This window comes from Marmota monax, unplaced genomic scaffold (genome assembly GCF_021218885.2).
Source record: "Marmota monax isolate L192 unplaced genomic scaffold, Marmota_monax_Labrador192_F-V1.1 WCK01_AAM20220418_F8-fsc00055, whole genome shotgun sequence".
NCBI lineage: Eukaryota > Metazoa > Chordata > Mammalia > Rodentia > Sciuridae > Marmota > Marmota monax.
The window spans coordinates 3,988,589-4,540,589 of NW_026695205.1; the positions used below are offsets into that span (position 1 = coordinate 3,988,589).

At 48.0% G+C, this 552,001-nt stretch overlaps 1 protein-coding gene and 2 long non-coding RNA genes across 5 annotated transcripts; all 3 read left to right on the forward strand.

Annotated features, from left to right (window-relative positions):
• Positions 1 to 60,879: 60,879 nt before the first annotated feature.
• Positions 60,880 to 483,671, forward strand: Tnr (tenascin R). Of its 3 annotated transcripts, none has more exons than XM_058574395.1 (24): positions 60,880 to 61,018; positions 105,758 to 106,247; positions 305,996 to 306,098; positions 409,400 to 409,958; positions 412,253 to 412,729; positions 418,848 to 419,111; positions 421,406 to 421,521; positions 423,794 to 423,944; positions 428,592 to 428,861; positions 434,432 to 434,617; positions 443,971 to 444,060; positions 445,137 to 445,400; positions 445,960 to 446,229; positions 447,366 to 447,485; positions 448,390 to 448,533; positions 451,269 to 451,388; positions 454,232 to 454,375; positions 455,234 to 455,364; positions 456,288 to 456,420; positions 471,035 to 471,186; positions 472,537 to 472,633; positions 476,328 to 476,489; positions 480,487 to 480,650; positions 481,503 to 483,671. In XM_058574395.1, exons 4-24 carry the CDS (start codon positions 409,460 to 409,462, stop codon positions 481,620 to 481,622), a joined length of 4,074 nt encoding a protein of 1,357 aa, XP_058430378.1. In that variant the 5' UTR covers positions 60,880 to 61,018; positions 105,758 to 106,247; positions 305,996 to 306,098; positions 409,400 to 409,459; the 3' UTR covers positions 481,623 to 483,671. The 3 variants fall into 3 exon arrangements, with proteins under 3 accessions (XP_058430378.1, XP_046286235.1, XP_046286236.1); XM_046430279.2 differs by having other exon boundaries at positions 60,881 to 61,018; positions 448,387 to 448,533; XM_046430280.2 differs by lacking the exons at positions 60,880 to 61,018; positions 105,758 to 106,247; positions 305,996 to 306,098; positions 409,400 to 409,958 and having other exon boundaries at positions 412,649 to 412,729; positions 418,952 to 419,111; positions 448,387 to 448,533.
• A 44,308-nt stretch (positions 483,672 to 527,979) lies between these two features.
• Positions 527,980 to 536,482, forward strand: LOC131423645 (uncharacterized). Its single transcript, XR_009225478.1, has 3 exons — positions 527,980 to 528,331; positions 533,599 to 535,591; positions 536,029 to 536,482. It is a non-coding gene; the product is annotated as an uncharacterized LOC131423645 (long non-coding RNA).
• Positions 536,483 to 536,508: 26 nt separating this feature from the next.
• LOC124083354 (uncharacterized) lies at positions 536,509 to 540,649 on the forward strand. Its single transcript, XR_006848706.2, has 3 exons — positions 536,509 to 538,187; positions 539,117 to 539,264; positions 539,611 to 540,649. It is a non-coding gene; the product is annotated as an uncharacterized LOC124083354 (long non-coding RNA).
• The last annotated feature ends 11,352 nt before the right edge of the window (positions 540,650 to 552,001 follow it).

Consider the following 552,001-nt stretch of genomic DNA (forward strand, 5'->3'; position numbering starts at 1 on the left):
ACATCAGCACCAGCAGCACCCGAGGAGTGTGAGAGGTGAGGCCCCACCCCTGCCACGATAGTCCATTACTTTGTTGTGGTCTCTTTTTCCCAAACAGTTCGCATTTCCCAATCCTGTGTTCGTGTGAACCTCACAACCCCCAGGAAAGGAGCGAGGCCGGGTGCAACTGTCCCCAACCCCCGCGCTGTCCAAGAAGACGGTGCCTAACTGTGCTTCCTACGACCTGACAGAACATTGTATTCTCTCTCTCTCTCTGCTGCTTTTTAATTATCTTTAAAAATTCTATTCATTTTTTAATTGACAGAAACTGTACACATTTATGCTGTACAACATGATGGTTTGAAATATGCATGCATTGTGGAATGGTTAAACCAAACACACTTTTATTTATTTTTTCCTGCAGACAGCCCAGGTGCTGTACCACTGAGCTATATGGTCAGCCCTTTTTACTTTTTATTTCAAGACAGGAACTTGTTAAGTTGCCTAGGCTGGCCTCAAACTTGTGATCCTCCTGCCTCAGCCTCCTGAGTTGCTGGGATTGTAGTGGTGTGCTGTCGCACCTGGCTCTAATGTTTTTTCCTTCTTATTCTTCTTTCCCTCCCTCCCTCCCTCCCTCCCTCCCTCCCTTCCTTCCTCCCTTCCTTCGTGAGAACACTTAGATCTATTCTCAGTGATTTCTAAGAATGCATAGCGCTGTTATTAACCATAGCCACGGTGTGGTGCAATGCAGTTCCTATCTTCTCATCTGAAGGTAGTTGGGATTCGTTGGCTAACACCATCCTCCTCGTCTTCCCTGCGGACCCCTGTGACCACCGTTCCCTCCTCTAGGTGTGTGGGTTCATCAGTTAGGGTCCATGAGTCAGCGAAGTCTTGGTCATGATGAGCTTCTGAAGCCGTCCGAGGAGCGCTGAGTGGCCTTCTTGGGCTGTCCTGAGCATCAAGGCCCTGTTGGTGTTGGCGTCTCCTTCCTGTCTCTCCTCTGCGGGGAGCTTGCCTGTGCTCCACGTCCTCACTGTTTGCCTGTGAGCTTCTCTAGAGGCTGCTCTGCTTTCTGAGGTGCCATGATATTCTCCAGTGCAGCTGTTCCTTTATTTACTTATCCCCTCTCTGTTGTGGGGCATTTAGGTGAGCCCAGTTTTTTATGATTACTGTGAATTCTCCTCATCACATATTTCAGGACCCATGTGCAATGACGTTCATTTCTAGAAGCATAACTATGGACCTAGCAGTGTGGATATTTAAATATTTAAAGTACTACCAAATTGTATTTCGAACAAGTTTTGCCAAGTGACTTGTTCATTGACAGATTCAAGAGTGGCTATTCCTACTGGGCTGTCCATGCTTCATAGTTCAGATTTTCTAATTTTTTTTTTATTTCTCTAGTTGGCAAAAAGATATCACCCTATTTTTGTTTTAAATTGAGTTTCCCTGATTATATGGTTGAGCATATTTTTTAAATGTTTATTAGCCTTTTGTATTTTTTTTTAAAAATATTGCTCTATCCTGTTTTCCTTCTCCCCTGGGCTTTGGATTTTGAGTGGTAGTTCTCTATATTCTAGCTATTGGTATTTTTCTGTTGCATATATTGCCAGAGTTTTCCCTGTAGTCTTTCTCACTCATCTTTTAACTTTGTTTGTGGTGTCTTTTGATGTATGCAAGTTTTAAATTTCTATGTAAGTATTCCTTCTCTTTAATTTTCAAATTATGGAATATTCAGATTTATAGACAAGTATAAAGAAGAATATAAAATCTATATACTCACCACCAGCTTCATAAAACCTCTGTATCTTGCCACGTATAAATTTTCCCACCAGCTTGTAACTTTTATTTGGTGTTTTAGTTTTACCCTTAAAAAAAAAACAAACGAAATATTTATTCTTTTACATTGAACTGCAGCTGCATTTACTGCTGAATTTTGTGGACCTCTGTGCTCATCATTGCTTCTCATGGGCTACATCTTCCCTCTGGTTTTATTTTATTTCTAAATAGGTACATCCTTGATGATGCTTTTAGTGAGGTCTGTGGATGTTAAATTCACTTAGTATTTTTTTTTATAACTAAAAAGGTTTTATTTTGCCTCCTTAAACCCAGTAACTGTGGCAGACTGCTAGTTAACCCTCATCCTTCTCCTTCTGCTCCAGTTTAGATCTAGAAATGTCCTCAGAAAAGCTCGGGTTTTGAAGACATGAACCCAAAGCCCCAAGGTTCAGAGATGGGGCTTCTAGGCAGTGATTAGGGCTGTAACCTCAGTGTGGATTAATCCATTTGACAGATTAATAATTGGAATGGACTGTGCAGTGGTGATGGTAGCATTTTGGTGTGGCAGGAGGAGGCAGGTCACTGGGGTGTGGCTTTGAACTATACTGTTCCAGGACCCTCTTCTTGGTCCTCTGCTTCCCAGCTGAGCGCTGAGTGCTCCTCCATGGTGCCCTGGCACCGCGAGGCCATAATGCGCTGCCTCCCCCTGGGCCCAGTGGAACAGACTCAGCTGACCATGGACTGAACCTCTTAAACCCTGAGCCAAAGTAAACTCTTCCTCCTCTGAGTTGCTCTTGACAGGGGTTTTGGTCACAGGGACGCAAAGCTGGCGGAACACCTTCCCCCTTAGAAGCAGAACCGCAGTGCTGACTTCCTTGAGAAAGCCGTGTGCTCAGCAGGAGGACCACATTTTGCAGACTCTTGGAGCCATGAGTGGCCAGCGAGATGCAATTGGAACACTGGGGCATGGTCCTCGCAGGGGCTGGGAGGGTCACTCTGCTGCCCTTGCCCCTCTTTCCTTGGTCACAGGAGCCTTTGTGAGAGAACCAGAGAGAAGCTGCAAGGTGAGGGAGGGAGGTGGCCTGGAGACAGGTGACCTCAGGGCTGGGAAGGCTCCACCCCAGCCTGGAGTTGCTCCCTGTGTCCCAGTGACGGGAGGCAGTGCATCTTCTCTCTGATTTGTTGTAGCCTCTGCCACTGGTCTTTGATTCTAACAGCCACACTCAGTCTGGGTTGGCATTTATTTTCTTTTCACACGCTGAGGTGGTATTCTGTTGTCCTTGGGATCTGTGAGCTGGCCAAGAGGTTGCCAAGTCTAATGGTTCTATCTTCTTGTCTGGGCAAATTTAAAGATTTCTCCGTGTTCCTGGTCATTCCGTAATGTGCTTGTGAGTGCATTTATTTTTATTTATTTTGCTAGATATTTAGAATTCATTTTCCACTTAAAAACGCTTGTCTTTATCCAATTTTGGAAAGTTTTCTGCAATTATCTCTTCAAATATTGATTCTCTGCCACTCCTTTCGTTTTCACTTTTTCTGGAATTAGATCAAAGTTAAGCATTAGATGGATGTTTCTCCTTGTCTCTTAACTGTATTATAAGTGCACACACAAGTATGGACCTACGAGAGTACTGGGTTCTGGGTAAATTCCCTGGTTTCATTTTCCAGATGATGAAAAATGTTATTTCCTTAATTGTCCATTTTAAGAGCTGGGGATATAGCTCAGTGGTAGAGCACTTGCCCAGCGTGCATGAGGCCCTGGGTTCAATCCCCAGTGCACAAAACCCAAACAAAACAGCATCTAATTCTTATGTTTTTATCAAATATTGACTTTAAAAAACTCAATGATATTTTCCTTTAATTTATAGGATTTCTAATGGGCTCTTGTTCTTACCTTGCTATCCATATTTTTCTTGCTGAACAATTTAATAGTTTCTTATTCTTTTCAATCTGGAAAAGAATAAGAAATTCTTATTATTCACTTTTCCCAAGAGCATCCTAAAGACACTGTGCTTAAAAGTCTGTCCAACTGTTGTATAAATTAATTTCAGGGTGAATTTGTGTTGCAACTGCTTTACTGGTTGTCTGTATTAACTCCTAGTTTCTTCGTATAAATTGGAACTTTGGTTTGAAGGCTCATTTTGAGGGAAGGTTTTGTTATTTCTCTTCCTTTCTCTCTCTAGCTGTTTCTGTAGTTTCCCTTGAATTGCCAGATAAAGTACATGATGCCACTGTATTTGAATTTCAACTAAACTCCAAATCATTTTTAGTGTAAGTATGCCTTAAATATTGAATGAGATATACTTAGGCAATAAAATGATGCGTTGTTACTCTGAAATTCAAATTTAAATGAATATTTTGCATTTTTATTTGCTAAATCTGGCATCCCGGTAGCTGACCCTCTAGATTCCCCACTGGAACCAGATCTTCAAGGGGATTTGAGTTCTACTTCACACTGGTAATTAGGTTATCAACAAAACAAGATAAAGCAAACCCAAATAAAATAGAGCAAAGCTAAACAGCTGCCTCTTCAGGGGAACAGGGAGAACTCTTATTACCTGGGCACTGAGAATTCTGGGACAGGACCTGCCCCATGCTTGCCAAGTGGGAGGAACCCGTGCTTGAGGCTCAGCCCTTGCTCCCTGCCCCTCTCTGAATGAATGCCCCCAAGTGCATCCTCTGAGTTCACAGCCCAGGAATTGAGGAATCGGCTTTGGTCTCGGGTCAAGACAGCTGTTGTGAAATCGTGGCTTAAAGAAGAAAGAGGCCTTGCCTATCCCCAAGGAGTTAATTGTCAAGACTGAAGTCAGACCAAACATGAGAAAAAAGATGGAAGAATTACAAAATAGACACAAGTGTGAGAGGCGGCCCCTCAGTGCTGGCTGGTTACCCGTGGGAGGTGCTGGGAATGGAGGTCAAGGAACAGTGCTTGATTTTAAGACCGTAAAATGCAAAGTCAGCAGAGCTGCACCTTGTTCTCAGAGGACTCTGCACTCTCCTGTCTGGCTTCCCCACGCTGTCCCAGAGGCAGACCTTGGACACCTCACATCCAAAGGCATCAGCCAAGATCTTTGCAGAAAAGGAAAGGACTCAGACCTTTGGCCACCGATGTCTGTCTTGACGTCTACTCCCTGACTTCTTTGGGCCCTAGACTAATTCCGGAGGGTTTTATAGTAATTTGAATCACACGCTAACTGCTGTTATGAGATAAACCACGGCTGGGATTTGATGGATTCCCTTGGAGAGTGAGTTATTGTGCTCTGAGAGAGCTGGGGCTATAAAGTTTTATATCCCTGAGTTGGAAATGACTGTGTTTCCTCAGAATGGCGGAGACACCAGTAACTTATTTCTGTCTTCTCAAATATGTGTCAATGGAGCTCACAGCACCGCATGCTGTCCGCCTGGGCTCGGCCTCAGCTACTCTCTGGTGCCTTGTCCACATCTTGTGCATAATCCGGGGTGTGTGTGAGGGATGGCCTGCAGGGAGGATGGAAATTTCCCTGGACTGCGATGGACGCCAGAGGTAGCAGTGTTTATGTGAGGTTGCTCTGCGCACAGAACGGGGATGCGGCTCACTGTGCCGGAAACCTCATGACTGAGTTTGTGGGTTTGAACTAAGAGCAGAGGAGAAATTGAACAGCATGGATGATGTGCCCCTCATTCTAAAACCCCTGAGAAAGGCAACAGAGAGGATGGAGCCAGCCGGGTGCAGACTGCCAGTTACCCACACCCTGTCCCCGGCGTCAGCAAGTGTGAGCAGGCGGGTCGTCGCCTTCACACTGTCACCTCATGCTGGGTTTTCGTGTAATTTTCTATTTCCGTCTGCTCACTCTCATGTGTGCATTTATGCAGTGTTTGCTGAGAGCCAATTTGTCTCAAGCAAGTCCTGAGCCCTGGGACACAGTGATGAGCAAGCACCAATCAAGTCTGCACCCCAACGGAGCTTTGGGTTCAGGGGGACAGGCGGACACAGCTCAGTCAGCAACCACAGCCATAAACAACCCTGAAGAATCCATGTTTGATGTTGGGGGTCGGGGGCAGGAGCTCAGCAGCAAACGCTGCAAAATCCCACCCCATGAAACGCTTATCCTAGCACAGGCCGTGAAGCCCAAGTAGACAGTGACTCTCAGGTGTGCGCTGTAATTTCAAGTGGTGACCAGTGTCCTGAGAGAAAGAAAGCAGGACAAGCGGTTAGAGCAAAGTGCCTGGCCATGTGGGCAGGCGGGCCCTCTGAAGGCTGACCCTAGGGCAGACAACTGGAAGAACTGGGAGACTCCTGCCAAGAGCTGGGGGAGGGTAGTTCCAGGACGAGGAAACAGCAGGCACAGAGGCCAAGAGACTGGAACCTCTGTGGCTGCCACGGGGACACACAGCAAGATGAAGCCCCTGAGCCAGCAGCGCCTACCCTGAGGACCAGGCCCATGCTGGCTGAGAGGCAGGGAGGGCCTTGGAGAAGAGGCTTCATCCTTCTTCCTAGCAGGGAGGCCAGGGCAGACTTCCCCGAGGAAGAATTCTGAAGGCCGAGTTGAAGAAGCCAGGCGTAGGTGGCCGGGAGGACATTGCAGTCCAAATGTGAGCGAGTGGGCACTTGGAGGGAGCAGGTCCAGTCAGAGGGCTGAAGAGAGGACTGTGACCCTGGGCAGGAACGAGCTGAGGGGCCCCTGGGAACAGCCAGGGCACTGACCTGTGGGGCTTAGCAAGCCCTGTGCAGGGTGTGGGCTCCGTTCTGAGTGCTCTGAGGAGTCACAGGGGGCTCTCAGCAGAAGTGGCACAGTTGGAGTTGTGTCTTGGAAAGACGCCTAGATCAGAGTGAGGATCAGATCCACTTGTCTATTTGACATTCCCCGCTGGGGGGGGCTCTCTCTTTCTCTCCCTCTCTCTTTGTTTCTCGCGGTATATATCCAGTTCTTTTTCATTTTGAGGGAGGGTGTGGGAGACCAACCTTACACGTGACTGAGTCCACTCCCCGGCTGGGTGCTGAGGCGCTCAGTCACAGAAATGTGGCAGAGCTTTCCCCACCCTTCTTGGGTTCGAGGGTCGGTGTCTGGTGCATGGTGTGTCTTGCTACAGCACCATGGGTGAAGCTACGCTCACCTGTTCCTTTGTAATATAATCCCTTGCCCTGTTTAGGATAGAATCTTCCATGGAAGTGCCTTGTGTGTGTCCCCTTTTCTTACTCTGCCCTTGGGTGTGGCCTACCCAGATGTCAACCTGCTGACAGTGGACATCATGAAGATAGACTCAGCCCCCTGAAACCTGACCCCTTGCCTCATTTGAATAACTTCTCCTCAATAAAAGGGGTCAGCGCATGCTCTCCCTCTCTCTCTTCCTGCAGACCCTTAAGGTCAGAGGAGCCGTCACAGTGACCCCAAAGAAAAAGGTATTTGTGTCTCTTGTGTGGTTATTTCGTGCAGCTCAGTTTAACTGGAGTGACCCCTGAGCCTTTTAGTCGTGAGAACAGAAACCTGGCAGGAGGGTCTGGCTGTGTTGCCCAGGCTGGCCTTGAACTTGTGATCCTCCTGCCCACGCTTCCTGGATTACTGGGATTATAGGCATGCATCACGGGCTGAGGGCGGTTCCCATTCTACCTGGAAACCAAGTCTCGGCAGGGTGTGGCGCTGGGCCAGGATCCACAGCATGGCTGACCCACAGCCCTGGGCCCACTCTCGTCCTCACCTCCCTCTCTCCCCACTTGACTGGAGAGGTGACTGGCCTCTTCTCATTCTGCAGGTTGTGGCCTCCCCCTTTCCATCTTTCCCTGGTCTTGACTTCTTTTTCTGGGTTGGAAAGTTTCCAAGATGCAGGTGAGGTCTTCATTTCTCTACCCCAATTGCATTTTTGAATTAAGTGCCTCCCTTCGTGGGGTTCTGGAGGGCGAACAGTGTTAATTACCATCATTCATTCCTGCCACCAGGACCCACTGGTCTGTCCACCCACCCATTGTCTGTCCTTCCTCCTTCCCTCCTTTAACTTTGACTGGATTCACCCTGTGCTCCAGACCCCAGGGCAACAGACAAGATCCTTGGTCAGGTGAAGAAAAAGATCTGGAAACCCGTGCTCAGAGTTTAAATGGATGACCGTGTTTGAGGACCTTGGCCAGATGTGTCCCCTTGCTGGACACCCAGGGGAGGTAGAGGTGGGAAGGGACACAGGAATGGGGGCTGAATAAAGGAAAAGGATGCAGAAAGAGTGTGTCAAAGAAACTTGCAAATCAATGGTGGCAGTCCAAGCCAACAGGAGCCGCTGGGTAGAAAAAAAGTCTTTAAAATCTTGGTGCCAAATCACAGATGTTGGTAACCAGGAGGATGCAGCCCTCAGTGTGGAATTTTCTGCAGCTGTGGAGTAAAAGCCCAGAAATGGGGCTGTTGCTCCTCAAAGTCACCTGGGGGGAGACACCTCCCCCCACCCCAGAGCAGCCACTTTGGAGGCCAAAGCCTGGGGTGACTGTCCCTGTCCCCCTGCACCTCCCTGCACAAAGTTCAATTGATCATTTGGGGCGAGGAAAGCGGTTGGGGTGTTGTTTATTGTTTTGGGTGTGTGTATTTATTTACTTATTTGCTTTGCCAGTCAAACTCGGGTTTATTGTCAGGACTGAGCCTGCCCCAGGCTCCTCCACCCAGCCAACCGCAGTGCATGGAGAAATAATTAGTTGCTGAGGTGTCAGGAACAGATGTCGACCTGACATCTTCCCTTTACTAGTGTCAAATCCAGCAGTTTTCCTGCCTCCCAATAAATTACCAGCCGCTCGCTGCCTTCCTCCTGCCACCGGCCTACCTGGTGGGACTTTCCTGCCTCATTAAGAGCAGAACAAGTACTTCCACTGACCTAGGCCTCCACTGCAGTCCCCCTTGTCGCCTCTTAAATCTTATTTGGAACTCTGATGGACCTGGCCGGAGGAGAGTGTGGCTCAGCTAGGCGCTGGGTTCCCCTCTCCTAACCCAAGCTCCAGCTCTCCCTGTTTCTGGGACTGGGAACCCCCTTCCTAGGCTATGAATCACTTCTTACTGGGGTGGTGACCTTTGTCTCCACAAGGCACCAGGAGCCTCTGTGCAGATACCATGAAGTCCAGAGCGCTTGGGAAGCCATGCTCAGTTTCTGAACAGTATAGGATTCACATGTTCTGAAACCTCCAGAAAAGCAGAGGGACCTTGAAGTGTTGGGGAAAAGACACAAGGTGGGCCTCGCCAGGAGCACACTTCAGAAAGCAGGTGCGCCAGGCTTGGTTGGAGACGCTCTCAGTCTGTATCGGGACTGGCAGGAAATTCACTTATTTGTCCCCTCTTAGGTGGCAGGCATTGTGCTAGTTCCCAGGCATGTCACTTGTGGTCCCTGATCCCAGGGAGCCTGCAGCTGGCTGGCCACAGTTCCCTGAACTGGTGAGCCATGTTAAAGAGCCTGCTAAGTAGCCTGGCTTTTATCACCAAGGACTGGGGAGAGTTTTAGGCAGGGGAGTGATGTGGTCTGATTTGCATTTTGGAAAGATTGCTCTGGAGCCCCAGGGGCTGATTGACTGGGGTTGGGACAGCGGGGGACATCAAGATCTCACATCTTACTTGGATGCTTTTGTCATGGTCTGCCTGAGAAATGTCGGGCCCAGCAGAGGCAGGGGCAGTAGGTGTGTCTCCATAAAAGCAGGGCAGTCTGTGGAGCTGAGAGGTTGGAAACTCACCATCTTCCAGTGTAGAGAAAGTTGCAGAATCTGTTTCAGGTCACATAAGACTTGGCAGGACCAAGATGTAACTTCAGCCCTCACCCCCAGCCCACCTTCCTCCTGAGGGTTCAGGTCACCATTCAGAAGCAGGGGCCTCCCCCTCCAGATAAAGACCCCACAGTTGCCCACATCATCTAATCACGTGGGATTGGAAGTGGTCTTAAAGGTGGGCTCAGCCATCAGTTCACAGTTGCCAGCCCTCTGTGGCCTTCACACCAAGGATGGCCGGCACCTGGACTCGGGGGCCTTAGCTCTCCTCGGGTTGCCCCCGTCTTGGAGGGCTTCTTCCCCAAATGACTCCCACATCTGCCCATGATGGATGGTTCATCTGCCCATGGCTGTTGGTTCTACTCTAGGAGGTCACACAGACAAGACAGAACATGCAGCAGGTTGAAAGCTCCCGATGGACACTGAATTCTCATCCCAGAAGCAAAATCTGCTTGGGAGAAGGTCTCACGCTCCAGGGGAGGGTGGCCAGCCACGCTTGTCACACCTGCAGAGAGGACAGAGCTGCTCCTGTGTCTGGGCCCGGGAGCTTTCATCGGGCAGTCCCAGAAACACGATCTTCGCCTTTCCCCGGGGAACCCCGGGGGTCTTCCCTCTCCTGCTCCCTGGATGCCGCAGTGAACCACCAGGACCTGTTTGTTCCTGGGAATGCCATGCTCCCTCCCGCCTACAAGCTGATGAGGAGTTAGTCCCGGTGAGACCTGATCCCTTGCCCTATTCAGGAAACCTACCACCCGCCTAATTATCGGCTGGGCCGGCTCCATGCAAACTGCACTTCCGCTCCATTTCTAACACTTAATTGGCTGTAAGGGACTGTGTGGCCGTGACCTCTTGCTAAACTCTTCCCATTAAGCTCTCATGTTTACATAGCACCATAAATTCAGCTCATGAGTCCTCCAGAAACTTCCCCACTTTCTGCCCCATTCTGGGAGGCCAGTTACCTTCTGCCTGTGTGGCAGGTTGGCCAGAAGGGGTCTTTCCTGCGCCGCAGGGACAGCAGGAAAGGATCCTGGAGGGATCCTGGAGCTTCCTCTTGTTCAAGCGCCTCTGGGTCCATCAGCCCTTCTCCCTGGGTCACCTGTGACTGACTGGCTGCTTCTTCTCTGCCAGGCGGTGACACATTGCAACTTTGTCTGAAGGTCCCCGGGCCCCCTCTTTCCTACAGTCACCCAAATTCATGCAGGTTATGCAGCCAACAGAAAAAAAATATGTTATAAAAACTGGAGAAACTATGAAAAGTGACAGAAATGAGACAAACGTATACATGAACCAGGCGTCAGGAAACAGAGAAAGCATGCCAGGGGGAAAAATGCAAGATTTAAGGATTAATACTAGTAATACAGCCAGGTACACAGCAATACAAACAGCAGGCTGAGACAGGGGCTACGGCACAGATGTTGTGCAAAAAGTCAAATATTGTCGGAACTAAAAAATGACAGAATCCACACTGAGACAAATTGCTCACTGAGACTGAAGACGAGATAGAAAACTAAGCAACAAACGAATTAAAAAAAAAGAAGAAGGATGAAAGAAAAGGTAATTGTAAGGCATGAAAAAATAATAAGATAGGAAAAATTTTTTTCTATGGAAAAGAGCGAGCAGGAAATTTAACAAGTGTGGAAGCAGTAAAGATGACGCAGGAGTCAAAGGTTTCTGAGAGGTTTTTTTAAAATAAAGAATTTAATCTGCAGAGAGTCCCTTTCAAGATTAATTACCAGAGAAGGATGATCAGAAAATACTCCTGTAAAGCTTTAAAGACAAAGAAAGGGTGCGTCATGTTAGTAAAAGAAGAGAAATACACTTCTAAGTGGCTGAGGTCTTGCAACCTGAACTACAGAAGCAAGGAGGATTAGAGAAAGCTTATAAGATTTTAAATCCAGTGTGACACATTTACACTCCCAGACTCCGACAGAGAAAGAGGAAAACGTACTCCTGAATGACAAGACGAGCTTCCGAGGAGGATGGCGTTGGGCTCTGCTTTATCTCACAGATGCGATTCCATTAAATTAACAGTGAAAAGACTGCATAGGATGAAATACAAGTTATTGTAAATTATAACACAGGAAGCAAATTATGGAGAGCACCATTTATTTCTTCCTTCTGTAAACATTTAAGGAGCTACTGCTCTGTGCCAGGATCAGGGCTGTTTGCTGCAAACTTGTGCTAGCAGGCATTTTTTTTTTGTTGTTTGTTTCATAGCAACAATTATTAAGATGCTATCAGGAGATGACAGAAATTCTAGAAAGAGACTCTAAAGGAGGAAATATTTTAAAAATATGTGAGAAGTGAAACATAAGGAAGCATAGGGAAATGAATGATTGTGTGCTTTGTTGCGACAGCTGGAGCAAGGTGGAGAAAAGTCCAGATGTGTAATTTACAGTTTGCAGCATCGACTGTGTGGGGACTGTGATATTCAAAAAACTAAAAGGAAATAGGATCTTCCCCTCCTGCAGCTGTGGAGGGATTTAATTTCATCCTTACCTGAATCAACACTCTCAGTGCTAAGGATGATGGGTTAAGGTCCTCAGAGATTTAAAGCTTCATGAAAGACAACAAAACTCAGATACCCAAGGAAATAAATGGGAAATGCATATCATAGAGAAGCTAGAGAAAATTCTGAGTTCAAAGTGCCTTAAGGGTCCCTACACATCTACTGGGGAGGAAACCTTGTGTCCATTGAATCTGCAGCTGGACAATGTAAACAAGTAGCAAACGCAGTAGTGGAGTGAGGAGGGAGGCAGTCATCTCACATGAGAGTCAGAAAAAGGGAAATAAAAGAAAGTAAAGCTGGCCCTTCCTATTAGCAAAACCAAGCCCCAATAATAGAACCCAATGCTGCCACCTTTCCCTGCAGAGAGGGTTCTCTGGGATCACTGAAGTTTGGTGTTAGTCTGCAGGAGGACAGGCTGGGAAGAAGAAAGTCCTGTGAGCACAAGCTTCCCACCAACTTCCCTTTGGTTGGAGTGGAGAAAATTACTGCCTATAAATCAAAATATATTTTATACAGAAGTTTACAGTGGAATTGCTTACAATAGTGCAGACCCAAATAACCACATGCTGGGAGAGGGGAAGCAATCCAAACTTGAGTTCAAAACCCTATTACAATACCATCGACCACAAGCTGAAAGCCATTCAGGTCCACAGAAAGAGGACCCACCAAATGTTTAAGTGAAAAGCACTGTGAGATCCGTTCACGTAACTAATTAGAAATTATGCATCTGATGGAAAATGAAAAGAAGAGTCTCTGAGAAGTGTTGATATTTATGTCGATGACAAAAGCTGGCTTGGCTAGCTTTTATTCTTACCATGTCATCTGCTGCGCAGTCTTCTGTATGAATATTATCTCATTTAATTTATCTTATTTAATCCCAACACTACACACAGTAGGTCTGCTCTCTAGAGGACACTGATGTATGCCAAGTTAACTGACTTGCCCAGGGTCACGCAGCCAGGATCTGAAGATCGGGGTCCAAGCCACAGCACCCTCAGTTCCCTTTGCTGTGCGCATTTGACGTGTTCTCTGGGCCTCCTCTTAGAGCAGGCCCTGCCTGGCGGGTCTTGGGGATCAGGGAGGAGGCGTCTCCAGCAAGCACTGGCTGTACCCCTTCAGGGTGCCACGTCCTTGCTATAGCATCAGCGAGGCCCAGTGGCAGTGTCAACAAGGCTCAGTCTCACTCTGAACCCCTTCTGGTCTAGGTCTAAGTGGAATAAGCCCCCTGCCCTCCTGCGGTGATGTCAACACCTGGGACCCCACCGGCAACTGCAGAACAACATGTGCTCATCTCCCACGGAGGCTGCATTCCCTCTACCCTTCTCCCACGCCTCCTCCTGCCTTTACGGATGAATATTTAGCACCGACCTATCTTAAAATGACTCTAAAAGCATTCTTCTCTGAGCCACGTCTCCTTGAAGGGCCTTTGCCTCCCCTACTCACCTCCCACACACTTGAATCCCGTCCGAGCAGCTGAAGAGAAGCACCTTTGGACATTCCTATGGCGTTTCCTTGCTGGGATACTGCATTAGGGGTCAGGTGGCAGAAGAAGGCTGGGCTGAAAGGGAGTCCCCAGGAGCCATTAGTGGCCACTCCAGAGCTTGGGACACTGGTCTCATGCATATCAGGCTCAGTACGAAGTGATCAGGTGGCCAGACTTGGTCACAGAGATTGAGGGATCAAGGCAGAAGAGGGGAAGCCTCATTGCCTGCTGCCTCTTTCCTATGACCCATGAGCTAAGAGTAGTGCTCACACTTTTAAATGATTAAAAAAGACTTTTGTTTTGGCGTGTGACATGGGACAACTATACCACATTCAAATCTCAGGGTCCATAAATAAAGTTAAAACACGGGGAACCTGTTTTTTTGCTACAAGGGACAGCTGAGTTGTGTGGCTGTGGTAAGGGACCATGTGGCCCTCCCTCAACACTTAGAACGTCCACTCTCTGACCTGGTACAGAAGCCTCACTGACCCCTGGTCTGAAGGAACAGCCTGTGTCCTTAAGAGCTGTTTCCTCTGAATGGAAACTTCCTGCTCTTCCTTTTTTCTATCATTTTTTTTTCTTTTATCTGGTGCTGGGGGTTGAACCCAGGACCTCACAACATCCTAGGCAAGCACTCTACCGTGGAGCCACACGCCTAGCCCTTTATTTATTTATTTTATTTTTATTTGAGACAGGTCTCAGTAAGTAGCCCAAGCTGGCCTTGAACTCACCATCCTCCTGCCTCAGCCTCCTGAGCAGCAGGGATCACAGGTTTGCACCACCAGGCTTGGCTGCTCTCCCCGTTTTGAACTTTACACAAAAGAACCCCTGCCCCTCTCCACAGCCATACAGTAATATATATGTATATATCTTCCTGTCACCGTATGTTTCATTCCAGGACCAAGGAATGAGCTCTGCAGAGGAAGGACCTTGAGATCAGGCAGCCACTTCATAACCTGTGGCCCAGTGAGGGAGCTAAGGGCTGGATGGAGAGGTGGGGGCATGGGGGCTTCGATGCCATTCCCTACGGTAGAAACAGAAGGGTTCTAGCATGTTCCCAGCCCTCTTGAGAGATGCATGTGGCCTAACAGGAGTTAAATGGAACCCCCAGAGTCCAGCAAACCATTTCTTCCTCATGTCTGATCTCACCGCACTGTGAAGCCTTTTTTTCTGTTTTAATCTTTTATCTCCCAGTCCTTTCTTTGGAACTCCCAATAAGAGGTTTTCACTTTAAAAAAGAAAAAAGTTAGACCCTGTTCTCAGCCCAGAGAGTTCATCTTACAAAGATGTCTCAGCAAGAGAAAAAAGAGATACTGTGACTCATTGTAATGGGGGAGATATTGTGACAAGAAAGATGTTAACATCTTAATGAAAGCCCTGAGGGGAAATTTGCATGAAACAGTCTCTTTGTTGCTTAAAAAGAGCCACCGATGCCTTATTTAAAAAAATCAAACCCCGATTTTGTTAAATATTCAGGCTGGAAGTGATTTGGAGTATTTTCCTTATCTTCTGGGTGATTTTTTTTCTTTCCTTGACAGATACCAAGATACTCAGAGTTGAAGAGGCCGCCTCCTCTTCCTGGCCCCCCTTCTGGAGGCCGTGGAGGAGGACACTGCCTGGTTCCCCGCAGACCCTGAAGCTTTCTCAGGTTGGGGAAGAACTAGAGGAGGGGACTGCTCCTGGGACTTGGGGCTCAATAGTCAGGAACCCCCCTGCTCAAGTCTCTCGGTATTCCCACACCCCTCCACTTTGTCAACTCCATTAAAAAAAATTCTCAATTGGTTTTTGAGTCTCTTGAAATTTATCTTTCATGTAAAGTTCGCCCAATATTCTTGACATATTGTTGCTTGAAAACCCACAGGGACAGAAAGCTTACTTCCTAGGGCAGGAAGTGCCACATGGGGCTGGAATCTGGCTCCCATTAACCCCTCCAGCAGGTCTTGGTCTTTCTTCTGGAATTAATAAAATAGCAAGGGTTTTCTGTTATTGTTTTCAATTATATATCAACATTGAGAAGTCCCACTTAGCCCACCTCTTCAGCTGGGTTCCTGTGATGTCACCTCCAACAGGAGACCATCTCCCTTTCCTTATGCAGAGGCTCCTCCAGGAGGAGGAGCAGAGGCCAGGCCTGTACTGAGGTGTGAGCCAACCGCCCAGGTCAGAAGGCTTCCCTGCAGTGGCGCTGGGTGGTCTTCAAGGTATTCTACAGCCTGCACCCCCAGGGCGGGACTCTGCAGCTCGGTGTGGGGACAGGCACTCTGCGGCAGGGGGATGTTTATTTCCTCCTGGGTACATGATACCCAGGCAGGGAAGGTTTTGCCTGGGGGTAAGAAGAGCAGGGTATCCCTGCTCAGGGACAAGGACATCTGATCATTGGGGCCTCACTGAATAGGAGGAGGAGGGGGAGGTTCTAAATGGAGCCTATTCCGACTGTGGTCAAGAGGCAGCTCAGAGGGGTGGAGGTGCCCAGGCTTCTTCCCTCCCTCATTCACACCCCCTCATGGGAAGTCCATTTTCAAGGCCACACATATTCCTACCCCCCCCCCCCAGCAGCCCGACTGCTGCGGGTACCAGATCACTGCTGTGCCACCTGCCACCCTGCACGGCAGCAGCCCTGCATCCTGCCCACGGCTGCAGTCACTAGTCTTTGCAGGTTCTAATGGGGACAACACACAAACCACCGGGTAGCCCTGCTGTGGCCCAGTTTCCCAGGTGGAGCATCTATACATAGCCCTTCCCGAGCAGCCATTGCAGGGCAGCAGCCCTGCTGCTGGGGCGGCAGGCAGCCCAGGCCAAGCAGGACCACAGAGGAAAGAGGGGCTGGCCGAGGAATAGCTGGGGCTGTTTTACTGCAATCCAGCAGCCAGTCTCAAGGTGACTTTGTGGATAAGGAAAACAAACAAACAAACAAAATCCTGCAAAGATGGACTTAAACCTTTTCTGCCACTTCATGTTCCTGCTTGACTCAAGATGCCATGGCACGAGTGTGGGGGGCAGAGCCTGACCTTTTCCCTTTCCTGTCCTTCCTTCTCCCTGAAGAAGCACTGTGTGGCTCGCAGGGCAGTGACAAATCAGCAAGGACACCTGGCTCCTGTGCCCTGGGGAATGTTAGACCTGGCAGGACCTTAGAGGTCCAGGTCCTTTTCTCTTGCAGCCCAAGGTCCACGGCTGAGGCACCTGTGATAAAAGACCAATTAACTATTTAGTGTAAGTTTCATGTGTCACGGAGGCTTCAGAAACAAAGACCTAAAGAAACCAACAGGGAAAACCGTGTGTTAGTTTTTGTGTTCTGTATGGGAGCTGGAACCCAAGGGTGCTCTACCACCAGCTACATCCCCAGCCCTTTTTCTTTTCTTTTGACACAGGGTCTTGCTAAGTTTCTCAGGCTGGCCTCAAGTTGCAATCTTCCTGCCTCAGCCTCCTGAGTTGCTAGGTGTGAACTAGAGAAAACTGCCTTTTTTATGCTAAGTGTGACGCAGAAGTGCACGGATGGATGGCGTGGAGAAAGGTGACCACGGGACATGAGGGAATGGCAATCAACTGGCCTGTTTGTTCAGGTCTTCTTGGCCTCTCTATGTCTTGGAGGATGTCATGGTTTGGATGTGAGGTGTCCCCAAAAGCTCACGTGTGAGACAATGCAAGAAAGTTTGGAGGAGAAATGATTGCATCATAGCCTTAACCTGCTCAGTGAATCTGTCCCTGGTGGGATTAACTGAGTGGTAACTGGAGGCAGGTGGGGTGTGGCTGCAGGAAGTGGGCTTTGGGGCGTGGCTATGGGGTATATATTTGTATCCCGCAATTGGAGACTTCTCTCTCTCTCTGCTTCCTGATCGTGATGTGAGCTGCTTCCCTCTGCCACACTCTTCCTCCATGATGTTCTGTGTCACCTTGAGCCCCAAGGAATGAAGCTGTGGACTAAGACCTCGGGAACCGTGAGCCTCAAATAAATTTCCTCCTTACAGTTGCTCTAGTTGCATCTTTTTAGTCACAGCAGTGACAAAAGCTGACTTAAAACAGAGGGTAAACGCATACTTTTTCTGCAGGGAAAGGAAGGGTACATCTAGAGTGAGGGTCTTCTGACCTACTTCAGGGAGGAAGGTTGGGATTATGTTCTGCTTTGGGAGAAGGACAAAGAAAACTTCTGCTTCTGCTGTGTCCTCAAACGCCAAGGAGCCAGTGTTGACCAGTGTGTCCTGAAACATCACTTGCAGTCTCTTGGGTCACTCACTCTGAGCAAAACCAGCACCATCCTAGGGACACCCAAGTGTCCTTAATGGGGAGAGGTCCAAATGGAGAGGACCTGAGGCCTTCCACCAACAGCAATCACCATGTGAGGGCACCATCTGAAAGTGGATCTTGCGTCCTCAGTCAGGCCTTCAGGAGGCAGAGCCCAGCCAGCAGCTCCACTGGAGCCGCACTGGAGCCTCTGGGCTAGGACACTTGGCTAGGCTGCCTCTGAGTTCTGATGCTCCCATACTGGGTGCAATAGTAATGTCTACCTTTGGTGCAAGCTGCTATATTGGGAATATTTGATCCACAGCAAAGAAGGACGAATACTGTCATTTTATATAATGTGCCCAATGACTGAGTGTCGGGGCCACCAAGCTTACGGCACAGAGTTGTTATCCACCACTCTCTCTCACCCGGATCAGTTTCTGAAATTCTTGTCCCTGAAGGTCATGCTCCTCTGGACATCACTTTTCAGGAGTGTCATTTTGACACTAGTACTGCTGTGTGTGCTTTATTTTAGCCTCAAACTGCAACGAGGGGAGCCTGGAACGGACATTGTTCATAGCCCACTTGGAGGAGGATGCCCCTGGGAGAGGGGATTTGTGGATGAGAAACGCAGCATACCATGGCTGTCTGTGAGAAAGGAATGGAGGACAGACTCAGAACCAGGCCCTGAGCCACACGTTCATGGACAAAGCTCCTGTAATCTCATGAGCTTTAGCTTCCCTGTGAGTTCGGTGAGAACAAGAACCCATTTCCCTCAGACCTCTCGGCCCTCTTTGGCCCCCACGAGGATAAGCAATAATAACAAATGAGGAAACCCTTTCTAAGCTGGAAAGATTTCCACAAAAGCTTGCTTGTTTCACAAAACCCCAGTTTCCCAAAGTGGGAATAGATGCCGACTTTCCAAGCGCCTTTTCTATGCATTATTAAGAGCCAGGACATACGGAAGAATAAAATGAGTTTCTTATCCTCAAGGGGCTCACAGGGATGGGAGTGATAAATAAGAAAACAGGCAATTAGTATCAATGTTAAAAGTGCTAAGCACAGGGTAATTGATTCATTTCTTCATCAAACATTTATTGAGGTCCTTCCCCCACAAGTCAATGTGCTGGGTGGTATTGATACAAGGACAATGACTAGGAAGCCCCCTGGGCATGCTGCCTGCAGGAGGTACCACTGAGCTGATGCATCAAGTCTGGGGTGCAGAGAGTCCTGTGAAGTTTAAGGCTAAAGGTACTGCAGGCAAGAGGCACAGGGACATAGAGGCATGGGAGGCCACAGGCCTGAGACTTAGGGCCACTTCCTGACCTCATCATTGACAGAAATTCTATGGAGGATGACTGCAGAAGCTGGGGGCCCAACCGATTCAGAACCCTGTTTCCCCAGACGGCCCTAGGTCAGCAGCGTGCCTGAGATCCAGGTGGGGATGCCCATCAACTCCCAGTTGCCCATCAGGGTGACCTCAGTCCCTGTGCTCCCATTCTACATTCTCTTGGGTCCTTTTGTTCTGTGAGTGACTTAGAGAAAACCAACCAACTTAAATATTAGCCCAACTGATAATTAGGTTAATTAAGCTAATAACTAGGAGGATGGATTTATTGCACAAGAAGTCACCCAGGGTATGCCAAGGCCAATTAAAATTAAAATTAAAATTAACTGCCGTTTGGGGTTCGCAGCGTCTCTGACCCGGCTTTTGGCTCAGATCACCCATCCTTGACAGTCCCTTCATGCTCACGTCCGCTGCCCAGACCTCACAGCTGCAGAGAGAGCAGGTGTCCTTGAGGTCACAAGACTCTTTTCTGATGCAGAGAAATCTCTTTGCCTTCCAATGAACAAAGTAAAAGATCAGCTGATTTCATTTCCTCATAAAGATGGATGATTTCCAAGTGTTGAAATTGAACTAGATGCTTAAAACCCATTTCCTCTCGGAGGCCAGGCCTGGCGGCGTCTCCTCCCCTGGCTGCTGAACCCGGCTGTGGAGACATGCGAGATGAGCTCTATGTGAATGGGAATTTAATTTGATTTCCAGGATAATGTATCCCCCAAAGGTGCAGAATCCCCTAAGGAGATAAGATGGGCTTATTATTCTCTGAGCAGTGTGACGCACACGCCCTTGAGTCAGATGAAGCAGAAACACACCACATCAATGGGTACCGCGGGTTGCCACCTTTCCCCAACAAGACTCGCTTTTTGAAGGATTTCCCTTCTGGGAAAGGAGTCCCAGGGTTTGTGTCACTCCTGCTTGTCTCTTACACGGGGGCTCTTCCAGCTTGTGACCCGCTGCGCTCTGAGGCATTTCTGCTTAGGAGAATAAAAGGAACGTGTAAAATTTAGGAGAATAAAAGGAACATGTCTTCATGCTGGCGGGGAGGAGAGGGTGACATTTCTCTTGGGGTGGGTGCGCTTCACAGCGCACGGGCTGTGCCTGGCTGGTGTGAGTCCCTGTTTCAGGACCAGATCAACTGGTCCTACTCTTTCTTTGTCAGAGATCCCAGGAACTCCTCTCTCCCCTGCAAGCAGCCTCTCTGGCCCCAGGATTCTTGGGACCCTAGGGCTCTTTGGGGGACGTGGTACTGCTATCCCTGTTCCTTGCTCCTTTTTGATCTCACAGTGACAAGCACTAAGGTTCGCTTGGGTTTGCCTTTTGCTTTGGTGTAATCCTGAGCGTTGGCCTGCAGTTTTTATTCCTGGGGGTCTGATTCAACAAAACCCCAAACAGTCACGCAGAACAAGCAGCCTCCTAGCTCACGGAGCTGAGACTGTGCCCCTGCAGCGCCACACATCTCCGCGTGACAAACGTCTTCGAAGCTGTTGGTGGATGGAGAAGGGGATGATGTTAGCATCCTAGATGCCAAAGTGCCATTGAATGAGTGACATTTCACTGCGAAGTATAAAGAGGAAATGAGGATCTACTCGGTAATGGTGATGACCGGATATCCAGCCTGGGGATATCCAGCCTCCACTCCAGCTCTAATGCTCAGGCCTGTGGGCAGCTGGCGAGCCTCAGGCCCCTGCTCCTACAGCCAAGCCTTTCACACTGCACAGCTGGGTGCATGCTTGTCCCGGGGCTTGTTTACAGGGGGTTCTCTGTGGACCTAGTGTAACTTGACCAGCATAACTTCCTGGGATGTAGGAAGAGGAAGGATGTTCATTACCAGTTAGGAGATTTTTGTCTGGAAACTGATAATAGGAGAACAACAGGAGGCAGAAGGTTGTTTGAACACCAAGGGAGACACCCGCGGTGGAGACAGTGGTCGTGGGGTCTGAGCAGACTAGTAAGTCAAGCAATCGGAACCCACTTACAGGCCAAAGAGGCAACTGAAGGGCATTTCAAGGTTTCAGGTGGAGGCCACAGAGGGGCTCATTTTTAGCTACTGGGGATCCAAGGAGGAGGATGTGGTGGGAATGTTTTCAGAAGCTCGTAGAGGTGGTGGAATTAGAAGTTAAAGGAGTCCTGTTTTAGTCACCCTCTTCACTGCTGTGACTAAAAGACCGGACAAGAACAATTTTGGAGGAGGAAAAGCTTATTTGAGAGCTCAGGGTTTCAGAGGCCTCCATCCATAGACGGCCTGCTCTATTCCTCCAGCTGGAGGTAAGGTAGAACACCATGGTGGAAGGGTCTGCTGAAGGGAAGTGGCTCACGTGATGATCGGGAAGTGGAGAGAGACTCCCCGTCTAGAAACGAAAATACACCCCAGGGCACGCTCCCTGTCCTATCCTACTCACCTTCAGCCACCACCCAGTTAATCCCATCAGGGGACCATTCACTGTTGTTCAAAGCTCTCAAAACCCAGTCATTTCTCCTCTAAACCTTCTTGCATTGTCTCACAGGTGAGCTTTGCGGGGACACCTCACATCCAAACCATAACAAGTCCCGCCCGACTCATGGTCTTTTAGTTTTTGTGTATAAATTTTAACTGGAAAATTTCTTAGACTTTCTTGATGGAATTAGTAAATTTGGTCTTGGGTATGTCTGAGTATCCTTGTCTGTGCTTTACAATTAGAAACCTGGGCTGGAAGAACACTGGGGAGTCATCCATGAGCAGAGAGGTAGAGGTGTGGATCTGAACCAGATGGCGTGGCATGTGGGAGAGTCTGGAAAGAGGAGCAAAAGGAAGACCTAGGAAGGCCCTGGGGGAGGAAAGGAGCAGTAATTAAGAAAAGCCAAAAGGGCATTGCTAGGGTTTAGATGTGGTGTCCCCCAAAAGCTCACCCGTGAAACAATACGGGAGGGTTCACAGAGGAAATGATCAGGTGGTGAGGGCCTTAAACTAACCAGTGAATTAATCCCTGGTGGGATTAACTGGTAGGTGGAGATGGCTGGGGTGTGGCTGGAGGAGGTGGGGCGCTGGGGGCGTGGCTCTGGGGTACAAAGTTGTATCTGGAGAGGGGAGTTTCTCTCTGCTTCCTGGTCTTGATGTGAGCCACTGCCCTCCACCACACTCTTCCCACCATGAAGTCTTGCCTCACCTTGAGCCCCAGGGAATGGAGCCTGCTGTCTATGGACTGAGACCTCTGAATCTGTGAGCCTCAAATACACTTTTCCTACACTACAATTGTTCTGATCTGGTCTTCCAGTCACAGAGGTGAAAAAGCAGAGTAAAACAGGAATGCTGCTCTGGAAGACAGCAGAAGAGAAGTTTTAAGGCCAAGAAGTAGGTAAGATCAAGGTGGGAAAATACCCACTGCATTTGATACTTAGGAAATTTAGGGTTTCTCAAATGTGTTCTGGGAGACAGCAAGAATAGAAGTAAAATGACATCAGGTTGGCTGAGAAGAGTGAAGACAATTTTAAATAAGAAAAAACGGATCTTTTCAGTCAACAATGCTGGATTAATTGTACATTAATATAAAAAATTCAATTTGGATTCCCCACATATAATTTCAAATAATAATCAAAGACATGTGATAGATAAAACACCAAATATTTTTAAAGAAGATGTAGGATAATATTTTCATGATCTTAATGTTGGCAGATATTTCTTAAACAGGGCACAAAATCACTAAACATAAGTGAAAAAGATAAATGGAACTTTGTTAAAATCAAGAACCTCACTTATCAAAAGACCTATTAATGTAGTAAAAGGGCAGGCTGCAGAGTGAGAGAAAATATTTGTAATACTTATATTCCATAAAGAACTCATATTCTGTATATGTAAAGAAGTACACATCAGTAAGAAATATTAGGCCTATTAAAAAATGAGTAAATATTTTGAAAAAACAAGTTGCAAAAGAGGATAGACAAATGGCTCAATAACTCAAAAGGGGCTTAACACTAATTAGTCACAGGGGGACTTTAAAATAAAGCCACGGTGAGCTGTCCATCATATACACAAGCTACAATGGCTAAAGTTAAACACACTGAAAACATTAAGGATTGGGAAGGATATGAAGGAAATGAAGTTTCCTTACTCTGCTAGTGCATGTTTAAGGAATATGATCATTTGGGAAAACTGTTAATGATAGTATATTATTAACTTGAACAGAGAAAGAACTGAAGTGGATGGTGGATACAAGTAAGTTTGTAGGTGTGGTGGGGACTGGAAGTTATAAGGGTTCAGATTCATGCTCTTTTAGTTTTTGTATTTAAGTTTATGTAGTTAATTTAGTGGATTTCTTTTTTACTAGCTTTATAATAATTTCAGTTAACTTCTTTAAGATCTTCAGGATAGAGAATCATATATAACTACTGAGAATTAAAATTCAGAATTTTATTAGTCAATATTTATGTTTAATTCTTCTTCTTGTCTTACTGCAGTGTCAAGGATGTGAGAACAATATTGAATAGAAGCATAATTATTGAGCATCCTGTTTTATTGTTGGTTGATTGGCACAGTTTTGAATGTTTCACTATTAAGCATGTTTGTTGTAAGATCTTTGGTAGATATGCTTCAAATAGTAAAAACATTTATTTACATTTTCATTTTTCAAAGTGTATTTTTAAATAAAAAATGGATGTGGAATTTTAGTAATGTCTTCTATCATCTATTGAGATTACTTGGTTTCTGTTTGTCCTATTCAGGCAATTATTTGCATTACTTAAATTTTCATTATAGCCACCTTCTGTTTTCAAAATGAACCTGACATGGTCATAATGAGCATGGAGACTGTGTATGGTGAATTAAATGTGCTGTTATTTTATTTCATTGAAATGCTATTGAAATCCATATTGATATGCAATTTAAGCTTCCTCTTTTGTTCTACCTATGCCCAGCTTTAATATAATTACGCCTTCTTTTTTAAATAAATGGGAAAATTTTATATCTTCTTAAATCCACTGAAGAGTTAAAATAACAGGTACTGGTTTATGAAGATTTTGTAGAATTCATCTTTAAAACTGTCTGATCCTAGCAACTTTTTGGGAAGGTAGGTTTTTTTTTTTTTCTACAGTTATTGAGCTATCATGGGCTTACATTTTTTTTAAAACAACAATTTTATTAGTTTATGTATTTCTTGAAAATAATCCTTTTGACCTAGATTTTCAAATTTAGTGGTAATCATTATATATGATCATAAACATTTTTATGATTTTTAAAATTTCTTACATAGTTGCAGTTATATACTCATTATCATTCTTGATTATATATATCAAAACATTGTCCTTTTAAAGTTTATTCATTCTGTTTTAAATAAGTCATTATTTTCAATTATCTTTGTTAATTCCTTTTATTTAAAAATTATTTTGCCTTCTTTGATCTTATAACTCCTTTACTTATACTAATTTTAATTAGAGTTTTTGTTTGACTTTTTCCCTTAGTTTATCATATCATTTTCAATGTTCTATTCATTTCTATATTTTATTAACTCAGGTAAAATGTTCATAGAGTAAAATGAAAAGATCTTTGGGTACAATTTAATAGGTTTGATAGAACCTAAAGTCATGTAAGATATAGAACATTTCCCACCTGCGACTATGTGGTCAATCTGACCCTTCCATACACAACGACTGTTACGATTTTTATTTCCTCTCAATACCTTTGTTGTTCTCGAATTTTATATACATGGAATTTTATGTTACAAACCTTTTTGTGTCGGGCTTCTTTTAAGCATCATGGTTGTGAGATTACCTTAGTGTAGCTATATTACATATAGCAGTGATTTCTTCATTGTCATTGCTGTGTCATACTTCACTGTAATTGTACACACCTGATTGTTTCCCTTCTGATGGACATTTGGACTGTGTCCAGATTTTGTTAATTTTAAATGATGTTGTTAAATTGTTTTACAAATCATTTTATGGACATGCACTTAAATTCTCTTGGGTGAGATTGCTTAGGTGTAGGATAGGTGCAAGTTTCTTTCTTTTTTTTAAATTTTTATTGTTGGTTTTTCAAAACATTACATAGTTCTTGACATATCATATTTCACACTTTTTTTTCCTTTTCTTTTTTTTATTTTTATTTTTATTTTTTTTATTTTTTTATTGTTGGTTGTTCAAAACATTACATAGTTCTTGATATATCATCTTTCACACTTTGATTCAAGTGGGTTATGAACTCCCATTTTTAGCCCATATACAGATTGCAGAATCACATCAATTACACATCCATTGATTTACATATTGCCATACTAGTGACTGTCGTGTTCTGCTACCTTTCCTATCCTCTACTATCCCCCCTCCCCTCCCCTCCCCTCCCCTCTTCTCTCTCTACCCCCTCTACTGACCTTCATTTCTCCCCCTTGTATTATTTTTCCCTTTCCCCTCATTTCCTCTTGTATGTTCTTTTGTATAACCCTGAGGGTCTCCTTCCATTTCCATGCAATTTCCCTTTTCTCTCCTTTGCCCTCCCACCTCTCATCTCTGTTTAATGTTAATCTTCTTCTCATGCTATTCGTCCCTACTCTGTTCTTAGTTACTCTCCTTATATCAAAGAAGACATTTGGCATTTGTTTTTTAGGGATTGGCTAGCTTCACTTAGCATAATCTGCTCTAGTGCCATCCATTTCCCTGCAAATTCCATGATTTTGTCATTTTTTAATGCAGAGTAATACTCCATTGTGTATAAATGCCACATTTTTTTAATCCATTCGTCTATTGAAGGGCATCTGGGTTGGTTCCACAGTCTTGCTATTATGAATTGAGCTGGTATGAACATCCATGTAGCAGTGTCCCTGTAGCATGCTCTTTTTAGGTCTTTAGGGAATAGACCAAGAAGGGGAATAGCTGGGTCAAATGGTGGCTCCATTCCCAGCTTTCCAAGAAATCTCCATACTGCTTTCCAAATTGGCTGCACCAATTTGCAGTCCCACCAGCAATGTACAAGTGTACCCTTTTCCCCACATCCTCGCCAGCACTTGTTGTTGTTTGACTTCATAATGGCTGCCAATCTTACTGGAGTGAGATGGTATCTTAGGGTGGTTTTGATTTGCATTTCTCTGACTGCTAGAGATGGTGAGCATTTTTTCATGTACTTGTTGATTGGTTGTATGTCCTCCTCTGAGAAGTGTCTGTTCAGGTCCTTGGCCCATTTGTTGATTGGGTTGTTTGTTATCTTATTGTCTAATTTTTTGAGTTCTTTGTATACTCTGGATATTAGGGCTCTATCTGAAGTGTGAGGAGTAAAGATTTGTTCCCAGGATGTAGGCTCTCTATTTACCTCTCTTATTGTTTCTTTAGCTGAGAAAAAACTTTTTAGTTTGAATAAGTCCCATTTGTTGATTCTAGTTATTAACTTTTGTGCTATGGGTGTTCTATTGAGGAATTTGGAGCCCGACCCCACAGTATGTAGATCGTAGCCAACTTTTTCTTCTATCAGACGCCGTGTCTCTGATTTGATATCAAGCTCCTTGATCCATTTTGAATTAACTTTTGTGCATGGCGAGAGAAAGGGATTCAGTTTCATTTTGTTGCATATGAATTTCCAGTTTTCCCAGCACCATTTGTTGAAGATGCTATCCTTCCTCCATTGCATGCTTTTAGACCCTTTATCAAATATAAGATAGTTGTAGTTTTGTGGATTGGTTTCTGTGTCCTCTATTCTGTACCATTGGTCCACCCGCCTGTTTTGGTACCAGTACCATGCTGTTTTTGTTACTATTGCTCTGTAGTATAGTTTGAAGTCTGGTATCGCTATACCGCCTGATTCACACTTCCTGCTTAGCATTGTTTTTGCTATTCTGGGTCTTTTATTTTTCCATATGAATTTCATGATTGCTTTCTCTATTTCTACAAGAAATGCCGTTGGGATTTTGATTGGCATTGCATTAAACCTATAGAGAACTTTTGGTAATATCGCCATTTTGATGATGTTAGTTCTGCCTATCCATAAACAGGGTATATTTTTCCATCTTCTAAGATCTTCTTCTATTTCTCTCTTTAGGGTTTTGTAGTTTTCATTGTATAAGTCTTTCACCTCTTTTGTTAGGTTGATTCCCAAGTATTTTATTTTTTTTGAAGATATTGTGAATGGAGTGGTTGTCCTCATTTCCATTTCAGAGGATTTGTCCCTGATATACAGGAATGCCTTTGATTTATGTGTGTTGATTTTATATCCTGCCACTTTGCTGAATTCATTTATTAGCTCTAATAGTTTCTTTGTAGAGCCTTTTGGGTCTGCTAGGTATAGAATCATATCATCTGCAAATAGTGATAATTTAAGTTCTTCTTTTCCTATTTTTATGCCTTTAATTTCTTTCGTCTGTCTAATTGCTCTGGCCAGTGTTTCGAGAACTATCTTGAACAGAAGTGGTGAGAGAGGGCATCCCTGTCTTGTTCCAGATTTTAGAGGGAATGCCTTCAATTTTTCTCCATTCAGAATGATGGTAGCCTGAGGCTTAGCATAGATAGCTTTTACAATATTGAGGTATGTTCCTGTTATCCCTAGTTTTTCTAGAGTTTTGAACATAAAGGGATGCTGTACTTTGTTGAATGCTTTTTCCGCATCTATCGAGATGATCATATGGTTCTTATCTTTAAGTCTATTGATGTGGTGAATAACATTTATTGATTTCTGTATATTTAACCAGCCTTGCATTGCAGGGATGAATCCTACTTGATCATGGTGCACAATTTTTTTGATATGTTTCTGTATCTGATTCGCCAGAATTTTATTGAGGATTTTTGCATCTAGGTTCATTAGAGATATTGGTCTGTAGTTTTCTTTCTTTGAAGTGTCTTTGTCTGGTTTAGGTATCAGGGTGATGTTGGCCTCGTAGAATGAATTTGGAAGTTCTCCCTCTTTTTCTATTTCCTGAAGTAGCTTGAAAAGTATTGGTATTAGTTCCTCTTTAAAGGTTTTGTAAAATTCTGCTGTATACCCATCCGGTCCTGGGCTTTTCTTAGTTGGTAGTCTTTTGATGGTTTCTTCTATTTCCTCGGTTGATATTGGTCTGTTTAGGTTGTCTATATCCTCCTGACTCAACCTGGGCAGATCATATGACTTAAGAAATTTATCTATGCCTTCACTATCTTCTATTTTATTGGAGTATAAGGATTCAAAATAATTTTTGATTATCTTCTGTATTTCTGAAGTGTCTGTTGTGATATTGCCTTTTTCATCCCATATGCTAGTAATTTGAGTTCTCTCTCTTCTTCTCTTCGCTAGCATGGCTAAGGGTCTGTCGATTTTGTTTATTTTTTCAAAGAACCAACTTTTAGTTTTGTCAATTTTTTCAATTGTTTCTTTTGTTTCGATTTCATTAATTTCAGCTCTGATTTTAATTATTTCTTGCCTTCTACTTCTTTTGCTGTTGTTTTGCTGTTCTTTTTCTAGGATTTTGAAGTATTAGATCATTTATTTGTTGTTTTTTTCTTTTTTTAAGGAATGAACTCCAAGCAATGAATTTTCCTCTTAGAACTGCTTTCAATGTGTCCCATAGATTCCGATATGTTGTGTCTGTGTTTTCATTAATCTCTAAGAATTTTTTAATTTCCTCCTTGATGTCTTCTATAACCCATTGATCATTCAGTAACCTATTTTTCATTCTCCAAGTGATGTATGCTTTTTCCTTCCTTCTTTTATCGTTGATTTTCAGTTTCATTCCATTATGATCAGAAAGGATGCATGGTATTATCTCTACTCCTTTATATTGTCTGAGAGTTGCCCTGTGACATAATATATGATCTATTTTTGAGAAGGATCCATGTGCTGCTGAGAAAAAAGTGTAACTGCTTGATGTTGGGTGGTATATTCTATATATGTCAATTAAGTCTAGGTTATTAATTGTGTTATTGAGTTCTATAGTTTCCTTATTGAACTTTTGTTTGGAAGATCTGTCCAGTGGCGAGAGAGGTGTGTTGAAGTCTCCCATGATTATTGTATGATGGTCTATTAGACTCTTGAATTTGAGAAGAGTTTGTTTGATGAATATAGCTGCAAAATTGTTTGGGGCATATATATTTATGATTGTTATGTCTTGTTGGTGTATGGTTCCCTTGAGCAGTATGTAGTGTCCCTCTTTATCCCTTTTGATTAACTTTGGCTTGAAATCTATTTTATTTGATATGAGTATGGACACTCCTGCTTGTTTCCGAAGTCCATATGAGTGATATGATTTTTCCCAACCTTTCATGTTCAGTCTATGTATGTCTTTTCCTATCAAATGCATCTCCTATAGGCAGAATATTGTTGGATCTTTTTTTTTTTTTTTTTGATCCATTCTACTAGCCTGTGTCTCTTAATTGGTGAGTTTAAGCCATTAACATTTAGGGTTATTATTGAGATATGGATTGTTCTTCCAGCCATATTTGTGTATTTATGTTACTTAACATGGTTTGTTTTTCCTCTTTGATTATTTTTTCCCTTTACTGTACTACCTCCCACTGTTGGTTTTCATTGTTATTTTCCATTTCCTCTTCCTGTAATGTTTTTCCGAGGATGTTTTGAAGAGATGGTTTTCTACCTGCAAATTCTTTTAACTTTTGTTTATTGTGGAAGGTTTTAATTTCATCTTCCATCCTGAAGCTTAATTTTGCTGGATACACAATTCTTGGTTGGAACCCATTTTCTTTCAGCATTTGAAGTATGTTGTTCCAGGATCTTCTAGCTTTCAGAGTCTGTGTTGAAAGATCAGCTGTTATCCCGATTGGTTTACCCCTAAATGTAATCTGCTTCCTTTCTCTTGTAGCTTTTAAAATTCTTTCCTTCTTCTGTATGTTGGGCATCTTCATTATAATGTGTCTTGGTGTGGATCTCTTATGATTTTTGCACATTCGGTGTCCTGTATGCTTCTAGGATTTGGGATTCTGTCTCATTCTTCAAGTCTCGGAAGTTTTCTCATATTATTTCATTGAACAGATTGCTCATTCCTTTGGTTTGGACCTCTATACCTTCCTGTATCCCAATGACTCTTAAGTTTGGTCTCTTAATGTTATCCCATATTTCTTGGATGTTCTGCTCATGGTTTCTTAACAGTCTCTCTGAGCTGTCTATATTCTTTTCAAGTTGAAATACTTTGTCTTCATTGTCTGATGTTCTATCTTCTAAGTGTTCTACTCTGCTGATAGTACTCTCATTTGAGTTTTTAATTTGGTTTATTGCTTCTGGATTTCTAGGATTTCTGTTTGTTTTTTATAACCTCTATTTCCCTGTATAATTGGTCTTTTGCTTCTTGGATTTGTTTATGTAATTCATTGTCGAAGTGATCTTTCTGCTGATAGCAGGCCCGCCCTGGCCCCTGGGGACTCAACCCCCAGTTCTTTGTTATGCATGTCAATGTGGCCAGCTCACAAGGCCATGACGCGGGCTTGCGGTTCCCTGTTTATCTGCCTCGCACATATGTGTCTCGGGAACATCTTGACCTGTTCGAGCCTCCTGATAGGGGACGGTGACGTGACGGTAACCCAAGGACGCAGTTATTACTCTTCCCTCCTCACTTTTGAGTAATTTCCCGCAGCTGTTAAAAAGATATATAAAGGGAACAAATCTGGCAATAAAGCGCGCACACGCTCCCTCCTGGATGAAGAACCTTGGTGTCCTGTGTATTTTTAACCCCGCCGTCCCTCGCCGGACTCGGCTCCGTTAGCCGGACGCGGCATCTGGAGGTTCCCATCGAGATCCGGAAAGTAGGGGTAAGCGGACGGGGCTCACCTTCTAAAGGTAGAAGGGGGAGGATTGGTTTAAAGGTAATTTAAAGAGACAGGGTACGTACCATGGGTAACTCAACAGCGAAGGTTCGTCTGGCCAACGAACTAAAAGAGCTGTTAAATACACAAGGAACAGGAATAAAAACTAAGACTGCAACCGAATTCGTTGAAGTTATCGCCCAGGCTTGTCCTTGGTTTCTGACAGGAGGATTTCTCAATAATAGTGACTGGGACCTGGTGAGACATGACCTTCAGAAGTTACTGAGGGACCAGGGTCCGGATAGAGTCCCAATTGCTACTTTCTCTCTATGGAGATTGGTTAAGGATGCTCTTTTAACTGACAAAGTAAAGATTAAGGAACAACTTGCTGAATGTGAACAGGCCCTTAATCAGGTGCAGGAGGAACAAATGGCAGAATCCTTAAAGGATGAAGGTCCTCTTGAGGGCTCGGGCTCAGGGGGTAAGAAACGCCTCCAGACTTCTAAGTCCGAAAAGGATCTTGAGGACCTCAGTTCTCTTTCTGAGGAAGAGGAGGGATTAGAAAGAGAGATAGAAGAACTAGAGGGTCAATTGAGGAAGTCAAGATTAAAAATGCCTACGGCCCCGATCGCTGTTGCACTTCCTCCTTATAATCCCGATTGGGACGAAGACAACCCCAGAAGGCGCGGGGGTGTTCAGTGGCAGCCTAAGACAGTCCAAACTTTTCCGGTGATTGAAAACTTGGGTGCCGATGGACAACCGGCCAGAGCGCATGTTCCTTTAGCCTTTAAGGATATTAAACAACTAAAGGAGGCAGTTACTAATTATGGACCCCATGCCCCCTTTACATTGACTCTCTTCGAGTCTTTCTCTGTCAATCAACTGACACCTAGTGATTGGCAACAACTTTGCAGGGCTGTGTTATCTGGAGAGGATTTCTTATTGTGGAAAAGTGAATATCATGAAAGGTGCCGCGAGCTGGCTCAGATTAACCTGAATGCGGGCCATCAACGGCGAAATGCTGAAATGTTAACAGGAACTGGGCAGTATGCCACCATAGGCCAACAAATTAGTTACGACCCAGGTGTTTATGCTCAAATAGCCTCAGCTGCGGTCCATGCCTGGAAAGCCCTGCCCGTTTCTAAGACTGGAATGCAAAAATCTGATAACAGGGGAACCCGCTCTAAGGGGTGTTTTAAGTGTGGGAAAGAGGGACATATAAGGAGAAACTGCCCAGAAAGGAGCGAGGGTGCTGGCAGAGGGATGCTTGGAATTTGTCCTCGATGTCATAAAGGAAATCATTGGAGTAGTGAGTGCAGGTCAAAATTTGACATCCAGGGTAACCCAATACCGTCGGGAAACGGGAGCAGGGGCCCGCCCCGGGCCCCGGAAGCCAAAGTGTACGGGGCAGTGCAGGGACGAAACAGTGCCCCGGGGCGTCTCCACCGCCTCCCCCTGACCAACCCCTTTCTATCCGGGAACTCCCCAGGGGAACACCGGGAAGTGCAGGATTGGACCTCAGTTCCACCTCCCGAGCAGTACTGACTCCGCAGATGGGTCCCCAGACCCTGCCAACTGGAGTCTTTGGCCCTTTGCCGGAGGGAATTGTGGGACTGATACTGGGAAGAGGCAGCACTCTGCATAAAGGGCTCAGAATTCTTACAGGTGTGGTTGATGGTGATTACCACGGGGAGTTAAAAATTGTTGCCGAGGCTACCCAAGGGATAGTTATTATTCCTCCCGGAAAACGCATAGCACAATTATTGCTGCTGTCGGGGGCGTCTCTACCCAGCCGCGCCCTACAGGCAGCCCGGGGTAATGGCAGTTTTGGTTCCACCGGCTCCCCTCAAACCTTTTGGGTAGCACACTTGGACTCCCGACCACAGTTAACCATTAAAATACAGGATAAAATCTTCAAGGGGATATTAGATTCAGGAGCTGATGTCTCTGTTATCTCTAAGAAACAATGGCCATCTGCTTGGCCTCTCCAAGATCCCTCAGCTGTATTACAGGGGATTGGGCAGACAAGACCAGAAAAAAGTGCCTCCTTTCTAAAATGGAGAGATGAGGAAGGACGCAGTGGTTATTTTCAGCCTTACATAGTGGCTGGACTCCCCACAAACCTTTGGGGAAGGGACCTACTTCAACAAATGGGAGCTATCCTCACCACTCAGACCCTAAAAGGGAGTAATAAATTTGTTAATGACATGATGTTAGATATGGGATGGCTTCCCGGAAAAGGACTGGGGAAAAGACATGAGGGAAGGGCAACGCCTGTGGACCCTACAGAAGAAATTACCAGAAGTGGAGGAGATCAAAGGGGGCTAGGAAATTTATCCTAGGGGCCACTGAAATGCGGCCACGTCCTCTATCTATTACTTGGTTATCAGATGACCCTGTGTGGATAGAACAGTGGCCCCTAACTAAGGACAAATTGCAGGCTGCGACCCTTCTGGTTCAGGAACAGCTTAGGGTGGGGCATATAGTGCCTTCCACTTCCCCCTGGAACACTCCTATTTTTGTCATAAGAAAGGGGTCTGGAAAATGGAGGCTTCTCCAAGACCTGGGGGCTATTAATAATACCATGCAGCCCATGGGAACTTTACAGCCAGGACTACCCTTCCCCACGGCTATCCCTAAAGATTGGCATCTTATTATTTTGGACCTAAAAGATTGCTTCTTTTCTATTCCCCTGGCCCCCCAGGATTGTAAACGTTTTGCTTTCTCTTTACCTTCAATAAATTTTAGGGAACCCTATCAGCGGTTTGAATGGACTGTCTTACCTCAAGGAATGGCCAATAGCCCTACTATGTGTCAGTACTTTATAGCAAAAATTCTGCAACCCTTTAGGCAACAATTCCCAAACTTTTACCTCGTCCATTATATGGATGATATATTGTTGGCAGGCCCTGATAGGAAAGCACTTTTCCGGTCTTATGAAGTCCTCCAGTCCCTGTTAAAGGGGGCCGGACTGATTATAGCCCCAGAGAAGGTGCAGATTCAGTATCCTTATAACTACCTAGGATATACTATTAACAAGGTAGGGATCACTCCCCAGAGGCCTCAATTTCAGGTGAACCAGCTCAAAACCCTGCACCAATGGCAGACATTTCTGGGGGAAATCCAATGGCTGCGGCCTTCCCTCCATGTCTCTACTGGTGAACTTAAACCCCTGTATGACCTTTTGAGAGGAGACCCCTCACCCACCTCCCCGCGAAAACCTACTCCAGAAGCCTTGAAGGTGCTTAGATTGATAGAGACAGCCTTACAAGAGATGCAGGTGATGCAGGTGGACTACTCCCAGTCCTTGTTATTCATTGTTCTGCCGTCAAAACTCACCCCAACTGGAGTCTTTTGGCAGACTGGTCCTATTTATTGGATTCACTTACCTGCATCCCCCTCCCGGGTCTTGATACCTTTCCATGATCTGGTAATACAATTAGTTTGGAAAGCAAAATATCTAGGAGATGCCTTGTTTGGGAAAACCTTTGATGTTCTCATATTACCATATAATCAAGACATTCTTTCTAAATTAAGACAGGAACATGATCTCTGGTGTCTTTTCTTCTGTAGTTTCATGGGACAGGTTGACAATCACTACCCTAAAAGCAGGCTCCTTGAAAGTCTAAAGACATGTCCAATAATTTTCCCAAAGATCCTAAAAAGGATCCTCTCCCGGGGGCACAAACCGTCTTCACTGACGGGGCCAAAAATGGGTTTGCTGTCGTTTCAGATGGGACCCAAGTCATCCGCAAGAAAGTGGCCAATTGTTTGGCCCAAAAAGCGTAGGTTGCAGCCTTAATATTGGCCTTACAGACCTATAGCTCGGTGCCCCTTAATGTTTTCACAGAGAGTCTCTATATCGCCAGGCTCGCCTCCGCGATTGAGATGGCACCTTATATTGGAAAACAATCCACTATCATGGATCAACTACAAACAGTGCAGCTTCTTATATGGGCTAGGGCAGACCCCCTCTTCATAGGTCACATTAGAAGTCATTCCGGACTTCCAGGTCCTCTGGCAACGGGCAACGCCATGGCAGACGCTGCCACACATGCCACTAATTTTATATATACAATAACTGAGTATGATCAGGGCCTACAACTTCATAATAAATTTCACGTAAACGCACAAACTTTGTGCTTCCGCTCAGGATGTTCCCGGGATCATGCTTTAAAAATTGTCTCCCTATGTCCTACTTGTGCACCTTTTATCCATTCCCCTTCTCTGGGAGTCAACCCAAGGGGCCTTCAGCCAAAAGACATCTGGCAAACTGATGTAACTCATATTCCTAGTTTTGGAAAACTGTCTTTTGTGAATGTCAGTATAGACACGTTCTCTGGTTTTATCTCCGCTACTTTACATTCAGGAGAAAAGGCTAAGGACGTGATACAGCACTATGTTAAAACCTTTTCCTTTATGGGAACCCCTCGATGTATAAAAACAGATAATGGCCCAGCTTATATTAGTCAAACCTTCCAAAAATTTTGCTCACAGTGGGATATTATACACAAAACAGGAATCCCATATAACCCCCAAGGACAGGCCATTGTTGAACGGGCCCATCAACATCTTAAAACCTATTTGCAAAAAACAAAAGAGGGGGAGATATACCAGAATTGTCAGGGACCACAAGCACTCCTAAGCATAACTCTATTCACTTTAAACTTTTTGCTCACTGACGCCGAAGGCCGTACAGCAGCGCAGCGTCACTTTTCCCCTCCCACCATACAAAAAGCACAGATAACATGGAAGGATCTGGCTACAGGGAAGTGGCAACCACCTGCTCCACTCTTGGCTAGAGTGAGAGGAGCTGTATGTGTCTTCCCTCCAGGGATGGAAAAACCCATTTGGATCCCGGAGCGCTGCACCAGACGGGTGAATGAAAATTCAAGACAAAATCAAGTTCCCAAGATGGCTGATCCTGCCGCTGTTGTTCTCACCCCTTCAAGTGAGTACCGAGACACACCTCATGAGCTGGACACCGCTTGTGGCATTCCTTCTGGACAGGTTTGTTGAAGGAGGGCTTGACCCCCCACCTGGGAATATTCATGAATATCTTTTTGGAGCCCCTTGTGAGTGTAAGGGAGGGCCCCGGCACTCGGCCCCCTCTGGTTATATCCAGAGCATTGATTGTGGGACTAAAGTAGCATACATGGCAGCTGAACTCAATCAAAACATCGGAGGATTTGAGCAACCAAAATGGGTATGTGTCAATAAGCCCGGACTTAATGTCCCCAGTTCGACCGAGACTCTTGGAAGCTGTTCCGCCACTTGTCATTACACCCCGGCAATGCACATCTCCTGTTATACATCAGCCTCAATTTGTGTTAATAATCAAGGAAAACAGTATTTTGAGGCCATCCTAACTAACACCCGTGGAGAAGGGGGGACCACTTATAATTTTATTCCTTTTCTTGGTGACCGGGGAGGAGAAGGCATCACGACTCGGTTAACGGAGGCAGGATGTGAGGGCGTCATGGGTAAACCCTCCTGCTGGCCCATGCAGGCCCCCATCGGAGTCTCTGATGGAGGGGGACCCACTGATGCTATCAAACACCTTCAGGTGATTAAGCTTTTAAATCCGGAGATCCCTAAGCCTACATACCACCCCTTGATATTGCCCAAATCCCAGTTTCCTGATTTAGATGCCAATACATTAGATATCCTAGAAACTACCTTTTCTTTATTTAACAGTTCCAATCCTACCCTTGCTGGTGATTGCTGGCTCTGCATGACGGCAGGTGCAGTCATGCCATTGGCAGTCCCCATTAATTATACCATTGATGATGACAACACATGTCAATCTGGGCTACCCTTTAAGGTGCAGCCTCTAGGTGGTTTTATGTCTTGCCTTCTGGGCATGATGCAAAATAATACCTATGATGTTGATGTTGGAGTCTCTTCCTTTGGGAACTGCTCATTAGTAAAGAATTACTCTTCACCTACTCCTCCCATTTGTCCCCCTAATGGTACAGTTTTTATGTGTGGTGGAAATTTAGCTTTTCCCAGGCTCCCAGCAAATTGGACTGGTGGTTGCATTCTGGCATTACTGCTTCCTGATATCACGATTATCTCAGGAGATGAACCCCTGCCCATTCCTAGCCTAGACACCCTAGTTAGAAGACACAAGAGAGCTGTTCAGGCCTTACCACTCCTTGTTGGCCTTGGAATAATGGCTGTTGTGGGCACAGGCACAGCTGGACTGGGTACGGCTATACATTCTTATCGCCATCTATCTCAGCAGCTTATAGATGATGTGCAGACCCTATCTGGCACCATTAAAGACCTACAAGACCAAATTGACTCCTTGGCAGAAGTGGTCCTCCAAAATAGGCGAGGCCTAGACTTACTGACTGCCAATCAGGGGGGAATCTGTTTAGCCTTAGGAGAAAGGTGCTGTTTCTATGCCAATAAATCAGGCATAGTTCGCACTAAAATCAAGGAGCTTCAAGAAGACCTAGAGAAAAGGAGAAAAGAATTATTCGAGAACCCTCTTTGGACTGGGATGAATGGGTTCCTGCCCTACCTTCTTCCCCTCCTGGGGCCCTTACTGGGTCTTCTTTTGATTGCAACCTTGGGACCTTGTGTTGCAAATAGGATAACTCAATTCATTAAGGACCAGATTAACATTTTAACCTCCAAGCCAATACAGGTTCACTACCAACGCCTGGAGATGGACGACTCCGCCCACGAGGTGTACTTACGACCCATCCGGAGATGAGATGTAACTGGACAGGAGCCAATACCCAAGCCCTCCTATGTATGCCTGCTTTTGCCCAGGTCCCTAATTACCCTGCCGACTTGGTGCCATCATCCCAGACCCTTACGTTCAGAAAGCTCCCTGGTCATAGCTATCCCACTGGCAAAGATGATGACTGGGATCTGCAGTTGTGTCCTGCTGGCCATGACATCCTAACTGAAAAGTGTCCGTTTACGTAGGACAAGAGCTGATCTTGTAGTACCCAGTGACGGGCAACTTCCACGCTTGCACTGCAACCTAAGCCAGGGGAATGGGGCCTCCCCAGAGACGGGTAAGCAGTGCAGGGGCGGTGGACGACCTAAGACAGGGGCTACTTGATTCCCACTGACATGCAAAAAACAAAAAAGGGGGACTTGCTGATAGCAGGCCCGCCCTGGCCCCTGGGGACTCAACCCCCAGTTCTTTGTTATGCATGTCAATGTGGCCAGCTCACAAGGCCATGACACGGGCTTGCGTTTCCCTGTTTATCTGCCTGGAGCATATGTGTCTCTCGGGAACATCTTGACCTGTTCGAGCCTCCTGATAGGGGACGGTGACATGACGGTAACCCAAGGACGCAGTTATTACTCTCCCCTCCTCACTTTTGAGTAATTTCCCACAGCTGTTAAAAAGATATATAAGGGGAACAAATTTGGCAATAAAGCGCGCACACGCTCCCTCCTGGATGAAGAACCTTGGTGTCCTGTGTATTTTTTAACCCCGCCGTCCCTCGCCGGACTCGGCTCCGTTAGCCGGACGCAGCATCTTTCCTTGTCTGACTTTGCTGTCTAATGTCTTCCTTGATACTCCAGATCATCTGAAGCATATATATCCTGAATTCTTTATCTGACATTCCATCTGCTGCAGCTGTTACCTCTTCTAAAGTTGAGTTGACCTGCATTGCTTGTAGTCCTTTCTTTCCTTGTCTTTTCATACTGCTCGCGTTTCTTTCTGCTTGGTGAAACTGTTGTGTTATTGAATTTTCCCCCTATATATTTATATTGCTCTTGTATAGTTGCAAAGTCTCCCTTGCAGGGGCGGGCGGCGGCTGTGCTCCTCCTCCTATTGGGGTGATCTGTGTATCATGCCCCGGGCCGCTGGGCCCCTTCTCCGGGTAGAGTGGTCTGCCTATCTTCTGGAAAAACTGGGCCCCTCCTCCAATAGGGTGATCTGTCTACCATGCTGGTGGGCCACTGGGCCTGTTCTCCAGGTTGCAGGTCTGCCTACTTTGCAGGTGCAGGCGGCGGCTGTGCCCCTCCTCCAATTGGGGTGATCTTTCAACTAGGCCTGCGGGCCGCTTGGCCCCTTCTCCGGGACGCGCGGTCTGCCTACCTTGCGGGTGGCAGCTGGGCCCTTCCAATTGGGGTGATGTGTCTACCACACCGGCGGGCCACTGGGCCTGTTCTGCTGGTCGGTCACAGGTCTGCCTACCTTGTAGGCGTGATCAGTGGCTCTGCTCTCGCAAGTTTCATGTTGTAAGAAATTAATAGGCCATTTTCCAAAATTGTAAAAGCATTTTTGATTTGAACAAGTAGTGTATGAACATTCTAGTTCTTCCAACATTTGATGATGCCAGCATTGTTAATTTTAGCCATTTTAATTGTTAGTGTCTCCTTATGGCTTTAACCTGGATTTCTATATTGACTATGATGTTAAATGTATTTTCATCATTGACCATTTATAAATTTTGTTTTGTAGAATGCCTCTTCAAATTATTTACTCAATTTTTATATTAGGAAGCTCATTTTTATTATTGATTCATAGTAATTTTTTTCCCTATATTTTGGATGCAAGTATTTTGTCAGAAAGAAAACACTTAACAGCTAATTAGAGCTTGCCTTTTCATTTCTTTAAAGGTGTCTTTTGATGGCAAGATTTGATATCTTACTTATTAACTTTTTTTATGTTTAATGTTTTTCTTTTTTATTGTTAATAAGTTGTTTTCCTAGCACAAGTTTGCAAAGATCTATTCTCATGGATTCATTTAGAAAATTTATGGTCTTCACATTTATAGTTAGACTTCCAATATTACTTCTTAAATTTAGCTTGAAGTAGGAATTGAGTTTATTTTTTCATTTGTTTATGCAGTTCTGGTACCATTTGTTGACCAGACTTTCCTTGTAATTCCTGATACTTCTATCAATAAATGTCTGAGTCTATTGTTGTTTTCTCTATTTTATTCCATTGATCAAATTTTTTTCTTTGATTAGACACCACAGTCTTGATTACTGTACATCACTGGTAATTCATTTTCTGTATGAACAAAATAATTTATTAGTAGTAAAAAATCATCTGTTAAATATGTACATATATGATTTCTTATTGATTTATGCTTAGGAACAAAAATAAAATCATGATATATCATTGTTAATTCTTAAGGGCAGAGAGGACAAGTCATCAGACTTGGTTCTTTTTCTCTGTATGATGGTTTTTGCTATGGTAGGATATTTATACTTCCATATAAATTTTAGAATCAAGTTTTTAAATTTTACAAAAACCCTGAAGGAATTTTGATGAGGATTTCTGAATTTATAAGCCAAATTAGAGATATTTAATATCCTATTAATATAGACTCTTCCAATTTATGAACATTGTATCTCTATTTACATCTTCAATTTCTCTCAGATTGTCTTTTTTGTAGGCTCAGTGCCAAGGCCTTTCTTTCATGTATTGGATTAAGCTTATTTTTGAATTTTTCCATACTACTGAGTGGTGCATTATAGTTGTACATAGTGGTGGAATTCTTTGTACATATTCATATATATGCAAAATAGAACAATATAATTTGGCCAATATTATTCACCAGTATTTCCTCTTTCCCTCTCCTCCTCCCTCCCTCTTGTCCCTCTCTGTCCTCTAGTGGTCTCCCTTTGGTTTTCATAAGATTCCCCCCACTGGATCTGACTTTTTCTTTTTCCACATGTGAGAGAAAACATATGAACCTTAACTTTCTGATTTTGGCTTATTTTGCTTAATATGATATTCCAAAGTTTCATCTATGTCCCTGCAAATGACATAATTTCATTTTTCTTCATGACTGAATGAGACTCCATTGTGTATATATACCACATTTTTTAAAATCCATTTATCCATTGATGGACACCGAGGCTGGTTCCATAGTTTGGTTATTGTGAATTGTGCTGCTAAAAGGGGTATGTGTCCATGACTGTAGTGTGATGACAACTTTAATTCTTAAGAATAAACACCAAGGAGTGGTATAGCTGGGTCATATGGTGGTTCCATTCCTAGTCTTTGGAGAAACCTCTATGATGATTTCCATAATGGTTATACTAATTTAAAACCCCACCCAGAATATAAAAGTGATTTTTTTCCCTCCAGAATCAATTATTGTTTGTGTTCTTGGTGACTGACGTTTTGATTGGTGTGAGATAAGTCTCAGTGTAGTTTTGATTTCCCAAATTTTGCTAACAATATTGAACATTTTTTCATATATTTGTTGATCATTTGTATTTCTTCTTTTGAGAAGTGTCTGTTTAGTTCATTTGCCCATTTATTATCTTGGGTATTTTATTTTTTTTTTTGGTATTAAATTTTTTGAGTTCTTTGTATATTCTAGATATTAACTCTCTGTTAGAAAAGTATCTAGCAAAGATTTTTTTCCCCATTATTAGATTCTCTCTTCATATTCTTTTTTTTGGGGGGGGAGAGGAAGAGATACCAGAGATTGAACTCTGGGGCACTCAACCACTGAGTGCTGGGGCACTCATCCTCGATCCTATTTTTTTATTTTATTTAGAGACAGGGTCTCAATGAGTTTGCTTAGCACCTCACCATTGCTGAAGCTGGCTTTGAACTCATGATCCTCCTGCCTCAGCCTCTCCAGCCGCTGGGTTTATAGGCGTGAACCACCGCACCGGGCTGGCTTCACATTCTTAATTGTTTCCTTTGCTGTGCAGAAACTTTTAATTTAATGCTATCTCAATTAATAACTCTTATCATTATTTTCCAAACTTTAGTGGTCCTATTGAGAAAGTTGTTGTCTGTGCTTATATGCTGGAGTGTTGACCCTACATTTTCTTCTAGGAGGTGCATAGTTTCTTTCTTCAATGTTCTATAGTTTCTATTGTAGAGGCTTTTCATTTCTTTGGCTGTATTTTTTCGTAGGGTTTTTTTTTTTTTTTTTTTTTTTTTTTTTTAGGCTATTGTGATGGGATTGTTTTCCTGATTTCTTTCTCAGCAGATTCATTATTTTTTTGTTGCATAAGAAAGCCATTGATTTTGGTATGTTTGGTTTTTGGAACCTGCTATTTTGCCAAATTTGTTTTTAGTTTTAACAGTCTTTTGGTGGAATTTCTTTGATCTACTAAGTATTGGATCATATCAACTTCAAACAGTGATATTTTCACTTCTTCATTTCCTATTTTTATCCATTTTATTTCCTTCTTATGCCTAATTGCTCTGGCTAGAATTTGTAGAACTATATTGAATAGGAGTGGTAAGAGTGTGCATCCTTGTCTTGTTCCAGATATCAGAGGAAAAGCTTTCAGTTTTCCCCATTCACTGAAAGGTTGGCTTTGGGTTTATAAGTGGACTTCATGATGTTGGCGTAGGTTCCTTCTATCTCTATTTCTTCAGTGTTTTGTCATGAATAAGCACTGAATTTTTGTGGAAGACTTTCTCTGCATTGAGATGACGAAGTGATTTTTTAACCTTAATTCTATTTATGTGATATATTACATTTTTTGATTTGTGTATGTCAAACCATTCTTGCGTTGCTGGGACTTGGTCATGATGTACTATCTTCTTAATATATTGTTGAACACAATTTGCTAATATTTTATTAATGATTTTTACATCTAAATTTATTAGGGATATTGGTCTTTAGTGTTCTTTCCTTAATGTGTCCTTGTCTGGTTTTGGTGTGAATGTGATACTAGCTTCATAGGATGAAATGGGAAGTGTTCCATTCCGTTCTGTTTCCTGAAATAATTAGTTCTCCTTCAAATGTCCAGTAGACTTCAGCTAGGAGTCTATCTGGTCCTGGGCTTTTCTTGTGGGAAGGCTTTTTATTACTGCTTTTGTCTAACTTCTGGTTATTGGTCTCTAGGTTTTCTGTGCCCTCTTGATTCAATTTTGGCAGATTGTATGTATCTAGAAATGCATCTACTTCATCTAGATTTCCCAATTTATTGAACTATATGTTTTAAAAATAATCCCTAATGATCATCTGGATTTCTGTGGTATTTGTGGTGATTTTTCCTTTTTCATCTCTAATTTTATTAATTTGGTTCTTCTTTTGGTTATTTGGTTATTTGACTAAGGGCTTATCAATTTTGTTTATCTTTTCAAAGAACCAACTCTTCATTAATCCTTTGTATTGTTTATTTTTAATTCTGAATTTTATTGATTTTGGTCCTAACATTATTTACTTCCTTCTACAAGTTTTAGAATTGGTTGCTCTTGTTTTTCAAAGACCATGAGATGCATCATTATATTCTTTATTTGGGAATTTTTCTTATTTTTTTTTATATAGGCACTCATAACTATGAACTTTCTTTTTAGAACCACCCTCATAGTGTCTTGGTTCTGGGATGTTGTATCACTATTTTTGCTAAGAGTTGCTTTGTGGCCTAAAATATGGCTTATTTTTGAGTAGTTCCATGAGCCACTGGAAAAAATTATATTTGGTTATTGTTGGATGAAATATTCTATAGATATCTGTTAAATTCATTCCATTTTTTAATATTTTCATGTCCAATAAGTCTTTACTGAGTTTATGTCTGGATAAACTATCTACTTGTGAGAAAGATATGTTAAAATCACGTGGTATTATCGTCTATCAGAATCTTTAATTAAGTAGTGTCTGTTTTATGTAAGTAAGTACACAAATGTTTGGGGCATAAATATTTCCTATTGTTATTTTTGTTGTTGTTGTATTATTCCCTTTACCAGTATGAAGCGACCTTCTTTTTCCTTCTGATCAACTTTGGCTGGATGTCTGTTTTGTCAGATATGAGCATAGCTGTACCTGCTGGTTTTCAGGCTCCATTTTTGTATCAATTTTCATCCTTTCCTTTTAGTCCATGGGCTGTCTTTGCCTGAAAATGAGTCTTTTGCAAATAATATTTAGCTGGGTCTTTTAAAAAAATTATTCTCTAGCCTGTGGCTTTTAATTGAAAAGTTGAGGTCATTTACATTCAATTTATTATAGAGAGATGTTATTAATTCCTGCCATTTTGGTTCATTTCTAAGGTTTAATTTGTTCCTGTTTCTATTGCTTAGCTACTCCTCAAATGAGATTTGTTCATTTGTGAGCTTTGGGGTTCGTTTTTATTTCTTCTGTGTAAAGTATATATTTAAGTATTTTCTGTAGTGCTGGCTTAGTAGTACTGGCAGAGATTGGCAAGGTTTAATTTCTTATGCAATTCTGAGGCTTTGATTGATATAGAAATCTCAATCAACAATTTTTTTCCCCCTTTCATGACTTGGAACACATCTTTCCAAGTCCTCCTGGATTTTAGAGTTTGTGATGAGAAATTGGAAGTAATTCTGATTGACTTGCCTCAAAACTTGACATCTTTCTCTTGAGGCATTTAAAATTCTATCCCTGTTCTGTATGTTAGGCATTTTAATTATAATGTGTGGCAGAGGGGTTCTTTTTGATTTAGCCTATTTGGGTTTCTGAATGCCTCCTGTATCTGGATTTCCATCTTATTCTTAAGGTTTGGAAATTTATCTGTTATTAATTTCTTGAAGAGGTTATTCATGCCATTAGCCTGCATCTCACAATCCTCTTGTATTCAAAGATTCTTAAATTTGTTCCCTTAAAATTGTTCCAGAGTTCTTGTATCTTTTCTTTAATACTCTGAATGTCCAAGGCTGGCCCCTTGGTCTTCTAGCTTTGAAATTCTGTCTTCAGCATGATCTACTCTATTAGAGAGATTTTTAACTGAACATTTTATTTGATTTATTGTGTCTTTCATTTCCAAGATTTCTGTTTGGTTATTTTAAAATATTTGTCTCTCCTTATTGAATTTCTCATTTGTATACTGTGCTGACTTCCTAATTCAGTTATTTTTCTGTATTCTCTTGGAATTCATTTGATAATTTTTATAATAATTTTTTGAATTCTTTATCTGGTATTTCATCTACTTCCATATCTTTGGAGTCAGTTACTGGTGAAATATGAACTTGAGGATAAATTGGTCAAGACGCACACACACACACACACACACACACACTTCTTGTATTACACTGTTGGGTTTCATGCATCTGTTGGGATAGACTCTTCTCCCATTATTATGTGTGGGCCACTTTGGCACACAGTCATCTCTTGCCAAAGTATCCTAGAGAGATCTAGAGTGAGACCCCTCATAAATGTTGTATCGACAGGCTTTGTTCTAATCCTCTCTGTTTTTGCTCTAGGAGTGGATGTCATGAGTTGGCCCTGAGTTCCCACCTGGCACAGCCATTCCTCCTTGGGACCTGGTTGTTAGTTTGTGGGGTTTGCCTCTTCTATTCTTTGTATTAAAGGATAGCTGAGGTTTGGCTGTGGTTGATTTATGTGTGGAGCAAGGTGCACTCTCTATCCTGTGAACTTGTACTGTCCCTGTAGATCCCCAGCACCTCACAGAAAATGGGGAAACAAATAATAGCAACAACTGAAGCAAACAATATATGACATTAAAATAAATACCCTGTGCCTACTATGACATCTACAATACTAATCATCACTAAAATAGGAATTGTGGGGTAAGCAATCATAAACAGCAAAAATAATAGATAGGTATTAACTAAACAGGCATTAAAGTAAACAGCAGGTGTCAACTCTTTCACAGTACCAATAACTGCATCAACATAAATGATGGGAGCAGGAGTTACATAAACCAAAGAGTTTTAAAAGATGGTAAAAATACAGTTAATTAAGATAAAATAAAGGGTGATAGGAAGATAGAGGAAGATTTGAAATATTCAAAATCTGAAGAGAATGCAGAAGAGATGTAGAAAGTGATAGTTATAAGGATGGAGGACAGCCAATAGAAAAAACATAGTAAGTAAAGGGAAAAAGAAGGAAAACAGGAGCATTTGACTTTAGTGGGAGAAGAAAAGGGAGAAAAAGAAAAAAAAATGAAACAAAACAGAAAAAAAAATCCATAATCCTCAAAAGACAAGGAAAAAAAATAACAATTGTAAATTAATGCTAAAAGAAATACGTGTATGCACATATCCACAAATCAATCAGCACACCAAGAATCCCCCTCCAAAACAAAACAAAACAATACAAATCAAAACAAAAGAAGATTCTCAATGAAAAATGAAAGAATTTTCTCCTTTGAGGTGGTCAAAACAGTCAGCAAAGATGGATGGTCACTGCCGTGCCTAACTGTCCTCCTTTCTCTTTCTCCTGGGCTATGTGCCGAGGGGGTGGGGAGTGGATTTCACTAGGATGAGGTGGGATGGACTGGGAAGTACTGTCACTTGGAGTCTCATTGGCACAGAGCAGATCGATGCATTCCCAGGGTGGGGTTGCTGCTGAGTCTTATGAGGGGTGTTCTGGTGGTTGGGGCTTAAGTCTGATCAAGCTTTAGGGACTTTGTTGGGTGGCATCTGCTCTGGAGAGATTAGATCAGCACACTTCTCAGGCCAGGGCATTGCCAATCTCTGCCAGGAGTCTGGATCTCAGGGGCCCCCAGAGAATCTACTCACAAGGCTGTCTGCTCACCCTGCTGCTCGAAGATAGGCTTCCTGAGATTAGTCCCTGAGGGTATTCACACCCACCTGTTGAGTTTCCTGTCCCTCTTCACCTGGTCACATGAGCTTCCAGACCCACAAGGAAGTCAGTTGCTGTCCCCTCCATTTATCTGACTTGAATCCCCCTGGGTACAGTTTCCTCTGTGCTTGTGTCACTCAGATTCTGCTAGGTGCACCCGAGGCCTCCCGGTGGGTGCTGGCCAGGGCAGTATGGCGATGCATGCAGCACCTCTTGGGCCCTGCTGCAGCAGCAGCTGCTGGGTGGCTGCCTCATTTCCAAACACCAGTTGGAGGTGCGGCCCTGGATAGGCTAAGTTCAGTCTGCTTCTCTGATCTCCAGGTTTTTTTTTTTCTTTTCCTGTGGCCAAGTTTGTCCTTTGTATTTCTCTGTTACTGCTGTCCTCCGTGAACAAGCGCTGCAGAGTTGCTTCTGCTGCCGCCACCGCCACCACCTCCGCTACAGCAAGCGCGGCTCTCACCTGTCCCTTCTTGATCCTTGTTCAATGCACTTGAATTTCTGAGTCTCTGAGAGTCTCAGATTGTCCAGTACTGAATTTCAGTGATTCCTTCACCCACCTCACTAAGCAGCTGCTGGAACCCCGGTCCCCAGAGGCCTGGAAGGCACTCCTCTTGAATCTCAGATTTCTTATGTTTTTGAGGCAAAAAGTAACTATTTAAAAATTATTATTATTATTATTTTTTTTTTTTTGCTGCTAGTCTATCAGTAATTTTTTTTTTCATGCCACTGTGGTAAATTCAATTAGTAGTTTATTAGCTTTCTCTGTAGTTTTCCAGGATTTTCTACATCTATGATAAAGTCATCTTTAAGAAAAAACCATTTACTTTCTTCCTTGTCCATTTGTATGTTTTTTTCCTTCTTTTCTTTCCTTTCCTTTCCGCCCTGGAGAGGACCTCAGGTGTAAGTTTGAACATATGAAATGCCAGCCGTGTTGCCATTGTTACCATGTGGCACCAGCTGCAGGTTTTCAGATTCCTAGTGTCTGACTGAAGAGGCCCCCTTCTGCTTCTGTGTTGGCCACTGCTTTAAGAACAATGATTGCTGAATGTTGTCAAAGGGGCTTTCCGCCTCTGTTGAGCTGATCATTTTTTAAAATCTTCTATTCTGTTAATAAGTGAAATTTACATAAATTAATTTTTAAAAAGTATTAGTTTTTGACTGACACATATAACATTTGCATGTATTTATGAGGTGCAAAGTGGTGTTTTGATTCATGTGTATATTGGGTAGTGATGAACTCTGGATGATTAGCATATCCATCACCTTAAAGTCTTATCATTTCTTTATAATGAATACATACCAAATCCTCTCTTCTATTTTGAGATATAAAATACATTATTGTTAATTATATTCTCCCTTTTGTGTCATAGAAAGCCAGAATTTATTCTTCCTATCAAATTGTAATATTCTACCTATTGACTGGCCTTTCTCTGTCCTCATGAACTCATTTTAAAATATTAAATCTACCTTCCATTTCTAGAATAACTCATCTTTTGTGATGATGTATTTTTCTTTTTGTGTATTTCTGTGCTTGACTTGGTAATATTTTGTTAAGGATTTTTGCATCAATTTTTATGAGGATATTTGTAGTTTTCACAGAATTTCATTGTCATAGTTTGGAATCAGGGTGATTCTGGCCTAACATAACACATTTAGAAATATCCCCTTTCTTCAATATTTTGAAATTGATCATGTAAGATTAGTATTATTTTTTCCTTAAGTGTTTGGTGTTTGATAGAATTAATCAGTAAAACAATATGAACTTGAAGTTTCCTTTGTTTTAATTTTTTTTATTAGGAATTCAGTTTCTTGAATAGATACAAGGCTATTCAGATTTTTTGTTTCTTTCTTATATGAGTGTTTATATTTCATAATTTTTAAGGAATTTTTCATTTCATCTAAGTAATCATGCTCATTAGTATGATGTGTTTTGTATTTCCACATGGTACTCTCAGTGTCTGTGGCTTGGTAATACGGTTTCCTTGTGTTGGTTATCTATTGCTGCATAATAAACTACCCCAGAAGGGGGGGGGGGCTTCATACAATAGGAATTTACATTCTCACCATTCCTGTGGTCAGGACTCTGAGCCTTTCCCATGTGGTTGCCGTAGGATGGCAGTGGGGCTGCCGCTACCTACCAGGCTTCATGTGTTGGAAATTTAATCCCCAATGCAAAGGTGTTGGGGAGTAGAAACTGTTAAGAGGTAATCAGGTCGGAGAGCTGGACCCTCATGAATGAATTAATGTTGTCACTGTGGAAGTGGGCTACTTATCACAAGATGAGTTTGTTAGAAGTTTGGCCCCCTCTTCTCCCTCATGTATTCTTGTCCTTCCACCACGAGATGATTCAACCCAAAGGCCTTCAGATGCAGTCCCTCTGTCTTAGGTATCTCAGGCTCCACAGCTGTAAGAAATAAGTTTCTTTTCTTTATCAATTACCCAGTTTGTGGTATTTTGTTATAGCAACATGAAACAGCCTAAGTGTGCTGTCCCCAAATTTCCCAAGGCCCACTCCAATATAGCACCCACAGTCTCAGAGTCCAGAGTCTCATCCTCCAAGTCTGCTCTAGGTTCAGGTGGAAATACTTACGTAAGATCCTCGAGTACAGTTCCCCTCCATATGGAGACCCAAGAACTAAAAAGATAAGTTGTCTCCCATCCTCCCTATTCCTCAATCACACACGTGCAATAGTGGGACAGTAGACAGAGACAACTGCTCCAAACAGGGGAACAGGAGAGGAACAAGGAGGGCTGGGTCCACAGAACTCTCCAAATCCAGCCAGGCAAATGCACAAAGTTCCTCAATGAGGACCTGGTTCTCTGGATTATGAGACTTATTTTCTTTGGTTCTCAACTCTTCCTCTGAGCTCTTGGTCTTACCTTCTGAGTCATCTTTCTTTTTTCTCATGAAAGGCAGCGTGTGGCTGCAGCTGAAGAGTCTCTTTAGTCTTTTTCCTGCCAGTAAAAATTTGAGGGTCCAAAGTCTTTGTTCACTTGCTCCTGGATCCTTTCAGCCCAAGATGGCAGTTTCCATTTATATGATTCCTTTAAAAGCCTTCTGGATCTCCTGGGAGTCTTATGGAGATCAATTCTATTTGGTAAAAGTTACACCCACAAATCTCTTTGAAATAAACTCTTCTCGGTCTTGTGAGTTTGCGGAGGAACACACCTGCAAGCTTCTTAGAAGCCTTATGATTCTTTTCAGAGAATCTGTTAGGAACACTCTTGAAATCTTTAGAGGGTTTTTTTTTTCCCCTTCCCCTCTGACTAAATGGTACGCTGATGTTGCACATTTGATCTTTCTGAGATTTTTAACAAAGGCCATCCAGAAAAGCCAGACCCTCAGCTTCATCTTCATATGATGTTTCCTGGCAGTGCCCTGGATGTGATCTTTGCTCAAAAGCCAGGTCTCTATTTTAGCACCCTTTGCAGTCTAGAGAGGCTGAGCACTTCCAAAGCGCCTTCATGTCCCACGGTTTTTCCTTAGCATCTCTCTCGCCTCTTACACTTTACTATAAATACTCTAAACACTTTGCCTGTGCAACTTGACTCCCCAGTTCCACTGACTACATCTTTTCTTTCCACATTACTTGAAGTGACAGTGTTGCTAAACTCTCTAACACTACATCACAAAGACCCTCTTTCCTCCAATTTCCAACAATGAACATAGCACAAGAAATCGTCATTGTGGTTAAAAAAAAAGGCTAGATATTGGTCAATTAAATGTAGATCACCCGTTCCTGTTAGTTTTCAGAGTCAGAGGGATTATGTCTCTACTGGGCACATTGTTCTTCAACTTGGTTGCACATTAGAATCCCCTGGGGGAGTGTTTAAATATTTTAGAATTCAAGCTGTACTCCAGAGCCATTTGGCCAGACCCTCTCAAGTTTGAACTCAGTCCTCACTAAAAGCTCCATAGGTGTCAATGTTTGGCCAACCTGGAGAAGCGCAGACCCAGGGCACATGGATCAAAATGGACTCCCTTGTGTCAAACAGAAACAAATGAAGCTGTGAGGTTAGGAGCAAAGAGCTCCTAAGTGTGGTGGCTGATAGTGACTATCCTCAAAGACTGAGAGCCACACCTTCAGGAAGGCACCATGACCTTACCCAGAGGGTACTTGTGTAAGGACATCTGCCCAGCAGCTGTCTGACGTCACCCTTGTCATTGATCATCGTGGCCAAGGATTATTGCTTTAAAACATTGTGTCTAATCTTCCTCATCTTTGCCTTTAGGAACCTCCCCTTGCATCAACCTCTTGAATAGGCTTGATCTTGATTCAATTTAAGTTTCTTTTTTTTTAAATATTTATTTCTTAGGTGTAGATGGACTCAACACAATGCCTTTATTTTTATGTGGTGCTGAGGATCGAACCTGGTGAAAGAATTCCCCACGCAAAGACACTTCGCCGGGAGAATTCCAATTTTATTGCAAAAAGCAGTGTGCTTATATAGAACTAAGGGGGAGATGGTAGGGTTTAGATAAATGGCAGGCAACCCGTTTATTGGCAAGTTCTTTCAGATATCAGCTCCGGAGCCCAGGAATTAGTACTCATTGGGGCTAAGGTTCCCCTCCAGCGAGGTTTGAAATTGGCGCCGGCGGGAGAGTTCACAGGGGCGGGAACTTTTCGCGCCACTGCAGAAAAGAAGAAGGTAGGAAGAAGAGGTGCTTAGGCGCCATGTTGGGGTTTTTTCTCTGGGGTATGGCTGCCGTTTATACTTTTCCCAACACCTGGGTCCCACTGGTGCTAGGCAAGCACTCTACCGCTGAGTCACAATCCCAGCCCCGTCAATTTAAGTTTCTTTGCGTTTCTCTCATACTGATACATTTTCTGGGATAAGACTACACAAACATTGCTCTGGACTTACGCTGTCTAGGACATTTACCTGCTTCTCCAGCCCTGTTATGGCTTGGATGTGAGGTATTCCCCAAAATATCATGGGTGAGACAATGCAAGAAGGTTCAGAGGAGAAATGATTGGGTTGTGAGTCTTTTTTTTTTTTTTAAATGGTGCTGGGGATTGAACCCAGGGCTTTGTGCATGTGAGGCAAGCACTCCACCACTGAGCTGTATCCCCAGCCCCAGGAGGTGGGAGTCTGAACCCAATCCGTGGATTAATCCCTGACAGGATTAACTGAGTGGTGACTGAAGGCAGGTAGGATGTGGCCAGAGGGCGTGGTAAATTTGGGGAGTGGTTAAGCTGTTTCCCTCCCCCACCCTCTCCTGAGTGATATTCAGCCTCACCTTGAGCCCTGAGGAATGGAGCCAGCCTTCTATGGACTAGGACCTCTGAAATTGTGAGCCCTCAAATAAACTCTTCCTCCTCTATAATGGTGCTGGTCAGATCCTTTAGTCGCAGCAGCAAAAAAGCTGACTAAAATAAACCCTAACACTGACTGGAAAGTTAAAACTTGAATGCTAGATTTTCCCTGTTAGAGGTCAACATCTGAAATTCATTTTGAAGTAAACAATGGAATAACTTGTTCTGAAAGTAGAAAATTAGAATAGCTAACCATCACCATGTGCTTAGTTAATTTCCTTTATTATGCCCCCTGGTGCCTGTGATTTTAAGTTTTCTCTGGGACCCTGGGAAATGTACACTTAAAAAATTCTACTTGTTGTGTCTGTAGGTTCCTTAAATTTGTGAGGTTTGTTGCTAACCACCACCACCACACCCCCCCCACCCGCCTTACCTTTCAGACCTGTCTTCTGGTTGAAGAGTGCTAGTTGGTTCCTCTCTTAGTTTTCCAGCACTAATAGGGTTTATTTTTAAATTCCTTTATTTTTTTACTTTGGTGAGTACACAAGAGGAGCCATGCAATACTATGAATTCAGGTAGTTAATGTTCATTGAGCACTTAGTATGTGCCAACTCCTTTCCTGAGAGCACTTCATCTACCAGACCATTAATCAACTTGTGAGAAAGGTATCACTATTATTTCAGAGATAAAGAAACCAAAGTCTGTGATGGGTTAATTAGCTCACCCAAGATCACATGCTGAGCCCTGGGGCTGGGAAAGGAGCCCTGCGAGTCTGGCTCCAGGGAAACCTTTGTAGGCACAGGTACGCTTCTTCTCCATGCTCCTGCCCCTTCTTGGTGCAGGTTGCTGAAGGCTGGGGTAGAGCTGGGAACCTGAGCATGTGGAACACTGGGAATAATTGATTTGTAAGGAGAAAGAGAAAGCTCTTTAAGGACCAGGGAAAAGATCCCCACCACACTGAGAGCAGGCGAGGGAGCAGGACTGGAGGGTAACACCTTTCACAATTCTCAAGGCGACCATATTTCTAGAGGCGGGGTGTAGGACCTGTCTGTTCTGCACTTTGCAGTTCTTTACAATAGACCTACAGAACGTTTTTTTCTTTTAGGATTATATATTTTTAATTTTTTCCTTTAAATGTTCTACTGCCAATGCTTAAGAAAAAGCAAGAAGGAAAGGGGTGATTTTTCCCCCCCAAATAACAAACTTATGAGAATTAGAAAAGATACTGGGACCTTCCAGAATTCCTATAGGAAACTCCTCTACTTCTGATTATTTCTGTCTTTTAGTAGCTGGAAGATCTAATGGCCTTTTTAGTTCCTGAGGGTAGAACTCATGGAAAACTAAAATTTCAAGACTATAATTTTTTCAGGCAAAATTTTACTTGTTTTCCCAATATATAAATACTTCAAGGTAGTATTCTGGAGATACAAGTTTATTTAGCAAATATGTACTTATGCATTTTCCTAATTATTACACAGTCAGTTGATGGGAATACTGAATCTACTCTGAAGAACACTAAAATTGGAAATGATTGTGGCTGACATTTGTAGTCTTACATATGTTTCAATATGCAATTTACTTCTGTAATCTGCTTTGAATATACAATATTAAGAAAATCCTGATCCAAACAGATAAGTAGCTTACCTTGCAATTTCAAGATTCTCTTCAATCCAACTGATGAAAGCATAGAGAGGATTGTAGGACATATTTTTTGTTTCAAAGTTGAATTGCCGACAATATCTACCAACCAGCTCACTTCCTTATCATAAATATCTGTCAGTCAATAAGCATTCTATGCTTACAATAAATGCTAAGTCTATCCATTTTATGATAGTAATATGATGAAATGTATTCTGATATTGCATGTTAGTTACAGCTAGGACAGGCTGAATAAATGTGCCTGAACCTTCACGTCTCTGTACAAGGGCCTAGAGGAGAGCCTACTGTCTTGCAGACATACAATAGATGTTTGTTGAATGAATGAATGAATGAATGAATGCACAAACCAACCGTGACTGACATCTTTTTAAGCATTGGTTTATGTCTACATTTTTATTTTTAATCTTTGATTTTCACTTGTGCATGTTTGAATTTTTAAAAGATCAGTGAAGAGCCACATGCACCATAATCAATGACTCATTTACAAGAATTTCAAATATATCCGCAGATCTGGCAGAAGAAGCTTTTTTTTTTTTTTTTCTCTAAGGTCTTCCTTGAAAAGATTTGCTAGGCAGTCTGAAGTTAACCCATTGGTGGTTGTTTGCCATATCAAATTAAGCATGAAACATGTTTGAGATTGCATTGATTCTTATTATGGTTTTTGGAAAATTAGATGAAAAACTTGAATCAAAACATTGGTAGAGCCCAGTGTGGTGGTGCACAACTATAATCCCAGCAGCTCAGGAGGCTGGGGCACGAGTCTCACAAGTTCAAGGTCAGCCTCAGCAACTTAGTAAGGCCCTAAGTAATTTAGTATGACCCTGTCTCAAAACGAAAAATGAAAAGGGCTGGGGATATAGCTCAGTGGTTAAACACCTCTGGGTTCAATGCCTAGTACAAACAAATAAACAAACATTTGTGGAACCCAAAACCCATCATGAGCTCAAGTAGCCTGGGTTCCAAGGCCAGCAGTTGGAATCCACTCCTGGTGTTTCTGTGGACTACTTCCTCTAGGAAGGCCCATGGTCACCATACATCAAGGCAGTGGATGTACTCGAAGGCCATTCCTGTGCCTTGAGGATTGAAAAAGTCACCCCCGCTCACTCAACCAAGTTACATGACTGATTTTTTACAACCTTTCTGTTCAAGGTACCACCTAAAAATTTTGCATTTATTGACTCATTCAGTACTTAAAACAACCCTATTCAGCAGCTATTAGCTGATCACCATTCCTATTTACAGTTGAAGGAACTGAAATAAAGAAGTCAAACAGCTGGGAGATGTCAGAGCAGAGACTTGATTTTCTCTTCCTAAACCACTCTGAAGCCTGTATCTAGGACCATTGCCCTACGCTGGTAGAAAATGGAGGCTTCCTGAAGCCAACTTGCTGAAAAATGCAGCCTGAGACTGACTTTTATATTTTTCCTTTATTTGGATCTCAATAATAATGATATCAAGACTGTACATAAGTATATATTGGTTCACGTGATATTGGTAAATTCAGGGCTTCGTTTTAATTCCAGAAAATCATATATCAACTTTGAGCAGAACTGTCAGCACATCAGTCTCAAATGCCAGTTCTAATGAGATGTTATTTAAAGATTCTTTAAAGGTATCTCATTTCCTTAAAGAAAAGATTGGTACTGCAGATTTTACCGAATGCAGACGTGTCACATGGAGATCCAGCACTCTGTCCTGGTGGAGTAGATATGGTAACTGGGCTCTTCCAACAGTGTTTTGCATGTGCACGTCTTGGGAATCTTTGTTCACACAGAGGTGTGGCCTCTCACGGTTGGGCCTTTGGGTGGCTCCAGGGCCAACAGGAGGTTGGAGTTCCAACCCCACAGCGCTGCTTGGTTCTAACTCCATCATATGGTTCCATTATTTTAAAGGTTTTGATTAAAATAAAAATCACATAAAGAACTTGGGGATTACTAGGAAAATACCCAGGGACAGCCCCAGCCCCAGAGGTGCTTGGATTCTGGTTTGAGAGACATACACTTCACAGTATTTCCTCCCGACTCAGCTTCCCTGGGGTGGACTGACCCAGCTCAGCCTCTTCTCCTGGGAGGGCAGCTACCATCAGCAGGCAAGAGTGGAGGGGAGGCCTGGAGAAGCCTCTGCCCCTCTGCCAGACCTACTTGTCAATGCCAGGCAGCTGCACAGGCCAGGTAGATGTCTCTACTCGCCACTGCAAATCGAAAAACAGATGCATTTTTGACTTGACTTGGTGCCTCTGCTGGACCATGCTGAGGGCCCTAGTCAGTGCCCCCGCAGCCTCCCGTAATCCTGGGCACCTTTGATCAACATTTGCCGTTGCTCATGCCCCCCGTCCCTGCTCCCCCGGAGCAGAATCCTTTGGCTCCCTCAGCTTTCCCTGGTGTGTGATTCTGGAGGACTTTAGGTAGGACTGAGCCAGGGTGCGGGGAAAGCACGGCAGTACCCCGGTCCCCTCCAGCTCTCAGGAGGCCCTGTTTGTTACCATCTCATCATTCTGCCTGTCCGTCCCTGTCCCTGACCCAGATCCCATTCTCCATCCTGGCCCTGGCTCTTCTCTGGCGCTGGCCTCTGCCACCTGGCTCAGTCTCAGCTCTGACAGGCAGCCTCCCCAGGGTCCGCCAGCCTCTGGTGCCTGTGGCCAGGTTCCTGAGCCCCTCCCAGCCTAGGGCCCCGCTGTCCTGCTGATGTGTTCTTCCTCCCTCTCTCCATCAAATCCCCTCCCTATCCACTGTGACCCCTTATCTTGTTTGGTTTTTCTCTGAAATCTCACCAAGTTCTCATGTGGGGGACATGCTCCTTACTTCTGTCACCTATTGTGAATTATTTATGTCATTTCTATGAGAGGGATTCCCAAGTCCTTCAAATGTAAATATCACCTTTTCCTGCTTAAAAAAATTCATAAAAGTTATGCTGCATTTGTGGACAATGAATCAAAATGCATTCCATTGTCATATACACCTAATTAAAATTTTTTTTTAAATATCCTGAAAAAAAATTTCATAATGGACATTTTGGCACAAAAGAAGGAGTCTAGGGAGAACACGACGTCTCCTTGCCTGCTCCTTGCTGGGCTTGTGGGCCTTTGCCAAGTGTTTCTGCACCACCTCTTGATCTCTTTATTAACATAGTTAAAACATCAAAAGCAATGTCCAAACCAGCAAGATAACAGTTCTGTAATGTATTCTGTGCTCAGACTGCGCTCAAATGGTCCCAAGTGACTCTGCAATGTCCTGTTTTGTTGGTTTGAGGATCCAGTCAAGGGCTGGTTGATCTGTCTCTTTAAACCTATTGACATCCCCCCATCCCCTTTTAAGTACCACCTATTTGTTGAGGACACAGTGTTGTTTCTGTAGTACACGTTCTAGATTTGGCTGATTACACCATTCTGGTTTCATTCCCTGTGTTCTTCAAGACCCCATTCTTCAGAATTTTTTCAAATCACAACTTCCTTAGTTTTGCTTCTACCCTAAGCCTGGTCCACAAGTTGCACCCATTCTTGGCTCCTTTGTGTGTGCATCCACTGAGAAAAATCCAGAATGACAAAAGTCCACTGTGACTGGACAATGTTATGCAGCAATGTGGAAATGAGTTTTATCAGTCACCGCGGCATTACCTATCTCTGAAGAACAGCAGTGTTCTCCCATGCACGGGAGCTTGGTTATCAGCCTTTAATATCTTGTAGTAAAAGTCCAGGGTCCCTGAAATAACTAATGCTTCCTCCCCTCCATCGGTGGCTACTAGCCGTAGGACAGGTTACTAACCACTGCTGCAAAATGACAATTACTGAGAACAATTCAATATGCTGCTTCTCTGAGAGGTGTTTGCCTTAACAGGAAGAAATACTTCCAGCCCTAGGAGGGGGTTGTTTGGGGCATTCGGTGAAGCCGATGGGACTCTTATGATTTCTCAGCTGCTCTTTCTCTGTGATGGATTTCAGCAGTGGTGTGCCGGAGCCGCTGGCAGGGGCTCATGGAGAGCTCACCATTAAATTTTCACAATGTTTTATATCAGTAGCTTGAAATGGGGCATTGTGGGAGCATTTCCACTAAGGAAATCTGCAAATGCTCTAAGTAACTGCATCCCTGCACTCCAGAACACCACTTTAAAAATGTTCATCAGTACGTTGCTGGATTCTGGCATTAAATACGGAAATCATATGAAGAAATCTGAAGCTTATTCTTCCTTCACTACCCTTATAACAAACACTCTTTTTAGCCTCAATATAAAATAAATTTCTTTGTTGTTTGGATGAGAAAGATGAGGGAGCCGGAACCTTCTCTTTACAAACTTGTCTCCACTCCTCAGAAAAGCCATCACTTGGGAAAATTTTCCTTCCCATCATTTCACTGAATGGTTCCAGGATTTCCCCCTGGTATCTGTGAGCTGGATTTTCGAGTCTGCAATGGTCAGCCCCCTTCTTAAGAGGGGAAGGACTCTCGGCTCTGGTGGTAGGATTGTGATGAGAGGGGAAGCCCACGCTTGGCTCTGGGGAAGACGGGGCTCTGCTTGCCTCCCCTTTCACAACCACTTTCCCTTTGAGTTGTCCTTCTCATGCCTGGGGGTCCTGGTGGCTGTGTCCTGTCCTTGCATACCCCAATGATGTAATGCATATCATGTATGTCCCCCACCTTTGCTCATAATCAAGATCAATTTGTCTTAAGGACAAATCTTATCAATAGTTCACCCCGTGAATCAGGGCTCATCTTGAGGTTGCCACCTGCAGGTCCCTCATCTGGAAATACTCAACCTCCTGGGGGAGTCAGGAGGAGACCATGCAGGTAGCGCTTACTAACAGCGGGGTCTGGAATAATGATTTCCCCGGGTTGTGGGACAGCCAGCTTCCTGAGCCTGTCACCTCTGGCTTAGAACAAACTCTGACAAGACTCCAGTGTCTTTCTGGTGGGCACAGTGTTCTATGCCAATGTCGCCATTTTATCTTTGAGCCTTTTCTGGAAAAGAGTGGGGGACACTGAGGAAAGCTGGGTGTGAGAAAGTGTTGTTCGTGTCCAGAGAAGTCGTTGCTCGGGATTTTCCTGGAGGACAGATGGAGTGTCTGACAGGCGGTCGTGATGGGATTCACGTCTACCGGTTCCAGCCAGGGTTGCTGTCCTTGGCTATGAAGAGAGAAGCTTGTGTGGATTTCCTGCTCATTTTTCTCAAAGTTGAGGAAGCAGGCTGAAAGGGTTCACTGGAAGGATTCCCCCAGGTAGGCAGGGGGTGGTTTGTGAGCACCCACACAGGCCTACAGCAGTAATAGGGGGAGCTATTACCCAGCTTCTCAACTGAGCAATGGGTGGGCTCACGGCTTAGTTGGTGAGAGTTGCCCTCATCTGTTGGACTTAGGCTCAGCCCAGCCGCTGTTGTCTTGCACTTATTTTCCACAGTACCAAGAAACCATCCTTAACACTCCTCGTGAGGAGTTTTGGGAGCAGCCACAGGAGCAGCCCTGAACCATGTTCCTCAGAGATGCAATCTGGGGTGGGAATAAGAGGCAGGTAGATGACAGGAGGTGCTGGGGGCTTTGTCGGAGACAGATGGTCCATGTGAGTGAGTCTAAAGATCACAGGGGTTAGAAGGAACTTGATGGACAGAAACTCCACATCCCTCTGGAAGAAGCCCTCTAGATGTTTTGCTGTGGCTCTAAGTGAGCTTTTACTTATTTGGTGTGTGCATGAGCACACTTTGCGCTGCCTTTTGAAATGCCTGTCAGAAGAAATGTATGTTCTAGAAATGGATGACAGAAAAGACTTGTTTTTTTTGCAAAACAGCATGTGACCAAGGTCACGCCATAAAAGAAATCTGGCTTTTCTCTTTTGATGGAATTTAGTCGTTTATCTTAAGAAAGTTATTGAAAAGCTAATTCACCTATTTGAATAATGATAGAATGTGCCAGAATTTCTCCTTTTTGCTATTATTGATGAATGGAGACACACAAAACCTCAGTAAAGAGACACAAAAGTCACCGAAGCATCCTCTGGCTCCCTTTATGAACCAGTCAGCCTCGACAGTGAAAGTGGCACTTCTCTAAAAACATCTGTAAAAGCTCTTGTCATGAACAACTGCCCTTCTTGTGTGGCATTTGCTATCATGTTATCTTCACATGTGGGACCACACCGCCCCTCCCCGCAGTGGTCTCCTTTACTCCAGAACAGAACAGCTTGCCATGGGCAATGGAAGTAGTTCCTGATACCTTACTCTACATGGGGGTTGGAGAAAGGGAGAAATCCTAGGCAAACTCACTCATGGCCGGCCTTACTGTCTGGAAAGGTCATTGCATGAGACAGGAGAAACCCCCAAAGCACAGCATCCTGCTCCTGTCCAACCCCTGTGGCGCAGGGCAACACGACTGTGGACACTGAGTCTCCAGCAGGTGCCCAGCCTGACCACACTTCACACGGTTTCATCCACTGTTTCTGGGAGAATTAAACTCACCCCCCGGGTGGCTCCGCTGGACTTCATCCCAAGAACCTTTCCCTTTTACCGACTTTAATCTCTACCCTTTCAGTCTAACAGATGAAAAGCCTGGTTGGAACTTCTTTCCTGAGTCCTAGGAGTCCTTCTAGACTTGTGGAGCCCACCATGGTCTTGGGGACCCCTGACCCAGATCCTCAGATGCAAAATTTGGATGAGAGGTGCAGAGTGGGGGAAAAACTGGGGAGTGTTCTGAAAGACCCTGCATTCCATAGGAAAGCCCAGGAAGCTACAGTGCAATCGATCTAGATAGGGAACAAGTTCTTCGGAGTGTAGCTGCAAAGTTTCTCATGAGAAAATAGATCAGACCTGGTCCTGTAAGGAAGGAAAGGATGAGTCCATCAGTGAGTGACTCCAGGGACAGGCTCTTCTGCAAGACCCCCAGGGTGCATCAGGAGAAGATCCTGATACAGGTGTGACTCGATTCCCACCTCACCTTTGTGGGCAACCTTGAGCTGGAATTAGGAAATGTGAGGTGTGAGGGAAGGCTGCCAAGGGAAGTGGCCCCTTTGCCGGCTCCCCAAGCCCTTGCTGACCATCTTCAAAGACCCTTCAGACCAGAGAACTGGGTTTAAAGATAAAACAACAATTCCCACTCTCGTCAATAAAATCAGGTGAAGGAGTCCCCTGTTTCAGACGCCTATAGACAACACCAGCAAAAAGACCACAGGGCTGAGGATTGTCCTCTGTTAGCTGAGAACAGAAGGAAAAAATCACAGATATGGCCAGAGCCCCAAACTTGACGTTCTCTTCAAATGTCTGCAGAATTATTTCCCATTTTCCTCCACAATAGTTTTGAATATGACTGTGGTTTGCTGCTTCTCAGGTGGATGGATTATTTTCCTTGCCAGAGTGTATGGCTCTGAAGGCAGTGGGAAAAAAAAATTGCTTGATTTCTGTGTTCCCAACCTGGGGAATTCCAGTCTATTTCTCTGGTGGCAGGGACATGCGTTTTACTGGGACTTACATTAAAGAGCTCTGAAAAACCTTTCCACTTAACCCAGAAGCCTTACGATCCATAGGCATTAGTCTGTTTTTTGCTACTATAATAAAATACTGAGGCAGGCTAACTTTAGAAAGAAAAGAAGTTTATTTAGCTCTCAGTTTTGGAGGTTTGAGTACATGGCACTGACTCATGTCATTGAGGAGATGGGATGGCCCAGGGGCCGAGTCTGTGTAATTGCCAAGGTTCTGCCATCATGTGGCACCTGCACAACTGTCAAACTCCACACCGCGTGCTCCAGCACCATGCGCCCCAGCCCAGAGCCAACTTTCCATTGTCCCGGGAGAGCAGAGTGTGTGTAACTGTTACTCAGGCACAGGACGCTGCACAAGCCTGCCGTCTCCTGCGAAGCTGCTGAGCCAGAGGGGGACCAGGGAGAGGTCCTAGCCTGGACCCTTTACTCTGGGGCAGACTCACTCTGCTGTGAGAGGTTGAAAGTCAGAGATCCCTTGTGGTCTCCAAAGGTCAGGTGAGGCCGAGGGTCTTAGGGTAAGGCTTGAGGGTCTCCTGGAGGGCGGGGTGAAGGGCAGGGTGACTAAGAAAACCTGTCCTTAACTCTGAACACCCGGGACTCCAGCTTCCCTTAGCCAAATCTCTCCCTGTCTCTCTTTTCCTCTAATGCTCAGGTGTCATGGAAAAGAGGGAGGGGAAAGGAAATCGTCAACTTGCAATGCAAAAGATGACGACCAGCATGTTTGGGTCCTGGGGGGCGCTGCCTGTGTGGGACAGGGGAGCTGGGATGGAGAGAAGATTGTTCCTGTTCGTGGACAGAGCCCCTGGGAAAGGAAGGCAAGGCCTGTGTGAGCCTGGGAGAACTGAGGGGCACTGTCAGAGTGCTGTTTTGGGGGCCTTTCTTCCTACTGTTGTGGCTACGCCTTGGCAGAGAGGAACTTTCACTTCCCCAGCAGCCCATCACTGAAGAGCCCACCCCCCACTAGCTGTTGTCAGGGGGAGATTCTGGTGCCCTGGTCCCTGCTGGGCAGGGGTGAGCCACAGTGCCACATTGTGCCTTCTCTGGGGGGACAGGACTGCTGACGCAGCCTCCGTGCTCGGTGGTGTGGGACGGCCCCCTGACAGCATGGCCCTGCACACATCCGAGTCACTACTGATTACAGGAGAAATCTCCCAGAAAGGAGGCAGGCAGAAGGCGAAGGGCCCTGGGGCTCAGTTCTGGGCTGTTATCAGCAAATTGTGTCCCTTTCCACATCCATATGTTGAAGTTCTAACCTCCAGGACCCCAGAATGTGACTGTGTTTAGCAATAGGGTCTTTAAGGAGATAATTAAGTTAAAATGAGGTCATTAGAGTGGGCGCTAATGCAGTACGACTGGCGTCCTTATGAGAAGAGGAAATTCGGATGCAGGCTCACACAGGAGGGAGACTGCGGGAGGCCACGGGAGAAGGGGCTGTTTCAAGCCGAGGAGAGAGGCCCCCGAAGAAACCAGCCCTTCCTACACCTGACCTCAGACTTCCAGCCCCCAGGCCCATGAGAAAGGAAATTTCTGTTGCTGAAGTCACCAGTTCTAGTTGCCTCTCGGTGGCTGCCCTTGGAAACAAGTTCAAGACACATGTGCTCTTGGCCTTGGGAAGCCTGAGGGGCGTCATCAGGGGACCAGTCACAGCTCTACTGGGCGCCTTTTCTACTGCTGTGACCTTGCTTTCCCCCGCCCGCCTGTCATTTCCTTTTTCTCACTTCTGAAGCCCTTTTTCTTACCAGTGTTTCTACTTTCAGATTGGAGTATATAACTTCTGACTCAGAGATGCAGAGAACAGATTTATTCTTTATGAGTCAGAATAAATGGGGGGGGGAGGAGAGGAGGGAAGGAAGAAAAAAGAAAGGGAAAGCATAAGTTAAGCTGATAGCTACAGAGAGATTTCTTTGACTGTTACCTCGGGCTCTGGAAAGCTGAATGGAGTGAAAAGAGGGTGGGAAATGAATGTGTAGAGTGGGGGGAGGGCAGCAACCCCTAAGCCTCAACAGGACATCTTGCCAGAGGGCATCTGGACCCTTTAGAGGATTTCCATGAGACCGTCCACTGCACTTTCCTTCTCTTGCTGAGCTTGCTTAGAGGAGCACTGTCTGGGTTTGGAGGAGCCACGCTGGGCCGAGCCGGTGGGGAGACTGCGGCCAACCATGGTGGGCCTCACGCTGCACCCCTGCCCGACTCCTGACACCTTCCTCCACTGCTGAGTGCTCTTGGTGGATCTGAGGAGGGCACAGAGAGGGCCCTCTGATTTGGTTCACCCAAGTGCCAGCGTGATTTTGCTAATTTTCCATCAAGTGGGAGCAGGACAAGTAAGGTGGAGAGTTCAGCAGGGCCTATTGCTCCTGCAGTCAACTCTGTTAGAGACCAGCTACTCTGGGGACTCCTTTCCTGGAACAGTGGCCAAATCCGCACCATTTCCAACCAGGGCAGGGCGGCCGCAGAATGCTGATTTGAGATGAAGTTCTACTTCCTCCAGGTCTCTGCTCAATGTCACCTGAGCCCACTTCTGCAATGTCTCTACTTCTAGCAACACTCGACACAGCCCACCTGGCTTAAGTTTTCTTCTTGGCACTTAACATCACCTGGCCTGTCATGTGTGATGGGCTTTTGTCCGTATTTGTGGGATATGGGCTGCTCCCTCCCTGGAAAGGAAGTTCCGTGAGGACGGGGCCTTTGTTTTACTTACTGCTACATCCCTACTTGTGTCCAGGACGTGCAATTCTAAGCATTTCTTTTTTTTTTTTAATATCTTATTTTTATATGGTGCTGAGGATTGAACCCAGTGCCTCATGCTTGCTAGGCGAGTGCTCTCCCACTGAGCCACAACCCCAGCCCTCTCTAAGCATTTCTTGAATGAATGAGCAAACTGTCAGAGCTGGGACATCGATTCAGGTTATTATTTTGTTCCACCAACTTTACAGACAGGTAACCTAAGGAATGGAATTCCAAAAAAGCACGTATGGGGACTCTGTTTCTCCATTACACCATGCCTTACATTTTTATGTATGTGAAATCATGTTAATTGTAATAATAGTAACACCTGCTTACGTGTTTAAAAATTCAAGGGATTTTTACCATTTCATGCTATTAGCTCTAGTCTTGGACTGTGCATTAGATGGTGGGACTCACTCCTCTTACAGGGCTGTACCTTTGACCTACTTCTCCTCCTGTGGCTCATTCCCCTACCCCCAGGGCCTCTGTTCCACTCTCTGAATTTATTTATCTGTTTATTTAGAAAATCCCACAAAAGAGTGAGATTATGCAGCATTTTTCCTTCTCTGTTTGGCTTATTTCATTTCACATAATGTCCTTTATTTTCATTCATGTGGTTGCAAACAAGAGCTTCTCTTTTCTAAGTCTCCTCTTTTGCATATATAAACAGATGAGTGGAGAAAGAAATGGTGATTATCTCTTTATCTATCATCTCTCCTCCTCTCTCTCTTAATGAATGCTTAGGTTGTTTCCATGTTTTAGCTCCTGTGATTAATACTGCAGTGAACATGGGAGCAGAGATGTTTTTATGAGGTAGTGATTTCATAAATACCCAGAAGAGTTTCTAAGGCATATGGAAGTTCCTTTTTTTTTTTTTTTTTAGTTGTAGATGGACACAATAGCTTTATTTTACTTATTTATTTTTTTACGTGGTGCTGAGGATGGAACCCAGTTCCTCACACTTGCTAGGCGAGCGTCCTACCACTAAGCCCCCAGCCCCGGCCCATATGGTAGTTTTTTTAAAAAAAAAACTTTTAGGAAGGCTCATATTATTTTCCACAGTAGATGCTCCAATCTACATTTCTACCAACAGTGTATAAGTTTCCATCATTTTTTCCATATTCTTGCTTTCTTTTATCTTCTTCCTTTTTTTTTTTCCTTTATTTTGGTACTGGGGATTGAACCCAGGGGTGTTACCACTGAGCCACGGTCCCAGCCTTTTTTATTTTTGAATCAGGATCTTACTAAATTACTTAGGGCCTTGCTAAGTTGTTGAGGTTGGCCTTAAACTTGAGGTCCTCCTGCCTCAGCCTCCGGAGTCGCTGGGATTACAAGTGTGTGCCACCACTCCTGGCTGTCTTTCGTCTTTTTCATTACAGCCGTTTTCTTAGTTGTAATGAGGAGATATAGAAGGGCTCAGGCAGCCAGGGCAAGATGGTGAGTGAGGAAGTTGTGGGCAGGACCAGAACAAAAGAACTTGGAGAGGGTCTTCTGATGAAGTCTACTTCCTGCTTCACAAAAGTGCTCTTGGATGCAAGTGGGGGAATCCAATCAGACCGTCTGTACTTCTGCTCCTAAGTAGGGGATTCAATAGAAAAGCTAAAACGTGAACAGAGGGGACACCAATCAATAATGGCGAGGAGCACCGGACAGGGGAGGAGACAAGGAAAGGAGGGAATTCCAGAGACCATAAAAAGAACAAGCCGGAACTCCCCCATCAGATTCCCAGCTCTGGGGCCCCTTCTCTCCAGAGAAGTCTCTCTGTCACTTTTGCAGAAAACCTGCCCCTTGCTTGCTGCCTCTCAGTCTTGTTCTTCAATTCTTTGCTGAATGGAGACAATGAACGCAGCAGCCCTAGACGGTAACAGTAAGGGGAGATCTCACAGTGGTTTTGATTTGCCTTTCCCTGATGATTAGTGATGCTGAGAGCCTTCTTATATACCCGTCTGCCATTTTGTGTCTTTGGAGAAACGTCTATTCAGGTCCTTTCCTCACTTTTCAATCAAGTTATTTATTTATTTATCATTATCGAGTGGTGTGAGCTCCTTTTACAGTTTGGATATTAACTCCTTATGTGATGCATGGTTCACAGATATTTTCTTCCCTTTCCATTTTGTTGATGTTTCCTTCACTGTGAAGGAACCTTTTAGTCCGATGAGTTTGGTTCTTTACATTTGGTTTGGTAGCCTGTGGTCTGGGCGTCATGTCCCCAAAAAATCATTGCCAAGGACAGAATCAAGGAACTTTTCCCCTGTGTTTTCTTCCAGAAGTTTCATCATTCAGAATTTGTTGAAGTCTTTAATCCATTTTGAGTCTACCTTTTGGGCCTGGTGTAAGTAAGATTTGGGTCTCTTTTCATTCTTTTGTGTGCGGATGTACAGTTTCTCCAACACGATTTACGGAGGGGACCGTATTTTCCCCACTGTGGAGTCTCAGTGTTCTTGCTGAGGATTAGCTGACGGTATACGCTGAGTCTATTTCTTGGCTCTCTATTCTGTTCCATTGGTCAATGTGTCTGTTTTAATGCCAGGACCATATTGTCCCGGTTCATATTGCTTTGTAATAGAATTTGAAATCGGGAGTTGTGATGCATTTTTTTTCCCCTTTCTCAAGATTGTTTGGGCTATATTTGGTCCTTCATGGTTCTATATAAATTCCAGGACTGTTTTTTTTCCCATTTCTATGAAAAATGCCATTGAATTTTGATTGAGATGGCATTGAGTCTGTCATTTTGAGCATTATGGACATTTGAACAACATCAGTTTTTCTAATCTATGGACATGGGATGCCTTTCCATTTATTTGTGTCTTCTTCAAATTCTTTCATCAATGTTTTCTAGTTTTCAGTATGTAGATCTTTTGCTTCCTTGGGTTAAATTTATTTCAAGGTATTTTTTAATGCTATCATAGATGGGATTGTTTTCTTGCTTTCTTTTTCAGACAGTTTGTTATTGGTGTAACCAAGGGATGCTACTTATGCTAGTGGGTCTGTATTCTTCTACACTGGCTGTGCCTTGAGTCTCAGGGGTTCCAAAGAAGAGAATATACATAAAATCCAAACAGGAGAACAGGAAGTGTTAATGTCTTTCTTTCTTTCTTTTTTTAAAATATATTTTTTCGTTGTCAATGGACCTTTATTTTTTTAATTTATTTATATGTGGTGCTGAGGATCAAACCCAGTGCCTCATACATGCCAGGCAAGCGCTCTGCCACTCAGCCCCAGCCCCAGCCCCAGCCCCAGGAAGTGCTGATTTCTGTGCCCTAATTTTAGGGAATGAATAGAGAAGAGTTGGAGACTTGAGCTGATTTGGAAGCTGGGTGGGACTTAGAGGCAGAGAGGAGGACAGGAGACTTCCTGGGCGTGGAAGAGCAGGAGCCTCACAGGGAGACTCCAGCAGGTGGGGTGTGTTTGGTCCCCGTGAGGACTGAGGGGGGCAGGTGGGTGCACTTTGAGAACCAGACGTCTGTGAGAAGGGATAAGGGGGGCGCCTGATGAGGGGAGGCCGTATCAGACTAAGAATCTGGTCCTTAAGTGATTGGCAGCAGAGAGCCCTTAAAGTCTTGAGGGTACAGAAGTGACATTAGGGAAGTGATAGTTCACAGCCTGGCAGTGGAGCTTAAGATGAACTGAAGGAGGAAGAGGCTGAGTCTTAGGACCCCAGCCTCCATGAGGACCTCTCCTACAGGAGCCACCTGCACTTCTGAGGTGGCAGAGGCTCTGGTGACCTTAGCTGATCGAGTTGGAATGAAAAGGGAAGCGGACAAAGAAGGATTAGGAGAACGCAGGAACTCACCCAATGTGGTAGCCAGGAAGAGCCGGGAGAATAAAGAGACCATGCCAAAATGATTCAGGATTTCAATCTGAGCCAGGGGGTCAATGGGGCCATCAGTAGGAACGGACACCTCTGGGAGGAACTGATTTGGGAGGGGAAGTAATAAAACCCCAAAGAAGGCATTTTGAGTTTTAACTTGATTTTGAACATCCGAGGGTAAGGGTCCGAGAGGCAGTAGGAGGTGAGATGCTCAGGAAAAAGATCAACTCTGAGAAGGAGAGCTGGGTAGCAGCGTGCGTGTGGGCGAGGAGCCATCTCCCAGAGGAGGCGAGCTTTCCACGTGTGAAAGTCTGAACACCACCCTCTAAAAGTTTTCCAGGAGGAAGGCTTTAAAATGATCAGTAAAGCAGATCCCTGACAGAGCACTTAGACCAGGTTCAAAATAGGGACCCAGGGAGACTCCAGGCCCCTGTGAAAGCTGCTGTCCTCATCGAATCTTCTAGGTTGGGATCTGTGTCCCCATGAGAGGTCCAGGAGAGAAGAGCCAGACTTCCAGGTGGGCATCCAGACTTCCAGGCCCAGGGGTGAGGAGACCCGGGGAGGGGGAGGGATGCCCAGAATCTTAACTCAGGGCAGGGGCAAGAGTAAGGGCAAACCAGCGGGGGTGTGGCTTCAAGAACCACCTGCGCCCTCCAGAATTTAATGCACCCCACCTCTATGAAGACCATCCCACAGTGAGCCACTGTTGCTGAGCTGGAGGGGGTGTCTGCCTGGTGTGTTGGGTTGGGAGAGATCGGCAGCGTGAGTGGCGGGGAAGGTGGAGGGAGAGAGCCAGCGGGTATGGAGCAGGGACCATTAGAGAAGGGCTCAAGGACACAGAAGGAAAGCCACATGGGCCTGAGGCAAGGAGGGGGACCTTCCCAGGGAGGGTGTGGCTGAGCGCTGGTGCAGAGAGGAGGAGGGTGAGGCCTGGCATGAGGAGAAAGGCCACACTGTGGTTGTGCACCCACCTCAAAATTCACCGTTTTGGCAGGAGATGCATTATAAATAATCTAGGAATTGGCTCGGCAGGAGTCGTCTCAAAGGGGGTTAAAGCATCTCACTGGAAAGTGTTAGTTTAAGGACCAGGAGTTCCTATGTTCTTAATAAGCAGGAAAGAAATCAATGGGACCCAAATGAACTATTTTCTATTCACTGATTTTGCTGCCCTCTCACTCAGTTACTTTTTGGACTCCCCATGGGGAGTCCTGCCAATGCTGAGGGCACCTCCAATATACCGAGGGCCAGGGTTTTTCCCCAGAGAAGGCTCCGATTGGTCCCAATGGCAAATGAACGTGTTGCCCCCAGTCGGCCTCTGCATTTGAGAGGAGGAGGCAGCTCTCCCAGTGGACCTCTGGCGTACTCGGGCTGGCTGCTTCTCACCCTGTCTTCCTGACTTCTGTCATCTCAGTTGGGCACAGTCTTCTCCTGGGCACTGGGTAGCCATCGGCCACTGCTGGTCCCACTGCCTGCTCTCCTCTGGGCCCTCACTGTACCCAGTGGCACCAATGTCCTTGCACGTGGCTCTCGGTGGCTGTTCCAGACTTTGTAAGCTCTGGGTCTCTTCTGTCTTTGGAGTGTTGGGCCCCCATTTTCTTGAGCAGATCAAGACCTGGTTCTGACTTTCTTTACCATCCTTTCTCTCTACCCACAAACGTCTCTTCCCCGTGTTTCAGAGGATCTCCAAATGCCCTCAAGTCTTTTCTTCCCTGTATCTCCTTGTAACATTGTGGATCTTCCAACCAAGAGTTGGACTCTCCCTGACTCCCCTTGAGTCTGGAGTGGCTTTGTGATCTGCTGGACCAGGCACATCCAGTGGGAATGACAGTGTCCCAGTGTGACAGTGTCCCGGCCTGAGCTTCAGGAACTCTGTGGCTTCTGCTGTTCCTTGGGACACTGCCCTGTTTCCAGAACAAGCCCAGGCCAGCCAGCTGGAGGATGGAACGCCACAGAGAGGAGAGTGGGGAGGCCCTGGCAGGCCACTGTAGGCCCCCCAAGGCCCCAACAGCTCAGCCGCTGATGACAGATGCTTCAGTGAACCTAGGGGGCCTCAGTGAAGCCAGGTGGGAACGCACAACTGCTCCACCCACACGCAGACTTGGGACAAAAATGAAAGGCAGTTGCCATGGTGAATGTTTTGAGCCAACTGTCTAGGCCATGGCACTAGGTGTTTGCCAAACACATCTGGATGTTGCTGTGAAGGTGTTTTTAACTGTTAAAATCAACTGCTAAATTAATTTTAATTTATTAAAATTATGGAAGGTCATCTGCTTTAAAAGTAAAGCAGATGACCTTCCATAATGAGGATGAGCCTCAAGAAAGAGACCCATGACTCTTGAGAAGGAGGACATTCTGCCAGCAGACTACCTCTGCTGGGTCTCCAGCCTGCCAGCCTCCACACCTGCATGAACCAACTCCTGAAAATTCCCCCCACACACACACACACATACACACACACACATTTCGCTTCTCTGGAAAACTCCAATGAACACAAAGATGGCTGAAGCCACTGGAGTGGTTTGTTACTCAGCAGTAGCTAACTGAGAGACTTTTCCTTTGTGGTGCTAATGTGTTCCTTGGCCACCTCCTTTTCCCACTTAGAGGGGCCTGGCTGTCTCACATCTTCTCTACAGTCCTTTCCCCCACATGCCTCCTCTGCATGTGTCCCTAGGAGAGAGGAGACCATACCTTCACAACTTCTGCATTCCTTCATTTCTTCTTTCACTGCTGAACTCCGTGAAGAAAGTGGGGCTTCTTCTGTCATGTTCTCACTCTGATCTCCCAAAATGCTCCCCAAAAGATGTGTCTCAAAACAGAATCCAAGGGCCACTGACCAGGCCACTTTTTCCCCAGAAGATCCACCTGGGTGGAGTTGGAAGGTTCCTGGCGTGGCACTCCCCTGCACTGTCCTCTCCCTCTGTCCTTCCTCCCCAGCCACACCTCGCTCCTCTCTGACCACTCTGGTCCTCTGCTTGTGTGACAGCATTTTCAATTTCCCGTCACATGCTTCCTCTGGCCGTTTAATTTACTTTTTAGGCCAGTGACTCGCAGACACTTGAAGCCCTGGTCCCGAATCCCATCCTGTAGCCTTGACGTCTAATTGGGCACTTTCGCTGGGCTTCCTGGCTGTCACCTCAGACTCGACACTTCTGGGGACGAGCTTGTCCACCAGGCTCACCACCCGCTCCCAGCCCCGTCCAGCTGGCAGAGATCTTCTCCTGGACCCCAGAAGTCAACCTCTGGCTCAGTCTCTCCTCCAGCCCCACAGCTGCCCCTCCGCCCGCCTCCTCAGCAGCCATCCCTGGGCCTCTGCCAGGTTCTCCCACACTGTCCCTCTCACCACGCAACATTCCATAGGCTCCTAGGCTCCTGTGTCCTTCTGCACCTGGTTTTCCAGTAACTACCAGACAGCTAAGCCCCTGGGGCCCTGTGGCTGGGCACAGGATAGTGGGCTGATCCACCTCCTCCTTTCAAAGGGCGGGCTCAGGACTGAAGGTTTCTTCCCACTCACCCTCCCTGGAAGCAGCCACCCCCCACGAGGGCCATGGTGGTGATCGCTCATCTCAGACCCCCTCCTGTCCTCACCTCCACCTCTGATGAGGCTGGCATCCCTGGGACCGCCATGCAGACCCCACCCAGGGCTCTTCCCTAACTTCTGACTGTACTGTGCCTGGACAATATCCCTGCCCTTGAGGTCTGGCTCAAATCCCTCTGGTGGGCACTGCCTGCCCTGAGAAGTTGGGGTGCCTCCATTCAGATGTCCCTTAGTTCCGGGCTATGTGATTTGTCATCACAGCCGGGGCCCGAACACCACCTCTGTGGAATGAGCCCATTTTATGGATGGTCCCACTGTCCCATGGTGGGACATGATGTCCCATGATGGTCCCACTGTCCCATAGCCTCAGCTGCCTCTCTCCTGCCTCATATTGACCCAGACGGGAAACCTGTCTATTTTCTTAGATTCATGATCTTTGAGTTTAAAGCTGGCTTTTATGTTGATTTGGAATGAGGACACGAAAGGGGGTTATTAGGTTGCAGCAATCACATACTCAAATTAAACAGATATTTATGTTCTGGAAAACTCGCTGGCTGCGTGCCTCGAGGCTTTGCTGAAGGCTTCTTTGCTCTGTAGCATGTGTATCCTTGCCCCTCACTCTGGATGGGCACCTGGACCTTGACCTCTTACTACTCTGTACAGAACCAGTAGAAGGTGCTGGAGAAGGAGGGTCCACCCCTATCCTTGGTTTACAATATTCATTAGAAGTTCAGAAGAACTCAGAACTGCCATTGGTCAGAGGCCTCCTCCTCAGAAAACGGTTCAGTGAACACCTCTGTGCTCCTCCCAGTTCAGCAGTTCTTTCCTAGGCTTGGGGGATGGTCTGCTTCCTCCTGTTCCTTCTCTGCTACCCCCATTCCTGGTCAGGCGAGCCTGGCTGCCATGATGGTCCTGAGAGATGTCTACAGTCTGAATTCCCTGTGGCCACCAACCGTGAGAGTGTTCTCAAATTCAGAACTTCTGTGCATGGTCCTCCTGCCCGTGGACCCAGTACCTTTCTAAAGTCCAGCTTGCTGGTAGAAGTTGCTCACCCAGATTCACGGGTTGCAGGCTGGGGGCAGTGTGGTCCCTGCCACTGGTACCTGACATGCTCATGTCCTTGGCAATGGGCTCAGAGCATGAGCTGTCACTTCTGTGTCTCAGGAAGTGATTTTCCCTGAGAGCCTGGGAGCCTGGCTCTTTGCGGGTCTGCAGAACTTAATGCACTAGCTTCTTTTGAAGTATTCCTTGGACATAAGCCTACATTTTGTCTTCCATAAAAAAAAAAAAAAGATAAAAAAAAAGATCATTTACTTGGGTGGGTTTGTTTTAAAAGTGCACACCGACTCTTTGAAGGTAAGGGGCAGTTTAACTAGTTGTTCAGTGATACGATAGTGACAGGGCATGAGCCAATGGGGTCTGCTATTTTCCCTGCCTCACATGACCCCGGATTCCTGGTCTTTAAGCATTTCTGAGCAGCTTAAAAGTAGACATATGCTGGTGGCTTTGCAAAGCAGAGGCTCAGTGTACCCGGGACACAGGTGAGCGAGACCACTGCTCCCACGGAACATGGTGGGTGCTTGGTTGGTGTTTCCAGGCAGATTTCGTAGGAGCGGCGAGCTTTCGCTTTTAAGGATGAAGGGAGTTTTGAGAGCAGAGAGGGCGGTTCTACCAACAGAAATAACATGTGCAATTGTGGAAGAGTGTTGACTAGCAGTGGCTCCCGAGGAGAAATGAAGTGAAGGAGACTGGAAAATACCATGGGAGGATCTGCACTTAGTGTGGGTGGAGAGAAAGGCCTGCAAGTCAGATTCTTATTTTAGAAAGAAAATTGAGAAAAGGGTGGAGAAAATGGACTGGGGGTGGGGGAGACTGAGGTTAGAGACCAGGATAGAGGCCATTATAATCTCCCAGGCAAGAGATGGAGAGGGAGAGGGCACAGGTGGGAAATACGTCCATGAATCAGACCCACCGGCTTTGCTCCTCCCTGCATATGAGAGAGGGAGAGAGCATTGACCCAGGGTCCAGTTTGGATGACTGGGAGCCCGAGCAAGGCTCGGAGGGCAGGGAGAGCACGGCGCACTGAGGGGGCATGCTGGCAATGCAGAGGGGCTTCCCCAGGGCTGGCCACAGCTCAGGAAGGTGCCGCTGGGAGGGAGGCTGCAGGAGGAGGGGGAGGCCGACTTGGAGGGTTTCTCATGCTCATTAAAGAAGGGTGACATTCATCCCGCAGGCTCCCCAGTGCCACTGAAGAGTGTTAGCTGAAGAAAACATGTGAATGGCTTTGTGCTTCTGAACTTCACCGGGGTTATTATAATGGCGAATGAGACTGCCTAGGAAGAGGGCAGCATCAGGAGGAGGGCCAAGGACAGAGCCTCGTGACCTGGGAGGCCTGGAGAGAAACCATGAGAAAAGTATTGACGTTCTGAAGTAGGTGGTGCTGAAAAGGAGCAGGGTGGGCGGCCAGGCCTGGTCAGCACACAGGACTGCAGCATGGGGGCTGTCGGGAGTGGGGTGCTGGGTAAGGGCTTCAACTGAAGGACTCGGCTTCTTTCTCTGTGAAGGAGGATTCACAGAACTTTAGAATCAGCCATTCGGCCAGTTGCCTTGCCAGGGGGGTGAAAGAAAGGACTTAGCCACAGTGAAGGCCTGTGGGGTGTGGGTGGGGGAAAACCCTGAGTCTTCTGCAGGGGACTGGTGTGGCTTTTGTGCAGAACTTCCTCCCACCCCAAAGGCCTATGTGGACACACGTGCTGTGTTGACTTCTCATCCTGGGAAGGCTTTGGAGTATGGCAAAGAAGGACCGCAGTGAGACCTCAGAGATTCTGGCTTTCCTTAAACAGGGTGGGGACTGAGACATGGGGAGAGGTGGGGACCACAGGAGGGGCTGGGACCTGTCTTCAGGCTGGTGCTGGAGTGGCGTGTGCTCTGGCCACATTTGCCCCTGTTGCCTTTGGTCCCACTCCCTGTTGGCTGGTGGCCCACTGCAGCTCCCCAGCTTCATGGCGCAGCGAGGATGATGTCATCATGGGCTCTGTTTATTTTTAATGGCTCCTTGAAATTCTGGTCCCATCCCAACTTCCAAAGCTATTTCTGCTGAGTGCTTAATCAGGAGGTTCAAGATGTAAGCTGGGGCCACATCCAAGGGAGGAATCCGGCCTTCTAGAGGGGATGTGGGCTTTCCAGCCCATGCCAGCCCACCTGGCACCTTCCTCCCTTTAGTTCAGGAGCAGTTCAAAGCAATAAACCTTTACCCAAGAACCCACTGTGTGCGTGGAGTGGCACTATACTGTGCACCCTTTCCTTTGCCTGTCTTTAAGAAATTAGAGCCAGAGCTGTGCAGAAGCACAGCTGTTAGCAACAGCTACTGCAGCCCTACGCTCTGTCTTTTAGATCGTCACAACCCGTGGTGCTCAGAGTATGGCTTCATGGGTTCCTGGGCACAACTCCTAGCTGAAATAAAGTGTGCACATGTGCACACACATTCACACACACAGCATGTATTTTGGACTTGTTTTTTATTTTCACCTAAAGTGACTAGAACTAGGGAAAAAATCCTATTGCTCAATGAGTGGTGGAGGGAGACACCACTGGTGTGATGCCAAATGGGTTTGCCACATGAGCTGGGGTCACCTTGGAGAGCATTGCGTAAGTCTTTGGAGGCAGAGAGATCAAGGTCGGCATCCCACCTTGACCTATTACCTTCTGTGGGACATGGGAGAGCAGCGCAGCTTTGCTGGGCTAGCTTACCAAGTGACTAGCACTGGGACAGCCCTGCACACCTGTCTTTGCACTTGACCCCCGGAAGGACCAAAGCCATCACATCATTGGCTACATTTACCCCACTGGGCAGTGATGGGGCTGAGACAGCAATGCTCCACCTGCAAGCCCACAGTGTACCCTAACTGTGGGGAGACACAGGCCAGCTACACGGTGGTGGGGGTGTAGGATGGGGTGCTCAAGTCAGGAGCTGGGCAGCAGATCGTCTCCAACACCTGGGACGCTGTGCTCCAAGGCCCCAAGGGGAAGTGAGAGGTCATCTTGCCTGTTTAAACGTCTTGTCCAGCTTTGTGCCCTGTAGGAGGGTGGTCTGGCATTAGCAGGGACAGATCAGTTGAAAGTTGTGACTTTGGGGCCAGAGCGCATGAGTTCGTAGCCCATATCTACGGCTTTCTTTCTGAGTAGATACAGGCAAGTTTCTTAACCCCTTGGGCCTCGGTTTGCTCACCAGTGGAATGGGGATAGTAATTTCCTAGCCTCATTGACTGGTTGCATAGATGCCATGAAATAAGACACACAGGCTTTTAGCACAGAGATGGGAATGCAGTAAGCACTTTGTATGTGTTTGTTAAAACCCTGAGCTCCAGAGAGACTGGCATTATTTATTCAAACCTTCTTTGGCTGGGCCTGTGTAGTTACCCAGCTTCATTTCAGGTTTGTGTGGGATACAGATTTTAATTTGAAAACACATGTGCCTCCCTCAATAACTTTCAGTTTTCTTGGAGCCAATTATATACAGGAAACTATAAAAGAGAAGCAAGAACATCTCCCAGCCTCTAAGGCAGTTTCCTCAATTGCTTTCCAATTCTCTGAGCCCATTCTTGTTTGCATTTTTTTGGGAGCCACTTGCAATAGCAAGTGAAGAGATCTTGGGGTTGACCTCCAACCAGGATCATCTGACTCAAATCCTCTCTCTTTGAGGAGCTTTTTGAATGAAGATTTTCATTGTCAACACTATTGTTTTGGTATTGACTCTGGCCAGTAGCTACATAAAGACATCCATTTAGGTTCTAAAACACCTCAAGGAAGGTCCTCTGCCTTCCTGTCCAGCTCATTTCTTCTTAGGACCACAGAGAAGGACATCCTGTGCTTGAGATCTGTTCAAACCCTTCTAGAGTACCTGGTCTTTACCTCACAGCCTCTTCTCAGGAAGCCAAATAAACAAGCACACCACAACACTGGGTAGTTGTGCATCTTGAATCTCGCCTCTCAGCCCGCCTCCCAGGGAGCTCATTCTCCATCGGGTCCATTTCTCATTAATTAGTTATTTGAGCACTTGTTGAGCACCTGTGATGTACAAGGTATTGTGCCAAGTGATGGGATGCAGAGATGTGGAAGACAATTTTTGCAATCTCAGTGACAGACACAGAAGAGGATGGCAGGTACTGTGTGCTGTATACAATGCTACGGGAAACTGTGGGGACAGAACAGCAGAATGAGACCAAGGATTCACGGGAAGATTTCTGGAAAAGCAGATGCATGAGCTCAATGTAAAGATGAATAGTAGTGTGGTAGCTGAGGAAAGAAGTATCATCAGAAGTCAAGTGCAAATATGAAATGCTAGATCTTAAGAGCCCAGGGTGGCTGAAACCGAGAGTATGTAGTGGGAGGAACGGAAGACAAGGCTGGCGACATGGGCCAAGACCAGGTCACAAAGGTGGAGGTTGCTTGTGCCCAGAAAAAGAGCATAATTTTTTTCCATGAAGGACATGGAGGATTTTTAAGTAGGACATGAAAATGCTTTATCATTCCTTGGGCATTTAAAGTATCATCGTAGTTATCTAAACTCTTGAGTGTCTTAGTGTTGTTGACCTATACCCATATGGCCCCTCCCAAGGGACCTTGAGATTCTCCACTAACAGCTGGCCCAGGCAGGCCTGCAGGTGAACTGCATCATGTCACCGCCTCCGGGTGCCTCAGTATGCAGTGAGGACAAGCAGACTCTCTGCACTGGGACACAACAAGATAACATCATCTCTGTTGTCATCTTTGTTATCAAAATCATCATGAAAAATAAATACCATTAATTGAGCACTAATATATGCTAGACATGGTTCTGAGTGCTTTACATAATTTTCTCATTTAGTCTTCACTAAATCCCAATAGGTAAACAACAATAGGTAATTATTGTTCTCAGTTGCCTGTAAGGAAATATGTAAATACATGCAGTTGCACACATATGATGCTTTCTTGTCTATAGACTGTAGACCTGGTCTTTCATGTTCATGCAGGTCTCATGAGATGGAGAAGGGGACAGTATAGGTCAAACCAAACAAAAATAAATAAAAGAGATTTCAGGGCTTTAAATGCACTTGTTAGTAAAAAAGAGTCCAGTGCAGAAGTCGGCAGTAAGGACAACAGCTGCCACTTTAATGAGAGTCTACTCTCTGTTAGGCCCAGCTTCATGACCTGTGTTACTCCCAACAGTTCATAAGAACCTTGCATCTTCCCATTTTTGGATAAAGACACCAAGCCTGCGTGATTAAGGTGGTGGAGACAAGATTCAAAGAGCTCAGGCCAGACAAAGCGTTGATCAGTGCCTCCCAGGGCTCTGCAGGAGACCAGCAGCTCTGGGAGGTGCGGAGCTGTGCCTGGCAGCCTGCTCCTCCGGGTGTCATGGTGCACTCCTCCAGGGGTGCTTCGGAGGGTTCAGTCTCTTTGATTCATTTGGGCACCAAACGACTGAGGAACTTCAGTCCCTGGAGGGGCCTTTGCAGATGAGCAGGCCCTGCAAAGAATATACGAACCAGCCCTCTGCCTTAACTTGGGTGCTGCAATTAGAAGGCACTAAATATTTTTAGCCAGCTTAGTCATGTCATTGTGCTCTGGCTCAGCACCATCCTCTGGCAAGGATGTAAAAACAAGGTCTAAGTGAAGTTCTGTGCCAAGATTTTCCACAGATGCTGTTCTCAAGGGCAAACGGGCACTTTGAATTGTTCCCACACATGACCAGGTGCCCACAGTGCTCCTGGAGCTGGGCTGACGGTGCCCAAGACAGATAAACAAGGTGGCACGGGCCTCCCTCACGGGCTGACAGACACCAGCCAACAGATCGCTTCCATGAAACGTGGCAGAGGCCTCGTCCGGCTGTGGAATCAGGTGGCTGTGGTAGGCGGGTTGTGGAAGGTGACTGGGGACGTTATATTTTCAGAGGTGCCCTGGTGATTTTTATGCTCACTGAAGTTTGAGGACCACTCAAATGTTTAGGAAAGAATTGTCACTCAACTCTATTTTTTTTGTAAATATTACATGTATGTTCTTCATGTGAGGTGAAGGGTGTTTTAAGCTTCTGAATAATCCCCAGATGTAAGAGCAGGGCTGGCTGTTACGTCACACTCTCTGTGTTCTGGGCACACGCAGCGGCCTGTGCTTCCCATCTCAGTTCATTCTACCCTGAGCTCAGGACATGTGCACTCGCACCACATTTAGCAGATGGCAGTTGTTGAGGTTAGGTACCTGGAGTGTAAATGCCTCCGACTAATGTCCCTCCATGACCCTGGCTGGGGGACATGTCTTCTGAGAGTCCCTGAGGTATCTGTGAAGTGCAACCCCAGGACCACGGCTCCATCTTTCCTGATTCCCACGGGAGCATGAGCCCTGGGCCTGCGGCGGCCTGTGTTGGAGGGGCAGCGGTGACGGGCAAGGCTGCTGGGGCCTGGCGTGTGGCAGCAGCAGCCTGTAAAGGAGATCCGGTGACCCTCGGCTGCCCCTCCCAAGGCTGTTTGTTGTCTTCTCCTCTCTCTGTTTACATTCCACCTTGTAATTAAGCAATCAGCTTTTTCACAGTGATTATTCACAGTCTCAACCGGCAAAAGTCACTTGATCTTTGGCTCCATACCTTCCAGTCAGAATGTCACCCAACACATGTGCTCATTACCAGGATCCCTGCCGCCCGCTTGGCATGTTCCCTCTGGAGCCAGGCCAAGCCACGTGACCTTGGGAGCAGCTGTCCTACTAGTCCTGGTCCCTGGGATTTCTCTCCAGGAGAAGAGACTGGGCAGATTTTGTCCAGGTGTGCCCAAGACCATTCCTTGGGGGTGGGGACAGCTGCCAGGTGCACATTCTCTGGGGAAGGCACCTTGCCACCCTGGCGAGTGGAACGAAGCCAGCTCGTGAGGTGTCCTGCCCCCTCGGGCTCTTGCTGGCAGGCCTTGGCAGAGCTCAGTCTGTTGCCTGAGACGTTTTAAATGGCACCAGACAAAGCACTCGAGGGTACGCTGTGCCAAGTGAGGGCAGCTGGGGGTAGACTCCATCAGTGCCGTCCACCCTGACATTTATGTGGCAGCTGAACAAACAGCCTGCCAGCCCACAGCCTGGAGTCTCTCACCTGCTTACTAAATAACTGCAAGGTGGAGGGTTAAAAAAAATATTTATATATATAATATATATTATATATAATTATATATATAATATATAATAATATATATTATATATAATTATATATATAATATATAATAATATATATTATATATAATTATGTTTTTTTTAGGGGATATAGTTCAAAAACTATGGCTCCAAAAGCCATTCTTTCTTCTCGGTTGCATCTTTCTTTGCTCATTCCTGCCGCTCATCTCTACCTTTCATCCCCCTCCTTGGCAGAGCTTCCGTCTCTGGGTTTTCTCTCCTTCCTTCCTTCCTTCCTTTATAATCATACTTTGACAGTCCCTCAATCCTGTGTGATCTTGGCAGGAGCTCAATTTGATTTGGTTGTCACATGTAGGGTGCACTGTGAGCAAAGAAAAGTGTCCCAACAGCTGACTGTGACCTCCTTGCTCACCATGTGGCTTTCAGGAGCTCCTGAAAGCCATGCAGACTTTCTAGTTCTTTCCATCTTCTTCCTACCCTACCCTGTCATTGGATTTTGTATGTGTATATTTAATCAGCAAAGGGGCAATGCAGAAGCAAACCAGAGGACAGGAAGAGGAAGTGGGAAGGGCAGGGTGAGGGAAGGGGGCCATGAGTGAGTCAGAGTGTTTCAGAAGAGGACACAGTCCACAGGGTCAGAGAGAAGAGCCCAGAGACCCACACTGCCAGCTAATGTTTGTTAAGTACTCCTTGCCAAGCATGGTGACCAGTGCTGGGCATACTGTGGAGGCCAAAACAGTCCTGGGAATGGCTCTCACGAAGTCATCTTCTAATTCAGACCTGAGCTATCTTTCACGTGCACACAGACCTCCACGTGCAATGCAAAGTCTGATCCAGTAGTTCTGGTGGGACTGAGATTCTGCATCTCTAATAAGCTCCTGGTACTGGTACTGGTACTGTTGGTCCGTGTATCATGTGTTGAGTGACCAGGGCCTGAGAAGCAGTGAGTCATGAAAGAATTCAAGAGAGGTATCAACCCAAACTAGCCTATCAGGCAGGCTGGACAGAACAGCATAGAGCAGAAGGAAGGGCAGGCCTTTGAAGAATCAAGGAAGTGTCAGAGGGAGATCCAAAGACAGAGACAGGTAGACATGGGAACACAGACTAGGAGTAGAGCAGGCCCCAATGTCCAGTGTGTGAGTTCTGAAACGCAGGCCCCTGGGCTAAAGTAGCTCCTACTCCAGAACAGGCTCCCCAGAGCAGCCAGGTCAGCATGGATAAGGCCGTCATTGGGTGGAACCCAAGGAACTGGGGGATAGAAATGGTGAGGGCCTCTGAATTTGGTCCTACCATGTTGGAAGAGGAAGGAGAGACAGAAGATAAACAATTCAATAATGTCTTAGCTAGAATGTGCTAAGAGTTCGTGATTAATAAATTGTACGGATCATTTGGAGAAACAACGTGTTTTATTTTCAAGGAAATCCTGTATCTCAAGCCGGTAAACCAAGGTTAGCAGGTTCTTAAAGGACCCCCTGAAACAGAGATAAAAATGGTTTGTATTCAGCCTGATAATACACAGAAACTATGTAGATGGGTAAGGGTACCTGAGAACAGTTGTTCCTGTATAACCGAAAGATTCTCCCTGTAGTTTAAATCTGCCCAAAGGAATGAGGCTCTCCGGGTTCCCGTCACCATGTTCCAGGGAATGGCGGACCTGAGGTTGGCTCTGTATGGACCTCTCCTCTGCTCCTGCCTCAGCCTTCAGTGGGGCCCACCGTGGATAACACCGTGATGAGATGCAGTCCTGTGCCTGGCTCTCAATAATCAGAAAAGTCTATGCAACCAAGAGCAGGGTCAGTGGCTCAGTGGCTCTGTCACCCGAACTCTTGCTGTGAGAAGGCACGTGGTGGTGGCGGGGAAAGGAGAGGTGCCATCTGTTTATGTCCCTGCCTGACTGGTGCTGCCTTCCTAGAGTCCTTTACCCCGCCTCTCCCTGGCCTCGCAGGTGGGTTCCTCGGGGTCCTTGATCCCATCAGTGTATGACACAGTGTGATTAGAGGGGGAGCAGCAGGCAGGAGGGAAGAGGCCAGGTTTACTGTGCAGGCAGGGAGGCCCGCGACCGCTTCAGAGGCTCCCGAATCGGGCCTCACCCTGGAGGAGGAAGTAAGCAGGCCTGCTTCTCTCCATTTTAAAAGAGAGCTGAAGCATGACCAGGGAGAAGTGGGGGACTCCACAGGAGTGAGCCTGCTGGGCCCTGCAACAGACTTCCAGGACCTGGGGGTCTTGAAAGACAGGAAGGACTTCCATGTCCCTGGGATATCGAGTGCGAGCCCACATGGAGGCTACCTGTGGGTGCTTCCTTCCTCCTCCTGCTGGATTCTTCCAGCCTGTGCCATTCTGGGATGACCAGGGATCCTTCCAGTTGCAGGACTCACAGCATCCCAGCTCCCCACATCCGAAGTTTGCTCAACTGCTTGGCCTCCCTGGTGTGGGCAAGGATTCCTGTAGGGCCCATGGTAGTCGGTCTGGTCCCAGGCACAGTCCTGAAGTGCCTTCTGCTCCAGCTGCTGAGCCAGCTCATAGATCCCAGTGATGGGCTCTCTGGGTTCAGGTGCCAATAGTGAGGAAGATCCTGTAAGCCATGGCTGCTGACTCCAGGACAGGAGTCAATCAACAGGTGCAGGATTCCTTACGCCAATGCACCAGGCTTTAGGTAGGAATCATGGGGCCACAGAAGAACATGAGACCTTGTTCTTATGTGAGCAGCTCAAGGAATACTTAGCTTACCTGAAAAGTCCAAACATAGCCCCTGAGAGACAAAATGTAACCTGTCAAAGATCCTGAGCCACACACAAGGGCCAGTTACTGTCAGCAGACACGTGCCCGAGTTGGCCCTGGCGCTGGCTTGAAGACTGTAGATTTCTCTTGGGATGATCATGGTCCACTGTGTAAATCACCTTCTATGCTCCTGGGAGTCGGGATGGAATTGCTTTGAACAAGCCTCCAATTCCACAGCCTACAGAAGTTTAAAGCCTTTCCTAAGGTTCTTAACTAATCTCCGAAACAGCTCGACTTGTGCGAAGATGACATTTACATTGTCTGGCTGCCTTTGCCTCTTGAATTCCAGCTTTCCTGGGTGATACCTGTCTCCGCTCCATGTTGACCCCGACATGAGACACAGATCTTTTTAAAGGTTTTTCCTCAACCAAAAACTTTTATTAAGTACTGTGCTTTCAGGGTATTGTACTGAAGATCCTGGGGGAGGCCAGACTTCTGCCGTCTTGTGGTCTCCCCGGCTCCTTCCTCCCCTTCCCAAATCTGCATCTCACTCCTTGGCTCTGAAGCCTCCCTTCTGTTTTGCCAAATGGCCTTGCCCTCTTCAACAGCTTGGTGCCCTTGGGCTCCTGGCCTCCGGGGCATGGTAAGAAGGCTCTCCTTCCTATCATAGACCCTCTCCAAAGTGTGCTGTCAACGAACAGCTCTTCTGAAGGGAAATTTGGCCACTGCCTGTTATGGTGATACAAACTTCACTTTGCTGCCGTAAAATTGGATGGACTCTGGGAGACAGTCATCCTCTGTTTCTAACCAAGGAAGCTGGAACAGTGAAGTGAAATGGGTACCCTTGGATGTGGATTGGAGCTTCTGTCCACAAGTGGAAATCCTTCTTTTCCAGGAAGCCTCAGTTCTGCTCTTGAGGCCTCCCAACTGGTTGATTCTGGTCCCTCCAGCATGTCTAGGATAATCTCCTTACTTAACGTCAACTGATTATGGACTTCAATCACATCTACAAAATACTTTCACCCAAACACCTAGACTAGCTCTTGGTTGAAAAACTGGAAACTGTAGTCTGGCTAAACTGACACATAAAACTGACCATCATGCCACCAGGCCAGGAGTTCCTGTGGGCAGGGCTATGGTTTTATCCTCATGACTCCATCTCTGTATTCATGGGGTCTGGCACCAACCTACCCAAGACAGACACTCAGCCACTTTTTATTAAATGAATGTTACCAGTGGAGGCCAGATGCTTGAGTCCCTTGAGGGTAAGCCTCCGTTTTTTAGACCATGGGAGCCATTGTAGGCTCTTGAGCAGGGGGGCAGGAGGGATGCATGGCTGCTTCCTTTGTTGGAGCCCTGTGCCAGCCAACAGTTCTGTCTGAGAAGGGGAGGGATGGAGTCTGATCCCCACATTCCCTGTGGGTGGATTGCTCTTGTTCAGGGAGACATTTCTCTTGAGTTCTCTGTAAAGGGTAGAGAACACCCTTGGGAATGTGTTCCAGACAGGTTGCTAAATTTAATCCTCTGCCATTTTTATAAAAGCAAAACCAAACCATGATATTTTATCCTACAAGTATGCCCAGGCTCTTGGAGAAAATGGGTTCCCACTGTGGTAGAGTCAGAGGGGACCCTGGAGGAATCCTGGAGGACTCCTTTCTGGTGGCTACTACTCTGGAGGAGGGAGCTGATGTCTTGGATAATATACCCAGTGTAGGGCACTTGCAGAGCAGATGCCAGGCTACCTAGAGTCCCTGTCCCCGAGGCTTCTCTCCCAGTGACATTAACCACGCTATAGTGAGCACCAGGCAAGGGCTTTTCACATTATGACCAGAAAACAAAGAGCAAGATATATTTACAGGGACAAATGAACCCACCCAGCCACCTATTTGCAGACCACACAGGCTCAAAGCTTTAGTAAAACTTCTGCTAGTCAATCTGATTGCCCTGAAGAGCCAGGGGTGCTCCTACAGACAGATCAAGCTCGCCTGACCCAGGAAGGCACTGACCAGAGGACAACAGTAATAGGAATGTGGAAAAATGTATGGCCATACTTGAGAGAAGTCATCAGGCCCTGGAGTTTTGCAAGCCATTTCCTTAAGCTCTTTGAAATGGTATCCCTGATATTGTGAAATTCTTCTTCATGCAGATTTCTTCTCTCCATGTCCCAGTGACTGAACTTTTTCAGGCTACCTCCCCACCAAGACATCAACTTTTCCTCTGAAAGGATTTAATATTGGCTTCAATCACATCATGATTAGAATTCTTAATGAGATTTAGGGGTCTCCTGCTGCTCTTGGGATTTCTTGAGGCTTGAAGGTTTCCTGTCGGGTCTAAAGACCCTCAGAATGGAGCCTCTACACATTCCAACATGGGATCCGACTGAACCCTAGGACCTGGGAGCCCCAGGGCAGGTCGGCCCATCCTGTGGTGCTAGGCTGCTCAAACCAGGAGAGTTTAGTCCCTTCCACCAACATTCACTGAGCCCTCCCAAGCCATGGCCTGTGTGTCAGAGGAGTTGAATGTGACTTCTTTCCTCCAGCACCACTGCAGATTTGTGGAGACAGAAACAGGCTGTGAAGGGGGGTGGTGCCAAGTGGGCCTGGAGGAAAGGCACCAAGCCCACTGTGGAGGGGACAGGCTGCCAGAGGTGGAATCCCCTGGACAGAGTCTTGAACAGCAAGAAGAGTGTTCAGGTAGAGAAGAAGTGAAGTAGAGAGAAGGACATGCAGCGTGCAGGAACAGGACATGCAGATCACACAGCTGCAAGCCACAGGAGGCGGTGCTCTGGCAGGCAGAGGAGAGGCCACAGCCAGCGTCTTGGCCACACCTGGGAAGGGGGTGCAGGTCAGGCGTGGCTTCTCAGGTGCCTCGCTATGCTGTATGAAGGACAGGGAGGAAGACGAGCCCGGCTCTCTGGTTAACGATGATGTGCCCTTGACCCAGGAGAGGAGAGGACAGGAGGAAGGGTACTTGAGATAAATCATCAGGCCCTGAAGTTTTCGTACCGTTTCCTTAAACTGTTTGAAATGGCATCCCTGATATTGTGAAGTTCTTCTTCGTATCTGGCCTCCATCTCTCTCTCTCTCTCAGGGCAAGTTCATTCCCCAGCACAGCCACTGCTTCTGTCCTGTGGATGCCGCCTCTCCCCAGCTCCGGGGAAGTCTGGAGCAAAGACCCGTAGACACAACCTCCGTTTTGCCCTGTTGCATCCAGAGCTTGTCTCAGATTCGCAGTTACTCTAATAGGAGGCATGGCCGGTTGCTGGCTAAGGGCCTTCAAGAGCTGGGGACTCCTCTCGTAGGCCTCTTGCCCGGTTTGGCTTCTCAGCTAAGTCCTTCTCTGCGTCACGTTGGTTCACCTCCTGGCTCCCTCAGCATCAAGAAGGAGCTGTGGTCAGGAGATTGACAATGCCACACTGAGGTGCAGAGACCACGGTTCACAGGGTCTGCCACATCCCCAGGCATGATGCAGGCCGTACCCTTATCCTTGGTGGGCATCTTTTGGCTCCCTTGTCAGCAGAGCTGATCATACGACTCTCTCGCCTCATGATTCTTGGTGGAATCTTCCGGATCTGAGAGGGTGCCTCTGGAAGGCTCTGGGCCTAAATAGGATGAGTCACAGGGCATGGGCTTCGGGGGCAGCAGGCAGGACTTGACCATGTTTGGTCTTATTCCCTAAAGATGGCCACCCTGCTCGCTCATGCTTGGGGGGGTCTGGAGCTGAAGATGGGGATGTAGAAGTAAAACACCCAGACCCTCTGAGGTGGTCCTCATCTCCAGACAAGAGAAAGAATGAGAAATCTGCTTTGTTTCTGTCCCCTTCAAGCCCTGAGAATGAGGCCACAGAAGTGTAGGTTCATCTTTTCTGTACCTCACGGGGCCCTGTACTGTGTTGCTATAACAGAACACCCAAGACTTGGTCATTCATAAAGAACAGAGATTTATTTTTTACCATTTGGGAGGCTGGGAAGTCTGAGGTTGAGAGGTCACATTTGATACGAGCCTCTTGCTGTCGGGCAGCCAGAGCTCTAGAATTTCCATGCCTGCTGCAGCCAGCGCTCTCTGCTTTCTTCTCTATTATGTCTGGGGACTCCATGTGGAATTTCATTTAAAGACATTTTCTCAGTTTTTAAAGTTTGAAAACTTTTGGGCAGAGTAGTCCCTAAGGTAGCTTCCATGTTTTCCTCTGTGACTCTGAGCCAGGTCTCCGCCATGATCCAGTGTTCTCTCCATCACTCGGCCCAGGCAAGGAGGAGATTTCTCTCGGGGTTGGGACAGTCTGCCTCAGACCAGTCGCCTTCACCGGTTCAGGAGCGTGTCCTCAATGCCGATGGCGGGGGACTGCCATTTCTTTATCTTGGCCTTGGAGGTTGCAGGCGATCAGTAACAGGGGTGGGGCAAGCCGAGAGACCGCCAGAAGGCTCGTGGCCAAGACACTTGACTTGGACACTGCAGCCCATTGACCCCTGGACCCTGCAGGGGAGAAGGTATGGTGGGGTAGCCCCTGGACACTGAGGGAGGACTGTGCTAGGATGGTGTCTTTTTTTGTTTTCACTTTTTAATTTCGTTCTTCTTAGTTATACATGACAGCAGAATGCATTTCTATTCATTGCTCACAAATAGAGCTCAACATTTCAGTTCTCTGGTTGTACCTGATGCAGAGTGGCACCATTTGTGCAGTCATATGTGTACCTAGGGTAATGACGTCTGTCTCATTCCACCATCTTCCCTGCGTCCATGCTCCCTCCCCTCTCCGCCCTCCCCTTTGCCCAATCCAAAGTTGCTCCATTCTTCCCATGGCCCCTGCCATTTATCCATTATGAATCAGCATCCACTAATCAGAGAAAACACTTGGCCTTTGTTTTTTGGGGGATTGGCTTACTTTGCTTAGCATGATATTCTCTAACTCCATACATTTACCTGAAAATGCCATGATTTTATTCTCTTTTAATGTTGAGTAATATTTCACTGGGTATATATGCCACAGCTTCTTTATCCATTCATCTCTGAAGGGCATCTAGGTTGGTTCCACAGTTTAGCTATTGTGAACTGAGCTGCTATGAACATTGATGGGGCTGTATCACTATAGTATGTTAATTTTAAGTTCTCTGGGTATATGCTGAGGAGTGGGATAGCTGGGTCGAATGGTGGCTCCATTCCAAGTTTTCTAAGGAATATTCATACTGCTTTCCAAAGTGGTTGCACCAATTTGCACTCTCACGAGCAATGTATGAGTGTACCTTTTCCCTCACATCTTTGCCAACACTTATTATTTGCTTGTGTTCTTGATAACTGCCATTCTGACTGGATTGAGATGAAATCTTAGAGTAGTTTTGATTTGCATTTCTCTAATTACTAGAGATGTGGAACATTTTTCATATATTTGCTGATCAACTGTATATCTTCATCTGAGAAGTGTCCAGTTCCTTAGCCCATTTATTGAATGGGTTGTCTGGTTTTTTTGGTGTTATATATAGGATGATGTCTTTGGGTCCCAAGATGAAGCTCCAGTTCCACACTGTCACCAGCATTTGGGCGGGTGCCCTTAGGACAGGTTCTGGCTAGCACAGGGAGGCTAGACAGGGAACGTGGTGGGTGGTCCAGGTGTCAGTTCAGCCCTTTGTTCACTGGGTTTGGAATCGTCAACGTTTTGCCACTTGCTTTCCTCTCATTTAGAAGCAGAGGGCCTTGTAATAAAGCCTAGACATCCTGAGCCTCCTTAGTCGTTGGCGGTGGCAAGTGCTGAGAGTATTCTGTGATTTCTGAGGGATATCTCTTCACATCCAGTGCAGCCGTCCTCAGCCTTTCTTCCCTCCACAAAGCAAGTTGTCCCCATGTCAGAGGGAACCATATGGTACCTGAAAAGAAGAATCAGTGGAGTGGGTGTGGGCAGCAGAAGTGAAGGCATCAGCCTGGGTTGTCCACGGCTGCACTGGATGTCTGAGTGCCCTCTAGAGGCCCCCCATCACCGTGGCCACCAAGAATGAAAGTGATCTCCATGTGCTCTCTCTGGATGCGTCTTTCATGCCTTGTACTCAAGATTCAAAGTCCTGACAGAAGACATGTGGTTGGCAGAGCTTACACACGTACCCTCCCTGGCTGTACATGTTGAGGTGGTTTCTGGACCCTTTTACTTCCATACTGAGAGGTGGCCAATGAGAGGGAGAACTTCTGTCAAGACTCCATAAAATCAGGAAAAAGCCAAGTGCACATATGCAATTTGGACACGTAGCAGGAACTGCCAGCTAAGCAACAGCACCTGGACGCAGAGCTGGACGGTGTTTCCCAGCCCCCCTTGCCATCGGTGTGGCGTGTTCTAACCCATGAACAGGAGTGGAGCAATGCCATTCCCCACGGTCCCTTTCATGCACGTTCCTGCACATGCTCTTCCACGACCCAACCCCCTGCGGCCCCGGCTGGCTGCGGCCCAGCACTGTCTGAGAGCCAATAGGTAGAAGATGCCTGTTGCTCAAGATGCAAGGGACTTGGGGGCCTAAACCACAGCCTGGAGGAGAGGTTCTGTCTAGACTATTGAGTGAAGAAAGAAATGCACTTATTATGTTAAACCATTGTAATTTTGAAACTTACCTGGTTCTGTCCAGCGTCACCTTAAATGAATATAGGGTGCTATTAGGAACAGGGATGGAAGCCGGGCAGTAGAACAATGTGCACCTCTCTACATCTTACAGAGAAAAAGTCCATAGAGGAGGCTGAGATCAGACTGGAGAGGGTCCTAAATGCCTAAATGTCCGGTGGTGAACGCAAACTCGTTAGATCTTTGTTCTTTTTTGTCATCATGACACCAGTCAGAATGGGGAGAGTGAGAGATGGAAATTCTCTCCCTGGTCTTTTGGATTTGTCTGTTTGTTTTTTTTGCTGAAGCAAATACATAAACACTGAAAGAGGAGGGTGAGTAGACAGAGCACCGAGGATTTTCAGGGCAGCGCCACTACCATATGTGATACTAGCACTGTGGTGGTGGACAGTGTCATTGTACCCTATCCAAACCTGCAGGATGTACAGCACCAAGGCTGAGCCCTGATGGAAGCTGTGGACTTGGGAGATAATGATGAGTGGGTGCAGGTTGGACAGTTGAAACAAACGCCCCACGGAGATGCTAAGAGTGGGATGGTCTGGGCTTGTGTCCGGGCAGGGAGTATTTGGGAATCTCTGCTTGATTTGTCTATGAACCTAAAAGTGACCCAACAATAAAGTCTGTTAAAAAAACAAACAACTGAAAGGTTAATGCTGGGCCTTTCTATTTGTCCATTTTTCATTCGTTTTTTCCAGTTTTGCATAGGTCACTTTTGGGCACCAAATTTACCCAAGACAAACTCTTCAGGAAGACAGAAGCCATGTCTCAAACATTCGGCCTCTCTTAAGCCCAGATCCCAGTACTGGGTGGGCAGAGCGCGCTCTCTGTGTTTGTTTAGGGGTTGATTCACCTCAGCCCCTTCCATTCCTACCCCTGTGGGACCTGTGAGGGTCATTTTCTCCCCACTGAGGACCTCTTCTGAGTGAAGGAGGGGAGCCAAGGGTCTTCAGGTCAGATCCATGGCCTTCCTGCGCCGTGCCCCCGTGTTGAGTGGGATTGTGGGAGGGTTGGTCTGAGTTTGGTCCCATCGTTAATATTCTTTTGCATCCCTAGAGCTCCTGATACTCCAAGATGACCTTCACTCACGTGGAGACTCTCCTCACAGCAGCAGACTTCAGTCTGGGCAACTCAAGTCAAGGGCGGCTCAGAGATGTCTGCATTTCACCCAAACCAAAGGCTTATTGTGGCCTTGAACATTTCGCTGTTGTAGAGAGGAGGGGGCTGGCACTTACTGATATTGGAGCTTCCTTATTAAAAAACAGTGAATACATAGAACTTGGCCCGGCCAGTCGTGTCCGGCTGGGATGGTTTTGGAAAAGCCAGGAGGCTGCCTTTATGGAACCTTCGACTGCTCCCAGAGAACCTGGGCCTTTTCTGATTGTTTCAAGGCTCTGACTCTGACTTTCCAACAAGGTTCATGGCTACAGTAAAGACGTTCAGAGTTCTTAAAAAGTCCAGGTGTGGAGAAGAAACGGGAGCCCCGGGGGTTCCTTTTGTCCCCGCTTGGTGTTCCTCAGACCTGCTGGCTGCCTGTCCTGGGTGCGCTCAGGGCCTGCTGTAGGCTTCACTTTCATACCTGGGAAATCCATTGTAGGTAAACACGAAGCTTTCATGAAGTGACAGTGGGGTTTCCAGCTTCGGCTTCCCCTGTCCCTGCTCCGGGAGGTCCAGTGACGGTGTCTGAGTGCCAACTCCAAGGGTGACAGAATGCAGAGAGCGGCGCTGAATTGAAGAAGGGTGAGCCTCCCTGAGGGCAGGGCGGAAGAGAAGAGTGGCCGCCTCCTGCTCAGGCTGCCTTGCTTCCTCCCCAGGGCCTGGCTGGAGCCTCAGGATGGGAGCTGGCCAGCAGCCCTTACGAATGCCAAGGATCCCTGTGTCCTCCAGCAAGCACTGAGGGCCCCTCCGGCAGCAGCCTAGTGGTGGCGGCTCTGGCTGCAGCTTTGCCAATAGGAGCTCCAGGTTTGGGCAGGGCTGCCGGCTCTATATGACGCAGTGCTGGTGATAGTGGCAGTGGCCCTTGGTGCTGGGGCCATGGTGGCCCCGCTTGTCCCTCGGAGTCATGATGCAGGAGAGGGAAGGGCCCAAAGTTGGTGGTACCAACCTTGGCAGGAGCCTTGGGGACACCAGCAGCCATGTGGTGACAGAAGCGGGCATCCGTGAAGATGCCAGGTTTAAAAAAGGGAGACATTTCTGACCATGTAGATAGGGTGTCGGGAAGACATCCTCACTGAGAGGACAGGGAGACTGAGAAGAATGTGCTGAAGGGCAGGTTCCCTGGGTTGTACCAACAGGACAGACCCAGCTGGAGGCCCCGCCCATACCTTGGGGGAATGAGTCTCTCTCTTTCCCTGGCCCTGGCTCTTTTTTAAACAAATTCTCTACATTTTACTTTCCTAGGCCAAAGGAGTATTGGCATAATTTGTTCCCCATAGCTCAATTCAGGTTCATTCAGTTCAATAGTATTTATTGAGTGCAGCGGTCCTGAGCCTGGAATATGGAGAATGTGTGTAGAAGGCACACACTGTTTTTGCTCCAAAGAGGTTGATAATCTATTGGGGCTGGAGGCGGAACAAGCCTAGTAAACGCATGTCCACCACTCACACATCCCTCTGGATACACACACTCACCTATATGCACAGAAACACACAAGCACACACCTACACACACTCATACCCCGTTCAAGGGTTACATGCCTTTAAAACACCTTAGGAAAGGAAGGGTAAGTGTGGAGAGTTCTGCTCTCCCTAGAACCCCCAGGGAGGCTCAAATAAGGCACCCTTTTGTCCCCACGGGAGAGAGGCAAGAGGCACTTCCCATTTGTCCTGCCCTTTTCCCCTTAAAGTACAGCTCAAGGCTGTGCGAGGCTTGCCCACAGGCTAAGGCCGTCAGATGATGCTGTGGGCTGAACTGTGTCCCTCTGCTACCCAGGACAGTGACCTTATAGGAAACAGGGTCTTTGCAGATTTTATGATCAAGCAAAGATGAGGCCAAACTGCCTTAGAGTGGGTCCTAACCCAAGGACTGATGAATCTGAAAGCAGAGGGAAGTCTGGATGCAGGCCGGCAGACCCCGGTGCAGACCCAAGGGCTGCAGCGGCAGGCCAGAGAATGCCAAGGGGCACCAGCAGCCAGCAGCCGGCCGACTGGGAGAGCGAGGAAGGAGCCTCCTCTGGCTTCAGCGGGTGAGCAGCCCAGCGGAGGCCTTGAGCTTGGGTTTCTGCGTCTTCTGCAGCTGTGAGGCAATGCATTTCTGTCATTTCCAGGCCCCCAGTGTGCGGAAGCTTGTTCCAGCAGCCAGAGGAAATGAGCACAGACAGAATACTCTTCCTGCAGAAGGGGGAAAAAGATGTGAAAAGCATGTGCCATTTTCCACCTAGTTGATGGGGGAAGATGACCACGGAGTGTCCTTTCATCAGGGTTCCCCCTCAGGACACCCCAGCACTGCTCTCTCCTCACCCTGCTCTCGGGATTCTGTGTGTGAACAGCTCTTCTTGTTCACTATTCTTTTGGTGACACTTCAGACATGCGAACATGGCACATGGGGATGTGCCTTTCCCCAAGATTTGTCTGCCCGCAACAGCTCATCTCTCCAAGACTGATGTATTCACTGTAAAGGAAGCTCAGGAGGGACCTTCAGCAAGCCAGTCCTGGGGCCCTGCCACCTGGCACTAGGGCGGTGGGCATGTGCGCACCACATGTGGCACCTTTGGGATGGCCCTACCAATGCCTATTGAGGGCACAAGGACACTTCGTATTTTCTAGTTGCCATGGGTCAGTAACACACACACGCACACACACACGCACATACACACAATTGCTAATGTCAGAGGTCCCAGTTTCGCTCTACTGAGGGTCAGACACTTTTTGCATAGGATTCTTCCTGTATTACCTATGCAGTGCTATCTTTTAACTCCTGCACCTCTTACCATGTGGGCTATTCTACTAAACAGAAGCAGGTAGTGACAGATTTGGAATGCAAGCTCTTTGGAGTAGAAGATTCTTTAAAACCTGCTATGTTCTGTGGGTAGATATTCAGGTCACATATCTCTCCCACTCTGCCAGCATATGAGCTGAGCAGATGCCCGAGGTACAGCATGATTGAGAAGTGAGTGATCTTATTATTGGACTTAGTGACCTGGGAATGCATAGAAATGAAAAGATTTTTTTTTTCATTTTTTCAAGGCATAATTTCTATTTCCAGCCCCTCCTCACGGATGGCGCCACACTCATGTCCCTGACCACAGGACACATGGCCCTGCAGCATGCCTGTCTGAGGAAACTCTTCCTGCGTCTTTCCAAATAATCCCACAAGTGGAGAAGCAGACTATGGAGTCTGTCTCCTGAAGTCCGGGCAGATCCCCACCCCCCAGCTCAGCTCTGTTCAGATATCTCATTTTCTCTCCCAGGCCTTCCTAAATCCTGTTTATCCTGCGCTCTCTCTCGCCCACCTGTTGACTGGCATGTTCCTTGCACCCTGGATGTTTCACTCCACCGCCCACCTCTCCCTTGCCTGTACTTACTATCTACTCAGCTGCTCTTGATACCTGATAATTTGGTTTTTGATCGTCGGGCATTAGATGGATTTAAAGATGTCAGTTTATTGCTTTCTAGATTACAGTCAAACCCTCTTAATATCACTGTTGTCTCAGCCCAGTCCCCCATCTTGCCCAAGGGGGGAGGGGGGAGGGGGTGGGAAGAGCCTCGGGCCTTGCCACTTCCTTCTCGGCCTCTGGAGGCGCTCTTGCCACAGGCTACCAGGGCCTTCTCCCCCCTGCATCCTCCTGGAGAGTGCCGGCTGCCTTGTGCTCACCTATGAGCACATCCTAACAAGCACTGCCTCACGCTGAGGGCTGGCTCCTACCCCAGCTTCTGCAGCTGGGTTTCTTTCCTCTTGTTGTTATTAAGCTGAAGATTAGAGACCCCGGGTAACCAGGGGTGATAGCAAAAGTTCATGGAACTTCTGGGCTTTGGCTCAGTTTCTGTTTGGAGTGAAGAAATTGTGTGTGTTTGGGTAGGTGGAAGGTGATGAAGGAGGGAGAGTTTTGTCTACATTTGACGGTTCAAGAGCAGTGAGCTGTGGATTCCACGAGAGGAAAGCCCTGGTCAAAGTATTGCTATTTGAATGGGCCCTGTTTGAGCTTTATGTCTCTGTCTGTCAGTATTCTCATCCACGATATGGGTACCTGTCCTAAAAAAGGCTGCTATGAAAAATGAATGATACACATGCAGGCATGCATAGGTGTGTATATATGTAAGAATATATCCATATGTATCAGCTCAGAACAGAGGTGCTGGGTCTCTGGTGAAATACTAAATACATGTTATTTATTTAAATGACGGTTATTGCATAGGAACCACAGTCCTAGAGATATGGGACCTTGTGCTCCATAACTTTTTTGCTGTGTGAATATAGTCATTTTTTAAATACTATGTTATGACCATTTATTATTTATATTTTAATCATTATTATTTATCATCAATTATTTGATATCTTTGAGCCGGTGCAACCTCACCAGGAATGAGGTTGAGAATGGCTGTTCCACGTCCTTCATAAAGGTCAGATGAGATGTAAATGTACAGCATAAAGTGATCCTCCAGGCCAAGGAGACGCAGAGGCACTCCTGGCAGCCTCGCCAACCAGCTGCATGGTGCACAGACATCTGACTGCGTGGGTACTTCTCTTTCCTGCCACACCTCTGTTCTCGTACTGTGGTCCTAGCAGTGGCACTCTCCTGATACCCACAGTACTAGCCATCTACCAGCACTAGAGAACTACTAGTAAGACTGTGGTCAAGACCAGTGGTTTTCCATAGGAAGTGAGGAGAGGGGCTGGTGTGAAAGATTTTAACTAGTTGTGCTTTTTGGTCAAATCATTTTACCAACACCTTGTACTGATTGGGTTGAGACAGATGCCACGCAGGGAGCTCAAAGGTTCTATAAGTTCCAAGGAGCACCCACATGTCAAATGACCAATGCCACGTCTAGCTTTCTTGAGTCTTGTGGCTAGGTTTCAATAATGACACCGGGGCCATACTCCAGGATGAAACAGATGCTCATGGAAGACAGGGAGCGTGCTTTCCTTACGAGGGCTGGGTTAATGAGCTTGGCTGTCAGCAAGAGGCCCTTTCCGTACAACAAGAAGTGACAGCCATTGCTTATGCACAGGTCAACCAATGAATAGGAGGCCCATATAGTACTGGAGGCAAAAGGAGTCTTTAGTCCATGGAACACAGTAGCTTAAAATTCTGACCGATGGGCAAACAAGGGCACTTAGGTCTTCCTGAAGGACCCCTGGACGAGAAGTGGAAACTAGACTCATCCAGCGGGGTCAAGGTGGGGATGCTCCTTCCCTCTTGGGACCTCAGCAGCCTCACCTGTCAGGTGGAACAGACGGTGTGGCTGGACAACATGAGTTCTGAGGCTCTTTTCAGCTCCAACATTCTACAAGTTCATTATTTCCTTTCTTCTAGATACCTCTGGTGAGCAGCCCAGACTAAAACGGTCTCTGTGAAGGATCCAGTTACCTACTTTCTTACCAGGGCTTTTCATTCATCTTCATTCTCTGGTACAGGATAAATATATGCTCTCAGCTACTTAGAAAACTCTGCTCCTCAATTTCTCTTCTTAAACATTTAAATAAATGAAATCTGGAATGTGAAGTTCTTAGCTCGATGTCTGGCTCATAATAATGGATTCATATGGGTGTATAATATACAGATTCTCCTAATAATGTCTTCCTCCGACTTTTTCTTTAGTTTAAATATCTGTGTCATTTAAAAAATATTTTTCTTTTGTGAAATCAAGGGCCCCTTTGCATGTTCTTTGCGAGGAAAGGTTTGTTTTTTTGGTTTTTTTTTAATTTTCCCTAAGCACCTCCTACTTGAATGTAGGAGGGTCCCAGTCACTTCAAAGTACCTGGCACTGTATCAGACTCTGACTAACACAAGGCATCTGTCTTCAGATTACAGTCGACAAAGGCCCCAGGAACATGTGTTTTCTGGAGATCTAGGCTTAGCTCAATTCCAATAGGATGTGTGAAGTTGGGATGTGGATACAGGCAGGGAGAGCTTACCTAGGAGGTCAAAGAAACTCAAAATCTGACTTTGAGATGCTGAGTTGACACCTTCCAACAGTGCTATTCCATATGAGAAGTGCAACTCCATTTCAGATAGGCTTGCACTTTGAATCTGGACTACTCTAAATTTGCAAAGCAATTCCATGTGGCTCCCCACTCACGCGTGTTAATAACAAGGAAAGTGGAGTGTTCACCCACTCTTCCTGTGGCCCAAGATGCCTGCAGCCTTAGGCCTCACTTCTCATCCTCAGAGTGCACGCCAAGGGGTGCAGAGTCCAGAGTGGACATGATTATTTTTAAAGGTGGAAATGTCAACTCAAGGGGTTATAAATGGGAAGAGTGGCAGGTCCCTGCTGGACCAAGATTAGAACCTGTGCTCCTTGACCTGTACAGAGGCCTTACAGATGATCTTGGGACAGGGCTGGGACAAGTAGGAGTTCAACCTAACTTGGACCCAAATATTCTCTCATTTCAGAAGCTCCACCGAGAGTCTTTGTATTTGTTCTAACTGGGCAAAGTTTTCTACTTACTACTTACTACCATATTTTGATAGGCAACATGCTAGGGCAGGGAGAACCCAGAGCTTTCTTTCACTTGGAGAGCTTGACTAGAGAGGGATGGGAGCCACAGGAGTAGTTGTCTCCCATGACAGGAGTCTCCCAGTGTTGGGCCTTCTTACCTGGTCCGTATCTAAATCTTGGAATCTTACCAATCTTACCACCATCTCTCTACCAAGAGACAGGCACACACAGGCGGACAAAAATGGTGTGTGTGTGTGTGTGTGTGTGTGTGTGTGTGTGTGTGTAGGGAAATGTTGGAATAAATAGCACAGAAAACAGCATGAGAGGACCTTTCTACTTGAGGAGAGAAGAGGACTAAAGCTGAGAGAGAGAAAGAGAGAGAGAGAGAGAGAGAGAGAGAGAGAGAGAGAGAGAGAGAAAGGAGATAAGTTTTTCCTATAGAGAGATAGATTAAAACAGATGAAAAGAGGTACAGGATGGGAATATTGAGGGCCATAAAGAAAAGCCAGACATGGAGCCACCGTGCCAGTGGGTGCCAGTGATGGCTTTCTGAAAATTGGAAAGATGCTCCTTTGGCCACTCTGGTGCCTGTGGCAAAATTTGTTCCATATTTGTGGCACTTGAGCTAAAATAGTAGCCGACCCTTGCTTTAAAGGGTAATAACTTCTAACACTGATCCAGATTGCTGTTGCCAGCAGGGACTCGGCGAGACAGATGCCCTGTGGCTGAAGGATTAGCAGGATTCCCAGTGTGCCAGCCTCGGGGAGGGAGGGGAGGCAGGGCCGAGGCAGGAAGGAGAGAGAGGCTGGGGAGGCAGGCGATGAGATGCAGGGAGTAGGCGCAGTCTCTTCTTCCTTCATTTAGCAGGGATTTAATGAGCTGCCTCTGGATGTCAGTCACTGCTCTGGTCACCGTCATCTCTGTTAATCTTCACAGTAACCCCGTGGCATATTTTCTTTGTCTTCTAGGAGGGTGGGGGGAAAAAGAGCTCAGAGTATATTTCGAAAGGTGGAAGAGAGAAGGCTTAACTTCCGTTCTGCCTGATTCAGAACCTTGCTGCTTGCCATAAAGCATGCTACGAGGGAACTAAAATTGACTAGGATATAAAATGTGCTCTCCGTGGCAATATTTATGGAATATGTTTGCTTGAGCCAGGGACTGTTCCAGGCTGTGGGGCCTCGGCTCAGACAGAGGCCCTGGGCTGCAGGAGAGCAAGTCCAGAGGAGGGCGGAGCAATGAGCAGGAGGGTGGGCTAGGAAATGCCAGCAGGGGACCAGGGGTGTGATGAAACACAAGGCTGGGGCCCACTGGGAGGTGGCCACTCTGAGGAGAGGCCTCGCTGAGGGGCAGCCTCCCAGCGGTGGAGGGGGCAGGACCACACCTATGCAGCTGGGTGTGCACATCTGTGGAGGTTCTACTGTGTTTCAGATGCAGCTTTTGAAACTCCAGCCATCATTTCCGCTAATCAGCACAGTGTCCTGAGAGGGCATCGTCATCATGACCCTGTTTGGGGGAGGAATTGGGGTGTGGAGAGAGTGACTAGGCAGAGCTGCTCAGCAGAGAAGTAGTTCAAGAGAAGCTTAACCCCAGGTCCACTGACCCCAGGTCTAGGGTCCCGATGATCCCCTTCATCACAGAGACATTTTCTTGGCAGACCTGACAAGGCCCTCAAGAGTCAAGAGCACAGAGTCCTATTAATGTTTAGCTAAGCAAGAGGCAGGGGGCAGATGCTGAGTCCAGGAAGGACATTATTTATAAAGTCGGAACTAACCCAAGATGGGAACAAGGTTTTTTGTTTTCTTTCTAAAATACGTATATTCAAAATTGTTTGCTGAATAATAGCATCAAGGGAACACTCTGCTGTGGATGCTTTCTAGTGCTTTCTATGAGTTAACTCATGAAATCAGCACAGCTGCCCTTTGAGGAAGGAACCATTTTCATCTCCAGTTTACACATAAAAAAACTGAAAAGCACCTCTCCCGAATTCAGAGCAGGAGCCGGAGCAAGGATTCCAACCCAGCGCCCCTGTGCTGGGAAGCCTCGGAAGCCACCGTCCTTCTCTTCCTCCTGTGGGGAATGTGGCCTGAAAGATGACACATTCCAGTCATCACAAGTGGGAAGGAGGCAGGCAGCTCCTGGAGCTCTGGCTGGGGAGCAGCAGAACATGGGAGATCATGTGACAACAGTTTAGAATGGACTCTGGCCCCACCACCCCTGTCGGAGCCCATTTGTGCTGCTATAATACAATACCTGACACTGGATAACTTATAATACAGTCATATGCTGCAATATGTCAATGACAGGCCTCTTATAGGACGGTGGTCCCATAAGATCACATCGTCTAGGGGCGTCGTCCCCATCTTGTCTGTGTTAAGTATGCTCTCTGATGTTCACACAGTGGCAAAATTGTCTAACACATTTCTCAGACCTTGCCCTTCCACCAAGTGACATGGGATTGTAGAAACGTATCTTTCACTGCTCTGGAGGCTGGGAAGTCCAAGATCCAGGTGCCACAGGTTCAGTGTCTGTTGAGTCTTGGTCTCTGCTTCCAAGATGGTGCCTTTGCTGCTCTGTCCTCACATGGAGAAGGCCCCAGAGCTCAAAAGGGGCCTGGCTAGTTCCTTCAAGCCCTTTTATAAGGTCACTAATTCTATTCGTATCAGTGGAGTCCTCAGGGCCTCCTCACCTCCCAAAGGGACAAACTTTTAATACTGTTGCCCTGGGGATTGAGTTTCAATGGATTCCGGAGGGAACACAGACGTTCCAACCAGAGCAACCCCCTTGCACCACGAGGAGGAACCTACAATACACAGCAGCAGAGGAGGAGGAGGGCCTGACTCGTGGGCCCAGGGTCCCCTCCAGGGGTTGCACTCAAGAGGGGAAGGGGACATAGGTGAGGACTTGATCTCTAAAATGGCCAAATAGAAGACAAACCTTAAAACTGGGCCTCCGTTTCTTATTCAGAGACTGTGGGAAATGAAACCAGAGCTCTAAGAACAAAGTGAGTAAGAAATTGGTGGGGAGGAAGCTGTCTAGGCAGCCAGGGAGAGGAGGAACTGGCAGAGTCAGTTGCAGGTTTGACCCCAGGTTGCCCAGACATGGTAGAGGGAAGGTACCTGCTCTGGGCCCCCACAGTTGCCCCTGTCTGTGACAGTAGGGAACAAAAGCCAGCTCTGTCCCATCTCGTCTTTGGCTGCACTGAAGGGAGACATCTGCTTTGCTCTTGCTAATTCAGTGTGGGAAGCCTGGCTTGCTCTCTGGTGTAGATAACAATTCCCGCTGGCTGGCAAACAGGCCGGGGAGCCAGGGGCTCAGCCGCATCCCTCCCTGGCCAGCATTCCATCACCCAGCAGCTCTCCGCCCCAGAAGGGCTGCAGCAGGCCAGGTCCTGTGCCCTGGAGCTTGAGGCTCCAAGCAGGTTCCTGCCTCAGAGAGATGCTGCAAACTTGCACAGGCTTAGGGTGGTAGCTTCCTGGAATAGGAGGAGTCTGCTCAGAGCCCTGTAACCCAGTTATGCCCAGAAAGCCACCAAAGGATTGGGAGGTCAGAGGTGTTGTTCTGGGCTGGAAACCAGGGGGTAAAGGGCAGGTTCATCACGGATGAATGTGGTTCCTGGATGGCCACCCTGGTGCAGGTGAGTGATCCACAAAGCAGGACAGCTGAGCCCCTGACGACCTTCATAACTAATATGTGCTCTGGGGAAGGTGCACCCCATGCCTCCCATGGTCACCATATTCAGCATGGATGCAGTAAGGCCACCTTATCATTCCACTGGGCCTTTTTCCTACACTCCCCAGAAAGTACTTGGGTCTCAGTACTTGTCCTCTGCAGAATGACAAAGAAATGTTCACGTCTCCTCCTTGAAAACCCAGCCTATTCCCTGCTCCTGCGGCTGCTCTCCCGCTAAGAACCATCAGGTCTTAGGTTCCCATTTGGGTCTTCCTCACCCTGGGTGAAAGCGCATCCCTAAGGGAGATTTAAATTTTCCTTACAAGATTGAAAAGTCAAACTAGCTTGACAAAGACCCAGTGCAAATTAGCTGAAGTGAAAGGAGTGTTTATCAGCTCATATAACTGGGAGTTTAGGATTGGTTGGATCTAGAACCTCAGACAGCACTATCTGGGCTCCCTTTCTCCCTGAATTTGGCTCTACTTCCTGCATCTTTATTTGTAACTGAGGATGGATTTCTCCATTAATCCAGGAAAGGTGATTATGGTCAACTCTAGGTTTACATGTTTCCTGTTTCTGCTTGGGATATGCCCCCAGCCCCCAAATCTTCACCATATCTAGAGAACTGAGGAACACGGTCAGGCCTTAGTCAAGCCCCCAGGGCAGGGCCTGTGAATGGGGGATGGACACGTTTGGGTTCTAGCAAAGAGGGGTGAGGTGGGGGAGAGTGTTCAGCAGGCACAATGTTAGCTGTCAGTCTAGCACAGTGGCATTTTGTCTTGTGGCTCCAGAACAGGAGAGAGATTTGGCCCAGGGGTCCCTTTTACCTATTTCATGAGCACCACAGGTGGTCTCTGGCTTGTCAGTGGGCGGACAGATCTTGGAACTGTCCAGGTGCCTACCTTCTTTCCTGGCTCTGACACCCTCCTTACAGGCTTGTTCTTCCTCTAGGGAACTTCTGTCCCTCAGTGTTATTAAACTTATTAGGGCTGCCACCTCGGTCCCCCAGCCAGTGCCTGCTATAACTTCAGCCTTCCTGTTTTGGTGGCAGTCAGCTGGCTCTCCAGAACTGTCCCCAGACATCAGCTCTATTATGTAATGAGGCCACCAAGTCCTGCTGAGTCAGGCTGGCACAGAACTCCAGCCCAGACCAGGCATGAGTGGGACAGGGCCTTCTCTACCCCCTTGGGAGGATGAGCACTTGAGGTACATTGTCCTCAGGGTCATCTTTAAGAATTCCTCCCCCCACCCCCTGAATATAAACCCCAGATCCTGACAGGGTCCTCCCTAGGCAAATTTCTTAGCCATTTGGTCAATACAATTTCACATTATCTGAGTTGAAAGGGAAATGATGAGTCACTTGCTCCAACCAACCAGCTTAAATGTCCCTATGGCATCCTGACAGGTGACCGTCCTCCCTGAGTCGGACCATTTTGGGGAAGTTCCCACTAATAACCACGCCGAGTGCTGGTGCTTCTGCTCTCTGCTCTGGTCTTTCTCACAGGCCCTGAGAGCATCACGTAGGCCAACACCCTTATGTTGAAGGTCAGGGAGTCCCCGGGCAGTTTCCCTAGGATGGCTTAAACACTCAGCTCCTGATTATCTATAAGGTAGGTGGTGGGAGGACGTGATCTCCCAGTCATTGCAGAGGCTCGGCTAGTCCACACTCTGTCAGGGACTGTGGTGTGGGAGGGGGCTCTGAGACTTCTGTCCACTCTTGTCCTCTCTCCTCTGGGACAGGGCTAAGCTGTGTCATGGCTTTAGGGGAGCTGCTGGGTCACCATGCCTAACACTCCTGGACTTCCTGCCGGCAGAATGCCACTTCTGGCCTCTCTACAGAGTGTGGCAGAGAGTGGGCTATTGTCATTAGGAGTGTAGGCACAGAGTAGGAGGCTCAGGGCAGGCCCTTCGCCCCGCTGGTGGGCAGAGTCGCTTAAGATTGCAGGAGGCACCTAGCTTCCCTACCTGTGCTATGGGGAAAAGATGTGAAGTGGGGAAAATCTTCTCCGGAACAACGTCTCCAACCTGGAAGAACCTCATTCTACCCACTCTACTCTCTTCAAGCAACCCGACTCCTCCTCAGTGGGAAGCATCTGCCCTGGCCCTGCCCTCTTCCCTAACCCCTCCCCCTCCTGGGTTCCTAAGCCCCAGAGTGTCCTGCCAGATGCTCCCTGAAGACAAAGCCTGTCCTGGCTCCAGCAGTTTGTGTCTTCACAGGAGGGCAGTTGTAATAATCCTACTATCGTGCCCAGTAAACTCAGACATGGGGGAAGGATGGAGGGAAGGTCAGAAACTGCGTAGAAGGAAGGGCTGGGAAATGACACGGCTTGCTGCCGAAGGACTGCCTGGCCACGATGGCTTTGGGAGCTGACCGACATCTAGACCTTGCCTACCGCTCCTCTTCGTTCTCTGCTGGTCAGAGTCCTACCTTATGTGGTCTTCACACCAAACCTCTTCCTGGGAACAGTGCTATGACATTGGCCGTGGGTAGCCTGGGAAGTGAGGGCTCCCCGTGGTTCATCATCTCCCCAAATGGAGGCCTAGGTCCCTTCCCTTTTCCATTAAAAAGCCATAGATATGCCTTTTGAGTCCCCGTGTCCACCCTCAAGTTCTGGAAGGGTGGATGCTAGGGCCTTCTGAAATGTTGGCCATGCTATAGATTTTCATTGGGAAATGACATCATGGTGACTGGCCACACTGTGGCTTCTCATTCTCTGGGGACAGTTGAATGCTGAGGAAATGCTTCATTTTGTCTACTTGCGTGGATGGAGAGTAATGCCAATATAGAGGAGGGCTAGGGGCTGAGTGCTCAAACGAAGCCCAGAGGCCAGGGATTACCAGCTTTCAAGAGGAGATTGTGAGGGACTGGAGCTATGGCTCAGTGGTAGAGTGCTTGCCTGGCAGGTGTGAGGCCCTGGGTTCAATCCTCAGCACCACATATAAAGAAAGAAAGATCCACTGACAATCAAAGAGGATTGTGATGGAGAAGCCTTGTCCGTAAGTGTGGGACAGAAGGTACCAATAACTGATCTTGGCCCAATGTTATTTTTACCTAATACATTTGGGTTAGGTAAAATACATGTTGTTATGAACCAATCAAAAAGTATTTTGTAGATATCTCCTGAGCATCAAGCATTTTATCTCTAAGGACTAAGGAAGCATAAAGCCTGATCCAGGGATTAAGAAAGCAGAGCTGAGATCCTGTCTTTAGTACTCCTGGTTTTCTCCTGTGGAGGGCCTCTGTCCAAACAAAAAGCAGGTCCAAGAAAATGGGCTTCGGGTCTACATTGCCAACCCCAGAACTCAACCTGGGCTCCAGAGATTATACTCCAGTCACCGCCTAGACATTTATATCACAATACATATTTGGACCTTCCCCAAACTTGGCCTGTCCCAAACCAAATTTATCCACCAATCTCACTGTTACGGTTTAGATGTGGTGTCCCCCAAAAGCTCATATGTGAATCAATGTGAGAAGGAGGAGAAATGACTGGGGTCTAGCCTTAACCTAATCAGTGAATTGATCCCTGGTGGGATTAACTGGGTGGTAACTGGAGGCAGGTGGGGTGTGGCTGGAGGAAGTGGCCATTGGGGGCATGGCTATTGGATATATATTTTGTATCTGGAGAGGGGAGTCTCTCTGCTTCCTAATCATGATGTGAGCTGATTCCCTCTGCTATACTGTTCCTCCATGATGTTCAGCCTCACCTCAAGCCCTGAGGAATGGAGTCTGCTGTCTATGGATTGAGACCTCTGAAACTATAAGCCCCTAAATAAGTTTTTTCTTCTCTATAATTGTTCTGGTTGGGTATTTTAGTCACACCAGTGACATAGCTGACTAAGACCCTCACTTTCCCACCACTCTTCCCAAACCCATTCATCTTCCAAAGCTTGACATCTTTCAGCCTATGATAACTTTTTTACTTTTCTTTTAATCCATGTCCCACTGCTGTTCAATGCAGCTCAGAGCTCACATTTTCCATGTATTTATTTAATGTCTGGGTCCAACGGTGCACCATTTCCTGAACCCACATTCTTTAAGGTCCAGATGAATGGCCACTTCTTGTGTGAAGGCCTCATAATCCCTTCCAGGCAACAGGATCTCCTCCTCCTCTGGGCTCCCACCACTTGGTCTCAAACTCTTTTGGCCCCTTTTCACATTCTTCTCCTTTCAAATGCAAGTCTCTAATGTCTTTGTTGTTCTGAAACAATCCCATTTTCTAATATACCTCGTCAATTTACATCCAGCTGTAAAATCTACCATCCTGAGTTTTTCCTTTTCTGAACTGCCTGGTGCCTTCTTGGTGGTCTTCTCATCTGATAACAGATCACACATCCTGCTTCCTTGAAGATGCCACATCCTCACTTAGTGACTGTGCTATTGAAACACCCCACATGCGGGTTCAAGTGATAGGAGAAGCCATCACTGTGCCTCCCCAAAGCAGATAGCATAAGAGCCAAAGACATTTGCTTTGATGCTTTTGATCTTTGGGTGCTTAGATCTGTATTAGATGGGTGACCTTGCACATTCCACTTGCCTGGGCCTCAGTTTCCCCAGCTATAAATGGGATGGTGATGTTAGCCTTGAAAACTTGATGCTGGGCTCTCTCCAACCCCCATGAGTTTGCACACTCACGCCTTCGGCTCCACTCTCGCCCCCTCTCTGCTGAGAGAACTTCTCAGGCCTCAGCTCAGGTGCCAGCGTGCTGGGCAGCCCAGCAGGCCTCAGACTGGGTTAAGTGCTTTTCCGTGTGCTCACTCACTCTTCTCCCCACTTTGAGAAGCTGCAAACTCCATGAAGACAGGAGCCAGGATTTCTTAGCATCCCATTCCATCTTGGCTCTGCCCAGTTCACTTTTGATGCAAAGAAAGTAAAACTAAAGTGAGCCTCATTAGGCAAGGAATTCGTAATTCATAGTAGGTAAGAAGGGCCAGTGCCTCACTGAGGGCTTATTAGCTCGCATGGTGACAATGAGACTCATTAGGTTGCTGGCTCCACCTGTACACTGTGTTAGGCACCCAGCAGTGATCTGCTATTGATACAGAAATTGAGTGATGTGTCATCTGACCTGATGCTAAATCCCGATAGTTTCCAATTTCATGGGATTTGTGATAATTTTTGTGACGGTAAAACTACCCAAATCTCCAAGAGAATTATTTTTCTTATGGGATTCTCATCAGGAAGAGCAATTATGAAAGTTTGTGTGGTATCAGTAGTTGTAAATAATTAAAAACAAACCTCAGCTGCACATAAATTCATTATAACAACCTAGGCACTTTATCATAAATAAAAGCAACACAAACCATGGTTTATTGTTATTTTCTGTTTATTTTAGAGGTATAGTGGTTATCAGAGAAAGTTCCAGGTTCAGATGTCCCATGTTCTAATGCCATCCCTGATATGCACTAACTGTGTGATCTAGGGCAAGTTATATCACTCTGTGCCTCAGTTTCCTAGTTTATCAAATGCAATAATAGCATTTACATTAGGATGATCATATGGGTTAAATGAGCTAAGACAGGTGAGAGCTTATGGTACTGCCTAGCACCTGGTATAAATATAAATGTTAGCTGTTATTATTTACCAAGGGTGAATCAAACAGAAGAAGAGTGTTTAAACAAGATTGCCTTTAAATTTCCTGCCAGTCTGAGTTCTGTCTCTATTCCACTCTGATCCATCCACATCCCTATTCAGTAGGGAGGGGGCAGCACTATCCACATTTTACAAACAGTGGAACCGAGCCATAGAGAAGCAGAGTGTCCAGTAGATGAGTGGCAGTCTGAAACTAGGGCTCGAGTCGAGTCTGCAGATGCAAGTCCTAGGACACTTTCCAGAGGCTGTGAGACTGTGCACTTCAAAGTGAGTGAGCCTGTGAGAAGTGACCCCTTGAGGCTCCTTGTCAGACAAGGTTCTCCATGGATGCTCTACAGGGTCACTTCCATTCCTACCTCTGAGATGATCTAAGGATATTTCTTCTTACTAGCTCTCAAAAGAGCCATCTTATGGATTTGGACGGGGTGCTGGCAGGAGATGTTCTCCTTGGCCTCCTGCATTCCCTGCCTCTTTAAGCACTGCCATCTCTGGGTTGTGCTGGGCACACACATTCCTCACCTGACTCTTTGGAGGATTTCTTCTGCTGAGCCAGGAACTTAAACTACTAGAGAAACTCACAACTCGCCTTATTCCAAAACATTCTGTCCCCCACCAAGCCCCACCCCTTCCCAAATTCCCGCTTTACTTCTCCTTCCAAAGGATCTGCAAGATCTCCCCGTCCCTTCCCTCCCTCCTCCGGCCAGTGTTGGCCAGAGGGAAGACTCTGCCCTCTTCTGGACCCTGGCTTTGCAGAGGCAGCCCCCTGGAGTTAGTGGGTGCAGGAGTATTGCTGTGCCTGAATCCAGACTGTTCAAGAGGACCCAGGGTGTTTTTCTTTTCTGTCCACTAGGGGGCTGCTGGCAGAGGAATGGGAAAAACGGAGGCTTAAAAAAAATACGCTGCTGAAATTTCAGCAAGAGGGGAAAAGAGAGAGCGCGTGAGAGAGAGACAGCAGAGCAGTCCCAGGCTTCCTCATCTCGTTCACGTCAGAGGCAGGAACCGACTGTGCTAAGGCTGTTGGCTCAACACGCAGAGACAGGCAGGAGCAGACCCAGGAGAGGAAGAGCCGGGGGTCCTCCCTGACCCGACCAGTTACCACTGGTGGAGCAAGCCGCCTGACTTTTTGATCTTATTGGGGCTGCCTCCGCTTCTCCTTCCACTCGCAGCCCTGCCGGCTTGGATTTCGTTCCTGTCTTGGAGCCTGCTCCCTTCCTCTCGGAGAAGGAGGAAGGGAAGAGAAGCGAGCGAGGTGGGCTCTAGGTGAGCGCATCAGCTGGCTCAGCCGAACACACAGGAATCCTTCCCAGGGAGCCGCTCTGCTCCAGCCGGCACCGGCCCGGGTAAGTCCGGGGCACTCTGCCTCCTTCCTTTCCTCGCTAATGTGATTTCAGCACCAAGGAGAGCAACGAGGTGCATTTTGGTGTCTGTGTGTCGTCTCTGTGTTCCTGCCAGGCGTTTGGCACTAAGGTTACATTTCTCTCTGCTGCCAGTGGAGCTGGGTTCTGCGTAGGGAAAAGAAAGGCGCAAAACTATGTCTCCCGAATTAAAGGGGGCTGTGGACCGGGCCTTGCGGATGTGCGGAGCGTCTGTGTGTGTACTGTTGCATAAGACAGGTGAGGGCTGAGCTAAATTGCTGGAGGTTTCTGCATCTCGCGCAAGGCTGTTCTTTTTGTATGTAGATTAGAGAGAGGGTTTGGGGAATTAGTCGATTAGTCGTGCACCTTTTTTTTTTTAACTCTTTCTCGCCAAGCCCTCCCTTCAATGGAGGAAAGTATTGAAAAGGAAGCCTGGGCGGGGGGCGGGGGTTGGGAGTGGAGGTAGAGTTAAAAGTTGTGCTCCTCTGACGGAGCTTGAAAGAGGTGATTTTAAAAATGTCAGTTTCCCCAGGATTCTCTGGGATCTTGCTGGGGAGAGAGCCTGACGTGACCTTTTAGTTTCTCTCCTGGAGTGAATTCATGGCAGGTGGGCAGGTGCAACAGGTCAGCCGCAGGCTGGGGCCATTTGGGGGCGGAGGTCTCTCTGACTTCATGATGGAAGGAAAGTGGTTGTGCCTTGAGCTTTTCCGAGGTTGGCTGATGTGGATCCTACTACAGTTGCAGGGATCTGGAAGCAACCTTCCACTTTTCTGTCATTCTTGGCTATATGCAGTTGGAAAGAGGACAAAAGTCTGTTCTGTCCTGTTTTCTGGGGCATTTGGCAGTGAAAAATAGCCCAGAAGAAAGGTTTGACTTCACGTGTTCAGAGAAAAAGACATGAACTTTGGCCCCTGACTCAGGAGGGCTTGAAGTGGTGCCCTGTGCTCCCCCAGCACCCAGGCTCCACAAACAGAAGATCCTCATTGCTGCTACTTTTGCAAAGTACTGCTGTAGCCTCCTGCTTCCTGCTTCTGGGAGTATTTAGTCAATTCCCCCATCTGCCTTGCTTTTCCCTTGGAGATACTGTCTGCATACCCCCACTGGCTTCAGTTCTGCCAAAACCCCCTTGGGTGGGGCTGTTCAACAAGTGGTATTGGGGATTTTCAACTGCCCGAGTTTCCGTGAAATCAGTATTCCAAGAGGTAAGGAGATGTGGCTTTTTAAAGATCAACCTTTGCCTTGATCTGGTCTCTTAACTGTTTAAGGTTCTGGTCACTTTTTTCAAGTATGCCAAGACACGGGAGGTGTGATTCATTCTTTCCAACCTGAATGAACCTTAGTGTTATGGTTCTTTGTTCTCTTCTTAATTCAGCACCCTGGATCCCTCCTCCAAGGTGAAGAAAATACTCCCTGCCTTTGCTTAGGGACCCTTGTAAATGAGAGACATCGTTTTGAGACAGCACCCCTTCTCTTTTTTACTATGCTTAGCATTAGATACAGAAACTTCAGTGTCTCCTTAGAATGGCAGGTAGTAGAACATAGTGAAGAAAAGAGAGTGACATCGGAGGTTGGAATGGTGGGGAAAAGTATGGAAATAGAGAATCAGAAACCAACACTGACTCATTCATATTTCAACTCTCCCAAATTCTTCTGTCCTTGAAATTCCACAGTTTGAACAAGTAAGTGAATGGATTTCTATATGACATGTCCCTGAAGATTTAAAAAACTTATGCCCTTGCAATGGACCCTGTCTAAAGCCACCATTTATTACGGAAGTCCCCATACTTAGTAGTCATTATCTCATTAATGCTTCTAAATTCTCAGTGAAAGAAGTGCTCGGTGACATTATCAGGCCCAGTTTTTTAAAAAAGGAGAGATATAGACGTTTAAAGTGAGAGGCCAGAGGGTAGCAAAAGTGGAAATAGAACTTTTGGTCTACTAATAGTTCATCACCTGTAAAAATGTAGACAGGCTCATGTGTGGGAGAGCAGGGATGGAGTGCTCCCAGCAGACAGATTAGTAATCAGAATCTTCTAGAGAATTCCATATAAAGCATGGCCTCTGAAGAATGGGAATCAGCCAGGAGTCTCAAGGTGCCATTGGCCTGTAGGTCACGGCCAAGAAGATGACCAGAAGCCAGGTGAAGATCCCTCTGCACCTTCTGTGAACAGTGAGCCCAGGGTCCGTGTCAGGCACCTGACTGCCACCATTGAAGTCACTATTCCCAGGGCATATTGCCATAGAAGTGTTGCTTTTGGGCATTTGACTTTTCTCTCCTAAGAACCGTCTCCAGGGCCATCTTCATTGAGTCCTTGTGGCTCAGAATGTGGAGAGAATGACTAAAGAGAAGGAGAAGCTAGAAACCCACCCATCATACAAATCCCTCCTCCCCCAGGAACCCTACCACTCATATTTGGCCAGAGTCCTAGTGAGAAAGCCACTGTGTTCTGAAATCTGTGCCTCCTGCACTGAACAGCAGAGAGCCTGCTGGACTGCCCCTGAGATCCAGAGAGATGAGAGATGGTGAGGAAAGGTGGAGTAGAGAAGGTCAGCATCCTGCCCTGTTCTCCATGACTGTAGGTTGCCATCTTTACCTGGAACTGGCCATTATAACTTTAAAAGAATGGGTATAATTTGCATATAATAAAATGCACAGTTGTTTTTTTTTTTTTGTACTGAGGTTTGAACCTAGGGACATTTGTTCACTGACCATATCCCCTGCCCCTCCTTTTTAAAAAAAATTATTTAGAGATAGGATCTCACTAAGTTTCTTAGGGCCTTGCTAAGTTGTTGAGGTTGGCTTTGAACTCCCGATGCTCCTACCTCAGCCTCCAGAGCTGCTGGGATTACAGGTGTGAATCACTGTGACTGGCAATGCACAGATCTTCAATATTCAGATTAGTAAGTTTTGACAACTGTGAGTACTCATTTAACCTCAATGAGATATACAGAAGTTCCCTCATGCTTCTTTCCAATCAATATTTCTCTCCTCTAACCCCATTACTTTCTGACTTCTATCTGCATAGCTTACCCTGCCCCACTGTGTAGTAGGAATGTCTTGCTGAATGTATTACACAACAAAGGCATCATGTGAGCCCAAAAGTTTTTTAAGAGACTATATGGCACAACTGTTACTAGGTAGATAGTGGCAAGAGTGAGAAGGGGTGCATTCTGCATGCCAGCTTGAGGTTGTGGTGTTGGAAAACCAAGTGGTCATTTCAACAGTGTGTACAGAAACCAATGATCAAGTCCATACAGGATCTGGGGACATCACTGCAGATCTCTGAGCTGACCTGAGTTGTTTGATGGTACAGTTCTTGGAAATGATGTTGAAATTTATACTTAAAACGTGGAATGCTACATTTAGGTGATCAGTCATGAATCACCCCATATGGGCTCCAGGAGAGAGAGCTGAGGAAAGATTACCCAGGTGAACTTGGTATAGAAAAAGAGAAGAGGCTCACTGTGGTAGTGCATACGCCATGAAATGCAGCTCCACCTACAAGGGTCATGGCTGAAGTCATGCTGTTCCTCCTTAATCAAGAGTGGCTTTAGGAGCAGAAACACTTGTGAGACTCATGGACCTGAATCATAGCTCTATCCAAGGGTGTCCCTGGGCTGTGTGCTCGGGGAGGGAGTACTGTTTTCTATTTTACCATTAAGAAGTAATAGTTATCTGAACATTTGGGAGACTTTGTTGAATATACAGATGTGTGTGCGTGTGTGTGTTTGCACATGTGATATCTAAAGACTCTCACCACCATGCCACCATGCCACCATGCCATCTTGTCTAATTCTTCTCTATTCTACCTCTAGTTTAAGGACCACTCAATTGAGATGGAACATTTTTTGCACAATTTGAACATGGGCTCCTCAACTGAGAAATCAGAGTTTCTGGCAGATCAATCAGCAAATCAGTCTTGTTCTCAAAATTTGTCCAGATAGAGCACAGAGCTATTTGCAGGTTCAGTGAGTAGCCATGTCCTCTGCCTCTCTGCACTCAGAGATTTTACTATAGTGCTTTTGTCCAGGGCATTTCCCCTTTCTGGGCTCACCTTTCCCAGAGAATGTACCAAGCCAGCTCTTGTAGGGGGAGGCTTCTGAGTCATCTCTCCTCCTGGGATCCCATAGAGTAGAGTACAGGTTGCTAAGCCATCAGCTCAGGGCAAGAGAGAAGACAAAGCAAAGATTCCCTAATGTCCAGGCAGAAGATTGTGCAGGGATACAAACCTGGATGATGCCCATTAAAGCCAACTACAGTAAGTGAGTGAAAGAAGGGCAGGGACACACCTTTGCCTCATCTTGATTTTGAGCTATGGTGATGTGAATGAGATTCTCCATCTAACTGGAATTTCATCTTAAGAGAATCTTGTGGAGGAGGGGGAATTGGAGTAGAGTTATTTAAAAGCTATTTCTGACCATATATAAGACTCACAACATCTTTACCTTGAAACATAATTTTGTACTTGAACTTGGCAAGTAACGAGTATGTCAATTGGCATGGGGAAGTCAACAGCCCTGCTCTCTTCTCATTCCCTCTTTTTTTTTTTTCTATTTTTAATTTTGGCCATTTTTAAGTGTGCCATTCAGGGGCAATAAGTGCATTCACATGGTGTGCAGCCATCACCACCACCCATATATGGAGCATTTTCATCTTTCCAAAGTGACACTCTGGCCCTTTAGATAATAACTCCCCATTTCCTCCTCCCCCCAACCCCTGGCCACCACCATTTTGCTCTCTGTCTCCGAATCAAACTAACCCAGTTTTCTTATACAAGTTGAACCCTCCAATATTGGTCATGTATGGATCATTTCACGCAGCATAGTATCTTCTGTGTCCATCCATGGAGTAGCCTGAATTCTCTTCCTTTCCATTGCTGAATAATACTCCATTGAATGAATATGCCACATTTTGTTTATCCATCCGTCTGTTGATGGACACTTGAGTTGTTTCCTCTTCCTGTCCTTTAATTCTGGCAATTGCCTCTGCTTTACTCTCTAACCAAATGGGAAGGGAAACTCTGGTCATGGCACTGGGCTGAGTTGAGATTGCTCCCTTTCCCTATGAAGCCCAAGCTGGTGGCTTCCTGGAGGCAATGTGGAGAGGACCCACAGGGCCTGTGCACATGGATGACTGGGTCTGTGTTCGATGCTCGGGCTGTCATCATTAATGAGTACAACAGAGGTGGTTCAAGCAAACTGGGATCCTATATGATCTTCTGTGCCCCCACAGTGTGCCCAATTTTGTCCCAGAGAGGTACCACCTCTGAGGGGGAGGCACAGCTCTCACTCTGACGGGCCTGTCTCTGGGTTGTGCCCGACAAAGTGAAATTCCTTTGCCCTGGGGTCAGGGCAAAGGAGCAAGCGACCTTGTTACAATTGACTGAAAGCTTCCAGCCCTGATCTCCTTGGGACCTCTATGCCTACCGCAGGGCACTGCCAGCCTCACCCGACTTGGCTTCTTTATCTCGGGCTCTGGCGGTAGATGATTCGATAGAAGGTTATTATCCAGACCCAGGAGGAACTCGCGGGTGCTTTAATCTGGATGCGCGTGGCACAACACTCTGCGTGGTTCAAGGAAGACAGAGGGAGAAGAAGCCTGGAGTGTGGGTCCAGGAGAGCATCAACCAGGGCGGCTGATGCTTGACAACAGCTTAGCCACAGTCTGAGCTGGAATGTAGTCTTCGATTCCGTCCCCCTCAAATTTCCCATTCCTGGTCCCTGGCAGCTTGGGTATTTGTTGCTCAATGACCACCCCAGCCACCATCCCCTGAGTGTTAACCCGGAGTGTTAGCCCAGTACTCTGGGCAGAGAAGGCCCTTAAAAATACTTGCTGTTATTCCCATTAACAAATATGTTAAATAGGTGGTATCACCGAGTGCCTAAAACACTGATATATGCTATTATCTTCACTTTGCAGATGAGGAGACGGAGGCAGAGTGGTGCTTGAAAACTTGCTCAATGTTTTATAGCTAGAAAATGGTACAGCAGGGACTTAAGTCCAGATTCAAAGCCTGGATCTTAACTGCTTCCTTTTCTTTTCTTCTGTTTTTCCTTTGTTTACTCTTTGTGCAGAGCCAGGGATAGAACCCAGGGCCTTTCACGTTCTAGGCAAGTGTCTACCACTGAGCCACACTTCAGCCTTAGCTTCTTTCCTGGTCCCTGGCTTGGATATTTATTGCTCAATGATCACCCCAGCCAAAAAATTGTTTTGTTGTTTTTAAATCATTCATTTAGCAATTAATGGTGTTCATCTTAAACAGCTTTTTAAAAATTCTATTTTATTGGGGGGTGGTGTATGAACTCAGGGGCACTCAACTACTGAGCTACGTTGCCATGTTTTTTTCGTACTTTCTTTAGAGACAGGGTCTCACTGAGTTGCTTAGCACCTCACTGTTGCTGAGCCTGGCTTTGAACTCGCGATCCTCCTGCCTCAGCCTCTTGAGCTGCTGGGATGACAGGCATATGAGCCACCATGCCTGGCCCATCTTAAACGTCTTCATTATGTTTTGTTATCTTTTGTGTCTTTCATTATTGCTCATCACTACATGTGAAAACATCCTGCCTGTCTGCTAGATTACCTGTCCTGTGCAGGTGGGAGAGTCCATCAAGGGCCTGGAACGTAACGGGGCCCTGTGAAAACTTTCTGACTAGCTGTTGGCTTTGCTTGACTAAGTACGAGTGTCTCCATCTCGCTTTTCTTTTCAGTAATAATAATAGCAGCTGTGGTTTATGGCCTGTTCACTGTGCTGGGCTCTAGACCAGGCCCTGCGATGCAGCATCTCACTTGATTGTCACAATCACGAGTACAGGCAGCTCTCATAGTTTTTTGGAGGTAGCTCTGTGATGGTGGCCATGCTGGGTGTTGGATGTAGTCATGGTTCTTTTATATAATCCTCATGTCAACCCTGAAGGCAGGATGGCAAAGAAAACCAGTCACATGGAGAAATGGACTGGTCAGGCCCAACTTCAGCTGGCACAACCCTTCTTCCCCATCAAGACCACAGGAGAACACAGAGTTGACAAATACAAAGCTCCTGGGAGGCTCAGAGAGGTTAGCTAGCTTGGCCAATGCCATACAGCTGGCAGTGTGAGAGCTGGCTTGAACCAGTGCCCAAGCTCTTCCCTACTCTCTTGTGTCTCATGGCGTCTCCCACCCTGGGCTCCATGTGCGCTGAGCTGGTGGGATAGAGGCAGCGAGAAGCAGGATCTGGGGGTTGTTACCAGGAAACTTGGCTTCAAGTTCCGACTTGACCTGGTACTGATGCTGTGACCTTGGGCAATTGTTTAACCTGCCTTAATCTGAGATGCCTCATCAGAAGCCTCCCCACCCAAGAGCCTAGAGATTATTGTGCCAAGTCTAAGTTCTTATGAGAATTGAGTGGGGCACAAGGACAGTGCGCAGGACGGTGCCTGGCACAGAACACGTCCTTATGAATGACTGTGCCAGTTGCTATTTAATATGGCCTGGGGACTGGGTGCAGCCCCGGGTACTTGGCATTTTAACAAGCTAGCAATGATCAGGGCTGACCTGGATTTTATATTCTCCTCAAGTGCTAATGGGCTGGGCTGGCCCTTGTTTTACATCACCTTGATTTCATGAGCATGTGTTGGGCTATTTTTTTCTTCTACTCTTTTAGCACTGAGAGGCTGGCAGGCTGATATTTAAAAATATCTAAAAGATGCCTTTTGCCAATTAATTACCTAGAAATTGTACCGGACTGAAATTAATTTGAACCTGAAAGAGACACCAGGTTTTTGAGCCCCATTCCACACTCAGCTGGAGACTAGGAACATTTGGATTCCTCTCCTCCTATTTCCCCCGCTCCAGGTTCTTCTGCCATTCTGCGTTTTATTTGTGAAACATTTTCCCTTCGTTTATAATTATGTTTTCCATAAGAAGAACATCCAACAGCCACCTCCCGGCTGGGCTTGAGTCATTGTTTGAATTTTTGATGGTGTGCAATTCCAAAGCCTTGAGTTTATATAGATTACCTTGAATTTATCTCTGTGAGCCTGTCGGAAGAGATGCCACAGCCCGCCTGTGAAGCAGTGGAAGCCCCCGCCCCCGAGCACCAGTCGGGGTGGATAGACTGTTTATCTAAATGGATTTCTGTAAAGCACACACCTTAATAAGCCAGGTTTGCCAGCCCATCCGTTTAAGCGCCTCCTGATGTCCCCTGCGAGTTTGTCGATACCAAGGTTGGTAGTGGCGACCAGGCCAGGGACAGGTGTGGGGAGCGATCAGCTGACAGCCCTGTGCTCCTCCACCTCCTCCCGCCAGCAGCCAGCTGTGGGCCAGGGGAGAGGGCAGCGTCCAGCCGGAGAGCAGTGTCTGCGGGGGCAGGCGGGCAGGGTGGCCATCTGGGTAGAGGGACAGGGCCCTGTACAGTAGAGGAGAGCCTTGCCAACGGCTGTGCTGAAAAGGGCAGAGGCCAGAGCCGTCTGCAAGGGGCTGTCTCCTCACAGTGACCCTGGCTGTGCCACAGAGAGATGGGACTTATAAACCAGCTATAAAGGCTCCTATTCACAGCCGTAGATATTTATAGAGATATAAATGGAGTTTAATGCTGGCGAAACTCATTGTAAAAGCAAAAGACTTCGTCTGTATCTGAACTTCAGTGCAGATCTGTGCAGGGCTCCTGCCTTCTGTGGTCAGGAGTGTGTGTGCCCATGCACCCTGGCTTCTGCACAGCTGCCTTCGTGGTGGTGACCTGCGAGGTCCCCTGGTGCCTTTCAGGGAGGGGCCCAGCTGTCCCCTGGTCTCCCAGGGCTGTTTAAGAGCAGCGAGGAGAGGAGAAGAGGCCACAGCACTGCCAACATCAAGCGGCTTCCAGCAGTCGGGAGTCTGGCTTGAAATAAAACCATCTGAGGAGGGTTAGCTTTGCATCTGCCTCGGAAGCTGCCGGTTCCTGCTTCTCATAGCTCCAGATACGATGGGATGGCAAAGCCCGCCTGACCGGCCCCCAAGCCTCCATGTCTCCTTGGGCTTTGCATGCTCACTGCCCATGCTGGGTGAAACTCTGCCCAACAGGAGTTTGACCCAGTCTCTGCTATGGGAGCTGAGGAGCCTTGGGGAAATCTCTTGACTTCTCTGTGCTTGAAGTGCGGTAGTAGCTCCTACCTCTCCGAATTGCTGTGCGTTAAATAGGCTGTCATTTCTGTATCAAGGCTCATAACCACCCTTAGGACCACACAGAGTGTCTTCAGTTCAGAGAGTTGTCACTTGGGGGAAGTGACCACTGCAGAAGAGGCACAGTCGGAGGGCCGAGGGCCCCTGCTTTGACACATTGTCCCCAAAAGCCGGGGAAGCCCCAGGTGGCCTGAGACTGGCTGCAGGAGCAAGTGTGTCCTCCAGGCAGGCAGCAGGGCTTGGTAGCCTGTCCTCCTCAGTGTCCTCGGTGCGAAGTGCCTGGGCAGCAGCTCAGTGGAAGTTTGGCTGACCAAATAAGGGAGCTCTTCTCTGGGTGGCGTTGCCCTTGTAGTGGGGCTGCTGGAAAGAGAGGAGGCAGCGAGGAGCCCACCTGCGCAGCGTTTCCCTGGTGAGCGAGTCTCTGAGCAACTAGGGATGCCTTTCAGAACCTGACCCTGGACAAGTCGGTCAATCACACAGATGGTGTGGGGTTCCCCCTGGGCACCCTCCCTCTAAGGGGAGAGCCCAGGTGGAATACTCTGGGGGAGAGGAAAGGGTGCTGTTGATGGGGACCCTGATAGGTGCTGAGCGGGGGTGGGAGAAGGCCACTATCACTCAACCTCTTATTAAAAATGGTCCGAGACAGAGCGCCTGAGTTATTAAAATGTAAAGTAAGAATGCGCCATGCCTGCTGCCCACCCCCGCCCTTTTCTTCCGTTAGTATTTTATCAGCTTAATGTAGCAAGAATGAAAGGCTCAGGCAGCTATCCTCAGGGACCGGAGGTGACAGGAACAAAACCCTTGAGAGGCTGGGTGGCTTCCGTGGCAGTGGCTTCTCTCCTGCCGTGGGGCCTCCTCTGCCCCAGCAGCACCCACCTTAGTGGCTAGAGGTGAGCAGTGCCACCTCTCTGCACGCACACCCTTGCCCCTCACGTTGCTTCCCTGATTTTGAAGTGGGGACCCTGTGTGACAGAGTGGCCATGGGAACCCACCTGACACCTCTAACTCTGTGACCTGGGGACAGCCAGGACCGACACTGGGCTCCTGCCTCTGGAGACACACTGCCCTTTTCTAAGTTCTAAGGTCGAATGTCTCTTTAAAGGGCTTATTCTCGGGTGGCCCAGCCTGCCAGCCGGGAAAGCAGCCTTTTCATTTCTGATGTTTTTTATCTCTGCTGGAGTCAGGCTCAGCAACCAGCGGAGGGGGCCCTGTCCAGATGGGGCAGGGTCTGTGGGAAGTGGCTGCCTAAGATCTGCTCTGAGGGTGCTTAGGATCTCCTGGGTTCATAGGTCACCTGCTGGATCCATCTATTGCTCAGCAGCATGGTAACTGCTAACACCTGCGTGAGTACTTCACACTGAGACACTGACGGATCTATTCAAGCTCCTTTTGAGTGAGATGCTGTTATTGTCCCCATTATACAGGTGCAGAACTCAGGCACAGAGTTTGCCCCTTTTCCTGAAGGCACGAACGGCAGAGGCAGCTTTCAGCCCAGGCCCTGTGCGCTCCCGACAGCGCTGTCTCTGAGCGTCCCTCAGAAACCTTCCAGCTTCCCTGGCTAGAGAGCATAAAGGCCGCTGGAGAACCAGTCGGCCAAAGCTTGGCTTGAATCCCGAAGGGCGGGTTGGGAGCAGGACCAGAGAAGTCACTCTTCATTGCTGGCACTCGGGGTGCCACCACTCCTCCCCCTCCCTCAAGATGAGAGAACATCCAGGTCCCAAGCAGGTGAGTTTTCCTGACACCTTTTCCTCCACTCTCGCGAGGTGGTGTCAGTTCTCATGTGTCCGCGGACGCCTCATTCACTCTGTGGCTTCCACTTTGGGGATCATCTGAGCTGCGGTTGTAACTACCCATTCATCTGTGGGCCACTTCCAACTCTGATCTGCCCTCGTGCCAATGGAAATTCGTGTAATGGATTCTCAAATGGCTGGTCCGTGGGGCGGACATCGGGTGGGCGTCGGGCAGGCACGGGCCGCGAAGCTGGCTTTGTTCCTGCTGCAGTTCCTTGTCCAGCTCTGAGGCCGTGAATGGAGCACCGGTGGCAGCCATGAGAGGTTAATGGGTGGGAGCAGGTATCACTGCTGGGGGCAGAGTTCAGGTCGGTGGCAGCCCTGGCGCGTCCCTGCTGTCTAGTCAGAGATGGGGACGGCAGCAGAACATTCACAAAGAAATGGGTGCTTCCAAGCCACGCACGACGAGCCAGAGTCAGTAGCAACCGAGCCAAGGGGCAGACTCACCCCGGAGCAGATTCGGGGCAGGGGTGCCCCGAGAACCCAGTGCAGGCATGGTAGAACCTGGTGTTTAGTTTTTGCCTGGACGGCTGAGCGGGGACCCTGTGGGAGAGGCCCATCGCACCTCTGGGAGAGTTGATTCAGGAGTTAGAGTACATCCTGGGCTTGGGGCAACTGCCCATAGGCAGGAGGATGCTGGTGAGGGCAAGAAGGCAAGATCCGGAGACAGTGGACTTGAGCCTGGATCCTGGCCCTGCCTAGCTGTGCCCTCATCCTGGTACCACTTAACCTCCCTGAGCCTTCATTTCCTGGACTCTAATATGAGGATGATGATGCCTCCTAAGGAATTTTGTGACTGCTGAATAAGGCAGCCTGAGTACCCCATAAATGTTGCTTCTCTTCCCCAGTAGAAATAAGAATTCACATTTTGGTTGTATTTCTTACTTTTAAAATCCTAATTAAACCAGCACATTTGATCCACACAACCATCTCTGAGGAGAAACAAAATGTCTATGATGAATCACACCCATTTTGCAGAATGGGAGGATTACTACAGAGTCTCAGTGACTTTTCCAAGGTAGCACAGGTGAAAAGGACACAACTGAGTTCACAGCCAGACACCTTGTGCAGCCCCCTTTGTTGTGCTGTGACTGGGCTGGTCATGGAAGGCAGAGAGGTCAGGAAGACCTGCTGCCCGGTTGCCCCGAGGACAGAATTGGCTTCCACAGGCTCTGCAGTGTCTCTGCAGATGCCGGGCAGGGCGTGGGTGGCTCAGGGGTTTCACTGCAGACTTTCAAGTCTTCTTATTTCCACAGAGTGTTCTGAGCAGCTCCCTCAGTGGACGGGTGCTGACCGCTGCAGAGGTCAAGCTTCCTGTGGGCCAGAGAGCCTCAGAGGCTGAGTCACTCAGGACAGCCACCATGTAGGAATTGGGCACCCCCCCCCCACAATTCCATCACTGGAAAGAATACCCAGGCCGAGTCCCGCAGTCAGGAGCCCAGGGCGTCATCCCACCGAGGGGCCCACTGCAGCCAGCTCATCCGGAGCAGCCCCTGCTCTCCCCCAATTTATTTTGTTTATCACATTTTTTATCACCAGCCGGTGTAGCATGTATTTATTTGATTTCCTCCTTATTGTCTGTCCTCTCTCAATAGAACCTAAGCTCTGGGACTAGGATTCCACCTGTCTTGATCACAGCTGCGTCCCCAGCCTGGAACACTGTTGGTAGTCAATAAATGTGTGTTGGGTGAAATGGATCAGTGGGTCTTTATCCAGCTTCTCTGTTTCAACAAGCTCTTACTAAAGACCTTCTCGGAGCCAGTCGTTTGGTTAATGGCTGGATGTGGACTTCAGTGGGACGTGGCTCCTGTCTTTGAGGCTCTTCTAGTCTGGCTGGGGTAGAGAAAAATTTAGAAATACAGGTGGCTAACTTCACGGCATGAAGAGCTAGCATCTGGGCCCCAGCTGTGTGTGGTGAGGCAGGGAAGGGCAGCTCACGCTGCCTGGGAATCCCGTTACGCGCCACCAAGGGGCTGATGTGCGGGCCGTGGGAAGGGTTCACAGGGCTTTGCCAACCAGAGAAGGGGAACTGGGTCCAAGGAGCAGCATGTGCCAAGGCTCGGAGCCATGCAGAAGGCATGCAGAGGCTGGAACCAGCACTGGGTGGTGAAGAGGCTGAGCAAGGAGACCGGAAGTTGGTCTTCCTCTCTGGATACCCACGGGGACAGTTGCCAACTGCTCAGAGTACTGTAGGTATGAGATCTTGGGCTCTAAGTTGTAGGATGCAAGTTGTCACCCTTTTCTTCAGAGAAAGGAGCATTTTTAACCAAATTGTATTCACTCTTGAGATATTTGCTAATACTAACCATATCTTTTACTGTAATATGTCCAAGGTGGAGAGTGATGATCGGGATGTGGGGTGCAGAGAAGGCCCCTCAGAGGCCTTGCCTGGGAACGGGAAGCTGCTATTTTGTTCTGACTTTAGCAACCTAGGGCCCACTCTCAGCTGCCGTGATGAGTCCTCTAGCTCCTCTGTAAAAATGACTCCACTATGATTGACAACAGAGGTTGAAGGCAAGATTGTTTAGTGAGAATAGGGGAGAAGAGAGAGAGACCCCCGAGACCAGAAACCCTGAATGTTCGTTCTGTTTCCTCTAACTGTGGCTTATTTAAGAAAATTGTCCATTGTGTTTATTCAACTCTTCTTCTGGAAGGAGGATGTAGCTGGGAGGCTCCCAGGCCAGTGGCTCCATCCAGGAAAAATGCTTCTCTATTGATTTGTGTGTCAGCAATTCAAATGGGGGTATTGATACTGCGGCTGAGCACCTAATAAAAATTTAAATTATTGTTAAAAAAAAAAACTCATCAAGGAACAAGCTCCTGAGTAGAGCAAAAGACAGCCACCCATATAACATGAGGGCCCCGGGGAGGGAGCGGAGGGCTGCGATTGTGAGGTTGGCCAAGATGGGCCTCGGGCTCTTACATTTCTTCCTTTAGATGCTTCTCTCTCCAATCTAGATGTGTCTCCTGGGCTCTGCAGCTCTGACTTTAGCCCCTGGCTTCACCAGTTATGAATTGTGAGCTTGGGTAGATTACAGGCATTTTTGTCTGACCCTCCTGATCCATAAAGAGGAGGAGGCAGGGGCATCTGAAATGAACCCACCAGTGCAAAGCTCTTGGACAGAGCCCAGCACATAGTAGGTACTCAACAAAGAAGCTTTCTAACCCCATCCTCTGCCACGGGGTCCCATGTTCAGGCCCTTCCTGTGGGTCCTTCCATGCCCCATAGCTCATGAAAATCTGACTGTCTTACTTGAAAGGCCTAAGCCCTAATTCACACCTGTGTATAAATGATTGATAAGGAATTAATAGGTTAGGTGTAGCACTCGGGGAAAGCAGAGGGATGGAATGAAGGACGCTTTGTGGCAGAATGTCAGGAGCCAGGCAAGGCCTCTAGGGATATTTTGGGTGACAGGACTCTGCAGTGCCTTCAGTCATGCCCACTGGGAGACTAGCTCCTGGTCTCCTGTAAGGACAAGGGATGCCCAAGGTCAGGAAAGCAAGGTTGTCAGAGGACAACCCTCTTCTGTGGCCACCTCCCTGAGACTAACTGACCCTTCCCGCAGCTGTGAGTTCCAGCTTCCGGCTCAGGCCACTCATCCTCCAGCTCCAGTGACTGCACAGTTGATGGCCTCTTTCCAGCCACCTGTGCCTCACGCCTGCCTTGCTGGCCAGGCCCGGATTCTGTCCTCCTTCATTGCTGTCAATCCCTTGCAGAGCCTCTCTGGACTTCCTTTCCTGCGCCCACAGCTCCTGGCCTCTCCAGGCCCGTGTCTGCACAGCCATACCTGTGGGGAAAAACAGAACTGTGCTCACCGTGGCCACTCACTGTAATGACCACAAGCCCAGGTGAACACCAGAGGCAGCCTGGCAGTCACATCCTCAGTGCAAGTGACCTTACCACTCTCCACCACTCTGTCCCTCCTCTCTGCAAGGACTGCGTGCCCTCCCTTTGCAGCCTCCTCTCTGCTGATGACCTCACCTTGTGTTTTCCTGCTGACCTTCTGCCCGTCCTCTCTGTCCTCCCCTCTGTTCAGAGATGCCGAAGCCAGCCTCCTCCTGTGCTCCCCACCAGCTCGGCTTCCCAGGAGCTCCCCTCTCCCCTCTCCAGTCTCTCCCTGGCTGTCGCCTCAGTCCTGTGAGCACAAACCATGCAAATGTGCTCCCACATCTCCTCCCTTAAAAAGCCAAAGCCTCTCCTGATTCGACTCCTCCCAGTTCCCACCCCATTTCTTATTTCCCATCTACAGCAAAACTTACTGAAAGTGTCACTGTCCCCCTTCCGACTCGCACTCGCTCTCCGCCCACTCTGGTGTCCCTCTTCACCATCCCAAAGAGCCTGCTCTCGTCAAGGTCTGCAGTGACCTCCCTGTTGCCAAGTCTCGTGGTCACTGCTCCGTGTCTTCACCCCTTGACCTCTCAGCATTATCGGGCAGTGGTTTCTTTCCATCAACCACTGTCTTCCGGTGGCTTTGGTGGCTCTTCTCTCTCTCAAAGGCTGCTGCTTTGTGATTTCTCTCCCTGTCCTCAGCCTGTAAAGATTAGAAGCTGTGGAATTCCGTCATGGGACTCTCTACTCTTGCTTTCAGCTCTGGTGACTTTGTATCAGTGGTGCACCAGCGACGGGCACACCTGTATCATTAGCCCTGGCATCTCTCCGGAACCCAGCTTGGAGAACTCATGTCTCTGATAGTTAATGAAGGCCTCCGACGTGAGGTCCCAGGAGAACTCTGGATCTGCTGATGTCCTAAGCAGGTTCCTCTCTCAGGCTCTTCCTTCTCCATAAAAGGTACCGCATCTACCAGGTGGCTCAAGTGACAAAAATGAGAGAGAACCAAATCTTTCCTCTACCGTCACCACTCTCAGGTCCCAGCTGGGTCATTGCAAAAGCCCCCCAAAGTTGCCTCTGTGTCCATTTTCCTCCTTGAGTCAACCTATAACCAAAATCAAAATGACCTGTTGAACAATTAACTCAGCTTGTACTGTTGGGCTTCCTTTTTGACAGTCCTCACACTAGAGATAAGATTCAGATATTTTACCCTGACCTACAAAATCCTGCCTGATTTAACTTCTAAATATGTCTTTGACTTTATCTTATATCTCTTTCTGCCCATAAACTGTTCCACTTCCGTTGGTTTATTAAAAATGACAATCTCAGGTGTCCGAGGACCTTTATAATATGTTTCCTAGAATTCAGAGAATCTTAGGAAGCATCCAGTTTAACTCCCACAGCTTATGAGCAAGGAGACTGAGACCAGAGAAGGGAAGTCTGAAGCCAGTCAAGTCTCTGGATGGCCACCTCTGGGCTCTGGCCACTGAAGTGTGCAGGGTGACCCTCCCCCCAACAGGGTGACCCCCGCCCCCCGCCCATCATCCTGCATCCCAGCATCTCACCTGTGAGTTTCAGAGCCCTTCATCTGGGTAGAGATGTAGGTCTGGGACAGGGTTCAATCTCTGTTGTGATTTTAAGGGTCCACCTGGTTGACACTATACATTGCTGAAGTTGAGGGTCCTTGAAGGCCACTATGGAGAGATTTGGGGTGTTAAACACAGATCTAATGAATCCAAAGTTTCTGGGAAATATGCAACTCTAGAAAATGTCACCATTTTTTTCATCTTCAGGTGAACTGTTAAGCAGACAGTAAGTTCCAGTTGCATGAGAGTCCCCTGTGGTTCCTAGTCAGGAGGGAGGCGCTTGCGATAGCTTGGCACCATCTTTCACTGGCGCCACCAAAGAACAGTCAGTAGAGAGGATCTTCCTGTCAGCGTGGCGTTGATTCGTGGCCTTTCTGCCCTTGTTTGAGCCTGGCTGTCACTCCTTACATGCCCCACTGGGGCTCACTCAAGCCCATTTCCCCAGCTCCGCCCACGGCCACCTCTCTGTTGATTTTCCTATAATCAAGGATTATTTGTGTTATCAGGTTGACTTCACTGAAAAACAGCTATTTCCTTGAAGGATTTTACATCATGCTATTATGTAAATTATTTAGAAAAAATAATCAAGTTTTAAAAAATACCCAGTCTTTGTGATAATTTGGGATCACATTTTGTCTCTGCTTTTCCTTTTATATTCTATATTATTGGCCTGGCTGTGGGCTTCAAAAATCCACACCTCAAATGCAGATCCTTCTAGGCATTTGTTGCCCTCCTATCAACAAGAAAACACTGGTTTAATCGCATCATATTCTGCTTTGTATGCATACTTTATCTGACCATAGACAGGAGTCTAGGATGTCCTTCTCTGTGAAAACCCTGTGAACTGCACCCTCTGACTCTCATGCACTGCATGGACTTTAGGAGATGGGGGAGGAACTTCTGGGTGTGATTTTACTGCATATTGGGCTCAGGCCCAACCTGCAGAAAATCTCTACAATCCATTTTTTTCACTTAAAAATATGAACAAGCAACAAGCTGGACTTTATCCCATGGATTGTACAGCCACCCTTTATTTCCTGGCCACTTAGAACCCTGCAGTATGCAAGAGTGGATGCCGGACCATCCGTTTGATGAAGATGAGCTGGCCAGGATGGGGTTGGTCTCTTACTCTCGTACAGATGGCCCTTGAGGCATTATTGAAGGTGTTGTTTCGGCACACTCAACGGCACTGGTAACTTTACACGTTCTTCTTTTATCATGTTTACTATCATTTAAATAATCCATCGTTGGCTTCATTTATTTGCCTATTCCAACAAGGAAGTGCTGGAATCCTCAGGGTGGCTCTTAAACACTCTAAACTCTGTCCTCGCTGCATTTTTTATGTCTTGGCACCTCAGAAGCTGCCTCCTGTCACTCCACTTCCATTTGCAGGACACGTTCTTAAATGCAGAAACAGGAGCAGCCTGATGACTCCTCCATAAGAGGTGCCTGTCCCTGGAACTGTCCTGGGTTCTGAACATCCTACAGCAAGCCAGGTCTCGGAGCTCAGGAGCGCACTTTCTATGGGAGACACGCAGCAAATCATCACAAGTTCTGTTGCCTTTTCCATCTCGGTGTCTCCAACACCTGTCGTTTCTCTCCTCCTCTAACCTGCTGGCTCTTTGTTCAAACCACCCTCCTCTCTCTCCCCTGCTATGGAAACAAGCCCCTAGTTATCTTCCCCGCAGCCGAGATCTCCTGCGGCCTTCTCTTGTCCCTCTTCTTTCACATTTTGATCCTCCCTGCCTTTAGAATGAACAGTTCCTGTGGTCACTATTGATGAAGAAGCAGACGTCACCGAACCATCGTGGGCTGTGGTCATCGTGGGCTGTGGTCATCGTGGGCTGTGGTCATCATGGGTGTTGAGAGGCTGTGTGCTCTGGTACACGTGTTGTTGGGTGTAGACTGTAGGACGGTGGAAGTTGTCATTGTGGAGACCCCTCATGTTGCCCCCTTAGATGTGGCTGTGGTTTCATGGTGGTGACTGTCACTCTACTGAGACTAAGGCAGCTGAACTTGCTGATGGCCACCCAGTGCTGTGGACGATCCCCTCGCGTGGCTGGCAGGCACTTGTAGGATGTCCCAGTTCCAGAGATTGGGGAGTCTGGGACCAAGGAGCCAGCAGATGCAGTGTCTGGGGAGGGCTGTGCTCTGTGTCATGGGTGGTGGCTTCTCACCGTGTCTTCACGTGATGGAAGGGGCCTGTGGCCTTCTTCCTGTCAGTCTCCATCCTTCTAGCAGAGATCTCATCAGCATGGACACCTGATCTTGTCACTCTCCTGCTTAAATCTTTAAGCACTTCCCACTGATCTTAGAACATAAACAAAAACCCTTAAGGGGGCTCTGCCTGACCTGGCCCTTGCCTCTGTTCAGCTTCACCCCACCTCACTCCCTGGGCCGCATCTGCGCTGGGCTTTTTAAAGAGGCCCACAAGCCCCCAGGTCCTGTTCCCTCTGTGTTCTCCCCTTTTTGCCCTTCCCCCCCCTGCACCCCCTCCACACCTTTTCCCCTCTGCCTAACTTATTTTCATCTGCACATCTTGGCTCAGGCGCACCCATCTCCAGGAAGCCTTCCTAGATCCCCAGACCCAGTCAGGACCCTCTTACATCTATCATAGTACCTTCTAGGTTTTTCTTTACTGTTTGAATTACATTTTTCAGTTAAAACTTTTCAGACATAGAAGTGTACGTAAAGCACAGATGTCAAATTTAATCCATAATAACAACTCAAAGTCCCTGTAACCACCTCCCAAGGTCAACAACGGAACGTCAGTAGGACTCTGCACACCCCGGGTGCCTCCTGATCACAGACCCCTTCCTCCTCCAGCGATAACTGCTCTCCTGGCTTCATGGCAATGATTTCCTCAGTTTTGAGGGTTTAGAATTTACCAGTTTATGTATCTATGGGGAACCTCATGGGGACCCCTTTTCAGGAGGAGGCTACCAACGGGTTCAGGATGTCTACACTATACGAGGACCATGTTCAAAACATCTGCCACTTTCCTCCCAAAGACTTCAAAGAAGAAAGGTGGTGGGGTACACGAGGGAGCAACTGTGTTCCTTTGTGCATCTATCTATTTGTGTATCTAACTGTTCATTTATTTATCTGTCCATCCAACCGTGAAACATTATACACGTGTGCATCTGCCAGGATATACCAGAAAGTAGAACACCGTGGAAGGACAGGGTTGGGAAATGGTCACTGTCCCCTAAGAGGCATAAGCATTGGCCTCCACTTACAACCTACAGAAATAAACCTTGTCAGCTACTCGGACGAGAAGATGGTGAGAAAATAAACTGTGTCTCGGGGATTTGATTCATGAGGGAGGAGAAAGAGTGGTAGGATCATGGAAACACATGAATTATTCACAATCCAAACTGGGAGGGCGAGGAGGAGGAGGGGTGACCAGGAAGCAGACATCAACAGATGAAGCTCTCGGCAGCAGGAAGGGTGCAGGGCGAGGTGGGCGGGAGCCACCTCCCAGGAGGACCCAGCAGAGTGGCTCAGGAGGACAGGCAGCATGTCCCCTGTCCCCTGGCCAGGTGGTCTGAGCCCCCCTGTAGGAGCCAGTGGCTTGACGTCCTAGGGTGGGTAAACTGAGGAGTGTCCCTACATCTGAAAGCCAGCTCCAGCTGGAGTAGAAGCTGGGCAGCTCCTGATTGAGTTTAAAAATAAACCCTGGTGCCAGGCTCACTGCTGTCCTGTGATTGCAAGAAGGAAAACACGTCGTCGCCTGGGGAGGCAGCCTGGTGGGTGGTGTGGGCCCGTGGGGCCGGCAGAGTTGAGTGGCTTTAGAGAGGGGTACCCGGGGCTGTGGCCCTCCGCCCGTGTTGACCTTTGCCCTGGTTGTGTTGGTTGCATTTGGGGGTGTGGGGAGCATGGGGAAGCTAGGGAGAAAAGACCAGGATTGTTCCTCCACAGGAAGGAGAGGTCAGGAAGGAGAGGTTGTGCCAGACTGAGAGGGAGAGGAGCCAGGCGACAGGAGTGAGGGCCCGGGGCACCTTAGGGACAGGACTACAGCTGAGTTGCTTCCAGCAAGTCAGCTGGGAGACAGCAGGTGCAGGTGGGCTAGGGGCCAGCCAGAGTAACGGTGCCATCAACACCTGTTCCATTCTTACCTCACCCAGGGACTATTCCAAGTGCTTCTCATGCACAAGCGTAGTGCAGTCTCATATTGGTCACCTGGTTTTGATGGGAAACTAGAGAAGGTCAAAAAATTGCCTCTGTCCTCACAGCTGGTGATGGCAGCTGTGAATTCCAGATTTTATCTGCCGTCCAGACCCTAGCCATTGCACCACCCTGCCTCGGGGCCGTGGCCTCTGCTGTGGACCTGTCTGCTGGAAATATCCTGAGCTCCCTAGGTCACACTCACTTCCAGGGACACACCCCAGTGCAGCCCAAGAAGTGAGCCGAGCCTGGGCAGAGCTGCCGCCTCTCCTGGGGCCCGGGGATGAGGCAGGTGGGCTGGTGTCCCCTCATGTCCTTCCCCTCTGTCCTTCTCTTCAGCCAGGCTTCTGTGTAGGAGCCAGAGCAGGGAGGGGCATGGGAGGGAGGAGAACGGAGAGAGAAATACAGGGGAGAGTAGCTAGGAATGAAGCTCAGGAAGGCCCGGGAGACCACCTGTGACACCCACTGCAGCTCCTGGGACCTCATCTGCAGCTGTGCGTGGAGAGGAGGGAGAAGCCAAGTCCTGTTGCTATATCCAGAGAAGCAGCTGGTCAGCAGGGTTCCCTGGTCCGACCCGCTAAGATGAGACAGGAAGTGCAGGCTGCAGACTGTAGAGAGCGTGACCTCACGTCCTAATGAAGCCCTGACGTCAGGAGGCCTGGATTCTAGACCCACCTTGGCCACCAAGGGCCTGAGTAGCTTTGGGCTAATCATATCATCTGCCTGAGCTTGTTGAAAGGAAGTGGCCGTGTGACAGTTCCCTGGGGCCCTTCCAGCTCCTGCAGTGTGCTGGGTTTGTCTGACCCTCCGGTACTGGTGTCTCAGCTTATCAGTTTATTTAGAATTTAGGAGAGAATAGGAGTCTCTGACTCTGCCCTGCTCCAGACCCAGGCGGCCCCTCGCCTGTCCAGCCCGGAAGCTCTGGCCGGGGATGCGCACTGCACAATGGGTTTGGCCTACTTGCTTTTCCTCCCTGTGGCCTTGGCCTCTTCCATCCCGTCTGGGTCTCCAGTTCCTCCAAAGCCTTCAAAGGTGCCGTAGCAGTTCCTTGCCGCCTGCCGTCCTCCCTTGGGTTTAGGGGGATAAGCCGGATAATGTTTTCTAATTACGTGATGTTCCTCAGAGCACAAGTGCTGGGAGTCAGGATAAAGGACTCCTAAATCTAGTTGCTTTCAGAGATTATTCATCCAGAAACATAAATGAGCATTCAAATGAGAGAAAAGGTTGGAGAATGTGGTCCGAGAAGGACAGCCAGGGGGCCTGGGGGGCTGGTGCAGCACTGGGAGCCGCCTGCAGACACCCTGTGTTCTACATCCTCTTCTGTTTGACCCACGATCTCGTGGCCTCAGGCTTCGGCTTTCCCTGTTCCAGTCTCATGCCCCTCTTTTGCAAGAGGGACGTTTTTATTAATTCATTCAGTGACTGTCCAGAAGGGATAGACTGCTACCAACTGGCAGGAGGACTGACTGCCCAACAGTACCCGGGCTGTGGGTTGCAGAAGGGGGTGGAGCAGGCTGTGTGCCCTGGAGACTCTGTCCTTCGGGAAACCGACTTTCTTGATTCTGTGAGAAAGTGCAAAATTCCACTGGTGTGTGTGAGTGTGTGTGTGTGTGTGTGTGTGTAAGTAAGGGTGCAGCATGCTCACCCATGGGGCCAGCCTGCATGAAGACAAACTGTGGCAGCTCTGCTTTTGGTTTTGACACCTGACAAAAAGGCCATTGATTTAGGTCTCACAACCAGGGCCAGTGACAGAGGCAGTTAAGAAAGCAGATGTCCCCTGACCCCATGGAGGGCCTGTGACCCCAGGTGACACAGTTTAATGCATTGCTTTTTCTAATTTGGAATTATATTCAGGAGGAGAATAAAGTCTATGCTTAAAAATTTAAATATATTCTTTCCTTTGTTCAATTTCCATTCTGTAATCCCTTAATTTTTCCAGGCCCCTCTGAAGCAACAGGATGGGCCCAAATTATGGCTGGACTACTACTAATCACTGTTAGCACACTTACAAAACAGATGGGAATCATGCTTGCCAGTTTTGATGTTTGCACACATCATTCTGGTTTACTTTCATGCTTTTATTAATGCATTATGATCACACGTACTAGTGGGGTCCATTGTGACATGCTCACATAAGCATATGATGTGACTTGTCCCAATTCAGTCCCCAGAGCTTCCCTTTCCCTCCCTCCTCCCTCCCTCTGGTCCCCTTCTCTTTATTTACACATATATATTTTCATTGTTACATTATAATTTTACATGGAAGTGGGATTTGTCATGTATAGTCATACAAGCAGAGAGCATGATTTGGTGATTTTACTCTTCAGTCTCATTCTTTCCTTCTCTTCCTCCCTGTCCTTAGAACTCCTACCTGTACTCCGCTGATCTTCCATTTTTGCAAGATCTCCCTTTTAAAATTCCTTTCTTTCTAATTTCCACATATGAGGGGAAAACTTTTGACCTTTGACTTTTTGAGTCTGGCTTACTTCACTTAGCACGATGTTCTCCAGGTCCATTCATTTACTAGCAAATGACATAATTTCATTCTTCTTTATGACTGAGTAGAACTCCATTGTGTATATATACCACATGTTTCTATCCATTCATCTGTTGACAGGCACCTGGAATGGTTTCATAACTTTTCTATTGTTAATTGTGCTGCTATCAACATAAATATGCATGTATTGCTGTAGAATGATGATTTCAGTTATTTTGGGTAAATACTGAGGAGTGATCTAGCTGGGTCAGGTGGTAGTTTCATGCCTAGTCTTTTGAGGAGCCTCCGTACTGATTTCCACAATGGTTGTCACTGATTGACAATCCCACCAACAATTTTTAAGTGTTCCTTTCTCCTCACATTTTTGCCAGCATTTATTATTATTAATATTCTTGGTGAATGTCACTCTGACTAGTGTGAGATGAAACCTAGTATAGCTTTGATTTGCATTTCCCTGATTGCTAATGATGTTGAACATTTTTCATGTACTTGTTGGCCATTTGCATTTCTTCTTTTGAGAAATGTCTGTTTAGTTCATTTGCTCATTTATTGATTGTTTTTTTTTCTCTTGGTGGTAAATTTTTTGAGTTTTTTATAGTATTCTGGATATTCATCCATTTTGCAGAACAGGAAGTAGAGATTTTAAATAATCAACCCAAAGTCTTATAGCCAGTTTTACTGATGAGATGTCAGGATACAAACTTAGCTCCTCCAGCTCCAAGTTAAATGCCCTAAGAAATGTCTCAATCTCTCAAAGAGGTGACAGGTAAAGGGGAAGTATCAAGGCCATAGGCCATTGCACAAGGAAGAGCAGAACAATGTGCTGTGAATGGGGTGTGAGTAAGGATGATGGGAATCATGGAGAGGGATCCAGAAATTTCCTTCGAGGGATTGACATTTGAGCCAGACTTGGAAGGATGGGGAACATTTTATTTGGTGAAGGAGAAGTGCAGGCTGTCCTAGGCGGAAGTAGGGGAGGGGCCAGATTACAGAGGAGAATGAGGTGGAGTGTGGTTGTAAATAGCAAAGGGCCCAGATGGCCAGAGCAGTGATCCTCACCTGGCTATGCATTAGCCACCTGGACAGCTGTTAAAATTACCCCCTCTGGGCCCCACATCCAGCTATTGGTCATAGTTATTGGTCTTGTCATTTGCATTTGCCAAAACCTCTGCAAGAGATTCCACTGCACAGCTTGGGTTGAGACCCACTTGCTGATGGGAAAGGCTGGAGGATTCCTAATTGGGGCTATCACAAGGACCCAGGTTCAACTAAGCAGAATCTGGATACAGGTGGTGGCAGTGAGAAAAGGAAGGGAGAGATGGGGAGGGTCCTTTTAAAGGCAGTGCCTCTGGGACTGAGAGTCACAGGAGTGTTCAGTTGTTATGGCTAGGGGTTAGAGCGTGGGTGCCATCCACAGAATGGGACCACAGGATGGAAAACAAGGTCCAGGGGAGAGATGTGGGGGGCGGGCAGTTTGGGTTTTGAACATGGTGGTGTTTTAGGGATATAGTGACTGGGCCATCATGCAGGAATGCCAGCAAGTCATGTGAGCTAGCAGCTTGAGTAAAGGAGGGGAGCAGGGCTGGGAGGAGACGGAGAGGGGCGGTTGGGTTGGCAAGTGGCGGTTGAGCTGACGGGGCACGTGAGATCCAGAGACAGAGGAGAAGGCTTGAGGGCTCAGGTGGGAACACCTACTTTAGGAGGCAGAAGGACAAAGAGAAGCTTTAGATGCAATTCCTAAATGGGGAATTGTCCCATTTGCATGAGCCAAGGCCGACATCTGGGGGCGGGCCATGGGCAGCAGTCATTTTTCCTGGGCCTGGCTGCCTGCAACTCGGACATTGATCAGCTGAGTCAATAGCGCCATGCTCAGACACGCAGCCCCGGCAGATGTGTGTGCAGGAAGCACGGCAGTCGCGGCCCAGCTCGTCTTCTTAGCTCATTTTGCCACCGTCCTTGGCTCCAGCACCACAAAGAGGAATGAATCCCGACTCACATGGGTTATGAATTCACTCAGCACAAAGCAGACCTTTATTCTAAGCCATCCCAAAGATGAATCCTGTCCTTCTGGGGAAAGCCATTCAATCAGCCCCCACTGTTTGAAGGAGACCCTGTCAATATTCCTATGACATCTCCATCCAGCCAGCATCACCCCGTGGGTGGGACCAGTTGAGCCCTGGGAGGAAACCTGCAGATTTCCCTCAGACCCCTCCCTTAAGTGTCCCAGTCATGGAGGAGGGCAGCCATCAGGAGCACCTCAGCTTTAGGGGCCCTGGGCTTGGGAACAGGTCCCTGCATCTGAGCAGATGGTCAGGCTTCGTCATGGAGGACACAGAGAATCAAACCTTGGGCTCTCAGTTTACCTGCCCTTGGGAAAAGCTGCATAAGTGGAAGGAAAAGAATAGACCTCTGAGCAGCCAGGTTGTAGAGGCCCCTGACCATTTCAGAGCTAGGGCGAAACTAAGGTTGCCTTCATGTCCATCCCACGCACCGCAGTTCTGTCCTGAGGTCCCTTTGGGGACTGCCTCTTCCCACTGCTGACCAGGAGGGGGAGAGCAGGGAGGTGGGCAGGTGGTCTCAGAAGGCTGCCCCAGCCCGAGCAGGGCTCTCGCCATCTCGCACATCGCCGAGTGCCTGGCTGTCTCCGTTTATTGGCTCCCAAGGCTCCCGGCTCAGGCAGAGTAATTACAGTTGAGGCCCTGATGAATTGGGGGCCAGTAATTAAAGCGCCTATTGATTTTCTACTTAGGAGTTCCCTGTAGCTGGAAACGAAAGTGGGGAGGGGGAGACAGGAACAATCCAAGGAAGGTATTTCAAATCGGGGATGGCTCTGTGTGCATTAGCTGGGCCTTGCAGCCTCCGAAGGGGGCTGCAGGGTAATCGTTCATCACTGGCCCATCTATCTAGAATCTGAGAATCGACTGGCTGGTCAATACCCTCCTGGGACTCGGTGCCAGCTGGGATCAGGGAAGGAGGAGTGTCTTCTGCAAAGGGTTCATACTTAGATCTCCAAACCATGAATCTGCCTTGTTTTGCTGCTTCATTTGGCTTGTTTTAATCGTGTATTGGAGCGATGGGCTTGTGTATTTCATCTGCCCTCATCAGGCCACAATGGGCTTTTCCTTGGCTTCGGAGGCCAGACGGCAGGAGGCCAGACGGCAGGAAGCCTGGGCTTGGTGGGGAGAGGTGGCAGGAGGAAAAGGGCTGAGACCCTGTCAGGGGAGAGGATGTAACAGAGGGCGCTGGAGGTTGGCCCGAGCTGGGGGTCACCAGGAGGGGTTTGAAAGAGGCAGTTAGAGAGGAAACTGCATGAAGCAAGGAGGGGGTAAAGAGCCAGAGAGAAGGACAAAGAGAGGAGCTGGGACCCGTGTGAGGGAGGGAGGTGAATGAAACAGGAAGAGGGTTGGGGAGGAAACAGCGCATTTGAGTCTTATTTAAAGATTGCTTAAGTTATTCTGGTGCATTTAACTCTTAATTCATCTCCCTTGCACTGAGTTAATGCGAAGTGTGAAAGAACAACTAATGGGACGCGGGCCTCACTGGAAATTTTATTTTAGTCAGCTCCGAGCGCTCTCTTCCTTGGCTCCTGCTGGGTCACTTGATCAGAGATGGCTCCTTTGTTTCTCAGAGCAATGCTGCGGCTGTTCTGGGCCCTTCTCAAGCCTCTCCCTCTGCCTGCCTGCTGCAGCTGGTTTGGTTGCTTAATGACGATGAAGTTAGATTAGGATCTGGTTTGGTGATGATTGAAGCAAGGCAAAGAGAAGCATTTTAGCATAATGCATGTTGAAACACAATTACCCATTATCCCAGTCAGGGCAGACAATGGGGTGGTGGGGAGCAGCGAGATGGGAAGTAAGTGGGCTGTTACTTGTTGTAAGTTGGAAATAAAAAAGTTTCCATAGAAATACAGAGTGGATTTATTCAGCTTATTCAACCTAATTGCACAATGCACTTGCATTTGGAAAAAAAAAATCTTCCACAAGGGTGCCCAATAAATGGCAGAAAGAGGGCTGGGGATGAGACTACGGTTTTTGTGTTAAGTAACGGCTGAGCACAGACGACTGCACGTGGCCCTGCACGTGGCTCTGCCCTCACGGCGCTTGCAGGACCACAGTGCGTGATTCTTATGTATTACCACAGCTGCTGGTTCAGATCCCAATGGCACCCTTGTCTGCAAAATGAAGTTAACCTCTCAAGACTTGAGGAAAGGCCTTCCTTGCTTGGCTATGCCTCCGCTCCACCACTGTCGGTCCCCACGTTTCCCTTTGCCCCACCTGCCAGACTCCCCTGTTCCCTGCCCCCGTAAGTGGTACCACTGGTTCCCCGGCCGGAGCCCATACACACCTTGGGCTTTCCCTTACGCTCCAGTTCAGAGGGTTCCCAAGCCTTGTCATGCTGCCTGTGACTCCTGGATCCTGCTTCTCCCATCTCTGCAACCACCGCCTGAGTCTCTCCATGCCGTCTCTTGCCTGGGCTCTGGAGGTACGGCAATGGCTTCCTGCCTGGTCTCTCTTTAGGGCCATTTGACAGACATTTGACAATGTTATTCTTGATTCTTTAATGGCTCCTGCCTGCAGAATGGGGTGGGGTGCGCACATTCTCTGGGCCTGAGAGTCCTCAAATCTACAGATGGCGACTGTGATGCTGCTTTCTGGCTGGTGTGAGAAGTACATGAGGAAGTGTGGGTAAAATGCTGAGCACAGTGCTCGGCCATAGGAATGCCCACGGAGACAGAGAGGCATCCATGAGGATGGCAAAGGGGGAGGGGGAGGCCTCATGGTCTTCACAGATGATCTGAGCCCAGATTTGCACCCATAGCACCTACCTTTCTGCCCAACTCCAGACTCACGTTCACAAGTGACCCCAGCATTCCCCCTGAATCCCTAGTGGACTTCCCAAATAAACACGTTCAGAATCAAACTCCTTGTATTCTATCTCCCAAGCATGCCCCACACACAGTTTTTGTAACTAAATAAATAAAATTTCTTTTCTTATAGAAGTTCAAACCAGAAACCTTGGCTGCTCTCGTTCCCTCCTGGGTTCTATACCCAGCTCATCTATCAATCCTGTTTTCTACATCTGTGGATTCCATCCAGAGTCCAGCCCCTCTCACGTCCCTGGCCCCCGCCGCTCTCTTCCTGCCTCATTACGGCAACAGGTTTCTTCCCCGCTTGCTCCAGCCTCCCCCTTATGATTGCATTTTTACAACAGCGTGGAATCGCCCCTACCCACACCTTCCACGGGCCAGGTCCTGCCCTTCTCCGTCCGACTCCCACTTCCTGTCGTCCTGTCTGCAGCCCTCTGGGCTCTGCTCTAGATGGCTGGCTTCCCTCCTGTCCCTGGGGCAGGCTCAGCTAGCCCCCACTGGGCCTGTGTGCCGGTGTCCCAGGACCTGAAGTGCTCTTCCCAGGGGCACCTGCCTCACTCCTCAGCCCCCTCACGTCTTAGCTCAAGCCGTGCCTCCTTAGCCCAGCAGTCCTCACTTACCCACGGTTTCACTTTCCACAGTTTCAGCTACCCAAGGTCAACCGTGGTCCAAAAAAGACTTCATAGAAAATTTCACGAGTAAAAGACTCGGGAAAAGCATAGTAGATGCTTAAGTTTTAACTTGTGTGCCATTCTGAGCGGGGTGATGAGATCTTGCACCATCCCCCTCCATCTTGACCAGGATGTGAATCATACCTTTGTCTGGTGTATCCCAACTATCACTTGACCCACCCGTTAGTCACTTTGTAGCCACCTTGATTATCAGATCAGCGGTTGCAGTTTGCAGTGCTTGTGTTCAAGTAACTTTTATTTTACTTAGTAATGGTCCCCAAATGTAAGAATAGTGATGCTGACATTTTTATTGTTGTATATTGTTATAATGTTTCTATTATTGTTGTTTGTTAATCTCTTGTTGTGCATCATTTGTGAATTAAACTTTATCATAGGTGTGTATGTATAGGAAAAACATAAAGAACTTGATACTGTGCACTTTCAGGCATCCACTGGGGTCTTGAAAGATAAGGGGGACCAGTAAAGTGTTTGCCCTGTGATGGCCTCATATCAAACTGCAATACCCAGCCCTCCCAATCTCCTTACCTGGCTCTTTTCTTCCACTGCACTTACCACCTTCTGACATAGTATTTGATCTATTTGTTATGTTTATTGTTTCATGTGAGCCTTGATTTTGTCTTCTTTGTTCACATTTTGGTCAGCTTCTGGAATAGTACCTAGAACATAGTTGATGCTTAACAATCTTGTTAAATGAGTCTCTTGCCATTCATGCCATCTGCCTGCCCCATGTTCCACCCCAGGGAGCTCTCCTTTGTGTATATTGGGACATTTGTTTCGATATCCTAGTTCTCTTTGGGACTGTAGGCTCCATTTCCCCTCTATGGATGATTCACAGTGACAGACCAATATTTGTTCACATATTACTGATTGATTGGCTGTAAATAACTTGAGCAACCAAAGATGCAAGCAGAATTTCCTTCCTTAAAGTTCTTCCAAAATTGACTGAGGCTCCAATTGTCTGAAATGACTGATTGGCAGCTGAAATGCTTTCTTCTTAAGGCCTGAAGTGCATCCCCTGTGTTATCTGCCCACTGGGCTTTATTTGTCTGCTGGCATCGCAGCCTCTGATCTTAAAGACTGGGGGAAACGAAAGTCTAGAGGCAGATGTCCATCTCTGAGGTTAGAGGCACATTCTTTTGTTCTGTGTTGTGAGTCCTCTTGGTGTCTTGGCACAGGATGTAATTGATGGAGAAGTGGAGGAGGAGAAGGTTAAATAACTTGCTCAAGGTCACATATAGTGCCTTTGATGGAAATCAGAACAGTGGGCGGCAGCAGCAAAAATGCTGTGGAGTTGAGCCCAGCTCAGGCCTCCTGCCCTGGTGAAGTGACCATGCTTCATTAGGAAGGAAATTGGGAGAGGTTGAGGGTTTTGGAGGAGAAAATAACATGTCAGGAGGCAAGCATCAAGAAAACTCTTTTGGCAATGAGGAGAAAGGTACATGGAAGTAGGAGAGGGAAACCCCTGAGTCCCAACTATTGCAGTCATAAGTGGTTAGGGCCTAAACTTGAAGAGCAGTACTGGGAAGGAAATGGGAACAGACGGGACTCGATGAAGCCAATAATCAACTCTATGGCTGGGTAGCTTGTAGGACGTAGGAGGGTGTCATACTGAGGCTTCTTCATGTGTTATTCCACACTCTCTCCCAGGCTGATCTCAGCCATTCCCATGGTCAAAGCTGCAACCCACATTGCCACCGATCGCCAAATGTCACTCTCACCTTGATGGCTTCCTAACTTGGAGATATTTCCTTAGCTGCTTTCCCGGGAGACCTCAAGGGACCCCATGCTCAGCATGCACAGGACCAAACTCCCCATCCCAGTCCTTCAGCTCATGCACAACACACCTCAGTAAAGACTGCACTGTCTAGCTGGGACCTAGAAGTCATCCCTGTCCCCTTCCTCTCCCTCCCCACTCTCACAAGTCTTCCAGGTAGACTTACATGCCTATAGCATATGTTTCCTTCTTTCCCTCTCCTCTGTTGTCACTCTGGGCTTGGTAGCTATGCTCTCCTTCCGAGACGATCACAGCAACATCCTACATGGTCTCCCAGGGGCTGCTCGTTCATTATAGTGATGTTTACTTAGTTTCTGACATAACCTGAGTGAATTTGAATGATGCAAGCCCAATCGCACTTTTTCCTATGAAAACCCACCAATAGCTTCTCACTGTCCTTTGAAAAAACCCACAAAATCTTTAGATGGCTTCAAAGCCCCGCCCCTGACTCTCAACCCATATCTGTCACATCCCCACTCTGAATTTTAGAGTGAGTTGCTCAGATGTTGTCCTCACCTGTTGGCCCGTGAGCTCTGAAGGTGAGATAACATCTGAACACCAGGTAGTGTACCTGGCATGCAGGCCGGGCCCAGGATACTGTTGAATGAAGCTGCGGGGTGCTCGGTGGGATGAAAGGTGGCAGAGGCCATGGAGATTGGTGTGGGAGCAGAGAGCAAGTCTGTGTACCACAGTACAGTGTCCAGAGCAAAAGAGATGTCACTGAGCAAGCGAGGCCTTGATGATGTGGCCTGCTAAGGGAACCTGCACTCTGGCTGGCCTCTGTGTCTGCTGAAGGTGACGATAGAAATTTTTCAATTTCAACCCTTGCTGGCAAAATCATTTCTTTCTGCAACAAATGTACTTAGGTTTTTGCCTCTAGAAATTGTACTAGAGCAACTAACTTCAGGAACCTAACTGATTCATGGGTTTCTGGGGGGATTTGCAGGGGCTTTAAGCTCATTTGAAGCAAAGGTAGATAATGTGTCCTTGATAGAAATTTGAACTAATTTTGAATGTGTGTGTGTGTGTGTGTGTAAAGGTGAAAGGGGTCTGATTTTGGCTGTTACAAAGAACCTATATTGTGGGGAGAATGCCTTTCTTTGCTCCTAGTGAGGTAATGCTTGCCACACCAACATGAAGAGTTGTCATGGCTACATGAGATAACACACGTGGAAGACCCCACAGCCCCATGCTGGTGGATGCTCCCTTCCTGTTACACGACCATGAGCCCCAAGGTGTGTGGAAGACCAAAGTGACAGAATGTACTCTTGCAAGATGTTCAACAAAGTTACTTTCTTGCTTTAAAAATACAATGTTTTACATTTTACTCATAAAGATTGAGAATACAACAGCAACAAAAACCAGACCTTACTTTCATTAGCCCAGACCTTACTTTCCCTTCTCACCTCATAGTTTTGACACAGAGCGCCTTGGTTTGGAGAAAGGAAGGACGTCTTGGGCATCAGATCATTATCCTTACCTCCTTCACCTGGGGAGGCCGAGGGACACCTCTTTCATGAGAGCAGATGAAGGTCCTGATATTGGCAGTTGGAGAGAGGAGGTGGCCCACCTGGTGGACAAAGCAGTTGTCACCATGAGCCCAGGGCAGACCTGTGGCTACAACTCTGCCTGAAATGGGCTTCCTGAGTTGCTGGGCCTCTGTCAATGGAAATGTCTAAGTTATGCTTTGCTAAATCTTTCCCAGCTTTTATGTATTAAACAAGATGGAAAATTATACTTTTTTTTAAGAAAAAAAAAGTGGGGCTCTTTGTACCTGCTCTTAGTCATTAAAAATGTGTTTCTGAAATGCTAAATGTACAGTTAAGCACACAGTTAATTCATTACATAGCATATTTTTTTTTTCTTTATACAACACCCAAACTAAAGCAAACCCAACCAATTACTTGAAGTCTCAGAGATATCACCAAAGGAATGTCTTAATTTAGTAAATAATTTTAAATAATTATTTACTGAAAGAGTTTGCTGAGCACCCCAGGAGAATACTTGCTGTTGGCCTCCTAATAAACCTTCCATGTAATTCCTGATTAATTACTTACACAAGCAACATTTTATTTACTTTGAACTAGTTGGGTTTTAAAAAGAGGTTGTAAAATATCAGTGAGGATCCCCAGTAAGACTTCTTGGTCTTTTTCAGGTCTCTGAAAGACAGGGTGGGGTGAGCTCCAACTGTCCCCCTGGAAGGCTGGCTGCCCAAACCACCTTCTGGGCTGTCTAGTCTGAATGGAAAGTGCTTCTTCAGGAATTAGGATTCTGAACCATACCATAGTATGGACAAACTCCCCTACTGTGTGTGGTTTTGGTTATTTTTCATGTGTCACAAGGTGTCAAGCACATATCAGGCACTCAGATAAGTGGCAATACATAGCAATGCCAGAAGCAGCATTTAAAAAATTATAAACGGTTGTCAGATATAGAATAGGAATCAACATAGCATTCAGAGGATATTAAGAAAATGCAAGATAATTAAAGTATTTTGGAAATAGAAGAAAAATGGCAAAATGAGCCAGTGATTTCAACTCATTTGGAATTGCAACCAGGAATGTTGATCGTGTTTCTAGAGAGCTCTAAAGCATACATTTATTTTTGAAATTAGAGTGAACTAAGAGTGTTCTAAGAATTTTATGAAAACCAGAAATACCTTAAATTACCAGAGAAGTCACATTTTAAGGTCATTGCTCCAATTTTTATGCATCTTTAGGTCCTAGATGATAGGCGGGTGCCGTGCCAGTGAAGTTGAGCCAACAGGGGTGTCTTGCAGCTCCTGTCGCCTCTGATCTATATAAGAAGAAAAGAATAAAAACAAGGCCTGAATCTCTGGCATGGACAGCTGCCTATCCTGAGGGCAGAAAGCCAAACCATCCTGAGGATAATCTTTAACAACAGACATATTGTACTTGAAAAGGTGTTTGGGGGTTTCTACCCCTTTTCTTGTCTTATTTAAAGGGCTGTTTATGTGGAAGAGAAGGAGGCTGAATTGACTGGTATGGCCCTGGGGTGCCAGAACTTGGACCAATGAATGAGTGTCATGGAGAAAGAGTGAGCCATGCAGGGTAGGAAAGAAGTTTCCAGTACATCTGCCCGGAAGCGGTTCCCTCAGGAGATGGTGTGCTCCCATCTACCATGTTCAAGCAAGGCCTAGCATCCACAAGGCAGAGAGAGAGACCCCACCGGGAGGACAGGTGGCTGGTGAGTGGCTGGAGACCTTCGTCCTTACCACACAACCTTAAGATGTCTTATTGCCATCCTGTGCCTCGTTCCTAGATACCCTCTACCTCTTGTTAATGTCCTTCTCAATGGGCGGAGCCCCATACTGAACATGGGTTCCCAAATTCAGGCCAGAGAATTGAGCCGGCCACGAGTCCTTTAGGTTTGGACCCCATATCTTAGCCATAAAGCCCAGCCCATACCAATTCTCCTGCACACCCGGGCCTGATGTATGCCATTCTGATGTTTATTCTGAAGTTCAAGTTAATCAAATCTCTGTGACTTCCTTATTGGACTTGCTATCGATATAGATTGCTGACATGCTCACCTTATAGAATGGATTTTTTAAAAAAGTCAAAACTTTACCTGTTACATTTTAACTCATGTGTTTTAAACAATGCTGTTATTGACTTGGTGAGGGCAGCGTAGGTGATTTTGAAAGTTGATGCAACCGTCTAGGCTGTGGACATTATACCTTTGTTAGCATGTCGCGGCTTGGTAAGCTTGTCCCCTGCATCTGATCCAAGCCTGGATGGGGCCTTGACAAGTTTTGAGTATATCCCTTGGGGACTTCCTCCAAGTTATACAGTCATAGGCTAAAGAGGTAGAGAAGCTCCAATAGATATCTAATTTCACTTCTTTGTTATATAGATGGAGAAACCTAGATTTATGAACTAACAATCTCTTTTTTAAATATATTTTTAAATTGTTGATGGACCTCTATTTTATTCATCTATTTATATGTGTGCTGAGAATTGGACCCAGTGCCTCCCACATGCTAGGCAAGTGCTCTGCCACTGAGCCCCAACCCCAGCCCCATCTCAGGGCAACATTATTCAGTCAGCCTCTATTTGTTAATATCCCGACAACTCTTTCCATTTTTTTTCCACAAACATTATTTTCAAAGTCTTGTTGGAATCAAGATACATTGTATCCATGGCACTTGGTGAGGATACATTATAACTTGGCATTTATCTAGGACTAGTCTAACTAGTTCAGGCAAACACATGTGCGCACATACATACCCCTCCCCCCACATTGGCCTGACATCTCTTTTTGTCTTATGTTGACTTGAATAAATCAACATTGTCTTTCTCAAGGCTCATAACTGGATCTTTCTCTTACTAGAATTTAGATGAATGTTCAATGCAGAGAGTTCTTTTACATCCCAATTTTATAAATCCTAGAAAACAACATAGATTCCAGATCAAAGTGGTTTGCTAATCCCCCGCCCCTTTTTTCATTTTTAGCAAACAAAAATGTCAAAATCAGGATGTATTTTAAAGTTTGCCTGAGAATCTGGGGTCCACAATAGCTGAATCAGGCTTTATGATGCCCACCCCCAGGTTTCCCAGAGCCAGTGTGTTCCTCTCTAGGATGCCTGTTTCTGCTCCAGTGGCCTCAGCAGCAGGTGTGTGTAAAGCCGGCGGCAGACACCAGGAGATGAGGTTTGGACTACTGCAGTTGCCCTGTAGTAGATTAGGGTGAGCCTTGCCTGACTCGCGATGAGCTCCCACTGATGACCAGCTTCTGAGGCCTCCGCCACCATCCCAGCAAGAGGAGACCCTGGATTCTTGTGGCAGCCCCTCCCCCATTATCTCCCTTGTATTTTTGTCTTTACAAAACACCGTCCTGTCCCTCCCTGCCTTCCCTTGCCCAGACACTGTATAGGAACCTAAAGGGAATTATCCAAAAGAAGGAAGGGAGCCTTGATAAGCCTCCGTGGGCGTCTGTGAAGGCACACAGCCTCTGAATGACAGGTTTGCATGTAAACAGCCGCAACTCAAGAAAATAGTTTTTAATCTACTTGAAAGGCATATTCTCAGAAGGAAATCAAGTTCCCTCCAGGTGCGCGGATGCTCTTTGAAAGAGAAGCTGCTGCGGCAAAGAGACAAGTCATTATGAGATGCTGCTTTGTGGACCCTCTCCCTTCCCTGCTGGGCCCTCCCTGTGGGTGAATCTTCCCATAGTGGTGCTTTGGGCTGGGAAAAGAGGAACCCAGAGTTAGAGGAACAGGTCTCTCCTGGCAGATCAGGGTCCCAGGCCATGAGAAGGGCACTGAGGGACCTCCCCCACAGTCTGTGTAACATCCTTTCCTGTCTTTCCCAAGTCTGACCTCTGGGCAGACAGCCTCCCCCGCCTTTCTCAGTCTGTCTTCGAAGTTCACGAGTCACCCCTGCCAACCCCTGCAGCTCTTTAAAGAATCAGGTTAAATTCCAGCAGCTTTTGCAAAGGGGCATAGACTAACCCTTGACCAGAGTCTTCCTGTTACCACCCGTTATATCACAAAGGACTTTGTATTAAGTTACATTTTTTCATTGTGATAAAATTTATGTAACAAAATTTGCCATTTGGGCCATTTTAAAGTGTACAGTTTAATGTAAATGTACCTGATGGGATATTCACATCATTGTGTGACCATCCGTATGATTCAGCTCCAGAAATTTTTCATCATATCAAACAATAATTGCCTGTTCCCTGCCACTAAATTTTAATTATGCAAACAATAAAAGAACGTATTGCAAAAACTAAAATAATACAAACAACATAAAATCCTATTTGATAACCACATCTAATACCAATGCCTCTCTTAGAGTTAATGACTACATCTAGATGTAATCATTATCTATATGTATGAATTTGAGTTTTGGATGAAGGTTTTGCACCCCATATCACAACAGTACGGAGCGTATGGATACTTGTTATTTTCACTCAGCCAAATGTCTCAAAGATCAGGGTATGTCAGTACCTAGAGATCGATCTTATTATTTGAAGTGTTAAATGGTATGTGTTCAAAGTTACACCACAGTTATCCACTCCCCAACTGAGTGGTTTTCAGAGGAACCTGAGAATTAAACAAATCTGTGTGGCTCTCAAGAGCAGATACTCAGAAACAATCCCAAGTTTGTGGGAGAAGCTGCTGGATTACCTTCCAAAGGGGCTGTGTTAGTTTGTACTCCAACCAACAGTGTAAAAGAGTATCTGCTTTCCCATTCCTCAATACTGGAGACTAATAATGGTTGCGTTTATCAAATGGCTACTTCCTGCCGGACACAGTTCTGAACCTTAATATGTATGAAATCATTTAATGCTCACAAGAACCCAGAGGCAGGTATTAGTATTATTGCCTCTTTACAGTTCTCTGCAGGTTAAGAATCTTGTCCTGGAACATATCCTGGATAGAATGTGGACTCAGTCTGACTTTATTGTTTATTTTATTAACATATATTTTGTACAAAGCAAAGGGATTCACTCTGATATTTCTTCATGCTTGCAGAGTGCATCGATCTCGTCCACTCCCCATTCTTCTACCCTCCCCAACCTCCTTTCCTCTGGCACTTTTCCCAGCCCCTAATGATACCTCTTCTACTTTCAGGTTGACCTTTATAGTTTTTAATTTCCACACGACAGAGAGCATGCGCGCTTGTCTTTCTGTGTCTGGCTTATTTCTCTTAACATGGTGCCCTCCTGTTCCACACTTTCCCAGCCTGTCTTTGGTGCTCAGGCCCTTGCACCCTGTGCTGTTTTATCTGATTGCTCCCCATCTGGTGGGGTAGACATGGGGTATCCTGGGAGTTTTAATTGGTATTTCTCTGGTTGCTAGTTAGAAGAAGCATCTTTCCATAGGTTTATCAGTGTTCTCTCTCTCTCTCTCTCTCTCTCTCTGGTGAATTACCTCTTCATATCTTTTGCTTATTTTTCTCCTGGATGGTTTATTGATTTGTATGTAGCTCAAGACATGATTTTGTAGTAACTGCTCTGGTGACGGATCATTATTTATATCTTAATGAAAATGACCAGTCCAGCCAAATATTAACTGAGTCTGGTCCCTACCCTAGCAGGGAAATACAGGATATATGAAATTTGAACATTTTTGTAGATGTTCAAGACATTTTCATACAACCATTCAGTGAGTAATCTTTTAATTGAATGATACCTCTGAACCAAGCACTGAATAAAGTTTAAGAAAAATTAATAAGGTTTTCAAATTACATAAAGGAACAGCACAGATCTCAGAGGGTTACTGGAGAACTTATTCAAAACAAAAAGCTATTAACCTTTACAGTAAATTGATATATAATGAACACATTACTAATTGTTTTCAACTGCTGTTGCCAACAGCCTTCTGCTAAAAATATGTAGACTATCAATTAACCAACATAAGAATGTGCCAGAGTAAATATTTTTAAAGTTTATATACTATTAGCTTTTCAGGGAAGAAACGACCCTCAGAGAATATTTCTTTCCTTCCTTCCTTCCTTTCTTCCTTCCTAAGAATTTTTCTTGGAACACTAAAATATGGTGCTCTGTACAGAGCAGATGCTAAAAATTCTAGATGGATATTTTGGATCACTGTATTTGAGCAGGAAGCTGTCTGTGGTAGCAAACTGAAAACTTTAGGAATAATTGTGCTTTTTAAATGAAGGCAGAGCCAAAGGGGTTTCCATGTTTTGAGCACAATTTTATCCTAAGCAGGAAGAAATCGACATCCTCATTTGGTCTTGATCCAGAACAGCCCTGAAATGCAGAACATTTAATGGCTCCAGATGTTTCTCTGTGTGTATTGGGCAGGTGCATCCACAGTTAACCCCAAATCTCATGAAACTGAAGTGCAGCCGTGTTCGCAGAAGGGATGGTCCGAGTGCATTTCTCTCTGCCTTATTTCAGCCTCAGATAACCAGATCCTGCCCCCTCTCATTATTAGCTCTCCTGCCCCTCGTCTATTAAAAGGGCGAGTCCAAGCTGTCTGTCTCTGTCTGGAAACTAGAAGATGCTCATGGATCCCACACTCGGTGTTTCTACTATTCTCTGGCTTTGGATTACAAAGAATACTGGCTGTGTGCAACTCGGAGGTAGTTTGTCAGTGTGGGGACAGCTTGGGGCACCATGCAGCCCTCTCAGTGGGTGGGGCAAGGGTCAAGAGACACTTCTCTTATTTGCATATATTCACTAGATTCTTCTCACCCCCACATGCTCCTGAATGCTGCCAGCATGTGACCCCCTCAGCATATACTGAGGATACAGTACCCACAAAGGGTCTTGGAGTCATCCCTGGAGAATCCTCCTTCAGAAAAATTCCCTGGACAATGAGTAACTTGATTTGCCATTTATAGAAGCCCAAAATAATTAAGGGACAGGACTGTTTAATGAGTGTGTCGGTAAATAAAATTGATTTACAATCTATTGTGCTACAGAGAGCTCTCTGCATTCTGCTCTTAATTGACTGCTGCGTACCTGTGTTCTGGAGGCTGTGGCCTGGAGCTGGGAGGTGTGGCGGAGCCGCTCTGCATTGGTGCTGCTTATACTTCAACAAGCATTCAGATCAGCTGAGGATCCTATTAAACACAGATCCTGGATCCTGCCTTTCTAACCAGCTCTGCTACCAAGACGACTCTGGGGTTGTTGAAAGCCTACACTCTCTCCATAGCTGGAATGTCTCCTTAATTGGGAGCATCGTTAATACAATTGAAGTAATATGGATTGAGTGCCACATACCTGTGTTCTAGCTCTGCCACTTATTAATGGGTAACTTTAGGGAAGTCACCTGTAGAAGCTACTCACAGCTTTCTGATTACTTGTCCCTAGTGTCTGAGCACCCAGATCCTGTGGGGCTGTGCCCTGTGAACCATGCCAGCCGGGTGGAGCTGTGGCAGTGAGGCTTGTTGGATTAAGGTGCTGCTGGGATTAAGGTGCTGCTGCCTTTGGAAGGGGTTTTGGTTTGCATGTTTCATGGGTTTTGCTTTGTTGAAGGCAGTGAGGGTCCTGCATCCTCCAAGGTCAGGGTGGGAGGCAGTGGCAGGTAGGGCAAGAAGAGCTGAGACCTAACCTGATGGTGACGGCAGGGAGAAAGGAACAGGAGCGACAGGAGCCCAGCAGGAGGAGAAAGGCCCAGGGAAGGAAGAGGAAAAGGATGATAAGAGGAACCACAAAGGCAGGAAGCGATAAATTGTGTCAGTGGAGAGGGGAATAACTAGAGCATGAACCATGTTGGCAGCAGACATGAGAGGACAGGGATGACTTGAGAGATACGGTGAATTACATATCGAGCCTTGTCAGAGATGTGGAGAGAAAGGGATTGCAGAGGGCAGAGAATCAAAGGTGCATCTCAGAGGCAGGTGCAAACTGCCAGGGGCCGAAGATGGGTATTTATTTGGGTGGCAGGCTTGGGGAGGAGGACGCAGCCTTTGAGGCATGGTTTTTTGAGGGCTGAATTTTCAGTGTCAATGAATAGGAAATATGGGGCTGAGAATCTGGCAGGTCATGAAGAATGCCAGACAGATAGAAAACAGCCCCTCAGCGGAGACGTGGAGCTTGCTGGTGTCAGCAGAGGCGTGATAGATGGGATCCAAGCAGGCCCCTTTCCACCTCACATATGGCCAGCTCACATATCACCCTGTCCTGATTTTCTCCAAGTCCAGCTCTTGCAAGCCCAAAGCTTGTGCCCATCCTCACAGTGGCAACTGGACACAGGTTTGGCAGGCAGCAGGCACAATGCTTCCTCCTCAAGGCACCAAAAGTTCCCTGGTCATGAGACCAGTTTGGAGAGTGCCAGGAAGTCTGAAGAAAGTTGGGGTCACTTGGTCCCCTGCTTCTCTCAAGAAGTTTCCATCACCATGGTCTTGGAAGGGGCTAAATGGCATGAGGCGGTGAGTTTAAGTGCTGTGACCTCACTCCTGAGCTTGGGCCTGCAGCTGGAGTCCTGTCCTGTGTGGGATGTTCTCGTCCCTCCTAGGACTCCAATTGTGAGCGGCACAATGGACCAAGGTCCCAGAAGGGCTTGGAACCCCCTTGCTGCATTAGGTCCACCCACCACTCCCCTGCGCTGGTCTTGGCCAGGACAAAGTGTGTTCCTGGGAAAGGGACCCCCTGAGAGATCCCTTCAGCCAAAGGACTTCTTGACAGTCTTGCAGAACCCTTGACACTTCTCAGCTATCCCAAGAGCTTCCATTCCATCTCTCTTCTTCCTGGGGGTGGGCGTGCCTGGGGATGGGACCGCTGTCCCAGCCTTCCCCAGCTCCCTCCCACTGCCTCCCGCACAGACGTTCCCCTAATGGAAGTCTTGCATGTTTAATCATCTTCTCAGAGGACCCAGACCAGCCCCAGTGGGGAACCACAGGGCGGAGCACAGGAGGTGCGTTTGTTTCAGTCAGTGATCATGAGAGTCAGGACAGGAGAGGCTCCTGGCAACCCTGAGGGGCTGCAGAGCAAGAGTGGAGCCCCGCTCCAGGACGAGGCATTAGGACAGAGGATTCCGAGAGCCACCCACTCTCGTGCTCTTCCCCTTGAACCTTTTGTTGCTGATTTCTCCAGCCCACACAGAATCTCTGCTTCAAGCCTTTCTTTCTCTGGCCACCCACTGCCTTCTGTCTGTCCAGCTCGCCATCAAGCACTCCAGCTCCGACAATTCTCCCGCCCTGCCGGGATGCACAGCCTGCTCTTCACTACCGTCCCTCCTGAGTCTCAAGCGCTCCCCACCCGTCCTCCATCGCACTGGTGGGCAAATCCCCAACTTTGTTCAATTCAACTCTTAAAATGGCTAGAGGGGAAAAAAAAACCCACCCATGATTCATAGCCACAAGCCACAAGTCGCCCTAGTTCTGCTTGCAACCCGCTGCGTTCCCCGCCCGTTCACTCTCCTGCTTACTACGCGGCTGTCCTCACCGTCTGTCTCCCGGACCTCCCCTCTCCCCTTTGCTATGTGATGTTCCTCCTTTCACCGTTTTCTCCTTCTTGGTCATTCCATTCTTCCTGTCACTCAGACCTGAACCCTGAAGTCCTCCTGGGTCCCTCTCTTTTTCCTCACATCCGACATCCAAGCCATTAGCAAACCCTGTGGGTTCCACCTTCTGAAGGGCTCTGGAACCCACCCATCCTCACCACATCCCACCCCACCAGCCTTCACTGGACTACTGCAGAGACCCCCCATGAGCCTTCCCACTGCTCATCCGGCCTCCTTCCCTGGCCCAGTCTTAACAACCAGAGGAAGCCAGTTAGATGTGTCATTTCTCTGCTGAAAACCTGCCAGTGACCTGCTCGCTCAGCTGTTGCAGGAGGAGGCCCTTGTGCTCTGTCTCTGCTTTCAGCCAACCAAGCTCCACGGCTGGCGCGGTCACCTCTCCCCTCAGCCTCACCAGTCCCTCCCCTAGAGCACAGCCCCTGCCGTGCTGTCCCCTGCTGTTCTCCGGACACATCAAGGACCTCGGAACCTTGCGCTGCCCATGGCCCTCCACAGCGCCAATCTCGCAGCTCCCCTGGTCTTCTCTTCAGTGTCCCCTTGTTGCTTTGGCCCCTGACCCCAGTGTCCAAGGGCGAGACCTCTCCACCATCACACATTCTCTGTCCTTGTCCTGCTTGATCTTTTCTCCTTCCTTAGCCCTTACCACCACCTGACGTGAGACTCTTCTTCCCAAACTAGAAGAGAAACCACCAGGCAACTCCCCTCTCCACACAGAAGGTGCTCAGCATAAAGGCTTTCAAACCATTGAGTGGAGGAGAATTACAGGAGGGAAGGGGGTCCAGCTACTGGGAAGGTACCCCAGAGACGGATTAGACTGCCACGGAGTATCCTCTGGGAGAGTATTTTGATGGGAAAGGGGAGACACATTGGAACAGAGAGCCAGAGAGCTCCTAGTGGTGGAAAGGCAGGGCTATCCCACAGCAGAACTCCTTCCATGAATACGAAGCTCACTCTCCAAGCTTCAGTTCCCCTTATCTGCAAAATGAGCTTGGAGTAACCTACCAGAGGGCGGCTGGCATGAGGTGAGGCTTGTGGTGGGTGGCATGAGGTGAGGCTTGTGGTGGGTGCTCACAGGGGTTGGCCGGGCCCGATCCAGGACAATAGTAGGGCCGATTCTTTCTGTCCACCCCACCCCTGGCCTTACCAAGTGGAGCTAAGGTGAACATCAAGCTCCATTTTTCTCCTTGAAAAATTAATTGGATTGGGCCTCACCTGAGATGCTTTCCACAGAGTCCTTATGGTGGAGATGGTCGTGGGGTTTGAAACCAACTGTAGTAGAGAGTGGAAAGATGGGGCCGGGGGAGGGGGAGGCCTTCCAGCCCGGGGCTGGGCTGGGATTTCCCAGCCTCTGTCTGCAGCCCGAGGACAGGCAACCTGGAGGGAAGCCGCGCTGGTGTTCCTGTATTCACAACACTGACATTCTCCAGTAGAAATGAGAGGAGATTATGCAGGCAGGGAATTGAGTCTGTCACGAGCTTCAAGAAAGAAAGGAAAAAAGATGTAGAAAGGAGCTGTTTGTTGCTCTTTGTTCAGGTTTTTATCTCAAGAGTCTGTTTATAAAAATGTTCTCTTGCCCAGCCTCCTTCACTGCAGCCTGGTGGCCCTTCCCCCTAACCTCCTCCCTACCCAGCTCTGTTTGAGTTAAAGCTCTTTCCTTGATTAAATAATGAATAAAAGCTCTTCCCGAGCCTGGCTTTCCTGGTCCTAGGGAGAAATTACAGATATATGTACATACATATACATGCAAAACAGCCCAGGATACAGAGGCTCAAGATAAACAGGCTTCTGCTTGTTTGTTCTTTTAAAGAAATGTCATTCATAAATGACACTTAGACACAAGGCAAATTTAAACCAGGGCAAACCAGCCTAAGTGCAGCTAAGCAGTTTGACTTAATGAAGCTCTTATTTAAAAGCATTTGTTTTTATTTAAAATTATGGTATTTATTTTTTTAAATGGATTGGGGCCATCTCTCCGGGGATCACTAGATCAGGTAGGTGGATGATGGGGTCTACACAGGGAAAGGTGGTCCCTTCACTGCCAGAATTTCCACCTGCCTCCTTCCTTGAGGCCCCTCTGTTAGGGTGAACCTCTTTGCTGAGCAGCGTCTGCATCCCTGCTCCATCTCCCATGGGCTGGGCCGGTCCTCCCGCACCACGCCTCTCTAGTCTGTCCTACATGACCAGAGGGGGCATGGTTGTCCCGGCTGTCCCACCCCTGCCTGCTGGGCTCTACCTTGTCATCTGTTCCAGATTTGGAAGAGAATCCCTTCTCTCTCCTCACTCATAAACATGACATAATGGAGTTTTGAAGAGAAGTTTTACAAAGATACTAAGGGAAGGCAAAATCATTTCTTTTTTTTTATATACAACATTTTTTATACCTTTATTTGTCCATTTTCATGTGGTGCCAAGGGTCGAACCCAGTGCCTCACACATGCTAGGCAAGCGCTGTACCACTGAGTCACTACCCCAACCCCCCAAGTCATTTCCTAGTGATATAAAACGAATAACATGTATAGATTCCTGAGCCTTAGTTATAGATGGGTCAACAGTGTTCATAGAGGATCCTGTCACCAAAAGACTTTGTAAAAAGTAGAATTGTGGCCAGGCGTGGTGGCACATGCCTGCAATCCCAGTGTCTTGGAAGGCTGAGAGAGGAGGATCATGAGTTCAAAGCCAGTCTCAGCAAAAGTGAGGTGCTAAGCAACTCAGTGAGACCCTGTCTCTAAATAAAATATAAAATAAGGCTGGGGATGTGGCTCCGGGGTCGAGTGCCCCTGAGTTCAATCTCTGGTAACCCCCCAAAATAAAATAAAATAAATTGTGAAATGTAAGACTTATTCCTCAACAGACAGTAGCTAACATCCATCCATCCATCTACCATCCATCCACCTACCATCTCTCCATCCATCCGTTCAACTATTATTGGTGGGTTGTATTATATGGTCACATAGAGTTAGGTAAAACAGTGTCACCTCCAGCCTTGAGGAGCCTATAGGCTTAGGGGGGAACCAGAAATTCATCTGAGATCACCATAATGAACAAACAATAGTGAAGTGAGGAAAGTGTTAAAGGGAAGGAGCGTGGTTCAGTGAGAACACATGACTACACTTGGGGCCAGGAAAGATTTCCCTGAAAAACAGTACTGGAAATGAGATCAAGAGGATGCCAGGAATCTAATAGGGAAGAATTTAGTGGGGGGGCGGGAATTCTAGAAAGAGGGGCTCAGGGAGAATTTGAGGATCAGCAAAAAAACCGATGGTCTGAATCTCAGGCAGGACAGAGACAGGCAGAGAGACAGGAGCCTGGAAGAGTAGGGTTAAGCCATACTGGGTGTCTATTGCTGCGTAACAAACTGCCCCAGGACTTAGAAGCTGAAAGCAAGTGCTGATTATCTCGGTTTCTATGGGTCAGGAGCTGGGGACAGCCTAGCTGAGTCGTTCTGATTCAGGGTCTCTTTTAAGTTGTAGTCAAGATATTGGTGAGAATCTTTTTTTTGTGTGTGTGTGTGTGGATTCAAGGGCTTGAACTCAGGGGCACTCAACCACTGAGCCACATCTCCAGCCCTATTTTGTATTTTATTAGAGACAGGGTCTCACTGAGTTGCTTAGTGCCTCACTAAATTACTGAGGCTGGCTTTGAACTTGTGATCTCCTGCCTCTATGTCTGTAGCCGCTGGGATTACAGGCGTGCACCACTGCACCCGGCTGGAAAGAATCTTAATGATCTGAAGGCTCATCTGGGATGGCAGGCTCTGCTCTCGGGCAGCTCACTCTGGGGTGTGGACAGGAGGCCTCAGTCCTCACCACGTGGACCTGCTGTGGAACAGAGTCTTCATGATGTGACAGTTGGTTTCCCCCTGACCATGAGATGCAAGAGAAAGAGCAAGAAGAAAGCCATGCTGCTGCTTGTGTCCTGACTCGAATGTCATACACACAGTCACTTCTACCACATTCTGTTTGAAGAAAACCTCTCAGTCCACACTCAAGGGGAGGGGAATAAGACTCCACCTTTTGAAGGGAGGAATATCAAAAGTTCTGTGGATGTATTTTAAATCACCACACGAGCCCTATTAAGACGTATTAGTTTGCTAGGACTGCTATAACAAAAGACTACGGACTGAGTGGCTGAAGTAGTAGAAATCGGTTGGCTCAATTTTAGCAGCTAGAAGCCTGAGATCAGCTGGATTGGTTTCTTGGAGGCCTCTTTCCTTGGCTTGTGTATGGCCACCTTCTCCCTGGGTCTTCACATCAGCTTCTCTCTTCCTATCTGTGTCCAGAGTCCCTCCTCTTATAGGAATGCCAATCATATTGGACTAGGGCCACCCAGACGACCTCACTTTACCTTATTTCCCCTTCTAAAGATTCAATTCTCCAAATGCAGCCACATTCTGAAGCCCCGGGGGCAGGGGAACAACACTTCAACACATGAATTTGAGGGACAACTGAGTTTATAACATGAAGACTTTGGTATTTATTCTTAGAGCAACAGGAACTATTGGAGTCATCTAGACATCCGGGGTTGGAACTACCAAATTTGGATTTAGAAATTCCTCTGGTGCAATACAGGGATCTGAGGAGGGAGGGAGAAAGGGGGAGGTTGACTGGGAATCTTTATGGTGGTTCAGAGGAGAGAGCAAGGGCATTAAGGTGGTGGCACTAGACCAAGGGAAGTTGATGGACTCAAGGGGTATTTAGAATGCAAAATTGTCAGGACCTTGGACAGATTGAATATGAAGGGCAAGAACAAAGGTGGCGATGCTCGGATTTCTGACTTGTACCCCCAGATGCTGGTGAAGCTGATACAAAGATAAGGATAGTGGAAGAGATCCAGGGTTGGAGGTGGTGGTGAGAGGGTTATGAATTGGATGTGCAGCGTTGAGGAACCCAAGATGATCCTTGTAGACCTCTACCAAGTAGAGATGTCCCTTGGAATACTGTCCAGCATCCATTCTAAGACCCAGAGGAAGTCTGGACCACAACTGTGCTGGTCCTTTCCCCTCTGGACCTCAACTGTGCTCTGGGAAATGAGGCCACAGGGTGAGTGAGACACTAGCAGGAAGGCGGTATCTGAAGTGAGGATGTGGGTGAGATGGGACTGCACCAGAGGAAGAAGAGAAAGGGGCCCAAGGCTGAACCCCAAGGAACTCTGGTGCATACAAACATTGGATTTTCAAACTTCATGGCTCTGTTTTTCTGTCTGTTCAATTTAAAAGCATTACTCAGCTAGGTCTTGAGAGTACTTGATGTCACACATACGAGAATAAGTTAAGGGTAGGAGAATGGTTCATGTGATGTGGCCTGTGGTTTTATTGCAAAAAGTATTTCTTCTGCACATCTCCCCTAGAGCCAGACACACGGGAGGATGCCGGCTTCACCATTTCATGTGTGTGATAGAAATGAGATTAAATCAAAGCCTTCCTATCCTCCTACATGGCCAATTTTTAAACAGTCACCCATGGAATACAGGGAAGAACATGGCCTCTGCCCTATCCCCCAGCTCTCATCTGGCTCAGGAATGACCAGGAAAAGGGGGTGCTGTGGGTGATCGGGCAGAGATGGGCTCCTGGGAGATCTAAGAGAAGGAGGGAAAATAGTCATTATATCAACGAGATTCCCATTTTTTGTTGTTGTTGTTCCTGGGGCTACTTCAATATCCTTGGATAAGCACATTTCCCCCGTGTGACAAGGGGAGAGGGTCTCCAGCAGATAACAGATCATCTCGGAGCAGGAATTCTGTTGGACAATCTGTGCTCCCAGACAAGGATGATTAACTCAATGCCCCATATGACATGCACCTTCTCTGTGTCAAACACTGAGTGGTTCAGGTTGTGAGGAAGCATAAGGATGGAGGAGGGTGTTGATAGGAGGAGACGGTGGGGTGGGGGAGTGTGGCAGCTCTGGCCTCAGAGATTTCTATTGAGATAATAGAGAAGAGCTGAGACTGTGTACCACAACTGAGCAGTATTTAGGATGGCACTTGCTTTGGGAAAGATGGCCTTTTTTTAAAAAAGACTTTGCTCTCATTTCTTCTAACATCCTACATGACTTATTGTTTATCGTGTGTTGTTTATTGTCTGAGCACCATCTCTGAATTATACAATGGTGTATTATAAGCACTTTGAATGGTGCTCACACCTAGTAGATGCTCAATAAACATTTGGTGAATGAATAAATGAACAAACATTCTTCTTAATTCCATGAAGCAGGACTAATGCGTGTCTCCCTGCAAGTGGTGATGTCTCTCCAGGGCCTCATCTGTGCACAGAAAAACACGTAATTAAAAAGCATCTCTCTCCCTGTTTGTCTCTATGCATCCACACACATTGGAGGAGAGACTCTGCAGCTGATGTAAACTCATGATGCTTTCCCCAGGACTCCCACTGCCCCATGAGACTACTCAAGACAGATCTCATCTGGCCACCACCTTGTGACTTACATCTGCTACCCCTTGGGGGGCTTCCTTTCCTCCCTGTTTCCTCAACTGTGATCTGGGAAATGAGCCCACGTGTTTATATAGTTGCAAAATTGAAGGCTTCAGGTGTGCATACTGCAAACCCTAAGCAGATGGGAAGATTGAGAAGGGAACACATTGACAGGCAGGTTCCACGTGCTGATGTGTTTCCTTCATTTCAGATGGATGTGACAAGAGCCAGGTCAAAGGGACACTGTACTTGGGCTCACTTCCCAGATGGCCCCTGTCCTCCCCTGCCGGAGAACCAGCCAGGGCCATGTGGAGCTGCACAAGGCCACATGAAAGCATCGCTGGGGCCGAGAGCCTGCTCTTCGCTGGCTCCAGATGTCCTGACCCGCCTTGCTCTCTGTCCAGCTCCTGTTCCTGCAGCCTCAGCCCGGGGCTCCCTGGCACCTGACGCATTTCCCCCTCTCCTGACCCCTCTCCTGACCCCCAAGGACTCATCTCCCCTTGGTTGGTTTTTCCACCTGTGGTAATACTGTGCTTGACGGTGACGTGTGTCACGGGACCCCAACTACTTTACCAATACCCAAGCACAAAATCGAACCTGATTAAGTATGAAAATTAATTGTGTTTGAAATAATCTCTGAGGGATCAGAAGGATAAATGTGGGAAGCCCCCTCAGAAAAGGTGAGACCTGGCTGAGGACTTGAGAAAGGATCTGGAGTGTTTTGGCGGGTGGCGAGGAACAGCCCCCAAATCATATGGTGGGTCTAGCAGCTGTGGGGAGGATGAGCTGAAGAGAGCCGTTTGTGTTGGAGAAAAGAGAAAAATAAAAAACGCAATTACTCTCCACGGCGGCAGGCTGCTTGTCTGTCAGCTAAGCTAGCAGGCTTCCCCCGATCGGAGCATTGGAACCGACAAAGAGATTAAGAAACCGAGTTCACGGCTGAAAAGGACAGGGCCTCCGCAGGACTCGCTACCTGTGTGAGGCTCTGAGCTGATTTGTGGGGCATGGATGGGATTGGATATCACCAGCTCCATGATGCAGGGGTAGAAAGACCCTTTCACTTTTAGGAAGGCTCTCTGTGCCTCAGCTGTCTCATCTATAAAGTGGAGAGAATGTATATCCCCTCAGGCTTGCTGTGGGAGTTAAACAAGGTAACACTTGGGAGACCCTTAGAACTGGGCGCCGCACACAGTAAGCTCCTTATGCCCAGCCGTGGCCCCCTTCCTCCCACTCCTCCTCCTCCTATTATTATTATTGTTGTTATTAGTATTATTATTCCGAAGCATGTGATCTCTCAGCCCCCGACACCACATTCTCAGGGGTTTCCTCCCACTCTGCCGTTTTCCTGCTCTGGGGCCCTCCTCTTCTGTGCTCCTCTGGATGACACAGTGGTCCAGCATAGAACTGGACCCTGTCCTCATCCACACCTGGACGCTACATGGAGGTTTAATTGACACCTGAAGCTTGACACGGCCCAGGAACCACTCCCTCCCACAACCCCTGGTAAACGCATCACCCTGCTCCCTGTCTTAACTACGCACCACGAGTGCCCAGGTGGCTCTGTTCCAAGGACTCTCCTGATCCCTGTGTCTCCCTCACACCTCACACCCCGTCCATTGGCCGTCTCCTCCTGGACCTCTCTGGACTGTTCAGGCTTCTCTCATTTCTCCACGACTGCCACCCTCGCCCCAGAGCCCGTCCCCAGAGCCTCCTGACTCTCTCTGCCTCTGCTTCTCCTGTTCCACTCTAGCACCTCACACAACCCGGAGGACCTTCGACTAATTATATCAGATCAAGTCCAGTGACTTCTCACAGCAGTATGAAATGCAAACGGTTTCCCCTGGAGTGAAAGCCCTGAGCACCCAGGCACCCGCCTCTCCTGCCCTATCTCCCACCCCACACCCGCACCACTCTCTCAGCCTTTCCTCAAATCCACCTTGTTCCTCCCTGGGGACCTCAAGCTGTGCTGCCTGCAGGTCCCCTGGCATGCTGCGTATCTCTATTCAATACTCAGTATGAATGTCCCCTCTTCAAGAAGACTTTCCTGGTCGCCCCATCTAACAGCTGAAACCCTGGTTATTACTACATGACTTTTTATCTTGACTCTTGGTTTTAGCTGTGTGACCTGGAGCTTACTTATCAACCATTCTCAGCCTAGATTTATTTGTCTCCATTAAATAGCAATACCACTTTATCTTGCTGAATTTTGCAAAAGTATGTGAAATAAAAATGCGTGGAAAATAGTGTGCCTTGCCCGTTACGGACCTCCAACAAATATTACTGATTTTACCAACACCGAGCCTCTGAGTAGTGATGGAAACCAAGGCCTCAAGGTGTTGGACAGAAGGAATTAGCAGGAGAGACGCCCTCTGCTCCAAGAGTGAACCAAGGCTGAGGGAAAGAGAGAACACAGCCCGCCGGCCCCCCACGCCCCAGTGGCCATCCTGTTACAAAGCTGCTGTTGGCAGTGCCTTTAAAATGTACATAGTGGGTGTGGGCGGCGGCTCTGCTCTCTCCTTATTCCAATTGGGGTGTTGTGGCTACCACGCCGGCAGGTCACTGGGCCTGTTCTGGGAGCTGGCTGCGATAAGGAGAGTAACTAAGAACAGAGTAGGAAAAGAAGATTAACATTTAACAGGGATGAGAGGTGGGAGGGAAAGGGAGAGAGAAGGGAAATTGCATGGTAATGGAAGGAGACCCTCAGGGTTATACAGTGGAGGGGGTAGAGAGAGAGGAGGGGAGGGGAGGGGAGAGGTGGGGAGGGGGGAGGGTGGAGGATGGGAAAGGCAGCGGAGCACAACAGACACTAGTATGGCAATTTGTAAATCAATGGATGTGTAACTGATGTGATTCTGCAATCTGTGTATGGGGTGAAGGTGGGAGTTCATAACCCACTTGAATCAAAGTGTGGAATATGATATGTCAAGAAATTTGTAATGTTTTGAACAACCCACAATAAAAAATTAAAAAAAAAAAAAAGTACATAGCGGGAGGCGTGTGGAATCCGATGAAGGCTATGAGAGGCAAGGTTATTGATGTCCATCTGAGGCTTTCATGGGACCCTGGCCAGGACTGGGGCCAGGGTCCAGAAGTTGCATCTGAACAATTGATCCTCTATCACCCCAGGAAGACGTGCATTCAGGGCAGCTGTGGTCTGGCCGCCACAGCCTGCATTACTAAGAGCTGGCCGCTGGCCCTGTGCCCCCTGGCTCTGTATAGGCCTCCCATCTAAGGGGGCTTGGTGCTCAGGACTTCTATTGATGAACACATGGAAGGAGATCCAGGGTAGGCCAAGGTATCTGGTGGCTACCTGGCGTCCCTAGGGAATCAGGAATTCTTGGTGATGTGTTTTAGCAAAAGGGGAGGTGGAGGGAGGCTTTGGGGACTATCTGGGTTGCTCTCGGGGGTGCTGCTGTTACAGAGCCTAGGCAAAGGCTCCAGGCCCAGGTCCTGGGCTTCACCTCCCCATCTGTAAGAAGATCCCTGACATGGTATCCGAGGGATGTCCGAGCCCCGAGTCTGCAAGGTGTCATTTTCTGAGTGCTGGTCCTCTCCCCTCTAGACCACATGCCCCTGCAGCCAGTGGTTGTGTTTTATGTGTATGGGTTCCCAGAGCCTCCCCCCCCCCACCCCGGGGCCTGGCACAGAGCTCATCCTGCAGCTTTTGCTGAATGAAGGAACAGGCTGTAACAGCACCATCTGGGGCTCCTGTCGTCAGAGACGTGGCAATGGCCTTGCAGCATGGGAGAACCTGTCTGAGAGGAGCTGAAAGGCGAGAGTGCAGAGTCCAGTGACCCAGAGAGCCCTGTGGGGCAGGGAGAGAGACTAGGGCCTCCCGCCTCCCCCGCATGTTGGCAGGCAGCAAGGTGCCGCCTGATCCGAAGGTGGCTGCTGGCAAAGGCAAGGCCCCTCAGGTTCTCCAGGTCAGGGCCATGTTGACCCCCAGTCGGTCCCAACCCCCTCTGCTCCCTGGGCTCCTCGGTGAACAAAACCCAAGGGAACACGGGGTCTCCAGCAGATCCGCTCATTCTCTTACTCCTTCATTTACTCGACTCCTGTTCACAGGGATTTCCTGGGCCCTCCCAACAGAAGGGAAGAGCAAGCCTAGTTCTCAGAAAGCTCCCCACCACCCTTCCTCCAGGCCATTCCCATGGACAGGGCCTTCTCAGGTTGGCCATGCTACTGGAAAGCCTGGACCTGCAGGTGCCCTTGTCTGCCCTGGTCAACCCAGGACCAGCTCCTCGTGGTCCCCAGCCCAGGATGCTCCCTACCAGCAGAGCTCCGCTTGGCAGAAGGCATCTCGGGGCCTAGTTACTGAAATGTCAAAAGGTGCTCATTAGCAGCGGGTTTCCTCCCTGAGAGATGCCTGTTCTCCTTCTTGTTAGTGGAGGAAGCTGGGGGAGAGGAGCTGGCACTGTGGCCCATCAAATTTAATTTATAACTTATGTCACTGCAGCAATTAGTCTGTATTGTTTACATTCCTTCTTCGCACTTCTGAGTCCCCGGGTGTCTGAGATGGCTGGTCCCTTCACGCTTGGGTTGGTGGAGAACTTGAGTGTGTTCTGGGGGAGGGGAGGTTGGGGCACCGACAGCAGAGGATGGGGAGGGCGGGGCGTCTTCCACCTGCGGCATACGGGGTGCGTCTGGTCTCCCTGCAACAGGGGTCCTGACAGGGGCAGCGCGCCCGCTGTCTGAGGCGCGTGTGACCCTGTGAGGAGGAGCAGGCCCTGCATGGGAGCTCAGTCCTGGCTGCCGTCTTCTGAGAAGAGAGGCAGGAGCTCGGGAGAGGGTCCCCGCAGAGGGAGCCTCAGCACCGCACACCTCTTGTGTGTTTAGGGGTGACCATCACCTGCTGAGGCCTGGAGGGGTTCAGAGATGGGGAGGGAAGAGCAAGCAGGATGCTGCTGGGGGGAGGGAGTACAAGAAAGAAGGCCATGTTTTATGGGAACGTTTTGCTCCTCTGCCATCGCATGCTTCCTTCCTGTGGTCGCCAGGAACTGACGGGACTAACGGAGGCTGAGCTTTGGGGAAAACAGACACTTGTAAGAGGACTGTGGTGCGGGGATGCAGGTGGGTCGTGGGGACAGAGTGGGTGGTCGGGCCCTCGAAGGATGCGCAGGGGTGAATTTGGCTCCAGAGACACGTGAGGGGGAGCGGGGAGCGGCCATCTGTGGAGATGCTGTTGCTGCTGCCTCGCCTCCTGTGTCAGGGCTGAGGGGGAGCTGTGCCAGGGGTCAGAGGTAAGTGAGGTGCCGAGGGGCGCTGACCTCCAAGCCATAGCCTGGGCCAGGGCACCTGAAACTGTGTGGGGCCAAGTGCAGCGTAACTCCTCTCCAGGTCCCTCCTGCCTGCTCTGGGAAAAGAATCCCTGGGGAGGCGAAGGAAGTGAGATTTTATGAACTAAGATTGGCCAGAAATTGTATAAATGGCCTTTAAATTAATGTTTGGTGTGAATGTTACTAGTGTTTTCTATGACCCTTCTTAATGATGCCATGTTAAGAGAGTTTGTTTTAGATATTCCCAGGTGTCCTGGGGAAGCAGAAGTAATAAGTGCTCTTCCATGAAAACAATTCCCCAGTGGATTCCATAAATATTTAAGTGGACCAAAAAAATGATCTTCTGGTTCTTTTACTTCCTATGGAAAAACTGGTGTGTGTGTGTGTGTGTGTGTGTGTGTACATGTGCGCATGGTTATTGCTGAGATGCAGGCACACCTGGTGGGGACAAGTTTCTTGCAAGAGGGTCCATAGCACTAATGCTCCTGCTGCTGACCGTGAGCATCCTTCAAGGTTCCTTCTCCCATTTCTTCAGGCCCATGAAATTTCTGAACCAGGTGAGACCACCTGTAGGGGATAAAAGTAGAAAGAGTTAACAGAAAAGAAGAACCAGGTTTACTTGAGTAGAAATGTAATTGGGGGATGTTAGAGGGCAGTGGTTTTAGAGATTATTGGGGGCCTGGGAGAAGTGGGTAGAGGCTGATAAAAGGAGGAGCTCGCTGTCACTTGGAGGCAGTGGATCTGAATCCTGGGCATGGGCTTTGGTTGTTTCTTCCCTTTAGAGGTGACACACTGAACTAAGCATGCCCAGGGATACCCAATGTGGGAGACTACTGGTCAGGATTCACAGGAGCGGAATAAAACTCTCAGGCCCAACGGAGGCCCAACCCATGAGCTGAATTTTATTCACATGGTTTTCTAACCAGTGGGAGGAACTAGACCCCTGGCTACTGGGAGGAGGGGACCTGGCTGCAGGGTGGCCTGGACTTCAGTTTCAACAAGTGCTGTTTGAACACCCCAGTGAACGGCTCGCTGGAGACATGAATCGTGTTGAAGACGGCCCTGAGCTGAATCGGCAACTGAAGATGACAGTTGAAGTTCCCATACTTTCCTGGACCCCTTGGAAAGAGCAAGCGTGAAGTCAACTGAAGGTCAATTACTGCAGGACAGAGAAGATGAAAAGTCCGCAGAAATGACTCAGAGAGAGAACAGTGAGGAGAACAGGGGACCCCAGAATTCCACAAATAAGGGCTTCCTGGAGATGTGAGAAGCCCCGGAGGGTGGAAGGAGAAGGTAGAAACAGATGTAGTATCGCCTCGGGGAAGATCCATGCCACTTGACAAGATGGGGACACGGGAAGGGAAAGCCCCGTGTCTGTATCCTCTGCACTCTCACTGAGTCTGTTTGTACCAAAGTGCTGAGCCACATGGGTGTGTGGGGTCAAGGTGCGGAGTCAGAAGGAATTCCTTGTTAAACCGTGAGCCGTTCTCTTTCCCAGGGAGCCTGGAGCCTTTAACGGGATCATGTACACTGTAGGCCCCATAGAAAACGCTGTCAGAGTTTTCTCAACTTAGCTGCAGAACTTACTTCTTTTTCTTTTCATGGAGTGTGTGTTTGACAGAGTTGATATTCAAAGAACACACTGTGGAAATGTTGCATATGCTTCATTCATACTGGGTCCTCTGGGATTACAGCAGTGTGGTGTCCCAGGAAAAGGGTTATAAAAGGGATGGAAATCCTGTAGTCCCAGACTGTGTCATCCACTACCTGTGTGACTTTAGATGAGTTATGTAACCTCTCTGGACTTCAGTTTCTGCATAAGTCATCCAATGATGGTGTAAATGATACTGTCTTCTTCTGGTTTAAGATTTATAGTTCCAACTGGTTCCCTTTAAATAGTGTAACCATGGGCGCATTATTGGAAGCATCGATGAAAGCCGTTCATCACTTAACTAATTTTCTGTCTCCCTCACTAAGTATAAGGTCTGCGTCTATTTTGTGTAACTGGAGCATCTGACACAGGACTGGGGACATTCTGGAAGCTCAAAACATTTCAGGGACTGAAGGATATTTGGCCAGCCACTGTGTCACGCCTGCCAGAAGGGAAGGTGGAGTGCTAACAAACAGCCCTCAGCCTCCCTCCAGAGACTGAGCGGTCTGGTGCACACGCCCGCACAGGCCTGGGCCAGGCAGCGGTGTGCACAGGGGCCACACCCCTCTGGTCCTGAGTCCACTCAGACTACAGGGTGTGCTAGAAGGGGTTGGTGGCTCCTTCCCCACAGCAGGACTGGCCCCACTCACCCCCTGTTGCTGAGGAGCATGGAGCCGAGTTGCCTTCTCAAGGACAGGGCTGTCTGACACAGGCTCCCGGGCTGGCAGAGAATCTATTTTCTTTCACTAAATTAATCCCTGTTGGAAGCTGGTCTCCTGGGGTTTCCTCACACCCTCCCCACATGTATCCTCACATACCTGTCCCTCTCTCCTCCTCCGTCCTTTCCTGCCCCATCCCTCCTCCGCCGCAGCAGGTGTTGGGCTGAGGCAGGAGACAGCAGGCCAAGTGCTGGTGTGAACAGCACAGGGCCGTGGCCGTCCAGCAGGGGCTGCAGAAGGAAGACGGGGCAGCCCCTGCTGGACTCCCAGCCAGCCTCCGTTTGATCAGCACGGGTGACACATTGTCCCTTATGCCTGGAAGGAAATGGACATTAACCTTGTGTTTCCAGGACAAGCTTCGTCATCTTCCTTGATCAGCCTCCATGGGCTCATTCGTCTTTTAAGGAAATAAAGTGTGTGTGTGTGTGTGTGTGCGCACGCGCACGTGTGTATTTACCCACTAAGGAGAGAAGGACATGAAGTGCGTTCTAAGCGGTTTCTTGGGACCCTTTGATACCTTCTGGTGCACACGCCTGCACATGCCTGGGCCAGGCAGCAGTGTGCACAGGGACCACACCCCTGGGATTATAGCAGTGTGGTGTCCCAGTGCTCTGAAGTCACTCAAGCCAACAGGTCGGGGAAAGGGGAAGCAGGCGTAATGGCTGCGGCCCACAGGTTCTGTTGGGTAGAGCTGGGCCTTGCCCCAGACTCATCCCCTCTCCCCGTCAACAGTATCTAGCACTGAGTCTCCTAGTGACGATGGCGGTCCATCCGTTTGTGGTCCTTGTCTGCACCTCCAGCTGCACAAGCACACTTCTCAGAGCAGCGCCATCTTGGACGTTGGGCTCAGCCTTCAGAAGAGGGAAGGAGTGTGTTTCTCCCAGCCACAGAGTGCCTCAGGCCCCACAGGTGGGGACAGCATGCCTTCCCACCCCTCCTTGTGTCACAAGGTTGAGAGAAGGTTCCCTGGTGGCCCCCGAAGTCCAAGCAATCCTCGGGGGAGGGAGACAGGCTGGGAGAGGACTGACCCCAGCTCCGGGGCGAGGAGAGTCCTCTGTCACAGTTCTAGGGTGGGGTCTGACCCACGAGGGCTGCCTCTGCTGAGTCCACCAGCCCATCCCACAGGGTCAAAGGTGGTGAGAGGCAGGGGTGGGCTCTGCCTTCCCGTGTGACCAAAGCTAAAGTAGAAGCTGAGATGAAAGCAAGCCCCGTGGTCCTTGGGAGGTAAATTCAGATGTGGAAAGAGTGGAGTCTCGGGGGTCACCCTGCCCGTAAGAGTGACTCACCCCTCGGCTCCTGTGTCCTTTCCTGTGGTCTAGACAAGGACACAGGAGCCTGCCCCTGCTCCAGGGGGTCCTCGAGAGGACTTAGGAGCTTGTGGATATAAGTACCTGTGCCCTGAGGAGGTTTGCAGTCCGTGAGAGCTGTGATTATAATATTCATAATCACAAATGAGCATTGGCAGTTAGTAATTAATACATTTTGACTTTTTCAATGTGTTCTTATGTTGGTTGCTCCGGGCTCAATTCCAGCACCATGAGGTTGGTTTAGCAAACATGGGGATTTAAGATACCGGGTGCCCACAATTTTCTCAGGAAAAATGTTGGAGTCTCACCTCCTCAGGAGCCATGTCTGATGACATAGTGGCATTCACCAAGCGTCACCCACTATATGCAAGGCCCTGCTCTCAAGTTTGTCATGTCTTGGGCATGAGCAGGAGCCCTCTTTGGGGTAGGTAGGTGGAGAAAATCTCTCTCCTCCACTCGGAGCCTCACCTCACATGAGAGCATGCTGTTAGCCTCAGGTGGGGACCGCCACAGGACAAGCTTCCTGTCCCTTCCCACCTTCCACCTCGTATCACAGCCCCATGCCCCACTCCTGCTCCTGCCTCTCCCCCTCCAGTGGTTCACGACTGTGATTGAGCCCCAACATTTTGCATATTGCTTGGCGGAATGTCATCTCTCCTGCTGGGGAGGGGGAGGTGTGCAGTCGGAGACCCTAGTCACAAAGGAACCATGTCTACGTGTCTCAGTCATTAGGAAGAAAACACGTGGCTCAGGGTCCAGCCAGCGCGCCCCTGCTCCCTGGGCTGCATGAGAAGGTCCACGGGGCAAGGGCAGCCTCTCCCCGGGGCCCTCAGCCCTCCCGCTCCCTCTGCTGCAGGTGTGTGTCTAGGGAGCCGCTCGGCCCGTGGCCCCTCCAGCCTCCAGCTCCCTGGTCCTGCTGACATGCCCTGCCTTCCCCAAGCTTCCCGGAGTCTATTTTGACACTGAGGGGAAACAGGTTCAGGTTGGTCCCCCGACTTTGTGGGGTCACAGCTTAGGATTGGTAGCCCCGGGATTATCCAGGAGCCGTTGTCCAGGGCCCATGCTCTTCACGATGCACGAGAGCTTTCCTTACACAGGACCATACGTGGCCCCGATTCCTCCCACGCCCTCTTCCTCGCGGCTGTCTCTGTCCCTCCTGCGTTTCCACAGCCCTCTCCCCTCCAGCTCTCTGTGGCCATTTTTCTCCTATTTCCCTATCTCACTGCCCTCCCAAGCCATGTGTTGTCGGCTGTCACCCCCCACCTCTTCCCTGTGCCCCTGTCAACATCTCTCCCGTTCCTGTCCCCACCTCCACAGCCCTGCCCTCCTCACTCCTCCTCTGCCCCACTTCTCCTTTGTTTGCCCCTCTTGTTCACTCAGTGACCCCTTTTATTACGTCAGGGCCCAACCAAGAGCCTCCCCATCTGTCTCTGCCTCCCCAGCCTCCCCTCCGCCTTCTCTGAGTCTCTTGGCTGCAGATGGGAACCATGTTCAATCCAAGCCCTGTTCCTCGCCAAAGAATAACAATGAACTCGGGAACCACAGGGACACAAGAAAGGACATCTCTGTATTTCAAGAGACAGCCCAGTCTCTTGGGACAAAATGACTTCTCTTGCTTTATTTATGAACTTCCGGGCTGGGGAGCACCCTGCATGCAGATGGGCCAGCTGGCTGGTGCTGGGTTCAGGAAGAGGCCCACACTCTTCCTGGCTAGTGCCTCCTGTCAAAGCCAAGAGGTGGCTACGTGGTCAAGAGGCAGCTCTGTCTTTCCATAGTGCCCTCAGCAGACCAAGTGTGTGTTTGGAGGCCCCATGGAGTGCGTAGTGGCCGGCGATACCCACGTCATCAGGCAGAAACTCCGATGCCAGAGCAGTGACCGACTGGAGCTGGAAGCAGCCTGTCTTCCCTCCCCCACTCCCCGCCCCGCGGGCTTCCCTGCTCCTCCACACTGCCTTCTGGTGTGAAGTGAGATCAGAGGTCTTCTATCCTCCTGTGGCCTTGGCACAGATGGCCCAGGGTGGGACCCATTTACACCCTCTTCCAAGCAACTGTTTACTACGGCAGCTCACTCCAACCCCTCCTTTCCTCAGTGCCCCTCGTGCCCCCCCTCAGTCTTAGTCTATCCCTGCTGGTAATGGTGGGTGATGTCATCTTCATAGCTGGGGGGCAGCCCCTCAACACAGAACGAACATGCACTGACCTCTATACCCAGCTGAATGTGGGCATCTTGAAGACACAGATCGTGTGTCCATGAGTGTTGTCTCCATTCTCCAGCAGCCGGTCTAGCACGGAGCACCCAACAGTGCTCAGGCCCCAGAGGGCCCGCACCTGGCTGGAAATGGTGACCAGTGTCTGAGCCAGCAGCCTCCCCCACAAGGCAGAGAGGGTGTGAGCTGTCTGGACTTCTGGGAGGGAAGCCCAGGCACAGAAGCTGCCTGTAAGATCATGCAGATGAGAGGGCAAAAGCCCTCCCTTTACTTTCCCTGTAGCTTAAGGTTGAACTTGACCACACGAAAATAGCCAGAATTAGCTGGAGAATTCTCTTTGCTTAAGCGCCTCTGTAAGTCATAAGCTGCTTTGGGGGAACTGCTTTCCTTTTCTGGCAGTAGAATGGGCTCCAGACAGGCACGGCTGCAGGGGGCACAGGTAGGGCCCCGTTACTCTCTAGAGCCAGAGTGGGTACAGGAGTAACTCCAACCCACCCTCCCTGCAGCCTCCACCTGTGCTTGATGGTGCTGAGGATCTTACCTGAGGGGTGACTCCTTCCCTCCCAAGGCCACGCCCACAGGGATTCCTTTTCTCCTCCCACATCACTGGGGGCCTCCCACTTGGTTTTCTGACTCCACCCAGCCCTTGGCTTTAGGCCAGTCTCCGTTGTTTCTTTGGTTGTCAGAGTCTCCTTTGCCTGGCAGGTCACCCCACCAGGAAACAGGAAAGGGGGCGGTGTTTGTTTCCTAATCTGAACTTTGCCCACCACCCTCTTGCCCAGGCCCTCCCTGCAAGCCAGGTGCCACTCCTGGGCTGCCCCTGCCTCGGGAGAGGTGTGCCAGGTGCAAGGAAGCAAAGAGCAGGGAGACAGGGTGTGGCAGCGCTGTGTTCTCAGGGGACCCCCTCTGTGAACTGAGGGGTGGCCGGAAAGCAGCCACTCCCACAGACTGGTCCTGTGAACAGGAGGCCATGAGATAGACAGATGGTTGTCAACCTGGGCCCAAACCGGGGGTGTGTGAGAGTGACCTGGGGCAGGTTTTTAAGAAGGGGAAATGTGGACGGCCAAGCCCCGCTCTTGGAGTTGAATTTGATGGGTCCAGGATGGGGCAAGGGAGTCTCTATGTTCATTGCATCTCCCCCCCCCCCATTGCCCCACCCACAGTCGCCCAGGCAGGCCTGTGTCTGGGAACAGAGTCATCACTTCCACCCAGCACACTCCCAACGGGGCCCCTCATCATGTCCCCCTCCCTTAATCCCAGCCTTGCCCCTTCTGTGATGACAGGATAAGAAACAGGAAATTTTGTGTACAAGACTGGGGCTGGGAAATAATTGAAAGGATCGCTATGATATCTCCCAATCACAGGTGCCACGAGCTAACTCTTAAGTCTTATAATTGATGCCCATTAGGAATAGCTTTCCCTTTATGATCTTCTAGAAAAGAAGGAACCTTTGAGAGCGCCTAATGCATTTCTCGGTGGGAAAGCATTCATTTCCGCTGGCACTTACTCCTGGCCCTCCTCTTCTCCTTCCTCTTTCTCTGTCATTCTTGATCTTCCTCCTTCTACTTAATAAAAAACACCTTTCATTTACCTTTCATTTCTGTGGCCCTTTACAAACCTCTTTCCTATAAATTATTTCTGCCCAACAAGAATCCAGTGAGGTGTGCAGAGATTTTTAATTTCCGGTTAACAGGTGAAGTTCAAAAATGTTTAATGACTTGGCTAAGGTCACCCTCCGAGGAAACAGGGGGCTTTGGTCTCCTAATCTGAACTTGGCCCACCCTTCTGCCTCTTTTCTCTGGCTCCCCTCCCCAGCCAGCCTGCCTCCACTTTGGCTTCAATGGTCTTCTGCCCTGGTGATGTGGAATGAAGGACCTCGGTGTCCCAGCCAGAGGAAGCCGCAACAATGTGCTCTGACACAGGGTCCCCTTGTGGGGATGTGCTTTTCCCTCCTGTAGCTGGTGCAAAATAGCCAGACTGGGACAACAGAGGGCCACTTTGCCTCACCTGACCAAAGAGAACAGTGGCCCCGGCGGGGGGGGGGGGGAGGGCAGAAACAGAGGGCAGTAGAGGGAAATCTGAGAAGAGTCTAGGAGCTGACAGGAGGAGGTGGAAGCTCCGGGCAGGCCTCCTTGGGTCACTCTGACCTGGGACACACTCCCCAGCTTTGCATTCCAGCTAACACACCCTCTGACAGCTAAGGAATGGCTGAGCTTGTGCATCTTACCCACACCCACATTTTAACTCTCCTGTCAATTTCCCCTCCCACTCCTCTTGCCACAGTTGAGACCCAGGAGCCCTGGGGTCACCTTGTTAGCTAGTTAGTGGGTCTCTACCACTAACTAGCTCTGGGCCCAGGAGAGCCCCAACATTCTTTCAGAGGTTGGCATTTCCCAGCTCTGTGCATGTTAAGGCTACTGGGAACAGAAAACGCCCGTTCAAGCCGGAGCAGCGCAGCCAGAGCAGACCTACGGGCAGCAGGGGCCCCCTAAGATCCCATCTCCCGGGGATGTCGTAGCCGTCTTTGTTAAGTACAACTCCATGTGCTGGCACCGTGAGGAGACCACCCAGGGATGCAGTCCCCAGCACAGACCATGGTCAGGCGAGGCCCAGTTTTAATTTGGGAGTAGAGAGTAAGCCCAGAAGGAAGGGAGAAATGGGCTGCTCCTACTCTCCGGCTGCTTTGCCTCCTTGATTTTTTCCTTTTGTTGCAGTGAGGCCTCTGGGCTTCTCTGGTTGCGACCTCACAACAGTCTCTCCAGTCTTCTCAGGGGAGAGCCCTTTGTTTCAGTCTCCAGGAAAGCAGTCCTGCCGTGGTCCAGCACCTGCATGGACTGCCCCACCTGCTGGTCCTGACCCACCAGGTTTGCTATGCGTGTCCTGACTTCTCTCTGATGTAGCCAGAGCCGAGAATGGCCACAGGCCTCAGTTGGCCAAGGGGAGGGTGGAGGAGGTGAGGTGGCTGCAGAAATGGCCCACTGCCTCCAGGAGCTGATGTTCAAGAGGCTCCGCTTCCCTCTCCTGAGACAAAAGGTAGCTCAAACCCGCCCACCTGCTTTGCAGGTTTGCCGAGGGGATTAACTCAGACAATTGGTGTCTGAGCCCTGGTGAGATATCAAGTGCCTGGGAACTGCTAAATCACAGCTTTCTTGCCCTAATCTTATCACCTGCCATTAAAGATCAGAATATGAAAGGCACACACTTGTAAAGCTCAGCACAGTGCCTGTCACTGTGCTGCAACAGAGAGACTCAAAATAGTTCTCCCTCCTCAGCAGTTACTATGGCACCTGTCTTATCAGGAATTAATGTTCCCCCTGCCCCCGCCCTGACACTGAGCCCTCCCCGTCACTTCCTCCCGCACCCACCACACCACAGCACCCAGAGTTTCCAGGCATCTCTCCCTGCCCACGGTCCCAGCACAGCAGCCCCCACCTGTGTGACACTTATCAAGCTAACAGCTGCGGTCCTATCCCACCTCAGGAGGAGGGCGTTGAGATGTCCCAGCTGGGCAAGAGCAAGCCCCTATTGTGGACAGGAGGCGACCAGGTGCAAGCTGTACACTTGGGTGGGCTTTGAACTCCAGGGCTGTGCTCCACGTATGTTTCTGTGCGGGGGATTCCACCTGTGTGACCTGATTTGCATGGGAGTGTGTCTGCTATGTGGAGCCGCAGTGACATCTGCACACCTGTAGCAGTCCGCACAGGTGAGCACTTCCATGCCGCCAGGTCGCATGATGTGCACTGGTGTGGCTAAGGGGAGACATCAACACCACGTTTGTGTTCAGACTGCTCTCTTCTCGGCAGTGGGGTCTACGAGGGTGAAGGGGCGCACTTGCTCTGGGTTGGCAGTTCCAAGCGGTGCCACCCTCTGTGAGCAGGTTCAGTAACGAGGCTTGTAACACTCGGCAGCTATCTATACAGCTTTAGACGTGCACAAAGCCCCATTCGCTCAGGCATTGCTAACAAGCCAGCGGCGACAAGCCGACGTGCACAATGGGACTGAGGGAGAAGCTGAGAAGAGAGGTCCTTGTCTGCCTGGCTGCTCTGCGACGCCAACATTCTGCTTCTTTTGCAAACTGCATGCACGCGCCACGTTGTGCCTGGAATCCCGCCCCCAAGGAAACCCAGGCTCAATAGCCAGCTTGCAACCCCAACGCCCCATCTCCCCGAATCCTGCTCCCCTTTCTCCTAGCTCTCCCTTCTTGTTCCCTTTCTGGCTCCCATAGAATTAGATTAGTCACATTCTTAATTAACTGTGCTGGTAAGAGCTCTATTAGGTATTAAATGTTTGTCACAATCCAATTAAAAAATCCATCACAGCAGGACAGGTTTTCTGAGGCCCAGCAGATTGATGCGATGCTGGAGGCCCCGGTGCTTTCTGCCAGGGAGTGGGGAAGAAGAGCAAGACCCAGGAGATGGGGAGAGCTGTGGGAGGGTTGCTCAGGAGGCCACCTGGCCTGGCACTGGGACATTCCTGTCTGAGCATCCCTAATACCTGGAGAAGTCACTCTACCCTAGGGACTGACCATCCTGGATTGCCCCAAACTGCTTCAGTTTTGAAAAGTGTGTGCTTGGCCACCCTAGTTTATAATGTCACTGTTTCCCTTAGCCCCATACGGTGACGGGGAAGGACGAGTGTGTGTGTGTGTGTGTGTGTGTGTGTGCATGCCTGAGTGTGCATAGGTACGTGTGCATAGTACATGTGCATGTAGGGGGTGAGGTGAGGTGAGCAGGGCTGGGGAAGGGCCAGATTGACAGCTTAAGCCTGGTGGGAGGTTTTTTGGCTCAAACATGAAGAATGTAATTTGATGGAGTTGGACTCTGTCTCCAGGATCCAGCTCTAGACCCTCGGCTCTGCTCAGACGTGTTCCATTCAGAACCTTCTGTTCCATTTTAAAGAGGCTTGCTCTGGAGGGGAGCTATCTCTTGGTGAAAGGAAGGGTAAACGAGCATTCGCCCCTGGGTGCTCAGCCTTTCTTCCTGCACTTCCTTGGCCCTTTCTTCTTTTCCTTTAATTTTTCTCCAGGAGGGACATGCCCCCTTCTTTGCATGTTTCCTGGCGAGGCTGGACACACGTAGGACTTGTTCAATGGACACCCAGCTTTAGAACCCCCAGCTCCCCACAGGACCACACCCATCTCTCCACTTCTTTAGTGACCAGGATGGAGAAAGGAGAGGAGACCTGCAGCCTTCTTACAGTACCCACCATGCTGGCCCCGGGAGAGGGTGATGGGCAAGCATGTGGCCATGGTCAGTTCCCCCCCACCTCCCAGGATGGATAGTAACGGCATGCTTTTCCACTTCAAGTCTCCCGATGTGCTTCTGAGCTTCTTGTTCTTTGGGTGCATCTTTTGTGGCTCTGTTAACAGTAATAACCACTCAATGTTTGCTTTCTTATCAACGATTGTCATGCCAAAAATATCTTTCACTTTCAGTTCTTTTGAATTCTACCCTCCATATCAGTGCATCTTAAAATTTGACCTTCCAGCAAAGATCGTCTGCATCTGTCTGCCAAGGGGAAGTGTTTGCTTACTGGGACTGTGAGGTCCTGAGGGACAGGAAGCATGGCTCATCCATCTGTCTGTCCTCAGCTTAGGGCACGGGCTCAGGCTCATAGGAGACACTTCTGAGCATTTGCTGAATGACTAAGTGAACTAGCTCACATTAAGACTCCCTATTTTATTCTTCTGGGGCCCCAAATAGGCTCATCCCTTGGCTTCCACCAAAGCAAACTCTTCACTGTTTATCCAGCAGCTGCTCATTCTTCTGAACTCTTCTGCATTCTCTATCAGGGTCACCTTGTCTATCTGAGCCTACAAATCCCCGAAGGACAAGAACCCTGTCTGTTTACTTGCCACCCCCCCACCCCAGGGGACATGAAGCCATGCTAATTCTCTGGACAAATTAACATCCTTGGTGCCGGCCCTTCATTCCTTCCTGGCTCTCTGTCCATCCGGTGCTTACTCCAGGCCAGCAGGAGCCCAGGCAGGACAGAAAGGTCATATCCTGCCTTTCTTCCTAAGAGCTTGCAATCAGGTTGAAGAGACAAAACATTCACAGAAAATCTAAGCAGCAAAATCAAGGCAGATTTTAATGAGGGCCTCCTGGTGAAGGATGCAGATGTACTTTCTTTAGGGACTCAGAAAGGAAAGGCCACGGGATGCCTCACGGGCCTAGCAGACCTAGGAAGAGGCCCTGGGCCACGCAGCAGTGGCATTTCCAGGCAGAGAGCAGAGCGTGAGATGTGCAGACGTGGACTCAGCAGTGAGCAGTGCTGATTGAGGGGAGAGGGCCCCTGGAGCCTAGCAGGAAGCAGCATTTCAGGAGGCTTTGCAGAATTGAAAGGGGAACATGAATGCAGGCTGATGACAATGACAAATCAGAGCCAACCCTGTGGGATGCACCTGCTTCCTCCTCCTCAGCAAACTCCCTCTCATGGGGAGCCCAAGGGCAGCTCTGCACGGGAGTGGTTTGGAAGTTTCTTGGATGCTGAGGAAAGGAGCTGTGGGTGTCCTCTGGCCTGGTTAGGATGCACCCCTGAGAAGGCACGGGTTTGGGGCCTGGGCAGGAACTGCCTTTGCTGAGGGGCATGCAGATTCTGTCTTCGGATGGGGAGTGATGCCTGTTAGTCAAAGGACATCAAATGACAGAGACAGTTTGGGAGAAGACACAGGATTGTCCCACCCTCTATTTACTGCATTAAAACAATAAAATGACTGAAGTCAGCACATCTTTCTTCCTATGGGGGGACTAGGGCCTGGGTCGTCCCAACTCACAGACCAAAGTCAGGTGGCTACTGAGTACCCTTACTGTCACATCCCCGAGAATCTCCTTCTTGTCCACGTGGGCCGCAGGCAGATAAGGCCAGGGAACGCAAACTAGCTGCCCAGGGTGGGTGGGCAGGGAGGTGCGTTATCTTTTGTGCTTTACATGGATATTTCATTTGGCCTTTCCAAGACATCGGCTGGAAGTTTTCACTTTCTCCATTTTATTCAAGAAGAAATTGAGACTGAGATGAGTAGCTGGTCCAAAGTTGCTCCGCTGTGGAATAAAAATTTGAATCTATTCATCCATTTCTTCATTCAAATATTTGTTGGGGGGGGGTCTATGAGGTGACAGCCACTGGGCCAGCACCAAAGCTTGTGCCCTTCACTGGAAGATCAGTGTTCCTTGTCCCCTCCACACCACATACCAAGCTGTGACTCACAAGGTGCCTAAGTAGAGCACCTAAGGCCCACGGGTCCAGCGGGGGCTGCTGAAGAATTATTTTTTTACTAATGCAGGAGTAATTTTCTGGGCCTAGGTGGGTCAGGACCTGAAGGTGGGCCTTGCTTCACCCCTTTGTGGGGTTACTAGACTTAGCTAATACAAATAAAGGGCCTGCAGTTAACCTGAAAACTATTTGGTATAAGTCTATCCCATGCAATATCTGGGACATAATTATAGTAAAATTTTTATTTTATTGTTTATCCGAGAGTAAAAGTTAAGTGGGTGTCGTCTTTTATTTGGCAACCTTCTCCCCTGGCCACCTCTAACTGCCACAATGCTGAGTAAAGGATGATGTCCCCATGCCCGTCAGGGTACTGGCATGGTGGGGCCTCTCGGGGAGACCCCTTCCCTTGCTCCCCTCAGACGGCCATCTTTCCACAGGGCAGCAGATCTGCAAGTCGGCTCTTGGGTCGGCTGTGTTCCTGAGCATAGAGGAAGAGCACAGCGGGTCCCCCAGCCCAGATGGCCACTGGTTCCTCAAAACTCAAACCAGTCATGTCCGAAGCTGACCCCCACCTTCCTCTAAAACTGTGCCTTCTGCTCCGAATGGGCTCTCCTGAGCTACAAACTCCAGCCATTCTCTCTTCCTCCATAGCCCACAGTTCCCGGTCCTCCCCTCGTCCCCTCGTCCCCTCGTCCCCTCCAGCCATCTTCCGTCCTCACCTGAATCATCTTCAAGGCTTTGAATTCTTTCTCCTAATCCAGCCCTCTTAGGGCACTCTCAGGTGATCATCCCAAGGCCTAAACCTGATTCTGCCCTTGCCTGTGTTTAGATTGTCACGGGCTTCCCACTGGTTGCAGGCCAGTAGCAATAAAACCCTTAGTCCAGCACCTAGGCCTCTGATGATTTGACCCCAGCACGCCCTTGCTCTATCTGAAACCACATGTGCTTTCCTGAACTCTCATGCTCTTAACTTTACCCTTCAAAATTCAGCCCATCGTCCCTTCTCCCAGGGGTGCTTTGCTGGCTCTGAGGTTCCATCAATGGTCCTCTGGGTCACTTCCCTGCTGCACCCTGGCATGCTGGGCTCAGTCACTTAGCACTATCGCACTGCTGTGCATGGCTTTTCCCTTCCATGTGCAGCTGGATCTAACACATAGTAGGTCCTCAGTAAATGGTAGCTGAAGAAGTGAATAAATAAATACAAGGTTGAAGGTTATTTCCTCACCAACCCCCTGAGCTCACGTTTGCCAACCTGGGACTGAAATGCTTCTTTCCACTCTTGCTGCTCAGGTTCTGCCACCTCCCCTGGCTCAGTCCTGCTCCGGGAGGCAGTGATGGCAGAAGCTCACCAGTCTCCCACACCAGGCTTCATGTCCTGCTCCGAGGCTCCCGAGTGACTGGATCCTCATGTTATTGAAATCCCCAAATTGACTTTGACAGCTCTCAGGGGTTAATGAAGCAGCCAGACTCCTGCCCCTGGAGACAGGAAATATTGTGGTGGCAGAGGTCGTAGTATCAGTGAAATGAATTTCATGACCTCAATCTTGTGCCCATGCAGACATTTTCCTAGACTCCAAAACCTCCGAGTGGCCTGTTGCTGCTGGCTGACTGTACGCAGGAGACGTGACAGGATATGGGGGTGGGAGGAGAGGAGCTTGGCCCCTGTGGGCTCTGACGGGGACCCAGGGCCATGCTGCCTCTGAAGTTCTCCCTTCATCAAGTGCAGGACTTGGGTGCTGGGAGTCCCTGCTTCCCAGTTGGAGACGTTCAATAGTCATAACGGTGAGAGGCAGAGAGGTCGTTGTTCTCTTTGAACATAAATGAATGACTTGGATTGCTGCTTGTTAGGGGAACTGCCCCTTCATGCCCTCCTGCCCATAGACCAAAGCCATCTCCCCATCACCAGCTCCAAGACCCCACATTCAAGATCTCCCTCTCTTCTGTGGGGGTTCCACCTGCTGGACACCCTGGCTCGGAGGACGGCTGCTAATAGTCATCCACGAGGACTTTCTTCAAACACTTAACTCAGGTTTCTGCTGGGAAAACATCCATTTTGGCAATTACATGCCCAAGACTGGACCCTGAACAATTTTACTAAAAAATGGTTAGCAGTTAATCCCCAGCCTGTGGCGCAGCAGTGCTCTGTGGAGCGGAAACAAAGTCACCCCACAGGGCTGACCACTGCAGGACTGCCCTGTTTGACATGGGTCATGGAGGGCCGAGGCAGAGGGGATGCAGGAGTAGGATTGGACAGGCTTTGGGTTTGCGCTCAAACTGGTTCATTTGCTGAGACCCGGGCTCTGTGCTTGGCAGTGGGTCTTCCTGGGGAATGGTTTCTGTCTCCATGGCAGGGCGGGGTGGAGAGAGTGCCCGCTGCTGCAGGAATCATCGTGGTCACTGTGTTTTATATTTCAAATGCTTTGCTGTCTGTCTTTGCCTCTCACAGCCTCTAGTGAGATAATTAATCACCACTTCTGGGAGAACAGGGGAAACCGAGGCAGAGAGTTTGGAGCAGGCTTCTAAGGAGGGGGTCCTGGACGCTGTTGGGAAGCTCCTGGGAGGGACTGACTCCACACGCAGGTCTCAGACCGGGGGACCATCTCCATTGTACAGGCTCCACCCCAGAACCCAGCAGGCACAGCTGCCTTCCCAGGGTGGCAGGCGCTGTGGGAGGTGCAGGATTTGGGCAAGCAGACCCGAGTTCAGATTTCAACCCGTCTCTCACCATCTGAAGGTCCCTGGCTTTTTTCAGTCTCTGTGGTTTGCTTTTAAGAGAAAATGCCACCTTCCTGTAGATCATTACAGAAAATACATGTAACACCAACACGGTGCCCCTCACAGTAGGTGATCCATAAAGGGCGATTCTTAAGCCTATTACAGTGGGGTTCAGTGTCGGTCCCCGACTCATTTTGTGAAAGCAGGTGGCACCGTCTGTGGCTACCAGGACTTGCTTCTCCCCATTGCCACCTCCCTCCCTCCTGTCAAGTCATCTTCCTCTCTCCAGGGTGGATTGTGACCAGGACCCAGCTGGCAAGCTTCAGAGCAGCCGTGGTTAGGGGCTTCACTGTGTGTGCTGGTGGCTGTAGAGGGACACAGTGGTTGGCAGAGGTCAGCTCCTGGGGCTGATGGTGACATAACGCATCTCTTCTCAAGTACCATCCTGAAAGCTACCTGGCCACTCAAACGGAGGCCTGCAAAGGACATGGGACTCTTAGTCGCTCCCTGTGTGCCTCTCCTTCCAACTTCTTTTCTCTGCTTTATATCTCATCTCACTCAGAGGAACTTCTTGGTAGAGGATGCACAAGACATGCCTCTAGTCCCTGGTCCTACAAGGGAGGATCCCAGGTCTGCACCCACAAAAGCTGTTCCCAAGGGGTGGGTTAGACCTGCGCTTTTCAATTGTGAATAGTTGGTAGAGGGTCACCTGGGGCTCTGGCTGAACATGCAGTTTCTGACTTGGTGTGCTGGACAAGGCCTGGAACTCTGCATTTCTAACAAGCCCTGCTGATGCAGACACTACCCATCCACAGCTGCCTGTGAGTAGCCAGGTCAGTAGACTGGGTTTCCCTGGTCCACTGCTTGCTGGTGCTTTCTTCCTGAGTGCCCCGATGTCCTTCCAGTCCCTCTAGCTAGGGTGGCCAGATCTCTTTGCAACACACAAAAAAGGTGTATCTGACCAAGAGCATCCTGGGTAGGAGGAGAGAGGGAAGTGGGATGTAGCGACAGCCAGGCGGGGGTGTCAAGGAGGAGGGATGCTGAGAAGGGGGACCTGCCCCTCCCATACATCGGCTGCTCTGAGCCACGTCCTGACACCCCTGTCCTCTCTGCCTGGTCCCCCAGTTTGTTTGCCTCTCAGAGCATCTTTGTTGGAATACCTGCTTATTGGTGTTATGACTCACCAACTGGTCTGGATGCCCCTCAAAGCAGGGCCTTACTCAGCACCATGTCTCCATCATACGGCATAGAGGTACTCAGTAGAGATAGTGCCTAGCACATAGTAGGTGCCGAGGAGATGTTTGTGTCCTAATAACAGACAACACATTCACATTTAAGTTGGGTGGACTCTTTATTTCTTATTTCTGTGGATATTTACAAGTAAAGTGTTGGCTGGGGTGTGAGCAGGATCTCTGCTATCCCAGTGTCCAGGCTTATGAGGGAGACCTGCTGTCCTTGTGACCTGTCCTGCAGAGCAGACTGTGTGAAGTGTGGTTTTGTTGGAGGAACAGAGAAGATGGACAATGAGACCTGGCCTGAGGGGTGAAGGAAGAGGCCCCAGAGGTGAACATGGTCCAGGCCTTGGAGATGGGGATGATTATTCAGGAAGAGGGGACAGTGTGGTAAACAGTGAGGAGCTGCGAGATGCAAAGCAGGGAATGGGAGGCCAGAGGCATAGGAACTGAAGATTCTTCAGGGCAGCCCCAGGTCCAGCCAGACTCTTCTGCTCCCAGGAGGAGTGAGCAGCCTTGCTGAGGGTGTGCTTGACAGTGTGACTGGACACTGCTCGTGACCTGATTTCACAGCAACATGAGGTAAGGACACCTGGTGGCCCTGGGGAGCTCCCTGGAGCCATTGGCACCTGAGATGAGAGGAGCAGAGGACAGGATGACCTCAAGATGTGGGCTCTAGGACCTTCCCTGACAGCACACCTGGAAAGCCACTCTGCACGGCTGTGCAGGACGGCCCACCCTGGCAGCTGGTTCTGCCGCTTCTGACAGGTCCTCAGGAAAGAAGCAGGAAGCAAAGCGCCAACTTCCTGTGCTGCTGGCCAGAGAGAAAGAACTTGTTAATGTCCTGTGTCACAACAGGCAATGCAGACAAGACCTGCCCCTGTCCCCTTTGAACAAATCACATTCCTCTCTAGGTCTGTGAGTTCTCATCCATATAGTGGGTATAATAAATCACATCTCCCTTTCAGGGCTGTGTGCAGTTTGGGTTCAGTTACGTACACAGCACCCCGAAGACAGGAGAGGTCCTCAGAAGAGATTTATTCTGTGACCATTTAAATTTTTTAAAATTCACTTGTGGTAAACTAGGAGTGTTTTCCAAAGAAACTTGCCCCTCCCAAGAGCGGTGACTGCTCCTTGTCACTAGTGGAGTTCTGTCACATAGCAGGCACTAGGTACACATACTCAGAGCTGCTTGGATAGCTGTTCCGGTCCCTAAAACAACTCGGGAGCCCTGTCCCAGGCTCCTTCCTGCGTTGTCCCTGCCCACAAGTTCTTTTGCCATCACATCACATCCCTGGTTCACAGAGAGAACTTGGAGTCAACAATGTCCCTCGTGGACGATTTTCTGCCTGTGCTGCTGACCAGCTACCATCCCCCTCCTTCACTGACCGGTTGGCCACATCTTTCTTGTATTGTAGCCAGCCAGCTGTCCAGGGCGGCCTCTGCAGGGTTCATCAGTAGTTTCCCCTGCTACGTACAGTGGAGTTTCTCTTCTTGTCCGTGCTTCTCCTTGGAATGAACACCTGCCCTGATTAGCACTGGACCCTCACTTGCAATCTGAGATGGAAGGGAGACGACAGTGTCCCTCAGTGAAGGGCCAGAGCCCAGGCTGGTGGATCCCTGTCAGGGTGGCTGTGTGGAGAGGGGCACAGAAGAGGCCTTCTGGATTTTAACATGTCCTTGACCACAGGCCCTGTGATTTCCAAAGATAACAGGATGTGCCATGTTTTGAGCACTTAGAAAGGCTAAGCCATGGCTTCCCATGAATTATCATCTCCTGTGATCCTCACAACAAACCAGAGAAGCAGAAATTAGACCCACGTCACGGACGAGAAAAGTGAGGGTTAGAGGTGTTACTAGCCCAGCTGGGATTTGAACACAGTTCTATCTGAAACCAAACCTCAAATCTTGGACATGTTCTTGGGACACTAAGTGGTGGCTCTGTCAAAATGACCTGCATCCCAAGCAGCCGAGCAAGGTGAGACCCCAAGGGATGGGAGCATCCTGGAGGAAGCTGGTCATAGGCCTCCTTGGCCTCCCCTTACCCACCCCACACCCCAGGATCATGGCAGGTCTTGTGGAATTGGTGGAAGAGCTGCTTCCTTGGGTCCAGAGGACAGGCACAGATGCCCTCCAGGTCCTTGTTGGACATCACGGTGAGAGCAAGGCTGCTCAGCCCTGCCTGCTCTGTGAGTTTGCATGAGACTTAAATCAACTGGTCAGTGACATGCTGTTGACCACTGACCAGATGCTCATACAAAGCCAGACTCTGACCATTGCAGAAGCAGCATGGGCCCATCTGGACTCTGCTCAAGCCCTCACTGGGAAACAAGACTTAGAGAGAAGAGCAGGAGAGAGAGAGACGGGACAGTAAATTATCAGGAGGCAAATTGTGAGAAGAGTTGGCTCAGGGAGATGGGAATGAGTTCACCATGTGGATGAGCCGAGACCCATGGTAGGTAGGGTATGAGAGGTGGGTGGTTATGACAGGAGGGTGGAGCAACTGAGAGAGATCACCAAGGGAGCGGGAGACAAGGCGTACAGAAGAGGGTTTTGAACACTGGCAGAGCTGTGATAGCACAAGGTGTTATTAAACACCATGTTGTATTAGCATGGCTATTCTTGCATAAATCTGGATGCCTGACATCTGCTCTAATACTCTTCTTGCTCACCTGGGGCTCCTGGTTCTAACTCCTGAGCTCTAATCCTGATCTCTTCTTACTAGAACACGGAGACAGGCAAGTGTCAAGGGCCCATGTCCTTTTGGACATTCACCTTTGGAGCTGAGTGGTGGCAGGGGGCTGGGGATGGAAGCAGGAGTGTCCCCTCCTGAGTCTATCAAAGAGTAGCTTTTCCTGGCCATAAATTCATGAGAATGAGTGCATTCCCTCCAGGCCAGAGAGCAGCTGTGGAGAAAATCCCACCTGCCCTGGGGGAAGACAGGGCTGGGAGCAGAGAGCCAGACGGGGGTGTGGGGTAGGTGGGGGGGTGGAGAGGCCCAGACTGGGGAGAGGAGTAGGAGGGAAGAAGTGGGAGGAAGAAAGGGTAGGTAGTTGCAGAAAGGAGAACAGAGGGAGGAAAAGTCAGAGGAGAGAAAGTTCTCGCAGGGAGAAGGGAGAGGAGCTTGTGCAGTCAGGGCCGCTGCCTAATCTCTTTAAATTTTTCTTCATTGATTAGGGATTTGCAGCCAAATCCCTCGCTGCGGGGAGACATTTGCTTTACTCCCACTCTGCTGTCTAACAGACAGAGGCCTCTCCTTGGGGGCAGCTGGGAGCCAGCGTGAAATGGGATCAGGACAGTTCCAAAACCCCCGGCAGGGTCAGCCTTCCTGCCCCTCCCTGGAATGAAGCGCCTCCAGGCCCCCACCTCTGCTCCGCCTCCCGTTTCATGCCCCCCCCTTGTCCCTAGGGACTGAGAACAGCGGCTCCCAAGAGCCCCAGGGTAGGGATTCAGACAGGGACAGCGGAAGGGCTCATCTCTTTTCCAGGTGAGGGCACCTGGGGCTGGGGTCAGGGCTGAGGCCTCTTCACTCCCCAGGGTCTGGGGCCACCGCGCTGCTGACTGGGCCCCCTGGGCTCCTCCTGAAGTCTGCTGGAGTACGGGGCGCTCAGAGGGAAGGAGAAAGCACAGCGCAGGAACACCTGGTGGCAGGACTCTGTGCGTGGCGAGGATGGCCACACGCATCCCCCTCTGCTGACCTGAACTGTGCCCCTCCTGCACCTTGCAGAGCCGCCTCTCCTATCTCAGGGACCCAACGTGGCTCTGCTCTTCTACTTTTTCTAGAAGCCCTGCTGAGTCAGCAGAGGCGGGAGAAGGTCCCTTGTTCCTGGAAGCACACATTGGCGCTGGGCACTGGGCACTCCATTCTTTGTCCCTCCACTTTCTTGACTTGCTCTCTGGTCTGTCCTCTGACAGGAGCTCTGTGACTCCAAGGGGCTGTGCTCTCTGGAGTCTTTCTCAGCCACTTCTCCCTCCCTCCTGGTATCTACAATAACACTGGGCAGTTTTTGAGGTTCCCATAAGTACTGAATGGACGGACACTTGTCACTTGCAGAAGGACTTTTGGACCCTCCTTACTTGCTCCTCGCCGTGAGCCTGTGAGGGGTAGATGGGGCATTTTGCTAATGGAGAGACTGAGGCACACAGAAAGGATTTAGCTGTCGATGACATTAAAGAGGTCTACGATCCCTGCTGTGACTGTCTTTCTGCTGACTGGGTAGGTGACCTTCCCACAAGGCCCAGGGTGGTGAGGTCCCCGGGGACTGCTCCTGGAGCTGTTCCCAGTTCCTGTGCTGGCTGGGGCATGGCAGGGACTGATTAAACAGCTCATGACAAATGGCAGAGCTATTGATCTGTTTCACTGTGCTCCTGCCCCGGCCCTGCCTTTCTCCCTAGGAGAGTCGGGACTTCCTACCCTGCTCACATGGCACGCAGCCCTTCCTCAGGGCCTCACTCTCGTTCAGTGCTTTTATTTGAGAGGCGTGAAAACTGAGTCCTGAGAGGAGGTGAGGGGGTCCAAAGTCACACACACATTGTGCATCTGGGTCAGAGGTCACCAGTTTTCTGGCATTTATCCCAGATCTACCTCCAAAATTTATATCCACGAATAATTTGCTGAAAGAAAATTAAGAGCTATAATAAAGGGGAAAAATTAAAGCCACAAAAAAACCTCATGTGTGAGTCCAGCTTTTTTTCTAACAACTTTTGCCCTGCTACTGCCTGTCACCTGGAGTCATTCCCAGTTCCTGACCCTGCAGCTGTGTGGCTTTTGCAGCTGTGGTCTCTGTGTGGCACCCAGGTCGTTATGACAAAAGGAATCCCTTCCTGGCCAGGGACAGTTGTGCATGCCTATGATCTCAGCTACTGGGGAGGCTGAGGCAGGAGGATCACAAGTTCCAGGTTAATCTCAGCAATTTAGCAAGACGCTGTCTCAAAATAAAAAGTGAAATGGTCTGTGATAGCTCAGTGGTGGAGTGCCCCTGGGTTCAGTCTCCAGTATCCAAAAGTAAAAAAAGGAAAAAAAGAACAGAAAGTCACCGTGAACAGTCGTGGGAGTCCACACACATCAGCTCACTTGTCCCTCAGAATGACCTTTGTGAGAAGGAAGGGTAGGGATCTTGGCCCACGTGATTTGTGGGGCATGGCGGAGGCAGGGCTGACCTGGGCTCTCAGCCTTCTGGTAAAGGTGGGTTCCTGGGGCCCAGCTGTGAAGACCCCCAGCTGGCCTTCCTGGGCTCCTGTAAGGGATCATTCTGCAGGTGGAAAGTGTGACGTAGGCTGGGAATCCCTTGCTGGACATTTGCCACCCTCCTCTGGCTTGGCTCTGCTCAGTGGTACCTGGGAAATCCGCATGAAGGAGGGCACTTTCACGCTTTGGGTCTGTCAGGTGCTCTCCTCTCCTCCTCCTCCACTCTCATTCTGTTTCCCAAAATGCGCTCCAGGGACTGGCAGGAGAGTGAAGGAGAAATTCTATCTTTTAGCATCGATTTTGGAGAGAAGAGAATTCCCCGTTTGCAAACCTCTCTTTCAAGGAATCAATGGAAATGTATTTATCATGACGCGTCTGACCCAGCCAAAGGTTTTTGGTATAAACGGTTGAAGGAAAAAGGTATTGTCAGCTTGGGTGTTGGCTCTGAAAAGTCCTAGCCACTGGGACCACCTGAGAACATCGTCCACTTGATGGCCACTTCCCACCTGCTGCTCGGCCCCTCCTGGCACTTCCAGCCAGGACTCTGTAGCCTGTCATTCAGCAGCTCCACAGGGTGACAGGGGTGGAGTATGACTTTGCTCTTGGCCCAGGTCACCCTAGACTCTCCGACATTCCATAGGGAGCGCAGGCTAACTGACCCAGCCTTGGGGCCAGCCTTCCCCCCGGGGCTGAGCTCCGTACCTCCCAGCCCCTCCGTCCTCAGGACAGTGTGTGAGGGAATGGATTCTGGTGACCTAGTCACCTGCTCTACGCCTCAGTCCTCCCTGTAAGTCAGAGGGAAGTAGAGCTTCCTTCTGTCTTTTTCTGGCCTAGATCCAAGGACAACTAGGAGTCAGCCTGGTGGGACGGAGGGTTGGATTGTCAGGAGCCAAGTCCCACCTGCCTGGGGGCTGCGGGCCTGAGAGTTTGGGTTGAGGGTACCGCAGGTGTGGCCCTCAACCTTGAGGTGTGGGCCTCCCTCACTTCACCAGGGGCTGGCTGAGACTGGCACGTTGGGGTTGGGGCTTTGGCACAGCCCTGTGCTGCCCGAGTGGCACCCTGAGTATTGTTAACCCTGCCCTTGTTAACTGGGGCCCTTCATGGGGACCTCAGAGCATGCATCTGTAAAGATGTTCCAGCCCTCTGCGGCTGAGAGCCTGCACCCTGCAGGGCGGGTTCTTCCCTGTCTCATCCATTCCTTCTCCTTGCCGGCATCTTTCCTTCTTGGTCCCACCCCTGCCTCCTCACCTCTGTGCCTTCCTTTCTCACCTCCTTCCCTCTGTCTCTCCATCTCACTCTTGCCCTCGAGATCACAGTCTCCTATGGCAAACACAACCGCACAACTACAGTCACAAATGCATAACCACACGCACGTCATTCCCACCCCATCCCCTGCACACACGACTTCAGGCACAGATACCGCATGTCATGCTGGACCTCACACAGCCACAGCCAGCACAGCCTCCCTCAGAACACACCCCTGCGCCCGTATAGTCCGCATTCACTCACCTCTGCGGGTTCCCATTGCAGCTGACATGACCGACAGCTCTGCCTGATGAGCTGTCACACTATGGGGACCAGTTACAACTCTTCCAGTGACACTCCCACCCTCAGCCTGGGATAATTGGGACAGGAGAGCTCCCAGGTGCTGGAGTGCATCAGAGAGGGTGCCAAGCCTGTCCAGGTACAGGTGGCTCTGGCTTCAAGACTCAACCAAGTCCCGGAGCTGGGCTGCTCGGCTGACTTGATGGAGTGGGGAGATTTGTGCTGAGGAGTCTCTGGTTCTGACCCAGCTCCTGCAGCAGGAACTGATAGCTAACGGCCGATGACAGCCCTGTGTTGGCTAGCAGAGGTTCTCCTGCCCGCCCACGTGCAGGTGAGGTCGCCGAGGTGTGTGCAGCCCCCCTGGGCTGATGCGGGGCTGGCCGAGAGTGGGAGAATGAAGGAGGCTTGGGGAGAACGGGGAAGATGCCGCCCCAAACACACACGCTCTCCACACCTCCGTTCTCTCTGCCCAGGGAGGACAGACTTTTAAAAGGTGCCTTGTCTGACTTGGTGCTGTAATGTGACTCTGTTCCTTCCTCTGGGAGGTGCCCTCCTGCGCAGAGCCCACAGCTTGCTGCATCCTACACAGCTCAGCCTGGGGCCTGAGCCGGTGGGCAGAACCCTGGCAGAACCATCCAAAGGCCTCCCTGGAGAGACATCCCACTGTCACTCCCCACTCATCCTTTTAGTGACAGCTCAGAATCAAAGGGTGACAAACCCAGATCTCTCTGTTCCTGTCCCTTCACTGGCCAGGACATTGACCTCTACTCAATGAAGGACTAGAGCAACTCACTCACAGAGGTTTATGCTAATGGCAGCAATAATCATGCCCATTATCACAGCTGAATGACACACACTCCTTCACAGTTTTCCAAGTGCCTTTGTACACACCCTGCTCCATCAGCCCGAGAGACACCTGACCTAGAGGAGTTCTGCAGCACCCACCAGCCCCGCTCTCTTTTAAGGGGATCCCAGCATGGAGGAGGGAGAATGGAGTGAGGGGTCCAGCAGAGCTGGTTTGCCATTTGCTGTTACTAAGTGACAGCTTATAACTGCTCTGAGCCTCAGTTATTTGCAAAATGAGGATAATGCTAACTACCTTATTGCAAAAATTAAATATGTATGTATACACACACACGTACTTATTTATTTGCCTTGGAGTTGAACATAAGATGAATTAATAAGAAAAACATGGAACCCAAATAAGGAATTAACTTTAACTTTCTGGAAGGAGCAAAGGTCGAACAGGAAGGATTTAGGAGAGACAGAATTTGCTTTTGATTTACTTCCTGGAACATTTGCAGGATACGTAACAGCCATGATGTACCATGCTGAACATGGGCTGTGACAATCCACAAGCCACTGTCCCTGCCCTTCAAGGGCTTAGGAGTGACACAGTCCAAACACACCATAACCCTAAGTCATCAGCATCAAAACAGAGGTTTGGGAGTAAAACGAGGAAGAAGTCACACTCACTGGGAGGAAGAGGAAACACTGTTGAAGATGGAGGAAATTCACTGAGATAAATTTGAAGAGTGACAGATGGAAGCTGGGTGGGAGGATGGAGGAAGCTGGAAGATGGAGGAAGAGGAAGATGCAGAGGTGCTCCACGTGGACCTTCTTTGTCCTTGGGATGCACATAGCATGTTAAGGTCCTCGTTGCAGAGTCTGGGAATTGTGTGGTTCCATGAAGTCAGGAGCTCATGGGAGACAGCCGTGCCAGTCCCAAGCCAGTGCCACAGGGCAGTACCCAGCTCTGGTTCACGGAGCCCATGGCGAGCCCTTCTTTCCAAGGTAGAGTTTGGTTTCTTCAGTTCTGCGTTCTTGCGTTCTTTATTATCCAAGTGGCAAAACCACTTCTAGGTACTTTCCTCACACCCAGGGCTTTCTGCAGCTAGAACCAGCATCTTGCACTTGAAGAGTCCCACTTGAAAAACTTTTTCACATATACACACCAAATTGGGTGTCTCAGAGCCATTGAAGGCAATTAGAATGAATCTGGGGGAGTTTGCAGACATATTCTAATACAGGGAAGGAACGAAGAGGAGCATAGAGGTGTGTTGGGACATAAAACCAGTGTGCTCGAAGATAGCACTCAGATTCCCCAGGACAGGGTAAAGCCAACTTCTCAAACCACAACTTACATGTGGGAGTAGTGGAAAACAATTCCCACTAAAAATATGCTCAGTGGCTCCAAATTTATTTGTTTGATTAATTGTACTAAAATTAATCAAACACGAAACTAGGAATACACTCCTAGTGTTTGGAAATTGTTTGTAATGAAAAGCAAAAGTGAATTTATCAATTAATTCAAAACTACCAAAAAAAAAAAACCCTGCCTTCAAGTCAATAGTATCCATTTAATGCAATATGTTGTCATTTTGCTCAGAATAAACCTCTGCTTACAAAGGGAATGATGAGTCTGACTGTTGAGTAACACAGTGGCAGTTCTTTGCACTTTGAGGTAGGTATGTTATATAGACCAGTGTTTCCAGCACTGTCTGCCTTCTAATGTAAACTCAAGATACAGCAAGTTGAATTTATTACATCCCTTAAATCATGGCAAACTATCCTGATTTGTCAGTTCATGGCAACTCTCTCTTATTCCATTTTAATCTTCTCCTTTGTCCTCCCCCCACACCCCGCCTTCCCAGTGCCCTCCCATCCCCATAAGCACCAGCTCGTATGTGGACACCTGCTTCCTTCGTTTTTGTTTTAAAGTAACTTGAACAGTGTTGTTTAGCCGTGTGTTGGAGTGGAGAGGAATAATTCTGAGCAGGACATTGTTCCCCACCGTTCCCGTGGACTGCCCTGGGGAGAACCGCTCCTGTTGCTGAATCAACTCCCGAGCCTAGTTCCCCGCAGGTGCGCCACACCAAGTGCTCCCCACATGCTCCTCATCTCGTTTCCTAGGGGTGATGCCTACATTGACTCGAGTTTCAGCTGCCACAAATAAAGCTGCATCAAACACCCTCCTGGCTCCGGTGCAGGTGTCTCCAGAGTGGTCCCCAGAATGGATGGGTGGTGGTGTGATACCTGCATTTCTTTTCCAGAGTGGCCTGTTTCTACTTTTCTGCAGCAGGACACTGTTCTTGCTTCCTCCCCAGCCCCACGGTGCTGGCTGTAAACTGTGTGCCAACTTGATAGGTGTCAAGCATTACGTCTTTGTTCTCATTGTTGGTTTTTTTTTCTCCTTTCTTTCAAATCAACAGTGAAGCTGATCATCTCTTCAAAGCCCTGTTAGCCATTTTTCTCTCTCCTGCTGTAAATGCTCTACCCCTAGTGTTGCCCACTTTTCTATTAGACATCCTTTCTGTTCATGGCCAAGAATTCTTTTATAACACAGGTAGCAATTTCTTACTGTTTTCAGACATGAAAAATTCATTGCCTGTTTATGACTAGTTTGTGAATTTGGTCTATGATGGCCACCAGGGAATAGAAATTTTAAAGTTTGATGTGGTTTTTCCTCTTGTTCTTTGCTCTATTCAAGTCTTGTTTAAGAAGCATTTTTCCAATTCGAAGTGACAAATATGTTCACATCTATACATACAGATCTCTGTGGATCTCTATGCACATAAATCTATTGCCTTGAGGCACGAGGTCTGCTCTAGGTTTTATATGTATCCTTTACCAGGTTAGGAAAGTTCTATTATTAGTCTTATGTAAGCTGTTTTAAAATCACAAGTAGACTTACACCTCATCAAACGCATCTCTGAATATATTAAAATATTACTATAATTATTCATTCATCCATGAACATTTTGATTTAGAACTGATTTCTGAAGTTAAAAGGCACTTTCTTCCAGGGATGACTCTTGTGTGGTTATGATCTTTCAAATGTTCCAATTCCCTGTTGCATTCTGCTAGTTAACAGTTTTTCCAGAACTTTTGTTTTCAGGTGTATGGAGTGCAATGAACCTCTGATTTTTGTCCCTGCACTATCCTTACCTAGTTTAAGGCTCCCGACATTATTAGCCTCATGAACCAAGTTGGCATCTTTTTCTGTTTTCTGGAATAACTCACATAACGTAGGGATTATTATTGGTCAAACATTTCTGGAATAACTCATATAATGTAGGGATTATCTACTGGTTAAACATTTGCCAGAATGTACCTTTACAAGTGATCAGAGCTAGGATTTTTTGTAAGTTCCTCTATTACCTTTTCCATTTCTGTAATAAATATTTTATGTGTGTGTGTGTGTGTGCATCTACATATCTATGTGTCAGAGTTTATCCATTTTACTTTGTTTTTTTCCCCAATCTATTGAAGCATGTTCATAATTTTCTAACATTATTTTTTTAAAAAAAGAAGTCTCTGTTGTGCCTGAATTTCTTCTCTTAGAGCAAAAAATCTCTAGCTTTTCTCTGGATCTGATCCTCCCTATCTGCAATCTTTTCCTTCCCTTGCCCCAGGGTGACCTTCACCTAAGAGGACATGCTGAGCCCTCTGCCTGGGTGACACTTTTTTCCATGGCTGTGTCCCTTGGCCCTTGAGCTGTGGTGCTGGAAGAGGGGTTAGCAGTCCGGTGGGGGAGGGGCAGTAGCCGGGAGGCAGGGACTTCTGCTCTTGGGGTCACTGTTGGTTTTCCTTCCCCTGTCACTGAGGCCCACCTGACTGCCCAGGTTTTCTGGGCAGTGGTGCAAGTCACATCAGAGCACTTGGTCATGAGGTGGCCAACTTGAGCATCCAGCTTATGCTTTTATTAACTCCTTCTTAAAGACTGATATCAAAATGAAAAACAAAATTCAAAAATTCCCTAAGCTTCTGCTGATCCCTATTTGAGAGGCTCTATTTGATGTCCTGTTTTGCTCTATTTGTTTTCAATATTAATCCTTTGCAGAGGGACCTTGCAATGTCTTACCAATTAAAAAAAAAAAAAAGTGAGAGCAACATCTTCTAGGCAAAAGCATGCCCAGAGATGGAGGTTGGGGGAATGTGGAGGGGTACCAAGTGGAGAAGCTTCTAGACACAGGTGCATGTGGAGTGGGCAGTGAGGCTGGAGAGAGCCTCAGGGTGAGCTGAACACTGAGGGCATCCAGAGATGAGGGCCACCAGTAGCCCGCAGCCCCAGGAGGGGGCGTGGAAGGAGACTGCCTCCTGTGGAGCTGGGGCCGGCTGTGGAGAGCTCACACCAGGTAGGGACACAAACTCACCTCGGGTGTCCCTCCCAGTCCTGCACCCATTCCCTGTACAGGGCCCTGCGCACCATGTTGGCGTGGCCTCAGGAAACCAGAAAGGCAACGTCCACCCCGCAGAGTTGACGGGGTCATGTGGGGAGTGGGCATTGCGTAACAGACAGTACAGGACATCACAATTTCTGATCATCTGAAATCAGTAACGAACCCTGAGAAGGAGCTAGCAGACCCCTGTGACTAAACGTGCCAGTGGCAGGGGTTCTTCCAATAGGGAGTGAAGTTGAGCGCCCTGTGGGGGGCTGTTGAGCTATGACCTGAAGGTGGAGAAGGACAGCTTGGGAAGAAGGAGCAGATAATCAATAGCCCTGAGACGGAGAGCTGGGGGTGTGCTGAAGGAGGCCAAGCGGCGGGAGGGGGGACAGGAGACTGACGGAGAGGGGCCTTGGATTCAGCACAGGGTGGTGGGAGCTGAGAGCGGCTCTGGGAGGAACACGGCCTGGCAGGCCTGCCATCCTCTGCCTCTGGGAGGAATCAAGGTCACGGGGTCAGACGGGAAGCAGGGGTCCATGCTGCCGAGGTGGTCCTGGCATGAGATGCTGGTGTTGCCCTGCAGGGAGACGAGTGGGCAGACTGGGGCTGTGCCCTGGAGGCAGAGCTGACTCAAGGGTAACTCCCGGGGGCTTCGCAGGAGCAGTTGGGAAGATGATGACGTGTTTACTGAGATGGGCACACCAAGGTGGCAGAGGATGGGGACACGGGGGGACAGAAGACTTTGTGGTCAGGAGAGGAAAGATGACCAGAAGGAAGGGAAAGATGTTCAAAATAATGATTATGGGGAGAAGGCTGAGCTTGCCACCATAGGAGGAGAAAGGGCCACGGGACAGGGGATGACAGACAAGGGTGAGAAGGGGTAACGGTGGCCAGGCCGGGGACCCAGGAGTGAACTGTCGGGGGAGGCTCCTGCCCTTCTCAGGGACAGGAAAAGAAAGGAGGGATGTTTGAAATGGTGAGAACGGAACTGCCCATCTCAGTCTCTCTCACAGGACACTAGGCCATTTGGTGCCATGTGGTGGGCATGTGGTGGGCGAGTGATGGGCTGGCATGTGGGCAGGGAAGTCCCTGGAAGTTATTTTAAGCTGAGCACCCGGAGGCGGGGTTCCCCTAATCAGCCTTCATTCTACCTGGCTGGCACCACACCGGACCTGCCCCTCCTGGCAAGGCAGCCGTTTTGAAGTAGAATCGTACCCCATTAAACATTTACCGGGTGCTTAGTGTGGACAGCAACCCGCCGGCTCCAGGTGTCAGCATGGCCGAGTCGTTGTTCCCCGTCTCGGGGAGCTGGGAATCTCGTTAGAGATGGTGACCGCTAAGCAGAGCCCTGAAGCCAGGCAGAAGGAAGTCAGGGCTGGGAGGAATGACCCTCTGCGGCTGGCACAGGTCGAGCAGAACCCCGACGTGGGAAGGAGGAGAACTAGGGTGGTGGGCATCCAGGTGAAGGAGAGGGAGGTTCCCGAGGAGGGGACCCAGGTGAGCCAAAGCTCATGGACACTGAGCACCTGCAGAGGCAGGGCGCAAGAGTGACGCGGGAAAGGCTGGGCCCCCAGTGGCTTTGGAGCAGAAACCAAGCAGAGGGCTCCTGGCATCTCCCCGGGGGGCTACTTTGGGGCTCCTTCCCAGCCCCAGGCTTCCAGGTAAGGGGCCCCCGCTGTCCGGCACACCTGCGTGTTGAAGTGGCTCGCCAGCCGGACCCGGGGCTTGCGAAGCGCGGTGTGGACGCCTGCGAGGCCGGCTTCCATGACAGTCCCCATCATAATTGGCATTTCACACGCTGCCTGTTATCTCCTTCTGCCGTTAGCAGCTTGGAAATGTTCTGCCTGTGATTTCTTCATCTGGGCAGAACCACTTCCTCCCCTTCCCCCTCCCTGCTCCCTCCACTTTGCTCTTCTCCTAAATGAGAGCCCCAGACCAGGAGCTGTCCTCTCTCTCTCTTTTTTAAAGCACAAGATAGCGATAAACATATTTTCGAATACTCTAACAAAGAGAGGCATTATGTGGCAGAAAGAAATGCTCTTAAAGAACTAAATAAAGCCTCACCTCTTGAATTCTAAATCTATCCCTCCCCCAGGAAAGTGCACTTGAATGATTTTTGGTGCATGTGCGCGGTGAACATTCTCTGTGTATGGGGTGAAGGTGGGAGTTCATAACCCACTTGAATCAAAGTGTGGAATATGATATGTCAAGAAATTTGTAATGTTTTGAACAACCCACAATAAAAAATTTAAAAAGAAAAAAAAAAAAAACATTCTACTTGTTCATGGGGTACGAAGGGCTTTCAAGAAAACACAATGCTCCCGTTTTTGCATATGCCAAACATTTTCACCCAGGGCAGAATCGGTTGCTGTTTTAAACAAATTGATTTTTCTGGAGGATGCTGTAAAAAATTATTGCAGGCAAAGCCAGCCTGGGGCAGAATTGTGTGAGCTGTGTGAAGCTCCTCTTTGGTGCTCTCACGATCCCGTCTCCTGTTCGGTGCCTGGCCTCCACTGGCACCTGTCCCATGCAGCTTGCTGAGCGCCGAGGGCTGGAAGCAGAGACCTGGCAGCCTGGAGAGGTGCAGTCAGCTCACACCAACCAGATGTGCAACCTTGGGCAAGGTCCCATCCCCTCTTTAGGACACACCACGTGGTGGTATTGGACCAGGAAGGACTGGGGCACCAGTGTTTGGGGCCTGAGTCGGGTCATACAACCAGAGGAAGTAGGTCTGGGAGAAGTACTAGGGAATGGTGGGTACTGGGGCAGCACAAGAAACCCTGCCGTGACCAAGGCCGGAGGCCTCTGTGCTCCAGCTGATTGCTTCCATCAGGCAGCTCGAGCCCACTGTTGCTAGCATTTGCCATTTTTAAGAGACCTGAAAATTCTGAATTTTATGTGAAATTTTTGTATTTTAAAACAATCTTCAGGTCAAACATATCTCCAGGTCTCATTTGGCCTGCAGGTGGTCAGCTTGTGATCTCTGGACAAGATTATTTCTATGGCCCTTCTGGTGAGTAGTTGGTAAAAGATTAAGGTTCTATTCTTTCTGTTGCTCTTCTGAGTACTTTTTTAGTGGGGAGGCATTGGGGATAGAATGCAGGGATGCTCCACCACTGAACTGTATCCCCAGCCATTTGTATTTTAAGACAGGGTCTTGCTAAGTCACTGAGGCTTGAGCTTGCAATCCTTCTGCCTCAGCCTCCTAAGCAGCTGGTGTTACACGGTGCACTGCCATGCCCAGCTCTTCTGAGTCTTTTGACGGCAACCTCTTAAAGAGAGGAGGTCTGGAGAGTGACTCTCCACCAGTGGAGCCGGCAGGCTTGTGCTGGGCCTTTGGGGAGATGATTTGCAGAAAGACTTCTAACTGGCTCCGTCCCTGCGTCCCCATCAGTTTGTGCCATTCCTGGAAGCTTCTGGTCTGTCCACATAGGAGGCCAGCATCTGTACAGTTGTGCTTCTAACCAAGTGAGTGAGGGCAATCAAATCTAGATGCAAGGCGGGTCTCACCCCTGAATAATGCCTTACCATGATATTAGCTACCGGAGTCAGGTAGGGGACCCTTTGGTGGCCATGTGGTGGCGACTCTGTAGAGATCTGAGTTGTGAAGGAGGAGGAAAGACTGTGGGAAGTCTTTGATCATAGACTTGCTCTCAACTGGAATAGCAGGATTTTGCCTTCCTGCCCCAAACAGGTTGCTGTAGATTTCATCTTCAATGTCCCCTGAGGGCCCATGTGTTAGACACCTGGTTTCTGAGACTAGCACTATTGAGGGAAGGTGGAACCTTTGAGAGATGAGGCCTTGTGGGTGGTCCTTGGGCCCTTGGTGCAGGCCCGTGGGGGGAGGCGACAGTTCTGTTCTATCACAAGTTCCCCCCATGATGTGCTATCTCACCACAGGCCCTATGCAACAAGGTCAGCTGATCATGGACTGAAACCTCTCAAACAGTGAGCCAAAATCAACCTTTGATCTTTATAAGTTGGTTATGTTAGTTACTTTTGTTATAGTGATAGAAAACTGACAAATCTACACATGAACCTTTTACTATAGTACCCCAAACTAACCTTCTTGATTCAGTATGTAGGCACTGGGAAAAATTTGTCCCTGTCCAAAGCCTTTGTTATGATCCATAGAGAAGGCAAATAGTTGTCAGATATATTGACTTTCACAACAAAATACCAGCTTTGCCCTATCTGCAGAGCTGATAACTAAAATATATGAGTCTTTATTAAACATTCTCATATTTGCTGGTATTCAGTACTAATGCAACTGCTTTTTAGTTCCAGACAAAAGCTTAGTTGAAATAACTGATGAATGTTAAGTGAGATCAAAGTGTATGCCAATCATTTATTGCTTAATGTTTATTAAATTCTGTTCAGAAAGCTATATTCCTGGACCACATTTACTTCATTCCCTGCAGAAATATCTTTACTGAGTCATGTTGGTTATCTTGCCCATGACTTTTATGGAGGCCATTTTAAGAATCAGCCAAATGAAGAACATTTCTACATTTTCTCTAAAAACTGTTGTGAAGATATTGTCCATTATGTTGCTCAATGTTCCTGATACAATGATCCACGTTATAAATTCCTCTTAGAATTTAATACCAGGAAAATGTTTGCTTCTCTTGGTGAAATGGAATGCTCCCTCTTTAGCGATCATGAAACTTCAAGAACTCAGGATGCGCCATCTCCTCTTTCACTTTGGCTGCCAGGAATCTTAAAGCCGGCCCAAATGCTGGTGATGTAATGGGCATTCCTAAATATGGAGCACAGATATCTTTCTATTTCATTTTCTTGGTCTTGACCTGCTGTTTTTCTACAGGGTGTCTTATTATATGTTTGTTAAAATAGTTTGGGAAGTAAATAGCATAGAGTGTGCCATTTTATCATTGTTTTAAAGTTAATTCATTTGTATCTGTTTAATTTTCTCAGCTGGAATTATAATTTCTTCTTAAAAATCTCTCAATTGTACTTAACACAGAGCTCTATAGCCAGTTAGCACTCAATAAATACTTGCTAATTTGTTCACTTCACCATTGACTAATGGCTCATTCCCCAGACATTGAAAGAAGGAAAAAACCTAAATCATGTGAAGAATGAAAGTCTATCCATAATATGAAGTGAGAGAAGGAACAGTTTTCATGTATCTCTTCCTCCTCTGTAAATGATTAGGGCGTCTGACACGGAAAGTGGAAGTGTGGGGGATTCCACCACATCCTGGACTCCAGTTGGATCTCCTAAGTTGCAAGGACATGTCCAGACCAGACAGTGGCTTGTGCTTGTTTTCAGATTTCCTGTAATTGCAAGATGCACTGAGTATTTATTTTGGGGGAGGTGGAGGTGATAGGGAATCATCCAGTCTGGGGGTTGCATTGAAAAGAAAACCAACTGCAGGGCCACAGTTTACAAAATGGCCCCATGACCTCACCATTATTAGGGCAGCCTCTTCCCCAGAGTTGCTCAGTTTTGTGCAACGGGGTGATGGGGCTACAGAATGGTGATAATGCAGAACTAAGCTCTGGCCTACTTGATGGCACATGTAGGCAGCTCTGTCTCTCTCCACCTTCCAGCTTTTGGACTCCTAAGTCCAACCCCTCCATGTTCTTGCCCACAGTCATGACCTGGCCAGGCTGAGGGGTGGTAGAGCTCACACAGGGATGCAGAAGTACATACCTGCTAGCAGCTGGGAATTTTGACAAGGTGGCATTGATTAAATTGGCAATCAACTGAGTCTGGCTCCCTCAGAGCTGAACAGTCTGCATTGCCAAGGGAGGAATGACATGTTTTTGGATGATGTGTCTGTTGATGTGCATTTAACTAAATTGTTTACTGACCCTCTGGGGTAATGGGAATCCTCCATAGCTATCACATCTCCTCATCTGTAGCAGCCATCTTATATCCTGTGCACACTATTGACATACCAGGCAACCGTACCTATGAGCTTTGACTGTTTTAGTCATAATATTCTTGGGGAAATAGCAAATCCTGGTCACAATTTATTTTTGAAGTGTGTTTAGTAATGTGGCATGCATCTGTGAAACGTTACTCAATCCTGGATGTTCTCTGTGCATAATTATATTTTAATTTGCACATGATTGCTGACTCTTATATCACTTAAACAATCAGGGTGCACCAAATGACTGGCTGTTGTCTTATAACATTTTGTTTTCCCCTTTGGAACTGTTGGAAAGAGACCATCACATCCCACGACCATCTGCAATATCGCATGTGTATTGCTGAATATTGAATAGATATTATGAGTATTGGATTTGGCACTACTTCTGTGGTCATATTTCTATGTATTTTTCATTGCTGACTGAAAAGAAAATGAAAAGGAGGAAATGATTAAAAAGTTTTTGGGGGCTTTGCGGAATAGTCTTTGCATTTCTAGATCCTTCTCTCACACTCCTTTATTTTGTTTTCGCCTTCTATAAAAATAGTAGTAGTGTCTTACTTTTGTATAGTATGCATATTTTAAAGGCATTTTTCCATTAGAGAACTATGTTTGGTCCTCACATTGATCCTGTGAGGTGGCTGGGCAGGCCACTGTCCATATGAGAAAGCAGGGTCTGAGAGTTGGTGACTTGTGGACCCAAGAGTCACTGTCACTCATGATGGCTTACCAGTTAAGCACCTCTGATTCTTTCTTCCCACCGTGTGTCCCCTCAGTAGAGCTGCCTGCTAGCCAGAGGCTGGTGGCCCGGGGGATAACTCCTATCACAGCTTTAGAGAAGCAGGGAATGTGACTCCCGGCTGTCAGAGTGGCTCTGGAGATGGGCATGAGAGGCCAACACCTATCTCAAAAGAGGGCCATTTACAGGTGTGGGCCTGAACATGCGCCAGCCTCTCATGGGCCCCTGGTGCATCCTCACCTTCTAGAAATAGAAGAAACCTCTTGACTCTTTCCCTCAGCTCTTGCCCTATCACAAAGTTCTGTTCGTGTTTTCTTCCAGGCTTTTCAAAACCACCCCTTGCCCCTCTTTCCAATTGTCATTGGCCCCTTTCCCACTCCTCCTTTCTGACAGGCCATTACAACATGGGAGCCAGTCTCCAGGTCTGTTCCCCTCAACCCCAGGCCAGCTGCCAACCTCGGTGCTTCCTCTGCAGCACGACAGGAGCAGGGTAGACGGTAGACTGTGCCACTCATCCGCTGAACCACCACAGAGACTCTTCACTGCTTAGAAAAATTCTGAGCGATTTCATGCCCCGGCCTCCAGCTGCTTCTGTAGCCAAAGTCCCCGCGACTCCTGCATCTAACCTTGAGTGTCGGTGATACCCAGAGCTGCCTGCGGTTTCCTGCTTTCGAGTCGGCTGCCCCCTGGCTTTGCAACACTATCCCCCGACACAAACACCTGCACACACGTGTGTGCACACGATGCTGATTGGCTTTTCACACACATTGCCCTCTCCTGTGGATTAGGAGCAAGGCAGTGGTGGAGGCAGCTTCTTTGAGATTTAGGCCGTAGGACCCCTGCTCTGATTGCCCTCTCTCCCTCTGGACTAAGGGAGAGGCTCCTTTCCTTGGGGCCAGAGCATTCTTGACAGTTGACATAGCCTTGGATTTGGATTATTTCATCTGCTTTCTGTCTCCTCTGATTATGACCTACTTGATAGCAGAGACAGGGCTTTATTAATCTTCATAGCATTAGTTTAACAGTTCCTAATACATATTAGGTTCTCAATAAATGTCTCTTGAGAGGAAGTGAATTGAGCATGAAAATTCCATTTTCTCCCTGCAGTAATGGACTCCAGCACCTTGGATAGCTCATTTCTTGAACCTGGGCTCTGAGGCCTTCCTCCTCAATAACTGACTAACACATCTTCCCTCTTGGTTTAATTCAAAGCATTCTCAGCACAACCCCAGAGCCTTCAGCAAGCCATTTTGAACCTGGCTTCAGGAGCAAAGGGCTACATTAGTGGAAAGTAGTTTTTTATTTCACTGTTGGAGTTGAGAAAGATTTTTTTTTTTAATCCTAGCCGAGAGACAAAATATCTGCCATGACCCAGCAGCCTCCTGCTCCTCACCCAGGGGTAAAAGCTACCTGGCTTCAATGTGACTTCCTACCCCATGGTAACACCTCCCCAAGAAAGACGGAGTTGCTGTAGAGCATGTCAACCCTTCTGTTAGTGGACTCCCTGTGGAGGACATGTAGGAGCGTTTATTTTGTGTTTTCACCTGGAGGCTTCTCCCGGTCAACTTATTTATGCTTATCTTGTAGACAATGCAAAGAAAACCAGCAAAATGACATGCATTCTCCCTCCCCATCTCTCTCTCTCTCTCTGGCTGCCAGAGCCAGAAGCTTGGAATTAGCCTTGTAGTTGAGACCTGTGTTACATAAGACCTCAAAGCATGGGCTTTGTGCATTTCCAAAAGCATCATTTTCCCTACTTTATCTTCATTTGGCTGATTTCCCCAACATTTGTGGATTTTATTTCCCTCTAACGTATAAATCTGTCAGCTGCTTTGATTTCTTTTGTCATCAGGGTAAGATAACAATACACAAATACACATCACAATAATAACATGTAAAAGTTATATTAATTAAAACACACTCAAGTTAGAAAACAGCGTGGTGTGGAGGTTCTGCACTTGACTCTGTAGTCTCCCCTTTTCCGACTCTACCTAGGTCACGTGTGCGACTCACACAAGCCACCTCAGCTTGATGGGGCGTGGGATGAGTCCTTCTGCTCCAGGAGCCTAACTGCTTGTCTTCTGGTTAGGGTACTTATGGTGATTTCAACCCGTCCTCCCACCGTTGTGATCCCAGCAGTTACAACACACGCTGATAGGGGAAGTGGGCGGAATGGTTAATGTCTAATGCGGAGCCTTCGAGGGAGCACGGAGAGCTTTGTCTTGTGCAGGAGAGAAAATCATACAATTTCAGACCCCTGTGAGCCCCAGGGGAAGGGGATCCAAGGGGAAGGCAGAAACTGGACCTGGGTCATTCCACATAGTGAAGAGCCACTAAGTACGACCCTTGGTAAAGTCCTTTGAAGTAGGCAGGGCAAAGGAATCCCTTAGAACCAGGGTTCTCAATTCGATGGGGAGGCACACTTGAGATCAAACACTGCCAAGAATCTCTGGCTGGTTTCGGTGCTGGGGACACTGGTGCCAGCACCTGGCTTAACAACCGAGTCCCCTTAAATTCTGCCTCCTGGGCAGATGCCCAAATATTTGTGAGTCTTGTAGTTCATACAGCTCACAGAGAACATTCCAGAAGGGTGCCTGGAACACACAGGAAGGGGTAGGTTTTCCTGGAGCGGGAAGAAGGCGGCCTGAAGACCAGAGACCTCCTGTTCCATGCCGCAAGACTTTACTGAGCTTGGGCCGAGTTCAGGGTCAAATCTTCAGGCTCTCTCTTTGAAGATTACCTCTGGAATTGCCTACTTTCCCACATCGCCTCCCAAATATGCAAGGAGCTTTATTCATCTGTGTTTTTTTTTTTCTCAGTCATCAAATATTGACTGAGTATATGCCACCTGCCAGCACTGTTCTAGCCCCTGGGGATGTGGCAGTGATGAGGAAAAGTCCTTGTGATCACGGTGAGCTCCGTTCTTGTCAGGTCCCCTGGGGGGAAACGGGCAAGGTGAGGGGTCACGGGTTAAATTCAGTGAGGGTGGAAGGCTCCTCAAGAGGGCGTTTAAGCAGAGGTCGAAAAGGGAGCTGCGTCAATCACTAGAAGGGCAAGTTCCCAGGGTGGGAGTGAACCTGTGGGCCAGCGTGGAACACACCCGAGACCCTGGGTGAAGTCGGGATGTGACCTGGGACAAGATCATGGAAGGTCTCACAGGTCCTCATGAGGTCCGTCCTTGTATGAGCTGGAAAGCAGCGGAGCACTTTGAGAACAGTGTCATGATCCGGCTTGGGATTTAAAAGAGCCCCTCTGGCTGCTCCCCAAGGACCAGACCACCGGGAGGCCAAGGTTTCGGGAGAGACGACGGTGGCTCTGAGCAGGGAGGTGCGGTTGAGCTGCAGGAGTGATCCACTTTGAGGATCAAGTTGGTAGAATTTTCTGAAAGATTAGAGGTGGGCGTTGAGAGAAACAGAGAAGCCAAGAAAGATTCCATTCTGGGTTTGAACAGGAAACATGGAGAGAATATTTCATTGACAAAACTCTGTGTTCTCCTAAGAAAGAATAAGACAAGCAAAATCAGAAAACTTTGATGATTTTTTTGTGGGGGGGGGGTGCCAGGGATTGAACTCAGGGGCACTCGACCACTGAGCCACATCCCCAGCCCTATTTTGTATTTTATTTAGAGACAGAGTCTCACTGAGTTGCTTAGCACCTCGCTGTTGCTGAGGCTGGCTTTGAACTTACCATCCTCCTGCCTCCACCTTCTGAGCTGCTGGGATTACAGGTGTAAGCCACTGTGCCCGGCCCTTGATAATTTTGATTCTTTTCTTTGGAAAAAAAATATATTCTAGACGCAAATAAGTAGGGATTGTTTAGTTAAATTATTCCATGGGCATAATTAAGCTCTGTAGGAAGGTGATTTGTTGTAATTTGGGCCTGGTGACCATGCATTTCTCAGAGTCACCCAATTGATCAGGGAAGGGATCCTGCTAAGATGAGGAAGATGGTTAGTGACACTCTAGTCTCTGCTGGGAGGATTTGCTCCCCTAACTTCCCCTCCCCAGCATTCTGGTGTGTGGGCCTAGGTGACCTCCATCTCACTAAGCTCAGTACCAATTTGACCTCTTCCCCGCCCCCCTCTGCTGGGGTCTGGATCAGCATTTGGCTGGATACTTTAATACTGAGGCTTGCCCTAAAACCATGTGCTCCAGAGACTGTTAACCAGACAGCCATATGAAGGAGAGTTGATCCAAGTGGGTTTGCTGGTCCTGCAAATGTGAATGAGAGAGAGAGAGCTAGCCATTTTCCCCAGGAAGAGGACTGGCTACTGCAAGTCATGCAGGAAGGGTCCCTTGTACTCCACCCAAGATGGTCACAATTGGTTATTATTAGTGACGAACCTTTTGTAATATACTCTCCTGACCAGCTGAACAAGAGCCAATTCATGAGGCATCTATTCCAACAGGATTCTGCATAAAAGGAAGAATCTTCTTGCTGTTCCTACCTCATCCTGTGTCTTGGCACCAGAGCACAAGGGACATTACCGGAAGGTCTGCAGTCTCTGCTCCAAGGAGCCTGACTCGCAGGGACTAGCTGCTTGAGTTGGGTTTCTGCACAGAGGAGCAATGAGGGGCTCATATGCAGCCTGACAGGTTACGGAGAAACCTGGAAACTCCACAAGGCCCTTCCACAGTTCTCTAGAGTTGGGGGTGGGGGAAGAGGCTTGTCACCTCGGGAGACTGCTGCTCACCTTCCCCTCATTATACTCAGCGTCTCCTCTGCAGAGCAGGTCCGGTGATGACCATGACGCCACATGTACAGATAAGAAGTCTGAGTCAAGAAATCTAATCCAAAGTCACAGCTGAGACAAGCTCAGACAATGAAAAGGATCCCAGGAGACATTAGATTTGACATTTCCCCTTAGTGGAAGATTTCTTCTTGAAGTCACAGAGCAGTTCATCTAACACTTAATTATTCAGGCACCGATTAGCTGATACCTGGATTATTTTGGTCCATAAAGATGAAGCTATTGTGAAAATATAAACATATTTCCTCTCACTTGTTTTCTCTCAGGCATGATCAATCAGGCTGTGGATTACCCAGGACTTCTCATTTTTTTTTTTTTGCTTTTCTCTGTCTTGTGATGATTTTATTCCAAAGCCTTCCCTGCCTCCATGACAGAGTGAGCATGAGTAGGAAGAAGATTTTATGTATTTGTGAGTTAGAAATATGATTAGGTTGGGAAAAACTAGTGGTTTAAAAAAGGATATTGAATTCTCTTTAAGTTTTAATTATCCATGTTATCTCTACTTTATTATTATGGATCCCTGAATGTCGGCCATAATGGCTATACAGATGACAACGGCACCTCATAATAACAATGTCTGCTCTGTAATCGTCTTCCAGCATGCTATTTATCAGGGATGCTGCAGAGTAACAAAAGTAAGCAAATGAAAATCCCAGAGCGCCATCTTGAATTCTCAATCATCTTTTATTATTCTTGCTTTCTTAAGTATCAGATTCATATGGAGTAAATCTGTCCTTCCTTACAAATTTTCAGAATCAAATCTCTAAAAGCCATGATGGAACTAAACTATCACTCTCTTCATTATTGGTATAGATGGAATTAGTTTTAAATCATACCCAATGCATGTTAGTTGGGGAGGTAGCCGAAAGAACTCACTTTGGGGAAGTCTGACATCTCATGATTGTTTTCAAACTTTGACCTGAGGCATCAGGTAAACACATGGCATGGGACCTAAAACCACCAAACATAGCTTTGTTGAAGCTCATGAGGCTCAGGGTCCAGAGACACTACTTCAGAGATTCACATAGCAGAGAGTACTGTGGGTCCAAGAGCTGAGAGCCAGGCTCTGGTGAGAACTCTGCCCAGAGGGAGTTAGAAATCAGGCAGAAGATGGAGTAGTCATTGCCTGGGAATCCTACTCATGGGTAATTCAAAATGGAGTTTGGGGACATCTTAGAAGAGTGTCGAGGCAAAGCAGGAGGATCAGGTAGTCAGCAAAGAGTCAAAGGGGCCTGGGAAAGAGAACAGGGCTCTCAGGGATGCACCATAACTCAGGTGCAGCTGGGCATACCAAGCATGTGTGTACTTCAAACCCAGTCACCATCTGTACATGTTGGCTGCTACTGTTGTCACCACTACTGTTGTCACCACTACTGTTACATGACTGTCCTTGGAATGCCAGATCCTGCTTCTGACAGCAGAGGGGGTGGTGGTTAATACTGGACACCATCATCTCAGTTCTGCAAGATACACAGTGCCAAGCCACCTGCCACAGGCGAGGCTGGTTAGAGGCTGTTTTGCACGTCTTGGAGTAATCTTGGAATTGGAATAAGGATGATCCATCAGATAGAGGGAATAATAATAGTGGTAGTTTGGATAGAGAGGAAAAGGGGAGTAGGCTGGCACCCATGCTATGGCCTGAGAGTTGTCTAAGTAGGTAACTCTGGAGCAATAACATGCAATAAATAGCTCTCAAAAACTGAGCATGCATGATTTCTGTGTGGGGACACATAAATCCTCTTAGATTGAAATTGATTTGTTTGTATTTCTAAAATAAACACTCAGGAATCCAAACGTGGATAATGTGAATGCTCTTCTTGGTAATCTATGGGTCTCTGAGGACTGCAGTGATCCAAAATGAATCTGATCTATCATCTGACTGACAGTCTTCAGAGCAGGCGGGACACAGGGGCACGGATCCTGGCACGGTTGCTGAGGACTCCTGTAATTAATCCAGTTTCTATAGAGTTAATTAAGTCTGAAGCACACATTTCCAATTCCATCTGTATTGGTATGCCTGAATTTTGGGGAGTTTTTATTAAAAATTCTGAAATCAGTGCAATACAAGAGAATTACCTCCTTGCCACTCCATATCTCTTGCCAAGTGCTTGATAAAATGTGTTCTACAAATGTAGATATGGGGTCTTGATAAGAAAACTCACTCTTGCTGAATATTGGAATGATCTGGCCGAGGTTGCAAGCAAATGTTAAAAACCAGGACAAATTTCCACTAGAGAATGTTCAGACTTCTAGAGATTATCCCTCACCCTGGGGCAAAGTTTAAAGGGAAAAAATTAGAGGCCCTTCAGCTTGCTCGCATACTGGTGAAGGTATTCGAGGTAGAACTACCTGAGCTGCTCAAGCCAAATACGTCCAGGTATGTCCAGCTCTGCTCAAGGCTACTACGTCCAGGCCAGCCTCTGAGTCAGACCCAAGAGCAGGATCTGCTTTAGGATGACCCTCCCACATACTTTCCAACTTTAGGGACCTGTGAGGATGGCTTTTTTCCGGGATACATTTTATTACTTTCTTGCAAACTCGGGCTCCTCTTCTTGCTGCCCACAGCCAGTCTCACTGTCACCTCCAAAGGTGGAAGAGGGGCTGGATAGGATATTGGAGCCAGGCCATCTGCCTCTGAGGAGGCTGGAAAAACCAGAACAACCATGACAACCTCTTTTGAGTTTGTTTTGAGCAGTTTGGTAATTACGTAGCACTGTATACAATTATAAAAAAGCAGTAGTTTATCCAAAAAGGACATCAGTTGGGAAGCAGGAACTTGGGACTGACGTCTATCACTTATTGTGGTGTGAGTCTAGAAATGTCGCCCCCAAAACTCCTGTGTTAGGAAATGCAGCAATATTCAGAAGTGAAAAGATCGGATTAGGAGAGCTGTAACCTCGTTGATGAATTAACCCTCCTCTAAGCTGTCCTGGTCAGGTGTTTTGGTCCCAGCAATGAGGAGCTGCCTCGCACACAGTGCTGTAGTGTAAGTAGGTCCTTATCCGTCCTGTTCCTCAGTTTCCACACTGTAACTTTGGATGATGGAGACGGGGACGTCTAAAGGGCCGTAGTGACACCCTTCCAAGTTCACTATTTCAAGCCCACTTGTCCCGTGCCGTGCCACCATTTACTACGTCCAACCAACACCACGTTTTCACTCCCTGACTTACATTTCCTCCGTGCGTTCCATTTTTCACACACACTCGAGTTATTGAGATAAACCACTTACCTGAGAGAGTCAGAGGATCATTTAGCCAAGAAAACAAAACGCACAAGGAGATGAAGGCCCATCAGCAGGACAGATGGCTTCACCCACCAGGCGGAGAGACCCGCAGGTGAGACCGAGGGCAGGCTGATGGGGGAGCAGGATAAGAGGCAGCGCGCAAGCCAGGCTGGATGGATAAGCCGGCGACAGGCAGAATGAGTGCCTTGCCAGCGCCGGCATCAGCTCCCATGCAGAGGCCATCCTTCAAGGGAACCGAGACGCCTGGACGTGTAGCTCTGTCTCTGATAGAAACCTCGAGCAGTTTTCAAAATCAAAGCAAAAAAAATGATAAGCACTGAGTGCTCCTAGGGGGAGTCACGGGGGCAGGTGTATGAGCTTCCTTCACCTGGATGACCTCGGGGGCTTTGCTTAGCATTCTTATAAGGGGCTCTAGGAACGGGAACAGCAGGTCGGGAAGGTCTACTCGGTGGTAAGTGCCAGTGTGGGGCTGAGCTGGGGCAATCTGATGCCCCCAATCCCCCACTGCCCCATGCTGCAGCCAGAGCCCCTCTGGTCTACGGTTCCTCTCCTCCACCTTCCTCTTCTTGTCCCCTCCTCCTCCATTCTGGGGCAAAATCCCTGCAGAGGAGCAGAAGAAAGCATGGCTCACTCTCCTCGGCACCTCCCTTCGCCTTCCCTTTCTGGCCCAGAGTTTCATTTATAACACCGAATGTACACTGCGGCCATCCATCCACCACTTCCCTGATTTTTATGGCATTTGTGATTAAATCAACTCAGAGGCTGTGAGAAGTTTGGTAATTAAATAATTTAGGTAACAGAATATTTAATTAATTGTAATTACGTATGCCATCTTGAAAGCCATTTCAATTTTAATTTTAGCACAAGCTGGAGTGTACAAACAGGTTCTTTCTTTGCTACCAGAACTTTCCTTCTTCCCCACCACTCCTCAGCCCTTGAGCCTCACCCCCTTCGTGCAAGCGCAGGCTGACACAGTGGCCGCACACCTTGGCTCTGCGTGCTATGGGGCGGAGGAAGCAGAACAACCAAGGACAACATCGGCCCGAGAGATGCCTGTGGTCCATAAACCCAGGAAACCCGGGTGAGACTAAGAGCCGCACAGACGGGGACTCAGGTGGCGTGCACTGGGGAGGACGGCGGTGGGTCTCAGCCGCGGACGTGTGTGGTGCTTGTATTGATGAAGAGAAATGGGAGAGAGTTCCTGGGAAGAGCAGGTGTGGGTTATAAGGAGTGACCTGGGCGGCTTCTCTTTATCCCCCTCTTTATTTATTGATTCATTTGCTCAACAAAGAATTTTGAGCACCTATTGGGTGCCAGGCAGTGCCCACTAAAACGTCGGCTCTGGGCCCTCTGAGCTCGGAGAGGACAGCAGAGCGGGGTCCTGCTCTTCAGGTGCTGGAACAGGCCAGCTGCCTGCTTCTGTCTCGCCTGAGTGACCCAGGACCCCGCCTACAGGAAGGGGCTCAGATCCCAGCTGCACCAGCCCCTGGGACACTGGCCCAGCCTCAGCATCCCGTTGAGTGCCGGAGTTCCAGAGCTCTGGCGGGTTCCCTTGGCTCCTCTGTCTGTAATGCTAGGACCCGAAGTGGCCTCCTGGTCAGCCTGAGACTAATCTCCAAGCTGGACTCTGAGCGAGCTCCGGGGAATCTGTATTTTCAAGCTTCCTTTGCCATTGGAAGTCCAAACTTCAGGAGGTATTCTAGTTTCACTCTGAAAGGGGCCCTGAGCAGCGGCTATTCCCTCTCTATCTTGTGTTTCCCTTACTTATTCATTTGTTCAATGAACACATGTCAAACAGCTTCTGTGTGTCAGGCACTGAGTGTAAGCAGATGCGTGATTTTGTTCTCAGCACCCCCGTTATTGATAAAGGGAGTTTACTAGACACAATATTATGACTCAGGGTGAGCTCAGTTTCGTAATGCAGGAAGACAGAGGGTGTGTCTAACTCAGTCTGGGGACCTGAACCAAGTCTTGAGATGAGTAATAAGTCATTTTTATAAAGCAGAGGAGACAAGGTCTCACCAAGTTACTAAAGTTCTCACTAAATTGCTGAGGCTGGCCTCCAACTGGTGATCCTCCTGCCTCAGCCTCCTGAGTTGCTGGAATTGCACTGTGTCCAGTGACTGTTTGATCCTTTTAGGAAAAGGCTATAATCTCCTCATATGGGAAGGCGGCATTGTAGAGTGAGAAAGTTCTAACTAATCATGAGAAGTTCTGGATTTGCACTCTGGACATCTGACGCTCTTGGGTTGAATTCTATCCTGGCCATGTGCTAGGACCATGGGGGCACAATCACTCATTTCCCAACCCATCTTTGTCACCTGTAAATAGGAACAATAAGACTTCCCAGGCAGTGCCGTCTTGGGACTAAATGAGATGAGGATTACAGGGATAAAGAGGCACTTAACAGAGTTAATGCCAACATTACTTTTGTTGTTAATGCCCACGCTGCCTGTGGACTGTGGGTGTTCCCAGGTAGTAGAGCTGCCAGGTCTCCGCAGAGGGCTGTCATTCAGCCTTGTCCTGACCCCATGGAGCCCAGGTTCCGAGGAAAGTGGAAGAATCTGACATTGAAATGAGTTTGTGTTAGAGCAGGAGTGACCTCAGGATCCTGCCGGCCTACTCCATCACACACCGAGGTCCCAGAGGCCTCAGTTTTCGGCAACAGGGGCCAGGTGAGCCCTGGGAGGGGCCCCGCTCTGCTCACACCATCACGGTGATGAGATTGAGGAGTGGTTGGCGAAGCTGCTTTTCATAGGTTTGCAAAGTTTTGACCAAGTGGAACTGGTAGCTCTCTTGATGCTGAAGAGGAGAGCTTGCTCCTAACAGGCCACTCTGCAAGAGCCCGAGGGGCGCTGTCCTTGGAGGTCCAGGCTAAGATCACCAGGGAGCTCAGATTCCTTCTCAGTGTCCTCTGGGGCCCTTGCATGGTACTCACCCCCCTACCCCCATTTTCTTCAGTGAGAATTGTGTTCATGAAGAATCACATTTTGATATTGTTAGTGGTGAGGGAGGGTGATATAGGCCTCCTGCTTTTTCTAGACTTCAACATGACTTGACAATTTTATTTTACTCAAAAAGCATTGTATGTTTTTAGAATACGTAGAACAGTGTAGAGATATGAAAAGAAAAAGTTGATCCTCTGATCCCTCTACTTACACCCAGGTGAGATAGCCCATGTCCACAGTTTAGGGTGTGGGTCCTCCGGTGGCTTTCTGAATGTTCGCACAGAGAAACATTCACATGTTCACACACACACAAACATGAACACCCCCCACACACACTCTCTCTCGTATGTGTGATTTGGCAAGTGAGATTATTCCCACACATTACCCTGCAATTTGCCCCCAATCTGTAGATGTGTAGGAGTAACCCACTTCAAAATAACCACATCATGTCCGTTGTAAAGACGTGTCTCCAAATCATGTCTGTCCTCATTACTTCTTTTTTTTATACTAACAAATAATAGTGGGAGAAATATTCTTATGTGTTTCGTGTGTGTGTGTGTGTGTGCGCGAGCGCGTGCACAGACCTGTATACACCTATGGACACTTCTTCACTAAGGTCTCATAATAAGGGTTTGCTGATAAGACTTCTGAATTTTTGATTTTACACGGATTTTATGTCATGTTCCATAAAGACTGCACCATCGATATCGGAAGACACCCTTTGTTCCCATTCCCAGTCATGGGTAGCACAGGTCTTTTAATCAGATGAACCAGAAATTAGCTCTTCTCCTTGCCTGACCCCTCCTCTCTAGCACGGCCTGATGACCACTGTCCGGGTGCCAATGGGCGGTGCAGAGGGCAGGCCCGCCCACTCCTTGGTGGTGAGAGTTCAGCCCGTTCTCTGCTGACTGTCCAGCTTACCTGGTTTTGCCGGCAGAACTCGGCTGAGTTCTCAGGTAGTTTTAGGAGCACAAGTAAATTTGGTGTGAAATGGCCCTGACAGCTATAAAAGGCTGTGTTGTATTCATTAATGAAGGCCTAACAGTAAAGCTGAGTTCCGAGGTAGGAAAGGGACTCCCCGAAACACCTGAGAGGCATATTTGAAACAGGGGCCCGAATCCTCCTCATCTGCCCAACCTTCCTATTTGCCAAAGATGAGAGAGAGAGAAAAGGAGAGAGGGAGGGACGGAGACTCGTCTGGCCCTTGCGGTTGTGGGCTCACAGGACTAACATGCAGTACTAACCCCAGGCCTTCCCGGTGGCAGCCACTTCCTAGTCATTGCCATTGTCATTATCAAATAACAAGCAGCGTAATTGTCTTCAACTTGTCATTTGCTACTGATAGACACTTCCTCAATGAACTACAATGTCTTTCTTTTGTTTTTTTGATACTGGAGACCAAACCCAGGGGTGCTTTACCACTGAGTTGTTTCCCCTGCCCTTTCTGTTTTTCATTTGAGACAGGGTTTTGCCCAGTTGCTGAGGCTGGCCTTGAACTTGTGATCCTCCTGCGGAATTAGAGGCCTGTGCTGCCACACCTAGCTAATAAACCACAATTTCAGGAAAGTTTTCTTTTAAAAAGGCTTTATTGGTCTGCAGTCTCTAGGGAAAGGACCAGACTCCCTCTTTTTGCAGGTCCTAAGGAAGCCGAATGGGAACTTGCTGCTCTTCAGATCTGTCCTCCGACTCCTGAACATGAAAGCAACCTTTTACCTCTGATCTTTTCTGAGACGTGCAGGCCCTAGACTCTGCCAGATGAAAGGGCCTTGTTCCCAGACTTGGGCATGCAGCTGTGGTAAGGCCTCCAAGCCCCGGAGAGTTCTGCGTGCCCTCAGGGGTGGCCTGGCCACCAGGGAGGCCCTTCTCAGGGTTCGGCACCTGTCTGACGTCCAGCCTGCAGGACTAAGGCTAACTTATCAGCACAAAGAGGAACCGCGCCTCATTCTGGTCATGTTTATTTTTTATAGGTATTATGTATGGATTTCTCTTCACTCACCCTACCAATCTGCCCTATTCTCACTGAGGACACCCAAGGATAAAAGTGACCCTCAAGCACCCCAAGGCTGTTTGTTATCATCCTGTCCTTTCCTCTAACTTATTTCCAACCTGGGAAACTCTTGGTTTCCCAATCTCCCCTTGGCCTTTTGATGAAGTGCTGGTGTTGGTCTTCCATTGCTGATCCTGAGTCTCCCCAGGCCCCTTGTACCTGCCTCGCGCCAAGCCTCTGACACTCAGTGCCCAGCCCCACCCTGGAGACGGCAGAGGCTTGGCTAGGACAGTCCCGCCTGTCCCCACACTCTCTTGTCGCCATCTCCACAGCAGCGTAAAGGCCACTGACCCAGTCACTAGCGGCCAGCCCCTGCGGCCCTTCCCTCCGTATTTCCACATGTCCTGTGCCCGTGACACGTGGAAAACACACCACATCAGCTCCACATGCCCTCCTGCTCCTGGGAGCCTGCTTTAGAGCTGTGAGCCTGTTGTCATTCCAGTGATTAGAAAAATCTGACACAACCCAGTTCCCCTGGGGCCATCTGTAATAGAAACATCTCAGCCTGGAACCGCGGGACGTCATCAGTGTCCCGGTCCCACTGATCGTATGTTAAAGCAATGGGTGACACGAGCCGTGCTGGGGAAGGAGAGGCGTGAGCCATCCTCCGCATGCTCAGAGGCGCTGTCACTGCAGGCAGTGGGCCCTACGCAGGCCCCAGGGAGCTCAAGGGTGCTGTGGAGAATCCAATCTGATCCACTCCAGCTGGGCGATACACTCCGGTCCTGATAGGATCAAACTCTCAGACCACAGGATAAAATTAAATTCCAGAGAAAATGAGATTTCTTTTGTTTTGTACCGAGTCCCGTAGACAAGTGTTCTTCACAACTTGACCTTGGTGGCTGCGGGAAACCCCAAGGCAGCCCAGGGGGATCTGATAGACAAATTGAATGAATCGGTGGTTCCTTCATTTTGCTGCGTGGCACCACCCTGGGGACAATGGACTCCTCTTTCTGTCCCCTCCACAGGGCCAAACTGAAAATGACTGTGGAGGATGTTGTCCCTAGCACCCCTCCGTCCCTCCCTGCAGCTCTTCCCCTCTGCCCCTTGTCGATCCCGGTGGCTGCCACCGACCAGCTCCAAAGCCAGTGTCCCGGGGTCTCTCCAGCCCCAGCTAGAGCCCACTCCTCTGAGTCGGCATGTTGACGGTGGTGGGGGGAAAAGGCGCTTTACCTCTTCCTAACAAGACCCGGAACCTGGAGGAGAGGTCCCCCTCCAAGTCAGAGCACGGGTCTGCTCATGGGGAGGCGCCGGGCCTGGCACGGGCTTTCCTTGCTGACTCGAGGCAGTGTTTCTCAGTGTGCTCTGCAGACAGAGCTGCCTCAGAACCCTGGGAGGCTGGGGAGGGTTTACTTTTAGTTCTCTGCCCAGAATTATGAAGTCAGAATCTCTGCCACGGCTTCCAAAGAAATAGCCCTTTAACCTGCCTCCACACATTTCTTTTTCTTTTTTTTTCTGTATTTTTAAATTTGTTCTTTTTAGTTATACAAGACGGCAGAACATATTTGACATACCGACATGCAGTAGGACTTCCCATTCTTGTGGTTATACATGATGTGGAGTTTCACTGGTCGTGTATTCATACATGAACACAGGAAAGTGATGCCCGATTCATTCTACTGTCTCTCCTATTCTCCTCCCCCATTCACTTCATCCCCCTTTGTCTAATCCAGTGAACTTCTATTTGCTCCCCCATTACTGTGTGTTAGTATATGCATATCAGAGCGAACATTTGGCTTTTCATTTTGGGGGGGGGGATTGGCTTATTTCACTGAGCATGATATTCTCTAGTTCCATCCTTCTACTGGCAAATGCCATAATTTCATTCTTCTTTATGGCTGAGTAATATTCTATTGTGTATATATACCACATTTTCTTTACCCACTCATCTGTTAGAGAGCAGATGGTTCCATAGCTTAGCTATTGTGAATTCAACTGCTATAAACATTGATGTGGTTGTGTCACTATACTATGCTGAATTTAAGTCTTTGGGGTAAATGCTAAGGAGTAGGATAACGGGGTCAAATGATGGATCCATTCCTAGTTTTTTGAGGAATCTCCATACTGCTTTCCAGAGTGGTTGCACCAGTTTGTAGTCTCACCAGCAAAGTATGAGTGAACTTTTTCCCCATATCCTCACCAACATTTATTGTTACTTGTATTCTTGATAATTGCCGTTCTGGCTAGAGTGAGATGGATTTTCAGTGTTGTTTTAATTCATTTCTCTGATTCCTAGAGATGTTGAACGTTTTTTCATATCTTTGTTGACCAGTCACTTTTCTTCTTCTATGAAGTGTCTGCTCAATTCCTTAGCCCATCTGTTGATTGGGTTATCTGTTTTTTTGGTGTTAGGTTTTTGAGTTCTTTATATATCCTGGAGATTAATGCTGTATCTGAGGTGCAGGTGGAAGATCCTGTAGGCTCTCTTCTTGTTCTTGATTGTTTCCTTTGCTATGAAGAAGCTCTTGGTTTGCTACCATCCCATTTATTGAGAGCCAATGGCTGTAGGCTCAGAGGCAATTTCCCCAGTGCTCTCGGTCCTTCTGACCATCATGTGTCCCATGGCTTATCTCAGGGGCAACAGAGACTGCTGGTTCCTTTCGCCTCCACAGATCTCTGGCTTCTCCCAGTGGCTACTATAGTAAGGGCCAAGGGCTTTGTGGAAAGCTGCAGTTTCCCCTCAGGCCACCTCTGAGGCTGGCTCCAACAAGAAAAGTTGACTCTTTCCAGAGAACACATCTGGATGTTTCAAAATGTTAGGAGAACCTCAGCTTAACTTGGTACAGAACTGGTCTTACTCGAATGGGGCAGTCATGATAAAATTATAATTACAATGATTTATTGAGGGGCTATCAGGTCCTGGGCATCCTCGAGGTAACCAAAATTCCACAGGCTCTTCACACTGTTCTGCACAGTGGGATCATCATGCCCCTTGCACTTGGGGCAGAATCAGGCCCAGTAACTGATGCCACGTGAGCCCAGACGGTCTGATCTAGAAGCTCATTTGCGGGTCGGTGTAAACTGGCGGCGGCAGCCCCTTCCAGCCACTGTTCTGATTTGTCCACCCACCTTGTGAGGCAGGCAGAGCAGACTTCATAAATGGGAAAGCCCAGGCTTGGAGGAGCTCATCATTCCGGGCTGTGCGCTAGGGAGAAGTGCGGGTGAGAGCTGAACTCGAGGCACCTGCTCCCCGTCCAGGGCTGCCTCCTGCATGGTACGCGGCTCTGTCCTCCCGCACGCCCATCTCAAGTTATCCGCAGGAGGCGGCAGTGCTGCTGCTTTCGATCAACAAGCGTATGACCTTCCTAGGGCCATCCTACACGTCAGGGCAGACACTGTGGCTCAAAACAGCACAATTTTATTTTCTCCCAGTTTTGAGGGCCAGGGCATGGCTAAGGTCCCTGTGTGGGCTCTAGGGGGGAACCTTTGCTAGTTCCTCCAGCTTCTGGTGGCTCCAGGTGTCCTTGGCTGTTGGTCACGTAACTCCAGTCTCTCCCTGTATCTTCCTGTGGCTTCTCCTCAGTGTCAGTAGCTTCTCTGCTTCTCTTGACACTGGCTTTAGGGTTCACCTGAATGATCCCAGGGAATCTCAAGACCCAGACTTAGTTACATCTGCATAGGCCTTTTCCTAAATAAGGTCACATTCACATGTTGTGGGGGTTAGGGCATGGATATATACCGCCCCCCCCCCAGTTCAGTCCACTATTGCAGGTTATCAGTATTTTAAGGCATAATCCTCTAGAAAGTATAAGCATACCAAGCCCATTAGGAAGGATCTGCACAGGCGGGGGGTGGGGCTTAGTGGCTGACCACTTGCTTAGCACGAGGCCCTGGGTTCCATCCCAGTACTGAAAAAAAAGAAGAGAAGAGAAAAGAAAGCATATTCACGTCGTTTGCACTTCTCTCCAAGTTTTCTTCCCAGATATGAATTGAGCCCTGCCATGGGGTGAGAGCAGGGGACGGGAGAAATTCCTTGGCAGCAGCAGTCTTGGGTTAGGGCAATCTGAGCAGGTGGCTCCGAAAGGTGGGCGGCCCCCTAGAAGGCCAGGAGCAGAGGCCAGCTTTCAAGGAGGGGGCAGCAGCAGGGGAGCTGGAGGAGCCGGCACATTCTGGAAGCAGCTGTTTCACAGACATGGCCTGTCAGGGTGCAGGGGTGCTGGTGGCTTTTGTGCAGTCAGTCATTGAAGCTGACTTCTGGGCTTGCAGTGGTAGGAGCGAGAGCAGACGGACATCGCCACCTTCTTCCTGTGTGCTTTCTCCTCACTTGAGCCTGTCGGGAGACATACGTGGACTAGGGCGGGGATTGGGCTAGAAGCCCCAGAAACCTTGCTGGCCACCACAGGAACCAGGCTCTCGGCCGATGGGACGCAGCAGCCTCGGCCTCCCTCGCTCTGATGCTGCTGTTCCAGTGGCCTGCTCGGGTGGGGGACGCTGGAAGGAGGGGTAGCCCCCTCAGAGCAGCAGAAGCATTCTCCAGGGGGAAGCAGGGGCTGGGACCCCCCTGGGAGGCTCTGCTCCGAGTCGCTCCCCCTTCTGCAGCGACGGCGGAGCCCGCAGGCCTGGCTGAGCCAGTCTGCCCAGGGGCCTCTGGGAACTCCACGTGCTGATGCCCTCAAGGGGCAGGGGCAGCCGACAGGCCGAGGAAACCCTTTTTCCCAGATGCCGCTGGCAGAACCACCAAGCGCCACTGCTGGGAGCACTCGGTCCTTCTCTCCAGCCCTGGGACTTCTGTGTCCCCTCACACCTTCCCTCTGATGGGGCCTGACCTCCAGTCTGGTGTATCCTGCACCCCTAACGCTCTGCTTCTCTGGCGCTGGAGAGGGAGGATTTATAGTCCAAACGGCAGAAAGATCACCCTGTGTTTTTGGCAGTTGTGGGTTATCTGAGAAGAAACGACAAAATCACCAAGACCATCACCAGAGCTGACCTGGGAATGTAGAGTCCACGTGTGTGGCTGCTGGAGGCTCTCGGGAGACTTTCCAGCAGAGGAGGGCCCTTCCCCTTGGAGTTAGGAGCATCAGTGCTTCGGGTCCCACCCAGGGCGAGATCCCAGCAGAGCTGCTGAGCCTCCCACAGGCAAAGCTCCCTGCGGACTGAGGCCTGCGGGGAACAAGGGGCAGGGGGTGCTCCCTAGGGGCACCACCCTTGTCTTTGAACTCCCTTGTCTCTGTACTGTACCGTCTCCAGCTCTCTCTGGGTGGCTCCCCATGCCCCGTACCAGAGCCTGCTGCCCCTTAGCTCTCTATGGTTTCCTACGGTTGTGGTAGCAAAGTGCCCTAAATGAATGGCTTAAAGGACAGAACTGCATTGAAGGACAGTTTTGGAGACTTGAAGTGTAAGATCAAGGTGCCAGCAGGGCCATGCTCTCCCTCCACCTGTAGGGGAGCCTTCGCTGTCCTCTGTCTGGCTTCTGGTGGCTTGCAGGAACTCCTTGGCCTACAGTTGTCATCTCTGCTGCCTTCAATCTCTGTCTCTGTCATCCCATGGTGTTCTCCCTGGGTGTCTCTATCTGAGTCCTTTCTTCTTATAAGGACACCAGTCATCTCGGGTTATGGGGCCATTCTACTCCAGTATGACCTCATCTTCACTAATGATATCTGCAAAGACCCTGTTTTAAAATAAGGTCATATTTTGAAGCTCCAAGAAGAACATGAATTGATAGGGAGGGCACTTGTTCAACTCGCTTCCCACTCTCATCCGTTTTCAGAAAAGTATTGTATAATCTCATCCTCACTCTAATGTGAGGACTGACAAGTCTGGATCAATGTCTAGGTACATCAAGAGGTACTAGCGTGTAGGGCAGAGGGAAGAGGGCAACTGGTGGACGGGAAAGATCATATGTGAACGAATTTCCATGGTAGGAATCTATGCCCTAGGGCCACTTGAACACCAGATTACTCCAAGTGGGCATGTGCCAAATCTTCCTGATCTCAACAAGTGGTTCCCGCTAACATTTTCATATAGATGAAATAAACTATCGGGGCATTCTTGAGAATAATAAGTCCAAAAAGCAGGGTAGTATAGAAAAGAGAGATCCTTGACTTGTACTGAGAGACCTAGGCCCAAACCTGGGTGTGCCTCTGGTAAGTTGGGCCCTGGGGCATGTCGTGAGCCTCAGGCTCCTTGGTGATATGAAGGCACAGGCCTGGAAGATGCTAAGCCAACTCCTCCTGGACCTTTTATAACCATAAATGTGGACAAACTTTATCATGATCTTCAAGTTCACTCTAATCCCCTGCTGGTCCTCCCTGCTACCCCGAGTTTGCGAGCGACAGACTGTGAACACGTCCCCTGTTGCACCCCACTGAAGTAGCGAGCCTCAGCAAGGGGGCTGACTCCCAGCTTTGGGAAAACCCTGAAGGCCACATTTTAGTAACAACGTCTGCCCTGAAAGTCTGGTTTATTCATCCAGGGACTATGTCAGGGTCCTCGACGTATACAATAGTGGTGAATTAGACAGAGAGACCCTTGTCCGCACAGCTTATAATCTACCAGGTAACCCTACCACATAGGCCTCCAGCGGGAGTAGTTTGGGATGCCATGAGATCCAAGATGAGGAGCACTGTCAGGGGTCGGACTGTCCTCCAACAAGGATGTACGTAAGTCCTGACCCTCAGTACCTCAGAACATGTTCTTGTTTGGAAATCGGGCCCTGCAGATGCCATTAGTTTAGGGCAAGTCACATTGGAGTAAGGTGGGCCCTCAAGACAACATGGCTGGTGTCCTTATGAGACAGCCGTGTGGGTCAGAGACACACAGGGGAAATGGGGTTAGTGGGGTGCCCCATGCGGCTCGATGGGTAGAAAGAGTAATGCGCCAGGCAGTGATCAGGAGCCAGCCGCCTGCCCTGTTTAGGTTGTTCTCCTGAACTCGGTGCCACGTGCCCTGCTGTGCCGTGCACCTGCACACACCTACCTGATCCATGCACTGGAAGAGCATTGGGGGGATTCAGTGAGGAATGAAAGCTAGTCAGGAGTCTGCCTTCAGAGCTCCTCCCAGGTCCAGACTCCAAGACTCATTTATTCCCCAAATATTTATCTAGTGCTCAAAGTTCTGCCGGAGGTCTGTAAGATACAGAGATGTGTAACAACAATACCTAACATTTACCCAAGCTGTGCTGTGCACAAAGCCCCATGCTTTGCGCTTTACAGGGATCATCTCCTCGGGGCTCTTCATACTTTCACGTAGTGTATGACATTATTAGCCCGACTCCACAGAGGGGGACACCAGGCCCAGAGAGGCCGGACGCCTCGCCCCAGGTGCTTCAGCCAGGAGCCTGAGAAGCTAGGCAGACCGACCCAGGCCTGGGCCCGGAACCTCTGTGAAATTCGCATCTTTGCTTCTGAGACTTTTAAAATCTGATGGGAAACGGGACAACTGTAACTCAGAGTGTGTTGAGACTTCACTTTCTGCTCAGAGCAGTGATCAAGTGGGCTGGATATAGGGTGGGGAGTGCCGAAGAGGGAGCAGAGAGTTCTGGAGGAGGAGGGCTGACTGAGAGGACACAAAACCCCGAGAGCTAAGAGTATTAATAAGAGCGTATCAAGTCTCCCACCCTGCGCCAGCGCCTTCTCCAGCAACCCTACGAGGTGGCCTCTGTCATCAACCCATTTGATAGTTAAAGCAAAGGCACAGAGAAGCGGAGGGTAATTCAGGTAGAGTAAGAGCAGCGACCAGAGGAAGCCTTCTTCAGTGACTTCAGGGCTGAGGCTGGGGTCACAGAGCAGCTACTTTGGGTGAGGGTCTCAGATCCATGAAGGGAGGCGAGAAGGGCCAGATAGGTTCGACAGCAGCAAGTGGGGGGATCAAGCCAAGGGGCTGGACTTCATCAATGCAGCGAGGAGGCATCAGAAGCCGAATCAGGAAGACGCGCCTGGTGGCGGAATTCAGGCTAGAGTAAGGACAGATGCAGGGAGATGGCAAGGGCCTGCCACAGGACACTGAGTTCATCAGTTGGCCAACAGAGAGTAGCAAGTCCCTGCCATGTGCCAGAACAGAGGAGTCAGCCGGAAAGGAGAGGTCTCTGCTTTCAATGGCAATGGGGACATGAACCTGGGCAAGAGCCAGGCAGAAGGCGGTGGGGGCGGGTGGCAGTGGAATGGCCTGTCACCTTTAGAATCAACAGGACCTGGCAATTGGGACACTCAGACTGCTCTCAGTAGCTGGAAAATGAAACGAACTTGTGGGTGAGGGGCCAACCTGCCCGGAAACTGAGTACTATAGGGGACTAAAAATATGAGCTTAGCTTAGAAAGCTTGCTGCAGTTGAGAAGAGTCCTTTATTCCTTTTCCTACACACACGAACTCTTCTGAGGTTGAGCTTCCAGCTCAAAGCGCGTCCCACACACCTGCCTGCCCCAGCCAGGGGTGCCCAGCCTGAGCTCGCTAACTCTGTAGAGGAGGATAGTGCCACACCTGGTGGGACTGCACACGCTGAAGGTCGTGAGCAGGTCCTGTGGCCTCCATCTCAGAACCACCTTCTCGGAGCTGCTCTGCCTGGCTGTACAGCAAGGTTCCTCAGCTTCTCGGCTTCCCTCCTGGCTCCCTGCCACCAGTCTTCATGCTGCGTTGTCAGCAGCTCTGCTGGAGGCTGGGTGAGGGGGGCAGGAGAGGCTCTAGAACGTATACCAACGATTTTGGCTCATGGGCTCCTCATGAGCAGCTCTGATAAAAGTCAGGCCCGGGAAGGGGGGTTGAACTTAGTGGGTCCAGTTCTTCCCCTCATTACTCCTGCCTGGGTATTGTGTGTCCTCTGCCCACTTCTCTCTGCCTATCCCAATCCTATCAGGCTTTGGGGCTCAGCTCATCCCCAGAAGACGCTCTGCAACTGTGGGGTTGGAGACAGAGCTGAGAGCACCCCTCTTGCTGAAAGTGCACCCATACTGCTCTGAGCATCTGTGCTCTTATCTGCACCTCTCATCTCTTAGGGGGAAAGGGTTCTGTGCCAGAACTTACCTTGGGCCTGAGATCACTTCTTGGACTTCCTTGCCCACACTGCCAAGTGGAGAGTTGGTAGCAGAGAACTGGAGAGCTACATTTCATTCATGGCTCTGCCTGGACGAAGCTGTCCATTATGCAACAATGACACAGCACATTCCGTTCCATTTAATTCCCTCCTGCCATTTAATTGGTAGGTGGGCTTCATTGTCCCCATTTTGTAGTTGGGTAAGTTTCAGCTCAGTGATCTACACAAGAGCTGGGCTACTTAGGGTAGGAGTGAGTGGGGTAAGAACTTCTTATTCCAAAGCCATCCTTGTCTCCATCCCAAGGGATGCCATGTTGGTGTTCTTTTACTGGTGATTTGCTTTATTATGTATGTTTTTTTTTTCCTCTGGGGGAAAAGCAGGGAGATGTGTTTGATCATTACCAGTTCCCTGGGCTTCACACCTTGGGTACCAATCCATCAATCTTGGCTTGTGTTAGGTTTGGGGAGCAAATATCACAACATCTCTGGGCTCTATTTCCTCATGTACGAGATGGTGAGTTTGGATTGGGTAATTTTTCCAAGACTCAAGTTCCATGGTTAACATTGACTCACCATCTTCTCTGGTCCAAAGTGAGCTGTACATGATGCTTAATGTTTCCCCAACTCAACAAGTGCTTGATAGACTGATGAACCTTCTTAGCTCTCTTCTACCCAGTATATCAGGTGGATTATCTATGTAACTTTTCTAGCATCCTAAAGTCAAAATGGTCCTATAGTAAAGTCTCTCCACGATGTACCTATTCCTCTGGGCCAAATACCTAGAGGCCCCCTCTGCTGGAATTCTGCTCAAATTTTTAGTTGTTACAAGTTGATAAAGGCTTTATTAAACACTAGATGCTCCCTGTGGCACTTGGGGTAGCAAAAGACAATGCTCTCATGGTCAAGGGTTGTGTCTGTTCCATTAGGAGACAGGATAACTTGAGATGGCCAAGGAGGAGTGTGGAGGAAGACAGTGATAGAGGAGGAGACCCAAGGACCAGGCCCTCAGCGTCTGACAGAGCCCACCCCAGCACCCCAGGGAGCCTCTTTTCATGGAGGCCACTTGCTCACCTGTTGCAGAAGTTGCCCTGACAGCCCCAACCCCTCTGGGCAACAGGGCCAGCAAGGCAGAGCTGCATGCTAACGAACGGCCAAACCAAATGGGCACACTGGGTTAGTGGCCGGCCATATCCTCAGCTTCCCGAAAGGAATCACCACCTACATGCCAGGCACACCGAGGCCGGCAGGGGCAGTGTTTGATCAATGGCTCTGCTGAAGAGAACCTCAAATTGCCCTGACAGGGTGTTCCAGGAGGTGCTGAGCAGGACCAGGGTCCTCAACAGATGGCAAAGCTGGTGCATTCCTGCCAGCCAGCCTGGGGCTTCCACTTCCGTGCCCATCAGTGGCCCTCTGGCTTTCCATAGCCTCCTCCTAAGCAGAGCAAGGCCCGCCCCTGGTGCTGTGGCGGTGTCTGCCATCAGGGTGGGCAGGAGGGAATAAATGGTGTCCTCTTAGCCAGTTGGGATGGGGACTCCCTGTGTGAAACAGAACTGCAGCTTAATGGCACGGAACAAAAGCAGCTGAGCAGCTGCCAATAGGCATCCAGAGGAGGCCAGGAGCCATTGCAAAGTAGGGGGAGAGGGCAAAACAAGCGGCCTTGCCCAGTTGATTTGTGGTGTCTGCATTGATGCCACATTTGTATTCTGGTTTCTCTGAATAGGAGGAGGGTCCTAATGATATCACTTTCAATCTCAAGGCCAGAGATATAATCGCATGCCATTACTCCTTAATTACATGATAACTACTATGCCATTACTTTCTAACTCTAGTCTAATTGCAGCTCACTTCTGATTAGTGGGCAATAAACATTCACAAACAGGGTCCGAGATCTATTTCCATAAAATTTACTCTGCTTTAGGGAGGGAATACAAACGTACCAATTGGGGGGACTGCGGGGAGTCTGCCCCAATAATTGCCATAAGCAGAGTTGGTTGAGCTTGAATGACCCTCTGGATTAAATCATCAGAGATTTGGGGGGAAATGTAGGTGGATCTACCTGGAGATGATTCAGGAAGGCAAGGTGGGGCATCCCTGGTCTTGAGTTCAGTTTCTAAGTCTAATTTACTGGTCCCACGTGATCTTGATCAAGCAGTAAAACTTTCTGGGTGTCAGTTTCCTAATCTAAAATCGGTAACATCATAAAAACTGTTCTGTGAAAGTAAAGATTAAAAAGATCATGTAAGGGGAAAAACTGTGAAATAAGAAAATGTTGCGTGGTTATTATTACTATTATTCCCAGGGCAAGGAATGTCCTTTGATAGTGACAGACTATAAGACTGCTATCTCAAAGGCTTCATCCAGCACTTCTCAGACCTTGATATGTTACAAACCTCCCGCGACCTTAGGTTTGGATCCGTGAGGTCTGGGGCAGGACTCCCAGGTGGTGCTGATGGCCCACAGACCACACTGAGTAGCAGGCTGCAGGTCCTCCTCACCAAGGATCCGGCTGTGGAGCATGACAGGACCACAGGGCAGGATGATCACACCGTCTCCAACCTGCCCCACCCCTTGAGGGTAGCCAGGACCTCCACTGGCTCGCCCTCCTGCAGATGGCGGCAAGGGACACCTGCCTGTCCTCAATTTGAGAGTCCAACACATAAAAGGGTAAATCTCCGTGGGGAGGGGATGTAGGACGATTATGAGAAAATGATGCTTTTGACAGAAGATTGGTAAAATTGTTCCTGTATCAGAAAATTCCCAGGGACTGCGACATCATGGTGGCCCTGGATAGGGACTCCAGGCAGGCCACTGCATCCTCAAAATCCACAGGGTGCCTGGGCCATGTAGGGGCTCGATAGTGCCTGATGGAAGAAGGATGGATGGAAGGAAATGAGAAAGGGAGAAAGGAGGGAGGAAAGAAATGAGCTCATTTTGGAGGTGGTGGGAAGAGCCGGCATGGCCTCTGTCATGCTTGTTAGCGGCTGGCACTGAGCAGACGACCAGGATGAGAGGGTGAAGCTGGAGGGCACCTGGGAGTCATCTTCACAGTCCAAAAAGCTAAGACAAAGTATCTCTCCTGCAGCCACCCGGGAATAGGTGGAGAATAGACCCCAGCTTCGCCAGTTCTTAGTGCTTCTCTTTCTAATGGAATGTTCTAAATGGAATGTGCTACATGGAGCATCTTCTGCGCTAAGCACCTACCCACTACCGAGGCCCGGCTGCTGGACTGAGCTGGGACCCCAGGGAATGCGCCTCTCCTTGACTTTTTGCTGAATCTCTCGATTCCTTCAGCTCCAAATATCACCTATTTGATTTCTAAGAGAAGCCATTTTGCTTCTTCCATCCTATCCTATAGGGGGGGGGGATCTGCACCAGAATCCCAGCCTTCCAAGTTCTGCCTCAGAGAGATAGGGCTCCTTTCACATGCCTGCCCCTCCCCCAGGACACCCGGCATCACTTGCCAGCATCTGGGAGACGTGGGTGTCTGGAGAGACCTAAGGGGCAGTTTCCGGGAGTATACGTGCTGTATCCTCCGTACTGTAGGTCATCACGGGTGATCCAGGATTGCCACGGTAGCAGGAGGCCTCACGGGCAGGCCAGGCATTGAGGATTGGGGAAGGGCTGCTTTGACGGTGAACACAGGGACATTGTCAGGGCAAAGGGCAAAGTGACCTGAGAGATTCGTGGCTCTCAGAGAACACTATTGAACCAAAGTTTTGGAACCCACAATTGCCTTCCAGGATGGCACCAGGAGAGATGACTGACCTGGGAGCCATTGAGGCTCATGGCACACTCTGGAGGGCTCTTTGTCCGACCCAGGAAGAGCAGAGCTGATCTACATACCGTTGTTCAAGTCATTCTTCAAAATTATCTTAATCTAGGACCTATAATATATACCTTAGTTGAAAGAATTTAATATGCACCTACATGACAGCATTGCTTTTGAATCTCCAAGCATTGAGAATGGGAAAGTCATTAAATATCCTTTTAGCAAAGACTCCAGTGAGATTTCTAACTACTATGTGGAGTAAAATCTAAATATACACGAATGTGGGCTATTTTAGATGGCTAATTGAAGGGTGCACACTATGTTTGTGATGGAGACTATAAATAAAGGTGTTTAAACTTCCAGCTCTGTTCCTCTTCTCTGCTGAGTACTGCTAACTATGCCGTGATTGGGATTATACCCCTGTCTGTACACCAGTTCCTACATGCCCCAGAGGACACTGAAGTCCAGAGAGCTCGGTGACTTGGTAACCGGGCTGTCCTCAGCTTGCTTTCATTCTGCTTGCCTTTTGGTGGTGGGGATTGAACCTGTTGAGGCCCATGGCACACTCTGGAGGGCCTCATGCATGCTAGACCACTGAGCTGCACCCCAGCCCTTGCTGGGTGCATCCTGACTGGGCATCCATCATATGAAGAAGATTCATGGCTCTGGGACACCAGAGCCCAGGCCCTGTGGGTGCAGCATCCCTGGCTGTGGTCACAGAAAAACTTGGTGTCTTAAATGTCACTAAGACATCTCCAGGCCTGCAGGCCAAGACTGACCTCTTCCATTGTAGCTCAGTGTGTCAAGTCTGATCTCTGGACAGGTTTAGTTATTGTCCACTTGTTGGCCCAAGCCTGGTGTCTAGGTTCAACATTCCTCCCCAGGGAAGCTCATAAGGCAAACAAAGGAGGGCAGAATGTCCCAGAACCTTCTCTCCTCCAGCTGGGAGACACACACCAAGGGAAAATAGAATTTGGCTGTGGTCTGTTCAGGCTCTGGTCAGGCCAGCCACCTCCAAGATGAAAGGTTCATAATCTGATTAGCTCTCTGGGCCCTCATTGGCCCCTGCTGTCCTTACTTTATCTCCTCTAATGTAATTGAGCCACTTCCTTCCTTGCTTCTGGTTCTCAGGAAGGAAGCTGTTTCCCCACTGCTCACCAGCCCCTTCAGGTGGTGGTTCCCCTGATGAGTCCAGATGGCCCTGCAGCAGGCACCCTCCAGGCCGCCCCAGGGAAGGGCCCCCTGTGGCTCTCCCTCAGTACTGCTGCTCATCACCTCCCACCACCGATCCACCACCCATCTGCCCTGCACTCAGCAGGGGCGTGGGCTCACCCAGAGGAGGGAGAAGACTGAGTAGTCCCCAAGGATCCCTGGCGGCACCTATCCCTTTCCAGGGGCAACAAATGCCATGGAGGAGTATTTAGAGAAGGGCTTTGCTTTAGGAGGCCCAGGGGGACATCAGGGCCATTGAGGGAACTGTCCAGATCCCTGATGAAGTGAGCACCCGTGGTGTGTGCTAAAAAGAGTCAGGATTGGGGGGATACTGCAAGAGGGTTTTCAAGTGCTTTGATTTTTTAAACTAATTTGAGATGATGATGAGAAGCTTCAGAAAGGATGAAGCAATAATCAAGGAATAAAGTCATGAAGAAGATGCCTAGGAGGTGGTAGAAAAACAAACCCTTTGCCAAGAACATTGTGAGAGAGAGGACACAGCAGAGAGGAAGGAGAAGGAAACCCCCCGGAGCTCTGCCTGGGGTGCCGGGCTCCCCACAGCCCCACTGCAACATCTGCTCAGCTCCACCTCCCCTCTGCTCACTCCCATCCTGGTAGGCGCCATATTGTCTTCCCACTCCCAACTCTTCCCACCATGTTCCAGGTCAACAATGATAGGGTTCAGATGGAGAACGCTCAGTTCTTTCGTAAGACAAATCACAAAATGAATATGTAAGCATATGTGTCAGAGCTGAACTTATTGAGTGCCTGCTATGTCCATCATCCCCGATAATAACAGGATCATGCAAGGTGGACACTGTGGTCCCAATTTATAGGGAAGGAAGTAGAGATTTAGTAGGGTGCTGAGACCACGTATCTTAAGTGGCAGGGTGAGGATCAACCTCTACAAAGCACACACCTTCTCAGATACCATAAAACCTTGGACAGAGGTGACGGGGTTTTGAATTGCCAGCCTTCTTGAGCAGAGTGATGTCATGTTTACCCTTTATAGCAGGCAGTGAATAAAGACCTGATATAGTTTAAATATGCAGGCTGGATTGTGTGACCCAGCCTCCTCCACCTTGCTGAGGATGCTTGCTCCAAGAAGGGGAGGGCAGCAGCTTGGCAGGGGGACAGAGCCCAGACCTGGCCTGAAGTCCCAAAAGGGAGGTAGAGGATCACCTGGATGAGAGGTAGCAGGACCACACACTCAGCACTGAGGCAAAGAAGCAAGCAACTGGCCGAGGCATGGGCCCGGAACCAGAGAACAGGAGGACCCCTGCTCCCCACCTGGTATCAGCTGCTGATGGAGGGACCGGGCAGGGGTACAAGTCATCTGGCTCCCAGGCAGGGCTGAAGCTGAGGGGATATGCACCCTGACTTGTATAATTTGCCAGTTTCCATGGTGTAAATTCTCCCATCATGGCCAATTTCAAGCTACTGAGGGGTTGGTAAGTGGCCCTCAAAATTGCCCCAGATTTGACAATCGGCTTTCATCATTTGAACCAGCAAAGTCCTAAGGCAAGGAGGGCTTGGACCTTGCCCAGCAAAACAGGACCTGCCACAGAGGCTCAGAGGTCTGATGAAGGTCCAGGAAGTTGGAGGGATCATGGCCTTGCTTTGGGACACATTTTAGGAAGACAGCACTTGCCTGAACCATGCCCTGAGGAGCCCCCGCAAACCTTCTGGAAATCACCGTTTCTGACTCTCCTAAACACACAACTCCAGGTATCTGAACCGAACGCCTCCAGCCGCAAGGAATTCACTCATTTGCCCAACATGTTTTAAGGACCTTCAGAATGCCAGGCACTGTGCTGGACCCAGAGATCCTCAGTCCCTCTCAATGCCAAGGATCTAGAAGGAAGAGGCTGTGCTCCTACCCTAGCTCCTTGCACAGTGCCAGGCACACAAAACGCACTTGTGCATTTACGGAGAAAATGACTGGAATCAGGATCACTGATTAGAAACAACTTGAGAGAAAGACAACGTGTCCTCAGGGAACTTGGAAGAGTTTCTATTCCCAGACTTTCTGATTCTCTTCTCTTTTTCAGCCTTTCTCTCATCCCATAAGTGCTTTGGGAGTGTAAAGGCATCTAAGAAAGATTAAGGTACATTTGTCAAGGTTAGAGGTCTTCATTCCTTTTGTAAAATAGCTACGTTTTATACATTGAGAAAGATGGAATTTTTTTTTCCCTCTAACAAAACAAAAATCTATCAATGCCAGCAGTTAAGTATTCGGGGGAACAGAAAATCCAGTGTTCAACAGGACCTGTGGGCTCAGGCTTTGAATGACAGAACAGGGGCCCCCGATTGCTGCCTCTCCTGGCAGGGCATTTCTGAAAGAGAAGGCCATGCCACAGCCTGCATTTCTGCGCTGCCCAGAAAGTATCCTATAAAATTCAGCAGATATGCAGACCATGACGGGTCACTCAGAGGGCCACCTTTGCTGGAACACCTTTTTGGCCCAAGGCAGTGCCCAAAAAACCAAGGGGCGTGGAAACATGGGGGAGGCGCTCAGAGGGACTGTGAAAGGCGAGGGTGGTAGGTGAGGAGACCAGGCCAGTGTTACCACCCCCAAAACCCCACGTAGGGGTTGCTTCTCCAAAATAAATTTTGGATTTGTCAAAGTCCTTCCGAGGAAGACTCTGAAGCAAGGTTCCTAAAAAGATTAAGAACCGAATGACCCAATCTTAGAAACATCTCAGCTAAAGAGCCCCGAGGGAGGGTGGTATTTGATATAAAACAGGATGCATTTTCAACTGTAGCTCGTCTGTCCTTTGTCCCTCCTGCCCCATGATTTGCACTTGATCTACAGCACTTTATTTTTCTTTCATTTCTCTGTTACAGGATTAATCATGTTGTGCCCCATTACTTTCCCTCTCTGTCTCCCCTGCTCTCTCTGAGCTTCCTGGTGGCAGAGACTCTGCATCTGTGGGTCTCCAGGGCCTGCAATAATCCACACGATAGTGACAGTGTTCCATATCTACCTGTTCAGTTAGTGAACCTATTAATTATTTCCTTAATGGCTTGGGATGAGGAGAAAGGAGATCAAGAAAGAGCAGGATTAAAGGAAATGGAGGAGACCTGGATAGGTCCCTGGAGGAGCAAAGATATACCTTAGAGAAAGGCCTGACATTATCCCACAGCAACAAGACAAAACAGAGAGCGATCCCCACACAGCCACAGGCCTGGGGGGCAACCACGAGGCTGCTTTCTTCCCACAGGAAGAACCAGGTTAAGGTAGTCTGCAACTTTTTAAGTTAAAAACAAAAGCAAAAGACAAAAACTACCAGTGAAGAACTAAGCCAAGGGGAAAGGGAAGAAAAGATTTCACAGAAACTTCAAGAGGTGACTTTTAAAGGAGAAGGTGGCCCAGAGCAGTGACAGGACAGACTGTGTCTCCAGGCCAGCAAAGAGCAGCAAGCAGACTGGGCAGTCGAGTTGCATAATGTTCCCCACATAAATGGAAAAATGCTTTGTGCGTGGGGCACATAACGGGTATTCCACAATTGTGTCCCTTCTCCTTCCCCGTCTCTTTCTGCCACGTGCAGAGGGGGTTGCAGTGGTAGACCTCCAAGGGTCTACAGAAGTTGGAGTGGATGGTCTCTGAGATATGTCAAGTGAAGAAACAGCAGACTCGGGAGGAGGGACTCATTAGAAGGGACGATTACCCAGGGTAACGGGGCTGTTGCAGTAAGGAGCCTGCAGTCACCAGGGATCTGCAGGCATCTCAAGGCAGAGGTTTTCTTTGCAGGGATGAGTAAGGAGGGATAGAGAGAAACCAGGGTGGGGAAGAGGGGTGTGAGGCTGCCAGGATGGGATCATAGACCAAATAATATCGGCCCGAAGGCCAGCTTCCTCTCAAGAGGGTCTATTAAAGAGAAGCCGTGTGCTGACCACAGCTCGGGTACAGGGAGAAGAGATGCTTAGCCAAAGTTTGGCCGAAGGCATTTTGTTTCTGCGGATCAATGGGTAGGAGGTTTTGGGCTACTCACTTAGGAGACAGCTAATGGGATCTGAGGAGCGTGTCTGGCCTCATCCTGGGTCAATAACGGGCATATCTGTGGGTCTTATCCAAGTCACACCAGGAGCCGTGTTCTTTGTAGTCTGCCATTTCCCAGAACACAGAGGGTTGCGGGGATTTCCAAACCTTGACAGTCCTCCAGGGTCACGGGGCTCAGGTAAAATTCAGCAGTGCCAGGTGTGAGGAGCTGCTCTTCTGTTTACGCAGGCATTCCGGATGGTCTGCAGAGACCGGGGGAGGTTTGTTCTGAGATTGGTTTCTGGGGTGGTTGGTTATACTGTTTGTCTGGAACCAGGCTTCTGCTTGTGTTCAGAACGGTTTAGGTCCCAGGCTTCTGTCTATCTTTCTTTGTGTGCAGCTGTATTTAATTAGGTATTGCATATGTGTCCAAATTCCAGCAGATATGTAATCCCAGTATTATGTTCCCATTAGCAAGACCACGTCGTGGGACAGTCTGTCAAGCTCTCTTAGTTGAGCGACTTTTTATAAGATCATTTAAATTCCTTTTGCTTTATCTCTGTCCCCATCAAAGGAAACTTCTGATTATTATTTGGCTTCCCATGTAGTTTGACTACAGGGAGAGAATGCACTAATCAGGCAGCTTTTAGAGTTCTGGTTGGATGACAGTTACTTCTTATTTTAACCAAATCAGTGGGCCCTCTGACATTTCCCTCTGTCTCAGGAAATGTGGATTTGTCACCTGGCCAATCATAGAAGCTTGTCTCTATGCCTACAGAGTGAAGGTCAAATTCACCAGTGTATGGACTTCTATAAGGTACTCCTTGAATTTGACACCTTGGGTGACACCACTGCCCCGTCCAGTTGCTGTTCTAAGAAACCTTCAGTTCTCTCCAACCAAAGACTGTCAAAAAGGTGCACCTTCCAAATCACTTTGACTCAGCAGACACATAAAAATGAGGGCAAACGTGAACCCGTTCTAGGCATCTATTTTTTCCTTCTTTAATTGATTTGGCACTGTTTCCTTCTGGTCCCCCTCCCATCTCCCCTGCCATAGGCAAGGACACCAACAAGCGTGGTGCGTGATGCGCTCTTGCAGAGGACGTGTATTGTTGGTGTGGGTTTTGCATTCATTCCAGCCACACTGGGTTCCAGGTGTCTGTCAAGGGCTTCCTTTCTCCCCATGGCACCGTGTGAAAGCTCCATCTATGATGCTGTGTGTGCCACCAGTGTGTGTCCCCTCCTGCTTCATGGTAACCATGCACCCTGCTTGGCTGGTCCACTTCCCAGGACACTCAGAGAATCGTCACCTCCCTTCTCAGCCATCATCCCTGTGAGAAGCAGCTTCTCCAGAGCCTCTCCAGACCTAAGGGAGGGTTCCTTGGGATCCATGCGTGTGCCCAAGTTCTGTGCCCTCAAGGTGACTGAGGAAAGCCAAACTCCTTGTCACCTTGGCTGCACCAACCTACACTCCACCTGCAGCCCAAGGGTCCCCGCAGCCCATGTCCCTGCCACCTTGGCTGTCACAGCTTTCTAATCGTTGCTACTGCAAGCTTCGCTTCGTGTCTTGCTCTATTCTGCACATTTCTGATCAGTAGGTTGTTTGAACAGCTCTTCTGTGCTTAGAAGACTTTGGAGTTGGATCTTTTCTGTTTTCTATTCCTACCCTTTGCACATTTTTCTGTAAGACTTGCTGTCTCTTTTTTGTTGATTTACAGCAGCTCCATACATTCTATGTATCAATCCCTGATCAGTTTTTGACATTGACATTACAACCAGATTCCCCTCCCCCGCCCATATCATCTGTCAGTTTTATCCACATTGTCCATAAATATTTAATTTTCAGCTGGTCAGATTCTGCCTTTGAGCCTTACATTTTATGATTTCTAGGTTTTATTTAAGAAGTGTCCCCCTACCCCAGGGTCAAAAAGTTATGCTCTTAAGTTTTCTATTAACCTACTGCTGACCTTTACATTTACTTCTGTATCCCTCTATCCCTCTTTCTGCCTTTGCCTATGATGTGCATTTGAGGAATCCAATTCTGGTTTTCTCCATAAAGCTATCTCCAGCAAACGTGAAAGTTAGATAAGTACAAGAAATCTGTGGTTTGCTCAACACCATCCTCCAGGTCACCTGTCCTTCCCCCACTGATTTGTGGTGCCACCTTTATCATATATTACTTTTCCAAAGCAATGTGTATTATCAGAGAGTTTACTGATTGGACTCACTTGTTAGAGAGTAACAGGACTTCAGAAGATTTCTTGAAAATTAGAACAGCAAAGACCTGTAAAACCCCGCTGTGTTTCCAGGGTGAGCTGCAATCTAAGGAAACGCTTGTGCAGAGCAAAGCTCCTCGACTTTTCTAGTGAGGCACAGTGGCTTCGGGTGTGAGTGCCTCCCCTGTCCTCCCTCTGACTGCAGAATTGACCAAGCTCAGCAACCCCTGTGTCAGTTAAGTGACTGCAGTGGGACTGAAACTTTGTTGATTCCTTGAAGTGCATGACCTCATTAACCCTTAAAAAAAATTCATCCTGAAGCTGTCGGCACCATCTCAGTTTTACATATAAAGAAGCTGAGATGAAAAGAGGGTAAATAAAAGGACACCAGCCTGTGGGCAGAGAAAGGAAGGGACTGGGTTTGAACCCTGGTGTGCTTAGTTCCACTACTGACAACCCTGTCCTGTTTGTGTGCACCTCACATCTATTTTTATTGCTTCAGGCATCCTGTTTACTGAGTTCTGACTATTGCAAGACATTGTGTTTAGTGCAAAAAGGACTTATCCTAGGGGGTCTCTCCTTAAGGAGCACATAGTGTCACTTGGAAGACAAGACGGATTTATACATGGGTACAACATGGGCTAAAAAAGGGGACTGCCTTTGAGGAGAGGTGAGCTCTGCGGTTGCTCAGAACTGGGAGAGGTGTTTCCCACATTTCCCTTCCCCAGGGTACCCATCCCATCAGTCTTCCTTGGATATTGTAGTAACAGGTTTGGATGTTGACTGTTGGGCTGTAACAGGGGCTTAGGAAGGTTGTAGTTTCAGGGATTCCTTCTAGGAGTCTAGGACTTAAGAACACTGACTCCATCTGGCATGAAATGTCCTTCTCCCTTGAGCCACAGGCAAGTGTATCTCTGACCCACAATTTCAATGCCACTCAGTCTAGCAATCCTCCACCAGGGTGAAGGAAACATATAGGCCAGAGACGAACACAGAGGGGCAGAAGGGAAGGCAGAGGAAGAAAAGGGCTGGGTGGGCATTTTATTGACAGAACAAACCATGCTACGGTTTCAGGTTTAAAATTGTCCCAGTTTGGGTCCCCCAGAGACAGACGCTGGGACAAGGATGCCTGTCAAAGTAGCTCAGGAGAAGCTAGCAAGGAGGACAGGAAGTGGGAAGAAGCCAGGTGCAGGTGACATTTCAGGCAAAGCCCTGGTCTCAGCTGGACCAGCACAGGGCATGTCCTAGTGTGTGCACTGGAGACATTGTAGCAGGACTGTCACATCCTGCCACTGTCAGGTACTGGCTCAGGACCATTGGCTGCGGTAGTCCCAGGACCATCCTCAGAAGGGACCAGGGCAGGAAGAAGTCAAGGCTCACGGCTGCTGGGGGAAGGTGGGGCTTGGACAGAGCATCCGCAGAGCTGCTGTAGACCAGGGTCTGCAACACATCATAGGTCTAGTTCAGGAATCCTACGGGTCTACGCATTCCTAGGGGTCCTAGGCATCCCCTCAGATGGGAAAGCAAGGCACAGAGAGGTTAAACAATTGGCCCAAAGTCATGTAAACTGATTTGTCACAGAGGTAGAATTTCAAGTTCCTAAGTTTAGTCCGGATCCCTTGCAACTACCCCCTGGCCACATCACTTCTCTTGATGACCACAGCCACAGAGCTGGGACAACTCCCATGCCAGCTCTGCCGATCGTACTTTGCATTTCATTTGCATCATGCTCTCCCAAGTCTGGCTTCTCTGAGGCTCAGCATCCATCCTTGCAGGCTGCAGCCAGCCCACTGAGCCCTTCTCAGCAGCAAACCGACTTCTCCCCCTGACACAGGGCCCGGCAGTCATCTGGAAGACTTATCTGGGCAGTTAAGGAAACCTTGGCGCCTGAAGAAGCCACTCAGAAGATGACAGGCCTGAATAGTCTGACAAATTTTTATTGCCCCCAAATTTCCAGTCCTGTAAGTCATGAAATAAATCTCGGCCCATATCAAATAAATTATTGTCTGTTTAAGAACGAAAGAGTGGATGAAGCAAAGAGCACACAATCTGCTCCTGCCTCTGCTCTTCCTCAGCTCGAGAGGGGGATGTTGTGATCCAGAGCTTTGCCCAACCCTTCCCAACACTACATCTCTCTCACCAACTCCTCCGACAGAGAGCCAGGCCCAACTGCAGAGAGCCACCAAGGGGTTAAGCTTGCTTTTGAAGAATGGCATGGACACCCAGGCAGCGAGGAAAGAAAGTCTGAAAGATGAGGGAGCTGTCACGCCTGCTCGCTGGGCAGATGAGATGACCAGTAATTCCTTAGAGCACTAAAGATTTATCAGCAAAAGGAAAAAAAAAATCAATTGGCCAGATAATCTTAAAAGAGCAAGAAGGAGAAAAAATAATGCAAGGGATGGGGATAGGGACAGAAATGTTAAGACTGAAAGGGGGAGTTCTTCTCTGGTTTCCCAGGGCTCAGCCAGTACTTCCTTCATCCTTGCATGTATCAGACTGAATTATAATTGCCAATTTGCTTGTCTGTTTTCCTGGCCACAATGCCATGTCCCCAAGGGTGAAGACTCTGTCTTCTTGGTTCACCCTCAGCATATGCAAAGCCCAGTACAACATGTAGCACACAGTAGATGCTTGTTACCTACTTGTTAAATGACTAAGTAAATACACAAATGCATGTAAATGCACAGATGTTAAATGACTAAAGAAATGCACCCAGGCACAGTGCTAGACACCTGACATCCTTGAGCCATACAAATCTCTCAGCGATGAGATACATACTATCATATCCATTTTGCAGGTAGGAAAATTGAAATTCAGAAAGGCTAAATAACTTTCCTGAGGCTAGACAGTGAATAAATGGAAGAGCCGGAATTCAAACCAGGTTCTATCTGACTTTAAAGTCTATGACTTTTATTGGATTGACTACTTATTTATAGATAATTTTTTATGCTATCGGGTCTGACTGCCTGATGTAAAAATGAGTTATCATCCCTCCCGTGCTGACTACAGTTTTGTTACCCCCTTGCCTACACTTCCTCCACCTGGTACAGTGGAGAAAGGAAAAAAAAGATGAAATCTGAGCAGATCCATTAATCAGACTGTGCCAGGCTCCTCTCTGGGTGACCATTTGCATAAGCTTTCTCCTCCACTCTGGGCTGTCAACTCCTTGGGGGCAAAAGCCACATTTTGTGTTTCTCTGGCCACTCATCCCCAGGCACTTGCAGGTAAGATTCGGATCACAGGCAGTCATGACACCCTGGTCCCTGCTGCAGCAGAGGGTGACAGAATGAGGGCACCTGGGACCCAGGGGGTTGTAGCACATTGGTGGGAGGTGCACAAGAGCTTTTTGGAAAGCCTACTAGTAACAGAGTCAATCCATCAGCGGCACACAGAACAGCCTGGTTCTTGAAGGACAAATGGGACTTACACAATGGGAGTAGGAGGGCATCGAGGTAGATTCTGGAAAAACTGGGGCACAGCGGAGTCAGCCTGTCTGCCTCTAATTCCCTTTCCTTCTCTCTGGGCAGCCAGATAGCATCGGTTAAGGAGGTTTACTTCACTACGGCCTGGTTGTACCACTGTGACCTTGGGTGACCTTCCCCACCTACAGTCCTCCCAACCGAAAAAGGCTGCCTGAGGCCGGACCCGCTTCTCCCACCCAGAGCCCTTGGAAGCCCATTCCATTGGAGACCTTCCATGTAACTGGTACTTCTCAGGGCTAGTCACTCCCCGGGGAAAGGAGAAATCTACGAGGAGAGTCAGAAATGCTGAATTAAGCTTATTATTAAAGATACACCCAATGCCGGCCTGCTGAAGGGCCATCCATCCTGGCTGGGCTGAGGGGCTGGCATGTGATTAATGCTGCTGGGGAGAGGGTGGGCCCGCCTCCCCCGGCTTCTCCTCTGGATGCTGCTTGAAGAATTCATTAAGAGGGGAGAAAGGAAGGGACAGAGCTGCCACTGTCCTAATCTCCCCATTTCTAGCCTCTCCCATGGCTTCTTCCAACAAGAAGGTCAAGGTTTGATCGGGGTCTGCCGGATCCTCTAGTGGGGGTGAGAGAGAATCAGTACTGGTCTGCCTCTCCCAAAACTGTAGAGGAAGGGTTAAGCAATTTTGATTATTTGCTTGGAAGTAAAATAATGAAATCAAGGCCCCTCTTCTTCTGTACTGGAATCGTTCCTCCAAGGATCCCTGGATGGAGCTTGCCATCCAGCCACATGGGCAGGGGATCAGCTTCGTGGTAAGTGTAGAATATGGGATATAGAGGGAGGCCCAAGCAAGGACTGGCCCACCTCTTCCAGGTTTCCTGGAAAGGGCCCACTGGGTTGGTCAGAAGGTGCCCTGTGACACACAATTCACAGATGCCTGGAGTGGTCTTGGCAGACCACCAGGCAGCCAGAACATGGGCTCAGTCCCTGAGACACAGGGCAGCAGACAATGGCCATTCCTTAAGCTTGAGAATCACTCTTCCGACCCCATGATTTTGAATTCATCAAAGCATCATTTTTCGCATTCTCTGAAAATCGAACACTCCTTGCCCCTGCTGGTCATCCATTTAATTATTGCTACAGTGATTGCTGAGATGTAGGAGGATTTATTAGCCCCCTCCCAACTCGAAAAATTCTTCATTAGTGACTCAGGCCGTCTCTTCAAGTTTTTACACATCCGCGCAGTAGCATTTCCTATGGGAGCGGGAGACCCGGCTTGAAGCAAACTCATTTTATTGATTTCTCGGGTCGGATCATCTGACACCTAACACCAAAGCAAGAGCCCAGTTATCTCAGTGCTTTATGTATGGGGAGCAGGAAAGACTAGAAAAAAGGTCTGTGTCGCTGGAGCAAGAAGATTTATACTGCAGCGCCAGGTCAACAGCATAGAGCTGGGGGAGCCTGGGTAAATCATGTTTGTTACCTGCTGCACTAAAACAGATGAAAACACACATTTACTGACACTAACTTCTATTTCTCGGTTATTTCTTGTCTTTTCAGAACCAGAGCACATAATTTTTTTTTTTACCATTATTTATTTCATTATTTATGTAGTTATTTATTCTTCCCTTATTCTAGGGATTAAAAAAGAACTCACAAAAGAGAAAGGAGAAAGGCTGTTAAAAAATAGATGACGGGAAAAAAGTAGTGTCCTAAGATGTGTGTGGGAGCTCTGCTGTTGATGAGAGTAGGCTGTCTGTGGGCCTCAGCTTCCCAACAGCCAAATGAAGTCATGGAGCCTGAAAGGAGCCAGCATCCAAATTGTTCTGGGAAGAAAACAGGCCATTTTCCCTCCTCCTGAGAACTGACAGAGATCTCATTCTTGGGGCTCTAATAAAAGGATGTTGGGTGAAGAACTGACGCCCTGAACCACGTCCAAGGGTGAAGTTTCCAGAAATTTCTTAAGGCTGTTATTTATTTGTATCACTGCTTAATGTGGGGGAAGGACATCATGTCAGCGGGGAGTCTGGGGACAGATCCCCGACAGATGGGGGTCAAAACGATGCTCCGTGAGTATGTGTCTCTCTGTTTTAGGCTCTATCTGTTGGCACAGTTGATATTATTCAGACCAGGCATTCTCAAGCGTAGCCCCGAACTGACAGCATCAGCATCTTCTGGGAATTTATTAAAAATGCCAGATTTTGAGGTCCAACCAGGCCTTCTGAATCAGAAACTCTGGAAGTGGAGCCAGGAACCTGTGTTTTAACAAGGCTGGATGTGAGAGGACGAGGGGTGGGGGGAGCAGGAGTAGACGGCGGGACCCACTGACAGTTAGTGGAACACTATTTCTTGTTCCGAGCCTTTAATTAGAGTTGGGCAACAGGTAGTTGGAGGATGTATTCTCTTGGCAGAAGCCTGGGGAGCAAAGACTTCCCTGATTAGCTTAAAGCGGATCTATGAACTTTCAAAACTCACTCAGAGGAAAGTCTGGCTGCCATCTCCCCTCTTTTGCCCACTGCCTCCCGAGGGTCCTCTGATCTCCCTGTCGCTGCTAGCAGTGGGGCCGGTGGCTTCTCTGAAGATGCCCTCCCTGCCCTGCACCCCTTTTTCCACGGCGTCCTTTAATCTGTGAGTGTGCTTCTCATCTCTCTTCCTTCGTTCTCCCTCAGGGTCCTTCCCAGCTCCAAAATTCCACGATTCTTCCCCTAGACAGGAAGACGACAAACTGGAGCCCTACAGCCGAAAGGGCTGTGGAAATGGTGTAGTGCAGCCTCCTGCTTCACAGATCAGAAGCCAGAGGAAAGTTTCCTCCCTGCGCTGCTGAGCGCTGTGCTTGGCCGTGAACAGGTGGCTGCCGGTTCTCAGTTGGATCTGTTTGTTGACGGCATGTGGTGTTTCGTGATTCTCACGTGCCTTACAGCATTCTATCCCCAGGGACATTCTATAAGTATTCACATCCCCATTTTTAGACATGAAACTCTAAAGCTTGGGCGGTTTGATGTTTACCAAAGTCACGCAGTGTTAGCCTTACCCATCCAGAACGGAGACCAAGGCCCTTAACTCTGCCACTTTGCCTTTGCCATGGTGCTTAAAGCCATGCTGGTCACACACAGGGATCCTCAATACAATAATGATGTACATAATGACCATCATCAGCCATGGTCAACTCAAAAAGACAAAGGTCAGGCCTTGGCTTCGTAAGTGCCCAGGTCAACCTTCTATACACGGCACCTTGGAGTAAGGGCTGGCCATGGGACCCTCCCCACGCCCCACTCTTCAAAAGCAACTCAGGACACAGTGGCTTTTACCAGATTCCTCTGACAAGTAGAGCTACCAGCGAGCACAATCAGCTACACAAGCGGAAGATGAAGAATAAAGGCATTTCCACATCTTCCCGTGTCTACATTTGTAGACATATTTCTGCTTGCATACAAATGTGGGTAAATATGTAGAAACTGCATGGTGTTTCTATTATAAGCAAGGCGGTTTGGTCTCCTCAGCAAAATTAATCTAAACCAATGCCGCGTAAGGTAGCAGAAAGAAATCAGCAAATCGTCCGATTGAGAAAATGCAAGAAACGGTTTCACCAGAAACTACAAAACATAGACCCGGGTTTCCTCTGTTGATGAGTTTTTAATCCAGAACCTGCGTCTGAGGGAAATGTCTTGCCCTTTTTTGTTTGCTCATTTTTTTGCTTGTTTGCTTGGCGGTGACCTTCACAACAGCCAAAGCTGCTGAGAGGGCCTGAGGTGCCTGGATGAAGGTGATGAGCATCACTCCTGGAATCCCCGCCACTCCGGAGGCCCAGGCAGGAGGATGGCAAGTCCAAGGCTAGCCAGGGCAACTCGGAGAGACAGAAAGATTCAAAATAAAAATTTAAAAAGGTTGGGGAGGTGACTCGGTGGTGAAATGCCCCTGGGCTCAATTCCCAGTACCAAGGAAAGAAAGGAGGAGGTAAGGCAGCAGGCAGGCAGGAAGGACCCTCCTTCCTCTGGTCAACTTTAGTCCCTCATGAGGGAGTCCAGCTCGGGAAGTGAAGCAGAAGCTGAGTTTCCACTTCCCTCGCCCCTCTGCCTGGTACTTTTGTGCAGGACGCAACCAATTCAACTGTACATGGCGGCCCTGTCTTTCTGTGAACCTCTGTGCGTATTGAGACTGCAGGGCCGTTCAGCTCCGTACGGTTCGTATCTGGTGGTATAGTTCACACAAGGCGTGAACAGAAGCCTTGCTTTCTGCTAAACCAAGCCACCTTTCCATCAAACCAGAAATGCATTGCCAAGAATGGCAAGAAGACTGCTCACAGAACTGTCCCACTCATTGCAGTGGAGAATTACTTCTAACTTTCTCATTTCACACGGCATTTTCCTAGCTGAGTCTAGATTGCTCTTAACGATGGTAATAGCTAACATATTTAATGCTTATATATGTCAGCCATTATCCAGAATGCCCCATGTAGTAAGCCTTGTTATCCTCCTAGCAGTTCTTTAAGGTGGTTCTCATTACTCCACGGTACAGATGTAGGACTTCTCTGAAACACAGAAGAGTCAAGTAACCGCTCCAGGTCACAGCTAGGAAGTGGTAAAGCCGAGTCCAGTTCCGGAGCCTGTGACAACTAACCACTCCAAGCCCTTTTAAAAGGCTGGCAGCCTAAACAAGGCCAGCATAGGCAGGTATGTCCTCAAATGCAAGTCCCACGGGGCTTATTGCCACTCGGGGCCACCCTCCTTCCTCCCAAGAGCCCCCTGCAGGCCACCTCTCCATGCTAAGAGGCTGTCCCCTGCCTGTGCCGTGGCCTCCTCCTGCCAGGCATCCCAATCCCCCTTGCTATCTGGGAAATGCATTTTCTGTATTCCAATAGGTCTGAAAGTGGCGAGAACTGTGTGTGGTGGTAGAGAAGCCACCAACCAGGACTTCCAGGAAACTGGGCGGCCAGCAAATGTCCAGCCAGCCTTCCTCCTCCGCTCTGGCCCCCAGGAGCCGTGGGCCCCCTGACATCGTGGCCAACTTGCCCTGCTCTTGAGCGTGTCGATGCTCCCTCCCACACGCAGGTGGCCCAGCTCCCCCCAAGGCAGACCCTGCTGAGCAGCGGAGGAGCAGGCAGACCCTATTAATCCCGCCCATGCTGCTGGGTGGCACGTGTGAATTACTCGTCACTTGGTGGCCAGGATCCTTAAGACCCCCTCCTCCCAGTTCCCAGTGGGGCTCTAATGGCCTGTTTCCGTCACCATGGCGACATGAACACAGCTCCAAGCCCTGGAAGGACCTGAGGTGAAAGCAAAGAGCCCGCCTGCTCCGTGGGCCACCAGGCAGGCCACATGGGAGCAGCCTGTTGAGAAAGCCCTTCCTGGCCGCTGACCCACTGATGCCTGGGCCTCAGCTCCGCTCCTCCTCGTGAGCCCCACAGCCCCCTGCTGGTGCTGGGGGAGTCTGCAGCCACTCCTCCAGCCTGCCTCTCCATCCCCAGCCGGAACCCTGGAAACCTCTTAGCGGGAGCCTTAGATTTAAGGGCGCAAGCTCGGTAAGCCCAACAGGCTCTCCCTCCAAATGTCTGCCCTCATGGAGCTTCCAGTTTATCAGAGCATTCCAGAAAATGTGGAGACTTGGGGCCTTGAGATTTGTCACAGCGTAGTTGACATGAGCCGCTGGGTAGAAGGCTGGCTGAACTACTGGAGACTGACCCTGCCCCTTCAGGTGAAAGACACCGTCAACACTTTACTACAGTCCCTGGACCAGTGTCATATGGGACCTGCATTCTGTCCCAAAACCTAATTGTAGAGTCCACACTTCTGTATGCATCTGTATTCGTTCGGGCCCATAACTAGGCTTTTGACATCTTTTTGAATTTGGATTTGAATCCTCACCTTGCTCTGTTTCTACAGGCCTCTGTAGCACCTGTACACCCCAAGAGCATATAGCCTATGTCCATTTCCAAGGCCTTGTAAACATGCTAACACCATAACCCTCCAGCCTGGATTCACTCAGTGCTGAATACACACTCTGGATCCCATGAAAAAGAGCACCATGAATTCTGGAGAGTTGATCTGTTTTTACTTTTGCAATGGCAGGATCTTGACCAAGTCACTTAACCTGTTGGGCCTTTAGCTCTGATAGATGCTCTGTAGGTAATAGTTAAGTTGAACTGAAATAAGTGGTGGTATGCAACAAAGTCCCCAGTGTCCTACAGAGGACACAGTCAATGACAACACACCTAGAGGAACGTGTGACTGCAGAGGAGTCACCAGTTTCCAATTCTCTGGGCATTCATTCTTCCCCCAAGGCCGTCTGCTTTCCTTCAGGGCCCAGCCCCTTGTTTTGGAGGTCAGTGTATCATCACTAAGCTGACTAAGCTAAAGCCCTCTGCTGCCCCCCGCACCCTGCCTCCTGCCAGGACACCCCTCAGCAAGTCTTACCTCAAACAAATAGGCCTCTGCCCCATGTAAATTCATGCCCAGGTACAGACGTGTAAGACATTTAAGAATGGGTCCCAAGGTCTCCAAAGAAAAGGAAGTCCCCGGAAGATTCAGTGCTTGGGTACAGTCTGCGCGTTCAGCACGGCCAAGGGCAGCTGTGTGTCTGGAGACGGGCATTCATGGCTTCAGCAGAAGTTACTGAATGCTCGCTCTATCCGCAGCGTCCAGGGCTCTCCAGATGGGCGGCCTGGGCGTGCTTTCCCATTACACAAGGACACGTGGGGAACAAAGTCACCACTGACATCCCGGAGGAACACTGCTCCCCACACAGCTTCCACCCGAGCTCCACAGACCAGTGCTGTTTCCAGCCTGGCCCGGACTCCACTGGGCTTCTGGGAGGCTCCTCCCACCTCTGCCGGCTTGGGGAGCCTCCTACCTCAGGGATAATCTCTCTTGTGGTTACTTGCCTCTCGGGGATGTCTGAGAGGATTTAATGAGATAATGTTTGTAAATCGTTTTGAGCTCCTCAGAAGAATGAATGGTGCTATATAAATGCAAAGCATCATTATTACAGTGATCACAGGAGCGTGGCTCTAGTTAAAGGCAAGGAGGGGGACCTTGATTCCATTATAATCTCCTCTTTCCCAGAGCTGATAACACGCTGAAATATGCTCCCCTTTTCCAAATGAAATTCTCCACTTTTATAATCGGCTCAGAGGTGAAATGTTTGGGGAAAATTTTAGAAATTTCCCTTCAGTCTCTTTTGAGGAGGAAGAGCAATAAGTAAGCACACTTTGCCTGCTTACAAGAGAGCTGTTTTGACCAAAATCATTCAAAAAGGCTGAGCTTTATGACTTCAAATTTAGCTGGTCTTTAGTCCCCACTGAGATAATGGAGCAGTGTTGAATCTGAAAGGGGTATATTGGTTTGGCAAGGTTCTGATGTCTGAGGCTACCATTTGAGGGCTGCAGAACACTGGCTGATTTTTCCATATAACAGAACCATTTCTTCCTAGAGAAATGAGTCCACTGACTTTTCCCACACTGGAAAACAAGGTTTGTTATTTCAACAATAATCCATTCTTCCCATTGGTAAAGATCATCAATGTTCAGAAGAACCTCAGAATTATTTTCCATGTATAGAATCAGTCCCCAAGAAGCATAAAAGACCCCTGTAAAGCAGGTGGCTCAAACTGAAACGATTCTGGGAGCCAGGCAGTAGGCTAGACATCAAGACCACTGAGCATAGCCTCATGTTGGGGAGTCCCAGGAAGTGGGAGTGTCCCCGGAACTGGAGAACCCGCCCACAGGGCTACCATGCTTAGCCCCTGCTAGCTCTTGCCATGTAGCAACATAGGCCCAGGTTTTCTTCCTTTCAAGGGAAGTCAAAAATCAATAATTCTATATACCCTTTCCAAGTCACAAACGTTACTCATAAATTATTTTTCTTTTTTTATATTGCTAGGTAGCCTCACCCAATACGTGACCCACGAGATATTGTTTTTGACCTCGATTTTAAACTAATGTGAATTTTCTAACGAAGTTAGAGTGTAGGGAAAAAAATAGATTTTTCTCTATTAGACCAATAGAGTCTAAGAATAGCAGAAGAATCATAGAATTCTGACAGCTCCTCTTTCATTATTGTGTTCTCCTTCCTCCACCACAAGTTGCTTGATTTCTCTGTGCCTCAGCCTCCTCGTTTATAAAATTAGCATAATAACAGCACCCACCTCATAGGGGTGTTGGGAGTGATAAATGAGAGAATGTGTGTGTGTGTGTGTGTGTGAGTGTATACACATATATAAATATATACATGATGCTAAGATACCAGCATGAGACGAGCACTCAATAAATCCTGTCCACCATGATCGTTGGCTCTCATCTTTTAACTAGCCACACCACCACCCGAGAGTTAAGCCCACACTGCCTCCAGTGCCTCACTCACTTCAGTCCCATTCTGTCTGATAATTTTGTGGGCCTGCTGTATAATAGTTCACATTATCTGAAGAGGATATGTTCCAAGACCCCTAGCGGATGCCTGAAAACACGGATAACACTGAATCTTACTGTGCTGTTTTGCTTCTACCACAGGGTTTAGCAAACTCAACATACAAATTTTTCTTTATTAAGTGGAGAACTTCAACTTTTTTATTTAAAGAAAGCACTTTACATCTTCTCTTTGTCTTATTCAAATTGCCAGTGTCACTTCTCTTGTGCTTTGACTCCATTATTAAGCAAAACCAGGGTTACTTGAACACAAGCCCTGTGATAACATGACAGTGGATCTGGTAACTGAGCTGGCTACTAAGTGACTAATGGGAGGGCAACATATACTGTATGTCTACACTGAACACAGGATGATTCATGTCCCAGGCAGGACAGAGACAGCGGATTGGATATTTCATCATGCGACTCAAAACAGCAAGAAATTTAAAACATTTGGATTATTTATTTTGGGAATTTTTCATTTCATATTTTTGGACTGAGGGTGAGCTCAGAAACTGTAGGAAATGAAACTATGGACAAGAGGCAACTACCATAAAAAAAAATAAAAAGATGGGAGATACATTGAAAGTCAGCATTTCTGAGGACAAGGGAACAGGAATAGCTGTGAAACCAGTTGAGTCAATGCAAAACTGCCCTGATTTTACTCTCACAGCTTCTAAAAGGAACCTGAGAAGTTCTTCTTCTCCATCCATCTGTTTCTAGAAGGGAATCTTTGGTGCTGCACTCCAGCAGAGGGGCAGCATGGACACAGGAGAAAGCTGAAGTAGGGCTACTCCAGGTTTCAGTTTAGTAGATGCTTAGGCTCCTGAAAGACTCTTTCGTATTTGCCTTTGCATCTCATAGGTAAAATGAAAGCCTTGGCCTGGACGACCTCTAAGCTCCTTCTAGCTTTAATTTTCTGAGTCTGTGTCTTCTTATACCTTCTCCTAATGACATTCTCTACCCATGGTAGGCAATCACCAAATATCCACTGTCAATCATGACACAGGAGTAGGAAAAACATGGGCCAAGAGGCAGAATGTCCACAGGCCCAGCACAACATTTCCAGGGTCCACCAGAAATACCCTGGACAGGACATCTCTAACTGGTCTGCTCGTCTATTCTCTGTGCCTTTGGAAAGTGTGCCATGGGGCGGGAGGAGCTCTGGGGAGAGAACAAGATCCACACCAGCAAACAGGCCTCTCCTAAAAGCTGAGGTGGCAGGCGCAGAGGCCTGTGGGGAGAGAGGCCCCTCTCCTGCGGCCCTCCCGAGATCTGCCAGGCGGCTTTATGGGTGAATAATTACTCCAGAAATAAAGTCTAATAAAAGGAATTCAGCACTGCTGCCAGCCCTGAGTTCTGGAGTCATCAATGTGAAATATTCCACCCGGGCCTCATCTGTAGGGGAGGACACTCGGCGGTGGAGGCGAACTCCGCAGCATTTCTCCATCTTCCAGAAAACAAATGGTCCGGGGCCCTGCTTGTCATGCAAGGCCGCCCACACGCATCTCCTCTGCAGACAAGAACAGAGGACGGAGGCTGATGAGCTCTCTGGGCTGGCCATGGACAGGATCTGTGAGGGACAGGCTCTTTTGAAATGTAATCTTCTTGATTTGGGTTCTGCAGTGAAGGGGGCTCATGGTGGTGAGGGAATCAAGGGGCTATCAAACCACCGAGTTCCCGAGGCCTGCGACTCTCGAAAGGGGCTGACAGGGGGCCAAGTTGCTGTAGTTAGCTATTTTTGCAGGAATTATTTGCCCACAAAGCCACTTGGCAGCTCTCAAGAGGGCCCCGCCTGAGAGGGTCTCCAGGTCCCGCTGCTTTGGGGGTGCACACTGCTCACAAGGGTTGGCCGGGATGGATCTACTTTCTCCTCGACTTTTCTGCTTCTCCACTGACCGGCTCCTGGGAGGCCTGATTGACAGGGCAGTGGAGCAGGATGGAGGTGAGGCGAGGCTCAGGCTGGCTTCAGAACCTCCATTCTCCATCAGCACCCCACCCCAGCAGGGCAAGCCGACTGCAGGGCGAGCTCCCTAACTTCAAGTACGCGGCTTTCTTGGCAGAGACAGCTCCAAGATGAGTCCCCTAAACCCCAGACAGGTTGCTGCCCTAATCTCTTCCTGTAAAGAAGTTCTGCCACTCTCCATTCTCTCTTGGAGAGAGTCAACAGGTGGCATGAGTGAACCCTTAGTCAGAGATACCTGCCTCCTTTCCTGTGGCCACAAATGACATGAATGTCTCTCCCAGCGCTGGTGGCGAGGGAATCAAGGGGCTATCAAACCACGGTGGGTACCCACTAAACAACAGCTCCCCACTGCAGTCAGAGGCTCCTAGGAAAAGAAATGTTCCCCCTTGAAGTAGTGCTTGTTTAGCCACTGACAAGGAGCAGGCCAGAGGAGGGGGGCGAGGGTGCTTTAAAAGCCACTGTCCACCCTGAATCCTAGAGAGAGAGGCTTTTCCCCTTGAGGAGACACAGCACTTAGGGAGAGAGGGCTGGGCCTCCTGATGCTCCAGCCCTGAGCTGTGACCTTGGGGCTGTGACTTAACCTTGGGAAGTGCAGCCACAGGACACTCTGCACTGGGCGATGGCTAATCCCGCAGTGGAGCAAGGAGCTGAGCTCAGAGAAGGCTGCAGATGCGTGACAGGGAGGCGGTGAGAAGAGATACCAGTTGACCCCGTACCGCGGGGAAAGTGAGAGCCGGGTCCTGTGGGCCCCGACAGAGAGGGATCCCTGTCAGGCTCCCCAGGGACAAGGGTTACCTACACAGAGCATCGCCCACAGGTCGCCATTAGTCATGCCCAATCCCAGCTAGGGACCTCCCTGGCCCTCCATCACTGGGAACTGGCTCCAGGAAGGGAGCCGGGAGCATCTCCACAGGCTGGCGTTCAAGCCCAGTGGGGGGGGGGTGGCCAGAGGCCCCAGCCGTCTCCTGAGCTCCCGGTCCAACAGAGACCACAGCAAACCTAGCCCTCTCTCAGTTTCTTGCTCGGATTATTATCTTTTCCCTGAAGCAAATCCTGGAGGCAGAGGCCTTGTGTTTTCAGTCATATGTCAGAGCTCCTGACGGGCACTGCACCGTCCTAGGCACCGAGGACCTTGGGAGAAAGTAAGCGGAACGGCTCTGTCTTCAGGTTGCAAACAACTGAGGGGGTGGGGGCCTGGAGCTGAGCCGCTGGTGGGCGTGAAGGACCAGAGAGATGGACGCAGTGCTGCAGCTACCTACACCTCACCAGGCGAGGCTTAGCCGTCTCCTAGACCCCAAGGGGGAGCCCTCGGTGAGCTGAGGGCCCTGGAGAAGGGGTCATGTCCACAGAATCTGGGCATGTGGGGAAGGCTGGGGAGGTGGGGGCTCAGAAGGTGGCAGGGAAATGTCACAGCTCCAGGGGCAAAAAGAAAACCGGGGTGCAGTTTCTTCTCCCATACCCAGTATCTGCCAAATACATCTCCCCTTGCACACTTTAGGAAACACAAGAAAACGCTCCCCTTTTGTCATACACCCTACTTACTATTCATGTTTTCCTTTTAAAACTGGGTGTTGGCTGGGCGGGGACTCCTCGCAGAAACTTCGCTTAGTAGATTACGTTTGCTCCTGGACTTGGGGAACATTAAGGGATTTTTCCCCACTCTGGCATGAGGGAGTCAGTGCATGGTGTGTGGAAGGCAGGGACTATCATCCTCTTAGCTCTAGTTTCAGTCTGAAAAAAGAGAATTTCAACTAGACAGGCTGGGCACCAAGAGCCAATGAATCCACTCATTCATCATTCATCAATGCTTTCTGAGCGCCTACTGCATGCCAAGCCTTGGAGCTACAAGAATGAGCTAACCATGGTTCTTTTACATACTGTGGAAAATACAACCGATCAAAGACCCAGGGGCAACTGCTAAAAGGAAAGCTATTAGGAAATGTAAAGCAAAGGGGCTGTAGCCACAGTGTATCCAGGGATCAGCAGCCGGGGGTCAGAGCACAGCCACAGAGTGACCAGCAAGTGCAGTGAGGGACTCTGTGGGCAGTCAGGTTCCACCAGGAGTATCTGCCCAAGGTAGCAGGCCCCAGCAGCGTTCAGCATCAAGGGTCCAAACCCCCGATGTAGGACAGTCCCTAAAACTGTTGTTATTGGACACACAGGAAATAACACGAGAATCCAGTTACCGTTTTGGGGTTATGACATGGGGGAGGGCAGGGTTCCAGGCAGTTGGCGGAGGTCTAGCCTCTGAAACTGAAGCCCAGAGAAGGGCAGCTCTGTGGGAAGGGAAAACGTGGTTCCACAGTCCTGAGTGTTGGGTGGGAATGGTTTTCAAACCCTCTTACTTCAGTTGAACCTGGTTTCAGAGCCCAGGAGCAGGATTCAGTTTGTACATAAAGGACAAACGCCTCCAGTTGGGATGGAGGAGAGCTGCAGAAACTGGGAGTCAGGTCGGGCCTAAGACGAGGGGTGGAGTCATAAATATGATAATCATATGACAATAGTAACTGCTCAACCTGATAATTATTGAACACATTATGAACTGAGTATTCTAATGATTTCACATAAATTATCTCTTATAAATCTTAGAATTACTCCATAAGATGACATCATTATCCTCATTTTATAAATGAAGAAACTGAGTCTTCAAAAGATTGAGTAACTTGCCCCGACCAGTCAGCAAAATCTATGTTAGGCTGCAATAACAAAACTCCCTAAGTCTCAGTAGCTCGGCACAACAGAATATTTATTTCTCCTCACATTGAAAGCAGGCCAGCAGGGGTCTCTGCTTATCCTAGTTCCCAGGCTAGATCAAAATTGACCTGTGCTTCCTCAGTTGCTATAGAAGAGGGAAGGGAATGTGGTGAATTTTGCACTAGCTTTTAAAGTTCTCACCTCCATTTCTCTTCCCCTCCTGTTCCTTGGCCAAAGCAAGTCAGTTGGCCACACCAACTCCAAAGGGGCCAGAAAAGTGCAATTCTGCCATGTGGCATTTGGAGAGCTGAAGTATTTGTCAACAGCCCTTCTCTGTCCATACAGATTCAGGGAACTGGTAGGTGGGGAAGCCACACTTCAAACCCACATGGGGTGACTCCAGAGTCTGTGCTGGGTCCTCACTTTGTCCAGAAGAGAGGTCAGCCAGCAGACAGCACCTATTTCCTCCCTCCACACTCCTGAAGCCTCTTCCTTCCCCTTCTCAGGCTGTGGGTTAGGAGACAGGCACTGGGTGATTGATGGCTCCCAGCAATAGTTGGAGGGAGATTATCTACCAGCATGTGCTGAAAGCCGTGGCCGGGAGCCTGCTCATCACAGCAATTGAAGCACTGGTTTCTGCAGGGTTTGGAGCACCGGGGTCTCGAGGGTTTATTAATCCCACAGCAGTCCTGGGAGGGGTTCATTGCTGCTGTTATTTATACCTTTCTCTGAGCTCATCCAGCAAGGGAGTCTGCTGGGATTAGGTTCCAGGGACACAGAGCCCTGGCCGCCATCCAAGTGAGGGCTGCAAAGGACTCTTCCTTCTCAGCCGGCTCCCTGGCTGCATTCATCCAGAGGAGTGAATGGACCTGTTGAGTCCTGGGGATCAGGCAGAGAGGCACTCATGGGAGAGGAGGCAGCCGGGAGGGTTCACAGGCTGGGGACTCTGCCGTCTTCCTCAGAGCAGCCTTACAGGCTACCTTCTCTGTGATCTCCCCTCCCCACTCCAGTGTGACTCACAGACCTCCCTCAGAACTGCTGTCCTCCTGCAGTCTGTCCCTGCACCTCTTGTTATTTACTGGGTGTTACAGTCTCTATTTCTTTGACATGACTGTGTCCTGCAACCAACATGAATTTCTGGAGTGCAGATTATGACCAATGTTCTGTGGGGACACTCAGAGCCCAGCACACATTTTGTATAGCTCCTGCAGTGACCCCACACTCCAGCCTGCTGGGACGATGGCTCATCTGCGTGGCCCTCCTCCTTGACTTAGCCCACACTTTCCTTTGGCCTTGAGTGCCCTCCCCCTCCTCCTTGCCAGTCCTAAGTCTCAGCTGAGCAGACCCCCTCCCTCCTGTGCCAACACTGTCCCTTGCAGAGTTCTGTCATAGAAACAATTACATTTCAGTGAGTTGTTTACCCATCTGTCTTTCCCACTAGAAGTGGCTCCTTGAGAACAGGGACATGTCTGTTTTATTCTGTGCGCCTCTGCCTTTCCCAATGCCTGCACAGCCCCAGGACTGGGGTTAGGGGAGCCAGACATTTGTTGACAGCACAAAACATAAGAGGGCACCAAAAAGACAGCAGTCAAAGCAAATCGTATTAAATGCAACGTTTTTAAAAGTCAAAATTAAGGCAAAATCTATTTTGGACAAAATTTTGTTTTATTATTTTTATAAATTTAGTGTGTAAAATACGATGCCATGATGCACGTATGTACATTTGTCTATATACGTACATATTAAAATGAGTACTACAGATAGGTTAAAGAACACACCCGTCCCCTCCCAGTTACCTCTTGGACGTGTGTATCGTAATAGCATCTAAAATCCACTCAGAGAGGTACAATATTATTAACTATAGTCCTCAAAATTTTAAATAAAGATGAAACCAGGAACAGTGCCATGCTGAGTCACCCTGGAGCCTGAGGCAAAAGGGGAAATCTGAAATACTGATTCTGTCTTTACATCAAATTTTAAATTTTGTTAATTTGGGATTTTTTTTTGCAATAATTTTATGCATCAAGTTTCGCAACAATTTTTTGTTTGTTTTTAAGAATGTCACCTAGATTGTTGTGGGTGCCGCATAAACATCACTGAGTGGGTGAGTCAGGGAGAGAGGGAGGCCTGAGAGGGCACGGGGCGAACGGGTGGAAACGTTTTCCAGATCCAGTCTCTGCTGATTCATCTGTGACCCAAAATTTCCGTGTTCACTTTTGGAATTTCCCGCGTGTCCTTACCAGCTCCTTTTCCGTTCTATTATCTGCCTTTTGGTGAAAGTTACTTAAATTCCTTTCCAAGTTTAGAGAAAAAGAAGAAAGGTGGAACAGGGCCCCCGCACCAGGCCTGTTAAGTGTGCTCTGCTCTCGTATGTGAGCTGCAAGTCAGGGCACCAGGACTTGAGCTGTCACCTGCTTGAGTTTGGGTTTTGTTGGATCCGAAGAGAGAGTGCTACCCTTCCCTGCCCTGCCCTGACCCTCGCTGGTCACTGTGTAAACAGAAAGCCTTGGTCACGGGGGACACTGAATGAGAAACGAGCTACTAGAGTCCACCCTCCTCACCAGCAGAAGTGCAGGAAGGCACCCCCCAGGCACAGGTTGTCCTTCTGGATTGAAGAGTCCTGATGCCTTTATACCTCACTGTTGCCCAAGAGCTGGCCAGGAAGCTGCATCGGAGCTCCCCTGCCCCAGGGAAGACACTGATGTGGGCTTTTGTGGGCCCAGAAAACAGAAGCTTGGGTTTGGGCCCAACTTTATTCTCTCACGAGCTGTGATTCTGACCAAGCTACTGAGCCGTTCTGAGCTCCCGTTGGTTTGTGTGTGAAAAGAAACTTATCTACAAAATTGTGGTTTTTCAGCTACTTGTGTGAAAACTGTGGTGTTGTGAGCAGGTCTCCCAGGGGTTTCTGCAGGACTCGCGAGGGAGATGCGTGTTCCTCCAACGGAGCTCCACTTTGGTCCCTTGTTAGATTCCCAAAAACATTTCCATTGCTTAAAAAGGGAAAGAAGCCATTTGACTTGAACCCCTGACTCAGAGAGCTAGCCCTCCTCAGACAGGCAGGACAAGCCAAATCCCTCTCCACATGATTCCCTCCAGATAACTGGAAAGTGGCCATCCACTGCTGGCCCCCTCCAATCGGTCAAGCTCATCACCCTCATTCCTGAGCTTTGTGACATAGACGTGACTGCCGTGTTCGCCTTTCATCTCTCTCTCTGGTCACTCCAGAATACCATGCAACGTCTGATGTAGGTTGGTCAGACCAGAGAGGTGGCAGAATAGCTTTCTTTTCCTGGTCTAGTGATTTTTAACCCTCTGTACATTAAAACCACCTGGGCATTAAAACCTTTTGGGGGGAAAAATCTTTTCCCAGCTTTATCAGTGAACCATTTAATTAGCAATTCTGAGACTCTGATTTTTTAAAAATGTTCAAATAATCCTTCAGTGTGGCCTGAATTAAGAGGCACTGCTTTTGACACTAGATCCTCAATTCTTGTTTCAATTGGCCATTGAGTTATTGGACGTAATTCACAGCTTGGTTGTTGGGCCAATATGAAGACAGAAGGAAGCACCATACCCAAGTACTGAGCTGTCCTCTAAGGACACAATTCCATTTAATCCTCATCTGCAAGGTAGGTGCTTTTGCCTGTTTTATAAAGAAGAAGAATGAGGCTCAAAAAGATCAAGCAGAACATTCCAGGTCATTCAGCTTCCCAAGTGACCAGATTCCCATTCAAACCCAGATGGGATTCCAAAGCCCATCTTCCTTTCATGCCACGCTGCATTCCTGAATTCAATTAATCTAACACTAATTTATTAAGAATCAGGACCTACCATATGTTAGACGTGTGAGGCCAGTAACTGTTGTGAGCTGAAGTCTTTGTGGTAATCTACCAAGCTGTGCTAGGACACGGAACATTTTCTGTTTTCATTCAATGATTTGTTTATGGGTACATTTTCTTGAAGGAAAAATCATGTCAATGTAATGCAGGCTTTGTAGAGAAATAAGTCTTTGGTATTTGGTTGTAAAATAAATGTCAGAATAAAATGTTAGAGAAAATAAAGAGCTGTGTATGAAATCACTTCCCACAGAGCCATAGAATACTGAAGGACTATTGTTGCTGGTGTTTCATTATTTAAAGCAAATTTGGTATGCAAGGAGAGAGCTGCTGCACCTTGGCCGTGATCGATCCCTAGAACTATGGTCTCTTTGGCAGGAGTGACTGTGGAGTGGCTTTCACATTATTTCAGCCACTAGAGTTATCTCCTTCTGTAAAGATCATCCCAGCACCTGAGTGACACAACAGCATCCAGTGTCTCTGGCTCCTTCAGAAGAGCTTAGAGCCTACTCTAATGAAGATGGCCAGCTTTTTTGGCCTCAGATTAACTAGGCAGGGCTATTTAGTGGTCCAGACAAGGGAAGCAAAGAGAAAGAACAAAAATGAAACAAGGAAAGAGGAGTAAAAACATTCTTAAGGGTGTGCATGGAATAGCCACCATTTCTAGGTGACATTCCCCTGGCCACCAATACCCTGCTACCCACCTCCCATCTCCCTCCCAGGAGACATTGACCTGTCCTAGACAGCTCCTCGTCCTCGAGACTTCCCTGATCACCTAAGAATGGGTCAAAGTCCTTCCGATATTCTCCTTCGCCACAGCACACACGATGCCTCATTTCTCATCTATCACTTCTTTTAGACCAAAGCCCAAGTGTGTCCCTAGGTGTGTCACAGTGAGCCCACTCTGTTGTACTTAGGGCATCCAGCTCCTGAGTCCTGAGCAGGCTCAGCCTGTTCCTCCAACTATGAGGTGAAACTACTCTTTATGCAAACCTAGGAAAGGTGAGGGAAGTTTCTAGACTCTTCCTTAATTAGCGATGGGAAGGAAGGAAGAGAGAGGCAGAGGGGGAGAGAGAGTAGGGAAGAGAAAAGGAGGAAAGGAAGAGAAGCAGGCTGCTCAGGAGGGACAGGTTTTCAGCAGATAGAGTTACCATTGCCAAGTTGGCCCACAAGCAGTTCAAGCCTGGATGGGGTGACATCCTGCATGACATCTAGGGAACCCCAACCTTTAGGCCAGAAAGACCCAGTGGAAAGAGCATGGGCTGTGGAGTCAGCTCTGAGGATCTTGAGACTTTGTTCAAGGTGTTTAACTTGGTTGTCCTTCAACTTTCTGGTCCATTAAATGGGTACAATAGTAGTTTTGTTTTTAGGCTGTAGTACAGTCAATGGCATGTTGTTTTCACAACATTCGTGACCCATGACAACACAACATTTTCCCCAAACCTTTGTGCTTTTCTTTCAGAACCACTTCGGGAACCACTCTTAGAGCACTTGCTCAGTGCTAAGTTTGAGGCGTTGAGCTCCAATCCTGGTTCTATGTTTATTGTTTATATAACCCTAGACAAATTACTTAACCCTTGGTGCCTCTGCTTCTTGTTTTGATTTATTTTTTCCTGTAAAATGTGAATATTTGTGCTTATTATATCAGGCTTTGTTAAGAGGGTTAAGAGAGAGGAGATGGGTTGTCCTCAGAACACATCTGCACATCCTAAACCCTTGTGTTCCTGCTTGCCATTTATTATACATATCACCCAGTAGGAGCTGGCTAAAGTGGATTGTAAGCCCGCGCCATGTGCAGATGCCCCCTGCCCAGGCTGCTGTGCGCGGGTAGAGGAGACACCCCCCACCAGCCCCATCATGGAGCTGTGCACCCACAGGGGTTGGGGGATGCAGAGAAGTTCATTTGCAGTTAATATATATTCAGCTGTACTAATTAGTACAAGCCCTAAAGCCCAAAAATAAATTAATCTGGTCTTTTTGAAAAATGAGCCTGTAGGCTAGTAAGAATGTTGACAACTTCTTTTTATTATTATTGTTCTAATTATTAAAAGAATGAAAGTGTTGATATGAATCAAGGTTATCTGCAAAACAGAAAACTGCAGTCCCCCTGTCCTGAGTCATAAAGGGGTGTGGGTGCAGAACAGCAGGCATTTCTTATGGTTGGTGGCCTTTAGAGTCTTCTGTTATTGACTTTCATACACCTCCACTCAGATGTCGCCAGTTGCCTGTATCAGTTTTCTGAGGACAAATGATTTAAAAAACAGGAGCTTACTGTCTCCCAGTTCTGGAGGCCACAAGTCCCAAATCAGGACGTCAGCCGCCCACGCCATCCTGACGTCTCTAAGGGAGAGTCCTGCGTGGCTCTGGCCGCTCCTACTCGGGTTGCTGTGATTCCTGGCGTCCTGCAGCTTGTGAATATCCCCGGTCCTATGGCTGCTTCCTCTCCGTCTTCACTTCATCTGCCCTCTCCATGTGCATCTGTCTCTGGGTCCAAATTTCCCCTCCTCACAGACACCAGTCACGCTGGCTTAGGGCCCACCCGAAGGACCTCGTTTTAATTTGACTACCTCTGTCAAGACCCTGTGTCCAAATAAGGTCACATTCTGAGGTACAGGGGACTAGGACTTCAACACAAGTTTGTTTGAGGGACCAATTTAATCAATAATAGTCACACCACCTGTCAATGTTTGTGTCCTGTTTCATATATGATTACAGCTTCAGGGGGTCAAGAAAGGTGTCCAGTCTTCGGGCCCAGATGAGACCCCTCTCTCCTTGTCCCTGGGTGCTGCTGGCCCTGGCACGTCACAGTGTCGCAGGGCAGGGGCTCCTCTACTTCACCACAGCATGGTTTACATGAATTTGATTAACCGGTTCTCTGATCTTTGTGCCAATGCTCTCAGCTAGAGACTCCCTTTGCTTATTCTCATCAGCATTCTCGGTTTCTCCTGGTCATGGCATTTGCCTTCCCCTCTGCTGTGCCTTCCTAGTTAGCCATGGTCCACTCTGGCCTCTGACAACCCTGTACCCTCCCCGGCTGTCCCAAGGAACCGCTGTGGCCCATCCGTCACTCTGCAGCCCTCCCTGGGGTGCTCCGGATGGGGCAGGAGTGGGAGTTCTTATGGTCTTGGCATCGAGGGAGAAACTTCTGACCCAGGGGGTCTCCTCTCCTGGCCCCCGATGCTGTTGTCACCAGAGTCTGGATTGCTTGTCACTGTGCCGGGTCCACTCCCAGCTCCCGACTCTCCCAGCCCTGCCCTCTGTTTGGCAGGCCCTGGCTTTCCCAGGCTCCAGCCTCCGCCATCCCCCGCCTGGCTCTTCTGGCCACGCTGCTCCTGCAGCCTCTTGGCTCTCACATCCCGGCCCCCTTCTGGTGCTAGTCAGGCAGATGGGGTCTCCCTGACCTTCAGGAGTGGCCCAGCCTGGTGAGGCAGTGGTGGAGGAGGGATCCCCTCAGCTCCTCTTCCTGTCCACACCCATCCTGCTGTCCTCCATGATGTTGAAACAGAACATCTGAGATTAGATAGTTCACAGTGGGCAGAAATTTATTTCTCACAGTTCTGGAGGCCGGGAAGTCCAAGGTCAACACACTGGCACCTGGCGAGGCCCTTCGCTGCATCATAACATGGCAGAAAGCAGCCCAGGGCTAAAAGGCAGAGACGGGGGAGAGAGTGTGGGGGAAGGGCCAGGCTTTCCCTTCTATAGCAAACCCACTCCTGCTCTCATGGACTCACTCCCACCAGGACAGCATCTTCCCATCCCTTGTGGCCTAATCACTTCTTGACTTTCCCACTGCTCAGCTCTGTTACAATCAGATTTCAACATGAATTTTGGAGGGAAAAACTTTCACACTATAAAACCTGCCTTCCGTGCTATCTGCACGACACGCAGCTCTCTGGTGTCACACAGGGATCGGGTGCAGGCCCCTTTGACCATCAGGTGGGATTCTCTGTCATCCCTTCCCCCAGAGATTCAGCTTCAAGGTAGCCCATGGAGCATGTCCACTGGCACACCAAGACACTCTGCGCTCCTCTCCCGTCTTCCGCAGCCTCCTCCAAGCTGACCAGAGGTTCTTCCCCCTCCACGTGATGGGGAAGCTGAGTTTTACAGCCCTTTGTGGCCCCTTCTTCTGGGACTTGGGTAAAAAGTCCATGCTGAATCCTCCCGTCTTTCCTCTTGCCAATCACAACTGCCTTTTGACACTGCAGCGGCAGCAAAGCCACAGGACCTGCCGTGGGTCCTGGATCTTGCGGTAGCCAAGACTTGGCTTAAAGAGCTCAAAGTCTAGAAGCTGAGCCTTGGGTGGGTCCTGGGTAATTAGCCTCAGCCTGGTGGTCCTGTTTCAAAGGTGAAAGAGTTGTAAGGTAAAAAGGAGTTGCCTATAAAGGAAGTCCTTGAGGGAATGTTCTAGAATCGTGCTCTATTTTTGTTTTGTCATTAAAACTTTGCAGCCAAGAAGAGGATCCTTTCCTGGTGCCTCCCAGAATCTGTGAGTTTAGTTGGTTGATGCAAACTTTTAACAAGTCCTAGGTTCTGGCCTGTAGGAATTGAAGGGTTTTGCTGGAGTCGAGGACCTGGGACCATACCTCTAATTCTGGTCCCCACATCCAAACCTGTGCTGTTGGAGACCGTGTGTAGGTAGGGTGGGTTAGCATGACTTGCCGTGACTGGAACATGGTGGGGAACAGTGACCTTTTCCTTTATGAGTAAGAGCCACCAACACCATAAACCTGATCATCTGTTCAGTCTTCGTCATTTTTAAAATGTAGAAACACAACCCAAGAAAAGTGAGAAAAACTGCCTCAAAGATCCCAAAGCTTCATTGTAGGGAAGCCAAGGCAGGGAGCCTTGGGCACAGACGAGCTCTGCCGGAATCCAATCCCCCACCACGGTTCTCTCCCCCTGGACCCTGCTGCCAGGAGGATTCCTTACACTTCCCAACCGACAGATTGTTTTCCAACTATAAATATCCAGTGGAGGAGGAGCTGGACAAGTGCAAATGCTTGACCCCAAGAAACCCCAATCCATCTGCTCACGGCTGCCCAAGATAGAATTTCTGACGCACTGGGACCTGTTTCTTTGCCAAGAGACTTTAGCCGCATGCCAAGGAAGGATCAGTTCTCTGCTCCGATGAGCCCCCTTCTGAGGGCGGGGATTACGTGCGGCTGCGCTCGTGCATCAGCTGCACACCATCCGAAGGCCCCTGCTCTGGAGGAAGAGCAGACCCGGGCAGGTGGTGAGGATGCAGAGTTCCGTCCTTGGATGGGGCCAAGCCTCTCCTGCAGCAGTGGTCTGGCGGTGCCTAGGTGAACCCCCACACCGTGCAGGAATTTCTGTGGACTTTTAAAAGGCAGCTGTCAGCTCAAGCCTGCTCCCCTGAGCTTTGTCCTGATGGCTGGGCTGGCAGGGTTCCCGTTTGGAAACCTGGAAGGACTTACCATCAATCATAACCGTGCACCTTCTCCCTCCGTTTTTGTTTCCAAAGCGGAGACTTCCTGAGGATTTGAAACCCTCTGTTCTTCCTTTAAGAATGTACGGGACCTCCCACCCTCACAGTGGAGAGGCAGCAGTGAGAATTTAAATAGGCCCACATGCCACCCAGTGGTGGGGGCCTGGGGGATGCAGGCTCTCCTTTTTTTAGACTCAGACACCATTCTCCCCTTCTGCAGATGAGATTTGGTAAAAATATGATGGATAATTTTGAAGGTAAAAAAAAAAAGTTATAAAAGGGCTTCTTTGGGAGTGGGTAAAGGGAGTCCCACAAGCTCCCCCAGGTTGGAAGCTACAGAAGGAAGGGCTGATTCCTTGTGCGCGAGTGATTATAATATAGTGAGACTGCTATTCTTGTGTGGCTCATTAACTAGCCTTAAAGATAATTCCAAGAGAAGTTCAAAGGATATTTCAAGCAGAGGGAGAAGCAGCAAAGGCATTACTTTGAATGACAGCCTTCCCTTGGATCTCAGTAAAAAGTTAATCACATTTCATATGCAAAGAGACACCCCCCAGGTATAGTGTCTGGCTTCATTCATTTATTCAAATGGTATTTCTGAGCTCTTACCAGGTTGCCAGACTGTGCCAGGTGTCGTGGGGCACACGGGAAAGGTGGGTCTCCTTCTCCAGCCCCTGCTGTCTTTGGGGAGAAGTTAGGTTGGTACAGCACAAAACATTTAACTGACATGGCAAGACAGAATTGTCAAAATAATTGGCCACACCTCAAATAAGAGCGTCAAGCTGTCTTGCATGAGCTGCCAGAGCCACTTCCCCACTCTCTCTCGCCTAGCAGCTGCCTGCCTGAATCAATGTCTAGATGTCAGGCGGAAGAGTTCTTGGGGTCCACTCTGCAGGTGAACGCCTTGATGGTAGAGTCTTCCTCTGAGTCCTTGCTCTGCTCTCCTCTCCTTATGCTGTTTGGACCCTAGTATCTTTTAAGGGATCTCTGATGTGTCTGGGTTGCCATGGGGACCAATGGCCTGAAGGGGAAGGGGAAGGAGAAAGGGGAGTGGGAGGGAGAGGAATGGAAGGATAAAGGGCAAAACCTGCCCCAGTAAGAATCTAAGTTGGGCTTCCCAAGGAGGAAGGACTGTAGCCAAGGAGGGGCCAGAGGGTGCCCTCTCCTCTCTAGTTCCTAGGACCTGGATCTATGCCCTGGCCTGTCTCCTGTCCCATGTCCTGCTTGTCATTTACGCATCGCTACCCCAAATTGACTTTGTCTCCATGTTCTTAAGACCCTCAGTGGGTTATCCTTGATGCTGGCGAAAGCTCAAATTTCTGACCTCTGCTCTTTGTGAGGGGTCCTCTCCTGGACCCTCTGCTTCCACCATGGGGTCTGCTTGTGGCCACCTGGTGCACCCAGCCTGCTCTGGTTCAGTCCTTCACCTCCACCCTGACAGCCTTCCTCACTCTCTTCCCTACTGACCTGCCCCACTGGCCAAGCTCCCCTCCAAGTCCCCCAGCCCACTGCAAACTTCTTGTCCAGCCTTTGAATCCCCATCACCCTGCAGCCTGCAGCACTCCCAAAGCCTGGTAGTATGTAATGGTGGCTACACACTTAATAAATCTTAAATGCAGGAAGAAAGAGGGAATGAGGGAAGCCAGAGAAGGAGGGAGGGAAGCAGGCAGGGAGAGAAGACCCTCTCATCCTCTAGCACTGCATAAAGGGGCCTCAGGTAGTAGCCCATGAAGGACCCCCAGACAGTTTCTTTCACTCAGTTGAATTATCTGGCTAAAACTGAGTGATGGTGGGCATGCTTCCCGACAGTTGCTGATGCCCCATGGTCAAGCTGAAGAGCGCCAGCCTTGGCAGGCTGAGGCAGGGCCTCTCATGATAGCAGGGGTTCATGACAGGAGAGGAGGGGCCTCTTGCCCAGATAGACCCTAGCTCCCCTGGGTCCCCACCACCCTGCCACATGGCTCCAGCCCCGGGGTCTGCAGAAGTCCCATCTCTCAGCTGTGGGGTGATGCTCTGGTTGCCAGGCTGCCTCTCATTTAAATTCCTCTCAATGGAAAGTGCAGAAAAGGTGACGAAATCCCGGCAGGATTTCCGTTTGTTTAATTCTAGTTCAGCTCCCGGCATCTCCTCATTAAAGCCACACTGGGGCAGAGCCAGAGGCAGCAAACCCGAGGTGGCTGCTGCCCGTCCTGCTCCTCACACCCTCCCACTGCCCAGGTCCCGCAGCCAGGTGCGCCCTCCTTCCCGCTCCACCCAGGCAGTGCCCGCGGCTCTCCGCCGATGGTTCTCGTAGTTTATCCACTGGGCTACTCACACTGTTTCCATTTCCTGTCTGCTCTGTTTTATGGCCCTTTCCATCCAAAGCATCTATCCTGTTGATATTAGGGGCCATTTATATTCCCGGCAGCGCCGAGCCTTCCTGTCCTTTTTAATCTCCTTTATCAATCTTGCTTACCTTCTCTATCTGCCCTTCATCTTGCCATCATCTAGTTATCCATGGAGTTAAGTTGCCCCCACTCTCTCTCTCTGGGCCTCCAGCTTCCCCTGGCTGCCTACTCCACCCTCACCCCACTTCCTGCGTTTGACAAGTGACCCCCATTAGACTTGCTTAGGGGGCAAGACGTGCTCTACCAGACACCCTTGCCCCCCAGATGGGAAGCTGAGGTTTGTCCTGGACCAAGAGCAGGAGCTGAGGCCTGACCAGCACCCGGCAGTGGTCAGGCCCTCCACGCGTCCTTCTCCTGTTGGCCACGACTCTCCCGGGCAGTTTCCCTTTATATTACAGAGGAGGAAGCTGGGGCTCAGGGAGATGGAGTAACTGCTCAAGGTCACTCAGTTGGCATGTGGAACATTGACAGCCCGCTCTTTGTTATCTGCATGAGCAATGGCATGGATAATCTTCCCCTCCAGGAAAATGTAAAACTCATTTCTAATGGGCTCTGGGATCCAGCACTGGGGACAGTAGAGTCCCCTGGTGCTGCTCTGCTGAGACTGATAGTCTAATCAGGCCAGGAAAAGCCAATGTGTGGGACAGCATTGTGTCATCGATTCTGAAAACGCTGAGTCTGAGGGTGGCCCTGAACTCAAGTGCTCATGTGCCTGGAAAGGGCAGAGCTGACATGATGGCTGCTGGCCTCCTCCCCAGCCCCTGGGTCTCCAGCCCTCCAAACTGTCTCTACTGCCCCAGTACCTGTGTTGACCAAGGCCATGTGGGGTGGAGGCAGAGGCCCAGTGAGGATCAAAGAAAGGCACCCCAGGATCCCAGCATGGTCTAGTGTAAATCATAGGGAGAGTAGTTGAGTGTCCCCTGTGTGTTGGAAAACAGAGGGGTCCCAATGGGAACCTTCATGGGGTCAGGTGGAGACAAGAAAATCTTCAGACTAGTTGATCAAGCCAAAAAAAGACCTCTCCCCCAGACCTCATAAACCCCTAGAACAAGAATCCCAAGACAGAAAAGCAGCCGTAAAACAGGACTTGGCGCACGGCAGAGGGCATTGTTGGATTCTTTATCTCCAATTCCTCCCTGGGGGCTTCTTGCCACTAGAATTGGATGGGACCCCCTCACTCGTAGGCGAGGCCCATGCACCCTCCTGGACTTCACCCTCTGTGGGAACTCCCTCTCCTTGCCAGATTAGAAGTCCATGGGGTCCCTACCTGTACCCCACGTGGTGTGGGGGATAAGTTGAGAACCCCCAGGCATGCTTGAGAAAGAATGAAGGGCTGTTCTTTCCTAGTTACAGGGGTTTACCCGGAGCCTTTAGTATAGAGCACCAAGTTACTCTCCATAAAGGGAGGCCATGAGCACCGTGGGAACCCTGCAGAGCGTGGGAAATGGGGGCACCGGGGATGGGAGCCTTGCACCAGTATAGGGTTGAAGAGGCTCCTTGCTAGGTCTTGGAAAATAGGTAGGATTTAGGCAGACTTTCTAAGTGAAAGAGAGATCATCGCAAAGGACAGGACTTTTCATGAAGTGCTCACAGCGTGGCTGACGAGCTGGGGATGGCCATGGGGGTGGAGGAAACCATCTTTCATGGGAGAATGTGACTTCATGGCTGCACATTCTGTAGGGGCAGTGGCCATGTCTTAGTAGCTGCTGGCCCTGCCCATTTATGGGTGGTCCTCAGTTTCTGATTGTGAGTGGCACAGTGACACTGGCCACAGCATGTGTGTGAAGTGGTGCAGATGCCGCTTTCTAACACCCAGCCACCATCACCATGAGGCTGAAGGTGGGGACCAGAGCCCAGGACACCTGTGTGAATTTCTCAGACCATTTTCTCCTCTGCTCCCATCATCTCCAACCCTCTCTGACTTTGCATCACTTCCAGAAAAAACAGGGGGGGGGTGGTATTGCCAAGTCAGCCTAGACCCCCCCTTCCCCGAGCAATAGGCCCCGTCACAGAAAAGTAATTTCTCTTCAAACTTCTATCCCGTGTCATCCTGCCACTGCACACAGTGGCCCAGCTGTGCCAGCACTGCCACCCGGCCTCTGCAGGGCCGGGAATAAAGGAAAATGCTTAGCATTAAATTTCATGTAAATCAGACTTTATTTGCTCTGGTGACAGGTTATTACCTTCTGCAGGGATTGAGCGGGAAATGGCTGCTGGCTGGAGACGCAGCTCCCCCAGTGAGCACTCTCCAGAAGCGGGCAGTGCGGGGCCAGTCGGGTACCTGCTCTGCTCCACCCCTTCCTTTCTCTTTCCTGAGGAGACTTTCCCTCCAGCATCTTCAGGTTCCAAATGGGCTCAAATCATGCCCCAGTTGTCCTGGGAGTGGGCAGCTGTTTCTACTGACTGCCCCAAGCACATCCTCCCCAGCCCTCTGCCCTGAGGCTCAGGCTCCCTCCCACCTGGGATATGCCATGCACTTCTGTTCGCCTCCTTAAACTTAATTTGACCTTCAAGGCCCAACTCCCCTCTAGACTTTCCATGAGGTCGTCCCTCGCCAGCCAGCCTGTGCTGCTCTCTTCCTCCTTTGAGCTGAGGCCATCTTTAACCTCTCTTCCACACCCTAACCTATTCTACCCATACTCTCCTAACAGCAGTCAATGCATTTATTGAGAGTCTATGTGCTTAAAATGATGGTTGGCTTCTTCCCAAAGTGCATAAATTAGCTCCTCCTCCAGAATGTGACAGACAGAGGGTGGAGATGGTACCCATGCAGGCTTGTGTCCATCCACCATGGCTGGCATGGGGCCTTGCACAAAGTAGACTCTCAGTAAATGTCTCGGCTCCTCATAGGAGTGTATCAGTCAGGTCATGCTCGTTTATGTTCTGGTAACAAATACCCCAACTCACATACTCACATGGCTTTTCTTGTTTATGCCACAGGTCCATTCAAGTCAGTTGGAAGACTGCTGATTTTAGTCACCCATAGATCCAGGCTAAAAGAAAAGCCACTTGAATTGCTTGGGAAGCTCTCACATTAGCAATGGAATGAGCTTTGACCTGGAAGTGACAAATCACCTCTATCACAAGCCACATGACCCCAACAAACATAAGGGGGCCAGAAAGTGCAATCTTACTATGTTGTCAGCTTTTTATCGCTGTGACCAAAATAGCTGACCTGAACACCTTAGAGGAGGAAGTTTATTTGGGTTCACAGTTTCAGAGGTCTCAGTGCATGGTCAGCCTACTCCATTGCACTGGGCCTGAGGTGACGAGGGAACATCATGGTGAAAGTATGTGGTGGAGGAAAGTTCATGGCAGCCAGGAAGCAGAGAGAGAGAGGGAGAGAAAGAGAGAGAGAGCGAGAGGAGCCAGAGGCAAAAAAAAAAAAAACAACAACTCTAATCACCAAAAGCATGTCCCCAGTGACCTACTTCCTCCACACCCCAACAGCCTGCAGTAACACCCAGTTAGCCACTCACATCATTAACCCATCAAGTGGATTAATCTACTGGTCAGGTTGTATCTCATAATCTAATTATTTCTCCTCTGAACACTTCTGCATTAACACAGGGGCTCTAGGGGGACACCTCACATCCAAACCATAAAAACTGCCACTTCTCCAGAAGTCAGAAAGCAAGAAACACTTGGTTAGAAACATTAGTCAAAAACAAAAAGAAAAGAAATATCTTTTCTCCAACGTGCTTAGTTACTAAATTCCACGTGGAATGTATGACATCTCTCTTGTCCAGTACCGATCCCTGATGGCCCGCATGGTGCTTGACACACAATACATACTCAATAATACTGAGGCTGCAGCCAACCTCGGATGAGCCTTTGTTGGGGTGCAGAGCTGTGTCTGTTGGCCTTTTCCCTGCCTTCCGTGCCTCTGGGGACCATGGGCCCTGCAGGACGCAGCTTGCCTTCACAAGGGTGGTGTCACTCAGGCACCTAACCTTCTGCACATAGGAGAGCAGGACAAGGGGCCACCATCTCTGTTGAGATGGTGTTTATCATTCAGTAAGCAGGCTCTTCTTGAAAAAGTGTATGTATAAAACACTAACATGCATGTGCATGTGATCACATGCACTTGTGCACACAGGTAGCCGCGGGAGGGGGAAGGCAGAGGCAGTTCCATGTGTCCCCAACTCCCATCTCCCACTGGTGGTTAATCTGGTCATCCTTGCTGTGATGCTGGTGGTAGGAGTTGGGAGAAAGACCCCGGGGGGGTGGAGTGCAGTCCCCCTCCCGGCATCCTGCCTTCTTCCCCGTGGGAGCCGCTCCTGCCTTCACAATCTCCATTTGACCCTCCTTCTCTTCTCCTTCTTTCTTTCTACTTTGATTGCTTTATTCCTTTTTCCAAAATCACAGCAGCACATAGGAAGTGAGGAAGGGAAGGGGTGTGGCCCTGGCTGGGGAGCGAGGGGACGGTTTGGGGATGTGAGAACAGGGCCAGGGTCTGGCTGGAGATGGGCCAGCATTTAGTGTCATGATCAAGGCTCGAGGGTCTTTGTCATGGTCACATGTGGATAGACCTGACCAGGTTGGGATCCCTGGTTGAGCAAGTCAGGAGCAGAGATCATGCCGGGCACCCTCTCCACCCCTCCTTTTCAAGACTTGAGGGGAAAAGCAACTGGAATCTGATCTCATGGTTCATATTCAAGGAAAGTCCCCTTGGTCATGCATCCCACAGCCAGGGAAGGGACAGGAGGCTGAGGCCTTCTGTGGATTATATCCAAGGATTAGTTTGGGATTTTCGAGCATCTCTGATCAAGGACTGCCATTCAGAAAGGCAAGGCTGGTCCAGCAGTGCGTCTGCTCCCAGAGCCTCCAGTGCTGGGTGTCTGCCAAGCTCACCATCTGTACCCCGCGGCCAGTGGTGTGCACTGCCAGCTCCTGCATCAACTCCCGCCCTCGCCCCTCCGCCCCCAGCCTGGGCTGGGAACCTGGCAGCGCCCCAGACTGCATCATACAATCAGATAAGCTTTGCCAGGTTTATGGCTGGTAATTTATGGCTTTCTTTAGCAACATCTATCACGCTGTACAGTCGTTAATCCCAGAGTCTTTGCCCACTTTGCAGAAAATAGCTTGCAATTCCTTACAATGTAGCATTTGCTAACTCACCTGTCGGGCTGTCAGGCTGGGTGGGTGTGACAAGCCACTCTCCAGTTACTTCTTTCCATCTTACTTTGCTTAGGTGAGCCAGGCCTTCTCCAGAAAATAGCAGCAAGGATCTTTATTATCCACCTACCATCCTGCTCTCCCACATTCCTTCTCAGCAGCCACCCACACCCAACCACCAAGCTACCAGAAAGGGAGTAGGGCCACTGAGGGAGGGGGGGGGTGGTGGGCTCCCAATCCAAGCAAGAGCAAAACCTTCTTGTACAAAAGAGAGGGCAGATCCCAGGGCACATGAACTTCTCCCCTGCCACACACTTTAAGAGTCAGAGGAGGGGCTGGAGTGTGGCCCGGTGAACAGACACACTTGTCCGACATTACAGGGCATATGAAGTTCCTCTGTGGTCAGCCCCTGCTTAGGCATACTGGCCAAATGATCAATCTGGACCACTGAAAATTGCCAACAAGCACATCCAAAATGATATATAAATGCATTTGGCTCCAGAATGGATCACAAGGTATTTTACAGTCAACCTCTTAACTTAAGCTATCAAAATTAAGCTTCCTTATCTTAAGGCATGCCTTCCTGGGCAAAAGAGAAGGTCGCTTGGGAAATTCTAAATCATGGTGAGGGAGGTCAAGGAAGGTGAAGAGCTTTGGACTGCAATCGTATAGAACCCAGAGTGTATATGGATAGTTTTTTAAGTACTAGAGAAAGACAAGTGATACAGACATACTGGAAGGGAACATACCAAAATGGTAAAATGGTCAAATTCAAAGGTTGGGAGATATAAAGATATCCATTTAGATAGAGACCTGCATCTTGTATGAATTGTATATGATACGTATGAGTACCTATTATATATTGCATATGTAACTTCCAGTGTGTTGTTTTTCTAAAGTTTCTCAGTTTTCTATAAATAGCATGCATTTTGGCACCAAAAATCTATGGCCCAGGTGACTGGTGATGCCCATTATGACAACTGAAGTGACTCACATCACTGGTCCTCCCTCTCCTGGCACCTTATCAGAATGCTTTTCTTTGGCCCATTCTCTACTAATGTAGCTGAACTTCTTCTGTGTTCACATGCATTTTTTTGACAGCAAATTTGGAAACGAGCCTCTCTATGAGCAGCTGACATGTTGCCCACTGCAGAATCCTGTTCTCTGCAGAATCCCCACTGCCCAGCTCCAGGTGCACAAGGCATATTTGCATGAATGAATGAAGTGAATTGTATACTCCTCAAGTCAACGGAGGCAGTTGGGTCAGGCCCATGTCACTTTGCTGACCCTGGAGTGGGCTCATCTGTCTCAGTGCCATGGATAGCACCCGCCCATGGTCCTGGTCCTCGTCCAGTCAAGGTGTGGAAGGTACAGACACAGAGCAGACTGCTGGAAGTGAGGGCCCTCTTCACGCTGGGGCTGCAGATTCACAGATCACCTTAGGGCGTTTGCTTCCCTCTTTGTTTTGTTGGAGATTCTTCTCTCAAAGGGAGACAGTATTCGGTGGCTGGTTCGTATGTTCCCACAGGAGGTTCCAGGGGACTCTGGGAAAATGGGAGGGTCTGGCCGAAGAGAGGGTGAAGTATGCATCAAGGGGTCGATGGAGTGGGCAAAGCAGAGGCTCTCAGCATATGGTGGACAGTGCAAGCTCTGGGGCAGTGGCCATGTTTCTACCACACTTGCTGAGTGTGCAACCTTGAGGGTTTTTTCTCTAGGCTGCGGCTTCCTCATGTGTTAAACGGAGGTGGTGACAGCTGTTTGGGGACACTCTGGGCCGGGTGCACTAGGGTGTGGTAAAGATCGGTTATAGCATATAGATATATATAGCATATAGATAGGGTTCAAGGGAGGCTGAAAGGAGAGAGGAGGGGAGTGTGTGGGGTGGGGGGAGAGAACATTCCACAGGAGAGCAGCCAGTGGAGTGGAGGTCATGACTTCCACGGTGGGTTTTTACGTGAGAAGCCAAAGGAACTTTGAGGTTAAGGTTTTCGATAGGTCATGCAGGTGGTCAGTGGAGCCACCCTTGATAATGACCAGGTCCAAATAAAGAGGAGAAGTGCTCAAATTCCAAGTGAGGGTAACTCTGAAGGGCAGTGAATGACACTCATGAGACAGAATGTCCACATGAGCCTCAGCAAATGCCAACGCTGTCCCTGGGTCCCACTGGATCAGAGAAGTGGGAGGAGGAGTTTTCCCCGGAGACACCTGAAGGATCCCATGTCAAACGAGGAAAGAGATGTCTCAGTTTTAGAAAGGGGTGCAAGGAAAAAAATAATGAAGAATTAGGAGATATGGGGGGTAGGATTGAGGTTTTTTCTTAACAAACAAACAAAAGCCTAGAATGCAACTGATTTTTTAGAATTTAAAAAGAAAAATAGAAAAAAAAGGAATATGAGACAGAAGAAGAAAGGGGGAAAATGTAAGGAAGAAGAGGAAAAGACAAAGGAGGGAGGGAGGAGGAGGAGAGGAGAAGGAAAGGAAAGATGGAAACAATAAATTCAAGCTTGGTGTTTGGAGAGGCACCCAGAGGAGATTTGTGGGGGACCTTTAAGTATCAATCTTAGTATCCCAACCCTTTGGGACATAGACAGCCATGACACCAAATAAAATAGTAAAATCTATTTGTATCAGTCTGTCCACCCTGCATACGCACGCGCGTGCACACACACACACACCCTCTCCAAAAGAGGCAGCAGCCCCCTCTTAAAGCCGCATACAAAGCCCAGCCCCCTGCCTCTCTTTCCTTCCCTACTCAATGCCCTCAATCATCATTTTAATCAGGTTTAAGGGGTGAGGAGGATGGGACGTTGTGCAAATGACCCTAAACCTCAGTCTGAAATTGAGGTGCTTTGGTAAAGTTCACCCTTGGCCCTTGGGGACATTCATAAAGATCACACATTAGCAGTTTGGCCTTTTTCAAGGGTCAACGACAAAAGACGAAAGAAGCAAAGTTTAAGGGCCAGGAACATCTGTGTCCAGATCTGCATAAAACTTACCCCTGAATCCCCAGGATTCCTATTTTTAGTACCAGCAGGAGAGCGTTTTTATGCTTTACTGTCTGTAAGGCTGGGGGAGCGGGGTGCACAAGGCCTGAATGGGGACCTGTGCCACGGGCTGACCATGGTCACTCAAACGTCCATCCGCTGTCTCTGGCTAGGTTTAGAGGGCTGCCTGGCAGTGGGCATGTGGATGACGAGTGGAAGCTGCAGGTTTGGAGCCCAGGCTTCATAACTTGGTGACCTGGAGAAGTACCCCATCTTTCTGACCTCGCTGTTTGTCGTCTGCAGACCTGCCTGCCTAATAAGAATCAAATGAGCCAGTGTTTGTGGAAGTGTTTTGCAAACTGTAAAGTTCTTTATAAGTGTAAAATATCATTAGAGTAAGTGTTTAATAAGTACTTGTTGAATGAGTGAATAAATGGAGCTGGGTCACTGGGTGCTATTAATTTTGATGACATATTGATATCACTAGCAAGTGTTTTATCGATCGCTGACAATTCTATGAGTACCAGTCAAAAAAAAAACTGCAAAACCCACAAATTTCATCACTGAATGATATATGGTTTTGTACTAGTTTTCTATGTCACATTTGTCTCTGTCTTGTCCCCACACTTATACTGTAGGCTGCTTGAAAACAGATCTGGTCATATACGGCTTGCCCGGCATCAGCTGGGCTGAATAGTGGACGTTAGTGAATATTTGGAGATCGACTGTTTGCATCGATCATGGACAGAACTGGGGGTTCTTTGAGCATGCCTAAGCATGGGACAGACATCTATTGGGCCTGGAAGATGGGAAGTAGGAGGTAGGGTGTGAGGGAACTTTTTTTAGAGCGTTGTAATTATACGTAGTGTTTGGATTCATTTTCATAAAATTATACATATAAGGAGGTTGATTCCCATCCTCTCCTCCTCCCTCCCCCGTTCTCCCTCTTCTGTTCTTCTTCCTTACACACCTTTTATTTATTTAGTTTTTAATTTATTTATGTTCGATTGGTACTTTCTACATTTAAAGGTGAAATTCCCTTTGGTTTGAATATAACGTGGTTCTGTTAGATCCAGCCCATATTTCTTCCCCTCTCCCTCCCTTCCTCCCTCCCTAACCCCCTAACCCTCCTACCTCCACTCCACTGATCTTCCCTGTGTCTTTGTGATATCTGATCCCTTCTTCTTCTCCTTGTTTTGCTCTAGCTTCCACAGATGAGAGGAAATATTCCACCTTTGATTTTTCTGAGTCTAGTTTATTTCATTTAACATGATTTTCTCCATTTCCATCCATTTACAGGCTAATGCCATTATTTCATTCTTTTTTTTCCCCTGAGACACAGTCTGTTTGCTGTACACCAGAGTGGCTGCACTAATTTGCAGTCCCCCCAGCAATGTATGAATGGACCTTTTCTCCCACGTCCCCACCGACACTTACTGTTGTTCAGGCTCTTGATCACTGCCATTCTGACTAAAGTGAGATGGAATCTTGGTGAAGTTTTGATTTGCATTTCCCTGATTGCTGGAGATGTTGAAAGATTTTTTTCGGGTATTTTTTTGGCCATCTGTGTTTCTTCTTTAGAGAAATTTTTGTTTAGTTCTTTTGCCCCTTTATTGATTTTTTTTGCATTGAGCTTGAGTTCTTTATATATTCTAGATACCAATCCCCTGTCAGATGAGTAGCTGTTGAAGCCTTTTTCCCATTTAGTAGACTCTTTCTTCACTCTCAATCATTTCCTTTTCTTTGCAGAAGATTTTTATTTGATGGCATTGCACTGATTGATTCCTGGTTTTATTTCTTAAGCTTTAGGAGTCCAGTTGAGGAATTGGTGCTTGTACCTATATGATAGAGTGTTGACCCTGTGTTTTCTTCTAACAATTGCAAGGTTTCTGACCTAAATTCTAAATCTTTGATCAATTTTGATTTGATTTTTATGCAAGGTGAAAGGGATCTAATTTCGCTCTTCTACATATGGCTATCAGGTTTTCCCAGCACCACTTGTTTAAAAGGCTATCTTTTCTCCCACATATATTTTTGGCACCAGTCATGTATCAGATGGCCATAAGTATGTGGGTTTGTCTCTGTGTCTTCTATTCCATTGATCTTCTTGTCTATGTTGATGCCAATACCATGCTGTTTTTGTTACCATAGCTCTGTAGTATAATTTGAGATTGGGTATTATGATGCTTCCTGCATCACTTTTCTTATTCAGCATGGCTTTGGCTATTCTGGGTCTCTTATTCTTACAAATGACTATTTTTTTCCTAGTTCTGTAAAGAATGTCATTGGTATTTTGACAGGGATTGCATTGAACCTGTATATTGATTTTAGAAGTATGGCCATTTTGGCAATGTTAATTCTGTCTATCCAAGAACATGGGATGTCTTTCTATCTTCTAAGGCTGCCTTCAACTTCTTCAGTGTTCTAGAGTTTTAATTGTAGAGAACTCTCATCTCCTTGGTTTGATTAATACCCAGGTTTGTTGTTGTTGTTGTTGTTGTTTGTATTGTTGTGAGAGGTATAGTTTTGTTTTTCTGATTTCTCTCTCAGCTGAATAGCTGTTGAAGCATAGAAAAGCTATTTTATTCAAATGTTGGTCTTATATCCTGCTACTTTGCTGAATTGGTTTATCAGCTCTGGGAATCTTCTGGTAGAATTTTTTGAGTCTCCTAGATATAGGATCATGACATAAGTTAACAGTGATAATTTGATTTCTTCTTTTTGTATTCATGTCCTTTAATTTCTTTTTCTTGCCTCATTGCTCTGGCCAGAGTTTTGAGAATTATATTGAACAGAAGTGATGAGAGTGGACATCCTTGTCTTGTTCCTGAATTTAGAGGAAAAGCTTTTAGATTTTCTCCATTCAGTGTGGTATTGGCTTTGGGTTTGTTGTATGTAGACTTTATAATGTTGAGGTAAATTCCTTCTATGCCTAGTTTTTCCAGCATTTTTAACAAGAAAGTTTGCTTTATTTTATCAAAGACCTCAAAAACATCCAGAGAAGTCCCTGGAAAAAAAACCCCTGTTCACAGTATATTGTCATCTTAATATGTTTTTGAATGAGGTTTACTACTATTTTATGAAGGGTTTTTGCATCTATGTTCATCGGGGACATTGGTCTGTAGTTTTATTTCCTACGTGTGTCTGTCTGGTTTTGGAATCAGGGTTACACTGGTTTCAGGAAATGTATTTGTAAGTGCTCTGGAGGGACCCTTTTGTGCATCTGTCGAAGCTGTCACCTCTCATATGCAAGATGCTTTCACTCTAATTAAATAAAAGGAAAATGGGATGTCCACAGTAGGTGGAGTGACCTGCAAATATCCTCTGATCCTTTTGGGTAGTGCTTTGCGTCTCCCCGAGGGTCAGCCAGTTGCCTTTCTGTGCCTTCTCTGATCCCTCTGTGCGCCTGTTTTTCTCCTTCCTGGCCAGTCAGGGGCTCTCCCTTGGCAGCCCCTGGCCGGCTCTGTCTTGTCAACGAGGCCTGCAGCTGGGACCAGCCGTCGCTCTCCCTGCACGGCATCCAGGGGAAGCCCTTTGGCTTCCTTCAAGCCTCAAGTCCCAGCAAGAGTGTTCCTGTGAGCTCCAGCCCCTGAGCCTCCCTCCTGACCACATGGGGCCTGTGAGGGGGACGAAGTGACCCATGGGGGCTCCAGCAATGAGCCCAGGACTGTGTGGGAGGCAGAGGATTGGACAGGCTGAGGACAGGCTCCAGATACTCAGAGGGTGGAGTTAAAGGGTGATGGGAAGGGGACGCATGTTCAGTGGCACAAACAGGCAGAGCGAAGGGACCACGGAGCCTGGAGGTTGGAGAGACAGGGACCGTGTCAAACCTGAGCACTGCTCATGAGGTGAAGGAGCCTCTCCACGGGGAGGATGGAGCTATTAAGGGGAGGTATTGATTGCTGAGCAAGGCCCACCAAGCTTGTTCCGTGGATGCAGAGCTCTTTAAACAATTACGCGAAACAGGTAGGAACCAGCTCTTAACAAGGGAAAGAAAACCCAGAGGTCAGGCCTGTTTGTTTAAAGAGAGAACAGCAGTGATTCATCACCATACTTCAGACAGCTAAATAAATATTTACTAAACGAGGGCAGCAGTCCACGGAAAGGGCCCTGCGAGCAGTCCTTGAGACGGGCCTGTCCACAGCTGCACCTGCGGGGGCCACTTGGCCCCAGGACCCCGGGAGCTTGGCCTGGAGGGGATATGTCAGCTGCAGGTGCTCATGTCACCTTGAGCCCAAGGTCACACAAGAAACCTGAGAGCTTTTTGGCAAGCTCACGCTATTGTCAATACACCTGCTGACTTGTAATCATGCCTGGCTTAGGGGCAGGCGGGCAACGGAAAATTGAAATAAGGGATATCCAAGCAGCATTTTAATCACTATTTTCTGCAGCCACTTTTTCAATGACTTTGTTGTTGTTGTGAAACCACAGGCATTAGGAGACATAACGAAACCCAACACGAATATCCATCCTACTTTCCTTCACAAGAAAGCAGCAAAGACTCCCAGAATGAGCAGAGAGGAAGGGCCTTCGAACGCCCCTGGTTCAGGGGCCATTTCTCAGCAGAGGCAAAGGGCCCCACAAAGGCACCTGGCGGTCATATCTCAGGCCCCGGCTTCTGCTCCCTGCTTTCTACCCCTGGGATGGAAATGCTGGGAGCACCAGAGCGGAGACGCTCTTCACCAGGCTGGGTTAGTCTCCTGGATCAGCCTCCTGCTGTGGCTCCGGGGTCTTTCCTAAACAGCCTGATGACCTGATTGCGCAGAGGAACATCTCAGGGTCCCCCCTAATAAGTCACAGGAGGAGGGCTGGATGCGGTCTGTGGGAGAGAAGAGTTCTCAGGGCTGTTTCAGTCCAGGCTGAACTTGGTTGTCCAGGTCCCAAGGCCTCAGCCTCCATGTGGACAAGTCTCAGCTGGTCACTGGTGTGCGAGCCCACGGACACCCTTCCTACCCCCACTCACAGGTCCCCATGGGGAACTTGAATGTTGTTTCAGACATAATGAATCATACTCCCACCCACAGATGACCGGGGGATCTGAGGTTCTCCATCTTCCTGCTCGGTACTGCTCGACAGAAAGAGCATTAAGACCTACTGACCATGGGCATCTTAGAGGTGTGAGAGGGTGCAAGGCAGCTGAGGGAAACAGGACGGAGCACGCTCGCTCCCGTAATGGTTTGGTAGAAAAGAATTTAAGACCTCTGGGGCTGAGGGCAGACAGAGGAGCACATTTCAATAGGGGATGGACGTAGCTGCAAACATGATTGGATGTCTCCTATTTATATTCCCTAGAGACAACTTTGAAAGATAACAGCTTAGGGACTAAAGTTATTAGAGGTGTTTTCTCCTTGTGAACAAGAAATGTACCTCTATGATATTCATGTGAGTGAAAGGTGATGGAGGAATGGAATAGACAGAGGTTTAATGTGGATTGAATATGGGGAACAGGAACATCCCTAGGCCTCATTCAATGGCTCTCTGGTCCCATAGGCCATTTATCAGGGGCCTTTGTGTCACTCAAAGATTTTCCAGAGGCCGTAGTACTCATGTTTATAAAGAGAAGCTGGGAAGAGAGGGTCAGAAGAAGCAGGTCCCTGTTTTCTATTGCTATAACAAAATACCTGAAGCTGGCTACCTTATAAAGAAAGGAAAACAGTTTTGGTGGTCAGAAGACCCCGATTGGCCTACTCCATCTATTTGGTCTCTAGCAAGGGCCCCCTTAACTCTATCACAACATGGCAGAGAAGGAGAAAGGAAACCAGCCATGTGCAGAAGGGATCATGTAATGAGATAGAAAACGAGAGATGCAGGGCCCAGACTTGCTTTTCATAACCACCCCCTCCCCAGGATCAGCATTAGTGTCCCCTGTGACCCAGTGACCTTCCAGAAGAGCCTCCCACCTACGGTTCACCAGCTCCCAACACTGGGGACCAAGCTTCTAGCACATGACCCTTTGGGGCACACTTAGATCATTCCCAGACCATACAAATCCCTTGTGGCTGAATTCTCTTTGTTCCTAGAGATGGCAGGAAATCTGGAGATGGGAGCGTACGGCCTGGGGTCTGGGGCTCCCGGGTCAGGAGTGGATTTCTTCATTAAGTGCATACACAGTGGATGCTGCTGAGGCTCACTGGACATTGGACATGCTGTTCTGGAAGCTAGGGCCTCTGTTGAAAGCCACAAACACTCCATGTCCTCACCCCGCACCCCCACCCCCCGTCTGTCGTTGTTAACAAGTAGCAAAATCGATTCACTTGGATTTTATCTCCTTTTTATTTCCCCTGCGCACCCCATTTTGGGGTTGCTAATAAACCACATCTCAGGGTAAAAGGCTGGCAGCCAGGGGGAGACTAAAAATGCAAGCACAGAGCTAATGAATTAATTGGATTTTGATGTACTCAGAGTCTGTAATGAACTCCCGATTATTCAGGGATATGTTCCCAACCTAATGCAGTCTTCTTTATTTTCTTCCTGCTTTGCTGGAGGCTGGGTAATTTGGAACTTGAGTAAAACAACAAGGATTTTTGTGGAAACAAAACCAAGTAACAGACCGTAGTCTAATAATCTTTTCTTTGAAAAACCTTTCTGTGACTCTACCTGTTGTCCACCCCCTTTGGAGGGCCAGATGTACATCTAATTTATATCCACTCACCCCCATTCAGTAATGTCTTCTGCATAGCAACTTAGGAACAGCTCAACAAATACATTTCGCTTTTTAATAGTTTCATAGTATTCCATTCATTTAATCTGACTCTTATTATGGGACACTTGGACTATTCCCCATTTTTTAGTATCCTTAACAGTTTAATAAGAATCCTTATCAATAAACCTGTACTTCCTTAATTGCTTTGGAGGGTAAAGTCCTAGAAGAAAACACTGGGTTTAAGTGGACATGAGTTTTTAAGGGTTTTGAGATGCACCATGCAATCACGCTCCAGAAAGACCACAGTGTGTGGGAGCTGTTCCCCCACAGGGTGCTTCCTGGGAGGAACTCTCCCTGGGTCAGAAGTCACTCCCTGGCCTGGTGCAGCTGCTCCTAGGGTGGCGTTTCCACTGGGTGCCTTCACCCTCTATTATGGGTTTCCACACCCGAGCCCTTTCAGATCCAATACTGTATATTTTATAAAGGTCAATCTACTGCTTTCCTCCTCCGCAGGTCTGCCCAACCTCATTTGTGGACTCTCTGCTTCCACTCAGCAATGTCATCCCTGGCAGAGGGCGGGGGACGGAGTGGGGAGGGCAAGAATGAAATGCAAGAGCTCCAGGCAGAGCCAGCACCTTCTTGCTCCTTCTGAGACCAACAGCACCCTCAGGAACAGAAGGGCCAGCTTGGCAGAGCCCTCCTATTCTGATCTGTAAAAAGGAAAAGGGGAAAAAAAAAAGCAAAACTTTTGTGATTCTCTCAAGATCCAGAATTCCTTATGGGTCAGAACCATCTAAAGCAATTGCTTTCAATCTAGAAAGGTGATCTCAGCCCTTAGCCTTGGATGTGACATCATAACTCAGGTTTACGGAGGTCTCCCGGGCCTCCCTGCCTTCCAGCCAGTCTTGACTAAGATCAAGAGAAGACAGACTGGGAAACACAGTGAGTGGCCAGGGATGGAGCAAGGGACAAGTGGAGAGCTGAAGGGGGCCAGACACCAGGGAGGCCAAGAGCCAAGGGCAGGCCATGTGCGGGCAGAAAGGAAAGGAGAGATTTTTCAAGGCTGGCTAGTTTCCAGGGTCTGATTCAGAATGACAAGAATGCAGGAGGGCTAAGAAATCAGGGGTGTGCAGGAGGGGCCCCATCTCCATCCTAAGCCTCTCTCCCAAAGCCAGCTTAAATCAGCACTTAACCTTGGTGTGTTCCCTAAGCCCCCGAAATCCCACCCTTAGGCCCTTCCCGTCTGGAAATTCTGGAGTTGTCTGGGATGTATCTAAAGTCAGCGTCAAATACACAACCAACATGAAATGCCTTTTAAATATTCTGGGCCTCCAGGTACCATTTGATATATTAATTATGTAATTTCCTGATTAAGTGGATTAATAAAGAACAACTACTCAAGAGATTTTCTGCAGCTCTTCACAAGAGAGGCTTCTCTCCCATCCCGTAAGGCACAGTGGCCCCAAGGAAGCATCCCAGAGGAAGTCTGGGGAGGGAGTCTCTGGTGCCCGGATCTGGACCCAGGTGTGGGTCTCCCTGCCGCCCACCTGCCTGCAGGGGTGAGGGAGCTGTGGACAGGAAGACGGGGCAGACGCAGGAGGAGGACACAGGGGCTCTGCTGGGGAAGATGCAGGTGCATTTCACATGGTGCCGTGAAGGTCAAGGGCTTGGGGAGCGGGGTTGGATTTCTGCTATTTGGCTTGTTGATGCTTACACATCTCCTGGAGAGCACGTTTAATGGCAGTAACCATGCTTTTGCTAATCTTAATCTAATTTGACAACTGGTTCTCTAGTTGGAAAGGCTCACTGATTCTGAGCTGAAGGATGATTCCGCACCCACCAGTCTTGACAGGGACGGCAGAAAGCAAACAAGCCTAATTCGTGCACAGGGTTTGGTGAACTTTGGAAAAGGCTGACACAAGCCTTAGAGAAAGCACTTTGCTAAAACACAGAGATGTAAGAGGAGGCCTTTATCACCAAGCCAAAGTGTCAGAAAGGGCCCCCATGCTCATGGTTGATTAGAAAATAACAGACAGCAGAGAGCTCCTGGGGACAATACCAGCACTCAGGGCTCTTCCTCCTCCTGCATTCAAATAGCAATGCATTTTCCCAGCAGAAGCCTCCATGTTGCTCTCTGCCAAAACCCAGCAATGAATGTGGAACCTGAGCCAAAAGAGCTTAGTATATATGTCAACACTGTACAGAGTTTTGTAAAGCTGCCCACGTCCGATGGATGGATACTCTCTTCATTAGAGGTTGGGAGCTCTCAGGGTGGGTTGGGAGGGGGCCCCCCTGGGAGAAATAGTGTACTTGTCATTTCTTTTTTTTCTCAAGATTAATAACTGGTGTGTCCCTTAACACCTGATGATGAGGAGCAGCAAATAGACAAACCATTTGTAAGAACTGAAGCGCTTACGTGGGAAACTTTGCTAGGGTTGGAGGACCTTGTTCAGAAAATGCTGCAAGTGTGTTTTGTGTCCCAAGAAATCTTTGACCACTTTGAAGTTTAGCTTTGTTTAATTGCAACCTGTGTTCATCTGCTCACCCTTTTGCTATTTTGCTTGATTTTTTTTTTGTTGTTGTTTCTTTCTCTCTTTTTCCTCTGGTGTGGTCTATCTAGGAGAGAGCAAGCCCTTGCCCTTTAGTTAATTCTGTGAAAATGGATTTGGAAGAAAGGAAAAGGGAGAGCCATGGCGGATGTCTCTGAGGCTCATGCCTATGTCAGGGGCTCTTTGCAAGACAAATCTGCAGACACCCCGGAGAGCCTTTCGCATCTGATATGCGGCCTTGTCTGGCTGACTGAGGTGGGGTGACAGGATTGATCGGCTTCCTGCTTTGTCTGTCCGTTTGGGCCAATGACTGATTCCATCGATGTCTTTGTGGAGCGGCGCCAGCGTTTGATTGAATTAACCAACCCTGGAGGCTGTTGTGGGTTTTTTTTGTTTGGGGTTTTGCTTTTGTTTATTTCCTCATAGGCACAGAATGCCTCCGGTTATCATTAGATGTTTTACTTCTGGTGTTTAGGGCCTGGCAGAGAAAAAGCAAAATTGACTCTTCATGACAGCAGCTAAAAACTGGCAGCTCTACATAGCCAGCCAAGTCCCTCTGTCCCTTGTCAGACAGTCTGCACCGGGAGGGAGTCGAGCCAGCAGGAGCTTCTCCTGAGCCCAGCGCTCTGCTTTGGCCTCACAGCTCTGCAGCATCCTAGCTTTTTGTTCTGCAGGGTCCACCCGGGGCTTGTATTTCTGCAAGAATTCCTTGAGTATGCTGTGTGTTCTCCTCTGCTTAGTCATTCAGCCATAACCTTTCCATTTAGAATCCCGCCCTGCTGATGGCTCAGCACCCTAGTTCAATATTTTACATTTATCTCTATTGAATTCCAGTTGCCTTCTGTTATAAGAGGCACTTAAATTATCTGAGCCTTGCTCCACAGGCTCAGACTCCAAGTCCAGGACAAATCTGTTTAGCACTTAGGGATCATTGGCTGTACGAGGGGCTTGGGAGTATAAATGGGTCTGAAATGGGCATTTCTTGATGACGGTGAAGGCAACAGACTTGGGAGAGAACCGGGGAGACACTGAATTTATAAAATCTCAATCAGGCTCCTTGAGTATTGGGGGAAAATGGACCAGAGAAATTATTTAGAGAGTGAGAAAATAAATATAGATCTCTAGCCTGGAGGAAAGGAGCCCTAGCATAGTGTGAGCCCCTGCTGGAGATAACACCATCAGACACGTGGAAACGTCACACAGCCTCGTTTTCTCATCAAGGAGATTTGTGATGCTGTGTCAGCAGCTCTCTTGTTGCCCTTTGACCTGTGATGGCAGGAAGGCATGGCTCTCCTCCTATTCCAGGGTTGGGAGTGTGGCTCAGGAAAGGAGAGAGCTTACAATATGCTGGGAGTGGTTCCCAGCTTTGTTCATCTGCTCTAATACTCTTGCCAATGGGTCATGGCCACTGGAAAACAGACTAAGGGGCCCAGGTGTCAGGAATCTCCAAATAAGGGACTCCATGTTGCAACATTATACAGATTAGAGAGACCCAGTTCTCAGGTGGGAAGAAGTGAGCGATGGGTAGTCCAGCTAGCTTCTCTCCCTACATACCCTCCAACACATCACAGTTCGATTTTATAGACTTTTTAAGGTCTAAATACAGCAGTTTAATGGCTTCTTTGAAAAACAGGTGCTGGTTTTCAGGCTTAAACTGACACGATGGGTATCTGTAGCTTCATAAAATCCTACCAATCGTGGGACCAAAGACCTCAAGGAGGCTAAAAGGTCTCTTGCCTCCATGAATCCAGGATTCCTTCTGGTTCTGACATCCTTTGCCTCCATAAGGGTGAAGGGAAGAGAAAGATGTCCACCCTGAGAGGTGGGCCTGGCGTGGACGGAGGTCTGTGTGGGGTGATGGCCATGCTGCTTCCCCATGCTTTTTCTGTTGGGCCCCCTTTGTTCCCTTTAGAAGTAGGTGAGAGATGGCCCTTTTCTGATGGGGGGGGGAGGAGATGGTGTCCTTTAATAACCTGGAGGCCATCCCAGCACTCATGCATGTAAAGGCCATGGACAAAAGGTGGGGAAACCATAACAAATATTAAGAGCATCCTCAGCCTGAAGGATCGTGCCAGGAAGGGGAAGCTCAGAGTAAGCAGAGGCCTCAGAAAGATGCCAGGGGCAACAGAGGCACGTGTAGTCACTGTGATCTGAATTAGAGGGACAGGGAGGACAGCTCCCTGCTTGGGGGACCTGTGCCAGTCTGAAGATGAGATGAGGAAGGGGAACCACTCAAATATTTTGTTTCTTCACCAACAGGCAAGATCTTTCAGCAGGAGAGAATAGAATCAATATTGTTAAAATATTCTTGACACTGAACCTGGACAAACAAAATGTAAATGGTCACCTGGAGGCTTTAGTACTTTCCAAACCTGACAAGTTTCATGCCAGGATTTAAGACACTTGAAAAAATTCACAAAACACAATTGAGAATGATTAAGAGAAATAGCCCCAAAGACTACAAATGAGAAAAACCTGGGTATTTCTAGAAGGAAAGTGGATTCCAGATTTGCAAGTTGCTGAATGTGACACTGACCTTAGAAATTCCAGGATGAGGTGTCATCCCCATGGACGGTGAGGTCTTGGGAGGGAAGCACCAATCACCAGAAGCTGCATGGGTTTAATGAGGGCCAGGCATATCATTTTTGACCAAATTGATAGATATGTAAATCAGCCACACCCTGTAGACCCAGCAAGACCCCTGACCAAGTTCATCTTGTACTATTGAGTAGCATCATGGTTGAATGGTTGAGTGCCCAGCTGCCCAGAAAGTGGGTCACATCAATGTTAGGAGGACATTTTGCAGTGTACTGAAGGGCTTTATCTTTGGTTCTGTCTTCTCTATTTTATCAAGAATTTAGCTCAAGATGCAAAAGGCAGGCTTATGCAATGTATGGATAGGAGGGTAGAAACACTAGGACCCAAAACATCTCCACAGACTATGGGAATGGCTAAAAATTATAAGGCAAAATTCAATAGGGATAGAATTAAAGTCATGCACATAGGCTTAAAAAGAATTAGCTGTGCAGGTGCAGGCTGGGGATATCTGGATTAAGAGTAATTCATATGAAAAATACTCGGGGGTTACTGTTTGACTAAAATATCGATAGAAGGTTATAGTGTACATGGCTGCTAAAACATTTCCTACCATCTCAGGCCACTGGTAGAAGTATTCTGTCCAGGAACAAGGAGGCAACCATGTTCCTAACAAGCCAAAGCTTCTCCAGGGAATGCAAACACAGTCACAAGGTATCCCATTCCTCACTAGGAGAGGAGCTGGGTGATGGCTGCTGGGGCTACAGGTGACAGGTGCTCCTGGATGTACAACTGGAAGAGCACTTGCACCTGCACACGAGCAGGTATGTATGATAATGCTCCTGGCAGTTTTCACTGTGATGGCTATGAGCAGAAATAACCCGAATGTCCCTCCACACAACGGCCAAAGGAAAGGTGGTATGTTCATAAATCTCACAAACATAACTATCATGGCAAAAGGAAATTGAATAAGAATGTCTACAGTTAAGAGCATTTATTCGTATCTAAAAGCCATGCACTGTGATGCCATTTATTTCTCAAGGATACAAATGTATATAGTAAAATACAGAAGAAATCCATGGGGGTGAGAACAACCTACACTGGGGTAGTGGTCACTTCTCAGTGGAAAAGGAGGGCAGGACAGTATGTGATGGGAAAACGGGCCCTTACCTCAATTCACCCAAGTTTCGTTTTTTAAGATGGGATGTTGTTTTTGTGGTTTATTTCAATCCGTATACAATTTTCTATATCTACCCATAATACACGGGGGGAGGGAGGTTTACAAACATGTTGAGATGAAGTTCACATAACATAAAATTGACCCCTGGGAAGTGAATTGCTCAGCAACAATTAGTACAGGGACAATGTGGTGCAGCCATCACCTCATTCTAAAACATTCCTGTCACTCCAAATCAAACCACAAGCCCATTAAGCAGATTTCCCCATCCCCCATGGAAGGGCTCTTATTTATTTATTTGTTTATTTTTATGTGGGGAGGACTTTTCATTGATAGATTTTATTTGATGAAGGGGTTTTAGGTTCATAGAAAAATCAAGTGGAAGGTGCAAAGATATAGAGTATGTGTGTCCCCTCTCCCTGCACAAGTATAGCCTCCCCCGTTATCACCATCTCCTGACAGAGGGGCACATGTGTCACAACCGGGAACCCTATGTGAACATCTCATCACCACCCAGAGTCCTCAGCTGGGGTTGGCACTTGCTATTGCACATGCTGAGGGTTTGGGCAGAGGTGCGGTGGCATGTGCCCACCACAACAGTACCACACAGGGTAGCTTCACTGCCCTGAAATTCCTCCGGGCTCTGCCTCTTCATTCCTCTCCATAATGGATTTTTAAGGATTGGGATTTTTTTTTAAGTCTTAAGAAGGAAAGGGGATACACGATAACTATCTTTAAACACTTTTAATATTTCCTATGGAAGAGAAATTCAGCATTTATCCTGTAATGTTCCCCAGGGATCAATGAGCAGATATTAGAAGGAGGGATTGGTAGGTCTAACATAAGGAAGTTTCCTAACAAGATTGAGCAGCACATCACAGGGGTTCAGAAAATGTCTCTGAGTTAGAGAGACTTGGGTTAAGATGGGTTTAATGCATAATGAGAATACGGATCTAATAGAATAAGAAATAATTTCAGTGGGATATATTTAATTTTAGGGTGGTGAATATCACAGAATCAGGGCTGCATACCTATCAAATGCTGTGACTGTAAAGGAAGGAAGAGCTCTCCATACTCAGGATGGGTGTTCCTAGGACCAGGAGCATCTCCACGCTGTGAGCACTGCTGGGTGGTGCGCTGTCCGAGGTGCTGGAGGAGGGGATTCTGCATCAGCAAGGAGGCTAGGGACCATGTGCCCTGCAGGTCTCATGATCCTCGCATCTTCAAGTCCGTGTTTGAAACCCTGGAGAGTCATGGGGTGCCTCTAAGTGTAAGGTGTACTGGTCACCTATTGCTGTGAACAATATCACCCCAGATTTAGTGACTCAAAACAACGCACGTCTGTTATCTCATAGTTTGGGCCAGGAGTCTGGGCACAGCTCAGTAGGTCCCCTGGCTCAGGGTCTCATCTGAAAGCTACAAAGTGTTGACCAGGGCTGAAGTCACTTCTCAGAGCTCAGCAGGGGAAGGAACTGCTTCCAATCTCGAGTGAGTGCCAGGAGAAGGGCCTCTATTCTGGCAATAGTTGGTGGTGGGCGTGCTGGGCTCAGTTCTTTGTCACAGGAGCCGTCCTAATGTGGCTTCTAGCTTCATCCCAACCAGCAGGGTGAGAGGTCTACCTACAAGACGTCACGACCTTATGCCACATAACCATGGAAGGGACATTCCATCACTCTTGCCATGTGCTGTTGGCTGGAAGCAAGCCACAGAGCCTGCCCACACTCCAGGGGATAAGATTACACAGGGCACGATGCCCAGGGAGCAGGATCACTGGGGGCCATTTCTGAATCCCTCGTCCACAGGAAGGGGACTGTACAGGGGAAACAGGAGTGTCATGGTGAGGGGGGATGGGGGGCAGTCCACTTGGGTAAATCCAAGCAGAGCACAGTGAGACCAAGAAGGAGCAAAGGAGTAGGCCCCGGGGGAGGGGCGGCGACAGCTAACTCACCAGCAAAGCAGGGCCCAGAGAAGGCGAACAGAGCATAGACAGAGAGAATTTATCAGAAGGTATTTGGGCATAAGGTGCATTTAGACAAACTGGAAAGGTGCGTGCTAATAGCAGACCTGCTCTGTACCAAGTGGAGACCAGGCCTCTGTCCCTTGGAGTATACTTCCTGCTCTGGGGGAGTTATTAACTTTTGTGCTATTGCTTAAGGCTGCCCACTCACGGATTCGGTGTGTGTGGCTTGGTGCCAAAGACTGTTGGCCCTCTCATATGGATGAGGAAAAGAATTTCACAGGGAGTGAAGGCTGAAGATGCAGGATGGCACCCCTGGTGGCCAGGGAGCCTGCCTTCCGAATGGCCCTGGGTTGGCCCATGTTGCCATCAAGTGTGTGGGTCTTCTTATCTGGGCTCTATTCACAAAGGGGCCCAGAAATTATAGTTGCAGCTCTGGCTATTTCCAATTTGGCTACATATACTTTCAAATCTTTCTACATTATCATTCTGTCATAAGTGTCCAGGGCTAGGGCAGGGTGTGTGAGCTATGGACCTCGCTTGAACAGAGTCTAGACAGTCTTCAAATCCATGCATAATGGGTTCGTGTAAAGCTAGCAGTGTGGTGGCTGTGAGGTGGGAGACTTGTGCAACTCAGGGTTAGGAGGAACCTTCTAGTTGAATCCTCTTGTTCAAGGCTGATGTCAGAAGGCTTGCATCAGCTACTTAAGATTATTCATGGTTTTATGCCTCTAGTTTTGATTAAGAGCAAAGGGATTTTTCAGTCTCTGGACAAGGAAGGTCCTGTTGTAAGTTCAGGAAATTGGTATAGTTGCTTGAACTTAAGAGCAAATTGCCTCGGCCATGTTTTCCCTAGATAACCAGCTCACCTGTGTGTGCTTCAGGATCCTTCCATCAGTAGAGCTGATTTTTGCATCTAGTGGCTCCATCTCCAGCCTAAACCCCAGGAGATGGCTTCCCCCCCACTCTTCAGTAATGATGAGTCAGCACTGATGTGCTTATGAGTCAGACAGTGTGGTGGACCCGCATGTTCACCCAGCACACCAGGCAGAGGGCGGCATGGGCTGCTAACCTGACATCTGCAAGAACTGGAGTGATTCAAATATTTGACACTTTTCCCTTCTGTATGCATGGGAAAGGTGACATAGAGAAAGAAAGTGGCACCTATGGAACACCTCTCTTCCAAGCCAAGCACAGATTCTTTCCATGTGTTGTCTCACCTGACATCTACCATCCCCTCTTCTCTGTGGCTGTCTTGAGTTTACAGCACCTAACATTATGCTTTGTCTATACTAGGAATTCAAGACTAGTTGCTGAACTAAAAAGAATCAAATCAGCTTGCGTCTGCCCTGTTGTAGGCTCAGGAAATGGGTGAATACAGAGAAGGAAGGAGCACTGGATTCTGCCCAGCCCTTCTCAGCTACTAGGTGACCTTGGCTTATCCATCCACTCTGAGGCATATTCCTCACCAACAGATAGGATTGAATACATGGATCCCTAAGGCTCAACTAACTCAAACACCCAATGGTTATATGGTGGGATAGGCATGGGTAGGAGAGAAGCTTAGATTTCATAGTGAAAGAAAGAACTGATACAAAGAGAAGAATTTGACCCAGCCTCTCAGCCCCTACCGTAGGTGTTGAACAGCTCAGAGATGGGGGCCCAGGGAAGCATCGAGCCAGGGGCCTATCCCCAGCAAAGCTAGAAGCACCCCCTCAGCTGTGCCCAGAGCCCAAATCACCAAACAATGCACAGCCCCAGCTCTTGACAAACACAATTCTGCTTGAGAAGGCAAAAAGTAACCAGCTACATGAGAAATAATTACCAAATTGCCTGAAATAATTACAATTTCCAAACAAATAAAACCCTCTGCTATCCGTCAGTTCACTGAAAAACACACACACCTAAAATTATAAGTGCGAGCTCTTTGCCTGAACTCTAATGAGCACCAGCCTCAAAATCACACCTTGATTTTAAAAAGTCCTAAGTGCAGAAAGGGTATCTGTTTGGCTTTTGATGCATAGAACACCTTCGTGTGTCCCTGAGAGGTCCTGTAAGCAGGTCCTTGTGACTCATCACACACCTGGAGTTTAGAGATAGGAACGCCTCCTCTGAAAGGGAAACTACCATGCACTTGGCTTGTGGCTCCTCCTGCAGCGTTGGGTTGGCCTGTGGGAGTGTCTGACTCCCCTCCCGGCCATGCAAGAGTGAAGGCCAGCATAGGCCCAGCATATGCAGCAGGTCTGCAAAGGGTCCTGACTATGCCAAGTCCCCGGGTGTTTGTTTCTCTCCGGCCATCTTTCTGTAGCACTCAGCTCATTTGCAGGACACCGAGGGCGTCCAATGATGGGTTTGTTCTGCCCACAGTTTTCCCGTTAGTGCATTTTGAATCCCGTTTTTCTGAGAAATGAGTAACTATTTAGTGTGAATAGGCACATGAACTTGTGTGTGCTTGTGTGTGCACAAGCAAGTGTGTCATGTATACATACTCATATTGTAGCTACATGCATGAGCAGGTGTGTGTGTGTTTGTGTGTGTGTGAGTGAGTGTGCGTGCTTTAAGGTGTGCAGAGATTATTTAAAATACAGTCCAGTCAGCTGGCAGAGTGAATCTTGGACTAATTTCACATTACTGCATTTTTCTTTCTGAATTAAAAATGCCGTAGAACCGAAGAGCCACTCTCGTCTTAATTACCACAGAAATATTGCTAATTAGAAACAAGGGAAGGAGTGTTAGGGATTCGCCTCGGAATCAAAGGCAGCATTATTTTCCAATGGATATGAAAAGACTTGCAAAGAGGCTGAGATGACATGGTGGCGGAGCTGTGGAGTGCGCCCAGGGCCCAGCGGTGAGGCGACAGGAAGGGGAAGTTCAACGTCTTGGAGGATGTTGTTCTCAGATGTTGGCATTCTGCCCGCGGCCGTCCCGCTGCTGCTGTGATCCTGCCAACCTCACCCCGAGAACAAGACGGGATCAGGAGCTCTCCCAGGGACTGGAGGGTGGACGCGTGTTGGCTGGAGCCTGGGCCTCTGGCCACCTCGCCCCTCGGCGGGCAGTGGCCGTGGACATGGACCCAGACACTTTGACGGTGGCTCTTCTTCCAGGCCTGCCAGTTTCCCACTTTGAAGTTCCACTATTTCTTCAGCCTCCAACTCAGTGTGTGCTGGAGGAGCACAGCAAGAGGCTGATGGCCATGAGAAGCCATCCCTGGGCTCTGCTCTGGGGGGCGAGGCCCCTGGGTGTGTGGAAGGCTGAACTCTGGGATGAGCAGGTGCCCTGGGATGTGCAGGGGCCTTGTGGCTTTGTTAGGAAGGTCTCTCATGTTTAATTCAAGACTGGGGTGGCCACCTCCAGGCACCAAAGGGGCACCCGATCATGGTCCACTGTTCAGTTTCAGCCTTTCAGTCCTGAAGCCGAGAATTAAATCTGGAGGCATCAGGGTGAGATCCTCAAGCAGCAGGAACGAGGCCCAAACACTCAGAAAGGAAGCAATTCAGAAATGGGAGAGAGAAAGGTAGGAACAGATATAGCGGAAAGACAGGGAAATAAAGAATAGCTGCCTCTGTATCTACACATTTGGAGCCCTGAATGGATAGTGTACTCTGGTACAGATAGATGGATGACATATTCCAAATGGGTGCTGTACTTCCCTTTGCCTTAGGTGGCCTCTGTCAGTCCATAAAAAAGATAGTTTGGAATCCTTGCTGTGCAACCATGGATAAGTTACTTGAACTCTCTGAACTCCAGTTTCCTTATCTGCCCAGTATTTCCTATCCTGACTTCCTCATGTGCTTGTTATGAAGATCAAACATGATAATGTGTGTGCAAGGACTTTGTAAACTGGACAGTACTGTATGTGCCAAAGACATGATCTCAGTTGTGCCTCAGCTCTACACAGCTGAGCCATATCATTCAAACATTCAAGAGTGGGGTAAAAAGAACCAGGGGCTTATGTTCACATGTAAAGAATCCGGCTCTCCAGGCAGGTCAAAGTTACCAGAAAAAAATGCTTCTTCACCCCACCTCGAGGATGGGACAAAAGGGGAGCATTTTTATGATCAGGATGCTATGTAAATTAGATATTTTTCCTATGGCTTCCTAATTATTGACATGAAATTTAGAAAGTTGAACAACTCTTGCAATCTCTTCATGAAAACAGCATTATAACCCAGGGACTTGTGTATGTGAGGCAAACACTCTACCAACTGAGCTATGTCCCCAGCCTCTGATGCCATTTCTTGAACATGTTTCTGTTTTTTCAAATTTAGAAGCCTCACGTGGATTTACCCCTGTGGAAGACACAGATGCACTTCCCCCTCCACATACACCCGCACCTCTCCGCCCCGTCCTCCCAATGGAGTGTATCCTAATTGCTGTTAAATCAACATCTAGTACTGACATTATTTTGCCTTCATATTATTTACAACAAAACTGTGTAGGCTACAAGGATCATGTTTCTTCTCTTGGTTGTCCATAGGGTTTGGTTTTGTACCCACTGGTTTTCATTGTGACTAATTATAATTTTACCAAGCTCTTTGACAGACCCATGAAACATAAAAACAGCCAGGCACCTCAAGCCGTGCACAATCTCTCTTTTGCAGGAGATTCTCAGATTTGCAGAAGCTCTCCTCCCAGAGCTTCAGTCTTTCTGCCCCATCAACCGGCTGGTTCCTGGGTCTGCAGCACCCAGTCCTCCTGGAACTTCCTTTACCCATCTCCCTCTGTTTCCCGGACCCATACCTTCCTCCTTTTTGGCTCACTCCTTTGTTTTGCAGCACACACCTTCTAAGAGATCCTAGGAAATGGTGCATCAGAGGTAAACTTTTTGAGGCTGAGACCTTGTATATCTGAAAATGCCATTGTCTCTCCCTCACACTTACTTAGTAATTTGGCTGGGTATAAAATTTTACCTTAAAAATTATTTTCACTCAGAATTTTGAAGGAGCTGCTCCATTGACTTTTAGAATCTAGCTTTGTTCTTAGAAGTCTGAGGCCATTTTTATTCTCCATATTTTGTGTGTCAATTGCCTTTTAAAAAAAATATGGAAGTTTCTAAAGAGATCTTCAGATCTTTTTATGACTTGTCTTCTGAAATTCCATGATGGTGTGCCTTGGTGTGGTCCTTATTTGTTTATTGTGTTGTCCCATAAGCCTTTCGATCTGGAAAAGTCATGTCCTTTAGTGGAAGAGAATTTTCATATTTATTCCTTTAATAATGTCCACACCTCTATTTTCTTTGAATTATCTTTCTCAAACTTCTATTAGTTGGAATTCAGTCTTCCAGGAATGGATCACGTAACTTTCTTATCTTTTCTTTCCTATTTTCTATCTTGTGTACTACTTTCTGGGAGATTGTCTCACTTTTAACTTTCATATGTTCTGTTTTTCTAAAGATTTTTTTGTTATCTTAATCTTTAATACCCAAGAGATTTTTCTTGCTTCCTGAATGCCCTTCTGTAAATAAGATCCCATTTTGTTGTTTCATGAGATACTGTTTTCACTTAGGTCTGACTCTCATTTCCTTCTTTGTTTTAATCTTTTCCATACTAGAGACCTTACACGTCTGATAACACTTTTCTGTTCATATCTTCAATGTGAACAAGGCACAAAAAGACCAATGAATTGCATATAGTGGGAATGTGGTGGGAACAGGAATTGACAGAAAGTTTCCCAGGCTCCTTCTCAGGGGGTGAGGTTATTATTTGTCCACCTGCATGGGAAAAGGTCTGGGGTCTGGGGGAGAGTCTCATATGGCTCATTTGAAAATTTCACTTAATCCTCCATTTTCAGTACATCTGCTGTCGCTGTAATAGGTGTCTGTAGGTCCACAGTCAATCTGACTCAGTTTCTCTGGAGAGGAAAGCTCTGGTCACCTAGAGAGGTGCAGGTAGGAATGCTGTCTGGCTGGATAGAGGAAGAGAGGACTCCAGGGAGTCCAGATGCTGTGTATGCAGGTTTTACTGGGTGGGTCCTCTCATTTGCAGGGCCACCTGTACCCCATTCTTTGCAGGCACCACTCTTATCCCTGGGCCTTTCCTGAATCCCCAGTGAGATTACTATATCTTGGCTTCTCCTGTGGGTGCTTTCTTTGCTGTTCTAATTGGTAACCTATTGCAAAATTATGTTACCATATCTTCTCTGCTAGACTTGCCTCATTTATGCATTGAAATCTTTGTTTCTTATACAGAGTGCACTGACTTCCTACTGCACTCACAAAACCCACCAAAAGCCTTGCATCTTAAAACAGCACGAATGTGTCATCTCATCTTTTGTGGGTCGGGAGTACAGTGTGTTTGAGCTGTGTCCTTTTTTCAGAATCCCATCAGGCTGAAACTGCAGTTGGCCAGCTGCGTCCTCATCTGGAGGCTTGATCACAGAAAGATCCACTTCCAAGTACTTCAGGTGGTTAGCAAAATCCCCTTATTTGAAATTATAGAACTGATGTCCCCATTGTCTTGCTGGACTGTTGAGTTTTGGGGTCATTGTCACATGGCCACCCCCACTCAGCAACAGAGAACCATTTATGTCAATTCTCTTCCACGCATCACATCTCTGAATTCCCTCTCTGCTTTTAAAGAGTTCATGTGATTGGGCCCAGCCTCGCTGGATAGCCTCCCCATCTCAACATCAACCACAACATATAACAGTTACCTCCTTGCAGGAGTTCGGCTTTAAATTCACAGCCCCCGGTATTATGCAGTATGGGGTGGGGGAGGGAAAGCATGGTAAACTTAGAATTCTTTCTACCATGAGAGATTTTTCAAAGGAGATCGCAATAAATTTACATGTTTAACCCAGAACGTTTCATAGAAGTCTCTTACTCCCTCTCTGATGCATTCTAATGCTGTTTCACTTCCACTGTAGACATTACAACAAATTTGATTTTTGACTTTCCAATGGGAGTGATGGCTGTGGTCCAGGAAGATGAGATTTATTCCTCCCTCATCCAAATGAGTGAGCCTTATTATGTGCCTAAGAACCCCAAGAGACCCTGAGTGGGCTCACATGTTCCCTTCCAAAGTCATAGTGTGTGAGGTGGCTGGGGGCTGCTCCGTGCTCCGCCTGGGTGTCCTGATGCACCCAGTCAGAGGGATTCATTGCTCCTGGTGTGGGCGCAGGTGTCTGGTACTAACCGCTGCATGAAGACATTACTGATGAGAAGCAATACCTTGGCACAGGGACATGGTGATTTTTCCTGGCTTGGCGGATCCCAGCGGTAGTTGTTGTGTTCAGTGATGAATCACTAATTTCTAGAAACCTTGACTAGAACCTGAAGGCGGAAGATAAATGTGAGTAGGGGTGTTGCCCTGAGCATTCCAGCAGATGAATGGCCAGTCATAACTAAAAGATGGCTTTACATTTCCCGAGTGTAATCAAGTGAGATGTGACCAATATTCTGTAGTTCATTAGCCTCGTGTCTCCCGACCTGCTCTGCCTAGCTCTCCCTCGAGGAGCAGCTCCCTGTCCATTCTACTTTAATCTTTGTCTTTTTTTTTTTTTGCTTGTAGGAAAACTAGGGGGAGAGCCATAGGCAGGTAACCAGTAGAAACCTGCTTTCTAAAGGTCACACGTGATTTGATCTTAAAAGAAAAGGGAAAGAAGAGAGAACAGGTAGAGGCAGGAACAGGGAGAAAGACTGACATGGGGAAAATAGTGTGATTTTAGTATCCTTCCTCACACGGGTACATTTCCTCTTATAGCCAGCTGGGCATCCGTACACCAATAACACACGTGCAAACTTGGAGGAAATTCATGAAGGAGGCTCCTCTTGCTGCTGCCCGATCCAGTGGCAGCAGAAATATCTCACTGTATGTACCTTTGGCCTCCATTCCCAGCAAGTCCCTGGGAATTCGCTTTTATTCATCCTCCTGTGAAGAGCAGAGGTGGAGAGTGGAGGCTCAGAAGAAGCTACAGCCCTGGGAAGATGAGCTTCCTCCCTGCAGAGCACTCAGGACCTGGGGCGAGAGGCTGCCTCCAGGGGGCCAGTTGTGTGGCCCACCACAATGAAGGTCCAGTTGTGGTCTTGCCTGGGTGGGATTTCAGTAGCTTCCCACCAGGACTCTATGCTGCAGGTCTTTGCCTACCCAGTCTGCCTTTCACGCAGCCACCATGAGCTTTCCAAACCCTAAGTCTAATCAGGTAGGATCCCTACTTAAAATCCTTGGGGGACCTGAATTGCCTATAGACTAAGCCCAAGGCCAAATTTCTGAGCAGGACATCCACTCCTCTCTATGGTGAGGCTTGAACACTTGCTCCTGGCTGCAGTGTCCATGCTCCTGTGCTTTGGCCCCCTGCCACCTGCACCCCTCACTGACGTTCCCCTGCACACGTGCTGGTATCTTTGCCCGTGCCATTCCTCCTGCCCAGAGCACTCCTGCTTTCTTTGTGTAAATGTCACAAAGCATGGCACTCGTCCCACGAGCACCAGCCCCAGGCTTGTTCTCTGAGAACCTTGCCTTACCACTGGCTCCTATTTGGTCTTTTCCTCCTCATGTTGCACACAAGAATCTGAAGAATGAGTTGCTGATTAATTAAGGAGAAGTTGAAGGTCACATAGACACAGGTGGTGGGTAAGGAGTTGACAGAATCGAGGACCCCACACAAAACGAATGAAGGAACAAGGGACGTACATGTGGGCAGAGCCAGTCTGGAGCAGGGGAGGCTGGTGTTGGAGATGCTGGAGTGAGCTGTGGCTGGCCTCCTGGGTCAGCAGCACTCTGCTGGCGACAGGGCAGTCCCCGGGGAGACAGTGCACCTTGCAGTATGTAAGACAGCTAGTGCTGTGCTGTGCCTGTTTGGACAGTGGTCGCTCTTCAATAGCAGCTCTTAAGTAGAGATGAGCTAGGAACTCCAAGCCTAGAGTACAAGAAAGGCAGGAGAGTGAGTAGCCAATTGTTCATTCAAATCAATTCTCATCTTGGAGCAAACAGACTTTGGCTGACGTGCAAGAGCCTCTGTCCCTGCCCAGTAGCTATGACCCTCACTCGTCCACTCGGCTCACGCCACCTTGGAACTCACTTGCCTCCCTCTGCCCGCACCCCTGTTCCTGTGACGGGGAAGTCCTCAGACTTCTGAAGAGGCCAGGGAACATTCTCCTGTTTAGAGCGTCCTCAGTACACTGCGGTGACACTGGGCCATCTGACAACTCACAACACGTCCTGCAGACCTGGGCCAAGATGAAAGGCCAGTCCTGCTTTGAAATACCTCCTGAAAGGCACACCGCTCTGGGGACTGTGTGGGATCCTTTCAGATTTCTCCAACTTTGAATTCTGAAAAGAACTCTGCCCCCATAACCTCTCTGACTTCAGTCCAGGTCGGAGGAAAGTTCCAGAACCCACTAGCCATGTCCTGAGCTTCACAAAGAGACAAGGGAAAGTCGGGGAATCTTCAAGATGAGAGATTGCTGGAAATTCCACTTCCCCCTTGCTGGAACCTCTGCCTGCGATCCCGTCCTCCTGTGCCCAATTCCCTCAGCCTTTCACAAGCACCACACTCATTCCAGGGCCGAAGCTGCTTCCTTATGCCCATGTTCTCCCAGGAAGCTCTGTTCTCACAGGGCCAAGTCTCCCTCTCTAAGCTCTTCGCCTGGCACAGTGCCTGGCACGCAGTGAGCAAGTGTTACAAGGCCGTGGCTTCCTCCTCTGTCTTTGGGCTGTTCTGTCCCCCTCTTTCCTTCCTTACACCCCAGTGCCAGCCACAACATGGAGGCTTGAGGGACACTATCAACAAACCAACCTGCTGACCAAAGAGGGGGCTCAGTGCTGGGAATGTCCAGTTCACTGTCCAAGGGGGCCAGCCTTGCTCCTCCTGCTCACTCCTGCAGACTTCTCTGCCATGTCCCTCCATCAGGACTCACACGGCCTTCTCTGGCACGTCATCCTCCCTGTCCGTGCTCAGAACCTGTCTGTACCTGGAGGGGCAAGATGGCAGGTTGATGAAGAATCCTGGACAGACAGAGAAGGCTAATAGCAGTACTTTAAATATTAAATAAACTAGTGCACACACAGCAATCAAGGCAGCACGGGGCGCTTGGACTTCACATTTGTTTTATTTTTAATATTTTGAGGGAAACACAAATAACCTCAAGCAAGTATTTCAGGCAAATAACCTCAATACTTACAACTCCAGTCTCTTCGTTTCCACCAATGTCCCCTACTTTGCTTCTACTCTGCCTTACGCTGCCCTTCTCCCTGGTTCCTTCTCTTCGGGGTCAGTGTTCTCAAGGAATCTCTGCACTTCCAGTCCCCACCTTCTCACCTCCATTCGTGCCTCGGTCCCTAGCAATCTTCAGCTTCTCCCATGCCACTCCATCTGCCTTCCCTAAGGTCACCAGCCACCTCTCTGTTGCTACCCTAACTTCTTGCCACTCTTGATCCTATGGACCACTCACTCTTCCCAGAATCGTTCCCTTCATTCCTGGGCCGCCATTCTTTTCTGGTTGTACCAGTCAGCTTTTGTTATGCTACACTAAAGTCACAATCCCCAAATCTCAGTGGCTTACAACAATAAAGATTTTCCTTTATGGCTTATGCTGGACCGGTAGTCAGTGACGGGTATGATCCAATTGCAGTGGTATCAACCTAAGACAGGAGGCTGACGCCTAAAGGTCAGTTTTCCGATGACGGGTAAGAACCATATGTTGAATTGGACAACCTACCAGGCACGGTCCATAAGCCACATTAACCTCACCCCCCCACTGGTGCATAGACCTATCCACAAGTATGGCTGTATGCTGGACCGGTAGTCAGTGACGGGTATGATTCAATTGCAGTGGTATCAACCTAAGACAGGAGGCTGACGCCTAAAGGTCAGTTTTTCCCATGACGGGTAAGAACCATATGTTGAATTGGACAACCTACCAGGCACGGTCCTTAAGCCACATTGCTTGTTGTTTAATTAATCAGAAGGGGGGAGATGCTGGGAGCCATTAGCCAAGTAAGTATGACAATTTCCTTGCCAGCGTACCCCATGTTGCAGTGACATTGAATGTACTTAACCTTGCTCAAGGACCAAGGCAGATTAGGGTGTTCCCGGTTTTAAGATAATCTTGTTTAGGGCGTTCCCAGTTTAGGTTCCAGGTTTAAGGTTTAAGATTATTCCTGCTGGGAATAGGGCGTATCCTGCTGCCTGAGTTCCCCTTGAGTTCTCACGGGATTCAGACAGTATATTTTGGAGATAGAAGCCCAGTGGAGGTGAATTTGGGAGAGAAGGTGGATTTGGGCAGAGAACGTGGATTTGGGAAGAGAACGTGGATTTCCCCAGAACGTGATTGTAGACGGCTGGTGTGAGTTCGGGAATAAAGAGTTGCTGTTTGAATCTACAAGCTGTGTGGTGGCTCGTGATTGTGTGCCCAGCCAGACTGCGGCATTTGGTGGCCCGTACGGGCCTAATTATTGAATTGGTCACCCATTCTTTCGCTCTTCTTCAGGGGTGAGAAATTTCACTTACCTTTAAGCTTCAGAAGTTCCCCGTACGGGCCACCAAATGCCGCAGTCTGGCTGGGCACAAATGCCGCAGTCTGGCTGGGCACACAATCACGAGCCACCACACAGCTTGTAGATTCAAACAGCAACTCTTTATTCCCGAACTCACACCAGCCGTCTACAATCACGTTCTGGGGAAATCCACGTTCTCTGCCCAAATCCACGTTCTCTGCCCAAATCCACGTTCTCTGCCCAAATCCACCTCCACTGGGCTTCTATCTCCAAAATATACTGTCTGAATCCCGTGAGAACTCAAGGGGAACTCAGGCAGCAGGATACGCCCTATTCCCAGCAGGAATAATCTTAAACCTTAAACCTGGAACCTAAACTGGGAACGCCCTAAACACGATTATCTTAAAACCGGGAACACCCTAATCTGCCTTGGTCCTTGAGCAAGGTTAAGTACATTCAATGTCACTGCAACATGGGGTACGCTGGCAAGGAAATTGTCATACTTACTTGGCTAATGGCTCCCAGCATCTTTACACTCAAATTCCCCATCAGCAGCAGGCTGGATCTCCCTCTGATCCACAGATGATCTTCATCAGGGGATCCAGATGAAGAAGCAAGGTCTTATAGCCCAGGCAAAGGGCTAAGGCAGGGCCCTGCAGTGACCCCTGACACATCACTTTTGCTCACATTCCATTGGCCAAAGCAAGTCACACGGCCAAGCCTGACTGCAAGAGATGGAAGCAGTCTACTCCTCTCAATTGCAAATAGCAGGGACATGCTCTGACCTTCCAGGAAAGGCGGCAAATTATAGGGAAAAGGACACCATGTTGATTTCTCTTCCACCTTCCCAATAGCTCATCCAGCTTCATTGAGCCATCACTTCCCACCCATTCCCTAAACACCAGGACTCTGCAGAGCGTTCCACTTCCCATGTGCTCTGGGAAATCCTACCCATACCCTTAACTTGGACAAGAACCCATATTCTTATGACTTTCACATCTCTGGCTCGACCACCACTAAACATGCTTATCAAGTGCCTTGAACTTAACATTTCCAAAGTTCAACTCATTTTCTTACCCTGTTCTCCTTCATGGGTAATGACAATGTTATTAGCCCAGATGTCTAAATCAGAATCCCAAGAAGAGTTCATTATTCCTCCCCGTCTCATTCAAACCAATGAGTCAAATAGTATTCATTCTTCCTTTAAAAGAAACCTTTAGTCTCTTTTCCACTCTATTTACTCTGTTCTTACCTGGTTTGGGGTTTTTGCTATCTGTGTTAGTTTTCCGTTGCTGTAACAAATGCCTGACTCAATCAACACATAAAGAGAAAAGGGTTATTTTGGCTCTCAGTTCTGGAGGTTCCTGTCCATGATCAGTTGACCCCCTGGCTTTGGCCTGCTGTGAGGCAGCAGCATATCATGCTGAGTATTGGGGGAGCAAAAGCACCTGCCCCATGGGTGGGAGTGAAAACGAGCAAGAAAGAGACCAGAGAATAGAGAAGATGAGTTCCCCAGAGCAGAGGATGACTCATGGTCCTCGATGGAGTTGCCCAGGATCTGACACAGCACACACGTGGTGAATTCTCAGTCAGTGTCTGTTTGTTGAGATAAAGAATTAAAAAATGAATGACATAATCCAGCCAGTCTATGTCACCTTAACACAGTGGCCAGATTTTGCTGCTTATCAGTTTTCTCCCTGATTGCTTGCTGCCCCTGGGGGACATGCCTCCTTCCTATGCTGGACCACTGACCTCTTGCCATCTGGTTAAACCTATTCCTTCTATAGCCCTGATAGCCTGAGTCTACAGGTCCACCCTTATGGGGCTCCTTGGCCACCTGGCTTCTCCAGGTCTGGGCTCTCCAACGTAACTGCTCCTCTGGCTACGTGCCTGCTCTCCTGCTTTCCTGGGGACTCCCACTGGCCGCTCTGGCCCTTCTTTCCCTCTCTGCTGGAGTTCCCCGAACCTGGCTTACATCCTCACTCTTTCAGCCTCCGTTTTTTATTTTTCTCAGTGTCCTTTCCTCTCCATCTCTGCCAAGACCAGCTATTAACTTTGCAGGGCCTGGTGCCAATTGGAAGTGCAGAGACCCTGGTTTAAACTTTATTGAGAATTTCAAAATGGCAATAGCAAGCATGGGCGAATCCCTCTGAGCACAGGACCCTGCGGGACCTCCGGGTTTGCACGCCTGTGAAGCTGACTTGAGCCCTGTCTGCCAGTTTCAGGCTGTAGCTCCGTATAGAGGGTCAAACAAGGAATTTGCCAATGCTTCAATTGTGTTAGCAAGGGTGTTTGTCTGCATTAGGGCAAAGCATTGGAACGAATTTGGTGGAATGTGTTATTTCCGAATAAGATCTTTAGTCAAGGTAGTTAGAAGAAAAAAAAAAAAAACGTTTTGGAAATCACATATGTGTGCATAAGGTTAATATGTGATTATTTGATAAGGGTTTGAATCCATGCCATGTAGAAGTTGTTTTCATAAAAATAAGCTGTCTCATCAGAGCATTTTGTAATTATGATGAAATTGCTTGTCCATGTTTGTATCAAATCAGATCAGGGTGACTGGGCGAATGCTAGGTGTGGAGGTGTGGTGACAGAATCCTCATCCTCTGTGGGGTCTGCCGGGTAGCAAAAGGACAGGCAGTCTGACAGGCAGGTTTTGGAAACTCATTCATTTGTTCACCCCTTTACTGAACTAAACATTTATTGAGTACTTGTTCATGGCAGTCGCTCAGATCAGAAGGTTTCATCATAGCGGGGAGTGGGAGAGAGATCAGATACGGGGCCCCAGGGGCCTCTGAACCGCTAAGCTCCTCCAACCATGCAGCGCCCCCTTCTGACCCACTGTGACTTTAAAATAAAACAAAATCTTTACATTTACTATGCCAGCCAGGGCTGGACACTGTGTCCTGTGGAGAGATGGGCTGAGGGAGGGAGGACCTGGGGTAGGGGTTGGAAAAATTCTTTTGTTTCTTTTGGTCCTCTTTCCTCCTTTCTATCGACTTAAGGCAAATGAGCAAGTTACTTCATTCCTGGGATTTGCAGCCTGCCGAGCTGAGAGCGCACTGCCTTTGGTTGTCCCAGTCTCACTCTAGTTCTGAGAGACACTTCTGGCAGGCTTTGCATTTGGAGGGTATCAGTTGGCTTACAGCCATTATCTCATTTCCATCTCCACACAGTCCTGTTTCACATACTTAAGGCTGAACCACATGAATTTGCCATTTCTGCAGGCCAACTGTGGCCAGAGGACGGCAATTTCATATGATCCAATTTAATATTGGTGGTGGTGGTGTCCCATTCTGGCAACTTTGGAAGCCTAGACTGCAGAACCAGGCATGGGGTCTGGAGTCCAGGTAGAACTTGTACTCAGAGGCATGCTCTTTTCCCACATTTGGCACCCGTTCCATGTGAATGGCACCTCAGATTCATGCAGCCACACACACAGGTTGGGAAGCTCATGTTAATGTGCTTTAACTCTTTTCTTTTTTCCAACCCCAGATTCAGTAATGGCTCTCTGTACAAACTCATTCATTTTTAATCAGTTGACTGTAATGATTTGTTACAAATGATCTTTAATTCTCAGCTGCAGTTAATCAGGACTGAAAGGCACTTTTCCTGTTATTTTATTTGGATAGGACTCTTAGTGAAGTACTTGCCTGCCATTACTTAATCACTTATTTGTTTTCCCTCTGCACACAATTTCTAGCAGCACACAGCATTATTTAATGTGGGCATTTTCCCTTTGGCAAGTGAATTGAGTTCTCCAAGCTGCAGGGACAGGGGCAGGGGCAGGGGCAGGGGCTGCCCTGGGGGCCCTGAGGTAGGTACTTTGGTTTGTTACTCATTGACCCTCTTCTGCTGGCCAAGCACCAGGCCAGATGGGAAGAAGGAGCTGACTTAGATTGTACTATTGCAACTAAACTTGGAAAAGGTGATTGAGGGTGGGGAGAGTGAGAAGGATGGCCCCTCATCCATCCTGTAATGTAGGGAAGTCTTCCTGGAGGAGCTGAATCCTGGAAGAGAACCCAGAACCAGGCAGACATTTCTAGGCAGACGGAACAACAGAGGCCAAAGTGCAGAGAAAGTGGGCACGGGAGTGGGGAGAGGGGCGAGGGCCGAGGGAGGAGACCTGGAGAAAAGGGTGTGGAGAGGAGGCTGGGAAGGACGTGGAACCCACCGTCACAGGCCTTGGGCACACCTTAGCCTTGCACGCTTTAAGAAGGGGAATCACCTGAGCAAATCTGCTTTCGAAATATCCTTCTGGGAGGAGCGTGGAAAATGGATTGGAGGTGGGCTGGATGGAGATAGGAAGCCTGGAGAGGAGGCGGAAGTGGAGGCAATGAGGCAGGTTGGAGATGATGGGCCCCCCTGAAACTGAGTAGTTCCTGGGAGGAGGGAGAGAGTGTGTGACATGAATGGCAGGTGGGGCACAGGCTGATTAGGGGAGAAAGATGCCAAAGACAGGTGTTCTGCTGTAGTCTTGCAGGGCTTCTGGGTGCTTGTGTGTTCCCAAAGAAATGGAACCATTGAGCTCTAGGCCAGGGTTGCATGGTGTCACTGGCTGCCACGCCTGGCCATCCCTCAGCCATCGGCTCTCTTGAGTTGATGACTGGGATCTGTCCCCTTAGTGCGGTTCTTACCGTGCTCCTGAATGAAAGTGAGTTGGAAGTGTTTCCTTCCCTACTCACCACCCCCAGGTTCTGGTAAGCCCAACCCTCCTGGGAGTCAGGCACCACCATTCAGAGATCTGACTCCAACCCCAGGGGCTAACAGCTCCAGAAGGTTCTCTACCAGGGTCACTTTTGTCTGGGGATGTGCTCAGGGGTGCCTCAGGGGGCACTGGGAAACTGGGACTTGGAGGGTTTGGGGACGACCCTCCAATCAGAGTGCTTAAGCCACTTAATGCCATTATCCGGATAGGCCTTCTTGGTTCTTCATTTTTAGAAGGACTTGTGAGGTCCCTTTAGAGCTCTAGTGTTACAAAGCCAAGGAGGTCTGTCAGGAGCCACAGGTCTCTGCACAACTGGTTCTCTCTGCCCCTGTTTCCAAGCCCTGGCACCTCCATCTTCCTCTGTTTCCTCTACCTAGGAGCTGAGGAGGTCAGGCTTCCTATTTGGAAGTGTGTGCGTGCAGGTGTGTGCGGGTGTGTGTGTGCGTGCAGTGGTATTTTGGGTTGTCAAATGCCTGGCAAAGGGGTCATGCCAACATAGGGTAGGTAGGGCCAGAGATGGAGGGCAACTTGTAAAACCCTGGTGGTCAAGTAACTCACAAGCCTCAGACCCCATGCTTGGCTTTCCTTGATGCCAAAGCCTTAAAACCTCTGTCGACACGAGGGACTGTGTCTTCCCCATGGTTTGTGAGCAGGCGGGCAGGAGCCGTTCTCACTCATGTCTTCATCCTCAGCCGGCTTCAGTGCTCACGGACACTAAGTGATTGGTACATAAGTTGTGTTCTCCTTCATTTTATTTACTTTTTCCTTTCCTGGGAAGAGGTACAAGCAGATGTCTGCGAGTTGAAGGCTGAGTGGATGTTTTTTCGGCGCGTGTCCCTGGTCTTTCACAAGAGCCTGTCATATCCATCAGGCCCTCAATGACCAAGAACACCAGGACAAAAAGGTCACTGTTTGTGCCTTCAGGGATCTCACAATGTCAATTCAAAAATCAATGTAAGAGGGTGAAAAGGTTGAAAGCACTGTTTCCTCCCGCATGAGGAGGGCCTTGTCCTGAAAACCACCACTTGGGGACTGGTCATCTCTGATTAGATTAAAAACCCAGTTTTAAGGAGGCTCCCAAGCTTTGGCCTCAGGCCTTTGAACATGAACCCAACACCTGGGATGTCAGTCACCTCCGTGGGCTAAAGGAGAAGCTGAGGGGGTCGGGCTTCCTACCCTGGGGTATTTGGAAGTGTGTGTGTGTGTGTGTGTGTGTGTGTGTGCGTGTGTGTGTGTAGTGGTATTTTGGGTTGTCAAAATGCTTGGCAAAGGGGTCATGCCAACATAGGGTAGGTAGAGGCCAGAGATGGAGGGCAACCTGTAATACCCTGGTGGCCAACCAACTCACCCACAAAACAGGGGCTAGAGGACAACCTTGGAACATACCCGGACTCCAAGAATTTGAGGTTTTAGATAGAATCTTCGAAGACCCAGGTGTTGATGAAAGGAAATAAACTTTCATTTTCTCGGCCCTCCTCCTGCTAACACACAGTCAACTTGCCTGTGCATTGGGTGAAACTCCTCTTCCTCACTATTTGGAAACAGAATATAGGAGAAATAGCTTTAACCTTTATTTTACCCCAGAGGATTTTTGACCTGGACACAGGTCCTGCAAAGATCGAGGCTCTACTCAAGGCATGTAGCCCAAGGGATGGTGGCCTAGTTGGTCAAACTGGAAGTGGCCATTCTGCTCCAACACTGTACCTATGAGGCCAGCATCTGAGCAGAGAAAAATTATACACCTCAGACCTGGTCATGGCCCAGTGGACACCTTTTACATTGCTCTGGTCTTACACCCAACTTCTTGGGCTCTTTGTTCCTGTATGCATCCAACCCTTGACCTCTGGCTTTTCCTCCCATATTTTGTCCTGGTCCAGATCACTAACATATTCTACTCCAGATTTTGACCTTGGAGAGTATCACCCCCAAAATAATCATCCCATTCAAAATGGCAGTCATGTCCCCACTAGATTTGCACTTTGCCCTTGGTTGAATTGACTTCCTGTTTGACTGGGTTATTTCCCACCCACTCCCTTTCCTGCTCACAGGCCCCAGAAGCAGGCCCTTGTCCTCATACCTGACCCGGCCCCTCACAAGGAGAGAGGCCAGGTGCTCTCTGTACCTTCTGCCTAGAGAGTCCTGTGTTCCCAACCTCGTGCTCACTGATGGGGAAGCAACAGGGCGGTTGGCCCATAGCCCAACCCAACCCTGTGGAGAGTTCTTCATCAAATGCTTGGGAAGTTTATCTTTTATCACGCTAGCAATTGATCCCCCCTTAATTGCAGATCCAAGGGAGATGATGATATCAAGCAAATTAAAATTGAACTTGTCCAAAAAGACAGAGATTTCTGGGCCACTCATCAAGCTGTGCCCTCTGGTCAGGCCCTTGGAGAGGCATTGAATCTTCACAGGGGGCCTCAGAGCTGCTATCAGAAGAAATACACTCAGCTAAGGTCACACCTTTGCCAGCCAAGGACTGGATATGCCTATCACCTGTGCCCCATGAGCCACCAGAAGAAGTGTCCTGTCCTGGGCAAAGCCAGGCTTTATATCAGGTGAAGCGAGGACCTGGATTCACCTGCAATCCAAGGCTTTCTCTTCCCCTTTTTGGCTTCACATTTGGCTTCTTTCTCTGAGGACAGCACATGTCTTCAGACAGGAAATCACCCTGGTGATTGATGGCTGGCAAATGCAATTAGGCCCCAGCTAAGTGCTCTCCACGGGGTGCCTTTCTAGTGTGGCGGTCCAGGTTTGGTGATCACTTAACAACCATGCACCGGAGGCTTCCTGGTGATAAAGCATTTGTCTCTGTCAGGCTTTGGCCACCAGAACTTCCTGCTCCCTTCAGAGGAAGAGAGGCTGTGGGTAAAGAGGTGAGAAGGGAAGGTGGAGCAGGGAAGAGGTGAAGTGGAGGCTCATGGGGATCCCTAGCAAGGAACCACAACAGGTGCCCCCAGGTTGGCCAAGGACACGCCATCATGACTTACAGCTCCCCAGGTGATGCCTGAATGTGAATTAAGGGCAGGGGTCACTTCAGTGGCCAAAAATCCATTGTATTTGCTACTCATCTTAGTGCTCAGAACATAATTCTTTAATTCTACTACTGTGGTGGCTTTGGAAGGATGAACAAAGAAAAATAGCACAGACCCTGCCCTTGAGGAATTTGCCCTTTAGCTGGGAAGGTCAAGCACACTCCATCTCATTTCCCGGCAACCGTGGATGATGCGGCCACACACAAACACGTGGAGTTGGACATTAAATATTGACTCATCGGTAGCTAAAAGAAGGACAAAGAAAGCCATCTGGCTTCTGCCTGCCTGAGCTCTTATCTCAGCACTGCCACTTAGAAACTGGATGACCTTGAGCAAGTTATTTCACCTCTTTGTGTCTCAGTTTCTCAACTGTGAAATGGAGGCTGTCTCAGTCCATTTTCTATCTTTGTAACAAGATACCTAAGACCATGTAATTTTGAAAAAGTAGAGGTTTATTCTGGAGGCTGGGAGGCCCAAGGGCATGATGCAGGCTTCTGTGCGCCTCGGATGAGGGTCTTCTTGCTGTGTCATATAACATGGTGGAGGGGATCTGGCAAGACAGAGCAAGCAGGCCAGTGTGGGTCTTTCTTCCTCTTCTCAAGAAGCCACTAATATCATCCCTGGGGCCCCACCCTTATGACCTCCTCTAATCCTAATGATTTCCCCAAAGTCCCTCCTCCACATACCATTAGCAAAGGAAGTGTAAGAAATAGAATCTTGGAAACATGAACTTTTGGGGGCCACATTCAAACCACATAGGGGATAATATTAGTACCCTCCCTGAAGGGTTTTAGTGAGGATTCAGTGGAGTTCTGCACAGAAAGTCCAGGACCTTGACCGTGGGAGTGTCAACAAATGCCTGGTCCCTTTCTTCTCCCCTAAAATGGAATCAGCCTTGTTCATATCACATACCCCTTTGGCAGGCTAGTGAAGCCATGAATCCTTTCTCAGATTAATAGCATAAACATATAAAGATAAAATACACAGGATTACAGAGAAAACTGTATTTTATAGAAATACAGTTATCAAAATGCTAAAAACCCAAATCTGTGGCCCAGTAATGTATGTGCTTCTTTATTAACACAGTAAATAACCAGATCTGCTAGCAGGCCTAATAACTACTATAATTTTGAAGTAGTAATAAGCTTAAACAATATTTCAACATATCTGCAACAACAGTAACGAGATATAAAAATCTGATTTCTATTGGTGACAAAATTATAGCTACTGCTCATACAACTGTGACTTGTTGCCTACGTTCAAAATCAGAGAAACAGCTAAATTTTTGTTGGAAGTCAGTGAAAATGAAGACACAACTTGTTGTCCAGCTAAATTCATCTTTGTAGACCCTGGGCTAAAAATTGTTGCTATAGAGCTTGGTAAAGTAGGTTGCAACCGTGATTTCTAAGTTTTCAAAATAATATTCATTTTGTCATTACTGATGCAAAATGTAAACATTATAGAAAACTTAAGAAATATGGATTAAGGGGGAAAAGACAAAGGAAATTAAAAAAATAAAAAAAACTGTCATCCAGAGAGCCGCTGCTAACACGAGAATGGTTAAGACGCGGCGCTCATTGCTAATCCGTTTTTCACACACTGACTCTGCTCCATTTAGGATTATTGGATTGCAATTTCACTCAGAGGGATGTCCAGGCCCAGGGAATACTGATCAGGTACCCCAGCAAGTCACCAGCTCCGTGCACCGGAAATACAAGGCAGAAACATCACAAAGGCCAGCCATGGGAAGGGGCTCCTGCCTGTTCCAGAGCAGCCACTGCAGGCCAGAGGGCACACCAGAGCCTTCCAGCCCCACTGATCCAAACTGTCCCACAGATCCCAAATCTCTTGTTAGACCTGAGGAATGGCTTCCAGGCTGAACCACGCACTGTGAGAAATGGAAATCGCCCACTGGTGAGGGAGACTCACTGACTCCTCTCCAACCCTGCCGTGCGTTCAGATCAAGTCCTGATGCCCGGAGCAGAGTGCGAGGACTCACCTACGGATGATGAGGAGCTGGCCCCGGATCTGGGAGGCATTAGATGTGTGTGTGTGTGTGTGTGTGTGTGTGTGTGTGTGTGTGTGTAGGGGATAGAGACAGACCATCATTTTGCCCAAAGTGATTCCCAGTGTAACTGTAGCTCCTCTTCAATGAGCAGGTAGATGCAGGCTGCCCCCATGGCCTCCAGGTGTAGACTGACGGTGTACACGGGCTTGTCTAGTCCCTGCTAAAGCCACTGTCATAGTTCAGAAAATGACAGAGGCCAGGCCCCGGTGTGCATCCCACACCCCAGATCCTGGAGCTCTCAGACTATGGCCTGCCTAAGGACCCTGCCCTGCCAAGCTGGTGTCTGAGTGGGAGGGTGCGGAGTCACCATCCTTAGGTGACCCAGCAGCGTTGCCATAGCAACATTGGAACGCACCTCCCTTCTCTCCAGCAACCCTGTCAAGAGAGCCTTCTTCTGACCTCTTACAAGACCTTCCTGGAGGGGAGGGGGCTGCTAAGGAAATGCTGCTGGCAGGGATCCAAATGTGACGGCCGAGCTTTCCTGGAGGAGCCCTGCCACCCCGCCTCCTTTCAGCCCAGTTAAGACCACAGCCCCAGAAAACAGGCCAGCAAAGATCCCGAGTACAAGGCACAGCACATTTCAACATCTTTTTAATAAAACAATGTGGAAGGGCAGCCTGTTCATTTTGATCCTCCACCGGGTCGTTCAATTAAACATGAGATGCCAGCAAAACGTGAACCCCCGACCATATTTTCCATTAGTAATAATAATAAAAGATAATTATTGAGCCTGTCTGTCAGATATTCCAGACAAGTGTACCTCTACTTAATTAACTGCTAATTGAGATATGAAAGAACGGTGCTGTGAGTGCACACCCTGGCTTTATTAAGCCTCAGAAAATCTTTCCCAGAGGGGGGGGGAAGAAAAACCCTAACTAGTGAAGGCTGAGCCCCTCCCTGGGTGAGGAGAGGATCTGAGGAGGTGTCATCTGTGTCATCTTGTTACGGGAGGACACTGAGGAGGCTGAGGTAGGCAAGGGAGTTCTCCTTGTGCTCTGCGCTGAGCTAATCCCCTGATGCGTGTTAACTAAGTCTTCATGGTCATCCAGGGAATGCTGTCCCCATTTCACAGATTAGAAAACGATGCTGAGCTGGATTAAGTAATTATCTTTTCTAAAAGAAGGTGGCTGGTACGAGAGAGGGTTTGAGCCAAATCCTGTGCATTCCACATGTTGTTCCAGCAGATACTAGAGGTAGAAATGTCTTCACCATTAGTAACAAAGCAGAAGAGCACCCATGGTGGCTGCTCTGTTTGTGTGCCAGCACCCACGCCCTAGGGGGGCCCTCCCACTTTAAACCGGAGAACCCGCACGGCCCACAGAACGTGCAGACACAGTGACGTTAGTCACAAAGCCACGGAGGCCCTTTCTTTGATTGCTCACGCAGAGGAGCCAGCACCCCGTAAGGAAACTCAAGCAGCCTCACAGAGACCCTCATGGGAGAAACGGAAGCCTCTTCCAACCACCAGCCTCACATAAGCGAGCCCTCTTGGAAGCAGATCCTTTAATCCAGCAGGTCTTCAGGTGACTACACCCCACGACATCTTCACTGCAACCTCATCGAGGACCCTGAGCCAGAACCCCCCAGACAGACCACCTGTTGATTCCTGGCCACAGAAACTACGTGATATAACAAATGATTGTTTTAAGCCACTGGATTTAGGGATAATTTGTTATGCATCAGTAGATAACAAATTGAGAATTCATGAACTTTTCACAGCCTGCTAATTGCAGTCCTGCCAATACCAGGGGGTCAGAGAAATTCTTCTGAGAAACATTCACATTTGTATGCCTGAAAGCACGTGTCTGAGATAACGGCCATTCAGGGTCCCTCCCGGTAGGAGCCCCAGTGAGTTTCAGAGGGAATGTGGGTCAGATGGCCAGTCATTGCCCAGGTTTCCCACATTCTCATTAAGATGACCAAGTACGACTTGTTGATGGGTCACAGTCTGGCCCACAGTCTGGTTGGTTCAGCAACCAACCGCTGCGAGAATGGAGGAAACATGAATCGGTCATGTTTTCGGGTACTGGGTAATTTTGTCTAGAGCTGGTCAGCATCCTAGGAATCAAGTAGCTATCACTGGGACATCTCCAGCAGTGCTCAGTACACAAGCCCACACCATCCCAGCACCGAGGTTGAAACTGAATACCAAAACGAACTGATGCTGTGAAGTCTGAGGTCCCAGCCGCGGCACTCTGCTCTCTCACCTGGCCTGGCAGGTGCCTTTTTTTCTGCCCATGATTCACCTAAGTCAAAGGGGAAAACCTACAAGGCTTTGGAAACATCTGTGATTGAAGTCGATAGGGCCCCTTGGGCTGTACTCTCTGGACTGCCCAGATCCTCAGTCCTGCCTGGGCAGCCAGGGCAGAGAGCCCATGCCACAAAGCCCCAGCCCAGCCCCCTGTGTGGCCGAACTCAGCTTCCATGCAAGAGGGTCAGCATTTGATGAGGAAGGAAAGTGCCTTACACATTTTCTGGGCTTATTTTATAGATTTTTTTTTTTCAAAGATGAGCTGTTGCAGGTTGACCCTAGAAAATGCTGGGCACCCAAGAGGCAAAGAGCTGGTGAGCGAGGGCTAAGAGGAGTGTGGAGGAAGACGCTCATTGGCCAAAGTCCACCGAGCAGGCCCCTGTGTTCTCCCTGTGTCTCTCATGGGCCCCTGCCTCTCCCGCAGAGGCCTCTCGAGGTGTGAGGCCGACGGCATGAGGCAGCATGAGGCCCGTGGCCACCATTTCTCTCAGCTAAGGGTTTCACCTCTGGACTTGCTACCACAGGAGCACTCGCCAAGGTTGTGACACACCAGCTTCAATTTCTGTCCTAATCGTCCTTTGCTTTGTCTCCAATGTGAAAATCTGCTCTGAGATAAGGCCTTTGTGTGACATATTAGGGCTGTACAACTTGTTAATCAAATGAAGCCGGTGTCGTGGTGAGGCAGTATGCTATATCACAAGGCCCATTATACCGGGTTTGTGATGAGCTTTATTGTGACAGGCAAGTGTGATTATGACTTCAGGAGCGTTGGCACATGCTTGTTCAATTCAACTGGCCACAGCTCAGCCCACAGCTGGAAACGTGTGCATGTGTGTGTGTGTGTGTGTGTGTTACTATGGCCAGCTCTGAGAGACAGGAGTTCTGTGTCCTCTTCTTTGTGTTCTCAGTGCCTGGCATGGGCACTGCCAAGTGACCAAAAACCTAAATGAGCTCACATATCCACGTTCCACATGTCTGCATATGCGTGGGTGGGTGTGGCAGGACGTGTGTAAGGACATGTTCCATGCTGTTGACGCGGATTGAGGAGAGTGTGGGTGGCGCTGGGAAGGAGAGGAAATGGTTAAAGCCAAGCAGCAGAGAAGAGAGACAGTGTCCCTGAAAAGCCGGGGGCACGGGGCACGTAGCATGATCTTGGAGTAAAAGTATTTGTACTTATGCAAAAGGAAGCTGAGGGGGTGGAGTTCGTGCATTAAGTCAGAGCAAGTTGCACAGGATTTCAGTAAAAAACTACAAACAGAACACCCGGTATATCTGTGATCTATGCATCATCAGGTTTAAACAAGCAAAGGGGAGGCTATATATTTTGGGTGCTGTGATACCACCCAACAGAGACAATTCCCCAGCTGCTGAGAATGTTGGCTGCCGGCAGCTCATGCTGAGTTTCTTTCCAGGAATTGACCTCAGCTAAAAAACATGTCTTTACCCAAAGATGCACCCACTCAAAGACTGGCCTATATGCCACCCAAAGGCCTGGATTCCTCCTCACTGAAGACAGAGCAACCTCCAGGGGTTCAGCTTCTTGTGCTCTCCCACAGATGCTAGGACCCACCAGAATGTGCCAGTGACCCTTCTGTGCGCATATTAAGTTTTGTTCTTCCATAAGGTGGAAAGATACATACCAATTCTATTAAAGTGTTATCTTAAGGGACCAAGATAGGGAGAAATGATTAGTTTTTGTGTATGTCTTCCTATTATGATTCCCTTATTGCCATAAGCATATATCACTTAATTTCAAGAGTACTGAATGAAGAAATTTAAAATGTATTCAACAAACATGTCGAATGAATGAATGTATGATCTCTCTCTCTTGTTGGAGAAATAGAAAACAATTAAATAGCACATTGAAGGTGTTCAGTGTGTAAAGAACTCAACTGAAGGGGATTTTGCCAACATTTTGGATAATGCTTGACTAGTTGATTCAAAAGATCTTGGGCTAACTTTCTGAGAGTGAGGTCAGCATCTCACAAGTAGGATAAGAAAAAAGTTAATAGGTGGAAGAAAAAAGGAGAGGGTGAGTTAATTCTATGAAACAGGAGAGATAGTCTAGTATCAGACCTATCTGCCTTCAAAATGAGCTAAAATATTTTGCAGCTACTATCCAAATTGCACTGTCTGAGAACTTGTCAGTTTTTAAATTTTCTGAGCAGATAGATTTGAATTGGAAGAGGAAAATCTCTGGCATTTATATGACCTGCAACATCTCTTTGTCTCAAGTATCAGCAAAACCATCCATGACCGACCACTGCCTTCCTAATGACCAGCCCCAGAATCCTTTGCTCTCCTTTCCCTCCAGGGAGCCCAGGCTGATAAGCTGGAGCACTTCCCAGAGATGGACTCTATTTGTCCCTCCAGAACTGACGGTCTTTACACTTCCTCCAATTCTGAGGTTCCATGTGGTTCTCTGGAGAAGGTGGATTCATTCAGGAGTGATTCAGATGAGCAGGTCTATACCTTAGCCAAATGCATGCCTCTTAGTTGCCAACTGATCTTTGCAAATACATCCTTTTTAGGCGCCTACAGATGAGATCCCTGAGGCTCAGTGTCTTGTGTGGAGAAGGCTTGGCAGGGTTTGAGAGAAAGAAGTCCTTGAAGGCATAATTATTGAGCTACTGACTGTGCTGACAGGTCCCTGGGAGTTGTGTAGGGGAGGCCTGGCCCCAGTTCTGCACAGCAACTCTGATTGAAAAGACTGACAAGTTCCCACTTGCAAGAGGTGTCCCTCCTTCTGGTGATGGTGGTTCAAGCTGAGAGAAACACTCTTTGTTCTGCCTTCATTCATTCATTGAGTCTTTGTGGAATGTCTCTGTGCTGGGTTGTTCTTGGGATGAGTGCTAGAGTTGGGAGCAAATCAAAGACTCTGACCTTGAGGAGAGTCCAGAAAGACCTTGAAAGCCCCAGTGAACATGGCACAAATTAGGATATTTACAATAATCATGGCTTTTGTAATATTGGAATGAATGTTCAATGTGCTGAGGATGCTAAGGACCTTTTAAAGGGGGTGCAGGTTGGGAGGAAGGGGTTGGATGGGAGCTTCCTGGAGGAGGTATAAAGCATTTTTCATAATCAAATCATCTAAGAATGTGTTGAGGTCACCTTCAAAGAGCTTAGATTTGTTACAGAAAGCATATTCTAGATTTATAATCATTCTATAGGATTTTTATCTTAAACATTTGTCGTTTTATTGCAAAGCTATGAGAATGAATGAAAAAATATGAAATGAACAAAACTCTCCACAGAATAAAATAATGCGCAGCAACTTTCATTGCTTTAGAAATCAGCCCACCTTTGAACTTATTTATGAAGACAGAAGGTGTTTGGAATGGGAAGGGAAACCGAGGTTCCTTGTTACGCAGTCCTAACTGTTTTCTTCCCTGCTTTATCCCTGGTTCAGGCTCTGGCTCATCCCACTGCACAGAGAGTGATCTCTTCTGGAGTCAGGGTTAAAGAGTGTGCAGACAGCAGCGAGAGGCAACCCCGAGACTCCATCACAAAAGGTACCATTTGCTTTGAACCTCTTGTCATTCATCACTCCAATGGCCAGTTCCAGGCTTTCACTGGTAACTGCATATTCCCTGGGATCTGAGACCCTTTGTCACTGAAACAACAGCCTGGGGGATAGTCTCCCAGACCAAGGTGACCAATAGCATCAGTTCCGCCAGGCTCCATGCCATCTCTGAAAATGCTGGAGAAAGTGGGTACTAAGGTTTTTGGCATCTCGTAAAATATTTCTGAAATGCATTTCATGATGCACTTGGTAATAAAAGTATGCTACTGTGCACGGTCCCTCCACGAGGCTAGACTCGATTCCCAGCCCACCCGCGCCTGCACCGAGCCCGCATGAATCAGTGCTAGATTATTCACCAGCCTGACGCTAAAATTTCTGGAGTTCCAAAACCCCTCATAAAGTATTATGAAAAAATATCCATCTCTTTATCTCTATCCATAACTATTTATATGACTGGAGGGAAAAACCTGCCGTTTTATTTCTTTTAATTTAAAAGCTTTCCTAATTCCTTTTTCCTACCACATATATATGTCTAAAGAATTTTCGGGTTGAAATAATAAACTCTAAAAAATGGTCCGCGAGAGAAGGTGCGGATTCAGAGTTGAAAGGCATGATGAATATTTTGCTCCCTTAAAGACTTTGCATGATGCTCACTGAATTGGGAAGTTTTCAGTAGGCATGGCCCTTTTCTATGGTACAGAATGGTGACAACATACCCACAGGCCTTCCCTCTGTTTATACAATAAAGTTTGTTCACAAGAACATTTCCTTCCCAAGACTCACGATGTCCCCATCACATCCTCACTGTCCATCATGATACTCTGGGAGTCTGTTCTGAAGTCCCACATGTGAATCTACTCAGAACATCCTCAGTAGCATCCTGCCTTTCTTGGAGACCCTTGACTACAAAGTACCCCAGGCCGTTTATAACACCTTTGAACATTCAAGGTCACAAGCGAGGACATCACACTCAGTGACTGTCAGCCACTCACCTTTAAAGGTGAACTAGTTAATTTCTTGCTTCTGGGCTATCAGAGGGTTGGGATCAAGTTCTCTGCAACCGGAGCTGGAACAGGGTGGACCAGCTAGGCAGCAGCTGGAAGCACCTGTCAGAAATGCATCACCGGAAATACATTAAGATAGAGATATTTTCACTTATCAGCACTGTGCTCAGAGAAAGTGCTTATATAGATGAAGGCACGTTTGACAAACTGCTTGGATGGGGGATTAAGCTCCTTACTCAAAGAACTTGTTTAAATAAAAACACTCGACTGTAAACTGACTTCTAAGTAAGAATTCAAGGTGAGCATGAGATCCGGGGTGCTATCACCCTCTTTAAAACAGATGTTGAATAAATATTTAAAGAACATTGGTTTAAAGGTGAGATGAGTCATTGGCAGACAAGAGCACCATGTATCTTAGTGCAGCCCTGCTGCCTAAGGCTTTAATGGCGGGGGGGGGGGGGGGGTGGAAGGATGAAGAAGGAGCCCAGGTTTCTGCATGACTCTGGGAGAAGCAGGCAAGGGGGGAGAAGAGACTAGGGAGATGGGTCCCCATCACATCCAGGGACAGCTTCACTCCAGCAGCGAGGACCCTGCCCTTGGTCTTACCTTTGGGAAACAACCCCCAGGCTGAAGCAGAGAATGCTCATGACCGACACGATGAGCTGCAGTGTCCTAAGTCACCGAGAGCCATACACAGAGCAGGACAAGCCCCCCTTCAGTCGAGGGCCAGCAGGAGAGTCAGACCAAGGAGGATGTGAGGGGTCTGCCCCGAAGTGACTAACAGTGAGCCCTGCGGGTCTCCAGAGAGGGGAACTCCTCACAAGGCCACGGGGAGCAGTGTTCACAGGTGGTTCTTAGAAGCACCAGCCGCTGGGCCAATTAACTCCCAAAGCCACCTCCTGGCTGAGAGCCAGTCCATCTTCCCTGCTGCGTCTTTTCACCTGTGTAGGACCAACCTCACGGGGGGCAGGCCTTGTCCAGGTCGACCTTCTTTCCTGGGCACTTAGAAATGGCTTCTTACCCCCGAGCTTGGTCCTGGAATGGCGGAGGTCACCAAACAGGAAGGCAGCCAGTGCCCCTGGCTCTTGGACGGTTCAAACCGAGGCGTGTCCACCAGGCTGCTCCCAGCTGCGGGCTCGGCTTGCCTCTGTCCTACCTTCAGTCCCCGTGCGTTTGCAGGCAGCTTATTTTGAGAGCTGATTAGATGAGCCCTAATAACGTTAGAACTTAAATGGCCCCAGATGGGCCTTCAGCTTCTTGCGAAATTGAGATAAATGTGATATTCGGGGAACTGAGCTCTCAGCTTCGTGGACGGCAGACGAATTCTGAGGCACTTTACCCTCTCCTGTGCTTTTTTGCAGCAGAAAGTTGGGTTTATATACCTCTGTGGGGTCCCTTTCATCTGAGGGTCTATGATTCTGTGTGAAGAATTGCCTCCATGATCACATTTTTTCAAGGAAAGCTGGGTTGGGGACAAGAGGCTTCAAACAGAATCATTTCATTTGACACAATCTGTGTGGGAAAACTCTCCCCTGTGCCCCAACACCTCTGGGAACTTTGAGTCCAGGCAACGACCTTTACCGATCAACTACTATTTAGCCATTTAATTCAATACTAATATTGTTCATAGTAGACTTTGGCCAAGGATCACATAAAGTGATTACAAATATGAGCGTTTCATTGCACGAAAACGTCCAGGGCCCTCTGTAACTCTTCTGGGAGGGTTTATTTCCAAGAAGGACAAACACATTTATCATGTAAATAGTTATAGGCTTCCATTTTAATTCCCTCTGTAAATTTTAGAAAAAAGTAAAAACAGACTTGGAAAAAGGAATTTTTAAAAGGTGAGTATAAACAGGCAGTTCAGTGCCGAGGCAAAGGTATCCTTACAAACACACCCAAATTGAGTTGTCCTATCTGTCCTCAACCAAACCAGGCACACAGGTTTCCCTGAAACTCCTAAAACCGTGGTTTGCTCCTCTGGATGTGGGGCGCGGGGGGGGGGCGGGGGGGGCATTCAAGAAATGTCTTTGAGCTTAAACTTCCCTTCGAAAAGCTCAATAACTGGAGATGCTCTTTCCATCTTTCAGATGAAACTAGACCTTGAGCTTAGACCTGGCCTTTGTATTTGGGTGGGAAAGACCACCCCCTGTTCTCCTGAAAGGAGGCTGAGGATGCCCAGGTGCCAGGTTAGGAGAAGACAGGGAGGGACCTGGGCCCGGGCAGAGCTATGAGCACACCGCCCCTGCTGCTCTGATCCCAAGCTCGTCCCAGCCTCTGGGGACAACTGAGGGGTTTCTGGAAGACTTGAACTGTGGCTGGGATCAGAAACTGCAATTGGATGTGAATGTCCAGTTTCGTAGACGTTGGGCAAAGCACAGCTCTGGAACCACCGTGTCTAGCTCTATCCCAAACTCCCATCAGTGAGGGCTGTGCCACTGGGGGAGGGGGGGTGAGGGAGGGCAGAGGACTTGGCAGAGCCTGCAGGCTTAGCCCTGCACCCTCAGGGCGTGCGGGTCCAGCTAGTGTGATGGGCTCTCATGAGGACCATGTTATCTGAGAGGTCGCAGCTCCGACAGGCCTTTTCCAGGACTGCGTGTGGTTTCTCTCAGCCTCTGTGGTTACATGGGAAGGGCAGTGACACTGGCAGGTCACCTGGCAGTTGACCTGGCTGGAGCTCCCCTCTTCCTCTACTAAGTCCCCGCCTCAGCCTCTGGTCCATTCATTGCCCTCCACGGTCCCTTTTCTCACTTCTATTCTGTCTCGGTTCCCTTTCTTCTGCCTATAGACAAGATTTGTCTCCATTAAAACCAACAAACAAAACCGCTTTCCCTTGATTTCCTGACTCTGCGTCACCTCCTCTTATTCTGAGCTCTGTGGGATATTCTACATTCACTTCTCGACTGTGTTCACCCTTTAATCCTATGGGAAACGGTGCATCCTACCCACCCACCCTGGCAACAAACCCCACATCATTTGACAGACGTTCATTGAGCACATGCTATGTGCCATGCCCAGACTAGATCCCTAGCACAAGTAGGACACACTCTCCCAAGAAAGGCAAGCATGCCTACCCCTGCCCCCAAGGACAAAGTGGTGGTAAGTGGGGGGATGAGGCTGTGGAGAGGCAGGGTGAGAATCTTCAGCCCCGTCTTGGGAGCAGGGACCAGCAAAGCAAATAAAGGAGTCCCCGGATGGATGCTTGAACTTGAACCCTCTTGTGAAGAAGGGAAGATGGAGGGTCTAAAGGTGCAGGGAGGGACACAGTCAGGTTGTCCAGAAAGACCACGGGCAGCAGCATGAGAAGTGACATCCAGAAAGAGCACCTCTGAGTCCAGTTGGAGGTGATGGAGCCTGGACCAAATGGCAGCCCCAGGGATGGCGAAGAGGGGCTCCCCGCCAGCCTGCTCTGCTCCCCTGATCCCACCTGGATGAAGCTCTCTCTGTGTTCCTCCCTCGGCGCGTGTACCGGGCTTTTTCTCCTGCGCTCACTTAGTTGTCTTACAGTCATTTGCTTCTTTCTCTATTATTCCTTATCAAATTGTATCTTTGTCTCCCCTTCCCCTAATTATAGTACCTGGCTCATCATTAGAGCTGAAGAAAAGGTTATTTGGTCGAATTGAATTTTCAAGAGCCTCAAACCATGAATAATTGAGGAATCAGCCATGTATAAGTGCTCATCATTTACATAATTGTGTAAACAAGCTGATAAAAAATTTTATTTTTCCCATTATTTTTATTGTCCCAGAATGCCCCACTATCCTCCTCGTTCTCCAGGTTTCAGGGAAACAGGAAACACAGATTCCCCAACACACACAGGCTGCAGAGGAGCGGCTGGTTCTCACCTCCCCGGGCAAAGGAAGCGGTGAAGGGAGGGAGCAGATGATGGCATTGATGGACGTGAAAGCCACAGACGAACGTTGAGAAAGACACTCTCTGAAGAGACGGAATCACAGAGCACACTGCGTGACAGGCCACGTGCAGAGTCCCCAAGGTCAACGTGCAGACACAAATTGATCACGCTAAGTACTTGCTGAAATCGCTTTCCAACTTACAGAGGAGCATTGATCACCAGCGGGACCTGTATTCACCGTGAAAAAGCTCCTGTGAGATGCCCCTTTGGTATGTCATCAAAGCAGATTTAAATTGTCTGGATTCTTCCCCAAACGAGAGCGTCTACAATAGAGTTAACAAATGTCATAAGGAGTTAACGGATGCTTACAACTTTGTGATTGAGTCAATATGTGGGCCCCTTTGGCCCCAGAACAGCTTCTATTGTGACATCTTTTTTATAACCCTGAAGAAAACCTCTCTCTCTCCTCTCTTGGTTCAATCCAAATGCTTCTGACTGACTGTGAGTCGGCCCTGTCCGTGGTGGCCCCCCAGTGATCAAACACAGCCCCTGGCTTCTAGGAGGCCGGGAGTCAGAAACCTCCTAGGCCTGGATGCTGGGCAGGCTTAACCAGAGCCTGTGAGTGCCACTGGCCTGTGACGTTTAGACAGCAGAGAAGCAGAGAAGTGGGGTGAGGTGGAACAAAGGCAGAGCAGGACAGACACGGGGACCGAGGAATTTCTGTGAAATAAAAAGGCTGCACCTCGGGCCACCCCAAAAAAAGCACATATCATGCTTCACCTCTCAGGGAACTTAGTCAAGAGGGTGATTTTCAACCCAGGAAACAAACAAAAACAGCAGAACATGGCACTAAAATCAAGCACTGCAGGACTGAGTGGGTCACAGGACTGGAGGCCTGAATAGGACCCAAACCACGGGACTCGGGGAATTGCAGATCACAGAGACCTCCTGGGAGGGGTCGTGGGTGTGGAGCCAAGTTTTGAAAAGAAAGGTGAAAAACCCCAGCAAACGTTTCATTAGGCGCAGGGAAGAGGGGGGAGGCAGATCCGGGGAGCCACACGGAGGGGAAGAAAGAGGAGAGGAGGAGAGAAAGGTTGCTGGTAGGAGTGATGACCAGCTGTGTCTGGTCCCCCTGGGCACCTGCCCTACCCTTGGGACTGCCTTGGCCAAAGACTCCCAGTCAGAGGTGGGACATGCTCCTGTGGGCCCAGCCACCTTGAGGACTGGACGGGAGCCAGGCTCTTTTGTTGTCTCCCAACCACACAGGGAGGCGTTCTTTCCCTCAGGTTCGCTTGAGAGGAATGCGGCTTATACTGGAAACCTCAAACCTTCCAGAATGATCTTCTACTAAACTAAATTTTTCTAATTGATGCATACTGGGCATCTCAATACCCATGTACAATGTGTCATGATCAGAACAGGGTAATTGGCGTATCTCTTACCTCAGACATTCATCATTTCTTTGTGTTGGGAGCATTTAAAACCCTCTCTGCTAGAACTATTTTAAAATAGTCAATTAATCGCTGTCAGTCATAGTTGTCCCACTAGGAGTTATTCCTCCTCCCAGTTGCACCCCTGCACCCAATGACCTCCTCCCTCCGCCAACAATCCCCCAGCTCTGGTAACATCTGTCTTTCTGCGCCTGACTTACTACACTCATGCAGTCACACTGACCTTTGACAACCAAATGCTCACATTTCTAACAATGAGGTGTAAAGAGCCCTCAGAAGCTCAAATGAGATGGCTTCATTAGCTGAAGACTCTGGAAGCTTCTACAAGAGATGGACAGGCTGGTAAATTAAGGACAATATACTAGATGCATTTCCAGAAGGTTCTATAGAGAACAGGAAATGACCAGTGAAATCTACTTTGATTGACAACTGGGAAATCTCCCTGTCCTTAAAATTCTTCCCCTAACCCACCCTCAACCCCACCCAAATTTGAAGAAAAAATTCTAAGAGAACAAACAAGTAACACTGGTTCTGCTGTGATGCCTGAAATTCTACCATTTGAGAGACATTCTTGTCAAGGTATTGTCTCTGCCAGATTTCTCTCCTGAGAAGCAGGTGCCCCCTGAGACAGCTGTTTACCCACACTAGAATGCTAATTATTTTAGTATATTATTCGTTTTCTGAGAGGCACGAGAGGAGGAAAATGCAGAGACCAGCGGGGAAATTATGATGTGAGAAGAGGGGGAAAGAGTGGCGGAACCCGGGCCCTGCCAGGAAGGCAGGGCTGAGGATGGGCAGGGTGAGGGAGGATGGTTGGGGGGCTGAGGGATGGGGGCCTGCTGCAGAGAAGCGAGAATCCAGCTCTGCCCCCTCTGCAGGGTAGCCTGGAGCAGCGCTGACACTAGCTCCGTGACATTAGTGTGGGGCATCCTCCAGGGCCACCCGAGAAGTCTCAGCACTGCTTGAGAGAGCAGGGGGCGGGGGCATCTGTGGGGCTGCACCAGGTGGCAGGCTGAATGGATGTGTTTGCAGCGAAGTCAAGTCCAGCTGCAGCAAAACCATAGCAAGTTTTTCATCAGGCACAGGGAAGAGAGGGCCTAGAGATCAGCCCAGCACAGAACAACTGTGGCCACGGGCCAAGGGAGGGTGGACTTCAGGCTGAGTCAGCAGAGAACAATAAAGCTGGGCAACGACTGAAGAACTACAATGTTGGAAACTCTGCTAATCTGATCCCAGAATCACAGACTCATCAAATGTTCCATCTAGGACTTCAGAGATCATTCCAGTCCAGGGGAAAACAGGGCCCGAGAGGTTAGGATCTGTTGAGTGCTTCTTATATGCTAAGCCCCATTTTGTTCACTTTATAGGTCTTAACTCAATCACTCCTGCCAACAGCCAGTAGTAGCAGGTGATGTCGTTGTCTCCATGTTATACAGAAGGAGAGTGTGGTGCAGAAAAGCTAAATAACTTGCCTAAGTTCCAACTATTTAGGAAGTGGCAGAGCCAGGACTTGAACCTAAGCAGTTTGAGTTTGAGGCTGCGTCACGAAAATAAGCAAACCCAGAATGATTGGGGCAAGATCACCTAGCCAGATCCCCAATAAGGGAAGCAGGCCACCTTTTGTCATTTGAGTCCCATCCCACTCAGGTTAGTGTGTAAGCATCACTAGTGAATGCTGAAGGCCTCTCGGGAGAGGTTGCAGCAGATCTGGTGGCAAAGATTCCTAATTCCTAGTGGAACTGAAGTCTGTCTGGAAGGGAAGCCGGTCACCATCGTGGAGCAAGCACTCTGTCCCTAATCAAGGAGTTGTAATGGATTGCAATGCACTGTGGTTGAAGCATGAGAATTATGGAGATGACGGCTCTGGATTGGAGGAGCAGGTGTATCCTGCCTTGAGGAGGAGGAGGAGCTTGAAGTAATGAAATGGTAAAGAGTGCATTGATGAGATTTCAATAGGAAGCAATGCAATAGCAATAGACCACGAGTGTGAAGTCAAAGGAACAGCGTGGTGCCTTTGGTCATCATCACCTGGGCTCACTGATGCCGGTTTTGCCAGGCCTTCGGGGCTCTTGGAAGGAATCAAGATCTAGTCCACCATGAGTCTCAATTGTAATAAAAACAACACGGTAACCGTAAACAACTTCCCCTTTCCCAAATTCTGTACCAGAGTATCGGAAATGCCCGTGTGCCTGTCCAGTGGCTGGCATGGCCTTGAACTGCGCTGAGGAAGACCCTGGTAATGAGATCTCTCAGGCAGCTGTAGCAGAGGCCTGTGCAGATGAGCTGTCCCTCCGATGAGGATCATTATTGTTCAGCTGTTAGAGAAGAGAGGACGGAGAAGTCCGTCGTACATAGGAGTAACAGTGACAAGAGTGAAATTGCCCTGGATGGTGGCAGATCTTTTGTAGTTAACATTATCATGGGTGATTTCATGAAGGAAAGAGGGAACTTCTAACATTAATGGAGATGTTGGAGTACATGTCTAGTGTATAATAGGGATGCCTGGAGCTGAATCAAAGGTGGCCTGGGTCTTGCATGGTAGAGGGGTGGATAAAGACATTGAAATTGTTATGGGAGCAATTATGATTGTAACTGAGGTGATAATAAAGATAATGGACCTGTAATTTAAAAGCTGATGGCTTTAAAGGAGAAGGTGAGGGCAACTGACATGGAGAGGGGGTGACGCGGGAGGTAATGGCGGCTGTGTGAGAGGTAATGGAGTTATAATGTAGATGATGTGAAAAGGTAATGGAGTTATAATGTAGTGAGGACTACGGAGTGGGGGGAAGAGAGGATCATTTTAATGGAAGCCAGAAGGGCTGTGTGACACAGGTGAGAATGGTATGCAGAGCATTCATCACAACAGCTGGCGCTGTGGGTGACCAGGAAAATAATGAGCAGCTACGCCCAAGGTTCTCATTACAGCAGGCGTCCTAATGGACCCTGGAATAATATAATGATGTTAATGGAGAAGATGAGGACTGCATGAAAGTCATGGGCCTTGTGATGGTATGGAGATGGATAGTGGGAGAGACCAGAGGAGGACTGGGGGTTCAGGAGAGACCCATGTGGACATAGCTGGAAAGCTCAGGACGAGAGGTCGAGGGATGTTTAGCAGACACAGCCCTGTGGGTTGTTTGTTCACACAGCTGCTGTTGCCAGTACAAGGCCTGTATCGTACATGAGGCTGGTCCAGGCTGAGCAGATCTGGATGGAGCAAAAATCTGAGCTTTTAATCTTAAATTTGTCCTTAAATAGGCATGACAACGTACTACCCCATTTGTAGTATTTCTGTGAGCAAATGTACAAACAGAACAGCTGGGAAATTTGTGAATTTCCAGGAAAAAAATGAATGGACAGAGGTTATTTCCTTCTGTCTGTCTGTCTAGCTATCTGTCTAGCACCCATTCATCAATACACACATACGTACCACTAATACTTCTCCCAAATGGGGAAGTGGGAGCTTATTTCCAGGGCTCACTGTTCAGTTCTTGAGCTCCTTAGTGGGGAAGAGGGACCCAGGTCTGGGGAGCTGGACTCTGAGGAGGAACCTGGGGAGCTGGCACGCCAACTGACAGACAACTCCAGCCCATGTGGGCATCTAGGAGAATGGGCAAGACCCAGCACTTACAAGGGGATCAGGCTCAGCCAGACAGGCTCACCATCTGTACAAGGACATGTGGATGAAACGCAGATGCCCTATTCCCTGGAACCTAAATGACAACTCTCAGACTAAGCACATGGAAACTACTGAGAAAGCTTTGACAAAAATCCAGGTTCCTAGGTCCCATCTCATGGAGAGTCTGATCCTGTTGGCTTGTGGCTGGGCCTGTGAATCTCTATTTTTGAAACTCTTCATGATTTTTACCATTTCCTACTGTTAATATGTATTCCTTAGGAGGAGGAGATTAGGGAAGAGATGGGCAAGCGGAGTTTGTGGGAGCAGGCCAGATCACGTTGCTCTGTCCCAGCAGGAGGATCTGACTATCTTCACCTGTCCCCTCCATCTGCACATGGGGACTCGAGCTCCAGTGAAGGGTCACGCAATTGGTGGACATGGAGTCCTCTGGCAAGGGCCTGGCAAATGCCACATGGCAAAAGTCAGCCCTGGGCCCTGTTTTGCCAGAACAGAAGGGTTCAGTGGTATAGGAACTGAAGTATGCTGGGGGTGGAGGGGAAATGATGTGAAGGAGTAGGAAGAAAAATGTCCAGAAAGAGATTTCAAGAGGCTCCAGCTATGAAGATGGATGTGGGGATGGAGGCAGGGGCTGGGACCCTCGTGCTGTATTTGAAGGGCTCCCCCTCCCAACCTCCAAGCTTAGCCTTTGTTCTTCAAGGTTCTCAAGGATTCCAAAGTGTCAAAATCATGGAAGTGTTCAGTTTATGTTTGGGAAGTACAAATTATTTCTGTCCTTAGATGATGTGTACATGTCACACATGTCTCAATCAACAAAATTAGCAAGTGGGTGTAATTATTAAACAGTGCATGACAAATAAAATGTTCCTTTTCAATTGCCGCATGGATATTTCTCGACAGCCCCATGTCCTGATTCTGTCTGTTCCTTCCGACTTGAACTGTTAAAGAGATGAGTAGCCTACTGAGAGATTCTAGTATACCATCATGGTTACACCAGAAGAAAAGCCCTGGTCTCAGAGAGACAGAAACCCAGAGATTAATCCTGTGTCCCCACCAGGGAGTGGTGGAGTTCAGCCTCTACCGGATCCTCTTGGGAATGACTCAAGCCAGCAGATGAGGGTGCATTGGAGAGCGACCTCATGAGCGTGGCCACTTCTCCCTCTCTCCCTGGTCTTGACTCTTCTCAGCAAGTGGGCCACAAGGTCCTTTCAAAGCTATTCCTTGCTTCCCAGGGACTCTGACCCACCTCTTGAGTGGCGCCGCCTTCGTCCTGTGCCAGGCTGTCATCTGTGAGCTGCGAATCCTTCATTAGCCTCCCAGGTACCTCGTGGAAGCCAAGACCTTTCCTTGGTTTGCGAGGGTGGTTCACTGGGTCCCCTTTAATAAAATTACAACTTCAGGAAACAAATCATTTATATCAAATACAACCCTGTGGCTTCCTCTTATGTTAATCATTTCAGGCAGGTGCTATTAAGTAATTCAATCACTGGGCTACGCAAAGCTGCCACTGAATTAATGAGGAATGAACTCAAATTCTGAATAAGAGATTTTCTGAATAAATGGTTCTGAATAAAAACGTGGGAGCCAAGCCTATAATCACAGCAGATGACAACATTATAAAATTGCATATTAAATACATTCCTAGCATCCATCTACTCCCAGCCCACAAACTCTTTGTGGGCCAAAAGACCATATTGTGGCCACCAGCAATAGCTCCCTGCACCCACCGGGCTTTTATTATTTCCTAATGTTTTTTCAGGTGAGACGAATACATTTGGAAGCCCTCATCCCAACTTAGAATAAATTTTAGTTTATCCCTGCAGTGTGTTTATGGTCCCATTCAGACTCTGAGATTTTCCCCTCTTTGGGCTGAACCACAAGCCTGCAGTCCCCTTCCCAGCCAGGACCTCCTCTCCTAGCCACCAGGGTGATCTTTCCAAAACCCGGATCTGACCACACCACATGACCTGCCTCACATGCTCCAATCATTTTCTCTATCCCTGCTGCCTTAGCAAGTCAGACACAGCAATCTGGGGCCAGGCCTCTGTCCATCTTTCCAGCCTCATCGCCCAGTAGTCTTTTAGAGGGATGCGCCCTGTAATCCAGCCACACCAATCCGGAGTGTTCTGTGCTCTCCCCTAGAGACCACCCACCCCAATTCTCATCCTCTAAATTCATCACAAGCATCGCTGCCGCCTCATATCTTCTGCCACATATATCCCAACTCCCCCTTTACACTGTTTCTACACTGAATGAGGCCCCTTTCCTCTCTGCCTCCTTAGCTCTTGGGGGCAGAGCTCAGTTGATGAATAGAGCTCTCCGTACCGTCTGTTGGAGCACAAGTCTTCCAATCAAACTAGACTGACAGCGCCCCAAGAGCAGGACCACAAAGTGTTTGACCTTGTGTGTTCAGCGCCGAGCATATGGTAGACACATGATATGTATCTGATAAATGAATGAACCACTGGTGAAATAGATGAAGTCGTGACTAGATAAATAAGTGATCCAAGGGCAAGAGTTATGCTCATTCCAGTAACCACATATCCATTCTCCAGTGCTGGGCAGAAGAACTTGAAGTTCCTCCATAACCTCAAATTCCACAGTGAAGACTTGGTTGGGAGCCAGTGGGTCTCCTGACAGCTCATGACATGCCTCCTCCTCCCACTCTTCAGTGAATGGATACAAAGGAATCGACTCTGTAGCTTGGGTACGATGCTGGGTACAATCCCTGAGGGAGGAAGCGGCCATCAGCACACCCACGGTATAGTGTGGTGCCTGGTGGCCTTCCTGGGGTCCAAGCCTCCTGCTCAGCAGGCAACTCGCTCTTGCTCTGACCCTGCATTTGGTTTCCACGGAGCTGGTCGCCTGGCATTTGTCACGCTGTGCTTCATCAGAGATTTAATCAGGTCTGGGTCTTAACAATGTGCTCGTCATGCTCACTTAAGATCCAGCCTGTGCAAGCAGTAGTGAGTCCTGCTCAGTCCGTCCGGTGGTTTTGGCATTTAAAACTTTAGGGTTTCTCGTCAGGAGCACTGGTGTCTTTGCCATCCCGTCAGACACCCAGCCTCAGCCCGGTTCCCCGGTTGAACCTGTCCAGGTGCTCAGACGAAGCTGCTGTCAAGGAAGCAGCTGCATGTTAGTGCTCTTTCTCTTGATGTCATAACAAGTAGTAGCTGAAAGCAACACAAGCATCCCTCTAAACGACTGATTATCCAACTTTGTACCGGGGAAGCCAGACGTGGGTCTTGTCAAGGTGGGGCAGGGCTGATTCCTTCCCCAGGCTCTGGGGAGAACCTGTCTCCCCGCCTTTGCTGCTTCTGTGGTTGCCCATGCTCCTGGCTCCCACCTCTTCTCCAAAGTCAGCGACGGCTGAATGGAGTCCTCCTCATATAGCATCACCTAGACCTCTTTTCTGCCTCCTTCTGCTTTTCAGGACCTGTGTGACCACACTGGGATTACCCAGATAATCTAGGATAATCCAGGGGCAGTTCATTAGCAGCCGTAATTCTCCTTGGCCACATAAGGTAGTATATTTGCAGATCTCAGGCATTTAAGACATGGCCATCTTTGGTTGGCCATTATTTTTGCCTACTATATTCTGCCTGGCTCTGGACATCTGAAAGGGGTCTTTTGTATAAGTCCAGTGAGTCCAGTGTGAACCTCCCACAGCAATATCACAGTCACCTGGAGTTTTGGAAGTACAGCTCCTCATACTCCATCGGAGACCCTCAGAGTCAGACTCTATGTTTTCATGGACTTCCGTGGCTTAGGTTGAGCACAGTAAACTTGAGAAGCCCTGCCACTCTGAGAGGCAGGGAAAGAGCTTAGATGCTGGTGCTGAACAGTGATCTTGTCTGGAAACTTGTGTGTAATAATGGAAGGATCTCGAGGAACCTAATAAATAGCACCCTTCTTCCCCAACAGAGGTCTGAACAAGAAGAGACAGAAGAAGCTGTCCGGGTGGGGACCAACGTCTCCTCTTGCTAAACTTTTTGGTAATATGAGCTCTACCTGTAGCTCTGATGTTGAAACTCCCAGTGAGGGGGCTCCTTCACAGGCAGCCAGGGCTACACCAGACTGCAGAGGGTCCTCCCCACCACAGCCCCTGCAGACAGAGCAGAGCCCCTGTGGAAGGATCTCGGGTGCATCCCAGAGCACGTGTCTCTGCAGGCAGCCCCACCCCCGAAGGAAGGAAGAGGAAGAGACCGGCTACACCTGCCTGATTCCTCCTTCCAGACTCGGCCACCAGATAGGTCACTGGAGCACTGGGGAAGGGATGTAGAGATAGAGAAGAATGGCACAGCCTCAGAGCTGCCTACGCGTGGGGGGAAGTCGACTTCAGGCGGGAACCAGCAGTTCTCTGATAAATACCACCCGCGTCACAGAGGCGTGGGGAGGAAAGCAGCACAGACACACAGTGAGAATCCAGTCACGAGGATTACCGTGTGGCCCAGCAGGTCCAGACCTGGTAACCCGCCAGAACGTCTCAGGAACTTGTTACAGAACGTGGTTTCCTAGACCCCTGCCCCGGGGATTCAGGTTCAGTAGGTGCAAGGTTGGGCCTGGGAACCAAGCAGACCTGAAATCTACAGCACCCAAATGAAGGAAAAGCCCATGTCTTTGCCTCTTTGGTCATTTAGGCAGGACTTCACCTAAAGCAGAGAAAGTGTGTATTAGGCAAGACTTGATTACCAGTTTTGGAAGCCCACCTGAGCTGGCTTACCTGAAGAGGGGTGTTTTGCAGACCTCTGGAAGTCTCATGGAACACAGGGCATGTGTGGGAAGGGACTGGCCCCAGGGAGACGAAGCCTGACGGTGTGCTCTCCCCACCTGTCACTTCTGCCTCTCTCTGTGGCCAGTGCCACCTTCTCTCTGTTTTCAGGCATGTGGGGAGCAGTGTGTGAACCTGGTCCCTGGCAGACAGAGTAGCACTCTTGTCGTCCCCCCTCTACCTTCCCAGACAGAGAATCAGATTGACCCAAGTCAGGTCAGCTGTTCCCTCCAGGTTCAGGGGCTTAGGGGTCACAGGACCATCCCTCTGTCTCTTTAAAATTAATGCCCACTAACTGAATATACTTAAGGGGTACAGTGTGGTAATTTGATGCATGTTTACAATGTGTAAGATCAAGTCAGGCAATTAATGTTTCCCTCTCCTTAAATGTGTTCTTTGTATTGGGATCCTTCAAACACCTCCCATCATTCTTGATAAAATCTACACTAAGTTGCTATAAGCCAGTCACCTCCCTGTGTGCTGGCCACCAGCCCTCATTCCTCCTAACTGTATTTGGCAACCATTTTCTATCCTCTCTCTGTCCCTCCTCCCCCTCCCCATCTATGACCTCTGTTCTATTCTTTTTTTTTTCCAGTTAAGAAATCAGTTTACTTAGATTAGTATTCCCAAATACATATAAGCAGAAAATTTATCTGTTCTATTCTTGACCTCTGTGAGACCCACTGCTCTGGTTTCCACCTGTGAGTGAGATCACGTGGTGCTTGTCTCTCTGCCTCCCTGTTGGAGGGAGGCTTCTCACAAGCCATCACGTTGGGTGGATATCCAAAGAGTCTACTGGAAGCTGCTACCTCATTTCTACCTTTTGAAAATTGCTTTCCACCATAACCAGAAAATAAGAAAGAAAGCCCTGTGACTTTGAGTGTCTGATAAAGATCTGTAAATATTGTTAATCTATACTTGGAATCCATGTGCTTGGAACATCTGTCTTGGTGAAATCCTGGAGATTAGGCCTCCTCCTCTGTTTACTTGAAATGGCCAGAGGTGTTGACTTCTTTGGAGAGGATGCTTCTAGGCCCTTCCACGAGCTTCCTTCTAGGATGAAGAGGGTTCTTCTCCAAAAAGGCCTTTTCTGGGAGTGAATGCGGAATCCACTTGTGTTGGAATTACTTTTCATGAAAGTCCACTTCCCAGACACAAGCTCTTCCTCCAGAGTCAAGGCCATGTCCTCCCCATCCTCTAGCTAGAGTGTCTGAAGTGATGCGTGGCTCTGAGCGCTGCCCATGCCTGTTTCTCACTTAGGACTAAGTGAGAGGTTTTGTTCTTCAAAAAGTGTCCTATAATGCCATGGTTAGTGAGGAGTCAGCAAAGACCAGGAAAGAGTCCCCACATGCAGAGCTGCTGTGCCCCTCTGGCAGGAGAGTCGATGATCACCTCACTAGGCACCCCAGGAAGGAAAGGGCACCCCTAGAGATGTGGCTGTGTGACTGCAGGCCCAGGAGTTAGGACAGGTGGTCCCATAGCTCACAATCACCTTCTCCTGTAGACCTCCCTCCTTCTCAGGGGCCCAGTCTTTATCTCAGTTACTCAGACCCCTGTCTCCCCACCAGATGCACTCCAGTTAGGGGAGTCGGGAGAGCGTCTTCTCAGAGGAGCGACTGCCATAGATCATCGCAGGGAGAGGGCACAGAGACCGTTTATGAATGTTTATTTTAATTGCAGAAATATAAAACCCAAGACTCCACGATGTATCACTCCATTTTAAGATCAGTATCACAAGGCTCAAATATCTTTATCTTGATGATGTTTTATTCTAAAACTGTATTTTCCAACTCCTAAAATAGTAAAAAATAGCTCTGGCATGACAGTCGCCTGACATAAATGAAAACACAAGCTAATGAAATGGCATTTTATGAATTTAAACTGAAGCAAATATTTGACGTTTTATTTAAATTAATTTGCTGTTCATGCTTTGCTGTTTCGATAGCGGGCGAGCTTTGTTTTATTATATGTTTACTGCACAGGGCTCTGAAACTTGCTGGTGCAGAAACAGAAGCTGAGGGATCCTGGGAGACCAGATTCTGAGTGTCCCCCAGGCCAACACTCTGGTTCTATTGGCAGAGAAAATTGGCAGTATTTGGGCATGACGTTGTTTAACAAAACCAGGACACCCACGGTTAAACCCCGGGCCGGCGTGGGCTAGCCACTTCCACGCTGCCAGCATTTTTGCCACATAAACACCCCAGTTTCTTTTACTAATCTGAAACTGGTCTCAGTGTCCATTCTATATAAATTTAAACTGTGCAATTTTTTTTTGTGTGTAGTGTAAAAAAATCCTTTCTCAACTCTCTAGGAAAATGATCTGCCAGTTGTAGGATGCTATGAGAGTAGCCCACCCCCATCCTTGAAGAAAACATTCCGAGAACCCCAGGGCAGTATATGCCCTGATGTCTCCTTTGTATCCCTATTCTTGCTCTCTGGGACCATTATTAAACAAATGAAGATGACGTGGACTCAAACACTGTGATATCACAATATTTGAGCTGGTAACCAAGATAGCTACTAGGTTGCTAACAGGTGGGTAGTGTACACAGCATAGATACTTTGGACAAAGGATGATTCACATCCTTTGTGAATCACACAAGGTGGACCTGGCCAGATTGGAATTTCCTCATGCAACTCAGAATGTTATACTGTAGGACTTATAATAAACTGTCTCTGAAATTCTTCACTTAACATTTCCAGACTGCAATTGACCATGGGTAACTAATATGCAAAACAAAGCCTTAAATAAGGGAAGACTACTTTACTATCGATTCAGAGGCAAACTGGGGTCCAGATATGCTCATTATTTTTACTATCTGGCCCTTAAGGAAAAGTGTGCCAACCCATGGATTTATAGATAAACTTGAGAAAAAATTGTGTTTTTATTTGAAATTCCAAATTGCTATTGTTTAATCAGGAGTGTCCCCCAAAGGCCTATGTGTTGAAGGCTTGGTCTTGGGCCCATGGCGCTATTGGCAGGTGGTAGAACCCTTAGAAGTGGGGCCTAGTAGGAAATCTTTGGGTTGTTGGGGTCATGCTGTTGAAGGGGATTGTGGAACCCAGTCCCTTCCTTTATCCATCTTTTGTTCTCCAGCGAGGAGGTGAGCAGTTTCACTCACCATGGGCCCCTACCATAACCTATTGCCTTGCCACTGGTCCCCCCAAAACAGGGACAATTAATCATAGACTGCAAGCTCCAAAACTATGAGCCAAAATGGCCTTTTTTTTTCTTTATAGGTAGATTGTCTCAGATTGTTATAGGTATGGAAAGGTGACACACAGATACTAATGCAATTTCTTTTTGTAGCTTGCTAGATCAGTAATTTGTAGATCCAAGTAAGAGTTTTCTGACAGTTTATAGCTACATAAACTCTATCTGACTGTAGTCATTGCTTGCTTTATGTGACCACTATCCTGCACCAATGACCCCTCTCCTGGGAGAGGGTCTGGATCAACAGTGAGGGTGCTGATGACCACAGGATAGAGCCCATGAGCTGATTATGGGTCATGATCAAAATTTTACACATGTGGATGGCAACTTGTGGGAGTTTTTTGGGGGGAGAGGTATGTTTTGGGGGGGTTGGTTTTTTTTGTTTTTGTTTTTGTTTTTTGCTTTGGGGCATAGGTCTTCAAACTCCAAGACTGAGTGCACTTAAAAGATGAAGATGTAGTCTATAGAAAAAAAATAAAGAATCTGGACTTACAAGAAGAAAACCTAAATATGTTTTTAAAAGAGAGAAATCTCTCCCACCACACACTCCTCCCACCATATTCACACTGTAAAGTTGGTCCCCACCGTTTGGGAAGCTTTAGTTCTGTTCACAGGGAAAAGAAGGAAATTAAAAGAGACAGTACAAGATGCCTCCTGGATCAGCACCCTCAGCACTTCCCAAAACATCTGCTCTTCACTGATCAGGGTTGAGATGCGGCTCATTCAAACCAGCATCAGAAAGTGTGAATTGTTGGCTCCTTGGGTGGCACCAGGGCAGCTGGGAAAGACCTCCTTCTGGGGACGGTCCTCTCTCCTGGCTTCTTCTCCACCCCAGGGTCAGTCAGGTGAGGCACTTTGGAAGTGCTGTGAGCAAACTCTTAGAAATGGGAGCGGAAGGAAGCAGGGTGGAAGTTCTTCAGATGCCCAGCGACTGTGAAATAACCAAAGGAGATAAGAGCCATCCCAGTCAGGAGGCAGGGGGGAAACTAGAAGCAGAAGAACACAGAGGTGACATTTTTCTCGAAGATAACCTGGGGACAGGCTTTATCATGCAGAGACCATTTTCTCTCAAAATTCAAAAAGAAGAGAAAAGGAGCAGTTCAACAGCAAAGTTCAGCTTAAGTAACCCTACCAGGTAATTGAAAAAGGCTTTCAGGTGCTTGGTTAAAAACATTTTTATACCGTTATCAAATAAAAGCACCACTGGAGAAAGAAGAAGCCATACTTCCCGGGGCAGGCTCAGAGAAAGCAGGCATTGGAGAAGAGGAAAAATTACCCCACCCAGCAATGGCTCCTGGTTTTCCAATAGGAAATGGGAAAATTCAATAGATTCTGTGGAGGATATCTATTTACTCGTGAGATACAGTGCCGGCCGTCAAAGACTCTGTAATCTACTTCTGGGGCCGGAACTGACTCACATCGTTAGAAAACAGGATAAGATGGTTTCCGCTCATTGATCATTCTGTAGGAGGTAGAAAAGATGGTGCCAGAAAGTGCTCAGGAGTGTGCATCTGTGTTAATTATCTATGGCTGAGCCACACAGTACCCTAAACCAAGTGGCTGGGGACAGTTTCTGAGGGCCAGGAACCTGAAAGCAGTTTAGTTGGTGGGTTCAGCCTCAGGATCCCTGTGAGGTAGCAGGCTCTTGTCTGTGGCTTCGGTCATCTCAAGTCACCTCCAGAAGAGGCCCCACTTCCAGGCCCACTCACATGGCCGACAGAGGCCTCAGATCCTCACCATGTGAGGTGGGCCTCTGCACAGGGATGCTTTGCAACGTAGCAAACTAGGTCCTGCCGGAGCTAGCAAACAGGGAGACGCCCCAGGCAAAAGCCACAGTCTCTTCACAATCCAACCTGGGAAGTGATGTCCCATCCCTTCTGCCACGTCCTCTTCATTAGAAAGGGATCAGTGACCCAGTCCACACTCTAGGGGAGCGGTTATACACAGGTTTGAACAGCTGGAGGCAAAATGATCAGGGGCACACAGGCACCAGTAAGGAACCTGGAGGTCAACACACCATGGTCAGAGGCTGCCGTCTCTTTTTGTAAGAGAAGCTCCACTGGACCATAGCCACGCCAGGTGGTGACTCACTGTCTGGGCTGCTTTTGTGACACGGTAGTAGAACGGAGCAGTCATGGCAGTGATGGATGATCCCAACCTTAAGTATTTACTGTCCATCTGAACCTTTACAAGCAAAGTTCTGCTGAGCCCTGCTCTGGAGCAGAGCTTTTCAAAACTTATGTACTTATGATCACCAGGAGATTGTGTTAGAAAGTGGATTTGGACGCGGTGAGTCCTAGCAGGTCCCGACCTCATGCTTTATAATAAACTAGGTGATGCTGATGCTGCTGGGCCACGGACCACACTTTGAGGGGCAAGGCTCTAGTGGACCATGAGAGGTGGGCAGGTCCTGGGTAGGTGTGGAGGGCCTTCGGAGCCGAAGGAAATAACAGAAGAGTTGGGAAAGGAAAAGACCTGGCTTCAGGGCTGAGAACAGGAAGATCCTCAAGTTGTCTGGAGTAGAGCAGAGCAGGTGGCCTCCTCCTCCCCTTGCGGAGCCACGGTAGAGCACAACAGTTAGCCTTTTGGCAATGGAGAAGCCAACAGAGGGAACAGCATGGTTTTTAGGCTTCTTACTTCCTGGTACGTAGTCTATGAAAAAGGGGGGGGGGATAAGACTATAATCAATTATTTATATACAAAAAATAACACTAGAAAAAAGTAGATAAAATTACAAAGACATTTACCTAGTGTCCACTTGCTTCATGATGTGCTAGGTTCTGAAAATGCAACATGAATAGACAGTCCCTTACCACTCAGGCTGGTGATGGACAGAGTCAAATAAATGCATTGGAAGTGATACAGCTCAATGAGTATTTTAATAGAAGTATTTGTCTGGAAAACAGAAGTGATAAGTGATTGGGTCTAAGTAGGAGGTCACTGTGCTGAGTGGGTAGAGGAAGGCTTTGAGGCTGAGGAACAGAGGCCTGAGAGCAAGGGTGTCAGGTCACAAGGCCTAAAGCACTGCTGTGTGTTACAGGAATGGGAAGAGGGAAGGGGTCAGGCACCCCACCTGACGGACAGCCAGGGCAGGGCAGGGCTGCCAACAGCCTTGGAGGCTGCAGGGAATCGGATGCCATCAGGTGGTGATGGCAGATAACCCAGGTAACCTCTCTGGCACACGTGCGTGCTTGGTTGTGGCTAGTTGTGGCTCAATTCTATCAAGATAATTCTGATGGAACATGGAGGGTTTCGCCTCTAGAGAGAAAGCAGAATGAAGGGGGCTGCCACTCATTTGGCCACAGGTGAAATCATTTTGGAATCCTTGAAATCAAGAGTCCCACACGACCCATGCCACTCGTGTGGCACAGTGGGTGCAGCAGGTCCCCTCCCTCTACCCCCTCTACCCTGCCTGGGGTCCCACGTGCTGGCCCCGCCCACTTCCTGGGGCACACCTGCCAGTGCAGGGGAAGCGGCTGTCCAGCTCCTGTGACCCTCTTTATCCACTGTACATGGGCAAAAGGGCTCTGCCAGCACTGAGCAGTGAACCAGACAGATGGATCCCACATGGACCCTGTTCTGACCTAGTCACCACCCGGCCCGGCGGGCGGCCCATCCCCATTGTGACCTGCCCAGATGTGCTATTTACTTGTCTGTCTCCCCTCCATCAAGTTGACCTGCCTTTAAGCTCTTCAGGGGCAAGGACTGTGACCAGTTCATCCCTGGCACCAAATCCAGCCCTGGGCCCAGATTGGCACCTAGAAAATATGTGTCACACGAGTGATGATGGAAAACAGAGCTGTTGATACTCCCTACGTCAGTGTTTGTCGTGAGGCTTCTCTCACTTTGCCTGGCCCAAGATAGCAAATTGCCTTTAACACAGGTACTTATTTTCCATAGTTCTGGAGGCTAGACACCCCAGCTCGAGGTGTGGGCAGAGCAGAGCTGGCTCCCCCGAGGCCTCTGCCCTGGGCTCCCCGAGGCTGCTTTCTCGCTGCCTTTCACCCGGCCTCCAGGCTCCCCTTCCGGAGCGTCCTGAACTCCTCCTCTTCTAAGGATGCCAGCAGACTGGATTGGGGTTACCCTGGAAGGCTCATTTAACTTAATTGTTTCTTTAAGAGTTTTATCTTTTTTTAAATGATCACATTTTTTAAAAGTCCTGGGGCTTAGGACTTCAATATATCATTTGGTGGGGGGAGCAATCCAGTCCACAGCCAGGGTTAAATGAGCTGAGCTGAGTGCCTAGAAGGTTGCGTAGGATGCGGTGCCACGGAAGTGCTCCCGATGGCCGCAGGCAGCCTGGCAGGAATGTGAAGGGCGCCCATTGTCCCTGGACCAGCACCAGGGGGGGCACTCTAGTCTCAGCACCTTTTAGAAAGTGTGCTGTGGCTTGTTCAGAAGTCAGAAGGAGAGTCGTGTGACTCGGTGTTCCTGCCTGGGACCCTTGTTCCAGGGTAGCATGGCACCAGTGCAGCTGATTCCTCAATCCCTACCCCTATCCCATCCCACTAGGTAGGTAACTACTGTGTCCGTCATTTACAGAACAGTTCATCTATTGTTTCTCTTATACTCTTCACAAAAATGACATTTGGCAGGAATTATAATTGTACAGATGGGGAAAAGTGGGTCCGGAGAGGTTGAGTAATGTGCCTAAACTCTCCAGTTAAGGACAGAGCCAGGCTTCCAACCAGGCATCTCCCCACAGCACACTGCCCACTGATGACGTGCTGGTCCCTGATCAAGCATGGTCTTCACTGGGTCTGAGATCCTGCTGATAAAATAAGACAGAGATCCTGACTGGCCAGCTACCCTGGAAACAGCCTACAGCTCCCCCAGTGGAAGGGAGAGGGTAAGAACACACAAGGTGCTGGGTCCCCGTGGCTCTGACAGCCCTGCACCATGCGGGGATGGGGGTGGGGGTGTCTGTCGGCCCGCATCCTCCTGTTTTGAACTTTTTCCTGACTAAACCTTTCCTTACTGGGGGGAGGAATGCATTTCTCATGGGGGCAGGCATGGGCACAGCATGGTTCACTCTTACCCAGAGGGGACCAGCCTGTAGGACAAGACGTGCACACCATGCTGGGTAGAGGTGGAGACCCGTGGCCCTGACCAGGGTCGGGAGGAAAGGAGCACCTGAGTCACAGTGTGGGAGCTCCTGTGGGACGTGAGAGGGTGGTGACTGACCGCAGTGCTGATGCCGGCGAGCTGTTCTCACCGCTGGCCTGTTCCCCTGCGTGGGCAGAGGAGTCCGCCACCTTCCTGGAGCCTGGGTGTCAACATCTATAAAACAGATGCTAACAGTACCCACCTTGTAGTGCCAGGAGGAGTACAGAGTAAATGCAGGCAAAGTGCCTAGCCCAGGGTCTGGAACAGACAGCCACACACTGAACACTGGTCAAATGCAAAATGACAGCTAGAGTCACAGCAATGTGCAACATTGAACCACCCAATCCCAGGGGGCAGTTCTCACCCTGGGACATGGAATGCAAAGATCAATTTCCTCTAGGGACCCTCGTCATGGGCAAAGCAAGTACAAATGTTTAAAGGGTTCCTGGGCGGAGGCCCTCTCAGTACAGCCCAGCACAACACCCACATGAAGGTGGTCCCTGACCCTTAGAATAAGGCCCTTGGAGACGGGAAGCCCTTCGTGAGCTTGTAAACTTGATAACCATCCAGAAAGGCATTTCCCCAGGGGCCCAGCTTTGCCTGCCTCTGATTCCCTGTAGGCTGGCACAACTGAAAAATTTCTTCCTCTCCCCTCCTTCTTCCTGCTGGTCTCCTCCCTCCTCCTGGGATCTGTTACAGGAGTTTTATTCCCCTTAATTTACTCTGTGCAAATTGCTCAGCTTGAATACTGTGATTCCACGGCTTTGTGAATGGAGCATTGTGAGATGTCAGCTCCTTCCTCTTCAGGGCTCATTCTGCTGGAGACAGCTGCCCTGCAGAATGGAAGGGGACCTGCAGCCCGGCCCAAGGTGCCTCATGAAATGCCTAATCCTGCAGCTTCTCGCTTGCACGGGGGTTTCCAGGAGCAGAGCAAAGGCCTCCCTCTCGGCTCATTTGCATAAATAGCATAGGAGGAGGCATAATACCTTCCATCTGTCCAGCTCTTTCCCATTTACAAGTACTCTCATATATATCACCTCATTTATAGATAATATATGATAACATAATACTCTTAAAATATGTTGATTCTCTCCGTGTGAATAGTGCTATTACAGTCCATCACTGAGAGAGAACATGGGCCGGCCGCTTCCCCACACTCCCACACCAACGTCTCGTCTTCCGGTCTTTGCTTTGGGCTCCTCGGGACCCATTGCTGTTGGGATGCAGCCTTCCAGATGCCCCTTCGCCTGGGCCTTCTCTCCTCAGCCTCCCATCCTTCAGCCGTGGGCCCAGCAGCCCTGGGCCAGTCACCCTCAGCAATGCCACGGAGCTTGTTCCCAAGGACCCTATGTCCACGGGTGCTGCAGCGAGGCGCCTGGCGTTCCCCACTCTCACAGGTGGCAGCTGGGAAGCCGGGGTGGGGTGAGCATATGCTGGCTGCATTTCCAGACTTTGTGTCTGGCACTCAATATTCAGGGATGACTGTGGAACTCCTCAAAAATCATGAAGGATGTCCTTGATTCATCCAGCAGGTCCAACCCACCGTGCAGTCATCTTACCAAGGGGCACGTGACCGGCTCCTCCCTGCCTTTAACTCTCTCCCACCCTCAGCTCTATACCCTGAAGGGTGTGCTCCCCGTCCCCTGAAATCCAGCCGTCTTGCCCTGACGGGGGCCTCTGCGGGTGCTACCTCTGGCCACCTCTCGCCTCCTCTTTTGTGATGCTTTTGTTCATTGCTCTCAACTGGTTTTTCTGGAAACAGACTCTGAGCCAGGGAGTGGCATGTGAGGCTGTCACTGTGACCAGAACACTTGACATAAACAACGTGAGGGAAGAAAGATCAGTGTTGGCTCACAGCTCAGGGATCTCAGTCCACGATCAGTTAGCTGTGTTCCTTTGGACCTGAGGTGAGGCAGGGCACCATGGTGGAAGGCGTTGGCAGAAGCTCACGGAAGCTGGGGAGCAGGGACAGAGAGGTGGGATGGATACACCCTTGCCAGGCACACCCCCGGTGGCCGGCTTCCTCCAACTAAGCCCCACCCCTTACATTTCCCACCAACTCTCAACAGTACCATCGAGTAATTAATCCATTGGTGGACTAACCCACTGATGAGGTCAGCAGTCACTTCCCACAAGCCCCACCTCTGACCATTGCTGCACTGGGAACCAAGACTTCAGCACATGAGACTTCGGGGGACATTCCAAATCCAAACCCCAATACTCAGCCTCCACTCTACCAGCAGTTCTCAGACTTCACTGTCCATCAGGATGACTGAGGAAGCTTCTTGAAATCCTGATGCTCAGGTAAGACCCACACCATTTTAATGAGACTCCCACCCTGAGCATTCTGAGTGAATTAATCTGAGGTACCCACGAGGCTTCAGGAATTATTAAATGTCCCCAGGTGTTTCTGATGAGGGACCCCCACTCGGCACTTCAGGAATGGACGGAGCCATTGCTTCCACTGAGAAGCTTCTCCGGGCTGCTCAAGACCATGGTGTGCCGCTCCCCCTCTGTGGTTCCCTGTGTCACTGCGTGTCACAGTACTGCCACACTGAACTGGAGTCACCTGTTGTCTGTCACCAGCTGACCTCCTTGAAGAGACTTGTCACCACCGTGGCCTGCACCTTAGCAAGGTGACTTCAGGGTTGAATGTATGAATTGAAAATATGAATACATGGACGAATGGGTTGAAATAGCAACAAGTGAGTGAATTTAGGCAGAACGGATGACAGAAAGAAAGAAGGAAGGAGGGAGTTAAGAAGAAGGAAAGGAAGAGGCCAGGGACATCCACCAACTCGCAGTTCTCAGCTGGTTGTGGTTGCTTTTTACTGTTGTGTAGCAGATTCTCACAGAAGTAGTGGCTGAGCATGATACCCATTTATTATTACTCATAGCGTCTATGGGTCAGAGGTCTGGGCATCTGCTGAGCGTCTCGGGGTCACAGTGCGCGTCCTGGCTAGGCCAAGGTCCAGCAGCTCAGGGTTCTCTCCAAGCTCATTCTGGTTGTTGGCAGGACTTAGTTTCCTGTGGCTGAAGGACCAAGGACCCATCTCAGCTCCTGGAATCCGCCTTCAGGGCCAAGCTATGTGGCCATACCCACGATCCATTCACAAGCACCATTTATTTCCTTTTAAGATTATTTTGTGCACCTGGGCTGTTTGCTTCTAAGTCAACAGTCTTGGACACTTCACCTTCTTTTAGAGGCTTGCCTGAGTGGGTCAGGCCCTAGGATAACCTTCCTTTGGAATAACTCAAAGTCAACTGATTAGCAACCTTAACTACATCTGCAGAATCCCTTCTGCCACACAAGGAGCTCTATCCTGGCACATCCACGTGTCCCCACCACAGTCCAGGGCAGGGCATTGCACAGGGTGTGTATGCTGGGGCAGGGCCGTTGGGGCTGACTTGAAGTCTGCTGAGCATTGCTGTGCAGCCCCCTGTGTTGGCCAGGGCCTGCTTTTCTTCCTCGCCCATTAGAGCTGCACAATGATTTCCTTTCCAAGGTCACAGCTGAAAGCGGAGAGCCAGGCCAAAGGCTGGGCACAGTTCTGCTCCTCTCCTCTTCTGTCCAGTCCCCCTGAATAGGGAGACTCCCTCCTGGGACCTGAGCACCAGGCTTTCGGGGTTTGGAGGGCACGCTGCGTTCCTTGCCTTGCTGCCTCCCTGCATGGAGTCCTCTTTTCCTAATTTATTTTCAGCGGAATTTAAGCAGAGCTCACAGGCAGCATCTGGTTCTGCTTTTAAAACAGAGCTCTGGCTGAGCTGCGTAGAGAAGCACCGGAGTCAAACACACACTCGTCCCCAAGGGCGCTCTGCAGCAGAGGAGCTTCTGTTCCTCCTGCCCACACGGGCTCCTCCCAGCATCCTCTGTCCTCGACGCACAACTCCTGTTCACCCGGGCCTGTTCCTGGGTCCTGGGGTTACTGGGTCTACAGCTAGATCACAGCCACTGGGCTCTCCCAGGCCCCGAATCCACTTAGAAATTCCACATCCATACAGGGATAATAGAAACCAAGAAGAATGTGCCTTGCAAGGCCCGATCTCCACTTTTTAGCTCTCTCTTCTAGCAAGACAATGGCCTGCCTGAAACTCCCTGTATTCCACATTCAGAGACTCAAGTGACTAGCGTGACATCAGAGAAGCTCAATAATTCTACAAAATCCTATCAGAAGGATTGAGTCGACCCTGACCCCAGAGGTGAGAAGGCAGGCAGCCTTTGAGCTCCACACGGACTATCCTTCCCAATTGGCTGCTATTTCCATATTGGCTCAAGTCCCAGGAAGACTGAGGCTTCGTGGAACAAGAATTCTCATCATGGATGGGGTGGCGCATGGTGGCAAGTCAGACAAACACTGGAAGCTCTCGGGGAGAGACTCCAGTACGTGTGTGACGGCCGTGGCCGCAGGCGTTGCGTTATCTGGGGCAATTTCACTTACAAATATTCTATAGTGTCGCATCGTAACTTGTGCCACTTCATCAAAACAGGTTAATCTTGCTATAAAAACATGGCCACAGTAGCTATGAAGTGGACCGGCTAAGTGGAGGCAGGGAGGAGGGATGGGAAGGAGGAGGGCATCCTTACAGCAAAGAGACCACAAGGAATTGCAGGTTCTGCCTTCACCCCAACTCTACAGCTAAATCACCCTCCTCCAAGAGGCCCTGGAAGGCCCAGGAGCCAGGACACTGAAGCATCCTCTGGCTGGAAGGGAGTAATTTGATTGATTAGCCACTTCCTTATAGAAGAGCCTAGTCCCAAGGAAAACCCAAGGACAGAGACAGGGTGAGCATGCCACATCCACGGGGCCTGGGGAGGGATGGGATGGCGGCGTGCTGGAAAGGAGGGGTGAAGGAAGTGCACGGAGGCAGCAATAGGAGACATCCCAGGTCTTCAGCTCAGCTCTGGAGCTAGGGAACAGACGGAGCCAGGTGAGCCCGCAGCCCTGTGCAGAGAGCCCAGCTTTGGCGAGCACAGCCCTTGGAGCTATGCTGGGCCCACATTAAATATTCAAAAATGTCAGTTATTGTTATTGTAATTATTATTATTACTTGTGAGACATGCTTTCCCTTTGTTCTTTTTAATTGGAGGGGAGGACAGTGCCACTTCCAATTTGTACTGCAAAGAAATATTTTTCCTGCCTCCTCTGTATCTATTTGGAAAGGAAAGACCCGTGACAAAAACCAAACAGAGGTTGGGTAAGAGACTTGATGGGCAAAGAGCTTGCCCAGCATGCAGGGTCCACCCCCAGTGCTGCAAAAAGAGAAAGAAAAGCCAGCAAGTGAGCTTGGATGGAAGAGTGTCCACAGAGCGATGGCCCGGAGGAGCCCCAGCCTGAGGCACGTGCCTTGTAGCATGTGGACACTCGTAGGTCTGGCTTCTGGTTAAGGTTTCCTCTGCTGTTTTTCTTTTTAATTATGATCAAATGACCTTCTTACACGAAATGTGGTTCTCTGAAAATGGGCGACAGAAGGCTGAGCTACTGGAGTTAGTGCTATCATCAAGTGGCACCTACAACTATGTGAATATGGCACCTGTCATTGATAGATGATGATCCTAATAGTTATATGTGCTGCGTGGGCCTCGGCCAGCCACACCAGATAGTTTCCGCTCCAAGGGTGGCTTTATACAGTCTGCTCTGAGTCCCTCCTCCAGAACTCTCTGCAGGCTCCCCAGTGCTGTGCACTCCCTCTGCGGGACATCCTCTGCTACCATATCTCTTGGCTGCTTTGCTTCAAACTAAGTCAAGGAGCTTCCCTGCCTGCGGGAGGAAGGAAAAGAATAGGATTGGAAAGAAAGCATAAGTTAGGGTAACGTGAGCTGTAGAAACAAAGAGAACCCCCAACAGAAGCCTCTGTGCTGCCATAAGCACCCACGATGGGAGACCCTTACAAGCAGGCAGTGCTCCCCAGTGAGGGAGTGCAGGATCCGAGGTTCCTTCCTCCATCTTTATCTCCACCATCCCTCATCCTTAGAATCCTCCACCTAGAGCTGACCCTTGGAGAAGAAAGGAGGGAAGACACTTGCGTGCCTTCCTTGGCCTGGGAGTGACACACATCACCCAGGCTCGTGTCTCATCAGCTACAAGTTGCCTTAGAGCCATGAAACTGGAGAAATGGTGACACGGTTGTAATTTCATGCTGTGCAAATGGTACACAAGTTTTTGGCAGATAATTAGCTATTTCTGTTACAAGGCATTTTACAAGACCTAAGCAGGACATGTTTGGTGAAAGCACTGGTGATTATTGCTTAATACAAGCACTGAAGAATCCCAGGGGCCTGCTAATGACACTGATGAGGACCTGTGGCAGAGAACACGTCTGAGCCCCCAGGGAGCCTCCAAAGCCTGTTTTCTTGCATGGAGTGGAAGCCAATTCCATGAGGGTGACATTACACAGTAACACAACAGCAGGCATGGGGAGCCAGGCTCCCAACCTTCATGAAACACAAACGCCTACCTGATCGCCACTCACGGTGAAGCCTTGTTATGCAGACACTGGTCCATCCAGCAGAATTGGAAGCCGTTGTTGTTTCCGGCTAACTGGATGCCCTAACTGTCGTGCTCCAGTAAAAATATCAGATTATCTGAACTAGTTTATTCAAAATCCATTCTTTCTGGTCCCTTCTCTTTCAAATTAATGGCCTTTGTTGTAATTGATGGTGAGAGAGGGAAACAGGCAGACTGAAGAGCACATGATCCCTGCTCTCTCGCGCAGAAACCCAGGGGAAGAGGAGGGGAGAGGAAAGGAGGAGCCATATAAAAGTATGTGTTCCAGAAAATTAGATTTTAAGTACTACTTTTTTTTCCCCCCCTGAAGGACTCTTAAAAGAAACCAAGTTGTTGCTCAGTGGTAGAGTGCTTGCCAAGCAGGCATGAGGCTCTGGGTTTGCTCCCGGCACCACATGAAAATAAACAAAATAAAGGTATGGTGTCCATCTACAACTAAAAACATATATATTAAAAAAAAGGAAACCAAGGAAGTAAAGATTAATACCTAAGAAACTGTGCAATTATTTGCACAATTATAAAATTCAGAAGAGAGTGAGCTTTGTCACCTCATGGTGGACAAAATTTTACTTGGTTGGAATCTCTCTTCCAAAGACCTCGGCCTGGGTGAGTGAGACCTTGAGTCCAGGAACTGTGGGAGGCAGCAGAGGGCTGTGGCCCTGTCATTGATTAGCACGATAAAGGTGGACAAGTTCTTTAACCCCTCTGTGCCTCTGTTTCCCTGTGTGTTAAGGTCTGGTAGTACCTACCTCATAGGGCTCATAAGAATTCAAAGTGTTAGTGTTTGTAAAATGTTGAGAGTGAATCTAGCACAGGGCTCTGTACAGATGCTATGAGATATTTTAAAAGATTGGAATAAAACGGTGCTGTCCCCTTGTAATAGCTAGGAGACTTCGAGGTAGTTCATTTAAACTCCTCGCCTCAGTTTCTTGTTTTATGGCCTTGTAGACTATCTCACAGGTGGCGGAGGATCAGAGACTGTGAATGTGGACGTGCCCTGCCTGGTGCCTGGCACAGAATCAGCAGTTAATCAATGCTAAGTGGTACCTTGAGCCGAATGTTTTACGAATTCCCAGCTCCCGGCAGGAACAGAAAATGAGAGACTTCTATAAACAGTGCCAGGGAAGCTCCTGCGTATGGCAGCCCCAAGTCACCGAGAATCGTGTGTGCCAGCCAGTACTTTAATTCTTACTTATTTCACAGAGTAAGGAGCCGCGTGCGTGCCGAGCTCCCACCCAGGTTATTAGAGAGACATATGTAGCACATCAACACAGATTGGCAGGGTGGGGAAACAAGGAGGAGTTGGGGAATACCTGGTGAAAGGTATTTAAATAAGTTAGATGAACTTGGCTCCCGCAGCCTCAGTAGCATGTATATCAGAGTGCTAAAATAGCACAGAGACACAGCTACCGCTTTTGAGAATCCGTGCAAATCAGGCACTCAAAATATAAGAGTGGTGAGCCTTTCTATTTTAATAACAGGAAAACACACAAGAACATCAACTTCTCTATATGGAAAAACGACATCGACTTTTCTAACGTTGATTCCAAAATGCCTTGAAGAAGGGATGTTAACATCAGCCATCAGGATGTCTAAAGATTCTCCCTGAATGATAATCCGGGGTCTGTGTGTGGCTCAATGACAGGATGTGGGGAAGTGACAGAGTGTAATATTCAGAGCCTGAATTCTGCTTCTCTTCCTGAGTGAGTTCAAAAAAGATAGTCTGGGAGTGTGAGGATTGGTGTGACTGCCTACGTAAGAGGCCCCATGCAGGTCCTGGCTCATCCGAGGCACAAATGGCAGCTCTGATGCTCTGATGAGCACTCATGGGTCCAGCTGGCTGACATGCAATGGTCATGGGACGTGTGGTGAGGGGCAGCTGTTGGATGGACTTTTCTCGTGCTTGGTCCCATTGAGTCCAGCTGCAGAGGCAGAATGAACACTGGGCAGAGTCTTCCAGATCTCAGGCATCCCCTGTGGGTGCAGGCGAGCATGGCAGAAGGGAAACTCAGAACATCTCAGTGAGGAGGTGACTGCTGGGGAGCATCCTCATTTGTGCTTTCAGTGATACTTTGTTCTCCCAATAAGTATCAGTTCCTGGATGGCAGAGATCATCTTTTTACATCTTGGTGTCCTAAGAACACTTTCCTTCCTTCAATAAACAGTAGCCCCATCCTTGCTATGAGCCAGGCATCCTGCAGCAACAGGATCATTGCCCTTGAGGAGCTTGAAAGCCTCTTCCACGTCACCTGTTCTGTGAGGGGCTGCCACTCCCTGCTCTGGGCTCCCAGGGCTCTTTGCATCAATTGGCACTACCCATGAAGTATCTGTCTCTCTTCTGCTCTGAACTGTGAATTCTGGAGAGCAGGGAAGACAAGTCATCTCTTCACCCTTTCCCGGCCCAGTGTGTGCCCCCAGCAGGCATTCCATAGACGGGCATTGGGTAAGTGAACCGGTGAGTGCCAGGTGAGGAGGCAGTGAATGGACGCGTGTAGCCATGGGCCACCCATGCCAAGGTCAGTGTGTAAGCTGATGATACTAGTGGTCCTCAGTCCATTAAGGGGTCTCAGCAGAGCACCACGTCTGACCTGTTTTCAGCTCCTCTGAAGTAAGGGGATTTAACCTCACCATAGGGAGGACCCTCCCGAAGCAAAATAGACATGAAAAATTTTAGACACAGAGAACAGGGTGCCTTCCCTTCCTCCCACCATCTATCCTTGGGAAAGAGTCTAGATTTTTCTTTTGTCTGGTATCATTACGGCATTGTCACGACTCCATTAGGATGCCTGGGTTTTAATGGCCAAAATGGAACAGACCCATGGCATGCACCCTTAACAACAGGGAGCGAATGGATCCCCGTGTGCTCGAGGAGCCACCGGACGTTTTAGCATTCAGCACACAGCCAGACATAAAAACACAGAAGTGACAAACAGCAGCCGGGAGCCCAGTGTCAGATGCCAGCATGTTCTACAGGTCTGCTCTGGCCACCGCCCCAGCCACTGTCCTGCACAAACACGTCCTCCCCAGGCGTCTGCGTGCACTCTCTGACCAGGAAGCTCCACCTCATGTCACCCCCAAGCAAACACAAAATCAATGCTTCCCTCTCAGGGCTGACCTTTCCTGACCACCCTGCCACCGCAGAGCTACACGGTCACTGTCGGAGTCTGCCCAGGAGCCAGTGCCAGGACTATGAATCAGCTCCCACCTCCGATTAACATTCAGACAGAGGCCTCGGTGATGAATATTTTAATATATTGTTGACTGTTTACCCACATGAATGGAAAGAACTTGCATCTGCCAGTGCCACCTGTGCCCATAGAACTACAGCCAAGCAGCCTTGTCCCCAGAGAGCCCAGCTGTGTGAGGAGGGGGGCGGGCAGGAGGGAGGGCAGGCTGGGCCAGCAGAAGAGAGGAGCCGACAGGGCGACAGTGGCCAGCAGCAGGAGGAAATAGGGAGAGGGAGGCCCAGACCAGAGACAGGGGAAGGGGACACAAGACAGAATTAGAAGGAGGGGAAAGAGACAGGGAGGCCAGATGATAACAAAGGAAGCCATGTCTGGGGGCAAACTTGGAGAGGGGAGGCTGCAGGAGTCCCTGGGCCTAGAGCAGACCTGGGGGTTGGTGTCAGGGGGAGGAGAGATCAGGGTGTCTAGCTCAGCACAGGGAGGCAGGTTGGCAGGGCTGTTTGTGGCCACACAGCCATGTGGAACCTCTGGAAGATGGCTAATGCTCTCACCCCGTTGCCCGGACCCTGGCCCCACCCCAGCCATAGCATCTGCAGTAGGAAGGGAGGAGGCCCCCACCGGGGGTCAGAAGCGTCATTCACAGACTAAGTTGAGAATATTTTTTCATTTTGGAAGGATCGGGAAGGGGCCGTCACTGCCTCCATGGAGGGTGTTAAAGGCCAGAGGATGTCCTCATGGGGTGGGGCAGAGGCAGCTGTCCCCTGCAGAGCATCAGGCAGAGAGGCAGCCAGGCCTCCTCTGATGGCCCCAGGCGTACAGCCCTCACCTCTGCTGGGCCCCTGCCGGTTCTATTGGTGAACAGATGGCCCAGAGGAGTCTCTCCCTCAGGAGGTGGACCTCCTAAGACTGCCTTGGGGTTTTTGGTTTACTTTGTCACCTTTCTGTGCCCTGTCCCCCTTCCTCCCTTTCTTGGGGAAAAAAAAAATTGATCTTACATTAGGTTTGGATGTCTGACAGAGTGTGGCTCTAGTACACATTTGATTTCCACCAACCCCCTTTCTGGGCCTATCTCTAGGTTTCATGGAACCCCAAGCTCCTTGGAGAGATTGTCAAGGGCTGGTAGGGTGTCATCAGGAGAAATGTGCCAAGTTCCTCCTCCTGGCTCTCTCCCCACTTTGCTCTCTGAGAGACCACCCACCCATCTCTTGCTCCTCCTCCCACCGGGGTTCATCCCACACCCCAACAGCCGCTCACCACCTGGAATTGACAAGAGGCTTCATAGTATTAATTATACTTTTGCAGGCCCATATGTAGGAACAGATTTTGTTTTTAATTTTTTATTATGGAAAATTTCAAAAATACATAAAAATAGAGAGAGTTGTCAATGAACCCAATGTACCAATCACTCAGCTATAAAAATCATCAACCCTGTACCTCTCTGGCTCTGTCCATAACTCTCACTCCCCACACGCCCCCACATAGGATCTTTCTGGAGCCATTCTAACTTGCCGTGCTGTTTCCTCTGTAAGTATTCATGGGTGCAGTTTGCACTGCTGCACCGACCCCCCAAACCCTCTCAGGCCCCCAAACCACTGCAGGCCTTGGCACATTCCTCCCGTCAAGGATGGGAACTCTGTGGCCTCATTTTTAGAAAAGTATATCCTATCATCTCACCCAAACTGTCTGTCTCAAAAAAGCATTGTTAGAAATGTCAGGGACCCGCTCACGGAAAGCTCATCTCTGGCCTTGGGCAATTTCTTGTCTTAGGTCCCAGAAGAAATCATTTTGTAAGCAAGTCTGCCTATCAGAAAAACACCTGTGTGCCAGATGTGTGCAGCTGTATGTGAGCAACTGCAGATCCATCTGCAGAATTGCCCAAACAGGGAGACAGGCAAAGTGATCATCAAGGGACTCTGGTAAATGTAGTAGTAGCACAGGCACTATCAGAGCAACAGACCAGGCACACTTGGGCATTCGACAGAGAGAAAAAAACTGAAAAATAAATGCTCTTTTTTTAAACCTCCAAAAAGTTGATGAAATTTATTTGTTCACTGAGCAGGAAAACAAAGTTGGTTATAGAAACAGTTACTGGGGGCCTGAGTTTGGGCCCTTGTCTGGTTGCCATCCATGGCCCTCAACCCACAATGAGTGGCCTTCCTCTCTGAAGCCTTTAAATAAATCATGCAACCAACCATTGAGAAGTTTACCATTTTTTAATAGTCTGGCTCTGGAAATCTGGACATAATTGCATGGTTGCCTGGGCTTTGGTAGAAAGTGCATTATTTCAACTCAGAAGGTCTGGATGCTTCCACTAACTTGTGTGATCCTGAGACAATTACTTTACAGCTCTGGGGTTCTGTTTTCTCATCTGTGAAAATGAATAAATCATCATAGTTCAGTCTCCCTCACTGAAAAGCAGGTAAGGAAGTCAGCAGGTGCAATGCCAGAGGGACCCTGTGAAAGGAAGAGGAAATAAATTAATACTGGAATTTATTATGCTTATAAGAAACCTGTATGTCGTGGAATGAAAGCGTTATCTCTTTTGGTTGGAGGTGGAAAGTCCGTGCGTGTGTGTGTGTGTGTGTGTGTGTGTGTAAGTATTTGGCATTTCAACTTTTTTGAAAAACACAAGCAATGATGAAAGTATGTTCTTTTAAAACTACCAGACTCTGAATGGCAAGGGTTATTAAAAACTAAACATAGTCAAACACAAGTGACGCTCCGTCCACCATCGCCGTCCACCATCAATGTCCTCAATATCAAGTAACGAACAAGAAAGGCTTGATCCTCAATGCACTCAGGTATCTCAGGGCACTGAGACCTCAGGGGGACAGGGGGTTACCTGGTCTCCCCAGGAAGGCTCCATCTCCACTTCCACTTGGCCCTTCCTGAGTGAATGCCTATATACAGTCCAGCTTGACCAGCAGCCATGATTTACATGGGGTTCTGGATGACTACACTCTGCACAATCCCTAGAGGTGACCATGGGCCCCTAACTCTTCCCCAGCAGGATTCCAGTCATGGACACAATCTGACTTCCCTCTGTGGGGTGGAACAGGCACCTTTTACATGAGATGGCAAGTGCCTGGGGACCACAGGAATTACCTGCCCTGTGTGAGCAAAGAGGAGGGGCAAGTCACTGAGCTGGAATCAAGTGTTTGGGTTCTGTTCCTGCTTTGTCCTGGGTGAACTTAGGCGTTTAAGTTTTTTAGAGGAGTGGCTTATTGTGCCCACTTACTGCTCTGGGGCTCTGATTTCTCATCTGTGAAAATGAATCAGTGGGGATAATCAATCACCTTCCTCCTCTCTCATAGTATTGACAGGGCATCTGAAATATTGTGAAGTTGCCAAGAAATAAGTTAATGAGGTTGTTGATGAACTGAAGTTCTAGGGTTGTGACATATTCACCACTATCTACTCTGAGGTAGACTTGAAATTTATTTATAGTTACAAATCTCATAAACTTGGACATTCCTTTGTCCTCAAGATTCCCATTCCTTTATGCTGAACTCTCCATTCTTTGATGGATTTTTTTCCCACAGTGTATGTATCCTTCCTTTCTCACTGTGTTACTCAGCTAGTCAGTTTTCCATTCCGATAACAAAATACCCAAGACTATAATCTTATAAGGAGAAAAGGTTTGTCTCTTAGTTACAGAGGTTTCAGTCCATGGTCATTCAGCCCCATGGCCTTTGGACCTGTGGTGAGACAGTACTTCAGTGGGGGAGTGCCTGGTGAAGGAAGCTGCTCACCTCATGATGGCCAGGAAGCAGAGAGAGAAAAGAAGGGACCAGAGTTCCTATATCTCCTTCAACTTATACTCCCAATGACCTAACTTCCTTCTAAAGGTTCTACCATCTTCCGATAGCACTGTGGGATGGGGACCAACCTTTCAATGCACAAGCCTTTGGTGTACATTGCAAACTACAGCATTCACCTCCATCACAACTCTCCAACAATCTGGGACTCGCAAAAACATCCTCTTCTCACTCCCCATCCCTCATTAACATGCCAGCTTTCCACAGTGGCAAGGGGTTCTGAGAATTTCATCTTCTTGCTTTTCTTTGAGTGACATGCACACTGGCCCATGCTAGCACTTTGGTGGCAGCTGGGGATCTATAATCAGCGCTCTGACCCAAGAGCCTTTCTTGGAGAGAGGTGCCTGGGAAGAATTGGAAGCTGGGCCCTCTAGCAAGTCAGCCCAGCTTACCCCCCAGGACTGTGCAGGGCCACTGAGGGTCCCCTGCCCAGCTCCCCTTAAATCAATTTCCCAGCCCAGCAGAGAAACGGGGCAGGGTTGTATTGAATCTATTCCCCTCCATTGCCCCTCACTGCACTCCCAAATCACATCTGGCTTCCAGCTCTCTTCCAGCCAGTATTTAATCCTCGGCGGCGATCCTTTTAAGAAATTAAATTTCATCCTCCACTCTTTTCTCCCCATCTAACTTTGCCCATTTAAAAAAAAAATACTCCTGTGAATTTCCAGATTCTGACATCATATAAAAACTTCTTTGTTCCACAAAGTACTTGTTCCCCGTGCCTAATCCATCTCCCGATTCCCTTCCTGGTGATGCCCTGCATTTTCCTGGGGTTTATAGATCCCTCATTTGCTCACTGCTTCTTACAACAGCCTGGAAGTGCAGCCTTTTAAAAAGCAATCTGCTTCTCTGCTTCTTTGCCCCTCACCTCACAGTTTGCACAGAATGGCCGTCTGTGCCCTGAAGCCTCCTAAAGATATTATTAGCTATTATTTTTGGAATCACCCCTAAGCTTGCCAGGAAATGGCTCAATGCTCTCACCCAAGGCCACACCAGTGTACTCGCAGCAATCCACATGATGCCCTTATGCACAAGCCTGAGGAGCGTTTCTGGAAACATGAATGGTAAACTCAAAGTCCCAGGTACCATCAGAGAGCTAGAGGTAGAAGCCTGTGATCTCCTAAGGACTGAAGGAGCAATTTGAACTGTCATGTACCAAGCACAGTGCTGAGTGCTTTGCCTGAACCTTAACGCCAGGCGATCTTTGGTGGGAGGTGGGGTCATCTTCCCCATTTTTCAGATGAGGTTGAGGCCTGAGAGCTTGGGCTACCTGGTGGAGGTCACAGAATGGGGAATGAGAGGATGGGTCACCTCAGGCTGTCTGACTGCAAGGCCTTGTACATATGCACGACGCTGTGCTGCTCTCCTAAAAGATCAATTTGACGTAACAGGGGCAGAGGGAAATCTCTACTAGAAGCACCCTGGGTGTCCAGCAGGACTCAGAATAAGAAATTGGTCCTCTGCAGCAGCTGGAGCCGGGGACTAGAAGGCCTTCAGCTGGTCCTTTTCCAACACTCTCCTGGAGGGGCAGGGGCACACACCCCTGCTTCAGATCACGTGCTGGCAGGTGCAGACCCTAAGGATTCCGTGCTCTAACAAGCCTGATCTTGGCCTCTTTCCCCCAATTCAGATAGGCCTTGGGGAGGGGCTGATTGGTGAGAGGGAAAGTCACAAAAACCCATGGTAGCCATGAGGGTAGGGTGGAGACAAAGGCAAAGAGGAGTTCCCAGAGGAAGAGGGCAGGCAGTGCCCCAGTGAGGACACTGAGAGGATCAACAGCCGGGTGTGTGTCAGAGTGACCTTGAGGAGGTCCAGCCGCCAGCTAAACCTGGGTTCCTCCTCGGAAGGATAGCGATGATGGAATGCACCTCACAGAACTGTGGTAAGGGCAAAATAGGAAATTATATGTAAAATGCTTGGCATGGTGCCTGACACATGGTAAATACCCAATAAATGCTAGCTATTACTATTATAAAGTCTGAGCCGTTGTAAGCTCACAGTGCCGGGCTCAATTTCACTCCTTATAAATAAACATTATTATACTAAATCCCTCGGCATAGAAAATTCTCATAGCCAATTCCTTTTCCATTTGGGGAAAGTGGGGGAGAATCTGCTCTGGGTTTGCCCTGGCCACAGCAGGTGTCGGGGGAGAGCTGCGCGTGTCTTTACACTTGTCCAGAGATGTGAGGGCTGTGACACTGGATGTGAGTTCTCCGTCTCGGACTGTACTCTCCCCAAGCACTTGCTCCTGGCCAATATCCTATGTCCTCTTTGGCTTATTGCTCAGCATCTGAAATGGTCAGGGCTGGGGAGACGTGGGAGCCATGACTATGGAGGAAAGCAAATGGATTCCTTGCTACTTATGTCTTTGCTCTCAAGCTGTTGACGACCATGGGGACTTCCAGTGCTGTCAGGACCTCCCCTTTCTGCTCCCCGCCCCCTCCAGCTCAGCGAATTTGCCATTGGAGAATGTCTTGGTTGGCAAGTGGGGGCCGAAAGAGGGAAGCAGACACTTGGAGCCCTAAATGCCAAATGCATCAGTCTAATTTATTCAGACAGGTTTTCATCTGGGTATTTTTCTATACTATCAAACTCTGTATCCTTCAGTGAAGACATTTGTCTTAGCTGAATAAAATCTCTTAATGGTTTAATAAAAAGCACTTAACTCAGTTTTCCTAGTTTTATGAGTGCCCTGAGGTCCTTTAGCAGAGCAAACATCTTTGCTGGGATCATTGGGGGAAACATAATTATTTTTCTGCCTTCTGATAGATTATTTTCTGAAAGGAACAGTTCCAGATGCTCATCATATGCTCACAAACTCTCTGAAGCTCCATCAAAGGATGGAGTATTCTCAGCGACAAGCTCAGTGGTGTCCCTCCTTCCTTCCACCACTGACCGCAGTCCCTTCAAAGGCATCCTCTACATCTTTATTCCTTGCTTTGCTGAAATAGCATCAGGGCCATCATCATTGCCAATTTGTTCTGTTCAGAATAAATGGAGAAAGGAATCTGGAGGTTGGTTAGAACCAAGTGCCAGGAGCAAAAAGGCAAGCAGGAAATTAGGTCAGGCGAAATTGCATGAGGACAAAACAGTTGAAGAAGGCAGAGAAGGCTAAATGGAAAGAACCAGGGAAAAGTCGGAGAGAGGAGAGAAAACCAGGTGGGCAGGAGGTACCACATAGGCAAGGGGAGGCGAAGGAGAGAGAGGGCAGGCTCAGGCAGGCTCGGTGGAGAAGCCAAGGAGAAGGGAGGACCCCAGACACTACACAAGAGCCGGAAACATGGTGGACATCACAGAAAGGGGAGAGGCCCAAGCAGGAGGAAGGGAATACAAGGATGTGTGGGACAGTCGCACATTCAGGGATTATAGATGGTTGAAAGGGAGAGTTTCCTAATTAGAGGGAGCATTGAGATTGTTTTCATCTTTGCCAGGAAGTGAATAAAGGCTTGGAGAAGTTAAGAGACTGTTCATCCATCTGTCCATCCATTCATTCAATTGGACAAATACGCACTGTACATCTCCAACATGGGCTTGGCCAAGACAAACAAGGTCCCCAAGCTCAAGGAGCACAAAGCCTGTGGGAGCAGCACAGGATGAGAGCTGGGAGTCTGCAGAAGAGCCCCGACAGCCATGTGTGTGCAGCACAGGCAGTTGACAGGGATAGGTGAGCATGTGCCAGGCGGCTCAGAGGCCAGCTACCAGCAGTCCACCAGCTGCAGAGGTTCATTGGCAGAGCCCAGACTGCAAGCTCAATCTCCTGGTTCCAGCCCCCCAATCTGGCTGCTCCAGCACCCTGACATCTCTCAGCTAGGCACAGGGGATCAATGCTAATAGCAGCCCCTTTTCCCATCTGTCATGGAGTCCTGCACTGTCCTCTTCAGTTAAAATCCAAACTCTGAGCACCCAGGCCCTGTTCCTTCTGGTCTGTTTCTTATGCTTTTCCCCCTCCCTGGTGTATGCTGGCTGCCCTGGAATACTTGGTTCATGAGTGAACCTCTGTTCTTTTACAGGTTAGTCTCTCTTTGTGAGGCTGTGCTCCCTGTACCCGCCCCACTTGCTCTCACAGTGCCTTGACATATGTTTGAATCCACCCCAAGGCTCCACCCAGGCTCCTCTCCTTCTAAAAAGCTCCCCCCCACCAGCCTCCAATCTGAACCCCACAGATCAGGGGGCCTTTCCCTGGGTTCTCATAGTGGTCACACACTGCATGTTTTAATGCTCTCTTGACTTGTCCGCCTCCCCCGGTGCACTGCAGGGCCTTTGAAGGCAGGGGCTGTAGCCTGTTCACCCACCTGTTTTACCCCTAGTGCTCGCATAATCCCTTGCTTACAAAAAGAGTTGAATAAATACCTGGGGAGCTGGCTTGAGAAGAGTCCCCAATGAGTTAAAGTGCAAGCAACCCTTAATGCAGTTCCAAGCAATTGGCCAATCGCCTTTCCCACTTGAGACGAGACAAATTTCGATCTGCAAAATGGAATGACAAGTTTCCCCGGGACAGCCTCTAGGGGAGGTCTCCACAGCGAAGTCTTCTCTCCCGTTCTGGTGGTTCATGCATGGTCGTGGTCCAGGAGGGTGGTGGGCTTTGGGTTCTCTTGGTGCTAGTCCCACAATTTATAGAACCTCAGAGAAGTTTAGTGAGTTTGGGTCCTATCACCCTCACAGGGAAGCAGAGGGATCCTCTTTCCTTCATTTTGCATTATTCCCAGCTGGTTAATTTATTCATACCTTCAACTGATAATTGTAAAGCACCATGCTAGAGATTCACCTTCGGGCTGTATCTCCTTGTACATTTGTTTTCAGAGGCTTGAGATGCAGAATGTTACTGTTCTTTGCTGAGTAAACTTTAATCAGCATTTTCCTCATTAGCCTATGGCAGCATAGAAGCTGATGGTTCATGCAATTCGTTTTATCTTTTTAAATTTAATAAGACACAAGTTGGATGGCCATTAAGGGTCCCCTGTTGTGCATGCAAAAGCCCAAAACAAATATGGATAAAATTAACTGTGGTTCATTATGTTCAGCAAGAAAAGTTCCATCTCTTCCCATCATCTCAGCAAGGGCCACAAGGGCCAGGTCAGGGAAGAGCTGTTTGTACTTTCTCTGATGGTCTATATCCATTGACATAACTAATATGACAGTTAAATAGTGGTTCTGGTTAATTTGGTCATGCTAGAAGCTGCTTTAGATCACCATAGTGCAACCTAGCAGATTTCATTCACATCATTTTATTAAGCAAACATTAATTTATGTGCTGGTGTTAGCACCTAGAGAAGAAAAATTGCCTCTGCTCTTAAAGAACTCAGCTTACATACCAGAAGATGGTGACACATTGGCTTCTCTCTGCACGTGTGCAGTGCAGTGTGGCACACTTGGGGTGGAGTCTGGCCAGGGAGGGGGGGCTGCACCAGGCAGGTGGTCTGTACCTGGCTGGCCTTTCAGGTAGCCCCTGCAGGTTGATGGGTTGGTTCTGATGCAGAGGAATGCCAGCCAGAACAGATCTTGCCACCATTCTCAGCAGTCGGCACTGGGACAGCACTTTTGGGCAGAAGAGTGTGCTTGTTCCTAGAAAAAAGTTCTGGGTCAGTCTAGATTCCCAGATTCCTGTCTGGTTCCCAGAGTAAGGGTTTGAACTGAGAGATTCTCTGGAATGCTCTGGTGCTCCCTAACCCCACTACTGTCCTCCTCCCCAGAGCCACTCAGGAGGACAAGCCTGCACTCTGCTGGAACTGTACCTCCCTGTGCTCAGGGACAATATCCAATAGCACCTGCCACCCAAAGGTTGGGGAAGTGCTCAGCCTTCTCTCCAAGCAACAGAGAAAGCAGTTCCTGGTCCATGCCTGAAACCTGCTCCGGGTAGGGTACAGTAAGAGAAGGGAGCACACTGAAATTCATCTCACAATCTAATCCCTAAAATCAGTCTGTAGGATAAGAGCTTCCGCGCTGCAGGCTCCCCTTCAACCTGTGGCACTAGCGCAGGTGGCAGATGTTAACAGTGGCCTCTACTGTCCAGATGTGGTATTACCACGTGCTGCAATCCTGTCCAGAAATTTTCATATTCATTCCTTTATTTATTCATTCATTCCTTCAGCCGGAATTTTTTAACACACAGTTGTTAATGTTAACTACGTGTAAGGCTGGGACAGTACGATTCGAAGGGTGCGAGGAGGAATGCCCCTCTCTCCTTTTCCTAACCCCACATTTCCCTCTCCCTGGTCCAGGCACACTACTTGCAATTTACAAATTTCTCTGTCCTTGTGTTACAACATACTAGTCTAAACACATTAACAAATTATTCTTTGGCAGCCAGTAACACTGTAGCAGAAATTAATTTATTCTATCAGAGAGAAGCATCTGTCGAGTAGATAAATACAGAACCATGTGAGTTTGGATTAATGAAAGGGTAAGAAATGGCCTAGGATATGCTTCTAACATGGAGTAGTGCCATGAAACTCAAAGAGCTGCAGAAGAGGATTCGGAGCATTAAGCATCTGGAGAAGACAGGCAGATCAGAGGAAAGGCCATATGACAATGGCTTTGGGAGTTAGTTCTGACCTCAAATTAGCTTTTCTCATTTACTAGCACTTGATTTCAGGTGAGCTTTTATATTTTTATTTTTAATTAACATGTAATATTGTGCACATTTATGGAGTACAGAGATTATATAAAATCATACACACACACACACACACACACACACACCAGGAGCACTGATCAAATCAGGCTAATTAGCATTTCCATCTCATCTTTTCTTAACATGTGGAAACTTTGACTCTTCTAGTTCTTCAGGAATGTGTGACCGTCTGTTGTGAACCACTTGGGTGAGCTTCTCTCTAGAATCCTCATGCAGGGTTGTGGGAACCGGTTATAAAATGCCGTGCATGGTGCTCAGCACAGGGCCAGGCACAGCCAGAGTCTCTGAGGCCACTCACACTCTGGGCTGCATCCAACCCTCCCCTCTGCTCACTGTACTCTCTGGCCAGTTGCTGTGCTGCCTTCCCAACCATGCAGACCCTCCTCAATGACAGCCTCCAGGGCATGTCCAAACCTCCAACTCTGCAGCTGGAAAAGGAGCCAGGGTCAGTCCGGAGGCCCTTGGGAATCCTAGGGCCGTCGTCAGTTCTGGGGTTGCTCTGAAGAGGCTGAGGGAGAGGTTCCATGGAGATTCCTCCAGAGCTTAATGCACGTGGGCAGATGAGTCCCGTGGCCAAGCCTGCCTGTCCTCCCCTGCTCCTTCTCCTGCATGGCCAGTGTCACTAGCATGTAGTTAGGAGTTCCTTACGAATTACTTAGTTACTAAGGAGTTACTTAGTATTTCTCTAGAATTGCACTAGATTCCTATTCCTGGAGATTTGAGATATATTTGTCAATGGTTGTGCGTCTTCCAGAATTAGCATGCTGTAGCTTGGCTCAGAAGTGACTGGAAAATTGAGCTACCCAAAGTAGCTGGAAGGGTTTTTCAAAGGAATCTACCAGCTACAAAGCATATCTGTCTTGTGTTGTTATATCAAAACACCCGAGGCTAGTACTTTACAAAGGAAAGAGGTTAATTTGGTCCATGGTTCTGATGGCTACAAAAGTCTAAACAGCATGGCACCAGCACTGGAAGTATGGCAAAATACTGGAGATGTGGAAAGGGAAATGGCTGCAGGCAGAAGGGGCCAAGCATGAGGGGAAGCCTCACTTTATAACTCCACTGGTCCTGTGTGGGGAGTCATTCATCCCCAGGGCGGAGCTCCATGACTCCATCACTTCCCGCTAGGCCCCACTTCTTGTAGATCCACCTCCCAGCACCACACAGGAGACGAAGCTCCCGACACATGGAACTTTGGGGGATACTTTCAAACCACATTCAGTCTGCAGCAGAAAGACGGTCAGATCCTTAGAACCCACACCTCAGATTCTTCCTCTGTGAGTCAGTAAGCCATAGTGGCCAGTGGTGCTGTTACTGCAGCTTAGAGGCAAAGAAGGGAAGTGAGGTCATCTCAGGCACTCTGGCCACCGAGTCCAGCCAGGAGGCCGTGCCCAGTGGGAGCCAGCGGGCTCCTGGGGAACTTAGTGTTTAGGGGACCTACTTTGGGGTACTGAGTGATGGGATTATAATTGTTGGAGGTTATAATCTCTACCTACTTAGAGACCTCTTCCCCCATACGAGAGCATCCTAATCATTTTAAGATGGACAGATGGAAGCAAGACAGGCTCCCCTGGGCCTGCTCCTTGTTCCTGGGGGACCTCCTCAAGAGGGCCCCCAGAGGGATCTGCCCAATTTAAAAAGATGGAATCCTTAAGACAAGCATAATTAGAGAAACAGAAGCGTAAGAGCTTAAGCGATTTGCCCGAGGCCAAATCTGGAATCCTCGCTGGGACTGGACCCCACGCCTCCTTTCTGTGGTGCTCTTCTTTCTTCTTCATTCATCCTGCTGAGCCTGTACCGCTCTGTCCCCCTCCCCCTCCTTCCTATTCATCTCTTGCTCTCATACTGATGCTGCTCCATGTGAACATATGTGCACACGTATTGGAAGTTGGTGCAAGTTTTCTCACGTGAAAACTGTGTGAGCCTGTGTGTATTATAAATTTGGAGTTTTCCATTACCCACCCCAAGAGAGATGCCAATGAAGTGGGAAATTCAAGAGAGCAATTACATCTAACCCTAAATGCTTTATTTTCAGTTCAAGAATAAAATATATCCCCCTCTATTTGCAGCACATTTAATTCCTCTGTTTTGGTTTGATATCATTCATCTCAGGTAGTTTGCATTCCTCGGGCCCCCAACAAGTGACAGCACAGGCATCCCCCGAGCAAGTGACAGCACAGGCATCGAGCCACCCAGGAGCATGCCGGGTGGCAGAGGAGGACAGCTGGAGATTAAATACTTGCTCTGCAGAAAGCCACACTTGCATGGCCTGTCCCCATCACCAGGGATGATCAATCAAGAGGTTGAAGGACTGCAGGAGGGAGTGACAAACTGGAGAGATGGTGGGGACGGGGGACTTATGAAGCTTCCCTCCTTCAACCTTGCCCTTGTGCAAGAACTAAGTATGTGTCGTATGTGCGAGCCTCAATTAGAACATCCTTCGCTTAATTTTCTTTTAAATACTTCCCTCCCTTTCTTCAGACTCAACCTGGTTGGCCTGCCTGGATTCCCCAGGCCGGCAGCATCTTTCCGGGTCTTACATTTGTATGATTTCCAGATGCTGGGCTTGTCCATTTTCATTAGACGGTACACTCCACGGGGCTGGGAGCTGGGTCCCCACGCACCAGCAAAGCACTGCGTGCGCCTGGCCCTTCACAAACAATGCAAACAGACAAGAAATTGGCTAATGCCTGAGATAAGCAGTTGACACAAAAATCCACATGTAGATGGCATCCTAATGAGAGGTAAAAGCACAACTCTCCACGTGGGGTTACAGAACGCGAGCTCTTCAAAAAGATAAATGTTGCAACCCAGGAAATTTCATCAGCAAAAAATATTCTAAGCAGGTTCCCCCGAGTCGGCGCAGAACATATGAAAATGGCATATCTCCTTTTACTTGGGAGCTAGAAAAGAAAATGTTATTAGTGGGAATGACATATGTGAGCTTCACTGTGAATAAATATGCAGAGTCTATATATATTATATGCACAATAATAACACCTCGAATCTATATGGTGCTTTTCTTCCCAGGAACTAAAAATGATCCATGGTTATTATTATCTCATTTATCCTTGCAGATTTTTTTTCGCTTGTATTTTGCTAGTTTATTACCAAAATAGAGAAACATTTAAAAGCCATTCTTTTGGCTCTTCTTTCCATGCAGTTCTACCTTTCCATTATATTCTCCTTAAAATGTAGTTAGGGGAAGGAACTGTAATTCTATTACAGATCCTGGAATTTATTCATGGGGCTAGAGAGCAGGTGCCTCTCTAGTGCTGTTATAGGTCTCTAAAGACCAATAGTTTTGAGTTTACTGTCCCTGCCCCCATTCTCAGCTTCCAGAGTTCAAATTCCCAAAGGGTCACCATTTAGGGGGTGGGGGACATGTCAGGTAATGTGTTTTCATTGCCTTACAGGGGACGGGTTGCAGACAAAGCTATTATTACCTGCTAATGCTTTTGCAAAAATCACTTAGTGGATAAATTAATCCACTTTCCAGCAAGCCCAGCAGAGGCTGCCGAGTAGACTACTGGGGTTTTATTTTGTGTGGATTTTGGTTGGGAAACGTGGCGTTGAGCGGATGGGGGACTTGCAGAATGTGAGTTTTCCAGGGAGCTCCGAAGAAGTAAGGCACAGAGGGCGCCTGTCTGAGGCAGGCCTTGGGAGGTCCCCAAGAAGCAAGAGGACGCTGTGGACAGGTGCTCAGTCAAGATGGGGAAGTGGAATAAGGAGCAATGAACCCCCCACACACACACACACAGAGCAGGTCCTTCCAAAAGCAAAGTGGAGATCTGGACAGTTCCCTAGTCAGGGGAGGCACTTGGCTACATGTTGTCATCTCAGTCCTCTGGGCAGTCTCGCAAGGTAGACTTGAATGAGACCATTTTATAGACACGCAGACTGATGCTCAGAGGGACTGTGCTGGTTCTGAGATCACCTTGTCCTGTAAACGTGGCACACGCCAGGCTGCTTCCAGGATGTAGGAGACAGGTGGGTGGTCAGCAAGGACCCTTGATTGTTCCCTGTATGGAATCTAGAGGGAACAAAACCGCAGGCTGCCAAGTGCAGGCGTATCCATGGACTTAGAGCCATCCCCTGAGGAGGAGCCTGGTGTTCCCCTGGCTCCCATTAGCGCTGTACCGGGTCCTGCCGCCTGGCTCTCCTTTACTACCACAGGCATCTCTACACCACTGACTTTAATGTTTCCCTTTTACTGCGGAGATAGCATGCTCCTTAAATATCATTTTATTATAGGACCATTGAAGTTTGAAGGCACAGCCAGATGCTCGGGAAAAACTGCCAGTTTTAGTCCCCGATGATTTCAAATTCCTCGTTATTTCTTGGATTTTCCTTCTTGTATTTGCTGATTGATAATAAATAAGTTGGGTGGGAGTGAGATTTCTTTTCTGATCTGGGATAGCAACAGGAATATTTGGGGGCACCGAGTTCTGTCTGAAGAGTCATTAGGGAAGCTTCCTGAAGAAGGTAACCTGGATTTTGAAAGATGAACATAAATTCACCAGCTTACAAAAAGAAGGGAAAGAGGCTTGCAGGCAGCGGGTGCCCAGGGCGTGGTACCTGCAGAGGCTGAGCACAGCTCCCAGTCCGCAGCTCCTGGAGACTGCAAGTGTATTGTATGTGGCAAGAACTTGGAGTCCTAGGAAACAAAGCCATGGAAGGAGACCAAGGTTCAGATTGTCAGGGACCCTTGCACCAAAGATCTTCATTTTACCTTTCTCACCCCAAAGTGAGTCATCCACCTTGCTAACATCATTTCATGAAATGCCTGTTCCGACTCACCAGCACCCGCTCCCTCTCTCAGCCCCTGGGAGAAGGGGAGAGTACGCAGGAATGTGCCGGATCCTTAAAATTTTACTTTGGCAGCAGGTGGTGATGCTGAGATCAGGCGGAAGACTGGGGAAGAGTCTAGATGTGTCCCTGAAGCCTCAAGGAAAGCAGTGCTGGGGGCAGAGGGCAGGGAGGGATCAGGGGACACTGAGGCGGTAAAGAGGACCTTGTTACTGGTTACCTGTCCTGCTGCAGTGTGAGCAGCTGTCACAGTGGACTTCCTCATCTCAAACCAGAGCCACTTACACGCTTAGAAACCAGCTCTCTGCACACATACAGGGCTTTGTTCTATACACTTAGAATTATAGCTAACTTAATCCTAGGCTCAGTCCATGAGGTAGGAACCACATTCTCTCTCCTTTATAGGTGGAAGCCTGATGCACAGAAAGGCCACACAGCTGTGGGGCAGTCGGGGTCCCAGTGCCTGTGCTTCTGACCCCTGTGCAAAGCCGCCTGGGTTCACTCACACACTCGGCCAATGTGCAGCCCCAACCTGCCTGTGCGGCCCTTGACCTGTGGTTATGAGCACAACCCCTGCCCCACACCAGCTGTCCAGGGTGTTCAGACCTTCAAAGACAGAGCTTTCCACCACCACCACCACCACCACCCCCGTGCTGCCTTCTAGAAGTTTCCAGCTAGTCTCCCCATCTAGACTCTTCCTCACCCCAGGGCTCACTTGACTGTAGACCCTCCTCTCATGCTGTGGGATCACTTTCATCTCCCAAAGAATGGAGTCAGAACCCACTGCTCCAACCTCGAGTACCGTAGTGTTAATTTGCTGAGCTGCCATGACAAATTGCCACAGAGTGGGCAACTTCAACACCAAGAATTCATTTCTTTCTCCTGGCCTGGAGTCTAGAAGTCCAAGATCAAGGTGCTTACGGGGCCAGTTTCCTCTGCATCTTCTTGCACTTGGCTGCCCACCTGCTGCCTCTTTGCCTGGGTTCCTGTGTGTGCACTCACCCCTGGCGTCTCTGTGTGTCCTGATCTCTCCGTCTTATCACAATACCAGTCAGTTTGTTTCAGGACCCATCTACTGGCCTCATTTTAGCTTAATCGCCTCTTTATAGACCTTATGTCCAGATATGGTTGCATTCTGAGGTGCTGAGGTTAGGATTTCCACATACAAACTTGGGGGAGACACAATTCCATCCACAACAGGGCTCTTCTCTCCATCATCTCTGCCTCTTTGGCTCATGGTGCAACTTTCTCCCAAAGACACATGTCTGGAAAGACCCCCTATCATGGAATTGCAGTGAATTAAATTAAAATATGTTCACTAGTAACATGGCTCTTTCCAAAAATAGGGAATGTTTTTATGTGCGATTCCTAAAATGACATCCCTCGGCCTGGCTCCCAGGGAACAGCATGTGTGCTGACAGCTCAAGGGAGGCTGTGGTGACAGAAGAATACAGGCTAGCCATGCATCTCCTCATTTTAATGCACTTCATTAAAACCAGCGTTTTATTACAAAGACCTGCCAAAGTGAATATTAGACAGAAATGCATGTTAAGCTGCCATTGATCTTTCCGGGTGGATTGTACATTAAAGAGTGCACTTTCTCCCTCTGTTAGCTGCTCACACATAAAAGGGAAGCAGAAATCAAAGGGAAAGTGCTCCTGCCTTATCCCCATAACATCACTATGGCTACCCAGTGGGGCCGAGTTCTGCCTTCTAACCTGCCTGCACCTTCAGGCCTCCCTCTTCTCTGCCCACCCACTGGCCTTCCTCCATGCCCGGGAGGACACTGGCAGTGTACCTGGTTGCTTTGTCCAACCTGGAGCTTCCACTGCAGCCTGAAGTCTGTTCTCCACAATGTATTCCCCACGCCGAGGGAGGTGCTGGTTCAGGAAGAGGGCTGGGGCGGATGCTGGTGATCTGCGTGTATGTGCACATGCGTGTTAGTGTCACCATGTAGACAAGAACAGAAACCAGAAGTTTAATGGAAATGGGAGAAAATGCATTTGGCAGCTGGGGAAAGAAGCTGTTGAAGAAATTGTGTGTCTGGGGTTTCCTCTAGCTTGAGATGGAGTCCTGGCGTGTCTTCCGACCGTCGGTCAGCCCATCATCACTAGGATTCCCGTCTGCTGAAGTAGAACAGTTCTAGAGGAGCGAGTGGGGTTGAAGTGCTACGGGCTAATCCTGCCAAACAATGTCCTCCAGGACCCCTGCTTATTTTAAAGCAGTCGCCTCTCCCGCCCCTACTGCGTTCTCTTCCTCTCCTACAAACACTTATCCTTACCCTCGTCCTAACTGCTGCTCACTGTAGCCCCCAAAGCCAGAGGCCCTGCCCCTCAGGCAGAGATGGGCTGTGAGGCACGGGGGCCTCTGCTGTGGTTTGGAAAGGCAGGTGAGAGGCCTCATTCTTCTTCAACGAAGCTAGCGGTGCTAAGCCCCAGAATCAAGTCGAATTCAGACCTCTGGACACCCCCGCCCTGCAAGATGTCACCCTTGCTGACTTAACAGCTTCTTTAATGCTTGCAGATCATCACACAGCATGGATCATCAATATGGCAACAAGTACAGACTGGCATGGTCACTGGACCTGCCAGGGACCCCAAACAAAGGTTTTTTTTTACAAGCCACGATGCAACAGTCACAAAGATGGGCAGGGAGGACATAAGTGAGTTCATTACTCAGACCCGTACATCAACCGCAGTCTCGTGGTGACTCAGGAGACAGTTCTTCTGTTTTACTAATCACAGTGTATTCATTGTCTGTCTGTCTAGTGATCATCGCTGCCCCTTGGTTCCCTTTGAAGAGCTCCTGCATCCACTCTTTCCATCCCGCTCACTTACCCTGCAGCAGCTGAGACCCTCACCCGCCATCCCCTGCGTGGACCACTGCAGTCGTCTCTAGGGCTGGTCTTTGTGCTTTCAGCCTCAGTATCTTCTCACTCAGGTCCTCACTGGTAACCAAGAACAGTTGTCTCCAGTCTAGAACCTCGGTTCCCAATTCTTAAGACCATTAGATGTATCCTGCTTCCTCCAGAATCATCCTTGAGCTCCTTCCTCTGCCTTCCAAGCTCCCTCGCAGCCTGATTCTAGAGTAACTCTACTCTGTCATCTCCAAATCCCCCAGTCCAGTCACAAGAAGCCACACAGCCCTCCCTCTACCCAACCGTAGAGCTCCTCCGCGACTTAGCGTGTCTTTTCCACCCACTGGGAAGCCCTACCCACATGCCACCCCAACCCCTTGCTTGGTAAACTTCTGCTCACTCTTTAGGGTCCATCTGGAACCCCTCCTGTTGTCTGAAACTTTTCTGACCCAACCACACATCAACGGCCCTTTGAATTCTGTTCTCGGGGCCTAACTCTTCCCGGAGACAGTCTTGCTTGTTGTTGGAGCCCCCAGAACAGAGCAGAGGCCAGGAGCACATCTCCAGTCCAGCCCTCCATGGCCTCTCACTTGCTGGCCGACTCCAACCAGCAGCTGTGCGGGCCCAGCAGCCTCAACAAGCCCACCCACAAGCCCAGGGTCTTCCTCACCAAATGCCCGTCTTCCTGGATTCTCCACCTGGCTTAGCGGCAATCTCCAATTTGAAGATCATCTTGAGGCCTCCCCCAGGCCTATCTCTGCCCATTTTACTTGTTACATATCCACGGTGTCTCTGCCTTCCTCTCCATCCCACTGCCAACCGCCCACTCTGACCTTCATTGACTGTTCCCCGAACTACTGCAGTGGCCTTCTAACTGGTCACTCTGCCCTGCTCTCCACCAGGCCAGCTTCCACAGCTGCCACTGTGGATAAGCACTCGATGTTGACTAAACGAACAGGTTTTGTTAAAGGAATGTCCGAAGGTAATAGAAATGAACCAATAGGGCCATGTACCAAATTCTCAGTATGCATTATCTCAATGAAATCTCACAGGAAATCCATGGGGCAAGTAGGGTTGTTCCCACTCACATAGAGTTGAGGAAATTAAATCTCTTAGAGAGTGACTTGCCTAAGGGTAGAAGAGGGATTTGAAACCCTGTCTGTACTTCCATCTCTGGCACTTGCCCCGCATCATGCCTTCTCCTTCACAAAGCTCTAGTAGCAAGCTCTTGCACCCTCGGAAGAGCCCAGGAGGGAAGGTGTCCCAACCACCCTCTCAGATCAAGATGCCCTGTGCCACCCCAGCTGTTCCTGCTAGTCTGCGGACCTCCTCCTCCTCGGGCTCTGCACCTCTGCAGGCCTGGAGCTAAGCACAGGCTTCCTCTGGTGCCATATCATATTGCAAACTTCTATCTAATTTGCTGTTCCCACTCTCCCTAAGGACACATTTATGTTAGTACTTTCAAGGCAAGATTCTCTCTATGAAGCAGGCATGAATCCATCTTTCCCTGGCATCCACATTATAGGAAATGCAGTGCTTTAGATATTAACGAGTAATTTTCTTTGCCCAGTGCAGTTCAAAATTCAATAAATGCTGCTTAAGCCTAATTCTCCCACTTATAGGTCAGAGAGTAGCCTTGTGGAGGTGGAGAGAAAATTCCCACATATTTCCTTTCCCTCCTCCTGCCTCACACTCCCTGTTCCCTTGGATATCAGTGGCTGTCACTAATAGCATATGAGCTGCAGTGTCAAGCCCCATGGTTCAAACTGGCCTCATGTCACACCCCCAAAGCACGGTCCTCTATCTCTGTCTCTGCGGGAGCCCATTCAGCATCTCCCCTGTGGGCTGAAATCCCGTGGTTAGAAAGGTCATTCCTCCGACTTAAGCATTGCTCAGTCCTTGGGTCCTCTTCTAGCATGGGAATCCATGAGGTCATTTACATCTTAACTTCATTTAGCTCATTGTTTTATTTGGCAAACCAGGTCAACTTGTCATTTGAACTTGGGTTTGAATGGCTTAAGGAAAATGGAGCAGAAGACAAACGGTTCTTTTCCACTCTGGGGAGGTTGACCCTTGCTGGTGGGGTTGGCGAGGGGTGCAGGGAGGAGAGAGCAAGAGGCTGCCTCTGGTCTCACACTGGGAGAGAGTGGACGTCACCTTGTGCAGGTCACACTTGCTCAGCTCTGATTGCAGGACTCCTAGGGCACTGAGGAATATAGGTCCAGGTCTGCTCTCTGCAAGGAATAATAATTCAGTAAAATCTCAATTAAAACTAACTCATAAATCACATTTAATGTGGCCCTGATGGGTCAAATCTAATATGCCAGACCTATTAATCTTTTGGCAGATCCTGGAACCCCACCCTCCCTCTTCTGAGGAGTCAGGGGTTAAGGCCTAATTCTCCCACCTCTGATACAGATTAATTAGACCCCAGAGAACAGGGGACAGGAGGGTTTGGGACTGTGTCATGTCCTGAACCTGGAGCTTGGCAGCTTGGTACTGCTGGGAGTCCAGGAGAAGGGAGCCCAGATTCCTGAGCAGGTAGTCTGTCTGCTGGTGCGGAACATGCCAGGTGCAGGCTGCTAATGTACGGATGTAGTTGCAGGAACTCGAAGTGCAATCTGGCAGGTTAAACAACTTTTCCACAGGGCCTAACAATGGCAGGTGGTCCTTCCCCTGAGCAGTGGACATCAGGGGCCTGGGGGAAGAAACAATGTTAACTGACATAAGGAGATCAGTGATATGGAGTCCCACAGAGAAAGCTGGCAGACACTCTGGCCAGGCCAGGAAAATTAGGCCATGGGTGGCAGAGCCCAGTAACTGGGCAGAGACTCAAGGCCAGGAAGACCAGGGCAGCACACACAGGTCAACTGGGAAGAAGAAAGGACCCTATGTTTATCAAATTGAGACAGCAGGCCAAGAGACAATGTGGAAAATGAGCTCTACAGATCTAGAGCTGGGGGTGGGGAGGCTTCCCTAAAGCCTCAGGGGACTCTGAGGACCAAGTCGGTGTCAATTAGAAAGAATGATTGGAACATTGAGTTTGAAGCCAGAGATGTTCATCTGATTGCTAGCTACATGGCCCTGAACCAGGCACATCACCTCTGGAGCCTCAGTGTCCCTACCTTTAAAGCAGGGTTCATAATAATTAGTTGCAAGGTTTTTAAAAATATTTTTAGTTGTAGATGGACACAGTGCCTTTATTCATTTTTATGTGGTGCTGAGGATCAAACCCAGTGCCTCACACATGCTAGGCAAGTGCTCCACCACTGAGCTGCAGCCCTAGCGACAAGATTGTTTTGAGGATTAAAGTGGAGGCTTCAACAGCAGCCAGGGCCCTGCCTCCAGGTGGGCAGAAGGGGTTTAATTGACGGGAGCTGCAGTGCAACATTGGAAAGGCCATTTCTGCACAGCAAGTCCACATGGCCGAAGGCAAAACTGAGGTCAAGGTTGCAGAGCCAGGGTCCCAGATGGTAAAACAGCTTTGGTGTGGGTATGAAAACATAGAAACCAAGTGGGAGCTGGCTGTCTCAAGCTCCCCTGCAGCACCTCGGGGACCAGCCATGGTTCCATCCACAGGGGTGTTCACAGAGGAGGGGAGGTTCGGGACCAGCCTGAACAGAGCTCTTGGCAACTTCTTCACCCCCTCCTCCCTCCCTCCCTCCCCTCTTCTTTCCTTCCTATTGTCTTTCCACACATATTTCTGGAGCCCCCGATGTGTGCCAGGAGCGAGAGTCTTGAAGCTGGGAACCTGCAGGGCTGCAGAGGCTGGTCCACGGGCCTCCCAACTCCAAAGAGAAAGCAAGCGTCTTCTCACTTTTGAAAGACCTCATAAAAAAAATCTCATGAGGACACTTAAGTGTGATCAATGTACTTTAAAATCTACTTGAGCTTCTGTCATCAAGTCTCATCTTGTGCCCCTGACTGGCACAACATAATCACTAGCATTTATCAAGCACTTAAAATGTGCCAGGCGCCAAGCAAAATTTTGTGAGGTTGATGATCTCAGCTCCCTAACTGGGGGACTTCAGTAAATGGTCTTTCTCCCCATTGTATAGGTCAGGATGCTAAGGTGGAAAGAAGTGAAAGAATCTGCCCGAGATCTTACAATAACTAAGTAGGAAGCTGGGATTCCAATCAAGGCCAACTGAACATTTAATGGCTCTGTGTCATCAACCCTCTACCCAAGGCCAGCAGGGCTCCTGTTCATCCATCCATGATGCCCCTCTACCACCTGGTACCTGGGCCTGGAGAATTTTAATGATTCTCCCATCAGCCCCTGAAAGCATTGAAAACAATAATGGAGTATGAGGGGTGGCTCCCAGGACTCCCCAGACTCGGTGTCCTCTGGCTATGTGCAGGGCAGGATGGGCACCTGTCAGGGCTAATGGCCCGCTCCCCTGTCCCCTCCAAAAGACGCAAAGCCCTCACAAGCAAACTGGTGGCTAGTAAAGCCTTGCATTTGAATAATCATCTTCATTTGCAGTGCTCTTTCCATGGTACCAGAACAGAGAAAAAAAATTAAATAAAGTAAATTGATAGAGTAAGAGACAATGAAAAACAAATTTCCTCTATTATAATGAGCACTTTGCAGTGACTGTTAATGTAGCGTGACAGCAAAAGGTCCTGCAAGGGCTGCTTCTCCCCTCTGGAGAGTGACCTCAGCTCACATGGAGTGTGTTCCCCGGGGTCTTTCTTTAGGTAATGTTACTCTCCCACTGCCCAGGAACAGTCCCAGGCTCCCCAGCCTCCGCCGGGTGCTCGAAGCCTGTGCTTGGTCTTTCCCAGCACCTCAGCCTTCCCATGCTCCTCTCTGCTGCTCCGCTCCCAGTCCCCTTGGTCAATTCCTCCCCTTCCTCGGGGCTGGCAGTGCCCTCTGGCTTTGGGCCATCGACACGCTCAGAGGGCTTCTTGCTCTTCTTCAGGATTTTACTCATTTTACTCATGGTTTTAATTCTGGACATCAGATTTTGGAAGGCCTGCAGTTCCTAGGACAGAGGTTAACCAGGTCTGTCTAACCTGGTGGGCAAAATGGATTTGCCCCTCATTCAGAAGTGCAGTGGGGATTTGTCCTGTCATCAGACTTTCCCCCGGTTAGTCCCCTTTGAGTGAAGGATTTCTACTAAGCATGGGGTGGAAGAGACTTGTGGTTTGAATTTTGTGAGGGCAGCAGATAGGTGGGACGTGAGGGACCTGCTTCTCAGGATTAGGAGACTGTGGGATAAATGCACGTGCTTTTTGATAGCACATTGATGGATCGATGGTTCAGCTTTGAGAGCCCTGAGACGGTCAGACCAGAGAGGAAAACAGCATCACTCCTCGTAGCCCTCTGCCGTATGTTTATATTACCAGCTGCGTGGGAAATGGTGTTCTGTGATCAGCTGTCCAGCCACCTTCCCTGTGTCTTCCTTGCAGTGGAACCCCAACTTGGAATTCAACTGTCTGAGGTCAGTTTAGGAGGAAGCTGAGTCCTACTCCAGCCCCTGGTAGGGAGGGGGGAACCTTGATACATCTAAACCAACGATGGCATCTCTCTTCTCTTTTGAGAGTAATTGGCATAGAAATGGGCACATGGCACACTTCTGGCCAGTGGGCTGTGATGTAACTTTAGGGAATATTGTCACCTTTAAAAAGAAAGGAGAGTGCCCTTTACCCCACTTACAAACCTTGATACTCCTACAGAGAGGGGTGACAATTGGTCCTGTGGCAAGTATTTTGGGATCAAGAAGAGTCTAGCTTTCAAACAAAGGTCAATTTAGGGAAAAGCCGATGCAGGAAGACAAAACTAACCTCCTTCCATGCTGATTCATTGAGCTGATGAATAAAGTGGCTTTTCTCAAACTTTGACAAGCATATATATTGAGTGCATGGTAAAAGCAGAAAGGCAGAGGCTGCTAGCAAGAACATACTTAAGCTGGCCGTGAGGGTGCACTCCTGTAATCCCAGAGACTCTGGAAGCTGAGGCAGGAGGATCCCAAGTTCAAAACCAGTCTGGGCAACTTAGCAAGACCCTTTCTCAAAATAAAAAGTAAAAGGTCTGGGGATACAGCTCTGTGGTAGAACACCCCTGGATTCAGGCCCCAGCACCACACACACACACACAAAAGCATACTTAATAGTCACAAATTAAAACCAGGAAGAAGTCAAAATCTCTAGAAAACAGAGAGGAACCAGGAGTTCCTGTTGGAACCTTCAAATAAGTGATAGAAATAGATCTGATGGGCCTACAAGGTCACCTTCTGTCCCTAGGCCTCTGGCTTTGGGTGCCAGACTCTGTAACAAATGTGGCCCCTTCTAAGGCAGAGCCTCTCCAGTGTGCTTCAGAGAAGGCTGCCCTTTGGCCCTGGCTCCTGGCTCCTAGAAAGTTACTGTTGCTTATTCCCTTCTCTAATCAAAGTCCAATAACACAATTCTACATTCTATAGAAACAATTTCCAAAACAAGGCTTATCACTGCATCACAAAGGATGAAAAGCAAGTTATGAACCAGAAACACCCAGTGCAGCAGGTCACAGGCTCACCCCACCCCCACCACTCCGTGGCCCTTGCTCCTGCACCCTGGCCAGATGTTTGTCTTGTCACCATTGTTGTTTTGAGGGTGGTGATGATGCTCTAATCCTTGGTAGGAGTGGCATGATCTGCAAATCTCCCAACTTACCCTGTCAGTGTGAGTTAATCCAGTTTTAAGGCGCCCTAACTTAAGTTTTAGGACATTTCATATTTGATCATCATTACAATTCCCGGACTGGTTCCCAGTGAACCCAAATATTGAGACTGCTTGTTTTACTACAGACTCCAAATACACAAAATTAGCAAGATCAGCTCCCAGAGTGCCGGCTGCTGCCAAATAAGAGCTCGGGAGAAGTCCTGTGTATACTATTAAATTGTGCATAATGATGGTGTGTGTCTAGAAAACGGCTTTCATGGGTGAGTATGTCTTCATCTCACAGGCTGTGACAGCGTGTCTGAACCAAGGAGCACATTTTGATTCTAGTCCTTCTAGTTCTTATCAGCTTTCAGTGAGCACCCGGTGCCCGAGGAGGCTGCGGTGCTCTCCTTCAGTGTGGAAGTTGCTCCTGTGTCTTCATTAGTGTCAGGTCAGACCTGTCCTGCTCACAGTCTTCCACATACATCCTGTCAGGAGCCGATTATCCCATGCAACCACATCCACCCACGCAACTGGACCCAGGTCAGTAATGAATCCAAAAAGGAGTAGGGACACATATTCTAGGAGAAAGTGACAAGGACACGCTGCGAGTACCTACAACTGCTGGCCCTGGGATCCAAGCTTTCTAGTGTGATCTCATTTAATTCTCAGAATGACTCTATGCTGTTGGTAGATCAGCCCCATATTTCAGATCTAGAAGCTGAGGCTCTCAAAGCAGGGAAAGTAGCTTTCCAAGGTCATGCTGCTCTTGGTGTGATAGTCAAGGTCAAACTGAGGCTCAGCTCAATCCCGACTCCTCACTTTGCCTAGAAGACCTGCCTGTAGAGGAGGGAAAGCGAAGGCAGGGCAAAGAAATGGCCCAGGGAACAAGGGGGAAATAAAAGCAGAATAATTGGCAGAAATAAGAGTCTATCAGAAAGAGACCATTAAAAATTCATAGGGGTAGAAGTAAAAAGTCTCATTGAAAAGGAAATTAAAAAATTGACAGAAAAGTATGAGCCGAAGCCATAAACACCCCAAAATATGAAAAACTAAGATTTCCCAAGAGATGTTACAGAAAGATATCAAAATAAATGATGGGAATAAAGGAGGGTGAGGGTGGAAAGAAAAAATACAAGATAGATGTAGAAAATTCACTTTCTCTTATTTCTTGGAAAGTCCCTTGTAGGTTATTTGAGTAAAGAATCAAGGAAAGAAGCTCTGATCAAACCATGATTCGGCTCTGACATTAATGATAGCTAATCTTTGGGGAAGTGAATCCAATATTTAAAATTGTAGAAAGCCTCTCACCTCTCGGAGTGATTCCTGAAATGGAAAGCTGAGCCAGAGAGGTGAACGTTTTCTTGGGAGCAAAAGCTGTCCCTCCTGTGAGGAAAATTACATCCTCCTGGACACGGGGTGCTATAAATCTCAGTCCCAGCAAATTGTAACCACCAACTGCTACCAACCCCAACCAGAGGTCAGGCGCTAAAAGAGGCCCCGATCATGATTCTCCAAAGTTGCAGACCCCTGTGGTGTGGAAATCATTTCCTGGGGCTCTGAGGTTGCTCCTCCCATCCATCTGGGACCAGGAAAAAGTGATTCTTGAGGTTTTGAGTGATTTTTATGTGAAGCAGAGGAAAACAAACCGGATAGCAGAAGACCTGCCCCCCATCACCACCGCCAGGAATGCGTCTGTGGCTTCAGACGTGCAAGGGTAGCCATGTGTGCAGTATCTGTATGTACGTGTGTCTAGCACGTGTGCATGTACGTGTGTGTCTGTGTCAGCACCGCCTCTCACTCCACACTTTGCCCTCCCAGCAGCAAGGTGTTGGACAGGCCATCGTGACTAGTAAGTCCATGTCTGAGTGGACTTTCCCTCTTACTCCTTTCTCCCGTGGACAAGTGACTGAGCCTTTCCAAGCCTCAGCTTGCACATCTCTCAAGTGGGATAACAATTCTGGCCCCGTGACTCTCAGGATCCAATGACATAGCACATAAAACACGCGTTCTCGGTGCTGTAGGGGCAAAATAGGAAGTCATCCATGATGATCAAATTTTTAATACAACCATGAGAGACAAAAGTGTTTGTCTCTTTGAAATCTCAGGGCTGGCTGAGGGAGAGCCAAGAATCAAAAAAGTTTTCAAATATCCCTCTGTCTCTCCAGTCTCAGGAGAGCGAGGAGCCCCAGTGGCCCTGGGGGAAGAGCCCAGGAGAGGTTGTGGGCACATCTCTGCACAGTCGCTGTGGCCATTGGTCTCTTGGACTGGCTCTCATGCCCAGGGGAGAGGTGCTGGTGAAGGCAGCCTGAGTCCTGCACTCCCACTTGGGCAGGCGTCACCCAGCCCCAGGAGCCCAGAGCAAGGCCAGCCCTTCCTGCCTCCTGCCTCCTCCCACCCTCCACTGAAAGGCAGAAATGCCTGCCCCCAGCTCAAGGGAAAAGCCAAATTAACCTTTCTGACACTACAGCAAATGTTAACCGTCCACCTTGGCTTTCATAATGCCAATCCAGGCACCAGTCAGTCACTGTCTGTTAGAAATACAGAGAATGTATGTCAAAACTCACCCGCACATGCTGAATCGGAAAAGAGCAGTTATTACTGCAAACTCTATATACATTATTTATCAAATGAACTCTCTGCAGTAGGAATACAATTCATTTCTACTCTCTCGCGCTCTTGTTCTTTCATTTCAATAGGAGATGAAAGAAACCATTTATAGAATCTTTCTGGGCATTACTCATGCAACAGTATCCCCGGCTGGGTCTGAAGTCGGAGCTGTCTATTGCAGGAGGGAGTGGGCTGTTTGGAGTGGGAGAGAAACAGCCCCATCTGCCAGGCTTTCTCTGGCGCTCCCCCAAGGGCCCCACCAGCACCGCAGCCCACCCCCTGGAGCTGTGGTGACTGGGCCTCCCTCCCTCCAGCTCTCCAGGCACACTCCAGGGGGCGGGAAGCTTGGCTCACACTAAGGCAAAGGACTTCCCCCTGCATTTTTTCTTTTTGTAACATCAGCTTTAACAAATTATTACAAGGTGAGGAAGGTGACCCCAGTAGGTCTGTTTGGGGTAGAGATCGATCCCCACTTGGCTCCACATTAGAGAAGAGAAGAAATAGATCTCTTACTCGGCCTGGACTGATGTAAGTCTTAAAATGAAGACTGTGCATGTTCACGCTCAGGTTGGCCCAAAGTTAGGAGTTTTGTCTAGAGGACATGGTGGCAGCAGTGATGTTGGAGGTAATGATGATGGTTGTGGAGGGGTGGTGGTGGTGTTAGGAGGTGACAATGGGTTGAGTTTGATCATGGCAGGAAAGGATGGTGGTGGTGCTAGTAGTGACAGTAGAGGAGATGGTGGTGGTGATGGAGGTCATCCAATGGTATTGGCTTTGATGGTGGTGGGAGGGGGTGTTTTGGTGGTCCTGTCAGTGTGGTGGTGCTGGTGGTGATGATGACTACAGTTGTATATTATGGGGTAGTTTCACAATATAATTTTTGGATTCAAGAGAAATTTCCTTGATAACTTGGTCACTTTTTTAGTAAGAAGGCACATTGCTCCTATTCAGATCAAATCTTCATGAAACTCCTCATCTGAATTTCTGTCCTATTTGTGTAACTCGGAGTAAAGATTTAAAAACGAAAGTTCCCTTTCTGAGGGACTAACTTCCTGCTGGTGGACTAAGTGCATTCTTGATTTAGGGACCAGGTGTCCCAACCCTTAGCTTTCTGTACTTGATCACCCCAACCAATCATAAGATTGTTGAAAGCAGGTGCATGTCTTCATGTCTTATCTTTCTGAAATCCTATACCCTTAAATAAATATATCTTAAGCTGGATGAAAACATGGATGGCTGGATGAATCTATGGGCATTATCATTTTCTTCCCCAAACACATGGTACCATGATGCATACGATGGTTGAGGAAGGCGGGTGAGAATGAGGATCTCTGGGCCTCATGAGGAAGTGGGAATGGAGTTACCACTATCTATGGCCACTTCAACATCAGCCACAGGACTGGGCTCTCAGCGCATACGCACATTGTCTCCAGGATATTCACAATAATCCCACGAGGTGGGGGCTAACTTTCACAGATGGAAATCAGGATCAGGGATTTTCACAATCTGTATTATAAAATTATGATCAAAATTTTTAACTGGATTCAGAAAGACATGGGTTCAGATAATATCTGTCTCTTAAAAAGCAGTGGCTTTTTAATAAAATTTTAATAAAATTTTCTAATAAAATGACTTTTATTAGATCAGTTCTTGTCTTTGAACCTTCTCTTTCCCATCTGAAAAGTAGGGAAATAATAACTGTACAAGAAAGAATTAAATAAGGAAAGCCTGTCTTTCCGATATACAATAATAATCATTATGAATTTAATTTATATTTATTTAATTATATTTATTTAGTAAATATAATATTATCATAAATTTTATACACTCATGTGCATACACATCTATGCTCCTTGCCTAAGACAAGAAACAAAAATGTGTCCAAAACATAGTAGCTCTCTTTATTCTCTATTTTTCTATTTAAGGGTTTCTAGCTCCCCCCACCCATTGTACTAAGGATTGAACCCAGGGGTGCTTAACCCTGAGCCACATCCCCAGCCCTTTTGTATTTTTTATTTAGAGACAGGGTCTCACTGAGTTGCTTAGGACCTCCCTAAATTGCTGAGGCTGGCTTTGAACTCACGACCCTCCTGCTTCAGCCTCTTGGGTCCCTGGCATTAGAGGTGTGTGCCAGATGGCACAGCAGGCATCTAGCTTTTAAGTGGCGGAAACAGATTCGATTACCATGGGACTGTAAAGACCACACGTCCAGCCTGGGGGGTGGGTGGGGGTGAGTCAAGGACAGCTCCAGGAGTGAGGATATCAAGTAGCCACAGGGACAACCCATCAGACGCACTGGCTTAGTCAGCTGGCTGGCTAGGCCACTCTCCGGGTCTCAGCAGTCCACCTGCACAGAGCTCACGGCGGCCAAACCTGGGAGACCACCAATGCTGAGCCCTGCCTGGGAGAGGAGCCCCTCCAGGGGGTCAACCTCCCAGACCTCCCGGCCCCCAGCAGCCCACCTGGAACTGCTCTAGGGGTACATTTCTACTCTACCTAAGGGTTAAAAATTAATTTAACTCTGATGGCACTGACAGGGGAAAAGTTAATAGAAGTTTATTTTTAATATGTGAGGTACCTTAACAGGAATTAAGCTTGATGCCTCAGAAATGGGAAGGACTGCTCACAATCTGTCTCCCAGAATCTGTAGACTTTAGCAGGCAGCTGGAGTAATGGAAGACGTATTATTCCAGCAACTAGAGGCAGGATTGAAATGCCCCCCACAGCAATCGGGAGAAATCCCAAACAGTCTGCCAACCCAAGAAATTGACTCATAAATTGTCCAAATCCTCAGTTTCCCCTTATTACCTTGACCTCCCGTTTTCTTTTCCATCTGGAAAATATATCATTTCAAATTTTTAAAGATATAATAGAGCTTGTCACTTAGACTCATAGAATTTTAGAGCTGATTTCTTCCAGCTATAATAATTTACGATACTAAGCAAAGTGGAGGAAAGTTTATAACAGGAAATCGTGCTGAACTCAGGCCATACATTTTGTTTTAGACATGGCTTTTGGCTGTTTTCAAAAGCTACTAACTTAAAAAAAATCTCTCATGCAAAACATTCTTCAGTATCCTTAGACCGGCCCAACTCCCTGAACTGTTGGGGGGTAGACTTCAGTCCATTAAGGAAACCATCAGCTGCTTTACTCAGGAATTCTATCCCCTGATATCTACTAAGCACTTACTACGTGCCAGGCACTATTGCAGGCATTTAAGGAGGCAGCAGCCAACCAAAGACTCGGAAGTCCTGCCTTTATGGGACGGGCATCCAGTGCAGAGAGACAAAAAATATTAATGAAATAAATAAGTTCTGTAGCATCCTAGAAGGTGACAAGTGCCGAGAAGTAGACAAACCAAGGGAGAGGGGAAGGCTATTGGGAGAGTCCATTACAAACAGGGTGCCCAGGAAGGGCCTTACAGAGAAATGAGGCGGAGTAAAAACTTAACAGAAGTGAGGGGAGGAGCTAAGGGACAATCCAGGGACAGAGCTCCTGGGCAGAGGGACCGGGAGCTGCAGAGACTAGGGGAGAACTTGCCTGGTGTGTTGGTGAATCATCAGGAAAGCTGGCAGGCTGGACGGGGGGGCCCAGGTGAGCCAAGGGAGCCCTGGGATGAAGCGGAAGGTCAAAGGTTGCTCCAGGCCTTAGAACTGGTGCATGTGAGTGACCACACATCTTGACTGTCCAGGACATCCCCGATTAGGCCTACCATCCTGGAAGAAACGCCAGTAGTGACCCCGATCACTCTCAAAGGACCCCAGTTTGGTTGATAAATTATATGATCGCTCTCCTGGCGGGGGCGGGGGGGGGGCGCTGTAGGACTCTGGCTTTTACCGTGAATGTGTTGGGAACTGAGAGGGTTGGGACAGAGTGACAGGACCTGACTTCCATCCACAGTGGCTCTCCGGCTGCTCCATCTGAAAGAGGCTGCCAAGGAGCCCCAGTAGGAGGGGAAGTGACCTCAGCGAGCTCTGCCAGGTGTCTCCTCTGTCCCTGTAACCTCTCTCTCCCATTTGGTCTGACTGGTGACTTCCCAGCATACGGCGGGGCTTTTCCAGGGTCTGATGTAAATATCTCTTTCCGAGTCTTCCCTGCCTCAGCCCATAGCCCAAGACCTCACAAAATTAAAAAGCTCCCTAACTGGCTGGTTTTCTGGATTTTGTTTATTTTTGCCATTTTGTTTTCAAACCAACTTGGATGTTTACACACTGTATTTAGTTATTAGTCAGAGTGCTGACTTCTGCTAGACAGTGAGGATCTTTCTCTTGAACAGGGAAACAAACTCCAATCACACTGTAGAAAGTTCCTCAGTTTCCATTTAAAATGCACATCCATCCTGAGGAATCTGACCCTGGACTGGTTATCAATGCAGCAAACCCTCTCAAACCTAGTGGTACACAGTAGCAGCCATTCTATTTTGCCCATGGACTCTGTGGGTCAGGAATTTGGGCAAAGCTTAGTGGGTATATGGGGCTCTGGTAGGTAGAATGACCAGAGGTCAGGTGAGCCGGGGTTGGAGGACCCATTTCCAAGATGGCTTTGTCCCTGCCTGTCTTTCCCCTGTGCTGGGCTCACTCAGGGTTGAGCTCCCTGAGGATGCTGGCCACAGTCTCTAGGCATGCCCACTCCAGCAAGGTGGCTCAGTGTTCTGGGGAACAGGAAAGAAGCTCCGTGGCTTCGTGGCTGAGCCTGTGAAGTCAGTGGCTTTGTTCCCTCCGCTCTCTGGGACTGGAGCATCATAAACCTGCCCAGATCCAGAGAAGGGACACGGTTCTTCCCTCCTCGTCAGGACGTCTCCATGCTGTCACCTGTGCTCAGCAGAGTTTGGCACGCTGTGAAGGACGGAATGAGTGAATGTGGCATGGCCAGCAGCTCTGGAATGTTCTCCAACTTCTGCTTGTGACCTGAATGGGTGGCCCTGATACGGGGAGTTCACACAGTGTGACCAGAGGCATGGAAGACCCTAGAGGTGTGGGAGACCAGAGGGCTCCGTCTGCCTGAACCCTTCAACTTACAGACCCCTTCTGACATTTCCAGCCCCAACAAATGGGTAAGACCCATTTGGAGATGGACCAACAGCAACTGTTGGGTGGCCTGGGTTGCAGTAGGCCTGAGCACATCTTCCTTCCCCTATAAGGACAACAAGAAGCCCGAGACAGGTCCTTCTCTACTCCTGCCCATCCCTCCCCAACTCACAGTCTGACCTTTTTATAAAGGTGAAATATGGCTAAAATGAAAGCAGTTTCATCCTTGATCAAAAAGCTACAAATCAGAGGTCTGAGCTCATATCCTGGCCTTACCACAAATGTGCTGTGTGTCCCAAGAGAATTCACCTCACCTCCCTGAGCCTCAGCCTGCTGCTTGTTATCTGAGAGTCTGTGATGGGATTGCTGTCCTCCCACATCAAACCTCCTGCAGTCCCAGGGGCTGGACTATGACTCTCTCTTGCCTTCAGCCTTCACACCTATGCCTGCACAAGCCTGGCTCAACTTGATTTGCACACTGCTCACCAGTCACGGGGGCCTGGGGGTGGTTGGGAGATTTTCCCCCAATCTTGAACCTTTCTGTGAAGTCACAGTTGTTTCTATCTGTTTGTTCTCTCTCCGCTCCCTTGTAGCCACCAGGGGCTGTTCGTCTAGGCCCAGCCCTGACCTTGGGTGACAGGGCCACTGTCTTCCTGGCATGCTACGAAGCAGGCTGCCTTGCTCCCTGCCGCCGTGCTCCTCACCTGCGCTGTGCCAGTGCCTCTTCCCTGCCCTTGTCTGCTTGGTTTCTGCATCTGCTCTTGCTTTCCTGCTGCAGCATCCACACAGAAGCTAGGGTGGTCTTTACTGCTCCGCTTTTTGCTTATTTTGCTTAGTTTGTTTGTTTGCTTTGTTTGTTTGATGGCCACGTGGACCATCTTGACCATTTTCAAGGGTATGACTCCCTTGGGTCTGGTACGTTCCCAGGGCTGGGAAACCATCCCCCCCACCCTCTGTCCATCCACAGGACTTTCTCCTCCTGCCAAGCTGGGCTGACTGGACACAGAAGCTCCCTGTTTGTGACTGTCTCGTCTCACTCAGCACAGTGACCTCATGGTTCCTGTCGCAGCACGTGTCAAACCGTCCTTCCTTTGAAACAGTGAACAATACTCCATTGTGGACGTGTACCCCATCCCATTTATCCATTCATCCATTGGGGACATTAGGATTGCTCCTGCCTTTTAGCTCTTGTGAATAATACCGCCATGAATGGTGGTGTACAGGGCCACCTTTGAAAACTACCAATCAGTTTCTGTCACTCTTCACTCACCAAGTGAAAGTCACCCAGGCTTAGCACCTCTCCCTTGTCCACCGGCCCCACCTCCTGCACACCACTCCTGCTCACCAGGCTCGACCGCGTCAGCTCGTCCAGTCCTCAGATGCACCAAGCACAGCCTCACGAGGGCCTTTGAACTTGTTCTGTCCTCTGCTAGGGAGCTTTTCTGTCCAGCCAGAGCAAGGCCAGCTCCTTCTCGCCACCCAGGTATCTGCTGAATGCTCTGCTCCTTAGAGGACCTCCCTGTCCCTGAGCTGCAGGAACCACTTGTAGCCACCAGGGGCTGCTCGTCTAGGCCCAGCCCTGACCTTGGGTGACAGGGCCACTGTCTTCCTGGCATGCTACGAAAAAGGCTGCCTTGTTCCCTGTTCAATCGCAGAGCCCAGGACAGCCTCTTGCCTGGCACACAGAGGCTCTCTGAGTGAATAGTGTCCACATATCCGATTTGACAGTCCAGAGAGGAGGTGTACCAGCACAAGGGTCTCAAGACCCCGAGAGGAGCCGGCAGCAGGGAGGCACAGGATGCCTGGTGTTGACTCCTGTTCCTCTTTCAACCCCGTTTAGCTCTGGCTTCCCCTTCCCTCAGCCACTGCTTTAGCCACCTCCACTGGGAGCCTGCCACCGACCGCATATGGCATGGCAGGATACACGGACACAAGAACACCAAGGCCCAGGTCCACTCTCATCGGTGTCAGGCTCTGTGTTCTCAGAGAGCTCGGGATGACAGGGGAGACCTGGCTGGGCTCAGTTGGAGCAATTCTTTATAGAGGTGCACCTAAGTCACCGCACCACATAATATATATAAAGAGAGAGCCCATTAGTCTATGTCTTGCTCACGTTCAAAACGCGAAGTCATTTTTCAGGCTTGGCTCGAGTTCTCCTTCATCAATAAGAGCTACAGCCCTGCCAAGCTGGGAACAGAGAGCTCTACCTGCTGCTGAGATAGGCAGGCTCCGAAATAGGTGACGAGCATGCTAGCCATCGTAGGAGCCCAGCGGGTTCCGCATGTCTCCCAGGCTGGGCCCTATCAGAGAGTGTCCATCCTAGTGCCACCGTGACAAAATCTCCCACTGGAGGCGTATCAAGGATCCCCCTGCTAGGAGCAACATGACACGGCAGAGAGGCCTCCAGGTCATCCCTTGAGAGGTCTTTAAAAACCTCTTTGGGGGCCGGGGATAGTGCTCAGTTGGTAGAGTGCTTGCCTTGCATGCACAAGGCCCTGGGTTCAATCCCCAACACCAAAAAATAAATAAGCAAACAAACAAATAAATAAATACCTCTTTGGGCCTCAGGTTCCCCCAAGCGCAAGAGCAAGTAATCAGGCCAGGTGGTCTATGGGTCCCTTTCTAGCTTGGAAATGCTTAGCCTTTGAGCTCTTTGGGCAGATACAAGAAAAGCATGCAGAGAGGAATGTGAGGAAGCGCAGGGAGCCCAGCCCGCTGTCACCCCCCACTGTCCTGCCTTGCACTGGCCATTAGTCAGGGGTCCACTTCAGGACTCAGCTAAGAGTGAATTTGCCTTTGTGGGAGGGAAAAAAAAGAACAAGAATGAACCACCCCCCCCTCCCCCTAAAATGAGCAGCTAAGATCTGTGGCCTGGCAGAGGATGCCAACAGCTCCCTCCTTGTGCTGAGGACGTAACGGGCCGTGCTTTCAGACCCCAGGCTGCAGATGGCATCTCAGGCCTCCCCGGATGCTCATGAGTCCCTTCGGAGAGAACAGCTGCCCCTGCTGGCCGGGTCCCCTATCATCCCCTTGGTCTGCGTCCTTGTTTGCACAAAGCATGGCTTCATTCACTCATTCACCAGGCAAAAGTGCTGGGCACTCTAGCTGTAGCAATGAAGGACAAAGTCTTTGTTCTCCAAGAGCTCGCTGTCCAGAAAGAGAGAGAAGCAGGGTGAACCAGCCACAGTGCTGTGATCCATGTCAGAGGCACAGGCTGTCCCACAAACTGCTCTTCGTGCCCAGAGAAAAGAACTTAATCCAGAGCTGGGCGGGTGCTTCTGCTATCAGGGAGGAGATGTCATTGGAGCTGTGCCTTCAGGGATTATAAATATCTCCAGTTTTGCCATTGTTAAGGGTTAAGAAGGACCACAACTGCAAAGGACTATGGGGAGATGGTCACACCAGGGCTTGGGGAGAGGAGGGAGTGTCTGAAGAAGGAGGGACAGAGAAAGGGGCCTTGTGAGACCCCCAGGGACCAGCTGCAGCTGGAGGCTGTGAATCTTTTGTAGCACCAAATGACAGCTTGAGAAATCATTTTTTCCTTGCACTGCTACGTAAGGCAAAGGGCCCCAGCAATGGAGTGTTGAGTTTGTCCAGGAGATGCTTTCACCCAATAAATTCAGGAATCCATCATTTGCAGAGGAGAAGGGGAAAGAAGGGGAGCAACGAGACCCCTAAGACCCCTGCAGGACCAGCTGCGATATGGGGCTATTCAGGTGCCCGGGGCATTGTGCCGGGCATGGGTGGTTCATGTGCACACGCAGACGTGTGTGTTTGTGTGCCTTGTGTGAGAAGGAAGGGTGGCAGAGCCCCCTGGGGATGGAAGTTTCGCCATCAGTTTCCATTGAGGTCTGCAGATGTACCCAATCCAGCTGCTTGGGCAGGCATCAGTTTCCACTGTGTTTCCTACAACTCTAAGGGGTCTCTACAGCTGCAGATGAAAGGAGTTCAGGGTGTTGGCAGAGCTTCCCACGATCCACTGTCACTTACATGTGTCAGCAGCAGCAGCAGTGCCAGCAGGCTGGTTGGGTTCAGAGGCCAGACCCCATGGGAAAATCACCCTGTCGAGTTGGAGTCAGATGCTGCCTGACCCACCAGGACGGCGGTGGGCCCGGGCAGCCTCCACGGCTCCTGGACTACCCTCTGTGTCGCTGCAGTGACACCCGGGCTGCTCTTGGCTTGGAGAAAAGCAGGACAGCTCCGAGCCATGCCCCACTTCCTCCTGCCCCCTGCCTGCCTGCAGAACAGGAGCTCCAGGTTCAAAGTGACCACTGGGGACCCAGCAGCAGCTGCTTCCTACCAGGAAGGGCATGATCCGTCAGCTTCTTGCCATGGCTTCTGGTTGCTTCTGCTGATGTGAAGCTGAACCAGCACCCCTAGGTCTCTGTGCGTCCCATGTGACCTTTCACTTGGCCTGGTCAGGTGGACAGGGAGAGCTCAGTGCACCACCAACCACCAGACTGGGAAGCCGGTGAGACGCCTGAACGCTCCTGAGAGCAGGATGTGGAGGTAAGGTGGGGTGGTCTGGCAGCCTGAGGAGCCCCCTGGGTCAGGGAGACCAGGTGAGAACAGCAGGTGGAGGTCCCGGGAGCTCTGGGGTGGCTCCCAACCTCCCCGCTTCCCAGGCTGAGGAAGGAGAAGCTAGGAGATTGCTTTCTTCTCCAGTGGAGAGCAATGAGCCACACAACAGTGGCAGTAATCGCAGTGATAACCACCGCTAACGTTTCCTGAGCCCTTACTACACTCCCGACATGCGCTGAAAGGTTTCTCGTGGATCATCTCATTAAATCTTTGTAACAACCTTAGTGATGGGGACCTAATTGGGTCCATATTACATGTGTTGGAATGCAATTTGGCCATATTAACTTGGGGGTTTTCTCTTGAGCTCCACACACCTCCCTGACCACAGGTAGCCAAGGCCTCTCTTGCCTCAGAAACCACGCTGCCCGTAAGTAGGGAGGACACAAAGCTGGGAACTCATAACAACCAATGGACAAAAAGCAAGAGACAACCCAGAACTGTGTCTCCAGGCAGGCACTGCCGAAGCCACAGCAGGGGCAGGGCTTGAAGTCTGGGTGCTTTGGATTCCCCAACGGACTCAGACTTTTCCACTTGCTGTTTCAGATAGAAAATGTTTCCAAGGTTCCAAAAGTTAAGTTATTGGCTGGAATTCAGAGGAACTGAAAGTGTCAGCCGTAAAGTGGCAAGAAGGCAGAATGGGGACCAGTGTAAGAGCCATGCCTCTCCCCCGGGATCCCCTGCAAAAGAAGCAGGAATAAAGAGGGGGAGAGAGATGGACAGTCCACAGAGGAGCAAAGGAGGACCAGGGCAAGGAGGGAACCAAAGTCACCTCCGTTCCTGAGAAGGAAGAAGGGCTGCCCCTCCCCCACTTGGCACCCACCCCACCTGCTCCAAACGCCACCACAGCCAGGGGACAAGAACCCAAGTTAAGTATGGGGACACCCCGGATGAGGGTCCTGGGCTGTCCCAGAAAGCAGCTGGGAAGGCTTGGAGCCTCTGAACACACACTCATACATGGGCACACACACACAGAGTACTCGCCCAGGCCACCTGCGGCCTGAGTCTCTGAGGGGTGGGAAGCCTTCCCTTAGTAACCAACCCTTCCCTTCCCCAGCTCACCAGGACCACCACGTCCCTCGCTCTGGGCATCAAAAAGAGAAATTTGTGTGTGTTTTTTAATTATTTTACAAACAATTCAGAGTCATTGCAAAAAAAAAATTAGAAAATATAGATAAACACAAGGAATAATTAAAATCCCACCATTCAGAGAAAAGCACTATAAACAACTTATGTTCTTGTACATATCTATCTAGAGATCTATACATATGATTTATATCTTTATAGCAATACCATTTCCATCAGTCTTAAAATCAGATGGAAAAGGACAAGAGCCTTAAATTAGACCGTGCCACCCAAACTACAAGGCAGCACTTATGTCAGAAATTTATGGCCCCAGAAAGCCAACATAAAGGAAGAAGAGCATTCTGTGGATGAGAAAATGTGCCTCCAGGGAGGAAATGACGGAGCCCAACTTCTGACCCAAGCATCTAGCGCAGAGCTAGGTGACCTGCTCGTGACTCCCGAGGCAGCATCTCCCTAGCTCCTGCATCGGGCCAAGTGGCCGAGGTATAATTCTCCCTCTGCAGCTCAGACCAAGGGCTCCTTCCATGTCCAAGTAGGTGCAATGCTGTCTTGTAAAATGCCCTGAGTTAGGAGCTCTCCTTGCAGGATCAGAAAGATGTGCATTAGGGGCAGGAGGGCAGATGGATCCCTAAGAGAGCCACGACTCTCCAGACCTAGAGATTTGAGGGTCAATATCCAAACCACCGGCTTAGTTATCAGTGAACAATTTAAAAACCCAGACACACAGGACCCATGTGTTCCCCATAATGGTTCAAATGAAATTATATAGTCCAGAACTTTTCAAAAGCAGGAGCTTATTTCAAACAGGGACACGTGAAAGCTACCGATGTGCACTGTGAAAATTCGATAAGGGAGAACATCTAATGAAAACAGATAGAACATACAATCACAGGTCATGCATGAATTATTAACCCCAGGGAGTTTTCTATCAGTCCTGTGAACCATGGATTGCATCTCTGGTATACAATTTGGGAGCTGTTGGTTTCACAAGAGAGAGCTTGAAGCAGGAGATGTAGTTATTTCTTCTTTAAATATATACTGCAATTACCGGTCGCAATGACTAAATGTTATTATCCGTCTGTTGGCTGTTCAGGGACCCGTAATCAGTACCCCTCAGCAGGTCTCCACCATTCCCTGTAGCACTAGGGCTGCGGCATGCCCACACCTATAAAGTGCTGAGAATTTATTGTTGAAAATTTTTACTGAGAGAAACTAAGAAATGAAAAACTCCTTGAACAGTTTTACAACTTCTGCTCAGAAACTTCTGATGGATTCTCATTGCAAGCAGAATAGAATCTCTGCTCTCCTGTTGGCCTCTCGGGCCTTATTGTCTGGTGCAACGCCCTCTGCGACTGGGTCCCCGGCTTCCTCCTTACTAATTCTGCTTCAGCCAGGCTTGTCTCCAGAGGCATTGAGAGGGCCCGGATCCTTCCCCGGGCAGCTGCTGTCCTCCCACCATGTCATTTCTTCCTGTGCTTGACTTTTTCATTCTTCAGGTCCCAGCTTAAACGTCACTTCCACAGGGCGGGACCCAGGCACCTTTTCTTAAGTGACATCTGCCGGCCCGCATTGGTCCTCTCGGTGTTCTTGCACTTTCTGCAGGTCCCGATTACCATGTAGAGTTGTTCAGTTGTTCCTCCCATGGGGCAGGACGGCAAGGACGTCTGTATCACTCACCATTGTAATTCCGGCCGCAGGAAGGCCACCTGCCATCCATCTGTGGAATGAGTGGATGAACCGTGTGTTTTGTTAGTTCAGGACTGTGGTGTGAAGGAGGTGGCTGAGTCAGGACCTACGACACATGTGTAGGGATCAGAAAAGGCTCTGCCCAGAGGTTAAGGAGGAGGTGTCCAGGGTGGCCAGCCGCACTGCCTCAACTCCCAGGAAACCTCGTATAGGCACCTCTCTCTCAGCATGCACCCAAGTTCCTTCCCCTCGGTGACCCAGATCCTTAAGTCTGCTAAGGCCCCCAGGAAGTCTCACTTCCTCCTTAGAAAGGTCTCAGATTTCTTGGTCAGAAAGTCAAGAGACTCCTTAAAACCCTTGCCCGCCCCCAGCCGGGCAGCCTCGGCCCTTGTAATGACACCTTGATTGTATTCTGTCTCTATCAGAGGCTTGGCTTTGCGTGCTGGATTTGACTTTCCCACCAGGTTCTATGTGTTGGATTGGAGTCTCTAAGCCTGGCCCACTGCTAGGCCTGGAAGTTGCGTGGGCCTCCCTATCCTGAGAGACATAGACTTAACGGACACTGACCCCCAAGTCCAGGCCAGGTGAGGCTTAAGCTTCCCCCTGGGTTTGTGGTTTCACACTCATGTCAACTAGAAGTCCAGTCCTCTATGAGTTTCCTCTGCAGATGGCTTCTGCCAAAAAGGTCAACCCCTGCACAGAGATTTGTATGGACAAAATGGGAAATTTTGCACAGAGGGACACCTCAAGCCAAGGACCACCCTTCCCCATTTGTTTCTTCTCGGTCCTTCCAGCGACTACTCCTTCAACCTTTCTATGGGCCTTTGTCTTTGTTTTGCTTTGTTTTTCCTTCCCCATCTCTCCTTCCTCCCATCTTTCTTGGGAACACAACAATTCTGCTTGGCCCTGGCAGAAATGTGGGCACACCAAAGGGTTTACTAAGAGAGACTCACCCCTGCACTGGCCGCTTAGCAAAGTTCTCCAAACACTCCTTATCCCACACGATGATCTCTCTCGATGTTTTAATTAGTGCACTGGAGTCCCACATAGGGTTGGGCTCGTTTTGACATGACCATGCATGATGGAGTAGACTGTTCCACTGCAGCCCCCAGGGCTCCTCTTTCCCCTCCCTTCTCCCCCCTCTGGTTCCCCTCCCCTACTCTACTGGTCTTCCTGCTATTTATTTGTAGGTTTTTAAATCAGTGCTTGATAGATACACATAAAGGTCAGGGTCACTGTGGCATAATCATATACCTACCTAGCATCGTTTGGTCCATTGAATTCTCCTGTGCCCCCTCCCTCCCCCTCCATCCCCTTCCTGGACTTCACTGATCTCCCTTCTGTTTTCATGGGATCCCCACCCCCTCACTTTTCTTTCTCTTATTTTGCTCTAGCTCCACATATTACAGAAACACCCGACCTTTGACTTTTTGAGTCTGGCTTATTTCACTTAGCATGAAGCTCTCCATTCATTTACCAGCAAATGCCACAATTTCATTCTTCTTTATGGCTGAATAAAACTGTGTGTGTGTGTGTGTGTGTGTGTGTGTGTGACAACTTTTTATATGTTCATCTGTTGAGGGGCACCTGGGCTGGGTCCATGACGTGGCTGTTGTGAAGAGCACTGCTGTCAACACTGACATAGCTGAATCGCTCGGGTGTGCTGCAGTAATCTCTTTGCGATAAGTGCCAAGGCGTGGGATAGCTGGGTCAAGTGGAGGCTCCATTCCTGGTCTTTTGAAGAATCTCCATACTGCTTTCCAAAGTGGCTGTACTGATTTTCGGTCCCACCAACAATGCATGAATGTGCCGTTTTTCCCCCATCCTTGCCAGCATTTACTGTTATTTGTATTCTTGATGATTGCTACTCTAACTGGAGTGAGACGAAATCTCATTGTAGTTTTGATTTGTATTTCCTTGATTGCTAGAAAGGTTAAACATTTTTTTTTCATGCATTTATCAGCTATTTGTATTTCTTCTGTCAAGAAGTGTCTTTTTAGTTCTTTTGTCCCTTTATTAAAGAGCACTTGATAAAGATAGTGACTCCTAGGCCAGCATTCCTGCCTCTGAGCTTCCTGCTATGCCAGAGAACCATGCCCTCTTCCAAAACTCTAAGAGAAGTGCCATCCAGAGACAGGAAACCCACCATTCAAATTAAAGTAAGATGGCAATAAAGTGACATACAAATACCTAGTTGAAGGGACTTCAATCAAGCAAAAGGGCACTGCTTTCCTATTGCAGCATCACAGGAAGGCATTTTATTAGTCTGGCAATTGGCAAAAAAGTCAAATGACTTTATGGGGCCTTTTTCTAAATTACATTTATTAATGCATGTAATATTGTTGAGAAATAGACCTCTGGGTAGATGTTGCATTGAGCTACAAGCTGCCTGCAGGGAGGCATTATAAATACCCATGGGAGCACATGTCACTATCTTTACAACTCACTGCGCACTTCGTCAGCCTTCTAAAACCCTAGCAACCAACTCGCGGAAAGGCATGAGGACTTCACAGCAAGTATACAGCACAGGTACATTTTCAGAGCCTGGAAATATATCAGTTGTCTCTAAGTGTGATAACCTGTTTTGGAGTTCTTTCCCAACTACATTTTCTCACATCCCTTAGTTCTTTTTGATACGTTGCCATTTGCTTTTAGAAACCTGTCCTGGCTGATTGCAGTGAATGTGGTGGCAGGACTTTTCATATTTGTTATATTTTCATGCGTGGAGACAGAATGGCAGACGTGGGTGAGAGCCTTCTCTCCCCCAGTGGCTCTGTGAGCATCTGTCTTCATGACAAACGCATCGAGTCCAGTTGAGGGTCTCGAGCCGGCCCCCAGGTCTCCCCTCACTCTCCATGTCCCATAACCAGGTGACGCAGTTCCAGAACCCTGGCGTCCAGCAGCCACGTTCAGAGCCCCTTGATCCCAGTCGTCAGCCTGACCGCGGGCAGGACCCCAGGGCCACTCGGCTTCCATCTTGCTTCTGCTTGTTCCCAGCCACCTCCGTGGCGCTAAGTCACACTGATAGGAGTCGCCTGGCCCAGATTTCTGCAGCCCGTTTCCGTGTCCAGCTGGCTGCTTTTCACATAGATTCGAAAAATTGGTTGAAGATGGAGATGGGGAGGGGGAGAAAGCCAAAGGAAAAATAAGATGTAAAACAGGAGGCCAATGAAGCAACCCGACACGGACTGCACTGCTCACCTGCTGTCTCCCTCCCGCGCTCCCACGTGGGAGGAGATGAGCCGCAGCCCACTGCAGACCAAGCCCCAGCGGTGCGAGAATCCCGGCTCCAGCAGATACCAGCTTTGCCCCCTCTGTTCCCACTGCAGCTAGATCCGGGCTGGGAAGGCTTCCAAATGCAAAATATGTCACGCTTCTGTGTAGCTTTTCAATGCTGCGTTAGTAATTCACACTCCTCTTTCTTGCTTGTCTAACCCCCACTGCCTTGGTGTTTAGACGTTTTTGGAAGCCTTCCCTCTGTTCTTCTCTCAGCGATAGGCTATAGGAGGGTTTGACTTATTGGGAAATCGTCAAGCTGGTCAGAACTCGTCACCTGGGAAGGGAGAAGAAAACACGATGCTACCCGGGGCAGTCTTAGCACTAGGTGGATGGGTATGGTGATTTCTCTAATGTAGCCAGAGGGACTGCCGAGAGCCCCCTACCACACCACTCCTCCACCGGTATCTGTGGACTCGAATTCCTACAGTCTACAGGTTTAATTTTAAGAAGTATGTATTTATCATTTTAATTGCTAGGCACATTTTAATTGCTAGGGACACAGAGATAGCAGAGACGAATCAGATATTCACACTCACCAACATCCTCAGCCGGTGACCTCGCTTCTTATTTCTTTGAGAAATGGAAGCAATCAGAAGAGGAATTCTGTCCACCCCGTCTTCCCCATCCATCCACCACCATGTGCTCTGCCTTCCCTCACGACTAGTCTCTTATCTAAAACCAGCCCTTCTGCTTCAATCCTGGACCCCGTCCTCTGTCACCGACTCAAGGACCTCAGTCCAGCAAATGTCCTCTCTGTTCTGCTCTGAAGACAGATATGACTTCCACAGTGCTAAGAAGTCCAGGGGTCACTTCCCAGCCCTCCCTCATCTGACTGGGCGAATTCACAGCTCTTAAGACTAATGAATCCTCGTGTCCCCAGGAAACAGGGTCCTCACTGGTATCAGCAAAGCCACTCAGTTCTCCTCTCACTCGCAGGAGTTCCTTCTCATTTTTTTCCCATGGGTTCCCCCTCAATATTCAAATCTAAATGCTGGCATGCCGCCAGTTCTGAGGACCCCCCTCTTCTTCCTTCTACGCCCTCCTCACCCCTTTCCATGAATGTTCCTGATGATTTCCCATTTATATCTCCAAGCTGAATTCTCCCTTGAGTTTCAGATTCATGTGTCCAACGTTCTCCTCCAATGACCTCTGGGTGTGCGAACAGCCGTCTCCAAAGTCATGTGTCCTCTTCGGGGGCTTGAAGTTCTCCCTGTTCTAAATCGGATGCCCCTCGTCTTCCCCATCATAGCACATGCGATGCCAATGTTCTACTTGGACAGGCCAAAAATTTTGATGCCATCTTTCACACCTTCCTTTCTCTCACCTATCGTATTCAATCCATGAGTTAATGTTAGTGCTCCTTCCCTCAAAATGTATCCAGAATATGACCATGACACCCTGGTCCAAGCCACTGCCATCCCTCGCCAATCCCACTGCAATGACCTCCTGGATGGTCTTCCTACTTCCAACATGTGCCCTGCCCCCAACCCCAGCCATTCTCCACAAGCAGCTGGATGGAGACTTCAGAACACGAGGAAGATCAGGTCACATCTCCACTGGTAACCCTCCAACAGTTTCCAAGAAAAACTCACATCCTCACCCTGACTCCCAAGGACCTACACAGTTGCCACTGCCCTAGGACAATACACTGGCTTTATCTTGTATCTCTCTCTCTCTCTCTCTCTCTCTCTCTCTCTCTCTCTCTCTCGCTTGCTTACTTGCTTCCTGACTGTTCTTGGACTATCCCAAACTTCGCCCCACCTCAGGGCCTTTGTACTTGCTGTTTTGCCTACTTGGAACTTGTCTCCTCCAGATAACTCCTGGCTTATTACTTCACTTTCCTCAAATCTCTTTTTAAATATTTTACATCTTAGACCATTTTACATCTTAGACTGCCTAGCATTGCTTGACTGTCCATATTTACTCTGTTTTAATTTTCTTTGGAGTACTTACCATTATTTGACATATTTATATGTCTTTTTTCCTTCCTTCTACCATCAGAATGTAGGTTCCCTGGGAACTATTTTATTCATGGAAATATCCCCATTGCCTCTATCATATGTGTTGAGTGAATGGAATTAAAAGCTCGGTGCTTGGCTTTAATGAGCTCACAGTCTAGCAGAGAAAATAGAGGTGTAAAAACACATCCACGAGGCAACGTACAAAGCCAAGTGATGGAAGCTGGCTGGGCACGCGAGAGCACCCAGATGCTGCCGCTGGGGAGGGTCACGGAGCTCCGTGGGAGAGGTGACGTCAGAGCTTCAGTTAAGGGGGAGACGGTGAGGTGCATGTGGGAGGGAAGTAAGGAGGGTGAAGCACCGCCGAGGGCCTTTTAGGCAAAAGAGCAGCAAAAGCAAACTCAGAGAATGCGGCAGGGTAGGAAGCCGGACAGGTCAGGTCGGAGCACACCTGCCGCGACCCTGAGCATGAAGCAGGAGACTGGGAGTGCGAGAGATGAGGTCGGAGACCAGGCAGAGTCCCACCGTACAGCACCTTCACTGTCAAGTTAGTGAGCTGGGAATAGGACGGTGGGACACCTCAGGGTTGTGAGAAGGTGCTGTGCACACAGGAGCGCAGTGGGCTTCTTGGGGACTGATCTAGGCAGTGTGCTGACGCTGGGAAGGTGGCAGGGAGGTCACCGTGCCACCGCTGGGCAGGGAGGTCTGGGAGCACCTGTGCTGCAGGGGGAACGGAGGGTGGGAATGGGCAGAGTGGTGTTCCCAGGGACCGTTGATCCCCCTGTGCTGTCCCCACGAAGGTGGGGCTTACCTGATGTCTTCACTCCTCCCGGCGCTCTGCCTCACGCCTGCGTCTAGAGATGGATGTGTGTCACCTCACCGGCTGCCAGAACCTTCCTGGGAAACCAGCATGTGCACGGATTTTGAAAATACGATCTGGCTGTGTCCGGAGAGCTTCACATGCTGGTTCCCCGGGAACACATGTGGGGACACTTTGCAAGAAAATTCAACAGAAGACAGACGGCAGAAGTCATGGGGCCTCACACCACCGACAAGACAGAGGGTGACCAGAAAGCAGTGCCCTGAGGACTAGAGTTCCTCGAGCTGGCAGACCAGGGGGCACCGTCCCCACCCCCTTACTGACCTCCAGGGGGAGCGACCATGGTTCCATGACCCCACAGATGAAGCTTGATGTTTATGGATTTATGGGTGAATTGTCCCACATTTCTCCATTCTGAATATTTTTGAGCTTATTACATCTGCTCAGAATGAACACTCTAAATTTAGACCCAAACTCTTTCATGTTTCCAAGGGAACTGTAAATTACTTTGTGGATGTACACACAGCACAGCCAGCACAATCTGCCCGATGAAGCCCCCCTTCTACTCACTGTCACAGGCACCCCATAAATCGCTGCCTGGCCCAGGCCCCTGGACAGTAGCTCACAGCCCCCGACAGATGGCCCTTGCTTCCCTGTGTGCCACTGCCTAGGACACTCTGCGGCAACGAGAGACTCAGGCCCTCAGCTGCTGTGGCTCAGAAATCCCCAAAGTCCCGTGCCCTGCTGCCTGCTAAGGGTTGGTTGATGGAGAAGAGTCGGGATGCCACATTGCCAGGATCAGCCATTTAACCTGGTGGAGCTCGGGCTGCCCTCAAAGCACCCTGCCCCACCTGGTAGGGAAGATGGAAGAGTAAATGGCCCAGCAGGGAAGGGGGAGGGTGTGGCAGGTCTTTGATGATGAGGCCAGTGTATCACTGGGGCCGCCTTCAGCTACAGAAAGAGAGACGAGAAACAACAATGATGTACGCAGCACAACATTCTCTCTCTCTCTCTCTCTCTCTCTCTCTCTCTCTCTCTCTCTCTCTCTCTCTCTCTCTCTCTCGTATAAGACTCCAGGTACACTCAGGTCAGGTACACTCAGGTCAGGTACACTTGGGTCAGGTACACTCGGGTCAGGGCTGGCGTGTGGACACACAGTGTCATGGTGATCTCAGGCTCCTCCTCCTCCTCTCTGTTCTTCTTATGGTGTGGTTTCCATCCTCAAAGTCACTGTGTCGTCCAAGAAAGGTCCCAGAGCTCTAGGCGTCCTGCCCGGACCCCAGCCAACAGGAAGAGGAAAGAGGAAAAGGGAAGTGCCCCGGGGTGCCATCCTCCGCTGTCAGACCGTATGGGCAGCTTTCTGAGCACCCCACTCCACCTTGACTTACCTTGGTCTGCCTTGATCACCTCACACGAAAGGCTGGGAAAGGTGACCTTTAACTGGATGCAATATGGCCCCAAGTGACAGGAGAGGAGAGGACCCTGGACATCAGGTGGAGTCCAGCAGTGTTGGCTCCAGCTGAGCTGTGGTCACGAGCAGCAGAGGACCTGTGACCTCAAACAATCAGAGGAACGCACCCTGAGATGATGGGGGGAATGAGAGGAAGAGGGAAAGGAAGGAAAGACTGGGGGAGGAAGAGAAGGAAATGAGAGGAGAGATGGAGAAGGAGAGAGGGAAGAGACGGGGAAGGAGAGAGGGAAGAGACGGGGAAGGAGAGAGGGAAGAGACGGGGAAGGAGAGAGGAGAAGAGACGGGGAAGGAGAGAGGAGAAGAGATGAGGAAGGAGAGAGGGAAGAGACGGGGAAGGAGAGAAGTAGGGAGAAGGCTGAGGGGGGAGCGGCAGGCCGGGAGTTCCAGGGACCTGCCTTCTCACCTTGGGGTGACCTTGGCCACCTGGGCAGATTCTGGCCTTCTCCTCCAGGAGCCGAGGCCTTGCTCCTGGAGGACTCCAGGTGTGGGACTCCCTGATTTGCCTTAGCCACAGGTGTCTCAGCTCCTGCTCTTGCCTAGAAAATGGGATCAGCCACAGCCTCTGTGGAAAATTCCACGGCTTTCATGGGCTCAGTCTCAGATGGGTCAGGTGCATCTCGAGGTTTGGGGTTGCTGCTCACTTAGGTGACCCCTTCCAGACCGGCCTCTGGGAATGCCTTCTCCACCTGTGACAGGCAACCCCTGCTTTAACCTCCCAGTCAGAAACCTGTCCCACCTCCCCCTGCCCAGGAGGAGGCTCACTCAGGAGGCCTTCTTGGATTGGCAGTTGGGGCAAACCACCTCAAGATTTAGTAGAAGACCCATGTGTTGTCACCTCTGTCAGGAGCCTGCAGAGAGAGAGGATGGCCCATAAGCAAGAGGAAAGTGGATCCTCAGGGAGAGCTGAGGCCTGGCAGGTCCTCACTAGGTCACTTATAAGATAATCACCTCCCACAGAGGAAGACATTTGTCATCCTCAGCTTTGGGTTCTGGCCTTTAGGAACCAGAAGGTGACCACCATGCCCACCATCCATCTCTAATTGTACTAGAAGCATTGGTTCCTCCTCCTCTGCCTGACCCCACTGCAAGAGAAACCCCATCACCAGAGGAAGATTCCCAGCCACTTGGGAGGAAGGGTACCAGGCCACTGAGATTATTTTTATTCTGGACCTTCCTAGATCATAACCACCAAGTGGATGCTAGCTCAATCCCCCAAGAAGGAAGAGAAGAGGAAAGGGAGGGTGTGCCTGCAGCATCACCTTAGAATTTAAGCTTGGGCAGACCAGAGACTGTTTCTAAATCTAGTCTACATTATCATCAATGCCAAACACAGCTCTCTGCACAGGGAGGGCACTTAATCATTCTTTTTTAAAATTTCTTTATTTGTTTTCATTAGTTATGCATGACAGTAGGATGCACTTATGCACTCTGATATATCATACATAGATGGGATGTAATTTCTCATTTTTCTGAGTGTACATGTTGCAGAATCATATTGGTCATGTAGTCACATATATACATATAGTGTCTGTTTCACTCTACTATCTTTCCTATCCCCACATCCCCTCCTTTCCCCTCCCATCACTTCCCTCTACCTAATCTAAGGTAACTCTGTTCTTCCCTAGTGCCCCCCACCACCTTATTGTGAATTAGCATCCACATATTAGAGAAAACATTCAGCCTTTGGTTTTATGGGATTGGCTTATTTCACTTAACATGATATTCTCCAATTCCAACCATTTACTGGCAAATGCCATGATTTCATTCTTCTTTAAATCTGAGTAATGTTCCACTGAGTATATATACCACATCTTCTTTATCCATTTATCCATTGAGGGAAACCTAGGTTGATTTCCATAGTCTAGCTATTGTGAATTGAGCTGCTATAAACATCGATGTGGATGTGTCACTATAGTAGGCTGATTTTAAGTCCTTTGGGTATAAACCAAGGAGTGGGATAGCTGGGTCAAATAGTGGTCCCATTCCCAGTTTTCTGATGAACCTCCCTACTGCTTTCCATAGTGGTTGTACCAATTTGCAGTCCCAACAGCAATGGATAAGTGTACCCTTTTGCCCACATCCTCACCAACATTTATTGTTGCCTGTATGCTTGATGATTGCCATTTTGACAGGAGATGAAATCTTAGAGTAGTTTTGACTGGCATTTCCTCTAATGGCTAGAGATGTTGAACACCTTTTCATAAGTTTGTTGATCGATTGTATTTCTTCTTCTGTGAAGTGTCTGTTCAGTTCCTTAGCCCATTTATTGGTTGGGTTATTTGTTCTTTTGGTGTTAAGTTTTCTGAGTTCTTTATATATCCTAAAGATTAATGCTTTATTGGAGGAGATGTGGTAAAGATTTTCTCCCAATCTCTAGGCTCTCTCCTCATGTTATTAATTGTTTCCTTTGCTGAGAAGAAGCTTTTTAATTTGAATCCGTCCCATTTATTGATTCTTGATTTTACATCTTGCGCTTTAGGAGTCTTGTTAAGGAAGTCAGATCCCAGGCCGACATGGTGAAGATTTGGGCCCATTTTTTTCTTCTATTAGGCACAGGGTCTCTTGTTAGATAAATATATGAGAAGAAGTTTGTTGTCTCTCAGCACCACATAGTTGAGACATGAACCCAAACACATTTTAATAACAAATTTATGTGAAAAACTTCCAAGGAAAAAGTTCAGGTTCTGATGTTTCTACCAATTGATTTATTTCTCCCTAAAGATCCATTTGATACAGTCTCCAAGTGAAACGGCAGTTTGGAGAAGGGCCAATGCTGAATGTCATGTGGATGATCATGTCCTGTGCAGGCTGTTCCCGGCCGGCGGGGGCTGGTGAAGGACCCCATTCCTGGAACGGGTGCTCTGCTGGGGAAAAGCAGGTGTTGAGGCCAAATCCCTCCCCAGCCCCTTTCACCCATGCAAACCAAGGATGCCCCTGTTGGGCCTCAGAGAGACTCAAAACACTTGAATAAAATGAAAATGAAATGTTCCTTATCAAACAAAATGACATTTTTTACTACAAATATGAAAGAGACCATTATTACAGTAATAATTTTACTCTAAGTAATGACATTTCATGAGGCCTTCTTTTCTATTTGGTAGGTACAAACAAATCTTATCTAAAAATAATGAAATTGGGAAATAGAGAAAAAAATCTTGAAGGATTCCAATGAAAACTCGTCAGATGTAGAGGAAAAGTGTCAGCATGGAAAGAGGAGGAGCCTGGGCGGAGGAACCGGAGCCCTTCATTCCAATCTCAGTTCTGCTACTGAGTGGGGTCAGTAGCAGATTAAATTAAAAAGATCTAAGGGGACCCCTGTATGCCACTCTCTGATTCCATGACCGACTTTGGGCCCATTGGAAGTACAATTCTATCATCATGCTCACGTGAGGAAACTGAAACAAGAGAGTCATCCAAATGCAACTACTGGGGCCAGGGTTCACCCAGGCAGCAAATCCAGATAGAATCTGCTCTTTTCACCACTGCACTGATGTCTCCCATCCCCCATATATGTATAAATATATGTAAAATCTCTGCATCTTTATATATATATATATATATATATGATCTGTATCTTCATCTACATGTCTATTCCAAAACTACATTTACATCTATATCTATATCTATCTTGATGATTCACAAATCACATTTGCACGTTAAGGGCTCTCAAATTTCTTCTGTTAAAAAAAATCCATAGAGTTCTGTTTAATTCCAAGATTCTTGAATTTATTCGACACGAGGAACCCCCTTCAAACACTTTTTCTCTCTTTGCTTCTATTAACAACCCTCATCAAAGAATGTTCTAGAATACCGTGAAAAAATGTTGCTGAGGTTTTAGCTATAAAAAAATTGAAGAATGAGGATTTCTAAAAGATGAGAATCTTGGATCCTAGGTTCAGCTTTCTGCTTTATTTAGACCAATATAAATATGACTAGATGACTAAAATCCAAAGGAAAGCTGTCAGATTGTTCAGGTCCTAAATGAGTTTAAAGGAAGTTGATAAATATAGAAAACAGAATGAACTCTATCCCTGTATATCCAATTAATTGTTTAAGTAATTGAGGACAAATGATAGAAGGGTCAAGTCAAGTCAAGGATGTAGAATAAACTAAGTAGATAACATTTCTACTTACATAAAACGAGAACAGGGTAGTAGGAAAGAAAAACTTGAAATTCAAGCATAAAAGATTTGCATCTAAGTTCACATTCAACCCATGGCTGGAACTCAGTTCCCTCTTAGGTGACCGATTATAATACTGGGTCTGGTCGATGCTCAAAAGTTACATGTTGATTTGAACAAATGTACAATCTTGAGCAATTTACCTCATCTCCCTGAGCCTGTTTCCTCACATGTAAAATGCAGAAAATAATCATCACTTCCACTTCCAGCGTTGCTTAGGAAATTCAATCAGAGGATGTATTTGTGAGCAAGTTTTAATCTTAACTTAGCCTGATGTCAGTGTTGGCGGCTACGAGTCCTGTCATCACCAACAATAATAAACCTGGTGGGTTTGACGCTTGGCTACACTAGTTCCCATCAGTTCTCGCGGCCATGTCTCCTCCAGAGTAGGGGAGGCTGGTCAGCACAGGTGTGCAGGGCAGGTGGGCAGGGCAGGTGTGCCCCTCTGATGTAGGAAGAGGAATGGTGATGAGGGACAGGGCCTGGCCAAATTAGCTTCTAGCACCAAGGAAAGAGCCCCTCAAGAAGCCCATTGACGCACTCATTGGTTCGCTGTTGACACAAAGTCGTCTGAAATCACTTGTTGCCTTCACTGACTTACACGTTTTGAGGTTTATTTACAGAGATAGGATGTGGTCCTTCCCCTTCCCCTTGACATTCCTCACAGCTACACAAAAGCTAGGATTTCTGTTAAATCCAGATACCAGCCCACAGTTGACTGAGCTGCAGTGCGTTTCTTGGTGCAGAGGCAGAGGTACCTGGGAAACACAGCTTCAAAACAAAAAAGAAAGCAAGAAAACAGGTTGCCAAAAACCCCATACACACGTGGGGACACTCGGCTCTTCTTCCTGAAGTGTTCTCTAGAGCAGCCTTCTCCATCCTGTGGCCACCAGCCTCATGGGACAAGTGAGCCCTTGAGATGTGGCTGGGCCGTGCTCTGAGTATAGGACACAGGCCAGACTTCAATGACTTAGTGTGATAAAGAGGCAAATATGATGTTGGTGATTTTTATGTGGATTCCATGTCAACCCAAAATATATTATCAAAATACAGCTCATCTTGTTTATTTTGCCTGCTTAGTGTGACTACCAGAACATTTAAAATCGCAGATGTGGCTCACTTTCTGCAGCTTGCATTGTGATCTTGTTGGGTAGGGCTGCTCTACAGCAATGATTTTCAAATTGTGGGTTATGGTCTATTTGTGAATCATGAAGCCAATTACATGAATTACAACCTATATTTTTTGAAGGAGGAGAGAATAAATAGATTGGATTAGAATGCGTGGCATTTAGTGAAAGGTAAACACCATTCTGTGAAACCATGGTTTCAATTATATATATATGTTTCTGTATCAGATAATTGCAGCTGTTGGGGAGAGCACGTTACAGATAAGTGTCTTTTTACAATCAATAGAGAGGAAGTGCTTGGATGTCCCTTTCCTAACTAACCCTTCATGAGACAATACTTCCTCAACCCAGAGGTCCCAGCACAAGCTTCTAAGGCTGTGATTTGTACCTGACTCGGGAGACTCAGAGACGAAACTCTGCAGCCTTCCTGATGATGCAGGAGAGGAGCAGCTGCACTGCCTGTGAATCCATCCGTGACCTCGGGAGCACAGAGGCCAGCGTGGAGAGCAGCTGCGGCACCAACCCTGAGCCCACCCAGCGGCTGCCAGGGCCCTGGATGGAGGCATGGGGGCAAACACAGCACCCCGTGTCCAGGATGAGAAGCCATGCTCCTCAAAGGCAAATCAGACCTGGGGGTACTGATCTCATCCCCAGAGACCCGCTGCCTGCTTCAGCCCCTCCCTGGGTGGCAGGAGGTGTTGCTCTCCAGACTCTTTAGGAATCCAGGCTCCAAATAGTCAGTCCCTGGAGGGTCACAGGTCCAGCTCCAGGTTGACTTAGGACCCAAGGACGGCATGGTGGTAATTCCTGGCTGAACAGCCCTGGCTTGGAGGAGGCAGGGGCTGGGGCCCACCAGGGTGATGGTCCTGACCTTCCCCTGACGATGCCTGGCCACAGAAGCTGCGGAGGCCATGGCTCCTGGGGTGTCACAGCCCTGGTGCTCAACCCTGGGCTGGACAGCGCTGATCTGACCTACTTCACTGCTTAGGGAGGAAGGGCCCGAGGGTCTCCGTGTTCCCAGGCCCCAGCCTGAGACGCTGAAGAAATACTGGTCTTTGCTAATCCAAGCTCAGCGGCAGGCGGCAGTGTTCAGGGAAAGGGGTGCAAGCCCCTCCGGCTGCCACCTTCTCACCGGAGGCTCTTTCCAAAGCTTGTGAGGACGCTGCTTCAGGGACTGACACCACGGATATTGATACAAACCAAGTCCATTCTGTGCCCAGGAATTTCCCAGGATTCTCCCATCGAGCACCCAGACAGTAAGAGCTCATTCAGCTCAAGTCCCAGAGGGCCTCAGAGGACACTTGTCAGGCACCTCTCCGAGCACCCACTTTGTGCCGGGCCCTGGGCTCAGTGCTCAGTACCTGTCACATAGTAAGTGATTAGGTGAGCCGTGTTGAGATCAGTGCTATTATTCCTTCCAAATTACAAGAAACCAAGGCTCAGAAACTCCGCCACTGTACACCGTAGCACAGTCACCCACCGGACCAGACTCCAGGGTTGAATGACTCCCAAGCCCCACACCTACAGCACCCTCTTGTCTCCAGGTATTCTTAAAACAAGATCTTAGAAAACGCTTTGACAAGCCCCAAATGACATCCAAAACCTGAGCCCTGAGGTCTGATTGAGAATTACTCTGAGTCTCTCTAGGGGCCATGAACCCATCCTCCCCTGGACACAAGGAGGATGTGGGTGCAGCACCCCCAGGGTTTGAGTCGCCATCTTTGAATTGGAATCTCTTGCTCCGTCTCCAAGGCCCCGAGACTCCGAGCTCAGCTGCCAACTCTGACAGTAGCATCTCCTTCACCCACTTGCCCAGGTCCCTTCCTACCTCCTTTTGAGGCTGCAGCTGCTCTGGTGGGATCTGGCGGGTAAAGAATGGGAGAGGACTTCCCACCCCTCTTCTGACATGTCTCCTGGTCCCTGGCTCCACACTCTCCCGTCCCTGCTGAGTTTTCTTTCTGCAGAGCTTCAGGTCCCCTGTCTGAGGGCCGTGCTCACCAGGTTGGTCAGAAATGAGGGAAAGGAAGGGACACCCTTTTCTCCTGGAGGGCATGCTCTAATGGACCTGCTGGTTATTCTGATGGGAATCAAACCAAAGTGTCTGCCACAGTGGTCACAGGTGGGGACACAATTCCATGCACACGTCAATGAGGAGAACCCTGGGCAGCCTATCACCCTTGCCAAGCCCCACCACTGATGGCGACGTGTGCCGAGGGGTGGGCCACTGAAGCAGCCCCCTGGTTGGGATCTGCCCAGCTCCCCTGCTGCCTGGCTGGCCCTGGCTTCTGTCTGGACTGCTTGACCTCGTTGCTGACATAGATCTGCCTTCCAGGCCTGCCCTGGACCAGATAGAGCCATCGTCTGCCCTACTTCACCCACGACAGCCAGCCCTGAGGCACGTGTTGATTTAGAGTATTGATTCCAAACAGGGGGCAATCTCGATAACGGAAATAAGCCCAGCGGGAAAAATATACACCCAAATCAATGACCTTTACTGGGTCAGGGCATTAAAATATAACCTTTCTTCATGCAATGGCTATTCTATAATGAATAAGTATTGTTTTTCTAATCAGAAATGGAATCATTTTCTTAAAAAAAAAATAGACTCACTGGTTTAGCTTTAGGCCACCAAAGGTGTGAGACCTCTGGCTCCCGAGGCCTGAGGTGTTTGCTGGCGCATGTGCATCTTGACCCCTGGAATGCTTGGAATCCCCATCCTGGTTCTGTTGAGGTACCTCCACTCCTAGTGGTTCGGAACCTAGTGCCTCTACTCCAGAGAATCTGGTCACACCCTGCATATGCTACATTACTGTCTGACTGAGGCCACTTTCTGTTGTTATAACAAAATACCTGACACTGGGAAATTTATAAAGAATAAGAGTTTTTTTAAGGGCTCACAGTTCTGGAGGCTGAGAAGTCCAAAAGGACATGGAGCAGGCATCTGCTGGGCAGCTGATGGACCTTCTGGCAGCAGCAGCACCATATGGCAGAGGGCACCACAGGGCAAGAATAGAGCAAGGGCACCAGCTCAGGTCTCTCCTCCTTCCCTGGTAAACCCACCAGTGCCTTCACGAAGGCATGACCTCATCTGACCCTAGCTACCTCCTGGAGCTCCCAGTGCCATGTGGATGTGACGACTGAGCTCCAACACATGAACTCTGTGACCTTGGCCCTGCTGCTTCCTGCCAAGGTCTCACATCAGCCGCTCTAGCTGGGCAAGCAGCTCCTACCCCTGGTGCTCTCTGATTTCTCAGAGTCTGGCTTCAGGAACACGCATCCCAGGAACAACCAAGGAGTCGTGTGGGAATCCTCGTGACTCCTAGAGGACCGAGGTTGCAGTCACATTCCAGTCCTCCCCACTCTGGAAAGACACTTGACTATTCCCTAAGGGTTGCTGATCACCTGCATGAAAAGACAGTGGTACGACTCTACACTTGGGGGTCAAGAAGCACCACACTGAATGGCACCAAGGGATTTGTCACTCAGTGTCACCCTGGCATGCTCAGTTCTGCTCAGCTCAACAATTCCTTTAGCAGCCAGTGGGTCACCATCATCCCTGAACTCCCTTGATGCTGGGACTGAGAAGGCCAAGGAAGAGCGAGGACTTCACAGTGGACGTCCCAAAATGACCTCTGGTTGGGTGGAGATGGAGAACACGTGCTTCTTCATGTTTCAACTGTTAACCCTGCGGAGGCCTTTCCATCAACTATGGGCCACTTCACTGTGTATAAAATACCAGATTCTCACTGTGACTAACTCCCAATTCACAGAGAAGGAAACTGGGACTCGAGAGCAGTCACATGACAGCTCCAACTCATGCAACCAGTGACCAGAAGGGGCAGGAGGCAGGTACTGTGTTGCAGAGGCAGAGTGCCCCCACCAGGCGGTCACCCTCTCCAAAATCTCCCTGAGGGGGCCTCCTGGAGAGGACCATCCATGGCCAGGCTCACAGCCAACAACAACCTCCCTCAAGTCCAAGGGCAAAGAAGGCCACAGATCACTCCTTCATGTCTAAGAACAAGCCAGTAAATCTATGGGGGACTGACAGGGCCTGAGTAATCAGAGGCAGGAGCTTCTCCGAGAAGATGGACATGTGGAGGGTAAAGACAATTAGGGGGTGTGGACAGCTGACAGGTTCCAAGGCCAATAAAAAGAAAGAAGTGACAGGCAGCCACAATCCACAGGAAAGTGAAGGGAAAGACCTATAATCCTGGAGCTATCAAGGAGGGAGGCTGGGAGCAGTAGGCAGGGCGTTTAATACCCTAACAATAAACTGCAGATGGACAGCGCCGTGTGTCCTGACCCTCACTGTCACCTGGGCACTAGAGGCCATCATTCAGAGAAGAGCATTTCAGAAACTTTGGAAGCAGGAAAGACAAACTTGCAGGACACCTGAGTGGGCAAGACAGCCTGGAACCACTCGCTTGTCCCTGTGTGTGTATGAGTTAGAGGTGGGGCTGGCGGCGGGCAGGGGGCGCCACACTGAGGCTCTGGCTGGTTTACAGACTCTGCCCTCAGACATCTTCTCTGGGTCGGGGGGAAGGGGCAAAACTGCAGATAACCACAGTGAAATGTGCAATAACAAGTTTTGCAGGAGCTTGAAAGGGAAATAATTGTCACAATTTTTTTTTTTCTCATAAGCCTTCCCAACTGGGGAATCCAAGATTTTGGAGTGAGGTGTTTGAATCTTAGCATCCTCATCTAAAGGCATTGTGATGTTTGGACAAACCATTTCACCTCTCTGTGCCTCAACTTTTTTATCTGTAAAATGCAGATGATAACAAATGATTTATAAGGGTGGGGTGTGACTTGGTACACAGTACTCTCCTAGCATGCATGAGGCCCTGGGTTCCATCACTAGAATTGGAGGGTGAGGGTAATGATAATGACTTGTATGATTGACATGAGGATTAAATGAGTTAATATTTAAAGTCCTTGGAAGACAGACTACATGTGCTTAGGCTATGTACTTGTCAGTCCAAGAAAGCCCTTCCTTTCCCTCATCATGCAACCCCATGCATACGGAGACGGAGACGCAGGAAGCACCAACTCTGAATGTGTGATTCTGATAGGCTTAGCTTGATGGGGATGGGCACTTTTCTTCCTAATAAAATAAGTGCAACTGCTTTGGGCAAACACAGCCATCAGTCCAATGTCTTCAGTCTTTTAGGAAAAGCTCCTCCTTTGATTTTGGAGAAAAGCAATAAATATTCATTGTTGACTTAATACTGCAGACTCCTGATCAAAAGTTTGGATCATTCCAGACACATTTGTGGGACCAGATGACAAAGGTATAATGTTCCAGAAACATGGAAGGTCATGGCTCAGCCCTCCTCATTATTGTCTAGGGAAACAGCTCAGCTACTTTGGGCAACTCATTTAGTGAATCATGTTGAGTCTTGCTCAACAGGGAGCAGTGCTATTATAAAGATTTCCCACCAAAATCTTGTTTGATAAGGCAAACTAGGATCCATCCAAGGGAGTATGTTTTCCCATTGCAAACTCCCGGGAAGGGTCAAATTTTGAGCTGTTGCTGGGGAAATCTGAGAGCCTCTTGGGGCACGTTCCTCCAGCCCTGGAGGAGGAGTGTGGCTGAGTCAATCCATGGAGAGAATCTGCAAGGCCTCCTGGGCACCGACGGGCTGGGGGTCTCCACTTGCTTCCCTCTCACCCTCAGCTGCCAGGCCCTGTCCCACCCCAGCTCACGGTCAGTGTTGGTCAGTTTGCCCACCCCTGCCCCAGGCAGCTGCTCATTCAAGCCCCTGAGTGTCCTGAGAGTGGAGAAGGTAGCAGGCTGAATGTGTTTTTATTGATTTAGAGAACGCATTCTTGCAGAGAAATAAAAACAAATAAATAAACCCGTGGCTTTACTTGTTTATCTATTTATTTAATGTCGCTGTATTTTTCTGGTGTCCCTGTGAGGAAAACAAACTAATGGCAATGTGAACTAGATTCCTTTTTCTCCCATAAATTTCTCAGATGGAGCAGAGATCACCCCCAGAAAACTCCATTTCTTTGGTAACAACTTTATGGCTTGTTATTCGTAACAGTGAGCCTTACCCTCACTCATCTGTGAAGTGGAGCCGCGTCCACACCTCACCTACTGCCCAGGCCCAGCGGAAGTATCCGCCGAGGTGATGTTTGTAAAAGCCTCCTAGAAACACTAATGAGCTCCGCAAATGCCAGGTTGGACTACCCCGGCTCGCTGTAGTGCTTTTCAAAAGGGGAGAGGCAGAAAGGTCAGTGTGAGAGGAAATGTTGGAACCTTTTACAGACCATGAATCTCACTCTCTGCTACAGCACGAAGCCACACTGAACCGTGTCCACCGTTAGGTTAGTCGAAGGCTGATGTTGAGATGAAAATGTCATGGTTATTTATGGTTTAAGGCCTACTTGTTTCCAAATAGATTTTCAGAAGGCATTAATTTATTGCCCATCCTGTGTCTTGTATTACTTTGGCATTTGACTAACTGAGGACGCATAGACAAAAGAGAAGTTTGAGCCGAATAGGGGACAGGAGGGAACATCTAGAGGAACAGCCTGTCCTGGGGACCAGGCGCATGTGGGTGCCTGAGGGAGGAGCATGGACAGCCACAGTTGGTCAGTGAGGACACTGGGTACAGGTGGTCTGCAGCTGGTGGATGCTGAGCCCTGACCATCCTCAAAGAGGCAGGTGGGTAAGTAAGAAGTTACCAGAGCCTGGAAAAGAGCCAGCCATATGGAGATGAGAAAGCAGCACCCTTCTGCTGAGGGAGGGGCACAGCCAGCCCCAAGCAGTCTCCCAGAGATGGGGCAGGGACCTCATGGTCCTCCGTGCTGGGCTCTGGTTGGGGCTCCCCTGTGGTGGGATGGGAAGGACCAAGGAAAGAGATCAGGGAGGGGAAGGGTTGAGAGAGGCCCTGGAAGGGCAAATGCAGAGCTCCAGGACTGTGGGCTGAGAAGGGGCCGGGCAGGAGGAAGCCAGGAAGGAAGGACGCCTGTAGCAGAGAACCGGACGTCCAGTGTTTTCAGGTAAAAGCCCAACCCACCTGGACACCTGTCCCCTCTTGGTGGGCATTTGTCAAACACCATTCAGATCACACCTGAACTTCCGGAACCCTCCAGACGTGCTCTGCTTTCCAACGCCTAGCCGCCCTGCAGCGCTCAGCACTCACTAAGCGCCATCTGTATTCTCAATTTGTCAGAAAGGCAGCTGCATGGAGCTGAATGGTCGATTCTTGCCTCTATTCAGATTGAAGACATTTAAAAGTCCAATATTTTACAATACATATCCTGAGTTTAGCAGTTAATAAAACAGCATTTGAATTCCATTGGTGCCCCCTTTTAACAATAATGAACCAAGAGGACGCAGTCTAACTTAATGGACAGCAAAATGCATTTTATCAAGAAAGAGAGAGAGGAAAGGAATTTAAGAAATTATGTACCCTGAAAAACCACTCTCAGAAGTAATGAGGAAAGCTAATCTGGGCCTTAGCAACTAAATAACTGAAAAAGAAGATAAACGGTGAACAAAAACATCCTTTTCTTCTCTCACTTTGGAATTCATCTTGGGGTCAACTGCAGCTGCAGATGTCATAGAGTTTCTCAATCAGATCAGGCTTTGCAGAAAACCATGATGGCTCAATGGGCCCACAGGACCCGGAGCAAATGTCTCAAGGTGCCTGTGAAGCCACCAGACATCTTAGTACCTTCCCCTAGAACACAAGCTCCCCTGCACTGCACCACCCAGGAGCCACACCCTTCCACCAACAGGCCCCTCCTCCTCTTCCTCCTCCTCCTCTCCTCCCATTTCTTCTGCCTTTTCCTCTTTTCAAAATCCTTCTCATTCATCAAGATCCAGCTCAAAGGCCATGTTTCCCACTGCCCTTTCTCTTAAGTCCTGCCACTGAAATGGTTCCCTCTGCTGGTATCCCAGAGGGATTCCCCACACCTCTGACATGGTACATATCACAGTCTGCCATTTATTCTCGCTCTGTGGATACCTTTCTCCTAGATCCTCAGAGACTTCTCCAGCCTGCCCCTGACATCTCAAATGGAGCCTTGCCCAGCCCCCGGAATGCAATCTGTGTGTACCTGAATTTAATTAGAGCAAGTCGTGCTCCACATACCACTACCTTCAGAGCTACCCCACACTTCAGGTAGAAAATCTTTACAGTATTTCATGCACTAGAAGGTATCATTCACCTGCTTGTGGTCTCTGGGCCAGGGTGGTGCTACTTCATGCTCTAAAGATGCAATTTACACAATGAAGTAAATAACTCTTTTAGACCACTAGAGCCAAACTCTAGTAAGTTGTCACTTCCGACATACAAGCCATCTGAAGAAATTAATGGATATCTAATATGAAGCCAATTATTTGATTCCTGCTAGAAAGATTGACTCCAATATACTTATATCATATAATTGGAAACAGCATGAATTTGATATTTGAGTCTGTCATTAGGTATTTTTAGAGCGGATGAATTTATCTGGTATTCTGGATATGGGTGAATATAATTTTGAAGATGATTACTCCTGAGATTGTTTCTAAAGAGTTTCAGTGTTCTAAAAATCAAGCAATCCATCCCTATATTCACACTTATAACTATTAGAAGTTCTAAGCCCATGTTTTATAAATCAGCATGGCTCCGGGTTGGTCCCTAAGACGCCCTGGTCCATAGATAGCAAGCTCGGGGAGCACTGCTAATGTGACCAGCCCCTTATCTAATGGGCACACACAGACATGCAATGTATTATTTTCATTATCTAGTTTTTATAGACTTTAAACTTTCATGAAGGCTGAAGATAGTCCTTACAGAGGCCAGTCTGTAAGTCGTGAGTTTGTCATTGGGGCTCAGTTAACTCTTCTTGCACTGTACCTTTGCCCTCTCTCACCATCCACTATCCACAACTCTGTCCACCTTCCTGTACCATCACTCTGCTGGACTCTGACACCACCTCTTCAGGAGACCTTCTCTGGTCACTTCTCCCACACCTTTAGAGTGCCTAACTAAACTTTCAGTGAGTGCTCTTCAGTTTAATACATAAGATGGACCGTCTGGCCTTGGCCTTCTGATTCACATGTATTAGTCTAGTCATCTCCACTAGATTATAAGTCCCAGGAGGACAGAGACCACTCTTTATATCCAGATCTAATATTTCAGCCTGTTCTAAAGGGTCTCTTAGGCAGGAAATAGAAACCATCCATTTGGGCTGCAGTCTGGCTGGCAATCTTTCTTGCAAAGGAACTTTCTTTGCGGTTTATTAAATGTAAAGAAGGAAAGATGAAAGGTGAAATGACTCTTCAAGAAGAATAATTGAACAGCAAATGGTGACATGCTGTTCTCCAAGCTCAAGAAACACAGATGATAAATAGACTCTAATGACAGCAAAAGGTCAGACTTTTGGAACAATTTTTGACCAAAATGGTGGAGATTAATTAGGAATCTATTATTTATGTCCCACCTCCTTCCACAGGATAGAGGCAGCAGATGGCAGGGAGAAGGTGGCATCCTCTGAGTTAAAGAGTCGGAGATATGACTGGGGACCCAGCTTGGTTCTCACTTACTGGGTGTAATTGGGCAAAGCATCCCCCATACTCTAAGCCTCATCTACAAAGTGGAATAATCCCATTCACTGTTGTGAGCATTAAATGGGGCCATATATGTGTAACTGTCAAATGCTCCACTGACATTGAGAATTCTCTGGAGTCTATAAAATTGGATCAGTTCTCACCTAAATGGGATTTCTACTTACCAAAAAGCGTGGGGAAACTTAGATCATACATCATAATGTTTTGGAGGTAAAATTATCAGCCATAACTGCCCAAAAAGAAATAGGCATTCCTCAGCAGTCAAGTTCACGGATCCTTGCTGGTGGCATTGTACAGTGAGGATTTGAACCTGGGTGACCTCACATGCACTTCCCATCATGAGATTTTTATGACTCACTGTGTCATTCCCTTGACTGATATTTAAGACCCTATTTTTCAGATGAGAGGTCAGGTCAATTAGAGCTCCCCAGAGAGTACAAGACAGAGCCAGAGGACAAGGCCAGCAGCCAGGTCAGCATCCCTCAGTGGCTTCTCTAATCCACACTGACACGAAGCCACATCGCCTCACCACTTGCATAAACAATGCACACAGACCCATCAGGTTCCGGACCAGAGGCCTTCCTGCAGATGCCCACAGGGAAGGGTTTGTGGGGCCCAGCAGCCAGGCCTGGTGGGAGGGGGTAACCCGCCCCACCCTGCGTCCTTGCTGTCAGCTCTGGGCCAGCCGTGGAGTCCTGTCTGCTGGGAGTTTTGTGCCCTCAGGTTCTTTTCAGAAATCTGACAGGTCCAATAAAGGCCTGGTGCTGATGGAGACGCCGGCTCTGCCTTCTCCCTGCGGCCCAGCACTGCCTCGGTTGACACAATGGGGCCGGCCGTAATCACATTACACCCCCGTCTCTCATAATTACCCTCTTTCTCCAAGTGACAGAGCATCCCAATGGCAGGGAGGGAACTATTTTTAAACTAATTCTAACTTTAAAAAAAGCATACAGAAAAATGTCTCCCGATATGGTTCTGGCTGATAAATCACCACTAGAGACTGAGTGGGGACGACGGATGGCAGAAGCTAGAAAGGCCCAACAGAGCTCCGGCCACACCGCCCCCCAGGGTTCATCTCCCCTATGCTGCCTGATAACCCACATACTCATCTGTCCCCATTTTTCCCTGGAGGTCCCTCTGCCCCATGTTCGTCTCTTTCCTCCTCTGACTCTGGGAAAAAATTAAAGAACTTAAAGAACGTGAGAGAGACCAGAGGCCTGGGGTCAAGGGTGTGCCTCTGGCTGCCCTCTCTCCCTCCTCCCCCTCCCTCCCTGCCAGTGCCCTGGCCTTCCAGCGTCTACTGCCCTCCCTTTGTCTGTGAAAGGTGACCTCACAGAAGGCTTCTCTCTAACCTTTGAAGCTCTCAGTGTGAGGCAGTAAAGGCAGAGGGGTTCCGGTGGGGGAGGGAAGGAAAAGGAAAGCCTTGCTGGGGTGACCCCTCCCCCTCCCCAGGGCCTCCCTAGAAAGGAGTGAACACCTCATTAGCTCCACACTGAATCAGCTGATCCTGTTATCCACCTCTTACAAATTGCCCAGAGACACCTCTGGCCCTGGCCATGATAATTATATTGATAAGGAAGCTGGAGTGAGGACATGGATCAATGGAACCGCACAGATTTCTGGAGTATCTGTCCATCCAATCACCGCAACTCTGTGGCCCTCTCCCTGGTAGGGTCGTTGGCTATCTGTCTTGCTCCCGACTCTCGGGGCGTCATTGAACCTGGGTCTGTTATCTCGCCCTCAGGTTCGTGTCTGCTCCCTACCTGGAGAACACTCCCTGGTTTCTGTTGCCAGCCCGGCGCATGTCCAGAGCTCCTACTTCATCTTCTCTTTCCCTCCTCCTCTGATTTTTCCCTCCTCTCCCCCGTCTTAGCTTGAGCTGCTGAAATAAAATATCATACGCCTGGCTGTTCATAAACAACAAAAATTTATTTCTTACCATTTTGGAGTCTGGGAAGTTCATTCTCATAGCATTGATAAAATGCAGGCTCTGATGAGGTCCTGCTTTCTGGTTCTTGGTGCCCTCTAGCTGCGGGCACACACTGACAGGAGCAAAGGCTCTCTCTAGGGACTCTTTTATGAGGCCCTCATCCTATTCATGAGAATGCCCAGTGTCCTAGTCGCCTCCCAAAGTCTTCACCTCCTAACACCATCACCTTGGAGGTAGAGATTTCAACACAGCAGATTAGCGGGGGACACACACCATCTATCCAGGCACCCCCTTCTCCCACCACTTTATATTCTTGGTCCATTTTGCTTCTTGTCCTGCAGTCTGATTAGTCCTGTGGAATGACAGGTCTGATGGATACGAAGACAGTATTGGGAGGAAAGGAGCTTCTGAGTTGCTTTTGGATTCAGAGGTTTGCATCTGGCTTCAGCGGGCACCCGCCACCTTGCACCAAAGACAGTGTGGACACACATCTAACGCAGCCCTCCCAGGAACTCTGCAGCCTGAGACCAGGTCTCTCTGGGAGAATTTGCAAAAAATCTGCCCACCACCCTCACTGAAAATGCAAAACCTAACGACTTCAGCAGAGCAGTCAGTAGTCTTTGCAACAGCAGAGAACTAGGAGGCAGAGGGAGAGAATGAAGGCACATTTGTCAAGTAGACGTTTAGTGAGCCTCAGTTTCCCTCCCTCCTGCTTCAGTGGCTTAAGCTGGAGCATGCATCCGCTCACCCGCCCTCTTTCTCTGCCTTCCTAAGAGACAGGCAGAGGTGGGGGCTGCAGGGAGCCAGGGCTGGGGCTGAGATGAGTGAGACACCCCCCACCCAGGGAGCTCAGAGAAGCAGAGGGAGCCCCTGCCAGGCCCTGGTTTTCAGTAACTGCTGGCTCCATAGAGAACTTCCTGGCAAATGACAAGTTTAAAAAGATGTCTCCCAGCTCCTCTAAGACCGAGGTTTACTGGCTTAAAATGGCTCCTGAGTCTTGGGACAGAGAGAGGCTGTGCATTTATAAATCAAAAGCCATCAGACAAGCTTTCTCTCAAGGGGGGGAGACTGAAGCAATTTCTGGGGAAATAGCCTGGATTCGTGGAGAAAACATTAAGCTAAAAGTCATCGCTGTCAGGAAACCCTAAATCTGAACCCCGGAGAGGAGGACGTTGAACTGTCAGAGTGTTGATGCTCAGTCTTTCCTGGGGACGGTGTGTGGCCACTAATTAAACCTGGCTGGGAAACAGCAGTGGGGAGCACTCACTGACCAGCAAGGTCCGGCTCAGTCCTGCTCCGCTGCTCATTAACTGTGCAATCTCGGTCAAGTTCCTTGGCCTTTCCTGAAGCTCATTTTCCTCATCTTAAATAAAGGACATAGAAAGATAACCTACCACCATTGCAAATTGCCACAGGGCCCTATGTCCTACTGATTGTCCATGGCTGGTTCAACTGCCTAATGTCCCCTTCTGGTTGCTTGATGCCCCATTTCGACTGGTTGTTGCCCAAGTCATCCCAGAGCCATAAATATCCAGAGTCCCAAATATCATTCCTCCCTACACTAAAGGGTTACTGCAAGGAATGAGGCAGAGCAACTCAAAGAACAGCTTAGTTTGATCCAGTTACTATTGGTATTAGTTTGGGGCTGAATCATGCATCTGAGCTGTAGCTGGGTTGAAGTCCTGGCTCCTAAGACCTCTTCGGATTGGAGTAGGTAGAGTCCCTAATGCAGTATGGCCAGTGAGCTTCTGAGAAGATGGCCGTGTGAGGATACAAAGAGAACAAACGGAACACAGAGAGAAGGCTGCGCCATCCACCAGGTGAGAATCACCCAGGGCTCCCGGGCATCCTCAGAAACTAGAAAAGAGGCAGGAATAGAGTCTCCCTCGGAGCCTTCTGAGAGAACTGACCTGCCAACACCTGGATCATGCACTTCCAGGCCTCCAGCACGGTGAGAGGAGAAAGCTTTGTTGTTTGGGGCTGCCCGTCTGTGATGATTTGTGATGGCAGCCCTAGAAATCAATACAACCTTGTAGTGGGTAGATTCCTAAAAGTCCACCAAGACTGTGAATTTATAAAGTATCAGCAAAGAAAAGACTGTAACATTCATTTTAGTCCCATTTAGTCTCCTCTAATGCTTGAAAATCCCCTTCAGCATTCTTACCAAGTAGTGTTTCTGCTTGTGCCTGAACAGGTCCAGTGACCAGGAGCTCACTGCCCATCGTGACACCAGCAGTGCTCACTGCCAGGAAAGATAGTCTTTATGGTGGACCAAAATCTCTTCCCATGTACATTTTTCCCCAACTGATGGAAACTACCTCCCGGGGCCCTTTTGCTGTGTAAATGTCCAGTCCCTTACATTTCACAGCCCTTCAGATATTGTGTTCTTCCTCACATCAGAGTTTTTGCAAATGCAATTTCTCCCATATGGAATGAACTTCTGTCTTTACTAAAGAGGAATTCCTGAAGGGCCATTTCAGTATTTATCTTCTGATAGAAGGGGTTATGCTGTGGGGGAATGAGGAGAGGAAGCAATCTCAAAAATCTGTGCTTCAAAAACCAGAGGGTTATTTCTCTCCTACACTGCACATTCACCGTGACTCAGCAGAACTCTGTTCACTGTAGTCCTCTGGGGACCCAGACTGCCAGAGCAGCCACCATCTTGAACACGGAGTCACCATGGAGAAAGAACTGGACGACATCCCCTAAGCAACTGAAGGCATCAGCCCAGAAGTGACACATGTCACTGCCTTTTACAACCGGCTGGCTGAACTAGTGACATGGCCTCACCTAACCAAAAAGGAGTTGGAAAATGTGGTCTTACTGTGTGCCTGAAAGCCGGGCCAGAAATACTTGACAGACAGCACTGATGTCTCTGTGTCACCTTCTCTGCTGCCTGGTAGGACGGCTTGTTTTACCTCCCGGCTGCCCTAGGCATCTCCAGCACTTAGTACTCAGGGTCATTATGTTTACTTACATTGCATTGTCATTATGTTTACTTACATTTTTATCTCTTCCTTGAGACCATACATCTCTCGAGGACTGTAAGGAGGTCATAATAAGTGTTTGAGTGTGTGGACGCGTTTGAGAATATACACAACATATATCCACGGTGAAAGTCAAAGTCCTTTTGGTGGCTTAGGGGGCCATTCATGATCTAGACCCCACTACTCTTCTAACCTCATCTCCCCACATCAGCTCCTCACCTGGCCCCAGATATGCCATCACTCCACCTCACCTGTCTCTCGCCACTCCTCATGGCTGGGATGCACAGCCCCTGTCATTTGCTCCGCCCGCTACCCGGCTTCTGATGGATCTCTATTGAGGCTTCTCCAGCCCCCTCTCTAAAGAATCCCTGACCCCACCTGTTAACTCCCAGGCTGGCTCACTTATCTTTTATTCTTCTCCACAGCACTTACCCCTTTCTGATGCAAACCTACCCAAGTATTGAATAGCATGTATACCCATGTATTGAATAGCATAAACATACAATGTGTTATGGTATCTATAATACACGTAATTGTTTTTGGTACTTGTTTTCTGTCCCCACCATCCCACACACTCTTGAATGTAACTTCCATGAACAAAGGGCTGGGATAGTATATACTTTTTAATAAAAAAAGTTTATTAATGAATAAGTGATTTAGAAATGAATGACCTCCTCTCATATGACACAGTTTTGAGCCCTTTTAACACCTTAGCCGCCCAGATGTGTGTGACTGATGATCAGTGTAGTACATAGCAGAGCAGCCCCTTGTTTATCCTTTATTCTGCATTTCAATTAATAAAGCCTATGTTTCAATAAGAATTTGGAGGTTACTCCTGACTGACTCATAGCAAGTTTAGTTATTGAATGTTTTTCCCCATATAACACTGTGCCTTCCCCTCTCTGTATAATCTTGTTGCTGTTGTTTGGGATCAAAGTGTAGGACTTAACATTTTTTCCCTCTTGATTTGCCTGTCACTTGTCTTCCTTTTCATTTATAATGTTATTATTTATTTATTGAGTTATCAACTATGTGCAGAAATCTGCACTAAGTACTACAGAGTATTGTGTGATAATTCCCACAAGAAAAAAAGTTGTTCAGTAATATCAACATGGATCAGAAAAACAAACTTTAATCCAATAGGAGAGACAGCAGGCCTCTTCCATGTGTAAATGACAGAGGGCAGAGCCGTTCCTGGAAAGGTTCAATAACAGGAGGGCAGAAGCGACTCTCTGGGGATGTAATGCCTGAACACGGGGAATCAGGAAGGCAGGTAGAGCTGGGATGGGAGGGGGGCATGGGAGAGCTTGTAGTTATAAGGGCAGTTGGTTCAGATGTGACCCTCCACCTGTCCCCAAGGTAGAGTTACCTCACCTGAATTTGAAGGAGGCTCTCCATCTCCCACAACTCTCGGGACCTCACCAGTGTTTCCACAACGTTATGCTAAGGAGCAGTCTTTTCTGATGTCCCCCAATAGATAGGACATTTCATATATTCCAGCAGTTTCAGGGCAGTTCTTGAAAAAGAGAAAAATCAGAAAAAAATTATTCTACCTATCTGCAAACCATATTTATTTTAGTTAATAAGAATTATACAGATAAAACTCAGTCGTCACTCCTACTCCTTAAGGTAGGTACGATTATTCTCTCTGTATATGAGAAACTGAGGCAGAGAGAGGGTAAGTGATCTCCTCACAGCTATAAAGGAAGGGACTGAGGCCCGAGCCTGGGCAGCTGGCTCGGGAGCCCGTGGTCTCCACGGTTCTGGTCTTCTGCTTCCTCTCCATATTGGAAACAGAGATGGGCCACAGTCCAACATACAACCTACAGGCTGAGTCAGAAGAGAGGGTTTCTGTGGTTGTCAACGATACATGTTGCTCCTAGTTCAGCCAACCCTCAGACGTTGTTCAGAGTGGAAACTGAAGAGAATAGCGCGTGACTGGGGTTAACCGGGAGGGATCAAATGGATTGGAGAAGGAGCCAACCTTCTGCCCACTGAGCACTTGCTCACTAATTCATCTATTTGTTCAGCCTTTCATACAACTGCCCATCCATTCACTCACAACCACACCCTGGGCACTTTCCCTGTCTTGTACACTGTCACATGCTACAGATAAGACTCAGGCTGGTCCCAGCCACTTTGGCAGTCCAGGTGGGGAGATGCAAGCCAAGGAGGCCCACAGTCTTGCACCATCAGTGCTGTTAGAAGGGGACTTGTGGAATAATGGGGGTTAATTCAACCTACACTGGGGGAGCAGAGCAGGGAATAGATGGAGAAGAATGCTTAGTGGAGGAAGGAACACTGAATGAGGCCCAATCAAAATCCAGCATTTCTGGGAAGATTCTACAAGTTCCACCATTTCCCTCAGAGACAAGATAGAGTTGAACTCCCTTTTTGAGAAAGCTGCTGGAACACAGTAGTTAAGAACAGGGGTTTGGTCGTCATGGTCTGCCTGCAAATCTTAACCTGTCCAGGCAGAAATCACTCCAGTGCAAGATAAGTATATGGTCAAGTGCTGGGGTACGTTGCCCTGAGGGGTGAGTGAGATACACGGCACGGTCTATGCACCATGCGCCTTCCGTGCCCTCTGCTACCTTCTCCTCAGACTCACAGTTACTCTCACTAGGTTCCCAAATCCTTAATCTTCTTGGTAGCTCTAAACCTTCAGAACGAAAATTTGTAAGTCTCTTTTATTTTTATTTTTTTACATAGGAAATAAAAAGGGAACACAGTTTTTGTAAAATAGATTTTCATTACCGTGAATTTATTGTACTCCTTGGTTCCCGGTGACTAGGTAACCAACAGAGGAGGTAATTTATTATTTTAGCAATTTCAACAGGACCTTGGAAGAAAGGCACCCTGTGGTCACAGAGCGCTGGAACTATACTAATGAGATGATTAAAAGAAAGTTGGGCTCACACGGTCCCAGATAATCACAAATGAACCCAATGGTAATTAACAATTACAATTACCTGGAACTGTATTATTTGCCTGGTTGGTTATACAAAAGTCAACCTGTGCTGAAGAGGTGAGTTTAAAGGAGTTAGTAAGTTCTCTGAAGTGGCTTGTGGGGCCCTTTCCTGATAGGTATCTAGGGGAACTGTGGAAGTACAGGTAAGGCTCCCTGGCCCACTTCTTCTAATTCTCAACCAGAAGGAAAGGAAGGTCTGAGCTCTCCTAAGAGGAACATTGTATCCAAAAAGCCCCCGCTCCCAGCCCGCGTGTGTCTTCTAGGAGAAACTTTCCTGCCATGGGGGCCAGAGTCCTTAAGTTCTAGGCCAGAACAGTCTTATGCAAAAGCAGTATCCATTTTCAGAGATCCAGTCCTCCAAGAACAAAGCCCTGGACTCTCTGGCTTGGGCATCCACTGTCCCTCCTCAGGGCCTGCCAGAATCTTTGTCTGCCCCTACTTCAGCTTTGTAGGACTAGGGAGAGTGGTGGCACCAAGGCGCAGGTCTCAGAGGTTGCATTGGCCCTTGGATTCTCTTGCAGATTCCCACAACTCCATGCCGTGTGCTGAAGGCTGGTCTTGAACGAGCTCTGGCTGAGAGAATGGGGGCAGATGGGGAAACAGTGGTCCTGAAGAATATGCTTATCGGTGTCAACCTGATCCTTCTGGGCTCCATGCTCAAGCCCTCAGAGTGTCAGCTGGAGGTGAGCACGGAAAGAGTCCAGAGGCAGGCAGTGGAGGACGAAGGAGGCATGGGCAACTACAGCACATCCAGCAAAGAGCAGCCCATGGTCTTCAACCACGTGTACAACATTAACGTACCCCTGGACAGCCTCTGCTCCTCGGGGTTAGAGGCCTCGGCCGAGCAGGAGGTGAGCGCGGAAGAGGAGACTCTGGCAGAGTACACAGGGCAGACCTCAGACCACGAGAGCCAGGTCACCTTCACCCACAGGATCAACCTCCCCAAAAAGGCCTGCCCGTGTGCCGGCTCCGCCCAGGTGCTGCAGGAGCTGCTGAGCCGGATCGAGATGCTGGAGAGGGAGGTGTCAGTGCTGCGGGACCAGTGTGCCACCAACTGCTGTCAAGAAAGCGCGGCCACAGGTAGAGTCTGGGCCGGGAGGGGGCGGGGGATGAGAGGGAGGTGAAGTAAGGGAGCAAACTCTGCATCTTAAAAAAGTACCCTCATCCATGGCTCGGGCCTGCCGAGTCTGTGAGATCAAAACGCAGCCGTCCCCAGGGATTCAGCTCAGGGATTCTCGACACTGCTCAGCCAGTTTGAAATACATTAACCTGATTTGGGGGGGATGAGTCAGGTAATGGTACAACGGCTCAGCACAGCAACTTGGACGGCAAGCAGGGAATTTGATGTCTGTCTTCATTCATCTTTGGTCTTCACAGGCTGTTGAATTGATATCTATTCATGTTCACCTGAGGGACTAGAGAAGGCAGGCGCAGTGTTCACTCAATCGCAGCCTTTCTCCCATCGGAATAAATGATAGTCATTAAGGTCTCAGAGGACCTGTCCGCATCTTCTCCAGCAGGATGGACGCTTTAACCCTGTTCCCTCCACAAATACGCATGCCTGTGCACACACACATGCACACACACTCACACAGCTCATCCCGCCCTCCAAAAGGGCAAATGCTCTGAGGATTTATGCCTCTCTCTGCATGCCTGCTAACTAGTAGCACTTACGAGTTGTTACCTGTAGCTCTCTGCAAAGCCTGATTAAGTATCCAGAGCCAGCCTCCCTGAATTCAAATCCTACCTGTGCTGCTTCCAGGCTTTCAACCAAAGTAAGTTGCGTAGCCTGTGCCTTCCTTTCCACATCTACAGGGTTATCATCCAAACTAGAACAAGGGCCCATTAAATATCACAGACCGGCTTCTGGTGGGCCCCACGTAAGTGGAGCTATTATCAGCTCAGCCTGCTCAGCTCTGTGCCCATCTGTTCTCACCTCAGGGTACCTTAGACCCAGGCACTTCCCTTCTTTGTTGAGCAGGGGCATCTGTTACCTTATCTTGGGTGCCAGTGCCAGTGTCCACTTCTAGGGCTCCATATCTCAAGGCCTCCTCGGGATGAGAGTGGAGTGCAGTTTTAAGAGAGGATGTCCCCTAGTCCCCCGGTCACAGCAAGACTGGGGGCAGCTTTTGAGTAATGAAGTATTTCCTGGGTTTTCCTCAGCTCCTTCTCCTCTCCCTCACCCACACGAGAGACAAACAGCTGAAGGCTAGAAGGGGGCGCTCCGTGGCTCAGTCCCCTGTTCTTTGGGAGAACTGATGGGTCATTCATCTGTCCAGTGGAGTGCAGAGCAGGGGAATGTCATAGGTTTCCACGGTCTCTTTGCTGCTCAAGAAGCAGTGTGGCTTCTGTAAGTGGTCTTTTTACCAGGATTCCTGGCGGATGGGAAAAATCGTACGAGGAAGAGCTGTTGAGCGATGTCAGTGTAGTATCTTTTCAGGCCACAGGGGCTGCATGAAGCAGCAGAGTGAATTTACTAGACTCCACATCATCAGGGTCAAGTGCAGACAAGGATGCCGAGCAGGTACTTGGTGTGTGTGTGCTTAATGAGTTTGTTTAGACAGATCAATTAACCACTGTAGCTATACCACAGCAAGGGTCAGGAAAGGGATATGCAAAGAATCCAGAGGATTGCAGCAAAGGGTGAGTGGGGCTGAGGACTCTGGAAGACTTTGAAGCAACCTGGTGCTGAGCTTTGATGAATGAACTGTCAGTTGATGGCAGGCAGGACGCCTTTCTCTGCCCGCTGACCCAGTGCTCAGCCCACACCCGCTGGCACTCCCCACCAATCCCTTTCAGTCCCCACAGCCAATAACGGAGTGAGCATCTTTGATACAGGACCATCCTGAATCTATTGGAACCCCTGGACCTGCCCAAAGAGAGAATGAGAGGCCTGAAATGTACTGCCCTTGGGGACAGCCCCCAACCTTCTCTGCAGTGTGACACTGCAGGGTTGAACCCAAGTCAGTCTCCCTGAGACATTGCTTGATAGCTTGCATGCCCTCCCTTCTGATCTGCCCCTCTCCCCTACCAGGTTTTTCCACTATGTACTTTCCAATAAGTGACCTTTACATGAATCTCCACCTAAAGTCCACTTCTAATGAAATGACCCCAATCTGAGGCACCCTGAAGATGAGCTCCAGGGGGAGGATCAGATCTCCTTCATCCTGGCCCCCAGCACCGTGCTAGGAACAGGCACCATAACACCTGAAAATAGTGATTAAATTGATAGTGTACCAAACTATGTGGAGCTTAACTCTTAGCAACACAAATCTGATCAGAGATCACTAGAGGTCTCTGCCTATCTCCCCCCCACACACACCATTTATAGGAGAGGCCGCTGCTGCCCTTGACCTTCTCCTTGACCATTCCAGGACAACTGGACTACATCCCTCACTGCAGCGGCCACGGCAACTTTAGCCTGGAGTCCTGTGGCTGCATCTGCAACGAAGGCTGGTTTGGCAAGAACTGCTCAGAGCCCTACTGCCCGCTGGGCTGCTCCAGTCGGGGCGTGTGCGTGGACGGCCAGTGCATCTGTGACAGCGAATACAGTGGGGACGACTGCTCTGAGCTCCGGTGCCCCACGGACTGCAGCTCCCGGGGGCTGTGCGTGGACGGGGAGTGCGTCTGTGAAGAGCCCTACACGGGAGAGGACTGCCGGGAGCTGAGGTGCCCCGGCGACTGCTCAGGGAAGGGGACCTGTGCCAACGGCACCTGTTTATGCCAGGAGGGCTACGTCGGCGAGGACTGCGGCCAGCGGCGGTGTCTGAATGCCTGCAGCGGGCGAGGACACTGCCAGGAGGGGCTCTGCGTCTGTGAAGAGGGCTACCAGGGCCCTGACTGCTCGGCAGGTAGGAAGGGGAGCTGGGCGGGAGGCTGGGCATGGCTGGTCCAGCACACTAACTGGACACCTCTGGGGAGATTGGAAACAGGTGCGGGAGGGAAGGTGAATTTTAGGTAAGGTCATTCTCAGTTGGGTTGTAGACAGCTGATTTTTCGAGTCAATAACAGTTGGTGAGGCAGATTAAAAGAGGGCTTAGGAAAGGTCAAGTTCAGGCTGAGAGGCAGATCTTTACCCCTGACTCTAACAAAGGCAACTTACTAACAGTGATGACACCCCACTGTCCCTGCAGTGCCGGGCGCGGGGCTGCGGGTCTGTTTTCTATCACTGATTACAGGAACCCACAGGCTGTTGAATTATAAAGAGAAGAGGCTTATTTGGGCTCCCAGTTCTGGAGGCCCAAGGTCAAGGGGCCACATCGAGTGAGGGCCTTCCTGCTGGTAGAGTCTAGGAGCATGCAGGGTGTCACCTGGCAAGAGACAGAGAGCGCACGTGTGTCTCTTCTCACAAAGCCACCAGGATTCAGTCCTGGGGCTCCACCCTGATGGCCTTATCTACCCTCACCACCCCCCAAAACCTCCACCTCTGGACACCACAGTCAGATGGCTTCCACTTTCTTCAATTATGATGAGGACAAATTCCACCTGGGGGGCCCTTGGGGGGCACAACCAGACCACACCCAAATCACAGCAGATGAGCAAGCACCTGCTCTCCCGCGGCTACCAGGCCTGATGCCATGGTCCCAGGCTGTCTCCTTTTACAGAGCTCCTCAGGGGGCGGGAGCCAGTCTATGAGGATCTCCGCTCACCTTGGAGCTTGCAGATGGCGAGGGTTATTGATTCATGAAATGACCGAGGGCCTACAAGCAGAAAAGTGCAGGCAAGAAATCAAACGTAAATAGGAAAAAAAAAAATACTACATTCATCAAGCAACAGCGACATTCTGATGATTAGTACAGAATATTAAAAGGAGGGGGCTCATTTTGTTGCCGATGACTACAGCACAAATCTCACCCCAAATATGATCCATACCTTAGAGACTGACAGGGGGGCATCTGAAAATGGAGCTCTCAATCCAACAGTGAGAATTATATTAATATCTCATTAGGGTTGATTTTTTAAAAATATATTTTGCCCCCAAACTGGTTATTTTCATTGTCTCCCTTTTGTTCATCCTCCTCTGATTAATCAGTGAGTATTGCTGAGACATGTATTTGTGCTTTAAACAGCACAGATTAGTAATTGATCCTGTCCATTCAAAGCTCAGGATGCCCACTGGGAAATTTTAAAAGCAGAAATAACAACAAACATTTTCCAACTTTCTGGTTGAGCAATTCCAGGAGTTTTCTAAAGGAGAAATCCTGGGAAACTGGCTATACCAGCCTCCTGCTCCTCAGTATCTTCAATGACACTCCGCTCTGTGGCAGACCAACTTCCCACCATGGGACTTCAAGTTACATTCTTTTGCAAGATCAATGGCAATGATGAAAGATTTAAAAAAAAAAAAAAAGATAATCTACTGCCTAGGAGAATTTTTTTATACATTAAGTTTTTTCTGATTTTACTTATTTCATTTAGTCTCTCAATTTTGGAATGTCTCTCTACAAATATGGTCACCGTGTGTATCAATTGTTCCAAAGCAAAATTCAGACAGAAGTTAAGCCTCATTGTTTCTGAATCCAAAGTCACCAGGCAGTTTCTGGACAGCAAGGATAAAGCATAACTTAGTTTCCACCCAGGGGATGAGGTTCTGCTAAGCCCCACCTGGAGGTTACTCTGGGTCAGTTTTGGCCATTGCTGTGTTGAGGGTATTCTATCCCAAACACAACTCGTAATAGACTCAGTGTTTGTATGTCTGCCCTTGCCCTCATGTTCTTGACCTGTCTTTCTACAGGGATGGGTCCATTCACAGACAAAAGCTTGATCTGATCCAGGGTCCAAAATGCATTGGAGATGAGCCCTCCTGGTCACCTCCGGGAAGACTCAGTAACTGTCAGGATTCCTATGACTTGGTTGAGTCCAAACCATACACACACATTACCTCTATGCTGCTTTAAGACTTCTGTAGGCCCAGATAAATCACTTAACAGGTTCCCAAAACATGTGAGGAAGGACAGTTGCATAATCTCCATCTGTTTCTATAGCAACCCTGGAACCACCTCTCATTGCATGAGGTACTGCTCTTAAAGCTTGCCTTTAAAACCAAATGCCACAGGTCTCTGCCAGAGAGGAATCTAGGTCATTCCTCAAGGGCTCCTTGGCTTGCTGTTTGTGAAAAGGCTGTCAGAGGGGGGGCTCTTTATCCCCTGCTTGACATTTCTGGCCAGGTGCACACACAACAGCAGTACCGCTCCTACCGCCCCGAGGAGCACAGAGGAGAGAGAGAAGGGTTGGGAAGGTGGGAAATGAAGAGTCTCAGGCTACACTCCCTCGGAGGTCACCGTTTTCTCTTTGGCGAGGGCATGGAGAAGAGCTGTCCATTGTGTGGATTTCATTCTGAGGCTGCTTGGGTCCCCAGAGCTGGAACACAACTGAATATTGGCAGCAAGGCCACTGCGTTTGACTCCTCAGCTTGATTTTTGCTCATGGTGCACCATGGGACAGAATCTCAAGCTCTGCCTCTATTCTCTGCACATGTGTAGATAATAGAACAAACAATTCATGAATATGAGCACTTAAGACTTGCCTTACATAGAAGCTACTCCTGGCTTCTCATTTGACAGATTTCAAAGAGTTGTCCAGAGAGAGAGAGAGAGACTTTCCCAGAGCCTGACAGCTCATTAATGGCAGAATAAGAATGAGAACCCAGCCCTCTTTAATCTTCTCTGAACTGCTAAGTAGACAGAGTTGAGACAAGTTCATTGTAAAGCCACAGCCACAAAGAAGTGACCTTTCAATATAAAAGCTGAGCCCTTTTAAATGTTTAGAAATCAAGGTATTAGAGAGATGGGGTGAAGAAGTACCTGGGACCATGCGTCTGCATCTTCCCCCAGTGATGGCAGCCAGAGCAGAAGCTAGCTGGTGAGCTGTCTTGATCTCCCTAGGAGCCAGCGCGAAGCAGGGAGCAGGCTCTTGAAATAATCCAGAAAGCTGTTCCCCAGACTTCAGTCGGGCCTGCAGAGATTTGTCAACATCAGCCCCTGCCTCTGTCAGGACTGCAGCCAGCCCTACCTTTGGCACCTGAAACCCCTTGCGTTTTAGAGCAAGACACAACGTGGACTGGTTCCAGCTGCTCTCACCACCTAAGTGCAAAAGTGACGTGAGGTTGAAAAAAGTAAGCAGCGTGGGCGCTGTGCAGATAATCACCACTTCTTTCTTTTTAGCAGCCTGCTCTTCCCTAAATTTCAAAGTTGGAACTCCAAAGAAAGTAAGACTGAGAATGCCTTTTCCCCACCACAAATGCATCAACTCAAGGCTTGAGTCTCCGTTATAATTTGTTTTGTAACTCCACATTGTCTTGCTTAGTAACGACTACTGGCTCCCAAAGTGCACAGCTGCTGCTCACTTACAGGGCAAGTAGTGAAGCTGTCCCCCACTGAGCCACTGCTCAAAGAAGTACTCTACCCTGAATGACACCCCTTGCTCTTCCTCCATGGGAAGTGAAGGAAGTGTATTCCCCCAGGCTCAGGCCTCAGGCTAAGCGGCTGAGATAAATCTTCTGCCCCTCTTGTTCACTTAACAATTCTAAAACAATCTGCTCAGATCACCCTTCACCGTCATGCTTAGCTTTATTTTCTAGAAGAGAGAACCAGAAAGGAATACACTGACTTGTCCCATAGGCCCTAAGAGTTGTTGGTGACTTGAAATTTGGAATGGCCTTTTTTTGTGTCCCTATGGCAGAAAATGTCCTGCAAAAGAAATTTGGGAACAGCATGCTGAATCACAAGAGGCACACTCCAAAGAACTTTTTAAAAAGGGGTTTTCTTAGCTCCAGGATGAGCACTGTTCTGGAGAGCACATCCTACACAACTGTCTGGATTGCTTCTCATGTAGTTCTACTTGGAGGGATGGTGCATGGAGAACAATCCACATTCTACTCCTTAAATCATGGGAGAAAGAGCTCTAACCATAGAAGATTCAGGCTGAACAATCAGTTCTGCTACATATAGCCCAACTCCTGATTTGACATAGGCCTTGACCTGGGCCTTAGATTTCTCTTTTGTAAAGTTAAAATAGTTTTAGCTCCTTGAACTACCTTACAGGCTGCTGTCAAAGGATTTTTTAAATAGTTAGATGGTGTGTGGGGCATGTTTTCTAGGTTGTGAAATGCCATGTACATGTAAACTGGAATTGCATTTGGGCTCAGAGGTTCTAGAGTCATTCTGGCTGGGTTCTAATCTTAGCTTCTGTGTCTGTCCCCTGTGTGGCCCGGTTTCCTCCTCTATAATATAGGAGTAATAATAACACCTACTCCGTGGTGTTGGTAAGAGGTCAAATGAGATAATCCATGTTGGAGCAGTGAGCACTGTGCCTGGTGTGTAATAAATTCTCAGTGTGATGGTGCCGAATACTGACAGGTTCTCATCAGTCCTTCCCTGGGCCCAGGAGCCATTCCATACAGGCTGCCCTGAACATCTGAGTGAGGTTCACATCTTCACTAATGTCAGAATTAGCAATGATGCAAGTTTATGCAATATCATTGGAAGGTTAAATTGTTTAAACATCGTTTGTACTTCTTCAATTTTGTACATTTTAAAAAATAAATTTTAAATTTTTGTTTTGGTTCTGATAGAGGAAGCTCTGCTCTCTAGATTTTCACAAAATGAATGGTTTTGATCAAATGCAATCAAAGCCAATATCCAGCACTGCAGATAAATGCTGCTAATTTCCCTCCTGTGAGTCTGGGTCAAAGGGCTCCTCACTTCGGCCCTGGCTGAGGAGTTGAGGTTTCACATGTGAGCACAAGGAGGCAGGTATGAAAAGCAGCTGGCCTAGACCTCTGGCTTATAAAGGTGAAAGGTTGAGATTACCCAGAGGAGAAATTCAAAACCAATGGCAATTCTTAAACCAACCAAACCCTCCACTACATATGAATGTATAGGTTAATTATGACCATTTAAGTATTGACCTGATCTTTGATTTAATCTACGAGCAGGTCCAATTACAGAAGCACTGGAGTTATCCTCTAATTAGTCTTAAAGGTTCAATTATTTGATGCCTACACTTCTGGTGAATCTTCACTTCCCAAGGGAATCAGACTTGAAAGGCTCTTTCAATGTGGTTTAACCTTTGGTGACTCTGAGCAGCATTTGAGAAGTCAGACAAGAGAGAAAAGCACAGCTCTCAAGAAGGCTTCTTAATCATCACCTCCAAGGTCAAGGCTAATGAAAATTAGTTTAACATGTTACTCTTCCAAAACTTTCTTTTTTAAAAGGAAAAAAAAAAAAACGCTATGAGAAAGAGCCACTAAATGTCTTTATCAGACCATAGTGTACAAGGCTTCCTGTCTTGGGGTCATAATTTGTAAGATAACAAGGGATGAAGTCTTTAGCCCCATTTGCACAGTCAGACATTGGCTCTCAGGACAATCTGATGACAGTAACTTAGTAAACTACCAACACTTTTGGCCAGTGGTGTGTTATGAAATATCTAACAACTGGATCTGTGATAAGAAAACCAAAGAAACTGAAGCTCCGCTCTGTCCAGTTTCCATGGTGTAAACACTCCCTGTTTGGCCAACTTCAAACTACCAACATGAGGTCACTCAACCCGGCACTGGAAACGCAATAGACACATCACACAGTATCTCCACCAGAGAGGTAGAACACACAAACGTCACTCAAGGGCCTAGATGATAGGAAGATGTAGTGAAATGACTTGAAAGTGAATACTTACGACCTTTGTTTTTGACGCAATTTGCTTCACTGTAAGTTTTTAAAGTTTCATCTTTCATAATGGTTGTGTCTAACCATCTTGTGAAATTCCTGAACACCACTAACTCATAGCCTCATGGAGGTTGGGATAACTAAGTGCAGAAAGGAGGTGAAGCTGTTACAAATCACTCAGTCCGCTGAGCCTGCAGACCGTGTGGAGATGGCGTGGGGGGTGACAGGCGAGGAAGGGAGTTGAGTCCAGGGTGGGGCAGGCAATCCTCTGAGTTCACGCTGTCTGTGTATTGCCTCCCGGTAGTTGCCCCTCCAGAGGACTTGCGAGTGGCTGGTATCAGCGACAGGTCCATTGAGCTGGAATGGGACGGGCCGATGGCAGTGACGGAATATGTGATCTCTTACCAGCCGACGGCCCGGGGGGGCCTCCAGCTCCAGCAGCGGGTGCCTGGAGATTGGAGTGGTGTCACCATCACGGAGCTGGAGCCAGGTCTCACCTACAACATCAGCGTCTACGCTGTCATTAGCAACATCCCCAGCCTTCCCATCACTGCCAAGGTGGCCACCCGTACGTACCATTCCCCCGCTCCTGCTTCATTTTTCTTTTCTCCCACATGAGATCATGGGCATTCATGGTAGTGGTGTCTTTTCTGAATTCTCCAGGGACCCTGCAATCATCTTGAGGGGAAGGGCTTCAGACATGACCCACTTAGAAAAGGGTGTATCTTTAAACAGACACTTCCTATTAAGAGAATGTCCAAATTCAGGCAGCTTCCATAGATTATAAAAACAAAAGAACAAAAAGTACTTAATTATTGAATACTGACTTGTTAGAAGCTAGACTCAACTTGGAAGCCATGTACCCAATGAGACTTATACAGACCTTGAATACAGTTAGGATCCAAAACCAGGAGATAGGAAATAGGAAGAACAATAAGCAAGTTGCCAATAGATGTTATGTTCCCGAGGGCAAGTGCATAGCAGAGTGAAAGAAAAACTCCTTGTTTAAAACCACAGCGACAACATCCACTTCTCATACAGAGGTGGCAGCATTTCTTTATGATGTTTAGCAGAACATCTTGGCGTGTGTGTGTTTGTGGTGCTGGGGATCGAACCCAGAGCCTCACACATGCTAGGCAAGCTCTACCCCTCAGCCACATCCCCAGCCCTTTTCATTTTTATTTTGAAAGTGGGTGTCTCTAAGCTGCCAAGCCTGGCCCAGGACTTTCAATCCTCCTGCCTCAGCATCCCAGGTCGCTGGGATGGCAAGCAGGCGCTACCAGGTTGGATATAACACCGTATCTTAATGGCTCACTTTAGTTGTGAAAGTTAAGGCTCTAGGATGTGAAGTTCCAGAGGGGAAAAAAGGTCAAGGTATAAAGAGTTGGCCCTGAAGGCTTCACAGAAGCCTGAGGACGGAAGCAGAGCTTAGAAAGAGGCAAGGACAGGGACTGGCAGCAGGGCAGGACTGCAGAAGTCGTCTTGCCCCCTCGCTTCTCAGGTGACCCAAGTCCTGGGATAATACTGGACTCTCACAAATGCTGACTCCGTTAATATGCCTATAATTATCTGTTTATATTTGACCTTTTTCCCCCAATTCCTCTGGTGCCTGTGAACTAGTTTTAAATATCTGCAGTGATCCGTGGAGGTAGGTCACCATCTGCTGCTTTTCCCACCTTGCTCCAGGATGAGTCACCACCCCCAGGGCCTGGCCGGCTCCCAGGCGTCCCCACTCTGATCCACGTGTACAGGCACTGATGAGGTTTCCAGCCCCTGTGGTGGCGGTTGTGCCAATTCAGGGCATCCCTGCAGGCACGCTCCCAGGTGACAAGGACAAAATCATGTAAAGGCGCCTGACATGCCTTCAAGTGGGTTCAGAACCAGCCCCGCCTTTCAGCCAGGAAGCTTCCCAGTGGGAGAGATGAGAATCTGTCGGTTTTCCAACGGGAATAGCCCAGGAGAGGTGAAGCTAAAATGGGAGCGGAGCCCTGGAGAATTGAGAGAAGTTGTGCTGTCATACTCAGGGCTGGTAACTGGAACTCCATTAGGACGAGCATATTTCACCCCACTGAACCCGTGCATGTGTGTGTGTATGTGCGGTTGGGGGGAAAGGTTGGGGGGAGAAAGGGAGGAGATTTAGAGAGAGCCAAAAGTTAGACAAGTGAGGCCGAAGGGAGTGAGGGAGAGGAGAATAACGAAGGAGCAGCTGGAGGAAATTTGGAGAAAGTGAAATAAGAGCAAAGCTGGTGTACGCCTTTGTTCTGCTTGTGTACACAAAATGAAAATTCAGACTGCCCTAAATTTAGGGATTTGTGCTCCCTAAAATACTTTGAGTGCACATCAGATGGTCAGGAGAAGAACCCTGGTCTTCCTTCTGAAGCTGGCTTGCTCCACATCTTTAACCAAACCTTCTCTTGCCTCCTTTCCCTGTGAACGAGATGGGAACACTGGGCTTAGCACAATACTGCCTCCCAGGAATCCTGTACAGCTTCCAAAGATAGTGTTCGAGTTCTCTGAAAAAGGCTTTTTATTCCATTCCAAGATTTATCACATTAGTAAGGAAAGGAAAACATGACTTTTATATTTAACATTAACAGTTTCTATTATGTAATAGAAAGCACAAAAAAAAGTTTTGCATTCGTTAAGTGTGTTCCTGTGTTGCACCAACACAGAGCCCCAGAGCCCCAGGGCAGAGCGCCCATCTGCACCAGGACACACTGTGTCTGCCGTAGGATGGGGCGGTCCTGCCACAGGCCACCACACCCATAGCATAGAGGGCATTCACAAGACAAGAGCCAGGCACTGCTCTCTGTCCCTGCCAGGGACAGCCGTGACATTGTCACCCACATTGCTGTGTTCCAGATCTCTCCACTCCTCAAGGGCTGCAATTCAAGACAATTACGGAGACGACCGTGGAGGTGCAGTGGGAGCCCTTCTCGTTCTCCTTCGATGGGTGGGAGATCAGCTTCATCCCAAAGGTAACACCCGCTGCCAGGATGCCCGGCAGCCTCCCTCTGCTCGTGCCTCACCTGGGGAGCAGGGCAGCAGGGCAGCACTGCCCAGGGTCTCGCTCCAGGCCAGTAGAGACATGAAAGGGCATTAAGTGAGTGCCTGGGCTGCAGAAGGCTCCTTTCACCAAGAGCTGAGGACCACGAGCAGAGCCCCTGGTCTGTACAGGGGGGACCTGGAAAGCAGCTCCAGCGGCAGCTCTTGCTGAGACAGTTTCAGGGTTGGAGAGTCCCATGTTAGCGGTTAGGAAACTGGGCCATCAAAAAGTGGGGGCCAAGTGGAACCAGCTTTGGGTTCCACGGATTCTTTCTGTACAAACAGATGGACTAACTGTCAGCTCGTGTGGGTTGCGACCCCAGAGGTTAGAGGCATCGCAGAAATGCCCTGGTTCTCCCAGTTACTCAGAATGAAGTTATAACCTATTAATTAGGCAACCTTTTCTTTAAGCAAATTGCATGCTTAGTCTGTGAGTTTAAAAGTACCCTAAGATTCCTCTCTACTAGGTAAAGCAGCTTACTTATTTCTTTTATTAATCCTAAAACTGTTTCCGACTTGCCAGTGACGCCTGCCTAGCTGTCCCTGACCACCACACCTGAGGGGGCAAAGTTCAGCCATATCCCTCCCTTTGTCCCTGTCCTTCTACAGGAAAGAGCACCTTTCAGACTTCTTCAGATTTAATGGCCAATGACACATTTGGGGAGAACTAGACTATGATCTTGCCTTTCTTTTACCACCACATTCTTGACATCGTGGACTGTTGGAGCTACAGAGGATCTTCAAGTTCACAGAGTTAAGACCCCACATTTCACATTTAGTTTAATTTAGTTTAGTGTGTAGAGACGAAGACTCAGAGAACTTAGATGACATAAGATCCCTAATTAGTGCCGGGCTTAAGTCAAAAACCTTAGTCTCAGCTTCCTGCTCCAGGGCTCTGCCCACAAATGCAGATGCCCCCGTCTTCTGGAGATACAGTCCTATCATGACAAGCCAAATTCTCCTAACAGACATTCTATGCAAATCTATTATTGTATAAATGATCTGAGTTAAAATGGCCAATAATCAATGGAAGGCAACTGAGTTTAAAAGAAAGCTGCAAGAATCATGTTACTCTGCTGCCCAAGCAAGAAAAGAAAATCGTGCCAGATTCTCCTGTTTTACATACAATATGTGAAACTCTAAATAAAAGAGGGGCTGACCAGGGCATACCAAGATCCAATGCATGGCAGCAGAGAATAACCTCTTGAGCCTCTGTAGGCAGAAGTCACAGGCTGTGGGAAGGTTATCACGTTGATTTACAAAAGTATGGCTGTAAGTGACGTACAGGGAACTCGAGATGACATAAACTGAGATGAAAGAATAAGAAAGAAGGGGAGTGTTTGAAAGGGGGCCCTCTTGTCCCTTCTGTTTCCAAGGTCACACACATGGAAAACCTAATTAATAGTAGGTAGATGATAGATAGATAGATAGATGATAGATGATTGATTGATAGATGGATGATAGCTAGATAACAGGTAGATAGATGATAGGTAGATGGTAGATAGATATTAGATTCTGGACCCAACATCATCTAGTTCCTTTCTCATTTCCTTTCCACCTATTTGTCTTCTACCACTCCCCTTTGTATTTTTCTTTGTTTCGTGTTTCTTTTTTCTTTGTTTCTTTCTTTTTTTTTGTACTTCATGATTATGTCTCTGAGTCTTAACTCATCTGGGTGAGGTGGAAACATGACATTGATAGATTTTCACCCTTTGTAGCACCATGAGAAATTCCAGATATAGCCAAATAGTAGCCCCAGCTCATTAAAAAATCTGGGAATATCTTAGTTTGAAATATGTTGTGGATATTATAAAAATGTTTACACACAACTGTACTCTTGTAAACAGCCAAAGGCAGGCTCGTAACACTAAATGACAAAAAAAAAAAAAAAATGATGGATGTTACCTGTAACCATTGAACATTTAGTCTTTGGCAAGAGCCAATCTGCATCACCTCATGACTAATTTTTATTGGCAAACTTGAAAAACTCAAGAGAGGCCAAAGAAATGTTCTTGAAGTCGGTTCTCACCGAGCCTGCTGGGAGTTGTTCCTAGCCCCAGACACTCCTCTGTCAGCCTGGAGGGAGTAGAAGTAGCCCCCATTTTTACTTTCCAGTTCCCAAGTCAGTGTTCCATGTCCTTCTCTCGTTGATTTCACTCCTGGTGACTCTCTCTTTTCCTTTCTTTGCTCCTTCCCGCTCTCCAGAACAATGAAGGAGGAGTGATTGCTCAGCTTCCAAGTGACGTCACCTCCTTTAACCAGACTGGGCTAAAGCCTGGGGAGGAATACATTGTCAATGTGGTGGCCCTGAAGGAACAAGCCCGGAGCCCCCCAACCTCGGCCAGCGTCTCCACTGGTGAGTGCTCCAGCTGTAGGTCACCCAGGAACAAGAACTGCAGAATTACCCAAGATGTGGGGAGGCAAACAGCCGCTGGGTTCCTGCCAGAGCTGAGTGATTGGAGGGCCTGGAGATGGGTCTACTCTGCCAGATACTTAGCTGACAATACTCCTTTTGCTCTTCTTTGCAAGCATAGAAATCCATGTTCCATTAAGGAACTCTCTGTCAAGATTCTCCAGGCAATTTTTCTGATCCTCATTACTCACTAAGAGACCTCATATGTTAACCCCTTAGTGTCATGAGCTTTGGAACCAAAATCTCATGACAAAGACTCATCTCACCTAGTGTAAGATTTGGAGAAAGTCAGCCAAACCTTCTCAGATGTCAACCTGCTTTACACTGAGGAGCAATAGTATGTCCATGAGTCAGTGTGAGGATTAAATTAGATAGAGTATAAAAAGTGATTATACTATGCCGCTAATGTTACTAGAGTCCTAATCCAGACACCTAACTCTGGGGAATCCCAACAAATCAGATCTGGCCATCCACCCAAAAACCAATCCAAAAAAGTAATGGTGAGAAGCAGGAAAGGAACATTAATTAGGATAGCCATCCTGGGAAGACGAGGAAGACTCATATTTTCAGCAGTTACTGACATGAACTGCCAAGCTATATAGACAAAGGGGACCAGAAATGTGCGTACTCAAGCAGTCTTGGCGGGACTGTGATCTGGTTGATCCTTATCTGAGGATTGGCCAAAGTCTCATTGATGACCATGGAGCTGCTGGGGCCCGTGGGGTGGTTTCAGTTCATCAGAGGTATTCACTGAGGTATTTGCTCTGCAGAATCAGAGCAAAGGGGACACATGCAAAATGGGGAAAGAGTTGCCAGGATTTTTACATCTGTAGGTCCAAATGAAGACTCAATGTTTTTAATAAAAGTGAGTATTTAACACTTAGTATATAAATATATACCCAGAAACCGTGCTTGGAAGTAAAAGTAGTCAGAGACAAACCATGTCAAAACAGTACTTAGAGCTGGGTCACTTTTCAGTGTGACAACATAAGTTGCTTATTAGTCCATCCCCACAGTTCATCTCCTTCAAGGTTATTATATTTTCAGGATTGATTGGTCAACTCTATTCTATTTGCCTTATTGTTTCCTGAACTAACAAAGGGTGTTCAACTTCAAGGCCCAAAATGAGCAATTGTGATGCATATGTAAGTGCCTTCACACAATATCTTTTTTTTCCTCAAAAATTCAATGTAGTCTGTGGGATCATTTTCTTGTTCTCGTTTTGTTGCTGGGAGAGCTGTGGCCCGGGCTAGGCAGTTTTCCTTGTCAGTAACAAACTCCGGGATAGGTGAACGTTGATACAGTTTTATTTTTCATAAACAGAAAGTGTCACCCTTGCAAGACAATATTAGGTCCAGAACAAAATATTGAATTGACCAGGAAAGGGAACCACAGCACTGGGTAATGAGACCATGTAGATTAGTGATTCATCCTCTGCTTCTTGGAACCGTGGAACCTCAGGTGCTGAGGCCTGTACTCTGTCTGAGAAGCACTGATCAAAACTCTGATGGCATTAGCTTGTGTTCCATTGGTGCCCTAGGGTTCCACACCTGTGCCTTGAGGCCAGGATCAGGTGGAGATCCACACCTCTAATTACTTCCTCTGAGATGCCTCCAACCAGGGCAGCTCCACTTTGATCTGTTTTATATTTTGAACAGCCATTTAAAACGTTCTGTTTAAAAAAAAAAGTTTCACTCAAAAAAAAAAAAAAGGCTTTCAAACTACTGTTTTAGTCCAAATATGAAACCCCATAGCCTAAAATCCAAAAGTGCTCTGCAGAAATATCCGGAAGGCTAAGGGCACCGCTCAGTTCCCCAGGGTTAATGCTGCAACCTGAAGCCTTGACATTAGATGACAAGTGCAGATTCTTCACTTCTGATAAGGATTGTATCTTGGTCCCCAAGCCATTCTTGTGATTTCATGTTTTTTTTAAAAAAAAAAACATTTGTAGAAGACAAAAGATGGTTCACAGAGGAGAGAGAACATTACAATTGAATATTAGTCTTCTAAAGCATTGAAAGTACTTAAAGAAGGGGGTCCAATCCTGCCTTAGTCTTATATTCAAACCACATTTTTGCAGTATTTCTTGGTCCGGAAGTCCCTTAAGATTAAACTTAAAATGTGGATCTAGAAATCCATAGTAAATCCAGGCAGATCTTTTTCAATCAAGAAGAAAAGTCCTAGTGTTAATATGTTGACATCATGTACAGAGCCATGGGGGGAAAAAAATGAAAAATGAGAAACATGTATTCCAGTTCACGTTTTGAGTAGAACTTGTGTTTGTTTAGAAATTGGGACTAAATTGAAAGCAAGATGATCCTTCCTTGATTGGAATGCGACATTACTACCAACTGACCAACCAAAGGGCAGAATCCAAGAGTGACAACAGAAAAGATGGCCAGCTCGCAATCCCGTCTGCTGTTTTTAGGAAGCGATTGTTTAATTATTTCCTTCTGTTAAGGTCTGACCTACACCAGCCCCTTCCTGTGGAGCTCTGAGTCCTCGTCTGCACTCAGCCTGGCTTCTTCAGGACAGGCCATTTAGTGCATGCAAATATGAGACCTCCTGCAGCTAGAGCCCCCTGTGCTACATGATCACAGTCTAATATGGTCACTCCATTATGGTCAGGGATTTTTTTTGTATCCAAGAGTTGAAGGACAAAAGCCTTATGTGGTCATTTGAGTTTCCCTGATACCTTTTATTTTCTTCTAGAAGCTCCAGCTCCCTGAAATGTTTCCCCCTTTCTCATGGTGAAGAGGCTCACCCATTCATTTCATCTACTCAAAACTCGTTGACTAAGCGTCTCTTTCCATTATGCTCATACCACAGTAAGGAGGCCATTCCTCCATCTTTTAATTAAATTAAATGAAGTTAAAAAGGCCCAGATTACTTAAAACCACCAAGTGCAGCATGCTGAAAAGAAGCAGTCTGGATATTTTCTGTTCAGTCATGTGACTACCTTAAATATAAAAGACAGGACTTCATTTGATCTCCCAAACAGTTGGCACCAAAGTGGTCTGGTGATTTTCATTTTGGCTGGTGCTAGATGCTAGACCCAAAATCTTAAAGTTGCTTAATAAAAAACAGCAATGGGCTAGATCCAGAAAGAGGGCGTGGTGCCTATGGGACAGCCCAAGTTTGAAAAGTCAAGGGACTCAGTGACAGCTGAGAGAGAGACCTCATATCTGGAGTCAGAGCAGAAGGTGGACCAGTGTGGGCTGATTAAAAAACAAGGCTCAGTCAAGACACTCAGCTAACCAGCAAGGAAAATGTACCTGAATTACCTGAAGCTAAAGAGAAGTTTCTGGAAGGACATAGAGTGTTTCATAGAAACCCAGGGTCAAAAGCATATCAGGGTCTAATGAAAGACTCAAATGACAAAATGGAATGGGAGGAAGTTACTCTAGGGCTTTCTAGAAGTTCCTCATGGTCCCTCATCCCCCCTCCCCTGTTGTCCCCTCTTCAGTCCTCTCCTCTCCTCCTCCCTGCCCCATGCCATCAGATGTTTCTATTTCTGTATGAATATGATAGACAATGGCCACACCAGCTCAGGGTCCAACACAGGCTGCTTGGAGAACCAGAGTCAATTTGGTGCCAATTCCAAATACTTGGGGAATATCAACATTGATCAGATCAAACCAGAGCAATGAGGTCACACAGCAAATGCAAATCTCGAGTCTGGGCCTCCTCTTTTGCAGGTAGTGAGTAATGCTTAGGAAAGAGCTGTTAGCAGACATCCCATGAGGAGTTGAGAAGTAATCTTCTATTCTCCCAGGTTCTCCCTCTTCCTATTCCCCTTCTACATTCCCCGGCCCTCTCCCAGCACAATTCAATATGAACAGCACCCAGCGGGTGCTAGAGCTGTAGATGCTGCGCCCTGTAGGAGACCAGCCAGTTTTCCCAGCCTTCCCCTCAGCTACATGGTGCCAGAGGCCAGGGCTCCTGAGGGACATTCGCTGGAAACCTTGAGGACCTAGGTGTAACTGCAGTGTCCTTCCTTCTCAGAAATATCCAAGCCCTGGAGGAGAAAACAAAAATGGCCCAGAGTACTGTGTCTTCCCAGAGGGCATGTTTCCTGGGCACAAAGGCACAAATCTGCTGGGTTGGGTACGGTCTCAGCCACTGGGTTGTCTGGGTATGAGTACAGCTGGGCAGGGACAGCTTTGGAACACTCGCAGTGACCTCTGAGGTCTAAGTCTCGGATGTTTAGACAGGGTGGTCACTTCATAGACCTTTCCTGGGGGCTCCCTGAAGGTGGGAGCTGGGCACCGGAAGCTTGGTCCTCAAGTCCTGGTCCCATTTCCTGCAGAAAGAAATTGTTCTGAGTCTCTCAGACCAGGAAGTGCCCTCCCATTCCCAGACTAGGACATGCCAGCCCCAGAAGCTGCAGCATGGTAAAGGGAGAACGGGACCCAGCATCAGGAGAACTGAGTCCTACTGCCAAAGTGTGTTCCTCACTTTCCCTGTCTGTAAAATGGGATGCTCACACCATGCCCTCTTTGAGCAAGCTCACACCAGAAGGAGGGGGCAGATGCCAAAGGCTTATGCCAGACTGGTGACGTTTTGTTCTGTTTGATCCTTCTCATTCAGTCATTGATGGGCCCACGCAGATCCTGGTTCGAGATGTCTCTGACACTGTGGCCTTTGTAGAGTGGACCCCACCTCGAGCTAAAGTTGATTTCATTCTCTTGAAATATGGCTTGGTGGGCGGGGAAGGCGGGAAGACCACCTTCCGGCTGCAGCCTCCCCTCAGCCAGTATTCGGTGCAAGCGCTGCGGCCCGGCGCCCGCTACACGGTGTCAGTCAGTGCGGTCCGAGGGGCCAACGAGAGCGCGTCCACCACCACCGAATTCACAACAGGTAAGGCTGCCCTGGGAAGAGGAGCACAGGGGGAGGGGGGAGCCAGCTGGTGGAGTCCTCACAAGAGGAGCAGGAAAGGAGTGGTCACTGCCAGAAGGAGGGGAGTGGTCTGGGGCATCGCAGCACAAAGGAAAAGCAGGCACCAGAGTAGCAGAACAGGTTCTGATCCTCGTTCTGCCAGCCAGACGAGCGACTGAGTCCTGTCCTCCGATGAGTCCCTGAGGTTGGCAAAATGACATTTGTAAAATGACACATTTATCTTGAAGACATTGGGGCATCCATAGTGCTAGCCCAAATGACAACTTGGGGACTGTTTGGGAAAGGTGCGTCTTGCTCGGGACGCTTCATGGCCATTTGTGGATATTGTTGTAGTCATTCTCTAAATCTGTAATGGCCGCATGGCCACGGTGGAGCACCTTGGCGTTGTTCAAAGCCCAACCCGACCCACCACAGGCCGAATGCAGGGCTGTGACTCGTCCGGTGTAAGCACCAGCATGGGCCACCCAAGCCCTGATTCCAGGGACAGGAAGTTGGAAGCCCACATAGTGCCTCCCAACCGCCATGGTGACCTTGGCCCCCTTCCCAAGGCTGTTAGCGTCAGAGAGCTTCACCAGCACTCGGGAAGGGCCAGAGCTCAGGTGACTCGCTCCGACTCTCAGTGCCCATTAGTCTGGCCAACTGTGGGCAAGAAAGATAGGCACCACCCAAGAGACCAGCTTCCTGGCACCCTGGCTCAGTCAGCAAGGCTCTGTGATCAGCTTAGTCACTGAGCCTAGTTAATCAGGATGGACATTGGCCTCTCTGCCTTGGGGAACATGTCAAGGTTCTCTGCTAACTCTAAGGGGTCCCAGGGATTCAAGGAAACTGATATCATCTGTAGGATCCAAGAACCAGCATCATCTGACAGTAGAAGAATCACTATTTCAAGCATCTTGCCTTGGGTTGTGGCCTGAGATCCTGTGCCGGGGTGGAGCAAGCCCAGGGGCTTCAAGGAGGCTCAATAGCTAGCACTTCCTGCTCCACCTGGGTTTAAGCCATTGATAAATGAGGTAAAGAATAAGAGAGATAGACACAAAACGTTCCCTAGGTTGGAGCGTGCAGCCAAGTATGACTGCCAGCTAGATTTGCAAGCTGACCAGCACTGTAGACCTGGGCTAGTCTGTCCATGTGGCAGACCTGGGGGCTACTTGGGTTAGGACTTAGAGCAACGAGGAATGGGAAGAGACCTGGCCCATGGGGCAGCCCATCCCACAAGAGAGGGAAGCGCTGGACAGTCCAGGCTCTGCTGCAGAGCTGGCCATTAAGGCCACCTTCCCCAGTGACAGAGAAGCAGGAGTCTTTCAATGGGGCTCTTTGCACGCAGAAGGGTTTGCTTCTTAAAAAGAATCAAATGTAGACACTGGCGAGCTGCAGAAGGCAGGATTTTATTCTGCCAGAGAACTTCCAGGATGTCTGTCTAACCTTTACCCAGACTCCACTCCCTCACCCAGGGGGTGGCCAGTGGTAATTTTTTCTGAACACATCCCCAGAGACTGAGTATTCTCCCTGGAAAAGAGGAGCCGAATTCTGCCCATTTCTCTTCCCCTTCTTCTCCCTCATTTAACTAAAATATTCCTGGCAGAGTGTGAAGAAAGATGACCTGTGATATCCCCTCTCAGTTTGAGAATTCAAGGTCAACCCCCACCACGCACACACCACAGCACCTGCTCAGGATGGTGGTGTCTGCCCTGGGCAGTGCTGCATTCTTTTGTTAATTTCAGGAGAGTTTGTGTTTGGAAAGTGGTTTCTTTGTGCTCTGCTCTGATAAGGAGGTTGCAGAGGCAAAACAGGAGAAGAGGGCTGTCAAGCAGCCTGGTGAAAAGCAAATTCTTGATGTTCAGGTCAACAAGATGGAAGCAGGATTGGCGGGTGGCCCAGGAAAATTCCAATCAAGACAATTACATCCCGCCTCCATGGGCCCCCCAGGGTTCAGCTCCCTGCTGCCGGCCTCTGCTCCATTCTCCCATTTCCGGTGCCTGGTGACTGGCAGCCATGAGGTGGCTGCCTTCTCTGTGCAGCCTCAGCCTGTCCATCCAACCCACTCCCCTCTGCTTTAGGAGTGGGGGAGGGGAGAAGAGGCCAGAAGCCACAAATAGCTTCGCAGACAGACTCTCAAATTCGGGGTTGGCATGTGCCAGCTGAATGATAGGAGGGTACCCGGGCCCTCGCAGCAAGGCCCTTAGTCATTCCAGAACTCCGCTTAAATTCAGATTAACCAAAGTGCTTTTCCAGGTGATGGCTTCGACACTAGGAGCGCACTAATTGCACAGGCAATTAAAACAGAGATTTGCTTCCTGCATGGTGAGTGGGATATTTGCCTGGGTCTTAGCGCTGCTCTGAAAAATGAAAAGGCTCTGGATGGCCGCATCCCAAGCCAGTGGCAAGGGAGAAGCCAGCCCCATCCCAGGAAATCTGGAGCCCAGTCTCTTGAATCCCCACCCTCAGCAGCCTGGCCTTCCACTGCCCTCAAGGGGGCGCCACCATCCCTGGACTGTTGCTGTAGGGGGCATCTTTGAGCATAAGCCTGAAGCCACAGAGTTCAGCCACCGGTGCACGTGACCTAAATGCTTCTGGAATTCTCTTTAATGCTGATATGGGTTCAACTACGTCTCCTGAAAAGGTGTCGAAGCCCTAGTGCATATGAATGTGACCTTATTTGGAAATAGGTTCTAGGCAAATTAAGATAAGGTCATTAAGGTGGCCTTAACCCAATACGACAATGTCCTTATGGAAAGAGGAACTTCTGCAGACACAGACTTGCCCACAAAGAAAATGCCACCTGAAGATGGGAGCAGAGATAGAAGCACCAAAAGATGGCGGCCACTCATCAGAAGCCAAGAGAGGCCGCCACGCTCTCCCATGGCCCTCCGAAGGAAGCGACTCTGCCAACACCTGGGTTCTAGACTTTTAGACAATAATTTTCTATTAAAATACCCAACTTGGGGTACCATGTCTGGGAAACTAATGGGAACACCAGGAAGGTTCAAGCCCCATCTGCTTTTCAGTGATTCCACTCTGGGATTCTCATAGAAATTCTTTCCCAAGTTCAACCAGGACAGTACTTACCTTCCCAGCCAAGATTCTGGCTGTGCATGGCAGAGGACATGGGGGCTTCCTGCCCCTGCAACACCAGCTGTCCTCAGCCAAAGCTGCTCTTCTCCCTGCACCACCTCACCCCAAGCATCCCAAGCCCCACGGCTGAACAGCTGACAAGACTTTTGCAGAGGCTTTGAGTTAGCAAAAAAAAAAAAAAAAAAAAAAAACAAAGCTGATGGTGTTCATTCAGTGGCTTGGTGTGTATTTATTGAGCATCTGCTGGACCTAAGGGTGTAGAACAAACAAGACAAGACCTGGACCACATGCATGGCATTCTCCTGGGGGAAACTTGCCAGTGAAAAGGAAAGAAATGTACAAGATCGTTGTGATGGTGAGCTCTGTGATGAGAAGTGAAATGGATGATGTGGAGGGGATCCTCTGGATCCAGCAGTTTGGAAAGGCTTTCTGAGAACGTGTCATTGTAACTAAGATCTCAATGACTAAGTCATTCAGGGATCTGGAGCTCATTCCAGGCAGATGCAGCAGCCAGTGCACAGGCCCGAGGTAGGAATTAGCTTGATGTGTTTCAACAGTAGAAAGAAGGCAGACAGCCGGAGCCCCAGGGGTAGGGTAGAAGCAGGACAGGGTGATGCATGAGAGCAGGCAGGCCAGGCCAGCGGGCCTGCAGGGAGGTTCGGGAGCTCATGATTGGAGCAACAGGGAAGGCTTCAGAACAGAATCATGGGATCTAGCCTGTGCTTTAGAGTTCACAGCCATAAGTCCCTCCACGGCCCCCATTAGCCATCTACCTCTGCCTCTCACCCCAGGCCTGCTGATGCAGTAGAGACCAGCTCTGTTCCCAAATAGAGGGATGCCTCTCAGCCGCCCCTCCTAGCCAGGCCTCCAGACCCTGAGACTGCAAGTAAGTTCCCCTCTGCCCAAGCTCTTGTTCCAGGAATGACCTTTTTCAGGGTTATTGGCACTGGAAGTACCTACTGCCTTCAAAGAAAACTCTTCCCCCATCCACAGCGCAAAGGCCCTAAGAAGAAACCTCCCAGAACCCTTGGCAGTGAGTCCTCTCTGTGTCCTTATAAAAAGGGGATGTTTCCAAGGTAAGAGGTGTCCACTAGGTGCAGGTGTCCACCTTTACCCTAACCCAGCTGTTCTTGCCCCAGTCCAGGTCAGGTGCCACACCCCGCCCATGACACTCAGGGCCATGATGTCAGGCACATCCCCCCACGGGCTCCTCCACCCAACTGCTAGAGAAATAGCACACACAACACATCAGGGATGCACAGCTCCCCTTGCTAAAGTACTTTGAGTGAAAAAACAGTTCTCAGTAAACAAGCTGCAGAGACATAAATCTGCTAAAAGATTCGCCCAATTTACATCACTAAACAGAATACTTCTCACTCCCAAGCCTCTGCTTTTGGGTGGATTCGCAGCATTCTCGTCATTGCAAGAAGGATCCAGGATACTTGCCTTGCTTTCGCAGACTACAGCAGCCCAGGGGAGGTTTGCTTGGAACAAAGGACTGGTCTGCTCCAAGTTAAACTTGAGTCTCAGTTTTTCAGGGTCACACCTAGAGGTTTATGTTGTTCCTTCCCAAATGAGTCTGACGAGGCCGTCGGTTCTCAGGGAGAGAAGCAGCTCCTTGGGGTTGTGGGAGAGATGCCGAAGCTGATAGTCCCTTCATTGCACTGGAATTTGTGGAACCCCAAGAGCGAGCATTGGGGTGCAATACTGTTGGAACTCAGGAAGCATTTCAGAGGCAACAGGAAGCCAGCCCAGGGTCTGGACACTTATTTTCCCACCAGAGGCCAGACAACCAACTTGACATGTATTGTCTAACCATATGGCAACTGGAATATGGCATCATTTGCTCCTTTTACAGAAGGGGCCATCAAGTCCCAGTGAGACTGGAAGACTTGTCCACGACCCATTCCTGCAGGTGTCAGAGCTGGAAATCAAACTGAAGCTTGACCCCAAAGCCCACATTCTTTCTAGAACCTCACTTCCCCTGTCTGTGTTTTAATTTTCCAATCTGTAAACCTTTCAGCTATTTCTATACTAGTAAACTCCAGAAGGGCAGCTTGAAATCAACCCTCCTCTCTTTGCTTGATGTTCAAACCTAATTTTGTTCTCTTCCATTTTAATCACTTGAGGATTATCCCGGATTTCTCCTACTTGGGTTCCCTTTGCTTTGTTTTGGAGCCTGTGATATTAGTTGGCTCATTTCCAAGTTTCTGGAACCCTTGGATGGTCATGGGGTATCACAAAGTGTATCGATGTCTAATTTCCAAGTAAAACCCTCCAACCAGACCAAGGAATTTGCTGGGACAGACCAAAAAGCCAGGGGCAGAAACAGAGCTCACTCAAATGTAAGGCAGAGGGTCAGGAAGTGTGGGGTCTCGCCACAAAGATTTTTAAAATTCAAGATGCACCACAAATGCACATTATCGGGTGTGATGTTGGTGATGTCTGTCTGTTTGTAGAGATTGATGCCCCCAAGAATTTACGAGTCGGCTCCCGCACAGCAACCAGCCTTGACCTTGAGTGGGATAACAGCGAGGCAGAAGTTCAGGAATACAAGGTTGTGTACAGCACCTTGGCCGGGGAGCAATACCATGAGGTGCTGGTCCCTAAAGGCATTGGTCCAACCACCAGAGCTACCCTCACAGGTAAGTGCTGTCTCTTGGGAGCACAATGGTTGCTCAGTCTACACCTTCACAGCTCTCTCTCAGGCCACTGTCCCAAAAGCCAACCCATTGAGCTACTCTCATCCCTTTCCTGAACCTCAGCAGGGACCTCCTCTTCAGGCCCATCCAATCCATCAAAACGGGGGGATGTTTTCAAAATACTTTCTTGGTGATGCCACCTCATTGTGCATACATTCTAGGGGCTGCCCATTGCTCTCAGGGCAAACTAAAACCCTAAGCATGGCTGGCCTGCCCAGTCCCCTGCCTTCTCAAGTCCCACCCCTCCCCATCCCCTGGTGCCCTCTCTGCTCCTGGCCCATGGGTCTGGGAGTCCCTCAGACGTGCTGTCCTTCCTGCTGTGGTGCTCTGCCCCCCGTTCACATGCCACTTTGCAAGAAGCCTGTGTAGTTCCCAAGGGAGGCCAGATCATGCTGTCCGCTCGCTCTCAGCACGGCTCAAGATGCCTCTGACCTGTGGGCATGACTCTTTGACAGTTGAGCTTCTCCCTAGACCTGGCGCTCTAGGGAAGCTGGACCATGTTTTTTCTTTTCTCATCACTGAATCCCCACAGTCCATTACGGTATCTAGAATATTCTAGGTCCTAGAGCAGTGTTTCTTGAAGGGATGAGTGAATGAAGATGCAAAAGTCCACTCTGATTGGGACATAGAGTGTGAGAGGCCAGTGACAGGGTGAGAGCCTGGTCGTCCTTGTGTTCCCTGTAAAAACCTGGGGGTTTATTCTAGAGGGCAATGAGGAGCCACTGAGGGAGTTTTAAATGAGGTGATGTGATTGCTGTGGTATGCAGAGAAGGTCAAGGGCAGAGGCTGGTCAGCAGGCCATTGCTGGGGTTAAACAGAGAAGTGGTGGTGTGGACTAAGGCAGTGCCCACTGCCCACCACACCTGGCTGCAGAACAGTGCTGACTCCTGTTGGGCCCTTCAGCACACCCATCCAAGAGAGCCTGCTGCCAGACCTTGCCCAGGGAGGGCGACTGCAAACGCAGGGCCTGGGTCCTGATGAAGGCAATGCTGAGCGGTCCTGGCCCAGGCTGCCCGAGGGCTCCCAGACAGTCTGTTTGACTGGTCTTGGCTTCCTGCAGAAGCGTCTGCCATCTTCCTAGTCAAAAGTTACCCAGCAAAGAGTGGACCGCAAACCAGGGCGGCACAATCAAAGCTGCTTTCCTCCTGAGCTGAAATCCCAGACCCCCTTGCCTCAGTTAGAGCTTCTTTTCATCTTGACAGAAACCTCATGAGATAGTCCTGTTAGCAACCCCACTTTCTAGATGAGGAAACGGAGGCCCTGGGAATCTGGACACTTGCCAGGTTCACAGAGCTAGCAAGTCCGCAGCTGTGATTGGACTGGTCTGTGAGTGGACTCGGTTCCTGAGTCCTGGTCCGGAGGTTCTCCTCCCACCGCTGCTGCTTCCCACAAATGAAGCCAAATGTAAGGGACAGTCCAGATTGAAATTCCACAGGCTACAAGGGATGGTGAAATTATTACTGAGTAGTGGGTTTAGATAGGTTAGTACGTTGTGCTACAGTAGGGCTGGTGAAAAAATCACACACACACACACACACACACACACAATGTCACACGATTGTCTCAGGGAGCTCACAAGCTGAGGAGATTTATGAAGGCAAATGTTTTCATGTGATTTAAGGAAGGATTAGAGGTATGTAAGGAAACCAAGTCAAGGACATGCTACTGGTTGAGACTCCAGCTATGAAGATCACTTGCTCTCTTGCAGCAGTATCCGAAGGAAGAAAAGGAAGGGCCCCGAGAAGAAAGAGGGGAGGGAACAGTGTGATCTGAGCTCCAAGTGACAGAGCTTTCTCCCTCCAGCCCTGCTTGTACCCTAAAGAGGAAATCTTTGCAGCCTCCAAGGTCTCCGGAGACCCTGGGCCCGGTGACACATTTGGAGCCCAGCCTTTGGACTTAAATCCAAGCTCACCCCTTCCTGCGGGTGATTTGAGCCACCAGCAAGACCTCTCAGCCTGTGTTTCTCCCTCTGTAAAGCAGGGCTGCCACCACTCACCTCCCAGGGTCACCATGAATCTTCCATGAGGTCAAGTGTGTAGGGAGTTCAGGGAAGAGCTGCTAACACTGAGCGTCAGAGGCCATTGGGAAGTTTGTACTGTTCTTCTCCTCCACAGAGCTCAGCCGGGGACCCATGACAGCCTGGTCACCTCTGGGCACACACACAGCCCCCTTTATTCCCACAAAATACCACCAATGGCCCTTGGATTGCAGAGGCCTTGTCTCTGAGGCCCACATTGGCCCTTTGCTGTGGGATCCGGGCCTTCCCCAACTCTGTGGGCTCTGAGTCATTCCAAGGGCTGCAGCAGCACAGCCCACCCAATCCCCCTTCGCAGACCTTGCCCTTTGCCACACGGAGCCCAGCTGGGCGCAGCACCAGACATCTTCCCCATCATTCTCTGAGCAGTTCCCTTTGGAGTATGAACTTGTTTCTGAACAACAGACTCCCAACAGAGCAGAAGACTACACCATTGTTCTCCCCACTATGCAATGCCTTAGTCCCCGGCTCTGATGGCTTCTTGTCTTAATGATGAGTCCGTTTTTGGCTCAGCCTCTTAGGTGGTTTGGTGTACCACACCTGGAGTCCCAAAGAGTCCCTGAGTGTTCCTCACGGCACCTCCAGGTTAGAACTTGACATGGGGACTGTGGACACCACTCAGATGCCTGGGTAGCAGCAAAAGACAATCAGCCATCACGGAAGACTCCTAGTGGACAGAGGAAGGGGATAGAAACCCAGCCAAGAAAGGGAGATCTGGGCCCCTGGCTGAAAGGTGGTCAGGAGGCAGCCTCTCTGCCTGGGACTAGTACAAGTTGTCAACACTACTCTGGTTACTGCACCTGCCATGACTCCTCTGTTGGGTCATCAGAGAGGCATGTGTGGCTATCACGTTTACCTGGAAGGCAGAGGAGTATGCCCTCGGCCACCTGTGCTCTCTCCCCAGACCTCCCTCATGCACAGAGTCCACCCTTGAGGGTCCCCAGGACCAAGGGAACAAAGGAGATATGAACTGGCCTGTAAGCCCTCTCAAGGGCCTTGCCAACAGCCACCTGACCAGCCAGCAAGCGGCTCATTGGAAAAGCCACCAACAGGCTCAGAAACCCAGGGCCTCAGTCCCTTTAGACATCACAGTACAACACAGGACTGCAAGGAAAGAAGACTTAGGGCCAGCCACATGTGACACACTCACTCACACGTACACAGACACACGCACATTCACACAACCACTCACACACACATTCTCAAATACACAAATCACAAAGGCACAGGCACAGCTGCACTCACACCCTACCTGCACTCACACCCACACACATGTACCATGCACACACACATGCAATCACATGCCTTGTGCACACGTGCATGCTGGTGTGTGCAAGCGTGTCTTTATCAGGTGATGTGTTCTGCCACCTTCCAGGCCTCTGGTTGCCAGGGGATGTGGGTGCAGGCCCACATCCCGGTAGGTGTATCACTCTCCATGTTTTCACTCAGGCCCTGGTGGGGTGGTGGTGACATGGTGAGGTCCTCAAGGTGCAGAGGCAGGAGACCATGCTTGTCCATGGGAGGATCTTCTTCAAGGAACTCCCGTCCCCTTGCCAGCCAGGCCCTCGGGCTCCACTGCACCCTGTCTGCACTTCCTCATGGTGGCGCACAAATACCACATCAGCACCAGGCCCTCAGTGCCCTGTGGGCTCTCCTGAGAGGGGTCAGGGTGCTGGGCCTGAGACCAGGGCCAGAATGTGTTCAGCCACCTCTGGGTGAGGTCACAGTGACCCCAAGTGGTCACTTTGGTGAGGCACCCTCTAAACACAAGGTCGTTTCTGGGGCTTCGAGGGCAGGACAGTGGGAGTGGGCTGCAGAGACCCAAGCAGAAGAGGAAGGCGTCCACACACCTCCTCATGGAGTTGGGACACGGGAAGCCTGTCCCTTCTAGTGTTAACAGCCTTGGGAAAGGGGCCCAGGAGAAAAATCAGCCAGGGATGTCTCAGCTTCTGCTTTGGCTTCTTCAGTAAGGAGCACTTGTTTAGAGAAAGCCCTTGTTTATAGAAATGGGGTGTGCCTGCAGGATGGGGCTGATGAGCCATGATCCTCATTAATTTCACTGGCAACAAGAAAGTTCCCTCTGAGAATGCGCGTTATTGCTATTCTTCTTTGCACGTATGGGTTTAGAATCAGGATGGAGTGGACAACTCCTCTTGATACTTGAACATCATTTATACCCCAAAGAGCAAGGGATATCCTCAAAAGTCTGCCTCATCTGGGGAGACCTGCAGAAACACCTTCTTATGCAAGAACCTTGGGGGCTTAGCTCTCCATTTAACCAACAAGTAGAGCCTGGCCTACCTGGTGAGGTTTCAGGGGCCGTCAGAAGACCCCCTGTCTTCAAGTATCTCTCCATCTTTGAAATCTCTAGTTTTTCCAAATTACACCAGTGGGAAATTTGCCTGTGGTGGGGTCTGATATTAGGTCCATGAATAATTTTAATAGATCTACTCTGGCACATGCTGTTCTCTCTGCCTAGAATGCCCTCCCCAGCCAACTGGGCACAAGACCCTTCAAAACCCAGTGCAGACATCCCCTCTTGGAAATCTCCCTACCACCAAGGGCACTATGCTACTTCTGCTTCATATATATTCTTCCACTATACTGCATGCTGAAAAAAAATGAGATCCTTTATCTTAAAGACCTAAGATTACAGTAAAGAGACAGACATGAAAACTAACAATAACCACTGAAAACATGATTGCTATTGAAACTAATAAATCAACTGCAAACTCCTTTGGGACAGGGTTCTCAGTTTGACCCGCTTGTGTAGGCAGGAATCCAGTGTGCTAGGGCCAACTCAATCCCTGTCCCCAGAGAGGGGACTTGAGCTTCGGCCCAGGGATTTGGGAGATGGAAGGGTTCATATTTCTTCATGCTCACCTGAGCCCAACCAAGGCTGCGGTCCACAAGCACCTCACTCATGCTTTCGCTGAGCAAGAGACAGCAGTGACCCCTCCTTGCCCCGGAACCACCCTGTTTTCCCCACTAGCAGCAGCAAGTGTGCGAGGAGGCTTCCTAAACAGGAGGGGAGCTGTTCTGCCTGTATGTCACCATAGCCCTTGCCGTGCAGGTGAGCTTTGCTCCTCTCGCTGCTCTCAGCCCTAATTCACCTATTACTGCTGACCCTGCCCCATTCTGACCCCCAGAGAACTCTTTTTCCTTCCTTCACCTAGCTTTCCGGCCCAACTCAAGTCCATTCTTGGACTCCAGCCTGTACTGATCCCATACCCCCTCTGCAGTGGCTCTTAGCAGCCCACAGTGTGGTACCCCATCACTCTCGAATTCCAAGTCACTTTGTCTAGTCCCCACTGCCAACCTATAGCACTCTTAGGGACAGGGACCAGAAAGAACAAGGGACTTGGGTTCTAAACCTGGCTTTTCCCAACACCAGCTTGGTGATCTTAATCAGGAATGGGCTTTTCAGAGCCCCTTTCTCATGAGCAGAGTCCTCCCAGCAGAGCCACAGGAGAATCAAATAAGGTGACGTGTGTGATCTCCAAGAAGTTGCAATTGCAGCCGTGTTTGTTGCCATCAGAGACCCAAAGCCTCTTCATTTTTCACCCCTTCTTCCCTCCCTCCCTTTCTTCTTCGTTATACTCGTAGATCACCTTTTGCATGTCGCTCAGTGCTTGGCCTCTCATGGGTGCTCAGTAAATAATTAATTTGCTTTTTCAGTTCAGATTCTTTTGATTCCCGGAAGGGCAAGGGCAGTGACCATTCAGCTTGCTGGTATCCCCAGCCCACAGCCTTGTGCCTGCCACAAAGGATGACCTCAATAATATTTGTCAAGCAGATGACCTGTATGCTCGAGGGGTTCAGAGAAGCACAGGAAGGTGCGTGGGGAGAGTTGGGAACATGTCGACCTCCAGCCGGAACACGGGAAAGCCTATAGGGGATGGAGCACAGTGGCTTCCCATGAGATAAATTTTCTGAGGTTTGGTTGAGAAAGAGAACAGACCATCTATGTGCTGCCACTTGCAGGAGATGGATGGAAAGGTAAAGGAGGCGTTGGTGGAGAGCTAAGGGGTCTTTAAAGTAAGAAATCCCTAGGGGTCCTGGGAGCGCTGATGGAGGTGTCCTGGGTCTGTCTCCCGTACACATTGTCTTTTCCAGCAGAACTGCGTCTTACTTGCCGGCAAAGAGCAACAATTCAGTGATAGCGCAGGAAGAAAGCTGCGAACAATCAGAGGCAGGCAACAGGCACAAACCTAGAAGCGAGTCCCATTCCCCCTTCCCGAGGCAGGAGACCTGGGAGGGAGTGCTTCCAGTTCTGCTCTGCCATCTTCTGGGAGAAGACGATTCGGTTGTGAATTATTGAACATTTCATTTAAGCTTCATAAATAAGAAACTCGGATGGAAACGTTGCATGTTAGATCCGTTTGGCAACATATAATTTCTGTCTTTCTCCCTCAATCTGTCACCCTTCATCTACCGCGGAGAATTTCTACTTCGTTATAGGCAATTGAAGGTCTCAATCAGTTGCCTGAGAAGAGTAGTTTATGTCCCAAAGGTGATCTAATTTCTCCAACCAAGGATGTACCTGGGACTCACTGAACCTATTGACAGAAGTAAATGTGGGCTTTGAAAGGACCCGGGGTGTTGCAGTCCCTGCTCCATCTAGAGACAGGTGCGTCCTGAGCCAGGGCAAGCTCCACACTGACCCCTTGGCTCTGAATCTCTGGTTCCCGACAGAGTCAACAGGTTAAGCCTGAGCGACCCAACAACTACAGGTGTACCAAGGACCCCCCTGTGCCTGCCTAGGGTACTTTATATAGCTCTCAAGACCACCTACCCCAAAGGACTCAAAATCCTGGAGTAGTTTTCTTTGCTAGGTAATAATAACACTGGCTACTGTCACTATGGGCCAGGTGCTTAATCCTCACACAGATGGATCTTGGTATTATTCCCATTCTACAGAAGTTGAGACCTTAAGGTGGCAAGAATTCAGCTGTACCCTGTGGAAGGTGGCAGACCTCCATATAAAAACAGTGTGTCAGAATTCAACTTGACCTCCACTTTAGAGACACACCTGACATATTAGAGAAAGAAAGAACTAAGGGTTAGGAAAGTGGTCTAGCTGGTTCAGAAGTTGATCCTAATGCCTTCCAGACTGCATTCTTTCCATTCCTTCCAGGGAACGTGGCCAATACCACCAGGTAGTTTCTTCCACACGCACCATGGAGGTGTGTAGAGTGTAGCCTGTACCAAAGCTGTTGTTGGAGGGGTCTGGTTACCATGCAGCCTTCCCCTTGACTAAACCAAGCCCATTTGTTAAAGGAGGATTGCTCAAAGCATCCCCTATCAAATTGGACTGACCTCAGAAATCTCAGGGCGGTCACAGCTGCCCTGGGAATCCAGTGAGTCTGGCAGCAGAAGATGGTGGGAGTGGAGGAGTGCTTCTCAATTCTCCTGAAAGCCCTGCACTCTCAGGCCAAAAAGTCTGGGAGTCATGGTTTCCAGCTTATCATAGACTTCTTCTGTGCCTCAATTTCTTTTTATAAAAAAAAGGTATATTGAGTTGAATACCATTCTCTGAAAATGCATGTCCACCAGAACCTGGAGATGTGACCTCATTTGGAAACATGCCTCTGGAGACGTAATCTAGTTAACATGAAGTCATACTGGATTAGTGCAGGCCCTAAACCCCATGATATTGGTGTTCTTGTCAGAGGAGAAGTCACACACACACACACACACACACACACACACGCACACACAGAGAATGCCATGGGACCCAGAGGCGGAGGGTGCGGTATTCAGAGGTCCTCCAAAGAATGCATTGCCAGAGAGAGGCCACAGAGCCTTCAGAGGGAGCACGGCCCTGCTGACCCTTGACTTCACACTTCCAGAACTTTCTGTAGTTTTAAGTAACCTGTTTGCAGGAATTTATAACAAGAGCCTCAGGAAACTAATATAGATGGAGAAAGCACAGCCCTCCCACCTCCCTCTCAAGGAGGTGGCGAGGCTCCAGGACACATTCAATTCTGAAAAGCATGAATTGTGTTATATAAGTGCAGGATAGCATTATAATAATCCATGGTTCTGGAGAGCCCACACAAGTCCCACAAAGAGCTTAGCAGGACTCGGAATGACCCTTGGAGATTCCAGGGGTGATCATTTGATTTGTTGCATTTTTGTACAATCACAGTCATGATAAATGGAAATGAGTCTGACCCCTGTGGTGATAGATGGAATAATGGTCGCAAGATGTCCACGTTCTAATCCCAAGCACTTATGAACATGTCATCTTACATGGCAAGAAGGGCTTTGTGGAGGTGGTGAATTAAAGATCTTGAGACGGGCAGGTTTTCCTGTACTGACCAGATGGATGCAGGGAGGTTGGAGTCAGAGCAGATGTGACAGTGGAAACTGAGATCAGAGAGAGAGAGAGAGAGAGAGAGAGAGGGAGAGAGGCGATAATGCTAAGCTGCTGGGCTTGATGAAGGATCAGGGGGCCGTGAGCCAAGGAATGCAGACAGCCTCTTGAAACTGAGATAGGCAGACAAGTGGCTCCTCCCACGAGCCCCCAGGAGGAGCGCAGCCCTGCTGAACCCTGTGGGTCTTCAGCTCTCCTGGACCAGGAGATCATAAATGTGTGAAGTTGTGGTAATTACTCAGTAAAAAACTAATACACCAGTCAAACAAGATGGTCTGAAAATGAATGTGCCAGAGGGTAGGAAGAGACCCCAGAGAATTCTGGGAACTCGGCCACAATCCTTAATAACAAAGCCCAGAAGGATGCCCTGAGAGGTACACACCCTGTGGTCAGACAGTTCTGGCATTTCCGTCACCTCCAGGAGTTACCAGAAGTGGCTCTAAAGTGGGATCCATAGTGTTAAGCACTTTGGGCCTGCATTGCTGCATTGCTGATGTTGGGGGGAGCCTACTCTCCCCCAGTTTATGATTTAAGCAAGAAACCCCTTCACGAGTTCTAGCCAACTTGAGACTCTAACTAAGTACAGAAGGAGACCTTCTAGAGATGACCATACCTCTGGAGGCCACTGACAAGAGCAGCCTCATTGCCTGTCCAAGACCAGCAGCAAGATGGAAGCTTTGCACTGGCCGGTTCATTCTGTTGGCTGGGACGGATTTCCTGAGCAGTGAAATGAGATTTACTAGGTAAAATTAGGAGCAGACTCAAGGAGGACGAAAGGTGAGATCTGAACAGGAGCCTGAGCTCATCTTCCTTCGCTCCAACCTTCCCACACCCTACCCCCAACACACGCACACTAATGTTTGCTTGTGCCTCTGCTGACAGATCTGATACCTGGCACCGAGTATGGAGTTGGAATATCTGCCGTCATGAACTCCCAACAAAGCGTGCCGGCCACCATGAATGCCAGGACAGGTGAGTAGGAGGGTGGTGCTGAGGGAGGCTAGGCAGCCCTGCAAGCCTGTAGAGCCATGGAGAGGAGGCATCTCCGGGCCCCCGAGAACAGGGCCCTGGTGACAGTTATCAACCTAGTGACAACAGCCACTGGATGTCCAATTCTAACATCAGACATGCAAGATAGAGTCCCACTCTCCCCATCATGGACCTGTGCTTGGTCCTCCAGACCTAAAGGGCTGCCCCAAGCAGTGCAGAGCCAAGGTGGAAAACCCCAGGTAGGTAGGGGCCACTGCAGCTCCATTTCTGTCTAGAACACCCACAGCAGGCAGAACAGGGCATCTGCAGTCTGCATCAAAAAAAAACCATCCCTCCAAGAGGTCACTGTCATAGAGGTCTAACTTGGAAATAACCTATAAAATTCAAAGGTAGTAGAAAAATCCACTAGAGACCCTTGCTGCTCTGCAGCCAGAAGTTTTGCTTCTAAATCCTGAAGAAATCTCAGAGTTACTCCAGGAGCTTAGATACAAAACAGCCCGGGCAGGACTGGGCTGGGGATTTGGGACCAATCCCTGTTCCCGAGGTTCAGTGTAGCACAGACAACCTCACTGCCGAAGCCCAACGACAAGGCTCTCCAGGAGTGCTCAGATCTGGCCACCTGTTAGCCAAGTCAAAGTGACTCAGGGACAAATGGGAGAGCCAGGGAAGCTACCACTGCCAGGAATGGGTACCCCTACTGGGCAGCGGCTCCTGTTGGCCTGCTGAGAGGCCGTCAGGGTTGGCCTACTGAGAAAGGCAGAGTGAAAATTAATATGAAGAACTTAAAAAACAGCAGCCAGCTTTGTCCCAGAGGTGGATGTATTCCAGTGGCGTTGGAGCTAATATTGCCTTTCTACAGATTATCTATCTCTTTGCCAAGACACTGGCCATCTTTCAAAAAGAAACTGCTTAACAAAATGTGAGACAAGTATCAGCAATGACAAGCTAAGGCTCATGGTCAGCAGGCCTGCTGATAGCTGGGAAACACAGGGTAGTCCAGGGAAGACTGGTCATCCTGAGGAACCTGTATAAAATAAGCCACTTATGTTGATCCACAGAACTGGACAGTCCCCGAGACCTCATGGTGACAGCCTCCTCAGAGACCTCCATCTCCCTCATCTGGACCAAGGCCAGTGGCCCCATTGACCACTACCGAATTACCTTTACCCCATCCTCTGGGATTGCCTCTGAAGTCACTGTGCCCAAGGACAGAACCTCGTATACACTGACAGATCTGGAGCCTGGGGCAGAGTACATCATTTCCATCACCGCGGAGAGGGGTCGGCAGCAGAGCTTGGAGTCCACTGTGGACGCCTTCACAGGTACCAGGGCAGCAGAAGTCCCAGCCAGGTTCAGGGATCTGTGCATCTTAGTGGCAAGAAGGTCCTCCAAGCTGTCCACCCTTCCAAAGCCCCATTGCCTTCAGAGAAAGAGAGATGGGTTGAAAAAGAAGACATGGAGGAAAAATAAACAAGTATGTCAAGAGAGGATGGTTAGGAGTAAAGGGGAGGGGGGGGGCAGGGATGCCACATGCCTGGAAATTGGTGTCTGTTTCCTATGAGCCTGGACAAAGAGCTGATCCTCTCCATCTTTCCCTGACCACACTCAGTCAGTGGGCACTCTGAGGACCCATGGATCACATTAAGTCCCTTCCAGGATGGAGTTCAAGTCCTGGACCAGTACCAAAGAGTTTTCTGGTTCTTATCTGAACTAACTCTTCAGTGTACAGTTTGGGAAAGGAAGGGTGGACAGCACTGGAGTGTGGGGAAGTGGAGCCCTGAGGAAGGACAGGAGCAGATCCTTGCAGTCAAGTGGCTCTTCTGACCCAACGGTGCCCACCTCATGTGTGTTTCAGAACCATCCACCTTCTGTGTTTTGCAGGCTTCCGCCCCATCTCCCACTTGCACTTTTCTCATGTGACCTCCTCCAGTGTCAACATCACCTGGAGTGACCCGTCTCCCCCAGCAGACAGACTCATTTTGAACTACAGCCCCCGGGATGAAGAGGAAGAGATGATGGAGGTCTCCTTGGATGCCACCAAGAGACACGCTGTCCTGAAGGGTCTGCAGCCAGCCACCGAGTATATCGTGAACCTGGTGGCTGTCCATGGCACAGTGACCTCAGAGCCCATCGTGGGCTCCATCACCACAGGTGAGGCTGAAAGACTGGGCAGCAGTGGGTGAAATTCAATAAAATTTCAAAAGGTGGCAGGGTTGGCCTCTACAGCTAAAGAAGGTCAGTGAGCCATCCTGTTACTTCTTCCAGTCTTGCATTAGATTATAAGATAGGAAGCTCCTGTTTGGAGGGTAGGATAGACACAATGTCCTGAGGAGGTCAAGGCTTGAATGCATTGGTCTACAGGATCTACCTCTCCAGTAGAAAGCCCTGGAGAAAGCTAATCTCCCCCAAGGAACCTCGACAGTGAAGAGACATCTGTTCCTGGTTGGGAGAGCCACCTCTCAACTTCCCAACAAGGCCACTGGTGCAGATGATGCTTCCTCAAAATCACACAGAAGGGACATGAAATCATGCAGGGCTGTCCTGACACTCAGGTGGACTCACACATTGTTTGGGAACACAGGCACACTGAGACCATCTGGATCGTGTCCACCTCATCATTCCCAAATGCAATTCCAAATATGAGGTGTTCATGGGTAAGAAGGTGTGTGTTCTGGTAGTTTCCTACATTACTGACAAGAACTCACAAACTGGACGAGTGGGTTAAACACTCAGCTGATTTGACCTTGCAATTTCTTAGCAGTCAAAAAAATAAAAGTACCCAGCATAAATGAAATACAATTTAGGAAAGTGGATTTGTTCTGGACTTGTGCTCCAAAATCACTTTATAGTCAATAGGAAGTTTTTCCAAATAGAACCTAAGGTGGCTGCTAAAAAATAACAGATAAGAGCAAGTTAGGTTTTTTCCAAGAGAAGTTTACCCCAGAGAAAATAACTGTGTTATTCTAAATTCAAAACAAATGATGTGGAGTTAAAAGAAAGTTCTGGTTGGCCTTTAGATGAATCGTATTTGCTGCACAGGTGCGGACCTTGCCACCTTGGCTTGGTGTTGTTTAAACCTTCTCCATGAGCACCATTTTGACCACATCTTATGGGTTTCAGGTGAAACATCAGCCTGACCATGGTATCCAGGCTGCCCCATTATATCCCAGTGTTTTGTCTACCTCTGGGGCACATCAGCTCTTGGTCAACATAAAACTAGGAACAGAAATTCCTTTTTCACATCATGTTGTCTTGTCTTTTTCCCACCATCACCTGGGACTTTGTAGGAATTGACCCTCCCAAAGACATCACGATTAGCAACGTGACCAAGGACTCAGTGATGGTGTCCTGGAGCCCTCCTGTTGCATCTTTTGATTACTACCGAGTGTCATATCGACCCACCCAAGGTATTCAAGTAATTTGATTTCTCAAAGATTAATGGGGTTGGAGCTGGGTGGAAATTATTATGGGGAAAGTATTGTATCCCAATGGACATTAAGCCCTGCCTGTGTTCTTCCCCCTCCTGTGGCATGCTCCCTCAAAATGAGAATGTGTCCATGAGGAGCAGCCCAGAAACCCCTGTGCTTACCAACTCCTCTCAAAATAGGAGTGAGTACAGTCACCCAGACATCGGGCCCTTCACCAGCAGAGGAAGCTGGTCACCAGTATCTAGATTCTGCAATGAGATAAAAGAGCTCCTAACAGAATCTGCTGAGTGCCAGGACCATGCACTTCCCAGAGAGGGTAAAGCCCAAGACTAGAATCTCAAGAATAGCTGAAGACTCAGCAAAGCCAGAGCAGCTGTGATGTGGTCCTCGTCCTGCTGCTCTAGCCACATTTTGAGTCAGGGGAAGTTGGCCCAGCCTGGCCTGCACCCTGGCATTCCTTGTTGGTGCACAAGGCACTGGTGATGAGGTGGGGTGTGCCCACTTCCTGTTGGGGGCAGGACAGCTTTCCAGGCTAGCCTGTCTCTGGGCTGCGCAGACCACTCTTTACAGCTACGCACTCTAAACTGATTCAATGTAATTGACTCAAAGAAAACTGGGCTGTTAGAAAACCACCCAATAAATAGCTCATTTCTCTTTGTTCCAAGAAGCCCATAAAATGAAGGGATGGGACAAGCATGCAAGTCCTCTCTGAGCTTCAACATTTCCAGCCCATAAACCACTCGTTTCCCCCTCCTCACATCCAGTGCTGGGTCCCAAATCCATCTGTGCTTCATGACCCAGTGCCCCATGTAGACCGCACCCCTGATCACATTGATGAGGAAGCAGCAAGGTTTTAATGGTGGATTCTGCTCTTCCTTAGTAGGACGGCTGGACAGCTCAGTGGTGCCCAACACAGTGACAGAATTCACCATCTCCAGGCTGCACCCAGCCACTGAATATGAAATCAGCCTCAACAGTGTGCGGGGCAGGGAGGAGAGCGAGCGCATCTGCACTCTGGTGCACACAGGTAGGCACGTCCCCCTGATGGCAGTGGACCCGCCATGGACTTAGGAGCCCAAGAGCAAAGTCGTGTGAGCTCACACCAAGAACCTTAGTTCTGGGCTCTGAGGTGCCATTCTCAGGCCTCCTCCCTGTGCCAGGAGGGACAGTTTGCGACTTCTCTCCCCACTGATGGTCTTGTCTAGTAATAGAATCTAGAGTCTCCCTGTTGGTGTCTTATTGGTTGAGATGAGGAACTTTCATGGAACTTCCAATATGAATAATGGCTGCTCAAGGACACACGATGCAGGTGAATTCCAGAACAGACAAGTCAATTATCCCATCTTACTTTTTAAAAGACTCAGGGAAGGAAATCTCACCTGAGAGAAGAAAACAGTTGTCACTCCAGTGACAGGAAGCTGGGGTCATGAGGTTCTTCATCATGTATGGCCAGAAGACACCAAGTAGCTGCCTTTGCTCATGCCTTTTGCTCCTGAGAGGAGCTGGCACCAGCGGCCATGAGCCCCTCACCCGTGGTGAAGGCAGTGGAGGTGACACAGCTCCACGTGGCATCCTGGGCCACCTGCAGGGGCACTCTGTAGCCCGAGTTCTCAATCAAGTCCTCCCATTAGACCCAGGTGCCTCCTGCCCCCCAGTCAGCTCCTGAGTAATGAGCTCCAGGATGGGAGGCAGAAGGGAGCCACCAGCTTGCCACACGGGAAAGTGGCCAAGGGAAGTCCCAATCCCAGTCTTCCTCCTAAAAAATGAGCCCATTGGATGAGCCTGAAGGCAAGGCCCCTTAGGCAGCTCCTCTGCCCCTCCCTCTCTGGCCCCCCTGACCGTGGACTATGCAGAATCAGCAAAGGTTAGCTGTGGAAGTCACTAGAAGGCACAGCCCACTTTTTCTTCCAGACCACCTCCTAGTTAAGCCAGAGCACAGAGGAAAACATGCAGATGGCCTCTTTACGGGAACACCTGGGTTTCCCGAGGGTGCTTCATTCCCCTTGAGAATGGTATTTCCTGAATGAGGCAAATGTGCCTTGGAATTCCTCACTGCTTTTTCAAGCTCAGAAACAGCATCTCTTTTTTTGGCAATAGTTACACTTACACACACACACACACACACGATTTCACAAATGTGAAAAATTGTTCACCATCACAAGATAGCACAGAATATTCTACTCTTTCTTAGTCTCCTTGCAGGTCTGACTACCGAAAACCTAGCCATATTTTTTACTTCCATCTTACCCTGAATCATTGAAGTATCTGGTCAATAAATGTTGACCAGAAATAACATCCAATGAGTCAAAAGAAGCCCCCTTCCCACCTTCCTGAAAATTATGTTACAAAAATCCAACTTTTTCTCATTGAAAACAATGGATTTCAAGAACATCCTACCCTCAAGGTAAAAGAGAGCAGGAGCTTGAGTCAAAAATCTTCTTAAATTCTTAGCCATAAGCTTTAAGTATTTCTAAAGCAGATACGCAGTGGTACACCAGGCCAAGCCACCCTCCTTCAAGGTCAGGCAGAGTTATTTTGGCAACTGCCAGGAACTTGACTATGCTCAGAAGTGTCCTGGTTCATGGTTGTTTGTTGTCGCTGTTTTAACTTGAGGTCTATGAGCTTACGTCTTCTAGAAATAAGCACTCCTGCAGGGAGTGGTACTTGTCTCATGGTGTCATACACATCTCAGAAATCAAGCCAACTGAGGTCTAATAAGGGCTGCATTGGAAAAACTCTTGGAAACCACCAAGTATAGATAAAATTCAAATTTTTAAATCATAAAAAATTTTCCTGGTTGTTGCTCTGTGATGAGAGACATAAGGAAGGAAAAAAATTATTCAATTAGAAAGCAGAGGTAGATGAGGAGCGGATCTTGGCTCCCCAAATAAATTGTATGACCTTTAGGTTGAGCCAATACCTTAACTGTTTTAATAACATCCATTTCTAAAATAAATCCCAATTTTATCCAACTTGATGGAAGGGAAGCAAAGTAATAAGGCAAAGGCTTATACAGCCTGGGCAAGTAAGAACAGACAGGTGATCATGTGACATCTCTGTGCCCCCACAGGCACTTGGCCTCCCGAAGGCTGCAAGAATCCCTTTGGCTCTCAGTGCCACAAAAGCCTGCCCTGGATCAGTCCAGAGTGAGCCTTGGGAGCAGTGAGCAGGAATTCAATAATCAGATATGACTTTGGAGGCTCCCGTATCCCATGCAGTCATCCGCAAGCACTCCCTGAGGACCTTTGAAGTTTCAGAGCTGGAGACACCCCTGCACTTCCACCACACTTCCTGAAGTGCATCAGAGATCTTTCCACAAGGCACAACCTAATGTCAATGAAAGAGCAATTAGACCTGGAAGAATGATTACCTCATTAATTAGAGAATTATAACAATTTCTGTAGGTTCTGAGTTTCTGCATCTAGATTTAAATGTCTAAAACACAACAAGGATACATTGAAATTCCCCATAGCACCCGCCACATTGTTCTCCACTTAGGAAATTAATGGATGAATTAGAAAGGAGAGCTCGGGGCAATGGAGGAGGGGGCTGCACACGGGACTGCGTACTTGAGAGCAAGGAGGAAAGGAGACGAGAAGGAGCTGTTGGAGCCAGAAGAGAGAAGGGAAAGAGGGCTCTGCTCACTTCACCCTGGCTCAACACAGCAGCAGACTGCGTCAGGGGCAGGCGGAACTTCTGGGCTGGGTTGAACTTCATCCTGCAGCTTTCTTACCTGTACTGACCGCTCCTGTTCCGTTCCAGCCATGGATAACCCTGTGGATCTGATCGCTACCAACATCACCCCCACGGAAGCCCTGCTGCAGTGGAAGGCTCCAGCCGGTGATGTGGAGAACTATGTCATTGTCCTCACACACTTCTCAGGTAAGGGTCTACGGGCTTATGCCTCAGGCAGGGGTGGTCAGGATTGGGGCTGAAGACCAGGATGGAAGGGAAGAAGCAAAGCATTTGGTGAGTCTGAGGGGCAAATTGGAAAATGTACCGCTTCAGTTATACCATAAAGACCTCAGGTTAGCCCCAAACTCTGCAAACTGCCAACTGTAGGACTTGCAAAAGCTGAATCTGAAAGGTGCAGGCAGGGCAATTGTACAAACAGAGAAAGAACACTGGGAAAACAGCTCAGAACTGAGATAAATTTGTCCCAAAGCTCTAGAGACAAGAAAACAGACTTTTCTAGATATTTACAGAGCAAGAAAAACACTGAAATTATAGGACCAAGCCTGGAGCAGATAATAAGTGATAACAGGTGACAGAGGATTCAGAACTGCTAAGCTTTCCTGCTGGTGTGGTCTTCTCGCCCCATGTCCACCTCACAAGTTTGAACCAACGTGAAACCTTAAATTTAAATGTCCCCTTCATCATGCTTGTTCATCTTAAATTATTTGACATTGAATAGAGAAACCCAAAGCAAAATTGTGTACTTCAAGTCTCCTGCCTTGGGAAAATTGTTTCCCTGCCTGAATTAAACATGTGATCTCAGAATTGTTATGGGTTATATTCAGGAATCTAGTGAACGAAGATACCAGAAAACAGAAGGCAGGCAGATGCCTTGATTTTCAAAAATGGCAGAGAAAGCCAGTTCTGTAAACTGTAAAGAACTAAACTTATTGTCAAGTTTGGAAAAGTAAAAACTAAAACAGACTCTTAAACAGAATGGAAAGGGAATTCGTGATTACTGCATACCAACACAGGTTCACCAAGAATGAGTTTTGTCAAAGGCATTTTACACCCTTGCTTTTTACTGGCAAGTCCACCAGCACATTTGGGTTTCAGCAAGGCATTGGACAGCTCTGCCTATCACTTAGTTCTTCATTAAAATGGAAAAATGCATGATGCATTAAATTTGGAGTGAAAGGACCCTGCCCAAGAATGGATTTTGCTGCTGTGGCTGAGTCCTAGCCGACCCCTCTGTGTCCATCTGGGCACCCGAAGGTCCTCCATGTCCTGATCTGGCATTTCTTAACTCTTGTCATGCTTTTTAGAGCCCCCCACGCATTAGCACATCTTTGTTTTTTTCCCTCCAAGAAATCCTCTCCCCATAGTTCTGCCTAGAAAACCCATCCTTCAAGTCTTCGTTTCAACACTGTTTGGTCAAAGATTTTTTGGTTGCCACAGGCAGTCAAATATACCTGTCCATAAACACAAAGCACACATCTCCATCAGAGCAATTTGTTTCTATTCATTCAACAAATGCTTCTGATACACCCTCATGGGCCACATGCTCGTCTCGGCTGGAAAGATTCAGGACCATGGCATGAGTTCTTGTTTTCATGGAACTCGCGTCTAGTGATGGTGCCGAGAAGGAAAAGTCACGGTCTCCTGTGAGCAGCGGGATGGTAGAGACAAGCATGCAACATGGTGGGCCACATCTGATGGATGCTAAAGGGAAGAGAGGAGGAAGGCCTCACATAAAGCAAAAGAAGGTGAAGAGAAGAAGAAAGGAATTCCAAGAAAAAGAGCAGCCTCTCTGCGTTTGCAGAGGTGTGGGAGAGGATAAGGAGTCTGAGGAAGCACCGTAGTCTGGTGTGATTGGAACAGTGATTGGGAGTGGGATGTTGAGGGGGAGATATTAAAACGATAGTCATTATGTATCTCTTCCAATTTTTTAAACTTGTCTGTGTGCCTTTCTGTGCCTTTAGACCACAATAAACTTAAAACATCAGGCCCTACCTAGTTGGGAGATGTGCCTAATAAACTTGGTTAAATGCTGAATGATTTGATAATATTCTATTTGCCTAATGGAGGGCTTGGCCCAGATCTAATGAACAATTTTATCAACAGCTTGAATGAACTCAGAGAGGACAAGCTTATTGAATTTGTGTATAAAACAAAACTGTGATTGATCGAATCCAAATTCAAATATATTTTAATCAAAATAAAGGTGGTCCAAAACTCAAACAGCAACAGTAAATGCAAAACTCTGTCCATGGGCCCAAAGAGCAAGTAGGCCAGGGCGGGTGGGGTGGTGATACACAAGGCCTTTCATTGGCAATAGGCTCAGCCTGGGATGATAGCACGTGGCTGTCCTAAAACCCCTAAATTAATATGAATAGCAGAAATGGAGACAGAGACTGGCCCTGTTTGGTCAGTGAATTTTAATTATTCTCAATTCTCTTCTAAGCTTTGCATTCAGCAGGGACACTGCTAAACTTTGACTTGTTCAGAGAAAAGCATTCAGGACTGTTAAGATTTTAGAACTGTCACATGAATGTGATGGGAGGAGGAGGCTGAGTTTTGTTAGTCTGAAGAAGACAGCACTTGATTGTGAAAGGTGGTGGGGAGGAAAATGTCACATAAACCAAGGATTCAACTTATTCTTTGTGGTTCCAGAGAACTGGGCAGAAGACAGACAGAATTTACCCTCCATATAAAGTTTCTTATTTGTTTGTTTGTGTTGGGTTTTTTGTTTGTTGTTTGCTTGGGAAATCTCACCCTTCTTCCTACCTTTGGATGTGGGGTGAAGAGTTCCTATTGGAAGTGCAGGCTGCCATCTTGAAATCATGAACTATAAGGAATATTTTTCTCAGGATGTAATAGGATGTGAGAGGGGATCCTTTTTTTAGACCAGGATACCAAGCTTGATAACTTATAAAGGAGTTTTTCCAGACTTCTGTGGTACTGAATTCTTGTGAAGCATTTAGATTTGGCAGGTCTTTCATAAATTGAGCAGTCCTACTCGGTCCTCACCCACATTCCTCTGATTTCAGTTGCTGGAGAGACCATCTTGGTTGATGGAGTCCGTGAGGAATTCCAGCTCATCGACCTGCTTCCAAGCACCCACTACACCGTCACCATGTATGCCACCAGTGGACCTCTCACCAGCAGCACCGTCAGCACCAACTTTTCTACCCGTGAGTACATGGTCATCTGCACACCAGGACTCTAGATCCTAGAAGTGACCCATTTCCTTATGGTGGGCTCAATTTCAGTCCACAGGCTTTGGGCAGTGCACCTCTGAGCTGTTATTTTGGCTGACTATGTGGTCCGAATCCAATGAAAGTGTGCCATATCTCTTGATCAACACATGTCTACTTTCCTGTTCCCATCCTGGGTCTGTGTAATAGCAGTAAAACTCGGCCAAGAGAAGTAGACACTGGAAATGCATCTAACCCAGAGCAGTCCAACAGATATTAAAAATATACACTGCTATGACCCAGCTACTAGAAGGATGAGGCAGGAGGATCACAAGTTTGAGGCCAACCTCAGCAACTTAATGAAATCCTGTCTCAAACTAAAATTTAAAAGAGCTGGGATATAGCTCAGTGGTTGAGTGCTTGTCTAACATGTGTGAGGCCCTCCCTGGGTTCAATCCTCAGGACCTACCTATGGGGGAGACAGCTACTAACTAAGAAGGGTCATAACCAAGAGAACAGTAGACCAAGGTAAAAGGTGAGAATATTGTAAGTTCCAACATAAACTCACATGGTAGTTGGAAAGGATCATGGTCACAGGCTTAGAGGATCAGATGGGAAGATGTCACTCCCAGGCCCAGAAGCCTACGTGAGCAGAACAGAGAGTAGCTGCAAGAAAGATCACAGCGCTAAACGATTATCTTCTGACCCAGAAGCACCCTTTATGCTCCTGTCCACGCCAGAGCTGAGGGCAGCATGGGAGCAGCCCACAGAGGTGGGCAAGGAGATTTCGTGCCTGAAATCAAGCAGAGAGCAGCTGGAGATTCAGGCATCCCCTGGCATTTCCCTTCTTTGCAGTCCTGGACCCTCCCGCAAACCTGACTGCCAGTGAAGTCACCAGACAGAGCGCACTGATCTCCTGGCAGCCTCCCAGGGCGGAGATCGAGAATTATGTCCTAACGTACAGATCCACGGATGGAAGCCGCAAGGTAAGAATTTGCTGAAAGGGAGAAAGACCTCTTCTCCTAAGCAAGGCTGCGTGGAACTGGCCAGTGGAATGAGAGGGAGGGCAGGAAGCAATTAACAGGAAGCTGCTAGGTTTCCCGTGCTGGGGACAAAGGCTGCTGCCCAGAATGCTCAGCCAGGTGGCCCCGGTGTGGTCCTGGCTCTGCTGCTGCTCACCACACAAGCTGGGCAACACCCCAGCCCTCCCCCAGCCTCCCAGTCTTCTCCAGAGAAGCCACTCTGCAACTTCGCCAGGTCTGGTTGAGCTTCCTGTATTGGGACGCAAACTTTGGAAACTTCCAACTACTTGGCGTTGGAATAACTGATGGCTTCAGGGGCAAGCGAACGGGGGCTGGATCCCAGGTTCAACAGGCTTTTATGTCTTGTAAGCATTAGAAAGGCAACATCAACAAAACCCACCATAAAAAGATGATGAATCTTTGTCTTGGTCAGCAGTGAAAATTATCCACTAGAGCACTGGTTTTGAAATTCTTGTTCTCAGTGGGATTCTTTTAAAAAGTGAAATCATATGCAGGGGACAAATATACAGGATAGACTGCAGCAGAGGTAGCCTATTTGATGGGATCAGGGCGGCCTAGGGTCCTGTTTGCTTACCTGCTTCTGCTCCTGAGCAAGTTCAGTACAATCTGCAGGCCACTGGGTTCAGTAATCCAGGTACCTAAATTTATCCCAATGTGCATTTCTGAGATAGGAGCTGACCTAAATCTCACACGGGAGCTGGTCTCTGCTTACTGGCACATTTTTTTTCCTTCTGTGGGATGGTGGGGGCAGCAGTAGCCACTACAATGCTGACCCAGCTGGCCAAGGAGTTTGGACTTCCCTTCCCCACTTCCCACAGTGCAAGCCAGTCTCTCCCTTCCACCTCCCTTCCTCTGGCTTTGTGTAGGAGCTGATCGTGGATGCAGAGGACACCTGGATCCGGCTGGAGGGGCTGTTGGAGAACACCGACTACACCGTGCTCCTGCAGGCGGCCCAGGATGCCACCAGGAGCAGCATCACCTCCACTGCCTTCACCACAGGTGAGGAAGTCACGGCCACTTTGATGACTTCTCCCCTGGGTGACTTTGGCTCCTTAGAAGCCTCTGCTGAGACTTGCCCTGGGAGGAGCCTGACACAGAGATTCAGCTGCCTCCTCCTTCCTCCCACCTTCCCAAGGCTCTGCTAGGAAGCACCCCACTACAGGGTAGTCACAGGACACCCAAATCCCTGCTCCACCTGGACCAACTAATGCACCCCATAAAAGTTCCTTTGAGTTCCAATTTTCTGCATGTTTTTCCAGAAAAATTTTCCTATTTCTCTCCTTCCTCCCTGGCCTATACCTAGACTCAGCTGGTGTCAGGAACAGCGGTAAATCCTCAATATTAAATCTACAGCCCTTTTCCACCAGCAAAGTGGTTTTGCATCCAAAACTCTACTCAGTCCTTAAAACAACTGGCAAGGACAGTCTTTCTATCCTCATTTCGCCCACAATGATATGTGGTACATAGAAAATGAAAGACCTACGTGGCAAGTGAGTGGCAGGGTCCAAACCTAGACCCAGGTCTTCTACATCCAGCTGTCCCTCCTGCCTGCCCTCACTTCAGCCAGCAGAAGATACTTGTATCTGTAAGAGGAAACACCTGACATCCCCCCTTGAGCACTCATCTCTGCCTGTCTTACTGCATCCCGTGTGTGATCCCAGTTAATCCTCACGCCCACCAATGTGGCATAGGCTGTTGATAAAGAGTCCTTTCTGCAATCTCCTATGACACCTCTCTAGTTGGCAACGTGGGACTGCCCAGCCCGGGCTGAATTCTCTCCCTGCCCCACATTCTGGGGATGTGGTGTGGGGCAAATGTGGGCTTTTTACCCCTAGTCGCATGGCTGCCTGCCTTCCTGAAGTACCAGTGTGGCTGGATCCCTGTCCCTGTCCGAGAACCTGTCCCTCCATCCCCAGAGAGGGGACAGGAACTCCCCCAGCCCCACTCCAGTGCATTCCCCTCAACACACCCATTCTGAAGGACAAAGCAGGACACTGTTGGAACGTGCCACCTCTACCCGTGGTCCTTTGGGAGTGAGGTCATGAATGAGTCCTCTTTGCCCTTCTTTTTCATACTGTTCAATACTTCACAAAGGGTCTTCAGTGAGCATATTAATCAGAAAAACAAATGTTTTAATTAAAAAATAAAAAAAAACTGTGGTCATACAACCAAGACATGAATCCAAGACAAGTCTTTACCAAGTAGAACTTAGATGACGCTTGATCTCTGTTCAGGGACTAAAATCAATTATGCTGTTTCAGAGGTGTCTTAGCTGGAAATGAGGGTGCTGCCTCTTCTTGTTGGAGCCCCTCCCTGCACACTCACAGGTTAATTAAAGGTCCTCCATGGTCCGCTTCCCCAAGCTACCTCTTAAAGATCCATGGGATGGAGCTTTCCACTGAATTAAGAATTTCTTTCCCATAAAAAGAACACAGATGACAGACACTTAAACGGAGCTCCCAATTTGCATATTTATGAGGTTAAACTAATCATTTTATTCCCCAAATGCATGGGCTTCAACACTTGCTCATTGTGGGATGCGCTTTTCATTCCCGTCCTGGGAGGCTACAGCTAGCTCTGGTGAGCAGTTGACTCTATGCCTGGAGCCTCTGTGGAGTCCTGCAGCTCTGCCTCACTGCAGACCCTCCCCTCCCGGGCTGTAGAAGTACACCAGCTCATGTGCCCATTGCTGGCCTCTCTTAGACACAATGCACTAAGGGATGTGCAAGAGTTTGGGTGTGGTGTTCCCGATCCAGCTGGGGGCTCAGCAGGATCAGGTAAGCCAGGGGTTCACAACTCACAGGGAGATATGGAGAGAGGCCAGGACGGTGACTTTATTTAGTGGACAGTGCAGGGGACTGACAAGATGTATTTAAGTGTGTATGTGAGTGTGTAGGTGGGTGGGTGGGTAGATGTGGGTGTGTCTACGTGTGTTTGCAAGACTTTGGCTGACACTGGCTCCAGGGGCATGATCAACATCAACAAAGAAAGGAGAAAACTAAAGAGTCCAATTTCCCGATGCAGTGAGGGTAGTCACTAACTGAGCTGCTTGCTCATGTACAGTTGGGGAACTTGGCACTACCACCACAGTACCTAGGAAAGCAGTATCCATGTTTGGAAGTTTTTGCAGTTTTACTAGACAGCTTAAATTTAAATGTCAGTAGCTGATGAGTACCAACTTGCTGGCTTTGTCTTGGAAATTTATCAGAACCCACTGAAACAACTGGTTGCAGAATGGAAAACTCTTGGGCAGAAATAATGCATTAGAAATGACCTTCATAAAGCTGTGACAGACCTAATAGATGTTGACTAAGTTAAATCCTAGCTGCAAAGTACCAAAGAGGGGGTCTCTAGTGAAACAAAGCTAAAAGGACGAGGAAAAGACTAGTACCCTCCACACGGTTGGCACAGGTAGAGAGGTGCAGCCTGCAGAGTCCAGTGCCCAAAGTCCTCATTTTGAGCTCTACCACTGAAATGCAAATTTCCCTAAATAAATAACACTAGGCTACATTGTCACTTGCATGTTAATATTAATGAAGGCTCTTTGCCTGTGCCAGTCCCTTCTGCTCCCCTTTCCTGCCCCTGCCAAGAGCAAGTTTTATTAAGGAGGAAGAGAATACAAGGTTCTCTGCTTCCTAAGGGCAGGGTGAATATGGTACCAAAAAGAGAAAGAAGCAAATCCGAAAAGCAAAGTCTCTTCACTTACATGCAAGATTGGAACCCTGCCAGCCGGGCCCCAAGAGCATGAACTACTCCTGCCCAGCAAGTCTGTGGAACGGAAGAGCCTGCGTGAAGGCAACCAGGGCAGAGGGATTTAGAGGCTGGTTGTTTTGAGCAGTTAGCATGCCATCTGACTTCACTGTCAGTAGGGGAGTTTCCCTCTTAACTGCATCATATTCTGAGGGTGGGCAGATCCCACTCACCATTCTGTGTGCTTTCTAGGCCTTCTCTGATGAAGAGTGGCCTCAATCCACTGAACAATTCCTCGCCTTGTCCCAGGTGGACCAAGATAAGAGATCAGTGCAAAATAGGCCTGTCCAAGATGACCTGGAAAAGAGTTGATATCCCAAAAAACAATAATAAAAATAGAAAAGAGAGAGAAGAGAAGAGCTGGTCTCAAAACCTCCAACACCTTTGATCAAGGTGTTTTCCCCGCTGTGTTGATGCCACAGAACATAAGCCCATTTCATTCTTTCCATCATGTTAATAGCTTCCTGTCCTCTTGTCGCTGGTGTTTGCACAGGACTCTGGGGGGAATTAAATACAAGTATATGGAAGAGAAAAAAATATGGATACATTATTTATAATCTATTGTCGCCTGAAATTTCATCCAAGGTCTGCTTGTCTTTTGGAGACATGAATATAAATGAGGAAACAAATATTCCCCGCGGAGCCACTGGGACTTGGTACAATGATCTTCTGAGAGGCAGGTTTCACTGTCTCTTTTAATACTATAAAAAGCAAACAAGTCTCTCGCTAAAGCTCATCCTCGGAGACAATGAACACTGTAAGATAGGTTGCCTTGACCTTGAGGTTAAGCGAAGACAATCATTGGCAGAGGTGCCCAGAGACAGGTAAGAAGAAATTTTCTCTCCTTACCTTTGCTCCAGTCCTGGCTGTCCCACATCCAGGCTGAGCGGCTCTGTGGGCTGGAAAACTCGTCCTCTCTAAACACTAGCTTCAGTTTTTGAGATTGAGAAAATTAATGAAGATTACCAAATTGTAGGCTCTGGAACAACAGATGGTGGGTCTTGGAAATTCACACGCTTCATAGATTTCAGTTGGATGGGAAAGCCTGACACCAGTCCCCCACCGTGTCTACCTGGTGTACCCCGAGTATCCCCTCTCCAAAGAAGAGAGCTAATAGGGTTCTCTCTGTGGCACTATGTAAAAACAGCTTGAGTTCTTCACCAAGACAAGCAAACCCCTAAAATGACAGGTCCCCCTTCTCCTTTCTTTGAGACCTGGCTGTGGAGAAGGAAGGTGGTCACACCCCACACCACGTGCAGATGAATAAATGTCAGTCAGAGGTTTGCACTGACTGCACTGCCCAGCTTGCTGTGTATCCCCAACGCCAGCCTCCACAAGATCCCTCTCTGGGTTCACTCACTGTTTCCCTTCGCCCCATGGCTCCCCCTTCCAATGTAACCATTCTAATGTGTTTGCGTGCCTTTCTGAAAAATGTGTACCAGTAAAATGGTCTTGAGTCTAATTTAAACACATTTAAATGGGCCTGGATCACACAAGTCAGTCCCTGTTCTCATGTATATATATATATATTTTACTCAGCACTTTTTCTAGACCATCCATGTTGTTAGACAAATATTTTTGCTTCCAGCAGTTGCAAAGTACTGCATGATATAAGTACCTATCACATTTTACCGATTCCACTCTCCCAAAGAGGTCCATCCGGCCCTCTCCAACCTTCCACCACCCGAGTGTGGCTTGGTAAATGCCTCCTGTGTGTCGGCTTGTGGATCAGTGAGGCGACGCCTCTGGGTTACACCTCAGGAGAGCAATGGCTGGGTCAGGAATGAGTTGCCTCCGCATAACTAAGCATTGCTCTGGGGCTGCCCGTTCCCCCCAGTGGGCCGGGCTCCTGTTGCTCACGGCCTTCGTCAATCCTGATGACTTGACGTGGTCCAGCTATGTCATTTTTGACAGTCTCCTGTGTGTAACTGAGGTAGCATTGTTCTAATCAATTTCTGTAAATAATGATGAGCTTGAGTTTAAACGTCTCTCCATATGCTTGTTAGCCTTTTGAGCTGCTTTTTCCTGATACCTGATCGTCTGGTTTGTGCACTTTTCTATCAGGTTCCGATAGGATTAGCAATTAATGTTTGAGCTTTGGGAGTCTTAAGAAGTTTTCAGTGTATTCCTCTAATTGCTTTCTAGATTTATCTTTTATATTCAGTCTATTTTGTATGTGGTCTTAAGTAGGGATACAGTTTCATTTTTATTTCTAGAGTGAACCAGCTTTACTAACATGATATACTTACTAATGACCCATCTTTTGAGTGGACTGATTTGTGGTTCTTTATTGTATATTAAGTTCCCATATATACACGAATTTGTCATCTCTGAATTTCCTATTTTATTTTATGGTCTATTTATCTGTTCCTTTGCAAACACTCCATTGTCTTTTTATATCTGTAGCTTAATATCTTAATATAGGGTGGAACAAGTTTACACAATTTTCCTTTTCAGGGTTGACTTTGCTATTTGATAGTGTTTATTTTTCCACAGGTGTCACCTTATTTATCAAATTTAGTTTATGAAGTTCTACAAAAGGAGTTTCAACTTGAGTTTAGATTGGAACTATGATGAATTATGAATTAATTTGGGGAGGACGGGCAAGTTTAATAATACTAAGTCATCCCTTCTAAATGCATAAATTAGATCTTCATTTATCCAAAGCATGCTTATGTTTTCAAGAATTAAAAAATTTCCCTATTGCATTCTTTATGTACTTGGCCAATTTCTGAACATTTTATGATTTATATTGCTTTGTGACTTTATAGATAAATTTAGATAATATTTAATAATATTTATAGATAAACAGAGATAACAGTTCTTTAAAAATATTTTCTAGTTAGTAATTGCTAATGTGGAAAAATATTGATTTTTATATATTGATCCAGTATCTAGCAATCTCACTGAACTCTCATTACTTCTAATTATCTATTGTTTCTGTTAACATTTTTAGGTCGATATTTATGCCATCTACAGATAAGGACAGTTTTATTTCTATACTTCTAATCTTTACATTTGTTATTGGTTTATTTTCTTTATCACATTAACTAGGACCTCCAAAACTACATTAAATAGTAACAATGGTATTAGTTAATCTTGACTTAAGGAGAATTCAATTAAAGCTTCATGCTGCATAATCTTTGCTAAATCTTTTTGAAGTTTCTTTTATATGAAAAAGAAGCTAATTTTTCTAAAATAATAAAAATCTATACTCAGCTAACATTAAATAAACCAGAACATTATTTGCTTAGATTTGAGGTTTAAGACATTTGTCAAGGTAGAGGATTGTATTTTATTCCAAGTTAAGAGCTTTTGTAATTAACTTTATCAAATGGTAAATTTTATAGCTCTGAGATTTATACTTTTATACAGTTATTTCTCATCTACTAAAGAACTATACAGGAATCTCAACCATTGAAATTTCTCTTTAAGCAGAATTCTAACATACACAATTTTTTCATAGTTTTTCAGATTGATTGAATATGAGTTTTCATTGTACTCTTAGATTTAGCAAGCTACTATATTTTATGCTTCCTTTTACATCTATAATCATAAAAAATAGCCTATATATTTTTTTATATCTTATTGGATTTTGAAATCCATGTTTCTCTAACTGCCTTGAAAAATACAATAAAATAACTGAGTAGCTTTCAATCTTCTTCTACTTCTTCTTTCTCCCTCCTTCCTCCTTCTCCTTCTTCATCTTTTAATAAGTTGTTAGGACAGAATATTTGACTGCCACTTTGCACTTACACATTTTAAAAATTAAATATCTATCCAGCCAGTCATGATGGTGCACAGCTGGAATCCCAGCAACTCCGGAGACTGACACAGGAGGTCATGAGTTCAAAGCCAGCCTCCACAACTTAGTGAGGTCCTAAGCAACTTAGCAAGACTGTCTCAAAATAAAAAATAAAAAAGGTCTGTGATGTGCCTCAGTGGTTAAGTGCCTCTGGGTTCAATCCACAGTACCAAAACAAATATATCAGTAGATAAATAAGATAAATAAAAATTAAATACCCAAGTTTTTGATTTCTCACACCAGTTTTGACCCTTTATAGGCTTCTTGAAATTTACTCATTTCATCTGAGTTTTAGAATTCAGTAGACAAAATTCTTCAAAAGACTTTGTTTGTAATCTTTACTGCATCTCTCACTATGTTCCCCTCTTTGCCTTAATTTTTCACCTCCTCTATTTCTTACTCAGTCTTTCCAGTGATATATTAGGTATTAGATCTAACAACCCCATTCATGTTTCTATTTACCACTATTTATTTTTAGAGTGCATCATCAGAGTATATCTGATATAAAATTCTAAGCACCTGGGCATACTTTCAAATTCCTCTGGATTCCTAGCTTCCTACCCACTTCACCTCCACCCACACAAACCCCGTCTAGATTTGGGGTTTTGGCTCTGGGTTGCTATGGATAGACTTTCTCCTTATCTATTCTTTGATTAAAACCACCACCCCTTTTTTTGGGTGGGGGAGGTACAGGGGTTGAAACCAGGGGCACTTAACCACTGAGCAACACCCCCAACCTTTTTTTATTTATTTATTTTTTTAATTTTCAGACAGGGTCTAACTAACTTGCTTAGGACCTCGCTAAGTTGCTGAGGCTATATTTGAACTCTCAGTCCTCTTGCCTCAGCCTCCTGGGCCTCTGGGATTACAGGTATTCACCACCACACCTGATAATTAAAGTCTTTTATTAGAGACAAAAATAAGCTATTTCCCACAACTAGTTAATCACCTTCACTTTTCATGGCTCCAGAATTTGTCACTGCTAATTTGTGTACTTAATCGAAGTTTGCAATAACTGGTTTTGTAAAGCAAATTCCCTGAAATCTAATATTCCTGAAGAAGGTTGTTCGGGAATCAGACCTTCCTGTTTGAATTACAAGTTGATCAGATATAGAAATATTAGGCACAAATATTTGCTTCCAACATATTTTAAAATATTCTTCCACCGTCCTCTCACATGTAGCATTGCCTTTGAGAAGTCTAATGTCAATCAGATTTTTGTTCTGTGGGAGATCTGATCTTTCCTTCTAGAAAGTTTTAGAATGGTTTTCTTTCTTTTTGACAGTTGCACACTTCGTTCTATGTCTTAGAGTTCATTTATCATTTTATCTCCAATTTGACACTCTATGAGCCCTGTAAATCTATGGTGCTTTATCTTTACCTCTGACTCATTTATCTTCATTACTTATTTAGGCATTTCCTCTGCTTTTATTGGCTTTCTAGGGCACTTATTACCTAGATGTTAGAATATGAACTGTCCTCCAAAACCTCCAAATCCCTTGACTTATTTTTCTTTTAATGTTTTCTTTCTCTTTTTTTCTCCCCTTTATCTTCTCAAACAGCTCCTCGATTGGATCTTCCAGTTCATATAGTTGTATTTAGCTGTATTTAAAGCCCATTTCTTCTTACCTACTGTATTCTTACTATAAATTATTATCACGTTGTCCATACCTAACGTTTCTGCTTAAGTTGATTTCTTATTCTTCTTCATGTTGTTAATGTCTTTCTTTATGTTCTTAAAGTTGTCATGCTTAATTAAAATCCTGTTCTAATAACTGCACCAGAAGATCAACATCATGTGGCCTGTGGACTTTCTTCCATGGGAATCCTACTCTTCAACGAGTGAATATTCCGTCCTGTGGAATCATGTTCCTTTGGGGTTCTCGGCTCCTTTTACTGGCCATGTGTATAGTTGAGAAGGACCAAATCCATATGAGTGGACAGGTAATGACTTCTGTATGGCATTATGGAAGAGAGAGCAAGAAGATAACTGCAAAACTTTCTTCCAACTATGTTCATCCTCTCTTTTTTTTGGTATTGTTTGGTCTGCCTGGTTGGGGGAAGGTGTTGATTTGTTTTTCTTTTTTTGGGGGGGGGATAATTCTGGCCTTACTGAATTAATTGGGAAATGTTGTTCCTCTTCTATTTCTTGAAAAAGATTATATAAAATTGGTGAAGTCACCAGTGATGACACCTGGGCCTGGAGCTGCCTTTTTGTGGAGATTTGAACTACAAATCCAAATTTTCAAAGTCATCACCATCCTCTTCTGGTTATTCCATTTCACCTTGAGTGACCTTTGGGAGATGGTAATTTGTAAGACATTTCATCTAGATTGTCAAATTTATTTGCATAGAGTTGTCTGTACTAGTCAATAGGTTAGGGATGCAGGATCCCCCTTTAGAAAGGCAGTGAATTCACGTGGAACAGAAATATGACCTATGATAGTCGTAAGACAACAGTATGAATGTTAGAGAAGGACCTCATACATCGAGGATTTGACCTTGTCCATTTCAGGTTATGGACATTGGACATTTAAATTACGTTGTCCCAAATGTTTTCAGAACGTCTAATTATAATTCCCCTTCTGGTGACCATAGGGGAGCCATATAATCCTCTCAAGGATTTATACATCTAACTAGCCTGAGCATGCAGGCCTTCCAGGCCCTGGTAAGGGTTTTCAATTTTACTCTAGTTGGAAGGCAGAAACCATGGTAGAGAGAGAGGGGATGAGATAAGATCATGTTGCATTATGAAAAGATCACTCTGGCTAAAGGAGGAGAATGGACACCAGTGGAGCCTAAAGAGCGGAGGGAGACGAAGCCAGAGGCAGCACCATGACCCCACCTCTCCTGGCCATGTGGCATGCGGAGCCACAGAGCAGAGCCACGTTTGCAAAGCCAGTCTGTGATCAACCTAATCTGCCACGAAACTGGGTCTTCTGATGTAAGTGAATACGAAGAAAAAGACAAGCTATGTCAGAACATTCCTCCGCTGTCAGGACGCGTTCAGCCGAACTCTGAAGAGAAGATTCAGAAGTCCTACCCCACTTGCTGGAGGGTAGGAGGCAAGGGGTCCACAGAGCTCCGGACCTTTCTCAACAGCTCAGCATAGGATGGAAAAAAGCCATCTGCTGTTCAATTGATTCTCCACTCCCAATACCTCCTTAAAAGCTTTGCCCCCTCTCCCCCGGGTTCCCACCACTCCCTTCTGAACGGCATCCTCCATACAGTCTCACCCCATGTAATTGCTTCTCAGCACTGCATAAGAATGCTCTTTCTTAAAAATAACCTTAAAGTTCATCAGAGACTCTTCAACCTGTTGCCTTCTGCAGAGAGCTCAACTCCTGCACAGCATGGTCTGCCCTGCTGACCTCCCCTGCCCAGTCCTTGGTCTCTGGTGCCCTTCATCCATCCAACCCACCTCGCGCTTTGTCTCCTGCCGCATCTTCAGTTTCCCCCGGGGGCTGTGCGCTCCCATAGGCCTGGAGTACCCCCTCCACCAACGTGGGACTGAGTCGACATCAGATAGCCTTTCTGATTGGCACTTGGCAAGCCCTGCCCCATGCCAGCCTTTGCAGCCCCTGCCTTCAGTGCACGCCTACCTTGACGCTCTGCTACCACACCCCATGCTGATCTCTATCCCAGAGTGCTTAGGACTCAGAGGACGTCTGTTTCTCCCACCAGAGTGTGAGAACCGGAAAGGTAGAACTGCATCTCTTTTCTTTACATTCCCATCTCGTAGCCCAGTATTTACAACCTAAGACATACTTCCTATATGTTTGTTGGATTTTCTTATTTAAGAGAATAAACATGTAAATGAGTTGGAAGATGCCACGAGAAGGCCAAGGTAATAGATGCAGTTCACACAGGCTGATCTGGTCACCTTGCCCCATCCATGGTCTCTGGCTGCTCCCAAGAGTCTAGCGAACTACTTGATAAATGTGGGTCATTAATTTTAACATGAGGGGACCAGGTGAGAGTCAACCGCAAACTCACTTCTAGAGAAAAAAATCAAAGTGCTGGTCGACGAGGTCACTTCGCTGCTGGTGAAAAGGAATAACAATTTGATGGAGAACTGGTGAGCCACACACTTCGTTCTGCATTTACAGAGAAACCTGTTGAGGCTGTTCTAGGGGAAGACACTGATGTCACAGCTTCAGTCCTGAAGAGGAGGCCAGAAGAGCGGGCAGCGGCAGGTGCTGTCCCCAGCTATTCAACCTGACCATCTTAAAGCCTGCACCAAAGACACAAAAGGAGTAAAGTCAGGGACAGAGAGCTTCCTCTTCCTCTTCCACTCCCGCTGCCAGGGGCCACCTGATTGCACTGTGCATCACGTAGATGGTGGCTTCCACTTAGCATTCAGCCCAGTCTGCTGCCCAACGCAAACCAATTTCTGAGCAATTCTTCGGGCAAGTGCCCTGGTCCTGTTGATCTCACAATTACATCTGGAAACACTTAACCATGAGACATGTCAGCGGACTGGCCACTTGGTGCTGCTTCCTCTCAACTTGGTCATCGCCACAGCCTGTGCTAAAAATAAAAAAACAAATTTCTTTGTCAGGCCAGGCTCAAGTTATTGCGCCAAAGGGAAGAAGTCTCCCAGATCCACTCTTGGTACTAAAATTTCTACCTTTAGAAAAATTACCGGGATAATGTATGTGAGGTTGAAGGTGAATTTCTAATGTTGCTCAATGGAGTGGCATCCAGAGAGCCAGGAATGATGGAAATCAGCCCTGACAGTCTCCTAAAATGGATGAAGGCCCAGCAACATGCTCATGGAACCAGGGAATTATTATGTTCTCAATTATTAGCTGACCAAAGGTCCAGCGACCCTGAGCAGAAAGAAGGGGTAGGATCCAGGACATGAGGATCAAACACAAGGCTAACCAGAGCCTCTGGTCCCCTGTCCTTCCCACCATATCCAGTCTAGATCTTGGGACCAGCAGCCCACTCGGGGCACATCCACCTGGGAACGAGAATGGGAAGGAAAGGGTGAGAGGCAAAGAGGACTCCTTCCGTTATCTACCAGATCTAGGCAGGGAGACAGGCCCCAGGTACCCAGTGTGTTTACCAACTCCACCTCTTGGCCTCTCCGAGGAGAAGAAGAAAACGGACAACCTAAATAGTGGATTTCAAACCCAGCTTGTCTTCAGGCTCATCAAGGAGCTTTGGAAAGACACTGATTCAGGACCTAGCCCTTGACATGCTGCTTTAGTAGATCTGTAATGGAACACAAAATCTGAATTTTAATGAAGTCCTCAATTTGAGAAACCACTGATGAAGTTTCTCTTATCCGGTGAAAAGGAATAACAATTTTATCAAGGACTGGTGAGTACAAAGCAAGACATGGGCAGCGTGGAAGGCTGGGTGGGGCTGGAGAGATGGTTTTGTGGACAGCTGTGTCTCCCCAAGTTCCCAGGATGTGGAAACCCCAGGTTGCTGCTCCTGACAGTTTGTAAAAGCAAAACATTTTTTGATTGTCTTTCTACTATTGCCACAGACTAAATCACAGTAAATTGAACCTATAAACAAACAAATGGCCTTGCAATTTGTCCAGGGTAAGGCAAGTGCACCCAGCAGCTAAGCATCAGTCTCACGTGTATTTGGTAAGTGCCTCCACCAACCGCTTAACACAGGGGTCTCAGAAGAAAGAAAGCACAGTCTATGCTTCCTCTCCAGAGGCACAATCTGGAGCCCTTTTCCCATCCAAAGTTTGTCATTCCTTGGACACTTTTATCTGGGGACCAGCTCCCTCAGGGCATATACCTACGGGCAAAGAGATTTTATTCTTCTTTCAAACTTGAAAAAACCTAATCCAAAGAGGCATGGTGGCACACACCTGTAAACCCAGTGACTCAGGAGGCTGAAGCAGGAGGATCACAAGTTCAAAGCCAGCCTCAGCAACCTAACAAGTTCCTAAACAACTTACTGAGACCTTGTCTCAAAATGAAAAATAAAAAGGGCTGGAGATGTGGCTCAGTGGTAAAGCACCTCCAGGTTAAATTAGAAGAAGAAGGAGGAGGAGGAGGAGGAGAAAGAGGAGGAGATTTAATGATGAAACCGTCCTTCATGGGAAAGGACTATTATTGCATAAGGCAGGTGTAAGGTGAAGGCCAAGAATATTGTGTGTTGATCTTCTAAAATGAGAAATTCCATCAGTGAGTTATAAGGGGCGAGAGGAAGGCAGACGTGCCAGTTGCTGCAGAGACCAGGACAAGAACAGCCTGAAAGCCTAAAAGCAATAGCAGTGCTCCCAAGGCAAGAGGGAGAGGGGACAGCAGCCACTTGCAACTGTCCCCTGCAGTGGAACTGTAGCCTTGAGAAATGGGTGGGATCAAGAACTTCAGAGACCTGACACACCAGAGACGAACACTAACAGGTTTCCTGCAGCTATTAAGGAAATCAGTTTTAAGGAGTAAAGATTTAATTTGAGCATAGAACCTTTTGAGGCAGCTTTAAACTTTGAGGTTTTATATGATTGTGAACCCTCTGCTGCATGGAGAGATGTTGAGCTCCTGCCAATTACAGCATCCGCTCTACTTCCCGTTTTAGTAGCATCCAAAGAGTGCTCTACTTGGGGTCTGAAAACTTGCGTTCGAGTGGCCTGAGTAAGCCATGCGATCCTTCGGAGCACACTTTCCTTGTCTGTAAAGTGAGCCTCTCGATTTTACTCCTCTGCCTTCCTCTCCAGTTTCTCACAAGAACGAAATGGAAATTTGAAAAGCACATGCTAAACTTATAGAAACGGAGTGCTGTTCCCTGGTGTGGCCACACCTGAAGTAGGTAGTGGGGATACCCTGAACAGTGCTGTGACAGTGTCCACACTGCTGGACAGTAACCTGCAGCCAGTCCTTGTGCTGAGTGTGAGTGCATCTCCAGAGGGGCCTTGATGCAGGCCACCAAACTTCAGCAGTCTTCCTAATGATCTTCCTGATAATCTCAGATGGGGCTTTAGATGACAGAGATTTGGGTGAGGTTGCTGTGTCACCTTCCTTCTGAGACATGCTGTCTATTACCTACCATCTAACTTTCCAGGTGGTAGGATGTCACACCTGTGCTGTACTAGTTCTACCACTAGGAGGCACTGTAGTAACTGACCTGTGAAGCCCTCCCCAGCCTCTCCAGGGCTGCTACAGTTCGAGAAAGCCCATCACTAGCCCAGAAGATCACTGTATTTACAGAGCACCCAAACCACCCTTCCTGGCACGGCTAGCTGTGCCTTTAACTTGCTCTGTCAGCCCCTGCAACCCAGAAGGCTCCTCCAGTGGGCTTCTTGATTTGCCAGCTAAGCACTAAAATTTGTTCCGAAGCTAAACTCTCTAAGACACATGATTTAAGCTTCTCTTTCAGCTAATTAGATATTGTTCTACAAATTGGGCTGTTCTCTCTGAAAGATGAGCTGCAATTTACTTTCCCTGCCCTCTCCTTAAACTTAAACTGAACTGTAAAACATGGCCGTTTGCTTGTTTAGTACAATCAGGAGATTATTTTGTGCAAGGAATAGATATCCATCTTCTTGCTAATGCTGAGCTTGTTTGGGCATTCCTTAATGGCTGCTATGAAAATGACGGAAGCTTTGCTTAGATCCCTTTTGCCCTTTTGAAAGGTGGACCCCACGGTGATTTATTGGCACTCGTGCATCTGCGATAATCTCCTGAGTAACCGATCACAAACAACTGCATTAACACGTCTTCACTCCACAAGGGGGGGAGATCTTCACTGCCCCCATTTTACTGATGAAGAATTTGATCTCAAGGAAGTCAGGCCATTTGCCGACATCCAAACAGCTAGGTATATAGAGAAGCCAGACAGTGAAGCCAACACTTTCATCCTCAGATCCCTTAAATCTATTGTCAGAAGAATCCAGTGTCAGGTGAAGAAGAGGAAGGCAAAATGATGTGGAGCTCGGCGCCCACACGGCTCAAATCCACTGCAGATTTCTTACAGCTCTGGATAAAATTCCAACCCTGAGGTCCTTTGAAACCTTCTGGGGCCTGGGGCTCTTGGACACAGTGGGAGAAAGGATCTTTTCTGGAAATCGCCTCTTTTATTGTGCAGGGGGCCGAGTATTCTCTCACCCTCAAGACTGTGCCCAACATCTGATGAACGGAGACGCTCTGAGCGGAGTGTACACCATCTTCCTCAATGGGGAGCTGAGCCAGAAGTTGCCGGTGTACTGCGACATGACCACAGACGGCGGTGGCTGGATCGTAAGTACACACAGCTGCTCTCCTTGCATGCAGATGTCCTTGGTGTCACAATCTGCCTAGCTCAGCCTCTGTTGGCCCAGCGTCACTATCCATCTGGCCATCCTTTCACCCATACCTCCGTGTTCAATAGCCCAGTGGGAGATTTAGCCAGGCAGAGATGAGGATCAGCATATCCAGGCTGCAGTGACGTGGCCTGAGGAAGGGCCAGGATGACTGCCTTCCCTCCTGTCCCTTCTGCAAGGAGAGCGCATGCAGGAGGGTGCTGGGGAGAGGGGTCGTGGCCAGAGCCCAGGAACCTGCCTGCAGGGGGGCTGCAGCTGTAATAAAGCACGGAGGAGGATCCCCTCTGTGTAAGAGGAGCCTCCCTGGCCAGGCAGTGAGGTCCCTTCTCTCGGAGGGTCGCACTGGGGGGTGGGGGCAAATGAGGGACAGAACTGGAATGGCCACCTCCAAGGACCTTCCCTGTCCTCCTCCTTCTCCGGAGGCTGATTCTCTCCCAGAATCCCTCAGGGAGCACCACTTACTGTCACGGCCCCCTCCGACATCTAACAGGCCGGTACAGAGCTGAAGGAAAGGGGGGGGCTCCCTCATGGCCACCTCTCCAAACAGGCCACCGTGCAGATGGAGCAGTAGCTGCCTGGTGCAAGATGGAAATGGCCCCCCCTCCACCCTCTGCGCCTCCCTCACCAGCACTGCTGACGCACAGTGCCAGATCCTCAGGGCGCAAAATGGGTGGTTTTGGAATAGAGTGAAATGGTGACTATGCTCCTAACAGCCACTCTCTGGAGGCATTTTCTTTTATGTTTCTGACATATCTGTGCCTCCTTCTTAAAGCATAATTGGAAATTGAAGCCGAGGCTGATGTATTGGAGGTTAAATGAAATTAGCACTTAAACAGCTCAGGATGTGAATGATATGCAGTTGCTTTGGCTGCAATAAGACGATGACAGTTACCAGATGATTTGAAGCTGCTTCTGTTCCTGTGGAGAGAAATGCTTTCTACCACACTCTGTGATACAAAAGATTAATTTGAGAGTCAGACCTATTTCCCCTGACTATTTGGGAGCTTGATAAGTGTCCTGAATCCTTTCTACATTGTAAGGGGTGCAAATTGGCATCAATGTCACCTCACAGCCTAGTCACCAGGGGCCTCTGTGCTGCAAGGAAGTGTTGTGAGCATTTCTTCCAAAAGCTGCAGTGTGGATCCTGAGCTCTGTTCTGAAACCTTCCTTACCTGGGCATCTTCGCCATTGTCCATACGGGACCCAGTTGCACCAATTTATTCAATTTTATTCGCAGTCGCTTTTCCTGATCATCTCCCCCCTCTCGCGTTCCCCTTGATCTTCACAGGTATTCCAGAGGCGGCAGAATGGCCAAACTGATTTTTTCCGGAAGTGGGCAGACTACCGCATGGGTTTCGGGAGCCTGGAGGACGAGTTTTGGCTAGGTAACGCCTGCTTCCCGCTTTTCCCTGGTGTGCTACTCTGGCTTTTGGTGCAGCTCTCTCCTTTCTGCGTCCATCTGGAATCATCGGGAACCCGTGTCTGCTGAGCAGCTGACAGCTTGCGGATTGCTTTCAGAACCCCCTGCCCTGTTTGGCTGCACTATTGATCTGTTTTATCTTATTGTGGTGTTTTCCTCTTTGCTCCGTCTCTTCCCATCCTCATTAATAGTCTCTTATGCTGATGGGTCTCGACATAAGGCAGCTACAAAGGGAAGGAACTGCTAGGCAGGGGAAGGGGCACCGGGAGCAAGGGGCGGGCTGGCCAGGGAAATGAGGCCGGTTGCTCTGCTCGGTTCCTTGGAGCATGTCATTGCCTGACTGGGAAGGAGAAGGAAAAGATGAAAGTGCCATTAGAGGTGAGCGGCAGTTTCTTGGAGGTCTGACGCAACAGGAGGTTTAGATGGAGAGCTGGGCCAGCCTGAGAAGGTGCAGAAACACTGGAGCCAGGCAGGAGACCCAGTGTCTGTTCATGATGCCCACATCTCCCACCTGGTTAGATTTCCATAGCGACTGAGAAAGGCCGGCAGAGGAGAAGGCAGAGAATCAAGTTCCATATTGGTGGTCTCCTCTCTTCCTCCCCTGCGCCATCTCATCCAAGCCTCACCATCTGCCCCAGATGTCCAGGTAGCAGCCCCTGAACTCCCGGGCCTCCCCATTGCCCACAGAGCCTCCGAATGATCTTCCTCACTCCCCATGTCTGAGCAAGTTCAAGCCCTCCGTGAACCCTTTACAGTGACTCCCCCTCACACCCAGAGGAGGGGCAAACAGCTCCCCCACAGAACAAGGCCTCTCCAACCACCCCTGCCTATCACACTGTCCTTTCTGGCCAACTCCAAACTCCAGATTGCTCTCAGAACCACTGAGATGCCTCTGTAAGAACACTCTCAGCCACTTCTCCCCGCAGGCACTCGGGTGTCCAGCCACCTATATGCAAAGTCCAGCTAAGCACCCCTTCCTCCATAGGACCTGTCCTGACCATTTCCTCACCTGTCACCTGTGGAAGAACTGGCTCTCCTCTCTCTGTTGTGACCCAAATCACAACATCCCTATCCCTTTCTGCCCTCTTGACTGTACTGTATAAGCATTGCTCTGGGCTGGGCCCACCCCTGCACCCACCCCATACCCATCTTCCAATGCCATTGCCTGTAGCCATGCCTGGGGATAGTAGGTGCCCACAGTACAGATGTCAATCATCAGTGATAACCATTTAGCGAATATCAGATAGCCAAATCTGTGCTTGCCAATGTAGGTAATAAAAAAAGGTAAAAACCATATAAACACATTGAGAAAAAAGTCAAATAGGAAAATGTGCTTTACCTTTTTGTGATATCAGAGATTGAACCCCTGGCACCCTACAACTGAGAAAAATCCCTAGCCCTTTTTATTTTTTGAGACAGGGCCACACCAAGTTGCTGAGGCTGGCCTCAAACTTGTGATCCTCCTGCCTCAGTCTCCAGAGTTGTTGGGATTACAGGTGTGCACCACTGCACCTGGCCAAAATACACAGACCTTGAAAGCATTTGCAAATACTTGGGAGGCAATCCTGATGCGCATGAATCAATGTATCCATAAGCAGATAGGACTTACGTTTCCCAGGCCTAAGCCAAACCAGTTTCCTGGGTTTTTGTCAAATCTGTGAAATATATAAAGTATCAGGAACTCAAATTTTCTATGTATCACTTTTTTATTTGGTTAAATCTATTTGTTAAAAAAAAAAAAAAAAAAAAAAAAAAAAAATTTACATTGTTGCCAAAAAAGGAAATCTGGTTATCATGTGTTATAAGTAAAAGGAAGCCTCAAAAATAAATGCAAAGAAAAGAAAGCAATACTGTTAACTGAGAGTTCCACCCAGGGACTTTGGGCCCCCTGTGGTTGCTGGTGGTGGTGTGAAAATGGAGATGGGAAAGTGTTGGGTGTTAAATCACAAAGTGCTAGAACCAAACTGGGACTGGGAATTGAGGCCAGGGTCAAGGTCAGGTTCAGGGTCAGGGCTCCTCCTTCAACTCTGAAGAAGGACTGAGAGAATTTGGAAATACCTTTCCCCTAAAGGTCAAGGTTATTTCATGCCTGTTTGAGTCAGCTTTTTTGCTGCTGTGGTTAAAGATGTGACCAGAACTATTTTAAGGGAGGAAACGTTTATTTGGGGACTGTGGGTCAGTGACTCAGCAAACACCAGTCAAAGAGCCTTCCACTTGCAATCGATGTAAAGCTTTAAATCCCAAACAGGATAAAGAAGCCAAAAGATGTGGGTGACCTTCAGTCAATCATTTCACCTCTCTGGACTTAAGCTTTCCCTTCCACAAAACAAAGAGGTCGGCTGGAGTAAGTTCTAATTCCCTCCACCGCTGCAATTCTTTGATTCTAAATCATGGCACACTCAGATAGCTATCAGATGTCCCAGCAAAGCAAGAAGAGCCCAGTTCGGTTCGCAGATAGAAATCAGAACTCGGAGGTCACCAGCAAGGCGGGGCAAGGCGTCAAATGTTCAGGCAGAGAGGTCAAAATCAGACTATCCTGGGGCAAGTGGACAAGAAAATATCTCTGAGAAGATATCACCATGTGGGACCTGGACTCCACCCAAGCTCTGGGCTTGCAGGGCTTTGCACCTTCCAAGAATACATGAGCCCGAGGTCTGGAGTACTTAGAGGCCAAGGAGATAGCATGTGGGGGGGGGGGGGAACTGGCCAGGAGACCAGCAAAGAGACAGCCGTGCAAGATATAGCAGGTAGAGCAGAGAGACGGGAACAGAGACAGAGAGCAAGACAGATGCTCCTGAACTTATGATGGGGGTTAAATCCAGATAAATTCATCATGAGTTGAAAATATTGTCCAGTGGGAAATGCATCTGCTCTACCCAACACCCCAGCTTAACAGCACAGTACAGAGCAGAGCTCATATCATTTCCCATTGGGATCAGCTGGTGGCAGCTGAGCACTGTGGCCCAGCATCGAAAGAGAGAGAATACTCACAGCAGAGCACTAGAGACCCAAACCCAAAGCACAGTTTCCACTGGATGCATACAACGTCCACCCCACTGTAAAGTCAGGAGATGGTACGATGAGTCACTGTTAAGTCAGGTGCTACCTGTACTCCCTGACCTGGGTCTGGTGATCCCCAGAGGCCTGGAGGCAGACAGAGAAGGGCCAGTGTGATGAAAGATGGATAGAGCCCCCTCTGCAGACTACAGGACACATGAGGACGTTGGGACCCCTGGGACGCTCCAGAATTCCTCTGATGAGCGATGCTACCTCCTGCTTCCTGCCGCCCATGCCACAGGCTTCCCGCCCTGCGATGCCGCCTGTCCTTTTCTTTCCATACCATGACTTGGCATAGAAGAGGGCAAGGGACAGGCCAGGAGACCTGAGGCTTCGGGTGTGTCAGTTATGGGGTCAGCACTGGGGGTCAGCACCCTGTGCTGCCTGGTGGCCCTCGTCAGCAGCATTGGGCTGGCCTCTTTACAGGAAAAGTAATCCAGCGGGGACTATTGGATAACAGCTCGAGAAGCGCTGAGGGCAGAAGCAACCTGCATGCCCTTGTCTTCCCTGTACCGTCTGTGTCAGGGTCAAAGTCACATTTCCCTTTCACTTCCAAAGCTGCCTGAGGCCCGGCTCAGGGCACTGTCTGCTCTTCTGCACAGGGCTGGACAACATACACAGGATCACGTCCCAGGGCCGCTACGAGCTGCGTGTGGATATGCGAGACGGACAGGAGGCGGCCTTCGCCTACTACGACAAGTTCTCCGTGGAGGACGGCAGGAGCCTGTACAAACTCCGCATCGGAAGCTACAATGGCACTGCAGGTACCTGTGGCCCCAGGGGCGCTGGGCATGCAGCAGGAAGGCCCCAGTGACCTAGACCTGAGCCGCATGGGGGAGGAGCACCACCCACAGAGCTCTCTGTAGCCAGGGAGGACGGCTGGACCGCAAGAGTCGCTGGCTCTGGTCTCAGCCCTGGCCCCTCTGGTGACCTGAAACCAATTTATCAGGACTTTGGTTTCCTCATCTGGAAAATCATAAGATGTTCGTCCTACTTCACAGTGTAGACAGGAAAAAAAAATCAGTAAATGTCATGAAAGTGCCTTTAAAAAGTTTTTAGTTAAGAAGTGCAGTGTGAGAGGGAAGGCTTGCTTTCCTTCGCTAGGTTAGCCTGTGTGGACTCTTACCCAGAGACAGCGGAAGCAGCTCTCACCTGGGTAGGATCTTCCCTGCAGTGACCTAAGACAACCTTTGAGTAATGAAAATAATACAAATCCCCTCACTCCCTGAGATGCCCTCTCATCCCATCAAGGAGTGAAGGACGGTCCCTAAGTGTTCCTCGTTGGCCATGAACATTGCTTTCCTTCCTCCAAGAGAGCCACATGCACCATCAGGTTTTCCAGGTAGATTTTTATGGCATTTCTACCAAGCAGACAAACCCGCTCTGGGAGCTCTGTGGCATTAATAGTTCGATCAAGACACAGCATCAGTCTGCTTCTCAGGCTCTGCCAGTCTGTTCCTTATTTCCTGTTATAACATATTTCATAAAGCCTGTCGTGCCAGATATTCTACTGTCTGGGACAGGGAGTTACTGGCTCTCATTAACTCCAATTTCAGGGCTAAGCGTTGGTGTTTAATTTTAGCAACATTTTTTATGCCTCTTAGAATTAAGAAGAGCATCAAGGCGTTGCCCTTCCAATTACTGCATCGGCTCAATTACTTCTGTCTTCAGCCAGGTATTATAACTCCAAAGAGAAGACGCACTTTCTTTTGTTGCTGTTCCTATCTGAGATCATTCGCAATGGCTGTCAGACAAGCCCAGCCAAAGGTCTAATTTACCACACTTTGAGCATAAAATAGCCATTGAAATGGACATATCAAACAAAATGTCAGACTAAATCATTTCAAAAATAACCAGATGCTGTTCACGCCCTAGGATTAGAGCTGCGCCTGTAGGAAAGCCATTCTAATCCCCCGGAGGAAGAACGGCAAGCCCTTCCACTTCTGTGCCTGTGCCCCCTTCCTTGCTCCTCTTCTGCAAGCCTGGGCTTCACCTGCCTAGCTGGGGCCCAGCCCCTGCTGCCTCTGGCCAGCCCTGTCTCCCTGCTGGGCCCCCCGTAGGATAGAACCGGTGGATTCCCTCCGACTCTCTGTGTCAGAGGCAAATCCTGCCATAGCTCTGCTGGTTGTTGTAAATTGAATATGACTCATTCTTTGCCTTGCAAAGAGGAAATCCTGGCTCGCTGCAACTGCTCCATCTAGGCAGCTCCACAGGCAGGTTCCTCCTGGACCAAGCAGCTTTCCGGGAGGAGAGGCCCCGCCCCTTCTTTCTGGCATTTTCTAATATTGCTCATCCCCTTGATGTTGCTGGATTCTACTGGTCCTACTGGCAACAAGCTGTGCTGAGGCTCCAAGTTCAGCCCTTTTCTCAAGGTACTAACTTGCCAGTGTCTAGGTGGGGCTCCACTTGGGTAAGAACGGAGGATTCCAGATTCCAAGTGAATCCATAAGAGGGTGTTGCACAACTCCTAAAGGTTGCAGATACTCAAAGGAAGCATAGGACATGGCCTCCACAAGAACTAAACAGCCAACTAAAAAAAGAAACAACTAGGAAGTTACTCACCACACCATGAAGGGCGGCCCCTTCCTATTTAAGGGGGGCTCAGAGAGGCAGTTGAGGAAGGCTTCTGATGGCTGCTGCATTTGAAAGAGTTATCCATGGTCAGGAAAACGCCCCTGGATGAGAAGCCATGGAAGGAGAAGCTAACGTGGAGGGGGAGGCTGCGGTGGGCCACGGGGCAGAGCGAAGTTCATAAGGAATAGAAAGAAATTGGTGAAGGAGGGGAGCCTGAGCCTCCACTGCCCCTACACTGAAGGAGCAGATTGAGTCTTAGCCTGTGGCCAGCGGGGAGCCCCTGTAAGTCCTGAAGATGTGACAGCAGTGTGGTTCTAGGAAGGTCACTGGATGAGCCCTACACAGGATAACGGAAATTTGAGCAAAAAACAGAGAGTCACTAGTGGCTGCTGCACAAAACCTAATTCATAGGAGGTGATGGGAGGCCTGGCTAATGTTGGGGCTGAGAGAAAGGTGTCAGTCTAACAGTGGGTCAGGAGAGAGGGGCCAAGACTTAGCTCATGTCCCGATACGTGAGATGATGCGTGAGGCAGAAACGGGGAGAGGAGGCAGATTTGTGGAGAATGTAAAGACCAACATCAGGAGCACGTCTAAGAGAGTGACAGGCAGCATCAGAGCAGACACTGGAGAGAATGGTCCAGGGGAGTAACGGGGTGACTTCTAGGCTGCAAAGGGATAATCAGGCTAAGATGGTGACAAGGGTGGAGATACACAGCCAAGTCAGCACTAAAGAAAGGGTCACAGGACAGGAGGATTGGCCCAAGCATGTTTAAGACAAAGGATATGGTGTGACTTAGGAAAAGAGGACATGAGAAATGCTAAAAAACAAACAAACAAACAAACAAAAAACAGAAGGAAAAAAGGAAGAAGACTTTTCTGCCTTTTCCAGGATTGGGAAGAGATGACAAAGAATAAAGTTATAGGTGGTGGGATTAGCTGCAGATGAGGCAAAATCTGAATCCTGTGTTAGAAGTGTAGCCCAGTAGTGAAGTACTTGCCCAGCATGCACAAAGTCCTGGTTTCAATCCCCAGCATTGCAAAAAACAAACAAACAAACAAATGAAATAAATAAACAAATAAAAACCCTTGGAGATGCTGAAGTGGACAGAATAGAGAAAATGACATGTGGCTTTAGGGACTCCCCCAGCCCCTGAGGTCAGCTTCCCTGTAAAATGAAGATCCACTGGCCAAGAACCTGGCTGTGGTGGGATGCTCTGGGGGCAGTGAGCAGACACTGTGGGCACAACTCAGAAGCCACAGGATCAGAACCCAGCCTCACAGCAAAAATCAGCTCTGGATGCAGCTAAGGTCATTTTAACTCCATCAACAGCATGAGTCCCCCTCTCAACAGCCCAGCCACAAATCCTCCTCCAAATCCTCCCAACCATTACACACAAATGACAATCTGACCCCCTCCCTCAAACCTTCAGTTCACATAAGCCCCCTGCACAATGTCCCCAACAAGAGCTCACCCAGCCCCCATGCACCTGAGAACAGAAATCTCACCACAGCTCTAAGATCTTGTGAACAGCTCAGATATTTAGAGAATTTCTCCCCTATGGTCAACCAAACATGCCCCTTTAGTCCATATACTTCCTCACAAAACTATTGAATGTTTCTTTTTCTCAATAATCTGTCAGATATTTGACAAAGGTGATCATGGACCCTGATGAGTCTGACATTTCCAAGCTACAGCCCCTGGCCCCACCCACCTGTCCTTTGACACAGTCCTGGTTTTTCCATCCCCCTGTTTCCTGTAGATGCAACTCTGGTTTGCTAACATCCAAGTTCTTGCAGCACCAAGTTCTGAACATGGGTTTGGGGTATGGTCTGGCAAAAGCCAGGCTAAACCTACACAAGGAAGACCCAGAAAGGTCCAATCAGCACGGCTCATCACTGTAGTGTCCCGGTGCCTGGAGGAAGCAGATGGGGTGTGGTGAGGGGTTGTGTGGATGGAGTTCTCAGCAAAAGGCCAGGGGACAAGGAAATGGGCTGGCGAGGGCAGCACGGCAGTCGCCACCCGGGGGTCAAGTGACGGGGAGAGCTTAGCCAAGCCAGGGGAGGGACAGAGCGGAAGGTACATGAGGGTTCCACAGGTGGGGGCCAGCTCTCCTGGGAGCGGGTCAGATGTCCTATCCACTGTCGAGAGAGACAAATGGGACAGCCTTGTGGTGTTCTTCCTTGCAGGGGACTCCCTCAGCTATCACCAGGGACGCCCGTTCTCCACAGAGGACCGAGACAATGACGTGGCTGTTACCAACTGCGCCATGTCGTACAAGGGAGCTTGGTGGTATAAGAACTGCCACCGGACCAACCTCAACGGGAAGTACGGGGAGTCCAGGCACAGTCAGGTGGGTACTGCTCCGCTGTGGTTAGAGGTGGCCCAGAGCCTGGAACCCACGGCCCTCAGCTCTGTCTTAAATGCCCACGTGAGTCCAGCACTTCCTGATGAAAAAGAGACACGGAAGAGTCTTGAGAAAGAACTGCCATAAAGAGAACAGTAACGCTGAGTGGGGTAGAGACAGGCAGGGCAGGAGCCGGGGGGAGGAGGGGAACCCACACCCAGGAGTGGCGCCCCCAGAGGCCTGAGCAGCAGACGGCTCCCACTCCATTTCCTTGTGGAGGGAGCTTGCCAGTTCTGGGCACGACTTCACGGGCTCAACTGCATCCTAAGAGGAGACCCAGGAAGGGAGAGATCAGAAATACCAGAGTAAGCTGGTATTTCCGCCAAAGACTGTGTATGCCCCGATGGAGCTGGGTGTGGGGGACAGCTGAGCCAACTAGGACTTCCCAGGTGGACACCGAGAGGCCACACGGAAGGAAACCCCTTGGTTCCTGGCAAACCCAGATGGTTAGCCATCCCAGGTGGAAACCCCCAGCCTCCCTTCAGGAGCAAGCAGTCTGCTACTCTCTTCAAAATGCCTGCACACTCTCAGGATTTTAAAATTCACCACCATCGACTCATGCATGCAACTCCTGAAAGCCAAAATGTCAAGCCGGCGATAAGGAATCACCTGCAACATGTTCCCAGGGAAGGCCAGGCCACCGGCAGGTAGAAAGGGAAAGTGGATAGAGGGTCCGCTCTGGCTTTATTGGCAACTCAGCCACAAAGCTACAGCTAGATCCACAACTTGGTCCCCCTGTACCCCTTTCTTTTCATCAAGGGAAGGGTGACCTGACATGCTTCTCTTTCGCATGCCCAGGGGATCAACTGGTACCACTGGAAAGGCCACGAGTTCTCCATCCCCTTCGTGGAAATGAAGATGCGGCCCTACAACCACCGTCTCACCGCGGGGAGGAAGCGGCGGGCCCTGCGGTTCTGAACAGTGGGCAGTTGATCTTCCTGTCATTTGTTTGTATTTTGTAATATGCCACAAGGGGGGAGGGTCATAATGATGTGCTTTGCGACATATTCAGAGTACTCGGAGGAGGCAGGGCGTAGCAGGAATCAGTGACTGCCACCGCTCCTAGTTTCTGCTGCCTGGGAGCCTGACCCCAGCTCTGTCTGCACTGGCCCTCCTCACCAGTCATCCCCGACCTTCCCCTCCTCTCCCAACAAGGAGGAAACGTGGGAAGTTTGCTTGAAAGACACTTTGAAGGCCCCTCGTGGAGTGCGGGTTGCTGCAGTGACGCGGGCCTTCTTGTTCGACCCTGCTCCTGAGATGCCTCTACCTTCCAGGTAGCCTTGGTCTGGCCATGGCCTTCCACCGGCCCAGAGAAGCAGCCTCAGCCAGGGAGCTTGGCCAACAACTCCCCTTCAGAGGGCAGAACCCCGCCACACCCTGACCGGAGGGCCGGAGTCCTTCAGAATGGGCCGAAGACCATCCTCTCTGCCACTCTTACTTTTAAGCACTGCGGCCTCTTCCCAGTTGCTTAGCCCTTTCCCTACCTGCAGTCCCCTTAGACCCCAAGGTCCCACCCACCCCACCGCTAATCTGGAATCAGTTCCCAAGGCGTTGCCCACTCCTGGCCCTGGGTGGTGTGGTGGCTGTGTCCCCAGGAGTCTCAAGCCACTGTCCCCACCTCAGGGCAGCCAGTCTATAGTTTCTTGGTGGCAGGAAGGAGAGATGGCTGTGTTTCCAGCAGTCTGGGTGGGGCATCTGGAGACGACAGGTTCAACGGGAAACACGGCCTATGCCCAGCTCATTTTCTCCATTTCCAGTCTGAGTTGTCATGGACATTTTTAAAAACTTGCCAACAGAAGGCCTTACTTCTGTCTTCTGCCAAGCTCTCCTTGGTACAGGTGACTCAATAAGAGTCAGGAAAAGAAGTTGTAAGACCCATCAGCCGTTCATCCCCTGACGGGGAGTCCTGGGAGGAGGCAGAATGTTTGTTTTAGGAGGTTTTATTTTACTTAACTTTATTTTATTTTATGTTCTTCCTGTGGGAAACAGAAATGACCCCTGGATGAGTTGAGATCATGGGAAGTCTTTCTCCATCTTCCTTGTTATAAATGAGCGGTACCAGAGGAGACAGCATTTAGAAATCTCAAGGTGGGAAGGGCGGATGGGCCTGTTTCTGGGATGAGAGGTGCTGCCTCCACCAGTGGCTGGAGTTTTAACCCGAGAGAGCTGGAGGCGCTAGAAGCTGTGGCCTCTCTACTTCCCCTCGACATCAAATGCCAGCCGCCACCTTCCCTGGACAAGTCTGTGTCCCATCCAGGGCTGCCTTCTACCTTTCCTCTCCCATTCCTTAGGTCCCATTCTGTCCTGGGCAGGGCCACTTTGTCAAACACAGGTATTGTGTACCTTTGCCAACCAGTTACTGGACAAGCCTGAGATCTAGCAACTTTCTGATAGAAATATCCACACTCTGACCATATTTTGATGACCCTGAAGGGACAGTCCCTTCTGGTGTCAGGAGGATGAAGTCAGCCTGACATTTACTGTAGCCTCTCCCTTTTGTGCGCTCCAACAAGGCTTTGTCCACTACCGGGCTATAGACAGGGTTGACATACCTGGGGCCAAAAAATGTAGGTGGTGTTTTCATTTCTCAGTTCACCATGGGCTTCACAAAACTAAGAGAAGGAACAAGATAAATGTGTCAATTTAATAAGATTCAGCCTGAGCAGGACAACCACAGAGAGAGGGAGGCATACTGGATACAGAACTCAAGAGCTAAGGGACAGGTCTTCCTTTGCCGTGTCGCTAGCTGCACGACTTTGGGTAGGATGTTTCACGTCTCTGGGCCTCAGTTTCCTTGACTGTTGAATGAGAGACTAGAAAAAATTCAACTTCTCTTTCAGTTTGCACAGTCAATAGTGCTAGTGGAGGGCCTGAAAATCCATGAGATTGGTGAACACAGTGAGGTCATAGAAATCTGCCAGAAGCCCTGTGGAGGGAGGGCAGGGCAGAAAGAAGGAAGACAAGTAACGAGGGAGGGAGGGAGGGAGGGATTCAGAAGTCAGAAGTCGCGCGCGCGCGCGCACACACACACACACACACACACATGCTGCAGAGAAGACCGCGCCAAGGAAAAGGCTGGACTGTGTCTGAGAGCCGAGCCGGGAACCGGGTGTGCTGGTGCAGCCCACCTCATCAAGGGAGCTGGACTGGAACAAGAGTGTGTGCCGTTAGTCCAGGGGAAGCCAAGAGACGTCTGTGGAAACCAAGACCTGCCTTTCGTTGGAAACATTTTACACTATGGAAGATTTTTATAAATAGCACTGGCAATATTACCTAGATTCATTTTAAAGAACGTTAAAGCAAGAAAGGGACTTCAAAGATCAGCTCACCCAACCCTCTATAAAAGGGTTTATAAATTCCTTTTGTTCAGGAGAGTGATCTCCTCATGAGTTTTTAACCATTTTTAGGGGACTGTGTTCCACTGTCTTCCTGAGACCTGTGGTCAGCTTGACTCAGACCTTCTTAACTCGACTCACTTCCCTTCTTTCTAAGCTTCTTACGAAGAAGCGGCTTCGGAGCTGCTTAAGATTCATTCCTCAGCATCCTGTTCCTCTAAGCACCTGTGATTCTCCCAGAGAGGGACACAGGAAGGCCCACAGCAGCCTGCAGCTTCCCACAGGAATCAGAAGGAATGGAATTAGACCCTGCCGGGAAAGCAGCCTAACCAGAGACACAACGCGGACTCCTTCACCACCCCACAGAAACCAAGAGCAGTTCCAGTGGCTGCGGGAGACTCCCCGCCCAGAGCTGGAGTATAAAGATCGTTTCCACATGTTGAACTGACATTGTCCAGGGTTGCTTCTGGAAGGTGAAGAGGTTATCTTCACCTTGATCAGGGAGATAAACCTGTGGAAGGGAGGGGGCTCGCTGAGAGTGGCCACAAGGTGGTGCTTGGGACACCCAGCCACCTCCTGAAACCCCAGAGAAGCTCTCTGGGGCTGAGGACCCCAGGGTCCCCCTGGTTTCCAGAACTCAGAGCCACCAGGCACCCAGGGCTGATTTGTAGTGAAGGCTGATTTGTAAAAGCACAACAACAAAATGGGAGCACAGAAATGGAGAACACACTTCTACAAACAATCCCACCCTGCCCCTCACCGACTCCAACCCTCAAGTGAGGGGACACCTGCTTCCTTCCACCAGCCAGCTCTCTGCAGGCTGGAAACTGCTGTTTCAGAGACAGACACGAAGACTCGAGGTTGCCGATGAGCTCAATTCTCACCCCAACAACCTAGACACATTTTTATTCTTCAAATCTAGTTCTAGAACAGAGTTACAGATTACGGGACAGAAGGTCATTATAGGATCTTTTCAAAAGCTGCTTTTAAAGCATCAGTTGAGAAAGCATTTATGAGCTCCTCTTGGTCCTTTTCTCGAGAAAAAGAAAACTGGAACCTGTGAGAACACCGGATGCACCAAGCTGAGGGGCTTGGAAAAGACTGGCAGGTGACCAGGATATGGGGCATGGACAGTTCTTTCTTTTTCTTTCTTTCTTTTTTTTCTTCCTTCCACCCAGAATTTCAGGAAAGCTGAAGCCATATGATTTTGTACTTTCTTTCTTGTCACCAGACTCCTGTTCAATCGAACTCCTTTGTTCCATTTCTTTCCCTTCAAAGCAGGGGAAGGGGCTCACCTTCCATCTCTATTTGCATCTCTTAAAACTTTGAAAAAGACACTGAAAGACTCAAACTAATTCAATTTCACTAATCGGAGGTGGCTAGTTTGTTTTCGCTTGCCTTACAGTGATCAAGATTACAAGAGGGGTCTTGGGGACTTTGGAGGCCGGGGATGGATCTATGAAGCTGGACCTGCATCTTCACCTAAGATCCCAGAGTGGTCCACTTCCTTCCAGTCTAGGGGACCGGCAGGAACTAGCCTTTGGGGGAAGGCAAAATGAGGGGCTGGAGTGGCTTGTCGCCTCTCTCTGGCTGCATTGCAGGGTCCTTTGAGAGCATTTCTGTAGATCTTTGGCTGATTGCTTCCCCAAACCTTTGCTTCTCCCGAAACTCAGCTTCTCATATCTGTAATAAGGTTTCCCTCAGATAATACTTGGGACTTTTGATACAACCGGGCCAAATGAGAACTCACAGTCCAAATGAAAACTTCCAAAATCACGTGGGGAAAACAAGTCTAGGATCCTTTAAGAGTGAATGTTGGTGTGGATTCAGGTTGAATTGGAAAAACCCAGCTCGTTCGCACCGTATCTCCACTGGATTTATTTAAGCCAGTTCTGTACTTTTCGAGCTCTGAGGAACAGCTAGGAAGAAGGAAAAATTAAAAATCTAATAAAAGAAGCAGATAGATCATTGGAGATTAAAATTAAGACTTCTCCAGATGGCCCCACATTAAAAATGCAGAGACCAGGCATGAGTGGCCATGACAAAGGTGCCAGCGCTGCCTTCCCCAGTTCTGGCCTCCCGTCTCCAACCAGATCTGTCACCCACCTGAGGAAAAACCAAGGTACCTGAGGCCTTGCTGCCCAGAGCAGGGAAGCAGAAAGGCCTTCTCTGCTTGCTTGGCCCATCCTGCCTGGACCTCACTTCTCCTTCCCCAGCAGTCACCGCCTGGACTTCATCTCCAGCATTTCTGATTTATTTTTCAAGGTCACTCCCTGCCTGAAACATGACTTCATCACACCTGCAGCACTTCATTGTCCAAATGTCCTTGGCAAACCTCACAGTCTTTGGACAGTGTTGCATTTTCTCCAAACAGGAAATCCTCCCTCCTTCTCCAGGCTTAATAAGGCTATTGCAGAGAACCCAAATAGCACAGCTCTTGTTTCTCAGGCAAACTTGGCCCCTCTATTAACTTAATAAAACAGCTCCCTATTGTCTGGGCGGTGAGCCTGGCTAACGCTGAATTTCCAGTTCAGAAACGTTTAACCCTTGCATCCTCATCGAGCCGGCCCTCCCAGGCACTAGCACGGGCTCTCTGGCACCATGGTCTTAGGTGGGGAAGTGCAAGGTCCTTCACACGCCCAGGAGGCCTGGAGCACCTAAGCCCCAGAGATGGGTGTGGATTCAGATGTGTGGCCAGGAGAACACTATATGGCTTTCCGGTCACTGTTCTAGCATCTCCAGGGAAACCAGGCCTGCTTTTTGCCATCTTGCACTCCAACACTCACGCACTCCACCCTGCCTTCTAGACCAACATTGGAGATGCACATTCAGAGCCAGAGGGGTCTCTGGAGATCCCCTAACCAAATCCTCTCTTTTTACACTCAAGTAAACTGAGGCCAAGGCAGGTTAGACAACTGGCCCAAGTGTCTTGGCCAAAATTAGTAACCGGGCTGAGGTCAAGCAATGCAGAAGTTTTATTAATTTGTCTCTCCTCAAATGAAGATTGAGAAAATGGTCTTTATCATGCACCTACGGTTTCCCAGACACTGTGCGAAGACCTTTGCATACGTTACTCTATTAGGTCCTCACCACACCCCGAGTCAGATCTCAGCATTTTACAGACAGGGAAAGGAGGACAGGAAGGTTAAATGGCATGTCCAAAATCACACAGCCAGCAGGACAGCCCGATCAGAGCCTCCTCATCTACAGGAAAGCCCTGGGTTCTCTCCTTCGTGAAGCTGCTGCCTTTCATACACATTCAGCCGAGTGGCCGCTACCTTGGGCTTTACCAATGCTCTCGCAGAGATGCTTCTGAGGCCACTGCCTGTCTCTTTCTTTTAAGAAAAGGCAATTCTTGCGTTGGTTTTTGACACATGTTCTAGGGCTCCCAGCGGGGGAGAGGTAAGAAACATATGGCAACGCTCTTCTTCTTCACTGGGGCAGGGTGAGAGGGTCCACAGCAGGCTTGGAGGAGAAGGTCAGGACCAGGACACGAACACCTCCCCCACCCCACCCTTTGGGCAGCACAGTGGCCTCTTCCTCTCCCAGCATAGGAAGAGGGGGTATTCCAGAGCCACTCTTCTCAAACTGGAGCAAATGGGGTGGCAGGACGGAGGAATCCAGACTGAACACGGCACCTGTTCCTGGAGCATCAATTTGACTCTAGAATTTGGGAGAAAGGTTTAGACGATGAATGTATTCAAACCAGAGCAAACAAATAGCAAGGGCAGAAATCTCATGAGTTTTTGTGACCAAGATCAGCAACTTGCTGATAGACTAGGATTAGCTCCTCCCTGACTCCCAGGGGTACCAACACCTTCAGGAGCCCCCAAGGGAGCACTGCAGAAGACATTTTTGAGGAACGAGTGTAGAAGAAGGTAGGAGATCCATTAATTTTATTTATCCCCTGGTCTCTGCCTCATGTCCCCAGGGGGTGGGGAGCCTCAGACAACAGGTGGCTACAGTCCCGGCTCCTTCGCTACCTTGGGGAATTTAGAAAGAAAGCAGTGCCTTGCACCTCGGTGGTTTCAGCTGCCAGGCCAGAACTCCAGATGGAACCCCTTTCCCTTAGCTGAATGATGTTGAAATAAAAAGGAATGGATCTTCCGGAGAGAGCTGCTTCCTGTGGCCCCAGCCGGGAGGGAGCTTGGGTGGCTGTGACAGCCACGGCTGTTGCTTTCCCACTGTTTCCTGCAAAGACACCGTCAACCAAGGGCCAGCCCATTCCCCACCAGTAGAGGCACCCTGAGGCCCACAGACCCCAGGGTCGGAATCTGCACACCCAGGCTCCCCCACACACACCGTTTACACATGCACATCCCATTATTCCAACTCAAATAGCTGCCAGGCCCACAGGCATTCCCAGGTGCCCTACCCAAGTCACAGTGACTTTGAGGGGCTCCGGGCAGATGAACCCACCCTGGGCATCTCTAGATTGTCGCTCTGAGAACTCATGAACACCAAGTCCTCCAGTCCTTCTGATTTTGAGTTTGTCATTTTTAACCTTTAACAGCCTTTTCAGGTAAAAATAACAAAGACCGACTTTGTAGCTACAATGTACTTGAAAAAGCACTTACTTAAAGACTGGGACAAAGGAAAAAGAAAGAAAATAACGGAGTGCGCTCTCCCCGGCGACGCACACCTCAATAAACTAAAATCAGAACCCACGGAGGGGGCCGGGGTGGGGGGAGAACCACGGCCCTGTCCTTCACGGCACCGTAGCTCAAAGCCTGGAGTCTGCTTGTTAACCATTGTTAACTAGTATTTTTAGTCCTGGTTGCTTTTAGCCTCTGTATAGTTCCTTTTTTAAACACATTTTCTATACGTTAATAAAAGATCCTGAAGGAATGGTGAGCGTGCATTTTCTGAGTCCCGCGCGCCCACCTTAATGACCCATCGGCCTCCCAGGGCCTGCACCTCTCCTCCAGGGCATCTGCCAGCCCGCTTCCGCCCAGACGCCCCCTCTGCATCAGCCTGGGGCCGGCACCCTCCGCCCTGCCGCCCTTCCCCCCTCTTCCCACTCCGGCTCCTGTGCTCTGCAATGGCCTCGCTGTCCCCTCATCCTTTCCAACACTCTTCCTCCTCCCTCCTCTCTCTCTTCTTCCCTCCCTCTCTCTCCCCGCCCCCTTGTCTCTATCTCCTGTCAGCTATCATCCCACCCTTCGCTGTTTCCATCAGAAAAAGGTCCCTGGCAGGTGGCAGCCTCTTTGGCCCCAGAATCACCATCTCATCTCCTCTGTCTGTGGTTCTGAGTCCTTGATCCGTCACAGTGAAGTGACTCACGGTCCAGCTCCCTCCTGCCTTCTCCCTCAACCCTGGAGTGCCCAGTGCCAGCCCCGTCTCCAAATCTCTAGTGCCACCTACGGGTACCAGCCGAGAATATTAGACAGACCCAGCGTCTCAGCCTGCCCACCCTCGGCTTAGTGGCCTGCACCACGGGCCAGGGCACTCTGACGGAGCTCATTCACCATGAGCCACTCTGATGGCGGCTCTGTGACCACCTCCTCTCCGACTTGGGAAAACATTTTTCTTTTCCCTCCCTTCTGGTGCATGGTATAAGATCAACTCTACTCCCAGGTTGCAGCAGGTTAGGCCCCAGCCAGGGGGGTGAGGGAGGAAGCTGTCTCTAGGACATGTCCACAAGCATGCGGTCAGGACGTGTCGCCTGGACTGGGTGGCAGCAGGATGGCTGAGTGTGGTGAATCCAGAAGGGCCCCTCCCCTGCTGGCGTGGAGAGGGTGCTTAGGAGCCTGCCTCGGGTGGCAGCCTGGCCAGGTCTCATGACAGTGGAGATCATCCAAGAGGGAAGGGTGGACATGGGGGGCTGAAGTGGACTGGCCCTTGGGAGTGGGCCCAGCAGCAAGTCCCCAGGGCCATGTGAGAGAGCGTAGGGCAGGCCCTCCACGGATGGTCAGGACAGGCCATACCTGGATCGCAAGGCGAAAAAAGGCCTTTCTCCGGGTTCCTTGTTAAAATGGAGAAATGGTGAGTATTTCAAAGAAGGAGCCAAACCCCAGCCCTGTAAATAAACCAAAAAAAAAAAAAAGAAGAAGAAAGAAAGAGTTCATCCTTCCTAATTTTTTCGGGGCACCAACCAGCTCCTTCACACCCCTGGGGCCATTGAGAAGCAAGAACAGCCTGGGCTCCCAGCCCCAGGACAGCCTGCCACTGGAACTGCCCCCCAGGCCTGGTGTGGGGACACAGCCCTCTCCTGTGCTCGACTTCCTCTTTCTTCCTCATTTCCTAAAAAAAACGGATTTCTAGAATGTCCAAAGAGGAAGGCTCTTGTGAAACAGCCACATTTCCTGGTTCTGTTTTAAATGAGCCGCACCTCAGGTAGTGGTCCCAGAGGAGGGGCTGTTGCGCTACTGAGGCAGACACCTGCCACCTGAATCTTGTCTAGCATGTTAGCCAGAAAATAGCGGTGGAAACTAACGGAATCTAGTGGAACTTAGAGGAACACCAGTAATTAGTATTTCTTCTGAGATGGCTGGATGCTAGCATTATGTTCTAACTTAAATGAGCATAATTCACCCATCGCTGAAGACCTCTGGGTACATTCACAACCATCTGAACACAGATTTAATTATTGCTGTGTTGTGGGAACTAAAGACTGCCATGGGTAAAATTAAGAGTGGGTTATTAAGCAAGAGAAATGTTAGCAGCATTAGTAATCAGTGCAATTACCCAGTAGCGCCTTGGCGCCTGTCCTGCCCCTGCTGGCCCTGGGGACCTGTGCTTCCTCAGCCTGCTTGGCCAGTCAGCAGTAAGACATCACCACAAAATGAGGGCCCTCTGGGCCTGTACCTTTCCTCTCATGTGACACCCACAATATACCCCACTGCACGGGCTCTCAAGGAATTACAAAAAAAAAATGTGCACTGGGCTTTAAACCCCCACAAACACGTCTCTTGTTCCCCTTTGTTTATCTACATTCAATGAGCACCTGCTGTGTACTACATTCCAACACTGACTCTGGTTAAAAAGATAAAAGTTTTTCCATCTTCCTGGAAGAGATCTGGTTTCTGTTTGGGGCTGGTGTGTGTGTATATGTGTGTGCATGCACGCACGCGTGTGTTTTCAGAGAAAAGATATTCTTTTATTTATTCATCCTCTCCTCACATGTTTATCAAATCCGTGTTAGGTACCAGGAACTTTGGTAGCCATTTGTAGTAGAGTAATGGTCCCAGAGGGGGGACTGTTGTGCTACTGAGAGAGACACCTGCCGCCTCACTCTTTTTCCAGAGAAAAATGATCAATAAAAGAGAGAGAGAGAGAGAGAGAAGAAAGAAGGAGGAACTGGCTCCTGTGGTGGTGGAGTCCCACCATCTGCCATCCGCAGGCTGGAGACCCAGGAGAGCCGCTGCTGCTGTTCAATCCAAACCTGAAGGCCTGAGAACTCGGGGAGCCATACTGTAAATCCCACTCTAGGGGCAGGAGAAGGCCAACCTCTCAGCCCCTCTGTTCACATCCTCAGCTGTCTGGCTGATACCCACTCACGGAGGGGAAGGCCATCTACTTGTCTCAGTTGACCAGTTCAGACGCCACCCCCATCTAGCGACTCCCTCACGGAGCCACACAGAGGGATCCTCCTGAACCTGAGTGGCCCACAGCATGGTCAGGTTGGCACATCACCTCAGCTGTCTCACACACCAACAAGTTGTAACCACCAAAACTGTCTCCAGACGCTGCCAAAGGTCCCCAGGAGGGGCCAAATCACAAGGCAGCGGAGGACACAGGAGTCACTCCTTCCCTGCAGGCTCTCCTACCATGGGGAAGGCGGACTCCAGGACGAGGCTCCAACGGAGTCTAACCCCCAGGCCAGACATTTACTCTGTCTCTTCCCTTCTCCATCCATCTCTACCAACTCCCTGCTCTCCTATCTAACTATCCCACACATATGTGAGGAAGGCCCCTTGCTTCAAAAGTTTTAAAATAGAATAGAGTAAAATTTCCAAATGTATGTTTATGTGTTCGTGAGGAACGGGAAAGAGAGATACAGTGCAAGATACACAGTTAATTAGGATGAGTGTTGTCATTTCAATATTGAATTTTTTAAAAAAACTCAGACACATTTCTAACACTTCAAACACTAAGAAAAGTGACAATTAAAAAGCTTCTTGAATCCAAAAGCTGACAGAACCTTCTCCGAGGACTGATTATCATGGCATCCTCTCCTGGGAGAAGGGGAGCATCGCTAAAGGTGCTGGCACTTTGAGATGTTGATGCTTTTTAATGCTCGAAATAAAAATTACTACCATCAGAGATTATCTCTAAGCATTCATTCATGGCTTGTGTGAAAGCTTTGGGTCTCCTCTTCACGACAAACAATAAGCTCTTTACGGGTTTCTGGGAAGCAAGTATAAATTTCAAGAAATGCAGTAGCGCTTATGAAAATTCAATATGCTAGCTGTACAGGAAATTTAAAGATCCAAGAGAAACAGAACTAAGAGGCAACGTGTATATTATGTCAGGGTGTTGGCAATACCTGCCTTGATTTGTGACTCACGCACTCACTTTTTATGACTTTTTTCCCATAAATAAAACTCACAGAGTAATAACCGAAACTTGTATTTATAACTGCAGCTACACTGAAAACACGGCAACAATGACGACCTGGGCTGCTCCTGAGAGCGACTCAGTGGGCTTGTTGAAAACCCAGAGGTGGTTGAAAGGAGTCAGGGTGAGCTTCCGGCCCTCCTAGCCCATCCCCAGCCCCATCACACACCCCTGAAAGCTTTTCCAGAAGTCTTGGACATTTAGTTGGCAACCCACTCTCCCACTCACCCTTTATGTTTTCCTTTAAAAATAAAATTTAAAAATATTTTTTAAAGGCCTGAATTTAACTCAGTCTGAATGTCAGTGCTTGCTGTAGAGCAGGGTTTCAATCAGCAGTACCGTTGACATTTGGGTCGGACCCTTCTCTGCTGTGGGGAGCAGACGTGTGCTCTGTAGAATGCTAGCACCACCCTGCCTGGCCTCTGTCCTCTACCCCGCAAGAGGATCAGCACACCCAACAAGTGTAACCACCAAAAATGTCTCCAGAAGTTGCCAAATGTCCCCTGGAGGGGCAAAGTCACCTCCAGTGGAGAGTCATTGTTCTAGAAAGATCTATCGTGAAAAGGTCATTTCACTCCAGACTAGACTTAGTGGAAACAACGTTTTAAGATGCCATCATCAGTCCGTTTCCATCAAAGGCACCCAAGAATTCCCCACTGAAGCATTGTCACAGTGTTTTTTATTAAACTCCTTTTGATATGGCTTATAAATGTTTTAAAAGTAAGTATCTCTGTTTCTTATTTAGGGTTTTTTTTAAGGGGGAGCGGGGGTTACAGTGGGGATTTTCATGGTGTAAGATTGGACTCCAGGTATGGGATAGAGTTTGTAAGATGGGGCTTACAGAAAATGAGTCTGACTCTCAACGGTCCAGTTTGTCCTGACTCTCCAGGAATCAATTAGGTCTAAAATTGAGAGTCACTTGTCAATTAGACCTTTGACTCTATTGCTTCACCCAATGGGCAATAATGAATGACATTGATTGTTTAAGGTCCCCAAATACCTCACCCTCTCTTTTGTCCTTAAGTTTTCTTAAGGAAGAAATCAAAGGTAAATTAGGCGCCAAGATAGAAGAAAGGAAAGTTGTGTATGTGTGTGTGTGTGTGTGTGTGTGTTGTTGTTGTTGCTGCTGCTGCTGTTTTCCTAAAATTCTGCCTAAAAATGAGACCCTGGTGCAGGATTTTGGTCAACAGAGCCAGGAAGGCCAGTGTCCCCTGCACATGCTCTCAAAGTCACAGCCCAGAGAGGGCTCCATGACGTGAGGGAAAGCAAAGGAGGAACGCACCTCCACCCGCAAAAGCTTTCTCTGTGTCACAAACAGAAATGGAGCAACAGGGGGAAATAAATGGTTGTCCATGAAAGAAATCTACGGCAACCTCAGCATAAGGCAGGTACTCACACCCCACTGAGCCCCTTTACCCAGCTCACCCACAGACGCCTACAGAAATGGAAGGGGACATTTTCACTTGCACTTTTCCAGAAAATTTGCGATGTTGATTTTTCTTTCCTACTGCTCCAGCCACACCTTTTGGGCCACTTGGTCCAGTTTAAGAAAGCATAGTCACTGTGGTAGATCTCTGCAACACTGTTGGTTGTGAAGGTCATCTGGGACCCAGAGACGGTAACCACAGGAGTAGGACTGGTTGGAGAGGTTCCCTGTGGCTGTACTGACAACTCTGCCTTAGTCTCTCGAGAGCATCTGATGAGGCCCCTACCTCCAGGAGAGTGTGTGGCCACAGCGCTCACGGCAAGGAGGAAACCTGGGCTCCACATCTTGCTGCTGGAGGAGATACTCTATTCCCCAGCATGGTCTCTTTTGTAACTGTCTTCTAGATCAAGAGCCACTGCAGGAGCTTCCTCCAGGTAGGGTCTGGCTGCAACCCATTACAATCCCCCAAACCACTGCTTCCTCCTCCAAGACCCAGCCACCCTGAGGAGGCAGGACCTCGGCTTGGCAGAGCAAAGGGCTTATTTTCTTTTGGGAGGGCTGGGAGAAGCTGGGCAAGGAGTGGGCAGGCATCAGTGAAAAGAGAACCCCCATCTGCGAGCTCTCTGAAGGCAGAGCCTGAATTTTCTGTGTCTATTCCTAATAGGGAGCCCGGAATTCCATACAGGCTCAAAGTACAATCAATGCAAACTGAGTTGAATCAATCACATCTTAGGCCTATGCAAGGTCCTCGATCAACAGCTTTAGTCACACTACAATTTAGGATAGATCCCTAAAATATTCAAGGAGGGCATGCCGAGAAATACCCCGAATGCAGAGGGGAAAGCCCGGGCTGTGCTCAGTCTGCTCAGGCCACTTACTGGAGGTGGGCCCTAGAGTGAGTCCTTGGGCCTCCCTGATAGCACCCTTATCTGTAAAATGGGAACAAGGATAACTATCCCCCACTTCACAGACTGCTGTGAGGGGCAAACTTTAAAATGTGAGAAAATGCTTTGCAGCAGGCATCCGTCACAACTGGGAATGTGATCACTTGGTTGAAATTAAAAGATGTTGAAAACCAGCTTTAAATCTCAAATGCCTTCACAGTAGGGTGATGGCCTGAAATCTCACCAACCTGGTTACCTAAAGCAGCTTATTTCCTGAAGTAAATGCTCTGGGAGAAGTTAAGGGCATCCACTTGCTAAGAGGGGGTGTGGGACACTGAGCTCCCTGAGAACAGGAAGTGCAGGGTGGGTGAGGGGTGCAGATGAGCCCTGAGTCATTTCAGAGGTGCACACCCCGTATTTATCAAAACTACTCCCAGGAGGCCTCATTGGGATGGAAAGGCCTGGCAGGTTCTAGATTAGCCCTACAAAGGAGGTACCTCAAGGGTGACTTCTGAACAGGGGGCTCCGACTGGCTCCTGAGGAGCTATGTCTTTCTGTGTGGACAGGGGCATCTGGGGCCAGAGCTGAGCTGTGTAGGAGCAGAGAGGAAGCAGGGCCATCAGTTCCATTTTCTACACTCCTCCTCTTAGCCACTCCTGCCTTAAAACAAATGTTTAAAGAATATCATTTGCAAAGGCAGCTATTCTAGATGCCCACGTCGCAATCCAGCCTTGCCCTCAAATTGCACAAGCCCCACATAGAGAAAGAATGGACCCCCTTAGAATGGACCCAAAGCTTCCCAGTGAGAGAAGCTCCCGCCCTGCCCTCATCCCCACCCCTCTCCAGCGAGGGGGACCCAAGAGCTGGGCACTCACCCTTCCCCATTCCCTGTTCCAGTGCCCTGAGAGCAGCAGAACAGCTTGTCACACTGCGGCCCCAGCCCTGATCCCGTGTGGTGCCATAAAGGGTCACAGGGTTCATAGCCACCTTCAGTGCCACCCCCCTGTTCTGAGTGCTGACCTAGAAAAAGAAAAGAAACTATCCGAAGCACCCTCCCTCCTCCCGGCACCCAGATGATACAGACAAATGTGCAATCCATTGAGTCTCGTTTTCACTCAGATGGCGTCACACGGTGACAGGTGTGCAGGGGCACCAGAGCCTCTCTGTTGCAGTTCTCCCCAGCAAGGCACAAGAGTCACATGATGAAAGCAAGACAACACCTCTGCAGAGCACCTGCCGAGGACAGTCCTGTCTGGACCGAAAGGGAGCCTGCACCCCTCCACACAGCTCCTCCCGAGCCAATTGAGCACTCCCTCCTTCCTCATTCACTTGCCATTCAACAAAGATGCAGGGAACCTGCTCCATCTTCCAGGACTGTGCAGGCAGTGGGTGGAAATCCAGTGAGGCAGGGACATGGGCAGGTAGGGAGGGGAACACAGATGCAGCCTGTGGAGGGTCAGACCTACTCAGAGAGAACCCTGGAAGCCATGTGAGAATTCTGGTCCTTTTGCAACAGTGGGAAGCCACAGAAGGATCCTAAGCAAGAGAATGAGATGATCTAACTGCACTTAAGGTGTTGGCTTTGGTCATTGTGTAAGTGGTGACTAGATGCACAGGGTAATGGGGAAAGTCAGGAGCGGTTCAGAGGAGAGATCACAGTCTCGTGAAGTCAGGTGACTTTAGTACAGGTGGGTAGATAGATAGAATCAGGAGATGGGGAAGGGGTAAATCAACTCAAACCTGTAGTTGAGGAAGAAGGAGATCACAAGGACAGCACATGGGATTCTGGATGGCATGACTGGATAGGGGTCGCCACCTGCAAAGGAAGAGATATAAGTGAGAGCAGACAGCAGGAACTTTATTTTGAACATCAGCTAGAGACACTTCAAGATATCCAAGCAAGAGTGCCAGCAACACCTACAGGACTGAAGGCCGGAGGAAAGGCCCAAGCTACTGATATGTGGGAGCACATACTGGACCAGATTCGTGGACTTGTCACCTACAAAGTCACCAAGGGCCTCATCCTTAGAAAGGCCTTATGCTTGGTTTAATGCTCTGCTGCCATCATCTTACAATTTTAGAAGTCCCTTATCTCTTAGTCATAAATTCCCCTCCAAATACCATCTCATTTCTTCTATGTTGTGTTTCACTCTCATTCCACTGAAAGTTCTCTGAGTCTCCCTGGTGGTTACTTCCCTAAACTATTGGGTATTGAGGAGTGTGTTAATTCCTTTGAATTTGCAAATCTCCTTCTGTTATTGATTTACACTGCAGACAGAGGATACCTTTTGTATTTTTTAAATCCTCTTAAGTTTATTAAGGCTTGTTTTATGGTCTAACATGTGGTCTGTCCTGGAGAATGCTTCATGTGCACTTGAGATAAATGAGTATTCTGCTCCTTCGGTGTGGAATGTTCCATAGATGCCTGCTAGGTCTAGTTTGTTTATAATGTGTTTAGTCTTCTATTTCCTCATTTATTTTCTTCCTTGTTATTCTATTCATCATTAAAAATAGAATATTGGGCTCTATAATCATTTTTGACTTTTCTATTTCTCCCTTCAATTCTGCTAGTTTTTGCTTCATGTATTGGTCTCTACTATTAAGTGCATATATATTTACAATTGTTCTATTTTTTGATAGTCTGGTTCTTGGATCATGGTAAAATACCTTTGTCTCCAGTAGCAATTCTTGTCTCAAAGTCTATTTTATCTAATATTAATAAAGACACTTCAGCTCTCTCTTGATTGCTCTTTGAATGGTGTAGCTTTGGCCATCCATTTATTTCAGTCTGTTTTTGTCTGTGATTCTCAAATGTGTCTCTCACAGACAACAAAGCTGTATAATATTTTTTTATGCATTTCAGTTTCCACCTTTTAAATCAAGTGTTTAATGCCTTTATAGTTAACGTAATTACCGATCAGGTAGGCTTTACCTGTGCCACTTTGTTATTTTCTATGTATCTTATACATTTTTGTTCCTCTATTCCTCCTTTAATGACTTCTTTTGTGTTAAATAGATATTTCCTGCTGTACTATTTTAATTTACTTGCTTCTTCTACGTTTTTGAGTTATTTTCTTCATGGTAGCCCTGGGGATTACAACTAGTAGCTGGGGCACTACTTTAAGAGGTTGAGGATAAAAGAGTATGAGAAGGAGAAGCCACTGGAGGAGAGTAAATCCCAGAGGAGTGTGATGTCCTGAAAGCCAAGTAAAGAAAGATCCAAGGAAGAGAGAATGAGTGACCACTGTGTTGACCTTAGTGACCTTAACAAAGGCAGAACTGGCAGTTGAGGAGCTGGTGTGGTGGTGGTATGGAGAGTGGGTGACACTCCAGGGGACCACAGGGGTCTCTGTTCAGGGGGACCTAAAATGATTCAGTCGCAGAAAGTAAAAGCACGTCGGATTCCCCGCCTCCTCTTTCCCTAACAAATCGAATCAAAATGGGAGAAATTATGGCCCTGTCTAGAGGGTGGGAGGGATTCAGAGGATGTTGATAACAACCTGAGTTCTCTCTGTCTTGTCCGAGAAGCAGTCAAGTGGACCTCAAGTCTTTTAGGCATTTCACTTCACAGTGTCTAATAATTCGATAACACTGTTTGGAAGCTTTGTGAATGTACAGTGGGGTTGGCCACATATCCGGCTAGGAACTGGAAGCCAGGAATTCCAGACGGCCTACTAATTCAAGGAGACCATAATACCATGGTGTCTAAGACGGAATTCTTTTTTTAATAACTTTCACTTCAGACACTCGTACTTTCTCAATTTTTAATGTCAAGTTCACAGGCAACGCACAACCTTTGATTCCCTTCCTATTCCTAATGAAGAGAAGAAATTGATCTCAATTTTCCGAGTGGGAACCAAATGAAACACATCTAGTTTTCCTCAGAGAAGGGTTTCCAAGGAACCAGAAGTGAGAAAACATAAATGTAAGACTACTACTTGCCCCCTGGACATCCTTTCCCTTTTCTCTTGCTTAATTCCCCTGTTTCATTCTGACATCATGCCCTCCTCCCCTGAGGCAGTGTCTCTCCACCTTGGCACCACTGACATTCTGAGCCAGAGAGGGCTTGGCTGGGAGGTGGAAGGAGGGAGGACCGCTATCCTGTGAGGTATAGTCTTGGAGGATGTTTAGACCATCTCTGGCTACTACCAGCTAGATGCCTTCTCCCCAGTGGGTATGACCAAAAAGTCTCCTGGGGGCCAAGTCAGACCTCCTTGAAGAACACTCTAGGGTCAGGGCACAGTTGCTCAGGCCTAAACCAATCAGCACAATCCCATCCTGACCCCCACTGACTGGCTCAGTGGTAAACACGTGTCCCAATTCAGTCCAAAAATATTGCCACAAAATTTTTTTTTGTTGTTGGCTTCAGGGAATGAAACTGACTCCCTCTGAATTTTGTGGGTGCTAATGAAACCCTTGGAACTAGTATATCCATTTTCCCTCCATGAAAAAGACAGAATGAAGGCGATACCACATGAGGCTAAGCAGACACTGAAAGAAACTGGGTTCTGATTGCAGGGTTAAGTTGCTAAGTCGAATCCAACCTGGATTTATGAATGCATCCCTTTTTTGTTGAAGCCGGTTCAGTTGCGTTTTCTGTTATTTGAAACTGTTAAAAGAAACACTTCAGACACATTAAGTTGAAGAGTTAAACAAAGAGCAATTTGTAAATCTGGCAACCCCCAGAACCAGCATGGATTTTGAGAGCTTTGCTCTGAATGGGCAGCAGCCTTTATGGACACAAACCAGGAGTTTCAGAAACAGCTTGATTGGTCACCAGCCAGGGCCTTATTGAACACGATCTGATCAGTTGGCTACCTGTCATTGACTGAAGCTGGGCTGCTGTGATTGGCTGATACAAAACCCCTGCAGAAGTGGACGGCTAAATTAGGCATTCAGTTAGCTTACATACTAAGTGAAGTTGCCCTTAGTTAGGTCAGGGCTCAAAGTACAGAGGCATCTTCAGACCAAAGTTAGTATAATTTAGCAAAATACAAAATGCATCTTAAAATACAAATTAGATTTATGATATTTAGACCAGAAAAATTTTGACCCAGTCAAAAATAAAAATAAAAAAAATTTAAGTTGAACATGGCCTCTTTCCATCCCCCAAAGTCAAGCCAGTCCTGCTCTCAAACAGGTAATGTCAAAAAAGCTCCATCATGTGGGTCCCATCAAATGTCCCCATTACCAGATCAGCCAGTGTGTGTCTGAGTGGCAGGAAAGGAAGCTGGGGATACCTGGGTTTCAGGTGTTTTTATCGTTGCCTTGTTGGCACTGGGCAAAAAATCACCCCTCCCAGGCAGCAACCATCAAACCATGGTCCACAGATCTGCAGAGATCCATGAGACCTTTTCAGGAAACCCACAAAATCCAAAGTATGTTTCTAATAACATTAACATAACATTTCACTGAACGGGCATTTGCATTGGTGGTGGGCAGAAGACGCAGGGGCCTTACCACAAATCAAGGCAATGGCAACAAACTATCCTCGTAATAATCATACTCTTCACTGGTGGTAAAATCAATCAATCAATCAATCAATCAATCAATCAATCCTAGTTTCACTTAAGGGGGTCCCAGATGAAAAAGTAAAAACTATGAATTGAATTCCATCTTGAGCCTGAGCACGTCTCCTGTTCATCCCTGTGACTGTGGAAAGAAAGCGCTTCCTCAGCACGCCCCCTGCCGGGTCTCAGGAAAAGAGCACCCGCCATTGCTGGAGTCACCAGCTGTGTCCACTGCACTCAAGAAACACCATTTTTACTTGAAAGAACAACTGACAGACAAACTATGGTTTTTGAGGCTGGGTATTTGTCAGACATTTCCTCAAACCTGAGCCGGGTGAGCCTGACATTTCAAGGAAAACAATCCAAAGTATCTGTAGCCCGTGATAAAATTTGAGCTCCCAAGAGAAAATTAGGATGTTGAAAACTTGTATCTGTCACAGTGAGCTTGACAGCTTCCTATTACTTAAGAATTTTTCTGATGAGATCAGTGGTGATGTTAAAAAACGGGATTTTTTTGGATAGTATATGATAAAATATGTCAAATTTAGAAGAGCTGCATGACTCATTAAGCCATTCCCTACTAGGTTGCTTGTCACTTTCTTATTGATTTTAGGAGTCATTTTTATATATTCTACATAGGAAAATCTGTCAGTTATGTGTACTTCAAATAATTTATTGTACTTTTTGCTTGATTTTCCACTTTCCTTATGTTATTTTTTTTTTTTCAATACTAGGGATTGAACCCAGGGCACTCTTCCACTGAGCTACATCTCCAGTTCTTTAAAAAGAAATTTTCTAGATTTTGAAACAGGGTCTTGCTCAATTGTTGAGACTGGCCTTGAGCTTGTGATCCTCCTGCTCCAGACTCCTAAGTATCTGGGATTACAGACATGCACCACCATGCCTGGCAGCTTCATAGTTTTTAATCTACCTGGATTTTTTATTATGTAGGATTACATGAAATGGCCTATATTTGAGTTTTTGACCTAAAAAATAGCAATTCTGTACAATACAATGCAATATATGATGTGAGGTAGAGAGTTCTTCAGTCCTTCCCATGTGAACAGAACATCTTCCCACTATGATGTATTTGCAAGTCTGTCCTTGCCCACTAATCTGCAAGGTCACCTGTCTAATGTAGGTCTTTTGTCAATTTCAGCCCCAATATCACAGTATCTCAATTATTATGATTTGAAAATAGTCCTTGATATTTCTATGGCAAGATTCCAACCTTGTTGTGTTTTTGTTGTTTGTTTTTTAAGACAGTCTGGCTTTTTCTTAACTCTTTTCATCTCTAATAAGTTTTATAATCAGTTTGTCAAGTTCCATCAAAACACACACACACACACACACAGAGAGAGAGAGAGAGAGAGAGAGAGAAATCTTGAAATTTTTATGGAATTTCAATAAACCTCCACATCAATTTGGAAGGCTAAGCCTCTTCACAGTATTGGGTCCTCCAATCAATGAACACAGAATATTTCTCAAACTTATTCTGTCTTCTTTTATGTCTCTTAACAAAGGACTGTTATTTCATCCTAAGAGATATAACATCTCTTTTATTAGATTTTTCTGTCAGGTATTTGGGGGGGATCTGAGGTTTGATTTTATGTTACTTACAAGCGAATGAGCTCTCTTATTATTGCTTCATGAATGCTGACAGAAGACACGAGAATCCTGCAGAGATGAGCCTCTATTACTCATTGCACAGCAAGAGGATGTACTCAACCCAGTCCCATGGAGGGCCTTGGGACACCATGCACAGAATGGGTTTGCTTTGCTGCTAAGGAACAATGATCTTGAGGAAGGATTATATTCTATTGCAAGCAATAAGTTGTCTACCTTTTTCCCCAGAGGAAGACATTATCTCATCCTTCTGGATTTTTCACTGCAAAAACAGCCCCAAGCTCTGGCCCACACAAAGAGTTGTCAGGGCCTTGCATTTTTGGTGCATCCACCAAAAAATACAGGGATAGGGAAGACTCTCTTAACGGTACTTCACATAATCTTATAAATTATTACCTTTGTAAATTTTTTAATTTTCCAACTATTGCCAATATATACAAATATAATTAAACTTCTATATATTATTTTTTTTAATCTAGCAATGTTGATAATTCTAATCCTGTATTCCTAGTATACCACAAAATTCTCTACATACAAAACTCATATTTTTGAATGATAAAGTATTGTTTCTTTTGTTCTAAATCTTCTATCTTTTTATTCCTTTTTCCTGCTTTATTTCTTTGGCTAAAATCACTAAGGCAATGTTGAAAAAAGTGTTGAGAAATGTCATTCTTATCTCACTCTTTACCTTAAAGAGAGAGCTTTCCAAGTTTCACCATTATGCATAATGATTTCTCTACCCCTCCACTTATTTTTTAAGATACCCCTTTTTATGTTAAATAATTGCTTCCTAGTCTCAGGTTGTTAAAAGTTTATAAAAAGTGAATAACATTTTTCTGTATCTATTTAAATTTTATTAAATAATTTTCCTTCATGCATCTAGTAATGCTAAAACAAATTTTCTATATTAAAATCTTGCATTTGTAAGTTTACAGTTAATGCTTGGTCAGCCTAGCATGGTGGAGCACATCAGCTACTCAGGAGCCTGAGGCAGGAGGATTGCAAGTTCATGGCCAGCCTAGGCTACTGAGCAGGACCCTTGTCTCAAAACAAAAATTCATAGGACTGGGAATGTAGCTCAGTGGTAGAGCACCCCTGGGTTCAATCCCCAGTACCACAAAAAAAAAATTTTTAACTTTGTGTTCGTGAGATAAAAAAACACCTTCACCATGACATACTATCATTTCTTGTACTGTTGAAATTGATTGCCCTTTCTTTTAACTTACACTGACATTTTACCTGTGAAATTCTCTCCAAGTACAACTTAACTTCATGTTATACATGTTGATTAGTAGGGTTTTTTTTAAAATTTTTTTATTAGTTGTTCAAAACATTACAATGATCTTGACATATCATACATTTGGGGGTTTTTAAATTACTATTTAGCAAAAAAAATGTTTTCTAAATTCTACAGGAATTTCTTCTTTGACTAAGAATTATTTAGAAGTGTATTTTTTAATTTAAAGTAAATCATACCCAGTGAAATTCCTCATAAAAATAGAAAAAGCAATCATGAAATTCATTTGGAAAAATAATAGACCCAGAATAGCCAAAGCAATCCTTAGCAAGAAGAGTGAAGCAGGTGGCATCACTATACCAGACATTAAACTATATTACGTAGCAATAGTAACAAAAATGGCATAATATTGGCACCAAAATAGACTTGTTAACCAATGGTATAGAATAGAGGACACAGAGACAAACCCACATATAGAGTTATCTCATACTAGAAAAGGGTTCCAAAAACATGCACTGGAGGAAAAAATAGCCTCTTCAACAAATGGTGCTGGGAAAACTGGAAATCCATATGCAACAAAATGAAACTAAGCCCCTATCTGTCACCATGCACAAAACTCAACTCAAAGTGGATCCAGGGCCTAGGAATTAGACCAAAGACCCACCTAATAGAGGAAAAAGTAGGCCCAAATCTTCATCATGTCGAATTAGACGCCTACTTCCTTAACAAGACTTAACAAGTACAAGAAATAAAATCAAGAATCAATAAATGGGATTGACTCAAACTAAAAAGCTTCTTCTCAGCAAAAGAAACAATCAGTGAGGTGAATAGAGAGCCTACAGAATGGGAGCAAATTTTTACCACACACACATCAGATAGAGCACTAATCTCTAGGATATATAAAGAAGTCAAAAAGCTCAACACCAAAAACAAATAACCCAATCAATAAGTGGGCTAAGGAATTGAACAGATACTTCTCAGAAGAAGATATACAATCTATCAACAAATATATGAAAAAAATGTTCAACATCTCTAGCAATTAGAGAAATGCAAATCAAAACTACTCTAAGATTTCATCTCACTCCAGTCAGAATGGCAGTTATTAAGCAACAGTAAGTGTTGGCGAGGATGTGGGGGGAAAAGGCACACTCATACACTGCTGGTGGGACTGCAAATTGGTGCAGCCAATCTGGAAAGCAGTAGGGAGATTCTTTAGAAAACTTGAAATGGAACCACCATTTGACCCAGCTATTCCACTCTTTGGTTTATGACTTAAAAACAGCATACTGCAGTGATGCAGCCACATCAATGTTTATAGCAGCACAATTCACAATAGCTACATTGTGGAACCAACATAGATGCCCTTCAATAGATGAATGTATAAAGAAAATGTGGTGTCTATACACAATGGAATATTACTCAGCATTAAAAGAGAATAAAGTCAGGTAAATAGATGAGTTGAAGGATATCATGCTAAGTGAAGTAAGGCAGTCCCAAAGAACTAAAGGCCAAAGGTTTTTCTCTGATAAGTGGATGCTAAACCATTTAGTCGGGTGGAGGCATTGGAGGATTGGAGGAACTTTGGATAGGGCAAAGGGGAGGGTGGGGAAGGGTGTGGGTACAGGGGGTAGGAAAGACTGTGGAACGAAATGGACATCATTACCTTAGGTACGTGTATGAAGACACAAATGGTGTGACTCTACTTTGTGTACAAACAGAAAAATGAAAAATTGTGCTCCATTTGTATACTATGAATTGAAGTTCATTCAGCTGGCATGTATAACAAATTCTAAGAAATAAATTAATTAAAAACAAAAAAGTAACTAAATGAGAGCTCTTTTCATTGTCTCTATCTGAACTGAATAGCACTCAGAAGACTTGATCTATATTTTTTAACCTTTAAATTTTTATTTAGGCTTGCTTTCTGACTCAAAATATAATCAATTCTGGAAAATATTCTGTATATTTTAAAAAACTATAAATACTGCCCTGGTCAAGGCAATGATAAATGTCTACTAAATAAAGTATTTCTATCACACTATTTGAATATTCTATATTCCAATTTATGCTGTCTACTTCTTCAATTACCAAGAAAGGAGTATTCAAATGACCCACTATGATTATGAGTATTTCTATTTCTCCTTGAAGTTCTGTAAAATTTTGCTTGAATATTTAGAAGTCTTGTTATTAAGGAACACACAATATTAAATAATTTTCTGTGTGTGAATTAAACTTTTTATTTTTATGAAGTGAACCCCTTGATCTCAGTCAGGACTCTGGCTTTTTGATCTGAAAATAACTGCAACATATTCTTTTCTGGTTAGATTCTTTCCTGATATATATTTTTCATTCTTATTCTCATTTTTATATCCTTATATTTTGGATGTTTCTTTTACAAATAGAATATCACTGGATTTTCTATTTTACCCAAACAGTACAATTTTCTTTTTATCTGTAGTACTTACTATTTTTTTTTTATTAATGGACTTTATTTTTTAGAACACTGTTAGATTTAATTACAAAGATAATACAGAGAGTTCCCACATATCTCATACCCATGACCCCTACTATTAGCATCTTATATGAATACATTACATTTGTGCCAGGGATTGAACTCAAGCCCAGCCCTTTTTATTTTTTATAAACTTAGGGTCTCCCTAAGTTTCCAGGTTGGCCTTAAACTTGTGATCCTCCTGCCTCAGCCTCCCTGATTGCTAGCCTGACAGGCGTGCACCACCCACCACCCTAGGCCTAGATGCAATATTGTTAACTAAAGTCGATTTTCTTTGTTTATATCCAGCACACTTGTTCTCAGTGGGATCTCATCCAGGACACCACATGACATTTGGTCATCCTGTCTCCTTGGGCTCTATTGGCTGCAATGATTTCTTAGATTTTCCTTCTTTTCAAGAAGCTTTGAGGATTACAGGTCGGGTATTTTATAGAATGTCTATCAACTGGGATTTGTCTGGTGTTTGTCTCATGATTAGACTGGGGCCATTTGGTTGGGTTGGAATACCATTTGAATCATGTCACATCAAGGGCACATACATCTATCTGCAGGACTTATTACCGAGGACCTCACTTGCTTGGCTGATCAAAACAGGGTCGATCATGTTTTTCCCCCATTAGATTATTCTTTCCTCCCTCTACCACACTATATTCTTTGGAAGGAAGTCACTATGTGCAGATCATACTTCAGCAGTGGAGAATTACACATCATCTCTTGAGGGCAGAGAATCTACATAAATAATTTGGAATGTTTCCACATGAGAAAATTATCTCTATCTCCCATTTATTTATTCAATAAATAATTTATTTACATATTTACATGCTCACAGGTATTTGTTTTATATTTTGGGTTATAAATCAACACTACTTTGTTGCTTTCTGCTCAAATTCCTCCAGCTTGAGCATTGGGAGTATTTTTGGTTGGCTCCCTATAACCATTTGATCTACCTGCATCATTGTGGGGGGGTGTTATTTGTTTATATTTAGTTTTGAACACTTGTTTGTTTTGTACACTTGGGACACTTTCTGGAAATACAATATGTCTCAGTCAGGTCTCAGATCAGACATTTCCTCAGAGACCCTGGCTTCTATTGCTAGACGATGGGTTAAAACCAAGACCCAGGTGTTAGACAGGCTCATTGTCACTTTTTTAAAAGTCTCTCAGCTGACAAAGCAAATGTATGCATATTGACCCACCCTGTAACCATTTTATTTGCTAGGCTAGACATGAACTTCTAGTAATGCCTCCAACTCCAATCCATCTCCATGTGGGTCATTCCAGCCTCCTGTCCACGTTATTTTAAATTCTGACTCCAACAGTGAGAAACCCACTCACACCATCTATCATTCATTTACTTAATTATTCAACTCCAGTATACTCACATGGCAGTATCAAAATTGTTAGCCTATATCTACGTGGGAAGCCATTTTGTCAACTAGAATACAGTGCTCATGTTTAGTTATTTTTGCTTCTTTTTCCCTCACTCACTTCCAGTGAGCTCTTCCAATAGACTTTTTCTCTCATTTTTTGCCTTTTTAAAAAAATTAAATGAGGACCTTTTTTGTCCTCTTGTTTCTCTTTGACCAGTAGGGAAATTGTATACTTGTTATTCTTTCAGTGGCTACCTTAGAAATTACAATAGGTAAAAAGTCTACATTTAAAGAATACTTCATTCTTTGTACAATGCACAGACTTCAAAACACTTTAATACATTTATGCTCCACCAGACTCACATGCTGTTTTAGTTTACTTTTATCTTGTTTGTAAGAAAAAAAAAAGAACAATACCAATTATCGGTGTTGTTTTAGGTAATCAATGACTGTTTCTCCACTTTTCTCACTCCCTTGCCCTCTGGGATGGTGAGCCTGCCAACTCCTTTTGCTTAAAGACCATCCCTTGGAATTTCCTTTAGAAAGAGGGTCTTCATGGAAGCAAATTTTTGGTTTTCTAAAAATGTCTTTATTTTGGTCTTATTCTTGAAAAAGACTTTGCCCGGGCACAGAATCCTAAATTAATAAATAGTTTCTTCTCAGAACATGAAGCTTTGATTCCAGAATTTTTTTGTTTCTATTAAAACAAAATCAAACGAAAGAACCATTTTCTGTCTGAATGCTCCTTTAAAGGTGGTCTGGATCCCACCGACTCTGGATGCTACAATGTACCCAGATGTACACCCATTCCTATTTATTTTTTCTTAGGATTTGTGGGGATTTTTGAATGTGTACATTTTAGTCTTTGAGTTATCAAAAAAATTTCAGCTATTATGTCTTCAAACATTCTCCTGCCCCTTCTCACCTCCCCTGAGCTCCAGGGAAGGGCTTGTTCGATCCTCCATTCCATTCTCTGTGTCTGGATGTCTGTCTGTTTCCTCTGTGTGGTGTCTCTGGGCTCCATTCTGGGTGGCTTATTTGACCCATCTTCTGGTTCACTCATTCTCTCTTTACTTCCATCTAATCTGATGCTAAACCTATCCATTGGGTTTATTTTTTATTTTGTTTTCCTAATTTTCATTCCAAGAAACTGTATTTGGTTCTTCAAATCTGCCTAGATAGACCCTCATTATAATTTCATGTTCTCCACAGACATTTTAAGCTTGTCTTTTATTTCTTTAAACATGGTAATCATATTTATTTTGGATTATGAACTTGGTAATTACAATATCTACAGTCTGTGCAGTTCTGTTTCTTCTATCCCCAGCTCCAGCAATTTTTAATGATCAGTTGCTCTTTTTCCTTTTCCTTGAAAGAAGTCTTTGCATCCTCGGATGAAGCAGCATTTCTTCAGAGGGGATTTGAGCTGACTTTCGCCACATGCATGGGACATTGCCATTGTGGGGACACTTAAAAGTCTGACTTGAAGTTTCTTGGACCACCAGGCCACGTGAATTTGACTGACATGAAGTGCAGATTAAGATTTTAATGATCAGGAGAGCTGCTTTCATCTTGTTTTTAGACAGTTTTGCCTTGTGCTTCAGCAACCTGCCCTGAAACTTCCTGTGTGTGAAAAGGATGAGGTGGAGTTCGGCTCTGGCTCACATTTACATTTAGAGTGTGATCCACTGGGGTGCAGAATTGGGGACCAGGACTGGATGTGGCTTTCCCTCACTTGTGTGTGTTTCTCTCTCTTCTATATGAAAATCAATGAATGGATGATCAAGTTCATGTCTCAGTAGCAGCCCTGAGGTAAGCAGGTAACAGAAACTTGCTCACTTTTCTTGGTTCCCGCCTTCCCTCAGATGTTAGACTGATAAATCCTTCCTACTACATTTTACCACTTCTTCAGTGTTTTTAAGGCTTTCTAAAATATGCATTAACTAGACTTTCCATTGTTATGTCAGGAAGAGCGTGCTGGGCACCTAGCCACTGTATCACCAGAAACAGAGTTGGACCTTTTCTAAATACGCAGGTTTACAGAAAGGAGAATCAAGTGCAGTCCTCCTAAATAGAACAAAGCAGAGATCTGTGGCTTGATTTTTCAAAGGAAATAAAGAGATGGGATGGTAATTTCCTTTGCATACGCACACAATACACACACACACACACACACACACACACACACGGTGTACACATACAAACATACGTCATAGCAGAAGTTTCTGGCTGGTCGAGATGAGAGGTTCAACCTCTGTCTGTGAGGCCCAGCCAAACTTATTCTTCTTGAAGGAGATACATTTCATCAATTCAGTAAATATTTGTATCCTGCAGATACAGTAGTGGAAAAAAACAAATCCCTGTCTTTGTTGAATATGAATATAATAAATACATAATCTAGAGATAACTATCACATGGAGATTCATATCCGTGTCTTTCTAGCCCATGTTCTGTGGCAGACATGTGCAGCACAGTTGAGATACAGTTATCAGGGAGTGTCAGATTTCCTGGGGCCATCTCAGCAGGTGAGAAAAATAATAGAGCAGAAAGGTTTGATTTTTCCTCTAACAGCTAGTGCTCCACAGATGAGCCATTATTTTTCTTTACTCTGAGTTAAAGCTCTGCCCTTTCCACCCTGGACATAATTGGGAGCAGCAAGTCTACTTTGTGTCCATTTGCATGACAAACCCTGCCACAGATGGTCATGTCTGAGCTTCTTACTTTGAAGAAGGTAAGGTTTTCTTTCTTCCTTTACCGTCTGTGTGAAATCTCTCTGTACGGTCTCATTTATAAGCTTGCAGAGTGGATGGAAAGTTGAATATGCTTTTTAGTGAGTTGGAAATGCCCCCCCAAAATTAAGCTTAGTCAGGACTAGGAGGTCTTGGCCCTAGGGCCAACTCCTGGCCACCTGTCTTTGTCAGAATACAGGCGCAGAAACCAAGTACCAAGACGTGGTCGGCTGGCTCAGGGCGGGATTGTCATCTTCTCCCTTGCACGTGATCTCAGGTTAACACCCAGAGGCCCCAGAGACCAGAAGAGGGCACCTTCTTCCCGGGGTCTCACATTCAGGGTCTCTGTGACCCCATAGTAGAAGGCAGTGGGACTTGAGAGTGCACGCACCCTAGGATCACAATGGAAATGACTGGGATGAGCAAAGAAGGAGGCATTTGACCCTGTGTCCCTGCACATCCCTCCCACTGCTCCCAGGGGAGGGGGAACATAGTTGTTCACCCATTTCCTGACTCTTTTCAAAGGCATCAACACTGAAGATTTTGAGAAGTTATAGACGAAAGAAGGCTACTTTGATTTTTCCTTTAACAGCTAGTGCTCCACAGCTATTGCTTATCAGGTCATTTTTCAAATTCCCAAAGCCATTTGATAGTGAAGCTTTTTTTTTTTCTGTCCTCAGGACACCTAGTATGCTATGGAAATACCTTGTCACAGTGTCATAAAGGAAACGGGTGGTCGTGATCTTTGTGTTAAAGCAAGATGATTATAGAGGCCTTTCTTCCCCTTTCTGAACATGTTGTGATCACATTGGTTTGATGATTTTGTTTTTTTATTTGTTTGTTTCTGGTGTCAGGATTCTTGGTTGCAAGTCAAATAATTGAGGCAGAAAGGGAATGATCAAAGGATATTATGCTGCTCACAGAGGCTCCAGGAGGGTCAGAATCAAGCTTAAATGGATCCAGCTCCACTGACACCCTCAAACCCACGAAGCCAGCTTCAGTATAGCCCTGGCTTTTTTTAATTTCTGTCTTCCAAGTGGAAATCCTGGATGGACCTGGTTCATGAATCATTGGTTATCTGCCTGTGGTCCAGAAGGCTAGAATAGGGAGGATGTAGCTTCTACAAAGAAAAGATTGTTCTAGCCGGGTTCAGTGGCGCATGCCTGTAATCCCAGCAGCTTGGGAGGTTGAAGCAGGAGAATGGCGAGTTCAAAGCCAGCCTCAGCAAAAGCAAGGCTCTAAGCAACTCAGTGAGACCCTGTCTCTAAATCAAATACAAAATAGGGCTGGGGATGTGGCTCAGTGGTCAAGTGCCTCTGAGTTCAATCCCTGGTTTAAAAAGGAAAAAATAATAATAATAAAAGTCTGCTCTTTGCCAAAGCAGAGAACATCTCAAAGATAAAGTGAGAAGGGGATAGAGTCGGCAGCCAAAAATAGTGCCACATGCCCTCTTTCCCCAAAAACTTTTCATCCCCCAACTCTCTAACTTCCTACTAAGTTCTGCTTTGCTCCCCATCCTCTACAACACATGCAGTTCCACCTCTTCTAATAGACATCTTGCAGCAATACGAAAAGTTCCAGAAGCAACTCCACACACGGCTGAGACTCTCCAGCAAGCTGCAGTGGCCACGAGCCACGCGGATCAAACCCAGCAAGCTGCCACTGTGGGCACTGGCAGGTACCACATCTCCAACACAAACCTCCTGCTTTTATTTATATTTTTCTGCGTATCTACTTCACCATCCCTGGTCCCAAGTAGCCCTTTTGGGCATCACTAAATGTATTTGCATTTAAAAGACAATTTCATTCATTGCCAACATATGAATAAATGTAAAATGTACCCTCTGTCTTAACCTCTAGCCAACTCACACACAGATGGCTGGTGGGTGTTGTGCAGGTAGACAACGTCCCTCCACCCGCCGAGTTCTTGGGAACTTCTTAACTGCCAGGAAATATTAAAGGGCTGGGAACATGATCCTTGTGTAGGGCGTTCTATCCAAATCAGCCACACACAGGAGGACTAATGGGGGTGGCTGTCTGTGAAGTGCTGAGGTATGTCTAGAGACCAACAGCAAGACAAGACGTAACAGAGCAGAGATGGAGCCTGGATTCAGCGAGCAGAGTTCCCAGAGTGCCTGACATCACCCACCCAGAGCCATCTAGATGAGCCCCCACTCTGGGAAGTGAGGATGCAGGGCAAAGAGGATACCACGTCACTGAGGTCCAATAGCTTCACAGTGCAAAAAGAGCAAGCCAGAAGAGAAGGGCATCCCCACTGCCTCAGAGAGGGAAGGCAGCCAGAGGCCTGGCGGCCAGCGGAACAGGGCACAGCCTTCCTACTTGGCTGACCATCTGGCTGTCAGAGCTGCTGGCAGGGTCCCCGATGACAACCGACACCCCCCATGGTGACTCCAGGAGACCAGTGGAACATTTGAGATGCAGGAACAAAACCGAAGAAGGGGCCCAGAAACATCTGAGGAGAGAAACTCCTGCAAGTGAAGGGACTCTCAGAAGCACGGAGGGCTCTGGGCATGACTGTGAATCTGACTTCGTTTCATAGCCACAGACAGGTAGGATCCGAACCTGGGGTTACAAGGTGGAGGGTGCTTAAATTCTGATGCAGCCTTTGAACACCCAGCAAGTCAGAAGCCTTTCCTCACACGTGTATCCCAACTCCTAACCCCGTCACAGGGAGTGTGATATTGTAAAGTAGATGTTCCGTCTTTGAGCCTGTGTCCTGACACACAACTCCTAAAACTTCTGAGTCTCTGCAATGGTAAGTGTTTTCTGTATACTACTGACATCTCTGGGGGTTGGGAGCCCATGGAGCTTTTAGAAGGGGGCTGGTAACTGGCAGACCAAGGTATATTAGAGGATTAGAACTTTCCGCCCAGCCCCCTACTCTCTGGGATGGAGGGAAAGGCTGAAGATTGAGTTGGTCACCAATGCTCTACTCAATCCTCCCTGAAGGACAAAACCTCCATAAAACCCCAAAGGACCAGGCTCAGGGAACCTCCAGATGGCTGAGTACAGGGAGTACCTTCTACGCGTCTCTTACAGCAGCTGTTCATCTGTACCCTTTGCAATATTCTTTTTTTTTATAATATTTATTTTTTAGCTTTAGGTGGACACAATGTCTTTATTTTATTTTTATGTGGTGCTGAGGATTGAACCCAGTGCCTCATGCATGCCAGGTGAGTGCGTTACTACTTGAGCCATATCCCCAACCCCTGCAACATTCTTTATAATAAAAAGAGTTAATGTAAGTACAGTGTTTCTCTGAGCTGCTCAGTAATTAGTTAAACCCAAGTGGAGGTCCCATAAACTCTGGTTGATAGAACCCAGGCTTGTGGCTGGCATCTGCAGTGGGGATCAGTTCTGTGGGTGTTCTGTGTTCTGTGCCTCTGATGCTATCTTCAGGTAGATAGTGTCAGGACTGAACTGAACATAGGACACCCACTGTGTCAACTGAAGAGTCCAGTGTAGAATTGCTTGGTTGTGTGGGGGGCATTTTTGATGGCCCTAGAGGCTCTGCTGTATTGAGATTGAGAATAGGAAAAACTGTTGTAATTGTTTTTCCCTCTCCCTTAGAGAGGGATCACTGTCACAAATGCCAAACACAAGTTTCAGAAGGATCCTCCTCTTTACCCTGTCTTTGCACAGGTAACCCAGCGACTCTTTCTGAAGGCAGACCTGTAGGTTAAGAGTTCACAACCCACATGGCTCTGGAAAGTCTGAAGTCACCTGCAGGTCAGCCAAGGGACAGAGTAATGGACACATTTCCCGGGAGACACCATCCTACCTTGGTTCTCCCAGGTATGATCTGGATAGAAAGCCTTCCATAAGAAGAACGTCCCCTAGCCCTTTTGACTTTGTACCAGAACTATTTGGGCACAAAGACCATCCCTTTGCTATAAGCTTCTTGGGAGTACAATCTATATCTGCTCCATACTTTTATCTCTGAAACTCTTAAGGAATGGTAAATATAAGAGATAGATGATAGATAGATGGTAGACAGATAGGTGATAGATGGTAGGTGGGTAGGTAGGTAGATATATGTTTGGAGCATTACCACCGAGGCTCCAGTGACAGATCAATGCCACCTATTCATAAGACAGGGAAGCCCTTGCCTTTCCAGGTGAAAAGCTCTTGGCTGATGTTGAGAAAGTACTGGAAGGGCAAGGTAAATACATGCACACTCTTGCCCTGGTCATCTCAGTTCTTTATCCCATTTAAAGTTTCACAGTTTAAAAAAAAAAACATAAAAATAACTAAAGAATGTGATAATAAGATTAGCCAAGGTCCATGAATTCCTAAAATTGTTCTCACAAAGTCATTATGGAAAGCCAACCTTGTGTGTCTAAGAGGTCCCCTGGGTGGAAACAGCTTCCTCCTGGATGTGACTTGGAGCATGAAGGGAGCTTTAGCATAGGTCAAGGTCATGGGCATCAAGAAAAGCTGGTTTCGGCTGCGCTGCAATCTGCCTGCTGAATACCTCCTGCTCCAACCACTCTGCTTGGGCTCGGTTCACTACCACCCTCCTTATAGGTAAACCCATGCCCCGACAGCTCTTGCTTCCCATGACTTCTCTGTCCCGCTTCTCACCCTCCAAGCCCCTTCTTCAAAAATCCCTTTTTCTATAGCTTCTGGATGCCACATTCTCCCACTTTAAAATTTCTGTTCCAGTGGCTCTTCTGTCCCCTTGCAGTTTCCCGAGCTCTGCTCATCTCTAACCTGGTGGTGTCCTTAGTGGTTGTCCTTGGTCATCTTCCAGCTTCATCTGCTCCCTGGACAGTCACTCCATATCTCTTTCCCACCCTCTGGGCCAGCCCTTACCAAGTGACTTCTGCAAGACACTAAGGCCCTGGTGCCCTGAGGCAGTCATAGTTTAGAACTAATGAATGTCTCTCCTACAGCACCTAGGATGGGAGTAGCTATCACCTCCTCAGACGATTGAGGAAACAGCCATGAAGACAGGGTTCTTGGAGAGAAGTAAGTCCTACAAGAATCTAACTGAGCCTGGCTGGTGTTGGATTCAAGAGAGGCAGCTGTCTAGTATAAACCTCTCTGGGCTGCTTCATGGGATACCTTCATGGGTATCAACCACACTTCAGTGATCACCTTTCCTCTCAATTCTCCTTCTCCTGTGTTTCCTATCTTGATAAGGACTATCACTACATTACTATCTCCTGATTTTTCTCATTACTGGACATAACCTATTGATTTCCTACTGTGGAAGAGGATTCTGTCTCACATACGCTTCTATTCCCCAAATACATTCCTCCTCCTATGCACCACTTAGTAGCATGCATATTCCATGTTTATATTATTACTACTAGGTAAACATGTTTTATAACTGAGAAATATGATATACTATAATGACTTTTCTTCACTACACAACTTTCTGTTTTCTCTGGAGTCAATAGTTGTCTTATTTATTTGCTTAGATTTTTATTGCCATGTTTTTTGGTTACTTTTATGTGTACTTATCAGTATTGCAGCTGATTGAAAGATCTGTGTCCATTGGGTAGACTACTTCATCGTTGGTATCTTTGCCAATTGGGCAGGCACCCCGCCCCGAGAAGTATTAGGAATCCTATCAATTTCTTGTCAAGTTCACTTTCTTGAAGAAATCATCCTGAAGCCTTCTGACCTGCTCCATTCTGAGCCTCCTGAACTCCAAGCATGTTACAAGACCGCCATCTTGGTAACTCTGCTCACCATCTTCATGGGGTTTCAACTAACCTCTCTCTGGTACTAGAGCCTGTGTTTCCACTATCACACAGTTTCTCTTTCATGGTATTAATCCATGCTTTATTGGAGCACCTCTCCCATTAGCTTCCTGAAAGGGGTAGAATTTAGAAACCCCATGTCTGAATGTCTGTATTTTACCATCAGGAGGCATTTGGCTGGCCCACAATTCTAAGTTGTATCGCTTTCCCTCGGGATTTTGAAGGCATATTTCCCCTGTCTTCCTCCTTCCAGTGCTATTAAAAGTCTGATGTCATTCTGAATCTTGACCATTGGCATGACATCTTTTATTGCCCCTTCTCTCAAAAATTGTAGGTTTCCATATTTGTTCTGATAATTCTAAATTTCACAGTGATGAACCTCTGTGTGATGGTTTTTTTCACTCCCTGTACAGGGTCCTGGTGACTCTCATGTCCTTGGGTTCTAGGAAATTTTCTCACTTATTTGTTGATATCTTCCTTCCCTTCATTTTGTCTGAACTCTTCCTGGAATTCATTTTATTTGCTTCTTAGACAATTTTCAAAGGCTCTCTCTCCTATGGCCTCTTTGTTCATGTTCTCATTTCTGGAAGAATTCGTTGATTTTTTCTTCCAAAGCTTCTATTGAGATTTTCACTCCTTTCACATCTTTAATTTTCAAGAGCTCTCTATTCTCTGGGTGCTATTTCTGTAGCCTCATATCCCTGTTCTTTGGAGCACTGCCTTTTCTTACCTCTCTAGGGATATTAACAATAGTGTTGTATTTAAATCTTCTTTTCCTTTGAAGTCTCTATTTCTTCCAAGCTGCTTGTTTCTGTTTGCTTTTGTCTCCATCTTTCTTCTTTGTGGCTTTTCCCAGATTTCTCAGAATCCTTGATATTGTAAAAAGTCACCTGAAAGCGTTTAGTCTATGGGTGGACTTGTCTTCATTTATGTATCCCTCTGGGCTCCATGGGGAAGTCCACGGTCAATATCTTTTTTTTTTTTTAGTTTTCCGCGGACACAACATCTTTGTTGTGATGCTGAGGATCCAACCCGGGCCGCACGCATGCCAGGCGAGCGCGCTACCGCTTGAGCCACATCCCCAGCCCAAGATTAGTATCTTTAGGCCATTTTTCCTGAATTCCTATTTCCAAGGAAGCCTCTTCCAATCCATACTGAGCCCAAAGGGACAGTCGAAGGGGATGAAGACTAGAGGTTCTCCATCTTGATATGTGAACTGTCACTAAGTCGCCGTGTTTTCAGTACTACATCCCCACACCCAACTCTAATGGTTTCTAATTTATCCTTTCAAGAGACTAACCCTCAAGTCTTCTGCCAAGGTGAAAGTGGGAAGTCATCTTCCAGTACAGATGGGGAAATGACTGGGAGTCCAGGTCTTCTTTTAAAACAATTTGGACAAATCCTCCTCATTTTATATCCTCCTTTTCCTCTAACTTCAGAGTGTCCATTAACTCTGACTCCTGAGATTTTGTGAGGATGATCTCTAGTCCAAATAGCTTCCTACTTAATTTTCCCCATTACTTAAGGTTAGAATTCCACTTCCCCCAGTCTACTAAATCAAGTTTCACTCTTCTATCTACTGCATAGCTTCTAAAAATTTTGTTAGCATTGGTTTTTCTCCTGTTCTGTTTATTCCCATGGCTTATATCTTTATAAAAATCCAATTACTATCCTTTTGATGAAGTTTTGTAGGGAGGAGGTATCGTACATGTGTTTAATATTTCTTCTTTAAATAACAGCACATTAGCCTGTTAATTATCTCTCTTACTAGGCTCCCAAACACTACTAGCAAATTTTTATTCCCCACATACACTACATACATACATTCATTCTCTCCCCACCCCTCCCTCTGTCTCTCTCTCTCTCTCTCTCTCTCTCTCTCTCTCTCTCTCTCTCCACACACACACACACACACACACACACACACATTTTTACATGCTACTCTTCCTGCCCAGATTGTGTTTCTCACTTCCACCATCCCCACCACCACTGGAGGAGCTCTCAAGTCCGCTGGGTCACTTCCAGACCCCTCTTGAGACCCCATGCCCTCTCAATACCACCCTCCCACAGCACATACCTTCCTGAGTAATAAGTGCTTGTTCTCCTTTCTGCCTTACCTGCTGGATGTAAAGACTGCTTACAGCCCTCCCACCAGGCCTCCTTTCCCCAGCAATGCCTCTGGCAAAAGGAGAAGTTTCTCCTCTAGGTGGGAAACTAAAGACTGTATGAGATGCTCCCCTTAGACAACGTTCCAGACCAAAAGAAAGATTCAGTCAAGACCACAAAAGGTATTATTATTATTATTATTATTATTATTATTATTATTATCATCATAAACTATTTTTCTAGATTAGTCCTCAAAGTTGGATGAGATATTAACCACCCTAGAAATTATGCATAGTGTTTTGTATAGACAAAGCATTTTGGCATTCATCAATTAATTCGATAATTTACCTAATTAAATTTGAAACTGAACCTCAAGAGGAGGAAGACCAATTGGAAACTATCTCTCCAGGCAGATGTCCATGGGCTCAGCTCCTCCTTCCTGACCTTCCATAAAAAAAAAAAAAAATAAGGGCTGAGGGATGGAACTGGGCCAAGCACGGATCCCATGGGTTCCTCCTCCTCATTATGCAGTCCAGGCACGGTGCAGGCTCTCTCCAAAACTCCAGCCAACAGCCAGGAGAGCCTTCTCCCAGGGGCACCTTCATCAGAATCACAACGTGCTCGGGTCCAGTCAGAAATAAGCGAATCCACACCAAACAGGAAGCTCCTCTGGCCCCTTCTCTTGCAATACAAAGGGAGACAAAAGGCCTGTATCTGTAAACCAAGCTGCTGTTGCAATGTTTGCAGAACAGCTAAGAAGTGGTCGTAAGGGACTCTGTGTTTGTGCATATATTGAAATCCTAACCCCCATGTGACAATCTTAGGAGGCAGAGCCTCTTGGAGGGAAACAGTTGGAGTCCTCATAAAAGGGGTGAGCATCTTTACAAAAAGGACCCTAGAGGGCTCTCACCCTCTTCCCACCCTGTGAGGATATGAGGAGGAGATGGCAGTTGCAACTTGGAAGAGAACCCACTCCAGAGTCCAAATATATAAGAACCTTGGTTTGAGACTTTCCAGCCTCTGCAAATGTGAAAAATAAATTTCTGATGTATCCAAGTGACAGACCCAGAGCAGTTACTGTCTGCTGCTAAGGTTTTCACCACTGATACAAACAAAAGTGTCTTCATACTTTCTGTCTGACTACAGAAACCAAGATTGCATACAGGGGAAAACACAGAGGGAATTTTTCAGCTTGAAAATAACTTTGTAAATGGTAAAGAGCTTGTTATTTCAAAGAAGAATCTAAAATTTGAGTTTACATGACACATGTTGGAATATTTTCCCAACCACTCTCGCCTGGTTGGTTAGACACATGAAAGATTAAGAACAATTAAAAGAAGACAGTTAAAATAAACCAATAAATTTCTACCGTAATAGGTATTTTATTATCTCCATTTTCATGTGCCACTCAGGCTGTGACACTTTGGCAGAGCTGCCCTGTCCGTCTTGTCCAGGGGAACAGGGAAGATGGCCCTTTACAAAGCTCTGCTTGGGGAATTAATGCTCTCACTAACACAGTGCAGTTGGGCTCCTAGACTTATGTCTCCTCTATGCATCAGAAACAAGATCTTGCAGGTGAAATCTGTGAAGTTCTATGCTTCTCAGTGCAAAGAAAAATGGAGAGAACTTACCTGGTGTGTGTGACACCCCCACACACCCAGTGAAATGCTGGAAAATTTCATGGAATGCTGGCCCCAAAAGCATTCCAATGAGCCCCCCTTTACTTATCATGAATGTTGCTTTCATGTTCCATTAAGGAAGTCCTCCACCCCAAACGGTAACCAGCCTGGCTCTTCCACATTGCTCTTAGGAGAAGAGAAAGGTACAGATGTCCCAGGCTACAGTGACTCTCCTGGGAACCCAGGAAGACTTTGAAGCATTCTTACTAAAGAATGGCTAGCAATGGAACCTGATGGTGCTGTGGTTATTATATATCACACCCTATTAATAAAGCAATAATGATAATTTTCACATACTTTCTTACTTTATTTTTCACAGCGTGAATAGATATTTTTATCATCTCCATTTTCACACAGAATGAAGCTGAGGCACAATGACTTTTGCAAGATCACAGACATATCTGGTGATGTAGTTGAGATTCCTGATTGTTTGATGCCAGTCATGACAAAGTGAATCTCAGCTGCTCTGTGTGCATTGGGGTGCTTCTGTCTGCCAAAACAGAAACCCCAGCTAAAGTTCTGGAGGAGGGGCTGGGTGGATCCAGTCCTTCAATGATATGATCAAGGACTCCTGAACAAATCAAGTGTCTTCCCCTCCTTATTCCAAGATAATGCCATAGCTCCAGGCCTCAGCTCACCTGTAGTGCGTAAGTCTAGAGGCAGAAAAGGGATTCTCTCTGCCATGTTCCCTTTTTGCAAGCAAAGACAACTTCCCCTCGTGTTCCATTGGCCGTGATCCCATCACATTCTCCTGCCTCAACAGTCACTTGACAGGTTTTTATTAACTTACTCAAGATTCTGTTTCCCTTGGCTGCAAAAAGGCCCAGACCCTGCTGAAGAATGTGAATTCTCAGAGGAAAGTAAATAAAAATCCATCAAAAAAGAAAATGGAAAAAGCACCAGTATTGCCACCCAATGGTTGTCACTCCCACCAAAATGGTAAACCATTTATTTTGTTCTTTCTTTCTATTATTTTTGGTATTTTTGTTATTTGTTTATTTATTTACTTGGTACTGGGGATTTAATCCAGGGCTTTACCAATGAGCTACATCCCCAACAACCTTATTGATTGATTGATTGATTGATTGATTGATAGGTTCTCATTAAGTTGCTTAAGGGCCTCACTAAATTGTTGAGGCTGACCTTGAATTTGCAATCCTCCTGTCTCAGCCTCCCAAGTTGCCGGGATTCTATGCTTCACTGAGCCCAGCTTAGACTGTTTATTTTCTACAACATTTTGCTATCAAGTAAGGAAGGAAAGCATCTAATAATTATATCACCACAGCTGATAAGGAAGGTGAGTGAGTACAAATTCCAATTCAAACTTTAAATATATGTGGTGCTGGGTACCGAACACAGTGGGGGGGGGACTACACTGATGGAGAATGAAGAGAAGTGACTTTTAATGCTGGCCCCTCCACATACACAAACAAGCTAGGCAATCTCAACCTACCTAACCTTTATTCCATTTTTTTTACACTGAGCAACAGTGACTGTTTTACAGAATTTTTCCTTAATATCAAATGGCTTAAGAAATTATTATTTCTATGATATTGGATTCATTGTCCCATTGAATAAATGGGAAGATTTCCGGTTTTGAAGCATTTTGAGTGCTTCTCTTACTGGGTCTTCCCCACCCTTTCCTTTCTCGCCCCAGTTCTCAGACAAATCCAGGACCTGTGTTGAAGATCCTCCATTCCTGGTACTAGGCCTTAAATCAAGGACCAGGACAGCTGTCAGTCAACACCCAAGTCTGCATCTTCAGACTGCATCACATTGTTCACATATGCCCCCGTTATCAGTGTTTGCATTTTAAAAAGCTAAGTGATGAGGGAGAGGTGCCAAGGATCACAGTGACAGTGTGCCCTCCAAACAAAGCTAGAAGACCCAGAGAGAGCAGGAGGAGGGCTCATAGTGCTCTAGCCCTTTTGTTCCTTTGCAATTTAGGGGATTCTTCATTAAGCACCTTCACTCTCACAGGATTCTTGATTGTCTTTCTCCATTGCTCATCCCCTCGCTCTAAGCACATCCTTTGCACTGAAATTCATTCCCTGGTTTTGACTTGGCTCAGCCTCTCTTGCCTCTCCACTGCTAGATCCATCCACCAAGAGCCTACGTTTCCTGTTTTTTTTCCCCTTATCTACTATAATAATTCTTGTCATTAATTACGTTCATCGCTGTAATACAGGAAGTGTTAGCTGCTTGGCTGTGAGACAGCATCACAAAACCATGTACAATTGAATGGGAAGAGACATAAAGATCCTCTAGAGCCTTCTATCTCTGGGGGTTTCAAGATGGCAGAATAGAATACTCTGTGGCAAGAAAGCAGATAGGGAGATTCTCAGCAAGTGAGGTACTGGAAAACTTCAGTGACACTATAAGTCCACAGGATAGAAACTCTCAGATCCATACTGTTAGATGGGTAGACACACAAACAACATGTAAAAGCAAGGGAACAAACTGCCCCAAACAAAACAAGATACTCCAATATCAGAATCCATCAACACCACAGTGGAAGAAATGTCAGAGAAGGAATTTAGAATGTACATAGCTAAACTGATCTGCAAAGTAAAGGATGGTATTAGCAGTGAATTCAGAGAGAAAATATAGGAAGTGAAATATCACTTCAATAGAGATAGGGATTCTGGGGGGAAAAAAAACAAGCAGAAATCCTTGAAATGAAAGAGTCAATAAACCAAATTAAAAATTCAACTGAAAACATCACCAACAGATTAGATCACTTGGAAGACACAGTTTCAGTCAATGAAGAAAAATATGTAATCTTGAAAAAAAAGTTGACAGCAGAGAAAAGATATTAAAATACCATGAATAGAACTTCCAAGAAATATAGGATAACATGAAAAGACCAAATTTAAGATTTACTGGGATAGATGAAGGCTTGGAGATATAAACCAAAGAGTGCACAATCTTTTCAATAAAATAATATCAGAAAATTTCCCATCCTAAAGAATGAAATAGAAAATCAAACACAGGAAGCATACAGGACCCCAAATATACAAAATTACAACAGACCCACACCAAAGCACATTATTATGAAAAGGTCTAACATAATGAATTAGGGTAGCATTTTAAAGTCTGCCAGAGAAAAACAATAGGTCACATTGAGAGGTAAACCAATTCAGATCTCAGCTGATCTCTCAACCCAGACCCAATTTTTTTTTTTAAATAGAGCCTTACATTTCAAGGTGAGGTACAGAGACCAGTAGGACTGACATCACCTAATAGCTTATCAGAAATGCCAAATCTCAGTCACAGATCTCCCAAACAAGAATCCACATTTCAGCAAAATCCACAGGTGATTCATATGCTTTTTTTTTTTTTTTTTTGGTATGGTGCTGGGATGGAACCCAGGGCCTTGTGCATGCAAGGCAAGCACTCTGCCAACTGAGCTCTATCCCCAGTCCTCATATGCATTTTAAAGTTTGAGAACTGCTGATCCACACCTATACCTTTATTCCACAGAGAAGTTAAGTGACTTCTCTATGTTCTCAAGGTAAATGAGTGGTTGAGTGGACTAGATCCCAGATCTATTGATTACTCCACCTGCACATTACCTCTCAAATTGATTCACTTTTATCCTTAGCTGGCTATGCAGATTTCATTGCCATATAAGGTAGTCGGTGCTGGAAGAAAGGAAGGCAAGGTTTCAAATCCACTTCTTTTACCAACTACCACCTATTGTTCTTATAACACAGCGTCATATTTTTCTGCACATATTTTTCTTCTCTGTGGTTTCTTGATTTAATTAAAACCAGTGGCCCCCAGGTAATGACATGAAAAGAGTTGCCTTTGTATCTTTCCATTCTCCTCCTCCATTCCCTTCTCCTCCTCCCTCAGTACACCCTCAACCAATTATCAACTAGTCTCTTTGTTATTTTATTTAGAATTCCTATATCTGAATTTATAAATGAAAACAGTCTTTTGTTTTACTTTAGTTCTTGGCTAAAATCTTGAGATTAAAATTATGGTTGCTTTATAAAATGAATTGATAATTGATTTTTTAACTGTGGACCTCCTAAGTGAGGGATATGGAGAGTTATAATCTATGATCCATCCTTATTTTGAACATTTTTACAAAATTAACCAATTTGCAGGGTCATAACTTCTTAAGATCAAAAGCAGAAAAATGTTTTCTTAGATAAAATATACTGCCATATTGCAACCTTTCGGATTTCTGGTGCCTCTTGAGCAGATGGGAGCAAAGAAAGGAGGGAGAAAAGGTAAAATACTCCCTGAGACCTCTCATTCCATCCCCTCAGGCCCCCATCCTGAGCACACAGTTCCCCATGTCTGCAGTGTGTGTGGCCCTCTCCCCATCACCTCCACCCATGAGACCTCCACCCATATAACATTTTCTCTACTTCTTTATCTTGTACCAAACAGCTAAAGAAACCTAACCTAAGAGCCCTGGAATCCACTGCAGTGCTTCTTGGGATTTTCCATTTCAGTGTCCTAAAGTAGAGGGAGGATTTGGACAGCTCATGGTCACACTCAAGGCCATCTGACAAGGCCACATGAGAATTTTTATGGGTGACTCCGAGGCCCTGATCAGGAAAGATGTGGTCATGACTCATGTTTCTGCAGCAAGTGTTAAGAGGAAGAATACAGCCCACCACTTATTAGCAAGTGTCCCTTACGCCCTTGTCCTGACACAGTCTTTCCCAGTTTAAAACTATTTCCTAGCCCCAGAAACAGCCTAGAAATCACTCGCTCCCTCTGCCTCAGTTTACTTTGAGAAGTCTTCCCTATGGAAAGCAGCTAAAGAATATACCGAGTGTCAAGATTCTTAAAACTTACTGCTCAAAGACAAGTGTTTCGCTAGTTGGATTACTAGGTCAAGTAGGTAATTACTCTGTAATATGGCCTGGAGACTTTGGTAAGCAAGAAGTCCGCCTACCAGGAACCTTCACTCACCCTAACCTGAAATTCTGCTGCTCAGACACTGATGAAAGTCTCCTCTTTCTCTCTCTGTGTTGCAAGGAGGGACAGGACACAGGAAATGCACCTGAATCCAGGTACCCCACAGTCGGCCAGGACTCACCTTGCTGTGAACTTTTCACTATGCCCAGCACTGGATAGAGGGTCCAAGCTGAGTGCTGGGGGCTCTGGGAGGTGGGTGGTGAGGGGAGAGTGGCAGCCACAGAGAGAGAATCTCAAACCTGGAAAAGATGCCTCCCCCAGGGAGAACCCATGACACGGCTTCGCCTCTCAGGCCCCTCGCTCCAGGAGGTACTTCCCTTGGAGGTTTCTCCTCTCCTCTTTCTTCTTACCCAGCAGCCTTCCTCTAGTTAGTGGAGGGTGAGTTGGAGAAGACACAGAACAGAGGTGGAGAGAATGGCGCGGACATCATCATGGTGGTTAAGAGAGAGGTGACGGGGACCCAAACCGAGGAGTGGCTGTGGGAACTAAAGAAGAGGTGACAGTGGGACTGAGGTTCATGGAGGCAAAACAGCCCACGTTGGTGGTAGATTACATGAGGAGAGGGGAGGGAAGAAGGGCATTCAGGATGGCCCTCGAGTGTCTCACTTCAGTGATTCATAAATGATGGGCCAAGCCCAGCTGAAGAAGACAGAAGGGAGGGGGTTTGGTAGGGGAGACAATGTGTTCAGCTCAGCCATGTAAGGTTGAGGGGGCTGAGTGGCAGCCTGATGCAAATTTTTAGCAAGTCATTCAACCAAAGAATCTGACTATCCAGCAAAAATTAGCAAGGTGGGGACGATTTAAACCATAAAAGTGGATGCACTGACTCAGAAGGAATATACAGATGGATAACGGGTAGAACTGAGCCAAGGGTGTGACCGTGGGGAACAGCAAAACGTAAGATACAAGAAGGCAGCGGGTGTCCATCACAGGAAACCTATAAAATCATTCTAAAGATAAGGACAACCAGGAGAATGTGGTTGCGGCGTGAAAGCTAAACTACTAAACATATGCAATCACTGGCATCAAAAGCGGATGATACAAGATCTTAAATGATACAAGATCTTAAACACCTTATCAGATATGGTGTTTCAGAAAGCACTGGTGACTCCAACTTGCCCATTTTAATGGAATCGGGGAATCAGAAGCCAAATTGAGTGAGTTGAAAAGAAACAAGAAGAAGTAGGAGTGAAAAAAAATGAGCACCCCTCAAGAGTTAGCATGATAGAGATGAGAGAGGTTCACTGAGAACAGGAAGAAGATGCAAACTCAAGGGAACTTAAATTTAACACTGGAGAAACTTGAGTAAGTAGGAGACTTAGAGAAGAAAAGGTAGGGGCTGGGGCTGGGGCTCAGTGGTAGAGATCACCTAGCACGTGCGAGGCGCTGGGTTCGATCCTCAGCACTACATTAAATATAAATAAATAAAATAAAGGCATTAAAATATATAAAGAAAGGGTAGAAGAGATAGGAGAAAAGAGGGGTAGATGATGTAATAAAGCCCAGAAGAGGTGAAAAGCAACAGAATTAAGATGGGTGAAGGAATTAACCTTGCAAAGAGGGAAATATCTCAGAGTCTGAACAAGGGTTGCAACAGTTACCCTTCAAATGTCACATCTGAAAGGCTTTTGCTTACGAGCAACATAAAATGCAAGCCCAAAGAAGCCCCAACAATAAGGACACACCATCTTACAAGTCGGGAAGTCCAAGAGGGGGAAGGACACAGTAGGGCTGGCTAATTCCATGGCTTACCAATGTCACCTAGGACCTGGGCTCTTCCCACAATTTCTGCACTGCCATCCTCAACACATCGTCTACTGCCATCACAGTCACAAGAGCACTGCAGTAACTCCAGTCGACACAGAGAACAGCATCCAAACCAGCCATAAAGAGCTCTTCTGTGGGCTCCATGTTGTCAAGGAGAAAAACCTTTCCTGGAGTTCCTCAACTAAGCCAAATCCAATACCAGAAACTCTCCACAGCCTAAGCCAGGAGCTCACAAGGAAATGGGGCAGTCACGAGTGGGCAACTAAGGGGCACGAGCGAGCTGGGCTAACTGTGGTACACCACTAGGGTAGCCACTGGCTTCCCTGAAGAGCATGGCCTCCAGACACCCCAACTAGAGTTCTGTTTCAAGGAAGAGCAGGAGGGTAAGCAACCAAAAGTGTTTGCCACAGTGGGGTAAATGTGTGGAAGTTAATATTAAGGGGTAGAAATTATGCTTTTTTTGATTTTCTTGATTGTCCATTGAGAGTGAAGGATTGGAGGTTGGGTATGAGGTTTGAGGACGTGGATATGAAGTGAAAGTCATTAAAGGAAGAGCCAACCAAGACGGAAGGTTGGGAGAAATAGCAGGGGACCAGCTAGAGGCGAGGCCATAAAATTCTCACACGCCAACCCTCGTGACCACGTTTATTTCCCCGTGATAGTCTCCTACTCGGGTGCAGGAACAGAGAAGAGAAAGAAGACTCGCACCACTGAGTCTAGCTCAGGGTTTCACCACACGCTCTGCCTGACGCAGAGAAGAACCAAAGATGCTTGTGAAGGAGTGGTTTGGGTCTCTATAGAACTCCTGGGGTCCAGACGACGCAGAGAAAAACAGGACTCACAAAGGTGCGGATAAAATGTGAGGAAATGGAGAGACCAAGAGTCAGAAAATGTCTGAGGCCAAAGTAGAACGAGAGAAATAACATGAGGACGGGTGGGACACTGTGATCACAAGGCAGGACGCAGGAGGAGCCACCAAAGCAGAGGTGGACAAAGAGGGGAAAAATGACAGCTTTGAAGGATCAATACCCAGGAGTCGGGAGACAGGGTTGTTGGATCGACTGTCTGAAAAATATCAAAATTTCGTAGAATTTGTCTGAATGAGCGAGGGTAATGGCTGACATTAAGGATCCCAAAATCATCAATGAAAGAAGGAAATTAACCAAGAAATAGGCAGATGTCAGTAACCAAGAGGAAAAGAAAAAGACATGATGTAAGTAGGTGGAATGACTTAGAAGGGAAGAGCTTCTCCCTGAAGACCGAGAGTGCCGATCCGGAGCAGAGCGGGGGTCGGGAGAAGCTCTTCTCCAGACAGGTGCTGCGAGAGTTGGAAGGTCTGCCTCCAAGGATGAGGACCGCAGGGAGGATGAGGCCGAGAGAGAGGCAGGTCTTGGCTTAAAGAGAGGGTTGTGGTCTTCTGAAGCCTCTTTGGGGACACCGAGGAGTGTGTGTTGACCATAGAAGGAGGGCCTTGGGTCACTAACAACCCCCAGAGAATCGCCTGGCTCAAGCTTAGTATGTGCTTCAATAAGTCCTCCATCTACCGAGGGAGGATTTCAATGTGACCATGACTTCCACACTTGATAAAACATTAACAGTATCATTACTAATGCAAGGAAAGCTTCTTATGCCAGAGTAAATAAAAAATAAAGGTGTGAGTTTAGATATGAGACAATGTGACTCTGAGCAGGAATTTCTGTTCCGCTAAGCTGGCTCCTGCTCACCCACACGTCTACATTTGCATTTCTGGTTTCTTTTCTCATTATGGTCACTGTTTACTTGAGAGATGATAGAATCCCAGCTCAGGGTGGAGTACAATTAGCATATAAACAAGACTTTAAAAGAACTGGAACAGAGGAGGACTTTACTGCCTGCTAATCCCTGGAGATTTGACCCCAAAATAATGATAGTGCCCGTGAGCAAGCTCCAGCCATCCCTAAAAATGCCCCTGCCTTACCTTGAGGGACCTCAGGTGTGTCACCATTTAACTTGGCTGCAAGTTGACACCTGTCTTTCATTTGGTTTGAATACTCTGATTAAAGATTTAGCGTGTGCCTAGCACTAGCAGGAAATGTGGTACCCTGAGTAAGGCTTATGGTCTTCACTTCAGGCCTTACTCAAACCCGGGTCTGCATGCCTGTCACCAAGTGGAGCTTTGTTTGCCTTGGCAAGTTAAGGGAACTCTGAAGGCAATAGCAGAAGTCACTATTTAAGGTCAGTCAGCGGAGAGCCAATCTCTTTATGTGCAGATGCAGAATGTCCCTGCCTCTGCCAGTCCCCTGGGGCCAGCCTCACCCACTAGAGTAGTCTGAGCCCTGCCTGGCACACTAAGCTGGAGAAATCGGGTGCTTTCCCAGTGGGTCTAGGTGGGCTCAAATATTCCCCCAATTCCTGCTGTTCCATTTCTTACCTCCTCTTTCCATCTTCCTCCTGAGTTGCCCTCTCCCCTCTCCCCCTCCCACTGAAAGTCAAACATGGCCCCTTCTCCTTAGGCCTCCACACGTGTTTGCACGTATGTGTGCGTGCTTTCTGTCCTCTGCACAAACACCACTAGAAACCTCAGAAGGCAGCCAAGAAATACCTTGTAATAGGAAGAATCACGGCAAAGCAAGCCACTTGATCTCTCGCTTCCCTCTCCACAAATTTGAGAAGCAGCCTCGTGCATTCATTTACTCATTCACGAAGCATCTGCTGGGCCTGGCACTGCCGAAGGCCCAGTGGTTCCACCACGGCAAGGGCAGACGTGGCCCCGCTCCAAGGAACTTCAAGTGCAATGGCAGGAAGACAGACAACATGGAAAGAACGTTCAACAAAGTATAAGGGGGAAAATAGAAGGAATTATGAAGAAAACTGAAGTGCTCTCCAGGGACAGAGCAGGATGGGGAGGGAGACGGCAGCGTCTATTTCTAAAGTCCCCTCTAAAAAAGTGACTTTTGAACAAAGACTTGAGTGAACTGAGGAGGTGGACCATGTGGAGACCTGGAGGAAGAGGGAGAACGCGTGTAAAGGTCCTGGGGAAGAGACGGGCATGGCTACTTAAGGAAGGCCAGGAGGGGCAGTGTGGCCAGAGTGACACGGGGAAGGTGAGGTAGCAGAGATTTACAGGGGCCACCTGGTGGAGGGCCACAGACTGCGTTCCAGCCTGCTGTCAGAAGGCCGCGGAAGGCGCCATCAAAGGAAGGTGTGGGAGCAGAGCTAGGAAGAGTTAGGAAGAGTTAGGCAGAGTTAGGAAGGCTGTTGCAATTGTCCAGAGGGGACAGATAGTGGCCGGAGCCGGGTGGAGAAGCGATAAGGCATGGCATGTATTTTGAAAGTAAAATCCCTTTATTGCATACATAGAATTATTATTCAGATAAAGTCTTCAGCTCTGGGACTTTTTAAACTTATCAGTTTAAAAGCTGAGCTGGGGACTTCCTCAGTGCCCTGGGAGTCGACGTCTGGCTTCCAACACTGTCAAGTCCAGTGAGGCCCGAAGCACTGGGACAGCGCTGGGCGAGGGTGCAAGGGTTTTACCTGTCAAAAGATATCTCCATGAGGCAATGCCCACGGCCGCCGCAACCTCTCTGCCTGGGAGGACGGATCAGGGAACTTCTCGGCCAGTCATGTGGTCTCTGAGGTGTTGTCCTTGTCACCATTTGGGAGGACCTCTTAGATTTCTGACCTGTCCTTGAGGAGCAATGTAATTAAGCTTTTTGAAGCCTGGTACCTGATATGCAGAGCTGGCTTCTAGGGAAGAGGAACCACAGTCCACTGAGCACGGAACCAGGACCTTCCAGGAAGGAAGTAACTGAGACTCCTACGTGGTTTTTCCAGATTTAAAATTAGGAAAACGGGAGCATCCCTGACCAGAATTTGTGGCCAGGAATATATTCCAAAGTCCCCCAAAATAGAAAGGGCAAAAGGACACCCTGCCAGGGGCACAGGGTCCTCACTGGGGCTGAGGTTGGCAGGGGTCAGTTCTGGGACAGGGTGTGGTAAGGCAGCCAGAGCCTGGCCGTGCAGCCTCCAGGACTCAGTTCACGCCCTGGGAACGATGCTGCAGGGTGAGACGGTGGAGGAAGACAGCGGGAGCCCTGGAGCCCAGCCCTGCGCTCCTCAGTGGCAGTGACACACCTAGAAGTCACGGCGGGAGGGCGAGGGGCCCTCAACAGTGACACCATGTGGCAGCCACAAGAACAAGCGGCGCCGGACCCATCAGACCCTACTTGTCCCCCCCTGTGTTCGAGAGCAAGTCAGCTCCCTTGGACTGAGTGACCCCTACTGTTAAGGTAAGGGCCTCAGGTGGGATCCTGGACTTCCTGCCAGCACAGACAGACGGGGACCCTCGTGATTCACTGATGAAAGGAGAAGCAGCATATCTTTGGTGGTGGCCGTGTACACGGTCTGGTATGTGGCGTGACATTCATATGATAAGTAGCATGTTTACCTTACACATGTGGAGAGGGCATATGGCCTCATGGTCTTGAGACTCTGGCACCGGTGACCTTTACTGGTAGGACAGTGATTGTTTTTATTTGTCCTTTTAATTGTATGAATTTTCAAGTATTCTGCTCTGCCTTTTCAACAAAGAAATGGTAGATTAAACATTAAAGAAAAGAATATTTAGCCTATACCCCTCACCCTGCCACGTACCAGGAACCTAATAACCAGCAATGAATTCCATATATTTTGTGGCCCCCAGGATGGCCACAGGGGGTGAGCCCTAGGCCAGTGAGCAGCCAAACCCGCAGGCCCTCAGCAGGAACTGGACAGGTGTCCTTTCAGCTGAAGTGAGCTTCCCCACCCCAGAACAGGGCGAGTGACAGAAAGGACCCTCCCCAGCCCTGTCCTGATCTGGGCTCCCTCTACACTTCAGGTGGCACTGATGAGGCGGCCACCCAGGGACACCGGGGGATTTCCCACCGAGGCCCTCACGCGAACTGTGCAGAGGGTTTCACTTCAGCTTCAGGCAGCAACCACACAACAGCAGAGACCCTCTCTACAGGGCCTGCGCGCCACGCCTGTCCCCTTGGGATGGGCTCACGTGGCAGAAGCTGAAGGCTGCCCACCACACCCTGTCCCAGGACTGACCCACCCTGCAGAGGAGAGCTATGACTCTTTGCCTTCAACAAATCTCCAGTCCAGAGGGGATCCAGAGGCAGAAGTGCTTCTGATACAAGTGGAAGATGCCAAGTATTAAAATACAGATGGGCTTCCTCCCACTCCAGCCAGAATGCCCGCTTCAGCCCACACCAGGCTCTGCCTCTCACACGAGTCTCTCTCAACCACTTGCACCCCCTTTGCAGTCTTCATCCAGCTTGTCCCAAGACTCCTGCACCCGCCTCTGACCACCTTTCTGTCCATTCTTCGTGCATTATTGAAATGACTTTCAGAAATCACGTTGTTTCCCCTTCCTGGAAAACAATCAGCCGCACCACGTTCTGTGCACAGTCTTCATTCCTTCATGTGACATGCAGTGCCCCTCCCAAGGGAGCCATAATCTGTCCTTCCCTGTTGCGTTCTCTTTCTAAATTATTTTTTCTTCCTTCCTTCCAGCACTCAGAAAGCCCTACAGCCAGCCCTACCCACTCTGCATATGTGCTCGCTTTCTCTCTCTCTCTCTCTCCCCCCCCCCACTCTAACAAGCCAGACTTATCAACATTCCTCAAAGACAACACACAGCCTGGAACATTCTTTTTCTTAATATCTGATTGTCAAAATTCTATTCACTTTCATGGCCTTTAAGCTGAACCTTGAAAAGGAACTAGAATGGAGCCCTCTTCAGACTCCACGCCGGAAGCACTTTGCGTGCATCCTCCTGAATGCACTCATCCCATTAGCCTTTGCCACCGTCAACCTCAACCTTGAGCTCCCAGGAAACAAATGTCACATGTCCTTCCCCTGTGTGTCCTCCACAACGTGGAACGCTGCGCGCACCAGACACTGTTGCTCACTGAATCAAGAAGCAACTCATTTATCTTGTTTTCAATACAAAAGCATCATGGCTGGGAGAATGGTCCACAGCTTCCAGATAACTGTGGAGCATTAATTGATCCAAGGATTGATATCCTGATATAAATCTTTATAATTTAATTTTGCTCAGAGAATATACTTATATTTATGTCTCCCTCCCTCCTTCCTTCTCTCTCTCTCTCTCTCTCTCTCTCTCTCTCTCTCTCTCTCTCCACACTCACACACACACACATTTTTTCATCATCATAACAAATACCTAGACATGTTAACTTATAGAGAAAAGAGGCTTATTTAGCTAATGGGTTTGGAGGCTGACAATCCAAATGGCATTATGGAGGTTCTGACAAGTGTGACCCCTTAGCCTCACTTCGTGGTGGGCTGCACAGTAGTTGCCCCTTATCTGCGGGGCACAGATATCAAGGCCCCCAGTGGATGTCCAGTGGAAACTGAGACTAGTACTGAACCCAGCCTATACCACGCTTTCTCACACACATACACACCCACGATAAGGTGTAATTCATGATTAGTCACAATAAGAAATTAACAATAATTGGTTAAACAATAGAACGATTATAACAACACATTACAATAAGAGTCATTTAAATGTGTGGCTTCTTTATCCCTGGGACCTCCTATTTAATACCTTCAGGCTGTGGTAGACTGTGGGTGGGCGACTGAAACCAGGGAAAGAAAACCCGCAGAGAAGCGGGGACAACTGCATATGTCCTGTGTGTCCCCTTGGTCCTGTTGCCCTCGTCCTGTGGTCCTCGGCAAGCCAAAAACCTACAGCACTCCTGCGAGTGTCAAGGCCTGTCCCCGGGGGTGCTGCAGCATGGTAGCTCGTGTAGGAACACAATCTCTGGTGTTTCTTTCACTTGGAGGGACATCCTTTAGTGGGACACCCTTCATCTTCCCCAACCCTGCTATGGTTTGGACTTGGTTTGTCCCCAAGAGCCCATTGTTAGAGGCTTGGGCCTCAGCATGTCACTGTTTGGGTGGCAGACCTCTAAGAGGGCACAGTGGGAGGACTAGGTCCATTGAGGGAAGACCCTCAGACAGGGTGGTGGCACCCAAGTTTCTGACTTCCTGTCCCATCATTGCCATCCACCATGAAATGATGCAGCTAAGGGGGAGCCCTTTCCAGAGTCTCCATGATGCCATTTGGGTTGTTGGCCTCTAAAAATGTGAGCTGAATAAAACTCTTTTTTATAAGTTGACCTGCCTCAGGCATTTGGTTATAGTATGAAAAGCTGACCAATGTAGCCCTCACTCACTTGGTTGGTGAGTTAGATAGAAGAACCAGATAGAGTCACCCAGTCCCTTCTTCCTCCTCTTGTTCCCTTCTGCCTTTTAGTCTTATCTGGAAAAGCGAGCATCTGTGTTGCATCAGAAGAGGCAAGTACTCAACTCTGGGCTCGGCTAATAAGACCATTTGTTTTCCATTGTAAGTTGCATCTTCTAACTTAGCCTCTAGCAATAATAAAGGTAATATTTTTCTCTCTCTCTTTACTGCTTTGTTTACTGCTCAGAACTGTGAGCCGGGAAGAGGCCCCAGGCCTTGCCCGCATCGCGACTTCACAGCGTCTGAAATACACCGGTCTCAGGAAGAACACGCAGTGAGCCTTGGAAAAGTAAGACCCTGGGAGATGGAGCCAACGTGGCCTTGATGTTGCCAAACGCAATCCCTCTTGGCCCAGAGGAGGGTCACTGCACTCGCTTCCACCTCGTGGGAGGTTACGAAGAGCTAAAAACAAGAGGAGTCGGGTGTGGTGGCTACCCCTGGGATCCAGCAACTCGGAGCCTCAGAATCACAAGTTTGAGGCCCGCCTGGGCCACTTACTGAGATTCTGTCTCAAAACAAAAAAACAGAAAGGGCTTGGCAGGCCCCTGGGTCCCAGCCCCGTGTCGGCAGTGGAAAGAAGAATGTGTGGCCTTTCTGTCCTGTGCCCAGCACGCAAATGCCGGCTGCAGTCCTGTGGCTCCGTCATCCCGCTGACGTGGGACCCGAGAAGCCCACCCACCGGGCTCCGGCCAGGGGTCTCCAGGAGGCCTCAGAGCCATCTCCTGGGAGGGCTGTTGGGATCAGCCTCCGCCATCACCCCCAGATCACCCCCAGGCAGTGGGTGTCCACACGTGTGAGGGGACCTGCCACCCAGCCCTGTGGTGGCTGAAGCCGAGACGCTCCGTCTGCCGTCTGGGAGCTCACAAGGAGTGGGAGGCTCCTCTGTCTCCTGGGCTGGGGGCCAGGCCTGGGCACGATGGCCACTGCTCCATGCCCAAGGTCTGAGGCCTGTTTCCAGGCTGGTTTGCCCTGCTGACCTCCTGCTCCCATGGGGTGAGGAGCCTCCAGGGCCCCCAGACCCTGCTGAGCTCGCTGGATGGTTTCCAGGGGTGCCCAGAAATGTGGAATCCCTGCTGTGGATTGAAAATAGTGACCCGCACGGCCAGGGCAGTCACTGGGGGCTCTCAGCTAAGAGGGCCTCCAATTTCACATGCGCTCCCAGCCAGCCCACTCCCAAACTGACCAGAGCCCCTCCCCTCCTCCCCTCTGTCCCTCCGTCTCTGTCTGTCCACCTTTCTCTCCCTCTTTCCTTCCCTCCCTCCCTCCTTTGCTCATCCTAGCAGAGGCAGTGGGATGAGAGCGGAGGCATACAGAGGGAGGCCCCAGCAACAACCAGCCCACGAACAGTTTTCCTCCTTTCCTTAAGCAGATATTTTGTATCCTCCCAATCCTCAGAGACTGTCGGGAGCTTTGTTTCTACCCTGTATTTCTGTGTACTTATCTCCCCTGGGAAGAAAGGGAACATTCCAGGCTTCCCTCATAGGCAGTCACAACTTCTACAGGTGAGGCCAGGAGGAGGAAGAGCAAGTGAGATGGCCGGTGCATCTGCAGCTGCCAGTGAGAAGCTGCTCCCCACGTGGCTACAGGAATCCTACCTCAGGCTTCTGCCTCCCACTCATGGAAAAATTCTCTGCACCAAAGTCTCCTCTTGTCTGCCAGCTTGAGCCAGCTGTTTTCTTCCTCCTCAGGGAGGAGAATGCTCTAGGGAGGGGAGCAGAGGGAGAAGACAGGGAAGAAGGATGTTGAGAACCTGAAAAGGGTCAAGAAGGGTTTTGTTCACTTCCAAAAAAGGACGGAGCCTGCAGAGCCTAGGAGTCCCCTCCACAGGCCGGAAGTGCAGAGGACACAGCCAAGGGAGGCTGTGAACCTGGCACTGGTCGTCCCTGACCTGGCCACAGAGACCTGACAGTCGCCCTCACAGGTGGCAAGTGCTGTGGCTGCAGATTCCCAGGGAACAAGGACGAACTCGCACCAGGAGACACATCTGGGGGACGCTGCCTGGGGTGAGCTGGGAAGGGCCCCAGGAGCCAAGTGGGACCCCAGGACCTGGAGACTTGATGTGAGGTCCGGATTCCGCCTTCTCCCAACGCCCTTCCCAGCTGTCTTCCCCACCTCCACAAACATGAAATGTTACATAATAGAAGTAATCGGAGCCAGGATGAGTCCACTACCTGCGCCCGGTAAGGAATGCATCCTAACTTCATTTTCTTCTGTTATAATCCGACTCTGAGAGCCGCTCCCTCCGGTCCTGTGGGAAGTCTAACCCAGAGTCACCGCAGCCTCTCCTCTGCGGTGGCACCAAGGGCACTGGCAATGCTCAGGCCGCCCAGAATACTGGGCGAGGCCCTGCAGCCTTGTGTCTGCCACACGATCCCCAGATCCTGACCTCTGAGATCTGCACCTCGGATGGGGACCGCGAGCCCCAGTCACCTGGAGAGTGGGCATCTGCCCTCTAGGTGCCCTGTCCCCTCCCAAACTCCTGGCAACGCCCCCCACATGATCAAGGAAAGGGGGAGCAGGGGTTTCTACCCTTTGAGGGACTCTGAGCACTGAGAAAAGGAATCTCCCCGCACCTGCCTCTCCCCCACGGTCCCCTCCTCTCCCCGTCCTTCTCCAGGACACCAGCACTGGGCCTGCCATGAGCTGAGGGCCGTGACCCCAAACTGGACAACGCTGTGGACACGTGATTCATTTGACCAACCCAGACTTTTAAATAAGTCGCCACGTTGGGAGGTGATACTTGGAACACGGATCCTGGTTTCTCTACAAAAAAATATATATATATATGGAAAACGAGGCTCTTTGGGTGGAATCTGAGCCGTCCATTCACTCAGCAAATATTTACTGAGCACTTCTGTGCCAGGTCGAAACCCTGGAGGCCCCGGAGCTGTAGGTCCATAGAGAGACAAGGTCCCTTTTTGCATGAAACTCACATTCATTCATTTTACGTGGGACAGACAGAGGCTGTCACGCCTGGGAGGCCGGGGAGAGGCTTGGCCACATGGAAACCACCGTCATAAACAGAGCAATGAACAAGGTCCTGCTGGATGGTGACAGGAACAAGAAGGAGACCAGAGGACGGACGCTGGGGGAGGGGGAAGGGGGAGCTATGCAGATGGGGAGCTCAGCTCACGGAGCGTCTCCCTGGAGGCACTGAGACCTGGGTGACAGGAGAGTCCAGGGCGTGAGGATCCAGGGGAAGGTCTAGCAGGCAGAAGTGTCAGAAGCCACAGGATAGTGGACTCCTGGGGATAATGGCCAAAAGGCCAGGGAACCACGTGGCTGACTTCAGAGTTGGGGTTGGGGCTTGAATTCAAGGGAAGGGACACTCCGAGGGGATGCTCCTGCAGAGAAGTGTGACCCAGCAGGCGGGCGCTGAGAGAGAGGGACCAGCCAGGGACTGTCCCCCGCATGCCAGGCAGTGGACTTCGGAGCACGCAGCTGGCCTGTAGCACTCGGCTCCCTGTTCTGGGCTACGACCCTCTCCTGGCTGCATTAGGTCCTAAGCAAAACACATCAAGTACCTGTCGCCCTGAATTAGCTGTTGGAGGGGAGAGAAGTCCAGGCTGAGGTCTCGTTTGGGGAACTAGACCAAATCCAGCTCCGGGGAAGCAGTTCTCTGGACTCGAGGTGGCAGGACAATGAGGTGGGGTCCAGCCTGATAGAGGAGGTCCAGGTGACAAGTGGAATCTGTGCCCCGCTACACCGGGACCTTCAGAAACCCCCATAGAAAGGGGCAGGATTCCTAAGACACGCAGAGGGGCTCAGAGCCCCACGCTGGACAGCAAGGCTGGCGACCACGGTGGACAGCCAGGGAAGGAGGGGCGGAGCAGGAGGGAGGCGGCCGCAGAGCTGGATCATTAAACAAAAGACAAAGGCTTCCTTCAGGAGCTTCCTTTGCTAAGTTGTTTCAAAGCTGTGATAATCAAGTTCCTGACAACATTTCCTGGCAGGGACTGCTGTCCCCTCTTCCACTTGGCTGCACTGTCTTCCTGCAGCACCAGGAAGGAAGGTCCTCGGGTGACCAAGCCCACTCAGGGGACTCACAGAGTCTCTCCGGTGCAGAGCCAAGGGTGGGATTCAAGTGACGGGCGGGAGAGCTCAGCTCAGGGACAGCCCTGGAGACGCGGGTGGAGACAGAAAGGGCAGGTGACTCTCCAAAGCCCTGTGGTGGCCTGTCCATTCCCTCGACAGTCACGATTCCAGCTCCAGACTCCTGCTCTCCTGGAGGTTGTGTTCTGGGAGGTGATGGCAGATAGTAAATAATAAAACATAACAGAGTCATTCATAGGCTGTGGTAGAAGATGAATGCTTTAGAAAGATGATACACAACAAGCAAAGATCAGGAGTATGGGGAAGAGGGCCAGTTGCAATTTTAACAGACAATTAGAAGAAGGTGACCTCTGAGTATAAATTGAAAGAGGTGAAGGAGGAGAAGAATTTGGGCAAAGGGAACAGCGAGTGCAAAGGCCCCGAGGTGAGAGTGTGCCTCAGTGTTCCAGGAACAGCAAGGTGGCCAGAGTGTCTGAGGCCACCTAAGGATGCTCAGAACAGAGCTGAGGATGAGGAGAGTAGGCACCAGGGGCCACATCCCTCAGGGTCTCGTAAACATTGCCAGGACTTGTCATCTGTCTGTCAGCAGGCTCTACACCGCAGGACCCGTACATTCCATCTCTGCCCTCACAGCCTGGATATCACCAGCACCCAGTAAATGCCTGCCGGGTGAGTCACCGCAGGTGAAATGCACACAGCTCCTGGCCGGGCAGGCGTGTCCAGGTGAGGCCTCCGCACAGGACGGCGTTTCCCTCCCACACTTCCATGCCCCCTACAGCCCTGAGAGTCACCTGATGAAATAGGAGACTTGGTGTGATCACCACTCAAGGGAGTGTCCTGCAGGGAGACGGGCAGGTGCCCAGGAGCCTGTCAGCCTGTTCCTCGGGGAAGAGCTGGGGTGCAGGTCGGTGTGACCGACTTACCCTCGGGCCCTGCACTGACTCCACTTCTGTGGCCCCTACCAGGCCCTCCCCACCCAGCACCCTCCCTGCCCCGCCCACCGTGTCCACTGAGAGCAGCAACGTGAGTGAGGCCTAACCAAGGGAGGCGGCCACTCCTTCTGTGTCCCAAGAAGATTCTAACTTTGCCCCAGGGCCAACCCTGATGGCGGCTCCCTGTCCCCTCCTCCCTGCCCCACATTCCTGAGAGTGATGCGGGCACAGGCTGGCTCAGAACAGAATACTCCCCCTTTTTAAAGAATATTTTTGATTTATTTTTAACTGATACATAAGAATCCCACATATTACCAGGGTGCCGTGTGGTGTGTGAATACATGTGGGCCTTGTGAACCGTTCAGACAGGTGCAACACCATCTTCTCAGACGCCCTCACCTTCCCATGGGAAGGGCACCCACACCCCTCTCTGGGAGCTTTTAGAAGTACACAGGACATTGTTGTGATCAGCAGTCGGAACCAGGGCTCCTGCGCCCCTCTTCTCCGTCCCTCCACCCACCCTGCTGACAGGACCTTCTCTACAAGAAGAAAAGCGGAACCGAACCTCCGGGCCCCGGGGCCTCCCACCCGGGGCCTCCACAGGGCTAAATAGGAACTTTGCAAAAGTGAAACTTTACAAAGGCTTTTTAAGTGAGGAGACCCCACCAAGTGTTTATTGGACTCTCTGAACCACATGACCCTCCTCCTCCCTGTTTTAAGGTGCACTGGCACTGCCCGCAGGCACCCCTTCCTCGGGCAGCAAGACCAAAGAGGGCCAGCACCTGCCACCTGCAAGAAGACCAAGGGCCAGGGAGCCCAGAGACAAAGGACCAGGAACAGGGAAGAGAGAAGGAAAGGGCTGGGAAAGGTAACTGCTCCCGACAAACGTCACCCAAGGGCGGTGGGGTTCACTCTGCTTCTTCAAATATACATCTGTTTGGCTCAAATCCCCTTTTTATGTCCTAGAAAAAAAACCTAATGCCTGCCTTGAGACTTCTGAAAATTGCAAGAGAACCTATATTTTCTTCTCACCTCTGGCTCCAATTTCCTGCCCTCGCTGAATTCTTATTCTCTGCTCTCCATAATTCTGCACCTTCTTCACCCAGCTCTCTCCTCCAGCCCCAAAGCAATCATTTTACAAGCATTGCACGTTAGCAGAATTTTTATTGATGGTTTGTAGGTCACGAGAGACGGGTTACATTCTCTCCCCACAGGCAAGAGACCTGGCGCCCAGCACTAGCTGTTCCGTCTCTTGAATGTTCTCCAGGGATTTCTCACTGGCTGAGCCTCCGCGTGCAACACAGGGCTCCTGTCTCCCTCTCCCCAGGAATCCTCCCTCACAGCATGATGCCCCGTCCCCTATGGGCACATCTGAGGCCCATCTAGGTGTGCAAAGGAATGAAAATCCTTTGGCTCCTTTGGGAACCCAGCTGTCAAAGACAGCTGCTCTAAATGGTGGGCCTTCTCCCTCCTGTCACCCACGTTGCTCTGTCTTCTAGTTCATTAGAAAGCAGAGAAAGTCTCTCATTGTCCCTTCCTCACTCATTCCCTGACCCATGCCATTCTGCGTGCTGTGGTCCTTTGGGCTGTAAGCCACCAGTTACACCTGTCAAGGATCTCGAGTTCAAAGCCAGCCTCAGCAATGATGAGGTGCTTAGCAGCTCAATGAGATCCTGCCTCTAAATAAAATACAAAATAGGGCTGGGGATGTGGCTCAGTGGTTGAGTGTCCCTGAGTTCAATCCCTGGTACCAAAAACAAAAAGAAAAAGAAAAAGCACCAATAGGATGAATTTCCTTACCTCAATCTACCCCTCTAAACAGCCTCGGGACCCCTGCATCTTATAAGTAGTCCCAGATGTTACTCCCAAGTAACTCCTACAAGTGCCCCTGCCACCAAGCGGTCTAACCAAGAAGGTTTAGCATGGGGTCATGGAAGCCCCCGGGAGCTAGGCACAACCACAAGCTCTCTGTGTGTGCATCTCTGTGCTCCTGCTGAGGTGAGGGCACATAGATCCAAAAAAATATTTTCAGCCCTCTCCAATCCCCTGCCCCTGAAAAGGTTTTAACCCTGTCAGGTCACTGCACAGGACCATGCTGAGCCCTGTATGGACATCACAGCCCACGGTGGCCAGGCAGCCCATCACTGTTTAATTGGCAATTGGAGAAATCATTGTGGAAAGATCTAAATTTTCAAGAATATCTGCTCTGGGAGTTGTGAAAAATCTACAGGAGTTAAGAGCAGCAAAAATAAAATCAACATCTTTTTGTTGTTGTTGCTTTTTTGATAGAGACACCGTTTTTAAAAATGTGATTCAATAAGCTAATGCCTAAGAGCTAATGCCTTTACACAGGCATCGACAAAGTAATTCTGAAGCTGAGACTCTGGCTTTATAATTTTAAAATATTAACCATAAAAGCAAGATGAATCAGATACATAGATTTATTGTATCCATTGGAGAAGGACTTAGCTCACATAAAACAATTGCGACAAATGAACCCGAAGTTAAGGATGGATGGAAGCCCAGAGCCAATTAAAACTAAATGGGAAAGAGATTTAAGTCTGAAAATTGAAGATAAGGGTTGGCAATTATCCCGTCATCTAACCAAACACACAACTGCTGCTGTGGAAGACTTGATGTATTTTTAATTATCATATCAAGCATTTGACTCTTGTTAGAAAAATGAAATTGACCATAAAAAAAAATTCAGCACTTTCCCCAATAATTCAGAGGGAGAAACACTCCTCTCTGCCCACACAGTGTCTCCATGCAGAGGTCTGGTGAGGCGCTGCCATTAGAAATGTACCCTAAATTATAAAGAAAGAACTCTTCCCATCTCCTGATCTGTGTTTACCTCACATTAATTCTCAGTTGAATGTCAATGGTCCATTTGCATTGTTAATGGTCTTACGCCAGATTACAAGAAGACAGATAAGAAAGAAGGCCCTTAAAACATGGTGAGTAACTTGCCAATGGAAAAGAGTACCATCTTTAGGATCCAGCCAAGAGGGTCCCTGCCCTGGACCCAGGGGCTAGAAGGTCATCTCTCACATCGTGAACACACTTGCACCTCTTGAAGGGCCTGTGGACACGTTTGTCATTTGAGGTCTGGTGCTCAGTGTGGACTTCAAATATCCACCCTTTGGGCCCCAGAGAGACACTCCACACCTCTCATCCATGCTCTTGAAACAGAAGGCAGCTGCCATCAGAATGCCCTGAGGCTTGGTGGGTGTTGTCCTGGGTAGAAGCTGGACCGCTCACAGGTGTAAGAGAAAAGAGGATCAACAGGTCCGACCCTTCCTTTCCACGTGCTACCACACTTCCTGGACGCTGAACTTCTGCTTCCTAGAAAGTGCCAGGTGTCTATTTTCTTCCTTCTCTTTATATTCTAGTTTGAGTTCCCAGAAATATTCACAAATTGTCGTAGTCTGTGCAACAGATGTAGGGAGCAGCTGAGGAACATTTTGCAATATGAAAGAATCATGCCACCGTAACTTGTAGGAATGAGTGAAACACGATACCTATATTTTTATTGGTAGCTGGAAAAGTATTGAACACTAAGACTATTCATAAAGCAGTTTTATTTTTATAAAAGTGCTTAAAATATGTGATTAAATCTTCAAAAGAATTAAACTGAATTTGAACTTCATACAAAATTTCTATTTAAAATATTTACATTCAGTATTCTTAGGAAGATGGCAGTCCTAGTTATTCTTCCCACTAAATACAACTAACAATCTTGGGAAACTGTATTTAAAAGAAAGACAAGAATATACCGAAAGGTAGAGAGAAGAAGGCAGACTGGTTAGAAACATCAAAATCCAGGGACAAAAGAGTTCTCTGGATTGAAAATAAAAATCACACATAACAGTTCTACAGAACAGTGGTTTCGTGGTGGCATGTTTAAACATGTACATAACTTAATTTGATCAATTCCATCCCCCAGTACCACTCCTCGCCCTATTCTCCTTCTCCCTGGCCTACTTCCGAGACTCCCATAGTCTCCCTTCTATTTCCATGAGGTCCACCTTCTCCCCACACCACCTTTTTTCTCTAGTTTCCACATTTTTTTAAACAGTCTCCAGTTCCTTCCATTTTCCTGCAAATCACATATTTTTGTTCTTCCTTAGGGCTAAATAAAACTCCATTGTGGATATATGCCACATTTCTTGGTCCATTCACTTATTAACAGACACCTAGGCCCGGCTCTAGATTTTCTTTACCCCCTTATATCCCAACTTGGAGCTGAACAAACCAACAACACAGAAACATCAACAGGCACAGACCGAAAGAGACCTCAACAGAAGTTCCTCTCTCTCCAGACAACAGACCAGGAAAGGACCAACTTATCAAGACAGAAAAATTTTACACAATAACCACTTTTCTCCTACCAAAGGCCACGGGGGGGGGGGAACACCTGTGGTGCCACTCCTCCATCCCCAGCCCCAGGGGACCCTTGCTTTCTCCCCTTGAGAGACTAGAGTGAAGTGATATTGGAGAAGGTCAAGTAAAGACCTGGACTTTCAACCTCACTGGCCAGTAATAAGTCCACACCACCCCCAGGATGAGGTCACTAGACACTAACCTGGGAGCCTGGACTTCCAGAACCCCTGTTCAGTCACAGGGACTCTCTCTCCCTCTCACTGGGCAGTGATGGTGGATGCCTAGTGGACAGTCTGGACTCTCACCATCTCCCAGCAGTAACAAGGTCACCATGCTGCAGTCAGCAGAGCTGGAACTCCATGTCACCTGTCAGGAACGAGGAGTAGCCCTCTTGGGTATCAGTTACCAACAGAGGACAGTGAAGAATCTGGACTCCTACTCCCACCTTCACACAATTAAGTGGTCTCTCCCTTTTCCTACCACCATGGTACCAACAAAGCAACAAAAACAGAAAGCTCAAATGTAATAGTGAGTCTCAGAACAAAATATGAAGGTGCTCAAGTTTCAATTGACTCCCACTCAAAATATCACTCATCACTCCAACAACCAGGAAGATCGAAAGCCGAATGAAAAAAAAATCAACAGATGCCCACACTGAAAGTGATGTTAGAATGACCTGACAACGGTCTTAAAACAGCCATGCTAAGCATGCTTTAATGAGCAATGGCAAACACATAGGAAGCAAATGAAAATGGAGAACGTCTCAGCAAAGAAGGCAACAAGATGAAGAAGAATCAAATTGAAATTGTAGAATTCAAAATACAATCACCAGCCAGGGACGTGGTGCACGCCTTTAATCCCAGCGGCTCAGGAGGCTGAGGCAAGAGGATCTCGAGTTCAAAGCCAGCCTCAGCAAAAGCGAGGCACTAAGCAACTCAGTGAGACCCTGTCTCTAAATAAATTATAAAATAGGGCTGAGGATGTGGCTCAGTGATCAAGTGGCCCTGAGTTCAATCCCCAGTGCCAAAAAAAAAAAAAAAAAAAATACAATCACCAAAATAAAAAGCTCAGGAAAGGGCCAAACAGTAAGCCAGAAGGTAGAACCATAGAAATCACCCAATCTGAACAACAGTGAGAAAATAAGTCTACCAAAAAAATAAAAATAAATATAGAACAGCATCCCAAGGACCTGTGGGACCGGAACTAAAGATATAATATTCTTATCAACGACGTTGGAGAGGAGAAAGAAGGTGGGGCCCAGGAAGTACCCAAAGAAATAATGACTGGCTCTTCTGGAATTTGGCAAGAGACATAAACCTGCACATTAAGGAATATGAGCAACCCCCACACCAAAGGAATTCGTTTCAAGTCATGTAATAATTAAGCTTTTGTAAACAAAAGACAAAGAAAAACTCTTGAAAGAACCCAGGGGAAAAAAAAGTTAGTGAATATAATTGGCTTTCCTTCTCCTATTGAATTTCTAAATTACATGTGATAGTTGAAGCAAAAATTATAACACTCCCTGATATGGCTCTAAACATATGTCAGAGAAATAGTCACAACAATTATACTCTAACTGGGCAACAGTTACGGGTGATAAGGGAGGTGAGGCCTGCTTGTTTCATTCACTTTATTTAGTAAGCTGTGTAAATAGCAGACCACCCTTGACTGTAGGGGACACATTCCAAGACACCCAGTAGATTCCTAAGGCGGCAGAGTGTATCAACCCTATATAATCCATGATTTTCCCATGCATACATACTAGAGTAAAGTTCAATTCATAAATTAGGGGGAAAAAGAGATTAACAATAATAACGACTGATGAAACAGAACAATTATAGCAATACACTATACAAAGCTAAGCAAATGTGGTCTTTCTCGAAAAATACCTTCTCGCGTGGTACCCACCCTTTTCTTCTCGTGAGTCGAGGCTGGATGAACTGGAGTCAGGTGAGTGGCGTGTTGGGCTACCACTGGCCCTCAGGGGACACGTGGATGGAGGACCACCTGCTTCAGGTGATCCTGGATCACTGGGCCATATGATGTCAAAGACCAGCTGGCGATCCTTGGTTAACTGAAGGGTTCTTTGCTGAAATATCTTGGAGAACACTGCCTGTGCTGTCTCCTTGTAGCTCACCACAGGGGTGCAGCAGAGGCGGCCATCCTTGGGTCATCATTGGGTGAGTCTGATCCGCCATCCGAGGATCGGGCTCTCTAGCTTTGCCCCTTAAATGGCCATACAGTTCAGAATCCATCAGCCAACTGCAGTAAAGTCCCCAGGACTGGCCCTGCTTCAGTTTCTTCTTCATCCTCCTCTTCCTTGATGGATAACCCAACAGATTCTCCAATTCCTCATTTGTCAACACTTGTTAATGGCCTTCAGTGTGTTCCTCCATTTTATCAAGCAGGCTGACAAGTCCTTTGTCAACTCGTCTTGCTGTGGAAATGACTTTTCTTCCTCACTTCCCCATAGATCTCAAAAAATCATTCCTTCTGTAAGACATCCCCCCCGCCCCTGCCGCGAGGGAGGCATGTACGGTTTCTGATTCTGATTCACCCATTGTAGCGTTGATGAATGTAATTGTGCCAGCAATAGTGGGTGATTTCCACAACTGCAGGATGTCCAGGTGAGAGTCTGTATCAAATGTGATCAAATATCATGGAGGTCTATGTGGCCTTGACAAACCAAATAACACCCCAGTTAAGAGCCTGAAGTATGAGGTTGTAGTTGGAGGTAAAAATACAACCCCAATATTTTCCATTTTCATAGCCAACACATTCACAACGGCCAGGTGAATTGTCTATTATTAATAGGAATTGAAATTCCAACCCTTCCTCTTCCCAGTATTTTTTCATTTGTGAGATGAAGCATTGGTGAAGCCACTCCATAAACAAGATGTCTGCGTTGCTAGAACATAGGAAGATCATTTTGGTTTTGTCTTTAAGAGTGTAGGTTCATCGAACGCTTCTTCTGGTTTCAAGAGTATGTGGGCCTGGCTTTGCCAGGCCCTGCAGTGTTGCCGTATAGTGCCGGCCTTAATCTGTCCCTCCACATTTATGCCCTGGTGCCTCCTTTGCGCTTTTATGAATATAGTTTTATTGGGAATCTTCCTTCAGAAGGATCCCATTTCATCACTATCAACGACTTGCTTTGGATGGTGTCCTTTCTCCTAAATCAACTTCAACTCTGCCAGAAATGTAGCAGCAGCTTCTTCCCTGGCAGACACAGCCTCTCCCGTGTATATTTTTAGTCTAAACATCTTCCCGAGTCTGTGTAACATCCCTTTCTTGCGATAAATGGCTTGGTGTCCCTGATTTCCAAGGGTTCCCTACTGAGGTCTTCATACAGGCTCAGTGCTTTCTGGTGCCTTCGGTTGGCCTGTATTTTCTGCTCTTATCTCCACCCACATATTCAATGCCTTTCCCATCTCAACAAAGCATTCATCATGCACTGTGGCCAGAAATTTTGCAATGTGAGATGCAAAAGAAAAATAAGTACAAATTTCTTTGTACCTTCTTTACAATTTCACAGAGAAAAGAGATATTCTTACTATAGATGCTAGTAAGCTCAGCATAGGATTTTTTTCTTTCCTTATTAAGTCAATAACTTTCACCTGTTTACTTAGAGGAAGCACTTTAGGGCTTCTCTTTGCCGGCCTACTGCTCTTGCACTTTGGGGCCATTATTAAGTAAAACAATAGTTACCTGAACACAAGTGCTACAATACTGCGACAGTCTGACAGCCTGCAAAGTCACTAAGAGGAGGGTAGCAGTGGACACACAAAGGGATTATTCATAAGTTGGGCACAACTAATCAGGATGGTGTCACAGCATGTATGTCACAGGATTCCAGATAAACATATAAAACTCCATTGTATGTTCTAGCAACAGATAATGAATATATGGCTGTCTTAATTAAAAATACAATACCATTTACAGTTGCATAAAAAAAAGATACTTATGTGTAAACTAACAAAACATGTACAAAACTGAAGTTCTTAACACTGTGGAACTTTTTTAATCCGAGCTTAAAAATATATATATATATGTACCATATTCATGGTTCAGAAAACTCAAAATAGTAAAGAAAAAAAAATAAGTCGATTTTCCCCAAGTGTTTATATAGATGTAACAAAATTCCTTTCAAAACTCCCAGGTACACTTTTTAAAAATTATACCCAAAAAAAGTATCTTAAATTTTACATATAGAAAGGCAAAGGAACTTGAATAACTATAAGAATAAAGTAAGATAAATCAATTTGGCTGATTCTAACACAGTACAGCTGATGCTAGCAAGTCTGGATTAGTGGAGGAGCAAATACAGAGAAATGGAACAGAAGACGGGGCTGTGTCCAGACCCACGCGGGCATGCCCTCTGGTTTTTGACAGAGGTGTAAAGGCAGTACCATTAATAAATGGTACTGTCAAAACATAGGGAAAGAATCATTTTGAATCAAATACCTTACATAAAAATTAACTCAAAATGGTCACAGACTTACATGTTAAACAGACTATAAACTTTATTTTAATAAATAGGACAAAGTTTGTGATCTAGGACTAAGCAAAGAATTCTTAGGCTTGATACCAAAACACCAAAACAAGAGAAAAGACCCAAAATAAGAGAAAAAATGATAAATTTTAAAAGACTAAGGAGTGAGTGTGGGAAGGTGTGGGGGTGTGTGTGTGTGTGTGCGCGCGCGTGTGTGCGCGTATGTGTTTCTATAAAAGGGAAACATTCAGGATCCTTATGGTGATGAAAATGTCCTTTATCTTGATTGCATGTCAACATCCTGGTTGTGAAATTGAATGACAGTTCTGTAAATGTTACGATTGGAAGGAACCAGGTAAAGGGTATATGGGATCTCTGTTTTATTCCTTATAACTGCATAATTATTGAAAAAGATCAATTTAAAAATTGCATTCATGGGCTGGGGATGTGGCTCAAGCGGTAGCGCGCTCGCCTGGCATGCGTGCTGCCCGGGTTCAATCCTCAGCACCACATACAAACAAAGATGTTGTGTCCACCGAAAACTAAAAAATAAATATTAAAAAATTCTCTCTCTCTCTCTCACTCTCTCTTTAAAAAAAAAATTGCATTCATTATTCATCATTTGTAGTCACTTTTATTCTTGGTATATAATTATAAATACTTTGGAAAAACTTTTTAATAAGATACATGAAAATAATGCTAAAAACTCCCTTTTAAACATTTATTGCCATTTATATCTTTGAAGAAAAGATACTCAAATACCATTCTGATGACATCATTCCCTTGCTTGAAAACCCTTCCAAGGCTCTCCGAGGGACTGTGGGGTCAAATCCTAGGGTTGGCATGTGGACCGTTCTTTTTCTACATGCCTGCCTCTCAGTCAGATCCACCCTCCCCCGCCCCCTGCGCACTCTTCCCTCCACTCTTGACTATCTGAAGTTCCTTGAGGTGCCTTGCTGCTTTGTGCTTTCTGCTAGGTCACCCTACCCCATAAACACCCAAAAAATCATCTTCATATCATCCAAAATCCAGCTTGGGCTGGGGTATAAGCTCAGTGGTGCACAAAGCCCTGGGATCCACCCCCGCATTGCCCAAACAAGAAGACAACAAAACACTCTAGCAGTTCTTGCCTGCTCCTCCCAAAGGCCCAGCTCAGAGCGGACACCCTCTCTCTGGGCTGCACTGTGTTTGACGCAGGTCTTGGCACCTTCCACTCAGTTGCTTCTGCGTCTTGTTTCTCTTCTGATCCGTAGTGCTTTGAGGGTAGGACCCGTATATCACCCACCCTGGGTCTCCAGAGCCTCCGATGGTGCCTGATATACTGGAGGTGGTCTATAATTGTTCAGTGGCTACGTGATTCCTCAGTCTGTGGATTTCTTTTTTCCCTCTTCTTCTCATCCTTCACCTATACATGCATTTCTTACTCTCCTGAAGTCCCTTAGTCTTTTCCACAAGACTAACGTGGAGTGAACGTATCCTCTGTCGGTCCGAGGTGTGCTCCTCAAGCTTGGGCAGGGTGCATTTTTCAGACATTCTTTAGACACATCAAAGAACTCAGAATTGATTGTTGAAGAAATGAATGAATATGCTGCATCCCAGATATTACACATACAAGTTATTTATTACCTTGCTCCAGGACCTTTAAGAGTGAAAGAGAGACACAAAAGCCAGCCGACTCACAAGGAAGAGCCTGATGTAGGAGGAGCACAAACAGAAGGAATGAGTACGTGATTGGAATCGTGAACGTCCTCTGTGCAGCTTTGGAGTTTGACGTGCTGTCCTGCCAATTGTTCTTTGTGACTGATGGAAAGAGGGAGGGTGTGAAGTCTTCACAGCATTTCTAGATGCCTAGAGAAGAATCCCAGTGTGTGTCTTATTTTACACACTGAGGAGAAAATAGAGACACAAAGACATGTCGAAATCATCAAAAGGCACATTTCAGTTGTATGCATGGTCCCAGCCTTGAAGAATTTACAGTCTACTTTCAACTGCAATCGTTCCAAATATTTACCTTTAATAAAATTTGGAGAGTTTAAAGTGGCCAGGATTTAATAGGTGGGAAAAGGTGTGGGGGCTGCAGAAGGGTCTCACCCCTTGTGACCGAAGGAGCCTGCCAACTCTGCATCTGCTTCCTTCCCTCCAGCATGTGACATCAGAGCGTCTCGCTGTGGGGCAGGGGTGAGAATTAAAGATGATGTATGCCAATTACAGAGAGGGATGCCTGGCAGAGAGTAGGCCAATAAATTACAACCACCTTTTTCTCATCAAAGGCACCCAGCTCTGCATTATGAACTTCAAAACACCGTCATGTGGATTATTTTTCTTACTGAAATGGTATTAGAAGTCAAAGTTATAACACTAGGTGAATGCTTAAGAAAAGTATGATGTGCATTAAAAAATGTTATGCCAGACACCCCGCGGGGCTCTTGATAAACACTTGGGGACTGACAAATGTGTTGTGAGAGAATAAAATCACATAGATGGAAAGAGATAGTAGCATAAAAAGGTAATTTGGAGCCCACACGGTGTAACGATTATACTCCAATAAGTGTTTTGGATTTTAATCGTGATAGTAAAGGAAACTGGAAATCATTTGAAAAAATATTGAGTTTTCTTTTATGACCACAAGTTTATGTGAACACCCGTCAGCACAGCGGCACGGTAACCAAGAGGATGGCAGCCCCCTGCAAAATGCAAAGGTGTTCTCGGTGTCAGAGGACATGTGCATGTATCACATTTGCAAACACCTCTCTCCACATGACATGGGAAGCAGGAGACCGGCTGCCCTGTGTGACTGGACACTTCCCAGAACAGCATTGTCCTGAAGATGAGGTTCACCTCACCAATATCTATCCCACCTCTAGGGACCGTGCCGGGGACACAGAGACGGATGGATCATGACGCCTCTCCTCGTGTCCAAAGGTGGACATGTGAACAAGTGACCTGCTGCACTATAAGTGGGCACAAGGACTGTGAAGGTGCAGAGGGCTCCATTTTCCTAAAGGATTAGGAAGTCTTTCTCAGAAATAATAAAACTTGATCTGGACCTTACAAGATAAGACGTTCACCATGCCAAGAGACGGTAAGGGCAGCTTCCACAAGTAACACCTTAAACAAAGCCTCAACTAGTGGGATGGACACAGGAACTATGGTGGTTCCCATAGGATCGGGGGCATTTATAAGGCATCTATAACTATATATGTAGAGTAACTTACAAGGAGAGTATAAACGGATCATGATATACCTGTGTAATGGGCATCAAATGATTATCCCGCGTGGTTGGTGCAGGCAACATAAACTTTCACTCCCTGTGGTGTGAGCTCATCAGATTCACCTAATGTTTTTCAATTCGATATCTGAAGTTGTGTTAGTTATAGTTCATTAAATGGCTCTCGGTCATTGGTGTTTTCTCCTCATAGGTTCCTAAGTTCTTTTGAAGATCGTAGGGAGGGATGGGAAGGGAGAGGGGCTGAAAGATAGAGGGACAGAGCTTTCCAGCATGGGCATCTCAAAGGCCAGCAAAACAACTCAACATCCTGGAAGAATCAACATTGTAGAATCACCAGAAAATGTCAGAAGTGCCAGTAGCACGTGAATCAACCAGCACGTTCGTGAATCTGAAGGCATAGCTTCCTTCTCCCTTTATTTTTTTTCCATCAAGATGAAAAATAAAAACAAAGAGAACACGTGCAGTTTGCAGAGGGATCCCTACACCTCAGGCGTCCCTACAGATCCTTGACTTACTGCCACAATAGCCAACAAGTCGCATGGGGCAACATGGCTAAGTGATCTCACTATGTTTCTCCACGGGACCTGAGAGCCCAGGTAAGCAAGACCAAAGACTAGAGTGAAATGGTCATTGTGCTCTTAAACATAATGCTTTTAAGGCATCCCTGAAACGGCCCTGTGGTTGAGTTTACATGACCACTTCACAATGTCATCTACTCATTCATGTCCCATATCCACCACAAAGTGGTTACTTGACCTTTTCCCCAAGTCACATAATTTCTCAGGGCTTCTAATTTCTCTTCTGTAAAATGAAGAAATAGACCAGATAACCTCCTAAATTGGCCCTCATTCTGACTGTTTATAAGTCTGGCTTTTCTCTTTACCCTCCATGTAGTTGTCTCTAGCCTCTCTCCTGCCAAAAACCAATTGTCTTGGGCTACAGAAGTCTAACTACCAGTCCCAGTGGCACCCAAGTGGACTCTTGGCCCATGCAGCAGGGCACGGCCGGTGGGATCTTGGCTCCTCTAGGTGTGCTAGATGTGCAGCCACCAAGACCCTGGCTACCACACCCAAGTGCTAACTTGACAGTCAAGCTCACTTGCCCTCTGTGGTTTCACTTCCTCCCCGGAAACAGAGCTCAGGGTACAGATGGGGCCAAAGATGACAAACACTTGTAAGATAAGTTCTGAATTCAGTGTGGCTCCATTTGCTGAGAGATCCTGGAACACTCCACAGAGCCTCTTCTGTTTGTGGGGTCAGGCAGAAGCGTGGTTGGGGTGCATTTCACCTAGGCCCTCCTACTTCTGGATGCAAGACATGTGAAGTGCACCTGGATCACACAGAGCACCCTGGAGACGTGTTGGGTGAGGCCCCCAGCTGTGGTTTCAGCCTCTGGGGAACCCACCTACTGGGTGGGAACAGAAGAGTCCCTGGAGTGTTCCAGCCAGTGGGTAACAGGTGCTAGAACCACAGCCATGTGAACCCCTCCAGGAGGATCACGGGGT

What these genes read in the sequence shown, in the direction of transcription:
- Tnr (XM_046430279.2), top strand. Translation starts at nt 409,460, where the DNA reads ATGGGGGCAGATGGGGAAACAGTGGTCCTGAAGAATATGCTTATCGGT. An exon ending in GGGCCCTGACTGCTCGGCAG is followed by an intron (nt 412,730 to 418,847) that starts GTAGGAAGGGGA and finishes GCCTCCCGGTAG; the next exon opens with TTGCCCCTCCAGAGGACTTG. An exon ending in GGGAGTCCAGGCACAGTCAG is followed by an intron (nt 480,651 to 481,502) that starts GTGGGTACTGCT and finishes TCGCATGCCCAG; the next exon opens with GGGATCAACTGGTACCACTG.